Source organism: Ictidomys tridecemlineatus, chromosome 4 (genome assembly GCF_052094955.1).
Source record: "Ictidomys tridecemlineatus isolate mIctTri1 chromosome 4, mIctTri1.hap1, whole genome shotgun sequence".
Taxonomy (NCBI): domain Eukaryota; kingdom Metazoa; phylum Chordata; class Mammalia; order Rodentia; family Sciuridae; genus Ictidomys; species Ictidomys tridecemlineatus.
The window spans coordinates 57880944-58380206 of NC_135480.1; the positions used below are offsets into that span (position 1 = coordinate 57880944).

The 499263-nt window shown below is 37.7% G+C and overlaps 24 protein-coding genes, 1 long non-coding RNA gene, 2 other non-coding genes and 6 pseudogenes across 45 annotated transcripts; 17 read left to right on the top strand and 16 right to left on the bottom strand.

Annotated features, from left to right (window-relative positions):
• Nucleotides 1–14682: 14682 nt before the first annotated feature.
• LOC101954428 (olfactory receptor 52P1) lies at nt 14683–15618 on the top strand. The gene has a single exon (XM_005342298.2). The coding sequence runs from the start codon at nt 14683–14685 to the stop codon at nt 15616–15618; it is 936 nt and encodes a 311-aa protein (XP_005342355.2).
• A 7595-nt stretch (nt 15619–23213) lies between these two features.
• LOC101954712 (olfactory receptor 52K1) lies at nt 23214–24936 on the bottom strand. The gene is made up of 2 exons (XM_005342299.3): nt 24818–24936; nt 23214–24261 (listed from the first exon to the last, which is right to left on the bottom strand). The coding sequence occupies exons 1-2, from the start codon at nt 24934–24936 to the stop codon at nt 23214–23216; spliced, it is 1167 nt and encodes a 388-aa protein (XP_005342356.3).
• Nucleotides 24937–34872: 9936 nt separating this feature from the next.
• On the bottom strand, nt 34873–35832 carry LOC101954981 (olfactory receptor 56B1-like; annotated as a pseudogene).
• A 36808-nt stretch (nt 35833–72640) lies between these two features.
• LOC101955276 (olfactory receptor 56B1) lies at nt 72641–73600 on the top strand. Its single transcript, XM_005342300.3, has one exon. The coding sequence runs from the start codon at nt 72641–72643 to the stop codon at nt 73598–73600; it is 960 nt and encodes a 319-aa protein (XP_005342357.2).
• A 37866-nt stretch (nt 73601–111466) lies between these two features.
• Nucleotides 111467–112426, top strand: LOC144376823 (olfactory receptor 56B1-like). Its single transcript, XM_078045098.1, has one exon. It carries the CDS (start codon nt 111467–111469, stop codon nt 112424–112426), a length of 960 nt encoding a protein of 319 aa, XP_077901224.1.
• A 13689-nt stretch (nt 112427–126115) lies between these two features.
• Nucleotides 126116–127105, top strand: LOC101976885 (olfactory receptor 52P1). Its single transcript, XM_013366178.3, has one exon. It carries the CDS (start codon nt 126116–126118, stop codon nt 127103–127105), a length of 990 nt encoding a protein of 329 aa, XP_013221632.1.
• A 24908-nt stretch (nt 127106–152013) lies between these two features.
• Nucleotides 152014–153230, bottom strand: LOC101977164 (olfactory receptor 52D1). The gene has a single exon (XM_005342293.3). The coding sequence runs from the start codon at nt 153141–153143 to the stop codon at nt 152193–152195; it is 951 nt and encodes a 316-aa protein (XP_005342350.2). The 5' UTR covers nt 153144–153230; the 3' UTR covers nt 152014–152192.
• A 10710-nt stretch (nt 153231–163940) lies between these two features.
• LOC101977436 (olfactory receptor 56B1) lies at nt 163941–164983 on the bottom strand. The gene has a single exon (XM_005342294.3). It carries the CDS (start codon nt 164981–164983, stop codon nt 164024–164026), a length of 960 nt encoding a protein of 319 aa, XP_005342351.2. The 3' UTR covers nt 163941–164023.
• A 12939-nt stretch (nt 164984–177922) lies between these two features.
• LOC144376824 (olfactory receptor 52H1-like) lies at nt 177923–179392 on the bottom strand. Its single transcript, XM_078045099.1, has one exon. The coding sequence runs from the start codon at nt 179390–179392 to the stop codon at nt 178451–178453; it is 942 nt and encodes a 313-aa protein (XP_077901225.1). The 3' UTR covers nt 177923–178450.
• Nucleotides 179393–188891: 9499 nt separating this feature from the next.
• Nucleotides 188892–372928, top strand: LOC101955567 (tripartite motif-containing protein 5). Of its 9 annotated transcripts, none has more exons than XM_078046581.1 (8): nt 188892–189213; nt 205868–206346; nt 206916–207011; nt 208451–208681; nt 214216–214238; nt 215580–215680; nt 215953–215979; nt 216236–217459. In XM_078046581.1, the coding sequence occupies exons 2-8, from the start codon at nt 205927–205929 to the stop codon at nt 216775–216777; spliced, it is 1440 nt and encodes a 479-aa protein (XP_077902707.1). In that variant the 5' UTR covers nt 188892–189213; nt 205868–205926; the 3' UTR covers nt 216778–217459. The 9 variants fall into 9 exon arrangements, with proteins under 9 accessions (XP_077902707.1, XP_077902716.1, XP_077902713.1 ...); XM_078046588.1 differs by lacking the exons at nt 188892–189213; nt 205868–206346; nt 206916–207011; ... (3 more) ...; nt 215953–215979; nt 216236–217459 and adding exons at nt 335786–336029; nt 347146–347624; nt 348182–348277; ... (3 more) ...; nt 358369–358395; nt 363532–363848; XM_078046585.1 differs by lacking the exons at nt 188892–189213; nt 205868–206346; nt 206916–207011; ... (3 more) ...; nt 215953–215979; nt 216236–217459 and adding exons at nt 335805–336029; nt 347146–347624; nt 348182–348277; ... (3 more) ...; nt 358369–358395; nt 362846–363701.
• Nucleotides 198987–205148, bottom strand: LOC144377123 (uncharacterized). Of its 2 annotated transcripts, none has more exons than XR_013437783.1 (2): nt 204635–205148; nt 198987–201233 (listed from the first exon to the last, which is right to left on the bottom strand). It is a non-coding gene; the product is annotated as an uncharacterized LOC144377123 (long non-coding RNA). The 2 variants fall into 2 exon arrangements; XR_013437784.1 differs by having other exon boundaries at nt 204472–205148.
• Nucleotides 244199–245146, bottom strand: LOC144376825 (olfactory receptor 52H1-like). Its single transcript, XM_078045100.1, has one exon. The coding sequence runs from the start codon at nt 245144–245146 to the stop codon at nt 244199–244201; it is 948 nt and encodes a 315-aa protein (XP_077901226.1).
• LOC144377466 (U6 spliceosomal RNA) lies at nt 249087–249193 on the bottom strand. The gene has a single exon (XR_013438465.1). It is a non-coding gene; the product is annotated as a U6 spliceosomal RNA (small nuclear RNA).
• On the bottom strand, nt 256457–257398 carry LOC144376826 (olfactory receptor 52H1-like). The gene has a single exon (XM_078045101.1). It carries the CDS (start codon nt 257396–257398, stop codon nt 256457–256459), a length of 942 nt encoding a protein of 313 aa, XP_077901227.1.
• Nucleotides 268286–293514, top strand: LOC101961899 (tripartite motif-containing protein 5). Its single transcript, XM_078046591.1, is given in 8 exon segments — nt 268286–268459; nt 273202–273678; nt 274238–274333; nt 278292–278522; nt 280323–280330; nt 290820–290935; nt 291206–291232; nt 291634–293514. Coding segments are annotated over 7 exon segments (1506 nt in total). The 5' UTR covers nt 268286–268459; nt 273202–273258; the 3' UTR covers nt 292242–293514.
• Nucleotides 274343–276439, top strand: LOC144377121 (ATP-dependent RNA helicase DHX15 pseudogene; annotated as a pseudogene).
• On the top strand, nt 276016–277671 carry LOC144377442 (ATP-dependent RNA helicase DHX15 pseudogene; annotated as a pseudogene).
• Nucleotides 314545–315540, bottom strand: LOC101961333 (olfactory receptor 52H1-like). Its single transcript, XM_078048856.1, has one exon. It carries the CDS (start codon nt 315538–315540, stop codon nt 314545–314547), a length of 996 nt encoding a protein of 331 aa, XP_077904982.1.
• Nucleotides 319436–319542, bottom strand: LOC144377467 (U6 spliceosomal RNA). Its single transcript, XR_013438466.1, has one exon. It is a non-coding gene; the product is annotated as a U6 spliceosomal RNA (small nuclear RNA).
• On the bottom strand, nt 326776–327717 carry LOC101977719 (olfactory receptor 52H1). The gene has a single exon (XM_005342295.3). It carries the CDS (start codon nt 327715–327717, stop codon nt 326776–326778), a length of 942 nt encoding a protein of 313 aa, XP_005342352.2.
• Nucleotides 348548–352169, top strand: LOC144377443 (ATP-dependent RNA helicase DHX15 pseudogene; annotated as a pseudogene).
• On the top strand, nt 350178–352169 carry LOC144377444 (ATP-dependent RNA helicase DHX15 pseudogene; annotated as a pseudogene).
• On the top strand, nt 367990–371013 carry LOC144377122 (magnesium transporter NIPA2 pseudogene; annotated as a pseudogene).
• On the bottom strand, nt 372236–389861 carry Trim34 (tripartite motif containing 34). Of its 7 annotated transcripts, none has more exons than XM_078046574.1 (8): nt 389580–389856; nt 380257–380745; nt 379635–379730; nt 378796–379026; nt 376589–376611; nt 375078–375178; nt 374749–374775; nt 372236–374506 (listed from the first exon to the last, which is right to left on the bottom strand). In XM_078046574.1, exons 2-8 carry the CDS (start codon nt 380704–380706, stop codon nt 373947–373949), a joined length of 1488 nt encoding a protein of 495 aa, XP_077902700.1. In that variant the 5' UTR covers nt 380707–380745; nt 389580–389856; the 3' UTR covers nt 372236–373946. The 7 variants fall into 7 exon arrangements, 5 of the variants coding, with proteins under 5 accessions (XP_077902700.1, XP_077902701.1, XP_077902702.1 ...); XM_078046575.1 differs by having other exon boundaries at nt 389507–389856; XM_078046576.1 differs by lacking the exon at nt 389580–389856 and adding an exon at nt 388686–388794.
• Nucleotides 389862–396284: 6423 nt separating this feature from the next.
• Nucleotides 396285–411448, bottom strand: Trim6 (tripartite motif containing 6). Of its 4 annotated transcripts, none has more exons than XM_040284863.2 (8): nt 411259–411442; nt 403886–404372; nt 403320–403415; nt 402458–402688; nt 400126–400148; nt 398573–398673; nt 398301–398327; nt 396285–398084 (listed from the first exon to the last, which is right to left on the bottom strand). In XM_040284863.2, exons 2-8 carry the CDS (start codon nt 404306–404308, stop codon nt 397519–397521), a joined length of 1467 nt encoding a protein of 488 aa, XP_040140797.2. In that variant the 5' UTR covers nt 404309–404372; nt 411259–411442; the 3' UTR covers nt 396285–397518. The 4 variants fall into 4 exon arrangements, with proteins under 4 accessions (XP_040140797.2, XP_077902705.1, XP_021577151.2 ...); XM_078046579.1 differs by having other exon boundaries at nt 404273–404372; nt 411259–411441; XM_021721476.3 differs by having other exon boundaries at nt 404030–404372; nt 411259–411441.
• An 8114-nt stretch (nt 411449–419562) lies between these two features.
• Nucleotides 419563–420075, bottom strand: LOC144377124 (large ribosomal subunit protein P1). The gene has a single exon (XM_078046592.1). The coding sequence runs from the start codon at nt 419960–419962 to the stop codon at nt 419618–419620; it is 345 nt and encodes a 114-aa protein (XP_077902718.1). The 5' UTR covers nt 419963–420075; the 3' UTR covers nt 419563–419617.
• A 10410-nt stretch (nt 420076–430485) lies between these two features.
• Nucleotides 430486–434928, bottom strand: Or52b6 (olfactory receptor family 52 subfamily B member 6). Its single transcript, XM_078044930.1, has 2 exons — nt 434859–434928; nt 430486–431480 (listed from the first exon to the last, which is right to left on the bottom strand). Exons 1-2 carry the CDS (start codon nt 434926–434928, stop codon nt 430486–430488), a joined length of 1065 nt encoding a protein of 354 aa, XP_077901056.1.
• Nucleotides 434929–451851: 16923 nt separating this feature from the next.
• Nucleotides 451852–452875, top strand: LOC101971482 (olfactory receptor 52H1). The gene has a single exon (XM_005342487.3). It carries the CDS (start codon nt 451852–451854, stop codon nt 452794–452796), a length of 945 nt encoding a protein of 314 aa, XP_005342544.3. The 3' UTR covers nt 452797–452875.
• A 7981-nt stretch (nt 452876–460856) lies between these two features.
• Nucleotides 460857–462435, top strand: LOC101971783 (olfactory receptor 52H1). The gene has a single exon (XM_021721480.3). It carries the CDS (start codon nt 461372–461374, stop codon nt 462317–462319), a length of 948 nt encoding a protein of 315 aa, XP_021577155.2. The 5' UTR covers nt 460857–461371; the 3' UTR covers nt 462320–462435.
• Nucleotides 462436–475097: 12662 nt separating this feature from the next.
• LOC101972078 (olfactory receptor 52D1) lies at nt 475098–476099 on the top strand. Its single transcript, XM_005342489.3, has one exon. The coding sequence runs from the start codon at nt 475098–475100 to the stop codon at nt 476097–476099; it is 1002 nt and encodes a 333-aa protein (XP_005342546.2).
• A 1386-nt stretch (nt 476100–477485) lies between these two features.
• LOC144376827 (small nuclear ribonucleoprotein Sm D1-like) lies at nt 477486–480696 on the top strand. The gene is made up of 2 exons (XM_078045102.1): nt 477486–477639; nt 480379–480696. Exons 1-2 carry the CDS (start codon nt 477586–477588, stop codon nt 480679–480681), a joined length of 357 nt encoding a protein of 118 aa, XP_077901228.1. The 5' UTR covers nt 477486–477585; the 3' UTR covers nt 480682–480696.
• Nucleotides 480697–484361: 3665 nt separating this feature from the next.
• Nucleotides 484362–490841, top strand: LOC101972365 (olfactomedin-4). Its single transcript, XM_005342490.4, has 6 exons — nt 484362–484430; nt 486414–486566; nt 487424–487648; nt 487841–488006; nt 488386–488545; nt 490121–490841. The coding sequence occupies exons 1-6, from the start codon at nt 484362–484364 to the stop codon at nt 490839–490841; spliced, it is 1494 nt and encodes a 497-aa protein (XP_005342547.3).
• Nucleotides 490842–493063: 2222 nt separating this feature from the next.
• On the top strand, nt 493064–494878 carry Ubqlnl (ubiquilin like). The gene has a single exon (XM_005342480.3). The coding sequence runs from the start codon at nt 493064–493066 to the stop codon at nt 494876–494878; it is 1815 nt and encodes a 604-aa protein (XP_005342537.1).
• The last annotated feature ends 4385 nt before the right edge of the window (nt 494879–499263 follow it).

Genomic DNA, 499263 nt, shown 5'->3' on the forward strand with positions numbered 1-499263 from the left:
AAAAATTCAGCTGTAAGGAATTAGTCCATTGCACAGAGGAACAGTTACCACTTTCTTTTCTAACTTCATTTATCCCTTTTCCCTTACCTTGGTCCCAGGTTCTTGTGAAACAGGAAACTAAAGACATGTTAGATTTATGTAGGCAAAACAACATGAAAGCATGTCTCCCCTAATTGTTCTAAATTTAATTTACCCAATAGAGTAGGACACCAGAGTGCTTGATTCTTGTGTTTTGCAATTTAAGCCTTCTTGGGTGTCAGTCTCAAGCACAGCATCTGTTGAGGTTTCATTAGTGAAGATCAAACTCTGGAACGTGCCTGGGTCCCACTGTCATTTTCCTCAGAGTCAGGTTCCTGCAAGGAACACTGCTGTGGGCAAGCCCTGTAAGATGGATTGCAATTTTTTGGCATTATCAGCATGGATTCATTTTAGCTTTTAAAATTAGTAGTTAACTCCTAGAATGATGCAGGGAGCCACTGTCCCTTTTATCGAACTCATGATTTGATTTTATTCTTTTCTATTGCTCTCTTTTCTTGCTCCAAAACTAGTGAGCGTTGGAGTCTATCTCCAGGCTGGGCTCTTCAGCCTCTAACTGTCCTACAGCTGCTGCTGACCTCACAGGCAAAGTAATTACACTGTCCACCAGAGCACATGCCAGGAGTGCTGGGAAGGTGCCAATAAAATCAAGAAATAAAAGTTACAAAGATATTAACTTTGGACATAAATATTTTATGGAGGCTTAGAATATTTGAGAGGAGTGAGGCGACATTCCCACCTGCGCTAATGGGATTTGAAGCCTTGGGAGGTCATTTGTTCTCCTTAGCAACATCTCATTTTTAAACTGAAGTTAGTTAAATAAGTAGGATTTTTGTACTCCAAATTCATTACGCTGTTACTACTTTGCTGAAATATATGCTAACAGCTGTTAAGGGAAACCAAATGAAGATTTGATCACGTGCGTCTTGTTAGCAGTGATCTGCATTCTGTAGAAGAGGTACTTCCCGTGACATAGGCATGAAACGGTGCCAAGAAGCAGAGGGAGGATGCCGACTGCAGGGACCTGGGCGCGGCATTCCCAGGGCAGCAAAGTCAGTGGGCCGGAGAGCCCTTTGTGAGTACACGAGCCTTCACTGTCATTACATTATAGCAGTTTCATTATAGAGAATAAGTTTGCCTTGATTTTGTTTAAGATAACTTCTGCTCAGCACCCAGAAGATAAAATTGACATATTTTCATAATATAAGCATACTTTTTTTGTACATTGTGTTCATTCTTAAATAAAGTGAGTTCAGTGTTGGCTTGTAGATAATAAAAAGAAAGTACTGATTTTGATTCAATAAATGTTTTCTTTCACTCAAAAAAAACAACAATTAGATTCTAACATAATATAAAATGTGATTTTGTTATGAAAGCATTTAATATTCTATAAATCCTAAGACTATGTTCTTTTACAGACAGGTAAATTCTCTTATACAATATGATCCTCATATTTTCTTATTTTACACTTAGCGCCTTTTGCAGAGGCTTTACAAGAATCTGTATTCTGCTAGGGCAGAGAGCAAGGTCAATCTCTTCCAGGACATTAGCAATACAACATTTTGTTTAGAATGAGACCACAAATGATCCAAGGTTTAGCCAGTGTGCCCTTGATATGATTTAGAACTTACTGTGGTTATGAGCAAAGACATAGTCTGATGTCTTCACAATGGAAATAGTTTCTTACTAAGAAAACAGCATTTTGAGAAAAGATTTATTATGAGATCAAGATGTATTCTCAAAAGTTATATGACACACAAATTATAAATATCAAGAATTTATGGGAAGGAGTAAACAGCTAAGTGATGTAAGGGCAATAGGCCTCCTTTTAAGGCATGAGGAGAAAAAGGCCCACAGAGACAGGGAATTCCTAAGATGTTAAATCCCAAAATAGCAACAAGAAGGTTAGCTCAGAAATATTTTTTCATCAATGTAATCTGAGAACCTACATTTTCTATTTAGAAAAATATGTCATTCATGAAACCAAAGTATTCCTATGACAGGTGGAAAATTTTGAATTGTTCTTGTGATAAAAATTCAGAGAATTTAAAATTATGTGGTTAGGAAGTTTCTTTATATATTTTTTAAAAGAAAGTATTTATTCATTCAAAAATAGAGGAAAATTTTCTACTGTTGGAGAACATGGGAGAGTTTTTCAAAGTAATTGATAAAGTAATTGTTGCTGGTCTCCTGGAAATTATGGTCTAGGAGGGAAAAAAGAGAGATTATTTTCTTTAATAAAAGAGTACTGTGCGCTGGGGTTGTGGCTCAGTGGTAGATTGTTTGCCTATCGAGTGCAAGGCCCTGGGTTCGATAGTCAGCACCACATATAAATAAATAAAAAAGGATGGTATTGTGTCCAACTATAACTAAAAAATAAATACAAAAAATTTTTACAAAGAGTATTCTCTCCTCTACTAATAAAAAGCAAACAAACAGAGAATTATAGATTGAGATGGTGCTTTAATCGAAACATGAAAGCATATTATGAATGGAATGTATCTCATTGTCCGGATTTTCTGAAATAAGAAAAATATCTATCAAAGGCAAAAGACTTGAATAGGATTTCAGTATCGTTATGTTTGAGGGGTGAGAAGTGAAAGTATTCCGGCAACATAAAAATGCTAAAATGAGAGGTGGCATGGCACATTTAGTGCAATAAAAGATAAGTGTGGCTGGAACACCCAAGATGTTGGGGGGAAATGGGCTATGGTGTGAGATGATGTTCTTGAGGTCAGGGAGCCAGAGGTTTTTAAATAAATCTATGTCAAATAATATGGTGCCACTGGAAGTTTTCACAGGTAATCAAGGCATAGCAACAATGTGGAAAACACACTGTGACAAGACTAAGGATAAATTGGATAGGCAGCTGCAAGAGTAATTAATCCAAGGGAGAGAGGGCTACATCTGGAACAAAGCAGGACAGGGAAAGACGAAAAGTAAAGGTGGATGGATTTAGAAGACATATATGGGTGACATCAATAATACTTATGACCCGAAAATAATCCTAAGGTCCTGGAATATGCAGTGGGATGGAATGAAATGTTATTCATATGTCTAGGTGTGATTAGAAAAGGATGGGGGTTGTAGAAGAGAGTAAGTGCAGACTAGGTTATGTTGAACATGAGGTGTGTGACTTGAACAAGTGAACAATGGGAACAAGTGGGAAGATAGAGAGCAAGGAGCAAACTGACAAAAAAGAAGTGATCGGTATCTTATTTTGAAATCATTGGAGATAATATTATTGGCACAGATTTCCTAGCAAGTGAGGATGGTGAGAAGAGAAGGAAAGAGCACCTAGTGCAGATAATCTCCTACATTTAAAATCTGCCTAAATGTTGAGAGAAAAATAAACCCAAATGTAACTGATGCAGAAAGAAAACACAGCAAGCAAATGGATTCATAATGTTACTCTGCTCACAAATCCAATAGTAGGAAAAATTTTTCTTATAGATTAACTTTCTTGGGGTCTATAGATAACTTTGGGGGAAGAATAATTGACTTTTGTAGTTCATAAGCAAAAGTAATACTAGGATAAGTTAGAGAGAAGTCAGAAATTATAAAATAGAAAAATTGGTGCATATGAAAATTTGGGGGAAATGTACTCAAGCAAAACAATATAAAATCTATGTTGGAAAAATTCTCATGGTTTAAAATTGTTTGAAGTGGAAGTAGAATAGTTCCCACAGGTGGGGGTAAAATGATGTGAGAAATGCACAAGTTTTAACAAAAGGGTTTCAAGTTTCAGTTGATCAGGAGGCGTATTTTTTTCAGATCCATTATACAACAACACGGTCACAGTCAATAATCATTTTTTATTTGTAAAGATTGCTAAAAGAATATATTTTAAATGTTCTCACAATAAAAATAAACTATGTGTATAAGATGATGGATATGTTAATTACTCAATATGATCATCCTACAGTATGCAGATACTTGAAAATATCACACTCTGAAACCTACACACATGATCAAGATTCACTAATTAAAACTAAAAGTGTAAATTTCAAAAGTAAAACTAAATTTCAAGAGCATGAGTTATTTTACAATTGAAGAAAATTATGCACACATAGACACTGATATCAATTATTAGAGAGAAAAGACAAGCCACAGTGTGGAGAGAACTGGATCAATGAGAGCATCTGCTTGCTTAGCAAGGAGGGGCGATGAGAATGACCTTCCACAGCTCACCATCTGGGTCAACGGTAAGAAGAATGGCACCAGTCATCCAGCTTAAGACAAGAGAAAGAAGATATGTACAAATATAGGTGGATTCATATATTTTGTCATACTTGGGTAGAAGAAAATAAGAGTTACTATTCATTTAATGTTCTGGGAAATTTTTGGACAAAGATCAGGAAGAAAGTTTGACATTGGGAAAGATAGTTTAGTCATGTAGAAGATGAAAAACGAACAACTCTGAGATGTAGACAACAGTTTGTGAGGTTCAAAAAGGCCTTTTCTTCTATTACATCAAATAATAAAATTAAATTATTAACTATTTCCTGGTGATTGAGGATGTAGACCTATAAAGTGGGATGTCTAATTCTTGCTATGTTTAAGTGAAATGCTTTGATTATGACAACGTCTACTAAGGGTTCATGGTAAATCTATGTAAGATTCAATAGAAATAGATTGAAAAGCTATCTGAAAAGACATCAATTGATGTCCTCTGAGCTCAAATATTTAAGATTAATGCAAAAATATACACAGCAACATCAGATTATACATATCAGCAATTTTTTTCCACCAGGAAGAAGTGGAAAGCCATGAACTAAAAAGCTGTCCCCATAATAAAGCTGGTGAAAATATAGCTGTCCCCAAAATAAAGCTGGTGAAAATTTGGGAGTATAAATCTTCGAATATTTGAATCACATTATCAAGAATGTAAATATGATGTCTAGTCTGAGTGATCACACAAGTACAATTCTGTGCTGTTGTGAGAACATGTGAAGCCATTTGCTTTGGTAAAACAGCTTTTCTCCTGAGTGTCACCTCTGAGTTCAGGACAGAAATACCTTTCACAGTGTCATTGAGAGCTTTTTTAGTCTAATTTGTTAGGGTCTGTAAACAAGTCAAGATGGCGCCAAGAAGTAACGCCAGGGAGCCATTAAGTGTGGAGATTCCTTATTGGTTGACTGCTGTATCTAGTTTATGTTAATTAAGATAAGCTGTGTGGAATGTATATATACCCCTCTTGTCCTACAATAAAGGGCTCCGCTCCTGCTGTATCAATGTACACAAGTTCCTCATCACCCCCCCCCGCCCAGGCCTGGTTAGTTTGCTGCAGCCCGACTGCGGCATAATTGGTCAGAGATTCCACCTGGCAACCTGCAACCTCTTGACCAATTTGTGGGATAAACAGTGAAGTTAAATGATCATACCAATGAAACACAGATATCCCCATCTATACTTGAAATTGTGGAGGTTTACATTTTTTGCTATTTTTTGTGTCCATCTCATTTGCATTCATGGGAACCCTATAATACATCTTCCCAACCAACCTCATAGATGCTGGGGCCATAAATGGTTCCAAATAACCATTGTGCCCCATTAGCAGTAGGCCATCTAATTCTGGACAAAAAGAATCAATTATTCCCAAGCCAATCATTAGTCTGTAAAATCACAATTATATTGACATTAAGATTCTGGAAATGAGCTGGGGTTGTGGCTCAGTGGTAGAGCACTTGCCTGGCATGTGTGAGGCACTGGGTTTGATTCTCAGCACAGCATATAAATAAATGAACAATGTAAAGGCCCATTTAAAGGAATCTCTTTTTAAAAAAAAAAAAGATTCTGGAAAAGAGATTGTGGAGTCCATCCTTACACTTTAACCAAATTAGTCCATTTATCATTAAGTGTGCTTACATTGCTTCCAACAGATTGGAGCTCTGTGATTTACATCTCCTGTGGTGGATATGAGCCATACATATTCATCTAAATTTGATACTAAATATTTTCATGTCTTTGACATTCTGTCATTAACTATAGAAAATAAGGAAAATAACTCAATTGTGCCTTAATATCTATGAAAACTGAAAAGGTAATTTACTTTAATGTGAAACTTTTCCAATGACCTGGGTGTAACAAGGTCACATTTATAGGCCATAACATAACTCGAAGGATAGTGATTTGTAATGAGCACACCTTTTCCTTTTTTTCTAGCATTAAGCATTGTAATTCTATTCTATTCAGTCATTCCTTTGTAGGGAAATACCCAAGAAGATAGCATCAATCAATTGTTCTAATTGTTCAACTTCTGACAATATCAAAAAAGAACTGGGATTTTCATATCTCACTTTATTATTATTATTATTAATTTTAATAATAATGATTATCTTGTCAGAACACAAAACTGAGGTTTAGAACTTCAATTCCCCACTCTCCTGTGACATCTAACATGGTGCCATGGCTCGAATAGACATTACCATCTACCTATTTCTAGAGATTAAGTTCTGACTTCTTAATTAGTTTTCTATTCTTATGTCTCAGATCACTTTTTGAAAAAAATATAACATCTTTTTTGCATGTATTATACATACATATATACTTATGTTTGCATTACATGCATTGTACATACAGTTGTTAAATATATTGTGAACTATTTTTATTGCTCTTATATGTTACAGTTAGAATAGTTAATAGATTTTATGCCATAATAAGTAGACTATGCATATAGATTCCTAATTAAGAATCACTTAATCACTAGCACACTGGATTTGAGAAGAGAAGAACCACAAATTAACAAAAAGCCGAAAAATTGTATTAGTGCCATCTATATTTTCACAAAAATTATAATTATCACATACCATTTAAAAATGAATATGAATAACAATACTGTTTAGCATTTCATCAAAGGGTAAGAAAGTTTAATTGCAAAGTTCATATTTTTATTAAAGAAACTCCTGGTTTTGTAGGGTAAAAACATCATACAACAGCTGCATATTGTGACAAAAGTGAAAATAATGCAACCACACAAGCAAAAAAGGACTTAAAAATTACATGAAAACTGTGACTGGTCAAACTATTTCTCTACCACTTAAAATCAGCATACTACAGTGACACAGCTGCATCAATGTACATAGAAGCTCAAGTAACAATAGCTAAACTATGAAACTAACCTAGATGCCCTTCAGAAGATGAATGGATAAAGAAACAGTGGTATGCATACAGAATGGAATATTACTCAACATTAAAAGAAAGTGAAATTATGGCATTTGTGGGTAAATGGATGAAATTGGAGAATATCATTTTAAGTGAAATAAGCCAATCCCCAAACACCAAAGATATGTGGATACTGATCCCTAGTGGGTGGGGGCAGATCATAGGAAGAATGGAAGAAGATTAGATTAGGCAGAGGGGAGTGTGGGGAGAGGAGGAGGCATGGGGTAGGAAAGATGGTGGAATGAGATGGACATCATTACCTAGGTACCTGTATGATTGCACAAATGGTTTGACTCCACATTGTTTACAACCAGGGAAGTGAAAAGTTGTGCTCCAAAATGCATTCTCCTGTCATCTATAACTAATTAGAACAAATAAAAAATTTAAAATGGGAATTATGGGGGTGGGATTATAGCTTAGCTGTAGAGTGCTTGCCTTGCACTTCTGAGATACTGGGTTCAATCCTCAGCACCACATAAAAAATAAATAAATAAATAAATAAAATAAAGATTGTGTCCATCTTTAAAAAAAATGATAGACACAATAAAAGTACAATTTATTTTGTTCCAGAAAAAAAGAAAAACAACAACAAAAAAGTACTATAACTTTTACTCTGGGAACTGTTTTTCAGGTCTTATTGCCCCTTGAATAAATGGCCCAAAGGGATCTCCTAATGAACTACTTCTTGTACCCGCCCTCTTTTCTTGGTCTCCAAAGAGTCAGCTGTGCCCAGAATTCTTGGAAGATGAAATCATAGAGTTCAAAATTTTCCTTCTGTAGTGGGAGAGTTTCTGCCCACTATTCCAAGGAAACTTAAGTGTTGTGTTGCAGAAAAGAAAGACTAGAGGAGAACCAGTGTTGGCAGAAAGCTCCTCCACTCATGCTTTCCAAGGTTAGCAAAAAACAGAGAAATCACATTCTATTCCGGGATAGGCAGATCGAAGTTGCGACTTTCAAGTAAAAATGCTCTGGCTATCAGAAGCGAAGAAGTTGTTAAACAGAATATAGTAGATCATTTCCAGGTAAGTTCTGATTAAAATAATTAAAACCATTCCCCTGCATCCCCTTCTTCCCATCATATTGTTTTCTCTCAATTTTCTCTCTCTATAGCTGCTACTTATTCCCTAGCTTCCCAGCAATTCTACTGTAGATACCTAAGTGACTACTCCCTTCTGAAAGTTGAGCAAGGATACAAAAGTTTTAAGGAGTCAAGGAATTAAGATGCAAGACCATAGGGCTTCAAAATAATGAAGAAAGAAGCTACAAACACTGGCACATGCATGTACTGCAATCGAAGCTGCTCAGGAGGCTGAGGAAGCAGGGGTGAAACTTGGAGGCCAGCCTGGATCTCAGTGAGACCCTGTCTCAAAAAAAAAATGGCTGGGTATGTAACTGAGTGGTATAGTACTCTGGCTATGGCCAAAATAATAATAATAATAATAATAATAATAATAATAATAATGACTATTATTATTATTAATAGTAATAATGGGATGTTATAAATTATGGCAAGATGGAGTTAGTTTACAAATTCTGTCTCATAGACAGCAATTAATAAATACCAGTTAAATGAGAGGAACTGCTTAAAGAAAACAAACTTAGCCTAAGCGCTTGACAACAGCAGTATGGATATAGGCAAAGCCATGATGTGAGCCAGAGCAAGAGTGAAGAAAAGTTTGAGTAGAGGGATGAGAAAAACATCCTATTCCAAAGAAGATGGCAGTCAAAGGTCTGTTTCTGACTTTGTCCTCAGGACTCTCATTGACACAACACATTGAATTTCTCAATTTCTTCCATACACCTACATTTTCTGATAATGTATCTTTTTTGCTTCTTTCCTTTATCCAGAATGTTCTCCCCTACTTCTGCATTTGAATAAACCTTACTATTGTTTCAGGCTACAACAAACATTACTTCTTCAAAATTTTCTTTATCCCTGGGAAGGAAGAGTTTCTTCATACTCCATAAACTCCTTTATATCCCAACTTGTAGCATTTGTTGAACTGTGCTGTCACTACTGAAAGTTTGTCTCTGGAACAAAGAATGATGAAGGAAGATAAGGGGCAATGGGACAAAAGAAGAAGGCAGAGAGAGTGAGGTGAACGCAGGGGCATGCACTGATGGGTATTTGGCTTGTGTGGGGCTGGCCCTTCTCAGTGAGGCCACACAGGAAAGCACTTTCAAGAATTTGCTGGGCTCTGATTCTGTCCTTCTGATTGAATTGGAGGAACCCAGTTATCACAATTGTTAAGACTCCTCAGTGCTTCTTGTGTGCAGCCAGAACTGAGAATCACTTCTAGATTCCATGAAGTATAAAGGTGTTTGGAAACAAAGGTCTAAAGATGGTAAATGGTTTAGTATGGACAAAACATAAATTTAAGAAGCAATGGAATTTTCTCAGTCTAAGGTACAAAAAGGGAGTCTTGTGAAGTTTTCTGGGAACAGAAAAGCAAGGGCCAGCACTGTGATGCAGGCAAAGCTTTCTTTCAAGAAGAGTTAAATAGCCAAGAACAAAGTGAGTCAGGGGAGAGTGACAGATGCTGAAACTGAAGGGGTGAGCTGAAGCCAGAAGCTGCCTTGCTCATCATGAGCATCACAGCATTCATGACAGAGTGTATCAGAGGGCCTCATGCACCATGGTACAGGTCTGATTTCATTCCACTATAAAGGAAGCCACTGAAGGTTATGATGTCCTATTATTTGTATTTATATACATTAAAGATAATATGACTGCTGACAGGGCAACAAGCAGTGTGTAGGCACAAAGATAAGCAGAAAGACCAGTGAGGAGTTGTAGCAGTAACCAAAAAGGAAACTGAAGTGCACAATGTAAAGAATTTGGAAGGCATGGGTAATGAGAGCATTGAATATAATTAGGAGAATCCATAACTAAGTGACAAGACCATTGGTGATAAACTGGGGAATGGGATTGATCAAATACTATAATGTCCATGAAAAAAATATGCCATAATAAATACCACTATTGTGTAAAATTATAATGCACCAATTTAAAAAAAAAAGGAAAGAACATTGATGATAAACCTGAGAACCTAGATTTTCTTCAAATGGAAACAGGAAATAAGGATGTAAGATATGATGAGATTAATTCTGAAACCATCTGAGGGGAAGATGGATGTCCAAACCTAACACATTCTTTTGTTCAGATCCAAATTATATACTTTTGTGGTACCTCCTATAAATAGGTTGTTGTGGCAAAGGAGACAGGGAGTGCTGTGTGTTGACAGTGGAGGAAGGGTGCATTGGGGGATGAGTTTGGGCTTAACAAAAGCATAAGGAGATCTGTGAGTCTCCTCTAACTCCCATTGTGGACTGTGTTTATTCAGGACACTATCAGTCTTGTTGAGAACATGACTTCTCTTGATGTTACAGAGGCTGACATTGATGTGTGGAATTAGAGCAATTTGCCAGGAGATAATGTAACTTATAATTCTTTGTAAGCCACAATTCAAGTTCTGACAATTTTATTTCTTTCAAAACTTGAAGTGTTTTATTTATTTATGCTAAGTGTTTTCTGCATATTCTTTATCTTTTTAAAAACAATCATACTTCATTATGGCTCACATTCTAGAATCTGAATTCACTCTTATTTATCACTCTTCTTGTTTTTATTCATTCTTCAGCTAAAAATCCCCTTGCTTTTTTTTATGTTTGTGACAAAACAAATGCTGCTGTCTGAGAGCATTTGTAAGTGAAATGTGAGATGGTAGCTATTATGAAAGGTAATGACTTTTGAAATCAATGTTATATGAAAAATAATTATTGGTATTTTAGAGCTCAATTCAGAATGACTAACTATAAATGGATGATTAGATCTGTTGTAATTTTGCACTATTTTGTAGATATTAAAAAGTCAGTACACTGATTTAGAGATAAGTAATGTAAAGAACAAGAGGACAGAAATCTTTATACCATAAAAAATAGATTATTGGCAGGGTGAGTTTGAAGGTTGGAAAGATGTGAGTGTGTTCAGGTATGGTGATGACACTGAATTGTGAAATCACTTCATCTGCCTCAATTTTTAACTGATCTAGAAGTAAGGCAGGAATGATGAAGTACAAAAGTATGATCTATAATTGCTCTGTTTCTTTAGTAGTGTCTTTCATGTACCTGTTCACATTTTCATTCCCATTCTGTTCATGTGTCATTAGATTCAGAATCAATAAAAAACTCATCAATACCCCATCAATTATTTTTGTAGCTAAATGCTTTGCCTTAACCTAATACAGATACTTTGTGAATGGAGATCAGCTTTAAGAAAGGGAAAGAATCTGGTAGCTCAGCCAAGTATGGTGATGCACCCCTGTAATCTGAGTGATTTGGATGGCTGAGCAAGAGGGTTCCACATTCAAGATCAGCCTCAGCAAATTAGTGAAGCTCTAAAAATTTGGTGAGACCCTGTATCAAAATAAAAAATAATAAGGGCTGAGGATTGACTCATAGGTTAAGTATCCTTGGGTTCAATCCTCATTCCCCCCACACACCCCCAAAAAAAGAATCTGGAAGATTAAATTCTGTGTACTTCTATAAAAACCTTACCAAAGGTATTAAATTTATGAGTGCCAAATTTTAGTTGTCTGGAAGAGTAATATATAAAGAGTGCTGCTCACTGACAGTTTTAGTTGGTTATAGGGAGTGAAGGTCATGTCACTATTTTTTTTAAAAAAGCAAGGGGATTTTTAGCTGAAGAATGAATAAAAACAAGAGGAGTGATAATTAAGAGTGAATTCAGATTCTAAAATGTGAACCATATTGAAGTATGATTGTTTTTAAAAAGACAAAGAATACGCAGAAAATACTTAGCATAAATAAATTTAATATTTATAATTCTACTACATGCATGTAATTTACAATGGTCCTATGTGTGGTTCATTTTATTTAAGTTAGACAGAAGTCATATTAATTGCACTACAGATAACCTGAAACAAATAGTTATGGAATTATAAGGTTCTAAAAGAGAAAATTAAATATCCCAGTATTGTCCCTACGTGTTGTGGTAGTAATTATATTCTGGACTAATATTAATGAACTTACTGATTCATGAAATTATGTCACCAAGTTATGAAAATGTCAGGGTATTCTTTACAGTGGCCTTCTCATATAACTAAGGAGATCCAAGCCTCATGACTACATAAATGTTTTCATCTTCAGCACTTCTCCTTATGCTGTATAGGATATACAGATCCTCTTTGGCAAACCTCATTTTGGATGTTGCTTGCCTTCTCCAGAACCAACCATTCTTAGTGTCTTTTTGGGCACAAGTGAAGGTCCCTTCAAATTGCATCTTGAATCACTTTTATAAGGAGGATTATTTCCTTTAATCTGTCCTTCAAAGTATTGGTGACAATATTTTTTCACTTATCCAAGTAAGGATTTTCCTCTGTTATTGGTCCTTTTGTCCCATATTCTGCACTATACTATACCAGTAATCCCTGGAAACATTAGCTTCTTTCTAGAACAAGTGTAATATCGATTTCCCTCATTTTGCCTACATACTAATACATACATACTTCTTATAAGAATAAGCAATCATCCTCATTACAGAGCAGCTAAAAAGATTTCTAAATATCATTTTAAATACCATGACCTTGTTTCCTAACATCTAGAGCCATAAGAAGAGGCTATTAGCCATAAATTAAATTAAATATCAATGTCTTAATAATCATAGATACAATGGACAATGTGTGAATGATGGAATACAGGTGTTTATTAGCAGAAAGCCTCCTTAATTTAATTACTGCTTATACTGCCAATACATCTCTACAAGGAGAGGAAATTCTACTTGGTATAAACTGGAGTTGAATCAAAATGAGTACTCTTAAGTAGCCCAGTGGAAGAATAGTTTGATTAAAGGTAATGCTTCATGATTGAAGGTAATGCAATCTACACATGAAGTCCAGTAAAAGCAGAACCCAAAGAGATGCATAAAATAGGTCAAAATCTCAAAGGGCTGTCCAGTAAGTTCATATGTGAATAGCTTAGGAGATGGTGGAATACATCACCTAATGATGTCCTTATTTGTATATATGTCTTCCATACTTTGTTCCCCAAAAAAAGAGGGCCCAAGGGAAAGAAAAGTTATTATTATCAGAGGGTAGATTTCTAAAAGAAGGACATCACATGAGATTTAAAAAGCTCAACAACTTGGGCTGGGGTTGGGGCTCAGTGGTAGAGTGCTTGCGTTGCATGGGTGGGGCACTGGGTTTGTTGCCTAGCACCACATTAAAAAATATATATATATATAATAAAGGTATGCATCCATCTACAACTAAAAAAAATTAAAAATATATAAATAACCTCAACAGGTCAACATTCTTGGAACAAGGGGTGAGAAAGCATATTTTCTCACTTTATATATTGGAACATTCCCAATGAAAATACTGTGGCTCTTCTATCATGTTCTTCCTTTATTTCCTCAAAGATAAAAAATATTTTATCCTATCCTTACTCAGAATTTCAGAAAAAAAAATGAAGTATAGGATTGCTGAACTGGGAGGGGTGAAAATAAAGGTCTGCTACATCATGTCTTATGCAGAAAAGAAGCCAAATCCCCATAAATAATTCACTGTGGGATAATAAAAGTGCTGAGACATAGAACTGAACCAGATTTTGGCTTTAAGAATTCCTACCATCTTTCTCTGGCCCCCAACTCAGCAAGTCATTAGAATCATACATTACTGGTGGGACTGCAAATTGGTGCAGCCAATATAGAAAGTAATATGAAGATTCTTTGGAAAGCTGGGAATGGAACCACCATTTGACCCAGCTATTCTACTCCTTGGTTTATACCCAAAGGACTTAAAATCAGTATACTACAGGGACACAGCCACATCAATGTTTATAGCAGCACAATTCACAATAGCTAAACTGTGGAGCCAACTTAGATGCCCTTCAGTAGATGAATGGATAAAAAAAATGTGGTATATATACACAATGGAATTTTACTTAGCAATAAAAGAGAATAACATCATGGCATTAGCAGGTAAATTGATGGCATTGGAGAAGATAATGCTAAGTGAAGTTAGCCAATCTCAAAAAAAACAAATGATGAATGTTTTCTCTGATATATGGAGGCTGATTCATAGTGGGGTAGGGAGGGGAAGCATGGGAGGAATAGACGAACTCTAGATAGGGCAGAGGGGTGGGAGGGAAAAGGAAGGGGTAGGGATTTAGCAAGGATGGTGAAATGTGATGGACATCATTATCCAAAGTACATATGAAGACAGGAATTGGTGTCAACATACTTTATATACAACCAGAGATATGAAAAAATTGTGCTGTATATGTGTAATAAGAATTGTCATGTGTTCCACTGTCATTTATTTTTTAGAAAATTAATTTAAAAATTAGCAATGAAAATAAAGTTTTAAAAAAGAATATAAACAAATAAAAACAACCTGCCATACATATCTCATTGGCAGGTGTCTAAACTTTGTTTTAAACAATCACCAACAAGTTTCCATCATGCTAGTCTTCAACCATTCCAGCATCATGACCTTCACTCTGATGGGCATACCTGGCTTAGAGTCACAGCATTTGTGGCTATCTCTTCCTTTCTTCTCCATGTTTTTGGCTATCCTCATTGGCAACAGTGCTGTCCTCTTCCTCGTGATCACAGAGCCCACGCTTCACACACCAATGTACCTGTTCCTGGCCCTGCTGATGGTGACTGACCTCATATCTACTCTAACTCTGATGCCCAAGGTCCTGTGTCTCTTCTGGTTCAATGATAGAGACATAGCTTCCAGTGCCTGTTTCACCCAGATGTTCTTCATCCATGGAGCATCTGTAGTACGATCAGCCCTCCTTGTTGCAATGGCTTTTGACCGTTTTGTGGCTGTGTGTGAGCCATTACACTACAACACAATTCTGAGCCATTCTCTAGTTGGACGCCTGGGACTGCTGGCTGTAGCCAAGGGAGTGATTCTTATCCTGCCCATGCCTCTTCTACTTCAAAGGTTAACTTTCTGCCACAGGGTTATTCCTCACACATACTGTGACCACATGGCTGTGGTGAAAATGGCCTGTAGCCACACTAGACCCAATCGAATTTATGGACTCTTTGTGATCTTGCTCGTGGTAGGACTTGATCTGCTGCTTATTGGCTTCTCTTATGCCCTGATCCTGCAGGCTGTAGTACGCCTCAACTCTCGAGATGCCACCTTCAAAGCCCTCAACACCTGTTCAGCTCACCTCTTTGTCATCCTGGTCACTTATGTGCCTGCACTCTTTTCTTCTGTCACCCACCGTATTGGTCAAAATATCCCACCTCATGCCCATATTCTCCTCTCCAATCTCTACCTTCTCCTACCCTCGGTGCTCAACCCCATCATCTATGGTATGAAGATGAAGGAAATACGGGTCAAGGTAACCAAATGCCTGTGCAGAGGATCCGAATAGGATGCAGGTCCAAAACTAATCCTGCTAGTAAATGAACGATTAGGACAACTGACATTGCTTTTGTCCAACCATCTAAGACTCCATTGTATTACCAAATGAGTGGAAAGGATGGTCCATGGAAGTCTGCTTTCTTTCCTCCCTCCCTTTCTTCATTTTCCTTCCTGGTGAAATACATATTCCAAAAGATTTTATTGCAAGGAAAAAAATGCATCCAAATGCATAATTGAAAAGATTTCTGAGACTGGAAGTACATATTTAAAAGCATGTGTAATAAGGAAGCTACCTATATCCAAAATGATATTCTTTTACTTGAAGTGATCTAGAGTGATGTGCATCATGCGGAAACTTGTATTGTTGTGAATGCCTAATTGATATTTTGTTGTTTTTGATGTTGTTGTTAATATAGATTTATGATTATACATAGTAGTTAGGTTTATCTTGACAAACTCATACCTGCATAGAAACTGATTTCTGCTCTTGATCTCCCTTTTTCCCTCTGGTTCTCCCTCCCTTCTCTCCTTCTCCTTCCTCTACTCTATGAGACTTCCTTTTATTTGTCCATTAATTGTTGGCATGTTTTAAATCATTGTAATGAGTGACATTTCTATTGAATTATTTTAAATATATAGTTATCACCAGATCAATTGCACAATGTAAAATAGCAAATGCAAGATTAGATGGTTAAACAGAAATGATCCCTTTCTTAGAAAATGTTAAACAAAATGAAAATACAATGCATAAAAATGTTGAGAAAATTTATAGTCACAGTTTGAACATAATTTAAAATCAAGCATGTGACTATTGAATTTAAAGTTATGAAAAAAGATCCTACATAACCCAACTCCCGACAAATCTGTTATTGTTCTTGAAATTCTTAAAAAGGCAATGATATGAAGGATAAGTGTAATGTAACCACTCTATCCCTAGCCATGGCTCTTGACTAGTCCTAACTTACTATTCAATTCAGTGGACTGAACAAACTATGCATTCTGAGAATCTCTCTAATTATTGTGAAGAAAAAGGGCTTTCTGTATTGGATAGTCCTTGCTCTTGGATTTCACCTTGTCCTGCCTCATATTTGGAATTAGAAGATGTCTACAAACAGAATAAAAATAAAACCCTCCTATTACTTGTATAAAAGAAGAGAAAAAACATTTACTCCAGCCTGTTCTGTTAATTTGCTCAGGAAAGAAATACCCCAAGTCATTCTTAACTAAGAAATTATTTTTTATGAAGTATATGTTAGGAAAACTTGGTATAGTGAGAAACGTGACAGAGTCAGATCATGAAGCTATGGTGGCTTCTTCATGACTTTTTAGTTTTTCCTGTTGAAGTTGAGAGAATGCAGCGGGGATTTATTCCTGACACTGACTTTTGGCCACTAGCATAATCAGCATGACACTGTTCAAAACAGAGAATAAGTTACTAGATATTAACTTACTAATGGAGAATTATAGTATTAAAACTTTGGATGAACAGAAGAATATACTGGGCAATAGGAAATCCTAAGAAAAGTTCAGAGCAACAACTAAGATTGGAGTATTTATTTCCTAGAATAGGAGTTAATGGAAGGGAAGGGTCCTACTTTATATACCTCGTCAGAAGTATCATCTGTTGAGGCAGTCCCGCTAGTTATGCTAGGTATTTTATAAATAATAGTTTATTGAATCATTCAAATATAATTCAACTTGTGTAATAGTATGTTTTGCATATTAAGTTATAAAGGTGAGATTTTTTTATATAACCTTCCCATAGTCACACACACAGTGTGTAGTTACACATAATTCAAATCCTGATCTATCTGAGCATACCTTCTTCCCATTTTGCTATGTCCATGTCGCCTGGTTGGAGATAACCAGGAAAGGCATGGAGCAAGGTTAAGTAGAACACTTGGTAGGGGTGGCTTCAATCATAAAAATGTGGCAATAATCACATGAGTACCTCCAACCTAACATCACAAGTTAATTTAAGACGTACTTTTGTATAAACAGTTACAAACTGTGTGGAGAATTGAAAATATCTTCCATTACCAGTTATATTTAATGCACTGTCCCATCCCCACCAAATCTCCACTCTTCTGAGACATATTGTATCCCTACAAGTTAGTTTGGATGGAGTGCATCACCCAGTCTCCATTGTCACCTGGCTCCTGATTAGATTTGCCAAAGAGAACTATGTTAGTCTGGGTCTTCAAAGGAGATAATAGTAAACAAAATTATATACATATATATATAATGTAAAACCCTATGTAAAAGAAAATGAGTGTGTGTGGGAGAGAGAGAGAGAGAGAGAGAGAGAGGATTGATTCAGTGTGATTCACTGTATGCTGGAATATCTATATTAGGAAGTCATTATTAGTCTCTGCTGTTGGGTATTTAGTGGAAATCCATGTGGTTGGATCCAAATGCAGCTTTTTTCTTTGCCACCATTGATGCTCTGCACCAGTCCTACAGTGGCTGATAATGAAGACTGGCTAACATAAATTGACTAAGTTATTTTGTCAGTACATCTTTGGATTTGGATGAATTTGGGTATTTTGGTAGAATTATTATGTGATATAAAGTCATCAAATTTTGTGTCTATTCCTATTTGCCACTTCACATGCCTTTCACCTAGATTTCCTGGTACTAATCCTTCATTCCCTTTGTTTCCATGAACCCAACCTGATTGCTAGGCCACTAGACATTGCCCCAGCATTTTGTATCTCACCATAGAATATTTCTCCTTTCTTTTAAAGTAGATGGCTATTGCACTGCTCACAATTCAATTTATTCAAAATATTATCTTCTTCACCTGTCTCTTTGGACTATGCCTGAATGGCTACAATGCAGCCTCCATCCACTTTCTGCTTGAACCCACTTATCAAGTTGGACAATCTATGAACTGTACTATACATTTCCTCATTCCTTAGTTATTCATGCCAGGTCCCCCAACCCATGCATAGGTGCATGTACTGAAACACCACTGGTGCAACTCTGGTGACTAACACGGCAACCTGGATTTCTTGTTCCTGTAATTTGCTTGTACTCTGTGGTCCTGCTCAGGCTCAAGTCCCACCTACCATGACAGGCTACTGATTTTTTAAATTCATGCTTCTAACTTCATAATGTAGCAGGTCTGGCAGAACCTAGATCATTATAGAAAGCTAATGGACAGATGGTCATACCTCATCTGTTGCTGCCAAACAAGTGATCCCAACGGGGCAAGGTGGTGCTGAGTGTAGTAACTGCCCTAAAGCCATGGGGCCTGGGAGGAGGAAGGCAAATGCTACTGATGTTCTTTGGCCACACTGTTGTTTCATCTGTTCTGTGTGGCCCTTGTCAGCTTTGCCTCCATTATGATCATCTGGAACTTCTAGAGCAGTCACGATCTGGGTGCTGGAGGATGACAGCAGCCAAGACCCATGTCATAAAGTGAAAGTAAAGTTAGATGAGGAAATGCATATGCCTCTTCCCTTGAGGCAATATTTGGAGACAAAATATTTTAAGACTCCAGCATGGCTCTGGCTCTGGGATTGAGTTCAAAGCTACAAATGGTTAAGATAGGTAAACAACTAAAAGGAATTTGCAAAGCAGCAGTGCTGAAGACTAGCTAGAAAGCCAGACTGAGGGTGACAACTCCAAAGACATTAGTAAACCATATGATTGGACCTACACAACAAATTGGAACCGTACTTGAAGAATCCCTTAAATTAAAGGTTGCACCTATGATAGAATTAGAGTTGGAAAAACTCCAAGCCAGATTAAGTTTTTTTGAAGAATTTCTGTTTGAGGATAAACTTTGTAATTGTGAAGTTCACGACTGAATATGAAAATTAGAGTCCTGCCTTCTAGCTTTTGGGGGCTGTTGCTACTTTTCTTGGGGGTTGAGGTGCTTATCAAAATAAGGGACTTTACCACATGGCCCAAAAGACCTATATGCTATAAAAATACAATCACAAGAGCAAATGTGCTAATGTCATGCGTGTTTCACTTTCCCTCTTCACAGGACCTAATGAAATGTTCACAGCATTTTAAATTATATGTTCTCCATATATTAAATTGACGGTTAATTTTTTTAAGTCAGATAAAAGAAAATTATGAGTAAACCCTCTCCCTTTCGCTCCTGTATTCCTTTAAGGCAATGGTCAGGAAATTTTTCCTATAACTTTTCAGATATATAATACTTTTGAATTTTCAGGTAATGGCATTAAAGTCACAATAAAGCAACACTATCACTGTAGTGCAAAAGCAATCATATATGATATATAAACAAATGGGTTTGGCTATTTACAAAAATAGGTGGTAGACTGAATTTAGCTCATAATCCATAATTTTTCAAGTTCTGCTCCACAGCTACATCATTGCTTTCAAAAACAAATAATTGGGATTAACCAAAATATCTATAATATAGGATAAAAAAACCATGAAACAGTTTTTAAAAAGTAAATCTATATATACTATCATGGGTTGATATCAATAATATTAGAGTAAATAATATATTATAATATGTATAAACATGCTATTTCCCTTTGGTAATAATAACACTTAGAGAATTTTGTTTACATAATAAATATGTCTGAATGGACATGTGTTTTACTGGTTTGAGTAACGTACTCTTCAAAAATCACATCAACCCAGAATGTGGGCTTGTTTGTAAATAAAGTCTTTGCATATGTAATAAAGTTGGAATAAAATTATACTGGGTTATGGTGATATAATTTAATGACTGGTGTCCTATGAGAAGAGGGATCTATGGACACAGGAAGGAGGACACAAGAAGTTGATATGGAGAAGTACACCATGATGATATGGGGAAGACACCATGAAATGACTGACAGATGTTAGTGATGTGTTTCAAGGCAAGGAATGCTAAGGATTGACAGCAACTATCAGAAACAGAAGAGAGGCAGAGAAAGATCCTCCCCAAGAGCCTTCAGAGAGAGAGAGAGAGATCCTTCTGACAAATCTACTTTGGCCTTGTACCTCCAGAACAGTAAGAGAAATAAAAGTCTACCCAGTTTGTGGCAGTTTGCTATACCAGCTCTGAGAAAGAAATACACGTGATAAAATATGACCACTCAATATCCGGGAGCATCTTTACCTTCTGCAAGTTATATTTTGATGTTTACATTTTATGCTATAAATTTGATAATCAGGCAAAAATTTCTATGAGTAAAAAATTAAAGTGCACATATACTTTTATATGGTAGCTAAGTTTATATATTTATTTTTTAGTAATACTTATTTTGTGCAAAAAATGAATAAACAGTCAATATAGCAAGGTTCTCATGTTTTTTTAAAAAAAAAAAAACAAAAGTCTAGAAACAAACATCTGTCTATAAACAGGCGACTACTTCAGTTAATGCTGACATATATGCAAAGGAAGAATATAAATATTTGAGAAATAATAAAATAGACTTACTATGCTGATACAGAACAATCACTAAAAGAATTAAATAAACAAAAGCTTTCTAATAACATATTTGCCTTTGTGTAAATTGTACACCATAATTCAATTTTTCCCACAGATAGTATTTGTTTATTTTCACTGTATATCATGTTAAACAGAATACCTGTAAATAAGAATCTTATCCTACATAAAATATGTATTTTTTTCTTAAGTTCACACTTAGTAAGTAGCTAAAAGTTAATTACTCAAATACCAAATTTAAAATGACCCAATTTGTGTCATCTATCCACATATGAATGCCCCAATCTGAGTTTTTAGGATTTGGGGTTTATGTACACAAGAAGATCTGATTATCTTAATGGTGACAGACCTTGTTGTTTTTATAACTTCCAAAATATTTTTTAAAAATATTTAAAAATTTATTTTGAAAAAATTTGTATTAAAAATAAAATATACTTTTTAAGAACATATAGAAACAATATTAATTCCCATTAATACTATATTGAAGCAGGTGGCAGACAATAAATAGAATGGGGTGGGAGAAGACCTGCTACCATATGAAATATATTTCCACTTTTCATTTGTCAACCATTGCTTAAACATCCTCTAATTAAACTGTAGGTATGTTTCAGCAACCCAAAGCAGGAATTTCCTTAAAAACACACTACCTTTGAGATAGCTCTTCCACAGTGTAATCGATATTAACAGTCCGCCGTTCCTGGTCAACGCCTCCAAGGTCTGATAAAGTTTGGGTTGCTTCTGATGAGGTTTTCTTATATTGCAGTCAAAGAGACTTGGTTACTCTCCATCCTCTTCTGTTATTAACAAATTGAATTGATCTGAACAAATTCAATTTCTATCCTCTGTCCTACTCACATATTTAAAAGAACGAAGTTTGTAGTTTTCCTGTAGAACTACAAAATATAACTCTGGGGAAACAGAGACTTTTTCATTCTACTATATATCCTACCACATTTGAATGCTTTGCCAAATACACATATGTCATTAACAACAGTGCAAAAAAAATGGATAGCAAAATAATAGTAGTAGTAGTAACATTCTTATTTAGTTCTCTGTGAAAAGTAAGACTCACGGAGAAGTAAAGATTTGGAAATATGCATACCTGCAGAAGCTCTTTTTCTACCAGGGGTCTTTTAAATGTATTTTTAAAGAATATTTTCTAAAGCTACCTGAAATAACTGTAGTTGCAAAAACTTATTTTTCTTAATAAAAATAGATATTTTGACACTAAAAGTTGGAAAATTAAGAAAAAATATCTGTGGAGTGGGCTCAAAAGGTGAACCCTTTATTGATCCCAAAGGAAGTCACATTGATTGATAAATTAGAAAATTCTTATATACCACTTCATAATAATTTCCAATTCATAGTTACATAACTGTAACCCTTAACAGAATGTTCTCAGAGTTGTGTCTTTAAAGAAGATTCTTCTCAAATGCTGGATTTAGCATAGACAAGCAGAAGAAGTGACTCTAGGAGTCTGCATAACTATGAATTAAGTTAAAATGAATATCAAAATTTTCATTTTAAGAGCTTCCTATTTATCCACTTTCCTCAGATGTTTCTCTGGAAATTGTGTTTTCTGTATACATTCTCTTGGTCTACAAGGAAGTGGCAAGTCAAGTTGCCCAGATGTAATGCTTCTTCAGTAGGGGCAATAAAATAGTGACTCTAAATTCAATTTCAAACTTTCCCTGTCCCTTCTCACTCCCTTCAGACAAACTTCTCCACTTCCCACCCTCTCCTTAACACACAAATACGAACACTCACCCCACCCATGTCTACACGCACCTTGGCCTTGCCTTGCAGACAGAATACTATTCATCAGTGATGGGCAAATTATTGTCTGCTCTTATGTTCTCTCCATATGGAAACATTCCACCTCATCTTACATGTATTTTGTGTGTGTTGGTGTTCAACATGCTTTTTACATATATTATCAGGTATAACTTGCTCAGCATTATCAGGTATGGAAAGCAGGTGTCATTCTTTTATTTCATAGGGCTTAATTGCCTTGCTTTGGAGTTACTGAGACCAAGAAATTGTCTTGCCCGTTAGCCCTCTGTCCAAATATAAACATCCCAACAGCTAATCTACTGGCATAACATGTTTCTATCTCTAGTCAATTCCCCCCTACACTGCATTCATTTAACATTTTTTTCCATGAACCCACAACTGCTGGATTATCAAACAAGTTTCTGCCTGTGGGCAATGGTTATAGGTTCCTTCCTCCAACAACTGTATTTAGTTACTTTATCCCGAAATTCCTTGGTTTTTACTCCATAAATAATTGGGTTGAGCATTGGAGGTACAAGGAAGTAAAGATTGCCAAGAATGGTGTGGACGTGAGGTGGAATACCTCTGCCAAAGCGGTGTGTAAGAAAAGAGAAGAGCGAAGGAGTGTAAGAAATAAGCATGACACTGATATGTGTGGTGCAGGTGTTGACTGCTTTGTGGTGGGCTTCCTTAGAAGAGAGGCGCAGTATAGCTTGGATGATTAGCACGTAAGATGAGGCTATCGCAGAGATGTCTAATCCAGCAACCAGCAGGGCCACCACCAAACCATATATCCGGTTGACTGTGGTGTCCACACATACCATCTTTACCACAGCCATGTGCTCACAATAGGTGGTGGGGATGACACGGTTGGCATGAAAGGGCATATGCTGGAGGAGGATGGGCATGGGGAGAATGAAGAGGATGGCTCTCACCAAACTCACTAGGCCAATGACCCCAATGCGATTATTGGAAAGGATGGTGGCATAGTGCAGGGGCTTGCAGATGGCCACATAGCGGTCAAAAGCCATGGTCATCAGGATGGCTGACTGCATGGCAGAGATGGAGTGGATGAAGAACAATTGGACCAGGCAGCCTTCATAGCTAATCTCACTCTGGCCAAACCAGAAGATGCACAGTACCTTAGGAATGGTGGTTGTCGACATGCCCAGGTCTGTGAGGGCCAATAAGCACAGGAGTAGGAACATGGGCTTATGCAGGGAGCGCTCTGTGGAAATGGTGAAGAGGATGGTGCAGTTTCCGAGCACAGTGATGAAGTACATTGAGGAGAAGGGGATAGATATCCATTTGTGTTTGTCTTCCATCCCAGGAATGCCTTGGAGAATGAAGAAAGAAGGGTGGCCCGTGACATTGCAAGTAGTCATGGTGGAACCTGGTGAAGTACCTGAGGGGAGCAATAAAGACACTACCTGAACTTCAGTATTACAAAAGCAAGAGCTTCAAAGTGGAATACAAGGATTAGAATGTTAAGATACTCAAAAATGATTCTGAAATTTTGACAGTATATGTCATGTAATATAAGACTATACTGTAATATTACAGCAATAATAATGTAGTACAACTGCATCAGTATCTAAGAGAATGTTTTATGATCAATGATTTATTAAGGCTAGACTGATCAATTATTTGTTAATAAAATTTGGTTATTAAATATGTGAATATATGAAGAACTTAATCCATTTCTACCAAGAAATAGAGCTTAAAATATGCAAAACAAAAATGAACAGAAACACAAAACTAAATAAATAAAATTCCCCCTCTCAGGAAGTAAAACATGAAACTTAGCAACAAATTTTTAAAATTAATATAACTTCAAAATTATGTTGAATCCTATATTCAAACATTTAAAAATACACATTTTTAGTAAATATAGGATCAGAGGTAGTAGGGATATTTTTGATGAAGATTTTGTAGTGGTGATGAAGAATGAGGTACTCAACACTTGAGCTCAAGGAGCAGGCAATGGGAATGTGAACTTGAAGTCTACCCTTACCTGGAACTACTCACCTGAAAGTGAGGTAGTGAGAGAGTGGGCAGCTTGTCCAAGACACCTGTTGAAAATGTGCTTAGGTGAGCATGTACATATGTGTGCATGTGTGTTTTAGCAAACATTACGTTGGTTGTGGCAAGCAAACTAATGACCCTGCATCTCTTTACTTTCCTGCCCCCAGGATCCAATTTGTGGTCCACTAAATAACCAAAGCAAAGGCCCCCAGGGTGCCCAGAATTGATTCTCCCCTGAAACATAAAGGCTCCATTACTATTATGTGTGACATTGACTCTGGAAGTTGCCCTGAGTTCCCAAGAGATAAGGCTGATTGATCTTGGGGCTTCTGGGAATGGTGAATATTTGCAAGGTCTGGAGGGGCTTAGAGAGAGAGAGAAGGTACAGTTAAAGCTGAATAGAAAGATGAACAGATAAAGAAAGTAGTGTCTGTTTATGTGTGTGTGTATTTTCAGTCTTAAAAATCCTGCTATTATCTAAAACATGAATGGACGTGGAGGACATATGCTAAGTGAAATAATTCAGAAGCAGAAAAAAAGGACACTGCATGATCTCACTTATATGTAGAATCTTTTATTAAAAAATCAAAATATAGATATTGAAAATAAAATCATGATTATTAGGATCAAGGTAGGGAGTGGAAATGTGGAGGTCAAAAGATACAAAGTTGCAAATAGGGATGAACAAGTAGGAAAGATCTAATGTGAATACTGAGGACTGCAGTCAATAACCTTGTGCTGTATGAAACATTTGTTGAATGAGTAGATCATAGCTTCTGTTATGGCAGTGACAATGATGGGTAGCCCTATTTCACTACAATATCCACTTAAATATAGTCATTAAAATTTACTTAAAAACTCAAAATCTAAATATGGCACTAGATGGAAGCCTAGTAAATTGAATTTGCCAAAGACTCTTATTCCCAAATGTGTAGGAGTGGGAATCAGGGAGGCAAGTAATTCCTGGCTGGAGTGATCATGCCAGGAAGGCATCAGAGATACAACCCTTGTTGAGGAATATCTTAGCCAAACAGTATAGAATCCTCAAATTTTTCTGTCCCTAGTCTCATCCTGATTTTCCCTCTCTATCCATTTCCCCAGGCCAGTGGCTTTGTCCTAGACATTCTCTGGAGTGTCTTCTGCTGTCCATTACTCCCCTCCCATCATTACATCATTTGTGGCCCCAGCATTTCCCCATCTTCTGGGTCTTCATGTGTAGATATATTTTTCCCCTTCAGTTGAAAGGAAGAAAGTTATTAAGGTTTGTTTAAAAATCAGTTTTCCAGGCTGGGGTTGTGGCTCAGCGGTAGAGCGCTTGCCTAGCACGTGTGCAGCCCTGGGTTCAATCCTCAGCACCACATATAAGTAAATAAAAGAAATATATTTTTAAAAATCTTGTTTAAAAAATCTATTTTAGATGACCACTGAAAAATACATAAGACAAAACAAAACAATCCAAAAACTGTGAAAAGCTCAAGAGAAGTAGGACTCAGAAAACCAGCTTCTAAATCCTGATATACTATATGTTCTGACTACAGATAGGTCCTATAGATGGCTTTGATGAGAGATGAGTGACATCAAGAAGAAAATCAAGGGCAGTGCTATCTCTATGGTTTGTTTGTTTGAGTGGCAAATTATAAATAGACAAGCCTGATGCACTTGGTCATGGGCACATTAGCCACAACCTATATCTTTTCTCTGCAGAAAGTGGAGCTATAACTACATGCAGAGATCCTAGCCTCTTTGACCTGAGATGGTCATGATGGATAATAATTACAGGTAGCAACCAAAGATATGAAAAATTGTGCTCTATACATGTAATAAGAGTTGTAATGCATTCCACTGTCATATATAAGTAAAAAAAGTAAAATAAAATAAAAACAGTGGTCCACCTTCTGTAGTTTTCACCAGTCAGGTGTTAAACACTTTCACATTTGGTAGGGGGCAGTTTTTGACCCTATATGATCTTCCCCTGAATTATCTTGGTGACCATCCTATTCTAGAAGGTTACATCTACAGGTAATTCTTCATTAATGCTGGTGCTGGGTTCAATGACAACACAGAAAATTTCCTTCTATGATATACTGAGAAAGCTAAAACATGAATGGATTTGGAGGACATACACTAAGTAGACCCTGTCAGGAGTTAGGATCATTGATCTTTCCTTCTTGATGTATTTCTTAGAGGACTCCCTTGTTTTTATACATTTATTCAGAGTTATCATATCTGTTCTTGTTCTACAAGTTACTTGATTACAAGTTACTTGTTCTACAAGTTACTTTATTAAAGGCAATTTAAATAAACCCCTATGTTATTAGTTCACAGTCCATTGCTTATTAATAACTACTACTGAACAGTTTAATGTAAGTTGCTTACATTCAGATTGAAGTATTCCAAGTTGCGATCTGTGATTTTTTAATATAACAATAAACATTTTAATATTTGTTTTCATATATGTCTAACCTGACTTAATTTCATTCCATGATAGATGGATATAATATTTATTTTTGCTTGAGGTAAGATAGTGAAGTTTACATTTTTTCCATGTGAACATCAAATTATCAATGATATTTGTTGAAAAGATTTTCTGTTTCATTGAATGGTCTTCACCTAAATGCAATAAATAATTGACTGAATTTATATGGGTCTATTTGAGGACATTTGTGTGACTACTTTGATCCATTTATCTTTTTTACACCAATATGGTACTTTTCATTATTGTTCCTTTATAAAGGTCTTTATTTATGGTAGTCCAAATCCTCCAATTTTATTCACCCTTTTCAAGTTCATTTGTGCTATTTTCAGTACTTTGCATTTCTGTGTGATCAACTTGTAACATTTTAAAGATGCTTACTAGAATTTTATTTTGAGTTGCACTGAATTTGCAAATAAACTTTGATGATGAAATGTCTGAAGAATATTGAAAATTTAAATCTATAAAGATATTTCTCACTACATAAGTTTTCATAATTCATCTCAGCAGTGCTTTGAAATTTCACAATATAAATTTTGTTAATTTATTACAACATATTTTACATTTTATAATGCTATTAAGAAGAATACTTTTATATATCCAATAATTCACTCATTGACTCAATGTAGACCTTCTGTATTGTTAACTTGCTAAGATCATTTATTGATTCTAACAGTTTCTCAGTATTATATATATATATATATAAATTTGTCATATGCAAATAAAGATATTTTTAGATACTTCATGATCATTATGCCTTTAATTTATCTTTTACCCTGTATAGATTCTTCAGTAGAACATCAAACAGAAAGTGGTGTAAAGGCTTCCCTGACAATCCATGAAGGTAGAAGGAAAGCTTTGGTTATATTACCAATAAATATATGCCAGATGTGGGGTTTTAAATTGCCATTAATCAACTTATGGGAAAACATTTGTGTTCCCGGTTTTAATGGTTTTTTGCTCATTGGCTTGCTTACTTGCTTGTTGGAATTAGCAGTGGGTGTTTTAATTTTAACTAACTTTCTGTCTTTATTGAAATGATCATATTAAACTTATCTTATTCATTTAATGTGATAAATAGATTAGCTGATTTTCCAAATTTTTACCAGCTTCATGTTCTTGAAATAAAGTTGACAGTGTCATTAGATATAATAATTGTATGTGTTAGTTTATCTTATTTTTAAAATAGTTTCTTGCAAAAAAATTCTTCTGCATTTATGACACATTTGTTATTTAATTTTTTGTTTCCATGTAATTATAAGTTCTATGTATCCACAATAGGTTGGTCTCGTGAATGTGATGAAAAGTATTCTCTCCTCCACTATTTTTTTCTGAGAGTTTGATGAGATTTATAGTAGTTATTTTTAAAATTTCACAGTTACCAGTGAAATCATTAGAAAACTTTTGATTATGTTTTCAATTTCTATTCCATTTTAAATACTTCTTTTCGAATTTACTTTTGCATTATTTATGATAAGTTGTTTTCAGTGAATTTCTTCCTTATATCTAATTTGAACTATTGTTTGGCAAAGCTTGAAATATTCTATGTTAAACATTTGATATTTGATGTCTTTCCTTTCATCCTAGCTTATCATTTGGAAATGTTTTTCTTCTTCTATTTATTTCCCATTTAAAAAAATAATTTTGCATCACTTGTTGCTATTATTGTCAATCATCTCCCCTGTAAGTCTGCTGAAATTTTCATTGTGATGACACTTAATCTACAAATAAATTTGTGAGAAAATGACGTATCAAAAATATTGGTTTGGGCTGGGGATGTGGCTCAAGCTGTAGTGTACTCGCCTGGCATGCATGAGGCGCTGGGTTTGATCCTCAGCACCACATAAAAAGAAAATAAAGATTTGTGTTCACCAAAAACTAAAAAATAAATATTAAATATTAAAATATCTCTCTCTCTCTCTCTCTCTCTCTCTCTCTCTCTCTCTCTCTCTCTCTCTCTCTCTCTCTCAAATTATATTGGTTCTTCCAAAGCATGATCATGTTATATCTCTCTAATATGTATCTTTTATTCTCAGACCTGTGTTATGATGTTGGATGAAGAGACATAAGTTGACACATTTGTTTTATTTTTATTCTCAGGGAGAAAGATTTTAATATTTTTTATAATTATGAAATTTGCTATAGTACATAGAGTTTATGAGTTAAAGATAGCCCTTTATAATCTTTGCTTTCTATGTGTTTTTATCCTGAACCATTCTTGAATTGGGACAAATACTTATCTTGATCTACTTAACTATCATGATATTTTTCTCTATAATTTTACTTTGTAGTATCTTAAATTGATAATCTTTTTAACCAACTTTGAATTACTGGGATAGCCTTGCTTGGCCACAGTTTATTGTCCCTTGATAACTTTGCACACAAGTATGCATACAAGTTCATAGAGGTTACTGTATCAAGTAGTTAATAAACTTTCAATATAAGTACAAAGCTACTATCACCTTGCATTTCTCACATCAGTTGTTGTACATGTAACATGAATCTCATCTACATTTTCAGTTTTCAAGTTCATTGGAAAACTGTGGTTTCTAATACTCTCCTTTTGTTTATTTTGTAAACATTTTACATTATTTGAAAAATAATACAAACTACTTAAAGTGTTTGGGTGTTGTTTTCTGTGAAGGTCGATTAGGTTTAGTTGCTTATCTTCTCAGATCTTCTATATTAATTTAATTTTTCTAACCCCTTGTTTGTCAGTTACTGAGAAGATATACTAAAATATCCATCTCTAATTTGACTACCAATTTGTCAATTTTTCCCTTCTAGTCTCATCATTTTCTTCCTTGCCCAAGACTATGTGAATTTGTAATATTAGACACAGATAAGTTTAGGTATTTTATATTTGTGTGGAATTGATAGTATAATATACAAAATGTTGCTTTTTATTTCTCCTAATTTTTTTGTATTAAAACTTGTGGTGTCTGTTACTTTCCTATGTTCATACAAGAATCCACAACCAGTGTAACTCCACATGATGTACAACCACAAGAATGGGAAGTTATACTCCATATGTATATAATATGTCAAAATACATTCTACTGTCATGTAAAACAAAAAAAGAATAAAAAATTTTAAAAACAGCAAACAAAAAAATTTTTAAATGCTCCCTTATTTCATAGATTATATGCATGGACTTTGGACCCAAAGTAGTATAATGAATGCTAAACAGAGCAGAAGTTGAATCAACTTTAATCATGATGGAAATTATCTCATGACTTGTTTATTTTCTTAAAATTTTGCTAAGTGAGTATCAGTTTATCTATCATATCAGCATTTGAGAAAGATAAAGGAAAATGGTGCATCTTTGTTAAAATAATTCTTCAGTAACAAAAAGAGGGAGAAGTAATGAGATTTATTGTCCTCCTTATGATCTTGTATAAGGACTATAAACAGGTATTACTGGGACTTTTGTATATGTGGTGAATCTCTGATGAATTAGAAGATAATTAGCTATTAACAAAAAATGAATAAACTTGGAGCATGTAAAAAAATTTCTCTTGTCTGCAATAGCCACACCAACTCTTTCTTGTATTTCTAAATATTTGTCTTCTCAATTTTTATAATTAAGAGTAATTATTTTATTTCAATTAGCTCTTTAGTCATCTTATATTGATCTAATTACTGAAGAAACTTTTTTCCAAGTTTTTTTTGTTCCTATTTGTTTAATTTAGTCATATCCTTTTTTCTTATACTTTTTTTACTAATATAATAGCTATAATCACTATTATTATTGCATTTCCCCTATGTAGCTTTTTGTTATTCAGCCTTTCATCATGTTGCAAAAGCTAAAGTAGATATTGCAACATACACTCTTCACTCACTAAAGTCTATTTAAAATAGTATGTTTATAACTTTAACAATGTGAGAGCCTCACAACATTTTAGCTCCATTGACTCATTCCCTGCCCTTTTTGTGATAATTGGTATATAATTTATGTGTACATAAGTTAAGAATTTATATATTATTTCTGCCATTTTATAAAATTCATTCTTAATTAATTAAATATTTTTCCTGTTAGTGTACTTATTTCTGCCTTTCTATATTTATATTACTAATTATTATTCTTTATTCTTTCTAACATACTTTTGTATTCCCTCTCCATTTTTGTTTATATGAATAGGTGTTCTTTTTATATTTTTTTGAAAGATATTGGATATATAATTCTAGTTGACAAAATTTTTTCTCAGCACTTCAAAATATGATTTTATTGTCTTTTGGTGCCACAGTTTATTGAAAAATTGACCACCAGCTAAAATGCTGCCCCACTAGCAGTAATGTTCATAGGGTATGACCCATCATGCCAACTCCTATGTGTATAGTATAAATAAAATATCTGCAGCTCCACTAAGGAAAGTATCTGTTTCTGTGCATGAGCAAACCTGTGGGCAAAGATGTTCATCACATATTATTTATTTGGACAGACTGAAAAACCTAAATACTCATAATCCAGTGATGGTTAAGAAGTTATTTCTGATTCCATACTATGAAAATCTATGACAGAATCAAATGAAAGAAGTGTAGATAATATCATAAATGCATTAAGAAAAAAAATAGAATTCTGAGAGAAGATGGCAGACTAGAGGAAGGCCACACTTCCCAGCAGCTCCTCATTGTCAGACTTACAAAGTGGGAGGACTGATTCTTAGTGATGTGGGTGACTAAGGAAGCTCACTGAAACTTAATATTGAAGTGTTATATACATATACATATGTGTGTGTGTGTGTCTGTGTGTGTGTAGAGACAGTGTGGGAGAGAGAAAGTCAGAAACTCAAATATAAATAATAATTAGAGAAGTGCCAGCTTCAGTTGCAGCTTGCGTTTTGTGGCAGTAGCAAAGAGGAAGGGTGGCACATACAAAAACAAACAGAGGAGAAAACGCCTGGCAGATAAAAAATAAATAAAAAGAGAAATGAACTGGGAAAACCTATAGTTTAGGAAGGAAGACTAACTTTAATTGACAGAGTCAGTAGTGGAAATGGCTTAATGGATTAGAAGACTAATCATCTAAATGAGATTCAAGACAGAATTAATATAAAAAAATTAAAATAGCAGCAAACTACAAACGCATATCCCTATTAACAATGAACATAACTAGACTGCACTCCCCAATTAAAAGATACAAATTAGGATAATGATTCAAAACCATTTTCTAAATCCATCCTGTTTGAAAGAGACTCATCTTATATGTAAAGACACAGGCTGAAGGGAAAAAGATAGGGAAAATGTCCACAGTAATAGGGTCTAAAAACAAGCTAGTATAGCTATTCTCATACATGACAAAGATGAATTAAAACCAAAATTATTCAGAAGAGACAAAGAGCATTACATACTGGTAAAGAAAAAAATACAACAAGAAGATATAATGATAGTAAACATATATGCCCCAAAAGTTAAAGTATCCAGTTACATTAAAAAATACTCTTTGATATTAAATCCCAGATAGACTCCAATACATTAATAGTTATTTCAGCACACCCTTATCACCAATAAATGGTTCAACAAAGTATACAATTAGATATATCCAACCTAGATAATACTGTTGAGGGCCACAACCAAGTTAAGATGGTGCCTGGCAGTATGCCAGGAGGAGTGGTTTGTGAGCCAACACCATCGAGCCATTAAGATGATGAAGAGTCCTTAATGACTGACTGCTGTGTCTAGATGATGTCAATTAAGTTAAGTTGTGTGTAATTAGTTGGGTATATGTACCTCTGCGGTCCGGCAGAGATGCGACTCCTGTTACTTTGGGTGCCCGCTACTTTGAATTCTGGCTCAGTTCCCGCTGAGTTTACTCGAAATAAAGTAGTTCCTGCTTCAACCTTCAAATTGCTTGTCACCTCTGGGTTATTTTGCCCAGCTGGACATCGGCACAATATTATAATAAAATGGACCTAATACATATCTACAGAATATTTCACCCCAAAACAATTGAATTTACCTTCATGACTTCATAGAAGCTTTTCTAAAACAGACCATGTTCTAGGTCAAAACCTAAGTATTAGCAAATGCAAAAAAATATGATATAGTTCTCTTGATTTTATCAGAACATGATAGAATCAAACTAGAAATCAACAGGGTAAAAAACAGAAATAAGATAAATCATACAAACTCATGGAAATTGAACAATACTCTTCTAATGAAGAATTGACCATAGGAGAAATGAGAAAAGAAATCAATAAAGTCCTAAAACAAATGAAAATAGTGATAGAACATTTCAAAATCTCTGGGATTGTATGAAGTCAGTTCTAAGAAAAACTTTATAGCATTTAGTACCAATGTTAAATATTACAGAGAACCCAAATAAATCAATTTATGCCTTCCTTCAAGGACATAGGAAGGAAGAGAAAACTAATTCAAAAATTAATAGAGGATAGGAATAATTAAAATCAGAATAAAAGTCAATAAAACTGAAAGTAGAGCAATCAGGATCAATACAACAAAGAGCTGATCATTAAAATAAATGTTTTCATTAATCCATAAAAACATTGTAAGTTTTCTCTTCATCATCTTTTCTTAAAACCAATTCAAATCAAACAAATCTATCAGTCCAACTAACAGAAAAGGCAGTTCAAATTATCTTATTTATACCTAAGACACCTATAGAAAACCTTTTCTAAATCTAACTGAAGGAGAGTCACATTTCACATTGTGTGATAGATTTCTAGTACTGGTAGACCTGAACACCAAATTACTATTCATATTTCAAGATATATCCTATATCCGTTCAGGTCAAGTAAACTTTACTTTTTTTTCTGACTTTTTTTTTATTGTTGGTCGTTCAAAACATTACACAGTTCTTAATACATCATATTTCACAGTTTGATTCAAGCGGGTTATGACCTGAACGGATATCTCTTAGAGATTGCAAATTATGTTACAATGCACATGGCCTAGCCTCTACAACACAGAGCAATATTGACTTCAATATTCATAAAATGTATTATTAGGCAACACAGGACAATAAAATATGAAATAAGGCAAAAAAAAGATATATCCTATAAAATATACCAGCTATTTTAGAACTATAAGAAAGCAGCTTAGATTAAAGTATAAAGAAAAGTATCATGGACCAGATTAAAATGAAAGACAAATTATATTGTTCTTTGTTTCTTCTCTTCACTTGTTTGAAGATTATGAAGAAGAGGTACTGATAATATTCTGAGAATATGATGTGAATCATACCCAGTAGTTTATATCCTAGTCACTTATTTCATAGATTGAGTGTGTGAATATATATTTGTGATTGTATTTATTTTTATTTTGTGGAATGAATATGAATAACTAATTAGGGATTTTATTAAATCCATTTGATTGGTTTAGCAGACAGCTCTTCCATATTCTTACATACAATTAGCTTTTGTCAATTTTAGAATAATTGTAACAGTTTTTCTTACCCTCTGGTAAAGAATTGTGTTCACAATTATTTAGGTAAACAGATGAAAAAGGGATCTGAAAGACATTCATTCACTCCTCCTTTCTCTTTGGAAGTCTAATATACACTACAGAAGAAGCTAAACTTCATGTACACCAAGGAGAAGATTTCTAGGGTCTTACTTCTTTATTAAACCTAAGCAAAACACCTTCTGGAAGCCTTCTCTGAGTTCTCTGTTTCTAAGTGCATAAACAACAGGGTTGAGGGAAGGAGGGACAATGTTGTGCAGCACGTTGAGTAGAACTGGAATCAAAGCATTCTTAGTCTCTGCCAGGTGAGTTACTGAAACCACTACAACAGCTGTGTAGAAGAAGAAGATGAGGATGAGATGGGAGCTGCAAGTGCTCAGAGCCTTGGACACAGCTTCAGCAGAGTTCAGCCTAAAGATGGAGCGAAGAATGGGGGCATACGACAGTATAATAAGAATTAGATCACTGCCCATTATAAGCCATGCCACAACCAATTGACAAATACTATTGGGCCTCCTATCATCACAAGCCAGACTTGTGACCCCAAGATTAGAGTATAGACAATGTTCAATTTCATTCCTGGAACAATAATGATGCTGGGCTGCAAGTACAGGCACTGGAATGACCAACAAGCCATTTCTAAGCACCATGAACAGGGTAGCTTTGGTGATGAAGGAATTGGTGACAATCAATGAGTAGCAAAGAGGATGACAAATAGCTACATATCTATCAAAAGCCATGCACAGGAAGACACCAGACTCCAATCCTAGAAAACAGAGAATGGCATAAATCTAAGCAAAGCACTCTGGGAGGCTAATGGCTATGGCATCAAACCAGAAGATGGCCAGGATCTTTGGCATGATGGTGGTGGACAGGCCCATGTCCACCACAGAGAGGATGCCCAGGAAAAGGTACATAGGCTGCTTCAGAGAAGGGTCTTGGTAGATGATGGTGAGGATGAAGATGTTTGCACCAATTGTGGAGAGACAGAGCAGTGCCAAAGGCAAGGAGAGCCAGTGCTGCCAGCTGTGAATGCCTGGGAATCCCATCAGAATGAACTCGGAGACCTGGAATTTGGAGCTATTGGGGACCTTGAAAGATGCAGACATATTTTCCTAGGAGAAAAAAAAATAGTGTTGCTATCTCTGGGCATAATTATTATTAAACATTATGTTAGAACTTTCTTCATACAGGCTGGGTCCATAACAAAATTAATTTTGTAGTTCATCTTATTGTAATTTAAGATGAATCACAAGAAAGTTCCAGGATTTGATCCAAGGAAGGGAAGCTTAAAAGTCACAATTGTTTTAACTGAGAGGCAGGTAAATTTCAAAGCTCTTCCCTAGCATGCATGATATCCTGGGTTCTGTTCAAATTACTGCCCCCCCTCAAAAAAGACAATTATAATATTAACTATATAGGGATAATTCAACATGAATCTCAAATCTTCATTTGTATTATACTCAATTACCCCAAGCTGGAACCACCATATAAACAAGATTCTAGCTTTTCTCAAACTTTTTTTCTTTTTTGCCAAAAAATTTTGGAAGCAAGTGTATGTGATTGTGCTCTTCATATTTTCCCAATGTTCCTGACTGAAATGATTACCAACTAACAATAACTAGATTTGTTAGTGTAGAATTATGAAAGTTTGAAGTTTTTAGCCACTCTATTCATTCCAAGGTGATATAGATATCCACTGATGTTTTATTATAGCCTACCAAAATTTGTTATAATAAACTTCAAAAGATTTGCAGAAATAAAATATGGTGCAGAGTAGGGATGGAAATATTTCCTTTTATCCTATTTTGTAATTATTTGTATTTCTAAGGTGGTTGTAAAAGAATAGCTTGACAGGAAATTAAGTCATGGTAGCTGAATATTTCAAATTAAGAGTCATATGATGGACCCCTACCTTAGCACTTTTTTCCCTAGTTGAGTCCTAAATAGCTACAAAAGACAGTATTTGGCACTAGCATTACATTTTTTTCTAAGTTATTTTGTTCAGGAAGCAGAATATATTTATCCTCCTAAATTTTTAAGCACATAATACAGTATTGTTAACAATAGGTACAATGTTTTACAGAAGGTCCCTAGAAGTTATTCTGTATAACTGAAACTTCATAACCACTTAATTGGAATTTTGTCCTACCTAGCAACCAAGAATGACTCCTCCAGAATATTGAGGGAAGTGTCAGGGGACGCTCAGAATCATGTTCCAAATTAGACTCATTATATGTCCTCAAAATCTTTGTTTTTCCTTTTGTTTTATCCTGTATGGTCACGGAACAAGTCCAGCCTGAATCCTTCAAACCAGCTGCATTTTCCACATTGTATTGCTTCCTTATCCCAGGGATTTCTTTCTTCACTTCACTCATTTGCACCCCTCCTCTACAGGTCTACTGCTTCTGTAACCTGCCTCATCACAATTGATTCTCATATCTTCACAGTTCTCCCTGAAATCTGCTCTTTTTAAAACTGATATTCCTTTGCTTAATATTATTCATGCTTATACTCTTTCATTCAAATAAAACCCAAGCACTTTCACTGTGTAGAGGGAACTCTTAGGTGTGATTCTAACCAAACTGAGCATTATATCTTGGTTTTCCCCTTCCTTGTATGCTGACTTCAGAGGCACATAACATCTGAATGTATTCTGAATATTTGCTCTTTACAAAATTATTGATTTTACAGAGCACTTCATTCCCAATATTTTTCCATGATGCTTGCTATTACATGTTGGTTGCAAAGAAAAAGCCTCAGGTATCATGTAACAATGTTTCAAAATGCCATCATTAAAGAAAAATGTTAACTCTTTGATTATATGATTCATAGATTCATTTTTGACTCGATTAACTTTACATACAGAAGGGTCACTCACAAGAGAACATTACTCACAACTAGATGAAATTCCTTTCAGATATTTCACCCAGCTTCCATATTTGGAAAAACAGTTATTCTTTAATGATGGGATAAGTCATCCTTTATTTTATATGAATGCAATTTGATAAGAAATGAAATAATTGAAACATATCCATAACATGATTTAATAAGCAAGAGGCAAAAACAGGTTGGATATAAAGCTAAATATTACTTTGATCTTTCAGATGAAAGTTCCAAAAGAGCACTGGCATGGAATCATTTATGCATTTGTGCAAGACCTGGTACTTTTGTGAAAGCTTCATTTATTACCTTGCAGCCTAATATTGCATCACCTTTTATATTTAATGTATTCTCGTTTTCTTTTTATGGAACATCTTATTTTTTTACTTCTTCAATTACATATTGACAAGTTATAGTTGTATATGTTTATGGGGGCACAAATTGTGTTACAATATTTAATACAATATGAGATTCCTAAAAGAATTAATTTGCCCATCACCTCTAATATTTAATATTTTCATTACAATGTTAAAAATTTATTCTCAGTGATATTGAAATGTATTCATTCATTAGCATTATTCATCACCCTGAGAGATTAACCTAAAAGTCTAACTTATTCCTTTCCTCTTAATGAAGTTTTGTCCCCTTTGACCATCATCTGCTCATTTCCCTGCCCTGCAAACTATGGCAACCACCTTTCTATTCTCTGCTTCTAGGAGTTTAATTGTTTTAGATTCCACATGTGAGAGCATGCAGTATTTGTCTTTTTATGTTTGGCTCATTCCACTTGGCCTAATGTTCTCTACATCCATTAATGTTTCAAAAGGCAGAATTTCCATTTTAAGGCTGAATACTATTTGTATAGATAAATCAGTTCTTCATTCTTTCATCACTTGAGGGCCATTTAGGTTGATTCCATAACTTGGCAATTATGAATAATGTGACAATGAACATGAGCTTTCAGATATCTCTCTGACATATTGATTTAATATCTTTTGTGTACCTACACAGAAACAGGTCTGTTAGATCATAAAGTAATTCTGTTTGGTTTTCCCCATTTTCTTCTAAATGTTCCTCCCTGGTTGATATTTTTGTGATTCAATCTTTGTGACTCTGAACTTACAATTCAATTCAGTGACTCTGAACTTACAGAAAAATAATTGCTCACCATTTTTAAATAATTGGATTCTGACATTACATAAAATGTGATTCTGTTATAAAAGCAGATTAATGTACTATTAATACTGAAGACAATACGGCAGTTCTTTTACAGACAAGTAACTTCTCTTATACTTTATGATCCTCATAGTTTCTCAATCTACCCTTAACCACTTTTGCAGAGGCTTTAGAAAACTCTGTATCTTGCAAAGTGCAAGGACAATTCTTTTGCAGGATGTTACAAAAACAGTGTTCTCTTTCAAACGAGAAATTAAATGATATGAGATTTAGCCAATGTGCCCTTGATATGGATTAGAACTCACTGTGGTTATGAGTAGAGACACAGTCTGATGCTCTGATGCATTCACAATGGAAGCAGTTTCTTACTGGACAAACAGCGCATTTTGATAAAAGCTTTATATTGTTGGATCGGGATGTATTCTCAAAAGAGATATGATGCACACATTATGTCCAGAATTTATGACAAGAAGTAAACAGTTGAGTGATCTAAGGGTAGTAGGCCTCCTTTGGAAGTATGAGGAGAGAAAGGCCCACAGAGAAAGGGAATTCCTAAAATGGTGAATCCCAAAGGTGCAACAGGAGTTTAGCTCAGAGATGTGTTTTTATTAAAATGACCTGAGAACCTACATAAATAGAATAGTTCCACTCATGAAACCAAGGTATTCCTATTATAGGTGAGAAATTTTGAATTGTTGTTATGGATAAAAATTCAGAGTATTTAAAATCCTGTGGTTAGAGTGACTGTTTAAATCTTTCTAGAGAAGAAAGTGGAAGGAGAGCTTCTATTGTAGAAGAACATGGTAGAGTTTTTTTAAAGTAATTGATAAAGTCATCGTTGCTGATCTCCTGGAAATTATGATCTAGTAGGGGAGAAAGAGAATAATATCCTTTATCAAAAGAGTATTTTATTCTCTACTAATATAAAAGCAAGCAGACAGAATTCTAGACTGAGATAAGTGCTTTAAACAAAAGTGCCTCTAATGTGAAAGCATATAATGAATGAAATTAATCTTACGGTCAGAATTTCCTGAAGTAATACCATCTTATCAGAGGCCAAAGGCTTGAGTAGGATTTAGGTATCATTTTGTTTGAGTGGGGAGAAATGAAAGTATTCTGAGAACTTAAAAATGCTAACATGAGAGGTGGCATGGCACAGTTGATGCAATAAAAGATGACAAGGGTGGCTGAAACCCCCAAGATATGAGGGGAAATGGGCTATGGTGGTGAGATGATGTTCTTGAGATAACAGGAGCCTGAGAATTTTAAACAAATCTATGTGAAATAATATGGTGCCACTGAAAGATTTCACACATAAGTTAGGCATAGCAACAATGTGGAAAACATACTTAATGTGATAAAACTAAGGATAAGCTGGATAGGCAGCTGCAAGAGTAATTAATCAAGGGAGAGAGGGCTACCTCTGGATTGAAGCAAAAGGACAGTGAAAGATGAAAAGTAAAGGTGAATGGATCTAGAACAAATTTATGGGTGAAATTGATAATATTTATGACATAAAAATAATCCGAAGGTCCTGGAATATTCAGTGGAATGGAATGAGATGTTATTTGTATACCTAGAGAAGGATCAGGTATAGAAGAGTGTAAGTACAGATTAGATTATGTTGACCATGAGGTATTGACTTGAACAAGTGAACAATGGGGACAAGCGGAAAGGTAGTTCTAGAGAGCCAGGAGCAAACTGACAATAAATGAAATCATCAGTATCTGATTTTGAAATTATTGAAGATCATATTATTGGCATAGATTTCCTAGCAAGTGAGGATGATGAGAAGAAGAAGAGGAAAGAGCACCTAGAGCCTGTGATGTCCTACATTTAAAATCTACCTAGATGTTGAGAGAAAAGGAAACCCAGATGTAACTGATTCAGAAAGGAAACACAGCAAAGAAAGAGATTCATAATGTTAGTCTGCTCACAAATCAAATATGATGGGAGGAATTTTTTATAGATTAAGTTTCTTGAAGTTGATAGTTAACTTTTTTTGTAAAGAATAATTGACTTTTGTACTACATAAGTCAAAGTCATAGTAGGATGAGTTAAAGAGTAAGTCAATAGTTATAAAATAGAAAAATTAGTGCATGTGAAAATTTTGGGGGAAATTTACGCAAGCAAAAGAATATGAAACCCAAGTTGGAAAAATTCTTAGGGTTTAAAGCTATTTGAAGTGAAAAGTAGAATAGTTCCCACAGGCTGGGGGCAAGAGTGGTGTGAGAAATACACAAGTGTTGACAAAAGTATTTTGGTTGGCCAGGAGAAATATGTTTTCTGGACCTATTATACAACAATGTGATCATGGTCAATAATCATATTTTGTATTTTTAAAAATTGCTGAAAATAGATTTTAAATGCTCTCACTGCAAAAATAAACTATATATATATAAGCTTACAGATATGTTAATTATTTGATGTTATCATTGTACTACGTGAAGATACATGAAAATATCACATTCTAAAACCAACATACATGATCAAGATTCAACAGTTAAAAATAAAAGTGTAAATTTAAAGAATATAATTAAATTTCAAGAGCATGACTTATTTTATAATTGAAGAAAAAATTGCACACACAGAAGCTGATATTAACTACTAGAGAGAAAAGACAGCAACCAGTGTGGAGAGAACTTGATCAATGAAAGCACATGTTTTCTTTAGTTAAAGAGGGGTGATGAGAAGGGCCTTCCACAGTTCACTACCCAGCTCTATGGTAAGAAGAATAGAACCAGTCATCCAATATAAGACAAGAGGGAGAAGATATTTGCAAATATAGATGGTTTGATATATTTTGTCATATTTGGGTAAGAGAAAATAAGAGTTATTATTTGTTTAATGTTTTAGGGAATTTTTAGACAAAGAACAGAAAGAAAATTTGACATTGGTAAGAAAGTTATTTTAATCATGAAGAAGATGAAAGGCTTCCATCTCCCAAGATGTAGACTACAGTTTGGGAGATTCAAATGTGTTTGCCTCTATTACATTGAATCATAATTTGATATTGTGTGCAAATGTGCACACACATACTCATTATACACACAAACTCTTCTTTGCTATCTTCCAGTAAATTTCTTTGACATGCTTCAAGAATCCCATTTTATTTTTAAATTGACACAACAATCTCACATATGTATGTGGTACAGTATGATAGTTCAATAAATTTATACAATGTGCAATGATAAATCAAAACCTCATTTTAAAATTCATTTCTTGAAGTGGATGAGATAAAGACAATTATCTGATCCTCAGAAACTTAGACCAAATAAATTGCAGAAGATGAAAGAATTTAATAAAAATTCCTTGATCACTTTTTATGTAATTTTTATTTATAAATGACAGCAGAATAATTATAATACTTATTACATATAAAGAGCATTATTTTTCTTATCTCTGGTTGTATACATAGTATATTCACACCAATTCCTGTCTTCATACTTGTACTTTGGATAATAATGATCATCACATTCCATCATCATTACCCCATGCCCTCTCCATTCCTCTCCAACACCTCTGCCCTATCTAGAGTCTGTCTATTCCTTTCATGCTCCCTCTCCCATTCCCACTATGAATCGCCTCCTTATATCAAAGAAAACATTCAGCATTTGGTCTTTGGGGATTGGGTAACTTCACTTAGCATTATCTTCTCTTACTCCATTCATTTACCTGAAAATGCCATGATTTTATTCTCTTTTATTGCTGAGCAATATTCCATTGTGTATATATGCCACATTTTTTATTCTTTCTTCTATTGAAGGGCATCTAGGTTGGTTGCACAGTTTAGCTATTGTGAATTGTGCTTCTATAAACATTGATGTGGCTGTGTCCCTGTAGTATACTGTCTTTTAGTCCTTTGTGTATAGACCAAGGAGAGGGATAGCTGGGTCAAATGGAGGTTCCATTCCAAATTTTCCAAGAAATCTCCATACTTCTCTCCATATTAGCTTCTTCAATTTGCAGTCACACCAGCAATGTATGAGTATATCTTTTTACCCATGTCCTCACCAACACTTATTTTTGTTTGTCTTCATAATAGATACTATTCTGACTGGAGGGTGGTGAAATCTTAGTTTTGATTTACATTTCTCTAATTGCTAGTGATGATGAACATTTTTTCAAGTATTTGTTGATTGATTTTATATCATCATCTGTTCAGGTCCTTGCCCCATTTATTGATTGGGTTATTTGTTTATTTGGTGTTTAGCTTTTAAAATTTTTTTATACCCTAGTGATTAGTGCTCATCTGATGTGTGAGGTGTAAAGATTTGTTCCCAAGATGTAGGCTCTCTAGTCACCTCACAGATAGTTTCTTTTGCTGTGAAGAAGCTTTTTAGTTTGAGTCCATCCAATTTATTGATGCTTTATTTTAATTCTTGTGCCACAGGAGTCTTATTAAGGAAGTTAGGGCCTAATTCAACAAGATGGAGATTAGGGCCTACTTTTTCTTATATTAAACACAAGGTCTCTTGTTGTATTTCTAAGTCCTTGATCCATGTTGAGTTGACTTTTGCGCATGATGAGAGATAGGGGTTTAATTTCATTTTGCTGCATATGGATTTCCAGTTTTCCCAGCACCATTTGTTGAAGAGGCTATTTTTTCTCCAATGAATGTTCTTGCAACTTTGTCTAATATAAGATAATTGTAGTTTTGTGGATTAGTCTCTGTGTCCTCTATTCTGTACCATGGGTCTACCAGTCTATTTATGAGCCAATACCAAGTTGTTTTTGTTACTATTGCTCTGTAGTATAACTTAAGGTCTAGTATAGTGATGCCACCTGCTTCACTCTTCCTGCTAACGATTGCTTTGGCTACTCTGGGTCTCTTATTTTTCCAGATGAATTTCATGATTGCTTTTTCTATTTCTATGAGGAATGTCATTGGAATTTTGATTGGAATTGCATTAAATCTGTATAGTGCTTTTGGAAATATGGTCATTTTGGTAATATTAACTCTGCTTATTCAAGAGCAAGATAGATCTTTCCATCTTTTAAGGTCTTCTTGATTTCTTTCTTTAGGGTTCTGTAACTTCATTATATAGATCTTTCACCTCTTTCATTAAGTTGATTCTCAAGTATTTTTTTTTCTTTTTGAGGCTATTGAAAATGGAAAAGTTTTCCTAATTTCCTTTTCTAAGGATTTTCTACTGATATACAGAAATGCCTTTGATTTATGGGTATTGATTTTATATCCTACTATTTTACTGAATTCATTTACTAGTTCTAAGATTTTTCTGTGAACTTTTAGGGTCTTCCAGGTATAGAATCATATCATAAGCAAATAGTGCCAATTTGAGTTCTTCTTTCCCTATGTGTATCCTTTTAATTTCTTTCTATTGTCTAGTTGCTCTGGCCGGTGTTTCAAGAACTATCTTAAATAGAAGTTGTGTAAGAGGACATCCCTATCTTGTTCCAGTTTTTAGAGGGAATGTATTCAATTTTTCTACATTTAGAATGATGTTGGCCTGTGCCTTAGCATAGATATCCTTCATGATGTTGAGATATGTTCCTGTTATCCCAAGTTTTTCTAGTGTTTTGAAAATGAATGGGTGCTGCATTTTGTCAAATGCTTTTTCTGTATCTATTGAGAAAATCCTAATATTCTTATCTTTAAGTCTATTGATGTGGTAAATTACATTTATTAATTTTTGTGTGTTGAACCAAACTAACATCCCTGGGATGAATATCACTTGATCATGGTGCACAATTTTTGATATGTTTTTGTACTTGATTTGCCATAATTTTATTGAGAATTTTTGCATCTATGTTCATTAGAGATATTGGTCTGAAGTCTTCTTTTTCTGATATGTCTTTGCCTGGTTTGGAATCAGAGTGGTATTGCCCTCATAGAATGAATTTGAAATTGCTGCCTCTTTTTCTATTTCCTGAAATAAATTGGAGAGTATTGGTATTAGTTCTTCTTTAAAGGGCTTGTAGAATTTGGCTGTGTATCTGTCCTGTCCTGGGCTTTTCTTGGTTGGTAGACTTTTGATGGCTTTTGCTATTTCATCACTTGAAATTAATCTGTTATATTATGTATATCATCCTGACTTAATTTGGGCAAATGATATGACTCTAAAAATTTGTTGATGCCTTCAATATTTTCTATTATATTGGAGTACAGGTTTTCAAAATAATTTCTAATTGTCTTCTGGATTTCTGCAGTGTCTATTGTGATAATTTCCTTTTTCATCACACAATGTGTGTTAGTAATTTGAGTTTTCTCTCTCCTCTTCATCAGCATGGCTAAGGGTCTGTCAACTTTATTTATTTATTAAAGAACTAACATTTTGTTCTGTCAATTTTTTCAATTGTTTCTTTTGTTTCAATTTCATTGATTTCAGCTCTGATTTTAATTATTTCGTGTCTTCTGCTGCTTTGGGTGCTGATTTGTTCTTTGTTTTTCTAGGGCTTTGAGATGTAGTGTTATTTATTTTTTGACATTTTTCTCTTTTTTTTCTTTAATTTTTATTGTTGGTTCTTCAAAACATTACATAGTTCTTGACATATCATATTTCACACTTTGATTCAAGTGGGTTATGAACTCCCATTTTTACCCCAAATACAGATTGCAGCATCACATCGGTTACACATCCATTGCTTTACATATTGCTATACTAGTGTCTGTTGTATTCTGCTGCCTTTCCTATCCTCTACTATCCCCCAGCCCCTCCCCTCCCATCTTCTCTCTCTACCCCATCTACTGTAATTCATTTCTCCCCCTTGTTTTTTTCCCCTTTCCCCTCACTTCCTCTTGTATGTAATTTTGTATAACCATGAGGGTCTCCTTCCATTTCCATGCAATTTCCCGTCTCTTTCCTTTTCCCTCCCACCTCTCACCCCTGTTTAATGTTAATCTTCTTCTCATGCTCTTCCTCCCAACTCTGTTCTTAGTTACTCTCCTTATATCAAAGAAAATATTTGGTATTTGTTTTTTAGGGATTGGCTAGCTTCACTTAGCATAATCTGTTCTAATGCCATCCATTTCCCTATAAATTCTATGATTTTGTCATTTTTTAATACAGAGTAATACTCCATTGTGTATAAATGCCACATTTTTTTTTATCCATTCGTCTATTGAAGGGCATCTAGGTTGCTTCCACAGTCTTGCTATTGTGAATTGTGCTGCTATGAACATCGATGTAGCAGTGTCCCTGTAGCATGCTCTTTTTAGGTCTTTAGGGAATAGACCCAGAAGGGGAATAGCTGGGTCAAATGGTGGTTCCATTCCCAGCTTTCCAAGAAATCTCCATACTGCTTTCCAAATTGGCTGCACCAATTTGCAGTCACACCAGCAATGTACAAGTGTACCCTTTTCCCCACATCCTCACCAGCACTTGTTGTTCATAATGGCTGCCAATCTTACTGGAGTGAGATGGTATCTTAGGGTGGTTTTGATTTGCAATTCTCTGACTGCTAGAGATGGTGAGCATTTTTTCATGTACTTATTGATTGATTGTATGTCCTCCTCTGAGAAGTGTCTGTTCAGGTCCTTGGCCCATTTGTTGATTGGGTTATTTGTTTTCTTATTGTTTAATTTTTTGAGTTCTTTGTATATTTTGGATATTAGGGCTCTATCTGAAGTGTGAGGAGTAAAGATTTGTTCCCAGGATGTAGGCTCCCTATTTACCTCTCTTATTGTTTCTTTTGCTGAGAAAAAACTTTTTAGTTTGAGTAAGTCCCATTTGTTGATTCTAGTTATTAACTCTTGTGCTATGGGTGTCCTATTGAGGAATTTGGAGCCTGACCCCACAGTATGTAGATCGTAGCCAACTTTTTCTTGTATCAGACGCCGTGTCTCTGATTTGATATCAAGCTCCTTGATCCATTTTGAGTTAACTTTTGTGCATGGCGAGAGAAAGGGATTCAGTTTCATTTTGTTGCATATGGATTTTCAGTTTTCCCAGCACCATTTGTTGAAAATGCTATCCTTCCTCCATTGCATGCTTTTAGCCCCTTTATCAAATATAAGATAGTTGTAGTTTTGTGGATTGGTTTCTGTGTCCTCTATTCTGTACCATTGGTCCACCTGCTTGTTTTGGTACCAATACCATGCTGTTTTTGTTACTATTGCTCTGTAGTATAGTTTGAAGTCTGGTATCGCTATACCGCCTGATTCACACTTCCTGCTTAGCATTGTTTTTGCTATTCTGGGTCTTTTATTTTTCCATATGAATTTCATGATTGCTTTATCTATTTCTACAAGAAATTCCATTGGGATTTTGATTTGCATTGCATTAAACCTATAGAGAACTTTTGGTAATATCGTCATTTTGATAATGTTAGTTCTGCCTATCCATGAACAGGGTATATTTTTCCTTCTAAGATCTTCTTCTACTTCTCTCTTTAGGGTTCTGTAGTTTTCATTGTATAAATCTTTCACCTCTTTTGTTAGGTTGATTCCAAGTATTTTATTTTTTTGGAGGATATTGTGAATGGAGTGTTTTTCCTCATTTCCGTTTCAGAAGTTTTGTCGCTGATATACAGAAATGCCTTTGATTTATGCATGTTGATTTTATATCCTGCCACTTTGCTGAATTCATTTATTAGTTCTAGTAGTTTCTTTGTAGACCCTTTTGGGTCTTCTAAGTATAGAATCATGTCATCTGAAAATAGTGATAATTTAAGTTCTTCTTTTCCTATTTTTATGCCTTTAATTTCTTTCGTCTGTCTAATTGCTCTGGCCAGTGTTTGGAGAACTATATTGAATAGAAGTGGTGATAGAGGGCATCCCTGTCTTGTTCCAGATTTTAGAGGGAATGCCTTCAACTTTTGTCCATTCAGAATGATGCTAGCCTGAGGCTTAGCATAGATAGCTTTTACAATGTCAAGGTACGTTCCTGTTATCCCTAGTTTTTCAAGTGTTTTGAACATAAAGGGATGCTGTACTTTGTCGAATGCTTTTTCCGAGATGATCATATGGTTCTTATTTTTATGTCTATTGATGTGGTGAATAACATTTATTGATTTCCGTATATTGAACCAGCCTTGCATCCCAGGGATGAATCCTACTTGATCATGGTGCACAATTTTTTTGATATCTTTTTGTATCCGATTCAACAGAATTTTATTGAGGATTTTTGCATCTAGGTTCATTAGAGATATTGGTCTGTAGTTTTCTTTCTTTGAAGTGTCTTTGTCTGGTTTAGGAATCAGGGTGATATGGCCTCGTAGAATGAATTTGGAAGTTCTCCCTCTTTTTCTATTTTCTGAAATAGCTTGAAAAATAATGCTATTAGTTCCTCTTTAAAGGTTTTGTAAATCTCTGCTGTATACCCATCTGGTCCTGGGCTTTTCTTAGTTGGTAGTCTTTTGATGGTTTCCTCTATTTCCTCAATTGATAATGGTCTGTTTAGGTTTTCTATATCCTCCTGACTCAATCTGGGCAGATCATATGACTTAAGAAATTTATCGATGCCTTCACTATCTTCTATTTTATTGGAGTATAAGGATTCAAAATAATTTCTGATTATCTTCTGTATTTCTGAAGTGTCTGTTGTGATATTGCCTTTTTCATCCCGTATGCTAGTAAATTGAGTTCTCTCTCTTCTTCTCTTCGTTAGCATGGCGAAGGGTCTGTCAATTTTATTTATTTTTTCAAAGAACCAACTTTTAGTTTTGTCAATGTTTTCAATTGTTTCTTTTGTTTCAATTTCATTAATTTCAGCTCTGATTTTAATTATTTCTTGCCTTCTACTTCTTTTGCTGTTGTTTTGCTCTTCTTTTTCTAGGATTTTGAGATGAAGTATGAGATCATTTATTTGTTGGTTTTTTTCTTTTTTCAAGGAATAAACTCAAAGCAATGAATTTTCCTCTTAGAACTGCTTTCAATGTGTCCCATAGATTCCGATGTGTTGTGTCTGTGTTTTCATTTATCTCTAAGAATTTTTTAATTTCCTCCTTGATGTCTTCTATAACCCATTGATCATTCAGTAACCTATTGTTCAATCTCCAAGTTATGCATGATTTTTCCTTCCTTCTTTTATCGTTGATTTTTGGTTTCATTCCATTATGATCAGATAAGATGCATGGTATTATCTCTACTCCTTTATATTGTCTAAGAGTTTCCCTGTGACATAATATATGATCTATTTTTGAGAGGGATCCATGTGCTGCTGAGAAAAAAGTGTAACTACTTGATGTTGGGTGGTATATTCTATATATGTCAATTAAGTCTAGATTATTAATTGTGTTATTGAGTTCTATAGTTTCCTTATTCAACTTTTGTTTGTAAGATGGGTCCAGTGGTGAGAGAGGTGTGTTGAAGTCTCTCATAATTATTGTATGGTGGTCTATTAGACTCTTGAACTTTAGAAGAGTTTGTTTGATGAACGTAGCTGCACCATTGTTTGGGGCATATAAATTTATGATTGTTATGTCTTGTTGGTGTATGGTTCACTTGAGCACTATGTAGTGTCCCTCTTTATGTCTTTTGATTAACTTTGGCTTGAAATCTATTTTATTTAATATGAGTATGGACACTCCTGTTTGTTTCCGAAGTCCATATGAGTGATATGATTTTTCCCAACCTTTCACCTTCAGTCTATGTATGTCTTTTCCTATCAAATGCATCTCTTGTAGGCAGCATATTGTTGGGTCTTGTTTTGTGATCCATTCTACTAGCCTGTGTTTCTTAATTGGTGAGTTTAAGCCATTAACATTTAGGTTTATTATTTAGATATGGGTTGTTCTTCCAGCCATATTTGTTTATTTATGTTACTAAACATGGTTTGTTTTCCTCTTTGATTATTTCTCCCCCTTTACTGTACTACCTCCCACTTTTGGTTTTTATTGTTATTTTCCATTTCCTCTTCCTGTAATGTTTTGCCGAGGATTTTTTGGAGAGATGGTTTTGTAGCTGCAAATTCTTTTAACTTTTGTTTATCGTGGAAGGCTTTAATTTCATCTTCCATCCTGAAGCTTAATTTCGCTGGATACACAATTCTTGGTTAGAACCCATTTTCTTTCAGTGTTTGAAATATGTTTTTCCAGGATCTTCTAGCTTTCAGTCTGTCTTGAAAGATCAGCTGTTATCCTGATTGATTTACCCCTAAATGTAATCTGCTTCCTTTCTCTTGTAGCTTTTAAAATTCTCTCCTTATTCTGTATATTAGGCATCTTCATTATAATGTGTCTTGGTGTGGATCTCTTATGATTTTGAAAATTCAGCGTCCTGTAGGCCTCTAGGATTTGGGATTCTGTCTCATTCTTCAAGTCTGGGAAGTTTTCTCCTATTATTTCATTGAAAATATTGCTCATTCCTTTGGTTTGGGCCTCAATACCTTCCTGTATCCCAATGACTCTTAAGTTTGGTCTCTTTATGTTATCCCATATTTCTTGGAATGTTCTGCTCATGGTTTCTTAACAGTCTTGCTGAGCTGTCTATGTTCTTTTCAAGTTGAAATACTTTGTCTTCATTGTCTGATGTTCACTCTTCTAAATGTTCTACTCTGCTGGTAGTATTCTCAATTGAGTTTTTAAGTTGGTTTATTGCTTCCTGCATTTCTAGGATTTCTGTTTGTTTTTTATAACCTCTATCTCCCTGTATAGTTGATCTTTTGCTTCTTGGATTTGTTTATGTAATTCATTGTCAAAGTGGTCTTTCATTGTCTGATTTTGCTGTCTAATGTCTTCCTTGAGACTCCAGATCATCTAAAGCATGTATATCCTGAATTCTTTATCTGACATTCAATCTGCTGCAGATATTACCTCTTCTAACGTTGAGTTGACCTGCATTGCTTGTGGTCCTTTCTTTTCTTGTCTCTTCATACTGTTCGTGTTTCTTTCTGCTTGGTGAAACTGTTGTGTTATTGAATTTTCCCCCTATATATTTATATTGCTCTTGTATAGTTGCAAAGTCTCCCACGCAGGCGCAGGCGGCAGCTCTGCCCCTCCTCCAATTGGGGCAATGTGCCTACCATGCTGGCAGGCCGCTGGGCCTGTTCTGCTGGTCGATAGCAGGTCCGCCTACTTTGCAGGCGTGGGCGGTGGCTCTGCCCCTTGTATCCTGCTAAAGTGGATTCCGCTGGGAAGGAATCTCGTTGGCCGAACTCTGGTGATGTCACCTCTCTGCTATAGCGCGCCCCAGGCTCCTAGCTGGAGTGTCCGAAGGGAGGGGTGGGACTGGCTTGTCTCTGGCCCGACCCAATCTCTGGTTCCAGTTCCCGGTTCGCTATTTCACAAAGGCCTGGTCAGAGTCCCCTCATTTTGCCTGCTGAGCCAGTGGGGGCCGTTTGCCGAGCCCTGGGGGCGGGGGGCCGTTCGCGAAGCCAGGCGGGCAGGGCGGTTTGCAGAGCCAGGCGGGAGGGGGCCGTTCACTGAGCCAGACGGGCGTGAGCTGTTCGCCCAACCTGTGGGGGCGGAGCCATTTGCTGAGCCGGGCCAGCTGGGGCCATTCACAGATCCAGGCCAGCGGGTGGCGGCCATTCAGCGGTGCCCCACGGGATTGGATCTCTGCGCCACGTGGCCAAGATTCACTCATCTGGGGTAAACTTTCACCTCCAATAAACTTATTAATTCCTGGCAGGTCTCCTTTCAGCGGAATTTTGCTAGAAGTTTCTCAGCAGGAAGAATCTAGGCATATTAATGCGTCTCTCTGATCCTGTCAATTCAGAGGTACTGAAAGTGCTGGCTCCCCGCTGGCCACCATGTTGGGGCCCCTCTCTTTTTTTCTCTTTTAAGGAATGATCTCCATACAATAAACTTTCCTCTTAGAACTGCTTTCAAAGTGTCCCAGAGATTTCAATATGTTGTATCTATGTTCTCATTCACCTGTGAAAACTTTTAATCTCCTCCTTGATTTCTTCTGCAACCCATTGTTCATCAGTAGCATATTAGTCTCCAGGTGTTGGAGTGGATTTTATTTCTTATTTGATCATTGATTTCTAATTTCATTCCATTATGACCTGATAGCATGCAGAGTAGTATCTCTACTTTGTTATATTTGAGAAGAGTTACTTTATGGCATAGTATATGATCAATTTGTGGAATAAACAGTGAAGCAAAATGATCATACCAATGAAAAACAGACATCCCCATCTATGCTTGAAATTCTGGAGGTATGCAAGTTTTGCTATAGTTTGTGTCAGTCTTATTTGCATTCATGGAAAACATATAATACATCTTCCCAACCAGCCTGATAGAAGACAGGGCCATAATTTGGTCCCACAGAGCCACTGTGTCCCAAGGGGCCATCTAATTTCAGGCTAAAAGAACCAATTAGTCCCAAGCTAACCATTAGTCTGTAAAATCACACTTATGTTGACATTAAGATTCTGGAGCGAAAAAAATATTCTGTAGTCCATACTTATTCTTTATCTGAATTAGTCCATTTTTCATGTATGCTTACATTGCTCCCAATAGATTGGAGCTGTATGATTTACATGTCCTGTGGTGGATGGAAGACATATGTATTTATCCCGAATTTGATAGTAAATAATTTTATGTCTTTGACATTCTGTCATTAACTATGGAAAATGAGGAGTAGATGAACTCAACTATAACCTGATTTCTATGAAAACTTAAAAGATAATTTACCTTTTTCCAATAACCAAGGTGTAATAAAGTCACAATCATAGGCGATAAGGTAACATCATCTGTGGGAAGCCACTCCTGAGCCATTTAGCATCTTCACTCAGCCTTGAGCCAAAGAGATTTTTGGTTTGGCGTTGCACGCTATCTTGTGGCTCTTCCCACTTAATCAATTGAGGAATGCATGTGATCTCTTGTCTTTCCTCAGCTAGGAAAACTGATTTCATTGTTCTGAAATTGGAAACTGGACATCCCACCTCTTATTTAATTGGTTAAGGACATTCTGTAGAAAGTCTTTGATGTTTCCTACATATAAATAAAGCAAACTCGGGCTCTCGCTCTCTTTCCATTGTGGAAGCTCAACTCCTAGGGTTGAAGAGCTGTCCTGCCCTTGCTTTCAAATGCCATGTGGCTTTTCCTTCACCTTCTTTTTTTTTGGCTTTATTTAGTAGCCAGCCCACTTCACATGGAGGGAACCCCAATTCCACCAACCACACAGGATGGGGTGAGAATCTTCAAGGGTGGTGATTTGTAATGAGTACATCTCCTCCTTTGTTCTAGTGTTAAGCATTGTAATTTTATTCTATTCAGTCTTCCCTTGCAGGGAAATACCCAAAAAGATAGCATCAATCAATTCTTCTTATTGTTCAACTGTTTCTGCCAATTTTAAAAATAAAGAACTAGGTGCCTTGAGTAGAGAATTTAGAAAAATTCCTATCTTTGTTAAGATATTATGACCCAATAATGGAGTTGGACATTCATCCATCACCCCCAAAAGGAATGAGTGAACATTATATCTAACTACACATAGGTGAAGACAAAACTACCTTAGTTTGAGTATTCTGCTCACTCCCATAATGAACAGGAATTAGCAGAAAACGGTCCAGGAAATGATGGCAAAACACTACAGTTGGCACCCATAAGGAATTTAATAGCTCTATTCCCTACTTCCAGAATTACCCTCCATTCAGCCCCACCAATGGTGACTCTTTGGGGCTCCAGATGATTCTGAAGTCCCCCTAATTACTGAGCCACCATTTAGAAAACATCTGATCTAAGGCCCCCATGGCCTTTGGGGCAATGATTTCTCCAATGGCCACTCTGCCACATTAAATAGAAAAGAATATTTGTGGTCCTTCCCTTATTTGAGCAATCATTCTTCCAGTGCCCTGGTTGTTTGCACAATAAAAAATGTCTTCAGGGGATCCAGGATTCTGAAGAGAAAAGGAGTAAATCCTGAGAGACACAGCCAATAATTGCACCTGTGTCTTATCCCTCTTTATCTCCTTTCACTGATACCTGAAATTTTCTCCAGGTCTCGCTTATAAAAACCTGGAAGACTACTTGGAGTAGATCATTTCAAGAAGTCCCAGTGCCTGTTGCCAATTTTTAAATATCATCTAATAGTTAATTTCCCATTTATAAAACAAATTAAAACAGAGTTGAGCCCCTAGGGGCTCCCTCAGTAATACTTATGAATAAGAATAATGAATGTATGAAGGCATCCCTCCCATTTATTCCATTTTAAACCCAGAACTAGGAGGTATCCCTACATAGTTCCTGAGAACTCAATCTATCATAATAATCCAAGTTCCACAACTCAAGACTTATTTGTTGAAAGCTTTGTTATTCAAGTATTTATTTATACTAAGAAACATCTTCAATATCCTTATAATAGAAAATTGATATAACCTAAGAAAGGGACCCTCAATTATTTTGTACAGAATTTTAGGAGTAGGATAAACATGATGTTGAAATGTGAAGGGGAGTAGAGGATTTGGGGTCACTATATTGGAAACATAGCAAGTCTGAAAATAACAATGGAATAAATGCCATAAGAAAGAACAAGGGTTGTGGTGCCATTTAGCTTTTTCTTTAAATGAGAGACATGAGGGAACATAGTGGCCATGCAGGGTTCCTATACAGTTACAACAAAAACTAAACTTTTGGGGAAGGGAAGAATACAAAACTAAGAAAAGATTTATCAGCTTTGAGATATCTTAAACTCTCTAGTGCCAAGTGAGTTGATTTATGAGTGGAAAATGTTAGTGATTTGATTACCCTCCCAATTCTTGATTCTCTAAAAGGATATGTTCTAATGCCCTTCCTGATGTGAGTCAGGTATATGCCATAAGACAACAGGCACAATGATAGAGACATTGTTATTGCCACTGCAGTGACCTTAGTAACCTTTCTGAAAAAGATGCCACAAACACACACACATGCACACCCACAAGAAGAGATCATAAGTGTGCCAGCCAGAAAATCCATGGTGCTTATGTAGGTATTGACTGCAGGAAAAGTGGAACAAGTGCAACCAGCTGACACAAGGCAGACAGAATATGGGTGAGAGATGGAGAAAATTTGTACAAGGGAAATATTACATATAGAAGTCCAAAGCAGAAGATATTGGAAGCTAAATTAGATACCATCTCCACTAAGGCTGGGAGATGAAGAAGGTGAAGTTCAAAAGCCTGTCCTGTAGATGGGGATATTGATCCAAGCCATGGCACTACATTTGCTATTACAGGAGAGTGGGGGAATTGAAGTTCCAAACCTCAGTTCTTGTGTTCTGACAAAATGACAATAAGAATTAATGTTAAGAATAATAAATAATAATAAAGTCAGAAATTAAAATCCAAAAAGAAAATTTGGTTATGAGTAAAAGTGTAGGGAAAAGAAAATACAGCTCAAGCTAAGAGCACTCCCAAGAGAAAGTGGGTTGTCTCTGAGCAAAGATTGATAAAGGAAACTAAGCTAGTTTCAAATTTATTGCTGTTTGATATTTACCTTGAGAACTGAGTCCGCCTTGTGCAGTTTTGGCCAATCAAACTGTTTAACTCCTTCATGTTGGGTAGGGATGTTTTTGAGCCTCCTTGGACATCTCCAGAACTGTCATAGTGATTATCTTATTCAGGAAGGCTTCATCTACAAGTCAATTCTATGTTAATGTAGGTGCTTGAATAAAAAACTCATCTTGTGCTACTAAAGAATATTTCCTTCTAGTATACACTGAGAAACAATAGCTATCAATCCTTACTTTGTAAGGATACCAGTAGACCTTGTTAGGAGTTTATCCCATTTATCTTTCCTTCTTTATGTATTTCTTCATTGATTCTCTTTGTTTTTCATGTTTATTTTCAAGGTTAGCACACCTGTTCTTGATCAACAAATTCCTTGATTGCTCATTAAGAGTAATAAATAAACCCTGTGATCCTGCTATACTCTTAGTTCACATTCCATTGCTCATTACCACTACCTAAAGAACTTAATGTGAGTTTCGTTTCTTTCAGGCTAAAATGTTCTGAGTTGTAATCTGTGGGGGGGGGTTTATGACAATAAACTTTTCAATATTTATTTTCATATTTTTATAACTTGGTTTCATTTTATTCTTTCATAAATGCATAATAAATTAATTTTTATATGGTGTAAGTGAAGTTCATTTATTTCCACATGAATCTCAATTTATCAGTGACAGCTATTGAAAAGATTTCTTTTGTTCCTTGAATCCCCTTCACCTAAATACAATAAACAATTGATTATATTTATGTGGGTCTATTTGGGGACTTCTGTTACATTGATCTATTTGTCTTTTTTACACCAATATATCACTTTTGATTATTGTAACTTCATCAAAGTCTTTATGTTAGTCTATATCCTCCAATTTTATTCAACTTTTTAAGTTCATTTGTGCTATTTTTGGTACTTTGTATCTCTGCATGAATTATGCAATCAATTAGGCTGCTTCCTAGAATTTTGATTTGCATTGCATTGAATCTACAGATAAGCAATGATCAGATAGATGTCTGAAGAATGTTGAAAGTTTAAATCTGTAAAGATGAAATTTCTCACTACTAAAGTTGCCATAGTTTATCTTAGCAGTATTTTAAAATTTCACTATATAAATTTTATTAATTTATTACAAAATATCTTATGATGCTATTAAGAACATTTAATGTATCCAATCATTTGCTCATTGACTACAAATGCAATTGATTGTTAACTGTAGACCTTCTATACTGTTAACTTGTTAAGATCATTTATTGATTCTAACAGATTCTGAGTATTTTCTACAATATTATATGCAAATAAATATATTTTAGTTTTATGCCTTTCATTTATCTTTTACACTGTGTAGATTCTTTAGTACAACACCAAACAGAAAGTTGTACAAAGGGCTTCCTTACCTGCTTGTTACTATAGAAGAAAAGCATTGGTTATATTACCAAGAAGTGAATATTAGATGTGGGGTTTTTAATTGCCATTTATTGGGTTGTGGAAGAATGATTCTGTTGCCACTTCTAGGAGGTTTTTGCTTGTCTGCTTGTTTTCTTTCTTTAGTTAGCAGTGGTGTTTTAATTTTTATTAACTTATCTTTCTGTCTTTTTTGAAATGATCATATTAAGCTCTTATTATTCCATTAATGTGGTTAATTGGTTTACTTCCTAATTGTAATCAGCTTTATGTTCTTGGAACAAAAATGAAAAGGTCATTTTATGAATTGCTATATGTAACTTATAAAATATTTTATTGAGAATAATTTCTTCCATATTTATGAAACATTAATGATTTAGTTCATCTTAGTTCAGTGTAATTGGTCTCATGAAATGTGATAAAAAGTATCTTCTATTGTCTGAGAGTTTGGTGAGATTTGTAGTAATAATTTCTTAACTTGAAAGAGTGACCAATGAAATCATTAAAAACCTTTTTGATTATGCCTTCTATTTCTATTTCATTTAAATCTTTTTTTTCTCTTTTTTGCATTAGTTATTATAGTTCATGCTTGTCAATGAATTTCCCCACTTAATCTAATTTGAACTATTTGTTGACAAAGCTTAAGCTATTCCATGTTAAACATTTTGATATGTGTAAGATTCATTGTGATGTCTCTTCTTTCATCTCAGAATCTGGCATTTGGGAGGTTTTTCTTTCAGTATTTTTTTCCTATTTTTAAAATAATTTTCCACCACTGATCTGTATTTTTATCTACCACCCCAAATTTACTGAAATATTTTTAGAGATGGCATTTAATCTACAAATATATTTGTGAGAAAATGGCATATTAAAAATTTGGGTTCCTATGAAGAGGAAGCCTAGAAAATCTTTCTCCTAGAAAGGAGAAAATCTTTGCCACCTGTACCTCAGATACAGCTTTAATCTCCAGGATATACAAAGAACTCAAAAAACTTAATACCAAATAACCCAATTAATAAACAGACAAAGGAACTGAACAGACACTTTACAGAAGAAATATGTTTGGTCAACAAATATATAAAAAAATGTTCAATATCACTAAGGAGCAATGTAAATCAAAACTACACAGATTTTATCTCACTCCAGTAAGAATGCCAATTATCAAGACTACAATAACAATAAATATTGGTGAGCATGAGGGGGTAAAAGTACACTCATGCATTGCTTGTGGGACTGCAAATTGGTGCAAATACTATGGAAAGCGGTTTGTAGATTCCTCAGAAAACTTGAGATGGAACCATCATTAGATCTGGTTATCCCCTTCCTAGGTTTATATCCATAGGACCTCAGCCACCTCAATGATTATAGCAGCTCAATTCACTATAACTAAACTGTAGAACAAACCTATGTGTCCTTCAACAGATAAATGAATAAAGAAACTGTGCTACATATACACAAGGAAATATTACTCAGCCTTAAATAAGAATGAAATTATGGATTTGCAGGTAAATGAATGAAACTGGAGAATATCATGCTAAGAAAAATAAACTAATCCCCAAAACCAAAGATCAAATGTTCACTCTGATATGCTGATGCTGACTCACAACAGGCAGTGGGGAGAGAGTGGATGTTCACAAGATTGGACAGGGGATGTAAGGGGATAGGAGGGGAAATGGGGTGGGAAAGACAGTAGAACAAATTGGACATGACTTTTCTATATTCATAGATAAATACAAAACCAGTGTAATTTCATATCATATAAAACCACAAAAATGGGAAGTTCTACTCCATGTATGTATGATATGTCAAAAACATTTTTGTTATGTATAATAACTAAAAAGAGCAGATAAAAAATTTAAATGGAAATTATATCCCTAGCACTGAAAAAGAAAAAAAACTAATTTGATTATATGACAACAACCATAGGACCTGTACATTTTAACTATATCTACCCTCTCACACACATTTTGAATTCTTAATGTCACAGTTACATCCTTTTGTATTGTACATTTCTTAATGGAGGATTGTATATAATATTATTATTAATGCTTTTGTATTTTCCCCTTCATATTAAATATATAATTGATTTTTAAAAATATTGGTTCTTCCAATGCACAAACATGTCATATCTCTGTATTAGTTATGTTCTATTCTATTACCTTGGGTCTCTTTTATAATGTTGAATGATGGGGCATCAGTTGACTGCTTTTTTTTTAACCATTATTCTCAAGAAGAAATATTTTACTATTTATATTTTTAATTACAAAATTAGCTATAGATTTTTTAAATGCATAGCCTTTATCAGATTAATAATGCTCCCTTCTGATTCAATAATCAGTAATTAACATCCTATACTCTAAATAACATACTATAGTATTATCTCTCAGTTATTATTTATCTGGATAAATATTTATTTTATCTTCCTTTTTAAATGATGTTTTATTTGGATATATAATACCAACTGACAGAATTTTTCCTCAACATTTCAAAAATTGAGTTTAGTTTTCTTGTTCCATACTTTGTGTCGAAAATTGTTGACCACCACTTAAAAGCTGTTCCACTATCAATAATATTCATAGATTGTGACCCTGCAAGCCCACTCCTATATATATATTATAAATAAAATGTCTCCAACTTCACAATAGAATGTGTGTGTGCCTGCACAAGCGCATCTGTGGGCAAGATGTTCATCATCACCTTATCATTAATGGTGATAGACTGACAAAACATAGTTTTTTATAATCTGTGAGTGGTTAAGAAATTATTCCTGCTGACATATTATGAGAATCTCTGAAATAACCAAATGCAAGAAGTAAAGTACAGATAATAACTTAAATGCATTAAGAAAACAATTGAGTTGAAAGTGAGCCACATATCATTGTACAAACAATGGAGATTAGCTATAAAACAAGTATTTAGAAAGTCACTCCATAGTCATGCATCTTAAAACATGAATATGGACTGACTGAGTTTTCTAATAGTATCCAAAGAGGAATATGGCCTTATGTTGTGGCACTTGCCTGTAATCCCAGTGAGTCTGCAGGCTGAGGCAGAAAACTTGTGAATTCAAAGTCATACTCAGCAATTTAGAAGGCTCTAAGCAACTCATCAAGAACCTGTCTCCAAGGAAAATATTGAAAGAGGCTGGAAATGTGAATCAGTGGTTAAGCACCCTTGAGTTCAATCCCCAATACCAAAACAAACAAACAAACAAAACAAAACAAAAAAAAGAAAAGAAACATGGATTCTTGTAAGTTGGACAAAAAAAATTAGCTCTTTAATTCTCTATGGTATGTTGACATTGTTATGGGATGACTGTTACTTTTGGTCTCTCACCTACATGATAATTTATTAGGACCTTGAATAGTATACAGAAAATATTCAAGTAATTCACTTAATTTCATTTTTAGCTCAAAGGTATAAAAGTAACCATCACTTCTCATGTCCATAAGCCTTAACCTATCAAAATATATGTATTAAAATTATTCATAAATTTGTAATAATTTTACTTAATCCTTCAGAATGTGCATTTTTTAAAGCTTTCTTAAAGAAAGTTGACAAACTGTTGGTTCAGAAGGAAAAAACATATGCACATGGCTCAGGCTGGGAGTGACCTAATCAGATACCAGTCACCATATTTTCTCATAGGAGGTTCAGTCACCTCCACTTCATTATAGGACTGATTTTGGAGTACAATTTCTAGTTCCATCTTTAAGAAGTTGTTGGGAAAACTGAAGATTTGGGGAGCAATGAGAAAATACTGTGCATGTTTTCGAGAGTTAAATCACAGTTATTAAACCAGAAACTCCATTTCCTATTTGAAAATAGCAGTTTGGATCATCTGGCCCAAGATCATTAATTTCATAAGATTCAATTTTGCGATGATTGCTCCAGCATCCAATTTGTTCTTTTCATTTTTCTTTCTTTCCTTCCATCCTTCTTTTCTTCTCTTTCTTCTCTCCTGCCACAATGGGCAAAAGGTGCTACTTATGAGGTCCACGGGGAAAAATAAAGAATGTCCACTTGCTTCTGCCCCTTTCAATGCTTTATTTACTCAAATTACTCTGTACAATTTTACTCTATAGGTTCTTAATCAAAAAAATTACAGTCCTTAATGCTAGGCTCTGCAATAGACATAATCCATACATAGCGAACAATTATAGATTAATTAATTCATAGCAAACAATTCTAGATTAATTAATTCTAAGTACTGCAAACACACTTAATCATGACAGACAAATGACAGACATTCCCCCTGCATGCTGAGTTGTGTCAGATCAAAAGTCTCAAGCCTTAGGCTTTAAGTCCAGCAGATGCACACTCACTCAAACCTTGGTGATCAGTTCAAGAACCAAGGCAGGCTTCTCCTGGGGTGGAGCAGAGGGCTGGTTGAGGAGTGGGTCATAGGGAGAAGTTGTGGCTTTCACCAGGGTTAAGATGTGGCTGTAGAGTTTGAGAGAAGTAAGGACCATGCAGAGGATCAGGCAAATGATAACAAGTGATAGGATGTCAGTCCAGGTCCTCATTTGGCTCTCCAGCTTGTGTGCATCAGTATTAGCTGGCTGAATTATCTGTTCATTTGCTCTATGATTTATACTAAATTTGGGAGCTTTTGACTCCACTTCACTTCAATTCTTATCAGCTACCACTGGATTTCTCATTGACATCATTTACCCTGGGGTAAAAAAAAATCTGGTCTGATGGTTCCCACCCTGATCTTTTCACCTTTCCCTCTTATCCAGTGAGGACAGCCTGCCAGAGGCTGCACTGTGAGTTTGTCAGGGGTGGAAAGAAGTGACACATTTGTGCCTGAGGGCCATACCAGAGGGCTCCCTGAGGCATGCCAGGTGAGACTGCTGGTTTCAAACTGGAGTTTTTAAAATGGAGTTGCTTAGGCTCAGGCCTAAGGCCATCCTCACACCTCCTTCCCTCCATTCCTCCTTTTCTCTTTCTTTCATGGAAAATAAAATCAATGAAACTTGAATTATAAAAAAGTATATTTTTAATAAAATTCCTATTGTGGATGATTGGCATGCCAATGATTTCTGTATTAATGGCTCATGCATCATATTCACTTGACACAAGCAGGTAACTATTTCTGGAATTGTTTCTGCCTAACCCATACAAGTATATTTTTTATCCCACTCCATACAAGTATTTTCCCCATATGTCATGAAATTTGATGTCCTTGAGACCTGAAAGAGGTCTTACAACACAATCTCATATAGTCTTGATTTTCACCCCACAGGCAAAATGTTCATTGTGAGGGTCAAAAGCAGAGAAACATTGGGTACAATAATGTGGCAAGATGGATGAATCTTGGAGCTCTCAAAATGATGGGTTAAAAAAAAAGAGAAGAACACTGGGATGTGGAAAGAAACAATAGCACAGATATGGGCAGTGCAGTTGCTGAAGGCCTTCTGTTGAGCATGTCCTGAAAAGAGGCTGATTGCTGCAGGGAGGATCATGGTGTCTGAGACTGAGATGAACAAGATGTCAAAGGCTCAAAACAAGAGGATCAATATGAGACTGTAGATAGTATTGAATTTGGTATTGCCACAGGATAACCTGATTATTGACATATGGTTGCACTAAGTATGAAAAATAATACTGCTTCTGCAGTAGGGCAAGTGAATGAAATTATAAGCAATAACCTCTGAGAAAGGTGAAGACCGTGGCCTTTGCAATAATTAGACTGGTGAGCATGATTGAGTATAACACAGAAGGTAGTAGAAGGCCATTCAGCAGTCCAGGGCCATAAGCATAACCAGAATCCATCCCTGTGAAGGCAGGGACAAGGAACATCTGGACCATTTATCCAACCTTACTTCCTTGAGATGGAATCAGAATACAATGAGGGCTTTAGAAATTGTACTAGAGATTATGACAAGGTCAGTTAGAGAGATCATAGCCCAGGGTAGTACATGGACCTGTGCAGGGAGTCCTCAAAGTGAATGATGTAGAGGAGTCCACAATTCCCAATCATAGCCACAACATACGTGAAGCAGAAAGGGAAGGAAATCCACATGTGCCTGTCCTCTGGTTCTGGCATCTCATGAAAAATGAATGAGGCAGGCCAGTGCAGTGGTCCACACCTGCAATCCCAGAGACTTAAGAGGCTGAGGCAAGAGGAGCACAAGTTGGAGGTCAGTCTCAGCAACATAGCAAGGCCCTAAGCAACTTAGACAGACCCTGTCTAAAAATAAAAAATGAAAAGGGCTGGGGATGTGGCTCAGTGGTAAAGCACTTCTGGGTTCAAACCCCTAGTACCAAAGAGGATGGGAGAAAATGAATGAGGCAAGCTTTCAAGAGAGAAGATAGCAGATTAGAGAAAGGACACACTTCCCAGAAGTTTCTTAGCACCAGATTTTTAGAAAACGGGAAGACTGCTCCTCTGTGGGATAGGTAACTAAGGAAACTCACTGAAAATTAGTGCTGGACAACAAAAGAAACCATATAAACACAGCTAGTCAGAAAATTCAAACAGAGCATAAGAAATAATATGTTAGCGACATGCCAGTCACGACTGTTGAGGAGAAGGGGTAATGCAGGCAGAAAGAAAGGAAGGCACAGTGGACAAAAAAAAAATTAAAAATAAAAAACAATTGGCCTTGGGAAACTAATAGAATAGAGAAGGAGGCTCATCTTAATAGATCCAGAGTTGGTAGGAGAAGTGGCTGAATGGAAACGAACCAAAGCACATAAGCCCAGCAGTAAATAGTTTGACCAGGACCAGGGTCACCATCTCAGGAACAATTCATAAATGCTGTGTAGCAGTGAGTAGAGACAGGAGGTCAGGAATTCATAAAAGAATTTTCCAGTGAATCCAGGAGTTGCCTACTGTGACCCTCAAAATGTGCCCAAACCAGAGAAAACTGTGCCAGAAACTGCATACAGTCTCTGAACACCAAGGAGAAAGAACTCCCTTTCCTGCTGGTACCCCATAAGAGATATTGGGAAGATTCCAATGATAGCCACATGGGAGTATCCGTACTCCAGGGATGATACCTGGTAATGATACCTGTACTGGAATTTGTAATAGTGAATGAGAAACCTTGATGGTTTAGTCCTTCCTTGTACTCTAAAAGTAGATTTTACTGGAGACCCTTGAGACCCAGATGTCTGGCTGAGATCAACACCTTCCAACAACAAGGATCATGGATCAAATATCAAATCACAGCAACAGAGTTCCAAAGGTCAGCCAAGACTAAACCCAACTACTAGGACTTCCATTTAGGACTATGCACCATCCCTGCCACATGAATACACCATTTGTCAGCACTCCTGTAGTTCCTCCTACCCACACTGGGAGACAGGAGGCTGAGAACTACTACAACCAGCTTTGGCTCCTAGTCACTATAACTGGAAGTGGTTTAGAAACATAAAGATGTTAGACTTCTCACCCACCAGCCCTTTAACCAAGAACTGCAGAGTCTAAAAATAAATATGAAGTATCAAAATTCATCCTTGCCAACCATTTTGACTAGCTCAATTAAAATAAATCCTTATTTCTAATTAAGATTTTTTTTCTCTTCCGTGGGTTCAATCTCTAACAGCACACACACAAAAATTCTCTTTTTCTTTTCTATTTTTCATTTTCTCCACATTCGCTCCCATTTTGAATTTTTTACATATTTAAATCTTTTTATTTTTTAAATATAATTTTATTATATTTTACAATTTTCTATTCTGCAAGATTTTGTGAGTGAATGTGTGTGGGTGTGTGTCTTCTTACTGCACAGACAGGCTCAAAAATATATTTATTCATATATGTATCTTTCATCTTAATTGCTTTCTTTTGTACTTATTTATTATTTAGCCCTGGTTTGAGTTAGATGGGATATAATTATATGTAGATTAACTTGTTTTGATCTTGCATTTTTGTTGTTGTTTTTCATACCTTGGTGTTTGTCCCTTTTTTGGTGCTTCTTCATGCCTTTCCCTAACTATAGCCAAATTTTCCTGTTTCCTCTTCTTTTCCTTCATTTTGTGTTACTTTCAGTTAATTTTTTATTCCTCCTTCTTTACTGCCAACATCTGCTATCTCCTGCCTCTTTTCTATTCACTTTTTAAAATATTTAAAACTGTCTCTTACTTTCCTCCCAATTTTCTCTTCACATTAGAAATGGTAATCCCACTATTTCATAGAATTATAATCACAATTTTGCCAAGTAACAGCACATTTCAACTCATGCACAATCAAGTCCCAGCTGAGCCACAACAATACTTCAAAAAATAAAATTGGGAAGAAGAAAAAAATGCACACCATCAACAGGTCACAAGAAGAAACAAGCATCCTTACATCCCTCCTGGAAATCTACTCATACATCAAAAACAGACAAGTCCTAGAACAAAAAAATACAACTACACACAAAAGAAGATGCTCATAAAAGAGAAAAGGGAATCCATCTCAATTGATGCACAGTCCAAGGCCTCTGAAACCATGAGGAAATAGCCGAACCATTTTCTGAACTCACAATCCCCCAACAAAGGATCCCACAGGTATGGAGGTGAATGACATTTCAGAGAAAGATGACAAAATGATTTCTAAATTTTCAATGAACTAAAAGAAAATCTATGGAATGAATTAAAAGAACAAAAACAGAAGATGAAAAACCATTTCAATCAAGAAATAGAGATATTTAGAAGAAACAAATCAGAACTCCTAGAAATGAAAGACACAATGAATCAAATTAAAAATTTATTTGAGAGGAACACTCACAGAATAAATTGCATACAAAGTAGAACTTCAGGTCTTGAAGACAAGGTATATGAAATTGAATATTTAATATGAAAAAATATACAAAAACAAAAACAAAAGATAATGATCAAAATATAAAAGAACTCTGGGACAGCATCAAGAGAACAATCTTAAGAGAGATTGTGATAGGACAGAAGATGAATTTACAGACAAAATGCATTAAGAAAATTTTCAGAGTAGTAACTTCTGTTACTACCCCATATCACTAATGAGATAGACATCCAAATACGGGAGACATAGACAAGATCATAACAGAATCTCTCCAAGACACATCATAATCAAAATTCCTAACAGAGAAAATAAGGAAGAAATATTAAAAGCTACAATATAAAATGACAGGTCATACTGAAAGAAAACCAATAAAGCTCATTTTTGATTCAACTCAGACCCTAAAATTGAAGAAGGCCTGAAATGACATATTCCAAGCTCTAAAAGAAAACAATTGCCAGTAAAGATTGCTGTATCCAGGGAAGCTCTCTTTCAACATCGATGGGAAAACAAAAACTTTTCATGTGAAGGATAAATTAACAGAATTCAGGACCAACAAGCCAGCACTACAAAGAATACTTGAAGATAAACTATACATAGAGGAACCCCAAAATATACCCCCAAACTCCCAAATAGACAAAGATCACTAGAAGAGTCACCAACTAAAAGAAAGAGAGAGAAGATCGAAGTTAAAAAAAATTAGAGATGAAAAGGTGATATAACCACAGACACTTCTGAAATGCAGAGGATATTTGGAATGATTTTGAAAATTTATTCTCTGATGAACTGGAAAATCTAGGAGACATTGACAAATTTCTAGACACAAATTACCTGCCCATATTGAACCAAGAAGATATAGATAAACCTAAACAGACCTTAGCAAGTAATGATTGAAACAGCAATTAAGAGCTTTTCAACAAAGAAAAGCCTAGGGCATGATGAATTCTCAGCTGAGTTCTACCAATACTTTGAAGAAGAAATAACACCAGTCTTCCTCAAATTGATCTGTGAAAGTAAATGATGTTCTAGAAGCATGTCAAAGAAATTTACTAGAACAGCGCTAAGAAGAGTGTGTGTTTTTGTTGTGTGTATGAAGGTAAGTGTGTGTGCATGTGTGCAATATCAGACTATGATTTGATGCAATAGAGGAAAAGGCCTTTCTGAACTCCCAAACTGCAGTCTGTATCTCAGAGTTGTGAGTCTTTCATCTTCTACATGATTGAAATTACTCTCTCACGAATGTCGAACTTTCTTGCTGTTTTTTTGACCAAAAATTCCCTGAAAACATTAAACAAATAGTAACTCTTATTTTCTTCTGCCCAGATATGTCAAAATATATCAAACCACTTACATTTGCAAATATTGTCTTATGTTGGATGACTAGTTCCATTCTTCTTACCATAGATCTTGGTATGTGAGCCATGGAAGAGAATGTGCTCTCATCTATCCAATCTCTCCCCACTGTTGCTCATCCTTTCTCTCTAGTAATTAATATCAGTCTCTATGTGTGCATCATTTTCTTCAATTATAAAACAAATCATGCTCTTGAAATTTAATTTTACTTTTTAAATGTACACTTTCATTTTTAACTGTTGAATCTGATCATATGTGTTGATTTCAGAATGTGATATTTTCATATATCTGCATATTGTAGAATGATTATATCAAGTAATTAATATATCCATCACCTTACATACGATATTTTATATTTTAACAATGAGATCATTTAAAACCTATTCTGTCAGTAATTTTCAAATAATTTCAAAAAAATACAAAATACGCTTATTAACCATGATCACATTGTTGTATAACAGACCTGGAAAACTTATTTCTACTGTCTAACTGACACTTGGAACCCTATTGTCAACACCTGTGCAATTTTCACACCACTCTTACCCCCAGCCTGTGAGAACTTTTCTACTTTTCACTTCAAACAGCTTTAAACCCTAAGAAATGTTGCAGCTTGGGTTTTATATTGTTTTGCTTGGGTAAATTTCCCCAAAATTTCACGTGCACCAATTTTTCTATTTTATAACTTTTGACCTACACTTTAAGTCATCCTACTATGAATTTGGTTTATATACTAAAAAATTCAATTATTCTTTCCAAAAAATTAGCCATAACCTCCAAGAAATGTAATCGATAATTTTTTTTCCAATCTTATTTGATTTGTGAGCAGAGTAACATTATGAATCCATTTCCTTCCTGTGTTTTCTTTCTGAATCAGTCACATCTGGGTTTCCTTTTCTCTCTCAACATCTAGGTAGATTTTAAATGTAGGACATCACAGGCACTAGGTGCTCTTTCCCCTTCTTCTCACCATCCTAGGAACTTGCTAGGAAATCTATGCCAATAATATTATCTCCAATGATTTCAAAATAAGATACCGATCACTTCATTTTTTGTCAGTTTGCTCCTGGCTCTCTAGAGCTACCTTTCCACTTGTCCCCATTGTTCACTTAGATGTTTCAACACAAGAAAATGAAGAAGCACAGACTGAGATAAGTGCTTCAATCAAAAGTGACTCTAATATGAAACATATAATGAAGGGAATTATATAACTTAGTCTATACTTACTCTCTTCTATGACCCATCCTTCTCCAGCCACACCTAAGTATATGAATAACATCTCATTCCATCTCACTGCATGTTCCAGGACCTTAGGATGATTATTATTATTATCATCATTATTATTATTATTATTATTATTATTATTTATCCATTCTACTCTTTTTTATTTTTATTGATTTATTTTTTAAATACACAACAGCAGAATGCATTACAATTCTTATTGCACATATAGAGCAGAATTTTTCATATCTTTGTGTATCTTAGAATTATTTTTAGGTCAAAAGTTTTAGTGATGTCACCCATATATGTCTTCTAAATCCATCTACCTTTACTTTTCATCTTTCACTGTCCTGCTTCATTCCAGAGGTAGCCCTCTCTCCCTTGGATTAATTACTCTGGCTGCTGCCTACCCAACTTATCCTAAGTCTTGTCACATTAAGAGTGGTTTCCACATTGTTTCTATGTCTGAACTCCCTGTGAAATCTTCCAGTGGCAACATATTATTTGACATAAATTTGTCTGAAATTCTTAGACTCCTGTTTCCTCAAGCTCATCATCTCATGATCATTTCCCTCCGTATCTTGGGAGTTCCAGCCACACTTATATTTTATCTCATTGGCTGTGCTATGCCACCTCTGATTTTAGCATTTTTAAGTTCCTAGAATACTTTCATGCCTCACCCCTCAAACATAACAACACTGAAATTCTACTCAAGCCTTGCTCTTCAATAAAGTTGGTATTACTTCAGGAAATCCTGACAATTAGAGTAATTCCCTTCATTATATGTTTCATATTAGAGTCACTTATGATTGAAGCACTTATCTTAGTCTATGATTCTTTATTTTCTTGCTTTTTTATTTGGTATTCTATTCTTTCTCCCATACTAGACCATAATTTCCAGGAGAACAGTGACAATGATTTTATCGATTACTTAAAAAAACAAAAACAAAAAAAACTCCACCATGTTCTCCAACAGTAGACCTCTCCCTCTAACTTTTTAAAAATGTTTTTTAGTTTTCAATGGGCCTTTATTTATTCATTTTTATGTGGTGCTGAGAATCAAACCCAGTGCCTTACACATGCTAAGCTAGTGTGGTACCACTGAGCCACAACCCCAGCGCTCCCTCCATTTTTGAATGAATAAAAACTTTCTTCTTTAGAAAGATTTAAACAATAATCATTACCACAGAATTGTAATACTCTGAATTTTTATCATAAGAACAATTCAAATTTCCTGCCTATCATAGGAACACATTGGTTTCATGAGTGGAAATTTTTTTATTCATATAGGCTCTCATATTGCATTAATGAAGACATCTGTAAGCTAATCTCCCTGTTGCACTTTTGGGACTTAACGTCTTAGGAATTCTCTTTCTCTATGGGACTTTCTCTCCTCATGCCTCTAAAGGAGGCCTATTAAACTAAAATCACATAAGTGCTTACTACTTACAATAAATTAATGATATTCATAATTTGTGTGTCATCTCTTTTGAGAATACATCTTGGTCTCATAATAAAGCTTTTCTCAAAATGCTCTGTTTGTCCAGTAAGGAACTGCTTCCATTGTGAAGACATCACACTGTACTTCTTCTCTTAACCACAGTAAGTTCTAAACCATATCAAGGACACATTGGCTAAATCTCAGATCATTTGATGCCTCACTTTCAAAAGAACACTATTTTGATAATGTTCTTCAAACAAATTGACCTTATTCTCTGCCCTAGCAGGATACAGAGGCTGGTAAAGCCTCTGCAAAATGAGCTAAGAGTAGAGTAAAAAAAAATGAGGATCCTGAGGCATGAGAGGAGTTACTTATCTGTAAAAGAATTTCCATATTTTTTTCAGTTTTAATAGTGTATCAACTGTTTTGATGAAGAATCACATTTTATGTCATGTTAGAATCTAATTGTTAAAAAACAGCAAGCAATTATTTTTCTGTGAGCTCAGATTCACTCCTTCTGTTATTTGGACCACACAAATATCTACTAGGATGAAACATTTAGAATTAAGTGGGGAAAACCAAATATAAAATTGATTTGTGATCTAGCAGTCCCAATTCTGGTTGTGTACACAAAAGATTTTAAATCAGTATGTCAGAAAGAGTTCTGAACACTCATGTTCATTGCCATATTATTCACAATTTCCAAGTTATGGAATCAACCTAAGTGCCCATAAGAAGTAAATAAAATAAAGGAGAGATGATATATCTATACAAATATTATTCAGCGTAAATTAAGAAATTCTGCCTTTTGAGACATCAATAGAATTAAGCAAAATAAGCCAAACATAGAAAGACAAATATTGCATGCTCTCCCATATGGAATCTAAAACAATTGAACTCCTAGAAGCAGAGAGTGGAGAGGTGGTTACTGGAGTCTCCAGGGTGTAGAAATGGGCAGTTGATGGTCAAAGAGGATAAAGTTTCAGTTAGATGGGAGGAGTAATTCAGATTCTTAGGTTAATCTCTCAGAGTCCTGAATATAGCTTACGGTTGAATACATTTCAATATCACTGAGAATAAATGTGTAATATTCTAACGAAAATATTAAATACTTGAGGTGTTGGGCACATTAATTCATTTAAGAATTCCATATTGTATTAAATATTATAACACACTTTGTGCGCCATAAATATGTACAACTATAATTTGTCAATATGTAGTAAAAGAAGTAAACAAAAGTCCCTCAAAAGAAAGAAAATGAAAATAAATTAAAGGTAAAATGTTATGCAATATTAGGCTGTAAGGTACAAATGAAGATTTCACAAAAGTACCAGGTCTTGCACAAATGATTCCATGTCAGTGCTGTTTTGGAACTTTGATCTGAGAGATCAATATTTAGCTTTATTTCTAACCGGTTTTTGCCTCTTGCTCATTAAGTTATGCTATGGATATGTTTCAATTATTTCATTTCTTATCAACTTGCATTCATATAAAATAAAAGATGGCTTATCCCATCATTAAGGGATAACTGTTTTACCAAACACAGAAGCTGTGTGGAATATCTTAAAGGAATTTCATCTAGTTGTGAGTGATGTTCTCTTGTAGGTGACAATTCTGCATGTAAAGTTAATTGTGTCAAAAATAAATCCATGAATCACAAAATCAAAGAGTTAACATTTTTCTTTAAAGATGGCATTTTGAAACATTGTTACATAATACTCCAGGTTTTTTCTTTGCAACCAACATGTAATAGCAATCAACATGACAAAAATATTGGGAATGAAGTGCTCCGTAAAATCAATAGCTCTGTAAAGATCAAATATTCAGGATATATTCGGATATTATGTGCCTCTGAAGTCCAGCATACAAGAAAGTGAAAACCAACATATAATACTCAGTTGGGTTAGAATCACACCTGAGAGTACCCAGTGAAAGTGCTTTAGTTTTATTTTAATGAAAGAGTATAGGTATAAATTATTTTAAGCAGGGAAATATCAGTTTATCAAAGAGCAGATTGCAGGGAGAACTGTGAAGAAATGAGAAGCAATTGTGATGAGGCAGGTTACAGAAGCAATTGACCTGTAGAGGAGGGGTGCAAATGAGTGACATGAAGGAAGAAACCCTGAGGTGAGAGGCAGTTGAATGGGGAAAGTGAAGCTGGTTTGCAGGATTCAGACTTGACTGGTTTCGTGACCATACAGGATAAAACAAAAAGGAAAAACAAGAGATTTTGAGGAAAGATAATGAGTTTAATTTGGAGCATGATTCTGAGCATCCAGTGACACTTTCCTCAATATGCTGGAGAAGGCATTCTTGCTTGCTTGACAGGATAAAGTTTGAATACAGTGATCATGAAATTTCCATTATACAGAATGAGTTCGAGAGACATTCTGTAGAATTTTGTACCTACTGTTCACAATACTGTACCATGTGCTTAAAATTTTAGTAGGGTAAATATCCTATTCAGTTTTCTTAACACAACAGTTTAGAAAAAAATGTAATTCTAATGTCAAATACTAACTTTTATAGCTGTTTAGGACTCAACTAGGGGAAAAAGTGCTAAGGTAGGGGGTCCATCAGATCACTCTTAAGGTGAAATATTTAGCTACCATGACTTCATTTCCTGTCAAGCTATTCTTTTGCAACATCCTCAAAAATACAAAAGAAGTACAAAATACTCTAAAAGTAAATATTTCTATCCCCACTCTGCAACACATTTTATTTCTGCAAATCCTTTGAGTTTATTATAACAAAATTGGTAGGCTATAATAAAACATCAGTGGATACCTATATCAACTTGGAATGAATAGAGTGGCTAAAAACTTCAATCACTCATAATTCCATATTAACAAGTCTACTTATTGTTAGTAATCATTTCAATCAGTAACATTGGGAAAATATAAAGAGAACAAGCACATCTAGTTGCTTCCAAAATTTTTTGAAAAAAAAAGGAAAGAAGTTTGAGAAAAGCTAGAATCTTGTTTATGTGGTGGTTCCAGCTTGGGGTAATTGAGTATAATGCAAATGAAGATTTGAGATTCATGTTGAATTTTCCCTATATAGTTTAAGATTATAATTGGCTTTTGGGGGGGGGGCAGTAATGTGAACAGAACCCAGGGTCTCGTGCATGCTAGGGAAGAGCTTTGAAATTTACCTGCCTCTCAGTTAAAACAATTGTGACTTTTAAGCTTTCCTTTTTTGGATAAAATTCTGGAACTTTCTTGTGATTCATCTTAAGTTACAATAAGATGAACTACAAAATTAATTTTGTTATGGACCCAGCCTGTATGAAGAAAGTTCAAAAATAATGTTTAGTACTAACTATGCCCAGAGATAGCAACACTATTTTTTTTTCTCCTAGGAAAATATGTCTGCATCTTTCAAGGGCTCCAATAGCTCCAAATTCCAGGTCTCCGAGTTCATTCTGATGGGATTCCCAGGCATTCACAGCTGGCAGCACTGGCTCTCCTTGCCTTTGGCACTGCTCTATCTCTCCACAATTGGTGCAAACATCCTCATCCTCACCATCATCTACCAAGACCCTTCTCTGAAGCAGCCTATGTACCTTTTCCTGGGCATCCTCTCTGTGGTGGACATGGGCCTGTCCACCACCATCATGCCAAAGATCCTGGCCATCTTCTGGTTTGATGCCAAGGCCATTAGCCTCCCAGAGTGCTTTGCTCAGATTTATGCCATTCACTGCTTTCTAGGCATGGAGTCTGGTGTCTTCCTGTGCATGGCTTTTGATAGATATGTAGCTATTTGTCATCCTCTTCGCTACCCATTGATTGTCACCAATTCCTTCATCACCAAAGCTACCCTGTTCATGGTGCTTAGAAATGGCTTGTTGGTCATTCCAGTGCCTGTACTTGCAGCCCAGCGTCATTATTGTTCCAGGAATGAAATTGAACACTGTCTGTGCTCTAATCTTGGGGTCACAAGCCTGGCTTGTGATGATAGGAGGCCCAATAGTATTTGTCAATTGGTTGTGGCATGGCTTATACTGGGTGGTGATCTAATTCTTATTATACTGTCCTATGCCCTGATTCTGCGCTCCATCTTTAGGCTGAACTCTGCTGAAGCTGTGTCCAAGGCTCTGAGCACTTGCAGCTCCCATCTCATCCTCATCTTCTTCTTCTACACAGCTGTTGTAGTGGTTTCAGTAACTCACCTGGCAGACACTAAGAATGCTTTGATTCCAGTTCTACTCAATGTGCTGCACAACACCGTCCCTCCTTCCCTCAACCCTGTTGTTTATGCACTTAGAAACAGAGAACTCAGAGAAGGCTTCCAGAAGGTGTTTTGCTTAGGTTTAATAAAGAAGTAAGACCCTAGAAATCTTCTCCTTGGTGTACATGAAGTTTAGCTTCTTCTGTAGTGTATATTAGACTTCCAAAGAGAAAGGAGGAGTGAATGAATGTCTTTCAGATCCCTTTTTCATCTGTTTACCTAAATAATTGTGAACACAATTGTTTACCAAAGGGTAAGAAAAACTGTTATAATCGTTCGAAAATTGACAAAAGCTAATTGTATGTAAGAATATGGAAGAGCTGTCTGCTAAACCATTCAAATGCATTTAATAAAATCCCTGAGTGGTTATTTATATTCATTCCACAAAATAAAAATAAATACAATCACAAGTATATATTCACACACTCAACCTAGGAAATAAGTGACTAGGATATAAACTACTGTGGTATGATTCACATCATATTCTCAGAATATTATAAGTACCTCTTTTTCATAATCTTCAAACAAGAGAAGAGAAGAAATAAAGAACAATATAATTTGTCTTTCTATTCAATCTGGTCCATGATGCTTTGCCTTATACTTTAATCTTAGCTGCTTTCTTCTAGATCAGTCTCAGAGTATATCATAACATAGCTGGGATATTTTATAGGATATGTCTTGAAATGTGAATAATAATTTGGTGTTCAGGTCTACCAGTACCAGAAACTCTATCACACCTTGTGTACTGTCAATCTCCTTTTGGTTAGATTAAAATGATGATTCTATTGAGGTCTCAGATATAAAGAAAATAATTTGAACTGTCTTTTATGTTAATCTGAATTGATGTTTTTGTTAGACTTGAATAGTTTTTATGCAAAGACTGATAGAAGAAACAATGTTTGATTGATTTAGGAATCCATTTATTTAGTGACAATATAATTCATGATATTATGGTAATTGAATAAAATATGTGTTTAGTATTTTCATATAAGCAGGGACCTCAATGAAATAGAACAGAGATGACAGGAGTTTTCCCTTTCTTTCTGTATTGGAACATTATAGTTATATATAGTAGTTGGGGTTCATTTTGACAAAGCCATCATACAAGGAAATTGATTTCAACCCCAGTTCCCCCGAAACTACTTTCCTCCTCTTATTTTCCTTCCTCTCTTCTACTGATCATCCTTTCACCCATTTACTCATTTTGTGATTGGTACACTCTGCATATATATAATGGTGAAATCCCTTTGACACAATTATATGTGTATATAAGGCGATTTTGTTTAATTCATCCATATTTCTTCGTATTTCCAATCCTTCATTCTTCTCTCCCATTCTACACCTTCTCTTTCACTGGTTTTCCCTCTATTCTACTGATCTTCCTTCTATTTATTTATAGCTTTTCAAAATTAGTGATTTATAGATGCACATCAATGTGAAATTTATCATAATGTTTTTAGATGTTTACAACATGTAATTTGGTCAATTTCACTCCAAAGTTCCTCTCTTTTCCTTGTCCCTTCTCCCTTGCCTTCAATTTCTTTACTCTGTTCCACTGATCCCTTTTATTTTCACGAGACCCTACCTTTATTTCCTTATTTTGCTCTAGCTTCTGCATGTGAGAAAAATGTTCAAACCTTCCCTTGTTTTTTCTGACTCTGACTTATCTCATTTAATGTGATGTTGTCCATTTACAACCACTTACTGGCAAAAGTCATTATTTCATTCTCATTCATGGATGAGTAAAACTCCATTGTGTATTCATGCCATATTTTCTTGATCCATTCATCTATTGACAGGCATATGGGTTTATTTTATTATTTGGTTATTGTGCACTATTCTGCTATAAATAGTGAAGTGCCTGTCTAAGTATAGTATGCAAATTTTAGTTATTTTTAATAGTACCAATAAGAGGTATAACTGGGTCATATATGGTACTTCCATTCCTAGTTTTTTGAGGAATTTCATACTGCTTCCCAGAGTAGTTGTACTAAATTTCAGTCTCATCATCAATTTTCCCCCATAGTCTTCTCCACATTAATTATTATTCAAGTTCTTGATAATTGCCACAAGGACAAAAGTGAGCTGAAATCTTGGTAAAGTCTTCATTTGCATTATCCTGATGGCTAGAAATGTTGAGCATTTTTCCATGTATTTATTGACCATTTGTGTTTCTTCCTTTGAGAAATGTGAGCTTATTTTGCCTATTGATTGATTGGGTTGTTTGGGTTACACTGACATTGAGTTTTGTTGTGATCTTTATATGTTCTGGATATTAATCCTGTCAGAGGAGACACTGGCAAAGATCTTCTTTTATTCTGTAGGCTCTCTTCATGCTCTTAATCATTTCCTTTGCTCTGAACAAGCTTTTTTCTCTGATGGCAGCACACTTATTGATTCTTGTTTTTATTTTGTGAACATTTATTTTGGGTATTGTTGAGGAAGTCATTGCCTCAACTATATGATGGAGTGTTGAGCCTATGCTTTCTGCTAGCAGTTGCAATGTTTTCTGGTTTAATTTCTAAGTCTTTGACCCTATTTTGACTTGACTTTTGTGCAGCATGAAAGACTGGTATCTAATTTCATTCTTCTACCTATGAATATACAGTTTTCCCAGCTCTATTTGTTAAAAAAGTGTCTTTTATCCAACATATATTTTTGCACCTTTGTCAAATATCAGATATCTGTAAGTATATGGATTTGTTTCTTTTTCTTCTATTCTATTTCACTTGTCTTAAGGACAATTTTGACCCTAATACCATGCCGTTTTGCTATAGTAGATCTGCAGTATAATTTGAGATCAGGTGTTGTGATATCTCCTGCTTCAATTTTCTTCTTCTGAATTGTCATGACTCTTTGGGGTTTTTACTATTCCAAATAAATTTTAGGGCTGCTTTTTTTTCTAGTTCTGGAAAGAATTTCACTAGTGTTTTTATTGGGATTGCACTGAATCTATGAGTTTCTTTTTGAAGTATGGCCATTTTGACAATATTAATTCTGCCCATCCAAGAGCATGGAAGGTCTTTCCATGTTCTGAGGTCTTCTTCCATTTCTTTCTTTAGTATTATATAGTTTTCATTGCAAAGATGCATTATCTTCTTTCTTAGATTGATTCCTAGTTTTGTTGTTTTTTAATTTATTGGAAATGGATGTTTTCCTGATTTCTTTTGATTTATGATGCTAATCTTGTATCCTACTGCTGCTGAATTCATTTATCAGTCTAGAAATCTTCTGGTGGAGTTTTTGTGGTCTTCTATATATAAGATCTTATCAGCAAACGGAGATAGTTTTACTTCTTCTTTTCCAATTTGTTTCCCTTTAATTTTCTTCCTTGCCTAATTGCTTTGGCTAGAGTTTTAGTGTGTATATTGAATAGAAATGGTGATAATGGAAATTTTTTTCTTGTTTCTGATTTGAGGGAAAAATGATCTTTCAATTTTTCTCTACTGAGTATAATGTTGGCTTTAGTTTTGTCGTTTACAGTCTTTATAATGTTGAGATAAATTCATTCTATTCCCAGTTTCTCCAGCCTTTTTTTTTAATATGAATGGGTAATGGATGTTATCAAAGCCCCTTTCTGCATCTATTGAGATGATCATCTGATTCTCATTCTTAATTCTATTTAAAGTGGTGAATTACATTTATTGATTTGCAAATGTTGAAACCACCTTGCTTCCCTGAGATGAAGCCCACTTGATCATGGTTTATTATCTTCTTAATATGTTTTTAAATGTAGTTTAATAATATTTTTAAGCATTTTTCCATCTATGTTCATTAGGAATATGTTTTGTAGTTATCTTTCCTAGATGGGTTTTTGTCTGTTTTTACTATACTACTATAAATAAAGACCTTTATAAAGTTACAACAATCAAAAGTACCATATTGGTGTAAAAAAGAGAACTCGATCTATGTAGCCACACAGATGTCGCCAAATAGATCCAAATAAACAAAGTCAATTGTTTATTGCATTTAGGTGAAGGCCATTCAATGAAATAAAGAATTTTCTTTCAACAAGTACCTCTGATAATTTGAAGTTCACATGGAAAAATGCAAACTTCATTAACTTACACCATAAAAAATTAATATGATATGCATCTATTACAGAAAAAAAATAAAGTTGTTAGACAGGTTTGAAAACAAGTATTTAAAAGTTTCTTGTCATAAATCATCAGAACATTATTCTGCCTATCACCTAAACCATAGAGTGGGCTGGCTTTGTTATGCAACCATAATATAACAAAATATATCTAAAACCAAAGCGTTTTCTATTTATTTTAGTTTTGGTCTAGATACTGATGGAGATATTTTTCACACACACGAATATCTCTTAATGGATTTATAGCAGTTTCTGACTGTGCAGAATTCTATCACCTGGAGGAGACACTCCTCTTTCTCATTTTAAAGTCAATGCATAGCTAAAACTTAGCCGGTCCTTTTTTTTCTTTTTTTTTTTCTTTTTTTTTTACATATTGTGTTTCTTCATTAATCATAGATTGAGCTATGAAAGTATATTATCTTGCTTTGTGTATATGTTTAAATGTAAAAGGTTCTTCATTAATCATGGATTGAGCTATGAAAGTATATTATCTTGCTTTGTGTATATGTTTAAATGTAAAAGGTTCTTCATTAATCATGGATTGAGCTATGAAAGTATATTATCTTGCTTTGTGTATGTTTAAATGTAAAAGGTTTACTGCATAATTTTTTTGAGAGAGAGAGAGAATTTTTTAATATTTATTTTTTAGTTTTTGTTGGACACAACATCTTAATTTTATTTTTATGTGGTGCTGAGGATAGAACCCAGAGCCCTGCGCATGCCAGTCAAGTGTGCTACCACTTGAGCCACATCCCCATCCTGACTGCATAAATTTTTAAGGCAACATTTTGCCTAATCTAGTTTTAATTTTAACTGTGGGTGTAGTAGCCTATGTTTGGGCAAAAAATAATAATATATATATACATATATATATATTTCAAATACATATACATTATTCAAATATATATTATTATTTTTTTAAAAGAGAGAAAGAGTGAGAGAGAATTTTTAATATTTATTTTTTAGTTTTCAGTGGACACAACTTTATTTTTTTTATGTGGTGCTGAGGATCAAACCCACCACCCCGTGCATGCCAGGAGAGCTCATTACTTCTTGAGCCACATCCCCAGCCCAAAAAAAAAAAAAAAAATACATATATATATATATCCTAATTGGTTTGCTAGGACAACACATTTTTTGACATAATTATAGAAGAATGGAATATAATTTGTTCTTATTTAGTCCTTAGCAGTTCCCCTTCCTTTCCCTTTCTCCCACTCCTTGTTCCTTTCCCTCTACTAGAATGATCTTTTGCTATTTGCTTACAGTTTTTTTTTTTTTCAAAAGTTAGTGTATAAGTAGGGGATAGGAAAGGTAGCAGAATACAACAGTCACTAATATGCCATTATGTAAAAATGTGAGTATGTAACAGATGTGATTCTGCAATCTGTATTTTGGGTAAAAAAGGGAGTTCAAAACCCAATTGAGTCAAATGTATGAAAGATGATATATCATGAGCTCTGTAATGTTTTGAACAATCAATAAAAAAAAGAAAAGAAAAAAAAGAAAGAAATGACAGTCCAGGTATCACAATAAATAGATTTACTTCTTTCAAACTAAAAAAAAAAAAAAAAAAAAAAAAGTTGGTGTATAGTAGATGTACATGGTGTTGAAATTCATTTTGGTATATTCATATATGTACATAAGAATGTTAGCTCAGATTTATTCCATTGTCTTTCCCTATTCCATATTCCTCCCTTCCTTTCATTCCCCTTGGCCTATTCCACTGATCTTTTATTATTTTCTTTTTTTAATCCCCTGTACTCTTTACCACCACCTTATTTTGGATTACCTTCTGCACATCAGAGAGAAAAATTGACCTTTGACTTTTGGGGACTGGTTTATTTCACTTAGCATGATAGTCTCCAGTTTCATCCATTTACTGGCAAATGCAATAAAGTCATTCTTCTTTATGACTGAGTAACACCCCATTGTGTATATATACCACATTTTGTTTATCCCTTCATCTGTCGAAGAGTGCCTAAGGTGGCTCCATAGCTTGGCTATTGTGAATTGTGCTATTATAAACATTGAGAGGTCACTGTGGTAAGCTGTGTCACTGTAGTAAGCTGATTTTAAGTTCTTTGGGTATATACCAAGGAGTGGTATAATTGAATCAAATGGTAGTTCCATTCCTTTTGAGGGCTTTCTATACTGTTTTCCAGAGTGGCTGCACCAGTCTGTAGTCCCACTGCCAATGTATGAGTATACCCTTTTCCCCACATCCTTGCCAAATTTTATTGTTAATTGTATTCTTGATAGTATTCTCTGACTGTATGAGATGAAATCTCAGTGTAGTTTTAATTTGAATTTTTCTAATTGCTAGAGATGTTGAACATCTTTTCATATATTTTTGACCATTTATTTTTCTTCTTTGGTGAGGTATCTGTTTAGTTCCTGTGCCCATTTATTGATTGGATTATTTGTTTTTCTGGCATTATGTCTTTTAATTCTTTGGGTATCCTGGATACTAATGCCCTGTCTGAGGAGCAAGTGGCAAAGATTTTCTCATATTCTGTAGGCTCTCTCTTCATGTCATTGATTGTCTCCTTTGCTGTGAAGAAGATTTTTATACTCTCCTATTTATTAATTTTTTATTTTATTTCTAGTGCTTTATGGGTCTTGTTAGAAAGTCAGTTCCTAAGCTGACATGTTGGAGTTGTTGGGCCTACAGTTTCTTTGAGTGATTTGTTCCAGTCTAATTCCTAGGTTTTTGATCCACTTTGAATTGAGTTTTGTGCATAGTGAGAAATGGGGCTTAAGATTTATTCTACTACATATGGATTTCTAGTTTTCCCAGCACAATTGTTTAAAAGGATATATTTTCTCCAAGGTATATTTTTTGGCACCTTTTCCTAGTTTGAGGTAACTGTATTCATGTGGGTTTGTCTCTGTGTCTTCTATTCCATTGATCTTCATGCCTATTTTGGTGCCAATAGCATGCCCTTTTTGTTACTATAACTCTGTAGAATAACTTAAGGTCTGGTATTGTGATGGCTCCTGCTTCACATTTCTCACTAAGGATTGATTTGGCTATTCTGAATCTCTTATTTTTTCCAAATGAATTTCATAATTACTTTTTCTTTTTCTAGGAAGAACATCATTGGAATTTTGATGGGAATTGTATTCAATCTGTATAGAGCTTTTGGTAGTATGACCATTTTGGCAATATTATTTCTTCCTATCCAAGACCATGGAAGATCATTCCTCTTCTAAGGTCTTCTTCAATTTCTTTCTTTAGTGTTCTATAGTTTTCCTTTTTGTTAGATTGATTCCCAAGTATTTTTTGAGGCTATTGACTTACATATATTTCAATTATTTTCTCCTAAACTTTTTAATTTGAATGTAGTTATTTCATGTTATATATAAGATTAATTATTTACAAAGAAATGCAGTAGTTACTTCATTTACAATTAATACATTCTTGTCTTTTTACTGTTCATCCAGCAACATCAAAATATTTTGTCTATATAGAATTTATGTTATTTATGGGTCATCAAGTGATCATATTTCATTCTGTGTTTAATAATATTAGCAGCCACTGTCAAGTACTGATTACAATCTTCTATTATTTCTGATCAGCAATACCATACCATGTCAAATAAATCTATAGGTCTTCTTCTTAATTTTCCTTTATATTCATCCAAGTTTTATTGTAAAAATAATTTCATACAGCTTCTATATATTTTAATAATTCATAAAGTCTAATAAAGAAAGTTTTCTCACATTGCTCCTACATACGTGGCTATTACTAGATCTTTTTATATATAGTGATATATATATATATATATATATATATATATATATATATATATCCCTTTATGTATATGGGGTGGGAGAGAGAGAGAAAGAGAGAGAGAGGCAGGTCCAAAGTCCACAGGGCATGTAGTCAGGAAGTAAAGATCACAATAAGTTTGGAGTTTGGAGCCTCCCTAGGCATGGGATAAAGCTGACTTCTACAGATGCAATTCTCTTCTTCCTCAAGTAAGGTCTAAACCCCCTTTAAAGGCTTTCCCTCTGATTAAGTCAAGCCCATGCCCATGCCTTCCCTAAGTCAGTCAGTCTGATTAGGGTGTTTCAGTACATCTATGGGAAATCCCTCTGCAGCAGCACCTATGTTAGTGTTTGAATCACTAGGAGTTATATGTATGTGTATGACTGCTTTTTTCCTTCCTTCTTCTAACCCTCAAGAGAAACTGTCGTACCCCTTCTTACATGGAAACAGAGAGGGAATCCAGGGAATGAGTGAAGCTTAGCCAAGTTGGAACTGTGGTATCATTGATAGAATGCACCATCTAGGACTTTCCCAGGACATGCTGAGATTTAGACTTGTTTAGGGAAAGTGAACAAAGGAATTTCAAAAGTTTATGTCTTCATTGTCTTATTGTTTCTTCTCTTTTAGTAATAGGAATGATTTGGATTAAAGTTTTCTTGGAGGCATCTTCAGCTCTAGACAAATTAAGATTTTTATGGCAGGATTCTGGGAAAGGAGAATTACTACAAGCCTGTTCTGCTCAAGATTGTTAAGATAACTTAGTAAAATGCCAGGTGCAGTGGCGCATGCCTGTAATCCCAGCAGCTCAAGAGGCTGAGACAGGAGGATTTCGAGTTCAAAGCCAGCCTCAGCAATGGCAAGGCACTAAGCAATTTGTGAGACCCTGTCTCTAAAAAAAAAAAAATACAAAATGGGGCTGGAGATGTGGCTCAGTGGTGGAGTGTCTATGAGTTCAATCCTCCATACAAAAATAAATAAATAAATTAGTAAAGATGATAGTAATTACTACACTGTTCAGTAAAACTCAGCAGTAACTCAGGGAAGAGAGTAATTTGAGGAGGACAACTAAACTAACTAAACTAAAAATCAAAAAATGTTTTTAAATATTCATTTTCTTAGAGTTTGATCTCTTCACTAGCAATATCAGAATTAATTGGGAACTTGTTAGAAAGGAGACTTTAGGGTTCTTCTGATTTACTGAATCAGTATGGAATTGCAGTTTGTACTTTAACAAGAATTATGGGTCATTTTGAGTACAATAAAACTCGGACACCTCTGGCTTACAGAGTATCTTAAGAGCTAAAATCAAGCATATGCAATTGACCATAACAGTTGTGGGAATGCACATAACAAGAATAGATCCCCTTAGATATGATGTAGTTGGAAGAGAAGTACCAGACAATGATGAGGAGACTACCTGTGGCAAATCATAGAGAGAGATTATAATTCTATAATGATAAATCTTGGAAGCTTCTATGCATAATGTCGGGTTCTAGGTTATGTAACGAGTTTTTGTTTGTTTATTTGTTTTGTTTTATTTTGTGAGGAGATAAGGGAGAATAAGAGTTTATTATACTTGTTCATGTTCTGAATAAGGTTTGAGGTGCATGCTGGAGTGAATTATATTAGCTGTAAGTCCAAAACAAATAAATATTACAAAGAGTAAATGAGTTGTAAGCTTAAAACTGGGTTGTGAGAATCAAACTGCTGCTATGTGACAATGGCCAACTGAGGAGCATGTGCAATAAGTTCTCTAAACTAGTAGAGTCTCAGGAAGGAGAAACCAGCAGGCCGTTTTCAGATCTGGGCAGGCGGGGGCTGTTGGCCGCGCCAAGCCAGCAGGGACAGTTCGCAGATCCGGGCGGCAGGGGCCATTTGCAGAGCCAGGCGGGCAGGGGCCGTTGGCAGAGCCGGACAGGCGTGAGCTGTTCGCCCAAGCCATGCGGGCAAGGCCATTTGCTGCGCTGGGCTTGCTGGGGCCGTTCACAGATCTGGGCCATTCAAATGTTCGCTGCAATGGGCGGGTGGAGGCCATTTGGTGGCAGCCGGTGGGATTGGACCTCTGCGCTATGTGGCCGAGATTCACTAGTCTGGGGCAAACTTTCACCTCCAATAAACTAATTCCCGGCAGGTCTCCTTTCAGCAGAATTTTGCTAGAAGTTTCTCAGCAGGAAGAATCTAGGCGTATTAATGTGTCTCTCTGATCCCGTTAATGCGGAGGTACTGAAAGTGCTGCCTCCCCGCTGGCCGCCATGTTGGGTCCCCTCTCTTTTTTTCTCTTTTAAGGAATGATCTCCATACTTTCCTCTTAGAACTGCTTTTATATTGTCCCAGAGATTTTAATATGTTGTATCTATGTTCTCATTCACCTCTGAAAACTTTTAATCTCCTCCTTGATTTCTTCTGCAACCCATTGATCATCAGTAGCATATTTGTCTCCAGGTGTTGGAGTGGATTTTATTTCTTATTTGATCATTGATTTCTAATTTCATTCCATTATGACCTGATAGCATGCAGAGTAGTATCTCTACTTTGTTATATTTGAGAAGAGTTACTTTATGGCATAGTATATGGTCTATTTTAGATAAGAATCCATGTGCTGCTGAGAAGAAAGTATATTCTTTTGTTGAAGGTTGGAATATTCTACATATGTCAGTTAAGTCTAAGATATTGAGTTGTATAATTTCTTTGTTCAGCTTTTTTGGGAAGTTCTACCTAGTTATAAAAGAGGTGTGTTAAAGTTACCCAAAATTATTGTGTTGTGGTCTAGGAAATTGATTTCTATATCACCCCCAAAAAAGGATTGCTGGGGCTTAGGACAGTATAAAAGTTAAACATTATAAAGATTTAAAGATAATAACATTCTCTTCTCTAAAACACTAAAGTATGTTCAATAGCTCTGTGACTTTCTCCACATTTGTAGAAGGATTTTTCATTTTCATAACTCTCTTCAGTGAACAAACGTGTATTTAAAGTCTGACTTGCCATGTTTATGGTATATTTTTATGTGTGTTTCTAAGTAATACTCAGCTGCCACAAATTATTATTCTATATTTTCTTCAAACTTTATAGTTTTATTCTTTATTTATATACTAATGATTGTTAAAGAGACATAAAAATGGAAGCCCTGGTGGGCATATACCCCCAGGCCAACTTCCCCAAACCACATAAACAAAATATAAGTCATCCAGATATGCCTAAATGATGTCTCTAATCTTAGACACAAAATGGAAGCTTTAAAGTCTTGCTGAGCGCATACAGTGAAATTAAACCATTCAGCTAATAACCAGTTTAAGCAGCTGATTGTCTTACCAAGCAAAATGAAATAAAAAGTGAAACATCACAACAAATCACTAAAAAAGTTCAAGTAATTTCACTTTCATTCTTTTTGAATTGTATTGTGGTTTTTGTTTGGGGCTTTTTTATTTGCATTTTTTTTCTACCGAAGATTGCAGAACTAAAGCTTGGTTCTTGTGTCCCAACAAAAAAAATTTAAAGCCAGACATGAAAAGTAAAGCAAGAAAATGTTATTTTGAGTGAAAATATAGTGAAAGGAAAGTAAGTTTCAAGCAACAAATAATCTTAGGAGACGGCGTGGGTCATCTTTGAGCAGAGAAGACAAAATATACACATGATACTTCCAGTGTTGTTGCTTTTGATTTTTGACTTTATAATGTGAGTCCACCTTCCTCAGTCTTCACCAATCAGATGTTCAACTCCTCCTTCACATAACATAGGAAAGTTTTTTACTTGGCCTTGAGCCAAGGAGATTTTTGGTTTGGCATTGCACGCTATCTTGTGGCTCTTCCCACTTAATCGATTGAGCAATGCATGTGATCTCTTGTCTTTCCTCAGCTAGGAAAACTGATTTCATTGTTCTGGAATTGGAAACTGGACATCCCACCTCTTATTTAATTGGTTAAGGACATTCTGTAGAAAGACTTTGATGTTTCCTACATATAAATAAAGCAAACCCGGGCTCTCACTCTCTTTCCATTGTGGAAGCTCAACTCCTAGGATTGAAGAGCTGTCCTGCCCTTGCTTTCAAATGCCATGTGGCTTTTCCTTCCCCTTCTTTTTCTTAGCCTTATTTTTCAGCCAGCCCACTTTACGTAGAGGGAACCCAAATTCCACCAACCACACAGGATGGGGTGAGAATCTTCAAGGGTGGTGATTTGTAATGAGTACATCTCCTCCTTTGTTCTAGTGTTAAGCATTGTAATTTTATTCTATTCAGTCATTCCCTTGCAGGGAAATATCCAAAAAGATAGCATCAATCAATTGTTCTTATTGTTCAACAGTTTCTGCCAATTTTAAAAATAAAGAACTAGGTGCCTTGAGTAGAGAATTTAGAAAAAATCCTATCTTTGTTAAGATATCATGACCCAATAATGGAGTTGGACATTCATCCATCACTCCCAAAAGGAATGAGTGAACATTATATCTTTCTAACTACCCATAGGTGAAGAGAAAACTACCTTAGTTGGGGTATTCTGCTCACTCCCATAATGAACAGGAATTAGGAGAAAATGATCCAGGAAATGGTGGCAAAACACTACAGTTGGCACCCATAAGGAATTTAATAGCTCTATTCCCTACTTCCAGAATTACCCTCCATTCAGCCCCACCAATGGTGACTCTTTGGGGCTCCAGATGATTCTCAAGTCCTCCTAATTCTTGAGCCACCATTTAGAGAACATCTGATCTAAGGCCCCCACGGCCTTTGGGGCAGTGATTTCTCCAATGGCCACTCTGCCACATTAAATAAAAAAGAATATTTGTGGTCCTTCCCTTATTTAAGCAATCATTCTTCCAGTGCCCTGGTTGTTTGCACAATAAAAAATGTCTTCAGGGGATCCAGGATTCTGAAGAGAAAAGGAGTAAACCCTGAGTGACACAGCCAATAATTGCACCTGTGTCTTATCCCTCTTTATCTCCTTTCACTGATACCTGAAATTTTCTCCAGGTCTCACTTATAAAAACCTGGAAGACTACCTGGAGTAGATCATTTCAAGAAGTCCCAGTGCCTGTTGCCAATTTTTAAATATCATCTAATAGTTAATTTCCCATTTATAAAACAAATTAAATCAGAGTTGAGCCCCTAGGGGCTCCCTCAGTAATACTTAAGAATAAGAATAATGAATGTATGAAGGCATCTCTCCCATTTATTCCATTTTAAACCCAGAACTAGGAGGTATCCCTACATAGTTCCTGAGAACTCATTCTATCATAATAATCCAAGTTCCACAACTCAAGACTTATTTGTTGAAAGCTTTATTATTCAAGTTTATTATTTACACTAAGAAACATCTTCAATATCTTTATAACAGAAAATTGATATAACCTGAGAGAGGGACCCTCAATTATTTTGTACAGAATTTTAGGAGTAGGATAAACCTGATGTTGAAATGTGAAGGGGAGTAGAGGATTTGGGGTCACTATGTTGGAAACATAGCAAGTCTGAAAATAACAATGGAATAAATGCCATAAGAAAGAACAAGAGTTGTGGTGCCATTTAGCTTTTTCTTTAAATGAGAGACATGAGGGAACATAGTGGCCATGCAGGGTTGCTATACAGTTACAACAAAAACTAAACTTTTGGGGAAGGGAAGAATACAAAACTAAGAAAAGATTAATCAGCTTTGAGATATCTTAAACTCTCTAGTGCCCAGTGAGTTGATTTATGAGTGGAAAATGTTAGTGATTTGATTACCCTCCCAATTCTTGATTCTCTAAAAGGATATGTTCTAATGCCCTTCCTGATGTGAGTCAGTTATATGCCATAAGACAACAGGCACAATGATAGAGACATTGTTATTGCCACTGCAGTGACCTTAGTAACCTTGCTGAAAAAGATACCACAAACACACACACATGCACACCCACAAGAAGAGAGCATAAGTGTGCCAGCCAGAAAATCCATGGTGCTTATGTAGGTATTGACTGCAGGAAAAGTGGAACAAGTGCAACCAGCTGACACAAGGCAGACAGAATATGGGTGAGAGATGGAGAAAATTTGTACAAGGGAAATATTACATATAGAAGTCCAAAGCAGAAGATATTGGAAGCTAAATTAGATACCATCTCCACTAAGGCTGGGAGATGAAGAAGGTGAAGTTCAAAAGCCTGTCCTGTAGATGGGGATATTGATCCAAGCCATGGCACTACATTTGCTGTTACAGGAGAGTGGGGGAATTGAAGTTCCAAACCTCAGTTCTTGTGTTCTGACAAAATGACAATAAGAATTAATGTTAAGAATAATAAATAATAATAAAGTCAGAAATTAACATCCAAAAAGAAAACTTGGTTATGAGTAAAAGTGTAGGGAAAAGAAAATACAGCTCAAGCTAAGAGCACTCCCAAGAGAAAGTGGTTTGTCTCTGAGCAAAGATTGATAAAGGAAACTAAGCTAGTTTCAAATTTATTGCTGTTTGATATTTACCTTGAGAACTGAGTCCGCCTTGTGCAGTTTTGGCCAATCAAACTGTTTAGCTCCTTCACGTTGGGTAGAGATGTTTTTGAGCCTCCTTGGACATCTCCAGAACTGTCATAGTGATTATCTTATTCAGGAAGGCTTCATCTACAAGTCAATTCTATGTTAATGTAGGTGCTTGAATAAAAAACTCATCTTGTGTTACTAAAGAATATTTCCTTCTAGTATACACTGAGAAACAATAGCTATAAATCCTTACTTTGTAAGGATACCAGTAGACCTTGTTAGGAATTTATCCCATTTATCTTTCCTTCTTGATGTATTTCTTCATTGATTCTCTTTGTTTTTCATGTTTATTTTCAAGGTTAGCACACCTGTTCTTGATCAACAAATTCCTTGATTGCTCATTAAGAGTAATAAATAAACCCTGTGATCCTGCTATACTCTTAGTTCACATTCCATTGCTCATTACCACTACCTAAAAAACTTAATGTGAGTTTTGTTTCTTTCAGGTTAAAGTGTTCTGAGTTGTAATCTGTGGGGGGTTTTTATGACAATAAACCTTTCAATATTTATTTTTATATTTTTATAACTTGGTTTCATTTTATTCTTTCATAAATGCATAATAAATTAATTTTTATATGGTGTAAGTGAAGTTCATATATTTCCATATGAATCTAAATTTATCAGTGACAGCTATTGAAAAGATTTGTTTTGTTCCTTGAATCCCCTTCACCTAAATACAATAAACAATTGATTATATTTATGTGGGTCTATTTGGGGACTTCTGTTACATTGATCTATTTGTCTTTTTTACACCAATATATCACTTTTGATTATTGTAACTTCATCAAAGTCTTTATGTTAGTCTAAATCCTCCAATTTTATTCAACTTTTTAAGTTCATTTGTGCTATTTTTGGTATTTTGTATCTCTGTATGAATTATGCAATCAACTTGTAACATTCTAAGGCTGCTTCCTAGAATTTTGATTTGAATTGCATTGAATCTACAGATAAGCAATGATCAGATAGATGTCTGAAGAACGTTGAAAGTTTAAATCCGTAAAGATGAAATTTCTCACTACTAAAGTTGCCATAGTTTATCTTAGCAGTATTTTAAAATTTCACTATATAAATTTTATTAATTTATTACAAAATATCTTATGATGCTATTAAGAACATTTAATGTATCCAATCATTTGCTCATTGACTACAAATGCAATTGATTGTTAACTGTAGACCTTCTATACTGTTAACTTGTTAAGATCATTTATTGATTCTAACAGTTTCTGAGTATTTTCTACAATATTATATGCAAATAAATATATTTTAGTTTTATGCCTTTCATTTATTTTTTACACTGTGTAGATTCTTCAGTACAACATCGAACAGAAAGTGGTACAAAGGGCTTCCTTACCTGCTTGTTACTATAGAAGAAAAGCATTGGTTATATTACCAAGAAGTGAATATTAGATGTGGGGGTTTTTAATTGCCATTTATTGGGTTGTGGAAGAATGATTCTGTTGCCACTTCTAGGAGGTTTTTGCTTGTCTGCTTGTTTTCTTGCTTTAGTTAGCAGTGGTGTTTTAATTTTTATTAACTTATCTTTCTGTCTTTTTTGAAATGATCATATTAAGCTCTTATTATTCCATTAATGTCGTTAATTGGTTTACATTCTAACTGTAATCAGCTTTATGTTCTTGGAACAAAAATGAAAAGGTCATTTTATGAATTGCTATAGTGAAATAAAATTTTATTGAGAATAATTTCTTCCGTATTTATGAAACATTAATGATTAAGTTCATTTTAGTTCAGTGTAATTGGTCTCATGAAATGTGATAAAAAGTATCTTCTATTTTCTGAGAGTTTGGTGAGATTTGTAGTAATAATTTCTTAACTTGAAAGAGTGACCAATGAAATCATTAAAAACCTTTTTGATTATGCCTTCTATTTCTATTTCATTTAAATCTTTATTTTCTCTTTTTTGCATTAGTTATTATACTTCATGCTTGTCAATGAATTTCCCCACTTAATCTAATTTGAACTATTTGTTGACAAAGCTTAAGATATTCCATGTTAAACATTTTGATATGTGTAAGATTCATTGTGATGTCTCTTCTTTCATCTCAGAATCTGGCATTTGGGAGGTTTTTCTTTCAGTATTTTTTTCCTATTTTTAAAATAATTTTCCACCACTGATCTGTACTTTTATCTACCACCCCAAGTTTGCTGAAATATTTTTAGAGATGGCATTTAATCTACAAATATATTCGTGAGAAAATGGCATATTAAAAATTTGGGTTTCTATGAAGAGAAAGCCTAGAAAATCTTTCTCCTAGAAAGGAGAAAATCTTTGCCACCTGTACCTCAGATATAGCATTAATCTCTAGGATATACAAAGAACTCAAAAAACTTAACACCAAATAACCCAATTAATAAGCAGACAAAGGAACTGAACAGACACTTTACAGAAGAAATATGTTTGGTCAACAAATATATTAAAAAATGTTCAATATCACTAACAGAGCAATGTAAATCAAAACTACACAGATTTTATCTCACTCCAGTCAGAATGGCAATTATTAAGACTACAATAACAATAAATATTGGTGAGGATGAGGGGGTAAAAGTACACTCATGCATTGCTGTGGGACTGCAAATTGGTGCAAATACTATGGAAAGCGGTTTGTAGATTCCTCAGAAAACTTGAGATGGAACCATCATTAGATCTGGTTATCCCCTTCCTAGGTTTATACCTATAGGACTTAAAATCAGCCACCTCAATGATTATAGCAGCTCAATTCACTATAACTAAACTGTAGAACAAACCTATGTGTCCTTCAACAGATAAATGAATAAAGAAACTGTGCTACATATACACAAGGAAATATTACTCAGCCTTAAATAAGAATGAAATTATGGATTTGCAGGTAAATGAATGAAACTGGAGAATATCATGCTAAGAAAAATAAACTAATCCCCAAAACCAAAGATCAAGTGTTCACTCTGATATGCCATTACTGACTCACAACAGGCAGTGGGGAGAGAGTGGAGGTTCACAAGATTGGACAGGGGATGTAGGGGGATAGGAGGGGAAATGGGATGGGAAAGACAGTAGAACAAATTGGACATGACTTTTCTGTATTCATAGATAAATACAAAACCAGTGTAATTTCATATCATATAAAACCACAAAAATGGGAAGTTCTACTCCATGTATGTATGATATATCAAAAACATTTTTTGTTATGTATAATAACTAAAAATAACAGATAAAAAATTTAAATGGAAATTATATCCCTAGCACTGAAAAAGAAAAAAAAAAACTAATTCGATTATATGACAACAACCATAGGACCTGTACATTTTAACTATATCCACCCCACACACACATTTTGAATTCTTAATGTCACAGTTACATCCTTTTATATTGTACATTTCTTAATGGAGGATTGTATATAATATTATTATTAATGCTTTTGTATTTTCCCCTTCATATTAAATATATAATTGATTTTTTAAAATATTGGTTCTTCCAATGCACAAACATGTCATATCTTTGTATTAGTTATGTTCTATTCTATTACCTTGGGTCTCTTTTATAATGTTGAATGATGTGGCATCAGATGACTGCTTTTTTTTTAACCATTATTCTCAGGAGAAATATTTTACTATTTATATTTTTAATTACAAAATTAGCTATAGATTTTTTTAAATGCATAGCCTTTATCAGGTTAATAATGCTCCCTTCTGATTCAATAATCAGTAATTATCATCCTATACTCTAAATAACGTACTACAGTATTATCTCTCAGTTATTGTTTATATGGATAAATATCTATTTTATCTTCCTTTTTAAATGATGTTTTATTTGGATATATAATGCCAACTGACAGAATTTTTCCTCAACATTTCAAAAATTGAGTTTAGTTTTCTTGCTCCATATTTTGTGTCAAAAATTGTTGACCACCATTTTAAAGCTGTTCCACTATCGATAATATTCTTAGATTGTGACCCTGCAAGCCCACTCCTATATATATTATAAATAAAATGTCTCCAACCTCGCAATAGAATGTGTGTGTGCCTGCACAAGTGCATCTGTGGGCAAGATGTTCATCATCTTATCATTAATGGTGATAGACTGACAAAACATAGTTTTTTTATAATCTGTGAGTGGTTAAGAAATTATTCCTGCTGACATATTATGAGAATCTCTGAAATAACCAAATGCAAGAAGTAAAGTACAGATAATAACTTAAATGCATTAAGAAAACAATTGAGTTGAAAGTGAGCCACATATCATTGTACAAACAATGGAGATTAGCTATAAAACAAGTATTTAGAAAGTCACTCCATAGTCATGCATCTTAAAACATGAATATGGACTGACTGTGTTTTCTAATAGTATCCGAAGAGGAATATGGCCTTATGTTGTGGCACTTGCCTGTAATCCCAGTGAGTCTGCAGGCTGAGGCAGAAAACTTGTGAATTCAAAGTCATACTCAGCAATTTAGAAGGCCCTAAGCAACTCAGCAAGAACCTGTCTCCAAGGAAAATATTAAAAGGGGCTGGAAATGTGGATCAGTGGTTAAGCACCCCTGAGTTCAGTCCCCAATACCAAAACAAAAAAGCAAACAAAACAAAACAAAAAAGAAGAGAAACATGGATTCTTGCAAGTTGGACAAAAAAAAATTAGCTCTTTAATTCTCTATGGTATGTTGACATTGTTATGGGATGACTATTACTTTTGGTCTCTCACCTACATGATAATTTATTAGGACCTTGAATAGTATACAGAAAATACTCAAGAAATTCGCTTAATTTCATTTTTAGCTCAAAGGTATAAAAGTAACCATCACTTCTCATATCCATAAGTCTTAACCTATCAAAATATATGTATTAAAATTATTCATAAATTTGTAATAATTTTACTTATTCCTTCAGAATGTGCATTTTTTAAAAGCTTTCTTAAAGAAAGTTTTTAAATAAAATTCCTATTGAGGATGATTGGCATGCCAATGATTTCTGTATTAATGGCTCATGCATCATATTCACTTGACACAAGCAGGTAACTATTTCTGGAATTGTTTCTGCCTAACCCATACAAGTATATTTTTTATCCCACCCCATACAAGTATTTTCCCCATATGTCATGAAATTTGATGTCCTTGAGACCTGAAAGAGTTCTTACAACACAATCTCATATACTCTTGATTTTCACCCCACAGGCAAAATGTTCATTGTGAGGGTCAAAAGCAGAGAAACATTGGGTACAATAATGTGGCAAGATGGATGAATCTTGGAGCTCTCAAAATGATGGGTTAAAAAAAAGAGAAGAACACTGGGATGTGGAAAGAAACAATAGCACAGATATGGGCAGTGCAGTTGCTGAAGGCCTTCTGTTGAGCATGTCCTGAAAAGAGGCTGATTGCTGCAGGGAGGATCATGGTGTCTGAGACTGAGATGAACAAGATGTCAAAGGCTCAAAACAAGAGGATCAATATGAGACTGTAGATAGTATTGAATTTGGTATTGCCACAGGATAACCTGATTATTGACATATGGTTGCACTAAGTATGAAAAATAATACTGCTTCTGCAGTAGGCCAAGTTTTTGATGAAAAAAGTGAATGAAATTATAAGCAATAACCTCTGAGAAAGGTGAAGACCGTGGCCTTTGCAATAATTAGACTGGTGAGCATGATTGAGTATAACACAGAAGGTAGTAGAAGGCCATTCAGCAGTCCAGAGTCATAAGCATAACCAGAATCCATCCCTGTGAAGGCGGGTACAAGGAACATCTGGACCATTTATCCAACCTTAGTTCCTTGAGATGGAACCATAATATAATGAGGGCTTTAGAAATTGTACTAGAGAATATGACAAGGTCAGTTAGAGAGATCATAGCCCAGGGTAGTACATGGACCTGTGCAGGGAGTCCTCAAAGTGAATGATGTAGAGGAGTCCACAATTCCCAATCACAGCCACAACATACGTGAAGCAAAAGGGAAGGAAATCCACATGTGCCTGTCCTCTGGTTCTGGAATCTCATGAAGAATGAATGAGGCAGGCCAGTGCAGTGGTCCACACCTGCAATCCCAGAGACTTAAGAGGCTGAGGCAAGAGGAGCACAAGTTGGAGGTCAGTCTCAGCAACATAGCAAGGCCCTAAGCAACTTAGACAGACCCTGTCTCAAAATAAAAAATGAAAAGGGCTGGGGATGTGGCTCAGTGGTAAAGCACTTCTGGGTTCAAACCCCTAGTACCAAAGAGGATGGGAGAAAATGAATGAGGCAAGCTTTCGAGAGAGAAGATAGCAGATTAGAGAAAGGACACACTTCCCAGAAGTTTCTTAGCACCAGATTTTTAGAAAACGGGAAGACTGCTCCTCTGTGGGATAGGTAACTAAGGAAACTCACTGAAAATTAGTGCTGGACAACAAAAGAAATCATATAAACACAGCTAGTCAGAAAATTCAAACAGAGCATAAGAAATAATATGTTAGCGACATGCCAGTCACGACTGCTGAGGAGAAGGGGTAATGCAGGCAGAGAGAAAGGAAGGCACAGTGGACAAAAAAAAAAAAATAAAAATAAAAATAAAAAACAATTGGCCTTGGGAAACTAATAGAATAGAGAAGGAGGCTCATCTTAATAGATCCAGAGTTGGTAGGAGAAGTGGCTGCATGGAAACAAACCAAAGCACATAAGCCCAGCAGTAAATAGTTTGACCAGGACCAGGGTCACCATCTCAGGAACAATTCATAAATGCTGTGTAGCAGTGAGTAGAGACAGGAGGTCAGGAATTCATAAAAGAACTTTCCAGTAAAACCAGGAGTTGCCTACTGTGACCCTCAAAATGTGTCCAAACCAGAGAAAACTGTGCCGGAAACTGCATACAGTCTCTGAATACCAAGGAGAAAGAACTCCCTTTCCTGCTGGTACCCCATAAGACATATTGGGAAGATTCCAATGATAGCCACATGGGAGTGTCCGCACTCCAGGGATGATACCTGGTAATGATACCTGTACTGGTATTTGTAATAGTGAATGTGAAACCTCGATTGTTTAGTCCTTCCTTGTACTCTAAAAGTAGATTTTACTGGAGACCCCTGAGACCCAGATGTCTGGCTGAGATCAACACCTCCCAACAACAGGGATCATGGATCAAATCTCAGGTCAGCCAAGACTAAACCCAACTACTAGAACTTCCATTTAGGACTATGCATCATCCCTGCCACAGGAATACACCATTTGTCAGCACTCCTGTAATTCCTCCTACCCACACTGGGAGACAGGAGGCTGAGAACTACTACAACCAGCTTTGGCTCTTAGTCACTATAACTGGAAGTGGTTTAGAAACATAAAGATGTTAGACTTCTCACCCACCAGCCCTTTAACCAAGAACTGCAGAGTCTAAACATAAATATGAAGTATCAAAATTCATCCTTGCCAGCCATTTTGACTTGCTCAATTAAAAAAAATCCTTATTTCTAATTAAGATTTTTTTTTCTCTTCCGTGGGTTCAATCTCTAACAGCACACACAAAAAAATTCTCTTTTTCTTTTCTCTTTTTCATTTTCTCCACATTCGCTCCCATTTTGAATTTTTTACATATTTAAATCTTTTTATTTTTTAAATATAATTTTATTATATTTTACAATTTTCTATTCTGCAAGATTTTGTTAGTGAATTGCCAAGGCCAATGTCTCGGCTTGGCACCAGAATCATGAGCCACCACACACCTTTGTAGGTTCAAACAGCAATTCTTTATTCCCGCTCTCACACCGCCTCCATACAGGTCCAGGGGCAATCGCATTCTGCAGTCTCCCGCACAATTCACCTACTCCATGAAGCTATCTCCAAATCCCATTTTAATCTCACGAGAACTCAACGGGAACAAGCAGCAGAAACACCCTAATCCCAGCAATAATCTTCAACCTCTAACTTCCCTAAAACCCATTATCTTAAACTGGCAACGCCTTAAACTCAAGGAGCCGGTTACTTCCTCAAACCTGATCAGCTCTAAACCCGGATCCGCCTTGGTCCTTGAGCAAGGTCACCTTATTAAAGCATGCATGCAATGTCCCATCGAATGTCCTCTAAGCAGCATGGGGTACGCTTGGCAAGGAAATTTTGATGCATCATTCCTACTTGGTAATGGCCCTCAGCAGTGAATGTGTGTGGGTGTGTGTCTTCTTACTGCACAGATAGGTTCAAAAATATATTTATTCATATACGTATCTTTCATCTTAATTGCTTTCTTCTGTACTTATTTATTATTTAGCCCTGGATTGAGTTAGATGGGGTATAATTATATGTAGATTAACTAGTTTTGATCTTGCATTTTTGTTGTTGTTGTTCATACCTTGGTTTTTGTCCCTTTTTTGGTGCTTCTTCATGCCTTTCCCTTACTATAGCCAAATTTTCCTGTTTCCTCTTCTTTTCCTTCATTTTGTGTTACTTTCAGTTAATTTTTTATTCCTCCTTCTTTACTGCCAACATCTGCTATCTCCTGCCTCTTTTCTATTCACTTTTTAAGATATTTAAAACTGTCTCTTACTTTCCTCCCAATTTTCTCTTCACTTTAGAAATGGTAATCCCACTATTTCATAGAATTACAATCACAATTTTGACAAGTAACAGCACATTTCAACTCATGCACAATCAAGTCCCAGCTGAGCCACAACAATACTTCAAAAATAAAATTGGGGAGAAGAAAAAAATGCACACCATCAAGAGGTCACAAGAAGAAACAAGCATCCTTACATCCCTCCAGGAAATCTACTCATACATCAAAAACAGACAAGTCCTAGAAAAAAAAATACAACTACACACAAAAGAAGATGCTCATAAAAGAGAAAAGGGAATCCATCTCAATTGATGCACAGTCCAAGGCCTCTGAAACCATGAGGAAATAGGCGAACCATTTTCTGAACTCACAATCCCCCAACAAAGGATCCCACAGGTATGGAGGTGAATGACATTTCAGAGAAAGATGACAAAATGATTTCTAAATTTTCAATGAACTAAAAGAAAATCTATGGAATGAATTAAAAGAACAAAAACAGAAGATGAAAAACCATTTTAATCAAGAAATAGAGATACAGATCAGGCCCAGCGGCTGGTTGCGGGCCGGAGCCGGCCCCACCCCCAGTGCCTGCAAGGTAGGAGAACCGGCGACCTACGGGCAGGCCAGACCCAGCAATCTGCGGACAGACAGAGCTGACACACGCGCCTGCAAGGAACAGGGTCCTGCGACCCACCAGCGGCCTTCTGTGGGGCAGGCCCGTCCCCTCCCCCAGAGCCTGCAAGGTAGGCGGGACTGTCACCTCTAGCAGATCAGGCTTAGTGGCCTGCTGAGGGGCAGGACAGTCCCCTCCCCCAGTGCCTGCAAGGTAGGCGGGACTGCGACCAGCGGCAGATCAGGCCCAGCAGCTGGTTGCGGGCCGGAGCCGGCCCCACCCCCAGTGCCTGCAAAGTAGGAGAACCGGCGACCCACAGGCAGGTCAGGCCCAGAAATCTGCGAAGAGACAGAGCTGACACACGCGCCTGCAGGGAACAGGGTCCTGCGACCCACCAGCGGCCTTCTGTGGGGCAGGCCCGTCCCCTCCCCCAGTGCCTGCAAGGTAGGAGGGACTGTGACCACCTGCAGAGCAGGCCCAGCGGCTGGTTGGGGCCAGAGCCGGCCCCACCCCCAGTGCCTGCAAGGTAGGAGAACCGGCGACCTACGGGCAGGCCAGACCCAGCAATCTGCGGACAGACAGAGCTGACACACGCGCCTGCAAGGAACAGGGTCCTGCGACCCACCAGCGGCCTTCTGTGGGGCAGGCCCGTCCCCTCCCCCAGAGCCTGCAAGGTAGGCGGGACTGTCACCTCTAGCAGATCAGGCTTAGTGGCCTGCTGAGGGGCAGGACAGTCCCCTCCCCCAGTGCCTGCAAGGTAGGCAGGACTGCGACCAGCGGCAGATCAGGCCCAGCGGCTGGTTGCGGGCCGGAGCCGGCCCCACCCCCAGTGCCTGCAAAGTAGGAGAACCGGCGACCCACAGGCAGGTCAGGCCCAGCAATCTGCGAAGAGACAGAGCTGACACACGCGCCTGCAGGGAACAGGGTCCTGCGACCCACCAGCGGCCTTCTGTGGGGCAGGCCCGTCCCCTCCCCCAGTGCCTGCAAGGTAGGAGGGACTGTGACCACCGGCAGAGCAGGCCCAGCGGCTGGTTGGGGCCAGAGCCGGCCCCACCCCCAGTGCCTGCAAGGTAGGAGAACCGGCGACCTACGGGCAGGCCAGGCCCAGCAATCGGCGGACAGACAGAGCTGACACACGCGTCTGCAGGGAACAGGGTCCTGCGACCCACCAGCGGCCTTCTGTGGGGCAGGCCCGTCCCCTCCCCCAGAGCCTGCAAGGTAGGCGGGACTGTCACCTCTAGCAGATCAGGCTTAGTGGCCTGCTGAGGGGCAGGACAGTCCCCTCCCCCAGTGCCTGCAAGGTAGGCGGGACTGCGACCAGCGGCAGATCAGGCCCAGCGGCTGGTTGCGGACCGGAGCCGGCCCCACCCCCAGTGCCTGCAAAGTAGGAGAACCGGCGACCCACAGGCAGGTCAGGCCCAGCAATCTGCGAAGAGACAGAGCTGACACACGCGCCTGCAGGGAACAGGGTCCTGCGACCCACCAGCGGCCTTCTGTGGGGCAGGCCCGTCCCCTCCCCCAGTGCCTGCAAGGTAGGCGGGACTGCGACCAGCGGCAGATCAGGCCCAGCGGCTTGTTGCGGCCGGAGCCAGCGCCACCCCCAGTGCCTGCAAGGTAGGCATACCAGGGACCCATCGGGAGGTTAGGCCCAGCAACCTAAGGAGAGACAGAGGTGCCCCTCGCGCCTGCTGGGTAGGCGGACCTTCGACCGGCCAGCAGAGCAGACCTAGGGCCCGCCAGCGTGGTAGACAGATCGCACCAATAGGTGGAGGATCACCTTCACCATCTGTCCTGCAAGGGAGACTTTTCAACTATACAAGAGCAATATAAATAAATAGAGGGAAAATCTCAAAAACACAACAGCTTCACCAAGCAGAAAGAAACGCCAGCAGTATGAAAAGACAAGGAAAGAAAGGACCACAGGCAATGCAGGTCAACTCAACTCTAGAAGAGGTAATAGCTGCAACAGATGGAATGTCAGACAGAGAGGTCAGGATATACATGCTTCAGATGATCTGGAGTCTCAAGGAAGACATGAGACAGCAAAATCAGACAATGAAAGATCACATTGACAAGGAACTTCATAAACAAATCCAGGAAGTAAGAGATCAATTTCACAGGGAGATAGAGGAAATAAAAAACAAACAAATACAAATCCTAGAAATGCAGGAAGCAATAAACCAACTTAAAAACTCAATTGAGAAAACTACCAGCAGAGTGGATCACTTAGAAGATAGAACATCAGACAATGAAGACAGAGTATTTCAACTTGAAAAGAGCATAGACAGCTCAGCAAGTCTGCTAAGAAACCATGAGCAGAACATCCAAGAAATATGGGATAATATCAAAAGACCAAACTTAAGAGTCATTGGGATACAGGAAGGCACAGAGCTCCAAACCAAAGGAATAGACAACTTATTCAGTGAAATAATACGAGAAAACTTCCCAGACTTAAAGAATGAGACAGAACCCCAAATCCTAGAAGCCTACAGGACGCCGAATGTGCAAAATCATAAGAGATCCACACCTAGACACATTATAATGAAGATGTCCAACATACAGAATAAGGAGAAAATTTTAAAAGCTACAAGAGAAAGGAAGCAGATTACATTTAGGGGTAAACCAATCAGGATAACAGCTGATCTCTCAACACAGACTCTAAAAGCTAGAAGATCCTGGAATAACATATTTCAAACGCTAAAAGAAAATGGGTTCCAACCAAGAATCGTGTATCCAGCAAAATTAAGCTTCAGGATGGAAGATGAAATTAAAACATTCCATGATAAACAAAAGTTAAAAGAATTTGCAGCTAGAAAACCATCTCTTCAAAAAATCCTTGGCAAAACACTACAGGAAGAGGAAATAAAAAACAACAATGAAAACCAACAGTGGGAGGTAGGACAGTAAAGGGGGGGAAAAATCAAAGAGAAAAACAAATCAGGTTTAACAGCATTAATAAACAAATATGGCTGGAAGAACAAATCATATCTCAATAATAACTCTAAATGTTAATGGCTTAAACTCACCAATTAAGAGACACAGGCTAGTTGAATGGATCACAAAACAAGATCCAACAATATGCTGCCTTCAGGAGACGCATTTGATAGGAAAGGATATACATAGACTGAAGGTGAAAGGTTGGGAAAAATCATATCACTCATATGGACTGCGGAAACAAGCAGGAGTGTCCATACTCATATCAAATAAAATAGATTTCAAACCAAAGTTAATCAAAAGGGATAAAGAAGGACACTACATACTGCTCAAGGGAACCATACACCAACAAGACATAACAATCATAAATATATATGCCCCAAACAACGGTGCTGCTGCGTTCATCAAGCAAACTCTTCTCAAGTTCAAGAGTCTAATAGACCACCATACAATAATCATGGGAGACTTCAACACACCTCTCTCACCACTGGACAGATCTTCCAAACAAAAGTTGAATAAGGAAACTATAGAACTCAATAACACAATTAACAACCTAGACTTAATTGACATATATAGAATATACCACCCAACATCAAGCAGCTACACTTTTTTCTCAGCAGCACATGGATCCTTCTCAAAAATAGATCATATATTATGTCACAGGGCAACTCTTAGACAATATAAAGGAGCGGAGATAATACCATGCATCTTATCTGATCATAATGGAATGAAACTAAAAATCAACCATAAAAGAAGCAAGGAAAAATCATGCATCACTTGGAGAATGAACAATAGGTTACTGAATGATCAATGGGTTTTAGAAGACATCAAGGAGGAAATTAAAAAATTCTTAGAGTATAATGAAAACACAGACACAACATATCGGAATCTATGGGACACATTGAAAGCAGTTCTAAGAGGAAAATTCATTGCTTGGAGTTCATTCCTTAAAAAAAGAAAAAACCAACAAATAAATGATCTCATACTTCATCTCAAAATTCTAGAAAAAGAAGAGCAAAACAACAGCAAAAGAAGTAGAAGGCAAGAAATAATTAAAATCAGAGCTGAAATTAATGAAATCGAAACAAAAGAAACAATTGAAAAAATTGACAAAACGAAAAGTTGGTTCTTCGAAAAGATAAATAAAATTGACAGACCCTTAGCCATGCTAGTGAAGAGAAGAAGAGAGAGAACTCAAATTACTAGCATAAGGAATGAAAAAGGCAAGATCACGACAGACACTTCAGAAATACAGAAGATAATCAGAAATTATTTTGAATCCTTATACTCCAATAAAATAGAAGATAGTGAAGGCATCGATAAATTTCTTAAGTCATATAATCTGCCCAGATTGAGTCAGGAGGATATAGACAACCTAAACAGACCAATATCAATTGAGGAAATAGAAGAAACCATCAAAAGATTACCATCTAAGAAAAGCCCAGGACCTGATGGGTTTACAGCAGAGTTTTACAAAACCTTTAAAGAGGAACTAATACCATTACTTTTCAAGCTATTCCAGGAAATAGAAAAAGAGGGAGAACTTCCAAATTCATTCTACGAGGCCAACATCACCCTGATTCCGAAACCAGACAAAGACACTTCAAAGAAAGAAAACTACAGACCAATATCTCTAATGAACCTAGATGCAAAAATCCTCAATAAAATTCTGGCAAATCGGATACAAAAACATATCAAAAAAATTGTGCACCATGATCAAGTAGGATTCATCCCTGGTATGCAAGGCTGGTTCAATATACGGAAATCAATAAATGTTATTCACCACATCAATAGACTTAAAAATAAGAACCATATGATCATCTCGATAGATGCAGAAAAAGCATTCGACAAAGTACAGCATCCGTTTATGTTCAAAACTCTCGAAAAACTAGGGATAACAGGAACATACCTCAACATTGTAAAAGCAATTTATGCTAAGCCTCAGGCTAGCATCATTCTGAATGGAGAAAAATTGAAGGCATTCCCTCTAAAATCTGGAACAAGACAGGGATGCCCTCTCTCACCACTCCTGTTCCACATAGTTCTCGAAACACTGGCCAGAGCAATTAGACAGACGAAAGAAATTAAAGGCATAAAAATAGGAAAAGAAGAACTTAAGTTATCACTATTTGCAGATGACATGATTCTATACCTAGCAGACCCAATATGGTCTACAAAGAAACTGTTAGAGCTAATAAATGAATTCAGCAAAGTGGCAGGTTATAAAATCAACACGCATAAATCAAAGGCATTCCTGTATATCAGCGACAAATCCTCTGAAATGGACACAAGGACAACCACCCCGTTCACAATATCCTCAAAAAGAATAAAATACTTGGGAATCAACCTAACAAAAGAGGTGAAAGACTTATACAATGAAAACTACAGAACCCTAAAGAGAGAAATTGAAGAAGACCTTAGAAGATGGAAAAATATACCCTGTTCATGGATAGGCAGAACTAACATCATCAAAATGGCGATATTACCAAAAGTTCTCTATAGGTTTAATGCAATGCCAATCAAAATCCCAATGGCATTTCTTATAGAAATGGAGAAAGCAATCATGAAATTCATATGGAAGAATAAAAGACCCAGAATTGCAAAAACAATACTAAGCAGGAAAGGTGAATCAGGTGGTATAACGATTCCAGATTTCAAACTATACTACAGAGCAATAGTAACAAAAACAGCATGGTACTGGTACCAAAACAGGCGGGTGGACCAATGGTACAGAATAGAGGACACAGAAACCAACCCACAAAACTACAACTTTCTTATATTTGATAAAGGGGCTAAAAGCATGCAATGGAGGAAGGATAGCATCTTCAACAAATGGTGCTGGGAAAATTGGAAATCCATATGCAACAAAATGAAATTGAATCCCTTTCTCTCGCCATGCACAAAAGTTAACTCAAAATGGATCAAGGAGCTTGATATCAAATCAGAGACACGGCATCTGATAGAAGAGAAAGTTGGCTACGACCTACATGCTGTGGGGTCGGGCTCCAAATTCCTCAATAGGACACCCATAGCACAAGAGTTAACATCTAGAATCAACAAATGGGACTTACTCAAACTAAAAAGTTTTTTCTCAGCAAAAGAAACAATAAGAGAGGTAAATAGGGAGCCTACATCATGGGAACAAATCTTTACTCCTCACACTTCAGATAGAGCCCTAATATCCAGAGTATATAAAGAACTCAGAAAATTAGACAATAAGATAACAAATAATCCCATCAACAAATGGGCCAAGGACTTGAACAGACACTTCTCAGAGGAGGACATACAATCAATCAACAAGTACATGAAAAAATGCTCACCATCTCTAGCAGTCAGAGAAATGCAAATCAAAACCACCCTAAGATACCATCTCACTCCAGTAAGATTGGCAGCCATCACGAAGTCAAACAACAATAAGTGCTGGCGAGGATGTGGGGAAAAGGGTACACTTGTACATTGTTGGTGGGACTGCAAATTGGTGCAGCCAATTTGGAAAGCAGTATAGAGATTTCTTGGAAAGCTGGGAATGGAACCACCATTTGACCCAGCTATCCCCCTTCTGGGTCTATTCCCTAAAGACCTAAAAAGAGCATGCTACAGGGACACTGCTACATCGATGTTCATAGCAGCACAATTCACAATAGGAAGACTGTGGAACCAACCTAGATGCCCTTCAATAGACGAATGGATAAAAAAAATGTGGCATTTATACACAATGGAGTATTACTCTGCATTAAGAAATGACAAAATCATAGAATTTGGAGGGAAATGGATGGCATTAGAGCAGATTATGCTCAGTGAAGCTAGCCAAGCCCTAAAAAACAAATGCCAAATGTCTTCTTTGATATAAGGAGAGTAATTAAGAACAGACTAGGGAAGAAGAGCACAAGAAGAAGACCATCATTAAACAGGGTTGAGAGGTGGGAGGGAAAGGGAGAGAGAAGGGAAATAGCATGGAAATGGAACGAGACCCTCAGGTTTATACAAAATTACATACAAGAGGAAGTGAGGGGAAAGGGAAAAATAATACAAGGGGGAGGAATGAATTGCAGTAGTGGGGGTAGAGAGAGAAGAGGGGAGGGGAGGGGAGGGGAGGGGGGATAGTAGAGGATAGGAAAGGCAGCAGAATACAACAGACACTAGGATGGCAATATGTAAAGCAATGGAAGTGAAACTGATGTGAATCTGCAATCTGTATAAGGGGCAATATGGGAGTGCATAACCCACTTGAATCAAAATGTGAAATATGATATATCAAGAAATATGTAATGGAGGGGTAAGACAAGATAATACAAATGGAAGAAATGATTTACAGTAGAAGGGGTAGAGAGAAAAGGGGAGGGGAGGGGAGGGGAGGGGGGATAGTAGAAAATAGGACTGACAGCAGAATATACATCAGACACTAGAAAGGCAAGATGTGAATCAATGGAAGGGTAACTGATGTGATACAGCAATCTGTATACGGGGTAAAGTTGGGAGTTCATAACCCGCTTGAATCAAACTGTGAAATATGATGTATTAAGAACTGTGTAAGGTTTTGAACGACCAACAATAAAAAAAAAAAAAAAATTTCAACACGGAAAAAAAAAAAAAAAGAAATAGAGATATTTAGAAGAAACAAATCAGAACTCCTGGAAATGAAAGACACAATGAATCAAATTAAAAATTTATTTGAGAGGATCACTCACAGATTAAATTGCATACAAAGTAGAACTTCAGATCTTGAGGACAAGGTATATGAAATTGAATATTTAATATGAAAAAAATACAAAAACAAAAACAAAAGATAATGATCAAAATATACAAGAACTCTGGGACAGCATCAAGAGAACAATCTTAAGAGAGATTGTGTTAGGACAGAAGATGAATTTACAGACAAAATGCATTAAGAAAATTTTCAGAGTAGTGATTTCTGTTACTACCCCATATCACTAATGAGATAGACATCCAAATACAGGAGACATAGACAAGATCATAACAGAATCTCTCCAAGACACATCATAATCAAAATTCCTAACAGAGAAAATAAGGAAGAAATATTAAAAGCTACAATATAAAATGACAGGTCATACTTAAAGAAAACCACTAAAGCTCATTTATGACTCAACTCAGACCCTAAAATTGAGGAAGGCCTGAAATGACATATTCCAAGCTCTAAAAGAAAACAATTACCAGTAAAGATTGCTGTATCCAGGGAAGCTCTCTTTCAACATTGATGGAAAAACAAAAACTTTTCATGTGAAGGATAAATTAACAGAATTCATGACCAACAAGCCAGCACTACAAAGAATACTTGAAGATAAACTACACATAGAGGAACCCCAAAATATACCCCCAAACTCCCAAATAGACAAAGATCACTAGAAGAGTCACCAACTAAAAGAAAGAGAAGATCGAAGTTAAAAAAAAAAATTAGAGATGAAAATTAGACACTTCTGAAATGCAGAGGATATTTGGAATGATTTTGAAAATTTATTCTCTGATGAACTGGAAAATCTAGGAGACATTGACAAATTTCTAGACACAAATTACCTGCCCATATTGAACCAGGAAGATATAGAAAACCTAAACAGACCTTAGCAAGTAATGATTGAAACAGCAATTAAGAGCTTTTCAACAAAGAAAAGCCTAGGGCATGATGAATTCTCAGCTGAGTTCTACCAATACTTTGAAGAAGAAATAACACCAGTCTTCCTCAAATTGATCTGTGAAAGTAAATGATGTTCTAGAAGCATGTCAAAGAAATTTACTAGAACAGCGCTAAGAAGAGTGTGTGTTTTTGTTGTGTGTATGAAGGTAAGTGTGTGTGCATGTGTGCAATATCAGATTATGATTTGATGCAATAGAGGAAAAGGCCTTTCTGAACTCCCAAACTGCAGTCTGTATCTCAGAGTTGTGAGTCTTTCATCTTCTACATGATTGAAATTACTCTCTCACGAATGTCGAACTTTCTTGCTGTTTTTTTGACCAAAAATTCCCTGAAAACATTAAACAAATAGTAACTCTTATTTTCTTCTACCCAGATATGTCAAAATATATCAAACCACTTACATTTGCAAATATTGTCTTATGTTGGATGACTAGTTCCATTCTTCTTACCATAGATCTTGGTATGTGAGCCATGGAAGAGAATGTGCTCTCATCTATCCAATCTCTCCCCACTGTTGCTCATCCTTTCTCTCTAGAAATTAATATCAGTCTCTATGTGTGCATCATTTTCTTCAATTATAAAACAAATCATGCTCTTGAAATTTAATTTTACTTTTTAAATGTACACTTTTATTTTTAACTGTTGAATCTGATCATATGTGTTGATTTCAGAATGAGACATTTTCATATATCTGCATATTATAGAATGATTATATCAAGTAATTAATATATCCATCACCATACATACAATAGTTTATATTTTAACAATGAGATCATCTGGGTTTCCTTTTCTCTCTCAACATCTAGGTAGATTTTAAATGTAGGACATCACAGGCACTATGTGCTCTTTCCCCTTCTGCTCACCATCCTAGGAACTTGCTAGGAAATCTATGCCAATAATATTATCTCCAATGATTGCAAAATAAGATACCAATCACTTCATTTTTTGTCAGTTTGCTCCTAGCTCTCTAGAGCTACCTTTCCACTTGTCCCCATTGTTCACTTGGATGTTTCAACACACGAAAATGAAGAATCACAGACCGAGATAAGTGCTTTAATCAAAAGTGACTCTAATATGAAACATATAATGAAGGGAATTATATAACTTAGTCTACACTTACTCTCTTCTACAATTCATCTTTCTCCAACCACACCTAAGTATATGAATAACATCTCATTCCATTCTCACTGCATGTTCCAGGACCTTAGAATGATTATTATTATTATTATTATTATTTATCCATTCTACTCTTTTTTTCTTTTTATTGATTTATTTTTTAAATACACAACAGCAGAATGCATTACAATTCTTATTGCACATATAGAGCAGAATTTTTCATATCTTTGTATATCTTAGGATTATTTTTAGGTCAAAAGTTTTATTGATGTCACCCATATATGTCTTCTAAATCCATCTACCTTTACTTTTCAATTTTCACTGTCCTGCTTCATTCCAGATGTAGCCCTCATTCCCTTGGATTAATTACTCTGGCTGCTGCCTACCCAACTTATCCTAAGTCTTGTCACATTAAGAGTGGTTTCCACATTGTTTCTATGTCTGAACTCCCTGTGAAATCTTCCAGTGGCAACATATTATTTGACATAAATTTGTCTGAAATTCGCAGACTCCTGTTTCCTCAAGCTCATCATCTCATGATCATTTCCCTCTGTATCTTGGGAGTTCCAGCCACACTTATCTTTTATTTCGTTGGCTGTGCTATGCCACCTCTGATTTTAGCATTTTTAAGTTCCTAGAATACTTTCATGCCTCACCCCTCAAACATAACAACACTGAAATTCTACTCAAACCTTGCTCTTCAATAAAGTTGGTATTACTTCAGTAAATCCTGACAATTAGAGTAATTCCCTTCATTTTATGTTTCATATTAGAGTCACTTATGATTAAAGCACTTATCTTAGTCTATGATTCTTCATTTTCTTGCTTTTTTATTGGGTATTCTATTCTTTCTCCCATACTAGACCATAATTTCCAGGAGAACAGTGACAATGATTTTATCGATTACTTAAAAAACAAAAAAAAACTCCACCATGTTCTCCAACAGTAGACCTCTCCCTCTAACTTTTTAAAAATGTTTTTTAGTTTTCAATGGGCCTTTATTTATTCATTTTTATGTGGTGCTGAGAATCAAATCCAGTGCCTTACACATGCTAAGCTAGTGTGGTACCACTGAGACACAACCCCAGCGCTCCCTCCATTTTTGAATGAATAAAAACTTTCTTCTTTAGAAAGATTTAAACAATAATCATTACCACAGAATTGTAATACTCTGAATTTTTATCATAAGAACAATTCAAATTTCCCGCCTATCATAGGAACACATTGGTTTCATGAGTGGAACTTTTTTTATTCATATAGGCTCTCATATTGCATTAATGAAGACATCTGTAAGCTAATCTCCCTGTTGCACTTTTGGGACTTAACGTCTTAGGAATTCTCTTTCTCTATGGGACTTTCTCTCCTCATGCCTCTAAAGGAGGCCTATTAACCTAAAATCACATAAGTGCTTACTACTTTCAATAAATTCGTGATATTCATAATTTGTGTGTCATCTCTTTTGAGAATACATCTTGGTCTCATAATAAAGCTTTTCTCAAAATGCTCTGTTTGTCCAGTAAGGAACTGCTTCCATTGTGAAGACATCACACTGTACTTCTTCTCTTAACCACAGTAAGTTCTAAACCATATCAAGGACACATTGGCTAAATCTCAGATCATTTGATGCCTCACTTTCAAAAGAACACTATTTTGATAATGTTCTTCAAACAAATTGACCTTGTTCTCTGCCCTAGCAGGATACAAAGGTTGGTAAAGCCTCTGCAAAATGAGCTAAGAGTAGAGTAAAAAAAAAAATTGAGGATCCTGAGGCATGAGAGGAGTTACTTATCTGTAAAAGAATTTCCATATTTTTTTCAGTTTTAATAGTGTATCAACTGTTTTGATGAAGAATCACATTTTATGTCATGTTAGAATCTAATTGTTAAAAAACAGCAAGCAATTATTTTTCTGTGAGCTCAGATTCACTCCTTCTGTTATTTGGACCACACAAATATCTACTAGGATGAAACATTTAGAATTAAGTTGGGAAAGCCAAATATAAAATTGATTTGTGATCTAGCTGTCCCACTTCTGGTTGTGTACACAAAAGATTTTAAATCAGTATGTCAGAGAGAGTTCTGAACACTCATGTTCATTGCCATATTATTCACAATTTCCAAGTTATGGAATCAACCTAAGTGCCCATCAAGAAGTAAATAAAATAAAGGAGAGGTGATATATCTATACAAATATTATTCAGCCTAAATTAAGAAATTCTGCCTTTTGAGACATCAATGGAATTAAGCAAAATAAGCCAAATATAGAAAGACAAATATTGCATGCTCTCACATATGGAATCTAAAACAATTGAACTCCTAGAAGCAGAGAGTGGAGAGGTGGTTACTGGAGTCTCCAGGGTGTAGAAATGGGCAGTTGATGGTCAAAGAGGATAAAGTTTCAGTTAGATGGGAGGAGTAATTCAGATTCTTAGGTTAATCTCTCAGAGTCCTGAATATAGCTTACGATTGAATACATTTCAATATCACTGAGAATAAATGTATAATATTCTAACGAAAATATTAAATACTTGAGGTGATGGGCACATTAATTCATTTAAGAATTCCATATTGTATTAAATATCATAATACACTTTGTGCCCCATAAATATGTACAACTATAATTTGTCAATATGTAGTAAAAGAAGTAAACAAAAGTACCTCAAAAGAAAGAAAATGAAAATAAATTAAGGGTAAAATGTTATGCAATATTAGGCTCTAAGGTACAAATGAAGATTTCACAAAAGTACCAGGTCTTGCACAAATGATTCCATGTCAGTGCTCTTTTGGAACTTTGATCTGAGAGATCAATATTTAGCTTTATTTCTAACCGGTTTTTGCCTCTTGCTCATTAAGTTATGCTATAGATATGTTTCAATTATTTCATTTCTTATCAAATTGCATTCATATAAAATAAAAGATGGCTTATTCCATCATTAAGGGATAACTGTTTTTCCAAACACAGAAGCTGTGTGGAATATCTGAAAGGAATTTCATCTAGTTTTGAGTGATGCTCTCTTGTAGGTGACAATTCTGCATGTAAAGTTAATTGTGTCAAAAATAAATCCATGAATCACAAAATCAAAGAGTTAACATTTTTCTTTAAAGATGGCATTTTGAAACATTGTTACATAATACTCCAGGTTTTTTCTTTGCAACCAACATGTAATAGCAATCAACATGACAAAAATATTGGGAATGAAGTGCTCCGTAAAATCAATAGCTTTGTAAAGATCAAATATTCAGGATACATTCAGATATTATGTGCCTCTGAAGTCAGCATACAAGGAAGTGAAAACCAAGATATAATACTCACTAGGTTAGAATCACAGCTTAGAGTGCCCAATGAAAGTGCTTGGGTTTTATTTTAATGAAAGAGTATAGGTATAAATTATTTTAAGCAGGGAAATATCAGTTTAACAAAGAGCAGATTGTAGAGAGAACTGTGAAGAAATGAGAAGCAATTATGATGAGGCAGGTTCCAGAAGCAATTGATCTGTAGAGGAAGGTGCAAATGAGTCACATGAAGGAAGAAACTCTGAAGTGAGAGGCAGTTGAATGGGGAAAGTGCAGCTGGTTTGCAGGATTCAGACTTGACTGGTTTCGTGACCATCCAGGATAAAACAAAAAGGAAAAACAAGAGATTTTGAGGGAAGATAATGAGTCTAATTTGGAGCATGATTCTGAGCATCCAGTGACCCTTTCCTCAATATGCTGGAGAAGTCATTCTTGCTTGCTCTATAGGATAAAGTTTCAATACAGTGATCATGAAGTTTCTATTATATGGAATGAGTTCTAGAGACATTCTGTAGAATTTTGTTCCTACTGTTCACAATACTGTTCCATGTGCTTAAAATTTTAGTAGGGTAAATATCCTATTCAGTTTTCTTAACACAACAGTTTAGAAAAAAATGTAATTATAATGTCAAATACTAACTTTATACCTGTTTAGGAAACAACTAGGGGAAAAAGTGCTAAGGTAGGGGTCCATCAGATGATTCTTAAGGTGAAATATTTAGCTACCATGACTTCATTTCCTGTCAAGCTATTATTTTGCAACCTCCTCAGAAATACAAAGAAGTACAAAATAGTATAAAAGTAAATATTTCTATCCCCACTCTGCAACACATTTTATTTCTGCAAATCCTTTGAAGTTTATTATAACAAAATTGGTAGGCTATAATAAAACATCAGTGGATACCTATATCAACTTGGAATGAATAGAGTGGCTAAAAACTTCAATCACTCATAATTCCACATTAACAAGTCTAGTAATTGTTAGTTAGTAATCATTTCAGTCAGGAACATTGGGAAAATATGAAAGAACAAGCACATCCACTTGCTTCCAAAATTTTTTGAAAAAAAAGGAAGAAGTTTGAGAAAAGCTAGAAAGTTGTTTATGTGGTGGTTCCAGCTTGGGGTAATTGTGTATAATACAAATGAAGATTTCAGATTCATGTTGAATTTTCCCTATATAGTTTAAGATTATAATTGTCTTTGGGGGGGGCGCAGTAATGTGAACAGAACCCAGGGTCTCGTGCATGCTAGGGAAGAGCTTTGAAATTTACCTGCCTCTCAGTTAAAACAATTGTGACTTTTAAGCTTTCCTTTTTTGGATAAAATCCTGGAACTTTCTTGTGATTCATCTTAAATTACAATAAGATGAACTACAAAATTAATTTTGGTATGGACCCAGCCTGTATGAAGAAAGTTCAAAAATAATGTTTAGTACTAACTATGCCCAGAGATAGCAACACTATTTTTTTGTCTCCTAGGAAAATATGTCTGCATCTTTCAAGGGCTCCAATAGCTCCAAATTCCAGGTCTCCGAGTTCATTCTGATGGGATTCCCAGGCATTCACAGCTGGCAGCACTGGCTCTCCTTGCCTTTGGCACTGCTCTATCTCTCCACAATTGGTGCAAACATCCTCATCATCACCACCATCTACCAAGACCCTTCTCTGAAGCAGCCTATGTACCTTTTCCTGGGCATCCTCTCTGTGGTGGACATGGGCCTGTCCACCACCATCGTGCCTAAGATCCTGGCCATCTTCTGGTTTGATGCCAAGGCCATTAGCCTCCCAGAGTGCTTTGCTCAGATTTATGCCATTCACTGCTTTGTTGCAATGGAGTCTGGTGTCTTCCTGTGCATGGCTTTTGATAGATATGTAGCTATTTGTCATCCTCTTCGATACCCATTGATTGTCACCAATTCCTTCATCACCAAAGCTACCCTGTTCATGGTGCTTAGAAATGGCTTGTTGGTCATTCCAGTGCCTGTACTTGCAGCCCAGCGTCATTATTGTTCCAGGAATGAAATTGAACATTGCCTGTGCTCTAATCTTGGGGTCACAAGCCTGGCTTGTGATGATAGGAGGCCCAATAGTATTTGTCAATTGGTTGTGGCATGGCTTATAATGGGCGGTGATCTAATTCTTATTATACTGTCCTATGCCCTGATTCTGCGCTCCATCTTTAGGCTGAACTCTGCTGAAGCTGTGTCCAAGGCTCTGAGCACTTGCAGCTCCCATCTCATCCTCATCTTCTTCTTCTACACAGCTGTTGTAGTGGTTTCAGTAACTCACCTGGCAGAGACTAAGAATGCTTTGATTCCAGTTCTACTCAACGTGCTGCACAACATTGTCCCTCCTTCCCTCAACCCTGTTGTTTATGCACTTAGAAACAGAGAACTCAGAGAAGGCTTCCAGAAGGTGTTTTGCTTAGGTTTAATAAAGAAGTAAGACCCTAGAAATCTTCTCCTTGGTGTACATGAAGTTTAGCTTCTTCTGTAGTGTATATTAGACTTCCAAAGAGAAAGGAGGAGTGAATGAATGTCTTTCAGATCCCTTTTTCATCTGTTTACCTAAATAATTGTGCACACAATTGTTTACCAAAGGGTAAGGAAAACTGTTACAATTATTCTAAAATTGACAAAAGCTAATTGTATGTAAGAATATGGAAGAGCCGTCTGCTAAACCAATCAAATGCATTTAATAAAATCCCTAAGTGGTTATTCATATTCATTCCACAAATAAAAATAAACACAATCACAAATATATATTCACACACTCAACCTAGGAAATAAGTGACTAGGATATAAACTACTATGGTATGATTCACATCATATTCTCAGAATATTATAAGTACCTCTTTTACATAATCTTCAAACAAGAGAAGAAATAAAGAACAATATAATTTGTCTTTCATTTCAATCTGGTCCATGATGCTTTGCCTTATACTTTAATCTTAGCTGCTTTCTTCTAGATTCAGTCTCAGAGTATATCATAACATAGTTGGGATATTTTATAGGATATGTCTTGAAATGTGAATAATAATTTGGTGTTCAGGTCTACCAGTGCCAGAAACTCTATCACACCTTGTGTACTGTCAATCTTCTTTTGGTTAGTTTAAAATGATGATTCTATTGAGGTCTCAGATATAAAGAAAATAATTTGAACTGCCTTTTTTGTTAATCTGAATTGATGTTTTTGTTATACTTTAATAGTTTTATGCAAAGACTGATAGAAGAAATAATGTTTGATTGATTTAGAAATCCATTTGTTTAGTGACAATATAATTCATGATATTATGGTAATTGAATAAAATATGTGTTTAGTATTTTCATATAAGCAGGGACCTCAATGAAATAGAACAGAGTTGACAGGAGTTTTCCCTTTCTTTCTGTATTGGAACATTATAGTTATATATAGTAGTTGGGGTTCATTTTGACAAAGCCATCATACAAGGAAATTGATTTCAACCCCAGTTCCCCCGGAACTACTTTCCTCCTCTTATTTTCCTTCCTCTCTTCTACTGATCATCCTTTCACCCATTTACTCATTTTGTGATTGGTACACTCTGCATATATATAATGGTGAAATCCCTTTGACACAATTATATGTGTATATAAGGTGATTTTGTTTAATTTATCCATATTTCTTCCTATTTCCAATCCTTCATTCTTCTCTCCCATTCTACACCTTCTCTTTCACTGGTTTTCCCTCTATTCTACTGATCTTCCTTCTATTTATTTATAGCTTTTCAAAATTAGTGATTTATAGATTCACATCAATGTGAAATTTATCATAATGTTTTTAGATGTTTACAACATGTAATTTGGTCAATTTCACTCCAAAGTTCCTCTCTTTTCCTTGTCCCTTCTCCCTTGCCTTCAATTTCTTTACTCTGTTCCACTGATCCCTTTTATTTTCACGAGACCCTACCTTTATTTCCTTATTTTGCTCTAGTTTCTGCATGTGAGAAAAATGTTCAACCCTTCCCTTTTTTTTCTGACTCTGACTTATCTCATTTAATGTGATGTTGTCCATTCACAACCACTTACTGGCAAAAGTCATTATTTCATTCTCATTCATGGATGAGTAAAACTCCATTGTGTATTCATGCCATATTTTCTTGATCCATTCATCTATTGACAGGCATCTGGGTTTATTTTATTATTTGGTTATTGTTCACTATTCTGCTATAAATAGTGAAGTGACTATCTAAGAATAGTATGCTAATTTTAGTTATTTTTAATAGTACCAATAAGAGGTATAACTGGGTCATATATGGTACTTCCATTCCTAGTTTTTTGAGGAATTTCATACTGCTTCCCAGAGTAGTTGTACTAAATTTCAGTCTCATCATCAATTTTCCCCCATAGTCTTCTCCACATTAATTATTATTCAAGTTCTTGATAATTGCCACAAGGACAAAAGTGAGCTGAAATCTTGGTAAAGTCTTCATTTGCATTATCCTGATGGCTAGAAATGTTGAGCATTTTCCATGTATTTATTGACCATTTGTGTTTCTTCCTTTGAGAAATGTGTGCTTATTTTGCCTATTGATTGATTGGGTTGTTTGGGTTACACTGACTTTGAGTTTTGTTGTGATCTTTATATGTTCTGGATATTAATCCTGTCAGAGGAGACACTGGCAAAGATCTTCTTTTATTCTGTAGGCTCTCTCTTCATGCTCTTAATCATTTCCTTTGCTCTGAACAAGCTTTTTTCTCTGATGGCAGCACACTTATTGATTCTTGTTTTTATTTTGTGAACATTTATTTTGGGTATTGTTGAGGAAGTCATTGCCTCAACTATATGATGGAGTGTTGAGCCTATGCTTTCTGCTAGCAGTTGCAATGTTTTCTGGTTTAATTTCTAAGTCTTTGACCCTATTTTGACTTGACTTTTGTGCAGCATGAAAGACTGGTATCTAATTTCATTCTTCTACCCATGAATATACAGTTTTCCCAGTTCTATTTGTTAAAAAGTGTCTTTTATCCAACATATATTTTTGCACCTTTGTCAAATATCAGATATCTGTAAGTATATGGATTTATTTCTTTTTCTTCTATTCTATTTCACTGGTCTTAAGGACAATTTTGACCCTAATACCATGCCGTTTTGCTATAGTAGATCTGCAGTATAATTTGAGGTCAGGTGTTGTGATATCTCCTGCTTCAATTTTCTTCTTCTGAATTGTCATGACTCTTTGGGGTTTTTACTATTCCAAATAAATTTTAGGGCTGCTTTTTTTCTAGTTCTGGAAAGAATTTCACTAGTATTTTTATTGGGATTGCACTGAATCTATTAGTTTCTTTTTGAAGTATGGCCATTTTGACAATATTAATTCTGCCCATCCAAGAGCATGGAAGGTCTTTCCATGTTCTGAGGTCTTCTTCCACTTTTTTCTTTAGTATTATATAGTTTTCATTGCAAAGATGCATTATATTCTTTCTTAGATTGATTCCCAGTTTTGTTATTTTTTAATTTATTGGAAATGGGTGTTTTCCTGATTTCTTTTGATTTATGATGCTAATCTTGTATCCTACTGCTGCTGAATTCATTTATCAGTCTAGAAATCTTCTGGTGGAGTTTTTTGGGGTCTTCTATATATAAGATCTTATCAGCAAACGGAGATAGTTTTACTTCTTTTCCAATTTGTTTCCCTTTAATTTTCTTCCTTGCCTAATTGCTTTGGCTAGAGTTTTAGTGTGTGTATTGAATAGAAATGGTGATAATGGAAATTTTTTCTTGTTTCTGATTTGAGGGAAAAATGATCTTTCAATTTTTCTCTACTGAGTATAATGTTGGCTTAAGTTTTGTCGTTTACAGTCTTTATAATGTTGAGATAAATTCATTCTATCCCCAGTGTCTCCAGCCTTTTTTTTTAATATGAATGAGTAATGGATGTTATCAAAGCCCCTTTCTGCATCTATTGAGATGATCATCTGATTCTCATTCTTAATTCTATTTAAAGTGGTGAATTACATTTATTGATTTGCAAATGTTGAAACCACCTTGCTTCCCTGAGATGAAGCCCACTTGATCATGGTTTATTATCTTCTTAATATGTTTTTAAATGTAGTTTGATAATATTTTTAAGGATTTTTCCATCTATTTTCATTAGGAATATGGTTTTGTAGTTATCTTTCCTAGATGGGTTTTTGTCTGTTTTTACTATACTACTATAAATAAAGACCTTTATAAAGTTACAACAATCAAAAGTACCATATTGGTGTAAAAAAGAGAACTCGATCTATGTAGCCACACAGATGTCGCCAAATAGATCCAAATAAACAAAGTCAATTGTTTATTGCATTTAGGTGAAGGCCATTCAATGAAATAAAGAATTTTCTTTCAACAAATACCTCTGATAATTTGAAGTTCACATGGAAAAATGCAAACTTCATTAACTTACACCATAAAAAATTAATATGATATGCATCTATTACAGAAAAAAATAAAGTTGTTAGACAGGTTTGAAAACAAGTATTTAAAAGTTTCTTGTCATAAATCATCAGTACATTATTCTGCCTATCACCTAAACCATAGAGTGGGCTGGCTTTGTTATGCAACCATAATATAACAAAATATATCTAAAACCAAAGCGTTTTCTATTTATTTTAGTTTTGGTCTAGATACTGATGGAGATATTTTTCACACACACAAATATCTCTTAATGGGTTTATAGCAGTTTCTGACTGTGCAGAATTCTATCACCTGGAGGAGCCACTCCTCTTTCTCATTTTAAAGTCAATGCATAGCAAAAACTTAGAGGGTCCTTTTTTTTAACATATTGTGTTTCTTCATTAATCACGATTGAGCTATGAAAGTATATTATCTTGCTTTGTGTATATGTTTAAATGTAAAAGGTTCTTCATTAATCATGGATTGAGCTATGAAAGTATATTATCTTGCTTTGTGTATATGTTTAAATGTAAAAGGTTCTTCATTAATCATGGATTGAGCTATGAAAGTATATTATCTTGCTTTGTGTATGTTTAAGTGTAAAAGGTTTACTGCATAATTTTTTTGAGAGAGAGAGAGAATTTTTTAATATTTATTTTTTAGTTTTTGGTGGACACAACATCTTAATTTTATTTTTATGTGGTGCTGAGGATAGAACCCAGAGCCCTGCGCATGCCAGTCAAGTATGCTACCACTTGAGCCACATCCCCATCCTGACTGCATAAATTTTTAAGGCAACATTTTGCCTAATCTAGTTTTAATTTTAACTGTGGGTGTAGTAGCCTATGTTTTAGCAAAAAATAATATTTATATATATATATACATATATACATATTTCAAATACATATACATTATTCAAATATATATATTATTATTTTAAAAGAGAGAAAGAGTGAGAGAGAATTTTTTAATATTTATTTTTTAGTTTTCAGTGGACACAACTTTATTTTTTTTATGTGGTGCTGAGGATCAAACCCACCACCCCGTGCATGCCAGGAGAGCGCATTACCTCTTGAGCCACATCCCCAGCCCAAATATATATATATATATCTCCTAATTGGTTTGCTAGGACAACACATTTTTTGACATAATTATAGAAGAATGGAATATAATTTGTTCTTATTTAGTCCTTAGCAGTTCCCCTTCCCTTCCCTTTCTCCCACTCCTTGTTCCTTTCCCTCTACTAGAATGATCTTTTGCTATTTGCTTACAGTTTTTTTTTTCAAAAGTTGGTGTATACGTAGGGGATAGGAAAGGTAGCAGAATACAACAGTCACTAATATGCCATTATGTAAAAATGTGAGTATGTAACAGATGTGATTCTGCAATCTGTATTTGGGGTAAAAAAGGGAGTTCAAAACCCAATTGAGTCAAATGTATGAAAGATGATATATCATGAGCTCTGTAATGTTTTGAACAATCAATTAAAAAAAAAGAAAAGAAAGAAAAGAAAGAAATGACAGTCCAGGTATCACAATAAATTGATTTACTTCTTTCAAACTAAAAAAAAAAAAAAGTTGGTGTATAGTAGATGTACATGGTGTTGAAATTCATTTTGGTATATTCATATATGTACATAAGAATGTTAGCTCAGATTTATTCCATTGTCTTTCCCTATTCCATATTCCTCCCTTCCTTTCATTCCCCTTGGCCTATTCCACTGATCTTTTATTATTTTCTTTTTTTAATCCCCTGTACTCTTTACCACCACCTTATTTTGGATTACCTTCTGCACATCAGAGAGAAAAACTGACCTTTGACTTTTGGGGACTGGTTTATTTCACTTAGCATGATAGTCTCCAGTTTCATCCATTTACCGGCAAATGCAATAAAGTCATTCTTCTTTATGACTGAGTAACACCCCATTGTGTATATATATACCACATTTTGTTTATCCCTTCATCTGTTGAAGAGTGCCTAAGGTGGCTCCATAGCTTTGCTATTGTGAATTGTGCTATTATAAACATTGAGAGGTAAGCTGTGTCACTGTAGTAAGCTGATTTTAAGTTCTTTGGGTATATACCAAGGAGTGGTATAATTGAATCAAATGGTAGTTCCATTCCTTTTGAGGGCTTTCCATACTGTTTTCCAGAGTGGCTGCACCAGTCTGTAGTCCCACTGCCAATGTATGAGTATACCCTTTTCCCCACATCCTTGCCAAATTTCATTGTTAATTGTATTCTTGATAGTTGCCCCTCTGACTGTATGAGATGAAATCTCAGTGTAGTTTTAATTTGCATTTTTCTAATTGCTAGAGATGTTGAACATCTTTTCATATATTTTTGACCATTTATTTTTCTTCTTTGGTGAGGTATCTGTTTAGTTTCTGTGCCCATTTATTGATTGGGTTATTTGTTTTTCTGGCATTATGTTTTTTAATTCTTTGTGTATCCTGGATACTAATGCCCTGTCTGAGGAGCAAGTGGCAAAGATTTTCTCATATTCTGTAGGCTCTCTCTTCATGTCATTGATTGTCTCCTTTGCTGTGAAGAAGATTTTTAGTTTGATACTCTTCTATTTATTAATTTTTTGTTTTATTTCTTGTGCTTTATGGGTCTTGTTAGAAAGTCAGTTCCTAAGCTGACATGTTGAAGTTGTTGGGCCTACAGTTTCTTTGAGTGATTTGTTCCAGTCTAATTCCTAGGTTTTTGATCCACTTTGAATTGAGTTTTGTGCATAGTGAGAAATAGGGCTTAAGATTTATTCTATTACATATGGATTTCTAGTTTTCCCAGCACAATTGTTTAAAAGGATATATTTTCTCCAAGGTATATTTTTTGGCACCTTTTCCTAGTTTGAGGTAACTGTATTCATGTGGGTTTGTCTCTGTGTCTTCTATTCCATTGATCTTCATGCCTATTTTGGTGCCAATAGCATGCCCTTTTTGTTACTATAACTCTGTAGAATAACTTAAGAATAACTTAAGGTCTGGTATTGTGATGGCTCCTGCTTCACATTTCTCCCAAAGGATTGATTTGGCTATTCTGAATCTCTTATTTTTTCCAAATGAATTTTATAATTACTTTTTCTTTTTCTAGGAAGAACATCATTGGAATTTTGATGGGAATTGCATTCAATCTGTATAGAGCTTTTGGCAGTATGACCATTTTGGCAATATTATTTCTTCCTATCCAAGACCATGGAAGATCATTCCTCTTCTAAGGTCTTCTTCAATTTCTTTCTTTAGTGTTCTATAGTTTTCCTTTTTGTTAGATTGATTCCCAAGTATTTTTTGAGGCTATTGACTTACATATATTTCAATTATTTTCTCCTAAACTTTTTAATTTGAATGTAGTTATTTCATGTTATATATAAGATTAATTATTTACAAAGAAATGCAGTAGTTACTTCATTTACAATTAATACATTCTTGTCTTTTTACTGTTCATCCAGCAACATCAAAATATTTTGTCTATATAGAATTTATGTTATTTATGGGTCATCAAGTGATCATATTTCATTCTGTGTTTAATAATATTAGCAGCCACTGTCAAGTACTGATTACAATATTCTATTATTTCTGATCAGCAATACCATATCATGTCAAATAAATCTATAGGTTTTCTTCTTACTTTTCCTTAATATTTATCCAAGTTTTATTGTAAAAATAATTTGATACAGCTTCTATATATTTTAATAATTCATAAAGTCTAATAAAGAAAGTTTTCTCACATTGCTCCTACATACGTGGCTATTACTAGATCTTTTTATATATAGTGATATATATATATATATATATGTATATATATATATATATATCCCTTTATATATATGGGGTGGGAGAGAGAGAGAAAGAGAGAGAGAGGCAAGTCCAAAGTCCACAGGGTATGTAGTCAGGAAGTAAAGATCACAATAAGTTTGGAGTTTGGAGCCTCCCTAGGCATGGGATAAAGCTGACTTCTACAGATGCAATTCTCTTCTTCCTCAAGGAAGGTCTAAACCCCCTTTAAAGGCTTTCCCTCTGCTTAAGTCAAGCCCATGCCCATCCCTTCCCTAAGTCAGTCAGTCTGATTAGGGTGTTTCAGTACATCTATGGGAAATCCCTCTGCAGCAGCACCTATGTTAGTGTTTGAATCACTAGGAGTTATATGTATGTGTATGACTGCTTTCTTCCTTCCTTCTTCTAACCCTCAAGAGAAACTGTGACGTACCCTTTCTTACATGGAAACAGAGAGGGAATCCAGGGAATGAGTAAAACTTAGCCAAGTTGGAACTGTGGTATCATTGATAGAATGCACCATCTACGACTTTCCCAGAACATGCTGAGATTTAGACTTGTTTAGGGAAAGTGAACAAAAGAATTTCAAAAGTTTATGTCTTCATTGTCTTATTGTTTTTTCTCTTTTAGTAATAGGAATGATTTGGATTAAAGTTTTCTTGGAGGCATCTTCAGCTCTAGACAAATTAAGATTTTTATGGCAGGATTCTGGGAAAGGAGAATTACTACAAGCCTGTTCTTCTCAAGATTGTTAAGATAACTTAGTAAAATGCCAGGTGCAGTGGCGCATGCCTGTAATCCCAGCAGCTCAAGAGGCTGAGACAGGAGGATTTCGAGTTCAAAGCCAGCCTCAGCAATGGCAAGGCACTAAGCAATTTGTGAGACCCTATCTCTAAAAAAAAAAAAAATACAAAATGGGGCTGGAGATGTGGCTCAGTGGTGGAGTGTCTATGAGTTTAAACCTCCATACAAAAAAAATAAATAACTTAGTAAAGATGATAGTAATTACTACACTGTTCAGTAAAACTCAGCAGTAACTCAGGGAAGAGAGCAATTTGAGGAGGACAACTAAGCAAAAAATGTTTTTAAATATTCATTTTCTTAGAGTTTGATCTCTTGACTAGCAATATCAGAATTAATTGGGAACTTGTTAGAAAGGAGACTTTAGGGTTCTTCTGATTTACTGAATCAGTATGGAATTGCAGTTTGTACTTTAACAAGAATTATGGGTCATTTTGAGTACAATAAAACTTGGACACCTCTGGCTTACAGAGTATCTTAAGAGCTAAAATCAAGCATATGCAATTGACCATAACAGTTGTGGGAATGCACATAACAAGAATAGATCCCCTTAGATATGATGTAGTTGGAAGAGAAAATAACCAGAGAAGTACCAGACAATGATGAGGAGACTACCTGTGGCAAATTGTAGAGAGAGATTATAATTCTATAATGATAATTCTTGGAAGCTTCTATGCATAATGTCGGGTTCTAGGTTATGTAATGAGTTTTTGTTTGTTTATTTGTTTTGTTTCATTTTGTGAGGAGATAAGGGAGAATAAGAGTTTATTATACTTGTTCATGTTCTGAATAAGGTTTGAGGTGCATGCTGGAGTGAATCATATTAGCTGTAAGTCCAAAACAAATAAATATTACAAAGAGTAAATGAGTTTTAAGCTTAAAACTGGGTTGTGAGAATCAAACTGCTGCTATGTGACAATGGCCAACTGGGGAGCATGTGCAATAAGTTCTCTAAACTAGTAGAGTCTCAGGAAGGAGAAACCAGCAGAATGGACCCAGGATAATCACAAAGGAGAACCAAAGGAAAAGCATGTCTGAATCCTAGGAGAATGGAAACAGAGGGATCTAAATTGAAGACTCAGTGGCCCTAAAATGTTAGATGCCTTTGGGTAAACAGTGCTAGTAATTAGATTTGAGGACTTAACAACCAAAACAAAACATACAAAAAGTTCCAAAGGAATTGACTCAAATTATGCCTTTCCTGCCTCGTTAGCAAAAGTTGCTATTTCAATTCTACATTCTGACCTGGTCAACCAGAAAAGTTTGAATTCACAATTTCCTAGGAAACACAGAGCTCCCTCGATAGGATTAATCTTAAACCTAGTGCCACCCATCAAATTCTCAGGAGGCTGAGAGATGGAGTCAGTCAGTATAACAACCTCTGAGCCTGTGTCAAATATTTGCATGTGGGCAGACACTAGTAATGCTCTTGTAATCTTCAAAGGATGCTTTTACAGTGCTGTGCCTTCTTATTTCTCCTGTCCTGGAGTCATGTGAGTTTGGGTTAAGAAAATACTCTGAAGAGGGCATTTGTTAGCTTTAAAGATAAAAGAATATGTGTTATTGGTTGTGGGAAATTTTCTTTGAAGCAGGGACAATGAGGTTTAAAGACTAGGAAAGGAAATTTTTATGAATAATGTCTCTGTGATCTGGTATTTTAACTAGAACGCTTCCAAAAAGAGGAACTATAGTTTGACATTAGGCTGAGTCCTTGGAAAGGGAGGTTCAGTGCAACGCTGCTAATAAAGGAAGAAGAAAGAGATGTCTAGAAAAGTAGGGAAATGGAAGGTACTGTGAAAACAGTTCAAGGCATTTACTATGCTACTCTTGAAGTTACTAATATAAAATCATTTCTCAGCACCTAAGAGAAAGTTCTGTACCCAGTGAGACAGACTATGAAGATCAACCAAAAGAAATTTGGCAGAGGAATCAGTAGAACCTAATGACAATGTTCAACACCTTGACTCCAGCAATCCCAAGATGGACAGAGGGAGCCCAAGTTGAGCTTTCTCTGTCAGACAGACTGGCAGCCTTGGTCTCTTGTGCAGCTTCAAGGCATGAAAAATCTTTCCCATCTTGGTGCCCTCAACTGTGATGTTAGAACTTTTATCTTGCCCAGTCCAGTGGTGCATGATTATGATCAAGAGCTCAAAGCCACCCTCAGCAACTTAGTGAGGCCCTAAGCAGCTTGACAAGAGTTTGTGTCAAAATAAAAAAATAAATAAATAGGGCTGAGGTTGTGACTCAGTGGTTAAATAATCATGGGTTCAATCCTGGGTGTCAAAAAAAATTTTTTAAAGACATTTTATCTTACTGAAGGCATTGGATTTAATGTCATAGTAAGAGTTGGATTATTGATTGGGTAGAGGAACAAGTCCATAGTAAAGTGTGAGAATGGTCACAAATATCTGTCATTACCACAAAATATTTTGTACAAGGAATACGTGAGACTCCAGACCTAGGAGATGGATAAGAATGGATAAGAATGCATGACTCTATGAAGGAATGGAGTCTGTAAAGTTTGGGTTTCCTAAGAAAAAAACAAAAAAGTAGTAGGGATTGCAAATAATATTCAGTCATATCAATCAAATTAGAAGCCATCTAGTCAAGTAGTAGTCAGCAATCTGTGCTCAATTCAGTTCTACAAGGAAAATAAATGTCATAAAGAACAGAGTCAGAGCCTTAATGTGCATGGATGAGCCTTATCCAGCTAAGTCTTCTGGCTCTGGGTGAGTGACTTAGTAAGAAGATTGAAAACTGAGGCATGTGTGGCATTTCTAATGAGTGTTATATGGCCATAAAGGGCATACAGAAAGAAATTTAAACAATATTTGTTTATCAACAAGTTTGCCTTGCAACGGGAAAAGTTGCATTGAATATTAACTATATATATATATATATATATATATATATATATATTTAAAAGCAAGACTAGATTCTATTTGGTTAAAAAGCTGCAAGGAACATTGTGTTTTGGATAAAAGGTATTGTCCCTTTAAAATGAAGATGATGCTAATAGTAAATGACGCTCACTGAGCACCTTCTGTGGATTAAAAACATCTGCAAGTTCTTTCTTTTAAATTATCACAAACATGCAAAGCATTATTATTTCCATTTTACAGATCAGGGAAGTATAGAATCATAGAGAAAATTTGACTTCTTTAAGTCAACACTGCCAATAATGAAATATTGAAGGAAATACACAGATGTATTCCAAATTTGATGTGTTCCCATGTTTATATAGTTTTTCCTACCATACCCTGATGTTTTAAAAATGCCAAGATCCCATGCCTTTGAAATATCTTTTCTTTTCAAAGCACCCATGAAGGTAAGCATGAGATGTGGCCTGCATTCTTCCCTGAAAATCACATCAATAATGATCATATATTCTCTCAAGTTTGTATTTTTCACCTTGATACATTTAGGGAAGATAAATCCATAGCTCAAAAGGACTGGAAACCCAGATCTTTGCTGAATTTGTTATCCTGAGTGTAATTCACATAGCAGTGTGTTTGGGACCCTTCATACCAAACCTGTTATGACTCACAATCATTCCTCTCTCCTCTGATGGTCATGTGTTTTATTGTCTTGAGCTCTGATTAGAATAGAATTGTTACCAAGCTCCATACCTTCCGTTTGTCTCCATGTCTGGGAGAACAACAACACTAATCTAATAGTTGATCTTGTTTAACAACATATTTGGACTTTTTGGTATTCTTTAGCTTCTTAAATTCCCTTATATTATAATTAAGGAATATCTGTCATCCAAAAACTGAGAAACCTCTTCTTTTAATTTATTTTTCCAGTGTATATATACACAGAGTAGCTGGTCTGTTAGGAACAGGAAAGTTTACATCTCCTTCCTCTTAAAATGTACGCTCTCAGTGAGAAAGAATTGTGACAATGAGTTGATTCCCCTATAATAACTATTTTCTCACTCCCTAAATTTTTCATTCTTTTGTACTAACTTTTACATTATCTCAAGCTTCTAGAATAGGGCTAGACAAATATAAGCTGCACTTTAAACATACATAGTTGAAAAAATAGATATGAATTTCCAAGAAGTGACGTTCTCATTCTCATTTTGAAAACTCCTGTTAAAAGGATTTTTCAGTTTATATCCTAAAGTTTACCTCTCTGTTTCTTCCCTTTCCATTGCTTCCCATATTCAGCATAATTCCTTTTAGCACAGGTACTCCTAAAGGCAGATTGTGTTCTCTTAGGGCTATTGGTGTGGGAAAGGTAGGATAAGTGAAAGAATAATGCAAGATTATTGCACAAGAAATGATAAGCTACTACAAGTCAGGGTACTCTTATAAAATCACTTCTTGATATTGTGAAAAGGTGAGAATAAGGATCTAATTGTATTTTTTCTTTGAATTCACCAAGCACTGAAGATAAAATATGAATAAAAGACAGCTGAAAGAGAGTACAAGAGAGGGTTGAAATTTTCTATTTCAGAAATAAAATGAAGTAAAAGAATGCTTTTAAGATAAGCCAAAATGTTGGGTTAAAAAAACTGGGTATATAAGAACAGGTGAAACAGCTTATGAAGTTTTAGGTGAAGATTGAGCTGATATACTGGAAAATATTTGATGAATAATGAAAAGAATGGAAACTACTAGGCTAACTTTTATCAAGAACAATTTACCAAAAGACAATTGCCAGGAACCAAATCCCAAATAAAAAACTATTCCAAATTAAAGAAAACAAAAATGAAGTTCATCTTTATCCAGGAAACTTTATTTGCATCTGTGTTCTAGACCGATGGTCCTACATGATGTCTTCCCATATCCATAAAATGTGAGTATTCAGTTTTATTCCTCCAAATAACAGTGTGCATCCCTTTCTGTAAAGATGAGAGCCCCTAGATGGGAGACAATTCTAGTTTATTTAAAGGCGATTTGAGCCTTTTCTCATATTTATTCATTTAACAAGCATTCTCTGTTAGGTACTATCTGAAGCTTTTTATAAGTATTAACCCATATGATTCTCTAAAGAGCTCTAAGGAGTAGTATTAATTATTGCCACTTTATGAATGATGCAGCTTTCCAACCATTCTGTAGCTAATAAGCATTACTGTAGTATCATTTATATTTCTATTCTGTGTTGTCTCTCCAGGTGGTGTGATGCTGTGATGGGGTTTCTGATGAGAGAAGATGTCCAGCACTCTTGACCACACCATGGACTCTCCTAATCATACTAACCTGGACCCTTCTATCTTCTTCCTCCTGGGCATCCCAGGTCTGGAACAATTCCACATGTGGCTCTCACTTCCTGTGTGCTGCCTGGGCACAGCCACAATCGTGGGCAACATAACCATCCTGGTTGTTGTTGCCACTGAGCCAGCCCTGCACAAGCCAGTGTACCTTTTCCTGTGCATGCTCTCAACCATTGATTTGGCTGCCTCCCTCTCCACAGTTCCCAAGCTACTGGCCATCCTCTGGTGTGGAGCTGGACACATCTCTGCCTCTGCCTGCCTGGCACAGATGTTCTTCATTCACACCTTCTGCATGATGGAGTCTACAGTGTTGCTGGCCATGGCCTTTGATCGCTATGTGGCCATCTGTCACCCACTTCGCTATGCTACTATCCTCACTGACACCATCATTGCCCGCATTGGGGTAGTAGCTATGGTGCGAGGCTCCCTGCTCATGCTCCCGTGCCCCTTCCTCATCAGACGCCTGAGCTTCTGCCAAAGCCACGTGATCCCCCATACATACTGTGAGCACATGGCTGTGGTGAAGCTGGCCTGTGGAGACACCAGGCCTAACCGTGTGTATGGACTGACAGCCGCATTGTTGGTCATTGGGGTTGACTTGTTCTGCATTGGACTCTCCTATGCCCTCATTGCACAAGCTGTCCTTCACCTCTCTTCCCGTGAAGCTCGGTCCAAGGCCCTGGGGACTTGTGGTTGCCATGTCTGTGTCATCCTCATCTCTTACACACCTGCTCTTTTTTCTTTTTTCACACACCGCTTTGGCCACCAAGTTCCACTCCATATTCATATTCTTTTGGCCAATGTCTATCTGCTCTTCCCACCTGCTCTTAACCCTGTGGTGTATGGAGTCAAGACCAAGGAGATTCGTGAAAGAGTTTTCAGGGTGTTTCAAAGAGGACAGAGAACTGGGTTAAAGGCATCTGAGTGATTCTGTATTATAGAAGGGGTGTAGACCAAAACAACAACAACAACAAAAATAAACTGCAATTTGTATTTGGGGTAAAAACGGGAATTCATAACCCAATTGAGTCAAATATGAAAGATGATATATCATGAGCTTTGTAATGTTTTGAACAACCAATAAAAAAATTTAAAAAAATAAAATAAAATAAACCCAAATTTTTCACGGTTAAGAAATCCTCAGTATTTGAGACTGGAAAGAGGCTTTAATAGTGAAATAGTCTTCTTTGCAGAACCTTCTAGATCATTTCCAAGAATGATAAAAATCACAGAGGAGAGCAATGAGTTTTATCATTCTTCCTCTCCATCCAGGAACGTGTAAACATGGGAAGATTCTTACAACCTAGATAGTATCTCATCATTGAAAACAGTCACGTAGGCCCTGGAGAAAGGCTGCCCCACTGCAGTTCTTAAGGGTCTCTGCACAGCCCTGGCCCTCTCCCCAGTGCTCCAGGCATGGATTTCTAATTTCATACCTTACACTGTTACTGCTGTCTTACCATCTGCAAGGATCAAAAGATAAGTCACGAGAGCTGCCCCACGTGCCTGCAGGGTAGGCGCACCTGCGACACACCAGCAGGACAGGTCCAGCGGCCTGCTGAGGGGCAGGCCCACCCCCTCCCCCAGTGCCTGTAAGGTAGGCGGGACTGTGACCACTGGCAGATCAGGCCCAGCGGCCTGCTGAGGGGCGGAGCCGCCCCCTCCCCCCGCACCTGCAAGGTAGGCGGACCTGTGACCCAAGGGCAGGTCAGGCCCAGCAACCTGTGGAGTGACAGAGGTGCCCCACGGGCCTGCTGGGTAGGCGGACCTTCGACCGACCAGCAGAGCAGACCTAGTGGCCCGCCAGCATGGTAGACAGATCACCCCAATTGGAGGAGGATCACAGCCACTACCTGCCCTGCAAAAGAGATTTTTCAACTATACAAGAGCCATATAAATAAATAGAGGGAAAATTTCAAAAACACACCAGTTTCACCAAGCAGAAAGAAACACCAGCAGTATGAAAAGACAAGGAAAGAAAGGACCACAAGAAATGCAGGTCAACTCAACTTTAGAAGAGGTAATAGCTGCAACAGATGGAATGTCAGATAAAGAGTTTAGGATATACATGCTTCACATGATCTGGAGTCTCAAGGAAGACATGAGACAGCAAAATCAGACAATGAAAGATCACATTGACAAGAAACTACATAAACAAATCCAGGAAGTAAAAGATCAATTTCACAGGGAGATAGAGGTAATAAAAAACAAAAAAACAGAAATCCTAGAAATGCAGGAAGCAATAAAACAACTTAAAAAACTCAATTGAGAATACTACCAGCAGAATAGATCACATAGAAGATAGAACATCAGACAATGAAGACAAATTATTTCAACTTGAAAAGAACATAGACAGCTCAGCAAGTCTGCTAAGAAACCATGAGCAGAACATCCAAGAATTATGGGATAATATTAAAAGACCAAACTTAAGAGTCATTGGGATACAGGAAGGCACAGAGCTCCAAACCAAAGGAATAAACAACCTATTCAGTGAAATAATACGAGAAAACTTCCCAGACATGAAGAATGAGACAGAATCCCAAATCCAAGAAGCCTACAGGATGCCGAATGTGCAAAATCATAAGAGATCCACACCTAGACACATTATAATGAAGATGTCCAACATACAGAATAAGGAGAAAATTTTAAAAGCTACAAGAGAAAGGAAGCAGATTACATTAAGGGGTAAACCAATCAGGATAACAGCTGATCTCTCAATGCAGACTCTGAAAGCTAGAAGATCCTGGAATAATATATTTCAAACATTAAAAGAAAATGGGTTCCAACCAAGAATCGTGTATCCGGTGAAATGAAGCTTCAGGATGGAAGATGAAATTGAAATCTTCCACGATAAACAAAAGCTAAAAGAATTTGCAGCTAGAAAACCATCTCTTAAAAAAATCCTTGGCAAAACACTACAGGAAGAGGAAATGGAAAACAACAATGAAAACCAACAGTGGGAGGTAGGACAGTAAAGGGGGGAAAATAATCAAAGAGGAAAACAAATCAGGTTTAGTAGCATTAATAAACAAATATGGCTGGAAGAACAAACCATATCTCAATAATAACCCTCAATGTTAATGACTTAAACTCACCAATTAACAAACACAGGCTAGTTGAATGGATCACAAAACAAGACCCAACAATATGCTGCCTACAGGAGACGCATTTGATAGGAAAAGATATACATAGACTGAAGGTGAAAGGTTGGGAAAAATCATATCACTCATATGGACTGCGGAAACAAGCAGGAGTGTCCATACTCATATTAAATAAAATAGATTTCAAGCCAAAGTTAATCAAAAGGGATAAAGAGGGACACTACATACTGTTCAAAGGAATCATACACCAACAAGACATAACAATCATAAATATATATGCCCCAAACAACAGTGCTGCTATGTTCATCAAGCAAACTCTTCTCAAGTTCAAGAGTCTAATGGACCACCATACAATAATCATGGGAGACTTCAACACACCTCTCTCACCACTGGACAGATCTTCCAAACAAAAGTTGAATAAGGAAACTATAGAACATAATAACACAATTAACAACCTAGACATAATTGACACATATAGAATATACCACCCAACATCAAGCAGTTACACTTTTTTATCAGCAGCACATGGATCCTTCTCAAAAATAGATCATATATTATGTCACAGGGCAACTCTTAGACAATATAAAGCAGTAGAGATGATACCATGCATCTTATCTGACCATAATGGGATGAAACTGAAAATCAACGATAAAAGAATGAAGGAAAAATCATGGATCACTTGGAGAATGAACAATAGGTTACTGAATGATCAATGGGTTTTAGAAGACATCAAGGAGGAAATTAAAAAATTCTTAGAGTTAAATGAAAACACAGACACAACATATTGGAATCTATGGGACACATTGAAAGCAGTTCTAAGAGGAAAATTCATTGCTTGGAGTTCATTCCTTAAAAAAAGAAAATACCAACAAATAAATGATCTCATACTTCATCTCAAGATCCTAGAAAAAGAAGAGCAAAACAACAGCAAAAGAAATAGAAGGCAAGAAATAATTAAAATTAGAGCTGAAATTAATGAAATCGAAACAAAAGAAACAATTGAAAAAATTGACAAAACTGAAAGTTGGTTCTTTGAAAAAATAAATAAAATCAACAGACCCTTAGCCATGCTAGCGAAGAGAAGAAGAGAGAGAACTCAAATTACTAGCATACGGGGTGAAAAAGGCAATATCACAATAGACACTTCAGAAATACAGAAGATAATCAGAAATTATTTTGAATCCTTATACTCCAATAAAATAGAAGATAGTGAAGGCATCGATAAATTTCTTAAGTCATATAATTTGCCCAGATTGAGACGGGAGGATATAGACAACCTAAACAGACCAATATCAATTGAGGAAATAGAAGAAACCATCAAAAGATTACCATCTAAGAAAAGCCCAGGACCGGATGGGTATATAGCAGAGTTCTACAAACCTTTAAAGAGGAACTAATACCAATACTTTTCAAGCTATTTCAGGAAATAGAAAAAGAGGGAGAACTTCCAAATTCATTCTATGAGGCCAACATCACCCTGATTCCTAAACCAGACAAAGACACTTCAAAGAAAGAAAACTACAGACCAATATCTCTAATGAACCTAGATGCAAAAATCCTCAATAAAATTCTGGCAAATCGGATACAAAAACATATCAAAAAAATTGTGCACCATGATCAAGTAGGATTCATCCCTGGTATGCAAGGCTGGTTCAATATACAGAAATCAATAAATGTTATTCACCACATCAATAGACTTAAAAATAAGAACCATATGATCATCTCGATGGATGCGGAAAAAGCATTCGACAAAGTACAGCATCCCTTTATTTTCAAAACTCTTGAAAAACTAGGGATAACAGGAACATACCTCAACATTGTAAAAGCAATCTATGCTAAGCCTCAGGCTAGCATCATTCTGAATGGAGAAAAATTGAAGACATTCCCTCTAAAATCTGGAACAAGACAGGGATGCCCTCTCTCACCACTTCTGTTCAACATAGTTCTTGAAACACTGGCCAGAGCAATTAGACAGACGAAAGAAATTAAAGGCATAAAAATAGGAAAAGAAGAACTTAAGTTATCACTATTTGCAGGTGACATGATTCTATACCTAGCAGACCCAAAAGGGTCTACAAAGAAACTATTAGAGCTAATAAATGAATTCAGCAAAGTGGCAGGATATAAAATCAACACGCATAAATCAAAGGCATTCCTGTATATCAGCGACAAATCCTCTGAAATGAAAATGAGGACAACCACCCCATTCACAATATCCTCAAAAATAATAAAATACTTAGGAATCAACCTAACAAAAGAGATGAAAGACTTATTCAATGAAAACTACAGAACCCTAAAGAGAGATATAGAAGAAGACCTTAGAAGATGGAAAAATATACCCTGTTCATGGATAGGCAGAACTAACATCATCAAAATGGCGATATTACCAAAAGTTCTCTATAAGTTCAATGCAATGCCAATCAGAATCCCAACAGCATTTCTTCTAGAAATAGATAAAACAATCATGAAATTCATATGGAAAAATAAAAGACCCAGAATAGCAAAAACAATGCTAAGCAGGAAGTGTGAATCAGGTGGTATAGCGATACCAGACTTCAAACTATACTATAGAGCAATAGTAACAAAAACAGCTTGGTACTGGTACCAAAACAAGTGGGTGGACCAATGGTACAGAATAGAGGACACAGAAACCAATCCACAAAATTACAACTATCTTATATTTGATAAAGGGGCTAAAAGCATGCATTGGAGGAAGGATAGCATCTTCAACAAATGGTGCTGGGAAAACTGGAAATCCATATGCAACAAAATGAAATTGAATCCCTTTCTCTCACCATGCAGAAAAGTTAACTCAAAATGGATCAAGGAGCTTGATATTAAATCAGAGACGCGGCATTTGATAGAAGAAAAAGTTGGCTATGATCTACATACTGTGGGGTCGGGCTCCAAATTCCTCAATAGGACACCCATAGCACTAGAGTTAATAACTAGAATCAACAAATGGGACTTACTCAAACTAAAAAGTTTTTTCTCAGCAAAAGAAACAGTAAGAGAGGTAAACAGGGAGCCTACATCCTGGGAACAAATCTTTACTCCTCACACTTCAGATAGAGCCCTAATATCCAGAGTATACAAAGAACTCAAAAAATTAGACAATAAGATAACAAATAACCCAATTAACAAATGGGCCAAGGACCTGAACAGACACTTCTCAGAAGAGGACATACAATCAATCAATAAGTACATGAAAAAATGCTCACCATCTCTAGCAGTCAGAGAAATGCAAATCAAAACCACCCTAAGATACCATCTCACTCCAGTAAGATTGGCAGCCATTAGGAAGTCCAACAACAACAAGTGCTGGAGAGGATGTGGGGAAAAGGGTACACTTGTTCATTGTTGGTGGGACTGCAAATTGGTGCAGCCAATTTGGAAAGCAGTATGGAGATTTCTTGGAAAGTTGGGAATGGAACCACCATTTGACCCAGCTATTCCCCTTCTCAGTCTATTCCCTAAAGACCTAATAAGAGCATGTTACAGGGACACTGCTACATCGATGTTCATAGCAGCACAATTCACGATAGCAAGATTTCGGAACCAACCTAGATGCCCTTAAATAGATGAATGGATAAAAAAAAATGTGGCATTTATACACAATGGAGTATTACTCTGCATTAAGAAACGACAAAATCATAGATTTTGGAGGGAAATGGATGACATTAGAGCAGATTATGCTAAGTGAAGCTAGCCAATCCTTAAAAAACAAATGCCAAATGACTTCATTGATATAAGGGGAGTAACTAAGGACAGGGTAGGGACGAAGAGCTAAAGAAGAAGATTAACATTAAACAGGGATGAGAGGTGGGAGGGAAAGGGAGAGAGAAGGGAAATTGCATGAAAAGGGAAGTTGATCCTCAGGGTTATACAAAATTACATATAAGAGGAAAGGAGGGGTAAGAGAAGAATAATACAAGTGGAAGAAATGATTTACAGTAGAGGGTGTAGAGAGAGAAGAGGGGAAGGGGAGGGGAGGGGAGGGGAGGGTGGATAGTAGAGAATAGGATAGACAGCAGAATACATCAGACACTAAAATGGCAATATGTAAATCAATGGAAGTGTAACTGATGTGATACATCAATCTGTATATGGGGTAAAAATGGGAGTTCATAACCCACTTGAATCAAACTGTGAAATATGATATATTAAGAACTGTGTAATGTTTTGAACTACCAACAATAAAAAAAAGATAAGTCACAGTTAAATGAAATTAGTTTTATTATGTTTTTGTTTAAATCCAATATTTCTCCATCACACTTTAAACACAGGAATAAAGAAGAGGTCCACCAACACTCACAATATTACTAGCCATAGAGTGAGGACATGAAACTTAGAATCATTTAGTACAAGTCAGTAGGACTATAGAGAAGGGTAGAGGAGTGGTCAGAAATAGAATCTAGCCCACAAATAACATTCCAGTCTTCATTCTCTATGGAGTCAAGGTCCAAGTGACCTTGTGTATCATGCTCTATCAATTTTCAAATATTCTTATACATTCATACCACAGGGATGGGTTTCCAAAAGTTGTTGACTCTTATCTCCTGAACCTGTTAAGGACAGTGACTGATCCAAAACAATCAGAATGGAAAGTCTTAGTTATTTCATTCATTATTTATTAGTTTATCTATTTATTTGTAAGGAAAGCGGGTCAAATTCAATTCCAGTTAAGCACATATGGTGAAAAATTCTTAACTGTATTCATAAAAGTGGGATTGGAAACCAGTTACTGAGCCTTCTGATCTCCAAGGAAAGTATCTTTAGATCATTGCTCTACCACATTCCATGAATAATTATCACTTTTTGGTTTTGTTAATGGTATGCACTTTCTACTTGTCACCCTCTCCACATGCCACACTACCCTGTTAGATGGGTGAAACACAAACCCCATCCTGGACATTTACAAATCCTTCCACCCTTAGAAATCACCATTACTGAGGGTAAAACACCAGAATCCAGCTTTTGAAAGCTCCCATTCTTAGGAAAATAAATGTTTTGATTGGAATACTTCAGATAGCTGGAGATAAGTAGATTGTATATATTGAAATTTAATAAAGTGTTCTGGGCATTGTCTATTTTTCAAAACAAAGATAATCATTGTATTATTCTATAGGAAAATCATCAATGCATCAGATGAGGCTAGTTTTGATTTTCCCTTTTGAATTCAAATTGAGATAATCTTAACAACTTTTTAATAATCGCATACAATTCTAAATACTACTATCCTCAACTGAATTACTTATGTTATTCTTCAAACTATCTCCTTTCTCTCTACCTTTCTTTCTCTCTTTCTGTCATTCTTTCTTTCTCTCACTTTTGCTCTCACTCTCTCTTTTTTTTTTTCATAATGGGGATGGAACCCAAGTCTTTATGCATGCTAGGCTATGCTCTACCCTTGAGTCGCACTACCTTTAATGATACAGGTTCTCACCTAAACTGCTGAGGATATTCTAGAACCTGAGATCCTCCTTCTTCAATCTCCAGAGTTTCTGGGATTACAGGTGTGCAATATCCTGCCTGTCTTCATTGACCATCTTCTTAACACAAAAACCTACAAATCCAACTCTGGAACAATCTTGTACTCTGTTATAGATTCTTACAAGCCAAGTTTGAAGTACTTCTGAAAAGAGGCTATAGATACTCATGTAGGAAGAACCACTTGTTCATAACTTTTTTAAAACTGGGATCTCAATGCTAGTTGTTTACATTTTTATCTATTTCATGTTTTATATTAAGTTTTTATCTCATCTAACTCCCTTGTAGAACTCCTTCTCCTCAGACTTCAAATGCCACATTATTTTATGCTCCATAAAGTTAAATAAAAGAATTAGAAGTATACTATCTCAAATCCAAATCTTTTTGTGGACTTTTGACATCTCTTTTGCTATATTCATTTACATCTAATCTAATCTAACCTCCTTACATGCTCTTGGAAGTTTAGACTAAGACTATCATTGGCCATGATCTACTTCTGCAAAATCTATTCAGTGTGACTTCTGTAATCCCACATAACCCTTTTTTTTTTCTAATGGTTTTCCCTGTTCTCCTTAACTTTTCTTCACAAACCTGACTTTCAAATGTTGATGTTGCTCAGGGATGCATCTTGGTTATCTTCTTACTCCATCCAATCTCAGTCCAGAGAAGTGAGGACTATGGGTGGAAGAATTGAATGCTCAGAATGGCAGAGGGCTTCCTGCAGGATACACCACCTAATATATATTAGAAGGGCCTGCACTCTTTTCTGCACTAGGAGTTTCTCTTGCTTTTTCATTTCTTCTTTGATTCATGATCTATGGAATGCTTAACAGATCCCTTCCATTGCCACTGTCTCTTGCTAATGATTAAATCTTGAACCCAACCTGACTGTAAGCAGACCTTGAATTATATTAGTATTTGGAATCTATTTCTTGAAGGATTAGACAGTGGGTAAAAGTTTTTGTTTGTTTCAGCATTTCCCACATGCTTTTCCTTGGTTGGGTACTGTTTGACTCAGAGGGTGACCCATAATTCAGTAAGTGGAGAAAAAAAGAAAGAGCTCACTCTATTGACTCTTGCAATTGGTACAGGGATGAGCCCATGACTTAAGCTGGTGACTGGTGCATCTTCTCTTCTATTGCAAATATTGGGGAATAGGAACCTTTGTAATTGGAGAACAGGGACCTTTTTAATTGGTGGGCTTAGCTTACAGAATATAAATCTAGAGATGCCAGTGCTCACCTTGCCATCATTTGAAAAGATCTGTCTGTAACTAAAGTCAATATAAAAGAAAATGAGGAAAAAAGGTATAAAAATATGAAGACTATTATTGTTTGAATACTTGAATCAGGAGTGATCAAAGACATGTCTACTCTACATACTGAACAGAAAAATGAATATTTTTTCCTAAAGGCATTTTTTGAGTGGAAACTTTGTTCTTTAAAATCAAAAGAATATTAATATCACTTCCTCAGAGAATAGGAACTCTTGGAACCCTCACTCAAGGAAGACATCAGCCATAGCAGAAACAGATCTCAGTCTCTGTCCCTCTCCCCCTCCTTTCCCTGTGGGATAGCAAATGAGAAATATTTTAGTATTTTTATCTGAGCACACTGATTTCCAAATGTATTTCATAGATCTCACGTCTATCTTCATATTTCATTCCATACATTCTCACAGTGACCCCTAAACAAGAAAGAATTAATAAATAAATATGCATTAATAGAAATATCTTCAAACTATAACACAAATTTTAAAAATAGTGAAAGAAATAGAAGACAAAAATGACATGTGGGACACAGATATGGAGGACAGGAGGGGGAAATGAGGAAAAATAAATATTTTAAGAGACGATGACAAAGAAATTTTAAAACTGCTAAACTACAAATTCATAAAGGAAAGAAGTCTAGCAATAGGTTAAAGTCAAAGAGAATCCACATTTGACACCTAAGAGTTGAATGAGAAAAATTGGAGTTGAGCTGCTGGAAGTGAAAGGCAAGCTAAAGAAATGTTCAAAACAGTCAGGAAAGATACAAAGGGGGAAACTTAAGAAAACACAAAGGACTGAAGGAGTTTTTCATTGTTTTCTAACTTTCAATTCCTGAAAGAATAAAACTATAATTGTAAACCTTGAAGGTGAAATAAAAATAAGCAAAAACTTAAGAGATTGTATAGTAGAAGATACTCTTCCAAAAATATACAAAGTGATTGCTTTAGGAAGAAGGAAAATGATGTCCCTTCCCCCTTAAACACCAGGGATTAGGGAATTTAAAACTACACATACTTGCAAGTGACACAATGAACAAAGAACAGAGAATAGTGGTTTCATAGCAATGTCAACATACCATGAAGAGGATTAAAGAGCCAGTTCTTTCTATTCGACTTGTGAGAATCCACATTCCTTTTCTGATGCTAATTGCACTCAGGAATTTCCATTTTTACCGCAGGGAATATTTTTCTGCAACTCAGGGTCTTCTACCTCCTTTGAAAGACTAAGATACTGTTTGTGTAGATAAATTCCCATTCTTTGAAATTCAATGCCTCTTTATTTTTTTTTAATCAATCAATACTTTTTATTTTCTTTTCCTATCTCATTCCTCTTTAATGTAAAGGACTTTGAAGTTCAGAGCATTTCATCTTACGAACTGATACCTCCTCAATACAATCTACACCTGGTGCACAGTGGTTGAATCATTAGGACTGAAGGTGCATGTTTAAAAAATTTTAAATCCCTGGCAATACATGACCATACCCATTGATATGTATGCTAATGTATTTATTTCAGCATTCTACTGCCAAAATAATTTGATTTTCATTTTTATGTCCTACATTCTTATATCTTGCTTTTCATTCCAACTTTGCCAGCTATTTATCCAGTTGCAATTCATATATGCATTTGCCAAAAAAAGTCTTGAAAGAGGTAAAAACTGAAGAACACTCAATACCCAGGAACTAGAAACAATACCAGTGTCCATCAGTCTTAGACTACATAAATACATAGTTGTTTGTTCAGTAATGGTGAAGGGAAAATACAAGGAATGTATATCATGTTTTCATTTATTATAAAGCTTAAAATCAGGCAAAACTAACTTATGATATTAGGTATTAGGATAATGTTACATTTTGAAATGAATAATCATGAAAAGGAGGATGCTGCTGGAGTACTCCATTGATTGATTTTGACCTGGGTGGTAGGTACGGGGCATATCAACTAATAGCATTTCATAAAGCTGTCACTTGTGTGCTCTTTGAGTGGGGGAGGTAGCAGGGTACACAGCCTATACTTTTATAAAATGTTTATTTTAAAGAATACATCTTAGGCACACACTCTAGTCCTCTAAATTATGAATCACATCTTTCTTGCTTCCAATTCCTCTGTGTGTGTACCTTACAAAGTGTGTGTACTATTTTCTCTTTCAGAAGAATAGTAAATTTAGTATAAATTTAATATACAATAATAATATTGTATATTAAATAATAATAATACAACTATACAAGAATAGTTTGTATGTACAATAAATTTTGTGACTTTATCCCCCCCCACACACACAACTTTCAGCAGTAAATAAATCATCCAGACACAAAACCAACACATAAATAGAAGAGTTAAATTCCATCCTAGACCAAATGGACCTAACAAACATCTACAGACCATTCCACTCAACAGCTGCAGAATGCACACTGGTTCTCAATAGCACGCTGAACATACTCCAGGATAAATTATATCGTAGGCCACAAAGCAAGTCTCAACAAATTTGAAAGCTTGAAATCATATCCTGTATCTAAATTTCAACATCATGTAAAAAACACCAATCAAATATGGCATAGAGGGAACCTATCTTAACATGATAAAGGTCATATACAATGAGCCAACAGCTAACATCCTGAGTTGGAGAAAGCTGTAAGCTTTTTCTAAGATCCAAAACAAGAAAACAATGTTCACTTTCAGCACTTCTATTTGATAGAATAATGAAAGTCCTGACTGAAGCAAGGGAAGCAAAGAGATTCTAGATTGGAAAAGAGAAAATCAAATTGTCACAGTATGCAGATTATATGATATTAAGTGTGGAAAATCCGAAATATTCCACCAAAAAATTATTATCATTAGAGAATGAATTTAGCAAAGTTTTATTATCTGAAAGCAATCCTATTTATAATACTACAAAGAAAACCCTAAGATTAATTTGAAAAATCAGCTAAAAGATCTCTATAATTATGTTGATTAAACACTAATTAAGAATTAGAAAAGAATAGAAGAAAATGTAAAGGTATACTTTGTTCATGTAGTGAAAAAAATAATATTGTTAAAATGTCCATACAACCCATAGCTACCTATAGATTCAATGTAATTCCTGTCAAAATACCCATAACATTCTTCATAATAGTAGAAGAAACAATTCCAAAATCTATGTACAACCACAAAAGTCCCCACATAGCCAAAGCCATCTTGAGCAAAAAAGAACAAGGCAGAAGAATTCACACTACTTGACTTTAAAACATATTCCAGTGATATACTAATCAAAATGCATGGTATTAGCATAAAATAACCATATAGACCAACAGAACAGAATAGAGAGCCTAGAAATTAATCCAGATATCTACAGCCAATTGATTTTTGGCAAAAGAACTAAGAATATTCATTAAAGAAAGGATAGTCCTTTCAAGAAATGGGGCTGGAGAAATTGGATATCCACATGTGGAAGAATGCAAGTTGAGCCCCATTTCTTACCAGTTCTAAAAATCAATTTGAAAGAATTTAAAAATTTAAATGTAAGACTTAAAACAATGAAGCTACTAGAAGAAAATGTTCAGAAAATTCACTTACATCATTGGAATGGGTATGGATTTTTCAATGAGACCCCAAAAGTATGTCAAAGACTTGGGCTACAACATTACTCACAATAGCCAACAGTAAAGTGAATAATTGATAGAGAAAATGTGGAATATACATGGATTAATACTCTCCATCATAAAAAAAGAACAAAAAACTATCATGTGCATAGCATAGTGTTAACAGGAGATCATTTTGCTAAGTGAAATACACCAGACACAGAAAGATGAGTGCTATATGATTTTACTCATAAATAGAATAAAGAAGAAATAATATAAAGGAAAACTTATTGACTTTAATTTGTTTACAATAACAAGTGATACCAAGTACTGCAAGAATATGGAGAAAATAGAACACTGGTACAATGTTGATGGGAACATAAATTAGTGAAACCATCAAGGAAAAAAGACGGAATTTCCTCAAAAAATTGAAAATATAACTATCAGGTGATTCAGCAATTTTCTTTTGCTGGGTATGTATCTAAAGGAAATTAAATCAATATCTCAAAGAGAGGTGCATATAATCATATTCATACATAGCAGCACTATTCACAAGAGCCAAGAGGTGGAAACAACACGTTGAAAGATGAATGGATAAAGAAAATGTGCTGTATGTGCACAAGGAAATGCTACTCAGCATTTAAAAAGAAGGAAATTGTGTTATTTTGTGACAACAAAAATAAACTTGGAGGACACACTAAGCAAAATAAGCCAGGCACTGAAAGACAAATACTATATAATCTCTCACATATAGAATCTTATAAATGTTTATGGTATATTATGAAATAATGTGAGAGCTATAAAAATTATTACCAGCATAAACATAGTTTACAAGAGAATACAAATCCTTTTTGGATCTTTCAAGGTGCTTGGTGATATGCTCTGACTGAACCTACCACGTGGCAGACAATCATTTTGGAAGAGAGATATGTTGGAAACAAATTGGGTGAATATCCTGATTTCATGGCACTACTAAACTAAACTTGATCTTAGCCAACAGGATAACAGGATAAGAAGCAGTCATGGCACTAATCATCTGAAGAGTAGGGTTGGGCAGGGTACTCAGTTAAAATTTTTAAAGTAATGTGCTCCATGAAAATTACAAGAGCAGGATAGAGAACACAGGCTTTCTTGTGTTACAAGTTCTTGAGTCAAATATGGTGTGGGACCCATAAGAATTTAATGGCAGCTCTGTATTTACAGAAGCCATTCTCTCAGAAGAGAATAAATACTCTTCAGTCAAAAAAAGAACAAAAGAGAATCACTTCATAGAGAGCAGGGTAACCATAAGGGACTTCTCACCATCCCAATCATAAAAAAAAAAAAACTATTCTACAAACTTTTAATTGCTTAGAAAATAGTGTTGTATATTATAGTTGTTAAAAATAAAGACACTGGATCCAGGTGGCCTGGATGTAAATCCAAGCTCTGCCACATGCTAGCTATGTGGCTTTCATTTTATAACCTTCCTGTGCCCCAGTATGCCTGCCTGTAAAATGGACATGAAATAGTGCCATCCTCAGACTTGTTTTAAAAACAAATGAGCATATAATGATTAGAAAAATACCTGGAAAATAAGTGCTCGGTATGGTTTGTTGTTGTTGTTATAATCTTGAAACCATGTTCTTATGAGAATGCTCTACGCCTTCAAAAGAAGTAATTACAGAGAAAGACACAGGGAATCTACCCTCTACCCAGGAATACCCTTTGAAGAACTCAGGCTGGTTCACTGAAGAAGTAGAACTGAGAAAATAGGGTTTATATGGGAGACAGAAGAAAGCAGGGAAAGAGACAGGCCTTAAGAGACAGAGGTTATGGTGGATATATGAACAGTCCAGGAAAGTGACCAATGGGCAGCAGCTGCTCAAGGTTAAAGGCCATTCTATGGCCCGTGTGGCCTCTCAGTGCTGATGGAGGAGCAGCACCTGATGCTCCTGGTGTCCTGCCCAGGCTCAGAAGCAATGCACCTCCCAGCAGGGATTCTACCTTTCCAGACCCATCTTTTTGTCTTCCTCTTTCTCTTTTGCTTCTGAAGACATTTATCTGCCCAAGCTCGATATTGTTTGTTTAACCTTCACATTTTACACAAAATATATGAAAATATTTTGTTTCAAATAATCCCATCTTCTCTTTCTTAAATACTCATGTATAATTCAAGATTCATCCCAAATCCTATCTTCCCTATAAAGAATTTACATACTAACGCTAATAAATATTGATGATCCTTTTCTTAGTTTCCATAATTTTTGAAAATCTGTTGCACAACTATCTTTATATTGTATGGTAGCCATTCCATGCATTTTATATCCACTAGGAGAGTAGAATTCACTAGAGTTTTTGTAATCATCTAATCCTCCCATGACCCCACTCATTACCCCACTATGAGTCAGCCTTTTTATATCAGAGAAAACATTTGCCATTTGTTTTTTGGGGATTGGCTAATTTCACTTAGCATTATCTTCTCCAATGCTATCCATTTACCTTCAAATGCCATGATTTTATTTTCTTTTATTGCTGAGTAATATTTGATTGTGTATATATGCCACAATTTTTTATCCATTCATTCATTGAAGGGCATCTAGGTTGACTCCACAGTTTAGCTATTGTGAATTGTGCTGCTATAAACATTGATGTGGCTGTGTCACTGTAACGTGCTGTTTTTAAGTCCTTTGGGTATAGTCGGAGGAGAGGGATAGCTGGGTCAAATGGTGACAGTGATAGTTCCCTAAGCCCAAAAGGAAACCAAAGGTAGAGAACATGGAAACTGCCCCCCCCCTTTTTTAATCTGTGATTTATTTTTAAAAAATTGTTATTTTTATATATATACATGACAGTAGAATGTATTTTGACATATTATACATACATAGGTTATAACTTATTCTAATTAGGATTCCACTCTTTGGATTGTACATAATGTGGAATGTCACTGGTGGTGTAACTGTATGATTTCAATAAGGCCTTTGGAATGAGAAGTAATTGGATTTCTCTGGAGTCACTCTGTCTAGTTTCATGCTCCACCTGTTTCTCACTTCACATAGCATGTGATATGAACACATTGTTTAACTACATTATGCCTCAGTTTTCTCCATATAACATGAGATTATTTCATTGTTTTCAGGATTATTCAATAAGTTAATTTTATATTATGTGCTAAACTTTGAATAGTGCATCATGAATACTTAATAGATATGAGCAGTAATCATGATTATTATTATTGTTACTTCTATGCCAATTTAGAGCATCCCAAGAGATCAAAAGTACCTTGGTTAGTAAATATAAATTCAAATTAAGCATGCTTAGCCTACTTTAACTGAAATGGAATTGTATATTTGGGGTTAAAAAGACAGTGTGAAATTTTGAAAATCTCAGCTATATCCAGAGATTGGGAAGTCAGATTTAGAAAATACTTTACTATGACTGTCAGGAGTTTAAAACATATTTTTGTGTTTTAGATAGGATAAGATATATACATAAATGTCTTTTAAAATGTGAATGAAATCCAGGAAAATTTCATTGAGCTAAATCCTTTTAAAAGTCTTGCTAGTTCTAAGAAAATTAAGCCTGTGTCAATTGGAATCCCCACGAAGAGAACTGATCTGTGTGAAATGCTAACTTGGGTGTCTCTGTTTCTTTTCATGTAGCCAGAAGCCTGTAGAGCTACAAGACTGGAGAAAAGACAGGATATCAGGAAAAATAGGAAATTTAGACTTTGCACTGCTGGCTCATAGAGCTTATCAGCCATCACAAACTCTTCCAAGCATCTGTTATATCAATAAACATCAAGCCATACTTGTTAATTTACAAACAGACACAAACTCAGAGCTAGTTCATTCTTCCCCCTCCTCAGTTTATGAATTTTTGTGTATAATCTCCCTCACAATAAGACTCAAAGATTTGCATGGATTCTGCTATTAGGCAAACTAATTATAAAACTAGAATACATACAAAAAAAGTAAAAGTAGATGACTTAGTGTCTTCTCTCTGAAGTATAACAGTGATTTTTTTTTTTTTGCTTGCTTACTACGGCACCATGGACACCCCAAACTTCTTGGGTTAAATCTCGTTTCCAGCACTCACTAGCTGGGTGGATTTGAGCAAGTTGCAAACTTCTCCTTGCACAATATTCATAATTCACAAGAAGAGTGATAATAATATATACCATAGACATGTTAAAATGACTAAATGATAATCATTTTAGCAATACCTGGCACATGGTTATTAAAACTTGTTATCAATTTTAAAAATTGTCAGATATATTAGGAGACATACATTATTTGTTTAACAGGTATTTATTATTTCCAACATTCCTGGTAGCATTCCTAATTTCTAGGGATATATTAACCAACCAGATAAAGTCCCTTCCATTCAGGGTGCTAATATTTCAATCTAAATACCAATAATATATGTTATAACCATCATTTTATACATGAGGAGATGGAGATGCAAGGGCAATCAAAATATCTATGCCCATAAAAACTTAAAACTGGTAGATGCGAGGTTCAAATCAAACTTTTACTTCAAAGCCACATATTGAATCAGTCTCCATTGTTATAATAATTTACTGATCCTAAACACTCAATAACAGTTGCAAAAACTGCACATAACTAGACTAAACAAGTCAGGATGATCTAGGAAGAAACTGATTTTCAAGGAAAGAAAAATCTATTTTAAAAACTTTTGTTATTGCATAATAGTTATACATAATAGTGGAATTCATTGTGATGTATTAGCACATGCACATATGTTTTTTAATTGTATCTTAAGTAAGAGAAGAAATGTGAGAAGTTAACCCAAGTAAAAGTTACAGCAGGTCAGTCTTTAGCTTAAGGAGCTCTCTGAACAGAGAGAATGTGTTTGTGTTATAGCTGGATTTTCATCCCTGGACTTATTTACACAGATTCTATATGGCACCTGGTTGCATAGTCATGTGGGAGGATTTTTATATTGAAGCAGGTGTCCTCAATGCTTCTAGGATTCATGGGTCACTGTCCACCTACACACAAAGACCATTCCCACTGGACCCATTCTGAGTGTAGTGATCCAATAATTAGGGTAAAGCTTTTTTTTTTTTTCCTTCCTTTCATTGCAACATGAGACTGCATATATTTTGCTGTCTCCAATGAATTATGAGGTAGGTTTTACATTTATTTCACAACTAGGGAAAACCTTTCCCTTCTTATTCCCCAGATAAATGGTAATGTATTAGGGTGAGAGTAAAAAAATAAATACTGAGTTTGCCACCAACCACATCTCAAACACTTGTATTTCTGGTATTAGAAGTTTTCATTTTCTGGAAATGTGATTCTTCAACCTAACTCACCTCAGTGTTAGCAAAGACCAGACTGGTGTGCATGCCTAAGAATTCTGAGCACAAGTCCCACAGCAGTCAGGTTCTACCTCTTCTGAGCATCATTGCACCTTTTGAAGATTATCCAGACTCCAATGTGTGCACCTGCTTGGGTCTCTGCAGTTCAGTGTCTCAGAAGGCTCTGGTTCAAAGGAAAAGGTCCTTTGGGACTTTTGAGACAATTTCTGCATTTTTCAGCTTTTTATGCAGGGAGGAAACTACAGAAAAAAAAATAGTGTCATATTTCTTTATCTTCTCCCTGAACTTCTGACCAAGGATCTGATAGTCCTAGGAAACATTTTTCATTTATCTTGATCACATTATTATGCTCACCACAGCTCACCACTCACCAGATACATACATATGTATGTGTGTGGATATACATGACACATTAATACACACATATACACAAATATTTATACAGATACATATATTTCATAAAGATTTATGAAATAGAAAATTATACATAGTTGAGTAATAGAGGACTGTGCCTGTCTAGTTATGCTTTGTCTTGAGCTTATCAAGTTGATGAATATATAAATGTTCACAAATATGCATATGAATGTTCACATGTTTATTTTGGAGGGCAAAAGTTGTGGCAAAACAGTTCTAAACATACTTTGTATACATTTTGTTTCCTAAATTTTCCTTTTTATATTTTATTATTATAAAGAAAACCGATTCTGAAGGGACTAGAAAACAAATTTAAATTATTTTTGTCACTCCAATTGGTAAATATCTGAAGATTTCTGCCAAACCCAAAGCAAATGTTGAAAGCAATCTTTAAGTTTTAATTCAAAGTATATCACAGTCAGGCGTGGTGGTACATGGCTGTAATCTGAGCAGCTCAGGAGGCTTGAGTCAGGAGGATGGCATGTTCAAAGCCAGACTCGGCAAAAGTGAGGCACTTAGCAATTCAGTAAGACCCTGTCACTAAATAAAATACAAAAATAGGGGATGTGGCTCAGTGGTTGAGTGTCCCTGAGATCAATCTCCAGTACAAAAATAAAAATAAAAAAAGCAAAGTATATCAAAACCCTGCGTCAAAATTATGAATCTAATAAATTGATAGTGCAAGTATAGGATGATACAACTATTTCATATGATTGGTGTATGTGTAATTTAATAAAAAACTGCAGGAAGTTGAATAGTTTTGTAAGTTACAAATACACTAGAAATTTCATTCTTAGGTTTTTAATGCAAACATTTGTCCACAAAAGACATACAAGAATGTACATATAACACAAGCATTGTTATAAATGGAACAGAATTGCGTGGTGGCTTCATACAATGGTATGAAGGAATAAAGTATGAAATACAACATAGGTGAATCTCAAAAACATGGCACAGAGTCAAACACAAGACCTTATTATATGAGTCCATTTATAGGCAGTCCAAAAGCAAACAAAAGTAATCTTAAATTGATAGAAAAGAAAAAGTGATATTCTCTGAGGAATAATAATGACTCATAGGAACAAGAAGGAAATATCTCTGGGTATAGAAATGTTCTTTTTCCTATTTTATTGGGCAATATACAGATTTATACTATTGCCAAAACTTGTCAAATTGAACACAAGAGTAGTACACTTTATTAGGTTTAATAAACTTTAATGGAGCCAGTCATGGTGCTGCACATGTGTAATTTCAGTTACTTGGAGACTGAGGTAGAAGGGTCAAAAGTTCAAAGCCAGCCTCAGCAATTTAGTGAGACCCTAAGCACCTTGGCAAGAACCTGTCTCAAAATTAAAAAAAAAAATTAAAAGGGCTGGAGATGAGACTCAATGGCAAAGTGTCACTGGGTTAAAAACTTGGAACCAAAATAAATAAATAAATAAATAAAAATATATATATAGAAAAATCACAAGCTATTGATACAATTTTATTATATATAAAATATATAATAAGCATTATAGTTAGTGAAATATTAAAGGCATTTATTCAGAGATTAGACCAAACCTAGGGTTTCAGCTATAAATACATCTATTCACTACTTTGCTAAAATTCCATCTAATGAAAGATGGCAAAAAATGGTAATGATTGAACATAAATAATTAAAAGTAATTTTTTCAGAATGATTATAAATGCAGAAAAGGTAAGTAAAAACTACATACACATTATTAGCACTAATTCATTAACTTAAGAATGTCATTAGAAACAAATGTCATTGGTAAATAAAACTATATTTTATCAATATCTATTAATAGATTAGATAATTAAAATTAAAAACTGACACCATTTGCATTTAGTTTTAAATATTTAGAATTTAATTAAATTAAGGATGTGAAAATCTTTACAGAAAGCTTAATAAAAACTATGTCCACAGATTAGAAGACTAATACGGTACAAAGTCCATCTTAACGTAATATATAAACTTAGTGAAATGTCAAATTCCAGAAATTATTATTAAAAAAATAAGGATATATTATCATTTATTGTGAAAAACAAAAGCAGCAATAACTTACACAATACTTTTAGACCCAGAACTACTAAAAACCTCACAAATTGTGGCTGAAGAACATTCAATTGTAGTATACACAGTTTAGTCTTCTTCTTTTTTTTTTTTTTTCTCCAATAACCATGTAGTGTATCTCCTGCTGTTGTTGTAGTTTGTTTGACTTGTCTTCTGTTCCTGGAAAGTTTTGCTACTGTTTTTTAAATAAAAAGAACAATATTTGAGTACTTTATTGACTAATAATGTATACTATGAAAGTATAATAACTAATATAGTCCAATTTTTTTAAAAAAGAGAGAGAAAGAGAGAATCTTTTTTTTTTTTTTTTGTAGATGGACACAACACAATGCCTTTATTTTATGTGGTGCTGAGGATGGAACCCAGGTCCTGCCCATGCTAGGGGAGCGCTCTACCACTGAGCCACAATCCCAGCCCAAGTCCAATCTTAAAATGAAATATACACATTGAGCACAAGGGGATGTCCAAAAACAAATCCATGCTCATTTGAACACCCCATATAAGCAAGATGGCATTGCTAAATGGAAAAAGGCTAATGAGCACAACAAATGGTGATGGGTCAGTGGCTATCATATGAGAAAATAAGTCCTTAGTCCTGAATTCTATCATTAACAGGGGCTGGGATTGTGGCTCAGCGGTAGAGCGCTCGCCTAGCACTTGTGAGGCCCTGGGTTCAAACCTCAGCACCACATAAAAATAAAATAAAGATATTATATCATTAACAACAGTCAAACATAGTGTATTGCTTTTTGTTTTGTTGTATTGTGTTTTGTTAGGGATCAAACCCAGGGCCTTACAGGTATTAGGCAAGCATGGTATCAGTGATCTACATCCCCATGGTGTCACTGATCTACATCCCCAGCCCAAAACATAGTGTAACTTTCAATTAGAATGATAAAATAATACCAAAGGAGATGATATGTGATCATATTATTCAAGATTTAGCATCAATTTTTTTTATTAAAAATAGGACAAAAGTTTAGAATGCTTAATTTTTATTTTTCCATTGTTTTAAAATTAAGAAATTGGTATACGTAATTATAAAACATCTTGTAAAATTAAAGATGCATTTTTCTACCAATTCTATTGCCTATATATCATAGGAGAGTACATTTTAAGATAACCGATAATATGTACATGAATGTTTACAAACTGTTACAGCAATTTGTTCCTTATGTAATATCAAAAAGCAAGAATAATTTTAAAATTATTGAATTGAATTCTGTCAATTTAAAAACAAAATTATAAGATAATAAAAGTGTAAATACATATTGTACATATATGTGTAACATATATTTTATATGTGGATCAATGACATGCTATAAGCTATAGATGTAAAAAATCAAATTTTAAAAATATTGACTAAACCTTTAAAAACAAATGCAATTTTCCCACCATAAATATATCACATAAAATAATATTAAAGAAAAAATGTAAGAAAATTTATGTCAACATATATAACTGACAAAGAAGGTTTATTCATAACAAATAATGAAATCCTGTACATCAAAACAAGTTCACCAGACAAATGGGCAAATGTTTTGAGCTGCTACTCAAGATAAAAAAAAAAAAAAAAGATATTTAAATAGATTAGAACTTATGAAATTGTGGTTTACTTTCTTGGTCAGCAGGAAATGGAAATTAAATGGATAGATTTTACAAAACGGACAATACCAAGCATGGGGATTGGTGTGTGTGTCAGTGGAATTCTTACATAGTTGGCAAGAACTTAAACGAGTACAGCTGTCTTGGAATTTAGCTGATACAATATACTAATAGTGAATTGAAAATGTTCTGTGATCAACATAATCCAATCTTGGACACTAAACCAAAGAAATAGGTTTTCCAGAAACATATTTAAGTAGGTTTGTAGCAGCATTATTCAAGGATTCCACAAAAATATCTCTTAAGAGTATGATGAATAAATAAATTCACACATTAGGATATCCATATTCATAAATTGATGACACATTATATTCGTAAATTAGAATATGTATCAATGAAAGTGATAAAACTAATGTTTCTAACAACAGCATGGATAGTTTTAAGTATAACCTTTGACATTTCAAAGCTCCGAATAAATCACCTTATTCTTTTCTAGTTTGGTTTACAGAATATGAATCTACATCTACTAGCTTCTTCTCTTCATCTCTTACACTCTCCTTTCCTCTTATTTATTTTTATCATTCCTTTCTTTTATTTTCTTTAAGTTTAACCCATTGTTTTCTTTTATATGGACTGAATTTTCTTTTTATTATTATTGCAGTACACGTTTTTAGACTGTCTATACCAGTTTCTTGAAATGCTTTTTCTTTCTATGTGGACTTTCTTTATACTTGAACAAATGTATCAGGATTAAATAGTGTTTTACTATGTTCTTTATGAGTTTGAATACTGTTTATGCTCCAGTCCTTGTGAATTTTCTTTATTAACAGCAAAAACTTTTTTGCTGCCTCTTCTCTATCATTTATCTTTTCTAAACATTTTTACCTTATTGTCTTTATCCATGGCAACATAAATCAGTTTTTCATATTTGCCTTCACTATTACTAATTTTAAAACATAGCATCTTTTATTTACTCCACAATCATAGATGTTAATGCTTTTATTTTGTTTTTACTTTCCTAATTAAATTCTTTCTTGTTTGTCCTTGTTTTATCTCATTCTGTTATCATATTAACCTTCATTCTGGCCATCCTAATATTTGTCATATTTCTTTCATCTTTTACAAAGTTAATGTGAAATTTCATCCATTTTTAAAAGACTCTCTAAATAGTCTCTGTAATCTTGAAGTAAATATGTTATATATCTGGTAATCTTTTTGTTCTGCTACCTGCTGTTCTTTGCTTGCTATAAGCTTGTTACTTGTTGAAGTACAGGTTTCCCTTTTTATTCATCTTAAGCCAGAGTTAGATCTGTCTATTCTAGGTGTTTTTCATCAAAAATAAATAGTGAGGGGCTGGGGATGTGGCTCAAGTGGTAGCGCGCTCGCCTGGCATGCGTGCGGCCCGGGGTTCGATCCTCAGCACCACATGCCAACAAAGATGTTGTGTCTGCCGAGAACTAAAAAATAAATATTAAAAATTCTCTCTCTATCTCTCTCTCCCTCCTCTCTCACTCTCTCTTTAAATAAATAAATAAATAAATAGTGAAAATTTGAGTTCTTCTTTTCCTATCTGTATCCCTTTAATTTCTTTCATCTGTCTAATTGCTCTGGCTAGAGTTTCAAGAACTATGTTAAACAATAGTGGTGAAAGAGGGTATCCCTTTCTTTTTCCAGTTTTTAGAAGAAATGCTTTCAATTTTTCTCCATTTAGAATGACATTGGCCTTGGGCTTAGCATAGATAGCTTTTACAATGTTGAGATATGTTCCTGTTATCCATAGTTTTCTAGTGTTTTGAGCATGAAGGGGTGTTTTGTCGATTGCTTTTTCTGCATCTATCGAGATGATCATATGGTTCTTTTCTTTATGTCTATTGATGTGATGAATTACATTTATTGATTTCCATATGTTGTACCAACCTTGAATCTCTGGGATAAATTATAATAATAATAAATAAAAGAATAGTGTTTTTAAAGTTCTTTTAAAAAGGTATGCATGCTTCAGAAAATAGAAATTTCAGAGCTAGGAGGGGAAGACAACAAGAGTCATTACTTAGTGGTAATAGAATTTCTGCTTGAAGTGATGAAAGTGTTATAAATAGATAGTAGAGATGATTGTACATTATAACTGTAATTAATGTCATTGAACTGTACACTTCAAAATGAGTAAGATGGCAGAGTTTATGTTATATATATATATATATATATATATATATATATATATATATATAATGGCACAATAAAAATAGAGTGATCTTTTTATATGACCCTTATTCACCAAAACCATGTTATGAACTAAGTCAACTATGGGTAGTCTGAATCTCAGTCCTTAGAAAAAGAAAGAAATATAAATACTCAAGCTGAAAAGTGGAATGAATAACTGAGTAGATCAAGAATGTCTGGTGATAAATAATACATGGTGAAAATGACTGTAGAGAATGTTATTGTGTTTGTAAAAGGACAGACTGGCCACTTGCATTCATTTTGTTTCCAAAAAATAGGCGAAAAAGCCAAAAAAAAAAAAAAAAACAAGCAAAAAAGCCATGGCAACACTCATGGAAGCTAAGTCTGTGCTGAAACATGCAGGCCAACTGTGTTAGGATTCTTTTCCTCTGGCTATCAGCCTGGTTATCAAAGGCAGGAAACTGTGACTTGAAAATTCGTGTACACTCAAAGGCCAAGGCTTTCCCATGCACTCTCATTCTGAAGACCCTCTTGGTCTAAGAAAGTTGCTGGCAGTAATTAATTAATAAGACTGTGTGTGTGTGTGTGTGTATGTTCGGGCGCGTGTTTTCTCAGTTCCATAAAGTGATAAATTAAAAGTTCTTTTATGACCATTTCTCTCCTACCTCTAATACTGGGATTTCTTTACATGGAGAAAATAATTCTACCAGCTTTTACTTTCAAGTATACTACAGTTACTGCTAATCTTTCTTTTTTAAGACCTATAGGTCTGTTAAAAGCCTACATTATTACTTTACAGGGAAATTGTATTTTATAGATTTATCAGGTATGAATGAGTTGCTCTAAATACTTCAAAATCTCAGATAACATATGATACTGATGTTCTGGGATTAGCCTAAGTGGCAACCTCTAATCTAAGGATAAGGAGTGCTGAAGAAGGTAAAAGAATAATTATAACTTCCCACTAGTCCTCTGAGTATGTAGAGTATAGTTACCTTCTCCCCATAAGAAAGTCAAATATTCTCAGACCAATCTGTTTGGTATTAATGCCATAGACCAGGGGATTGAGAACAGGGGGTACAAGGAGATAAAGATTTGCAAGTACAATGTGGACCTGAGGGGGTACTTGGTGGCCAAAGCGGTGGGTAAAAAAGGAAAAGAAGGCAGGGATGTAGAAGACAAGAATCACACAAATGTGGGCTCCGCAAGTGCTAAATGCTCGGAATTGAGCATCCTTGGAGGGCAATCGCAGCACAGCCTGCAGGATCAGGATGTAGGAGGTGGCGATGAGGACCACATCCATGCCAGTGATTGAGAGAGCTACAGTAAGACCATAGATGGTGTTGGGCTTGATGCTGGCACAGGCCAGCTTGGCTATGCCCATGTGCTCACAGTAGGTATGGGGGATGATGCGATGTCCACAGAAGGGTAAGCGTTGGATGAGGATGACAAATGGAAAGACAAAGAGAAGACCACGGATAACACACGCCAGGCCAATCTTCCCAATCATGGTGGCGTTGAGGATGGACATATAATGTAGTGGACGGCAGATAGCCACATAACGATCAAAAGCCATGGCTAGCAGAACAGCTGACTCTGTGGCAAAGACTGCATGAACAAAAAACATCTGGGTGAGGCAGCCTTGGTAGGAAATGATGTGCGACCTAAGCCAAAAGATTGTTAGCATTTTGGGCAATGTTGTTGAGCAGAGTACCAGATCCGTAATGGAAAGTAGGCACAGAAAGAGGTACATCGGTTCGTGCAGAGCTCGATCTGTCATGATGATGTAGAGGATGGTACCATTGCCAACCAAAGCAAGGATATACATGGAGCAGAAGGGGATGGCAACCCAAATGTGCTGGTCTTGCATCCCAGGGATTCCAAGTAAAAGAAATGTCGAAGGGTGGAAGGCAGTGTTATTGGGAACAGATGCAGAGAGCATAATGGTGCAGAAAAAAAGGGTCTTTAGCTTCCTAAAAGAGTTAGAAAATTAAATAATGTCAACATAGATGTCATTTATTCCTTCTGAGTACCCATTCCATTGTCTGGCTTTCATATACACCAATTCTGCTCAAGTTTATGCCTTTCTCACATTTTGTCTAGATAATTTAAATAGTTTTGTGGCTGCTAGTGTTTATCCTGCTTTTAGGATTTGCATTTTCCAGTGATACATCTACATTACTGACCAAATATTCTAACACAAATATAATCAACTATAGCACAAATGAAACTTTTCTTTGTGTATCCTGTGCAAAATTTTGCCTTCTCTGGTCTACCCTCCACTACTTTTTATCATCTTCTGGAACCTGAACACTGACCTCTCAGACTACCTCAACAAATTCCCTCACCCTGTCACTACTGGTTGGATCTGGGAAAGGAAATATCAATAGGAAGTTGGAGGGAGAAAGAAGAATGAGGTCAGAAGTTTATTCCTCTTGCTCCCTTCAGGCAGGGTTGTTACAAGCTCCCTATATTACTGTCTAAACAGTCTTTCTGCTTTGGGTTATCTCTGGCAACCGTGCCTTCCTCTTGTCCATTCTGTTCAAAGATTGTAATTATGCCTACTGTGACTCACCTATGGAATTTTAAAAGCAGTTATGTTTTCCTAATACATACCCACCTCTTTTAAAATGATTTCTGGCTGGGTGCAGTGACACAGGCCTGTAATCCCAGCAGCTCAGTAGGCTGAAGCAGAAGGATCACAAGTTCAAAGCCAGACTTAGTAATTTAGTAAGGTCCTAGGTAAGTTAGCAAGAGCCTGTCTCAAAATAAAAATAAGAAGGACCAGGGACGTGACTCAGTGGTTAAGCATCCCTGGGTTCAATCCCTGGTACAAAAACAAACAAACAAATAGCTAAATAAATAAATAGAATGGTTTCTGTATTATCTTATACTCTCCTAAATTACCAAAACTGAGTAGGTGATTTGTTTCCTGCTGGGATCCTGATACAAACCTTCTCTTGAGCTTGCTTTTGCCTCCTTATCTATCATTATTTACTAACATTTTTTTGTCACATACTTCATGTTCCAGCCATATGTAGTAGTGCGAAGTGTCTGAAAGCATGCTTTCTTGCACCAGGATAACTTTTCATAAGGTGTTTTTGCTGCAGCAATGGCTCTTTCCATTTGGTCAACTAGCAAGCTAAAAATTATTCAAACGTCATTTGAATATATCACCCTCCATGAAACCCTGCTACTATACCTTTTTCCTCTGGAGAGAACGATAAATCTTCAACTTACGTTCCTTTGGAAATAATAAAATTGTTTAATAATTATGTGAACATCTATCTCCTCATTATACTATGAAATTTCTGAGTCCTATTTTTTCTTTCTCTTTTTTTTTTTTTTGGATACAGGGGATTGAACGAACCCAAAGATGTGGCTCTTAATCACTGAGCCACATCTCCAGTTATTTTTTTGGTTGTCGTTATTTTTGGTTTTGTTTTACTGTTTTGGGACAGGGTCTTAAGTTGCTTAGGCCCTTGATAAGTTGCTGAAGCTGGCTTTGAATTTACAATCCTCTGCCTTAGCTCCCCAAGTTCCTAGGATTCCAGGCATGTGCCACTGCACCCACCTGAGTCCTAGTTTTCTTTATATCCAGCATCTATGCCTTATATACAATAGACTAACAAATAATGTTAAATAAATATTTAAAAATATTTAACTCACTGATTGAATTTTTAATAGATGAGTGATAGTGACTACAGTTGAAAAATGGTTTTTATCTCTTGGGATCCTACCTTATGAATTGAGCAATATCTTCCCTTGTTATATCTATGATTCTTTCCACTGTATGTACTCCAAGAAGTGTTACTTACCACACCTCTTCCTCAGTACATACAAGATATGTGATATTAATAGATATAATAAAGTATACCTTAATCTAATCTATAGCATACATTTATATTTTCCTGCTTAGGCATATGAATTATCTTGATTATAAAAAAATCTCTGCCTTATTCTGTTTTTCTGGCTTTAGAGTTTAAGATTTAGAGTTTGTTTAAGATTATGCCACTAGGAAATAGGGGGGAGAGAAACAAAATTCTAGAGCCATCTTGCCTTAGGAAAACTGAAGGTGAAAGCAGAATCATCATTTTTACTTTGTCAGTGTCTACTCTTTGGACATCAAAGATTCTCATTATTGAGAGGAGACACCAACATTAAGTTCATTCAATCCTTCTCACCTAAGAAGAATTTTAGAATGTGGAGGAGCCAAACATAGAATTAAAAAGTTCTATAATAATTATAAAGAATATTCTTCCTTTAATCCACTGCTTACCTGAAACTATATTATAAAAGAACAATTAATATTACACTATAAATTTGCTTGTTTATAATTACAGTATATATTTTTCATTTGCTACTGCAAGTTTATATTGAATCACAGGAAATTATATAGATAATAATGTTATTACAAACTTTAATTGCTAGTGAAATCATCATTTTATTTGCCTTTTTACTAGGAAAATATAATTTACTGCAGATTTTTCTTCAATTCAGTATATCCTTAAAAATTCAAATATTCAATTTTAACCAAAAGAAATGATTTTTCTTTAATTGAGTATATCCTTAAAAATTCAAATGTTCAATTTTAACAAAAAAAGGATGGTAAACATGTCAATGCCCATCTTGGCAAAATTTAAAAGTGTTAGGTTTGATCTTGGTAATATTTGAGATTTTTAAGCAATAGATCTATCAATATGATACAAGCTTCTTCTCTTGTTGAGAAAAAAAATTACAAAGCATTTGTAGAACAATAAATATGTGATGCTGGACTCCCAAATACAAAATCCTGAAAATGGATTGCCTGACAGTTTACTGCATATCTCATTACAGGAAACTCATGCTCTTTTCAGGCAGCAACTCTCAACCTCAAACGCTCTAAGACTGAGAATATTAGTCTTTTCATTGAACTAATGTTTGTGTCCACAACCCACAATAAACTCTGCAATTTCTCCCCAATGTCTTTGGTTTTCATTTTTATCAATACTTATCTTCTTTCTAAGGCTGCTCTTTTATTTCATTTCTTTGTAAACAAATTAAAATGATAGTCTATTATGAACCAGTTATTCCTCTAGGGGTTTCATATAAATTGAAGAATAAGAACATGCTTATTTGCTGATATATTTAAGTTATAGCCTGATAATAATATATAATTAAATCAAGTAATCTTCAATATTTGCATAAATTAGGGTTATTTTTATAAATTAGTTTATTGATATATGCTATGAGATAAATTTTCATGAACCACTTTAGATTCACAGAAGGCTGCTTAGAGCAAATGAGTGTGTGCTCATGCACACAAAGGGTTAAGTTTTGCTGTGCTTAGCAAAACAAAGGGGTTCCATGAGAAACCATGAACTCTTTGACCTGTGTCCTTGTTGCTCTCTTAAGAAGATAAGAGAAAAGAATGTTTTGCAAAGTTTAAAATATATATATATGTGTGTGTGTGTGTGTGTGTGTGTGTGTGTGTGCTTGCCAAGAAATTAACTAATTACAACTCAGATAATAAGAAGTATGGAGCACTGTGACCATGAACAAAGTTATTCTGAGAATGTTTATCCATGCTTGATAAGATTAAGCTGCAGAGAAGATTTCTTTTTTGCTGTATAAAAGAAGTAGGGAAAAAATAAAGCTGCTGCTTATTTTCTACTGGATGTGTGCATGTGCGTGTGTCTCTCTTTATGCATCTCTGCTGTACCAGGAATTACAGATTGTCAGCAGGTTCTGACAAATGAAACTTGGTCTCCAAAGCCAAGCCTTCTTCAAATACTTTAAACATCTCTTAAACAAGTCCATTCCCATCTACTTACACTTTTCTGTAGCTCTTTTTTCTGGGGTCCAATTTGAAAAATGAGGGATCAACCTGGATTTAGACTGCCTGAGTTCAAAATATGGCTCTATTACACATACTTGCTAACTGCATTACCTTGGGTGCTTTTGATATTCAGAACCTCTGTCCTCAGTTTCCTGGTAGAAATTTCAGATAATAATACTTCATAGGGTTTATTATTATTTGTTAATAAAATCTATGAGTGAATACAAATTAACTAAAATACTCCTTTTTATCTCCCATGATTTTGATATCTCTGAATCCATTAACCTATGTACTTACTTTTAGAGAGAAGAAATTTCATTTGAAAACCTCAACGTGAAAGACAGTGGCCAGTCTTCAGTCTGTAATCCCAGGATGAGGGCACTGACATGTCACCCTTGATCGAAACAAGGGATCGCTTCAGAAATATCCAAGAGTGGTTCTCAGCTAGCTTGGTTAGGTGCCTTCTCACAAGAAGTGTAATGGGTGGCTCCTCAACAATCCCAGTTTCATCATGCTGCCAATATCATTGAAGTCCCCTCATTGGTTTCCCTGGATGAGAAGGACCTATGGTACCATTCAAGGTCTTTAAATACAGAAGGAGCAAGTTTGTTCTATGTTCTCACTAAGAACAGAGTAAGGATGAAGGAAGGAGTAGTTATCTTATTTCTGGTAAAGGAAGAACTTCATTAAGGTGCTTAATGAAGCACTCACCCAATTTTACTGTCAGGGGGAGGGGCCAGCAGCAGCAAGCAGCAAGGATTTGTTGATTGGTCAGTCTCTAAGGCTTATGCACATGAAAATCCAGGATTATCTAAATGAAGGAAGTTAAATTTATGAGGTAGGAGCTGCTGTGCTCAAACACTGGGGAGATGGGAAATCAAATGAGCTTCCTGATCTGCTAGGCTTTTGGGAATATTGTGAGGGGTCTAGGTACTCAGAAATAAAGTAACTTCATAATAACTTTATATATCGCTTTATACACACCTGCTGGGCTTGGTTGGTATCAGTGAGACCAAGATGAAATACTGGGCTTCACTATAGTAAGCATTTTAATATCAATAAATACTTCATATCATCATGATATACACCTTAAAAACACACACCCAAAAAAATAGTGTAAAAAAGAAAAGTGGATGCTGGCCTTATTAATTTCAGAAAGGCTGCTCCTAGAGATCCAACTGCCTTATCTTGAACCCACAGAACTAAACTAAAATCACAAAAAACAATGGGACAAATTCAGGTACAAAGCAAAAGACTTACTGATAAAAAAATATATATTTTCATACACATTATGGCTATCCAAATACCTGAAGTGTTCAAAGAACCATAGTTTCTATAATGAAGTTGCAGGAAAGTCTGAGATCCAGCACAGCTAGCATATTTCTGGCCGATGAGGTCTGTTTCCATTTATGCTGCTGAGTGAAAGCATTTGGGGTCCACAGAGGCTGAGATTGGCTCAGAGCACCAATGGTCCCAACTGCTAAATAAAGATAGAGGTGACTTTCTGGATATGATCCCTGGGGAGACATGTCAGGAGTCATGTCAGGATCTACTTTCAAAGGCTGGGCATATTTCTATACAGGAAAGTAGTCACCGTCACCCTGTGCCATGTCATTAATAGCTCCCCAGCCTCGGGACAAAAAAAAAAAAATGTAAGCAAACTGCCAGAATTTGAGGGAAAGCAACTCAGGAAAAGGGAGGAATCTTGGACAGAATGATAAGGGATGCTTCTTGTGTTGGGAATTTTTAGTTTCCTTTTGTTGACAAACCTAATACCACATACCACCTGCTTTCAAGACCATAATCACTGTGTCTAATTTGCATTTCTCTGTGTGTACCTTGAACTTGATTCCTTAATTCCATGTGTCACATCTTTGTACGTTTAATAGGGTAATTTCTTGTATTGTCTTTTTGATCAAATCATACCAGGTGATTAACTACTTAATTAAAGTTCTTGCTATTTAGGGTTCAGTGTGAAGGTGCTGATTTTTCCCATAATCTATCAAGGAAATGACCTGTAGGCAGTTGTTGATACACAAGTCAGAAGCTCAGAGAATAGATCCACATGGGAATAAATATTTGCAAGCCATTATCATCCTTGTGGCAGTAAGAAAGCCTTGAGGTCAAATGAGATCAATAGACAGTGAATCTACATAAACAGCAGCAAAAAATGTTTAGAGTTTACATGATAATTTCAGAATAATATAGGAGAAAAACTACTGGAGCCAAGTAGATGTGTAATTTAAAATGGAGAACTTGTACATAAAAGAATATTTTTAAAAGCTGGGATAAATACCTGAAATTTAAACTATTATTAATTTATATGAATGTGTGTAAATATAATCACTGAGGTATTTCCAAGTGCAAAGGTGGGCTAGGCAATATCTTGGGAGAAAAAATCAGCATACTGAGAATCGAATTGACCATAGTCACTTGTTCCCAAAATTACCCCTCAATATAGTATGTTTAAAACAATTTATTATCATCTCTTATGATTCTGTAGATTTACTGGAATTAGTTGGGCATTTGCCACTTGGCTTTATCTCTCTCAGGTGACTAAAATCAGGTTTTTGATGGACTTGTCTTCATCTCTGAGCTTAACCAGAATTAATGGAGTTGATGCTGATTATTAACTAGAAGGTGAGCCAGGACTGTCAGGTACATGACCTCTCTCCATGTTGTAATGGCACCCCCCTCCTCCACAGAAAATCTTAATGAAGATTCTCCAGAGACCCTCACCATAATTGTCCTTAGACTATCAAAGAGAATTTCCACAGAAGAGTTTGGGGTTAGGGGGATATGTTTGCAGAAGCACAGTGTGCTAAGAAATACTAACTCAAGGCCTTCCCAGAGGCATTTGCACCTCAAAGGACAGTAGTCAGATCCTAGGGAAAGTCCTTGACAATCTAAAAGATGAAAATAAATGGCGAATTAGGTCCTTGGAGACCAGCTGTCAGAAAAGGGAGGAGGGGAACTCTCCCTTTCCCAGGCACCGATTTTCACAGAGAACAACCTTGGGGTTATTTTTGTGAAAACTGGCCTGAGTTGTATGCCAAGAACAGTAGGAAAAAACTTACTTTTATGTGGACTTCAGCAGATTGTGAGCTCTGAGCCCCTCCCACTACACACTGAGTATAAACTTCTAAAACCTTCTGAACTCAGAGGAATGGATTGATTGTGGCAAAAGCCCCACCCGCCTCAACCTGGCTGCAGCCAATAAACCTGATAATTCCTCTGTGTCCAGCTTCATCTGTCCTACAACAATGTGGCGTTGGATTCTGATAGCATGGTGCTTGTGTATTGGAAAGTATCCAAAATGTAAATGTCTAAAGGCAATAATGAGAAGACTGTAATTTTTCCTTAACATTATTCCAAATGTCTTAACATGTACCTTCTGTTTTTCAAAGAAATCAGCATGATCCTCTCTGAAAAAGGGGATGGGAATTAGATTGCTTCTCCTGGGAAAGTGGCAGAAATTTCACAGAAAAATATATGGAGTACAAAATATTGTTCTGGCCATTCTTATAAAGTAAGCACTGTAAGACCTCCTCCTCAACCCATAATAATACCTATTTCTTCCTGTCTAGGATCTCAAACTCTCATTGAATCCCATCAAAGGCTTTTTTCATATGTAAAGATGTTCTGCTTTACCTCAGGCCCACATTTACCTCAGGCCCACATTGAAACCTCTGAAACTGATCCAAAATAAATCTTCCCTCCTGTAAGCTGCTTTCCTCAGGTACTTTTCACTGCAATGAAAAACTAACACAGGTTGACTATGGGTTAGGGCCTAATCCTTGAATACTGAGTAGGTTAATTATGTAAAGAAAAATTCAGTACCAAGAAGGACTTGTGCAAGAAAAATTTTCTTCTCAAATATTTAAAGGAAAAGTTAATAAACCTACTAAGTGGTATTGCATGGGGGATGACAAATCTAGTAATCACATTCAGAAGATTAGCTGAGGTCACACACATAATACACATTAGAAAATTTAATTTTATATTACATAGCAGAAAACTATTTTATTAGTCTATAATTATAGTAAAGGTTTGCTTAAATGCATTGAAAAATGCTTTGTCACCACTAAGATATGCTAAATTAGTGTTAAGCAATGTTAGTAATAAAACAAAGGAAAAAAGGAGAACAACAATATAAAAAGTTAATCTTTTTTCTGTTATCTAGAGACTGTAGGTTTTGTGTACATCAGCTAATAGAAAAACTTGGGTTAGCCAATACCCTTCAAGGATCATCTGGAGTATTCACATAATCATTAGTTAAATTGCCGTTTTAAAATTATCTTTTAAAATATATTTATTTGTCCTTGCATTAAAGTAAATCTATTAATGTATTCTTATTTTACTAACAAGATTATGTGCTCAGGTAGATGTTTTGAATGGAAATGTAATAATACTAAATCATTTTGTAAATATTGCTGTGCTTATAAATGAGTATACAATTAGTACATTAACATTTTTCCTTAAGAGGATTTTTAAGACTGCATAGAAGTTTATCAAAGATGAATATAATTTATATTAATGTCTTTCTTTCTTTTGATATCATTTTATTTTTAATAAAAGCTATAATAAATGTACCTGTTCATGTTTCACACATGACACCTCTGACTTTATTATTTATTCAAAACAAATGCTTAGCAGTGTATAAACTTCCATTCTGTTATGTCATGGTCAGGTCTGTCATTAGAAAGTCTATGCAAAATTCACTTGACAAATTGATATATCAATAACATTTAATTTACAATTTGTTTAGTAACTGAAGATACTTTTTAATTTCTATCTCTATTGCACTCAGTTCTGAAGTATTGTTTTTATCATTTATTCCTTGTGAATCTCATTGAGATTCCTATTGACCTAATACAATTTTCTTGAGATGGTAAATCCAAAATTTTTGTGAATGCTTCAAATACACTAGAGAAAAGGGGCTAGGATTGTGGTAGAGCACTAGTATGTGTGAGGCACTGGGTTCAATCTTCGGCACCACATAAAAATAAATAAATAAATAAATAAATAAAATAAAAATCCATTGACAACTAAAAAAATATATACTAGAAAAAATATTGTCTATTATTGGGATATAAAACATAATTTTTAAATTAATTTCAAGTTTTATCTACTTTTTTATGATTCCCAAATCTCCAAAGATATTAAATAATATTTTCCAATTGTAACATGCTTCTAATCTTGAAAATAAGAATATTTATAGAATTTCAATTTTAGGAAGATATTATTTAACCATAAATATATTTCATAAATCAATTCATGTGTCTGTACTCTTCAGTCATGTCCTATGTATTCAACCCAAAGAAAATAGGTGAATTATGGTTTCTTAAAAAGAAATTAATGTAATTTAACTAAGTAATCATCTGTGTCAAGAGAAATGATGGGCAAAGCCCAGTGGTATCTGTATCCAATGAACACTGGGGTGCCTTTGTTTTTTTTTTTTTACAACATCATAGCTAACTTTGGAAATCCATGGTTTATACTCTTAATCTCTTCTCACAATTTCATTTTCTTTTTGCTTTGTGACATTTTATTAAGAGGCTCTTGCACATATTCATGACAGTTTTGATTCTGCTGGACTGTAATGTGTGCATGCATCGTTTTTGCTGGAAATCATGCATCACTGGTTATAATGCACCAATAAAAATGACAGGAAAAAAAAGCTGTCATTCCTGTCATGTTTCACTGGCAGTGCTTACTTAGCAAAAACTGCAAATATCAAGCATACGTTTCCTTAAATTATCTAAATGTCCTAAAATATATCATCATTAAAGAAACTATTTCATGAATCCATAAAACACTGTGTCTTTTGTCTTTATCAGTCTTCACAAGAAAATTCAACCTAACTGATTTCTAAAGAAATCAATTCATGCTAATAAAGAAAGCATTTCATGTTATTTTCATTATACCTGAATCACCTTTTTTATCTAACTGAAAGGAGAGTAACAGCACACAATGGATTTCTAAGGCTTTTTACCCCAAATTAATATTTATATTTGAAGATATTTCCTATAAAATAACCCATATTTTTTATAATATACCCTAAACCTGGATACAGAAGAAAGCAGCCTGGATCAGGTTGAAATACAAGTCAAAATATATCATGCCCCACTTCCTTTCTTCATTGGTTTTAAGGTTATGAAAAAGAGGTACAGATAACATTCTGAAAGCAGGGCATATAATTCATTCCCAGTTTGGGGTTTTGTTTTTAATACCATTTGATAGGATTAGCAGACAGCCCTTTAATATTACATACATTTAACTTTTGCCAAATTTGAAAAGTCTATGAAAGTTTTTCTTCTTCCCCTTCAGAAGCTTTCACAATTATTTATGTACAAATATGAAAAAGGGATCTCAAACTCATGCACCCCTCCACCCTCTTTGGAATTCTACTACACAGTTTAGAAAAAGCTGAAGTTTGTATGTCTTTTGCTTGTTTGTTTATTTCCAGCTTTAGTTTATTAAAACAATGACAAACTAAACAGTTTTGAATATATTGTTTCACATTGTGAAAATATTATTTTATGGTAATTCCTAAAATCCCCAATTCAAAATCTGTTGAGCAAAAGGAAGGTACATTTTAAACTTCAATAAACATGATCAATTGTAGAACAAAAATGTTTAAATTAAAGTACAATGGATGTAAAATGTCACCTACTAGCATATGACAGCTTATGAAAGTTAATGGTTCATCCACGCACATGACCTGAGTATTTGCTGACTCAAAGGAATAAAATTTGATGTTTTTAAGAGTGAAGTTGAGGCTTTATTATAATATATGTGTGTGAACACTTGGAAAATTTAGATCCATTTATCAATTTGAGACATTTTTTCATCAGACTGTTTTCCTTTTTTTTTAATATTCAACATTTTCACCACATTTCTTATCTTTACATTGCAGTTCTACATAATGATGGGATTTATTGTTACACATTTGTACATGCAAATAACTATAATTTGGCTAGTGTTACTTCCCATCTAATGTCTTATTTCTTTTGTAAACCTAAGCAAAACACCTTCTGGAAGCCTTCTCTAAGTTCTTTGGTCCTAAGTGCATAAACAATAGGATTGAGGGAAGGAGGGATGGTGTTGTGCAGCACGTTGAGTAGAACTGGAATCAAAGTAGCCTTAGTCTCTGTCAGGTGAGTTACTGAAATGACTACAACAACAGTGTAGAAGAAGAGGATGAGGATGAGATGGGAGCTGCAAGTGCTCAGAGCCTTGGACACAGCTTCAGCAGAGTTCAGCCTATGGACGGAGCGCAGAATCAGGGCATAGGACAGTACAATAAGACTTAGATCACTCCCCATTCCAAGCCATGCCAGAACCAATTGACAAATACTATTGGGCCTCCTATCATCACAAGCCAGGCTTGTGACTCCAAGATTAGAGCACAGGCAATGTTCAATTTCATTCCTGGAACAATAATGACGCTGGGCTGCAAGTACAGGCACTGGAATGACAAACAAGCCATTTCTAAGCACCATAAACAGGGTAGCTTTAATGATAAAGGAATTGGTGACAATCAGTGGGTAGCGAAGAGGATGACAAATAGCTATGTATCTATCAAAAGCCATGCACAGGAAGACACCAGACTCCATTCCAACAAAGCAGTGAATGGCATAAATCTGAGCAAAGCACTCTGGGAGGCTAATGGCCTTGGCATCAAACCAGAAGATGGCCAGGATCTTTGGCATGATGGTGGTGGACAGGCCCATGTCCACCACAGAGAGGATGCCCAGGAAAAGGTACATAGGCTGCTTCAGAGAAGGGTCCTGGTAGATGGTGGTGAGAATGAGGATGTTTGCACAAATTGTGGAGAGATAGAGCAGTGCCAAAGGCAAGGAGAGCCAGTGCTGCCAGCTGTGAATGCCTGGGAATCCCATCAGAATGAACTCAGAGACCTGGAATTTGGAGCTATTGGAGCCCTTGAAAGATGCAGACATATTTTCCTAGGAGAAAAAAAAAATTTCAATGCTGTTATCTCTGAATATTTTCATTATCAAACATTATTTTTTATCTCTCTGTATATAGATTGGGGCTATAATAAAATGACTGTTATAGTCTATCTCTTATAGTAATTTAAGAAGAAGTACAAGAAAGTTCAGGATTTTAGCAGCAGAAGGTAATTTTAAAAGTCCCAATGGTTGAACTGGGCGTGCAGATCAGTGGGACAGAACACTTGTCTAGCATGCATGAGGCACTGAGTCGGATCCTTAACACTATCAAAAAAAGAAAGAAAAGTCAATTATAGTGTTGAATATCCATGGAAATTTCAACATAAATCTTAAGTCTCTATTTGTATTATTCTCAATTACAATTATCCCAGGATGAACCACCATATAAATATGAACTTAGTTTTTCTCTTTTTTCAAAAAAAAATTTTGGAATACAGTGGATGTTCTTGTTTCCTTTTTATTTCTCCCAATTTTGCTTGACTCAGATGTTTTAACTAATAATAATTAGATTTTTTTTAGTGTGCAATTATGACCAACTGATTTTTTTAGCAATTACATTCCAATTTGATATAGATATCTATAGATATTTTATATAGTCTGACAAGAATTTGTTATAGCTAACTTCAAAAGATTTATAATAAGTAAACTATGTTGTAGATTGTGGATAAAAATATTTCCTTATGTACTTTTTTGCATGCACATCTGAGGAGGTAGAAAAATAATAGCTTTACAAGAAAATAAATAATAAATGGCCAGATATTTCAACTTAGAGTCCTATAATGGGCACATACCTTAGCACTTTTCTTTTCCTGATTGAGTCTTAGACAATTTTACAAACAGAATTTAGTACAAGTAATATGATTTTGAAAAGTCATGCTGATAAGACACTGAATACAATTTGTACCCTCTTAAAAATTTAAATGCATGATACAGTATTGTTAATAATATGTACAGTGTTGTACAGAAGATCTCTAGAACTCAATTTGTTATAACTGAAACTTCACAATCACCGAGTACGAATTCTATCCTATCTAGTAAGCAAGAATGACTTATCCATCATATTTAAGAAACTCTCAGGGGATGCTCAGAATTTGTTTAAAGTTGGACTTATTATCTTTCCTTAAAAGATAATATTTTATAATATTATCAATTATAATAATAATTGGTTTTCAGGTTCTTTTTATTCTGTATGATCACCAAACCAGTCAAGCCTGAAAACTGCAAACCAGCCTGCTCTTTCCATATTCAATTGCTCCCTTATCCTGTGCATTTCTTTACTTTGATTCACTCATTTGCACCCTTCTTCTTCAGGATTACTGCTTCTGTAATCCACCTCATTGAAATTACGTCTCATTTCTTTACAGTTCTCCCAACAATATGCTCTAAAATTGATATTCTCTTGCTTAAAATCATTTAGGCCTATACTCTTTCATTAAAATGGTTCCCAAACACTTTCATTGTGCAGAGGGCACTCTGAGCTGTGATGCAAACACAACTGAGCATCATATCTTGGTTTGCAATTCCTTGTATCATGACTTCAGAGGTACATAATACCTGAATAGATTCAGAATATGTTCTCTTCACAACAAATGTTGATTCTGCAAGCTATTTCATTGTTATTTTTTTTTTGCCATAATGAATGCTATTGCATGTTTGTGAGCAAGAAAAAAAGAAATATGGGCTGGAGATGTGGCTCAAGCAGTAGCGCGCCCACCTGGCATGCGTGCCACCCAGGTTCGATCCTCAGCACCACATACAAACAAAGATGTTGTGTCCACTGATAACTAAAAAATAAATATTAAATAAAAAATTCTCTCTCTCTCCCTCTCTCTCTCTCTCTCTCTCTCTCTCTCTCTCTCTCTCTCTCTCTCTCTCTCTCTCTAAAAAGATATTAGGTCTTGTTAATAATGAAATTTTAAGATGATATCTTTAAATAGGATGCAGGCAATTACATTAGTTATAGGTCTATTTTTGACATAATTACTATTAAGTGCAGAGAAAACGGAAAGAAAACACAATTCTCTTGTAGTGTCACAAGAAGAGATAATTCCTCACAACTAAATGTATTGCCTTTCAGATATTTCTCACAGCTTTCATGTTTAAAAAATACATTCTCTAATGAGATAAAAAAAATCATTATGTTTCTGATGAATGTAATTGATGAAGAGTAAAATCATTTAAGCCTATCTGTAAACAATTTAATGAATCAAAGGCACAGTCAGGTGTAGGTGGATAATATTACCTTTTTCTCTGAGCTTTCATATAATGGTTCCAAAAAAACAACTGGCATGGGAGCCATTTGATTGTACAAAACCTTGTACTTTGTGAAACCCTCATATATTATTTACACTCTTTATCATATAGCCTTTTATCTTTCGAATACTCTATTTCCTTCTTTGTAAAGAGCATGTTTTATTTATTTACTTATTTTATTATACACATTGATAAATTATGGTTGTATATATTGGTAGGACACAATGTGTTGTTCTAATGTTAATATAATACTAAATGTTTAAACAAATTAATGTACCATCACCTGAAATATTAAATATTTTCATTAGAATATCACAAATTTATTTTGAGTGATATTGAAATGTACAGATTCAATCATTACCTATATTCCAGATTCTGCAATTGACCTAAAAATTAGACTTATTCCTCTTAACTGAGGCTTTGTTCCCTCTGATGACCAGCTGCCCATTTCCCCACCCTGCAGACTCTGGTAGCAACAATTCTATTCTCTGATTTTAGGAGTTCAATTGTTTTAGACTCCACATGTAAGCAAGAGCATGCAGTATCGTCTCTGTGTTTGGATTATTTCACTAAGCACAATGTTATCCAATTCCCTTAATGTTTAAAAAAAGATTTTCTTTAAGGCTGAGTACTATTTATTCATATGTATCATCTCTTCTTTATCCATCCATCCTTGAGGGGCACTTAGGTTGATTCCATAACTTGGCAATTGTGAGTAATGTTACAATGTTTCAGGCATCTCTTTGACATAATGATTTAAAATCTTTTGTGAACATATACTGAATCATATAGTAATTCTGTTTGGTTTTCCTTATTTTCTTCTTTATGTTTCTCCCTAGTTGACATTTGTTTGAAACAATTAACAAAGGATTTGAGCTCACAGAAGAAGAGTTGCTTTTGTCATTTTTTAACAATTAGATTCTAATGTGAAATAAAACATGATTCTGTTACAAAAACAGTTAATATACCATTAATACTGAAGACAATATGGAAGTTCTTTACAGACAAGTATCTTCTCTTGTACCATATAGTCCTCATATTTTCTCATTCTACCTTCAACTCCTTTTGCAAAGGCTTTACAAACCTGTGTATCCTACTAGGGTATAAGGTAAGGTCAATTTGTTTTGCGAGGTGTTACCAAAACACCATTCTGTTTAGAATGATGCAACAAATGATCTGAGGTTCAGCCAGTGTGCCCTTAATATGGTTTTAGAACTTACTATGGTTATGAGCAGAGACTCACAGTCTGATGTCTTCACAGTGGAAGGAGTTTCCTACTGGACAAACACAGAGCATTTTGAGAAAGAAGCTTTGTCAAGAGATGAAGATATATTCTCATCTGAGATATGACACACAAATTATGAAAGTCAAGAATTTATGGGAAATAGTAAACAGCTAAATGATCTAAGGGTAATAGGCCTCCTTTGGAGGCATGAGGAGAGAAAGGCCCACAGAGAAAGTGAATTCCTAAGATGTTAAATCCCAAAAGTGCAACAAGGAATTTAATACAGGGATAAGATTTTTTTAAAAAAAATTAGTATTAATACAACCTCAGAACCTGCATAAATAGAAAAATAGTTGCACTCATGAAACCTAGGTGTTTCTATGATAGATGGGAAGATTTGATTTGTTCTTAGGCACAAAAATACAGAGGAATTTAAATTCTGTGGTGAGGCAGTTTCTTTAAATATATTAAAAGAAGAAAACATTTATTCATTCAAAAACAGAGTTTCAGCGGTCTTTGGAAAATATGGTAGACTTTATTAAAATGATTGATGAAGTCATTTTCTCTATTCTCATGGAAACTCTGGTCTAGAAGGAATAAAGAATAGAACACTAAATAAAAAGCAAGCAAATATAGAATTGTAGACTGAGATAAATGTTTTAAACAAAAACACTCTGTAATATAAAAGCATGTATTGAAGGGAATTGATCTCCTTGTCAGGATTTCCTGAAGTAATACCATCTTGATCTAAGGTCAAAGGCTTGAGTATCATTTCAATATGGTATAGGTTTGAGGATGGGAAATGAAAGAATTCTGGGAACTTAAAAATGTTTAATTAGAGGTACCATGGCACATTTAATGTAACACAAAATAATAAATGTTACTGGAATACTCAAGAGGTGTGGGGGGGGGATGTGTCTATGATGTGAGATGTTGTTCTTGAATTAATAGGATTAGTTGGATTAGCAGCTCCAAGGTCCTGGAACAAGCAGTAGGAAAGGAGATGTTATTCATATGCCTAGGTATGGTTAGAGTAGGACCAGGTGTAGAAAACTAAATTCAGATTAGGTTACGATGAACATGAAGTGTGTGACTTGAGTCATCCAAGTGAAAATGGGAACAAGCAGAAAGATAGTTTTAGAGAGTCAGGAGAGCTGACAAAAAATGAAGTGATCAGGATATTAATTCACAATTATGGAGTTGATACTATTTTTTTCTATTTTTAAAAATTTGTTCTAATTAGTTATACATGACAGTAGAATGTATTTTGACACAGATGGAGCACAACTTCTCATTCCTCTGGCTGTGCATGGTGTAGAGTCACAGTAGTCATCTAATCATACATGTGTATAGGGTGATAATGTCTGTCTCATTCTATCATCCTTCCCATCCCCACAGCCCCACCCCTCCACTGACTCCCCTCTGCACAATCCAAAGTTCCTTCATTCTTCCCTACCCTCCTGCTACTGCACTATAGATCAGCATCTGCTTATCAGAGAAAAAATCTTATTTCACTTAGCATGGTGTTCTCTAGTTTTAGCCATTTACCTGCAAATGCCATAATTTCATTTGATTGAGTAATATTCCTTTGTGTATATGTACCACATTTTCTTCATCCATTCATCTGTTGAAGGGCATCTGGGTTTCATAGTTTAGTTATTGGGAATTGAGCTGCTAAACCTTGATGTAGCTGTGTCACTGTAGTATGCTGACTTTGGATATATACTAGGAGTGGGATAGCTGGGAAAATGGTGATTCCATTTCAGGTTTTTTAAGGAATCTCCATACTGCTTTCCAGAGTAATTGCACCAATTTACAGTCCCACCAGCAATGTTTGAGTGTACCTTTTCCTCCATATCCTCACCAACACTTATGATTGCTTGTATTCTTGATAATTGCCATTCTGACTGGAGTGAGAAGAAATCTTAAAGCAGTTTTGATTTGTATTTCTCTAATTGCTACAGATGATGAACATTTTTTCCTGTTTGTTGATTGATTGTATTTCTTTTTCTTGAAGTGTCTGTTCAGTTCCTTAGACTATTTATTGATTGGGTTACTTGTTTTTTTGGTGTTAAGTTTTTTGTCTTCTTTATGAATCCTGGAGATTAGTACTCTATCTGAGGTGCATGTGGTAAAGTTTGTTTTCCAATTCTATAGGCTTTCTCTTCATGTTATTGATTGTTTCCTTTGCTGAGAAAACACTTTTTAGTTTGAACATTCCATTTATTGATTCTTAATTTTACTTCTTGTGCTTTAGGAGTCTTTTTAAGGAAGTCAAGTCCTAATCTGACATGATGAAGATTTGGACTACTTTTTTTTTTTAATTTGGATTATTTTTTTCTTCTATTAGGTGTAAGGTCTCTGTTCTAGTGCCTAAGCCTTTTTAATCCATTTTGACTTGATTTTTTTTCATAGTGAGAGAGAGAGAGGTTTAATTTCATTTCATGACATAAGGATTTCCAGTTTTCCAAGTATCATTTGTTGAAGAGGCTATCTTTTCTTCAATGTATGTTTTTGTGCCCTTTTCTAGTATGCAATAACTGGATTTGTATCAGTTTGTCTCAGTGTCTTCTATTTTGTACCATTGGTCTACATATCTATTTAGGTGCCAGGACCATGTCATTTTTGTTGCTATTGCTCTGTAGTATAATTTAAGATCTCGTATTTTGATGCCTCTTGCCTCACTTTTCTCACTAAGGATTGCTTTGGCTACTCTGGATCTCTTATTTTTCCAAATAAATTTCATGAGTGCTTTTTCTATTTTTATGAATAACATCATTGGAATTTTAATAGGATTTGCATTAAATTGGTATAACACTTTTTGTAGTATGGCCATTTTTAAAATATTAATTCTGCCTATTCAAAAACATTGGAAGTCTTTCCATCTTCTGAGGTCTTCTTTAACTTCTTTCTTAAGTGTTCTGTAGTGATGTCTTTCACCTCTTTTGCTAGATTGATGCCCAAGTTCCTTTCTTTCTTTCCTTTTTTTTTTTTTTTTGACTATTGTGAATGAGGTACTTTTTCTAATTTATCTTTCAGCTGATTCATCACTTGTGTCTAGGAATACAATTGATTTATGTGTGTTAATTTTGTATCTGCTACTCTGAATTCATTTATGAGTTCTGTACATTTTCTGGTGGAGTATTTTAGGTCTTCTAAATATAGGATCATGTTGTTAGAAAACATTTTGAACTCTTTTTTTCTATTCATATTCTTTTAATTTCTTTATTTTTCTAAATTGCTCTGGCTAGAGTTTTCAGGCCCTTTTTGAATAGAAGTGATAAAAGAGGGCATTCCTGTCTTGTTCCAGTTTTTAAAGGGAATGTTTTCAATTTTTCTTCATGTAGAATAATGTTGGCCTTGGGTTTAGCATAGACAGCTTTTACAATATTGAGGTAAAGTTCCTATTAACCCTAGTGTTCCTGGTGTTTTGAACATGAATGGATGCTGTATTTTGTCAAATGCTTTATACATCCATTGAGATAATCAAACTACAGAGCTTTAGAAACAAAAACTGCATGGTATTGACACCAAAACCAGAATGAAGATCAATGAAGTAGAAAAGAAGACACAGAGACAAACCCACATACAGTTATCTTATACTAGACAGAGGCACCAAAAATATACTTGGAGAAAAGATAGCTTCTTCAAAAAATGGTGCTTGGAAATCTGAAAATCCATACATAGTAGTATGAAATTTAACCCATAATCTCATCCTCCACAAAAATCAACTCAAAGTGGATCAAAGACTTAAGCACTAGAACAAAGACCTTATGCCTAGAAGAAAAAGTAGGCCCAAATCATCATGGACCTGACTTCCTTAACAAGACTCCTAAAGCACAAGAAATAAAATCAAAAATCCATAAATGGGATGATATCAAACTAAAAAGTTTTTCACAGCAAAATAAACAATTAAGAACTTGAAGAAAGAGCCTACAGAATGGGATAAAATCTTTGTTACCCACACCTTAGATAAGGCATTAATTTCCAGGATATACAAAGTCAAATCTTTACACCCAAGCAAACAAATTCTAACTCTAGTCAGAACAACAATTATCTAGAATACAAGAACCAAGCTAGGTGCAGTGGCATATGCCTGTAATCCCAGTAGCTCAGGAGGCTAAGGCAGGAGGATTGTGAGATCAAAGCCAGCCTCAGCAAAAGTGACATGCTATGCAATGCAGCGAGACCCTCTATCTAATAAAAATACCAAACAGGGCTGAGGATGTGGCTCAGTAGTTGAGTATCCATAAGTTCAATCCTTCAATTCCTGGTACCAAAATTTTAAAAAATATAAGAAATAATAAATGTTGGAAAGGATATGGGGAAAATGGTACACTCATACATTGCTGGTAATACTGCAAATTGGTACAACCAGTCTGGAAAACAGTATGAAGTTTACTCAAAAAACCGGGAATGGTATCACCATTTTACCCGGTTCTCTCACTTTTAGGTATATATTTAAAGGACTTAAAATCAGCATACTACAATGATGCAGCCAATCAAAGTTTATAGCAGCAGAATTCATAATAGATAAGCTATGGGGCAAATGTAGGTGCTCTTCAACAGATGAATGAATAAAGAAATATTAGCCATAAAGAAGAATAACTTTATGACATTTGCCAGTAAAGGATGGATCTGAAGACTATCATGCTAAGTGAAATAAGCCAATTCTTAAAGACCAAAGGTTGAATGCTCTCTCTGGGTGGATGATAACCTACAAAAAACAAGGTGAAGGATGGAGGTTCATCATATTAGACAAAGGGAAATGAAGGGAAACGAGAGGGGATAGGAACAGAAAAGAAAGTGGAATGAATCTGACAATGCTTTCCTATGTACATATATGATGAACACACCAAAGTAATTCTCAACATCATGTATATTCACAAGACTGGGACCCTAATTAGAATAAGATATCTTCCATGCTTGTATAAATATATCAAAATAGATTCTACTGTCATGTGTAACTAAAAAAAAAAAAAAAAAAAAAAAAAAAAAAAAACAATGACTATGAAGCTTACTTGTGGGAATATTGCAACCAACTCCTTTGTCTCAGAGCAGCCAGAGCAGTGGGAGTATGTGTGAGAGGACTGTTGGTGGAAACTGGGGATGAACCAGGATGGACATAACTTTGGTACTTTTGCAATGACTATTTAACATAGATTTTGATCAAGTCTCATACCCCTAAAAAAATAGATAAGCCACTAGGCTAGCACACCCAGATTTCCTGCCATCAGATTCCCTCCCATATTGCAGGTGTTCTATCTCTTCTCTTCTCATTTATATAAATTCTACTTTGTTTACTCTTCCTTTCCATTATTTTCTGTGAATTTTATTCTTCAAATTTGTGAGACAAGAATCCAGACAGGAATTAGTGAACCAGAGAATTGAATTTCATCTTTAAACTCCAGTTTCATTTTGATGGGATTAATTCAATTTCAGTTCTCATCAAATTTGAAAAAGGAATAGTTCTTAACAGAGATAGGGGAGAGTAGGGGGCAGAAGGAGTGGATAAGTATTATTCACTTATAAGTATAATTGAACTCATGGTACAATGTTACAGTTATATATGAAGAATAAATTTTGGTCTTCTGTGGCACAGTAGAGTGACTATAGTTAATAATGCATTGCATATGTTAAGAAATGATGTAAGTTTAAGTTGATGGATATATTGATTAACCTGATTTGCCCAGTATATACATGAATCAAAACATCATATCAAACCTCATAAATATGTACAATTACTATGTATCAATCCAAAAATCAAAATAGTACAAATAAGCTCCTCAAGTTCCTTGCCCACAATTCTGGAAATGTTTTCCCATCTGTGAAAAGATAATAATAAATTGAAAATGCTTATTTAAAAGACAGCCTCAGAGGATTAAGTGGGTTAACAATTATCATCAATAAGATGATGGAAAAAAATTTTCTTTATGACTCTATTTTCTTTCTGTTTAGGTTAAGTTATAAATCCAGGAATATTTACATCATTGCAAAAATATGGATTTTATAATCAACTGAAACTAATTTGCATTAATACATTTATTTGGCAAGTTTTTTCAATGCCTGTTTTGTGCTAAGAACACTGTACACAACAGGAACACAGCAGCAAAGAAGGCAGATGCTAACCTGGTCCTCGGTGAGTGAAGGAAATCATTGATCATTCAAAGAGTGAATTTACAGGTGATTATCCTGTTAAGGTTGCAATAAGTCCTAAAATCAAAAATATGTGTCCCATTAGAAGTATACAACTAATCTAGTATACAGAATTATATAATATCTGAGGAAGGTTTAATCGAAGACTAAAAAGGAATTGATAAGCAAAGAACAGTAAACAGAAATTTCAGTATTTGAAAAGCTGAAACTAAGCAAGTAATTATATGGTGGGATTTTGTTTTAACTCATAAAGAGTTGTATGGGTCTGGCCTGTGGCATCATTTTCCTAACTTCCCCAAAATATAGAGCTAATTTCTCCAAGATCCCAGAAATTCTTTTTCAACCGAGTGTGTAGGAGAGACAATGAGTTTAGGACATAAACAAGACCACCACTGAAATAATGTACTCTGAAAACTAAGCTGGTTATTAAAGGAAGATAAAAAAGTTGGGGTTTAGAGAAGAGGTTTTAGATAAAGTTTGAATATGCATGCAACACATTTTGGAAACATGATGTGTTAGGTATTTTCATTAGACAATGTAAAAGTCCAGGGAGTGAGTTTCAGCCTTCATGGAGCATATACAGTAGGTGTTAGAAAGATATATAAGCAAATAAATAATGATAGTGGTTACTATTGGCACAAATAAATGAGCCTTTGCATAAGGTTTTTCTGAGCTGACTTTTGGGCATTTCAGAAAGAAAAAAAATAGTGAACACACAAACATGAATACACATACATAAGATTGCAGTTATAATATCAATTTTACAGTTAACTTCTTACTTCCAAGTAATTAAATGTGTTCATACAATGAAATGTACTGAATTTTCTGTGGAGATTTAGGAAAGAGGCAGGTATCCTAGGAGAGTTTCCTAAGAGGAATAGCAATGGTTCACATCTGTCTACTTCTAATTACATGCTGTACACCCACACCAAGATTTATTTAATATAAGATAGGGAGCAGAATACAACAGTCACTAGTATGGCAATATGTAAAAACGAGGATGTGCAACCGATGTGATTCTGGAATCTGTATACAGGGTAAAAATGGGAGTTCATAACCCACTTGAATTAAATGTATGAAATATGATATGTCAAGAGCTTTGTAATGTTTTGAACAACCAATAATAATAAAAAAAGAACATATAAAAAAAGATACTAAATATGACACATAAAAGAAAAAACATCCTCACTGGAATTATTTGCCTGAAGATTCAGGGAGCCACAGATGAATTGTGAATAGACATCAATTAAATGTAAATAAATGGAGACTCATGGGAGGCAGCTCTGTGCATTTAAGTCTGCTATTCACTAAAATAACCCTAAAACAGGAAATTGTTTATGCATAACCTTGAAGACCTGGAATCACTTAAAAATGTCAATGAAAAAGTGACACAATAACATATTGTGAGAAACACGCTCACCGGTCTAAGCCCAAAGAATAGACTAAGATACACAATGTTCAGGGAAAAGCAAGACTTGACTTGATTTTGTGTGTGTGTGTGTGTGCTGTAGATTAAACCTAGGGCTATGTACATGCGAGACAAGCACTCGGAGCTATATCCCCAGCTCTAAGGCTTTACTTTAATAATGCTTTTGCAAGATTGGGTGCCTGGTGGTTAGGGACACACAGATTGGATCAAACTAGCATTTTATACCCTCTCTATGCAAGATCCCTTCCTGGTTCCTCATTGCCTAAGTACGTGTGTGTGTGTGTGTGTGTGTGTGTGTGTGTGTGTGTGTGTGTACAATCTTTCTGAATGTTACATAGCTTTTACTGTCACCTTGATTATTTAAAGAATCACACTTTTAGTTGTCCCCACTTCCCTTTGTTTTTTGTAGCAACACAGTCCCCTTGAGTTGAGTGTCTTTTGGCATAAACATAGTATACCTCCATTAATCATGTCCTCTTTAATCTCACCTCCTGTCTGTGAATTTTTACACTCTGGTGTTAACTGTTTGTAACTTTTTATTCTGCTCTCCTCTCAAGCTGCCTTTCTTACATCCCAAATCATGTTACATGTGAAGCTAAATATTGTATTCTCAAAAGGGACCACCAGACTTTATATTTCTCACTATATGACTTGTAAAATGCCCATTCTGGTTTTAATAGGGTGCATTTAAAGGAACAAAGACTATGAAATGCTCTGAGAGAGACAGAAGTTACATTAGAGCTCAGTAAAACCCAATGCCATGATAAAGATCAGAAAGTGATGTTTACATCCAGCTGGATGACTAATAAACACCTTAGACTTAAATGTTCAATTTAAGTGTTGAGTTAATTTTCTTGGAGGATGGTATCCTAAGAGAAATAAAGACAAGTCACATGTCTTAGGCATTAGCATTTCTATTTTTTTTTTTTTTTGATAGTACCATATAACACAAAAGAAGACAGGAAAGAACAATTTTTACAGAGGCAAGTAGTGAGTTTCCAGGTCAATTTTTGAGAGAAACTAATTTTGAGAAGTTTGAAAGATATTTGTGTGAGTAGAATCCCAGGAAGTAATCAGACTAAGACTGTCTGTGTTTGGGATTGGGGTCCCCGATAGCTTCATGACTATGGCATGCTTGGTGGCTAAGGAAGTTTCTGCACAAAGGCACAGAATGTCTGACTGCTAGAAAATACCTTTCTTCTTCTAGGAAACGCCTGTCTGCTTTGGCAATACCCTTCACAAGAAGGCTCTGTATTAGAGTCTTATCAGCCTCCACCTTGATCTCAGGCATACAGCTCCTGAAAATAAGTAACTCTCTTGTTAGAAAACTACAATATTTCACCAAGCTCTAGTGCTTCTGGACCTGCCTGCTAACAGTAACTTTAAACAATGAACTTTCTTGAGAACTACAAAGAGCTCCTAACATTGTACATTGCAACTATGGTATGTAACTAAGGAATAAGCTGCATAATGTTGCTAACTCTGTAACCAGCCTAATGACAGGATGAACAATAATGTACTATTGATGTCAATGACTTAATATAACCTATTGATATAAATAAAGCTGGCAGCTTGGCCACTCTGCCATTCTGCCATCTTTCCTGCTTCTACATCTTATCTCTGTGACTCTTTTTATTTTCCCTACATAAGACTTCAGAGAATCATATTGACTTGTATTTGGATCCTATATTCATTAATTATATTTGTATTAACATTGAAAGTCTCAGTCTTCTCATCTGTAAACCAAATTAAGTGATATAATCATAATTTATTTAATTTAAAATGTTAAGATTTAAACAATATAATCAAATAGTTTTAAAATAAAGAAGAACTTTTCTTGGAGCATGCAATTAAAGAAAGCAAGTACAAAAGATACATAATTTTATGCAAACTAAGATGGGCAAGGAAAAACTAAATCAAGTGAAGGAAATACCAAGACGTAATAATAACATGTACTTCCTGGAACAATGAAGTTTGAGGCATCATATTTGATAACTATGGTGGAAAGAATTGATAACCACTTGATAAAGGAAGATTTTTGAGTTTAATTCAAAATCTGAGAAATAGTAGGATGAGTTGTGTGTGGGAAAATATCTATCTTTCAAATATCTTCAAAGTCAGCAACAAGAATAATGTGAACCTTAGTTTTGGTGTTCTTCCACATCTATCATCAGCATTTCCACAAAAATTGAATGCAATTAATTTTAAAAAGCATTGATTTTTCCAGAAGTTTAGGTAATTTTTTCCCTCCATTTTCTACTTCCCTGTGTTTTTCATGAGTAGAATGCGTATATTTCAAGCTAGTAAAACATATATCTACAGTTTGTATATTTCTAAGTTATGAAAAATTTTAAGAAACTAAAGTAACCTAAATTTCACCTTTGGTGTCCGCTCACTGTGGCCTCTTCCAAGTGATGAGCAGAATAAATTTCTCCTGGATCTGCTTGGTCTTCACGCCATAAACAACAGGATTTAGGGCAGGAGGGATGGCCACATAAAAGTTGGCAAATAGGATAAGGACATTCCGAGGGACACCGTGCCCAAAGCGATGAGCAAGGATAGAGAAGAAGGCAGGTGTGTAAAACATGAGGATAACACAGACATGGGAGCCACAGGTGCTCAGGGCCTTTTGGCGGGCACCCAGGGATGAGAGTTGAAAGACAGCACGGAGGATGAAGACATAGGACACAGCAATAAGGATGACATCTGAGATGACAGTCATGAGAGGTACAGAAAATCCATACCAAATGTTGACAGAGATATCAGCAGAGGAAAGCCGAGCAACACCTATGTGCTCACAGTATGTATGTGGGATGATGCGGGTCCTGCAAAATGGTAAGCGTTTTAGAAGAAACACATCTGGCAGGATGACGGAAAAGCTCCTCACAACAATGCTCACCATAAGCTTGATGATCACCTGTGGGGTCAAGACGGTGTTGTATCTCAAGGGCAAGCAGATGGCCACATAGCGATCAAATGCCATGGCCAATAGAATGGCTGAGTCCACAACAAAGCTGAAGTGCAGGAAAAACATCTGTGTGAGACAACCAGAGAAGGTTATTTCTTGGGAGCCAAGCCAGAGGTTACTGAGCAGTTTGGGCACTGTGGCAGTGGACAAGATGAGATCCGTGCTGGCCAGCATGGACAGGAAGAAGAACATGGGCTCATGGAGGCTGCGCTCAATTGCAATGAGGTAGAGCAGGATGCAGTTGCCCACAATGGCCACAAGGTAGATGACACAGAAGGGAATCCCAATCCAGAGGTGGAAGTGCTCCAGGCCAGGTATTCCAAGAAGGATGAAGGAACTTGGGTTGTAGCAGCTTGAGTTAGACATGGTCTCTTCAGTCTGGGATCTACTGGTTCTTGAGCCTAAGGACAAACCAGCTGTCAGTGTGAATTATGAAATCTGCCAATTCTACTGTGGAGCTGAAAATAGTTGGTTACTGCAACTGTCACATTCAGGGTTCCTTCATTAAAAGAATGGCTACTTCTTGGTGAGCTGGCACCTGTGGAATTAAGTAGCCACAGCACTTTCCCCTTTCCATTAGCCCTGGTTCATTTCTTTATATACTTATGGAACCATATAAAATGATTATTTTTGTAAGTTAGAAATTTTAATTTATTCCACTTAAATGATTTTCTTTCTCAATGCAGATTGTTTAGAATAAGCCTGGTTCAAATGGTGTGTGGGGGCGTGCATGAATGAAAGAGGGCTGAGGAGAGACAGGACTGAGTATTTGAGGGATAAAAATGTTTAAAATATTATACTAAATAAATATGAACTGGCTGGAGTGAGGAGCCATTCTATAGAGGTAATATGATGTTTGTTAAGTAAATAGAAATTTTATAGGGTAAATATGATGTTTCAGGCAATGAATTTGGCAAAATAAACTGAAGAGTTTGCATAATGCAGGAGAAAAATAATAAAAAGTGAAAGAAAGGGACTATTTTAGTGCCTGGGTGGTGTGGGAACTTTTATTGCACAGTGATGGAAGTGTGGTTCATATTAGGAATTACCCTTACTTAGATGTGAATATTAGTGAATGCCTCCACCAGAGAATGCACAAGGATAATTGAATGACATGCCCCTGCTTAAAGAGCAGTGAGTTCAGAAGATAATTTAGGACTTCAGAGGCACTATCCAAAACCTTAGAGGCTGCTCCCCCTTGTCGATAGGGAAGACAGCTCAAGCTATCAGAGAGTCTGACAGTGCCTCCAAAACTGAGAACAGCCAGCGCAATCTGTCACAGGCAAAACTGAACACAGCAGACTCTCCCCCACTGGAGATGAATTAGAGAATAATAAAGAAATTTTGCTCGAAAGTTTTCCTTTCTGGACTAATAGAGCTTGAACATCATCTTTCGGTACCTACAACTTTGCATTAAATAGCGTCAAGCCTGCAGAAGTAGCTTTTGCATTGAAAATACCCATTAAATTTTAATTCCATTTCTGTGATGTATTCTATAGAGTTCTTCATATGAACTATATACCAATCACTGCAAGGGAAGGAATGGGAATTGAGAACAGTGATACACCAGAACTAAATAGAACATGAGCCACACTTTGAATAAGTTTTGAAGAGGTTGGGCTTTTACCGTCCCTGACAAATTTGTAGTCATTAAAACAGCTTTTTAGGATAGGAAGTGGACCTTGCAAGCAAGTCACAACAGCTGCATTTTCATGTGTTTGGCAGGGATCTCTTGTCATCTCTTCTAGGTCCCAGTCAAAGCTTTACAGAAAGAGGACTCTCTCTTAGTTTTGATTTATTTGAGTCCTCAGACAGCCCAAGCAAACATACTACATCTACCTAGGAGAAATGTTACTAGTTCCCATTGCCCAAGGCAGCCAGCACCCTATATGAATGCCTGCTCTAAGTTCCATTTTCAGGCTGAAGCAGACTGAACTCCTATAGGGACTGAGCTTCTATAGAGACTGTATAGCAACAAGGTCCCCATGAAATTCTACTTAAACTGATGAAGACCATATGGTCTTCTGTGGCTCAAAAGCAGATTATCCAAGATAGTCTCCAAATGTCTCTGGAATTTTGGAGAGGACAGAGTTCATCTACATGTAGTAGATTTGTCCCCCCTCCCGAAACAGGAAGCATATTTCCTCAGTGTCACAAGGAAATCATTTCAGAAAGAGAAAACCCAACCATCATTACAACTACAAAGGGAGGCAAAACAAGACATCCAAACCAAGGTCTTCTGCTTCAATCAAAACCTATTCTGATCTCACTTATTTTGCCCAAAGAGCCCTTTCCTTCTGTATTCCTGGCTTCATCTCCAGCTATATTTGCCAGTCTGCACTTGAAGTCAATAGTCTCCTCAGGCTCTATCTGCTTTTCATAGAATCATTGGTGCCAAAAGAACCGCTTTCTCCCAGGGCCAGATCCTTCAGGGCTCAGCCCATCCTTGGACTCTGAGTAAAGGGCATCTGCATTGCCTAATGAAAAGACAGAGCCATTGAAGGCCTTTCTCTTCACTAAGTAACTGAAGTTTTTAACTCACCAGACTCTGAATTCTGTCTCTGAATGAACATGGTTAGTAGGAAGTATCTATTTAGAAGAAACCGAGTATAATTTCAAACTGGGAAAGATTGTAGTAAGAGGTAAATGAAACATTTATACATTTTTGCTCATATTCCCAGAGGGTCTTCAGATTAGATGGGCCACTCCACTCCCATTTCCTCATAAGAGACAAAAGCCATCATATTAAGTAATTATTTTGAAATGGAATGTCACGAGGGGTTATAATAGCCTCTGGATATTGAACCCCTAGGAGATTCAGCTCTAGATAAATCAGACAACATCAGTTGAGGCAAAATTCTCAGAAGTCTAGAATATTCTTGTTATTATTCAGTATTCTTTCAGTTGTCTTTTTCTGTAAACTTACATCAATACTATTCCAATACAACTAAGGCTTTCTAAATTATTGATATGATCTGCAATTTTGTCTTCAAAATTTTCTTTCCCATTCTCAGTACTTTGCCTAATTGGAAACTAAATATTTTAAACCTATGAACCACAATAACCTTTTTTCTCTTTATAAGTTAATTATTTCAGACATTTTGTTATAGTGGTATAAGTTAACTAAACCACATCTAATTACAAATAAAAGTACTGGAATTACAAGTCTTAAAAAAAAGAAAAAGAAAAATATGTATTAGTCCACAACCCTGTAAATATTTTCTATGCACTGGGTGTGGTGGCTCCTGTAATCCTAGCAACTCCAGAGGCTGGAGAAATGAGGATTGCAAGTTTAAGGCTGGCCTCAGCAATGTAGTGAGACCTTAAGCAACTTAATGAGATCCTGTCTCAAGTTAAAAATTTAAAATAAAAAGGACTATTGATGTGGCTCAATGATTAAATGCCACCGAGTTCAATCTTTGACCAAAAACAGTCACACAAACAAACAAAAATCTAGGAATAGAACCACTGCATGATCTAGCCATCCGACTCCTCAGTATTGTCGTGACCCCTTGCCCGCAAGGAAGACACGACTTAGGAATCTTCTCTCAGCAGTTTATTCAGGCCTTTACTCAGACATGTCTTCAAGCATTCTCTCTCCGCTCGCGCCTCCCACACTTAATAAAGCACACCAAGCCCCAATGCAAAGCCGCCACGTGGACCTTTCTCATAGGGTGTTAAACAATGACGTGCCAACTCTCCCTAATAAGGAGTTGTTTGTCTCAGACCACGGCGGAAGCCGGCGCCATCTTGTAATGGCGACCACGGTCCGCTGAAACGGCTCACCACACAGTATATATCCAAAAGAACTAAAATGAGAATACTATAGGGATATAGCTACCTCAATGTTTGTCTCTGCATAATTCTCAATAGCCAAGCTGAGGAATAAAACTAGGTACCCTTTAACAAATGAATGGATAAAGAAAATGTATATATATATACACACACACACACGCACACACACACACACACACACAAACACACACACACACACAATGAGGTATTACTCAGTCATAAAGAAGAACGGCATTGTGTTATTTGCTGGTAAATGGATAGAACTGTATACTATCATGCTGGGTAAAATAAGCCAGAATCAAAAAGTCAAAGGTTGAATGTTTTCTCTGATATCAGAATATAGTACAAAATAAGTGGGAGAGAGAGAGAGAAACAAGAGGGGGAAGGGAAACATCATGTTCCATCAAAACAGAAGAAAGATTATTGGACAAGATGAAAGGGTTCACAGGGAAGGAAAGTGGAAAGGATAAGGAAAGAACAGTGGAATGGATTTGACCTAACTTTCCTATGAATATATATAAATATACCACGGTGGGTCTGTTACCATCATGTATGTCTAAAACAAAACAAAAATTTAAATACCCCATTTGATTCAAGTGTATGACATGTCAAGATCATTGTATTGTCATGTGCAACTAATAAAAAAATTTAAATAGCAGAAAGAACAGTAGAGTAGAGGAAAAGGACAAGGGACAGGGAGGAGGGGAAGGAAAGAAGAAGTACAGGGGGCTGAATTAGAGCAAATTATACTTCATGTTCTCATAATTCTGTCAAGATGAATCCTAATGGCACAAAAAAATAATAACACCCAATAAACAAAAATATAAGTATTAGGTCTTTAGACCAAAGTAACTCCATTTTGAAAATCAGCACCTGCCATCTTAAGAAGCCCACCCAGGTATGACCTTCTAGATAAGCCTGCCCCACAGAGTCCCTAACTACTAAAACCACAATAAAGATGTCATGTAGCCATCACAGGACCAGACGGGTTATTTTTTAACTACGTCATTGTACATGACTGCAGTGTAAGAACTTCATTCAGCAGGCGGCTGCACCTTACAAAAGGGCAACCTGGCAGATATTCCCTGTCAATAAATCTTTGCTCGAGTCATGGATATTTGCGACAGCTACCATAGCAAAAAGTTTTAAAGAAATAAAATAAAGGCTAAAGCATAAGGAAATACCTCTTCCCTATTTTGCTTTCCTCGGGAGAGGTGCACTAGTTGCTGGATGGATCAGCACTCACTGGGCTCCTGAACAAAGGCTCCTGCCAATTTATGGATCTGGAGAGGAAGGGGAAGCTCAAGGGAAAGAGCTAGAAAGCTGAGAAGCACTGAGTACTGAGACCTACTAGAGAAGTGTCTTCAATCTTTCCCAGAAAAGAGATCTTCAAACTCAAATGGCTAGGAGGACCTCCTAGCATGAGAATGTGTCCTATCAAGGAGGGCAAGTCACAGGCAGGGACAGAGGGAACAGCACCCAGGTGAGTCACACGAGCTGCCTTTTAGGACCTGGACAGATTGAAAAGTTGGGCAGAGCAGTGTCCAAGGTTGTCCTCAGCCAGGACTTCTGGAGGCTGTGCAGGGCAAGCTGTTTAACCAGGTGTTCCTCCCCATGTGTTCCTGGAAGTGCCCAGAGACATGTGGATGCTGCTGTTGCTCCTGTTGCTTTTGATCCTGGCTTGGCTACTGCATTCTGTCTTCAGGGCAGTGGCCTATTGGCAGGGCACTCCAGAGGTTTCTTGTAACAGACCCTACGTTGTGACACTCATGCTTACTGAGGAGATTACCTCTGCAAAGGATCTAAATAAAATTCTAGGGTCATTATTAGGCTTTATATTATAAACTTATCTCAAAAGGGGTCGATATACTCCCCTGCCCCTGAAGTTTCAATAACTTATTGCTCTGAAAGTACTTATCAGGGTCAGAGACCTGAGCAGAATCTTCAATCCATTCCCATTGGCAAATGGAACTAAGCTGTGGCTATGGAACTATTTCCTCATCTGTCTCCAAATCCCTCTGTGTTGAAGCTCCCCTCTTCCCCCAGTGACTCCTGCCTCCTGATGTTCCTGCCTCTGTGCATTCCCTCCCCACCCCAAGGGTGGACAGAACTTCTGAATTCCTCATAACTAACAGTATGTGGCTAAGGTGAAGAGATGCCAGCACTGTGACTGTGCCCTATGATCTAACACCGTCTTACTGGAGCAGTAGCTCCCTTTCTCCTGCTGGCCTTCAAGAAGCAGCAGCCATCCTGTGAACTACCCATGGAGAAGTGCATGGACCAGGAAATTTGGACAGTCTTCAGAAGCTGAGGGCCTCTGTTCTACAAGAGCAAGGCACTGTATTCTACAACTAACCTGAGTTATCTTGGAACCAGACCCTTTTCTCCTTTAACCTCCAAATGAAAATGTGGCCCAGTGCACACCTTCACTACACACTGCTGAGGTTCTGAAAGAGAGAACCCTTTTAAACTGCTGCCAACACTTATGAGGGACAGACTCTGTGAGCTAACCAAAGCCTTCTATGTCCTTCAGTTTGGGGTAGCGTTTTATACAGCAATAGAAAACTATTGTAGTCTTTATCTACCATATTGAGTGATATTAAAGATATTATTACAATTATAAAATCAGATGACATGGTATAAATATGATAAGAACAAAGATATTTTACAATGTTGTAACATTTATTCTATAATTTGGTAATAAATGTTAAGGGCTGTGACTCTTTTCACAAATTATTTCCTCAAAAATAGCCACTTTAAAGAAAAGTATGCAAAAATATATAAATAAAAGTAAATATTCATTTTTTAAAATATGTCAAATCAGAGAAACAAAAAATAATAATAGGCATTCTGGGTTGGTGTTTATTTGCTAGAAAATAGCAGAAGTAATTACAAATGTTCTATTATTTAATTCCTACAATATCACTTTAGATAAGTTGTGTTGTTTTTATTTATGTTACACATAAGAAATTGAATCCCATAGAAATTGGTTCATTTGATGAGGGCCACTATGTGGTGATATTCTCATCAAGCACAATTCTGTTTTCCAAGTGCAAGCATTCAACAATCTAATTACAATATTTACCTTCTACACTAAAAATATTTTCTTCATGTTCTCTGCGGTAGCATGCTGGGCATGAAGTGGTTCAGCATATCATTGTGATCCTCTTCTGCCTCATTTATGGCTGCATGGATTCAGAATGTCAAATTATATTTCTTGGTCTCCAGGGTTTAGCTTAAGATGCCTCAGGCTCCTGCTGTAGCTCAGCACTTCCTGGGCTGCCCCTTCTGCCCCCAGAACCTTCAGAATCAGGCTGCTGCCTCCTCCATGGTGGTTGGTGCAGAGAAATGAGCAGTGATGTTGGAGTAACATGGACCTAACACTAATCTGCCTCTCTTGCTCCTCAGCATTAGGAGCATAAGGAGAAACTCTATAAATTCCTTTAATCTTTTTTATATAAATGTGTCCTTCTTCTGATGCTTTTAACAGAGTAACTGGGAAATTGTTTATGTATTTACATTTAATTATATTATGAACACATATGAATGTGTGTGACTATTGCCAAACGTAATCTGTAAAGACACAATTCCAAATGCCATAATATCAAACACCATGATCCCCAAAGTGGAAATCCCAAATGATGAAAATCTCTGAAATCTAAAATCCTGCAATCACAATCTCAAAAAATTAAAACTCTGAATGTTGAGTCCTAAAAGCTGAAATTCTGAAAGCTGCAATTCCCTCTGTGAGCAGTGGGGGGAGACTATACAAGAGGAAGGGAAAAATCAAACTGTGGGGAAAGACTTAGTGTTTGGGATGTAGGCAGGATTCTTGCGTCATTTTAGTTGAAATGAAAACCCAGAATGATAAAGCATTATTTTTGAGTCGGTGAGGGGTTTCTAGAGAAATGAGTATATGACTATGAGTAGCCTAGATGGGTAAGGTATATTGTGGCTGGAACCATCCAATCTGCATAAGCAGGAGAGAACAACTATAGAAGGTCAACCAGTCCACATTTCATCTTCCCATCACTATTATACCTGTCCAATGGTTGTAGATATACCTGAGTGTTCATGTTTACAAAACATATATGTTATCATTGCATAGTTTAATATGTGAAGAGGTTTATGAAGTGCTCTGTTTATCAAATAATCTCCTTTTAAAAATGTAGACAAATGTTTTATAAAGCATTTTAAAATTATTTTCCAGGATACGCTTCTGGGATTTTGATAATTTAGGATGTTAGACTTTAGGGATTTGATTTTTGAGAATTTATTGCTTGGAATATTGTCTTTAGGAACTTTGGCCCAAAACTATACACAAGTGTAAAAGTATTCATCAATCCTGAGCCAGGCACTTTAGTTTTCATCCAGCATGGCTGTTTTATTCCTCCTTATTTCTATACCTCTTTATGTGAATTCCAGCAGTGACACAAATGGCTTGATTTACATTGCAAATACAATTTTATTTTTATTTATTGACTTGACTGGTCTGAGAGTACCCAGATTAAATGATTCTGAATGAAGTTCACATTTGAACTAGGGAACTAGAAATTACACTTTTAACTAAATATCTGCATATCTTTTAAACTATCACTCTTATATGCATGACTTTGTAGTCAATGTGAGAAAATGAGGGAAATAGAGAAATCCCTTCCTGACTTTGTGAAATTTAGATTTTAGGGGTACAGTGTGGAGAGGGGGATGGATTTACTAATGATGGTCTTGAGTGATAGCAGCTGCCCACAGCAGTTCTTCTCATCAATCACCCTCTCCTCACATATTTTAATTTTCGAACTCAAAGGGTGCTGACTGAATCTTCACTTCTACTAGGTTTTAGTTCCAGTGCAGAACCTAGAAATCTATGAATGGTCTATGAACCACAGCCCAGCCTTCTGGACCAGTTCTGTTGAGATTAGTGGAGAAGAGTTAGGCCTGGCCCTGCTCAGGCATGAAATACATAATTTGGAGAAGACAACAAGGACAGATGGACAGTTCTTTGAAGCTTAATGGTTTAACTGTTGTAAGTTTAATATTGTAATATTTCTGCATGGCTTTCCTGGTCAGTTTCTTTTTTAAAAAAAAATTTTTATTATTAGTTGTTCAAAACATTACATAGATCTTGACATATCATATTTCATACATTTGATTCAAGTGGGTTATGAACTCCCATTTTTACCCCATATACAGATTGCAGAATCACATCGGTTACACATCCACTTTTTTACATACTGACATACTAGTGTCTATTGTGTTCTGTTGCCTTTCCTATCCTCTACTATCCCCCCTCCCCTCCCCTCCCCTCCCATCTTCTCTCTCTACCCCATCTACTGTAATTCATTTCTCCCCCTTGTTTTTTTTTCCCTTTGCCCTCACTTCCTCTTGTGTGTAATTTTGTATAACAAGATCCTGGTCAGTTTCTAGCACCCAATTTTCTGAGTTTCAGAATCTTAATGGTGTGGCATCTGCAAAAATCTGTGTGTTCATGATTCACTCATCCTGTAAAATCCCCAAATCCAGATTCAAGGAATTAATCAGTACTCTAAATATCACTAACCTGGTATACCCTTCTCCATGGATCACATCTGCCGGCTGAAAGCAAAACCCAACTAAGGTATCAGAAAAAAGAGGAACACATGGGAAGAATTTCCATTAAGAGCACCTTTTCTAACTTTCAGTACTAGATTGGGTTAATATCAATTATGTCAGAAGTGAAATAATAACAAGATCCTGATAAAGGGAAAGGGACCAGAGGGAGGGGGAAGAGACAAGAAGGTAAAAAAAAAAAAAAGGTAGAAGGGTGAGTGGACATGAATTAAACAATATATGCATGTATAGAAATGTCACAATCAAAACCATAATTTTATACAATTAACATGCACGGATAATTATAATTTTGAAAAATCTGGGAAATTAGATACTCAACAGTAGAGCAAAAGATACTCAGAGGGCAACATACTAGTTAGCAGCAAATAGTTCAGAGCTATTGTAATTACAGCTGTGGCAAGGCAATAGACAGGAAGTTGGGGGGTGGGGTGGGGGCGTGCCTCTTCATTGGACCATCCCTCCTCCTGGGGAAGGCACCGCAGCACAGAGGAAGACTCACTCTGATGGGGGAGGGGGGTGCCCAAGAAGCCCTACATAGAGGCATCTTGTTGGCTCGGTTTCTCTTTCCCCTTTCTTCCCTGCCCTCAAGAATTTAACTTTCGTTTCTCTGGTGGTGTGCAAAGCTCAGAGGGCACACTTTATTGGAGGCAGGCTTAGCAGATAAATCCTGGCCACATCTGCCTGGTCCTGCTGAACCTACTTCATGCGGGTGTCTGAAGACCTACTGAGCAATTTGCAGAGGGCAGAGTTTGGAAAACTTTAGAAGGAAAACCGAATTTGCTTGGGTGAGTTTAACTTTTTGCCAGGAAGCTGTTCTGAAGGCCAGGAGGCCCAGCTTGGGGATTCCATGCTGAGAGAAGCCTGGGGTAGGGGTGTCTTTGAATGAAGGTGGGTGTAAAGGGATGAAGGAGATGCCACTGGTTACTGGTGAAGAGTCCTGCTTCCTCACATGTTAAAGTATAACATTAGAGAAGCACGCCTAGGAAAGCATATAAAGCAGGGTTTATTTAAAAATGGGTAATATAGACTTCTTCTGGGAGGGAGAAGGGGGCCATAGCTGGTACCTGGTATCCCAAGAAATTTGAAGGTTCGTCTTTCTTGAATATTTCATAGGCTTCTTGTTCTCCTGCTCTTTTCCCCTTATCTCTCTTTTTCTTGCTTATGTGACTAGGCCCAGGAGATGCTCTGGTTGGGCAACCAAAAGGAGAGAAGCAGATGGACAGAAGTAAGGGCCAGTTAGAGCAGCCGAGGACACATTAATTAACAACTTGTATAGCTCCCTTCAGGGAGGGACAATTCCTGGACAGGTGACCTTAGCAACAGGTTGGAGCAGGGGCAGGTTATCTGAAAGCATTTCAACCCCTCAGGGGTCAGTCTCCAACTTTCTGGACTCAAATTGGCCTCTTTGATCAGAAGTGACTCGGTTTACCTATCTATACTGACTGTCTAATTCTAGCTTCAAAAGGCTATTCACTTCCTGGAGGGACCTAATTTGTCCAGACTGAGCCTCACCCTGTCTCCTCCTTGGTCTTGAATTTTGAATTGCACCTTGGTAAAGCGTGCCAGAGTCCTTTTTTCCAGGGGTAGACGGTCCCTCCCCCAACAACTGTTGCAGAGCTGGACAGATCTTTAAAACAGAAAGCATAATAATGTGATCTGACCCTAGAGATCTGTCCAGGGTTGTATGTTTTCTCACATGTTGAGGCTAGAGAAAACAAAAAGGGATCTCATGAAAAAGAGAAGCGGGCTACCTGGGAGTGGACTGGAATGAAGTGTCACCATGAAACCCATTGTTCTCTATAATTATTATTCAACCATAAAAAGAAACGCCACCCCTGTTCTTTCTTCCTGTGAACTATATCTGCTGGAAGCAAAACTCAGCTGAGTCAAGAACTGGCAAAGAATTTGGGAATTACAGAAATATTACCTTTTAAAACTTTGTTTTCATTTTCTTTTCTTTCATTGTTTTTTGATACCAGGGATTTAAGCCAAGGGCTCTTAACCACTGAGCCACACTTCACCCGCCCTCCCCGCCCCCGTTTTTTGAAGTTTAGTTTTTATTTTGAGACAGGCTTTCATTAAGTTGCTTAGGGCTTTGTTCAGTTGCTGAAGTTGGCTTTGAACTTGTGATCTTCCTGTGGCAGTCTTCATAGTCGCGGGAATTACAGGTATGTGTCACAAGTCAGTGAGTGGAAAGCACTTGCCTTGTGACTTACATGTTGTGCCTCTGTCATGCCATATATCACAGTATTTTGGAATTGACTTATACTTTTCAGCTTCAGGCCTCATCTGGTACTAGATGACAGTGTTTAGCAAATGAAGTATAATATAATTTTATTTTCCCGGCCTATTTAGGAAAAGTAGTCCTCTCTACATGACGTCAGTACTTTCATCACACCTGGAGAAACAGTTTTACCTTGATTACAGAAAAAGAAAGTTTTATCTATGTTGCTTAACTTTTTACAAACCTAGTTTGTCCTCTAGGTTTATTCAGGTTCTGCCAAATGACAGGACTCCTCTTCTGAGGCTGAATTATATACCATTAATAGGTGATGGATGGATGGACAAACAGGCAGACATGACAATTTCTTTATCCATTCATCCACCAATGGACAGTTCAGTTGTTTCCAAGCCTTGACTATGGTGAATAATGCCACAGTGAACATAGGAGGACAGATATCTTGATGAGACCATGATTTCATCTCCTTTGGACATGTACCCAGGAAGAAGTTCTGAGGCACATGGTAGTTCTGTTTTTCATTTTGTTAGGGGCCTCCATATTGTCACATGGCTACCTTCTTACCAGCAGTATACAGTGGTTCCCTTTTCTTCACGGCCTTGCTAATACTTGTTTTTTGTCATCTTGTTGGTAAAAGCCATCCTACCTGGTGTAGTGATGTCTAGTACCTCTTCAGATATGCCTCTTGGCTAATTTTATGTCTTCTTTGCCGAAATATCCATCAGTTTCTTTATCCATTTTTAAAATAAGGTTTTTCTGCTTTTGACTTGTATGAGTTCTTCATGTTTTTTATATTAACCACTTATTTGATCTGTGCCTTACAAATGCTTTTCCTGAATGAGAAAACATTTTAATTTTGCTGATTTTTCCTTTGCTGTGCAGAAAGTTTTCAGTATGATTATGTTTTGAGTTTGTGAATTGAGCTCCCTGCCTCCCTCTGGTGCTTGGAATCAAACTGAGGGCCTCACCCTGTAGCCTGGATTATAGTTAGTGTTTGTATTAGTGCGTTAAGTTACAGTGGGGTTCATTCTGACATAATCATATGTGCATGGAATACACTTTGTTCCATTTCATTCCCCACTACTTCCCCTCTCTCTCTCCTCCCTTCTCTTCTCCTTCCTCTTCTCTACTGGTCTTCCTTCTATTTACTTATTGTTTTCTACTTATCGGGTGCTTTATCTATATGCATAAAGGTGAGAGTCACTGTGGTACATAGCACAATTTGTCAGTTTCATTCCATGGTTCCTCCCTTTTCCTGCCCTCTTTTCTCCCCCTATATCTTCTTCTTCCTCTACTCCCCTGATGTCCCTTCTCTTTTCCTAGGATGCTTCCCACCTTTTCCCCTTTATTTTGGTCTAGCTTCTGCATATGACAGAAAATGTTCAATCCGTGATTTTGTGAGCTAATTGGCCTATCAACAGATGAATGGATAAAGAAAAATGTGGCATATACACAAAAGTGGTTTATTTAGCCATAAAGGAAAATAAACTTAGGGCATTTGTTTTTAAGTGGATGGAACTAGAGAAACTCTTGCTAAGTGTAGCCTGGATTTTTAATATGATACCCAAAATACTATTGCCAAGGCCAATGTCAGAGAGCTTTCCCTCAGTTTTCTTTTAGTAGTTTCACAGTTTAGGGATTTCTTTCTTTCTCTCTCTCTTTATTTATTTATTGTACCAGAGACTGAACTCAGGGGAACTTGGCTCCTGAATTACTTCCCCAGCCCTATTTTGTATTTTATTTAGAGACAGGGTCTCACTGAGTTGCTTAATGCTTCACTTTGCCTGAGGCTGGCTTTGAACTTGTGATCCTCCTGCCTCAGCCTCCTGGGCTGTTGGGATTACAGGAGCGCACCACAGCACCCAGCTCAGGCCTCATATTTAGATCTTTCATTTGCTTTGAGTTGATTTTTACATAGGGTTTAAGATAGGGGCCAACTTTTATTTTTTTCCATGTGGAAATTCTTTTTTCCCAGTATATAATTGTTTATTAAAGAAACTGTCTTTCCTTATTGTATCTTCTTGGTTCCACAGTCAAAAACTTAGTTGACTATATATGTTTGGATTTATTTCTGGGCTCTCCACTTTTTTCCATTCATCTATGTGCACATTTTTATGTTAATTGTACTGTTTTCCGTAATGTTGCTTTGTAACATACTTTAAAATCAGCAAGTATGATGTCTCTAATTTTGTTTTCTTTCTCGGGGTTGGCCTTTTGAAGCTTTTTTTTTTTTTTCTGTGACTAATACCAAAGAGATTTTTATAAGGGTCATCTTGAATTTCTGTATTATTTTAGATGATATGAAGATTTTAAGATGTTATTTCTTTCAATCCTTGAATACAGAACATTTTTATGTTTATTTGAGCCTTTTTCAATTGCTTTCATTAGTTTTGTAGATTTTATTGTGCAAATATTTTATTCATTTAGTTATAATTATTCCTATTTTTATTTTTTATGCTTTTGAACAAGAATAGACATCAGGGATAAGGACTGAGTTTTCTGTAAAACTTTCAGTATTATGTTGAATGGAAATGACAAATGTGAACATGTATTCTAGCATACCTTTAAAGAAAAGCTTTCAGTTTTCCTTCATTGAGTATTAATTATGTTATAAGATGTGATATTGTCATATATGGCCTTTACTATCCTGAGGAAATTTTCTTTGATTGCTAAATTGGGGGCGGGGGGGAAGGGTGCCGCTGATTAAAACTCAGGGGTGCCGGTGATTGAACCCAGGGTACTTAACCACTGAACAACATCCCCAGCCCTTTTTTCTATTTTAATACAGGGTTTGGCTGAGTTGCTCAGGGCCTTGCTAACTTGCTGAGACTGGCTTTGAATTTGTGATTCTCCTGTCTCAACTTCCCAAGCCGCTGAGATTACAGGCCTGTACCACCATGACTGGCTTGATTCCTAAAATTTTATAATTTTTAATGATGAAATGATGTTGTACTTTGTCAGATGCTTTCATGCACTAATTAAGGTCAATATGAGTTTTTGTTGTTGTTGTTGTTGTTTTGTTTTGGTGGGGGGCTGTACCAGCAAAACATAACCAACATGGTTTCGGCACCATAATGAAAATACAAGTAACTGGGATAGAAGTAGACCTCAAACTTATCAGCAAGGTCTTCTTTATTCTGCAGGGCAGTCAATCAATCAGGCATGGGAGGGTTCATTTTCTTGGTAGAAAAATGGCCCATGTAGAAGGAGTCTGACTTTTATAGTTTACAATGAGAGTGAGTTAATCATTGGAGACTGCAGAGATGCTGTTCAGATAGTCAGGGACCTAGTTGTGCAGGTTGAATTTTTAACTCAGGAAAGCAGTTGTAAAATGTTTGAAACTCTTTGTCACTGGGAAAAGGTCAGAACTCTGCGTTCACTGCTTATCTTCCTTCCTCTGGGACCCATTGTTACCTAGAGCTTCACTATTTGCTTTTCTCCTTCCAGGATTCATCTGCAAAGGGAAAAGGTAAAAGTCCAGGGCCCAGCATTTTAATATCTGCCTCCTCCCTTCAGGACTCATTGTGGTGAAAGGAAAGTGAGAAAGCAATAGACAGTTGAGCGAGAAATGAAGGATGGAGACCAGGCAGAAATCTACACAAAAGTTTGTCAAAGCTGACAAATAAAGACCATTCCTCTATAGAGAGGAGACAGGCCCTGAGATGTTCAAGTGTTCAGTTTTTGTCGGGGTAAAGAGTTTGGATTTGGAGTTGTGGCACTATGGGATAGGCTCAGGGGTGCTTGTGTCAGAGCTAGCTGAGTGGGGAATAGAATGGGATTGGCTTAGTTAGGGTTATGGTATCATGGGGTAGATCACCAATGGAGGTGAGGGGAGCTCGGGTAAGAAGAAGTACGGGAAAGCAAAACTTACCTCATGACAGTTAACATTTAAGATGGTTGTTCATATGTTAAATCAATACCCTATAGTTGGGAAGGGATTTTTTTTTTTTATTGGTTGTTCAAAACATTACAAAGATTGCAGAATCACATCGGTTACACATCCACATTTTTACATAATGCCATATTAGTAACTGTTGTATTCTGCTACCTTTCCTATCCTCTACTATCCCCCCTCCCCTCCCCTCCCATCTTCTCTCTCTACCCCATCTACTGTAATTCATTTCTCTTCTTGTTTTTTTTTCCCATTCCCCTCACAACCTCTTATATGTAATTTTGTATAACAATGAGGGTCTCCTTCCATTTCCATGCAATTTCCCTTCTCTCTCCCTTTCCCTCCCACCTCATGTCTCTGTTTAATGTTAATCTTTTCCTCCTGCTCTTCCTCCCTGCTCTGTTCTTAGTTGCTCTCATTATATCAAAGAATACATTTGGCAATTGTTTTTTAGGGATTGGCTAGCTTCACTTAGCATAATCTTCTCTAATGCCATCCATTTCCCTGCAAATTCCATGATTTTGTCATTTTTTAGTGCTGCGTAGTACTCCATTGTGTATAAATGCCACATTTTTTTTTTTATCCATTCATCTATTGAGGGGCATCGGGGTTGGTTCCACAGTCTAGCTATTGTGAATTGTGCTGCTGTGAACATCAATGTGGCAGTATCCCTGTAGTACGCTCTTTTAAGGTCTTCAGGGAATAGTCCGAGAAGGGCAATAGCTTGGTCAAATGGTGGTTCCATTCCCAGTTTTCCCAGGAATCTCCATACTGCTTTCCAAATTGGCCCCACCAATTTGCAGACCCACCAGCAATGTACGAATTAATATTTGCTTTCAGTGGAGATGCTGGGGATGAACCCAGGAAGGGGTAAAAGTTTGTTTTTTCCCTTGGGTCCCATTGTTTCTGGGAAAGGATGTTCTGGGAGATGTTTAATGTTTGGCTAATTTCCCTCCCTCCTCCCTAGTCACATTGTCCCTCTGTTTTTTTCCCCAGGGGCTGTCTTGTAGGAATATTATTTCCCATAACCTTTCACTGGGGATTGAATTCATGGGCACTTGACCACTAAGCCACATCCCCAACTCTAGTTTATATTTTATTTAGAGACAGAGTCTCACTGAGTTGCTTGGTGCCTTGCTTTTGCTGAGACTAGCTTTGAACTCCAGATCCTCTTGCCTCAGCCTCCCCAGCCACTGGGATTACAGACTTGCACCATCACACTTGGCTATCACGTGGTTTTAATCTTTTTAATAATTTTAAATAATGTAATATTATGTGTCTATTGATTGATTTGTATGTGCTAGTTTTTTATGACACAGATAAATCCCACTTGTATTTTTTTCTGTCATTGTTTCTTTGTTTGCTTTACTAGAAATCAAAACCAGGGCCTTGTACATGCTAGGCAAGCACTCTACAACTGAGCTACATCCCCAGCCTTTATATTTTGGGGCAGAGTCTCATTTAGTTGCACAGGCTGACTTTGAACTTGTGTTCTCCTGCTTCAGGCGCCTGAGTAGCTGGAATTACAGGTGTGCATCCCCACCTGAGGTTCTCAAATTCATAGATTCTTTCTTCTGCTAGATCTAATCTGCTGTTGAAGTTCTCTCCTGCTCTTTTTATTTTCTTTGTTGAATTTTTAGCTCCAATATTTCTGCGTGGTTCTTTTGTTATTTTGCTAATTTTCTCCTTTGGACATTGTTATTTGAATTTTTTTTTGGGGGGGGGCATTTGTACATTTACATTTCATTGATGTTAGTTACTGGAGGTCCCTTCAGTAATGTCCTCTTTGCTTTTTCACACTTCTTGAGTACACATGTGGCTGTCTGCATGTTTGGTGATACAGTCCTCTCTTCCAAACTTTGCAGATCATCTTATGAAGGAATGACTTTCACTTCAGATGACTACAAGAGTGCCACTTGAGCAGGGTGGAGTGGCTCTGGTTTTAGGTAGGCATAATGACATAGTCTCCTTGTATCTCTGTCAGCTGTGATCCATGTTGACAAAGTCTGAGTGTGGCCCGCACTGCTGAACTGAGGTGGCAACAGTCACGGCAGCACAGCTGGTTAGGGTCCTCAGTGGCAAGGGCTTTTGCGAACTCCCTACTCTCATTTTCCCTCTTAGTGTCAAGTTCTAAGGGAGTTCCTTTTGGTGTCATGTCTGGTGGTGTGACTTTTAGAAATAGTGACCTGGGTTCCAGGGCACATGTGTTCAGAGTGGCCACAGAGCCGGGATCCTGAGCTTAGTGACTTATGGAGCCAATTTCTATGGCACCTGGGAAGTTCTGGTGCATGAGTTCATTAACCAAGGCACTGGTAGATACAGATCACGCTCACAACCCTGTCTGAAACCTTGAATTGTACCCCAGCAGCTGAGGCCCAGGCAGAGGGTATGTAGCTATGGCTTTGATGTGGGGTGTAATGGAGCAACAGAGGGAACACTTGAATCTATGCTAAAATTGATATGTTGTAAACTTCATCCCCAAAGCAACGCTATTGACAGATGGGGCCTCTAAAAGATGATGAGGTCATGAAGCTTCTGTCCTCATTAATGGATTAATGCTGTTATTGCAAGAGAGGGTTAGCATGGGAGTGAGGTGCTGATGAGTTTAGCCTCCTTCCCACTTCTGTCTCTTTCATGCATGCTCTTTACTTCTTTTTGCCATAAGATGATGACACCCAAGAAGGCTTCAACAGACATACAACTCTAACCTTGGATTTTCCAGCCCTCAGAATTCTAAAAGAATGTGTGTTTTTTGTTAAAAAATTACATAGTCTCATATATTCCTTTGTAGCAGCACAAATATAAATCAAGATAGTAGAATTCTGGGGAACCCCAGGCTCTGAGGGCCATGGCGCAGCAGCAGTCATGACCTAGGAATGGTGGGTCACAGCTGTGGCTCAGGCCCTGCAGGGCAGAAACAGTGCAATGATAACACCATGCCCCGAGAAGATGGGGAACCACAGCAGCTCAAGCCTCAGAGATGGTATGGCACAGACTGACTCTACTCCCGGGGAGGCTGAGTGCCTCAGCAGCCCCAAATCCACAGTGGAAATTTTGTTCTGAGGAGGAGGTGAACCCCTCCTGTTTGGTCTGAAGGGCAGGATGGCATGCTCAATCAGGGCTCTGTTTCCCTGAGAGATGGGCACACTGTCAGATTGGCCCCCAGGGAAGCACCGTTGCATGGTACAGGCAAAGCTCTATTTGGGGGCACATGGGATATTTTTTAAAACTAATATTTTCTTCTTATTGTTAGAAAATAGTGTCTAATTGTTATACAATTGAGAAGTGTCACATTTTCTGTTTCCTGCAGACCAAATGTGATACCAAAGCCCTACTATTCACTGTACAACAGGCATTCTGGCAATTTTATTTGTTTGTTTGTTTGTTTAGTTAGTTACTGGTAATTGAAACAAGTATGCTTAAGTACTAAGCCATATCTCCAGCCCTTTTGTTTTTCTTATTATGAGAAAGGGTCTCACCAAGTTGCTTAGGCTGTACTAAACTTGCAATTCTCCTGCTTCACCCCCTCAAGTTGCTGAGATTACAGGCACATGCCACCACACTCAGCTCAGGCTAGTAATTTCAAGAGCATTTAAGATGCTGTATCATCCATGAGCAGACTATTCATAAGTGCAATTTCTTTTACTTAATACATTTGTCCTCTTTTTCATCCCATATTAACTTCATAGTTTTTAGCCTTCTGTAAACCTGTATATTTTCTCCTTGGAATCCTTGGATAATCTTCTGTTTGCCCCTTATTTAGCCTTGCTGCAACTTGCCCATCCCTCTAGTAGTATTGGTCATGTCTTCTCCTTCTGACTAATTTACTATGACTTAATTTACTATGACTATTCACTTGATTGTTAAGTCCCTAGTTCTTTATACTGTGTTTGGACTCATCTTTATGTTTTTGAATTTTAATCAAGTTGCTAATACATCATCAGTGTTATTTGTAGAATGATTGCATCTCATATATTGAGACTTATAAGACTAATGTCCATTTCTTCTAGGATTGTTTTCCAGGGTCCTGGTATGTGTGGTCCCATATCTATATTAGCTCCCTCCTTAGTACAAATGTGCATTCATATCTTTAGACTTCTATCAATGTCCTTAGCAAATTTCCAAGCCAAAGAAAAAATTACATGTACAAATATAAAATTACCCAGAGGCTTCTAGTGTTCAGGTACATACTTGTATACTCTCATTGTCTGGCTATTAATCGTGTTTATGCAGTTACCTCTTTTATCTTCAATTAACTTTGTGAGGTTGTAGACAGGAGACCACTAAAGCAGGTCCCTGAGTAGAATAAGTTCATCTCAGCTCAGTGTATTGAAAATAAATCACATTGAAAATAGTAAGTCTATTAATATCTCTATTCATGCATCCAGTGAAAGGATTAGAACTTACCATGTTCAGACATCCTCCCATGAGCATATATTCATATTTATTTATTTTGTGCTAATAAAAAAAGAAATCATTGCATATGTATCAAGAAATTATGGTTTTGGACTCTAAGTTAGTCAGAGCAGCTCTTGGTGATAGGACAACATGCAAAGAATCATACTGATATCAAAGGGAGCTTTCTATGCAGGGAGAAGAGCAAGGGTGAAACCCCTGAGGCATAAGTGGTTTGGACTTTTAACATTGAAGATGTGTTTTTGGCCTGGGGAAAAAAAGGCAAGCATAGATGGTAGGCTACATAAAAGTCTTGGTAGAAATGACTTCCATTTCTCCTCTTTTCAGTAAAAGTAAAGGAAAATAACAGTCATTACATGTATGAAATGTATCATGTGATGTGAACTGGAGTAAAGTACTTGAAATTATTATGAAAAGACTTTTACCATGTTACCAAACTCTTTTCCTTGTTTGTCTTCTTTAACATTTTGGTCTTGGTCCACTATTATTGTCACCAAAATCTCAGTCCTCATCTTTGATGCCAATCCAATAACAAAAAAAAGATATCTTAAGAAAAAAGAAAAAGAAGTTTCATTGCTTTGCTAACAAAGGAGAAACACAGGGGATTCCTGTCCCAAAGGCTGTGATTCTGCCTATCCACAGGAACAGGGGGCTTTTAGAGAGGAGATTCAGAGAAAATGAGATTAGGGATGTGAAATCAGGAAGGAGAAGATCAGGGGGGAAAAGATCAGGGAAGAGAAGTGTTAGGGAAAAGAATATCAGAGAAGATCAGACAGGAGAAGATTAGGGAAAAGAAGACCAGGGAGAAGGGAAAAGAAGATTGGCAAAAAGAGAAAAAAAACACATGTAAGTTTCAAAACCATAGGGGATATTGTCAAAACATCAAATAAACCCCTGTTAACATTCCCCACTCTCAATCTCTACATTCCATTTCTATGGAAAGTGAGTGACTATATCTCCAAGATACTTCCTGCTGAAAGGGAGTAAAGTTGGGGGAAATAACCCAACTTTCTTTATCAAATGGGGTGTAAATAATTAAGGTCATTCAGCATTAGAACAGTCCAGAGGTCCACAGTGGCAGGTGGCACGTGACTGGATAAGGCATACATAGGGCAGGGATTATGCTAAGACAACAATAAAGACAGCAAAGCATTACTTTTTATGTAAACAATTAGCACAAAACAATTAGTATTTCAGCCACTCTCCAAAAACCATGAGGACAGTAATTCATAATCTTATCAGTGAAAAACAGATCAAGTTCAATGTAAGAGGTTAGGAAGATTTGTAGGTCTATGAAATCAGACTCCAATTAACTCAGGACAAATTTGCAACTCTTGTGATTAGCATTATCAGGCACTCTCACACAAGAACCCTTCCTTTACAGCCTCCAGCTTTACTTACTGTTGATCAGGCTCACACAAGTGAAATGATCGGGCTCACACAAGTGAAATCTTGAATTATATATTTTTTTAAATTAGTTTTTCCTTTTAAATGTCCACTTAGGACTGTGCTTTTTAGGCTATACTCTCCTGCCAGGTGTTTAGGACCAAGTTGGTCAAAACTGACCTCATTCCTGTCTATTCTTAAGAGTCAGCTGAACTTCCTCAGAGATCACTTTTGAAGACATGTATGAAGCCTCCTGGCTTCTTTAGCTTTTCTCTACCAGTGGTGTCACTTGCCAGGATGGGTCGGGGTCTGCCTGACCATACATGGATTCCCTTAGAAGGATCAGGAACATTTCCATCTTCAGTGACCCTCCTCTTTGCAGAATACGCACTGCTTGTCTTCCTCTTCTCTGAGGCCCTCTCATTCTCCCTGATCAGAAGGTCAGGTGACTCATCAGAGTTGTAGGGCCAAGAGAAGAGCCTTCTTCAGGTCCTGGCTGACCTTAGAGGGCAAGGGTCAAAATGTTGGCTGCCTTTTCCTTGGCCCTTTTATTTCTTTGATTTTGGTCTCCAAGTTTTTCGTTTTAAGCATCAAGCAAACCAGTTTTACCAGTCTTAAAGAGTGAGTAACAGTTTATAACTTCAATATATATAGCTTTACAGATACTCCTTTCATTTAATTAGAGTTTGTATTAGTACTGGAAGTCAACATTATATAATAGCTGTCCTATAGATGATGGCTTCTTAAATTAACCCAGGTTGAATCTTTCTTTCTTTCTTTCTTTCTTTCTTTCTTTCTTTCTTTCTTTCTTTCTTTCTTTCTTTCTTTCCTTCTTTTTCTCTTTCTTTCTTTTGCAGTAGCTCTGTAAAACACTAATAAGCAACAGTTATAAAGTTTATAAGAAAATTAACAGAGCAAAAACATTCAGTTTGTGTAATAGCTATGAACCAAGAAAAAATGACTTTTATAATCATGAAACTTTACTTAGTTATATATTTCCTGTTTAAGATCACACAAATATTTACAACAAAAATCAATCTTTTGAACACAACTTTAAATAAGCTGAAGTCTAGCCTATTTTGGACCATTTTAACACCTCCTTTAAACAGATCATGCTTTTCTTAATACCTTCTAAAAATACATTTAAATTCCAATTCCAGTGTAAAGAGTAACACAAAATTATATATATATAATTTTTGTTTAAATTATCTGTTTAAAGGAGATACTGTAAAACATGGAAGCATTCTGCCATTTTATCCACAAAAAGAAAGTTAAAAGCTCTCTTAGCCTGTCTTTGATTCAAGTTTCTGGTGTGATGTTGTCTTGTCTTAGTTGTGAAGAGCTTATTTTATCCAGCTATAAAATATCCAATACATGAATAAATATCAACCAAATTTGTTATTTCCATACAAACCCTAGACTTTTGCAATACATAATTTTAGTTTGGAGAACACCAACTTGACAAAGTATTCTCTGAAGCTTTACATTGAACTAAGTTTAACTTTTAAAGTATAATTTAGAATCCAGAATGTACAGTCTGAATGAGTTAACAACAATCAAAGAATCACCTTAAATCTCTTATACATTTAGGAAATAGGGTTAATGAGCAGAAATTGGCTTAGTCAAAGCAAATAGATATGAAAGGTGATCAAATGACTGTGTGGCCCTTCTATGTCAGAAACAATATATAAAAGAGAGTGGTTGTTGGTTATCTTACCAGTAAACTCACATAAATTTTCATTTTATCAACTTTTACATAATATTTAGCCAAGACTTCGACCAATAATTCTAGATCTATATATATTTATGTATATTTTGGGTGTCAAGAATATTGTTATGACCTAAATAACAGTTGTTTGTTTAACCAGTTACAAAGTAATCATTTAAGACTTTAAAAAACTACAAACCTAATTTCTTTAAGACTTAGATTCCCTAAGTAATAAAGCCTAATAAATACAAGAAAATTATTCATAGATAAGAGCAAATGAATGTTTCAGACTTTGTTTCATATCAGTACAGTAAAATCCAAGTAATTTTAAGTGACTGTGTTAATTATAGCCAATTAGTTACAAACACAAACTTTTTGAGATTTACCTTTTGCAAACTTTCTGCAACTTACTTACACATTTAAAACTTCTTTATATCCTTAGTTTTGCCCTCTTTCATCTTGGACTTTCGCTCAAGAATATTACTTTACCAGACAAAATACTTTCTCATTCAGAAATATTTCTTTTACCTTCACTTTCCATACTAAAATATATTTCCATACCTATAACTTTCTTTTCTTTTCTAGTTTTGGACCCTTTCTTAAATTCATATTCTGAAACAGACCTTATAAATGTAATCTGTACATTTAATTTGCATAATGTATTTCATCCCAGGAGAGGATTGAGCAATCCAGAATGTACAAAAATTGTGCCTCAGCCTTTTTTTCTCCCAGCTTGCATTTAAAGGGTTGGGGCAAGGAATATTTTTGAGCCTGCTCTATCTCCATTACCATTACCACAATGCCATCAACTTTAAATGAGTTCCCCACTATCAATTGTACCCAGAGGCTTCTTTGGGGCCTTTTTCTTATTCTGCATATTGATGATGGAGGAGGACTTTTCCATCCGCCCCCCCCCCCCAGACTTTCTTAAAGATCCCGTTGCAGAGGCTGCCTACAAAACACAGGTGGGCCTTAGTTTTTGTCTTTTTCTTTCCTGAGTACAGTTTTTTATTCTGCCAGTCTCCCCAGGTATTCAGTTTGATGGGGTACTATTAAAGCAGGAATTGAATGAACATCCCCTGAGCAAATGGGGTCTCTTGTCAGTTTTTAAAAGGGGAGACTATTCCTATCCCCAGGTCATATGCTGACAGTGCTGGAACCTACTACCACATTCTTTGTGGCTCACACTCTCCAACACCAGCCCAGGAGCAAAAGAAGCTGAAAGGCCTGGCAGAGGCCAAATTCTCTTAGCCCACTTTTTTACAGCCTAGGTAACTTTTCTGGGATTTCCCCCCACACACACACTCCCAGTTTAAGACTGGTGTCCTTGACCCATCGTGAGACCATCTGTGTCTGCCTAGGGCCAGGCTGAGAAACAGTGCTGGGAGTGCCAGCTTTTCAAAAAGATCTAAATATTTTTAACCCTTTCTTCTGGTGTCCTGCTATCTTTGCACATCAGAGGCAGTGCCTTCTGGCACCTTCAACTTAGTTCCTGATGGTTCAGATTCCTTATCATGCAACTGCATAAATGCCTGTACACACAGGATCACTTTCGTATACTTTATCCCTGACAGACCAACTTCAACATTAGTCAAGTTTGTATAATAATCCAGAAAAACCATTCCAAGGCTAGATTGTGTTACAGTAAACTATCTTTTTCTTATACATGCTTATTGCTATAGGTGGCTCATTCAGCCAAGATCTCTCCTCAAGAGACTACAGTAAAATCTTAAAGGGACAGTATCAGACAAAAAAAAAAAAAAAAAGGAGAGAGAGGATCACTGAAACCAAGGCTGGCTGACAGGAACCTTTAAAATAGACCAGACCTCTATGTACAAATTTTTTCAACTTACTTTACCTTTCACAGGCCAACTATAACTGCAAGATTGTACAATAATCTAGAAAGCTATTTAAAAGACAGATTGTTACAGTAAAACATTATCCTAGACAGACTTATAGGTGACCCTTTCTTTAACTCACTTTACCTCTTACAAGCCAATTCCAATTGCAAGATTGCACAAAAAGAAACACAGAGAGACAATCAGAGAGAAGACCCAAAACCATGGCCAACAGATGGGAACCTTTGTATTGACCTGCCAAGATCTTTCTCAGGAGACTACGTATAGAATCAATGCAGCACTGGCCATGTCCTAAAAGGGGCAGTTAAAGATTCAAACAAAACAGACAACCAGAGGGAGTTTCCAAACCATGGCCAACGGATGGGAACCTTTAAAATAGACCAGATAGGGAAAAAAAATCCCAAATTCCCAACTCCCACTTAATCGTGACTTCTATACCAGTGGCTCCACAGATGTCCCCATGAAGAGGGACCAGATGTTCCCACAAAAGGGAAACAGATGTGTAGAATCAAGGGTGTCAGCATGCACACTGTGGGAGCTTACCAAATGGCCAAGATTGACATTCCTCATTTCAGTTTCCTTTTTCTCAAAGTAGAGAAACTATTGGAGAAACTGTGAAGTTCAGGGAGAAAAGGTGGGAGTTCCCTGAAACAAAAAAAGCTACAGCAGCTGCTGGGATGGTCCCTCAGGCCCTCCATTTACTCACAGGAACAGTCCCTCTGGTTTGGTCTGCAGCAAACTCATAGCAGCTCCCAATTTCTGCAGAGTCATCTCTCAACAAACTCACTAGTATCTTCAGCATGGAAGTGGGCTTCCTTGGAGAGATGAGCCTGCCCAAGAAAGCTGGAGCGGGGGCTACTCTCAGCTCCTGACTGGCTTGCCAAATTCATAACTGAAAACTCAGTCTTCGTCCTTGACCCCAATCAAATAACCAAGACAAAGTCTTGAGAAAAAGGAAAAAGAAGTATTGCTTTGCTAGCAAAGGAGAGACACAGGGAATCCCTGTATCAAAGGCTGTGACTCTGCCTGTCTCAGGACAGGGAGCTTTTATTGAGGTGATTCACAGTGTTGTAGGGACAAAGCAGGCAAGGCACCGAAGACAGCAGGAAACAGTTTTATTTGGCTGCAGCCAGGTTCAGAGGGCACAGCTTTTGCTGTAATCAATTAATCCCTGAACCCTGAGTTCAGGGAGTTTCAGAGTTTTATACCCATCATGTAAGGGGAGGGGCTCAGAAGTTCACAGTCTGCAAATGTTCACATAAAAGCAGCTTTTTTTTTTTTCACTGTTCGGAACAACATCTGAGAAGGGGAAAGCTTCTTCTCCCCTTTCTTTCCTCCCCCTGCCAGCTGTTACCATGGGCCCATTTGTAACTTATCTTAAAAATGTAGCCATCTCTGTGAAGCCCAGCTCAAGGCCAGAGGCCTTGTTTGCACATTTCTTCAAAGTGCTATACTGGATACGTTTGTGAAAAATTAGTAAGGGGGTGTCCAGCATCTGGAGTGCTGGTATCTTCTTGGCCAGTGGCCAAGTAAACAGGGTGACATGAAAATAGGAAGTTTATCTACAATGGACTCTTTCACAGAGACTCTTTTGCTGACAGTCTTAAAATCAGCCATGGTGAAGAGGGCTTTTCTGTGGAGAAAAGGGGTGCCACTTCAACAGAAAATGAGATTAGGAAGGAGAAGTTTAAGAAAAAGTATCAGAAAAAAACAGGAATAAAATCAGAAAGAAGAAGGTTAGGGAAAAGAAGATCAAAGAGGAGAAGTTTCGGGAAAAGAAGATTGGGAAAAAGAGGAGGGAAAAAATGGACATTTCAAAGCCATAAGGGACATAGTGGAAGCATCAAGTGAACACCTGTTACATTATTTCTACATCGTCAGTATCCATTCTATTTCAACCTTTCTTACTCTGTTCACTTTTAATCTTCCAATCATGTAGGAATCTGAGCAGGAGGAATCTCAGAAGTCAGGACAGGCAGGAGCAGGAAAATAGATGCTATGGCTTCAGCAATCCTGGGGAATGTAAAGGAGGAGGTGACCTGCCCCATCTGCCTGGATCTCCTCACACAGCCTCTGAGCCTTGACTGTGGCCACAGCTTCTGCCAGGCCTGCATCACATCAAACTATGAGTCCATGATGAGTCAAAAAGGGGAGAGCAGCTGCCCTGTGTGCCAAATCAGTTACCAGTTTGAGAACCTGTGGCCTAATCGGCAATTGGCCAACATAGTGGAGAGGCTCAGGGGTGTCAAGCTGAACCCAGAGGAGGAGCAGAAGGTGTATCACTGTGCACGCCATGGAGAGAAGCTCCTACTCTTCTGTAATGAGGACAAGACGGTCATTTGCTGGCTTTGTGAGCGTTCTCAGGAGCACCGTGGACACTCCACATTCCTCTTGGAGGAGGTTGTCCAGGAGTACCAGGTAAGAGATCAGGTAGAGAGAGGACAGAGACAATATCTCTTCTTTACACTCGTCTAATTACATTGTGTCATGGATCTGATCTGATGCCTGTGATTTGTTTCCACACTATGCTTACCTTCTGAGGCTTAAAGGATGCGTTTTTACCTTCACTTAATTGCTAAGCCTGGAGTAGAAACTCTTGGGCAGGGAGCATTAAAATACTGCATCTTGTGCTAGATGGGTGGAGATTCAGAGTCCAAGAAAAGCTCTGAAGACCCCTTTCAGCAGAAGAGTGAATGAAAAGGGTTGATATATAAGTTCTTTCCTTGCTGCAACATTAGGTTTCTCTTCTAGTGCAAAAATATTTAGACTACTATTAGTGAGGGGTTGGTAACTTTATTACCAGAAACTTAGAGAAGATGTCTTCTACCTCAGAATTTCTTCCAATTCATAGATTACCATTGTCTGTTCACACAGTTTCTGAAAGTTCTAGTTTCTTCTGAGATCAACCTGATTTCTTCCAGGTTTATCCTCTCTCTCGGTGCTAAGAAAGTTCCTCACTTGAATCTGTTGTGATTTTTTTCTCACAGGAGAAGTTTCAGGAAATGTTGCAAAACCTGGTGATGGCCAAGGAAGAAGCTGAGAAGTGGAAAGTTGACATCCAAACCGAGAGAACTTTCTGGAAGGTAGGAGGAAATTTTTTTTTAATGGAATGAGCTAGAATTCTGGGCAGGACCTTGGGAAGTAGCACCCTTCCTCTTTATTCTGTGGCAGTCCATACGCTGGAAAGCATTTGATTCATCCTCTTTGCCCTTGCCTTGTCAGGTGGGGGCTGCAGAGTGGATATATCACAAAGGAGAATAGCTGTTTGGAGAGAACTATTCACAGGGAGGCACTCTAGTGAGGTTACTAATGTTCTGTTGCTGTGGTGCTTTTTGAGACATTGATTCTAGTGAAAGAAGACTTTTAGTAATGGGTCATGGTTCTGTCTTGAGTGTTCAGCTTTCGGCAGGGAGTTCAAGAGTGGAATGAGGAGGTTGTAGCTAGAGGGTGGGTGTCCCCAAGAGTTAAATATCTGTCCTCCACTGTGCTGATAAATATATATACTCTGCCTCACCCCTCTAGAGTTCTTGACCACAAGGCTGAATGGGTGCTTTATAATGAGTTTCTTCTAAAAACAACGAATTACATCTGGACATGTACAGATATCAAGCCAGAATGGCTGGTGAAAATTGCCCCTGAATTTTATGACATGAGTAGTTTCCCACAGTGTGAAGCAAAGAGACAATTGGGCCGAATTATTGCCAAACTTCAATCCAAGAATAGTCACAGTAGTAAATTCCATGCTTAGAATTGAAGTTATTCAGAGGAGAGCTTTAAAAGATGAATGAATTCAAAAGTTCAAGTTGTGCTTTTCATGTTGGTTCAATAGTGGCCTTTATTTGAAAGCTTTTTAATTTTTCTTTATAATAAATATTTTATTCTTGATAAATTAAACATTTATGCCTCCCCTTTGTGTTGACACTCTGGCTCATACTGGTAATGTTGATCAATGTTTTGTAGTTTATTGAAAGTGCTTCTCTATATAAGAGTGTTATAAGCATTTCTTTTGAAACATTTAAAAATGCTTCCAAAATGTGATTATCAACCATGGCCTGCATGATCATTGTAATTGTTGATATTGCTTTTAGAAGTTGTGAAATGTTACAACTTGTGCTTTGTAGACACAATCTTCTGTCTTAGTACAGAGGCAGTGACTTCAATAAAGTCTATTATACTAAAAAAAAAAACTAAAATAAAAAAGAAGGAGGAGGAGGAGGAGGAGGAGGAGGAGGAGGAGGAAGTGAAATTAAGAGCAGGTATGAGTGTCCTGGATAGCTGTGTGAAAGCTGAGACACACCCAAGTATCCCACTGCGGCTCAGGTTGAGTCTGGACAATGCTGACTTAAGTTCATTGTTTTGGAATGTCATGAAGGAAGGGAAAGGGAAAGATCAGAATCTCTCCCTTGGTTCCAAGACTACCCTGTGAGAACTCACCAGGTAAAATAGTTCTTCTCATGATTTCTGTTCCCAGTCCCACCTGATAGACTGAGTGACCCTCTCCTTCTCTCTCTCATTCCCAAAGAACAAAATACAGAGTGAGGTAGAAAATTTCAAGGTAGAGTTTGGAAAACTGAGAGACATCCTGAACTCTGAGGAGGAGCAGGAGATTCAAAAACTGAAGAACGAGGAGGAAGTTATTATGAACAGCCTGACAGAGTCTGAAAGTGAGCTGATCCAGCAGAGCCAGTTGGTGAATGATGTCATCTCAGATCTGGAACGTCGGTTGGGAGGATCAACAGTTGAGATGCTGCAGGTAAGACTTTCAGCTTCTCTGGGCCCTGAAGTGCCTCATTCCCAAATCAATTATGAAGCTTATGGAATAATTAAATGTATAAATAGCAAGAAAAAAATCCCATTTTTATTATTTTTATCAATCACAGTTCAGAAGTTAAACCTTGGAGGAAAGATCCACTATAACCAGTGATATTTGGTAGGCCCCTGTTTTCTGCAATTCAGTATTGAAGGCTTTTTTAAGCATCTTTTTCTTAGCTTTGTTGCTGACAAACAAATGGCTTCTGGTTACAAGAGATGTTTTTATCATTTCCCTCATAGAATGAGTTGAGACTTTCCCCTTTCTTTATTTCCTGGAAAAAAATGGGAAGACTAATATTATTTCTTCATTAAATATTCAGTAAAATTCACCCATGAAGCCATATCAGTCCATTCTGTCCTTTTTGGAGGGATATAAATTTTTAACTTTGTTATTGGTGTCTGATTTATACTTCCTGAGTCTGTTTTTGGTCATTTGTGTCCTCTAGATATGTGTTAATTTTATCTGATTCTCAAATGTGTAGTTCTAATTAATCATAAGAATTCTTTTTAATCCTTTTAATGTCTATGTTTCTATGTGTTGACTTGATTGCTTTTAATTTTTAATTTTTTTATTTGTTTTAATTAGTTATTCATGACAGTAGAATGCATTTATGCACTTTGATATATCATACATAGATAAGATATATAAATAAAGTAATAATGTCTGTTTTGTTCTACTATCCTTCCTCTCCTCACTTTCCCTCCCCTCCCCTCCCTCTCACTTCCCTCTACTTAATTTAAGGTAACTCTATTCTTCTCTAGTGCCCCCTACTTATTGTGAATTAACATCCACATATTTTTATTGATTTTTTTTTAAAAATTGACAGTGGAATGCATTACAATTTATATTACCCATATACAGCACAAATTTTCATATCTTTGGTTGTATATAAAGTATATTCACACCAATTTGTGTCTTCATACATGTACTTTTAATAATGATGTCTATCACATTCCACCATCATTGCTAATCCCCTGCTCACTCCCTTCCCCTCCCACCCCTCTCCCCTATGTAGAGTTCATCTATTTCTCCCATCCTCCCCCTCCCTACCCAACTATCAATAAGTCTCCTTATATCAGAGAAAACATTCAGCATTTGTTTTGGGGCGGGGGGGGGATTGGCTAACTTCACTTAGCATTATCTTCTCCAGCTCCATCCGTTTACCTGCAAATGTCATGATTTTTTTCTCTTTTATTGCTGAGAAATATGCCATTGTGTATATATGCCACATTTTTCATCCATTTATCTACTGAAGGGCATCTAGGTTGGTTGCATATTATTTTAATTGGCACAAAATGTGTATATTTATCACATACTTATGTCTTTTGACCAATATGCACCCAGTTCTTCCTGTCCTTCAGCCCTTGACTATCCTCATTCTAATTATCCACTTGTATGAGATCAATTTTTGACTATTACTCATATTTAAGTGAATTCAGACAGTATTTTGTGTGTGTGTGTGTGTGTGTGTGTGTGCGCGCGCGCGCCTGATTTGTTTCATTTAATGTAAACTCCTCCAGGTTCATCCATGTTGCTGCAAATGACAAGATTTCTTTCTTTTTTAATGCCAAATAGTATTCCAGTGTGTGTGTGTGTGTGTGTGTGTGTGTGTGTGTGTGTGTGTGTGTGTGTTTATCCATTGTCTTTAGCCTTTCATCCTTTGATGGGTGCTTAGGTCAATTCCAAATCTTGCCTATTGTGAATAGTACTTTAGTAAACATGAGAGAGATCTCAGGGACATACTTATTCATATCCTTGGAATATAGTCCCAGTTGTTGGATGACTAAATCATTTTTAAATTTTTGAGGAGCCTCCATATTATCTGTCATCATAGCTTTGCTCATTTACATTCCCCCCAACATTGTGCCAAGGTTTCCTTTTCTCCGTGTCCTTGCCGATGCTTGCTTTTCCTTTGTGATTATAGTCTTCTTACCAAGTGTGAAGTGGGATCTCTCAGTGTAGTTTTAAGTTGTGTTTCCTTGATGATTAGTGATTTTGAGCATTTTTTTTATATATTTGCAGTCTGTCTTCTTTTGAGAAGTGTCTGTTCAAGTCCTTTGCCCGTGTTTAAATTGGACATTTGTTTTTCTACTATTCAGTTATATATATATATATATATATATTATGTATATATTTTGGATATTAAGCCCTTATCTAGTTTATGGATTGAAGATGTTTTCTCCAAATCTGTAGCCTGCCTTTTCATTTGGTTATTTCCTTTTCTGTGCAGAAGCTTTTTAGTTTGATGTAATCCCATTTGTCTAATTTTGGTTTTGATGCCAGGATTTGGGATTCAGTCAAAAAGTCATTACTCAGACCAATGTCATAGAGTTTTGCACTGTGTTTTCTTCAAATAGTTTTACAGTTCCATGTGGTATGTTAAAATTTTTTAGCCACTTTGAAGTGATTTTTGTATATAGTGTGATACATTCTCAAATTCTATTCTTTATGTGGCTATCCTGTTGCTCCAATGCAATTTATTCAAGAGACAGTCCTTTCTCTTCTACCTATCAATCCTACCCCCAGCACTATTGGTTGACCCAAGAGGCACTCTAGCACTTAGGTACATCCCTAGCCCTTTTATTTTATTTTATTTTTTTTATTTTGAGACAGGATTTTGCAAAGTTGTCCAGGCTGGCTTGTACATCTGATCAGCCTTCTAAGTCACTGGTATAATGGGCAAAGCCACTGTGCCTGGACCTTCTGTGTACTCTTGGTACACAGTGTATTCAAAATCAACTAACCATAAATACATTCTCCCCCTACCTCTGAGCTCCCTATTGTATTCCATTGACAAGTGTGTCTGTTTTCACTGCCATTGTTTTGTGTCTTGATTAGCATAGCTTTGTTATAGATTTTAAATTCAGTGTGATGCCTCCTTTTTTGCTCTTTTTGCTGAATTTAAAGTTTTACAGTATTTCTCTATATCATTTCTTTCAACCCATGAGTACAGATATCTTTCCATTTTGTGTGTGTGTGTGTGTGTGTGTATGAGTGTGTCTTCAATTTTCTTAACAACTGTTTATAGGTTTTAGTGTATAGATCTCTCACTTCCTTGTTAAATTTAAGTATTTTATTATAGCTATTATGAATGGGGGTTTCTTAATTTCTTTTGGATAGTTTGTTGTTAATTGATTTATAGAAAATCAATTGACTTTTGTATATTGATTTTACAATCTAGAACTTTACTGAATTAGTTTATTTATTTTAATAAATGTGTGTGTCTGTGTGTGTGTGTGTGTGTGTGTGTGTGTGTGTGTTTGTGAAATCCTTGGGGTTTTCATTGGATAAAATCGTGTTTTCTGCAAACAGGGAAAATTTAACTTCCATGTTGGATATCTGTTTCTTCTTTCACTTACCTAAATGCTTGGGCTACAACTTTCTGTACTATGTTGAATAAAAGTGGTGAGAATGGGCTTTCTTGTCTTTTTCCTCATCTTGGAAGAAAGGTTTTTCTGTTGAATATAATATTAATTCTGAGTTTGTCATGTATGGCCTTTATTGTGTTAATGTGTATTGTTGTGTAATTAATTTGTTGAGAGTTTTTATTGTTAAAGGATATAGAACTTCAAGACAGGGTTTTTCTGCATCTATTGAACCCATTACAAGGTTCTTGTATTTAATTCTGTTAATGTGGTGCATCACATTTAAAATTTGTATGATGAAGCATCCTTGAATTATGAGTCAGTGTCTCACTAAGTTTCCTATGGCCTCACTGAATTGCTGAGGCTGGCTTTGGACTGGTGGTCCTCCTGCCTCACCATACCAAGCTGCTGGGATTATGTGGACATGTGCCACTGCACCTGGCTTTTAAATTTTTCTTTCTTTGGTCAATTTAGTTACAGTTGTCTACCTTTCTAAACTCTTTTTTTTTTTTTTTACATACATGACAATAGTGGATTTTTTAACTCTTAAAGAACATCTTTTTTTTGTTTGATTTTCATCTATTGTTAACCTTTTTATGTCAACTTATTTTTGCTTTATCTTTTCTAAGTCTATTTGACAATCTGTATTGTGATAAGGATTTGGAGACTATAGTATTCAATGCAGGCACTGATATAATTGTGTTTACATTTACCACTTTTTTATTTGTGTTCTATATTTCTTCTGTAGTTTCTAGGTCTTTTTCTTCCCTTAACTGCCTTCTTTTTTGTTAAATAAACATATTCCAGGATAGAACTTTAGTCTTTCTGGTTTCCTAGCTGTATTTTTTGATGTCTTAGTACTTGATCTGGTGATTAACAAATGCACCCTATTCTGTCTCAATCTGATTCACATCAATACTAACTTAATTCCTGCAAAATATAGAAACTTAGCAATAATGCTTCATTTCCTTCCTCCTTCTTTGTGATCTTATTGTTATTTATATATTACACACATATGTTATAAGTTATCAAAGTAGTACTTATTTATTCTGTTAATAATACTTTTCTAAATTATTAAGAAATAATTTGGGAAATGAACTATAGAGTCTTTTATAGTTTATTTTTTTCTATGAATTTGACCCACTTGTTGAAGGAATTTAGGTTGCAAAACATCTCAAATATTGTGCCAGGCACAATGGCACATTCCATAACCCCAGCTTCTTTGGAGGCTGAGGCAGGAAAAACTTAAGTTCCATGAAGGTCAGTCTCACTAATTAAGCAAATCTCTGGGTTTAATCTCCAGTGCCCATTCCCTAAAAAAAAAAAAAAAACGGGTTATGAACTCCCGTTTTTACCCCGTATACAGATATACAGATTGCAGAATCACATCGGTTACACATCAACTGATTTACATATTGCCATACTAGTGTCTGTTGTATTCTGCTGCCTTTCCTATCCTCATAACACATTTGAATCAAAGGGTGAAATATGATATGTCAAGAACTACATAATGTTTTGAACAACCAACAATAAAAATTTTTAAAAAAAGAAAAAAAATAGTGAACAGTAAAAAAAAAAAAAATGCATATCCAAAAAAGAAAAAGAAATCATGTGCCAGCAACACACTCTACATTTTCATCTGGGATTACATATATTTCCCTTCATTTTTGAAGAATATATATATATATTTGGGGGGCCTTACGTGGAATTCTGGCATTTCCCTCTTTCTTTCAGTCTTTTACTCAACTTTGATTATCCAGAGTCTGCTTATACTTAGCAAATAATAGTATATCAGTTTATGTGTATGTTAAATAAGTGAAAGAATTGTATATTATTTAAATTATCTCATGGGAACCATGTAATGTCTGGCATGAATTTGTCTTTTTTTTTTCCCTGTGGTGCTGGGGATTGAGCCCAGGGCCTCATGCATGTGAGGCAAGCACTCTACCAATTGAGCTATATCCCCAGCCCTTGAGTTTATTATTTTGTTCATCACACTGGGACTATCTCCATTCTCAGCATAACAGGGGCTGGTGACAATGTGATGAAGCTTGGTCAGTGAGGACAGTCTATGATTTTGTAACTTCTGTTTTTCTCCCTTCTTTCTAGGATGTGAATGATGTCATGAAAAGGTACGTGTGTGATACCAGAGATGATCTTTTGTGTAGTAAGAAGAGATTTGTACTTAGTAGAATTATCTAGCGTTCAGTTAGAATACAACATCTCCCAGGTCAGGGAAATTTAGATATAGTATTATCTTAAATTTATAGTCACAAATCACAATTTGAGTATTGTATAGACTAGACAGATTCTATGATGGGGACTTGGGTTGTGGAGGTCAGAGTTTGAAACAGTAGTTGTCCTGGGGATAAGATGTTCCAACATCAGGCCCCCTGTGGCACCAGCATTTCTTGCCCTCATGTGCCTACTTCTAGCTCTGGTTGCAGTTTTAATGGCTGCTTTATTTACTGTAGGCAAGATTTTTCTTCTTTGACTGATAAGTACTAAGAATTACTCTTTGGGACAATTCCTGGATATTTGTATGTTTCTTCTGGGAATAAAATAGACCAGGGGTGGTTTTGTGATTTCTATTTAGATTTTCACAAACAAACTAGAATCTCTGGATTATTATACAATTTTGACTGGGGAAGTTGGTCTGTCAGGGATAAAGTGTATGAAAGATTCTATATGTACAGGCATCTTCCAGTTGCATGATAAGGAGTCTGAACCATCAGGAACTAAGTTGAGGGTGCCAGAAGGCACTGCCTTGGTGTGTAAGGATAGCAGCACACGAGAATCAGTTGATCTATGTGCATTACATACTTGTGGAAAGGTGCACCTTGGTATCTGAAAGTGCACACCTGCCGGGCAGCATCAAGCTCTTTCCAGAAACATATAATTCAAACTACACTGACTTTTGTGTTTATAGTATTGCCCTTGCCAATGTTTGCATTTTCCCCAGAGAATATGAAACCTTAGATGTCACCTGAGGGCTTCCTATTAGCGATAAGCTTTGAACATTTCCAGATATGATTCTTACATTTCTTATTTCTCAAATACCCAGGAGCCAGGACCTGCAGTCTTAGTTTCTGAACATTTTCTCCAGAACACACACTCATAGCACTGATTTTCCTCATATTCTTTTTTCTTAGACACTAGAGTTTCGTAAAATCCAATATTTCATCATTGACCATGCATTCTAGGAGGTAGAGAGAGAGGAGCAACTTGATTCGTTTTAGAAATTATGCTTCTGAGATGTTAAGCCCCTCACAAGATCACAAAGAAAGTAAATAGGAGGGTGACCATGAAACATTTCTTAGGAGTTCAGAGTTAGGAATCTTCCCTCCCCTTCTCAGGATCCTTGGTGAAGAAAGTTCAAGTGCATCAATGGGGTGAAATGATGGGAAGAAATCGTTGTTGTCAGGGTGGGGACCACAAGGTCTGAAGTGTGGGTCAAGTTTTTCCATCCCTAGACATAAGAACTTAATGCTGAGGAAGCCAGAAACTTTCTCCAAGGAACAAAGAAGAGTATTCCGAGCTCCTGATCTGAAGGGGATGCTGCAGGTGTCTCAAGGTGAGAAGAGCTAGGTTAAGTGTGTGATTCTAGTGGTGGCAGGTGATAGATGGGGAAGAAGGTGTGGTTTCTAGGTATGGGTAGAGGAGACAAGGGAGAGTGGACTCTGTGCTCATGATGTGATCATATTTAATGGGGAGTGGCCATTCATCCTCACTTGCCAGTTTACTGCCCTATGATATCCCTCCTCCTTTTCCTAATCTGGAAAGGGAATGGATTTCAGTGCTGACACTTTTGCTTATATTTCACACTGTGGATTTTTATCATTTCAGAGCTGACAGATGTTCAACGCTACTGGGGTAAGCAGAAATTACTGTGTCATAAGCCACAGTCTTCTCAACGTCTTTCAGAATTGATTTCTCCGGTAGTTCTCATGTTTTAAGGTCCATTTTGCTCCTTCCAACAGTCACTCACATACCTTGTTTCTGCAGTGTTCTATCTCTATGACTTCTGATCAGAGTTTTTCCCACTTTTTAAGTTCTTCTCAGGATTCCTTTTGTAACATCACAAATAAAGCTAAATCGTATCTTTGATGTGACTCTAATTTTTCTACAGTTCGCCTGACACTGTCTCCAAGCATCAATCCAAATATTGTCATTTCTAAGGACCAGAGACAATTAAGATATGTAACCCAATACTCGCGCAAGCGTGGGAATTATCATGAAGGTGTTTTGGGCTACCCACCTGTCACATCAGGAAAACATTACTGGATGGTAGATGTGTCCAAGAAAAGTGCCTGGTCTCTGGGGTTGTGTGATGGAAAATATTTCGAATCTGCATCTGTCCCTGGACAAAGTAAAAACTATCAACCTACATGTGGCTACTGGGTTATAGGTCTTCACAGATTTCTCTATAATGCTTTTTGTAAGAATGGTGCCCATTATCCTTTGAACTTGGTCCTCTCTCTGGCTGTTCCTCCACAACATATTGGGGTTTTCTTAGATTATGAGACTCGTGAACTTTCATTTTACAATGTTACAAACCATGGGTTTCTCATCCATAAATTCTCCAAATGTTTCTTTCCTAAAGAAGTTTTTCCTTACTTCAATCCTGAGACATGTCCAGAGCCCATGACACTACACTGGCCAAGCTCTTGAAATTTCTTATACCCTCACCCAGTCTGTGCAGTACCTCTGGCCCTTTTGTGCATCCCATGCCCCTGAGCTCATCTGCACCATTTTAACCACCTTTCCTTGCTGTCTTCAGCCTTTCTGTTAGGAAGTCTTTCACTCATAAGTATACATAAGGATATATAAATCCTCACATGAGGATTTATCCCAATATCTTGTTTATCTCTCCTAGGGAATCTTAATTCATCATCTTTCATGCTTCCAAGGAAAAAAGACCAATTCCTCATTAAATAATCTCATTATTGAGGTAACACCTCTGCCAGATCTTTAAAACTCTATTCTTTTTTTGCCACTGACAGAATGTTTAGGAGAGTTTTCTACCACCTTTCTATATTATTGAGGGCTATGCATAGGAGTACCTCTATAGAATGACCCCTTAACATTATGACAGTTTACCCATGATGCTTCTTATTTATCAAGGAGTTAAGAAGATGTGTTCTAAGTGGCATATACTAAGAATAGGTGTTTTTGTTTTTGGTATGGAGTATCTAAGTTCAGATTCTGTCCCTTTACTGATTAGCTGTGTAACTTTGAATAACACCAAAAATATGGGTGTGCTTATTTTTTATGTAATGATTTTTTTGTAATGATTAAAAAATTGTACCTGATACTTTGGATCAGTGTGAGAAAATAAATGAAGTACAAAGCATCTTTTGAAGTGCCTGAGTGAGTATTTGTTCTATTAATTACTAGAAAGTATCAGTGGTATCAGTATTCCATGAAACAGGTTGTGTGGAGGGGAGCTAGGATTGACTTTTTACTGGAGTCTCATTTTTATGTTTCAGATAATACTACCAAGTCCACTTATGTGCCAAGTATATATTATGCATCTTACTTTTTAACAATTACAGGTGGGTTTTGTTTGTTTATTTTTTTTTCTAATTCTGTTGTTTCCACAAGTTGGTCCCTATCAAATAAAGGAAATTAAATTTTAAGGGATTTAGATTACAATTTAAAGTAAATAGATAAATAATCCTTATGAAACTCACCTCATATAATATTGTGAAAATTAACCAACAGGGTATTTTTAGTAACTTATGTTGTTTTTGATAAGAAGTAATCCATGGATTGGAAGTAGCTCAGTGATAGAGTCTTGCCTATCATGTGCAAATACCTGGAATTGAGTCTTTAGCACCAAAAACAATAAAAAATAAAAATAAATAAAAAGTTTTAAAAAGTAATGCTGTAGCCTGATGTCCACTCTTTTTAAGATCCTTCACACAATGATAAATAAATGATTTTTAAGAATATGTATTGTGGGGCTGGAGTATTGGTCAGCGGTAGAGCACTCGTCTAGCACATGCGAGGCCCTGGGTTTGATCCTCAGCACCACATAAAAATAAAATAAAGGTATTGTGTTCAACTACAACTAAAATAAAATATTTTTTAAAAAAGGATATTATTGGATTCATATTTGATGACAAAATATAAAATTTTTATGATAAAAAAAGTTAAAAGAATTTACACTGAGAAAGCCTGCACTACAGAGTATCCTCAGCAAAATATTCCAGGAGGAGGAAATGAAAAACAACAATGAAAATTAGCAAAGAGAGGAACTATACTACAGGAAAAGCTAATCAAAGAAGAATCCAAGTCAAGTTCAAAACCAAAAACAAACCAAAATGTCCAGGAATACAAATCATATTTCAATAATAACTCTGAATGTGAATGGCATAAACTTATCAATTAAAAGACATAGACTGACAGAATAGATCAAAAAACAAGACCCAACAATATGTTTCCTTGAAGAGATTCATCTCACAGGAAAAGACATCCAAAGACTGAAGGTGAAAGTGTGGGAAAAAACAGACCACTCACATGGACTTCATAAACAAGCAGGGGTTTTCATCCTTATATCAGATAAAGTGGATTTCAAACCAAAGTTAATGAAAAGGGATAAAGAAGGACATTTCACACTGCTTCAGTGATTCATACTTCAACAAGACATAACAGTCATAAATCTATGCCCCAACCAATGGGGCATCTATATATGTCAAACAAACCCTTCTCAAATACAAAAACCAAATAGATCACAACACAAATATACTGGGTAACTTTAATACACCTCACATCTCTTACCACTGGATAGATCTTCCAAAATAAAGCTAATCAAAGAAACTATATAACTCAGTAATAAAATCAATAATTTGGACTTAACAGACATATACAGAATATTTCATATATAAATGAATGAATACACTTTCTTCTCAGCAGCACATGGATCCTTCTCCAAAATAGACTATATGTTATGCCACAAAGCAAGTCTTAGCAAATACAAAAAAAAAAAAAAAATAGAGATACTAACATGCATTCCATCTCACCATAATGAAATGAAATTAGAAATCAATGATAAAATTTAAAAAAGAAGCTACTCCAACATCTGGAGACTAAACAATATGCTACTGAATAATGAATGGATAACAGGAGACATCAGGGAGGAGATAAAAATTCTTGGAGGTAAATGATAACTCCAATAAAACTTACAAAATCTCTGGTACACTATGAAGTCCTAAGAGGAAAGTTCATTGCATGGAGTCCATTAATTAAAGGAAGAAAAAGTCAACAAATAAATGACTTGACATTACAGCTCAAAGCCCTAGAAAAAGAAGAACAAACCAACACTAAAAGTAGTCAAAGACAGGAAATAATTAAAATCAAAGAACAAATCAATGAAATTGAAACTAAAAAAAAAATTTAAAAAAAAATGACATAACAAAAAGCTGGTTCTTTGAAAAACATAAATAAAATTGACACTTAGGAACTCTAACAAAAAGAAAGAGGGAGAAAACTCAAATTACTAAAATTTGTGATGAAAAAGGAAATCTCACAGCAGACACTATTGAAATACAGAAAACAATCAGAAACTATCTTGAAAATTTATACTCCAATAAAAATAGAAAACCTTGAAGACACTGACAAATTTCTAGAGACATATGATCTGCCCAACTGAATCAAGAGGGCATATAATTAAACAGATCAATTTCAAGCAAGGAAATAGAAGATACCATCAAAAGTCTACCAACCAAGAAAAGCCCGGGAGCAGATGAATTCACAGCTGAGGTCTACAAGACCTATAAAGAAGAATTACTACCAATACTCCTCAAATTATTCCATTAAATAGAAAAGGAAGGAACCCTTCCAAACTCATTCTACAAAGCTAGTATCATTCTGATACCAAAACCAGGCAGAGACACATCAAGGAAAGAAAATTTCAGACCAATAACCCTGATGAGCATTGATGCAAAAATTCTGAATAAAATTCTGGCAAGTTGCATACAAAAAATATTAAAAAGATAGTGCCCCATGATCAAGTGAGGTTCATTCCATGGATGCAAGGTTGGTTCAACATACAGAAATCAATAATATAATTCATCACATCAATAGACTTAAAGATAATAATTATGTGATTATGTCAATTGGTGCAGAGAAAGTATTTGACAAAATACAGCACTGTTTCATGTTCAAAAGTCTAGAAAAACTAGGAATAGTAGAAATATACTTCAACCTTGTAAAAGCTATCTATGCTAAACCCAAGGCAAACATCATTCTAAATGGTGAAAAATTGGAAGCATTTTTTCTAAGAACTGGAACAAGAACAGGGATGCCCGTTTTCACCACTTCTATTTGACATAGTCCTTGAAACTATAGCCAGAGCAATTCGAAAAACAAAAGAAATTAAAGGGATACAAATAGGAAAAGAAGAACTCAAGCTATCATTATTTGCTGATGGCATGATTCTATACTTAGAGGATCCAGAAAACTTCTAAAATTAATTAATAAATTCAGTAAAGTAGTAGGATATAAAATCATACCTATAAATCAAATGTATTTCTGTACATCAGTGATAATTCTCTGAAAGAAAAATTAGGAAAACTACCTCATTCACAATAGCTTCAAAAAATAAATAAATATGGGCTGCAGATGTGGCTCAAGCGGTAGCGAGCTTGCCTGGCATGTGCGAGGTGCTGGGTTCGATCCTTAGCACCACATACAAATAAAGATGTTGTGTTCGCTAAAAACTAAAAAATAAATATTAAAAAAAATTCTCTAAATAAATAAACAAATCAAATAGTTGGTAATCAACAAAAGAGGTGAAAGACCTCTACGATGAAAACTACAGAACACTAAAGAAAGAAATTGAAGAAGACCTTACAGGATGGAAAGTTCTCCCATGCTCTTGGATAGGCAAAATTATTATTGTCATAATGTCCATACTACCAAAAGCACTATATAGATTCAATGCAATTTCAATTAAAATCCCAATGTCATTCCTTATAGAAATAGAAAAAGCAATCATGAAACTCATTTGGAAAAGTGGAGACCCAGAATAGCCAAAGCAATCCTTAGTAAGAAAAGCGAAGCAGAAGGCATCACAATACCAGACCTTAATGTATACTATACAGCTATAATAACAAAAATGGCATGGGATTGGCACCAAAATAGACATGTAGACCAAAGTATAGAATAAAAGTCACTGAGACAAAGCCACATAAATATAGTTACCTCATACTTAAAGAAGGTACCAAAAAAATACAGCTGAGAAAAGATAGCCTTCTTCTCTTAGGAGATCTGGAAATCCATATGCAACAAATTGATTTTTTTAAAAAATTTATTGATTTTTTTTAAATAAATGACAGTGAAATGCATTATATTTCTTATTACACATACAGAGCACAATTTTTCATATGTCTGGTTGTATATAAAATATGTTCACTCCAATTCGTGATTTATACATGTACTTTGGATAATGATGTCCATCACATTCCACCAGCCTTACTAACCTGCCCTCTCCTTTCCCCTCCCACCCCTCTGCCCTATCTAGAGTTCATCTTTTCTTCCCATGCTCCCCCTCCCTACCCCACTGTGAGTCAGTCACCTTATATCAGAGAAAACATTTGGCATTTGTTTTGGGGGGGATTGGCTAACTTCTCTTAGCATTGTCTTCTCCAGCTCCATCCATTTACCTGCAAATGCCGTGATTTTATTCTCTTTTATTGCTGAGTAATATTCTGTTGTGTATATATGCCATATTTTTTTTATTCATTCATCCACTTAAGGGCATTTAGGTTGGTTCCACAGTTTAGCTACTGTGAATTGTGTTGCTATAAAAATTGATGTGGCTGTGTCCCTGGAGTATGCTGTTTTTAACTCCTTTGAGTATAGACCAAGGAGAGGGATAGCTGGGTCAAATGGTGGTATCTCTCATCATGCACAAAACTCAACTCAAAATGGATCAAGGACCTAGGATTTAGTCCAGAGACCTTGCGCCTAATAGAGGAAAAAATAAGCTCAAATTTTCATCACATCTAATTAGGCCCTAACTTCCTTAACAGACTCCCAAAGCACAAGAAATAAAATCAATAATTAATAAATAGGATAGACTCAAACTACAAAGCTTCTTTTCGGAAAAAAAAATTAATGAGGTGAACAGAGAGCCTATATTTTGGGAGCAAAATTTTGCCCCACACACGTTAGATAGAGCACTAATCTCTGGATACATAAAGAACTAAAAAAACTTAACACAAAAAATAACAAACAATCCAATCAATAAATGGGCTAATGATCTGAACAGACACTTCTCAGAAGAACATATACAATCAACCAACCATATATTTTTAAAATGTTCAAATATCTAGTAATTAGAGAAATGCAAATCCAAACTACTCTAAGATTTCATCTCATGCCAGTCAGAATGGCAGTTATCAAGAATACAGACAACAATAATGTTGATAATGATGTGGGGGGAAAAGGCACACTTATACATTGCTAGTGGGGCTGAAAATTGGTGCAATCACTATGGAAAGCAGTATTCCTTAGAAAACTTTCAATGGAACCACAATTTGACCCAGCTATCCCACTCCTCAATCTATACCCAAAGGACTTAAAATCAGCATACTATGGTAATGCAGTCACATCAATGTTCATAGCAGCTAATTCACAGTAGCTAAACTGTGGAAGCAACCTTATACCCTTCAATAGATGAATGGACAAAAAAACTGTGGTATATATACACAAGGGAATATTACTCAAAATTAAAAGTGAATAAAATCATGGCATTTGTGGGTAAATAGATGGAGCTGGAGAATACAATGCTAAGTAAAATAAGCCAACCCCACAGAAACAAATGTTAAATGTTTTCTCTGATACAAGGATGTTGACACATAATGGGGATGGGGAGCAGCGTGGCAGAAATAGACAAACAGTAGATAGGGCAAAGTGGAAGGAGGGAAAGGGAGGACACATGGAGGTAGGAAAAGTGGTGAAATGAGATGAAAATTATTACTCTAAGTACATGTATGAAGACCCAAATAGTGTGATTCTACATTGGGTACAAGCGGAGATATGAAAAATTGTGTTGTGTATGTGTACTATGAATTGAAATGCATTCTGCTACATACATAGCAAATTAAAATAAATAAATAAATAAAATTTTAAAAAGCATATATATTAGTTTTATTTTTAAAATTGTTACCCCCACTTTGTTTTAAAAAAAGAAATAACTAACTAGATTAAAGGATCACAGATTTTTAAATTTAAAAAATTGAAAATAAGTGTTTCTGTATAAAAAAAATGTTAACTTCACACCTGTTTAGTCTTTTTTCAGACATCTGTATTAATTCTGTTCCATTGAAAGTCCTTTTCCCTGTTTTAAAATAAATTTTCATGTGTATTAATCACAGTGATACAGGGAGTTAGAAGCAAATTTGAGGATTTCTGAACAGTAATATGGTAAGTGTTTTCTTTACCCTTATTGTAATGAAGAAAAAAGCTGGTTCTTCAGTGAGCCATTAGGGGATTTGTTTCTGTGATGAATGTTCATGCATGGTGTGGTGGGATTCCCATATATTTTGACATTTTTTTTGTTTCAAATTCTTCCCCAATTGAACTCTTCTAGAAGAAGAAGAAGGAGGAGGAGGAAGAGGAGGGGGAGGAAGAAAAAGAGGAAGGCTGTTTGGTCAAGTAGTATCTGTTCTCAGCAGTTCTTTGACATAGGAATTCCCAAGTTCTTCATCTTTGGGTGAATTTTGATGAGAGTCCAAGATAGACAATGCCCAACTGCTGTGTGTGTGTATGTGTGTGTGTGTGTGTGTGTGAGTGTGTGTGTGTGTGTGTGTGTGTGTGTACACACGGGCACACTCGCTCACCTTAGTACTCATCCTTGGAAACTGGAGAAAATCAAATCTATGAATTTTCCTTTAAATCTTGCCTTTCTGTCACCCCATTGCTCTGATCACTGAGATGTTCAGTCACTAGAAACAATTGGTACTATCTTAAGTTCTTGACAAGTGACTCTCCAAGGATGTCCATGTCTTTCCATGTATTGAAATATCCAGTACCCGGTTCAGAATGATGTTTGCAGTTACGAGGAAATAAAACCCAGAAATTGTGGAAACAACAGAAGAGAGAGAAATGTACTGCAGGGTATCTATCCACTTTTTGACAGAGGATCCTGGTCTCAGAAATGAAAACCTCTGCAGAAAAGAATAGGAAGCCTCTAAATGATCTCAGCTTCAGTCTTTCTTATAAGAGGCTGGAGAGGCATCCTGGCCTCACATAGTCCAGTGAAAACCAACTGAACTGCTGTCCATCTGTGTATCAGTTCTAGGGTTTTCTCATTACCTCTGAATCTCTGAGTAGCAAAAAAACATGCTCTCTTGCATTTCTGATGTCTTAGGACGGTACTGTGCCAAGAATTAGGTCCCATGAGAGGACTGAATGAGCTCTTCAATTAGTAGAATTATCCATGGACAATGTGCAGTCTGTGTACCTTGAGACATTAACAAATAGTGATCAGAAGTTTGTCGACCTGGGGTTCTGAGGTCCTCATTGCAATAGACATTGCACTCACCTGCACAGGATGCCAGTGACTTTCCAGTTTTCCCAAACACAGTGCTACACAGTCTCTGTATCCTGAATTTTAATATCTCCATGTTTTTCAATGCCAAGTATATTTTTATTTTCAGTGCCTGCAGTCACTACACCCCTCTGTCATGCCTCTACTAAATTGTATGTCCTCCCAGCCTAGGGTCTCGTGTCTTATTCGCAAAAGAAGATTCTTTTCAATTCTTCTCAGTATTGCTTTATTTCTGAGACTCTATAGGTACATTCTTGGACCTATTCTTCTATAGTAGAGTCAGAGATATTAGTTGTAAGTAACCGTCTCACATATATATGCAATCAGGTAAGTCAAAAGTCTGCAAAGTAGACTGGGAAGGGTGGATATTTCCACTCTAATAAAAGGCAGTCTGAAGACAAAAATTTTACTGTAATTGCATGAAACTACCATCCTATGGAGAGTAATCTGATTTACTCAAATACTACTATTTCAACTGTCAGTTGAAACAAACATATAAAAACAAAAACAAAAACAAAAAAACCTTCAAAGCAACATTTAGAGCATTTGACCAAATATTGGCACATCTCATGGCCCAGTCAGGATGACAAATAAAAATTGCCAAGACCAGTTCATTCATTATCAACTTGAAAATTTAGGAACAACACTCCAGCACATAGACACAGGCAACAACTTTTTCAATAGGACTCCAAAATCTCAGGATATATGCCAATAATTAGTAAATGAGATGGCATGCAATTAAAAAGCTTCTGTGTGCCTCAAAGGAAACAATTAGGAATATGAAAAAAATATGAATGAGAGAAAACATTACTCTCTACTCTTCTGAGAGAACATGAATACCTAGAATACATAAAGAGCTCAGGAGGTGGCCCTACCTACTGGGCCCACTCTGATGGTAATCCTGTTTTAGAGACACCTTGGAGAAGTGGGATTACCTCTTCATCCCTAGGAAGTGGCCCAGTCCCTGAGGCCTGGAGTAGCAACCTCATGGCTGAGATTTCTGGCATGTCAGGCATGTCCAGTGAAACTGAGGAGACAACCTCATTTTCACAGGCCTAGAATCTCTGCACCCATGGTGGGAATGGCACCTGAACTCTGAGGAAGAGCAAGATAAAAAAAAAAAAAGGAAAAGTGAAGGAAAAAGAAAGGGACTATTTTAGTGCCCGGGTGGTGTGGGAACTTTTATTGCACAGTGATGGAAATGTGGTTCATATTAGGAATTACCCTTTCTAAGATGTGAATATTAGTGAATGCATCTACCAGAGAACATACAAAGATAATAGAATGACATGCCCCTGCTTAGAGAGCAGTGAGTTCAGAAGATAATTTAGGACTTCAGAGGCAATATCCAAAACCTTAGAGGATCCCTCATCAGTGGGAAGACAGCTCAAGCTATCAGAGAGTCTGACAGTGCCTCCAAAACTGGGAACAGCCAGTACAATCTGTCACAGGCAAAACTGAACACAGCAGACTCTCCCCCACTGGAGATGAATTAAAGAATAGTAAAGAAGTTTTGCTCCAAAGTTTTTCTTTCTGAACTAATAGAGCTTGAACATCATCATTGGGTACCTACAACTTTGCATTAAGTAGCATCAAGCCTGCAGGAGTGGCTTTTGCATTGAAAATACCCATCAAATTTTAACTCCATCTCTGTGATGTATTTTATAGAGTTCTTCATATGAACTATATGCCAATCACTGCAAGGGAAGGAATGGAAATTGGGCACAGTGATACACCAGAACCAAACAGAACATGAGCCACACTTAGAATAAGTTTTGAAGAGGTTGATCTTTTACCATCCCTGACAAATTTGCAGTCATTAAAACAGCTTTTCAAGATAGGAAGTTGGACCTTGCAAGCAAGTCACAACAGCTGCATTTTCATGTGTTTGGCAGGGATCTCTTGTCATCTCTTCGAGGTGTCCAGTCAAAGCTTTAGAGACTGAGGCTTCTCTCTTAGTTTTGATTTTTTTTTTTCTGAGTCCTCACTCAGCCCAAGCGTTAAACATACTACATCTACCTAGGAGAAACGTAACTAGTTCCCATTGCCCAAGGCAGCCAGCACCCTACATGAATGCCTGCTCTAAGTTCCATCTTCAGGGATGATGCATTCTGAACTCCTACAGGGACTGAGCTTCTATAGAGAATATATAGCAACAAGGTCCCCATGAAATTCCTACCTAAAGTGATGGCCATGTGGTTTCCTGTGACCTGAAAAGCAGGTGGCCTAAGACATTCCCCAATGTCTCTGGAATGTTGGAGAGGACAGAGTTCATCTACTTGTAGTACAGATTTGCTGCCCCTCCCCAAACAGGAAGCCTATTTCCTCAGTGCCACAAGGAAATCATTTCAGAAAGAGAAAACCCAGCCATCATTAAGACTACAAACGGAAGTAAAACAAAACATCCAAACCAAGGTCTTCTGCTTTAATAAAAACCTATTATGACCTCATTTATTTTTCCCAAAAGAGCCCTTTTTTTCTGAATTTCTGGATCTATCTCCAACTATATTTGCTGGTCTGCACTGGAAGTCAATAGTCTCCTCAAGTTCTATCTCCTTGTCATAGAATGATTGATATCAGGAGAACCCCTTTTTCCCAGGGCCAGGTCCCCCAGCACTCAGCCCCTACGTGGACCCTGAGTAAAGAGAGTCTGCATTGTTTGATGAAATATTAGAGCCAGTGAAGGCCTTTCTCTTCACTAAGTGACTGCACTTTTTAACTTTGAATCTTATCTTTTGGTGAACCAGAAGGAAGTATCTATTCAGAAGAAACCAAGAATAATTTCAAACTGGGAAAGATTATAGTAAGAGGTAAATAAAAACAATTTTGAATTTGCTCATATTCTCAGGTCATTTGGGTTAGAACTCCCATTCCCTCATAGAGGATAAAAGCCATCATATTAAGTAATTTCTCTTGAGACAGAATGTCACTGGGAGTTTCAATAGCCTCTGGATATTGAACCTCTAGGAGATTCAGCTCTAGATAAATCAGACAGCATCAGTTGAGGCAGAATTCTAAGAAGACTAGTACCATTCTTGTATTATTCAGTATTCTTTCAGTTGTCTTTTTCTGTAAATATTCATTAATACTATCCCAATACAACTAAGGCTTCCTAGATTATTAATATAATCTGCAAGTTTGTCTTCAAAATTTTGTTACCCATTCTCAGTACTTTGCCTAATTAGAAACTGAATCTTTAAATCTATGAACCACAATAACTTTTTTTCTCTTTATAAGTTAATTATTTCAAAGCTCTGTGCCACCTGGCCACCCAGAGAGAGGCCTACCCTATGCTCACCCACACTGGGGTTCCTTATTCACTAAAGCGTAACTCCACAGCCCAACCTCAGGGTATGTATAAGCTTGAGACTTCCTCTATCACAAAACTGGGATATTGCCACTTCTATCAAGGGACAACAATAAGGAACTGGTAAGACATCACCAAGATCCCTGTGGCCTGGCTGCACCAGAGTTATCTCTATTAGGGGTGCAAACAGTGATCCTGTTGCTGAGGTAACAGGGAGTCTTGCATGGGATTGCCTCTCTCTTGTTTCTCCTACTAACAGTCAACTTCCTATAATTACCTTTTAACTAGTCATATAATCTAATACCTCTATATTCTCACATCCTACCTCATAAATATCTCAGAGAACCCTCTAGCACCACCTTCTATCATTAAAAACTGTATACCATTATGCAAACCTATTGACTATATGGTAGAAGATAACCAAACTCATCATTTCTAATTATAGCAACAAAATTGTAAATGTAAAAATAGAAGCTAACTGATCTATGGCTGTACATTGGGTACATCAAGTGCTGTAATATTGATGTCCCCCTTAAAGGTGAGGTATTGGTAACCTGCAGGGACACTATAAAACAATAGGGCAGAAGCTGTGATATCTCAGGTCTACACTGCAAGAGAGGAAGATGCATAGATATCATGAAAAAACAAGGTAGGAAAGTGCCCCAAACAAACCAAGATTCTACAACAATAGAATCCATAGGTAGTTCAGTAGATGAAATGTTAGGGAAGGAGTTCAGAATATACATAATTAAAATGATCTGGGAGTTAAAGAACAACCTAAGTAAGCAAATACAGGCAAAAATTGATCACTCCAATAAAGAGATAAGAGAACAAATACAGTCAACCATCAATCACACCAAAAAAAGAGGTAAGAGAGCAAGTATAGGTTGCAAGAGATTACTTCAAGAAAGAGATAGAGATTCTGGAAAAAAAAAGAAATCCTTGAAATGAAAGAAATAATAAGCCAAATAAAACACTCAAAAGAAAGCATTACCAAAAGACTAGATCACTTGGAAGATAGGACCTCAGAAATAAAGACAAAATATACAATCTTGAAAATAAAGTTGACCTCACAGTGAAGATGCTAAGAAACCATGATCAGAATATCCAAGAATTATGGGATGCCATCAAAAGACCTTATTTAAGATTTATTGATATAGAGGAAGTTTCAGAGATTCAAATCAAAGGAATGCAAAATCTCTTCAATGAAATAATATCAAAAATTTTCCCAAGAATGAAGAATGAATTGGAAAATCAAATACAGGAGGCCTATAGGAAACCAAGTGTACAAAATTACAACAGATCTACACCAAGACACATTAAAATGAAAATGCCTAGCATATAGAATAAGGATAAAATTTTAAAGGCTGTAAGAGAGAAAAATCAGATTACATATAAGGTTAGACCAATTCAGATCTCAGCAAATTTTTCAACCCAGACCTTCAAAGCCAAGAGATCCTGTAACAGCATGTACCAAGCTCTAAAAGATAATGGATGCCAACCAAGAATCTTATATCTAGCAAAACTAAGCTTCAGATTTAATGACGAAATAAACCCTTCCATGACAAACAAAAGCTAAAAGAATTTATGCAAAAAAGCCTGCACTACAGAACATTCTTGGCAAAATATGCCACAAAGAGAAAATGAAAAAAAACATGAAAATCTGCAAAAGGAAGAACTACAACAAAGGAAAATCCAACCAAAGGAGAAACCAAGTCAAGTTAAACATAAAAAATAAACAAGAATGACTGGAAATACAAATCATGTCTCAATAATAACCCTGAATGTTAATGGCCTAAACTCACCAAACAAAAGTCATAGGCTTGTAGATTGGATTTTTAAAAAGACCCAACAATATGCTGTCTTCAAGAGATCCATCTCATAGGTAAAGATGTCCACAAACTAAAGGTGACTATATATAAACAAGCAGGGGTTTCCATCCTCATATCAAATAAAGTAGACTTTAAGCCAAAGTTAATCAAAAGGGATAAAGATGGACATTTCATACTGCTTAAGGGAACCATATAACAATAAGACATAACAGTTATAAATATATATGCCCCCAAAAATATAGCATCTACATTCATAATCAAACTCTTCTCAAGATCAAGAGTCAAATAGACCACAACACAATAACATACCTCTTTCACCACTGGATAGATCTTTAATACAAAATATAAACAAAGAAACTATAGAACCCAATGATACAATCAATAACTTAGACTTAACTGATATATAGAAAGTATATTATCCATCAGTGAGTGAATATACTTTCTTCTCAGCAGTACATGGATCCTTCTCTAAAATAGACCATATATTGTGCCATAAAGCAACTCTTCGAAATTACAAAAAAATAGAAATATCAGACCACAATGGAATAAAATTAGAAATCAATGATAAAATAAAAAATAAAAGCTACTCCAACACCCGGAGACTAAATAATATGCTATTGACTGAACAATGGGTTGCAAAAGATATCAAGGAGAAGATTTAAAAAATCTTAGAGGTAAATGAGAGCACTGATACAACATATTGAAATCTGTGGGACACTATAAGGGCAGTTCTAAGAGGAAAGTACATTGCATGGAGTTCACTCTTTCAAAGAAGAAAAAGTCAACAAATAAATGACCTAACATTATATCTCAAAGCCCTAAAAAAAGAAAATATCAACATAAAAGCAGTAGAAGACAGGAAATAATTAAAACAAAGCTGAAATCAGTGAAATTGAAACAAAAACAATTGTAAAAATTGACAAAACAAAAAGTTGGTTAATTGAAAAATAAATAAAACTGATGAACAGCCATGTTAATGAAGAGAAGGAGAGATAAAACTCAAATTACTAACATCTGTGATGAAAAGGTTAATATCACAACAGACACTACAGAAATACAAAATATAATTAGAAATTATTTTGAATGTTTTTACTCCAAAAAATGGAAAACATCAAAAAGTCACTGACACATTTCTAGAGGCATATGATTATGCTCAAACTAAATCAGGATGATATATACAATTTAAACAGATTAATTTTAAGTAAGGAAATAGAGGATGTCATCAGAAGCCGACCAAGAAAAGCCCAGGACTGAATGAATACACAGCTGAGTTCTACAATATCTTTAAAGAATAACTAACACCAATACTCCTTAAACTATGTCATGAAATAGAAAAGGAGGGAACACTTCCAAACACATTATATGAGGCAAATATAACCCTGATTCCAAAACCAGGCAAAGACACATCAAAAAAAAGGAAACTTCAGATCAATATCTCTAATGAACATAGATGCTAAAATTCTGGCAAATCTAATACAAAAACAGCAAAAAGATAGTGTACCATGATCAAATGGGGTTCATCCCAGGGATGCAAGGTTAATTCAACATGCAGAAATCAATAAATGTAATTCATCACATCAATAGACACAAAGATAAAAATCATATGATCATCTCAATAGATGCAGACAAAGATTAGACAAAATACAGCACCCCTTCTTGTTCAAAACACTAGAAAAACTAAGGATATCAGGAACATATCTAAACATTGTAAAAGCTATCTATGCTAAGCCCCAGGCCAACATCATTCTAAATGGAGAAAAATTAAAAGCATTCCCTCTAAAAACTGGAATAAGACAGGGATGCCCTCTTTCACCAATTATATTTAACATAGTTACTGAAACTCTAGCCAGAGGAATTAAATAGATGAAAAAATTAAAGGATACGGATAGGAAAAAAAAGAACTCAAATTATCACTTTTTGCAGACAATATGATTCTATACCTAGAGGCCCCCCAAAAATTCACTGGAAATCCTCTAGAACTAACAAATGAATTCAACAAAGTAGCAGGATATAAAATCAACACCCATAAATCAAAGAAATTTTTGTACATCAGTGACAGATCCTCAGAAAGAGAAACAAGGAAAACAACCCCATTTATAATAACCTCAAAAAAATGCATGGGAATCAACTTAACCAAAGAGGAGAAAGACCTCTACAATAAAAACTACAGAACACTAAATAAAGAAATTAAAGAAGACCTTAGAAGATAAAAAGATCTACCTTGTCCTTGGATAGGCAGAATTAATATTTTCAAAATAACCATACTAACAAAAGCAATATATAGATTCAATGCAATCCCAATCAAAATCCCAATGACATTCTCAGAGAAATAGAAAAAGCTATCATGAAATTCATCTAGAAAAATACTTTTTTTTTTTTACCCAGAATAGGTAAAGCAATCTTTAGCAATAAGAGTGAAGCAGTTGGCATCACTATTCCAGATCTTACACTCCACTACAAAGCAATAGTAACAAAAACAGCATGGTATTGACATCAAAATAGACTTGTAGACCAATGGTACAGAATAGAAGACACAGAGACAAACCCACATAATTACAGTTATCTTTTTTTTTCCTAATTTCAGCCGCCATTTTCTTATTTATTTTTTTTTAATTTCTTATATGCACAACAGTTATCTTATTAGACAAAGGTGCCAAAAACATATATTGGAAAAAACATAGCTTCTTCAACAAATATGCTGGGAAAACTGGAAATCCACAAGTAACAAAATAAAATTAAACCTCTATCTCTCACCATACACAAAACTCAACTCAAAGTGGATCAAGGACCTAGGATTTAGCCCAGAGACCTTGCACCTAATGAAAGAAAAAGTAGGTCCAAATCTTCATCATGTTGGATTAGGCCCTAACTTTCTTAATAAGACTCTTATAGTGTAAGAATTAAAACCAAGAATCAATAAATGGGATGGATTCAAACTAAAAAACTTCTTCTCAGCAAAAGAAACAATAAGCAAGGTGAACAGAGAGCCTACAGAATGGGATCAAATCTTTACCAGAAGCACATCAGATAGACCACTAATCTCTAGAATACATAAAGCACTCAAAAACCTTAACAGATAAATAAATAAATAACCCAATCAATAAACGGGCCAAGGACCTGAACAGACACTTCTCAGAAGAGGATATACAATCAATCAACAAACATGAAAAAATTTTCAACATCTCTAGCAATTAGAAAAATACAAATCAAAACTATTCTAAGATTCCATCTCACTCCAGTCAGAATAGCAACTATCAAGAATACAAACAACAATAAGTATTGGCGAGTATGTGGGGGAAAAGGCACACTCATCCATTGCTGGTGGGACTGCAAAATGTTGCAGCCAATCCTTGGAAATCTTGGAATGGAACCACCATTTGACACAACTATCCCACACCTCAGTTTATACCCAAAGGACTTAAAAACAGCATGCTACAGCCACATCAATGTTTATAGCAGCACAATTCACAATAGCTAAATTGTGAAAACACCCAGATGCCCTTCAGCAGATGAATGGTAGGGAAACCTTGGTATATATACACAATGGATTATTACTCAGCTTTAAAAGAGAATAAAATCATGGCATTTGCAGGTAAATTGATGGAGTTGAAAAATGTAATACTAAGTGAAGTAAGCCAATCTCAAAAAACCAAAGGCTGAATATTTTCTTTGATATGAGGGTGCGGACTTATAATGGCAATGGAGGAGGAGCATGGAGGAATGGAGGAACTTTAGATAGGGCAAAGGGTAGGAAGGGTAAAAGAGGGGTAAAGGAGTAGAAAAGACAGTTGAATGAATTAAACATCATTATCCTAAGTAAATGTATAGACATAAATGATGTGAATATACTTTTTGTACAACCAGTGACTTGAAAAATTGAGTCCTACATGTAATATAAATGAATTGCATTCTGCCATCAAAATAGCAAATTAGAATAAATAAATAATTTAATTTAAAAAATAAATAAGTTAATTATTTCAGACATTTTGTTGTAGTGGTATAAAGGTAACTAAAGCTACCTTTAATTACAAATCAAAGTAGTGAAATTATTAGTCTTAAAAAAAGGAAAAGAAAAATATGCATTAGTCCACAACTCTGTAAATATTTTCTATGCCCTGATGTGGTGGCTCTCTCCCATAACCCCAGCAACTCCAGAGGCTCAGGCATGAGGATTGCAAGTTCAAGGCCATCCTCAACAATATAGTGAGACCCTAACCAACTTAACAAGATCCTGTCTCAAATTAAAAACTTAAAAAATTAATAATAAAGACTGTGTATGTGGCTCAATGATTAAATGCTCCTGAGTTCAGTCCCTGTCACCAAAACCAAACAAACAAATAAAAATCTAGGAATGCAACCACTACATAATCTAGCCACCCCCTCCTCAGTATCTATCCAAAAGAATTAAAATAAGCATACTACAGGGATATAGCCACATTAGTGTTTGTCTCTGCATAATTTTCAATAGCCAAGCTATGGAACAAACCTAGGTACCCTTCAACAGACTAATGGATTTAAAAAAAAATGTGTTATATATACACAATGAAATATTACTCAGCCATAAAGAAGAATGGTGTTATGTCATTGATTGGTAAATGGATAGAACTGTATGCTATCATGCTAAGTGAAATAAGGCATGTAGCCAACACAGGACGAGATAGGTTATTTTTTTTAACTATATCATTGTACATGACCATAGTGTAAGAACTGCTGCACCTTACAAAAGGGTGACCTGGCAGATATTCTCTGTCAATAAATCTTTGCTCGAGTCAGAGCTGTGTTTCTCTTGGATATTTGCAACAGCTACCATAACAAAAAGTTTTAAGAAAATAAATAGATAAAGGTTAAAGCATAAGAAAATACCCCCTCCCCATTCCGCTTTCCTCAGGAGAGGTGCACTAGTTGCTGGATAGATCAGCACTCACTGGGGCCATGAACAAAGCCCTCTGCCACTTTATGAATCTGGAGAGAAATAGCAGAAATATCAGTAGAGGAAAAGGAGGGGAAGGGCAAGCTCAAGGGGAAAGAGCTGGAAAGCTGAGAAGCACTGAGTACTGAGACCTACTAGAGAAGTGTCTTCAAGCTTTCCCAGAAAAGAGACCTCCAAACAGTCACATGGCTAGGAGGACCTCTTAGCATGAGAACTTGGCCTATCAAAGAGGGCAAGACACAGGCAGGGGTAGAAGGAACAGCACCCAGGTGAGTCACATGAGCTGCCTATCGGGACCTGGACATGTTTTCTGAGGTGAATGGAGAGATTGAAAAGTTGGGCAGAGCAGTGTCCAAGGTTGTCCTCAGCCAGGACTTCTGGAGGCTGTGCAGGGCAAGCTGTTTGAGCTGAGCAGGGCTTTCCCAGGTCTTCCTCCCCATGTGTTCCTGGAAGTGCCCAGAGACATGTGGATGCTGCTGTTGCTGCTGTTGCTTTTTATCCTGTCTTGCCAGCTGCATTCTGTCTTGAGGGCAGTAGCCTAGTGGCAGGACACTCCAGAGGTTTCTTATAACCCTACACTGTGACACTATTGCTTACAGGGAGATGCCCTCTGCAGCGGATCTAAATAAAATTCTAGGGTCATTTTCAGGCTTCTGGTCAAAATTATTTCAAAGGGATTCCACATGCTTTCCAACACCACCACCACACCACCCGAAGTTTCAATAACTTATTGCACTGGAAAGAATTTATCAGTCACAGACTTGAACAGAATCCTCTGGCCATCCCATTGGCAGATGGATCCAAGATGTGGTGAGGGCATCATTTCCCCATCTGTCTCCAAATCCCTCTGTGTTGAAGCTCCCCTCTTCCCTCAGTGACTCCTGTCTCCTGATGTTCCTGCCTCTGTGCATTCTCTCCCCACCCCAAGGGTGGACAGAACTACTGAATTCCTCATAACTAACAGTATGTGGCTGAGATGAAGAGATGCCAGCACTGTGACTGTGACACAGCACTGTGACTGTGCCCTATGATCTGACACTGTCTTACTGGAGCAGTAGCTCCCTTTCTCCTGCTGGCCTTCAAGAAGCAGCCGCCATCCTGTGAACTACCCATGGAGAAGCGCATGGACCAGGAAATTTGGACAGTCTTCAGAAGCTGAGGGCTTCTGTTCTACAAGCGCAAGGCACTGTATTCTACAACTAACCTGAGTTATCTTGGAACCAGACCCTTTTCTCCTTTAAACTCCAGATGAAAATGTGGCCCAGTGGACAACTTCACTACATAATACTGAGATTCTGAAAGAGAGAACCCTTCTAAACTGCTGCCAACACTTCTGAGGGACAGATTCTGTGAGCTAACCAAAGCCTCCTATGTCCTTCAATTTGGGGTAGCCTTTTATATAGCAATAGAAAACTAATATAGCCTTCATCTACCATATTGAGTGATATTAAAGATATTATTACAATTATAAAATCAGATCATATGGCTATGAATATGATAAGAAAAAAGATATTTTACAGTGATGTAGTATTTATTTTATAACTTGGTAACAAATGTTAAAAAGACTATCTCTTTACATGAATTACTCTATTTTGCTGCAGTCTGGCTGGGCACAAATCACGAGCCACTGAAGCAGGAACAAACTTTATTTCTGAACTCCACCAGCACACTCCACACACGCTCCCAGGAACTGTCCTGAACGCCACACGGCTCCTCCTGGAACCAGCAACAGGAAATATCCCTCCTCCGGCACTTGCCCAACCAATGAGAACTCTCCAGGAATCCCCAGGAGAGCTCATGCGGAACTCAACGGGAACTCTGCCAGAACTCAAAAGTCATCATCTTAATGGCTCGCTAGCGCCACCTCTCAACCACTACTTCTGACAAAAATGCCATGCGTCTTCCCAACTAGGCTGTGGCCCTCAACACTATTTCCTTAAACAAAGTTAGTTACTTTAAAGGTAAGTAGGTGAAACAAACAAACAAATAAATAAATAAATTCATTTTTAAATATTTATTTCATATCAGAGAAACCAAGAAAAAAATAATAGGCACAACTCTGAATCAGTGTTATTTGCTAGGAAAATAGCAGAAATAATTACAAATGTTCTATTATTTAATTCCTACAATATCACTTCAGGTAAGTTGTGTTGTTTTTATTTATGTTGCACATAAGAAATTGAATCCTATAGAAATTGGTCAATTTGATAAGAGCCACTATGTGGTGATATTCTCGTCATGCACAATTCTGTTTTCCAAGTGCAAGCATTAAACAATCTAATTACAATATTCACCCTCTACACTAAAAATATTTTCTTCATGTTCTCTGCGGTAGCATGCTGGGCATGAAGTGGTTCAGCATATTATCCATCATCGTGACCCTCTCCTGCCTCATTTATGGCTGCATGGATTCAGAATGTCAAATTATATTTCTTGGTCTCCAGGGTTTAGCTTAAGATGCCTCAGGCTCCTGCTGCAGCTCAGCACTTCCTGGGCTTCCCCTTTTGCCCCCAGAACCTTCAGAATCAGGCTGCTGCCTCCTCCATGGTAGTTGGTGCAGAGAAATGAGCAGTGATGTTGGAGTAACATGGACCTAAAACTAATCTGCCTCTCTTGCTCCTTAGCATTAGGCATAAGGAGAAACTCTGTATATAAATTCCTTTAACCTTTTTTATATAAATGTGTCCTTCTTCTGATGCTTTTAACAGAATATCTGGGGAACTGTATATTTACATTTAATTATATTCACTATTACATGTATATATAATATGTATATATACGTGTATGTGTGTGTGTCTGTGTGACTATTGCCAAATGTAATCTGGAAATACAACCCCAAATACCATAATTTCAAACATCATGATCCCCAAAGAGGAAATCCCAAAGATGAAAATCTCTGAAGTCTAAAATCCTTCAATCACAATCTCAAAAGATTAAAATCCTGAATACTGAATCCTGAAAGCTGAAATTCTGAAAACTGCAATTCTCACTGTACACAGTTGGGGGAGGCTATACAAAAAGAATGGAAAAAATCAAACTCTCAACTCTGGGGAAACGATTAGGTTTGGGGTTCTATGCAGGATCCTTGCATCAATTTAGTTGGAATGAAAACCCAGAAACAAGATAAAGCATTATTTTTGAGTCTGTGAGGGTGTTTCTAGAGATGTTAGTATATGAATCTGAGTGGCCTGGGTGCGGAAGTTGCACCACCATTAGAGAAGGCTTGATCCAGCACAGGTAGCACATTTCTTGCACCCGAGGTCTGCTTCTATGTGGAGTCCACAGTGGCTGAAGTTGACTCAGAGCACCAATGGTCCCAGATGCTAAACATAGGGATGAGTTTTTAGATAAGATCCTTAGCAAGACACACCAAGAGTCACGTTAAGACCACTTTCAAAGGCTAGGCATATTGCTTTACAGGAGAAGGAGTCACCATCAACCTATACTAAAGCACTAATAGTTCCCAACCTTGAGATTAAAAAAAAAAAAAAATTAACCAACTGTGCCAGAATTTGGGGAAAAGCAACTCAGGAAAAAGGAAGGAGTCTTGGAATAAAGACAGAATTTAAGTAATGCAGCTCATGTCAGAATTTGCATTTTCTTTTTGTTGCCAAATCTAATATCACATACTAGCTACTTTCAAGACCATGATCACTTGTCTAATGTGCATTTCTCTATGGGGAACTTGAACTTGATTCTTAATTTCCATTTCACGTGTTTGTATGTTTACTAGGGTAATTTCTTGTATTCTCTTCTTGATCAAATTACACCAGGTGATTAATACTTAATCAGAGTTCCTGCTACTTATGGCTCAGTGTGAAGGTGCTGACTTTCTCCATAATTTGCAAAGGAAATGACATGGAGGCAATTGTTGAAGTACAAGCAGGAGCTCAGAGAAAATGTCCATGTGGGAATATAGGCTCTCAGATCATCATCAGCAGAAGCATGGCAGTAATTTAAAGCCTTGAGGCCAAATGAGATGAAGAGATAGAGAATGAACATAAAGAGCACGGAAGATCAAACCCTAATGTTTAGTTGACTCAAAATAAAGGAACAGTGAAGAAGACAAATAAAAGGTAGATATAAAGAAGTGGAGGGAAAAAACTCACTGGAGCTAAGGGAAGAACATAATTTTAAAAGGAAGAAATGTGCATATAATAATATAAAAAGTATACAAAACACTGTTCAAAAAATAAGAGGAATAGGACGCCTTGTAGCAAAAATTTATTCAGCAACAAATTAAAACAGAATAATGCAGTGGTAATTGATACAAAATTTGGGTAGGAGTGTGTTAAGGAGAAAGTTCAAGAGATGAATTGAAAGCAGTGGATATAAACAACTCTTTCAAGGAGCTGTACTGCAAAGGAAAATATAAAATTGAAGGCAATAGCTAGAAAGAATCTGGAGTCAAGAAACATATTAAGGTGGAAGACATGTTATCAGGTATTTATCTTAATGAGGACAGATGCAACTGAGTGAAAATCAATAATTCAAGAATGTGAAGGAAATTGCTGAACCCATTTCTGTGGCACAGCACATAGTAAGTGCAAAGTTAGGTTTAGGTGTGGAGACTACATTGCTACAAAAAAGTGCTTACAAGTGTGTGAGAGAGAGGGAAGAAATGAGACAGGTGGACAGAGAGAGAGAGAGAATGCTTGTATTACAGATTAATTTTAAGAATGGATCATAATATTAATGCTTGCAAGTATGAGAATTAGGAGATGAGAATAAAGCATAAATGTATAACTGTAAAAGCCAGTAAGTTCAATGTATTATTAACGCTTAAAGTTCAAAGACTGGATTGTGATTCAAGAAAATGTAAGTGGACAATAGTAGGTGATGTGCTCAGGACTAAATATGCTCAATTTATATTAATAATGATTTGCATGTATTTGAATCAATACAAATTGTGAGATTTTTTGAGATGTTTAAATAGCTGAGGTAGATAGTTCAAGATTTTTGGAGAAAGATCACAGTCCTAAGAATCCAATTTTTCCAGTTATCTCTTTTTTGTTTGTTTGTTTGTTTGTTTGTTTTAAGTTGTAGTTGGACACAATATCTTTATTTAGTTTATTTATTTATATGTGGTGCTGAGGATCGAACTCAGGACCTCACTCATGCTAGGCAAGCGCTCTACCACTGAGCCACAACCCCAACCCCCCAGATATCTCTTATTCATACAATTACCTCCAAATGTAGTGGTTTTAAAAAAAATTTGTCCTCATCTCCTTTGATTTTGTGAATTTTCTAGCATCCATTGGGTACTTCTCACTTGGTTTCTCTTTCTTAGCTGGCTAATCAGATTTTTGATAGAGTCCTAATCATCTCTAAGCTTGACCAGAATTGATGCTGGTTGTCAACTGGAAGCTCAGCCAGGACTGTCCACAACATGACCTCTCCCTGTGATTTGGAATTCTCACCACACAGTGGTTGTGTTCTTGAAAGTGTCCAAAATGTAAATATTCAAAAATTCCAATGAAGATGTTATAAGTTTTCTTACAACACTGCCTCAAATATCTCAGTATATCATATTCATTTTCAAGGAAATCAGTTAAGTCAACCCACAAGAAGGGATGGGAATTAGACTGCATCTCCTGAGAAGGCAGATACTATTACAGGAAACTATATGGGATGCAAGATACTGTTTTGGACATGCTTGGACATCCTGTGAAAGTGCATCCTCTAGCAATAATAATACATATCTCCTCCTATGTCCAATGTCCATGGATATATCTCTTCCATAAGACATGAAACTCTCATTCCCATTATGAGATTAATTTAAGCACACATTTCATATGATTTGAGAAATGAGCAGTTATTACTTGAAACTGGATGAGGAAGGGAAAGAAGGAGTGGGCAAACCCAAGTCTCTGGTTACAATGTTCCAGACAAATAGAAGATACAAATTCTGGTATTTCTAAGGCACAGCAGGGTGAATTTAGTAACAACAATGTCTATTTTAGAATATCTAGAAGAAAAAATTTTGAATATCCTCATCATAAAGAAGTAAAAAAAAAGTTTACCTTAATGAATAAATTAATTACCCAGATTTGATCATTGCCCAGTATACACATGAATCAAAATATCACCTTGTACCTTGTAAATTTGTACAATTGATATATGTCAATCAAGAAATTTAAAAAGTAAGTTCTTGTTTTCAGTTCCCTGTACACAGTTCTTTGAATGCAGTTCTTCTCAAACTGAAGTTCTGTAAGGTAAATAATTGAGTATTCTGACCTTTATATAGCCATATAGGATAGTGATGCTGAGACAGGATGCCTGCAATAGATACTTATAGGTCGAAGTACAGGCGAGGTATATTAAGTCACTTGTCATTACAATTTTAAAATTCAGTCCGAAATATAACAATATTCTATGAATAAATGTTACAAAGCAAGGCCACCAACAGAGACGAAGCAACCAAGGATGTCATTTGTCACTGGTTCTTGCTACTGTGCCAGAAAAATTTCAGACACATCACACATAGTAGCAAGAGTGAGTTTATTAGAAGGGATAGGTAAAGGAAAAAGGGGACACTCTCAAGGGACAAAGTGGTTCCCCTGGGAAAGGAGAGGAACAGTGTATATTTCCTGCTCCCCAATTTTGTTGGGCATCTAAGAGAAGTTTCCAGAAAAGTCCTGCCTGTGTCCACCAGTTGACCTTTGATAACAGGATTGCTTCAGACTTCCACGTCCTCACTGCACATGGTCTCCCCATGGAGGGGAGATTTTACTATTATAATGACATGTGAAAGATCCAGGCAACTCTGAGTCATTTGGGTGCATGTCGAGGGGTTCTAATTGGGAACATGTTATAAATTTTATGGTTAAGAGTGTTGCCTCTTATCATCTTATCTCCCTGCGTTCTGCAATGTGGTCAGTCTGTGTAAAGATCATAATATCCTCCACTTCAGGGTAGCTTGTGTTCTTCTTATCAGCAGGGAGTATCCTTTAGGGCCTGCATCTCTCCTGCAGATGACATGTTGTTTACTAAATAATGTGACATATCCAATTGACCTCAGTCAGGCAGGGTTGCAGTAAATTGCTAATCTGAAAGAAAGCATGTGGGGGTTAGCACAGTAGGTCAAGTTTGTGGCATTATCTCCTTAACCTCACTGTACCCACTTCTCTCTTATGTCTGTCTCTTACCTACCAATAAGGACCCAAGCCCCCTTCCTGGAAAGGATTATGGGCATTTGCCTCAGTAGACTATGTCTTTTTTTTTTTTTCAATGAGAATTGACCTGAGTAACTTTCTCAGCATGTTGCCTGCCTGAAGAAGTTGAAAATTCAAAAACTTCTTTTCCGAAGACTATGCCCTTTAAGTAGAAGCTGATGGTGGTTTCATCTATGCATTTCTCTTTTTAAAAATCTATGAATATTTTATAGTTTTAATCCATTAGACAAAAGCCACACCCACAAATATCTCCCTGATTGTCCACTGCCTAATTGTGGCTGAGAGTTATCATGTCAGAGGAGAATAATGCTAAGATTCATAGAAGTTCTTTTTCTAGTAGAAAATATTTATAAGGCACGCCCTTAAATATTTCTGTATTCCTAGTAAATAATATTCTTACAAACTTGATCTATAGCTGATACAACTCCCTAAAGCATTTTTTACTTGGAGAATTTTACCTCCTGTGAAGATGCTGTGGGTGGGAAAAGCCACATTTATTAGAACCTAGCTAGGCTTGACTCTTTAGTATCTACCCTAAATTCTGCTTCAACACTGAACAATTTGATTATTATCTCATATCCTTTTATCTGTACCTTATCATATGTGGCATAAAATCTGTGTTAGCACTTTCAAAACTCTACTTCCAAATCTCCTTAGCCAAATACAACAGTGCATTAGGCATATTTTCTAGATTCCATATTTTAGTTACAAGCAATTTGAAGGCTCAATTAGACTGGATGTGCAAGATGGCTTAATGATATGACTGGAAGTTGTAGTTGTCTGCTGTCTGGGATTTCAATTGGGGACATTTATTAGAATATTTATAAATGGCTCCTCCATGTGTCCTGGGATGCGCACAGCCTAGTAACTAGGGCAAAGAAGGAGTCACCTATCAAGCCTTTGAATAAACCATGGTGGATTATGTGAAGGATTTTATTAAACTAACATACAAAGCCCCCAAATATCACTTTTGTGAATATCATTTGTCAGAGATATACTAAGTTCAGTCCAGATTCAAGAAGAAAGATCAAAGTCCATTGATGTGGGATAGCAAGATGTACACCATGCAGAAAAGCACAGAAGCTAGAAAATATCATTGTGGTCATTATGGAAAACACAATCTGCCCTATCAAGGTACTATAGGCTTATCTATTATACACACTACATTCACCAGGAATATTGACAAGTTTTGTGAGAGAAAAACAAAACAAAACATTTTGCCAAGGAAGAAAAAACTTCAAGAAAGAATGACCCTTGGGGGCTGGGGATGTGGCTCAAGCGGTAGCGCGCTCGCCTAGCATGCGTGCGGCCCAGGTTCGATCCTCAGCAGCACCACATACCAACAAAGATGTTGTCTCCGCCAAGAACTAAGAAAAAATAAATAAATGTTAAAATTCTCTCTCTCTCTCTCTGTCCCCCTCTCTCTCTCACTCTCTCTTTAAAAAAAAAAAAAAAAGAAAGAAAGAATGACCCAAGCTAAAAAGATAATGCAACAAATACAGAAAATAAATATTTTAATGATATAAGATTTTATGAAGTTTTATGATTTTATGAGATTATATGAAATTTTAGGACGCATGAATAATGTTAGACAAGAAGCAATTATGGGGAATATACAGGAGTGCTGTCTTTCCTTTAAGCTCCCCCAAATTATTACAAGAATCAAGTTTATGGGTTTTTTAAAGACCATGACTTTTCTGACATGAAAGGAGCCAGGATCTTGGTATCAGAATCACTTGGAGGATTATTAAAGAATGCAAAGGTCCATGGCCGGAGTATAGAGCCTGGAGTTGGCATTCTCACCTAGATTTTTAGGTGATTCAGGTATCCACTATGTGTTTGGAAACAATTGCTTTAGCAGATTAATTTTCCCAGAGGATGCTTTAGAAAGTATAGTGATCCCATGATATGTTTACCAACTTTCAGCTTCAATGTGCTCTACAAAGATAACCCAAATTATGAGGCTTTTCACTGCTTTTAACTTGTTTATAAAAATCTTCTATTTTATATATAATCAATATGCTATCCTATGTGTCTTGGATATTTTATCTGAATATGAGACAAAGATTTCCCTCTAATCTATCTGTGCATGAAAACATCTTCTTCAATTTTAGCTTCTCTTCACATACAAATCTTTTCTTACTGCTTTCTCTTACCCATAGTGGATTCCTAGGATTTTATATAAATTGAAGTCAACATTATGGAAATATCAGCTTTTTAAAAAAAAATGGAAAAACTCCTCACATCACTAGTATTACTTTTTGTCTTTCCCATGCCCTCAATCTCATGTCATTGATTCTCTTTAGGGAACAGGAGGAGGCTGATTCTGTCCCGAATCTGCTTGGTCTTCACCCCATAGATGATTGGATTGATGGCAGGAGGGAAAGTCACATAGAGGTTGGCAAAGAGTATGTGGAAGGAGTGAGGAATATTGTGACCAAAACGGTGGGCAAGGACGGAGAATATGGCTGGGACGTAGAATGTAAGAATGACACCAATGTGGGAAGCACACGTACTGAGGGCTTTTTGGCGGGCATTCCAGGAAGGAAGGTTAAAGACAGCATGAAGTATGAGAGTGTAGGAGATACCAATGAGGATCAGATCTGACATGACAGTCATCACAGGCACTGCAAATCCATACCATATATTGATGGAGATGTCCGCACAAGCGAGCCGGGCAACACCTATGTGCTCACAGTATGTGTGGGGAATGACAAGTTTTCGGCAGAAAGGTAGTCGCTTTAATAGGAAGATGCATGGGAAAATGATACAAAAGCTCCTGCTGATAATACCCATCACCATCTTAGTAATAAGCTGATGGGTGAGAATCGCAGAGTATCTCAGGGGGAAGCAAATAGCAACATAGCGATCAAATGCCATGGCCAGTAGGATAGCAGAATCCATGGCAAAGCTGAAGTGGAGGAAAAACATCTGAGTAAGACATCCATGGAAGGTGATCTCCTGAGGACCCAGCCAGAAGATGCTCAATGTTTTAGGTACACATGTATTAGACAGGATGAGATCTGTAGCAACCAGCATGGACAGGAAAAAGAACATGGGCTCATGGAGGCTGCGCTCTGTGAAAATAAGGTAGAGGAGGACACTGTTTTCTGCCAGGACCACAAGGTAAATAATAAAGAAGGGAATCCCGATGCAGTGGTGGAAGGGCTCCAGCCCTGGGATTCCAAGCAGAATGAAGACGCCTGGATTGAAGCTACTCATGTTGAATGCCACCATTATGATCGTAGGTTGGAGGAATCTCAGAAACTGAAAATAAATATTTTATGATATTTGGTTATCATCTTCAATAGAAATTAACCTCTGAGGTTTCTCCAATAGTATCCATTCACTTTCATTTCTTGGATATCATTAATTATCTTCTTCTCGTTGCTAGTAAATGTCTGCCACATTTCAGACACAATTTTAAGTCATAATGGAAGTGTTGTTGAAACATTGTCCCAGAGACATAAGTCACAAAACTAAATAGTCTTGCCTCTGTATCAACAACTCAGAAAATTCTTTAAGAAAATGTGTGCATAGAATAATATTAGGCAGAGACCCACTTAATTGCTAGTTAGGATTTGGAGCAAAGTTCAAGGTGAATTCCGAACCCTAGAGAAATGCCATAACTAATATGTAGGATCACAAGGTGCTTAACAAAGGCAGGATCAATGTCTAAATCCTTAGGTAAAACAGGGGGTCTCTTTTCTTTCTTGCTTCTCCCTCACACTAAACCATCTTCCCTGGTTCTCTTTACTGTTAAAGAAAAGTTCACCAACATAAAGGGGAAAAAAAAACACTCTTCCCTAAAATTTAAATTTTCAGTGACTTAATCTGCCCTTCAGACATTCGTAGTCCAGAATAATGTTCAAGAAATGGCAGACTATGTTTAGCCAGGCTTAGTAGTCCTAGCACCTCAGGAGGCATGTGGATTTCGAGTTCAAATGCAACCTCAGCAACTTAGTGAGGCTCTAAGCAACTTATGACACCCTATATCAAAATGTCAAAATAATAATTTTTAAAAAGGTTAGGGATGTGGCTCTGTGGTTCAGTGCCCCTGGCTTCAATACTTGTGTTAAGAAAGAAGAAGTAGAAGGAGGAGGAGGAAGAGGAGGAGGAGGAGGAGGAGGAGGAGGAGGAGGAGGGGGAGGAGGAGGAGGGGGAGGAGGAGGGGGAGGAGGAGGGGAGGGAGGGAAAGAAGAAAGAAAGAAAGAAAGAAAGAAAGAAAGAAAGAAAGAAAGAGAGAGAGAGAGAGAGAGAAAGAAGAGAGAGAGAGAGAGAGAGAGAGAGAGAGAGAGAGAGAAAGAAAGAAAGAAAGAAAGAAAGAAAGAAAGAAAGAAAGAAAGAAAGAAAGAAAGAAAGAAAGAAAGAAAGAAAGAAAGAAAGAAAGAAAAAGAAAGAAAGAGAGAGAAGGCATACTAGCTGGGCAGGGTGGCTAATACCTGTAATCTTTGCAACTTGGAAAGCTGAGCAGGAGGATCACAAGTTCGAAGCCAGCATCAGCAACTTAACGAGAGAACCAGGCTCAAAATAAAACATAAACAAGATGTGTTGCACAGTGGTTAAGCATTCCTCTATTTAATCCTTGGTACCAAAAGGAAAGAAGAAAGAAAATATAAAAATAAAAGAGTATAGTCTGATGACTTAGTATGTTAGATTTGCCTCATGGAAAGATTATCAAATCCTTCTCCCAACCCTCCAAGAAGAAAAACAGGAGATGGGTAGCCTGGACTCCAGGATAAGTTGCCCAGTGGCATTCTTCCCAGTCTAGTCCACTTAATGACTCATTCTCGAGAAACTTTCTTAAAACAGTTGAGTCTTTTCCCAAAACTCTTTTGTAACATGATAGAAACTCTTTTTCTCTAAACTTGGTGCCACTCCTTTTTTTTTTTTCTCTCTCTCTCTCTCTGTGTCACATGAGTGTTGAAATTTTTCAGTGTTCTGTGCACATCTAACTGCTTTCTTGGTGAGAAACTTCACCTGGGAGATCTTCACAAATCCTGTGATTCTCACTGACCCCTATGTCGAATATTGTGAAGTCTATGGTCTTAAAAACAGTGCTCTCTCCTCAGTCACACAATTGTTATCCTATGCCTGCCATCTTCACTTAAAAGTCCCACAGGTACACCCCACTCAGAATATTCCAAATTACCCCACTTCTCTGTCTCTTGCACCAACCCTGATTCTACTACATTGTTTTATAACTCAACAAATGACAGCACTTCACAATGTTTTTGTCTAGAAACTCTGACTCTATCTTAATCATATCTTCTTCACAAACACCCTCCCCATCGTCTAAACAATTATCCTATCACAAGTATTCACCCTCTAAGTATCTGTGTTACATCCACTCATTGCTATCCCTTCACTGACTGCTGTGCCCTATGTATCATTAGATGGAACCAAGACCTCTGCATCGGGCTCCTAATTCAAATGCATCTTCCTTTAGCAATTACAAGTTGGGGAGGGGTTGAAAAAAGAGCCAAAAAATATAGAGAGAAAATGAAAATAGTATTTAAAATATATCTCCCGGTATACTCCTTTTGGCTTACCTGCCATTAAGAAAGAGTAGAATGAATAAGAGTACAATAAATCAGACATAACTTTCCTATGTGCATATATGAATACATGACCAGTGTAACACACATCTTGTACAACTACAAGAATGGAAAGTTATACTTTCCATTCAAGTGTCCCTGGCTTCAATGCTGGTGTCAAAGAAAAAGAAAAAAAAAAGAAGAAGGAGGAAGAGGAGGAAAATAAGAAGAAAAACAGAAAGAAGGAAGGAAGGAAGGAAGGAAGGAAGGAAGGAAGGAAGGAAGGAAGGAAGGAAGGAAGGAAGGAAGGAAGGAAGGAAGGAAGGAAGGAAGGAAGGAAGGAAAGGCAGACTAGCTGGGCAGGGTGGTGCATACCTGTAATCTTAGCAACTTGGAAAGCCGAGAAGAAGGATCATAAGTTTTAAATACAGTGAACTTGAAAGTATATTCTTACTATTCCAAGAGAAATGAAGAATGGTCTAAGATCTATTGCAACTAGAGAGAAAAGGAAAATGGAAAACCTATCACTTCCAGATGGGAAGAAATAGCAGGATGAAGTCAGCAGTGGATTTCACCTGTGTGTTACTCAAAGAAAGCTCCACTTCATTAACAAAAGCTTTAATTACAGGAGAGGCCAATATACAGAGAAGCTTCATCAAGAGCCCATAACACAGGATCCAGGGTTCCCACTTAGTACCACAAAATTGTGTGGAAGTTCCCTTTCCCACACCCTACCACACATGCACCCCATGCTATCTAAGGAGAGAAAAAAGGACAATACAGAAATTGAAAGGAAAAAAATAAAAAATAACAGTTATGATTATTGAATAACTAGAAACAAATACACTAATCTACATGAAATAAGTAGAAGTTGTCAGAAATTTAAACAAGACAATCGAAGCATACATCTTTGTGTATGTGGGTTTACAGGGCTGAGTGTTGAACTCAGGGCTTCCCACATACAAGAACAGTGGTAAGTTATATCACTAGTCCTATCTTCTTATTCATAAAAAGCAAACAGTTTATTTAGAATATGGTTGATTTCCAAGCATACAGAAAGCTTAAAAGCCCTCTATGCATACTTCTTTTTACTTTCTTCCTTCCTTCCTTTCTTTTATTTATTTCTTTTTTCCTTTCTTCTCTTTAGTTCTACATGACAATAGAATGTATTTTGACATATCAAACATACATGGAGTATAACTTTCCATTTTTGTAGTTGTAGAAGATGTGTAGTTACACTGGTCATGTACTCATATATGCACATAGGAACATTATGTCTGATTCATTCTACTCTTTCTTAGTTCCTTTCCCCTCCCTTCTATCATTTCCCTTTGTCTAATCAAGTGAATTTATATTCTTCCCGCTGCTTATTATAAGTTAGCATCCGAATATCAGGGAGAATATTCTTTAGTTTTTTTGGGATTGGCTTATTTCACTTACTATGATCGTCTCCAGTTCCATCCATTTACCAACAAATGTCATAATTTCTTCTCCTTTAATGGTATATGCACCACGTTTTCTTATCCATTCATCTCTTGAAGGGCCCCTACTTTGTTTCCATAGCTTAGCTATTGTGAATTGAGCTGTTATAAATATTGATGTAGCCACATCACTTGTAGTATGCTGAATTTAAAATCCTTAAAAACATGGAATGTTTCACAAATTTGTAGGTCATCTTTGCATAAAGACCATGATAATGTTCTCTATATTGTTCCAATTTTAGTATATGTGCTGCTAAAGTGAGCATTCTCTACTTATTTTTAAAATTTTATTGTAACTATTTTGTAAAAGCCTAAATGCTTCATTCACTCAAATGATATATTTAACTCTTAATTTGTATCCATCACACAATTTATAAGCAGTAAATTATAGGATGTTGTAGAGAAGTAGATAATGGTAATCTGAATTAAGGTAACAATAGAGATTGAACTTCTGACATATAAAAAGATGGAACTGGTAGATCTTGCCTATTGTTAGAAGGATGATAGAAATAACAAACAAAGGTGTTGAAAATTTGGAAAGCTCTTTCATCTCCATGAACTTCCTAATAAGTTTTTTTTAATTTGTTTATTTGCTCATTTGTTTATTTTTTTCTTGGATTCTGCTTTGTCTCACAATTTTAGAAATAATTTAAGAGTTATCAAAATATGCCCACCTGTTAGCTATCCACCAAGGACAGCAAATTACAGTACTTGGAAACACATTAACTGGCTGGGTGAATGGCATCCACTTTTTTACATCTCCAATACTTAACTCATACCTGAAGAATTTGCATAAAACTCTTCTAGACCTAACCAGACCCTGTGGCATTATTGACATCATGGTAGGATACAGTTCTTATATGACACTCTAAAGGACTTCAGTTATTTTCTTTGCTTGGTCTTAAGCATCATGTTAACACTTCACCTCAAGTAAGAGTATTAATTGGAAGAGCTCATAGAATCCTCTCCCACGTCAAAAGTGAGATAACTTTGGTCCATCTACTATGTCACCCCCAATTTAACTTTCACATTTTGGGAATATTTCTGTCTGAAATCCTGCACTTGTGTTTGATCTTGATATTCATCTAAATTAATTGTCTCTTTTTTACTGGCTAACTCCCACTCACCTACCATCCTCAACAAGCTTTACTGACAAATATTCATACTAGAAATGTTCCTAAGAACTCATGAGGCCCTTTGCGTTCTTGAATCAGAATGCTTACTGCACTATTTTAGTTTTCCTTTATTAGCTTTCTCATGTAATAAAGAGTAAACTTTAATAGGACAGAAGTAAGTTCTCTCAGAACAGGTTTCAATAAATATAGGGTGAAGAAATTAGCATAGGAGTGTCCTTGGGACTCCACACTAATTCATTTCATCATTCAATTAATACAGTTTATACAGGTTCACTACCCTGCCATTCACCTAGGTCTCTTTCCCAACTGTCCCTGCACAGCCTACCATAAAATAACACAGAGCAGTGTCCAGTGCTGTTAAACGTTTCTGGGAAACGAAAAGATCTCAAACAGCATGGGAACTTGCTTCCCTTATTCATGTATCTTCAACCTGATGAAGACTTTCACCAAAGGAATCCATTGTCACTACACCCCACTGAAAGATGGTCTGGAAGTAAGGACACAGGAAGATGTGAGAAATTATTACCTTCCCCACCCACATTCAAAGTTCTAAATAAAACAAAAGATCTGTAGCTTTGCATCTCCATGATTCACTCAATCTTCCTGGATATCACAGACTGTATATTTTCTTTAATGTATTAATAAGTCTTTGTCTTAGATCACAAGCTCTTTGATCACACAATCCTGATTTTTGTCATTAGCAAATTTTCTACTCATTATTACTTATTGATTGATCTCTGATTAATGAGTATTGTTCTCTTCTCTCCCAAGACTAAAAGTATGTCATGACACATTATTGATTCTAGCTCAGTCCCACTCAACACTAAACACAAGACATTTTTCAGTAATATCTTTAACATAAAGTAAATAACTTATGGCTGGCTTTTATTTTAGATGCACTGATATGATGATCTTACTTCTACCCCCTCTCTTTCTGATGGTTTCTTCATTGGCACCCGTGGTTGGTCTACGAATTGCAGAGAACTGCCTTTAAGACTCATCCCAGAAGACAAGTCCTCACCCAATTTTGTATGTTTGCTGCTCTGTGGTGTGAATGAGGAAATGGGCTTGTTGGTGCTTGCCCTCATCTTCCCAAGAAACAACAGATACTCCTTCACATACGTGTTCACAAATACAAGCACATGCTTATACTTAGGAGTTAAATGAAAAGTCTCTGAGCTGGACTTTCAGATGTCAATCATCAGATGGCTAGTCCAGTCTGGAATGGGCCAACCTAAATATATCATGACTACTTATTGTCTTAAACATTTCTCATATTATTAGCATTAGAACTTTTGACCTCCAGAAAAATCTAAAAATAGTTTAGGTAATTTAGTGTAAAGGACTCAGAATTAAGCTCCTCCTAGTTCCAGTGACACATGCCTGTAATCCATCTACTCAGAAGGCTGAGACAGGAGGATCACAAGTTTTAACCAGCCTGGAGTCTTCACTTGACGCTGTCAAAAAATAAAAAGCCAAAATGGGCTGGAAGTATAGATTAAGGGTAGAGCACTTTCCTAGTACATAGGAGGTCCTGAGTTCAATTCCTAGTACAAAATTTATTTTGAAAAGGAAGAAAGAATGAATATCTTGCTAGGCATTCCTCTTTGATTCTACTCTCTTCAGTAAGCATAAGATCTAGAACTATGTTCAGGTTTTAACCTAGGCCTTTCTTACTTCTTGGAGTCTCCCCTTTCCCCACCTCCTTTGCTCTTCTTCCTCAGGCCCCCTCTGCACCAGCTTTTACTTCCTCCAAGAGTTCTCCCCTACTCTCCACAAAGTCATACCTCGGAGGTCCTGGTCCTGGAACTGTTTTTGCAAAGGCAGGATTAGGAACAGAGGGTATAAAAATAAAGTAGGTCCAAAGCAGTCCACAGACAGAAGTGGCAAGCTCAGGAAGGACAGACAGAGGGACAAAAGGAACAGATGTGGGATCCAGGTCACAGTGGAGACGAACAAACACAGAGCCTAGAAGATTTAGCACAAAAATACCTCCCTTGTCTTCTCCTGGGATGAAAGACAAATTAGAAGAGAGGGCTTCTGAGACAGAGAGACCTATGAGCCCCAGTGATACAAACAAATTAACACTCCCTATACTAGGAACTTATTCCTCTGCTAATATTAGTGAAAGCTTGTCTCTTAGAATCCAAAACCATAGTGTAAAGATGTAAATGTGTAAGTTCTTTCTCTTATGCATTCCAATGTCGGTGGCCAATACCGCTAAAACAAAAGGCAGATTGTCAAGAGAAAACATATCATATTTATTCAATCTGATTTTTAGTTGTCTCAGGAGATTTCAGAAATAAAGATCCAAAGACTCAGTGAAAGCTGCATTTTTAAATTCAAGTTCAATGAAGAAGGGACAGCTGGGTAGAAATGTGATTGGACAAAAAAGGTAGGATCTCATGGTAACTAGCTGGGGAAACTTAATGACACCTGTTGATTCAGATTCTTCTTCGTCTGTGTAACATTCCTTTCCCTCCAAGTACGTCCTCAGAAATTAAGGATTTAGATCCTCCTTTCAGGTGAGGTAGATGAGCAACCTCTCCAGGTTTTATGTCTTTCCTCCAGGGAGACTTTTAGTTTCTATGCTTTCCTTGAGGAAGAAGAATTTTAGTTTCTATGACATTTTTTTCTGGGGAGAAACAGGAAATAAGGAAAAGAGAGATGGATAAGAGCAGAGGAGACTTATTTCTGAGGCCCTTCTAATTTCTGGTATTTCAAAGTATTCAACATGCCACAGACCACACGTTAGGGTAACACGTTGTAATACCACTGGTAGCATAACAGAATCAAAATCTTACTGAGTTGAAATACTTCCCCTTGCGTCCTTGGATGACAATGCCCTGGAGACATTTTTCAGTGCCTGGCATTTCTACAGTTGTGAAGAGGCCTCTCTTTCTGATGGTTTCTTCATTGGCCAATCTTGCTTGGCATTCTTCATCTTGCCTCTGTGGTGAATCAGCATGGTGCTGTGGAATTTTATTTTTCTTTATGTTGAATTATAAATCCAGGCTAAAACTCATTTGTTTTAACCCACTTATTGAGCATCTATTATGTTCTACCACAATTGCATTCAATAGGAATACAATAGTAAACAAGGCAGGTACTAATTTGGTCCTCAGGACTAATGAAGATCAGACATTAAAAACTAAATACAAAAGTAATCATCTCATCAGGACTTTGATAGTCCTAAAATTAAAAGTACATGTGCCATGACAATATATATAAGAAATACTATTATAGAATACAGTATTCAAGGAAAGATTTTTTTTCTCTTTTTTTTGTACAGGATATTGAACTCAGGGGCACTCAACCACTGAGCCACATCCCCTGCCCTATTTTGGATTGTATTTAGAGACAGGGTCTCACTGAGTTGCTTAGCACCTCACTTTTGCTGAGGCTGGCTTTGAACTCCCAATCCCCTGCCTCAGCCTCCCGAGCCACTGTGATTACAGGCGTGAGCCACCAAGCCCGGCAAGGAAGGACTTTTAATTGAAGCCTAAATAAGAGGCACCAAGCAAATAACAGTGACTAGAAATTGTACATATTTGTGAAGCTGAAACTAGGCAAGTAATGGTGGGTATGTGGTCTTAATTCAATTGTCAACAATTGTATCATTCTAGTCTTTTGGGACATTTTCACCAACTTCCTCAAAATACAGAGCTAACTCCACCAAGATACCCTGAATATATTTTTCAGCTGAGTATATAAGAGAGATGGTGAGTTTAGGACATAAAACAATGGCTAAAATAATGTACTGTGAAATCTATGCTAGCTATCAACAGTTATTTAAAAGGCCATGAACAATAGTTGAGAGAAAAGATTTTTGTTGATGTTTGAATATACTTGAAAAACATTAAAAACAAGAGGGGCATTAGGTATTTTCATTGGGCAGAGTGTAAAACAATACAAAAGACTATAAGTTTCAGCCTTCAAGAAATATATGAAACAGGTATTGGATAGAAAAACACATAAGAAAATAAGTGATAGTTTTCAATAATGCCAAAATTAAAGTTCCTATATGAGCCTCTTCTGAGCCACTTCACTAACATTTCAGATAGAAAAAACATATCTCAATACACACATACAAATAGGATCTTTATGTCAGAATGCCAATTTTACTCATTATTTCCTTCAATTTTTAAATACATATTTATTATGATTTAAAACATGCCTCTATTTTGAGTGGAGATTTGGGATCTAGATGGTCTTATCCTAAGACAGTTTCCCAAGATGAATATTGATGGCTTCCACTCAAACCTATTGGAAATTTATACCAATTTTATATTAAGTACAATCACAAGACACTGGGTATGGCAATATAAAAAGATTATTTCTGGAACTACTTTCTCAAAGATGCAAGGAACTGCTATAAATTGTAAATAAACATAAATTAAGTATAAGTAAATGTAACTAAAATGTAACACTTGGAGTTTTATGAGAGCTTGCTTTTTTCATTTAAGTTTTCCTTGTCCTGCAATCATCTTAAAGGAGGACAATATTCAACCATAGTCCTGAGGACCTGGAATCACTGGAAAATTTCAAGGTAATGGTGACCCAATCACACGTAACTTATAAAATGCTCATTATGGCTTTCATAGAGTGCATAGGAACAGGTTGGAAATCCTTCAAAAAGACTATGAAATACTCTCAGAGAGATAGGTAATACACTAAAGCTCTGTCAAATTCCATGTCATAATAAAGGGCAGAAAGTGATGTTTATATTCACCGGAATGAATAATAGAAACTTCAGACTCAATTTTTCAATTTATTATTCTTATTATTTTGCATTACAATTCTTAATACACTTTTATACCACAACTTATCATGTCTCTGATTGTATATCAGGTATGTTGAGTTAATTTTGTCAGATGGCATCATAAGAGAAATAAAGGCAAGTCACAGTTCTAAGGCAGTAGCATTCCTATTTTTTTTTTTAAAGAGAGAGTGAGAGAGGGGGAGAGAGAGAGAGAGAGAGAATTTTAACCTTTATTTATTTTTTCTTAGTTCTCGGCGGACACAACATCTTTGTTGGTATGTGGTGCTGCTGAGGATCGAACCCGGGCCGCACGCATGCTAGGCGAGCGCGCTACCGCTTGAGCCACATCCCCAGCCCCCGCATTCCTATTTTTAATAGTGCAATTTATCATGAAGGAAGATGGGAAAGAACACTTGGTACAGAGACACGGAGTGAGTTTCCAGATCATTTTTGGAGAAAATAATCTAGGAGTGTTGGGGACCGCAAATCAAGTCAAGGGGCGCCTGGCAGTTTGCCAGGAGGAGTGGTTTGTGAGGCAACGCCACCAAGCCATTAAGATGATAGAGATTCCTTATTGGCTGTTTGCTGTAACTTGATGATTACAATTGAGTCAAGCTGTGTGTAATGAGTTAGGTATATATACCTCTGCTGTTTTGAAATAAGGCGGCTCCCGCTACCTTGGGTGCCTGCTACCTTGAGTTCCTGCTCAGTTCCTGCTGAGTTTCCCCGCAATAAAGCAGTTCCCGCTTCAACCTTCAAGTTGCTTGTCACCTCCCAGTTATTTTGCCCAGCCAGACTTGGCCTGGGAGAGTTTGTAAGGCATTAGTGTGAGTAGAATCCCAAGAAGTAATTAGACGAAGAGTTCAGAATTCAGAATCATATAAATCTGTATTCTGTGCTTGGATCCTCCTTTAAGCATCTTTCTACAATTTTGTTAAGTCTGACTCCTTAATCAAAAACAAATTAAATAATATTACTCTCTCAAACATACTTTTAATTATTAATCTTAAATCATAAAAAAAAATCTAAGGGATATTTTTTAAAAGTGTTGGATTTCTTTGTGCATTTAATTAAGAAAAATGGGTACAAAAATATGTACCTCTAAGCTTTCCCAGATGGGGAGGAAAAAATAAAGCAAGTAGAGAATTTAAGAAAAAGCAATAATAATCTATGTTATCTGGACCAAAGTTTGAAACATAGTGTTTGATTATAGCAGAGAATGTTGATAACTACCTGACAAAGGAAGGCAGAAGAATTTTGCTTTTATTTCAAAACCACAGGATGAGTTGCATCGGGGGAAATATCTATTCTTCAAATATCTTCAAAATTAGCAACAAGAATAATATGAACCTTAGATTGGCTCTGCTGCATCCAGCATCAGCTTTTACACACACACACACACACACACACACACACACACACACACAGAGGCAAGGTATTAAAGAAAAGAGTTCATGTTTCAGAAATTTAAATGGCTTGTCTTTCTCTACTTTTCCACTTTCTTATATTCTTTACAAGGGTAGAATGCTTAAATTTTAAATTATTAAGAGGTATACCCTCATTTTGTGTCTTTCTATGTTACGTAAAATTTCAAAAAATCAATTAATCTAAATTTCACCTTTGGTGTCCACTCACTGTGGCCTCTTCCAAGTGATGAGAAGAATAAATTTCTCCTGGATCTGCTTGGTCTTCACGCCATAAACAACAGGATTTAGGGCAGGAGGGATGGCCACATAGAAGTTGGCAAATAGGATAAGGACATTCCGAGGGACACCGTGCCCAAAGCGATGAGCAAGGATAGAGAAGAAGGCAGGTGTGTAAAACATGAGGATAACACAGACATGGGAGCCACAGGTGCTCAGGGCCTTTTGGCGGGCACCCAGGGATGAGAGTTGAAAGGCAGCACGGAGGATGAAGACATAGGACACAGCAATAAGGATGACATCTGAGATGACTGTCATGAGAGGTACAGAAAATCCATACCAAATGTTGACAGAAATGTCAGCAGAGGAAAGCCGAGCAACACCTATGTGCTCACAGTATGTATGTGGGATGATGCGGGTCCTGCAAAATGGTAAGCGTTTTAGAAGAAACACATCTGGCAGGACAATAGAGAAGCTCCTCACAGCAATGCTCACCATAAGCTTGATGATCACCTGTGGGGTCAAGACGGTGTTGTATTTCAAGGGCAAGCAGATGGCCACATAGCGATCAAATGCCATGGCCAATAGGACAGCTGAGTCCACTGCAAAGCTGAAGTGCAGGAAAAACATCTGTGTGAGACAACCAGAGAAGGTTATTTCTTGGGAGCCAAGCCAGAGGTTACTGAGCAGTTTGGGCACTGTGGCAGTGGACAAGATGAGATCCGTGCTGGCCAGCATGGACAGGAAGAAGAACATGGGCTCATGGAGGCTGCGCTCAACTGCAATGAGGTAGAGCAGGATGCAGTTGCCCACAATGGCCACAAGGTAGATGACACAGAAGGGAATCCCAATCCAGAGGTGGAAGTGCTCCAGGCCAGGTATTCCAAGAAGGATGAAGGAACTTGGGTTGTAGCAGCTTGAGTTAGACATGGTCTCTTCAGTCTGGGATCCACTGGTTCTTGAGCCTAAGGACAAACCAGCTGTCAGTGTGAATTTTGAAATCTGCCAATTCCACTGTGGAGCTGAAAATAGTTGGTTACTGCAACTGTCACATTCAGGGTTCCTACATTAAAAGCATGTCCTCTCCCAGGGATGATGAGCTGGCACCTGTGGGAGTGACTAGTCTTGTACATTGACATTCATACATATATATATATATTCTAATAAACCTTATGGTATAGCTATTTTGGAGGTCAATAATTTCTTATGATTACACATCAATAACTTTCTTTTCCATTGTGGATTATTTAAATTGTGCCCTCATTCATAGGGGAAAAAAATCAATTTTGAAGAAAAAGGCAAAAGAGATTAGAAGAGGAGGACCTGGAAGAGAATAATAAAAGTAGTAAAACTGTTATATATGATGAAGTTATACTGTGAAGAATGAGGAACTGCTGACTTTCATAGAGTAAATTTTATGTTCAGGCAATGAATTTGATGGAAATAAATTGAAGACTTTGGATAAAGCAGGAGGAAAAAAAAACAAAAAGAGAAGAAAGGGGCCACATTTCAGGGCTGGGGTGATGTGGGAACTTTTATTTCAATAATTGAAATATGGTTCAAATTTGGAGCTGTATTTATTGAGATGCCATCTACCAGAGAACATTCAGGGACAAAGGAACAACATTCCCCCTTTTCAACAAACATTGAGCTCAGAGTATGATTCAAGACTTCACAGGCAATATTGGATGCCTTAGAGGATCTCTGTTCCCTTTGCTAGTTGGGGAGATAGCTTTATAGATCAGTGATGATCAGTGAGTCTCACAATGCCTCCAAAACAGAAAACAACTAGTGCAATTTGTCATAGGCAAAATCAAACACAGCCAACTCTCCTCCACTGGAATTAAAACAAAGAGATACTAAGAAGTTTTGCAAAAAAAAAAAAAAGTTTTGTTTTCCTCAAAGTTCTCCTTTCTTTTCGGTACGCCAGTGTTTGGACTCTATGTGTGAAAAGCTTCATCTGTGGAGAAAATAACACATTTGGGGTAGTGTTTACATTGAAAATGCCCTTCACACTTTAACTCCACTTCTGTGATCTGTTTATATAGTATTTTGAAATGAGAAGGGAAGGGAAATGGGCACAAAGGCACCGGGAGGTATGGCACTGGAGAAGCCCCGCAGCATATATGCCATCCTTACATGAGTTTTGAAGAAGTTTTCCTTTTACCTTACACCCACCAAAAAAATTTTTTTGCAAAATCATTCAAAAGCTTTTAAGTATAGGAAGTGGACTTTGCAAAACCATCAAAAGTCACAACTTGCATGAGTGTGTTTGGCAGGACTCCATTGTCCTATATACAAGAAGAGATTGGGAGAAACCACATAGGATTTTGTGACATCTCTCATCTCTTCTAGGTCCCCCCACGCCTCCCATCCAGTCAAAGCTTTACAGAAGGACGCTTCTTGCTAAGTGTTTAATTTCACAGTCGTCAATCAGCCCAAGCAAAACCACTATATCTACCTAGGAGAAAAGTAACTAGTTCCCATTATCCTGTATGAATGCCTGCTAAAAGTTCCATCTTCAGAACTGATGCAAATTAAACTTCTATAGTGACTGAGCTTCTATGGAGAATGTACAGCAACAGAGTCCCCATGAAATCCTATCTAAAATGATGGTCATGTGATCTCCTGTGGCCTGAAAAGCAGGTGGACAGAGAAAGCTCCCAGCATCTCAGGAGTTTTGGAGAGAATGCCACTTATAGCAAAGAATTGCTGCACACATACACCCCACCTCAGGACAACACTGAAGGAGAAGAAAACTCAATAATCATTACAACTACAAAGGGAGGCAAAAATAAAACATCCAAGCTCAGATCTGCTGCTTCAGTGAAAACTTCATTTCTTTTGCCCAGAGAGAGAGCCCTTTTCTTCTGAATTCCTGGATCCATCTATTCCTGGCTCTAAGGACAGACCAGCTATATTTGCTGGTCTGCACTAGAAGCCAATAGTTTCCTCAGGCTCTAACTCCTTGTCATAGAATCATTGGTGCCAGAAGAATCCCTTTCTGTCAGGGCCAGGTCCTTCAGGGCTCAGCCCATACTTGGACCCTGAGTAAAGGGAGTCTGCATTGTTGGATGAAATGACAGAGCCAGTGAAGGCCTTTCTCTTCACTAAGTGACTGCACTTTTTAACTCACCAGACTCTGAGTTCTGTTGCTTGGTGAACAGGGTTGGTAGGAACTATCTATTTAGAAGAAACTGAGTATGATTTTAAACTAGGAAATGTTGTCGTAAGAAGTAAATGAAAACATTTATGCATTTGCTCATATTCCCAGGTCATTTAGGTTAGATGGGCCCCTCCACTCCCATTTCCTCATAGGGGATAAAAGTCATCATAATAAGTAATTTCTCTTGAGATGGAATGTCACTGGGGTTTTAATAGTTTGTGGATATTGGGCCCACAGGATATTCAGCTCTAGACAAATCCGACAACATCAGTTGAGACAGCATTCTCAGAAGCCTAAGAATAGTTTTGTTTTCTCAATATTCTTTAGTCTTTATGTTTACTTTCACCAACACTATTCCAATACAACTAAGACTTTCTAGATTATTGACATTGGAGTTTAAGTCCTGCAATTTTGTCTTTAAAATTTTCTTACCCATTTTCAGTACTTTGCACTGACATAAAAGTTTTAGAAGTTATGTTTTATAACTAACACATACACACACACACACACACACACACACACACACACACACACCACACAAGTTGGATTATTTGATTGCATTGAATCTATGTGTTAAAATGGAAATATTTGACACTTTTGTAAAACTGAATATTTATTCTATAAATATAAATGTAATATATCTTCTTATTAATGTAGTTTTATAAAATTTTCTCAATAATAGATTAAAATTCTTATATGTACTTAAAAATACAAATATACATTTTTTTGGATGCTGAGTATATTTGTATCATGCAGCCACTCTAAAAAAATTCCCCTAAATTCCTGACTTTAAACAGTAGAAACAGATGATCTATTGCACTTCACAAGCCCACTATTCATCTTACAGTGTTGAAAACAATGTATTGAGATGGTTTCATGTCTTTTGAGAAACTCTAAAAGAAAACATTTCCTTGTTTTTTTCTGGCCACAGGAAGCCCACTGGTCTTCAAAATCAGCAATGATACTTCTGCCTTTTTACCATAGTCACCTTTTACTGTGATTCTCCAATATTCTCTTCCTCTTCCATTTTTAACAATCCTGTGATTGCATTTGAGTTATTTCGATAAAGCAAGATATGTCCCTATATTAATGTTGATTACTTTATTTGAACTGCAACTGAAATTTACATGAATCTGAATTCCCTTTTGCCATGGAACTTAACATTATTATAGGCTCTTAGGTTTAGGATAAGGTTTTTTTTTTTTGTAGAACCATTATTCTGTCTGTAGTTTTATACTTTGTAAATTATACTCATTGAATTCACTATTTTTTTCTTTAATACTGAAGGGGCACTAAGAATAGAGAGTTAAAAAGTGCAGTAACTAAAGGGGCACTTTACCACTGAGCTACATCCCTAGACCTTTCAACTTTAACTTTTTGCATCAGCCTCTCAAGTAGCTGAAATTAAGGGCATCAGCCTTTGTGCCCAGCTTGAATTCACTACTCTTGATTAGTGTTACTATGCTAGATATATCAGTAATACTAGATGCATTTACATGGCACATATTGTTGTTCATTTGCATTTGCTTCTAAATTTTTCCTTATTCAAGCTATTTTGTCATATGGATACGTGGATTTATTTTCAGGTATCCTGGTTGTTTGAAGGATGTTTTGTGAGAAGGTGGCTCACACTGACTTCTCTTTCTTTACCTCCTCCTTCTGCTCACCTTTCCAGATATCCTGACCTGTTCTTCTAGACATTCCAACCTAAATTAAGCTTAGTATAGTGATTTGAGATCCTGATCCAGTGATAAATTTATGGATATCAAATATCTACTGAGACAAAATTAGAAAACTGTAAAAATAATAAATAAAACTTTAAAAATCACTGAACAGATTTAATAGAAGATTAAAGATGGCAGAAGAAAGAGTAAGTAAACTTAAAGGTAAATCAATAAATATTCTCTGGCCTAAAAACTATATACGTAGATTATGAAAGAAAAAAAATACAAAGGGGACAATATCAAAGGAATAACACACATTATTCAAGGAAGAAGAGGGAAAGTAAATATTTCAAAATATATTTAAAGATATATTAGCTGTCCTCCCTGCCCTCAAATAAAACGGTCCTAGGTTAGTGAAAGACAACTTTAAGAAGAATAAATACAAAGAAAGCTACCATCAAGAACATCATAATAAATGTTCTGAGAAAAATTTGTCTATAGCCATAGGAAACAACACAAAAAATCAATAGATTATCCTCCAAAAGGCCCATGAATGAAAGACTTTGTCTCCAGGGTAGTGCTATTGGGAGATTACTGAACTTTTAGAAGGTGGACATCCACGAGTCACTGGGGTCCTGCCTTCAAAGGGCACTGAGGGCCCTGGCCCCTTCCTCTTCCTCTTTTTTGGCTTTCTGGCTATGAGGTAAGCACCTTTGCTCTGCTCTTTCATGCCACTTTCCTCCATTGCCATCCTAATTCTCACTAGAAGCCTAAAAGCAATGGGCTAATCATGAACTGAAACTTTAACTCTATGAACCACAATAACCTTTTCCTCTTTATAAGTTAATTATTTCAGTCATTTTGTTATAGTGATATAAAGGTCACTAACACAACCTCTAATTAGAAATAATGAAATGACATGTCTTAAAAAAATAAAAGGAAAAGTCAAATAAGGATTAGTCCACAATTCTGTATACTGTGAAAATATTTTCTATGCATTGAATGTGGTGGTACTCTCCTGTAATCCCAGCAACTCAGGAGGCTAAAGCAGGAGGATTGCAAGTTCAAGGCTGGTCTCTGCAATGTAGTGAGACCCTAAGCAACTTAGAGAGATCCTGTCTCAAAATAAAAATTTTAAAAAAATATAATAAAAGGCCTGGGGATATGTCTCGATCTAATTACCCCTGAGTTCACTCCCTGGTACTGAAAACAAACAAACAAAAATCTAAGAATGGAACCACCAAATATGTTCCAGCCATCCCACTCTTCAGTTATCAGTTAAAATAGGCATATTATAGGGATATAGCCACATCAGTGCTTATAGCTGCACAATTCACAATTGCCAAGTTACGGAACAAACCTAGGTACCCTTCAACAGATAAATGGATAAAGAAAATGGTATATATACGCAATGGGGTATAACCATCCATAAGAAGAATGACATTATGTCGTTTACTGATAAGTGGATAGAATGGGTAGCTATCATACTATGTGAAATGGGCCAGACTCAAAAAATCAAAGGTTGTATTTTTTTTTCTAATAGTGCAAAATTAGAGGGAGAGAAAGAGAGAGATAAAGACGGAGACAGAGAGAGAAAATGTTCCATCAAAACAGAAGAAATACCAGTAGACAAGAGGAAGAGGATTGACAGGGAAGGAAAGGGATCAGGATAAGGAAGGAACAGAGGAATAAATCTGACCCAACCTTCCTAAGGACATATATGAATACGCCACAGTGAATCTCACCATCATGTATAAGACATTAAAACAAAACAAAAAAGTAAATAGATCAGTAGAGGAAAGGGAAGAGACAGAGGGCAGTGGGGAAGGAAAGGAGAAGTACTGGGGACTAAGTTAGAGCAAATTGTATTCTATACTTTCATAATTATATCAAAATGAATCCTAAAGTTACAAAAAAAAACTAAAAAGAACCAATAAAAATATAAGCACATAAATAAATAAGAAGTTAAACCATGAGGAAATGCCTCCTCCCCATTCCGCTTTCCTCAGGAGAGGTGTACTAGTTGCTGGATGGATCAGCACTCACTGGGGCCCTGAACAAAGGCTTCTGAAATTTTATGAATCTGGAGGGGAAGGGGAAGCCCAAGGGGAAAGAGCTAGAAAGCTGAGAAGCACTGAGTACTGATACCTGCCAGAGAAATGTCTTCAAGCTTTCCCAACAATAAGACCTCCCGGCAGTCACATGGCTAGGAGGACCTCTTAGCATGAGAACTTGGCCTATCAAGGAGGGCAAGGCACAGGCAGGGGCAGAAGGAACAGCACCCAGGTGAGTCAACACAAGCTGCCAATCAGGATCTGGACATGTTTTCTTGTTTGGAGGGAGAGATTAGAAAGCTGGATGGAGGGCTGGGGATGTGGCTCAGGCGGTAGCACGCTCACCTGGCATGCGTGCTGCCCGGTTCAATCCTCAGCACCACATACCAACAAAGATGTTGTGTCCGACGAGAACTAAAAGATAAATATTAAAAATTCTCTCTCTCTCTCTCTCTCTCTCTCTCTCTCTCTCTCTCTCTCTCTCTCTCTCCCCCCCCTCCCTCTCTCTTAAAATTTAAAAAAAAAAAAAAGCTGGATGGAGTACTGTCCCAGGTGTTTCACAGCCAGGACTTCTGGGGGCTATGCAGGGCAACCTGCTGGAGTTGAGCAGGGCTTCCCCAGGTGTTCCTCCCCAGGTGTTCCTCCCCAGGTGTTCCTCCCCAGGTGTTCCTCCCCAGGTGTTCCTGGAAGTGCCCAGAGACATGTGGATACTGCTGTTGCTGCTGTTGCTTTTGCTCCTGTCTTGGCTGCTGTGTTCTGTCTTCAGGGCAGTGGGTTGCTGGCAGGGCACTCCAGAGATTTGCTATAACAAACCCTACACTATGACACTTTTGCTTACTAGGAAGATTACCTCTGCAGGGGATCTAAATAAAATTCTAGGGTCATTTTCAGGCTTCTGGGCAAAGTGATCTCAAAGGGGATCCACATGCTTTCTGCCTCACTCGGAAGTTTCAATCTATTGCTCTGGGACCTGAGCAGAATCTTCTGGCCATCCCATTGGCAGATGGATCCAAGATGTGGTGAGGGCATCATTTCCCCATCTGTCTCCAAATCGCTGTGTATTGAAGCTCCCCTCTTCCCCCAGTGACTCCTGTCTCCTGATGTTCCTGCCTCTGTGCATTCCCTCCCCACCTCAAGGGTGGACAGAACTACTGAATTCCTCATAACTAACAGTATGTGGCCAAGGTGAAGAGATGCCAGCACTGTGACTGTGCCCTATGATCTAACACCGTATTACTGGAGCAGTAGCTCCCTTTCTCTTGTTGGCCTTGAAGAAGCAGCAGCCATCCTGTGAACTACCCATGGAGAAGTGCATGGACCAGGAAATTTGGACAGTCTTCAGAAGCTGAGAGCCTCTGTTCTAGAAGCGCAAGGCACTGTATTCTACAACTAACCTGAGTTATCTTGGAACCAGACCCTTTTCTCCTTTAACCTCCCAGTAGACACCTTCACTACACACTGCTGAGGTTCTGAAAGACAGAACCCTTCTAAACTGCTGCCAACACTTATGAGAGACAGACTCTGTGAGCTAACCGAAGCCTTCTATGTCCTTCAGTTTGGGGTAGCCTTTTATACAGCAATAGAAAACTAATATAGTCTTCATCTACCATATTGAGTGATATTGAAGATATTATTACAATTATAAAATCAGATTATATGGCTATGAATATGATAAGAAAAAAGATATTTTACAGTGATGTAATATTTATAATTTGGTAACATATATTAAGGGCTATGACTATTTAAACAAATTATTCTATTTCATTAAACAAAGTTAATAACCTTAAATCATGAAAAAAAACTAAAAGTAAATACTCATTTTAAAAAATATTTATTTTAAATCAGAGAAACCAAGAAAAAATAATAGGTACAACTCTGTGTCAATGCTTATTTGCCAAGAAATAGCAGAAGTTATTACAAATATTCTATTATTTCTCACAATATCATTTCAAGTAAGTTTTGTTGTGTTTATTTATGTTTATACTTATATGTGTTCATACTTATATTTATGTATATATTTCAGAAGAAATTGAACCTCATAGAAATTAGTTGATTTGATAAGGGCCATTATGTGGTGATATCCTCATGCACAGTTCTGTTTTCCAAGTGCAAGCATTCAACAATCCAGTTACAATGTTTAACCTCTACACTAAAAATATTTTCTTATTTTCAGCAGTAGCATGCTGGGCATGAAGTAGTTCAGCAAATTATCCATCATCATGACCCTCTCCTGCCTCATTTATGGCTGCACGGATTTAGAATGTCAAATTATATTTCTTGGTCTCCAGGGTTTAGCTTAAGATGCCTCAGCTCAGCACTTCCTGGGCTGCCCCTTCTGCCCCCAGCACCTTCAGAATCAGGCTGCTGCCTCCTCCATGGTAGTTGGTGCAGAGAAATGAGCAGTGATGTTGGAGTAAGATGGACCTAAAACTAATCTGCCTCTCCTGCTCCTTAGCATTAGGAGCATAATGAGAATCTCTGTTTACAAATTCCTTTAACTTATTTTTATATAAATGTGTCCTTCTTCTGATGCTTTTAACAGAGTAACTGGCAAAGTGTTTATGTATTTACATTTAATTATATTCACTATTATATGTATATATAAATATGTGTGCACAAATGAATTTGTGTGACTACTGCCAAACCTAATCTGGAAAGACACAATCCCAAATGTCATAATCTCAAACATCATAATCCTCAAAGGGAAAATCCTAAATGATGAAAATCTCTGAAGTCTAAAATCCTGCAATCACAATCTCAAAAGATTAAAACCCTGAAAGTGGAATCCTGGAAGCTGAAATTCTGAAAGCTGCAATTCCCTCTGTGAGCAGTTGGGGGAGGCTATACAAGAGGAAGGGAAAAATCAAACTGTGGGGAAAGACTTAGTGTTTGGGTTGTAGGCAGGATTCTTGCATCATTTTAGTTGAAATGAAAACCCAGAAACCTGATAAAACATTATTTTTGAGGTCTGTGAGGGTTTCTAGATACATGAGTGTATAACTATGAGTGGCCTAGATGGGTAAGATCCATTGTGACTGGCACCATCCAATCTGTGTTGGCAGGAAAAAATAACTATAGAAGGTCGACCAGGACCGGTCTATATTTCATCTTCCCATCACTGTTAAACCTGTCCAACTGCTGTACATATGCCTGAATGTTCATGCTTACAAAAATATGTATGAGATCATTGCATATCTTAATATGTGAAGAGGTTATGAAGTGTTCTGTTTCTCAAATAATCTTCTTTTAAAAATGTACACAGATGACTTATAAAGAATTTTATAGGAATATGTTTTTCAGAATATGTTTTGGGGATTTTGATTTTTCAGGATATTAGACTTTGGGGATTTGATCTTTTGAGAGTTTAATATTTGGAATTGTGTCTTTAGGGACTTTGCCCAAAACTATGCACAAATGTGTATGAATTTATCAATCCTGAGCCAGGCACTTTAGTCTTCATCCAGCATGGCTGTTTTATTCCTCCTTATTTCCATACCTCTTTATGTGAATTCCAGCAGTGACACAAATGGCCCTGATTTACATTATATACACAGTGGTATTTTTATTTATTAACTTAACTGCTCTGGGAGTACCCAGATTAAATATCCTTTTTTGGTATGTCTCTAATTGTTTCTCATTCACATTTAAACCACAGAACTAGAAATTACTCTTATAACTATATATCTAAATATCTATTTAACTGTCACTCTTATATGCATGACTTTGTAGTCAATATGAGAAAATGGGGGAAATAGAGAAATTCTCTTCCTGACTTTATGAAATTTAGAGTTGAGGGGTACAGTGTGGAGAGGGGGATGGATTTACTAATGATGGTCTTAAGTGATAGCAGCTGCACACAGCAGTTCTTCTCATCACCCTCTCCTCAAATATTTTCATTTCCTAATTCAGAGGGTACTGACTGAATCTTCACCTCTGCTTCCAGTGAGGAGCCCTAGAAAGCTATGAATGGTCTATGGGCCACAGCCCAGCTTTCTGGACCAGTTCCACAGAGAGTAGCAGTGGAGAATTAGGCCTGGCCCTTCTCAAGTATGAAATACATAATTTGGAGAAGACAATAGGGTCAGATGGGCAGTTCTTTGAGGCTTCATAGTTTATCTGTTGTAAGTGTAAAATATTGTAATATTTCTGCATGGCTTTCCAGGTCAATTTCTAGCATCAAACCCTCTGAGTATGGAACTCTTAATGGTGTGGCAGCTGCAATGATCTGTGGCTTCATGGTTTACTCATCTTGTAAAACCCCCAAGCCCAGACTCAAGGAATTATGTCGGTACTCTAAATATCCTTAACTATGTATACCCTTCTCTATGAGCCACATCAGCTGGCTGAAAGCACAACCCAGCTAAGGTATCAGTAACAAGAGGAGCACATGGGAAGAATTTCCATTAGGAGCACCTTTTCTAACTTTCAGTACTATGTTGGGTTGATACGAATTATGTTGGAAGTGACAGGATAACAAGATCCTGTAAAGGGGAAAGGGACCAGAGAAGGGGGAAGAGACAAGAGGGTTAAAGAAGACAGTAGGGTGAGTGGACATGAATAAATCAATATGTGCACATCTGGAAATGTCACAATCAAACCCATAATTTATATAATTGACATGCACTCATAATTTCGAAAATCTGGGAAATAAAATACTCAACAGTAGAGCAAAAGATACCCAGAGGGCAACATACTAGGTAACAGATAACATATTTCAGAGCTACAGTAATTCGACCTGTGGCCAGGCAATAGATAGCAAGTTGAATGGGTAAGGGGTCCCTTCATTTTACCACCCCTCCTCCTGGGGAAGGCAGGCCTGCACAGGGGCCCAATAATTGGGGTGTGCAGGGGGACCAAGAGGCTTACGTGAAGGCAGCACATTGGCCCAATTTCTCTTCCCCGCCCTCAAGAACTTAACTTTCGTTTCTCTGGAGGTGCACTAAGCTCAGGGGGAACGCCCTGGTGGAGGCAGGTTTGGAGAAGGAATCTTGCCCACATCTGCCCAATCCCGCGGACCCCACTTCGCATGAGTTTCTGAAGAGCTACTGAGCCAATTTGCGGAGAGCAGAGTTGGGAAGACTTTAGAAGAAAACCCGGATTCGCTTGGGTGAGTTTGACTTCTTGCCAGGAAGCTGTTCTGAAGGCCTGCTGGCCCAGCTCCAGGATTCCCTGCTGAAAACAGCCTGGGGGAGGGGTGCTGTGAAAGAAGTTGGGAGTAAAGGGATGAAAGGCATTGGCTTCCTGGAGGGACCTTAATTGTCCACGCTGAACCTAACCCTGTCTCCCTCCTGGTCTGGAATTTTGAATTGCACCTTGGTAAAGCGTGCCAGAGTCCTTTTTTCCTTGGATAGATATTCCCTCCCCCAACAACTGTGGCAGAGCTGGAGAGATCTTTAAAACTGAAAGCATAATGCCCATCAGGGTAATAATGTGATCTGCAGCTACAGATCCATTCCCATCACCTTGGCCTGCATTCAGAAGCCCTGATGCTTTGTGGCCTCTTATCTAGCCAGGCCTATTTCACAGCCCCCACCCAGACACAGAATTACTGCAGTTCCTTAAAAACAAAGAAAGTCCAGGGTTGTATATTTTCTCACATGTTTACTCTAAGAAGAACGAAAAGGATCTCCTGAAAAGAGAAGAGAGAACTGTAGGGTAAAAGTAGGGGAGAATGGGAGGAGGGAGAGAGAAGGGGCTACTTGGGATGGACTGTAATGAAGTTTGTTACATGCATGCATAAATGTGTCACATGAAAATCATTGTTCTCTATGTAATTAAACAATAAAAATAAGTCACCACCCTTGCTCTTCCTTCCCCTTGAGCCATATCTGCCAAAAGCAGAACTCAGCTAAGAGACAAGAACTGGTGAACGACATGGGAAATTACAAAAATGTCTTTTTTTTTTTAATACCAGGGATTGAATCCAGGGGTGCTTAACCAATGAGTGAGCCACACATCGCCATTCCCTTTCTTTATATATATATATATATATATAAATTTTGAGACAGAGTCTCATTAATTTGCTTAGGTTGACTTTGAACATGTGATCTTCCTTTCTTTGCCTTCATAGTCAGTGGAATTAATGCCACCTATATACGAGACAAGTCTCCATTGCATGTTGAAGTTTGAACACTGGAGAAGCATGCAGAAGCAAGCATATAAGGCAGGGTTTTATTTAAAAAGAGGTAACATAGACTTCCCCCAGGAGGAAGAAGGGAGCCATAGCTTGTATCCTGGTATCCCCAGAAACAAGGTGTTCTGCCTTTTTATATGTCCTAGGCTTCCTTTGTTCTGCTCTCTTCCCCTTATCTTTCTCCTTCCTGCTTACTTGAATAGGCCCAGGAATGCTCTGTGGGGTGGCCAAAAGGTGGGAAATAGGGGGGTTGAAGGGGGAAGGGCAGGATTGAGCAGCCCACAGCACATTATTTAACAAGCTTATAGCTGTCTGTGGGGTGAGACAATTCCTGGGACAGGTTACCTTAGCAACCTGTTGGAGCAAGGGCAGGTTCCTGATGAGGGTGCAGGAAGGGCTCTGAAGGAATTAACATTTCAATCCCTCAGGGGACAGACTCCAACTTCCAGGACTCAAAATTGGCCTCCTTAATGGATGGCATTAGAGCAGATAGGCTAAGTGAAGCTAGGCAATCCCTAAAAAACAAATGCCAAATGTCTTCTTTGATATAAGGAGAGCAACTAAGAACAGAGCAGGGAGGAAGAGCATGAGGAAAAGATTAACATTAAACAGAGACGAGTGGGGGGAGGGAAAGGGAGAGAGAAGGGAAATTGCATGGAAATGGAAGGAGACCCTCATTGTTATTAGAGGTTGTGAGGGGAAAGGGGAAAAAAAACAAGGGAGAGAATTGAATTACAGCAGATGGGGTAGAGAGAGAAGATGGGAGGGGAGGGGAGGGGGGATAGTAGAGGATAGGAAAGGTAGCAGAATACAACAGTCACTAATAGGGCAATATGTAAAAATGTGGATGTGTAACCGATGTGATTCTGCAATCTGTATTTGGGGTAAAAATGGGAGTTCATAACCCACTTGAATCAAATGTATGAAAGATGATATGTCAAGAGCTTTGTAATGTTTTGAACATCCAATAAAAAAAAATGGCCTCCTTTATGGGACCTGTGTTAGACCAACGGCGCAAGAAAAGACCACTGACTCCAATTTAAATCAAATTAAAGCAAGCTTATTATTTCGACTGGCCGGGCTGCCTTGCCCCTCAAAATTGTGGGAGCCAAGGACAGCCCCGAGGCTTCTTTGTGGCCCAGTTTTATAGCCCAAAAAGTTACACAAAGGGGGGTTACACATAACAACACTCTGAGGAGCATTACACAAGTTTACATTTTTGCTGGCCCTGGCATCAGAATTTATTGAGATCTTAGAGACTCAGAGAGGGTCGTTATCCAGCCAGGGAAGGCCAGAATTTATGAGGCGTCACTAAGATTTAGGAAAGGGTTGTTATATGGTCAGGGAAAACCAGACATGGGTGAGTTCAGGGCACGGGCAGGCATTCCAATCAGCTTTACAACATCAACTAATGGCCAGGCCATACAGACATCCTGATATTTTTACAGAAAACAGAAATGAATCCTTCATAACTTGTGACAAGCTGGCTTCTGATCTAATGAGATAACTAGGCTAGGTATATCACCTGACTCGATTTACCTATCTATACTGACTGCCTAATTCTGGCTTCAGAATGACAGGCATGTGTCAGAAGTGAGTGGAAGGTGCTAGTCTTCTGAACCTACACGTTGCACTTCTTTTTGTCCCAAGATGGTGCCCAAGAAAGCTTCAGCAGACATAGATCTCTAATCTTGGAATTTCTAGCCCTTACAACCTAAGAAATAAATGTTTTTGTTGTTGTTGTTTTTAAAGAATTACATAGTCTCAGGTATTTTTTTGTAGCAGCACAAATATGGACCAAGACAGTAGGATTCTGAGGAAGCCCAGGCTCTGGGGGCCATGGTGCAGCAGCAGCAAAGACCTAGGAATGTGGGCCACAGCTGTGGCTTAGGCCTTGCATTTCCCAGCTCAGGAACAGTGCAGTGATAACACCTTGTCCTGAGAAGTTGGGGCACCACAGCATATGAGGCTCAAAGAGGTATGGCACAGAGATGACTCCACTCCCGGGAGGCTGGGTGCCACAGCAGCTCTGATTCCAGAGTGAAAATTTGGTTCTGAGGAAGAAGGGCACCTCTGCTCTTTGGCCTAAAGACCAGGATGGACTAGCTCAATGGGGGCTCTGCTTCCCTGAGAGGTAGGCACGCTGTCAGATTGGCCCCAGTACACACAGTTGCATGATTGAGGCAAAGCTCTGTTTGGGGTGACACAGGAACTTTTTTAGACTGATATTTTTCTCCCTATTATTAGAAAATAGTCCTTAAGTGTTATATAATTGAGAAGTGTCACATTTTCTCTCTCCTGCAGACTTATATGATACCAAAGCCCTACAAGTCACTGTACATCAGGCATTCTGGCAATTTTGTTCATTTGTTTATTTACTTAGGTACTGGTAATTAGACCATCGTGTGCTTAACTACTAAGCCACATCCGTAGCCCTTTTATTAATTTTTTATTGTGAGAAAGGGTCTCAACAAGTTACTTAAATCTGCACCAAGTTGCTAAGACTGTCCTCAAACTTGCGATCTTCCTGCCTTGACTTCCCAAGGTGCTGGGATTACAGGCACATGCCACCACACTAGCCTATGCTAGCAATTTCAAAAACATTGAAGAGCTTGTGTCATACATGAGTAGGCTCTTCATAAGGGTAGTTTATTTTACCTAACACGTTTGTCTCCTTTTACATCCCATATTCCCCTTCATACTTTTTTGGTTTGTTAAACCTTTGATTTCACCTTGGAATTCTTGGAAAATCTTCTCTTTGCCCCTTTTATTTAGTCTTGCAGCAACTTGCCCATCTCTCTACTAGTGGTTGTCATGTCTGCTCCTTCTGGCTATTTAATTTACTATGCCTGTCCAGTTGATTAATCCCTAGTTGTTTATACTGTGCTTGGGCTCATCTTACATTTTTGATATTTAATCTAGTTGCTAACACATCGTCAGTGACATTTTGTAGAATGATTGCAAGACCAATAGGTAACCTGCAGTTAGCTCTTTTGTCTTGGATTAACTGTAGAGAGGAGACTTCTAAATGGACCCTAAATGGAATAAGTTCATCTCACCTCAATGTATTAAAGATAAATCACATTGAAAATAGTAAGTCACTTAATAGCTCCATTCACACATCTAGTAAAGGATTATAATTTATGAGGTTCAGACACACTCCCAGGAGCACCCACTCATTTTTATTTTTTATGTGCTTTTGATAAGAAAAAATAGCATTGCATAAGTATCAGAGATGATGGTGTTTGAAATCTTGGTAAGGTGGTCAGAGCAGCTCTTTATGATAAGATAACAGGTAAGGAGTCATAATAATATCAGGGAGCTTTCTATACTGGGAAAGAGCAAGGGTGAAATGCCTGAGGCATAAGTGGTGTGGTGCTTTTAACACTGGGGATGTGTTTTTGACCTGGGGAAAAACAGGCAAGGATAGATGGTAGGTTACACAAAATTCTTGCTAGAACAGACCTCTATTTCTCTGCCTTTCCAGTAATAGTAAAGGGAAATAATAGTCGTTAAATATATGAAATATATCATGTGACGTGACCTACTTGATATTTATTATGAAAAGATCTTACACAATGTTACCAAACTCTGTTCTTTGTTTCTCCTCTTTTTAAAAAATTTTGGTCTGGGTCTATTATCATTTCTACATAGTCAGTATCCATTCTATTTCAATCTTTCTTACTCTGCCCAATTTTGATCTTCCAATCATGTAGGAATCTGAGCAGGGGGAATCTCAGAAGTCAGGACAGACAGGAGCAGGAAACAGATCTATGGCTGCAGCAATCCTGGGGAATGTAAAGGAGGAGGTGACCTGCCCCATCTGCCTGGATCTCCTCACACAGCCTCTGAGCCTTGACTGTGGCCACAGCTTCTGCCAGGCCTGCATCACATCAATCTGTGAGTCCATGATGAGTCAAAAAGAGAAGAGCAACTGCCCTGTGTGCAGAATCAGTTACCAGTTTGAGAACCTGCGGCCTAATTGGCAATTGGCCAACATAGTGGAGAGGCTCAGGGGCATCAAGCTGAACCCAGAGGAGGAGCAGAAGGTGTATCACTGTGCACGTCATGGAGAGAAGCTCCTACTCTTCTGTCAGGAAGACAAGACAGTAATTTGCTTGCTTTGTGAGCGTTCTCAGGAGCACCGTGGACACTCCACATTCCTCTTGGAGGAGGTTGTCCAGGAGTACCAGGTAAGAGATCAGGTGGGGGGAGGACAGAGACGATATCTCTTCTTGACACTCGTCTAATTACATTGTGTCATGGAACCGATGCCTGTGATTTGTTTCTAAGCTATGCTATGATTACCTTCTGAGGCCTAAAGGATGAATTTTTACCTTCACTTAATTGCTAAGCCTAGAGTAGAAACTCTTGGACAGGGAGCATAAAAATACTGCGCCTTGTGCTAGATGAGTAGAGATTTCGAGTCCAAGAAAAGCTCTTTCAGCAGAAGAGTGAATGAGAAAGGTTGGTATATAAGTTCTTTCCTTGCTGCAAAATCAGGTTCCTGTTCTAGTGCAAAAATATTTAGACTACTGTTGGTGAGAGGTTGGTAACATTATTTCCAGAGACTTAGAGAAGACACCTTCCACCCCAGGTTTTCTTCCAATTCATACATTACCATTGTCTATTCATACAGTTTCTGAAAGCTCTAGTTTCTTCTGAGATCAACCTGATTTCTTCCAGGTTTATCCTCTCTCTTGGTGCTAAGAAAGTTCTTCCCTTGACTCTGGTGTGATTCCTTTCTCACAGGAGAAGTTTGAGGAAATGTTGCAAAACCTGAAGAGATCCAAGGAAGAAACTGAGAAGTGGAAAGTTGACATCCAAACTGAGAGAACTTTCTGGAAGGTAGGAGGAAATACTTTCTGAGGGAATTAGCTAGAACTCTGGGCAGGATCTTTTTCTTTATTTCATGGCAGTCTATAAGGTGGAAAGCATTTGAATAATCCTCTTTGCCCTTTTCCTTTTGGAGTGGAGGCTGGAGAGTGGGTACATCACAAAGGAATACAGCTGTTTGGAGAGAGCTATTCACAGGGAGGCACTCCAGTGAGGTTGGCTTGCATCCTGTTGCTGTGGTGCTTTTTGAGACTCTGATTCTACTGAAGGAATACTTTGGCAATGGGTCATGGTTCTGTCTTCAATGTTCAGCTTTTGCAGAGGTTCAAGAGTGGAGTGAGGAAGTTGTAGCTAGAGGGTGGGCATCCCCAAGAGTTAAGTGGTTCTTCTCCACTGTGCCAATACAGTCGCCACCTTTTTTCTTTTTAATTCCTTCCAAACCACTTGCTCAAAGACTAAGATGCCCAAATTGCGCTGGTTGGACCTAGGGGAGGATAACTCCTCCAACCAGAAGCCTGCAGGGAACAAGAGAAAGAAGGACTGAGAATGTGATAGAGGGCTTAGAGAGCAAGAGAGGGAGAAAGAAAGCCAGAAGGAATTGTGAGCTTCAACCAATTGCTGTGCTTATCAGTGCTGTATTATGACCTTTGAAACCTTCCCATTTATCTTATTCAACACATTCTGCCTATTCAGCGCACACACTGGACGTGCAGGACACAAATCACTTCTACAGTGTATTAACCCACTCACCAGTTTACCCTATACACCTTGATACTATGATATTCTAAAGAAATGACTTCAGCTCTTTGTTTGAATAGGTTTACAGATATGCTGGTTATTTGTTATTTGTTCTGGTTGGGGAGACTGGGTCTGGTAAGACAACACAGTTCCACAGTTGTGTGTGGAGTATGTGCGATCTTCACCAGGACCCAAGAGAGGAGTTGCCTGTACCCCGCCGAGGAGAGTGGCTGCAATGAGTGTGGTTCAGAGAGTTGCTGATGAAATAGATGTGCTGTTGGGCCAGGAAGTTGGTTATTCCATTTGATTTGAAGGCTGCAATAGTGCAAAAACAATACTTAAGTATATGACTGATGAGATGTCACTTCATGAAGCCATGAACGATCCCCTCCTGGAGCAATATGGTGCAATAATCGTTGATGAGGCTCATGAAAGAACACTGGCTACATATATTCTCATGGGTGTTTCAATGCAAGTTGTAAAACATCGATTGGATTTAAAGGTTATAGTTACGAATACTACTCTACATGAGGGAAAATTCAGATTTACTTTGATCACTGTCCACTATTAATTATGCCTAGCCTCATATATCCTGTTGAGGATCTTTTATACTCCAGAACCAGAGAGAGTTTATCTTGAAGCAGCAATTCAAACAGTGATCCAGATACATATGTGGGAAGAGGAGGAGGGAGATCTTCTACTTTTCTTTACCAATCAAGAAGAAATTGATGAAGCCTATAAAAGAATAAAGCTTGAGGTTGATGTTATGGGTTCTGAAGTTGGTGACATTAAAATTATTCCACTGGGCTGGGGTTATGGCTCAGTGGTAGAGCGCTCATCTAGCACCTGTGAGGCACTGGATTCGATCCTCAGCACCATGTAAAAATGAAATAAAGATATTGTGTGTCCACCTACAACTATAAAATAAATACTTAAAAATAGTTATTCCAAAAGATATGAATTGTAATGCATTCTGCTATCATATATAACAAATTAGAATAAAAAAACAAAAATTTTTAAAAATCAAGATAAGGTATTTCTAAAACAGTTTACAGAATTGAGAAAGCCATAGACTTGTCTAACTTTTCTTCTCAGTTCATCTAAGTGTTATCGTCAAGAATATATTAAAAAAAAAAAATCATTCCACCCTTCTCTGCACTCCACCCCAGCAGTAGCACCCTCCACCTCCCAATAAATAAAATGGAGTAATTAGAAGAATGGTGGTCGTGTCAACTAACATTGCAGGACATCACTGACATCACTGTCACTCTTTTGGTGACAGCTATTAGAGCAGCTTCAGATCAGCTTCAGAGCTGGTTGACCTAGACATACCAGACCTAGGAAATGCTTTAGGATTTACACAGAGAAACATTATAAAACAGGAATGAAGGATAACACCTATCCTGAGATTGTGCATTCTAATTTAGCATCAGTGGTGTTACAGTTGGAGAAACTTGGTTTTGATGAATTGGTGCATTTTGATTTTATGGATCCACAGCTCCTGAAACTCTGATGAGAACCCTAAAAATGTTGCATTATCTGGGTGCTTTAAGTGATGATGGAGCTCTGACTGAATTGGGATCCATGATGGCAGAGTTTCCTCTAGATCCACAGCTTGCTAAAATGGTTATTGCAAGTTGCAACTACAATTGTTCTATTGAGGTCCTATCTATTACTGCTATGTTGTCAGTCCCACAGTGTTTTGTTTGCCCCATGGAGGCCAAGAAAGCTGCAGATGAGGCCAAGATGAGATTTTCCCACATAGATGGAGATCATCTGACCCTGCTGAATGTCTATCATGCTTTTAAACAAAATCATGGGTCGGTTCAGTGGTGTTATGGCAACTTCATCAACTACCAGTCCCTGATATCCACAGACAATGTACGCCAGTAGCTATCTCGAATTATGGACAGATTATGGACAGTACTTCTATGCCTCATAGAAGTACTGACTTTATCATCAGGGACTATTATATTAACATAAGAAAAGCTTTGGTACTGGGTATTTTATGCAGGTGGCACATTAAGAAGGAACAGGCCATTACTTAACTGTGAAAGGTAATCAGTTCATTCAGTTGCATCCCTGTAGAGTTCTTGACCACAAGGCTGAAAGGGTGCTTTATAATGAGTTAGTTCTAACAACAAAGAATTACATCTGGACACATACAGATATCAAGCCACAATGGCTGCTGAAAATTGCCCCTCAATATTATGACATGAGCAGTTTCCCACAGTGTGAAGTAAGGAGGCAGTTGGACTACATTATTGCCAAACTTCAATCCAAGGAATAGTCACAGGACTGAATTCCATGCTTAGAACTGAAGTTATTCAGAGGAGAGCTTTAAAAGATGAATGAATTCAAAATTCAAGTTGTGCTCTTCATGTAGGTTCAATAATGGCTTTTAGGCCAGCTGTGGTGATGCACGCCTGTAATCCTAGCGACTCAGGAGGCTTAGACTGGAGGATGGCAAGTTCAAAGTGAGCTTCATTAAGGCGAGGCATTAAGCACTTCAATTAGACCCTGTGTCTAAATAAGATATAAAATAGGGCTGGGGTTATGGCTCAGTGTCAAGTGCTTCTGAGTTCATTCCCTAGTACCAAAATAATAATAATAATAATAATAATAATAATAATAATAATGGCCTTTATTTGAAAGCTTTTTAATTTTTCTTTACACTAAGTATTCCAATTTGATTTCATAGATTTAAACATTTATGCCTCCCCTTTGTGTTGACATGCAAGGTCATTGTAATTGTTGAGATAGATTTTAGAAGTTGTAAAATGTTACGTCTTCTGCTTATGTAAATACAATCTTCTGTCTCAGTACATAGGCAGTGACTTTAAAAAAGTCTATTATACTAAAAAAAAAAAAAAAGAAGAAGAAGAAGAAGAAAAAAGAAAAGAAAGTGAAATGAGGAGCAGATATGAGTGTCCTGGATAGCTGAAGCTAAGGCACACCCAGGTATCCCACTGCAGCTCAGGTTGAGTCTGGACAATGCTGACTTCAGGTCATTGTTTTGGAATGTCATGAAGGAAGGGAAAGGGAAAGATCGGCCTCCCTCAGAATCTCTCCCTCCGTTCCAAGACTACCCTGTGAGAACTCCCCATGTAAAATAGTTCTTTTTATGGTTCCTATTCCCAGTCTCTCTCTCTCTCTCTCTCTCTCTCTCTCTCTCTCTCTCTCTCTCTCTCTCTCTCTCTCTCTCTCTCTCTCTCTCTCTCCCATCCCAAAGAACAAAATACAGAGTGAGGCGGAAAATGTCCAGATAGAGTTTGGAAAACTGAGAGACATCCTCCAATCTGAGGAGGAGCAGGAGATTCAAAAGCTGAAGAACGAGGAGGAAGTTATTATGAACAGCCTGACAGAGTCTGAAAGTGAGCTGATCCAGCAGAGCCAGTTGGTGAAAGATGTCATCTCAGATCTGGAACGTCGGTTGGGAGGGTCAACAGTTGAGATGCTGCAGGTAAGACTTTCAGCTTCTCTGGGCCCTGAAGTGCCTCATTCCCAAATCAATTATGAAGCTTATGGAATAAGTAAATGTGTAAATAGCAAGGAAAATAAACCAATTTTTATTATTTTATTGAGTGCAGTTCAAAAGCTAAACCTTGGAGGGAAGATCCACTGTAACCAGTGATATTTGGTAGGCCCTGTTTTCTGCTTTTTAAAGCATCTTTGTTTTTTGTTGTTGTTTTTTTTTTTTTAAGAGAGAGAGAGAGAGAGAGAGGATTTTTTTTAATATTTATCTTTTAGTTCTCTGCGGACACAACATCTTTGTTTGTATGTGGTTCTGAGGATTGAACCCGGGCCACACACATGTCAGGTGAGCATGCTACCGCTAAGCCACATCCCCAGCCCTAAGCATCTTTTCCTCAGCTTCGTTGCTGACAAACAAATGGCTTCCGGTTACAATAGATGTATCTATCATTTCCCTCATAGAATGAGTTGAGACTTTCCCCTTTCTGTAGTTCCTGGGGGGGAGGGAAGGATTGGAAGAATTGGTATTATTTCTTCATTAAATATTCAGTGAAATTCACCTGTGAAGCCATCTCAGTCCATTATGCCCTTTTGGGTGCAATACAAATTTTTAAACTTTTTTATTGGTGTCTGGTTGTTTTAGATTTATACTTCCTGAGTCTGTTTTTGGTCATTGATATCCTATAGGAATTTGTTAATTTCATCTGATTTTCAAATATGTAATCCTAATTAATCATAAGAATTCTTTGTAATCCTTTTAATGTCTATGTGTCTATGTATTGACTGTATTTTAATTTACAGAAAATGTATATATTTATCACATATGTGCCCAATTCTCCCTGCCCTTTAGCCCCTGACTAGCCCCATTTTAACTCTCTACTTGTATGAGATCATTTTCTGCCCATTCCTCATACTTAAATGAAATCACGCAGCATTTGTTCTTTGTGCTTGACTTGTTTCATTTAGGGTAATCTCCTACAGGTTCATTTCATGTTGCTGGCAAATGACAGATTTCTGTCTTTTTTAAAGCTGAATAGTATTCCATTGTGTGTGTGTGTGTGTGTGTGTGTGTGTGTGAGAGAGAGAGAGAGAGAGAGAGAGAGAGAAAGAGAGAGAGAGAGAGAGAGAGAGAGACAGAGACAGACATTTTCTTTATCCATTCATCCTTTGATGGGTGCTTAGGTTGATTCCAAAGCTTGGCTATTGTGAATAGTGTTTTAGTAAATCTGAGAGATAGCTCATGGACATACTTATTCATATACTTTGGATATAGTCCCAGTTTCTGGGTGGCTGGATCATTTTTAAATTTTTGAGGAGCCTCCATATTATCTGTCATCATAGCTGTGCTTATTTACATTCCCCCCAACATTGTGCCAAGGTTTCCTTTTCTCCGTGTCCTTGCCCATGCTTGCCTTTCCTTTGTGATAATAGTCTTCTTACCAAGTGTGAAGTGGGATCTCTCAGTGTAGTTTTAAATTGTGTTTCCTTGATGATTAGTGATTTTGAGCATTTTTTCATATACCTGCAGTTTGTTTGTCTTCTTTTGAGAAGTGTCTGTTCAAGTCCTTTGCCAGTGTTTAAATTGGACATTTGTTTTTCTGCTTTTCAATTATGCATGTATATGTGTTCTTTATATATTTTGGATATTAACCCCTTAAAAACATATGCTTTGCAGATGTTTTCTCCATTCTGTAGCCTGTCTTGTCATTTGGTTGATTATTTCCTTTTCTGTGCACAAGCTTTTCAGTTTGGTGTAATACCATTTTTCTAATTTTGTTTTTGTTGCCAGGGTTTGGAGTTCAGTTAAAATATCATTGCTCAGACCAATGACATGGACTTTTGCAGTTTGTTTTCTTCAAGTAGTTTTATAGTTCCACGTGTTATGTTGAATTTTTTTATCTACTTTGAAATGATTTTTGTATGTGGTATGATATGTTCTTAATTATCATTCTTCTGCATATAGTTATCCATTTGTCCCAATGCAATTTATTCAAGAGACAGTCCTTTCTTCTCCGTACTTAACCCCCAGCACTATGGGTTGACCCAAGGGGCACTCTAGCACTTAGGTACATCCCTAGCCTTTTTTATTTATTTATTTATTTTATTTTGAGACAGGATCTTGCTGAGTTGTCTAGGCTGGCTTGAACATATGATCAAGTCACTGGTTTAGTGGGCATTGCCGCTATGCCTGAACCTTCTGTGTACTCTTGGTACACAGTGTATTAAAAATCAACTGACCATAAATACACCCATTCCCACCAACCTCCAGACTCCCTATTGTTTTCCATTGACAAGTAAATCTGTTTTCATTGCCATTGTTTTGTGTCTTTATTAGCATAATTTTGTTGGGGCTAGCACACTCGCCTGGCATGTATGTGGCCCGGTTGGATCCTCAGCACCCCATACAAACAAAGATGTTGTGTCTGCCGAAAACTAAAAACTAAATAAAAATTTTTAAAAAAAGATTACAGATCAGGGCTGAGAATATAGCTTTGTCAATAGAGTGCTTATTAAAAAAAAATCATAGTTTTGTTATAGATTTTAAACTCATTGTGATGCCTCCAGCTTTGCTCCTTTAGCTGAATTTAAAATATTTTAGTGTTTCTCTATATCAGTTTTTTCAACCCATTAACACAAGATATCTTTCCACTTTTTTTGGTCTGTTTCAATTTTTGTATCAACTTTTTTATAGGTTTCAGTATATAGATTTCTCACTTCCTTGTTAACTTTAAGTATTTTATTTTATTATAGCTATTATAAGTGGGAGTTTCTTCATTTCTTTTGGATAGTTGTTAGTATAGAAAATCAATTAACTTTTGTATATTGATTTTACATCCTAGAACTTTACTGAATTAGTTTTTTATTCTAAGATTTTTTTGTGTGTGTTTGTGAAATCCGTAGGGTTTTCAGTAAGATCATGTTGTCTGCAAAGAGGAAAAATTTAACTTCCATGTTGGATATCTGTTTCTTCTTTTACTTGCCTAATTGCTTGGGCTAAGACTTTCTGTACTATGTTGACAAAAGTGGTGAAAATGGGCTTTCTCCTGATCTTGGAAGAAGGGTTTTCACCATCTCACTGTTGATTATGATATTACCTCTGAGTTTATCATGTATGGACTTTATTTTATTGTATATTCCTCCTGTAATTAAATTGTTGAGAGTTTTTATCATGAAAGGATATAGAACTTCATGGTATGCTTTTTGTGTATCTTTTGAAATCATCATATGGTTTTAATATTACATTCTGTTAAAATTTGTATGTTGAAGCATCCTTGCATTATGAGTCAGGGTCTCACTAAGTTGCTTAGGACCTCACTGAATTGCTGAGGCTGGCTTTGAACTTGTGATCCCCTGTGCCACTGCACTTGGCCTTTCTTTTTCTTTCTTTAGTCAGTTTAGTTATATTTGATCACTTTTATTAACTCTTAAAGAACATTTTTTTCATCTATTGTTAGCCTTTTTATGTCATTTATTTTTGACAATCTCTATTGTGATAAGGATATGGAGACCATAGAATTCAGTGCAGTCACTGATATAATTGTGTTTATATTTACTACTTTGTTATTTGTGTTCTATATTTCTTCTGAAGTTTCTTGGTATTTTTCTTCTCTTGACTGCCTTTTGTTGTTGTTGTTGTTGTTGAATAAATATATTCCAGGATAGAAATTTAGTCTTCCTGGTTTTCTAGCTTTATTTTTGTTGTCTTAGTGCTTGATCTGGTGATTACAAAATGCACCCTATTCTGTCTCAATCTACTTCACATCAATACTAACTTAATTCCTGCAAAATATAGAAACTTGGCACAAATACTTCATTTCCTTCCTCCTTCTTTGTGAGCTTATTGTTATATATACACACACATAATATACATATATAAATTATCAAAGTAGTACTTAATTATTGTGTTAATATATTTCCAAATTATTAAGAAATAATTTGGGAAATGAACTATAGAGTTTTTGATAGTTTATTTCTTTTTATGAATTTGACCTACATGTTGAAGGAATTTTGGTTGCAACTGAACATCTTTAAATATTGTGCTACACACCATGGCACATGCCATAACCCCAATATTTTGGGAGGCTGAGGCAGGAGAATCGTAAGTTCCATCAAGGTCAGTCTCACTAACTGAGGAAGTGTCTGGGTTCAATCCCCAGTGGGCCCCCCGCGCCCCCCCAAAAAAAATCCAAAAAAAGAAAAAAAATCATCAAGCTCATGTGCCAGCAACACACTCTAAATTCTCTTCTGGTATTACATCTATTTCCCTTCATTTTTGAAGAATTTTTTTTTGCCTTATGTGGATTTCTGGCATTTTCCTCTTTCTTTCAGTCTTTTACTCAACTTTGGTTATCCAGAGTCTGCTTATACTTGGCAAATAATAGTATATCAGTTTATGTAAATGTTGAATAAGTGAACAAATTGTGCTTTATTTCAATTATCTCATGGGGACCCATGGAATGACTGGCTTGAACTTATCTTTTTTTATTTTTATTTGTGTTGTATGTGGTGCTGAGGATTGAACCCAGGGCCTTTTGCATCTGAGGCAAGCACTCTACCAACTGAGCTGTATCCCCAGCCCTTGAATTTATCTTTACTATTTTGTTCATCACACTGTGACCATCCCTGTTCTCAGCAGAGCAGGTGCTGGTGACAATGTGATGAAGCTTGGTCAGTGAGGACAGTCTGTGATTTCTTAACTTGTGTTTTTCCCCCCTTCTTTCTAGGATACGAATGATGTCATGAGAAGGTATGTGTGCGATACCAGGGATGATCCTTTTGTGTAGTAAGAAGAGATTTGTACTTAGTAGAATTATCTGGCGTTCAGTTAGAATACAACATCTCCCAGATCAGGTAAATTTAGATATAGTATTATATTAAACTTATAGTCACAAATCACGATTTGAGTAGTATGGACTAGACAGATTCTATGATGGAGACTTGGGTTGTGGAGGTCAGAGTTTGAAACAGTAGTTGTCTTGAGGATAAGATGTTCCAACATTAGACCCCCTGTGGCACCAGCATTTCTTGCCCTCATGTGCCTACTTCTAGCTCTGGTTGCAGTTCTAATGGCTGCTTTATTTACTGTAGGCAAGATTTTTCTTCTTTGACTGATAAGTACTAAGAATTACTCTTTGGGACAATTCCTGGATGTTTGTATGTTTCTTCTGGAATAAACGAGACCAAGGGCTTCTTTGTGATTTCTGGTCCAACTTCCCAACATAATCGAAGCTGACTTCCCCTTGAACCGACCCAACTGGGACCCCAACACCTTTGAAGGTAGGGAGCACCTGTCCACTTATCGCCGGGCTCTAATAGTGGGTCTCTGAGCAGCCACTAGATGGCCAACTAATTTGGCCAAGGTAAGAGAGATTATTCAAGGGCCTAATGAATCACCCTCTGTTTCTGGAGAGAATTATGGAGGCATATAGGAAATATACTCCTTTTGATCCTCAGGCAGAGGATCAAAAGGCATCTGTCACGATGGCCTTTATTGGGCAAGCTGCCCTGGATATTAAAAGAAAGTTACAACGCTTAGATGGATTACAAGATATGACTTTGAGAGATTTAGTCAGAGAAGCCGAGAAGGTATACTATAAGAGAGAAACTGAGGAAGAGAAGGAACAAAGGAGGGAGAAAGAAAGGGAGCAAAGGGAGGATGAAAGAAGCAAAAGACAGACTGAGGCATTGACTAAGGTCCTGGTCACAACAACAAATAGGCCAGAAGTTAAGAGACAGGGAGACAGAAAGGGATACCTGGGCCCACGTCAGAAGCCACATCTTGCCTCAGGCCAGAAGCCACATCTGGCCTCAGATCAATGTGCCTACTGTAGAGAAAAAGGACACTGGGTCAAAGAGTGCCCTAGAAAGAAACAGCCACGCCAGCCAGCCATTCTAACTCTGGAGGATGACTAGGAAAGTCGGGGCTCAGATCCCCTCCCCGAGCTCAGGGTAACTTTTGAAGTGGAAGGGACCCCAGTAAACTTTGAAGTGGATACAGGGGCAGTATACTCAGCCCTTAAGGCCCCATTGGGCCCTCTATCAACTAAAAGGTCTCTAGTTCAAGGGGCTAACGGCAGTAAATATCGGGCTTGGACAACTAAGAGGACCATGGACCTGGGAAAAGGAAAAGTCCATCACTCCTTCCTAGTGATCCCAGAGTGCCCAGCCCCATTGATGGGCAGAGATCTGCTCACCAAACTCCAGGCCAGAATAACTTTTAACCCTGAAGGTCCCCAAATGGAATTTCTAAATCCTTCAGTAAAAACTCCTATAGTCATGGCTTTAACTATGTCAGTAGAAGATGAACATCAACTCTTCACACCCCCCAAGACTGATCAAACAGGCAAGCTATCCCAGAAATGGATAACAGATTACCCAGATGCCTGGGCAGAAACTACTGGGTTAGGCCCAGCCGTAAAACAACCTCCAATAATGGTGGAGTTAAAAACCTCAGCCTCCCCAATTAATATTAAACAATATCCTCTGAGCAAAGAAGCTAAAGATGGGATAAGGCCCCATATTCAGAAATATCTGGCCTTAGGGGTCCTAAGGCCCTGTCAATCGGCCTGGAACACTCCCCTGCTACCAGTAAAAAAGCCAGGAACTGAGGACTATCACCCCGTTCAAGACCTAAGAGAGATCAACAACAGAGTGCAAGACATTCACCCCACAGTACCTAATCTGTACAATCTGCTTAGCACACTTAACCCTGAGTGAAAATGCTATACTTTCCTGGACTTAAAAGATGCTTTCTTTTGCTTGCCTCTGCATAAAAATAGTCAGTTGCTGTTTGCTTTCGAGTGGATAGACCCAGAAACTGGAACATCTGGTCAACTATCTTGGACCAGACTTCCACAGGGGTTCAAAAACTCCCCCACTCTCTTTGATGAAGCCCTCCACAGAGATAACTTCAGAACCATGCACCCCGAAGTCACCCTACTCCAATATGTGGATGACCTGCTACTGGCAGCAGACACCAAGGAAAACTGTGAGTCTGGGACCCAAGCACTACTATCTGAGCTTGCTCAACTCGGGTATAGAGCTTCTGTCAAAAAGGCCCAAATTTGCCAGCAAGAAGTAATCTTCCTGGGCTATTCCCTTAGGGACAGTAAACGATGGCTCACTGAGCCCAGAAAACAAACTGTTGTGCAGATACCACCCCCATCTAATAAGAGGCAACTCAGAGAGTTTCTTGGGACTGCTGGCTTTTGCAGGTTATGGATACCTGGGTTTGCCACCTTAGCTGCTCCTTTATACCTGTTGTTAAAGGGAAATGCCCAATTCCAATGGAACCCTGAACACCAACAAGCTTTTGATAACATCAAAAGGGCGCTGCTATCTGCTCCAGCCTTAGCACTCCCAGATGTAGAAAAACCCTTTACTCTCTACATTGAGGAAAAGAAAGGAATAGCACGAGGAGTGCTTACTCAAACTTTAGGACCTTGGAGAAGGCCTATAGCCTACTTATCTATAAAGCTGGATCCAGTGGCTAGTGGATGGCCCCATTGCCTAAAAGCTATAGCAGCGGCAGCCCTACTAATCAAAGATGCTGATAAGTTAACGCTGGGGCAGAAGCCAACCGTTATAGCCCCCCATACCCTAGAGAGCATCATCCGCCAGCCACCAGACAGATGGCTATCAAACTCTAGAATAACACACTATCAGAGCCTGTTGCTTGACAAGGACAGAATAATATTGGGACTCCCCGCCCCACTTAACCCGGCTACACTACTACCTGAACAATCATCAGAACCCGTCACTCATGACTGTCAACATATACTGGCAGAAGAAACCAGTATACGACGGGATTTAAAGGATCAGCCACTGCCCCACCCTGAGGTCATATGATTCACTGATGGCAGCAGGTTTCTCCAGGACGGTAAGCGATGGGCTGGGGCAGCAATAGTTAGCAGAACTAAAGTCATCTGGTCCTCTAGCCTCCCGGAGGGAACATCGTCTCAAAAGGCAGAGCTGATTGCCCTCACGAAGGCATTAGGCCACCATATACACAGATAGCCGCTATGCCTTCACTACCGCTCATATATACGGGGCTATCTACCAGCAAAGGGGACTATTAACCTCTGCGGGAAAAGAAATAAAGAACAGAGATGAGATCCTCCACCTCCTCTCAGCAATACAAAGCCCTAAAAAACTAGCTATAGTGCACTGTCCAGGACACCAGAAAGGAAACGATCCCGTAGCAGTCGGGAACAGGAGGGCGGATAAAGAGGCTAAATTGGCAGCTCTAAACAGAGTAACTATGTTAACACTTTCCATACGGGGGAAATATGAGTCAAGAGATTTAACTACATCAGAGCACCCCAACAACTTAACATCTAAGGACACTGACTCTGAACTCCTTGACAATACTGAACCCAACTTGCAATTTCAGAAAGCCCTACACTACGTTAAAAATGTACATCAACTCACTCACCTTGGTTCAAAGAAACTGCAGGCATTCCTAAAGGATCAAGAACAGAGTTTTCCACTAACCGGCTCACAGTGAAAGAAAATAGCTGAACGAGTAACAAAAGCCTGTCGGGTCTGTCAATTGGTTAATACTTACCCCTCCAAGCTTCCTATAGGAAGGCATCTTCGAGGAACCAGACCAGGACAATTCTGGGAAGTGGACTTTACTGAAATTAAGCCAGCAAGGTATGGACTTAAATATCTCCTACTCTTTGTAGATACATTTTCAGGATGTATTGAAGCCTTCCCCACAAAAAAAGAAACGGCGCAAATGGTGGTCAAGAAGATCCTGGAAGATATTTTTCCAAGATACGGCCTGCCTAAGGTAATAGGGTCTGATAATGGACCGGCATTCGTGGCCCAGGTAAGTCAGGGGTTAGCCAGGACCCTGGGGATTAATTGGAGGTTACATTGTGCTTATAGACCCCAGAGCTCAGGACAGGTAGAAAGAATGAATAGAACCATTAAAGAGACCTTGACGAAATTAAGCTTGGAGACCGGCATAAAAGATTGGACTATGCTCCTGCCTTATGCACTGTTTCGTGCAAGAAATACTTCCTCTGTTTCTTTGTGTAACCTTACCCCCTATGAAATTTTCTATGGTGCCCCTCCTCCAGTAAGAGACCTGACCCCAACTCTAAGACCTAACGATTCCTTTCACACCCCTTTGCTTGACAGACTTAAAGCTCTTGAAAGAAACCAGCGATACCTGTGGAAACAGCTGGCCACTGCCTACCAATCTGGGGACGAAGGGACTCCACACCAATATCAAGTAGGAGACTTCGTCTACGTAAGACGACATCAGGTGTCATCCCTAGAACCCCGCTGGAAAGGACCATACCAGGTGCTACTTATAACATCTACAGCGGTAAAGGTAGACGGAATCACTTCCTGGATCCATGCCTCTCATCTCAAGCCTGCGCCTTGTCCAGACTCTGGCTGGAAATTGGAAAAGACTGGTAACCCTCTCAAATTGCGTATTCACCGTGTGGATAGGACTATGGATTCTCCCCTTGACCACCAGTAGTCCTAACCCTCATCAGCCCATTCAGCATCGATGGCTGATCATAAATCCTACTGGACAGGAAGTATGGTCTATCTCACACACAGTCCCCTTAGGGACCTGGTGGCCATCTCTCCACCAGGATATTTTTCAGTTGGCTATAGGTCTTTCCTATTGGGATATCCCTGATGAAAAAGATCCCACTAAAATTCCATTAAATCCCCTCCGTACCATAGATAATAGAAACAAACATTATGGATGTAGGGACATGCAAGCCAGATGTAGGTTGGCTAGCCTGGATTATTATGTTTGCCCGGTGGACTATCGAAGCTGCAATCAGTCACGGCTGTGTGGGGGAAAAACCGACTTCTTCTATAAGTCATGGGGATGTGAGCATACAGGAGCTATCTGGTGGAACCCAAACTCCCCTGATAGTCTGATTCGGGTAGGAAGAAATAATACTAAATTAAATCCCAAACAATGTCTCCCATTTAAAAGGAGCCCCCAAGCAGGGACTAGTTGACCCTACTCCATGTAACACAAATAGCCTATGCAACCCCCTAAATACAACCTTCACCTCCAAAGGAAGAAACCAAAATATCTGGGCATGGCTTTCAGGAAAAACCTATGGAATGCGATTTTACACCACAGGATATGATTTTGGCCTTTGGTTCACTATCAGGTTTGAGAGAAAAGAAATTCCCTTGGCCATAGAACCCAATCCCATCAAGCCAGAAATTGGGCCTCATAGACCACCCGAACCTAAACCTACTAGGGACCTTTCACTTTCCCATACTCCTCAAGTTTCACCTTCATTTACTTCCCCAATCCAGAGTGAAGTCAACCCCATCCCCTGGAGGCTAATTGAAGGAGCCTTTGAGGTGCTGAATTTCACACAACCAGACCTCACTCAGTCTTGTTGGCTCTGTCTCTCCTCTGCTCCTCCTTAATATGAAAGGATAGCAATTGATGGGACTTATGCAGTAAAAGCGCAGAGTTCCTCCTGTAACTGGGGTGAAAATCCTAAGTTAACCCTCCGAGAAGTAACCGGGGCAGGCTTATGTATAGGGTCTCCACCTAAAAGTAAACAACACTTATGTACCCAGACAAAAAATATTGGCATCACACAGGGTTTCCTTACTCCTGATAATGGAACTTTGTGGGCATGTGACATAGGGTTGACTCCTTGCATTTCAGCCCAGATATTTAACAACTCTGTAAATTATTGTGTAATGGTGCAGATGTTTCCCAGAGTGCTCTATCATGACGCAGATTCATTTGAAGATCAAATAGAGGAACATATAACCCGGTTTCGCCGGGAACCTGTATCCCTCACTTTAGCCATCTTATTAGGAATGGGAATTGCTGCAGGGGTGGGCACAGGGACTACTGCCCTGGTCCGTGGGACACAACAAATGACCCAATTAGAAACAGCAATGGACCAAAACTTAAAGATATTAGAAACCTCCATCACAGCTTTGCAGGAATCTTTAACCTCTTTCTCTGAAGTTGTTTTACAGAATAGGCAAGGGTTGGACCTCCTCTTCTTGAGAGAAGAGGGCCTTTGTGCTGCATTAAGGGAAGAATGTTGTTTTTATGCCGACTATACTGGAGTTGTAAAAGAATCTATGAGTAAACTAAGAAGATGCCTTGAAGAGCGTCAGAGAGAGAGAGAGACCCAAAAAGGGTGGTATGAGTCTTGGTTCACACAGTCCCCCTGGTTAACTATGCTTTTATCAGCCCTGGCCGGTCCTCTAATAATTCTTATATTGTTGCTAACTCTAGGACCCTGTTTGCTCAACCGTGTAGTTTCCTTTCTCCAGGCCCAAATTGGACAAATCAAACTTATGGTAATCAGACAACAATATACCCCACTAGCAGACACAGAATGTGACACCCCCCCAAAGATCACTTTTATGATTAAAAGTAGCCAGAAGAAGAAGTGGGGAATGAAAGGTTAATAAAATAGGTACTTGTCACTCTGTTTCTCTATATGCTTAACAAAACACTGTTGAAATCTTAAGAACTGTTTGCTAATCTTGTTCCCAGAATGGGCTGTCCCCAACTGTGGACTGTCTGCTAATCTTGTTCCCAGAATGAGCTGTCCCCAACTGCCAAACTACAAAATGTAACTTCTCTCCCTGCCCTCTCCAGGGAAAGTATATAAGCTCTGCTCAAGCTGTTCTCAGGGCTCTATCGCTCTTTGCTATAGAGAGCTCTGGGCCCTAGCATGCTGGTCTCCAAATAAACCCTCTCTTCTGCTGTTGCATAAGACAGTCTCTTGTGGTCTCTTCCTCCGACGTTTCGCCAGACCCTTACAAATATGAAACCTCAGATGTCACCTGAGGGCTTCACTATTAGTAATAAGCTTTGAACATTTCAAGATATGATTCTTACATTTCTTATTTCTCAAATACCCAGGAGCCAGGACCTGCAGTCTTAGTTTTTGAACATTTTCTCTAGAACACATACTCATAGCACTGATTTTCCTCATATTCTTTTTTCTTAGACACCAGAGTTTTGTGAAATCCAATATTTCACCATTGACCATGCATTCTAGGAGGTAGAGAGAGAGGGGCAACTTGATTCATTTTAGAAATTATGCTTCTGAGATGTTAAGCCCCTCACAAGATCACAAAGAAAGTAAATAGGTAGGTGACCATGAAACATTTCTTTGGAGTTCAGAGTTAGGAATCTTCCCTTCCTTTCTCAGGATCCTTGGTGAAGAAAGTTCAAGTGCATCAATGGGGTGAAATGATGGAAAGAAATCATTGTTGTCGAGTGGGGACCATAAGGTCTGAAGTGTGGGTCAAGTTTTTCCATCCCTAGGTGTAAGGACTTAATGCTGAGGAAGCCAGAAACTTTCCCCAAGGAACAAAGAAGAGTATTCCGAGCTCCTGATCTGAAGGGGATGATGCAGGTGTCTCAAGGTGAGAAGAGCTAGGTTAAGTGTGTGATTCTAGTGGTGGCAGGTGATAGATGGGGAAGAAGGTGTGGTTTCTAGGTATGGGTAGAGGAGACAAGGGAGAGTGGACTCTATATGTTCACAATGTGATCATATTTAATGGGGAGTGGTCATTCATTCTCACTTGCCAGTTTACTGCCCTATGATATCCCTCCTCCTTTTCCTAATCTGGAAAGGGAATGAATTTCAGTGCTGACACCTTTGTATTTCACACTATAAATTTTTATCATTTCAGAGCTGACAGATGTTCAACACTACTGGGGTAAGCAGAAATTATTGTATCATAAGCCACAGTCTTCTCAACGTCTTTCAGAATTGATTTCTCTGATAGTTCTCATGTTTTAAGGTCCATGTTGCTCCTTCCAACAGTCACTCACATACCTTGTTTCTTCAGTGTTCTATCTCTCTGACTTTTTTTTTTTGGTAGTTGTACATGGGTAGAATGCCTTTATTTTATTTGTTTATTTTTATGTGGTACTGAGGATTGATCCCAGTGCATCATACATGCTATGCAAGCCCTCTACCACTGAGCTACAGTCCCAGCCCTCTCTATGACTTCTGATCAGAATTTATTCCACTTCTTAAATTCTTCTCAGGATTCCTTTAATAAGATCACAAATAAAGCTAAATCCTAGCTGTCATGTAACTCTAATTTTTCTACAGTTCACCTGACACTGTCTCCAAGCAACAATCCAAATATTGTCATCTCTAAGGACCAGAGACAATTAAGATATGTAGCTCACTACTGGAGCAACAATATATTTGAATACTGGAGCAAGAATGTGAATTATCATGAAGGCATTCTGGGCTACCCACCTATCACATCAGGAAAACATTACTAGATGGTTGATGTGTCCAAGAAGAAGGCCTGGTATCTGGGGTTGTGTGATAGAAGTTATTTTCAATCTTCAAATTTCCAAGGACAGAGTAAAAATTATCAACCTAAATGTGGCTATTGGGTTATAGGGCTTCACACATTTGAATATAATCCTTTTGAAGAGAATGCTAGGCTTCCCATATTTAAATATAAAGCTTTTGAGGAGGATGTTCACTATAATCCTTTGACCTTGGTCCTCTCTGTGACTGTTCCTCCACAACATATTGGGGTTTTCCTAGATTATGAGGCTCATGAACTTTCTTTTTACAATGTTACAAACCATGGGTTTCTTATCTATAAATTCTCCAATTGTTCCTTTCCTAAGGAACTTTTTCCTTATTTCAATCCTGTGACATATCCAGAGCCCATGACACTCCACTGGCCAAGCTCTTGAAACTTCTTACTCTCACTCCGTCTGTGTAGTGCCTCTGGCCCTTTTGTGTATCCTATGCACCTGAGCTCACCTGCACCATTTTATCCACCTTTCCTTGCTGTCTTCAGCATTTCTGTTAGGAAGTCTTTCACTCATAGATGTGTATAAGGATTTATAAATCCTCATGTGAGGATGTATCCCTCCATCATCTCCCATGCTTCCAAGGCAAAATGACCATTAAATAATCCTCATTAAATAATCCCATTGTTGAAGTAACACCTCTGCCAAATCTTGAAAACTCTATTCTTTTTTTGCTACTCACAGAAGATGAAGGAGAGTTTTCTACCACCTTTCTATATTATTGAGGGCTATGCATAGGAGTACCTCTATAGAATGACCCCTTAACCCATGTCAGTTTACCCATGATGCTTCTTATTCATCAAGGAATCAAGGAGTTAAGAAGACGTGTCCTAAATGGTATATACTAACAATAGTTGTTTTGTATATGGAGTTTCTATATTCAGATTCTGTCCCTTTACAGATTAGCCTTATAACCTTGAATAACAACAATAAAAATGGATGTGCTTTTTTTTTTTAATAATGACTTTGGCTTAAAAATTGTACCTGATACTTTGGATCAGTGTGAGAAAATAAATGAAGTACAAAGTATCTTTTGAAGTGTCCCAATGAGTATTTGTTCTGTTAAATACCAGAAAGTATCAGTGGTATCAGTATCCCATGAAACAGGTTGTGTGAAAGGGAGCTAGGATTGACTTTTTACTGGAGTCTCTATTTTTATGTCCTAGATAATACCAAGACCACCTATGTGCCAAGTATATATTATGTATTTTGCTTTTTCAATTTGTTTATTTGTTTTGCTTTTTTAATTCTGGTGATGCCACATGTTGGTCCCTATCAAATAAATGAAACTAAATTGTAAGGGATTGAGATTACCATTTAAAAGAAATAGATAAATAATCCTTATGAAACTCACTCCATGTACTATTGTGAAAATTAACCAACAGGATATCTTTAGTAACCTATGTTGTTTTTGATAAGAAGTAATCCATTGGTAGGGAGTAGTTCAGTGATAGATTCTTTTCTAGCATGTGCAAAGCCCTGGAATTCAGTCCTCAGCAACCCCTCAAAAAAGTAAGAAAATGTAATACTGTAGGCTGGTGTCCATTCTTTTTTATCCTCCTCACAATGATTAAATAAATGATTTTTTAAATAACTAGATTAAAAGATCACAGATTTTTAAATTTTAAATAAATTGTATAATTAAAAATGTTAACTTCATCCTGTTTAGTCTTTTTTCTTCATAACTTCTATAGTAATTCTGTTTCATTGAAAGTCCTTTTCTCTGTTTTAAAATAAATTTTCTTGTATATTAATTACAATGATACAAGGAGTTAGAAGCATATTTGAGGATTTCTGAACAGTAGTATGGTAAGTATTTTTGTTTGTTTGTTTTTGTTTTGTTTTGTTTTTCCTTATTGTGATGAAGAAAAAAGCCTGTTATTCAGTGAGATCCTAGGAGAATTGTTTCTGTGGTGAATGTTTGTGCAGGGTCCTGTTGGAGCCCTATGTATTCCATTTCTTCCCCAGTTGAACTCTAGGCTAAGAAGAAGAAAAAAGAAAAAAGAAAAAAAAAAAAAAAAGAGGGAGGCTGTTTGGTCAAGTAGTATTTGTTCTCAGTAGTTCTTTGATATAGGAATTCCTAAGTTCTTTATCTTTGGGTGAATTTTAATGAGAGTCCAAGATAGACAATGCCCAACTGCTGTGTGTGTGTGTGTGTGTGTGTGTGTGTGTGTGTTGTGTGTGTGTACACGTGCGCACACGCCCATCTCAGTACTCATCCTTTGAAACTGGAGAAAATCAAACCTATTAATTTTCCCTTAAATCTTGCCTTCCTGTCACCCCATTGCTCTGATGACTGAGGTGTTCAGTCACTAGAAACAATTGGTACTATCTTAAGTTCTTGACAAGTGACATTCATGTCTTTCCATGGACTGAAATACCCAGAACCCCGGTTCAGAATGAAGTTTACAGTTACAAGGAAATAAAATCCAGAAATTGTGGAAACAACAGAAGAGAGGGATGTACTGCAGGGTATCTATCTGCCGCAGTCTGGCTGGGCACAATTCAGGAGCCACTTGTCAAAAGAAACTAACTTTATTTTTAGAACCACACACTCCAAACAAAACAGTTCCTCAGGAAAAACCCTCTGAGCCCAACTGCCACCACCGGCTTCCCACAAGCCTCTCATCACAACACACGCCTCTCCACCTACCGAAATCCTCCTGCTCTTGAGGCTGATTGGCTGGGTTGCATGGGCGGAGCCAAAAAAGTCCCCCAATGAGCAGCTCCGTGGTATGAAAGGGCAGGGAAACAGCCCAATGAGCATCACCGCAGAGGAGCCAATCAGCTAGATGTTGCTGGGGCCGCTGTGAGCCAATCATCAGCTGGCAGTCTGAAAGGGTGGGGAAACAGCTCAATGAGAGTCACCGCAGAGGAGCCAATCAGCTAGATGTTGCTGGGGCTGCTATGAGCCAATCATCAGCCAGCAGCTGGAAGTTTGCTGGCATCTGGAAGTTTGCTGGGGCCCCTTCGGCTGTGGCTCCCAACATCTCCCCCTCTCTGTTTAAACAACAAGCATGTGGCTTAAGGCCCGTGCCTGCCTTAGGTTATCCAATACTACATATGGTCCTTACCTGTTATCGGATGAGCTGACCTCAAGGCGTCAGCCTCCTGCCTTAGGTTGGTACCATTGCAATTGGATCTTACCCGTCACTGACTACCAGTCCAGTATACAGCCACACCTGTGGAGAAGTCTTTGTACCAGGGTGGGGGTGAGGTTCTTTGCCTCACCTCTGTTGGCCCCCAAATTTTAGCTGAACGATCATGACAAGCAGAAGGGAGGAAGATACACCAAGCCAATTGACGGCTCCTTTTGGAAAAACTGTACCACCGATGACATCATCAGCAAAAATACCCCAACACTATCACAAGTCACTGCACCAACAGATAGTTCACAATACATACAGGTGAATTCGCAATGCATACAAGTGATACATAGTCCAGGCAAGTTCTGCAAGCAGTTCAGTGATGGCTATTGCAGAAGCTGTACATTGGTTTTATCTTTGTCTTCACCGGCACTGGGATGAAGATAGGAATTCTGGCAATAATGGCTAAAGAAAAAATTATGTAACATTCCAGAAGGCATTAAAAGAAAATAATTTTCTTAACAATTTACATTATCTTGAAGAGAATTATTAAATATAATGAAAAGGAAAGGTAAAAGTAAACAAACAGATCTGTTAACCTCATTTTTTGTTCACATATTAAAACAATCCTCAACAGTTGTTTACCCAATTTAAATTAAACCATTTAAATCACGTGAATAAAAAAAAAATTTGGATCCATTTTTTCATGAGTGCTCATCATATATGATATATGGACATATGTACATTCAAACATATAACACAAAACACAAGTGTGCACACATAATATAATACATACAACACATAACATAATAGTAAAGGCCTTATAACTTTTTACAGGTGAAATCTCCATTGCAATGTTTAAAAACTCTATAGTCAAAAAATAGAACTGATCAGCAAAACATTAACCTAGGTCCAGCATCTTCAAGGGATACTATAGCATTAACTATATACTGACCTTCACATCTTTCAGGATCCTTCCAATCTAATACCATTGCACTTCTATTGGGATTAGTCGCCACCCCTAGGCCTCGAAGCGTTTGAGTGGCTTGTAATGGCCAATGTTTTGGCCATTCTTGACGAGAGATGATACAGGTCTGCACCTGTATCCAGTAACCCATTAAATTCATGTCCTTGAATATTTAGTTTTAGCATGGGGTGAGAATCTAAATTTAAAGACAGCATAGCCCAATCTACACCTGTGGAGCCTAATCCCTTGGAACCTCTTTCTACAGCATGACTGGAAAATTTATCATGTAGGCTTGGTATTATTAGTAACTGTGCTATTCTATCTCCTGGTGAAATTATTGATATACCCTTTAGAGAACTGGCTATAATTTTTATTTCACCTTCATAATCAGGATCAATTATCCCAGGACTTATCAAAAGTCCTTTTAGAGTAGAAGAGCTGCGTCCCAATAATAAGCCTACTGTTCCTTTGGGAAGAGGTCCTTTCACCCCTGTGGGAATGATTTGAACTCCTATCTCTGGAGTTAGTACTGATCTGGCGGAGGTGCAGATGTCCAAACCTGCGCTCCCTCTGGTTTGTCTGATGAGGGATCTGATGGACAATGTGTCCTGGGCACTACCCTGATGGGGTTGCTGGGTTCCTCCTGTGCTCCGTATATTTGTGGTTTTGGGGCCTGGGAGCATTGGGCCCCCCTGTCCATTTTTTGGCAATGGAGCCCGATGCCTTTCTCCACAATATTGTGGATAAACACCTGGTCCTTGTTCGTTTTTTGATAATGGAGTACCCTCTATGGTGGTTTGAGAACAACATTCATTAGCCCAATGTCTCCCTCTATGGCATCATGGGCAAATACCCAGTATTCTACTCCTTTGATACCTAGTTTTGTTAAACCCTCCTCCTATGAGGCAATTCCTTTTAAAATGTCCTATTTGTTCACAATTATAGCATGTTCTTGGCCTGGCATCTAAAGCCTGTTTTATTGCAGCTGCCACAATTTGCCCTTGTTCATTAATGTCTCTGGCATCTAAAGCCTGTTTTACTGCAGCTGCCATGACTTGCTCTTGTTCATTAATATCTCTACATAATTTAATATATGTGTTTAAATCTTCATGCTTCCGTGGTCTAATGATTTCTCTGCACCAACGATTCACTTGGTCATAAGCCAGTTGTTTTATTAATGGCATTGCTTGTTCTGTATTCCCAAAAACACTGGTAGCTGTTTGAATAAGCCTATCTGCAAATTTAGGGTAAGATTCATTAGCTCCTTATATTATCTTAGATAATTAACCTTGTAAACCTCCATGTCCTTGTAAAGTCTTCCATGCCCTAATCACCTCTACAGCAATTTGTGAGTATACGCCAGGATCATATGCAATTTGTTGCTGCTGATCCTCATAAGGTCTCTTTCCTAACAACATATCTAGATTTCTCTGAGGATAACCAGCTGCTGCATTTCGCCTAGCCGTCTCCTTGCAAAATTCCTCATTGGCAACCTTCCATAACAGGTATTGTCCTCCATTTAGCACAGCTTTACACATATTAGCCCAATCTGCTGGCATCATGTTCAAGTTGTTAATGGATTTGACCAAGCTTACAGTGAAGGGTGCTTGAGGACCATAGGTTGTTACAGCCTCTTTTAGCTGCTTCACTGTTTTGAAATTTAAAGCATGGTAAATTTGCTGCCCTCCTACCTCAAATACAGGGCATGTTAATACTTGAGATCCTGTCTCAGGATCCCAAATATCAACTGCGGGGGTTGGGGGTCTCCCAGCATAAGGAGGTGGCCTTGTTAGTTGGACATTTACATCTTTTGGTGATAGAAAGGTGTTAGTAGCAGTCTCATGTAGAGGTGGCGCTGTTGGTTGGACCCTTACATCCTCTAGTGATAAAAAGGTGTTAGTAGCAGTCTCCTGTTGTAACTTTTCCTGCCGCAGTCTGTCTGGGCACAATTCAGGAGCCATTTGTCAAAAGAAACTAACTTTATTTTTAGAACTACAAACGCCAAACAAAACAGCTCCTCAGGAAAAAACCCTCAGAGCCCAACTGCCACCACTGGCTTCCACAAGCCTCTCACCCCCACACCAGCCTCTCCACCTCCCACAATCCTCCTGCTCTTGAGACCAATTGGCTGGGTTGTGTGGGCGGAGCCAAAGAAGTCCCCCAATGAGCAGCTCCGTGGAGGAGCCAATCAGCTAGATGTTGCTGGGGACGCTGTGAGCCAATCATCAGCTGGCAGTCTGAAGGGCAGGGAAACAGCCCAATGAACATCACTGCAGAGGAGCCAATCAGCTAGATGTTTCAGGGGCCGCTGTGAGCCAATCATCAGCTGGCAGCTGGAAGTTTGCTGGGGCCCCTTTGGCTGTTGCTCTCAATATTTTCCCCTGATGGCTTTTTCTCCTCTAAATTTTCTTCCTCTGTCTGACTAGTTCGAGAGACCTTCTCTTTTACTTGAATCTTTTCCTCTGTCTTGCTGAGTCCAGCGAGGGACGATGAGGTTAAGAAATACACAGGACACCAAGGTTCTTCATCCAGGAGTCTCTCTTTATTATTAACATCCTCCCCTTATATCCCCCAAGCAGCAGGAGTGGAAAATTACTCAGAAAAGGGAGGGAGAGGGGAGAAATTCGACTACGACATCTACCATGGTTAGACACCGAAACTTCTCTTATCAGGGAGTCCACCAGAGCAGGAAAAGGTCAAGACATTCCTGACGTTCCTGTGGAGCACATATGTCTCAGGCAGACAAGCAGGAAAACCGCAAGCCTGCTTTCATGGCCTAGTGAGCTGGCCACTTTGACATGCATAACAAGGAACTGGGGGCTAGGTCTCAGGGGCCTGGGAAAGGCCTGCTGGCCTGCTACCAGCACTGTCTGACTAGTTCAAGAGACCTTCTCTTTTACTTGAATCTTTTCCTCTATCTGACTAGCTCGAGAGACCTTCTCTTTTACTTGAATCAATATGTCTTCTCCTTCCTCTACCATTGTCTGAACTGAAGACTTTGGACTAAGCAAACAAGATACGAACGTCCACAATGGCAATGTGCAAACTGGCAGAGTCCCTGGGCTTTTCTTTTCTATTCTTTTTAAATCTTCACCATGATGGTTCCATTGTGATATATTTAACAACTCCTCTTTAAAAAGCCATGGGCTACATTTTTGAATTGTATCAATGTATGCCTTGACTGCTCTTGATTTTACTTGGATGCCTCCTTCCTCTAACAATTTACTTAACACTCTTTCGGTTTGCTTTTTACTAATTTCTGATCCCATATTTCTACTATAATACAACCCAACAAGATAACACCAAACAAAACCGAGATAGAATGAAATAAAAATGGAACAACAAAAAATCATTATAGCCTTTGTCCCTATCTGTTCCTCAGACGGAAATAGTTTTTCCTCAGATGTGAGCGGTTTTTCTTCCGTCTCACTCATCTCCAGGGACAGGAAACTTAAAACAAAAGTGAAGCAAAACAAAAGAGGAATCTTAAAATGACTACCCATCCTCTCGCCCTGCCCTCAGGGGCAAGCAGTTTACTTACCCTCAGTCACGCCCCGTATGGGCCACCAAATGCTGCAGTCTGGTTGGGCACAATTCAGGAGCCACTTGTCAAAAGAAACTAACTTTATTTTTAGAACCACACATGCCAAACGAAACAGCTCCTCAGGAAAAACCCTCTGAGCCCAACTGCCACCACCGGCTTCCCACAAGCCTCTCACCACAACACACGCCTCTCCACCTCCCGAAATCCTCCTGCTCTTGAGGCCGATTGGCTGGGTCGCGTGGGCGGAGCCAAAAAAGTCCCCCAATGAGCAGCTCCATGGTCTGAAAGGGCAGGGAAACAGCCCAATGAGCATCACCGCAGAGGAGCCAATCAGCTAGATGTTGCTGGGGCTGCTGTGAGCCAATCATCAGCCAGCAGCTGGAAGTTTGCTGGCAGCTGGAAGTTTGCTGGGGCCCCTTTGGCTGTTGCTCTCAACATCTATCCACTTTTTGACAGAGGCTCCTGGTCTCAGAAATGAAGACCTCTGCAGAAAAGAATAGGAAGCTTCTAAATGAACTCAGCTTCAGTTTTTCTTAGTAAGAGGCTGGAGAGGCATCCTGGCCTCACATAGTCCAGAGGAAAGCAACTGGACTGCTGTCCATCTGTGTACCAGTTCTAGGGTTTTCTCATTACCTCTGAATCTCTGAGTAGCAAAAAAAAAAAAAAAAAATGCTCTCTTGCATTTCTGATGTCTTAGGACTGTACTATGCCAAGAATTAGGTCCCATGAGAGGACTGAATGAGTTCTTCAATTAGTAGAATTATCCATGGACAATGTGCAGGCTGTTACTTGAGCCATCAACAAATAGTGATCAGAAGTTTGTTGACCTGGGGTTCTAAGGTACTCATTGCAATAGACATTACACTCACCTGCACAGGATGCCAGTGACTTTCCAGTTTTCCCAAACACAGTGCTGCACAGTCTCTGCATTCTGATTTAAAATATCCCAGTGTTTTCCAATGTCAAGTACATTTTTATTTTCAGTGCCTGCAGTCACTACACCCCTCTGTCGTGCCTCTACTAAATTGTATGTCCTCCCAGCCCAGGGTCTCATGTCTTATTGGCAAAAGAAGTGGAACATTTTTTTTTCTCAGTATTGCTTTATTTCTGAGACTCTCTAGGTACATTCTTGATTTCTCTGCCTCTACTATTCTTATATAGTAGAGTCAGAGATATTTGTTGTAATAAACGTCTCACATATATACGCAATCAGATAAGTCAAAAATCTGCAGAGTAGACTGGGAAGGATGGATGTTTCCACTCTAATAAAAGGCAGTCTGGAGACAAAACTGCCACTTTTTGTGAAGAACCTCTATTTGCATGAGCCTACCACCCTATAGAGAGTAATCTACTTTATTCAAAGACTACTGTTTGAACTGTAAATTTCATTTAAAAAACAAAAACAAACAAAAATCCTTCAAAGCAACATTTAGAGCATTTGATCCAATATTGGCACATCTCATGGCCCAGCCAGGATGACAAATAAAATAAAAATAGTCAATATAGATTCACTCATTATCAAGTTGAAAATCTAGGGTCAACACTCTGGCACATAGGCACAGGCAACTACTTTTTCAATAGGACCCCCAAAGTTCGGGATATATGGCAAATGTTAGTAAATGGGATGGCATCAAATTAAAAGTTTCTGAGCCAAAAAAAAAAAAACAGGAATATGTGAAAAAAGAACTTACTGAAAGAAAACATTGTTCTCTACTCTTCTGAGAGAACATGAATACATAGAATACATAAAGAACTCTCAGAAGATGGCCCTCCCTACTGGGCCCACTGTGATGGCAATCCTGTTTTAGAGACACCCTGGAGAAGTGGGCTTACTCCTCCAGCCCTAAGCAGTGGCCTAGTCTCTGAGGCCTTGAGCTGCACCCTCATGTCTGAGATTTGTTCCATGTCAGGTGTGTCCAGTGAAACAGAGGAGACAACCTCATTCCCACAGGCCTATGATCTCTGGGCCCACCGTGAGAAAGGCTGATCTCTGAAGTCAATACATGTTTGGAACTGAACAGCTCTCTCCTATCATCCTGTGAAGCCCTGACTTCCAATACTCGGTTTTTGTACTATTTCTGTCCTCTTCAATCCCAGCTGGCAGTGTTTCTGCTAGCATAGCACCCTATGTTCTCCTGACTTTAGCTAAGATGACGGATTAGTTCTGTGGTTCACATTCAGAGTATCTTATCAAATTATTTTCCAGCCAGATACATCCTTGGTGTTCTCATTAAAATGTGCTTTTTCATTTTTTTAAATACAGATTGGCTGAGAATTTTTCCAAATCTTTAAGTTCTGTTTTTATTTTTTTCTTAACAATCCTTCAATTTATCTCTCTCGACTTATATTTTACTGTAGGTAGTAAGGAGAAATCTGGCTGCACTCTCAAAGCCATGCTTCAAAATTTCTTCAGCTAACTATCCAAGTTTATCACTTGCAGTACCTAGTTTCCAAAACACAGTAGAACACAATTAGAAAGCTTTTATCACTTTATAACAAAGACTATCTTCCAGTTTCCAATATCATGTTCCTCCTTTATGTCTGAGTCTCACCAGAATCAGCTGTAACATCAATATCCCTGGCAACAAAATTGTGAAGGAAATCTTAGCTTTTGCTAGCATGCACCTCAAAAATTTCCCAGCCTCCATCAATCATCCAGTGCCAGTGCTACTTCCACATATAGGTATTTGTTATAGCAGAACTTTAAATCTATCTTAGTCTTCTAGCGATACTATAACAAAATATCATGGACTATATGATTTTTAATAAAAAGAATTTATTTTCTTACTGTCCTGGGAGCTGGTAGTTCAAGATCAAGGTGTCAACAGGTTAGTCCTGAGGCCTCTCCTTGTAGTTTACAGATGTTCTCTTTTTCCCTGGGTCTTCGAATGTCCTCCTCTGTGTGCATCCATCCTGAGTGTTTTTCCATCTTCTTAAAAGTTCACCAGTTATATTGGATTAGTGCCCCATCCCCATGGCTGCATGTAAACTTAATTACATCTTTAAACACCTTTTATACCAAATGCAATCATATTTGGAATTAGGGCCATGACATTTGAATTTGAAAACACACAATGCATTCTATAAAAGCTACCATACTTCATAACACTTTCATGTAATTGTTAATGTACTAATGGAGGTATATTGGGGGGGGGTGCTAGGGATTAAACCCTGGAGGTATACATTTTATAAAAGGCACATCTCACATAAAGATCACCATTAGAAACTTTGAACAAAATGGCTGAGCATGGTGGCACATGCCTGAAAATCCCAGCAGCTCAGGAGGCTGAGACAGGAGGATCATGAGTTCAAAGTCAGTCTCAGCAATTTAGTGAGCTCCTAAGCAGCTTAGTAAGGCCCCATCTCTAAAGAAGGGATGGGAATATGGCTCAGTGATTGAGCTCCTCCATGTTAAATCCTTACTACCAAAAAATAAAAATAAATAAAACCAGAAAGAAAGAAACTTTGGAAAAATGTAAAAAATGAGTAAACCTAAAGGAACTATAAAGCAACAACAAAAATAAAAATTACTGAATCAATATTTGGAAGAAGGGAACAAACATCAATTGGAGGCAAACATCAATATCAACTGACATTGGGTGGGATATTTAAAACTCAGCAACATATACTTACTCATTCAAAGAACGTAAAGAATGATTTGGTACTACCAGACAAGTTGGAAAGTGATGGGAGAATCAGAGCGAATTAAGTCCCAAATTGTATATATAAACTCTGACCAAATTTCTGAAGTGCATAATTTAAGACAGATGTCAAGCAGTCCAGAATAGCCTACCAGAACTGAACAGAAATTTCAGCTGTGCAGGCTGCAATAGAGAATTTAGAATTTGAGTGAAACCTAGTTAACTGCCTGAAAAAATATTTTTCAGAGTATCCCAAATCATTAGATCATTGGATACACTATAAAATTATTAGATAAACTATAAAATTATTGAAAATACAAAGAAACAAGACAGCATTACCAATACACAAGAGAAAAGGTAGTTAATGGAGACCAACACCAAAATCAACTAGATGTTGGACTTAATAGGCAAGGACTCATTATTATAGCCAGGATAAAAGATGAATAAACATTATAAAATTACAATAACGGATAAAAAAGAAATGTCAGGAAAACTTACTACTATTTAATTGAAATACTGAAACTTAAAAAAAAAAAAAAAAAAAAAGAACCAGGATCAAATTAGAAACATTTTGAAGTCATAAAAGAAATACTATCAGAACTTAAAGATTGATCATTAAAAGCTGTGTAATCTGATAATAATGAACAGAGTCTCCAGTGACCTACAGACAATTACCAAGAGGGATTGGAGTTATGGCTCAGAGGTAGAGTGCTTGCCTGGCATGTCTGAGGCCCTGGGTTTGATCCTCAGCATGATATAAAAATAAACAAATAATAAATATATTTATATTAAAAAAGAAGAAAATAAAAATAACTTAACTCATGTAAAGTCATAAAACACAGCAGAAATAAACCATAAAACTAGCTGAGTTGAATGAGGAAAAAGGGGCACTCATATCCCTCAGGCACATTTTTGCAGCAAAATCTTCAATAAAATACTAGCAAACCAAATTCGCAGCCCATTAAATGGATCATACACCAGGATCAACTGGAAATGATTCTTGAGGATGGTTCAACATATATAAACCAATAAATGTGATAAATCAGATTTACAATACAAAGAAGAAAAGAACAGGATCATCTCAATAGACCCAGAAAAAGCATTTTACAAGTTCAATGTCGGTTCAGGATTAAAAACTCAATAAGTTAGGTAAACAAAGAACTTATCTCAACATAGGAAAGACCATACATGAAAACCCTATAACTAACATCAAAACCAATGTGGAAAACCTGAAAGCTCTACCTAAAAGTGGAAAAGTTACCCACTCTTACCACTTCTATTTAGGATAGTAGAATTCCTTGCCACAGGAATTAATTAAGAAAAAGAAACAAAGGTCTCTAAATTGGTAAAGAAGGACTAAAAAAAAGTATATCTGTTTGCAGGAAATGTGATTATATATTTATGAACCTTAAATTTCAAAAAAGTTAGAATAAACCAATTCAATAAAATTGAAAGATACAAAATCAGCATGTAAAAAATAGGTCATATTTAGCCAAGCATAGTGGCATGTGCATATAATCCTAGATACTGAGGAGGCTGAGATAGGAGAAATTGCAAATTCATTGCCAGTCTGGCGAATGTAGTAACTTAAATTTAAGAATAAGAACTGATAATGTTGCTCAGAGATAAGCACTCTTGGATTCAATCTTCAACAATGGGAAAAAAAAAGGTCACATTATTATACATAAATACCAATTATCCAAAATAAAATTAAGAAAAAGTACAATATCAACAAAAAGAATAAAATAAGAAATGAAAGACTTATACTCTGAAAATTCTCACACACAAAAACAGGAAAGTAAAGAAGGCAAAGATAAGTGGGAATATATATTATATTTGTGATTGGAAGAAATAATATTGTTTAATCTCCATACTATTCAAAGTGAGCATAGATTTAATGTGCTCCTAAAAAAAACTCCCAATGGTGTGGCATTCTTTCAGAAATAGAAACATATCCTAAAATTCTTATGGAACAGAAAAAGACTCCAAATAGTGAAAGCAATCTCATGTAAGACCAAAGCTGGAGGCATCACACTTCCTGACTTAAAAATGCATAATAGATGGGGCTGGGGATGTGGCTCAAGTGGTAGCATGCTTGACTGGTGCTGAGGGCCATTGCCAAGTAGGAATGACGCATCGAAATTTCCTTGCCAGCATACCCCATGTTAAATGGAAATTTGCTGTGACATTGCATGTTTCTTTGAGAAAGGTGACCCTGCTCAAGGACCAGGGTGGATCCAGGTTTAAGGTGTATCCTGCAGGTTTTAGGAAGTATCCCGGTTTAAGACAATTTGGGTTTAAGGCGTTCCTGGTTAAGACAAGTTTAGGGCGTTCCCGGTTTAAGACAATCTGGGTTTAGGGAAGTTGGAGGTTTAAGATTATTGCTGCTGGGAATAGGGCGTTCCTGCTGCCTGAGTTCCCGTTGAGTTCTTGTGGAATTCAGAAAGTATTTGGGACATGAATTTGCAGGCAGAACTGGGATTTCCCCAGAACGTGTTTGTACAGGGCCGGTGTGAGTTCGGAAATAAAGAATTGCTGTTTGAATCTACAAGGTGTGTGGTGGCTCGTGATCTTGTGCCCAGCCAAGACTGCAGCAGCCTGGCATGCGTGCAGCCCAGGATCAATCCTCAGCACCACATATAAACAAAGATTTGTGGTGCCGAAAACTAAAAAATAAATATTAAAAATTCTCTCTCTCTCTCTTTAAAAAAAACGCATAATAGAAATACTATAATTAAAACAGTATGATGCTATCTAAAACAAACAGATGTACATGTCCATGGAACAGACTGGAAAGTCCAAAAATAAATTATTGCATCTTTGGCCAACTAATCTTTGACAGGAGTACCAAGAAAAAAAATGAGGACAGAAAAGCCTCTTTAATAAATAGCATCAGATCAACTGATATCCACATGAAGAATGGAATTGGAGCCTTGCCTCACACTACCTTTTGAACATGGTTTATCTCCCAAGGACTTTGTAAACAAGTCACAACAGCTATATTTTAATGTGTTTGGCAGGGATCGGTTGTCATCTCTTCTAGGTCCGCAGTCAAAGCTTTACAGAAGGAGGCATCTCTCTTAGTTTTGATTTTTTTTTTTTTGAGTCCTCATTCAGCCCAAGCAAACATACTAGGAGAAATGTAACTAGTTCCCACTGCCCTAGACAGCCAGCACCCTACATGAATGCCTGCCTTAAGTTCCATTTTCAGGCTGATGAACTGAACTCCTATAGGGACTGAGCTTCTAGGGAAAATATATAGCAACAAGATCCCCATGAAGTCCTCCCTAAAGTGATGGCCATGTGATTTCCTGTGGTCTGAAAAGCAGGTGGACTAAGACAGTTCCCAAATGTCTCTGGAAGTTTGGAGAGAATGGAGTTCATCTATTTGTAGTACCTATTTGCTGCCCCTCCTCAAATAGGAAGCACATTTCCTCAATGTCATGAGGAAATAATTTCAGAAGGAAAAAACCCAGCCATCATTACAACTATATAGGGAGGGAAAAAAATCCAAACCAAGGTTTTCTGCTTCAATCAAAACTTATTCCAATCTCATTTCTTTTCTCCAAAGAGCCCTTTCTTTCTGAATTCCTGGCTCTATGTCCAGCTATATTTGCTTGTCAGCAGTTAAAGTCAATAGTCTCCTGTCAGGCTCTATCTGCTTGTCATAGAATGATTGGTGCCAGAAGAACCCCTTTCTCCCAGGGCCAGGTCCCTCAGCACACAGTTCATATTCAAACCCTGAGTAAAATGAAAGCCACTTTGTTTGATGGAATGACAGAACCTGGGAAGGCCTTTCTCTTCACCAACTGACTACAGTTTTTCCTCACCAAACGGTCTTTCTCTTGGTAAACAGGGTTAGTAGGAAGAGTCTGTTTAGAAGGAACTGAGTACAACTTTAAACTGGAAAAGATTCTAGTAAGAGGTAAATGAAAACATTTATGCATTTGCCCGTATTTCCAGGAGGTCATTCAGGTTACATGGGCCCCTCCACTCCCATTCCCACACCAAGGACAAAACCATCATAGTATGTCATTTCTCCTGAGACACTGTCACTGGGGGTTTTAATAGTAGGTGGATATTGGACCCCTAAGTGATTCAGCTCTTGACAAATCTAACAACATCAATTGAGGCAGAATTCACAGAAATCTAAGAATAGTCTTGTTTTCCTCATATTCTTTACTTAATCTTTTTGTATAATATCATCAATACTATTCAAATATAATAAAAATTTTCTATATTCTTGATTTTGGAATTTCAAAAATCTATTCACCATTCTCAGCACTTTGCATTGACATTGTAGTTTTATAAGCTATTTCTTAATTTACAAATATGCACACATGCGCGCTCATGCACACACAAACACACACATACTACTCAGTTATTTGGCTTTATTCAATATGTGTATCAATGTGGAAAGATCTGATATATAGATTCTAAAGAATTTTGGAGAATATTTTCATTGAAACGATTTCTATATCTACAACTCATAATAAACACTATAATTTCTCTTCATTGTTGGGGTTCTATGTTTGAGATCAGGGTCTCTAATAATTTCATGATTGTGGCATGCTTGGTGGCTAGGAAGTTCCTGTGCAAGACACAGAATGCCTGGATGCTGGGGAAACTTCTGTGCAAAGACACAGGATGCCTGGCTGCTATAGCAATGTTCTTCATGATGAGTCTCTGTGCTAGAGTCTGAGATCAGCCTCGGCCTTGATCTCAGGCACACAGCTTCTGGGAATAAAGGAACTCTCTTGTTTAGACAACCACAATGTTTCACTGAGCCTAAACCTACCCACATAACAATAACTGTATACAATGGACTTTCTTGAGAGCTACACAAAGCTCCTAACATTACACATTTCAACTTAGTATGTAACTGAGGAATAAGCTGCATAATGTTGCTAAGGCTGTAACCTGCTTAGTGAGACAATAAACAATATGATGATGCCAATGACCTAAAGTAACCTATTGATATAAATAAAGTTTGGCAGCTTGGCCCTTCTGCCATTCTGCCATCTTTCTTTCCTGACGCTGCATCTTGTCTCTGTGTCCCTTTTTATTTTCCTTATCCTTCAGTATCTTAGGTTTCCATTTTCCATTTTCCTAAATGTTTTTTTTTCAAAGTCTGCTCTTTGATTTCATATTTTTGTCAAGAGAATTTACTCTCTTATGTGCTGGTTATTCTTCTAGGGATTTAATATATATTGAAGAATAAAAATATTTATGTTTGATGATACATCAAGCTTACAGTCTACTAAGTGTAATAACCAAGTAATCCTCAATCTATGCATAAAATGCTGTACTGATGTATGCTATAAGGAAATTTTACCAATGATTAACTGATATGCACTAAGGCTACCCAAACCTGAGTGGTTGAAGGAACTCTCCTTTCTACAATGGAGTTGGGGGAAAGTATAAGACGATCTCCAGAGTAGCTAAAAACATCAATGTCACTCATGATAGAGGATAGATGACTTTACCTTCCCCTACCTCTCTTCCTGGGCTTACAGAATTGTCCTCAACTTATTTTCTGTCCACCCCATCAATTTCCCCCTCATGCCAGCCTCCATGAGAAGGCTCTGGATTCTCACCACCATTAGAGAAAGCTTGATCCACCACAGGTAGCACATTTCTTGCACCTGAGGTCTGCTTCTGTGTGGGGTCCACAGTGGCTGAAGTTGGCTCAGAGCACCAATGGTCCCAGCTGCTAAACATAGGGATGACTTTTTGGATAAGATCCCTAGCAAGACACACCCAGACTCATGTCAGGACCACTTTTAAATGCTAGGCATATTGATTTACAGAGAAGGAGTCACCATCAACCTATACTAAAGCACTAATAGTTCTCAACCTTGAGATCAAAAAAAAAAAAAATCTAACCAACTGTGCCAGAATATGGGGAAAAGCAACTCAGGAAAAAGGGAGGAGTCTTGGAATAAAGACAGAATTGAAGTAATGCAGCTCATGTCAGAATTTGCATTTTCTTTTTGTTGCCAAATCTAGTATCACAAACTAGCTACTTTCAAGACCATGATCACTTGTCTAATTTGCATTTCTCTATGGAGATCTTGAACTTGATTCCTTATTTCCATTTCACGTGTTTGTATGTTTACTAGGGTAATTTCTTGTATTCTCTTCTTGATCAAATTACACCAGGTGATTAATACTTAATCAGAGTTCCTGCTACTTATGGCTCAGTGTGAAGGTGCTGACTTTCCCCATAATCTGCAAAGGAAACGACATGGAGGCAATTGTTGAAGTACAAGCAGGAGCTCAGAGAAAATGTCCATGTGGGAATATAGGCTCTCAGATCATCATCAGCAGAAGCATGGCAGTAATTTAAAGCCTTGAGGCCAAATGAGATGAAGAGATAGAGAATGAACATAAAGAGCACGGAAGATCAAACCCTAATGTTTAGTTGACTCAAAACAAAGGAACAGTGAAGAAGACAAATAAAAGGTAGATATAAAGAAGTGGAGGGAAAAAACTCACTGGAGCTAAGGAAAGAACATAATTTTAAAAGGAAGAAATGTGCATATAATAATATAAAAAGTATACAAAACACTGCTAATAGTTCAAAAAATAAGAGGAATAGGACGCCTTGTAGCAACAATTTATTTAGCAACAAATTCAAATAGAATAATGCAGTGGTAATTAATACAAAATTTGCATAGGAGTGTGTTAAGGAGAAAGTTCAAGAGATGAATTGAAAGCAGTGGATATAAACAACTCTTTCAAGGAGCTATACTGCAAAGGAAAATATAAAATTGAAGGCAATAGCTAGAAAGAATCTGGAGTCAAGAAACATATTAAGGTGGAAGACATGTTATCAGGTATTTATCTTGATGGGGACAGATGTAACTGAGTGAAAATCAATAATTCAAGAATATGAAGGAAATTGCTGAACCCATTTCTGTGGCACAGCACATAGTAGATGCAAAGTTATGTTTAGGTGTGGAGGCTGCATTGCTACAAGAAAGCGCTTACAAGTGTGTGTTAGAGAGACAGGGAAGAATTGAGGGAGAGAGAGAGAGAGAGAGAGAGAGAGAGAGAATGTTTGTATTATAGATTAAATTTAGGAATGGATCATAATATTAATGCTGGCAAGGACGAGAATTAGGAAATGAGAATAAAGCATAAATGTATAACTGTAAAAGCCAGTAAGTTCAATGTATTATTAATGCTTGAAGTTCAAAGACTGGATTGCGATTCAAGAAAAAGTAAGCGGACAATAGTAGGTGATGTGCTCAGGACTAAATACACTCGATTTATATTAATAATGATTTGCATGTATTTGAATCAATACAAATTGTGAGATTTTTCGAGATGTTTAAATAGCTGAGGTAGATATTTCAAGATTTTTGGAGAAAGATCACAGTCCTAAGAATCCAATTTTCCCAGTTATCTCTTATTCATACAATTACCTCCAAATGTAGTGATTTTAAAAGAATTTGTCATCATCTCTTTGATTTTGTGAATTTTCTAGCATCCATTGGGTACTTCTCACTTGGTTTCTCTTTCTCAACTGGCTAATCAGATTTTTGATAGAGTCCTAATCATCTCTAACTTTGACCAGAATTGATGCTGGTTGTCAACTGGAACCTCAGCCAGGACTGTCCACCACATGGCCTCTCCCTATGATTTGGAATTCTCACCACACAGTGGTTGTGTTCTTGAAAGTGTCCTGTACATATTCAAAGACTCCAATGAAGAGGTTATAAGTTTTCTTACAACACTGCCTCAAATATCTCAGTATATCATATCCATTTTCAAGGAAATCAGTTAAGTCAACCCACAAGAAGGGATGGGAATTAGACTGCACCTCCTGAGAAGGCAGATACTATTACAGGAAAGTATATGGGATGCAAGATACTGTTTTGAACATACTTGGAAGATGTATCCTGTGAAAGTGCATCCTCTAGCAAAATAATACATATCTCCTCCTATGTCCAATATCCATGGATATATCTCTTCTGTAAGACGTGAACTCTCATTCCCATTATGAGATTAATTTAAGCACACATTTCATATGATTTGAGAAATGAGCAGTTATTACTTGAAACTGGATGAGGAAGGGAAAGAAGGAGTGGGCAAACCCAAGTCTCTGGTTACAATGTTCCAGACAAATAGAAGATATAAATTCTGGTATTTCTCAGGCACAGCAGGGTGAATTTAGTAACAACAATGTCTTATTTTAGAATATCTAGAAGAAAAAAATTTGAATATCCTCATCATAAACATGTGAAAAAAGTTTACCTTGATGAATAAATTAATTACCCAGATTTGATCATTGCCCAGTATACACATGAATTAAAATATCATCTTGTACCTTGGAAATTTGTACAATTGATATATGTCAATCAAGAAATTTAAAACCTAAGTTCTTGTTTTCAGTTCCCTGTACACAGTTCTTTGAATACAGTTCTTCTCAAACTGAAGTTCTGTAAGGTAAATAACTAAGTATTCTGACCTTTATATAGCCATATAGGATAGTGATGCTGAGACAGGATGCCTGCAATAGATACTTATAGGTCGAAGTACAGGAGAGGTATATTAAGTCACTTGTCATTACAATTTTAAAATTCAGTCCGAATTTGATTAATGTAACAATATTCTATGAATAAATGTTACAGAGCAAGGCCAACTACAGAGACAAAGCAACCAAGGATGTCATCTGTCACTGGTACTTGCTACTGTGCCAGAAAAATTTCAGACACATCACACATAGTATCCAGAGTGAGTTGATTAGAAGGGATAGGTAAAGGAAAAAGGTGACATTCTCGAGGGAAAATGTGGTTCCCCTGGGAAAGGAGAGGGACAGTGTATATTTCCTGCTCCCCAATTTTGTTGGGCATCTCAGAGAAGTTTCCAGAAAAGTCCTGCCTGTGTCCACCAGTTGACCTTTGATAACAGGATTGCATCAGACTTCCACGTCCTCACTGCACATGGTCTCCCCATGTAGGGGAGATTTTACTATTATAATGACATGTGAAAGATCCAGGCAACTCTGAGTCATTTGGGTGCATGTTCTAATTGGGAACATGTTATAAATTTTATGATTAAGAGTGTTGCCTCTTATCATCTTATCTCCCTGAGTTCTGCAATGTGGTAGGTCAGTGTAAAGATCATGAAATCTTCCACTTCAGGGTAGCTTGTGTTCTTCTTATCAGCAGGGAGGATCCTTTAGGGCCTGCATCTCCTGCAAATGACATGTTGTTTACTAAATAATGTGACATATCCAATTGACCTCAGGCAGGGTTGCAGTAAATTGCTTATCTGAAAGAAAGCATGTGGGGGTCAACACAGTAGGTCAAGTTTGTGGCATTATCTCCTTAACCTCACTGTACCCACTTCTCTCTTATGTCTGTCTCTTACCTACCAAAGGTAAGGTAAGAGACAGACAAAAGGACACAAGCCCCCTTCCTGGAAAGAATTATCAAAATTGCCTCAGTAAACTATGTCTTTTTTTTTTTTCCAATGAGAAATGACCTGAGTAACTTTCTCAGCATATTGCCTGCCTGAAGAAGTTGAAGATTCAAAAACTTCTTTTCCAAAGACTATGTCCTTTAAGTAGAACCTGATGGTGGTTTCATCTATGGATTTCTCTTTTTAAAAATCTATGAATATTTTATAATTTTAATCCATTAGACAAAAGCCACACCCACAAATATCTCCCTGATTGTCCACTGCCTAATTGTGGCTGAGAATTATCATATCAGAGGAGAATAATGCTAAGATTCATAGAAGTTCTTTGTCTAGTAGAAAATATTTATAAGGCACACCCTTAAGTATTTCTGTATTCCTAATAAATAATATTCTTACAAACTTGATCTGTAGATGACACAACTCCCTAAAGCATTTTTTACTTGGAGAATTTTTCCTCCTGTGAAGATGCTGTGGGTGGGAAAAGCCACATTTATTAGAACCTAGCTAGGCTTGACTCTAGTATCAACCCTAAATTCTGCTTCAACACTGAACAATTTGATTATTATCTCATATCCTTTTATCTGTACCTTATCATATGTGGCATAAAATCAGTGTTAGCACTTTCAAAACTCTACTTCCAAATCTCCTTAGCCAAATACAACAGTGCATTAGGCATATTTTCTAGATTCCATATTTTAGTTACAAGCAATTTGAAGGCTCAATTAGACTGGATGTGCAAGATGGCTTAATGATATGACTGGAAGTTGTAGTTGTCTGCTGTCTGGGATTTCAATTGGGGACATTTATTAGAATATTTATAAATGGTTCCTCCATGTGTCCTTGGGATGTGCACAGCCTAGTAACTAGGGCTAAGAAGGAGTCAACTATCAAGCCTTTGAATAAACCATGGTGGATTATGTGAAGGCTTTTATTAAACTAACATACAAAGCCCCCAAATATCACTTTTGTGAATATCATTTGTCAAAGATATACTAAGTTCAGTCCAGATTCAAGAAGAAAGATCAAAGTCCATTGATGTGGAATGGCAAGATGTACACCATGCAGAAAAGCACAGAAGCTAGAAAATATCATTGTGGTCATTATGGAAAACACAATCTGCCCTATCAAGGTACTATAGGCTTATCTATTATACACACTACATTCACCAGGAATATTGACAAGTTTTGTGAGAGAAAAACAAAACAAAACATTTTGCCAAAGAAGAAAAAACTTCAAGAAAGAATGACCCAAGCTAAAAAGATAATGCAACAAATACAGAAAATAAATATTTTAATGATATAAGATTTTATGAAGTTTTATGATTTTATGAGATTATATGAAATTTTAGGATGCATGAATAATGTTAGACAAGAAGCAATTATGGAGAATATACAGGAGTGCTGTCTTTCCTTTAAGCTCCCCCAAATTATTACAAGAATCAAGTTTATGGGTTTTTAAAGACCATGACTTTTCTGACATGAAAGGAGCCAGGATCTTGGTATCAGAATCACTTGGAGGATTATTAAAGAATGCAAAGGTCTATGGCCGGAGTATAGAGCCTGGAGTTGGCATTCTCACCTAGATTTTCAGGTGATTCAGATATCCACTATGTGTTTGGAAACAATTGCTTTAGCAGATTAATTTTCCCAGAGGATGCTTTAGAAAGTGTAATGATCCCATGTTATGTTTACCAACTTTCAGCTTCAATGTGCTCTACAAAGATAACCCAAATTATGAGGCTTTTCAATGCTTTTAACTTGTTTATAAAAATCTTCTATTTTATATATAATCAATATGCTATCCTATACGTCTTGCATATTTTATCTGAATATGAGACAAAGATCTCCCTCCAATCTGTCTGTGCATGAAAACATCTTCTTCAATTTTTAGCTTCTCTTCACATACAAACCTTTTCTTACTGCTTTCTCTTACTCATAGTGGATTTCTAGGATTTTATATAAATTGAAGTCAACACTATGGAAATATCAGCTTTTTTAAAAAATGGAAAAACTCCTCACATCACTAGTATTACTTTTTGTCTTTCCCATGCCCTCAATCTCATGTCATTGATTCCTTTAGGGAACAGGAGGAGGCTGATTCTGTCCCGAATCTGCTTGGTCTTCACCCCATAGATGATTGGATTGATGGCAGGAGGGAAAGTCACATAGAGGTTGGCAAAGAGTATGTGGAAGGAGTGAGGAATATTGTGACCAAAACGGTGGGCAAGAACGGAGAATATGGCTGGGGCGTAGAATGTAAGAATGACACCAATGTGGGAAGCACACGTACTGAGGGCTTTTTGGCGGGCATTCCAGGAAGGAAGGTTAAAGACAGCGTGAAGTATGAGAGTGTAGGAGATACCAATGAGGATCAGATCTGACATGACAGTCATCACAGGCACTGCAAATCCATACCATATATTGATGGAGATGTCCGCACAAGCGAGCCGGGCAACACCTATGTGCTCACAGTATGTGTGGGGAATGACGAGTTTTCGGCAGAAAGGTAGTCGCTTTAATAGGAAGATGCATGGGAAGATGATACAAAAGCTCCTGCTGATAATACCCATCACCATCTTAGTAATAAGCTGATGGGTGAGAATCGCAGAGTATCTCAGGGGGAAGCAAATAGCAACATAGCGATCAAATGCCATGGCCAGTAGGATAGCAGAATCCATGGCAAAGCTGAAGTGGAGGAAAAACATCTGAGTAAGACATCCATGGAAGGTGATCTCCTGAGGACCCAGCCAGAAGATGCTCAATGTTTTAGGTACACATGTATTAGACAGGATGAGATCTGTAGCGACCAGCATGGAGAGGAAAAAGAACATGGGCTCATGGAGGCTGCGCTCTGTGAAAATAAGGTAGAGGAGGACACTGTTTTCTGCCAGGACAACAAGGTAAATAATAAAGAAGGGAATCCTGATGCAGTGGTGGAAGGGCTCCAGCCCTGGGATTCCAAGCAGAATGAAGACGCCTGGATTGAAGCTACTCATGTTGAATGCCACCATTATGATCGTAGGTTGGAGGAATCTCAGAAACTGAAAATAAATATTTTATGATATTTGGTTATCATCTTCAATAGAAATTAACCTCTGAGGTTTCTCCAATAGTATCCATTCACTTTCATTTCTTGGATATCATTAATTATCTTCTTCTCGTTGCTAGTAAATGTCTGCCACATTTCAGACACAATTTTAAGTCATAATGGAAGTGTTGTTGAAACATTGTCCCAGAGACATAAGTCACAAAACTAAATAGTCTTGCCTCTGTATCAACAACTCAGAAAATTCTTTAAGAAAATGTGTGCATAGAATAATATTAGGCAGAGACCCACTTAATTGCTAGTTAGGATTTGGAGCAAAGTTCAAGGTGAATTCCGAACCCTAGAGAAATGCCATAACTAATATGTAGGATCACAAGGTGCTTAACAAAGGCAGGATCAATGTCTAAATCCTTAGGTAAAACAGGGAGTCTCTTTTCTTTCTTGCTTCTCCCTCACACTAAACCATCTTCCCTGGTTCTCTTTACTGTTAAAGAAAAGTTCACCAACATAAAGGGGAAAAAAAAACACTCTTCCCTAAAATTTAAATTTTCAGTGACTTAATCTGCCCTTCAGACATTCGTAGTCCAGAATAATGTTCAAGAAATGGCAGACTATGTTTAGCCAGGCTTAGTAGTCCTAGCACCTCAGGAGGCATGTGGATTTCGAGTTCAAATGCAACCTCAGCAACTTAGTGAGGCTCTAAGCAACTTATGACACCCTATATCAAAATGTCAAAATAATAATTTTTAAAAAGGTTAGGGATGTGGCTCTGTGGTTCAGTGCCCCTGGCTTCAATACTTGTGTTAAGAAAGAAGAAGAAGAAGGAGGAGGAGGAAGAGGAGGAGGAGGAGGAGGAGGAGGAGGAGGAGGAGGGGGAGGAGGAGGAGGGGGAGGAGGAGGGGGAGGAGGAGGGGAGGGAGGGAAAGAAGAAAGAAAGAAAGAAAGAAAGAAAGAAAGAAAGAAAGAAAGAGAGAGAGAGAGAGAGAGAGAAAGAAAGAGAGAGAGAGAGAGAGAGAGAGAGAGAGAGAGAAAGAAAGAAAGAAAGAAAGAAAGAAAGAAAGAAAGAAAGAAAGAAAGAAAGAAAGAAAGAAAGAAAGAAAGAAAGAGAAGGCATACTAGCTGGGCAGGGTGGCTCATACCTGTAATCTTTGCAACTTGGAAAGCTGAGCAGGAGGATCACAAGTTCGAAGCCAGCATCAGCAACTTAACGAGAGAACCAGGCTCAAAATAAAACATAAACAAGATGTGTTGCACAGTGGTTAAGCATTCCTCCATTTAATCCTTGGTACCAAAAGGAAAGAAGAAAGAAAATATAAAAATAAAAGAGTATAGTCTGATGACTTAGTATGTTAGATTTGCCTCATGGAAAGATTATCAAATCCTTCTCCCAACCCTCCAAGAAGAAAAACAGGAGATGGGTAGCCTGGACTCCAGGATAAGTTGCCCAGTGGCATTCTTCCCAGTCTAGTCCACTTAATGACTCATTCTCGAGAAACTTTCTTAAAACAGTTGAGTCTTTTCCCAAAACTCTTTTGTAACATGATAGAAACTCTTTTTCTCTAAACTTGGTGCCACTCCTTTTTTTTTTCTCTCTCTCTCTCTCTGTGTCACATGAGTGTTGAAATTTTTCAGTGTTCTGTGCACATCTAACTGCTTTCTTGGTGAGAAACTTCACCTGGGAGATCTTCACAAATCCTGTGATTCTCACTGACCCCTATGTCGAATATTGTGAAGTCTATGGTCTTAAAAACAGTGCTCTCTCCTCAGTCACACAATTGTTATCCTATGCCTGCCATCTTCACTTAAAAGTCCCACAGGTACACCCCACTCAGAATATTCCAAATTACCCCACTTCTCTGTCTCTTGCACCAACCCTGATTCTACTACATTGTTTTATAACTCAACAAATGACAGCACTTCACAATGTTTTTGTCTAGAAACTCTGACTCTATCTTAATCATATCTTCTTCACAAACACCCTCCCCATCGTCTAAACAATTATCCTATCACAAGTATTCACCCTCTAAGTATCTGTGTTACATCCACTCATTGCTATCCCTTCACTGACTGCTGTGCCCTATGTATCATTAGATGGAACCAAGACCTCTGCATCGGGCTCCTAATTCAAATGCATCTTCCTTTAGCAATTACAAGTTGGGGAGGGGTTGAAAAAAGAGCCAGAAAATATAGAGAGAAAATGAAAATAGTATTTAAAATATATCTCCCGGTATACTCCTTTTGGCTTACCTGCCATTAAGAAAGAGTAGAATGAATAAGAGTACAATAAATCAGACATAACTTTCCTATGTGCATATATGAATACATGACCAGTGTAACACACATCTTGTACAACTACAAGAATGGAAAGTTATACTTTCCATTCAAGTGTCCCTGGCTTCAATGCTGGTGTCAAAGAAAAAGAAAAAAAAAAAGAAGAAGGAGGAAGAGGAGGAAAATAAGAAGAAAAAAGAAAGAAGGAAGGAAGGAAGGAAGGAAGGAAGGAAGGAAGGAAGGAAGGAAGGAAGGAAGGAAGGAAGGAAGGAAGGAAGGAAGGAAGGAAGGAAAGGCAGACTAGCTGGGCAGGGTGATGCACACCTGTAATCTTAGCAACTTGGAAAGCCCAGCAGAAGGATCATAAGTTTTAAATACAGTGAACTTGAAAGTATATTCTTACTATTCCAAGAGAAATGAAGAATGGTCTAAGATCTATTGCAACTAGAGAGAAAAGGAAAATGGAAAACCTATCACTTCCAGATGGGAAGAAATGGCAGGATGAAGTCAGCAGTGGATTTCACCTGTGTGTTACTCAAAGAAAGCTCCACTTCATTAACAAAAGCTTTAATTACAGGAGAGGCCAATATACAGAGAAGCTTCATCAAGAGCCCATAACACAGGATCCAGGGTTCCCACTTAGTACCACAAAATTGTGTGGAAGTTCCCTTTCCCACACCCTACCACACATGCACCCCATGCTATCTAAGGAGAGAAAAAAGGACAATACAGAAATTGAAAGGAAAAAAATAAAAAATAACAGTTATGATTATTGAATAACTAGAAACAAATACACTAATCTACATGAAATAAGTAGAAGTTGTCAGAAATTTAAACAAGACAATCGAAGCATACATCTTTGTGTATGTGGGTTTACAGGGCTGAGTGTTGAACTCAGGGCTTCCCACATACAAGAACAGTGGTAAGTTATATCACTAGTCCTATCTTCTTATTCATAAAAAGCAAACAGTTTATTTAGAATATGGTTGATTTCCAAGCATACAGAAAGCTTAAAAGCCCTCTATGCATGCTTCTTTTTACTTTCTTCCTTCCTTCCTTTCTTTTATTTATTTCTTTTTTCCTTTCTTCTCTTTAGTTCTACATGACAATAGAATGTATTTTGACATATCAAACATACATGGAGTATAACTTTCCATTTTTGTAGTTGTAGAAGATGTGTAGTTACACTGGTCATGTACTCATATATGCACATAGGAACATTATGTCTGATTCATTCTACTCTTTCTTAGTTCCTTTCCCCTCCCTTCTATCATTTCCCTTTGTCTAATCAAGTGAATTTATATTCTTCCCGCTGCTTATTATAAGTTAGCATCCGAATATCAGGGAGAATATTCTTTGGTTTTTTTGGGATTGGCTTATTTCACTTACTATGATCGTCTCCAGTTCCATCCATTTACCAACAAATGTCATAATTTCTTCTCCTTTAATGGTATATGCACCACGTTTTCTTATCCATTCATCTCTTGAAGGGCCCCTACTTTGTTTCCATAGCTTAGCTATTGTGAATTGAGCTGTTATAAATATTGATGTAGCCACATCACTTGTAGTATGCTGAATTTAAAATCCTTAAAAACATGGAATGTTTCACAAATTTGTAGGTCATCTTTGCATAAAGACCATGATAATGTTCTCTATATTGTTCCAATTTTAGTATATGTGCTGCTAAAGTGAGCATTCTCTACTTATTTTTAAAATTTTATTGTAACTATTTTGTAAAAGCCTAAATGCTTCATTCACTCAAATGATATATTTAACTCTTAATTTGTATCCATCACACAATTTATAAGCAGTAAATTATAGGATGTTGTAGAGAAGTAGATAATGGTAATCTGAATTAAGGTAACAATAGAGATTGAACTTCTGACATATAAAAAGATGGAACTGGTAGATCTTGCCTATTGTTAGAAGGATGATAGAAATAACAAACAAAGGTGTTGAAAATTTGGAAAGCTCTTTCATCTCCATGAACTTCCTAATAAGTTTTTTTTAATTTGTTTATTTGCTCATTTGTTTATTTTTTTCTTGGATTCTGCTTTGTCTCACAATTTTAGAAATAATTTAAGAGTTATCAAAATATGCCCACCTGTTAGCTATCCACCAAGGACAGCAAATTACGGTACTTGGAAACACATTAACTGGCTGGGTGAATGGCATCCACTTTTTTACATCTCAAATACTTAACTCATACCTGAAGAATTTGCATAAAACTCTTCTAGACCTAACCAGACCCTGTGGCATTATTGACATCATGGTAGGATACAGTTCTTATATGACACTCTAAAGGACTTCAGTTATTTTCTTTGCTTGGTCTTAAGCATCATGTTAACACTTCACCTCAAGTAAGAGTATTAATTGGAAGAGCTCATAGAATCCTCTCCCACGTCAAAAGTGAGATAACTTTGGTCCATCTACTATGTCACCCCCAATTTAACTTTCACATTTTGGGAATACTTCTGTCTGAAATCCTGCACTTGTGTTTGATCTTGATATTCATCTAAATTAATTGTCTCTTTTTTACTGGCTAACTCCCACTCACCTACCATCCTCAACAAGCTTTACTGACAAATATTCATACTAGAAATGTTCCTAAGAACTCATGAGGCCCTTTGCGTTCTTGAATCAGAATGCTTACTGCACTATTTTAGTTTTGCTTTATTAGCTTTCTCATGTAATAAAGAGTAAACTTTAATAGGACAGAAGTAAGTTCTCTCAGAACAGGTTTCAATAAGTATAGGGTGAAGAAATTAGCATAGGAGTGTCCTTGGGACTCCACACTAATTCATTTCATCATTCAATTAATACAGTTTATACAGGTTCACTACCCTGCCATTCACTAGGTCTCTTTCCCAACTGTCCCCGCACAGCCTACCATAAAATAACACAGAGCAGTGTCCAGTGCTGTTAAACGTTTCTGGGAAACGAAAAGATCTCAAACAGCATGGGAACTTGCTTCCCTTATTCATGTATCTTCAACCTGATGAAGACTTTCACCAAAGGAATCCATTGTCACTACACCCCACTGAAAGATGGTCTGGAAGTAAGGACACAGGAAGATGTGAGAAATTATTACCTTCCCCACCCACCTTCAAAGTTCTAAATAAAACAAAAGATCTGTAGCTTTGCATCTCCATGATTCACTCAATCTTCCTGGATATCACAAACTATATATTTTCTTTAATGTATTAATAAGTCTTTGTCTTAGATCACCATCTCTTTGATCACACAATCCTGATTTTGGTCATTAGCAAATAGTCTACTCATTATTACTTATTGATTGATCTCTGATTAATGAGTATTGTTCTCTTCTCTCCCAATACTAAAAGTATGTCATGACACATTATACATTCTAGCTCAGTCCCACTCAACACTAAACACAAGACATTTTTCAGTAATATCTTTAACATAAAGTAAATAACTTATGGCTGGCTTTTATTTTAGATGCACTGATATGATGATCTTACTTCTACCCCCTTAAAAATAATGGGCACCCGTGGTTGGTCTACAAATTGCAGAGAACTGCCTTTAAGACTCATCCCAGAAGACAAGTCCTCACCTCATTTTGTAGGTTTGTTGCTCCGTGGTGTGAATGGGGAAATGGGCTTGTTGGTGCTTGCCCTCATCTTCCCAAGAAACAACAGATACTCCTTCACATACGTGTTCACAAATTCAAGCACATGCTTATACTTAGGAGTTAAATGAAAAGTCTCTGAGCTGGACTTTCAGATGTCAATCATCAGATGGCTAGTCCAGTCTGGAATGGGCCAACCTAAATATATCATGACTACTTATTGTCTTAAACATTTCTCATATTATTAGCATTAGAACTTTTGACCTCCAGAAAAATCTAAAAATAGTTTAGGTAAGTTAGTGTAAAGGACTCAGAATTAAGTTCCTCCTAGTTCCAGTGACACATGCCTGTAATCCATCTATTCAGAAGGCTGAGATAGGAGGATCACAAATTTTAACCAGTCTGGAGTCTTCACTTGACGCTGTCACAAAATAAAAAGCCAAAATGGGCTGGAAGTATAGATTAAGGGTAGAGCACTTTCCTAGTACATAGGAGGTCCTGAGTTCAATTCCTAGTACAAAATTTATTTTGAAAAGGAAGAAAGAATGAATATCTTGCTAGGCATTCCTCTTTGATTCTACTCTCTTCAGTAAGCATAAGCTCTAGAACTATGTTCAGGTTTTAACCTAGGCCTTTCTTACTTCTTGGAGTCTCCCCTTTCCCCACCTCCTTTGCTCTTCTTCCTCAGGCCCCCTCTGCACCAGCTTTTACTTCCTCCAAGAGTTCTCCCCTACTCTCCACAAAGTCATACCTCGGAGGTCCTGGTCCTGGAACTGTTTTTGCAAAGGCAGGATTAGGAACAGAGGGTATAAAAATAAAGTAGGTCCAAAGCAGTCCACAGACAGAAGTGGCAAGCTCAGGAAGGACAGACAGAGGGACAAAAGGAACAGATGTGGGACCAAGGTCACAGTGGAGACGAACAAACACAGAGCCTAGAGGATTTAGCACAAAAATACCTCCCTTGTCTTCTATTGGGATGAAAGACAAATTAGAAGAGAGGGCTTCTGAGACAGAGAGACCTATGAGCCCCAGTGATACAAACAAATTAACACTCCCTATACTAGGAACTTATTCCTCTGCTAATATTAGTGAAAGCTTGTCTCTTAGAATCCAAAACCATAGTGTAAAGATGTAAATGTGTAAGTTCTTTCTCTTATGCATTCCAATGTCGGTGGCCAATACCGCTAAAACAAAAGGCAGATTGTCAAGAGAAAACATATCATATTTATTCAATCTGATTTTTAGTTGTCTCGGGAGATTTCAGAAATAAAGATCCAAAGACTCAGTGAAAGCTGCATTTTTAAATTCAAGTTCAATGAAGAAGGGACAGCTGGGTAGAAATGTGATTGGACAAAAAAGGTAGGATCTCATGGTAACTAGCTGGGGAAACTTAATGACACCTGTTGATTCAGATTCTTCTTCGTCTGTGTAACATTCCTTTCCCTCCAAGTACGTCCTCAGAAATTAAGGATTTAGATCCTCCTTTCAGGTGAGGTAGATGAACAACCTCTCCAGGTTTTATGTCTTTCCTCCAGGGAGACTTTTAGTTTCTATGCTTTCCTTGAGGAAGAAGAATTTCAGTTTCTATGACATTTTTTTCTGGGGAGAAACAGGAAATAAGGAAAAGAGAGATGGATAAGAGCAGAGGAGACTTATTTCTGAGGCCCTTCTAATTTCTGGTATTTCAAAGTTTCAACATGCCACAGACCACACGTTAGGGTAACACGTTGTAATACCACTGGTAGCATAACAGAATCAAAATCTTACTGAGTTGAAATACTTCCCCTTGCGTCCTTGGATGACAATGCCCTGGAGACATTTTTCAGTGCCTGGCATTTCTACAGTTGTGAAGAGGCCTCTCTTTCTGATGGTTTCTTCATTGGCCAATCTTGCTTGGCATTCTTCATCTTGCCTCTGTGGTGAATCAGCATGGTGCTGTGGAATTTTATTTTTCTTTATGTTGAATTATAAATCCAGGCTAAAACTCATTTGTTTTAACCCACTTATTGAGTATCTATTATGTGCTACCACAATTGCATTCAATAGGAATACAATAGTAAACAAGGCAGGTACTAATTTGGTCCTCAGGACTAATGAAGATCAGATATTAAAAACTAAATACAAAAGTAATCATCTCATCAGGACTTTGATGGTCCTAAAATTAAAAGTACATGTGCCATGACAATATATATAAGAAATACTATTATAGAATACAGTATTCAAGGAAAGATTTTTTTTTCTCTTTTTTTTGTACAGGATATTGAACTCAGGGGCACTCAACCACTGAGCCACATCCCCTGCCCTATTTTGGATTGTATTTAGAGACAGGGTCTCACTGAGTTGCTTAGCACCTCACTTTTGCTGAGGCTGGCTTTGAACTCCCAATCCCCTGCCTCAGCCTCCCGAGCCACTGTGATTACAGGCGTGAGCCACCAAGCCCGGCAAGGAAGGACTTTTAATTGAAGCCTAAATAAGAGGCACCAAGCAAATAACAGTGACTAGAAATTGTACATATTTGTGAAGCTGAAACTAGGCAAGTAATGGTGGGTATGTGGTCTTAATTCAATTGTCAACAATTGTATCATTCTAGTCTTTTGGGACATTTTCACCAACTTCCTCAAAATACAGAGCTAACTCCACCAAGATACCCTGAATATATTTTTCAGCTGAGTATATAAGAGAGATGGTGAGTTTAGGACATAAAACAATGGCTAAAATAATGTACTGTGAAATCTATGCTAGCTATCAACAGTTATTTAAAAGGCCATGAACAATAGTTGAGAGAAAAGATTTTTGTTGATGTTTGAATATACTTGAAAAACATTAAAAACAAGAGGGGCATTAGGTATTTTCATTGGGCAGAGTGTAAAACAATACAAAAGACTATATGTTTCAGCCTTCAAGAAATATATGAAACAGGTATTGGATAGAAAAACACATAAGAAAATAAGTGATAGTTTTCAATAATGCCAAAATTAAAGTTCCTATATGAGCCTCTTCTGAGCCACTTCACTAACATTTCAGATAGAAAAAACATATCTCAATACACACATACAAATAGGATCTTTATGTCAGAATGCCAATTTTACTCATTATTTCCTTCAATTTTTAAATATATATTTATTATGATTTAAAACATGCCTCTATTTTGAGTGAAGATTTGGGATCTAGATGGTCTTATCCTAAGACAGTTTCCCAAGATGAATATTGATGGCTTCCACTCAAACCTATTGGAAATTTATACCAATTTTATATTAAGTACAATCACAAGACACTGGGTATGGCAATATAAAAAGATTATTTCTGGAACTACTTTCTCAAAGATGCAAGGAACTGCTATAAATTGTAAATAAACATAAATTAAGTATAAGTAAATGTAACTAAAATGTAACACTTGGAGTTTTATGAGAGCTTGCTCTTTTCATTTAAGTTTTCCTTGTCCTGCAATCATCTTAAAGGAGGACAATATTCAACCATAGTCCTGAGGACCTGGAATCACTGGAAAATTTCAAGGTAATGGTGACCCAATCACACGTAACTTATAAAATGCTCATTATGGCTTTCATAGAGTGCATAGGAACAGGTTGGAAATCCTTCAAAAAGACTATGAAATACTCTCAGAGAGATAGGTAATACACTAAAGCTCTGTCAAATTCCATGTCATAATAAAGGGCAGAAAGTGATGTTTATATTCACCGGAATGAATAATAGAAACTTCAGACTCAATTTTTCAATTTATTATTCTTATTATTTTGCATTACAATTCTTAATACACTTTTATACCACAACTTATCATGTCTCTGATTGTATATCAGGTATGTTGAGTTAATTTTGTCAGATGGCATCATAAGAGAAATAAAGGCAAGTCACAGTTCTAAGGCAGTAGCATTCCTATTTTTTTTTTTTAAGAGAGAGTGAGAGAGGGGGACAGAGAGAGAGAGAGAGAGAATTTTAACCTTTATTTATTTTTTCTTAGTTCTCGGCGGACACAACATCTTTGTTGGTATGTGGTGCTGCTGAGGATCGAACCCGGGCCGCACGCATGCTAGGCGAGCGCGCTACCGCTTGAGCCACATCCCCAGCCCCCGTATTCCTATTTTTAATAGTGCAATTTATCATGAAGGAAGATGGGAAAGAACACTTGGTACAGAGACATGGAGCGAGTTTCCAGATCATTTTTGGAGAAAATAATCTAGGAGTGTTGGGGACCGCAAATCAAGTCAAGGGGCGCCTGGCAGTTTGCCAGGAGGAGTGGTTTGTGAGGCAACGCCACCAAGCCATTAAGATGATAGAGATTCCTTATTGGCTGTTTGCTGTAACTTGATGATTACAATTGAGTCAAGCTGTGTGTAATGAGTTAGGTATATATACCTCTGCTGTTTTGAAATAAGGCGGCTCCCGCTACCTTGGGTGCCTGCTACCTTGAGTTCCTGCTCAGTTCCTGCTGAGTTTCCCCGCAATAAAGCAGTTCCCGCTTCAACCTTCAAGTTGCTTGTCACCTCCCAGTTATTTTGCCCAGCCAGACTTGGCCTGGGAGAGTTTGTAAGGCATTAGTGTGAGTAGAATCCCAAGAAGTAATTAGATGAAGAGTTCAGAATTCAGAATCATATAAATCTGTATTCTGTGCTTGGATCCTCCTTTAAGCATCTTTCTACAATTTTGTTAAGTCTGTGACTCCTTAATCAAAAACAAATTAAATAATATTACTCTCTCAATCATACTTTTAATTATTAATCTTAAATCATAAAATAAAATCTAAGGGATATTTTTTAAAAGTGTTAGATTTCTTTGTGCATTTAATTAAGAAAAATGGGTACAAAAATATGTACCTCTAAGCTTTCCCAGATGGGGAGGAAAAAATAAAGCAAGTAGAGAATTTAAGAAAAAGCAATAATAATCTATGTTATCTGGACCAAAGTTTGAAACATAGTGTTTGATTATAGCAGAGAATGTTGATAACTACCTGACAAAGGAAGGCAGAAGACTTTTGCTTTTATTTCAAAACCACAGGATGAGTTGCATCGGGGGAAATATCTATTCTTCAAATATCTTCAAAATTAGCAACAAGAATAATATGAACCTTAGATTGGCTCTGCTGCATCCAGCATCAGCTTTTACACACACACACACACACACACACAGAGGCAAGGTATTAAAGAGTTCATGTTTCAGAAATTTAAATGGCTTGTCTTTCTCTACTTTTCCACTTTCTTATATTCTTTACAAGGGTAGAATGCTTAAATTTTAAATTATTAAGAGGTATACCCTCATTTTGTGTCTTTCTATGTTACGTAAAATTTCAAAAAATCAATTAATCTAAATTTCACCTTTGGTGTCCACTCACTGTGGCCTCTTCCAAATGATGAGAAGAATAAATTTCTCCTGGATCTGCTTGGTCTTCACGCCATAAACAACAGGATTTAGGGCAGGAGGGATGGCCACATAGAAGTTGGCAAATAGGATAAGGACATTCCGAGGGACACCGTGCCCAAAGCGATGAGCAAGGATAGAGAAGAAGGCAGGTGTGTAAAACATGAGGATAACACAGACATGGGAGCCACAGGTGCTCAGGGCCTTTTGGCGGGCACCCAGGGATGAGAGTTGAAAGGCAGCACGGAGGATGAAGACATAGGACACAGCAATAAGGATGACATCTGAGATGACTGTCATGAGAGGTACAGAAAATCCATACCAAATGTTGACAGAGATGTCAGCAGAGGAAAGCCGAGCAACACCTATGTGCTCACAGTATGTATGTGGGATGATGCGGGTCCTGCAAAATGGTAAGCGTTTTAGAAGAAACACATCTGGCAGGACAATAGAGAAGCTCCTCACGACAATGCTCACCATAAGCTTGGTGATCACCTGTGGGGTCAAGACGGTGTTGTATTTCAAGGGCAAGCAGATGGCCACATAGCGATCAAATGCCATGGCCAATAGGACAGCTGAGTCCACTGCAAAGCTGAAATGCAGGAAAAACATCTGTGTGAGACAACCAGAGAAGGTTATTTCTTGGGAGCCAAGCCAGAGGTTACTGAGCAGTTTGGGCACTGTGGCAGTGGACAAGATGAGATCCGTGCTGGCCAGCATGGACAGGAAGAAGAACATGGGCTCATGGAGGCTGCGCTCAACTGCAATGAGGTAGAGCAGGATGCAGTTGCCCACAATGGCCACAAGGTAGATGACACAGAAGGGAATCCCAATCCAGAGGTGGAAGTGCTCCAGGCCAGGTATTCCAAGAAGGATGAAGGAACTTGGGTTGTAGCAGCTTGAGTTAGACATGGTCTCTTCAGTCTGGGATCCACTGGTTCTTGAGCCTAAGGACAAACCAGCTGTCAGTGTGAATTATGAAATCTGCCAATTCTACTGTGGAGCTGAAAATAGTTGGTTACTGCAACTGTCACATTCAGGGTTCCTACATTAAAAGCATGTCCTCTCTCAGGGATGATGAGCTGGCACCTGTGGGAGTGACTAGTCTTATACATTGACATTCATACACACATATATATATATATATTCTAATAAACCTTATGGTATAGCTATTTTGGAGGTCAATAATTTCTTATGATTACACATCAATAACTTTCTTTTCCATTGTGGATTATTTAAATTGTGCCCTCATTCATAGGGGAAAAAAATCAATTTTGAAGAAAAAGGCAAAAGAGATTAGAAGAGGAGGACCTGGAAGAGAATAATAAAAGTAGTAAAACTGTTATATATGATGAAGTTATACTGTAAAGAATGAGGAACTGCTGACTTTCATAGAGTAAATTCTATGTTTCAGGCAATGAATTTGATGGAAATAAATTGAAGACTTTGGATAAAGCAGGAGGAAAAAACGAACAAAAAGAGAAGAAAAGGAGGCACATTTCAGGGCTGGGGTGATGTGGGAACTTTTATTTCAATGATTGAAATATGATTCAAATTTGGAGGTGTATTTATTGAGATGCCATCTACCAGAGAACATTCAGGGACAAGGGAACAACATTCCCCCTTCTCAACAAACAGTGAGCTCAGAGTATGATTCAAGACTTCACAGGCAATATTGGACGCCTTAGAGGATCTCTGTTCGCTTTGCTAGTTGGGGAGATAGCTTTATAGATCAGTGATGATCAGGGAGTCTCACAATGCCTCCAAAACAGAAAACAACTAGTGCAATTTGTCATAGGCAAAATCAAACACAGCTGACTCTCCTCCACTGGAATTAATACAAAGAGATACTAAGAAGTTTTGCAAAAAAAAAAAAGTTTTCTTTTCCTCAAAGTTCTCCTTTCTTTTCAGTATGCCAGTGTTTGGACTCTATGTGTGAAAAGCTTCATCTGTGTAGAAAATAACACATTTGGCGTAGTGTTTACATTGAAAATGCCCTTCACACTTTAACTCCACTTCTGTGATCTGTTTATATAGTACTTTGAAATGAGAAGGGAAGGGAAATGGGCACAAAGGCACCGGTAGGTATGGCACTGGAGAGGCCCCGCAGCATATATGCCATCCTTACATGAGTTTTGAAGAAGTTTTCCTTTTACCTTACACCCACCAAAAAAATTTTTTTGCAAAATCATTCAAAAGCTTTTAAGTATAGGAAGTGGACTTTGCAAAACCGTCAAAAGTCACAACTTGCATGAGTGTGTTTGGCAGGACTCCGTTGTCCTATATACAAGAAGAGATTGGGAGAAACCACATAGGATTTTGTGACATCTCTCATCTCTTCTAGTTCCCCCCACGCCTCCCATCCAGTCAAAGCTTTACAGAAGAACGCTTCTTGCTAAGTTTTTAATTTCACAGTCGTCAATCAGCCCAAGCAATACCACTATATCTACCTAGGAGAAAAGTAACTAGTTCCCATTATCCTGTATGAATGCCTGCTAAAAGTTCCATCTTCAGAACTGATGCAAATTAAACTCCTATAGTGACTGAGCTTCTATGGAGAATGTACAGCAACAGAGTCCCCATGAAATCCTATCTAAAACGATGGTCATGTGGTCTCCTGTGGCCTGAAAAGCAGGTGGACAGAGAAAGCTCCCAGCATCTCAGGAGTTTTGGAGAGAATGCCACTTATAGCAAAGAATTGCTGCACACATACACCCTACCTCAGGACAACACTGAAGGAGAAGAAAACTCAATAATCATTACAACTACAAAGGGAGGCAAAAATAAAACATCCAAGCTCAGATCTGCTGCTTTAGTGAAAACTTCGTTTCTTTTGCCCAGAGAGAGATCCCTTTTCTTCTGAATTCCTGGATCCATCTATTCCTGGCTCTAAGGACAGACCAGCTATATTTGCTGGTCTGCACTAGAAGCCAATAGTTTCCTCAGGCTCTAACTCCTTGTCATAGAATCATTGGTGCCAGAAGAATCCCTTTCTGTCAGGGCCAGGTCCTTCAGGGCTCAGCCCATACTTGGACCCTGAGTAAAGGGAGTCTGCATTGTTGGATGAAATGACAGAGCCAGTGAAGGCCTTTCTCTTCACTAAGTGACTGCACTTTTTAACTCACCAGACTCTGAGTTCTGTTGCTTGGTGAACAGGGTTGGTAGGAACTATCTATTTAGAAGAAACTGAGTACGATTTTAAACTAGGAAATGTTGTCGTAAGAAGTAAATGAAAACATTTATGCATTTGCTCATATTCCCAGGTCATTTAGGTTAGATGGGCCCCTCCACTCCCATTTCCTCATAGGGGATAAAAGTCATCATAATAAGTAATTTCTCTTGAGATGGAATGTCACTGGGGTTTTAATAGCCTGTGGATATTGGGCCCACAGGATATTCAGCTCTAGACAAATCCAACAACATCAGTTGAGACAGCATTCTCAGAAGCCTAAGAATAGTTTTGTTTTCTCAATATTCTTTAATTAGTCTTTATGTTTACTTTCACCAACACTATTCCAATACAACTAAGACTTTCTAGATTATTGACATTGGAGTTTAAGTCCTGCAATTTTGTCTTTAAAATGTTCTTACCCATTTTCAGTACTTTGCACTGACATAAAAGTTTTAGAAGTTATGTTTTATAACTAACACATACACACACACACACACACACACCACACTAGTTGGATTATTTGATTGCATTGAATCTATGTGTTGAAATGGAAATATTTGACACTTTTGTAAAATTGAATATTTATTCTATAAATATAAATGTAATACATCTTCTTATTAATGTAGTTTTATAAAATTTTCCCAATAATAGATTAAAATTCTTATATGTACTTAAAAATACAAATAGACATTTTTTTGGATGCTGAGTATATTTGTGTCATGTAGCCACTCTAAAAAAATTCCCCTAAATTCCTGACTTTAAACAGAAGAAACAGATGATCTATGGCAGTTCACAAGCCCACTATTCATCTTACAGTGTTGAAAACAATGTATTGAGATGGTTGCATGTCTTTTGAGAAACTCTAAAAGAAAATATTTCCTTGTTTCTTCTGGCCACAAGAAGCCCACTGGTCTTCAAAATCAGCAATGATACTCCTGCCTTTTTACCATAGTCACCTTTTCCTGTGATTCTCCAATTCTCTCTTCCTCTTCCATTTTTAAGAATCCTGTGATTGCATTTGAGTTATTTCGATAAACCAAGATATGTCCTTATATTAATGTTGATTACTTTATTTAAACTGCAACTGAAATTTATGTGAATCTGAATTCCCTTTTGCCATGGAAGTTAGGATAAGGCTTTTTTTTTTTTTTTGTAGAACCATTATTCTGTCTGTAGTTTTATAGTTTATAAATTATACTCATTGAATTCACTATTTTTTTTTCTTTAATACTGAAGGGGCACTAAGAATAGAGAGTTAAAAAATGCAGTCACTAAAGGGGCACTTTACCACTGAGCTACATCCCTAGACCTTTCAACTTTTCTTTAACTTTCTGCATCAGCCTCTCAAGTAGCTGAAATTAAGGGCATCAGCCTTTGTGTCCAGCTTGAATGCACTACTCTTGATTAGTGTTACTATGCTAGATATATCAGTAATACTAGATGCATTTACATGGCATATATTGTTGTTCATTTGTTTTCTGTGTTGGAGGGAGAGATTGGAAAGCTGGGTGGAGTAGTGTCCCAGGTGTTTCACAGCCAGGACTTCTGGGGGCTATGCAGGGCAACCTCTTGGAGTTGAGCAGGGCTTCCCCAGGTGTTCCTCCCCAGGTGTTCCTCCCCAGGTGTTCCTCCCCAGGTGTTCCTGGAAGTGCCCAGAGACATGTGGATACTGCTGTTGCTGCTGTTGCTTTTGGTCCTCTCTTGGCTGCTGTGTTTTATCTTCAGGGCAGTGGGTTGCTGGCAGGGCACTCCAGAGGTTTGCTATAACAAACCCTACACTATGACACTCTTGCTTACAAGGAGATTACCTCTGCAGGGGATCCAAATAAAATTCTAGGGTCATTTTCAGGCTTCTGGGCAAAGTGATCTCAAAGGGGTTCCTTCCACATGCTTTCTGCCCCACTCTGAAGTTTCCATAACTATTGCTCTGGGACCTGGGCAGAATCTTCTGGCCATTCCAATTAGCAGATGGATCCAAGATGTGGTGAGGGCACCATTTCCCCAAATCCCTCTGTGTTGAAGCTCCCCTCTTCCCCCAGTGACTCCTGCCTCCTGATGTTCATGCCTCTGTGCATTCCCTCCCCACCCCAAGGATGAACAGAACTTCTAAATTCCTGGTAACTAACAGTATGTGGCCAAGGTGAAGAGATGCCAGCACTGTGACTGTGCCCTATGATCTGACACCGTCTTACTGGAGCAGTAGCTCCCTTTCTCCTGCTGGCCTTCAAGAAGTAGCCGCCATCCTGTGAACTACCCATGGAGAAGTGCATGGACCAGGAAATTTGGACAGTCTTCAGAAGCTGAGGGCCTCTGTTCTAGAAGCGCAAGGCACTGTATTCTACAACTAACCTGAGTTATCTTGGAACCAGACCCTTTTCTCCTTTAACCTCCCAGTGGACACCTTCACTACACACTGCTGAGGTTCTGAAAGACAGAACCCTTCTAAACTGCTGCCAACACTTATGAGAGACAGACTCTGTGAGCTAACTATGTCCTCTGTAAGCCTTCTATGTCCTTCAGTTTGGGGTAGCCTTTTATACAGCAGTAGAAAACTAATATAGTCTTCATCTACCATATTGAGTGATATTAAAGATATTATTACAATTATAAAATCAGATTATATGGCTATGAATATGTTAAGAAAAAAGATATTTTACAGTGATGTAATATTTATAATTTGGTAACACATATTAAGGGCTGTGACTATTTACACAAATCATTCTATTTCATTAAACAAAGTTAATAACCTTAAATCATGAAAAAAACTAAAAGTAAATACTCATTTTTTAAAATATTTATTTCAAATCAGAGAAACCAAGAAAAAATAATAGGTACAACTCTGTGTCAATGCTTATTTGCCAAGAAATAGCAAAAGTTATTACAAATATTCTATTATTTAATTCTCACAATATCATTTCAAGTAAGTTTGTTGTGTTTATTTATGTTTATACTTATATATGTTCATATTTATGTATATATTTCAAAAGAAATTGAACCTCATAGAAATTAGTTGATTTGATAAGGGCCACTATGTGGTGATATCCTCATGCACAATTTTGTTTTCCAAGTGCAAGCATTTAACAATCCAATTACAATGTTTAACCTCTACACTAAAAATATTTTCTTATTTTCAGCAGTAGCATGCTGGGCATGAAGTGGTTCGGCAAATTATCCATCATCATGACCCTCTCCTGCCTCATTTATGGCTGCACGGATTCAGAATGTCAAATTATATTTCTTGGTCTCCAGGGTTTAGCTTAAGATGCCTCAGCTCAGCACTTCCTGGGCTGCCCCTTCTGCCCCCAGCACCTTCAGATTCAGGCTGCTGCCTCCTCCATGGTAGTTGGTGCAGAGAAATGAGCAGTGATGTTGGAGTAACATGGACCTAACACTAATCTGCCTCTCCTGCTCCTTAGCATTAGGAGCATAAGTAGAAACTCTGTTTACAAATTCCTTTAACTTTTTTTTAATATAAATGTGTCCTTCTTCTGATGCTTTTAACAGAGTAACTGGCAAAGTGTTTATGTATTTACATTTAATTATATTCACTATTACATGTATATATAAGTATGTGTGTACAAATGAATTTGTGTTACTATTGCCAAACATAATCTGGAAAGACACAATCCCAAATGTCATAATCTCAAACATCATAATCCTCAAAGGGAAAATCCTAAATGATGAAAATCTCTGAAGTCTAAAATCCTGCAATCACAATCTCAAAAGATTAAACCCCTGAGAGTGGAATCCTGGAAGCTGAAATTCTGAAAGCTGCAATTCCCTCTGTGAGCAGTTGGGGGAGGCTATACAAGAGGAAGGGAAAAATCAAACTGTGGGGAAAGACTTAGTGTTTGGGTTGTAGGCAGGATTCTTGCATCATTTTAGTTGAAATGAAAACCCAGAAACCTGATAAAACATTATTTTTGAGGTCTGTGAGCCTTTCTAGAGACATGAGTGTATAACTATGAGTGGCCTAGATGGGTAAGATCCATTGTGGCTGGCACCATCCAATCTGTGTTGGCAGGAAAAAATAACTATAGAAAGTTGACCAGGACCTGTCTATATTTCATCTTCCCATCACTGTTAAACCTGTCCAACTGCTGTACATATGCCTGAATGTTCATGCTTACAAAAATATGTATGAGATCCTTGCATATCTTAATATGTGAAGAGGTTATGAAGTGTTCTGTTTCTCAAATAATCTCCTTTTAAAAATGTACACAGATGACTTATAAAGAATTTTTAAATATTTTCCAGAATATTTTTGGGATTTTGATTTTTCAGGATATTAGACTTTGGGGATTTGATATTTTGGGAATTTAATATTTGGAATTGTGTCTTTAGGGACTTTGCCTAAAACTATGCACAGTGTATATAAATTCATCAATCCTGAGCCAGGCACTTAGTCTTCATCCAGCATGGCTGTTTTATTCTTCCTTATTTCTATACCTCTTTATGTAAATTCCAGCAGTGACACAAATGGCCCTGATTTACATTATATACACAATGGTTATTTTTATTTATTAATTTAACTGCTCTGGGAGTACCCAGATTAAATATCCTTTTGGGGTATTTCTCATTCACATTTGAACCACAGAACTAGAAATTACTCTTATAACTATATATTTGAATATCTATTTAACTGTCACTCTTATATGCATGACTTTGTAGTCAATATGAGAAAATGGGGGAAATAGAGAAATTCTCTTCCCGCTTTATGAAATTTAGAGTTGAGGGGTACAGTGTGGAGAGGGGGGTGGATTTACTAATGATGGTCTTGAGTGATAGCAGCTGCCCACAGCAGTTCTTCTCATCACCCTCTCCTCACATATTTTCATTTCCTAATTCAGAGGGTACTGACTGAATCTTCACCTCTGCTTCCAGTGAGGAGCCCTAGAAAGCTATGAATGGTCTATGGGCCACAGCCCAGCCTTCTGGACCAGTTCCATAGAGACTAGCAGAAGAGAATTAGGCCTGGCCCTTCTCAAGCATGAAATACTTGGAGAAGACAACAGGGGCAGATGGACAGTTCATTGAGGCTTCATAGTTTATCTGTTGTAAGTGTAATATTGTAATATTTCTGCATGGCTTTCCAGGTCAATTTCTAGAATCAAACCCTCTGAGTATGGAACTCTTAATGGTGTGGCAGCTGCAATGATCTGTGGCTTCATGGTTTACTCATCTTGTAAAACCCCCAAGCCCAGACTCAAGGAATTATGTCGGTACTCTAAATATCCTTAACTATGTATACCCTTCTCTATGAGCCACAACAGCTGGCTGAAAGCACAACCCAGCTAAGGTATCAGTAACAAGAGGAGCACATGGGAAGAATTTCCATTAGGAGCACCTTTTCTAACTTTCAGTACTATGTTGGGTTGATACGAATTATGTTGGAAGTGACAGGATAACAAGATCCTGTAAAGGGGAAAGGGACCAGAGAAGGGGGAAGAGACAAGAGGGTTAAAGAAGACAGTAGGGTGAGTGGACATGAATAAATCAATATGTGCACATCTGGAAATGTCACAATCAAACCCATAATTTATATAATTGACATGCACTCATAATTTCGAAAATCTGGGAAATAAAATACTCAACAGTAGAGCAAAAGATACCCAGAGGGCAACATACTAGGTAACAGCCAACATATTTCAGAGCTACAGTAATGCGAACTGTGGCCAGGCAATAGATAGCAAGTTGAATGGGTAAGGGGTGGGGGGCGTGCCCCTTCGTTTTGCCACCCCTCCTCCTGGGGAAGGCAGGCCTGCACAGGGGCCCACTAATTGGGGTGTGGAGGGGGACCAAGAGGCTTACGTGAAGGCAGCACATTGGCCCAATTTCTCTTCCCCGCCCTCAAGAATTTAACTTTCGTTTCTCTGGTGGTGCACTAAGCTCAGGGGGAACGTCCTGGTGGAGGCAGGTTTGGAGAAGGAATCTTGCCCACATCTGCCCAATCCCGCGGACCCCACTTCGCATGAGTTTCTGAAGAGCTACTGAGCCAGTTTGCGGAGAGCAGAGTTGGGAAGACTTTAGAAGAAAACCCGGATTCGCTTGGGTGAGTTTGACTTCTTGCCAGGAAGCTGTTCTGAAGGCCCGCTGGCCCAGCTCCAGGACTCCCTGCTGAAAGCAGCCTGGGGGAGGGGTGCTGTGAAAGAAGTTGGGAGTAAAGGGATGAAAGGCATTGGCTTCCTGGAGGGACCTTAATTGTCCACGCTGAACCTAACCCTGTCTCCCTCCTGGTCTGGAATTTTGAATTGCACCTTGGTAAAGCGTGCCAGAGTCCTTTTTTCCTTGGATAGATATTCCCTCCCCCAACAACTGTGGCAGAGCTGGAGAGATCTTTAAAATTGAAAGCATAATACCCGTCAGGGTAATAATGTGATCTGCAGCTACAGATCCATTCCCATCCACCTTGGCCTGCATTCAGAAGCCCTGATGCTTTGTGGCCTCTTATCTACTCGCCGGGACTATTTCCCAGCCCCCACCCAGACACGGAATTACTGCAGTTCCATAAAAACAAAGAAAGTCCAGGGTTGTATATTTTCTCACATGTTGACTCTAAGGAGAACAAAAAGGATCTCCTGAAAAGAGAAGAGAGAACTGTAGGGTAAAAGTAGGGGAGAGTGGGAGGAGGGAGAGAGAAGGGGCTACTTGGGATGGACTGTAATGAAGTTTGTTGGGCATGCATAAATGTGTCACATAAAACTCATTGTTCTCTATGTAATTAAACAATAAAAAGAAGTCACCACCCTTGCTCTTCCTTCCCCTTGAGCCATATCTGTCAAAAGCAGAACTCAGCTAAGAGTCAAGAACTGGTGAACGACATGGGAAATTACAAAAATGTCACCTTTTTTTTTAATACCAGGGATTGAATCCAGGGGTGCTTAACCACTGACTGAGCCACACATAGCCATTCCCTTTCTTTAAATATATATATATATATATACATATATAAATTTTGAGACAGAGTCTCATTAATTTACTTAGGTTGACTTTGAACATGTGATCTTCCTTTCTTTGCCTCCATAGTCAATGGAATTAATGCCACCTATATAAGAGAGGAGTTCTCCATTGCATGTTGAAGTTTGAACACTGGAGAAGCATGCAGAAGCAAGCATATAAGGCAGGGTTTTATTTAAAAAGAGGTAACATAGACTTCCCCCAGGAGGAAGAAGGGAGCCATAGCTTGTATCCTGGTATCCCCAGAAACAAGGTGTTCTGCCTTTTGATTCTACAATCTGTATTTGGGGTAAAAATGGGAGTTCATAACCCACTTGAATCAAATGTATGAAAGATGATATGTCCTAGGCTTCCTTTGTTCTGCTCTCTTCCCCTTATCTTTCTCCTTCCTACTTACTTGAATAGGCCCAGGAATGCTCTGTGGGATGGCCAAAAGGTGGGAAATAGGGGGGTTGAAGGGGGAAGGGCAGGATTTAGCAGCCCACAGCACATTAATTAACAAGCTTATAGCTGTCTGTGGGGTGAGACAATTCCTGGGACAGGTTACCTTAGCAACCTGTTGGAGCAAGGGCAGGTTCCTGATAAGGGTGCAGGAAGGGCTCTGAAGGAATTAACATTTCAATCCCTCAGGGGACAGACTCCAACTTCCAGGACTCAAAATTGGCCTCCTTAATGGAAGGCATTAGAGTAGATAGGCTAAGTGAAGCTAGGCAATCCCTAAAAAACAAATGCCAAATGTCTTCTTTGATATAAGGAGAGCAACTAAGAACAGAGCAGGGAGGAAGAGCCTTGGAAAAGATTAGCATTAAACAGAGAGGAGTGGGGGGAGGGAAAGGGAGAGAGAAGGGAAATTGCTTGGAAATGGAAGGAGACCCTCATTGTTATACAAAATTACGTATTAGAGGTTGTGAGGGGAAAGGGGGAAAAAAACAAGGGAGAGAATTGAATTACAGCAGATGGGGTAGAGAGAGAAGATGGGAGGGGAGGGGAGGGGGGATAGTAGAGGATAGGAAAGGTAGCAGAATACAACAGTCACTAATATGGCAATATGTAAAAATGTGGATGTGTAACCGATTTGATTCTACAATCTGTATTTGGGGTAAAAATGGGAGTTCATAACCCACTTGAATCAAATGTATGAAAGATGATATGTCAAGAACTTTGTAATGTTTTGAAGAACCAATAAAAAAAATGACCTCCTTTATGGGACCTGACTCGATTTACCTATCTATACTGACTGCCTGTCTAATTCTGGCTTCAGAATTACAGGCATCTGTCAGAAGTGAGTGGAACGCACTAGTCTTCTGAACCTACATGTTGCACATCTGTCGTGCCATATATCACAGTATTTTGGAATTAACTTATAATTTTTCAGTTTAAGGCCTCTACTGATACTAGATGACAGTGTTTAGCAAATGAAGTATAATTCAATTTTATTTTCCCAGCCTTTTTAGAGAAAGTAATCCTTTCTACATAACATGAGTACTTCCATCATGCCAAGAGAAACAGTTTACCTCAATCACAAAAGAAGAAAGTTCTGTCTGTGTTGCTTAGCTTTTTGCAAACCTAGTTTGTCCTCTTGGTTCATTCAGGTTGTGCCAAATGACAGGACTCCTCTTCTGAGGCTGAATTATGTATCATTAATAGATGATGGATGGATGGACAAACAGACATAAAAATTTCTTTATCCATTCGTCAACCAATGGACAGTTTAATTGTTTCCAAGTCTTGACTATGGTGAATAATGCCACAGTGAACATGGGAGTACAGATATCTTTATAAGAACATGATTTCATCTCTTTTGGATATGTACCCAGGAAGAAGACTTACCAGGCCACTTGGTAGTTCTGTTTTTCATTTTGTTGGGGTCTCCATATTGTCACATGACTACATTCTCACAAACAGTATGCAATGATTCCCTTTTCTTCATGGCCTTGCCAATACTTTTTATTTGTCATCTTGTTTATTGCTGAGGGCCATTACCAAGTAGGAATGACGCATCGAAATTTCCTTGCCAAGCGTACCCCATGCTGCTTAGAGGACATTCGATGGGACATTGCATGCATGCTTTCATAAGGTGACCTTGCTCAAGGACCAAGGCGGATCCGAGTTTAGAGCTGATCAGGTTTGAGGAAGTAACCGGCTCCTTGAGTTTAAGGTGTTGCCAGTTTAAAATAATGGGTTTTAGGGAAGTTGGAAGTTGAAGATTATTGCTGGGATTAGGGTGTTCCTGCTGCTTGTTCCCGTTGAGTTCTCGTGAGATTAAAATGGGATTTGGAGAGAGCCTCGTGGAGTAGGTGAATTGTGCGGGTAGACGGCAGAACGCGATTGCCCCTGGACCTGTGTGGAGGCGGTGTGAGAGGGGAATAAAGAATTGCTGTTTGAACCTACGAAGCTGTGTGGTGGCTCGTGATTCTGGTGCCAAGCCGAGACATTGGCCTTTGGCAGTTTATAAAAGCCATCTTACCTGGTATAAGGTAATGTCTAGTATAGTTTTGAATTGCATGTCCCTGATGATTAGTGATGTCTGGTACCTTTTAAGATATGCCTCTTAGCCAATTTTTATGTCTTCTTTGCAGAAATATCCATCAGTTTCTTTATCCATATTTAAAATCGGGTTTTTCTGTTCCTGACTTGTATGAGTTCTTCGTGTATTTTTTATATCAACCAGTTATTTGATCTGTGCCTTACAGATATTTTTTCCCAATCAGAAGACATTTTTAATTTGTTGATTGTTTCCTTTGCTGTGCAGAACCTTTTCTGTATGATTATTTTTTGATTTTGAAATCTGAGCTCCATGCCTCCCTCTGGTTCTGGGAATCCAACCCAGCACATCACCCTGTAGCCTGGATTTTTTTAAAAAATCATATAATAGGGCTGGGGATGTGGCTCAAGCTGTAGCGCGCTCGTCTGGCATGCATGCGGCCCGGGTTCGATCCTCAGCACCACATACAAACAAAGATGTTGTGTCCACCAAAAACTAAAAAGTAAATATTTTTAAAAATTTTTTTTAAATCATATAATATATAATTATAATTTTATAATTACAATTATAATCATAGTGGTGTTCATTTGACATAATCATATGTGCATGGAAAACATTTTGTTCCATTTCAGTCCCCACTACTTCCCCTTTCACTCTCCTCCCTTCTGTTCCTCTTCCTCTTCTCTACTGGTCTTCCTTCTGCAGGTGAAAGTCTCTGTAGTATATTCCTTTATGTATATAGAACCATTTGTCAATTTCATTTCATGATTCCTCCTATTTCCTGTGCTCTTCCCTCCCCCTATCTCCTCTTCCTTTACTCCACTGATGTCTCTTTTTCTGGAATGCTCCCCACCTTTTCCCCTTTATTTTGGTCTAGCTTCTGCATGTGAGAGAAAATGTTCAATCCTTGACTTTTTGAACTCAGTGCCTATCAACAGATGAATGGATGAAGAAAATGTGGCACATATACACAAGAGTGTTTTATTCATCCATAAAGGAAAATGAAATTATGGCATTTATTGGTAAACGGATAGAACTAGAGTACATTATGCTAAGTATAGCCTGGATTTTTATTATGATCCAAACTATTATTGCCAAGGCCAATGTCAGAGAGCTTTTCGTCTGTTTTCTTTTTAATAGTTTCATTCCTTACATTTAGATCTTTTATTGGCTTTGAGTTGATTTTTTTCTAGAGTTTAAGATAAGAGTCAACTTTCCTTATTTTGCATTTTGAAATTCTGTTTATTAAAGAAACTGTCTTTTCCTTATTGTTTATTTCTTGGTTCCACTGTCAAAAAATTATGTGACTATATACGTTTGGATTTATTTCTCGGCTCTCTACTTTGTCTCATTCATCTGTGTGTACATTTTTATGTCAGTTGTACTGTATTCAGTAATTTTGCTTTGTAACATACTTTGAAATTTCTCAGGGTTGACCTTTTGAAGTTTTATTTGTCATTTCCAATGAACGTTAGGCTTGTTCTTCCTATTTCTGTGACTGATACCATAGAGATTTTTATAAGGGTTACCTTGAATTTGTGTATTGCTTTAGACAATATGGACTTTTTTAAGAATGTTAATTCTTGCAATCATTGAATACCGGACATTTTTATGTTAATTTGTGCCCTTTTCAATTACTTTCAATAGGTTAGCTTTTATTGTGCAAATATTCCATGTCTTTAGTTACATTTATTCCTATTTTTATTTTTTATGCTTTTGAATGAGGATAGAATAAAATAGATCAGTAAAATGGCCAGGCAGTCAAGAAAATGGGCCCCCTTCAACCACACCTGGAGGCTAAGGGGTACAACAGTGTACATATGAATGCACATGTTAAGGCCTATTTCAAATGTAAAAGACCTGAAGGCTCACCTGTGAGTACACCTACAACCAACTTCTTTGTCCCAGAGGTAGAAAATGGAAGGTAGAGATGAACCAAATGGAAGTTACAGGAAGGAGGATGGATTACAGTAAGAAGGATTGAAGTGAACCTTGGATGCCTTTTTCCATACCCAGTTTACATAGATTTGCTCCATGCTCTGCCCTAGAACCATATATAAACTCCGAAGATAGCACAAAGTGGGATTGTATTTCTTCTCGCTTAAATAAATCCTGTTCCATTTACTTCCCTTCTGTGATTATCTGTGGATTTTATTCTGCAAAACTTGGGAATTTGGTAAAGTGGAAAATCTAGTCTCATCCCCCAAGTCTGGTTTCACTTTCATAAATGGAATGATTTCTTAATTAATTTTCAATACTAGGAATGGGAACTAGGCCCTTGCACATCCCAAGCTGAATTCGCAGCCTAATTTCTTTTTTGGGTGTGTAGGTGGGTAATCATTATTTGTGCAAAGAAATGCAGCCTGATTTTTCTATGATGATATTGTGTCTTGTGACTTTGCTGAATTTTAATTTACTGGCTCTAAGAGGTTTTGTGCAGTGTTTGGAGTTTTCTGTTAATTGCAAAATACATATAATTTTACCATTTCCTTTCCCATTTGTACAATTTTCTTTCTTGCTTTTATCTGGTTGTTCTTCTTAGTACTTTTATAACAGTGACCCATTTTATGCTTTGAATATAGTAGCCCTTGCTACTCTGGCACTGCTTCTTCCTCTTCTTCTCTCCCTGCTCCTCCCTAATCTTTCCTTTTCCTTAATCTCATGGGAAATAGCATTACCTTTCTTCCCCTTGGTAGCCAGATTTATCAGTCCTTGGGTACACACCCACCTTAGGAAGAAGTAACTCAGACTTTGGGAGTGGTACCAGAAGATGTCAGAAGTGACTATCTCCCAAATTAACAAGTAAATTACAACTCTCTCAGAGCACACAGGGAATGTAGCCTCTGAATCACCTCTTTAAAAGCCCCCTTTCTGCTGACAGGCAGAATCACAGCCTTTGGTGCAAGAATCCTCCATGTTTCTCCTTTGCAAATAAAGCAATAAACCTTCTTGTTTTTTTTTTTTTTTAAACTATATCCTCGTTATTGGATCGTCATCAGGGACAAGGACCGAGTTTTCAGCAGCACTTTCAGTACTATGGTGGACAGAAATGACAAATAAGAACATGTTCCCTATCAGATCTTCAAAGAAAAGCTTTTATCCTCTATTAATTATGTTATAAGTTATGCATTTTTATATATGGTCTTTACTATCCTGAGGAAATTTTTCTTTTATTCCTTTTTTTTTTTTTTGGTACTGGGGACTGAACCAAGACTGCTTAACCATTGAGCAACATCCCCAGCTCTCTTTTCTATTTTGTTTTGAGGCAGGGTTTCACTGAGTTGCTTAGGGCCTTGCTAAATTGCTGAAGCTGGTTTTGAATTTGTGATTCTTTTGTCTCAGCCTCCTTAGCTGCTGAGATTACAAGTCTGCACTACCATGCCCAGCTTGATTCCTACATTTTTATAGCTTTTAATGATGAAAGGATGTTGTACTTTGTCAGATTTGGTTGTTTGTTTGTTGAGAAGCTACCAGGTGTAAGCAAAAATAACCAACATGGTTCCGCACCATAATGAAAATACAAATAACCAGGACCGAGGCCCAACTCAAACAGATCAGCAAGCTCTCCTTTATTCTACAGGGCAGTCAATCAATTTGGCAGGAGAAGGCTCATTTTCTGGTTACAGAAATGGCCTGGGGATTACAGAAGGAGTCTGAGTTTTATAATTTACAATGAGGGTGAATTAATCATTGGAGACTGTAGAGGTGCTATTGGAACAATCAGGGACCTAGTTGTGCAGGTTAAAATTTTAGCTCATGAAGGCAGTTGTCAAAAATTTGAAACTCATTGTCACTGGGAAAAGCTCAGAACTTTTTTTTTTTTTTTTTTTTTTTTCATGTTCACTGCTTATCTTCCTTCCTTTGGGACCCATTGTTACCTAGAGTTTCACTATTGGCTTTTTACCTTCCAGAACTCATCTGCAATGGGAAAAGGTAAAAGTCCAGGGCCTAGCTTTTCAATACCTGCCTCCTCCTTTCAGGATTGATTGTGGTTGGGAAGGGATGAATGTTTGCTTTTGGTGGAGACACTGGTTCACCTTGGGGCCCATTGTTTCTAGGAGAGGTTTAATATTTGGCTAGTTTCCTCCTCCTGAGTCACACTGTTCCTCTGTTGGTTGGGGGTGGGGGATTCTTGTAGGAATATTATTTTCCATAGCCCTTCAACAGGGATTGAACTCAGGGGCACTCTACTGCTGAGCCACATCCCCAACCCTATTTTGTATTTTTTTTAGAGACCAGGGTCTCACTGAGTTGCTCAGCACCTCAATTTTGCTGAGACTGACTTTGAACTCCAGATCCTCCGGCCTCAGCCTCCCCAACCACTGGGATTACAGACTTGCAGGACCACACCTGGCCACCATGTGGTTTTAATCTTTTGTTCTGTAATATTATGTGTCTTATTGATTGATTTGTATGTGCTAGTTTTTTATGCCACAGATAAATCCCACTTGTGTTTTGTTTTTATTGACATTGTTTCTTTGTTTGCTTTACTTGAGATCAAAACCAAGGCATTGTGCATGCTAGGCAAGCACTCTACAACTAAGCTACATCTCCAGCCTTTATATTTTTGTTCAGAGTCTTAATAAGTGGCACAGGCTAATTTTGAAGTTTCGTCTACCTGTTTCAGCCTCCTGAGTAGTTGGGATTACAGGCATGCACACCATACCAAGGTTCTCAAATTCATAGATTTTTTTTTTCTTCTGCCTGAGCTAATCTACTGTTGAAATTCTCTCCTGCAATTTTAATTTCCTTTGTTGAATTTTTCAGTTCCAATATTTCTCTGTGGCTCTTTTGTTAAGTTTGCTGAATTTCTTCTTTGCTTGTTGTTATTTTGAATTGCTTTGGGTGCAGTTTGTAGATTTTCATTTTCTTGGGGTCAGTTACTGGAGGTTACTTTGATAGATTCCTCATTCTTTGCTTCTTCACACTTCTTGAGTATACATGTGGCTGTCTGCATGTTAACTTTGCAGATTATCTTTTGTGGAGAAAGACTTTCACTTCAGGTGACTACAAGAGTGCCACTTGAACAGGGTGGGGTGGCTCTCCTTTTAGGTAGGCATAATGGTGGAGTCTTCATGTAGCTCTGTCAGCTGTAATCAATGTGCAAAGTCTGTATGTGACTCAGTGGCCTGCACTGCAAGAACTTGTGGCAAAAGCCATGGCAACACAGCTGGTGTCCTGTCTGTAGCTTTTAGATAGCCACTTGGGTTCCAGGGTACATATGTTCAGAGTGGCTGCAGAGCAAGGATCCTGGATTAGAGACTTGTGGAACCAACTTCTGTGGCACTTAGGAACTTCTGGTCCATGAGATCATTAACCAGGGTATATGTAGGTCACCCTTACAATCCTACCCTGAGACTCTGAGGTGTATTCTAGCAGCTGAGGCCCAGGGAGAGGACATATAGCTATGGCTCTGACATGGGGTGGAATGGGGCAAACCCTCGAATCTATGCTAAAATTTACATGTTGTAAACTTAATCCCCAATGCTGTTGACAGGTGGGCCCTCTAAGTGATGAGGTCATGAGGCTTCTGTCCTCATTAGTGGATTAATGGTGTTATTACAGGAGAGAGTTGGCATGGGAGTGAGGTGCTGATGAGTTTGGCCTCCTTCCCATTTGTCTCATACTGTCTCTTTCGTGTATGCGCTTTACTTCTTTTTGCCCCAAGATGATGCCCAAGAAAGCTTCAGCAGACATATATCTCTAATCTTGGAATTTCTGGCCCTTACAACCTAAGAAATAAATGTTTTTGTTGTTGTTATTGTTTTTAAAGAATTACATAGTCTCAGGTATTTTTTTGTAGCAGCACAAATATGGACCAAGACAGTAGGATTCTGAGGAAGCCCAGGCTCTGGGGGCCATGGTGCAGCAGCAGCAAAGACCTAGGAATGTGGGCCACAGCTGTGGCTTAGGCCTTGCAGTTCCTAGCTCAGGAACAGTGCAGTGATAACACCTTGTCCTGAGAAGATGGGGCACCACAGCAGCTCAGGCCTCAAAGATGGTATGGCAGAGATGACTTCACTCCCGGGAGGCTGGGTGCCACAGCAGCTCAGATTCCAGAGTGCAAATTTGGTTCTGAGGAAGAAGGGCACCTCTGCTCTTTGGCCTGAAGAGCAGGATGGACTAGCTCAATGGGGGCTCTGCTTCCCTGAGAGGTAGGCACGCTGTCAGATTGGCCCCAGTACACACAGTTGCATGATTCAGGCAAAGCTCTGTTTGGGGTGACACAGGAACTTTTTTAGACTGATATTTTCTCCCTATTATTAGAAAATAGTCCTTAAGTGTTATATAATTGAGAAGTGTCACATTTTCTCTCTCCTGCAGACTTATATGATACCAAAGCCCTAAAACTCATTGTACATCAGGCATTCTGGCAATTTTGTTCATTTGTTTATTTACTTAGGTACTGGTAATTAGACCATGGTGTGCTTAACTACTAAGCCACATCCGTAGCCCTTTTATTAATTTTTTATTGTGAGAAAGGGTCTCAACAAGTTGCTTAAGTCTGCACCAAGTTGCTGAGACTGTCCTCAAACTTGCGGTCTTCCTGCCTTGACTTCCCAAGGTGCTGGGATTACAGGCACATGCCACCACAACCAGCCTATGCTAGCAATTTCAAAAACATTGAAGAGCTTGTGTCATACATGAGTAGGCTCTTCATAAGGGTAATTTATTTTACCTAACACGTTTGTCCTCTTTTTCATCCAATATTCTCCTTCATGCTTTTTTGGTTTGTTAACCCTTTGTTTTCACCTTGGAATTCTTGGAAAATCTTCTATTTGCCCCTTTTGTTTAGTCTTGCAGCGACTTGCCCAACATGTCTGCTCCTTCTGGCTATTTAATTTACTATGCCTGTCCAGTTGATTAATCCCTAGTTGTTTATACTGTGCTTGGGCTCATCTTACGTTTTTGATATTTAATCTAGTTGCTAACACATTGTCAATGACATTTTGTAGAAGGATTGCAAGACCAATAGGTAACTATACAATTAGCTCTTTTGTCTTGGATTAACTGTAATGTAGAGAGGAGACTTCTAAATGGACCCTAAATGGAATAAGTTCATCTCACCTCAATGTATTGAAGATAAATCACATTGAAAATAGTAAGTCACTTAGTATCTCTATTCACACATCTAGTGAAAGCCTTATAACTTATAAGGTTCAGACACACTCCCAGGAGCACACACTCATTTTTATTTATTATGTGCTTTTGATAAGAAAAAAATAGCATTGCATAAGTATCAGAGATGATGGTGTTTGAACTCTTGGTAAGGTAGTCAGAGCAGCTCTTTGTGATAAGATAACAGGTAAGGAGTCATAATAATATCAGGGAGCTTTCTATACTGGGAAAGAGCAAGGGTGAAATGCCTGAGGCATAAGTGGTTTGGTGCTTTTAACACCGAGGATGTGTTTTTGACGTGGGGAAAAATAGACAAGGATAGATGGTAGGTTACACAAAATTCTTGCTAGAACAGGCCTCTATTTCTCTGCCTTTCCAGTAATAGTAAAGGGAAATAATAGTCGTTAAATATATGAAATTTATCATGTGACGTGACCTACTTGATATTTATTATGAAAAGATCTTACACAATGTTACCAAACTCTGTTCTTTGTTTCTCCTCTTTTTAAAAATTTGGGTCTGGGTCTATTATCATTTCTACATAGTCAGTATCCATTCTATTTCAACCTTTCTTACTCGGCCCACTTTTGATCTTCCAATCATGTAGGAATCTGAGCAGGCGGAATCTCAGAAGTCAGGACAGACAGGAGCAGGAAAACAGATTCTATGGCTGCAGCAATCCTGGGGAATGTAAAGGAGGAGGTGACCTGCCCCATCTGCCTGGATCTCCTCACACAGCCTCTGAGCCTTGACTGTGGCCACAGCTTCTGCCAGGCCTGCATCACATCAAACTATGAGTCCATGATGAGTCAAAAAGGGGAGAGCAGCTGCCCTGTGTGCCGAATCAGTTACCAGTTTGAGAACCTGCGGCCTAATCGGCAATTGGCCAACATAGTGGAGAGGCTCAGGGGGTTCAAGCTGAACCCAGAGGAGGAGCAGAAGGTATATCACTGTGCACGCCATGGAGAGAAGCTCCTACTCTTCTGTAAGAAGGATAATCAGGTCATTTGCTGGCTTTGTGAGCGTTCTCAGGAGCACCGTGGACACTCCACATTCCTCTTGGAAGAGGTTGTCCAGGAGTACCAGGTAAGAGATCAGGTGGGGAGAGGACAGAGACCATATCTCTTCTTTACACTCGTCTAATTACATTGTGTCATGGAACCGATGCCTGTGATTTGTTTCTATGCTGTGCTATGCTTACCTTCTGAGGCCTAAAGGATGGATTTTTACCTTCACTTAATTGCTAAGCCTGGAGTAGAAACTCTTGGACAGGGAGCATAAAAATACAACACCTTGTGCTAGATGTGTAGAGATTTCGAGTCCAAGAAAAACTCTCAGTAGAAGAGTGAATGAGAAGGGTTGATATATAAGTTCTTTCCTTGCTGCAAAATCAGGTTCCTGTTCTAGTGCAGAAATATTTAGACTACTGTTAGTGAGAGGTTGGTAACATTATTACCAGAGACTTAGAGAAGACACCTTCCACCCCAGGTTTTCTTCCAATTCATACATTACCATTGTCTGTTCACACAGTTTCTGAAAGCTCTGGTTTCTTCTGAGATCAACCTGATTTTTTCCAGGTTTATCGTCTCTCTAGGTCCTGAGAAAATTCTTCCCTTGACTCTGGTGTGATTCTTTTCTCCCAGGAGAAGTTTCAGGAAATGTTGCAAAACCTGAAGAGATCCAAGGAAGAAGCTGAGAAGTGGAAAGTTGACATCCAAACTGAGAGAACTTTCTGGAAGGTAGGAGGAAATACTTTCTGAGGGAATTAGCTAGAACTCTGGGCAGGATCTTTTTCTTTATTTCATGGCAGTCTATAAGGTGGAAAGTATTTGAATAATCCTCTTTGCCCTTTTCCTTTTGGAGTGGAGGCTGGAGAGTGGGTACAACACAAAGGAGTACAGCTGTTTGGAGAGAGCTGTTCACAGGGAGGCACTCCAGTGAGGTTGGCTTGCATCCTGTTGCTGTGGTGCTTTTTGAGACTCTGATTCTACTGAAGGAATACTTTGGCAATGGGTCATGGTTCTGTCTTCAATGTTCAGCTTTTGGCAGAGGTTCAAGAGTGGAGTGAGGAAGTTGTAGCTGGAGAGTGGGCATCCCCAAGAGTTAAGTGGTTCTTCTCCACTGTGCCAATACGGTCGCCACCTTTTTTCTTTTTAATTCCTTCCAAACCACTTGCTCAAAGACTAAGATGCCCAAATAGCGCTGGTTGGACCTACGGGAGGATAACTCTTCTAACCAGAAGCCTGCGGGGAACATGACAAAGAAGGACTGAGAATGTGATAGAGGGTTTAGAGAGCCAGAGAGGGAGAAAAAAAGCCAGAAGGAATTGTGAGCTTCAACCAATTGCTATGCTTATCAGTGCTGTATTACGACCTTTGAAAGCTTCTCATTTATCTCATTCAACACATTCTGCTCAATCAGCGCACACACTGGACATGCAGGACACAAATCACTTCTGCAGTGTATTAACCCACTCACCAGTTTACCCTATACACCTTGATACTATGATATTCTAAAGAAATGACTTCAGCTCTTTGTTTGAATAGGTTTACAGATATGCTGGTTATTTGTTATTTGTTCTGGTTGGGGAGACTGGGTGTGGTAAGACAAAACAGTTCCACAGTTGCGTGTGGAGTATGTGCGATCTTCACCAGGACCCCAGAGAGGAGTTGCCTGTACCCCGCCGAGGAGAGTGGCTGCAATGAGCGTGGCTCAGAGAGTTGCTGATGAAATAGATGTGATGTTGGGCCAGGAAGTTGGTTATTCCATTTGATTTGAAGGCTGCAATAGTGCAAAAACTATACTTAATTATATGACTGATGAGATGTTACTTCATGAAGCCATGAACGATCCCCTCCTGGAGCACTATAGTGTACTAATCGTTGATGAGGCTCATAAAAGAACACTGGCTACATATATTCTCATGGGTGTTTTAATGCAAGTTGTAAGACATTGATTGGATTTAAAGGTTATGGTCACGAATACTACTCTACATGAGGGAAAATTCAGATTTACTTTGATCACTGTCCACTATTAATTATGCCTAGCCTCATACATCCTGTTGAGATCTTTTATACTCCAGAACCAGAGAGAGTTTATCTTGAAGCAGCAATTCAAACAGTGATCCAGATACATATGTGGGAAGAGGAGGAGGGAGATCTTCTACTTTTCTTTACCAATCAAGAAGAAATTGATGAAGCCTATAAAAGAATAAAGCGTGAGGTTGATTTTATGGGTTCCGAAGTTGGTGACATTAAAATTATTCCACTGGGCTGGGGTTATGGCTCAGTGGTAGAGCGCTCATCTAGCACTGTGAGGCACTGGATTCGATCCTCAGCACCATGTAAAAATGAAATAAAGATATTGTGTGTCCACCTACAACTAAAAAATAAATACTTAAAAATAGTTATTCCAAAAGATATGAATTGTAATGCATTCTGCTATCATATATAACAAATTAGAATAAAAAAACAAAAATTTTTAAAAATCAAGATAAGGTATTTCTAAAACAGTTTACAGAATTGAGAAAGCCATGGACTTGTCTGACTTTTCTCCTCAGTTCATCTAAGTGTTATCGTCAAGAATATATTAAAAAAAAAAAATCATTCCACCCTTCTCTGCACTCCACCCCAGCAGTAGCACCCTCCACCTCCCAATAAATAAAATGGAGTAATTAGAAGAATGGTGGTCGTGTCAACTAACATTGCAGGACATCACTGACATCACTGTCACTCTTTTGGTGACAGCTATTAGAGCAGCTTCAGATCAGCTTCAGAGCTAGGAAATGCTTTAGGATTTACACAGAGAAACATTATAAAACGGGAATGCAGGATAACACCTATCCTGAGATTGTGCATTTTACTTTAGCATCAGTGGTGTTACAGTTGAAGAAACTTGGTTTTGATGAATTGGTGCATTTTGATTTTATGGATCCACAGCTCCTGAAACTCTGATGAGAACCCTAAAAATGTTGCATTATCTGGGTGCTTTAAGTGATGATGGAGCTCTGACTGAATTGGGATCCATGATGGCAGAGTTTCCTCTAGATCCACAGGTTGCTAAAATAGTTATTGCAAGTTGCAACAACAATTGTCTAATGAGGTCCTATCTATTACTGCTATGTTGTCAGTCCCACAGTGTTTTATTTGCCCCATGGAGGCCAAGAAAGCTGCAGATGAGGCCAAGATGAGATTTGCCCACATAGATAGAGATCATCTGACCCTGCTGAATGTCTATCATGCTTTTAAACAAAATCATGGGTCGGTTCAATGGTGTTATGGTAACTTCATCAACTACCAGTCCCTGATATCCACAGACAATGTACGCCAGTAGCTATCTCGAATTATGGACAGATTATGGACAGTACTTCTATGCCTCATAGAAGTACTGACTTTATAAACTGGGATTATTATATTAACATAAGAAAAGCTTTGGTTACTGGGTATTTTATGCAGGTGGCACATTAAGAAGGAACAGGCCATTACTTAACTGTGAAAGGTAACCAGGTCATTCAGTTGCATCCCTGTAGAGTTCTTGACCACAAGGCTGAATGGGTGCTTTATAATGAGTTAGTTCTAACAACAAAGAATTACATCTGGACATGTACAGATATCAAGCCAGAATGGCTGCTGAAAATTGCCCCTCAATATTATGAGCAGTTTCCCACAGTGTGAAGTAAGGAGGCAGTTGGACTACATTATTGCCAAACTTCAATCCAAGGAATAGTCGCAGGACTGAATTCCATGCTTAGAACTGAAGTTATTCAGAGGAGAGCTTTAAAAGATGAATGAATTCAAAATTCAAGTTGTGCTCTTCATGTAGGTTAAATAATGGCTTTTAGGCCAGCTGTGGTGATGCACGCCTGTAATCCTAGCGACTCAGGAGGCTGAGACGGGAGGATGGCAAGTTCAAAGTGAGCTTCATCAAAGCGAGGCACTAAACAATTCAATTAGACCCTGTGTCTAATAAAATATAAAATAGGGCTGGGGTTATGGCTCAGTGTCAAGTGCTTCTGAGTTCATTACCTAGTACCAAAATAATAATAATAATAATGGCCTTTATTTGAAAGCTTTTTAATTTTTCTTTACAGTAAGTATTCTAATTTGATTTCATAGATTTAAACATTTATGCTTCCCCTTTGTGTTGACATGCAAGGTCATTGTAATTGTTGAGATAGATTTTAGAAGTTGTAAAATGTTACATCTTCTGCTTATGTTAATACAATCTTCTGTCTCAGTACATAGGCAGTGACTTTAAAAAAGTCTATTATACTAAAAAAAAAAAAAAGAAGAAAGAAAGAAAAGAAAGTGAAATGAGGAGCAGATATGAGTGTCCTGGATAGCTGAAGCTGAGGCACACCCAGGTATCCCACTGCAGCTCAGGTTGATTCTGGACAATGCTGACTTCAGGTCATTGTTTTGGAATGTCATGAAGGAAGGGAAAGGAAAAGATCGGCCTGCCTCAGAATCTCTCCCTCGGTTCCAAGACTACCCTGTGAGAACTCCCCATGTAAAATAGTTCTTTTTATCGTTCCTATTCCCAGTCTCTCTCTCTCTCTCTCTCTCTCTCTCTCTCTCTCTCTCTCTCTCTCTCTCTCATCCCAAAGAACAAAATACAGAGTGAGGTGGAAAATGTCCAGATAGAGTTTGGAAAACTGAGAGACATCCTCCAATCTGAGGAGGAGCAGGAGATTCAAAAGCTGAAGAACGAGGAGGAAGTTATTATGAACAGCCTGACAGCATCTGAAAGTGAGCTGATCCAGCAGAGCCAGTTGGTGAAAGATTTCATCTCAGATCTTGAACATCGGTTGGAAGGATCAACAGTTGAGATGCTGCAGGTAAGACTTTCAGCTTCTCTGGGCCCTGAAGTGCCTCATTCCCAAATCAGTTTATGAAGCTTATGGAATAATCAAATGTGTAAATAGCAAGGAAAATAATCCAATTTTTATTATTTTATCAAGTGCAGTTAAAAAGTTAAACCTTGGAGGGAAGATCCACTATAACCAGTGATATTTGGTAGGCCCTGTTGTCTGCGATTTATTATTGAGGGCTTTTTTAAGCATCTTTTCCTCAGCTTCGTTGCTGACAAACAAATAGCTTCTGGTTACAAGAGATGTTTCTATCATTTCCCTCATAGAATGAGTTGAGGCTTTCCCCTTTTGAATTATCTGGTGGGGGAGATGGGAAGGATTGGTATTATTTCTTCATTAAATATTCAGTGAAATTCACCCGTGAAGCCATCTCATTCCATTCTGCCCTTTTGGTGCGATACAAATTTCTAGACTTTTTTATTGGTGTCTGGCTGTTATAGATTTATACTTTCTGAGTCTGTTTTTGGTCATTGATGTCCTATAGGAATTTGTTAATTTCATCCGATTTTCAAATATGTGATCCTAATTAATCATAAGAATTCTTTTTAATCCTTTTAATGTCTATGTGTCTGTGTATTGACTGTATTTTAATTTACAGAAAATGTATATATTTATCACATATGTACCCAATTCTCCCTGCCCTTCAGCTCCTGACTACCCCATTTTAAGTCTCTACTTGTATGCGATCATTTTCTGACAATTCCTCATACTTAAGTGAAATCATGCAGCATTTGTTTCTTTGTGTTTGACTTGTTTCATTTAGTGTAATCTCCTCCGGGTTCATTTCATGTTGCTGCAAATGACAGATTTCTGTCTTTTTTAAAGCTGAATAGTATTTCATTGTGTGTGTGTGTGTGTGTGTGTGTGTGTGTGTGTGTGAGTGAGAGAGAGAGAGAGAGAGAGAGAGAGAGAGAGAGAGATTTTCTTTATTCCCTCATCCTTTGATGGGTGCTTAGGTTGATTCCAAAGCTTGGCTATTGTGAATAGTGTTTTAGTAAATCTGAGAGATATCTCATGGACATACTTATTCATATACTTTGGATATAGTCCCATTTGCTGGGTGGCTAGATTATTTTTACTCTTTTGAGAAGCCTCCATATTATCTGTCATCATAGCTGTGCTCATTTACATTCCCCCCAACATTGTGCCAAGGTTTCCTTTTCTCCGTGTCCTTGCCCATGCTTGCCTTTCCTTTGTGATAATAGTCTTCTTACCAAGTGTGAAGTGGGATCTCTCAGTGTAGTTTTAAATTGTGTTTCCTTGATGATTAGTGATTTTGAGCATTTTTTCATATACCTGCAGTTTGTTTGTCTTCTTTTGAGAAGTGTCTGTTCAAGTCCTTTGCCGGTGTTTAAATTAGACGTTTGTTTTTCTGATATTCAATTATGCGTTTATTTGTGTTCTTTATATATTTTGGATATTAACCCCTTAAAAACATATGCTTTGCAGATGTTTTCTCCATTCTGTAGCCTGTCTTGTCATTTGGTTGATTATTTCCTTTTCTGTGCACAAGCTTTTCAGTTTGGTGTAATACCATTTTTCTAATTTTGTTTTTGTTGCCAGGGTTTGGAGTTCAGTTAAAATATTATTACTCAGACCAATGACATGGATTACTGCAGTATGTTTTCTTCAAGTAGTTTTACAGTTCCATGTGTTATGTTGAAGATTTTTATCTACTTTGAAATGATTTTTGTATGTGGTATGATATGTTCTTAATTTTCATTCTTCTGCATATAGTTATCCAGTTGTCCCAATGCAATTTATTCAAGAGACAGTCCTTTCTTCTCCGTACTTAACCCCCAGCACTATGGGTTGACCCAAGGGGCACTCTAGCACTTAGGTACCCCTAGCCCTTTTTATTTTTTTTTATTTTGAGACAGGATCTTGCTGAGTTGTCTAGGCTGGCTTGAACATATGATCAAGACACTGGTTTAGTGGGCATTGCCGCTATGCCTGAACCTTCTGTGTACTCTTGGTACACAGTGTATTAAAAATCAACTGACATAAATACACTCCCACCAACCTCCAGACTCCCTATTGTTTTCCATTGACAAGTGAATCCGTTTTCATTGCCATTGTTTTTGTCTTGATTAGCATAGCTTTGTTATAGATTTTAAACTCATTGGGATGCCTCCAGTGTTGCTCCTTTAACTGAATTTGAAATATTTAGTGTTTCTCTATATCAGTTTTTTCAACCCATTAACACAAGATGTCTTTCCATTTTTTGTGTCTGCTTTAATTTTTGTATCTACTTTTTTATAGGTTTCAGTGTATATATTTCTCACTTCCTTGTTAACTTTAAGTATTTTATTTTATTATAGCTGTTATAAGTGGGGGTTTCTTCATTACTTTTGGATAGTTGTTAGTATAGAAAATCAGTTGACTTTTATATATTGATTTAACTTCCTAGAACTTTACTGAACTAGTTTATTTATTCTAAGATGTGTGTGTGTGTGTGTGTGTGTGTTTGTGAAATCCGTAGGGTTTTCATTTCTGCAAACAGGAAAAATTTAACTTCCATGTTGGATCGCTGTTTCTTCTTTTACTTGCCTAATTGCTTGGGCTAAGACTTTCTATACTATGTTGACAAAAGTGGTGAAAATGGGCTTTTTCCTGATCTTAGAAGAAGGGTTTTCACCATCTCACTGTTGATTATGATACTGTCTCTGAGTTTGTCATATATGGACTTTATTTTATTGTATATTCCTTGTGTAATTAATTTGTTGAGAGTTTTTATCATGAAAGGTTATAGAACTTTTGTATTACATTCTATTAATGTGGTGCATCACATTTAAAATTTGTATGTTGAAGCATTCTTGCATTATATGAGTCAGGGTCTCACTAAGTTGTTTAGGACCTCACTGAATTCCTGAGGCTGGCCTTGAACTTGTGATCCCCTGCCTCAGCCTCATGTCCACTGGGAAAACAGGGGTGTGCCACTGCACTTGGCCTTTCTTTTTCTTTCTTTAGTCAGTTTAGTTACATTTGATCACCTTTATTAACTCTTAAAGAACATTTTTTTCTCTATTGTTAGCCTTTTTTATGTCATTTATTTTTGCTTTATGTTTATTTGACAATATTGTGATAAGGATATGGAGATCATAGAATTCAATGCAGTCACTGATATAATTGTGTTTATATTTACTATTTTGTTATTTGTATTCTATATTCTGAAGTTTCTTGGTATTTTTCTTCTCTTAACTGCCTTCTTTTTGTTGAATAAATATATTCCAGGATAGAAATTTAGTCTTCCTGGTTTTCTAGCTGTATTTTTTGTTGTGTTAGTGCTTGATCTGGTGATTACAAAATATACCCTATTCTGTCTCGATCCTGCAAAATATAGAAACTTGGCACTAATACTTCATTTCCTGCCTCCTTCTTTGTGATCTTATTGTTTTATACAAACACACAATATACATATGTAAGTTATCAAAGTGGTATTTAATTATTGTGTTAATATATTTCCAAATTATTAAGAAGTAATTTGGGAAATGAACTATAGAGTTTTTTAATAGTTTATTTCTTTCTATGAATTTGACCCACTTATTGAAGGAATTTTGGTTGCAACTGAACGTATTCAAATATTGTGCCGTGCACCATAGCACATTCCACAACCCCAACTTTTTGGGAGGCTGAGGCAGGAGAATCGAAAGTTCCATTAAGGTCAGTCTCACTAACTGAGCAAGTCTGGGTTCAATCCCCAAGTGACTCCCTCGCCCCCTGCCAAAAAAATCCAAAAAAAACAAAAAGAAAAAAATCATCAAGCTCTTGTGCCAACAACACACTCTAAATTCTCTTCTGGTATTACATCTATTTCCCTGCATTTTGAAGAATTTTCTTTGCCTCATGTGCATTTCCCTCTTTCTTTCTGTCTTTTACTCAACTTTGATTATCCAGAGTCTACTTATACTTGGCATATAATAGTATATCACTTTATGTAAATGTTGAATAAGTGAAAGAATTGTGTATTATTTAAATTATCTCATGGGGAGCCATGGAATGACTGGCTTGAACTTATCTTTTTTTTTTTTTTTTGTGTGTGTGTATGTGGTGCTGAGGATTGAACCCAGGGCCTCGTGCATGTGAGGCAAGCACTCTGCCAACTGAGCTATATCCCCAGCCCTTGAATTTATCTTTACTATTTTGTTCATCACTGTTCTCATCTATCTCTGTTCTCAGCAGAGAGGGGCTGGTAACAATGTGATGAAGCTGGGTCAGTGAGGACAGTCTGTGATTTCTTAACTTGTGTTTTTTCCCCCCTTCTTTCTAGGATACTAATGATGTCATGAGAAGGTATGTGTGGGATACCAGGGATGATCCTTTTGTGTAGTAAGAAGAGATTTGTAGTTAGTAGAATTATCTGGCGTTCAGTTAGAATACAACATCTCCTAGATCAGGTAAATTTAGATATAGTATTATATTAAATTTATAGTCACAAATCACAATTTGAGTATTGTATAGACTAGACAGATTCTATGATGGGGACTTGGGTTGTGGAGGTCAGAGTTTGAAACAGTAGTTGTCCTGGGGATAAGATGTTCCAACATCAGGCCCCCTGTGGCACTACCATTTCTTGCCCTCATGTGCCTACTTCTAGCTCTGGTTGCAGTTTTAATGGCTGCTATATTTACTGTAGGCAAGATTTTTCTTCTTTGTCTGATAAGTACTAAGAATTATTCTTTGGGACAATTCCTGGATGTTTGTATGTTTCTCCTGGGAATAAAGAAGACCAAGGGCTTCTTTGTGATTTTTATTTAGATTTTCACAAACAACTCCCTGGATAATTAAAAATCTTGACTGAAGTTGAAGTTAGTCTCTCAGGGATAAAGTGTATGAAAGAGTTTCTGTATGTACAAGCATCTTTCAGTTGCATGATAAGGAGGCTGAACTGTCAGGAACTAAGTTGAAGGTGCCAGAAGGCACTGCCTTGGTGTGCAAGGATAGCAGCACACCAGAATCAGTTGATCCATGTGCATCACATACTTTGGGAAAGGTGCATATTTTCAGAAACAGAATTCAGACTACTATGACTTTTGTGTTCATAGTATTGCCCTTGCCAAATGTTTGACATTTTTCCCCAGAGAATATGAAACCTCAGATGTCACCTGAGGGCTTCACTATTAGTAATAAGCTTTGAACATTTCCAGATATGATTCTTACATTTCTTATTTCTCAAATACCCAGGAGCCAGGACCTGCAGTCTTAGTTTCTGAACATTTTCTTGAGAACACACACTCATAGCACTGATTTTCCTCATATTCTTTTTTCTTAGACACCAGAGTTTCGTAAAATCCAGTATTTCACCATTGACCATGCATTCTAGGAGGTAGAGAGAGAGGAGCAACTTGATTCATTTTAGAAATTATGCTTCTGAGATGTTAAGCCCCTCACAAGATCACAAAGAAAGTAAATAGGGAGGTGACCATGAAACATTTCTTAGGAGTTTAGAGTTAGGAATCTTCCCTCCCCTTCTCAGGATCCTTGGTGAAGAAAGTTCAAGTGCATCAGTGGGGTGAAATGATGGGAAGAAATTGTTGTTGTCGAGTGGGGACCACAAAGTCTGAAGTGTGGGTCAACTTTTTCCATCCCTAGGTGTAAGGACTTAATGCTGAAGAAGCCAAAAACTTTCCCCAAGGAACATAGAAGAGTATTCCGAGCTCCTGATCTGAAGGGGATGCTACAGGTGTCTCAAGGTGAGAAGAGCTAGGTTAAGTGTGTGATTCTAGTGGTGGCAGGTGATAGATGGGGAAGAAGGTGTGGTTTCTAGGTATGGGTAGAGGAGACAAGGGAGAGTGGACTCTGTGCTCATGATGTGATCATATTTAATGGGGAGTGGCCATTCATCCTCACTTGCAAGTTTACTGCCCTATGATATCCCTCCTCCTTTTCCTAATCTGGAAAGGGAATGGATTTCAGTGCTGATACCTTTGTATTTCACATTATGAATTTTTAACATTTCAGAGCTGACAGATGTTCAACGCTACCGGGGTAAGCAGAAATTACTGTATCATAAGCCAGTCTTCTCAACGTCTTTCAGAATTGATTTCTCTGATAGTTCTCATGTTTTAAGGTCCATGTTGCTCCTTCCAACAGTCACTCACATACCTTGTTTTTTCAGTGTTGTATCTCTCTGATTTTTTTTTTTTTGGTAGTTGTAGATGGGTAGAATGCCTTTATTTTATTTGTTTATTTTTATGTGGTACTGAGGATCGATTCCAGTGCATCATGCATGCTATGCAAGCCCTCTACTGGCAATGTCTTGGCTGGGCACAAGATCACGAGCCACCACACACCTTGTAGATTCAAACAGCAATTCTTTATTCCCGAACTCACACCGGCCCTCTACAAACACGTTCTGGGGAAATCCAAGTTCTGCCCGCCAATTCACGTCCCAAAATACTTTCTCAATTCCAGGAGAACTCAGTGGGAACTCAGGCAGCAGGAACACCCTATTCCCAGCAGCAATAAACTTAAACCTGGAACTTCCCTAAAACCAGATTCTTAAACCGGGACCCCCTTAAACTTGTCTTAAACCGGGAACGCCCTAAACCCAAGGAGCAGGATACTTCCTCAAACCTGATCAGCTCTAAACCCAGATCTGCCCTGGTCCTTGAGCAAGGTCACCTTACTAAAGCATACATGCAATGTCCCATCGAATGTCCTCTAAGCAACATGGGGTATGCTGGCAAGGAAATTTCGAATTCATCATTCCTACTTGGCAATGGCCCTCAGCATCTCCCCGCTTCTGATTAATTAATCAACAAGCAATGTGGCTTAAGGACCGTGCCTGGTAGGTTGTCCAATTCCACATATGGTTCTTACCCGTCATGGGAAAACTGACCTCTAGGCGTCAGCCTCCTTAGGTTGATACCACTGCAATCAGATCACCCCCTCACTGACTACCAGTCCAGCATTCAGCCATGCTTGTGGATAGGCCTATGCACCAGTGGTGGGGTGAGGTTCTTGCCTCACCTCTGTTGGCCCCCAAATTTAGCCTTGGTGCTAGTGGGGGGCTGAGGTTCTTTGCCTCACCTCTGTTGGCCCCCAAATTTTAGACCATCACTAGTAGAAGAGAGGAAGATACAGAAATGCCAGGACATCAAGCCAATTGATGGCTCCTTTGGAAAAATTGCATCACTGGTGATACCATCAGCAAATATATGCCAGCATTACCACAATTAACATGGGGTGCGCTGGCAAGGAAATTGCATCACTGGTGACACCATCAGCAAAGATATGCCAGCACTACCACAATTCCCTGCACCAAACGATAGTTCACAATGCATACAACTGATATATAGTTCAGGCAAGTTCTGCAGGCAGTTCAGAGTGGAAGAGTCTATCAAAATGTCCATTTCTTCCCAAAGTAAATCCAGTCCTTGATTGAGCATTAATTGTTGAGTTATATTCATTGATGCATCAGTTTATACAGTTTACTGTGATAGCTATCATCAAGCTGTAGTTTGGTTTTCTCTTAGTCTTAACCGGCACTGGGATGGAGATGGGAATTCTGGCAATGATGCTAAAGAGACATTATTCTGAACAGAATTATTAAATATAATGAAAAGGAAAGGTGAAAGTAAACAGATCTGTTAACCACCTTTAAAAACAATCCTTAACAGCTGTTTACCTAATTTAAATTAGTAAGCAAACAGATCTGTTAACCACCTTTAAAAACAATCCTTAACAGCTGTTTACCTAATTTAAATTAGTAAGCAAACAGATCTGTTAACCACCTTTGAAAACAATCCTTAACAGCTGTTTACCTAATTTAAATTAAACCAGTTAAATCACGTGAATAAAAAAAAATTGGGTCCATTTTTTCATGAGCACTCCTCATATATGAAATATGGACATACACACATACAGACATACAACACAAAACAGAAATGTGCACAGATAACATACAACACATAAGACAATAATAACAGCCTTGTAGCTTTACCTAGGTGAAATCTCCATTGCAATGTTTAAAAACTCCACAGTCAAAAAATAAAACTGATCAGAAAAACATTAACCTAGGTTTGTATGAGCTCAAAAAATAAAATAGAACTTTATGATGTGGGGAAAATGCAATAATAAAATAAATATTGAAAAAAGCACCCTGGTTAATCACTGTTGCAGATGTAAGAGTGGCCAAGCTGGAGCTCTGGATATCAGCTGTTATGGATTTGAGTCAAATTATCTTCTTTTTGGTCTGTAGAAATTGCTTTAGTTAGTGTCTCTGGAATCCAAATCGGCTGCTGTTCTCCCTGTGGAAACAAACAGAACCCCGACTCCAGACAAATCACTGGGTCAGGACCTTTCCATTGTCCTGTTAGAATATTCTTCCAAAGTACCTTAGCCTTATGTACATTTTTCGGGTACATATGTCTTTCCGCAGCACTAAGTCCTGATGAATCCAAATTTAGAAAGTTTAGAGTAAAAAAGGTTATTTTAAGTTTATCTTTGGGGGATATATACCCCTTTAAGATCCTTTTAAATTTAAGTCTTTCAAAAGCACTCTGCCTTAGTTTTTTAGAATTACTTTAGTCCTTATGATTTTTTGATGTGGTTTTAAACTAATTTCCTTCTAGTTTAATGTTTTCTAAATTGGCTCTTGTCTATAAATTTTAACACCCTCATCTAAGACTTCTAATTTCTGCACCACCAGAAATTAAAGTTGATGGGCTTTTTGAAAAAAAATTACTAATAATCTCCTTGTTCTTTTATTTTATCCAATATTTGACCTTAAACTTCTCTCTTTTACCTTTTTCTATCTTGAATGTCTGTATCTAATAGTTGTCTTAGCCTTTTGCATTTTCTATCTGAAATACCTTTATTTGACATTTTTAACCATTTTTTATCTTATTTCTATCTTCTAGTTTTCTTCTAAGGTTTCTATATTTACCCTTAGTTGCTTTTTTCTCTCCTAGTTTTTTTTGTTTGTTTGTTTCCTATTTTGTGGGTTTAAAATTCTTGTCTTTCTACATCTTTTTTATCTTCCTATATCTTTTTTATCTTTCTACATCTTTATCTTTTGTTTTAAACTTTCTATACTTCTGTCTTTAAAGTTTTTATTTCAAATTTTTAATCTTCTTTATCTAAATATCTTTTATCTTATTATCTTCCCATTTTCAAGGGTTTTCTTGTCATGAAGGCATCTTAACCACCTTCAATTTAACCTTTTAAAGCCTTTTGTAATGTACTTAGACATTTTACAACTTTTTACTTTACCACACAAAGATTATGTCATCTCCCTCTTTTTGGTTTAATGAGTAAAGCAATCCCCGCCCCTGCCATGAAGGTATCTTGACCACCTTCAACTTAACCTTTTAAAGCCTTTCAATTATCTATACTGTACTTTTTTTACCACCTACAGCTTTACTCTTGTAAATAAGGTTTAGATTTTCTTTAAATCGCTTTAATGTTAGTTTACATGGCTGCCCTTCAACCAAAGGCTTTTTTTTTTTTTAACTCCATTAAGAAGCTTTGTCTCAATCTGCCATGTACAAATACCTTTTTTCTTCTTTCTTCCTTTCTCAAACTTTTAAAGTAAGTCTAGTTTCCTCAAAATCTTTTTAAATGGCATTTTACAACTTTTTACTTTACCACAGAGATTATCTCATCTAGAAACATTTCTTTTTCCTTTAACCTTTTGTATTAAAATATATTTCCACATCTTGAATCTTTTTATCTCTTTTTTAACCATTAACCCTTTTTATAAATTCACATTCTGAAACAACCCTTATAAAATTTTTGAATTTAGACAAATTACTCCACTTTAATAAGATGAAATATTTTCATGTTTTATGGTACTATAATACTGTAATTGAAACCCAACTGAAACTTCTTATACTCTTTGTATATAAATTACACATGATAGAATCTTAACTCTAAGTAACCTTGTTTTAGCAAAGACACAGACCAAAGCAATATTAAACTTTTTTCTATTTACCAATTTATGGGAACACGCATAATGTTTAAACATATTACCTTATGGAACTTAATAAGTAAAGAGTACTTGATTTCATATTTAGTGGTTGATATTTTAACACTTTAGCTTTGTAAATTAATCAGATGTCTGTAAAAACCAAGATCTTAGACAAGTATAGTAAACAGAACTAGCCATCTCTTTCTTGTCGAAGAAAAATCCTTCTACAGGATACCATGATGGTCCCATTGATATACTTAATAACTCATCTTTAAAAAGCCATGGGCTACATTTTTGTATTGTATCAACATATGCCCTAATTGCTCTTGGTCTTACTGGGGTGCCTCCTTCCTCTAACAATTTCTCTTCCTCGGAGGCGAACAACTTCAAACCTTGAGTTAACCATTTTCCCCAGTTTGCCTGAGAAAGTTCTAGGAACAGGCAACTTGAAATAAAAACAAAATAAATCAAAACAAGAACACATTGTTTTATGAAACGGTCACCCATTTTTTTGCTCTTCTTCAGGAGCGAGCAAATCCACTTACCTCCAAGTTTCAGACGTTCTGCATACGGACCACCAGATGCCAATGTTTTCGCTGGGCCCAAGATCACAAGCCACCACACACTTTGTAAATTCAAACAGCAATTCTTTATTCCTGAACTCACAGCGGCCTCTACACACACTTTCTGGGGAAATCCAAGTTCTGCCAGCCAATTCACATCGCCAAATACATTTTCAATTCCAGGGGAACTCAACGGGAACTCAGGCAGCAGGAACACCCTATTCCAAGCAGCAATAAACTTAAACCTGGAACTTCCCTAAAACCAGATTCTTAAACCGGGACCCCCTTAAACTTGTCTTAAACCGGGAACGCCCTAAACCCAAGGAGCAGGATACTTCCTCAAACCTGATCAGCTCTAAACCCAGATCTGCCCTGGTCCTTGAGCAAGGTCACCTTACTAAAGCATACATGCAATGTCCCATCGAATGTCCTCTAAGCAACATGGGGTACACTGGCAAGGAAATTTCGAATGCATCATTCCTACTTGGCAATGGCCCTCAGCACTCTACCACTGAGCTACAGTCCCAGCCCTCTCTATGACTTCTGATCAGAATTTATTCCACTTCTTAAATTCTTCTCAGGATTCCTTTAATAAGATCACAAATAAAGCTAAATCCTAGCTGTCATGTAACTCTAATTTTTCTACAGTTCACCTGACACTGTCTCCAAGCAACAATCCAAATATTGTCATTTCTAAGGACCAGAGACAATTAAGATATGTAACTCACTACTCGCGAAAGCATGTATTTGAACACTCGCGCAAGCGTGGGAATTATCATGAAGGTGTTCTGGGCTACCCACCTATCACATCAGGAAAACATTACTAGATGGTAGATGTGTCCAAAAAGAAGGCCTGGTATCTGGGGTTGTGTGATAGAAGTTATTTTCAATTCTCAAATTTCCAAGGACAGAGTAAAAATTATCAACCTAAATGTGGCTATTGGGTTATAGGGCTTCACATATTTGAATATAAAGCTTTTGAGGAGGATATTCACTGTGATCCTTTGACCTTGGTCCTCTCTGTGACTGTTCCTCCACAACACATTGGGGTTTTCCTAGATTATGAGGCTTGTGAGCTTTCATTTTACAATGTTACAAACCATGGATTTCTTATCTATAAATTCTCCAATTGTTCCTTTTCTAAGGAAGTTTTTCCTTATTTCAATCCTGTGACATGTCCAGAGCCCATGACACTCCACTGGCCAAGCTCTTGAAACTTCTTACTCTCACCCCGTCTGTGTAGTGCCTCTGGCCCTTTTGTGTATCCCATGCACCTGAGCTCACCTGCACCATTTTATCCACCTTTCCTTGCTGTCTTCAGCATTTCTGTTAGAAAGTCTTTCACTCATAGATGTGTATAAGGATTTATAAATCCTCATATGAGGATTTATCCCTCCATCATCTCTCATGCTTCCAAGGCAAAATGACCATTAAATAATCCCATTTTTGAGGTAACACCTCTGCCAAATCTTGAAAACTCTTTTTGCTACTGACAGAAGATGAAGGAGAGTTTTCTACCACCTTTCTATATTATTGAGGGCTATGCATAGGAGTACCTCTATAGAATGGCCCCTTAACCCTATGTCAGTTTACCCATGATGCTTCTTATTCATCAAGGAATCAAGGAGTTAAGAAGACGTGCCCTAAATGGTATATACTAACAATAGTTGTTTTGTATATGGAATATCTATGTTCAGATTCTGTCCCTTTACAGATTAGCCTTATAACCTTGAATAACAACAACAAAAATGGATGTGCTTTTTTTTTTTTTTTTAATAATCATTTTGGCTTAAAAATTTTACCTGATACTTTGGATCAGTGTGAGAAAATAAATGAAGTACAAAGTATCTTTTGAAGTTTCCCAATGAGTATTTGTTCTGTTAAATACCAGAAAGTATCAGTGGTATCAGTATCCCATGAAACAGGTTGTGTGAAAGGGAGCTAGGATTGACTTTTTACTGTAGTCTCATTTTTATGTCCTAGATACTAATACCAAGACCACCTATGTGCCAAGTATATATTATGTATTTTACTTTTTCAATTTGTTTATTTGTTTTGCTTTTCTAATTCTGGTGATGCCACATGTTGGTCCCTATCAAGTAAACGAAACTAAATTGTAAGGGATTCAGATTGCCATTTAAAAGAAATAGATAAATAATCCTTATGAAACTCACTCCATGTATTATTGTGAAAATTAACCAACAGGATATCTTTAGTAACCTATGTTGTTTTTGATAAGAAGTAATCCATTGGTAGGGAGTAGTTCAGTGATAGATTCTTACCTAGCATGTGGAAAGCCCTGGAATTCAAACCTCAGCACCCCCCCAAAAAAGTAAGAAAACATAATACTGTAGCTTGGTGTCCATTCTTTTTTATCCTTCTCATAATGATTAAATGAATGATTTTTTTAAATAACTAGATTAAAAGATCACAAATTTTTAAATTTTAAACAAATTGTAAATAAGTGTTTCTGTATAAAAATGTTAACTTCATACCTGTTTAGTCTTTTTTCTTCATACTTCTGTAGTAATTCTGTTTCATTGAAAGTCCTTATCTCTGTTTTAAAATAAATTTTCATGTATATTAATTACAATGATACAGGGAGTTAGAAGCATATTTGAGGATTTCTCAATGGTAGTATGGTTTTTTGTTTGTTTGTTTGTTGTCCTTATTGTGATAAAGAAGAAAATCCTGTTCTTCAGTGAGTCCTTAGGAGAATTGTTTCTGTGGTGAATGTTTGTGTAGGGTCCCATGGGAGCCCTATATATTTTGACATTTTTTGTTTCCATTTCTTCTCCAGTTGAACTCTAGGCTAACAAGAAGTTGGGAAAAAAAAAAATAAAAAGAGGGAAGCTATTTGGTCAAGTAGTACCTGTTCTCAGCAGTTCTTTGACATAGGAATTCCCAAGTTCTTCATCTTTGGGTGAATTTTGATGAGAGAGAGTCCAAGATAGGCAATGCTCAACTGCTGTGTGTGTGTGTGTGTGTGTGTGTGTACACAGGCACACACGCCCACCTCAGTACTCATCCTTGGAAACTGGAGAAAATCAAACCTATGAATTTTCCCTTAAATCTTGCCTTCCTGTCACCCCATTGCTCTGATGACTGAGATGCTCAGTCACTAGAAACAATTGGTACTATCTTAAGTTCTTGACAAGTGACTCTCCAAGGATGTCCGTGTCTTTCCATGTACTGAAATACCCAGTAGCCTGGTTCAGAATGAAGTTTACAGTTACAAAGAAATAAAACCCAGAAATTGTGTAGACAACAGAAGAGAGGGATGTACTGCAGGGTATCTATCCACTTTTTGACAGAGGCTCCTGGTCTCAGAAATGAAGACCTCTGCAGAAAAGAATAGGAAGCCTCTAAATGATCTCAGCTTCAGTCTTTCTTAGTAAGAGGCTGGAGAGGCATCCTGGCCTCACATAGTCCAGTGAAAAGCAACTGGACTACTGTCCATCTGTGTATCAGTTCTAGGGTTTTCTCATTACCTCTGAATCTCTGAGTAGCATTCGTGCTCTCTTGCATTTCTGATGTCTTAGGACTGTATGTACTATGCCAAGAATTAGGTCCCATGGGAGGACTGAATGAGCTCTTCAATTAGTAAAATTATCGGGCTGGGGATGTGGCTCAAGCGGTAGTGCGCTTGCCTGGCATGCGTGTGGCCCAGGTTCAATCCTCAGCACTGAAAAACCAGCCTCTATCTCAGAGCAAAGCCTGTCCAAGAAAGGGATATGACCTTTGTCCTTGGAAAAACCCACGGAGCACTCCTAGGCACATTCCCACCCTGCTAAGTTGTTTATCTACAAATAACAGGAGAGGTCTGCTGCGCCAGGTGTCCTTGACCCAGTCAGGCTAGGTGGGGACCCATAGCAACCCCCTAGTAGCCACCAATCAGCATGAGACAGGGAAATACCTGGGATGCCAGATGACCCTCCTAGTAGTTTATGGTGGTTGATAACATTGGGAAACCATGTAGTTCAGCATGTACACCCCTCTTGGCTCAAACCAATACCCCTTTTGTTCTGCAATCACCCCTACCCAACTTGTTCCCGCCAGTGAATGTGCTAATCATGTTTTAGAGTTGTTATTTGATTTTCCTGCTGTGTGTGATGATTTGCTATGATGTATGTGAAGTCCCTGCCCTCTCCAAAAAATGTATAAAAATGCTGCAAACCCTGGGCTCGGGGCCTCTCAGCATCACCAGTTGCTGTGTATGCACGCGGAGGACCGAGCTAGCTCACAATAAACACCTCTTTGCTGCTTACATCCATCTTGGGTCTCTGGTGGTCTTTGGGGGTCCTGAATTCGAGCATAACACACCACATACAAAAAAAAAAAAACAAAGATGTTGTGTCCGCCTATAACTAAAAAATAAATATTAAAATTCTCTCTCTCTCTCACTCTCTCTTTTAAAAAAAATAATTAGTAAAATTATCCATGGACAATGTGCAGGCTGCGTACCTTGAGCCACCAACAAATAGTGATCAGAAGATTGTTGACCTGGAGTTGATTGCACTCACCTGCACAGGATGCCAGTGACTTTCCAGTTTTCCCAAATACAGTGTTGCCAGTCTCTGCATCCTGATTTTAAATATCCCCGTGTTTTCCAATGCCAGGTACATTTTTATTTTCAGTGCCTGCAGTCACTACACCCCTCTGTCATGCCTCTACTAAATTGTATGTCCTCCTAGCCCAGGGTCTCAAGTCTTATTGGCAAAAGAAGTGGAACATTCTTTTCCTTCTCAGTATTGCTTTATTTCTGAGACTCTATAGGTACATTCTTGATATCTCTGATTCTGTCCCGTCTGGCAGGACACATCAACTTGGGCAGCGAACCTAGATGGGGAGGAATGAAGGGACAAGAGACAGGAAAGGTGACAGCAAGACAAAAGTTCTGATCAAGTTGCAAACTTTTATTGTTCACACAGGGGTATTTATATGCTGGGGATGGGGAAGCTCTCTAATCAGCAATTGCTGGATGTGGATGGGTATTCATATGCTGGGGATGGGGAAGGTCTCCTATCAGCAATTGCTGGATGTGGGTGGTAAAACTGCCAGGTGCAAGATGTCTGATGATCCTGATAACTGCAGGATGTTCCAGGGAGATAGGTAGCTGCAGGATGCCTCCCGGGCAGGATGTCTCCCAGGGGGCTGTCAGGCTAATCTTTGAAGGAGAATTTCCTTCTAGTCCCTGACATGACTCTACTATTCTTCTATAGTAGAGTCAGAGATATTTGTTGTAAGTAACTCTCTCACATATATAAGGATGGATGTTTCCACTCTAATAAAAGGCAGTCTGGAGACAAAACTGCCTCTTTTTGTGAAGAACCTCTATTTGCATGAGCCTACCACCCTATAGAGAGTAATCTGCTTTACTCGAATACTATTGTTTCAACTGTCAATTTCATTTAAAAAACAAAAACAAATAAAAATCCTTCAAAGCAACATTTAGAGAATTTGACCCAATATTGGCACATCTCATGGTCCAGGCAGGATGACAAATAAAATTAAAATAGTCAATATAGATTCACTCATTATCAAGTTGAAAATTTAGAGTCAACACTCCAGCACATAGGCAAAGGCAACTACTTTCTTAATAGGACCCTCCAATTTTTTGGATATCACCTATGGAATGAGGAAAAATAGCTGCAAACCATACATGTAACTTGGCAGGAAGAAAATAAGTTGATATAAAAATGGACTGAAAAACTTGAATAGACATTCCTCAAAAGAAGACATAAAAATAGTTCAATATTACTAATCATTAGGGAAACACAAATCAAAATCATAATGAGAAGTCACCCACACCTATTAGACTGGCAATTACCAAAAAAAATGAAAGGTGAAAAGAATTTGGTGGGGATGTGAAGGAAAGAGAACGGTGTCACCAAGTTGCTTACTAGGGCCTAGCTAGGGCTGGCCTCTAACTTATCATCCTCCTGTCTCAGCCTTCTGGAGTCGCTGGTATTACAAGATGCACCACCACACCCAGCTCATGTAATTTACTGAATATTATACTGAAAGTAAAACAAACAAACAAAAAAACAGGATTGTTGTATGGCTATACTTCTGCAGAATTATGAAATAAAAAATTATTAAGTTGTCGCGCATCGGATTGCCATTCAATCCCACGGAAATCCGGCTCGTTGGCCTTGTTGGTGGTGCGTATGCAATAAGTTCTTTTGAGTAGTTTTGTCTTGGCTGGAACAGTAAAGTTAAAAACTTTAAATGAAAATAAAGGGTAGTATTTACAAGAAAATGAGAATGAATAAATCAGCCCTAGTTTTCAAAAGAGAGACCATATTAAACTTAACCTATGTGAAGACAGCATCCCCCTGCCTTCAGTGCCAGCAGTTTCTCTGTTCTGTAATCAATGTGATTTACAGGAGCTTCTTAAGTGACAAACAAAATGAGCCCAGGGCGTGGAATATATGATTTCTCTATTGGTTTGGGATTGGCTATGACCTCCAGCATTTTCATAGGAGAGAGTTTCATTTTGAAAAAAAAAAAAAAAGGCCTTCTGTGACTTGCCAGAAAAGGATCCATGAGAGCAGGTCAAGGTGGCCCTGCATATCTTAAAGAATGATTGTGGTGGGCTGGACTACTGTCAATGGGGGCAGGTGAGGTGGCCAACTTCGCTGCATGTGCCTTTGCACCAGCCACGCTAGTGACTCCACTGGGAGCTCTCAGCGTCCTCGTAAGTGCTATTCTTTCTTCATACTCTATAAATGAAAGACTAAATCTTCATGGGAAAATTGGATGTTTGCTAAGCATTCTAGAATCTACAGTTATGGTCATCCATGCTCCAAAGGAAGAGGAGATTGAAACGTTAAATGAAATGTCACACAAGTTAGGTGATCCAGGTTTTGTGGTGCTTGCAACAATTGTGGTCATTGTGTCCTTGATATTAATCTTTGTGGTGGGACCTCGCCACGGACAGACAAATATTCTTGTGTACATAACAATCTGCTCTGTGATTGGAGCGTTTTCAGTGTCCTGTGCAAAGGGCTTGGGCATCACCATCAAAGAACTGTTAGCTGGAAAGCCTGTGCTGCGGCATCCCTTGTCCTAGATTCTGCTGCTGAGCACACAGATCAATTACCCTAACCGGGCCCTGGACATATTCAACACTTCTCTTGTAACACCAATATATTACATTTTCTTTACAACCTCAGTTTTAACTTGTTCAGCTATTCTTTTTAAGGAGTGGCAAGATATGCCTGCTGATGATATCATTGGGACTCTGAGTGGCTTCTTCACAATCATTGTGGGGATATTTTGTTGCATGCCTTTAAAGATGTCAGCTTTAGTCTAGCAAGTCTGCCTGTGTCTTTTCGAAAAGATGATAAAGCAATGAATGGCAATCTCCCTACTATGTGTGAAGTTCTTAATAATAATGAAGAAAGCTTAACCTGTGGAATTGAACAACACACTGGTGAGAATATCTCAAGGAGAAATGGAAATCTGACAGGTTTTTAAGATGCGATTTAAAGGTTAATCCATAATTATGTTATAGTGATTTTGAATATCAGAATCTGTCTGAAAAAGCATTGTCCTCAAATAATGTTCTCTAAAGACAATCTTTTTTTTTCACTAATTTGGACCAAAAAGTTACTTTTCTTATATTTAAACAATGGTAGCTCACTAAAAATGGCCTCAGTATGTGGCCAGTTTCTATTAACATTGTATAATTGTAGAGGTATTTTACATTTTGATTCTTTCTTCAAAATGTAAATGCACTAATGACAAGTTTTAAGTCTATAAAAATGCTTTATTTTTTCATTATTGATGAAAGTCTGAAATGTACATTTGTCATTCCCACTCCCATCAATCCCTGATCATGTAAGGCTTTTTGATTGTAAACAAGAACAAAACTATCCCAATACATTATCCTCTGATTTATCTTACCTATAAAAGTGGTTCCTGTTTGGATGAATTATTTTGATGTTGAAATGTTAAAGGGAATCCTAAGTTACTAAATGAAGGAAACTCACAGACCAAAAAAAAAAAATAATAGAAATCATGCCAAGGAAATATTTCTTAGGCTATGACTTGTCACCACACATGTGGTTTACTGTGTGCATTTGATGGTATTCTTAGAACCCTATTAAACCAGCACATCGTGCATCTGCTGGGCTGGGCTCTGCTTTGTACCTTGGCTGGATTTATTCTTTGGTCACTTGAATTCCATGAGAACCTTTATGACCATTTTATATCAGCTCTTGTACTTTTCAGTCTATTTTCATAAGTTAATTGTTATTTACACCTTTTAATAAGTGGGAAATAAAATCAGAAGAAAAAAAATTATTAAGTTGAACCATCATAATTGGTGGACCATCTGGACTTTGGACTTCTCCTCTATCACTATAAGCTGTAAGGTGAACTGGCAACTTAAAAAAAACAGGAATGAGGGGCTGGGATTGTGGCTCAGTGGTAGAGCACTGGCCAAGCACGGGCGGGACCTGGGTTGGATCCTCAGCACCACATAAAAATAAAGGCATTGTGTTGTGTCCATCTACATCAAAAAAATAAATATTGGGCTGGGGATGTGGCTCAAGCGGTAGCGCGATTGCCTGGCATGTATGCGGCCGGGGTTCCATCCTCAGCACCACAGGCAAAACAAAGATGTTGTGTCCGCCAAGAACTAAAAAATAAATATTGAAATTCTCTCTTTAAAATAAATATATATTTAAAAAAAACAAGGATGAGGCAGAGTATATAGAGATTTCCAATGAAAGAGAATCACTGTGGAAATAGAAAAGGATATCAAATCAGATTTTTATACTATGTTCACTTACAGAGATTGTTACTATTTCTTTTAAAATCTACATATGATACCGAAGCTGGTCCAAAATAAAGTGGGGAAAAAGAAGAGAAATAGGGAAGAAGGGTGAATTCTATCAAAATAGAAAATTATTGGAGTAGTGGAAAGGGATTTATGGGGAGAGAGGAGGAACAGGATAAGGGAAAATGGTGGAATGAACCTAAGTTTCCTATGTACATATATATAAATATACCACAGGGAATCTCACCATCATGTATGTCCACAAGACACTAATTTTAAAAAATACTCCAAGTAAATAGCAGGAAGATCAAAGTAGAGAAAAGGGAACAGGGGAGGGAAGAGGAAGCATAATGGAAAGTACTGGGGACTGAATTAAATTACATTACATGCTTTTATAATTGTGTCATAATGAATTATAATGTTATGTGTAACTAATATGAGCCAATAATCTCCATATGAAGAGCAGTTTGTATAATGAAAACATATTTATGATGCAATGAAAAAATTTAAAATATTGGTGATTCTTAAGTTTTTCTGTTTCTTGAAACAAATCAACAACAGTAATACTTAAAGTATATTAATATTTATTTTCAACATTATTTCATCTCACATAGGAAATGGACATCTAGATCAAGGCATATGTGCTAGGAAACGTAGAAGTTATTGCACACATATCATTTAATTACTACAATATCACAATGGGGTAAATCTCGGCAAATTTATTTCCAAAGAGAAACTGAGTCCAATTAATTTAGTTAACTTAGTTAAGGCGAAGTAGCAACACCACTATGATAATGAAATTCTGACTGAATTCAAAGCTCAGGTCTTAAGGATCCACAGCATACACATCTGTCATCTGCAAGAAGCACCCTGGCCTGAAGCAGTTCACCCTGACCTGCTCTTGCTTCATTAATGGCTACAGGGATTGAGCATTTCAACTTTTCTTGTACCTAAGGTTTTCCTATAATGCTATAGGATCCTTTGACCAGCATCTCCCCAGCTCTCCTTTCTACTCCACAGAAAGAAAACAAAAGAAGATGCATAGAGTGGCAACTAACAATAGAACACTCAAGTCTTCTACTACAAGGAAAAGCCCTAAATACCAGATGGTTGTCCCACATTACAGTTATATCTAGACATGGCTCCTTATATTGCACAGACTATGGAAGCTCACAGGTTTGTTTTGCAGTCTTTAAATGTATTTCTTTTAATAAAAATAATACCAGCCTCAATAATAAAAAGTTTTATAAAACAAAACTAGAACTGAAGTGGTCTTAACAGCAGACTCTGGGTATTTGGAAAATGAAAACTCAGAAGAAACAATTATTACTATTCTGAAGAGTGCAAACTGGTGGGGAGATTAACAAAGACTAAATTTTCTGTAATCACAAATGCATGTATTTAGTTACTGTTACGTATAAGACACTTAATTAGGCATTTTATATTTATTGACATTTAGTTTCACATAATCTTAACTAAGGTACAGTTTGAAATCGCAATTTGTATTTGAGAAAAAAGAACCCTAAAATTTATTTACCATTACACAGTTTATTACAGAGGAAACAGGATTTGAATTAAATCCTCTGAAGATGACTCTTCACTCTGGGTAAATCTATAGTGGATGTTTTTCTCTCCTCAACTCCCCAATAAACCTTGGGTATCCTGGGCAAACTGACATTTGCTCAAAGACTCTTCAGTTTTTTGGTCATCCTGGTCACAGGAGTGATTTGTGTGGATTGTTCTAAATGACACAAATGGGTGGCCAAGAGGCTTTGCTACTCTCTTCAGATCAGTGGCAGGGAAATATGGAGAAATGGGAGGGCACGGATATTTTAAACAATGATCCATCTTTATTTTGGTGCCAGAGATTGAATCCAGGAGTATTTAATCACTAAACCACATCCTCAACTCCCTGTTTTTGTTTTTTAAATTTTGAGACAGGATCTTGCTAAATTGCTGAGGCTGGCTTTGAATCCTATCTCAGCCAGAGCTCCTGGGATTACAGGAGTGCCACCATGCTCAGCATAACAATTCTCCATCTTTACAAAGGATTTGATGTCTATCTTTGAGAATATGAGTAAGAGTAAATGCATACAAAAGCATCTCTCCTAACTCAAACCAGATACATCATAGTGTAGCTCATCTCAAGTAGAGAGGGGAGACCACACGGATGAAAGACCACAAGATGAAAGGTGCAGATGTAGATGTATTCAGAAACAGGAGAGGAGCCTCTAGACAAGGAATCCAAAAGTAGGAGATGAGGGAATAAGAAAATTCAGCAGTTTGGTAGGCACAGTGTCATGGGGGCTGGACATTTATAAAGATTGAAATATGCATAAGCAGGCTGAGAAAAATAACATTTAGAGAATTTGTAGATGAGTGACCCATGGTTTGTGACGTTGAGAAATGAGACTATGCCTGCTTCATAGTCGAGAAAAACCCCAACACGACGGGGAGGAATAGCCATAAAGAGGGCCAACATCTTAGGATCAGAGCTGGAAGAATCCTCAAAGACGATATACTCAAAGTTATTCTGTAAACCTATAACCCAGTAGCCGTACTTAGGTCTGTATGTGGAGGACACATTTGTATGATTCGCGTCTTTTCTCTCAGCATACTTTGCAGAACGTTTTCTACAGTGTACTCCCAGGATCCAGCTGGTCTTTTTGGATACATCAACTTCCCAGTAATGTTTCCCTGAAGAGAAATGTTGGGAGCTTAAGATGCCACAATCGTAACGCTTAAGTGGCCAAATACACACGCTTGTCACTTGTCTCTCATCTTCCGAAAGTGCAAGATTCAAATTTAAGTTGCCTGGATTCAATGTTAAGTCCACTGCAAGGGAAAACAAAAAAAGATCAGTGACAGACATGGAACAGGTTTATCTGGTCTCACTGTGAAGAGGGCACGTGGGAAATGCACTTGGAGCAAAGTTGGGTTGATGGATTGGGGGAGGGGTGGAATGCTAGAGAAATGTCTACGTGAGACCACATGAGGCTCAGATGATAAGATCTCATTAAACACAAGCTTCTGAGGTGATCCAAATACAGTCATCTGAAGACCCTGCAACTTCTTACCCCAGTGGCATTGGGCATCTGTTAGCTCTGAAATGAGAAAAGATGCAATAATTTTGATTAGAAGCAAAGAAAACTAGAAGCACCAATATCTCTCTCTTATCCAAAGTAGAGGCAAGGGAGAGCATATGGTGGAGCTGTGAACTGCAAATGAGAGGATGAGCCAGACGCCTGGCCATTCTCCTTCACTCCTGATCATATCCTCTGTCACAGAAGACCCTTTCTCTGACCTCCCTCCTCTCTTCCATCCTCATTCTTAGACTAGACCTGCTACCCTTGATGCCACAAAAAATCCTTATCCGTACTCTGTACTCTTTCCCTGCTCTACTGACCTCTGAAGCTCTGCAGCATCCCCCTCAGATCTGGAGCACGGAATACAGTCTTCAGCTTCTTGGAGACAGTTTTTGGCTTCTTCAGAGTCCAGATCTCACTCCTAGGAATGACAGAATATCTTTACCCCCACATTTTCATCTTGTGTCCCGCCAACACCACTGCCTTCTTATCCTTCCACATCATGGATACCTCTTCCCTAAAGAACCCAAGGGAAAAAGCTTCGAAAGTGGAGCCAGAAGAAATACACTGTGTGAAATATGCTCCCACGTACCCGCTGTGTGACCTTGGGAGGATCTATACCTCTTGAAAGCAATAGTTCCCTCTTCTGAAAATGGAATACTTGATACTTCATGGAAATAACTCAAAATTAGATGAAGTAATGCATAGAAAAAGTCTCTGCTACTTCTGAAAAAGTTACATGATATGGAAAAGTCCTCTCACTTCAGTGGGTCTCTCTGGGAGGGCCAGGTACGTGGATGCCTGAGCAATCAACAGTGAAGCTGCAGGTCCTGGTTGTGACTTGGGTACTCTGTGTGTACCAGTCCAGAGCCTGAATCCCAGAGTCCACATTAGAGATTTCAGGTTCTATGGGGAAGTTACAAACACTTGGCAAAGAAGCTATGATTACCGAAGTGAATATGGTCAGAATTTCTTGTGTTTGTGTAGAATTTGATGCCACCAGGTGGGTTGGCAACCACAGACACAAGGACTAAGTTTTTTTCATATGAGTTTCTAAAGCAAATAAACAAAAAAAGATTAATTATTGGCAACATGGGTCAAAACCACTAACTCCAAGGCTTGGTTCTTTCTTAAGAAATACAGTGAGGACTGTATAGTTCTGATTCCTTCTATTCCCATGTAAGAAAATAAAATATAAGAAACTGTCCCTTCCAAGTGTGGTGGTGCATGCCCATAATCCCAGAGTCTTGGGAGGCTGAGGCAAGGGGATCTCAAGTTTGAGGACAGCCTTGGCAATATAATGAGACCCTGTCTCAAAAGGGCTGGGGTAGAGCTCAGTGGTAAAGCACCGTTGAGTACCTGAGTACCTGAGTACCACCCTAGTACCAGAAGAAAAAGGAAGAAGAGGAGGAGTGGGGGAGAAGAGGAGGAGAAAAAAAGATATTCCCTATGGTCTATTTTAGGACTTGACAAGAGTCCTTTACGCGGTAAGACAGCACTTGAGAAATAAGGGACCCAGAACTGTGTGCAGGGACCAAGGGTAAGTGAAATGAGGGAAGTCTCAGGAGTCCTAGTGTGGAACTCCTTACCCCTAATAAAGTTTCTGACCCTAACTCTGAACTCCAACCACCAAATTCGCCAACATAGAATCTGTTCAGTTCTCAGTAGATATGGAACACTCAGAGCCTCACCTATAGCCAACAAGTGAAGATAATACAGCATCCAAATTTCCCTGACATGGGACATTTTTTCATTCTGACTGAAATGTCTCTAATGGCTACAAACCTTCCTTTATAGTATAAAAGCACTATTCTTTGTCACCCATATGTACCATTTCATGATTCCACTTGTGTCCTAGGAAGAAGAGAAAATATAGAAATCAGATCATTATTATCCAAAGTACATGTATGAAGACACGAATTGGTGTGAATGTACTATGTGTGCAACCAGAGATATGAAAAGTTGTGCTCTATATATGTAATAAGAATTGTAATGCATTCTGCTGTTATATATAAATAAAAAAGAGAAAGAAAAAAAGTATTAGGATTAAACTGGGGATAGTGGTTCAAGCCTGTAAACCAAATGATTTAGGAGGCTGAGGCAGGAGGATCTCAAGTTCAAGGACAGCCTCAGTAATTTGGCAAGGCCCTTAGCAACTTGGCCAGGCACTTTCTCAAACAGAAAATCAAAAGGGTTGGGGATAAAGCATCCCTGAGTCCAATCCCCAGAACCAAAAGAAAAAGCTTTAGGCTTACAGCAGGATTAATGAAAGAAAGAATAGGCAAATATGAAAGAAAATCAGACAAATCAAAACAGAGTTCTTTAAAAATATCAACAAAATGAACATGCCTTCAGCTAGAAATATGAAGAAAAACAGAGAGGAGATGAATTGGTAAAATTAAGAATGAAAGATGGGACATCACTATTGACCTCACACAAATTAAAAAGTGTAAGGGATTTGGGGTGTAGCTCAGTGGTAGAGAACTTGCCTAGCATGTGTGAGGCCCTGAGTTTAATCCACAGCACCAGGGACAAAAAAAAAAGAATTGTAGATTATAAACAGTTCTACATCAATAAATTAGATAACCTAGATGAAATGAACAAATCTTAGCAATACAGAAACTACCAATACTAATTGAAGAAGACAGAAAATATAGATAGATACAAAACATGTAAAGAAATTACATTGGAAGTCAAAGACTTTCTATCAAAAAAAATCACCAGATGATTTCATTGGTGAATTCTGCTGGAGACTTTAAAAAAAAAAAAAGTCAATATTTTGTGATAGTAAAAGCAAATGTGACTCCATTTTATTTTGTGACTCCATTCTGTAAAACAACCATGCCAAGTAGAAGGGTCATGACTGGGGCAAGATGTTCTTTTCCTTTTGCTATAGAAACCTTTAAGAACATGGAACTACCTAATGGGGCATTGTTTCTGTAACTAGGGTGACTGGGCTAACTGTGATTGGTTAGGCTTCCCGCCACCTGACTGCACTGTCCTGCTTCTGTAACCTGGCTTGCTTGCATTGGCTAGACCCCCAAACATCCCTTTTGCAGTTTTCAGGCTTATAAGGAGCGCCCTTGCAATTGTTTGGGGCTGATCAGGGGAACAGCTTTATGTTCTGGTCAGTCGCCACCAGTGTACTTCAATAAAGACTTGATGGGGGGGGCAGGGGGGTTGGGGTTGTGGCTCAGTGGTAGAATGCTCGCCTGGTGTGCGCAAGGCCCTGGGTTCAATTCGCAGCACCACATAAAAATAAATAAAAATAAAGGCATTGTGTACAACTAAAAGAAATAAATACTAAAAAAATCTTTCCTTAAAAAAAAAAAAAAGACTCGATTCGATTATATGTGAGTGGTCTGGAAGTCAGTTTATGAAACCCCAGGACAAAGCTTTAACTAAAACAATTTCACGAATTCTTCCAAAAAACAGAAGAGGAGGAAATACTTCTCAACATAGTATCTGAGGCCAACCCTACCTTGATACTAAAATCACACAAAGATATCACAAGTTAAAACAAAACAAAACAAAAAACAATCCCCCAGCCAACATTCCTTAAGATAGACATAAAATTTTTCAAAAAGCACTGAAAAAAATCAAATCTAGGAAAAAAGTCATGACTACTCTAAGCATGATGGGATTTAATTCAGAAATGCAAGTATGGTCAGCCAAGAAAATGAATCAATGTAATACTTCACATTAATAGAATAAAGAATAAAAACTGCATGATGATCCCCAAGGAGGCCAAAAAAAAGTACTTGATAAAATTTCACATGCTTTCAAGATAAAAGCAAAAGAGGAAGGGTTAACAAATTAAGAGCAAAAAGGAGCTGCTTTTTCCTGATCAAGGGCATCTACAAAACCCTAGCGCTAGCACCATACTAAATCGTCAAAACCTGAATGCCTTTTCCCCAAGATCAAGAAAAAGGTGAGAATGAATGCCTTCATCAAGCCTATTTAACATAGACTATTATTAGCTATAAAAATAAAGTAACAGGCTTGTTTCCAGAACCTCAGATGAGGTGATTCCTCTACCTGCAGTAGCTCCAGTGTTGACCATTGACTCCGACGCTCTAGATCTGAGAGGAGCTCTTTCACCAACTGCTTCTGATAGACCAGCTCATCCTCTGCTTCTGCCAAGCTATCCAGTGTCGTCTTCTCCTCCCGATCCAATCTTTGTAGCTCTCGCTCTTCCTCGCTGTCCAGGATTCTTCTAAGATGATTAAATTCCATTTGTATCCTTTTTCTCTCAGTCTCTACCTGACACTGTAAAGATAGGCAGAGAGAGAGAGAGATGCAATGAGTCTGTTGAGGGTCTACGGTGTAATATATTAGGAGCCAGGAGGCAAACATTTTTCAGGAACTTCGAGCCATGAGTATAGAAGCAGGAGAGCAATTCTGGGGGAATTGGTTTTTATTTCTCCCTACTATTTTCCTTTCAGTACCTACTAAAGCAGTGTCCTCAGACAATATTTTCTAGGCCCACACTCATTGGGGCTTGACTTGTAAACTCTTACCCCGGATACTCATGACTACCCATTATCATGCTCCTCATTTTTGAACCTTGAAGAAATCTTTGGTCTTTTGCCCAGTGCCCTCCTACAAAGTGTAGGAGCTTCAGTGGAAAAGAAAAAGGGAATACAGTATTCTCTAGGCTTCTGCACCATGCAGTCCATCACAGTGCTCAATTTCAAATATTTTGTGTACCACGACATATCCGCTCTCCAGCCCTCCCCCACAACAAGAAACTAGTCAAATGGCTGCTGGATTTATTCTGAGTCGGGGACAAAGAATGAAGGGGCTCCTTGGATTAAAACTAAAGGTCCTGCCCGAGTTTCCTGTGTAAGAATCTCTCAGGGAGAGTTTTCTCCTGCCTTCCAAGAAGTGATCTCTTCTTGGATATCAGCTTCCAACTTCTCAGCTTCTTCTTGTTCCTTCCCCAGCCTCTTGAGAACTGCTTGGAGCTTGTCCTGTGGGAAAGGAATCACACCAGAATCAAGCGTAGAGGTTTCTCTACCCTTGGACAGAGGATGAACCTGGATAAAACCAGGTTGACCTCAGAAGACAATAGAGTTTACAAAAGCTGTGAGATTGATGATTAAAATCTATGACATGGGAGGAAAATTGGAAGTGAATGTATTCATTATTCCTGGGGGACAAAAATGATAATGATCTCACCAACAGCACATTCAACCACATTCAACCCACAATGTTCCCCCCATGATCATCCTGCTAAGAGGAGCAGTTACAGCTAAATTTGAGAAAGAATCCTCTACTTACAATGAAAGGAAGACTCACCACCACCACCATCACCACCACTACCAAATCTACTCTGGCTAAGACCTTAGGATCACCCCTTATGTAAATGAAGGGAATATACAGACTCCAGGTATTAGAAACTGAATGTAGGGTCAACATGAGTAAAGAAAAATGGGAAAGTGAGATTTCTTACTCAGGACCACCTTCTGCCCTTTCTCTCTCCATCAAGGGACCCACCTGACATTCCTTGGTCACTTCATCCATGAGTAATGTTCGGTGCCCACGGTGCTCTTGAGAACGCTCACAAAGCCAGCAAATTACCTTCCTATCCTCCACACAGAAGAGTAGGAGTTTCTCTCCATGGCGTGCACATAAGTCTGCATTTTGCACAGTGCTAGGGCTCAACTTGACTTCCCTGAGTCCTTCTGCTACGTCAGCTGGAGGCTGATTAGCTTTGGTATTTCCAAATAAGTTCCTGATACTACATAGGAAACATCTGTTTTCCCCTCCTGGGCTGGTCACAGACTTCTTGTTCCTAGAGATGCATCTTTGGCAATAGCTATGACCACAGCCTAGAGTCAGTAGCTCTGTTAAATTCTTTAGGCAGATGGGACATTTTGCCTTTTCTTGTGTGTTCACCAGGGTTTTTGAAGCCATCGCATTTCTTCCCTGGCTTCCTCCGGTCATAACTCCTGATGCTTTTCTGATGTAAATCCTTCTGGATGACTAGGCAAATTAAAAAAGGATGGTGTTAGAATGGCAAGAATAAGGATTCTAACTGTGCGCACATTAAAGACTGATCAAGACCACACTCTAGAGGAACCAAAAGAAGGAGAGGGGAGAAATCAGAAATGAAATTCAATGGCCCAGTTGAGCCACTGATTCCCCAGGGTTTTTGTTCTTGATATTTGCATGGCTTTTTATATTTCCTTCAGCTCTCTCCTTACATGGTTCCTCATTAGACAGGACTGGTCTAACTTATCTATTGAACAGCAAATGCATCACTGAATGAATGCACATTAGCCATCACAAAATCTTATGTTTGAATGCTTGGCACCCAGTGCAGCAATATTCAGAGTTGGCACTTTAAGGGAATGACTGGATCATGAAAGCTTTGACCTCATTACTGGATTAATCCATTGATAGCTGAATGAACCACTGGAAGGTGGTGGAAACTATATGCAGGTAGGGCTTCGTTGGGGAAGTATGTCCTTGGGACTTAACTTGTCCCTAGATTTTCCCTCATAATTTTTGTCATCTTTCTGGATACCATGAGCTGAGTAGTTTTCCTCTGCAATGCCTTTCCACCTGCCTCACCTGGGGCCCAAAACAATGGAGCTGGCCAATCGTGGACTGAAACCTCTGAAATCATAAGTGAAAACAAGCCTTTTCTCCTTCATCTTGTTATGCCTGGTATTTTGGTCAGAGCAACCAAACATGACTAATATAATACCCAGTTCTAAGTTAGAGTAGAAGTAGAGGAATCCAGACCAGTCTTGTGTTTGTAGGCAATGGGATTTTTATCTTGGTCTAAAAATATGTCAGGGATGTTGACAGGAACCTAAAGATGTATATTTGTAGGTTTGGGGAGATGGTATAAATAAATCATATTCATCTCTGATAGCTAAGAAAATAAATTCCAGTGGGATAACTGTTGGTCAGAAGAGAGATGTCTCAGTATTGTAAAGGGAGACCATAGCATGGATATTTTAATCCATATTTATATATTTGATGTGAGTTATTTATATATTTATTCACCAAAACAAATTATCACTGAAGATAAATTGTCTTCAATGATTAAAATCTAGAAAATGGATTAAAATCAAAAGTCCAAAATTGAACATAAACAGATAACACTGGCCATAATAAACTTAGTGGTCAACTAAACAAGACAGAAGCTAGTTAAATAATCTTTTTTTTTTAACACTTATTTTTTAGTTGTAACTGGACACAATATCTTTATTTTATTTATTTATTTTTATGTGGTGCTGAGGATCAAACCTAGGGCCTTGCACATGTTAGGTGAGCACTCTACCGCTGAGCTACCATCCCAGCCCCTTAAATAATCTTTAACAAAGGTGTAAAAGTATAAAATTACAGGTACAATAAGCACTACTATACAGAGGTATATGCTTTGAAGAAATCCAATAATGTGCCGAAGGGAATATCCAAGATATCCTCCTTAAATGGTTAAAAAGTGAATTGAAAGCTGAATGATGAGAAGGGAATGTAGAATGAGGAAGAGGAGAAATATTTTTAGGTAAATGGAATCACATTGGTAAATGCCCTGTGGAAAGAAGACAGCATCTCAAATTTCAAATTGCAATTGTGGCTGGTGGGCAGAAAGTGATAATTTGCTTTGCTGAATGAATATATAAATAACTCACATCTAACAAGGTAATAAGCTAGGCCTTTAGCAATCCCGCAGGACCTGGCTATCTGACACTTCCCGAGTGAAGTGAAAGTGATGATCTATTTCCAAAAGCAACACCCTCTTTCCATCATTGGATGGGAGGAAGGAGGACAAGTTGATGGAGGAAACAGAAGCAGAAAAAAAAAACTGAAGAAATATGATGAGGTAAAAAAAAGAAGATTGGGAATTAAATTGGACATGTGAGGGAAGAAAAGGATTATCCCTAGGCATAAGGTCTTACTTCCAATACAAAGGACACTGGGATTACCTGCTCCTATTATTTTCTTTTTTAAATTATGTTTTTTTTGGCAAGCACAGACCTTGTTTTCACAAAAGAGTTGTGATATATATATATGGACCCCTTAGGTCCTTAGAAACTGTGTTCTGACTCTAACAAGATACTCAGTATGTTGGAATGAGGTTTATGTAAGCTACATTAGTTTACATATACTTGTAAACTTTCCAACACATATAGTTGTTCTCTTTAAAAATGAGCTTTCGTGGGACATGGTGGCCCATACCTGTAATCCCAGCTGCTCAGGAAGTTAAGGCAGGAGGATGGAGAATTCAAAGTTAGCCTTCCGCAACTTAGCAAGACACTTAGCAACTCAGTGAGACCTTGTCTCTAAACAAAATGTAAAAAAGGGCTGAGGATGTGGCTCAGTGGTTGAGCACCCCTGGGTTCAAGCCTCAGTACCAAAAAAGAAAAAAAAAGAAAGATCTTTCAACAGAGGGATGGAATCCTTTTTCATCATTGTGAGGATCATCTCTGTGCTGGATGCTGTATGTCCCTGCCTGTATCCCCTTGTTAATCAAATGAACTTGGATGTATGTGATGTGAACATGTGTGAGTTTCCTCTTCCACAACTTTCCACCAAGATGTTCTGCCTCATCTGGGACCCAGAGCAATGAAGTTGGCAGTCTGTGGAATAAGACTTCTGAAACCATGAATGCTAAATAAACTTTTCCTTGGGCTGGGGGTGTAGCTCGGGCGGTGGCGCACTCGCCTGGCTGCGGGCGGCCCGGGTTCGACCCTCAGCACCGCATGCCGGCGGGGATGTTGTGTCCAACGAGAACTAGAAGATGAATATTAAAAATTCTCTCTCCTCTCTCACTCTCTCTTTAAAAAAAAAAAAAAAAAAAAAAAGCTTTTCCTACTCTAAAATTGTTCTTGTCAGGTTTTTTGGTTAAAGCAATGAAAAAACTGACTAAAACAGTCCCCCACAAAGGTATGTTCAGCTGTGTGAATGTGACTTTATTTGGAAATAATATTTTTGTAGATGTGACCAAGTTGAGGTCTTACAAGATAGGATGGGTCCTAAATCCAATGGCTTGCATCCTTGTAGAGTAGAGAAGGGGACACACAGTCACATAAGGAAGCAGAGGCAGGATTTGGAGTGATAAAGCTGCAAGCCAAAGAATGCTTAGATTGCTAGAAACTACTGGAGGTTAAAGGTATAAAACAGATTCTCATTTATAGCCTCCTGAAGGAACCAAGTCTACTATGAACTTGATTTTGAATTACTGGCCTCCTGAACTTTTGAGAGAATGAATTCCTGTTGTTTAAGGTAATCTAAAATATGGTAATTTTTACAATAGCCCTAGGAAACTAATACAGTTAAAAAGGTTTGAGCTGGGTGCCATCTATAATCCCAGTGACTCAAGCAGCTGAGGTAGGAGGGTCGCCAATTTGAGTCCAGCCTGGGCAACTTGGTCTGTCTGAAGATGTAGTTCAGTGATGGAACACCCTTGGGTTTAAAACCCAGTACTACCAAAAAAAAAAAAAAAAAAAGAAAGAAAAGAAAAAAGTTTCATAGTGTAAGACCTGCAATATGTGATAACCAATAAATACCATCTCCCAGCTCTTCAAAAGAATCATGGAGCATGATGAAAGATGTACAGAGATATTTCAGGCATAGGGACCAACTTGCTCCCTCAACCTCATCCATAAAATGAACCTAATAAGAAAGATTAAAATTGGGCTGGTGGGTTTAATCTAGACAATAGTCCAATACTAAAAGTCATCTAAAGGACAAATGCTGTTAGGTCCTGGCTATAGTAACTACCTATAGGTCATACCAGGCTCTCATGACTAGCAAGATTTACATGATATATATATACTCACTTGTTATGACTAAAGCTATGAACTGATCATATATGTGGGATTCTCTGTTATCTTTGCTTCCTCTTAGTATCTTAGGAGGAAGTAGTGGAAAATGCCTCTGCCATGGAGCTGTGACCACATCTCCACAGCTGGGCGACAAGTTGCTGACAAAGCAGCTGCCACCTTAACAGCCAAAGAATGAGGAAGGTACAGAGAAGTCAGATTCCCGCATGTGGGCAATGACCTCACTGCTGCCTGGGAGAAACCCAAGCCCAGCAGCATTCAGGGAAGTAGAGAAGAAAACATGAGCGGCATCTTTCTGATAGAATTCCCAGGTCACCTGACTACTGTGAGTTAGGAACTCCTGAAAAGTAGGAACTCCTGAAACAGAGATCTCTGAAATAAAAAGGTTTATTGGGTGCCATTACAGATGCTGGTCAACAAGAATCAGTCCCAGGACAAGTTCCCTCGGCCACCTGAACAACGAGGCTAGGTGGCAGTTGGAAAAATGTCTGCCAAATCTAAGTCAGAGAATTTTATAATGAAAACTGAAGGCAGGCAGAGAGGGGTTATTTACACTGAATCTACATGGGTTATTAAAAAGAAGGGCGGGCTTACACCACCTTTGGGGTAGGTGGGCAATATGGAACCTTGAAGGGTTGAGAGGATTTAAGGTTTTAATTGTCATGAATGTAAAATGGTGCTTTGGTGTTTGTGGCCTGTAGCTTGTAACTAATTAACCTCCTTGCCACCTTCTCTCTCTTCCCACCTCCACTCCACTTTGTAATTAAATTTAGGGCACCTCAGAAGTCTTTCCTTATCACTACATGGGCGTCAAGTGATTGCACCCAACACTTGAGTCTTCCCCTACCATCTGCACTAGTGTAAATGCAAACTATGTCTCTCTTCAGGTTAAGTAGTAAAATTAGAGTGTGTTTAAGAAGTGAACTTTAGGGAAGACTGTCTTTTGAAGTTTTTAGACAGTCAATGAGTTCCCAAGTCACTTTTTACTATGGTACCATTTTCAATTAGCAACCCCTAGTATTGTCCTTTCCTCTTGTCTAGTCCAGTAGGATAAGTTGAGAGGAAGAAAACACTTTAACCACGTCCACTGCCACCACACTGTTACAAGCCACCTGTTTATTCTGCCTGGGTTCCAGAAAATTGTCTACTGTTCCTAATACTTTCATTGTCTTTCTTACTGGGCTCTCTTCACTGTTTTCTTAGGATACTGACTGCAGGAAGCCTCTTAAAAGCAGATGACAATCAAGTCTCTCCTCTGCTCAAACCTAGCTTTGATGATGGTCCAGTTAGGGCTAGATTATACCTCCCCTTTCCCAGCAGCATCCCTCTGAGCCCACCTGCTATTCTCACTGCAAACTCTTGCCCAACCAACCCTGTCCTACTTTCAATGTCTGAGAAAATCCTAGCCTGTATTAAAAGAGTTTAAATTCCTCACATTCTTCAGATTCTATTCAAAGTTCTCCTTACAAGGAGGGATAGATGAAAAATTACTTAAATTTGAAAGGCCTTTTTCAGGTCTCTTTTGAACCCATAAAACAGCACAATTCACAGTAGCCAAGCTGTGGAACAAATCTATGTGCCCTTCAACAGATGAATGAATGTATCTATACATATAGATACATACATAGCACATGTTTATGTATATCATGCTAAGGGAAACAAGCCAGTCTCAAAAAAAAAAAAAAAATCAAAAGTCAAATGCTTTATCTGATATTGTAACAGTGGTCCCTTCACCTTCTGAATGTAGTCCTCATTGCTCTAAGGCTGTTTTTGTTTTGATGTTTTTTTTCTCTCTGCTCTTCTCTCCCCTTCCCTAACAAGATTAGGGAGAAAGTGTTCTTTTCTTCCCCTAGTTAATTGCCCTTGAACACACCCACTATAGGAAGGAGATGACTGCTGAGGATCTGAGAAGTGAATATCTTCCAAATTAACAAGTGAATCCTAACAGGCCACCAGGGTACCCTGGGACCCTCTACCAGAGCACACCTGGAACATAACCCTTGAAGGATTCCTTTAAAACCCCACAGCCCCTCCTGAGCAATAGAACCATAGCCTTTGGGATAGAAGTTCCCTGTGTTTCTCCTTTGCTAGCAAAGCAATAAAACTTCTTTTTCCTTTTTCTCAAAACCATGTCCTCATTATTAAATTGGCATTGATAGGCTTTGGGGACAGGGACTGAGCTTTCAGTTACAATATGTGGAAGCTAATCCAACCTAGTGGGAGATAAGATCAATAGAGTAGACAAAGTGGACTGAAGAAGAGGGAGGAGGTATGGGATAAGGAAAGAACAGTGGAGTGAATCTAATCTAATTTTCCTATGTTCATATATGAGTATCCCACAGTGAATCTCACTATCATGTACATTTTGAAGACACTAATTAAAAAAAAAAAACTAAGTAAATAGCAGAAAGATCAGTAGAGTACAGGGAAGGGAACAGGAAAAGGGAGAAATAGAGGGAGCAGAGAAGTACTGAGGACTGAATCACAACAAACTTTAATCCATGCTTTTATAAATTTGTCAAAATGAATCCTAATGTTATGTAAAACTAAACAGAACCAATAAAGAAAAAAAAACAACCCTGTAATATCGGTAATTTTGTATCTTCTATCTTCTTATGTGTGTATAGACACACACACACACACACATATATATGTATATATGAATAATATATTTTGTATATTCTTATATATCTTCTTGTATATTCTATTAATAACTTATTGTTTGTTTTCATTACCTAACTAGGATGTAAGCTCCTATATGTATTTCATATTTATTAAAAGTTGAATGGATGGGGCTGGGGATGTGGCTCAAGCGGTAGCACGCTCGCCTGGCATGCATGCGGCCCGGGTTCGATCCTCAGCACCACATACAAAGATATTGTGTCCACTGAAAACTAAAAAATAAATATTAAAATTCTCTCTCTCTCTTTAAAAAAAAAAGAAAGTTGAATGGATGGTTACTGAAGCTTTTCACATCAGCAACCTGCTTTAGTTTCTTCAAATTGAGCTTTTTGTAACTAAGTCAGTCCATTTTGGCCTGTATCTTGCTAGATCAGCATCTGGGCAGAAGCAAACCCTCCCCAGGAGTTAGGCAGACTCATAGCAAGGCAGGTACAGTCAACTCTGAGAAGTGGGAATGTGGGACAGCATGGTGGGTTTCAGAATGCACCTATCAAGGCCAATTGCTCACAAGTGAGCCTCAAATGGGAAATACTCAGGGTCAACAGACAGCAAGTTGATTAGCAAGACCATTGCAACTTTAGGTTCTTCCTGAAAATAACCTACTCTTGATAATTAGCTCCGAGCAAAGAAAACAGTAATAAATGGAGGTAACAATCAATGCAAAGGTGTGGGGTAGGATTTAAAAAAAAAAAAAAAAAGAAGGAGGACATAAAGGAAATGAAAATTTAATTCAGAAGTTCCACATACCTTTCCAGGCTGTCACTCTCTAAACCACCTTTTGTCTCACAAGCTTGTCACTCCCAAATTCCTAGGAAATCTCTACATCTTAAAGTTAAACCTAAATCCATTTACTTGTGATGACTATCTTGAGCACTGTTAATTACCCCCTCCACCAATAAATGGATTAGGTAAAGAGAGAGGGTATTTTGAGAAACCTGTAATTTTTTAGGGGGACTTTCCTGCACTATGATATTGATCAGATAATAAAGACTAGGTCAGTATGAGGATCCTAAGACTGACCAGACTGCTATAATCTCCTTGAGATCACCATACTGATATCATTCCTACATACCTTCCCTTTTCCACTTCTCACAAAATGTCCTTTAAAAAGAGCTGGGAGTCCCAAAACCATCTCTTACTGTAAAAGTGACCCACATTTTCCCTTGAATACCTAACCCTTCCTAGTCTCAATAAATATTTGTGCCTCTACTGACACCTGCTGAAATTCTTTTCTATCACTTATACCAAAGACCCCGCTGGTCCTGAGCACAGTTCCCTTCTCTCTCTGAGAACCCCTTGGGACTCTCTTCTGGTTATATCTCTTTTCCCAGGATAGGTGTGCACAAGAGAAAGATTGATGAACAATTTCCAAGGCAGGGGAGGATATAGGATCACATGCACTTCTGAAGTAAGAGTAAGCAAGTCAGGTGAAGAGGCACACACCTGCAGACCCAGCTACTGAGGCATGAGGGTCCCAAGTTGAAGGCCAGCCTGAGCAACCTTGCAAGACCCTGACTCAAGAGGAAAAATAGAAAGGGCTAGGAATGCAGCTCAGGGGCAGAGCACTTGTCTAGCATGCCATGCTGGAAGCCCTGGGTTCTTTCCCCAGCACTGAAACAAACATCAAAATAATCAATTGTATTCCGAGAAAAACAAGAGACTGGAGCTCCAGGACACAAAATAAAAAGGGGACAAAGAAGCAGACAGCAGTCAGGTCATCTAACCAGCTGTCCTGGGGTAGGCCAAGGGCTAGGGACAGGACAGGAAGCCAAAGCCTCTCCGTGGTTGCCAGGAGGCAGGTGAAAAGCGACATTCCCTCTGCCATGGGCTGTGTTCTATCTGCTGCTAACAAGTTCAGCTCAGGAGCTTGGGCTTTCACAAATACAAGGTCCCTGAAATACAGGGACCCCTCTCCTCTGAGGAGGTACAGTGGAACACAAATGAAGAAGCCTTCTGTTTCTGTCTTTGAAAAACAGAGGCCAAGGAGATTCCATTTTTCCTCATGAGGTAGAAAATTAAACCTACAGAACAGGAAGGCTGTTTAACAGGGATGGACTTGGCCTGGAGAAACAAGCACTCCTCCAGGAAATAAGCAAGACTCCTCATCACTCTCCCTTTCAAGGCAGTTAAGACTGTCTGCACTCCTGACTTCCCTTCAGAGCAGACCAGTCTCTGAGCAGGAATTAAACTCCCTCGACGGACTTCACTTAGTACTTTCCTCCCAGGGTCTCCCACCCTCTGCCCCACCAAGTCTCCCCACACACCTTCAGGCCCCAGCAGGGAAATCTCAACTCCTGGTTAAAGTGGTGGAGAAAAGTCAGGGCAGGATTCACTCACCGCAAGCTGCTCAGCTGCAAGTAGTCCCTCCCTCCCAAAAGCTGGCTGAGAAACGAAAGTGAAATTCTTGGGGCATACAGGAAGAGGAACAGGGAAGAAGTTTCTGGGCCAAAGAACCTGTGGATCTTCTGGCCACTGGGGAGAGGGTGATGGATTAACAGTGTTTCTCCATGGGAGAAAGAGAAATGTTCACTGCAGGGAAATTCTCAAACTCCAAAGAGATTTTTGGTTGTCATAACAGAGGCTGCTACTGGTGAAGCCAGAATTAGACAGGCAGTCAGCCTAGGTAGGTCAGGCTGGATCAAGGAGGCCAATTTTGAGTGAGTCCTGGAAGTTGGAGACAGTCCCAGAGGGATTGAAATGTTAATTCCTTCAGAGCCCTTCTTTCACCCTTATCAAAAACCTACCCCCCCCCCCCCCCCGCCTTAATCTGTTGCTAAGGTAACCTGTCCCAGCAATTGCCCCTCCCTACAGGAAGCTATCAGCTGTTAATTAGTGAGTCCTGAGTTGCTCCATCCAGCCCTTCCCCCTTCAACCCACCTGTTTCCCACCTTTTGGCCATCCCACCGAGCATTTCTGGGCCTAGTCTGGTAAGCTGAAAAGAAGGAGATGAAGGGAAGAGGGCAAGAGAACAAAGGATACCTAGGTCATATAAAAAGGGCAGAACACCTTGTTTCTGGGGATACCAAGATACCAGCTATGGCCCCCTCCTCCCTCCCAGGAGAAATCTATGTTACCCAGCTTTGTATGCTTGCCTTGGCGTGGGCGTGCTTCTCTAAGGTTCAAAGTTCAACGTGTGAGGAAGCAGAACTGTCAAGGGCAGTATCCCTTACCCTGAGGGTAAGGCAAATCTCCTGGTTGTAAGGTAGTGCTTTCTATCTGAGAGATTACTGGAAGAATTGATTCTAAAAATGCCTCCCTTTAGCAGCTTAAAGAGAACAGCACATTTTAAACATCAGAGCGGTAAAACAGACTACTGAAAGTTACCTATGCACCTTAGGGAACCTGGGCAGCTTTTACTAATTATCCCATGCCTTTCTCTCAGTCCTACAACCTGAATTGCTAACAATCCTGACCCGAGGAGGAAGGGGAGCATCCAGGAAGGAATGGATGCAAAGTTGGGAGTGTTGTGTAGCCCACACAGAGGCAAATATGATTGGGGCTTTCCCTCAGTGCCATTCATCTACTGATCACCCTAGATACCCCTTAGGGCTGTCAGGAGGGGACTCAAGAGAAAGGAACCCTAGGAATATATCTGAGTGTAGCCCAGACCGGAATTCCGCAGTTGTTCCAAACTCCTTCCTCTACCTCCACGCATCTGAGGCAGATTGGGATTAGGGACACTGTGTACCTACGCCAATTGCTCTCTGGGCCTAGACAGAAAAGTTGGAAGCAGCTTCGGTAAAACCCAACATGCCTGCTCTGTATTGAAAAGGTGATTGAGAGCTGCCTAAGCCAGGAAACCTCTCACCCAAGTCTTGAAGTCTTGAAGTGGCTGCACTAATTGCATTTAAGTAGCCATTGAGTGCCCACCTTACCCTCCAGAAAGACATGGGGTGCGTGGAGAGGCGCTTACTCGGTGTAGAATCTTGGTTGGGAACCTCCAATATGTTACCTCTGTTGACAGGTGACGAGTCCTTGCTTCCCCAATGTTGAAGAATAACACCAGAGAAGCACTCCGAGGCAAGGTCAGAGTGGAAAATAGAAGTTTATTAAAGGACAGCAGAAAAGACTTCCCCCAGAGGAAGAAGGGGACCCAAGAGGTGGAATCCATTGAAGGCCGAATGTGTTCCCCTTTTTATAGTTCTTTCAGTGATGGAATGTAGGTGGGAAGGCCCGAAGGGTGGGGCATAGGTGGGCCTAAGAAGTAATCTGGGCAGGAAGGACTTTTGAGTCAGCATCTTCAAGTTTGCTGGAAGCTGTTTTATTAACACTTCTTTGGGATAGGCTCTGGGCCTTGGGGACATTAACACTCCATGAGTTGTCCCGTGTTTCCCGGACTCCATTAACATTCCAAGAGTCGTTCAGCTTTTCCCCGGAATTTATTCTCAACATGGCCTCCCTCCGTTTTGGGTCTTACTCGATATTATACCCGATTTACCTAACTACACTGACTACCTAATTTTAAATCTGGCTTCAACATGTGCCTGGATAACCTTGATTATGAAAGAAAATTAAGTTTTCTACATGATCCTTATGTGAATCAGGCTGAGAGTTACTGGCCTCTCATACTCACACTGGTCTTTTGGGCCCTAGACAAAGAGGAGTGCTTTGAAAATGAGGTAAGCTTGAAACTTCTGATGGGGAGGAATCTTGAACTGGAAAAGTCACCCTTCTTCTTGTATACAGGATTATGCAAGCACATTGTGATTTCATGAAGAGAATTTAAGTTGATGGATTCATTTTCTATGTTTTATTTGAGAAAATCCTTGCTTCCTTCCTCCTGAAGATCTTGATGCAGAATGAACAGTGCTACCTTTGGAAACTGCTTGACGAGGTATAGTTGTCCTTTGGGGCTCTTTCATAATCTCACTCATGCTTTAGGATCCAAAGAAAGTCCCAGGGAGAAGGACGATAACAAATTTGTTGGGAATTTAGCAACTGAAAAAAATAAAAAAATCTGCATCCAAAAAAGTTGGACATATGTTTTGGCTCACATTAATGGAGTCAAATATTATTCTCCCGTTCCAGTTTCTACTCCTTAGTTCAATATTGGTAACTCATATCATTTAGATAGTTAATCATTAGGCAGATTTGTTAAATCACTAGTTGAGATGTGTTTACTAACTAAGCCCATGAGTTCTATTAAAGCAGGCCAGACACCCCCACCCAGAAACACTTACCGTAATTAAGCAGAAACCCCCACCATATTTGTGGCATATAAGTTAGTTTCTCTTCTTATCAGAGAGCTTTTTGGCAGAACATCAGCCATCAGCAAAAATCTACAGAAGGCATTGTGGTTTGTAGCTTCCTCTTTGTTTATACATGTCAGGTTTGCAGAAAAAAAAAAAATGTGTGAAACTTCTGTCTAGAGTATAGAACGGAAAAGTGCTTGTCATATGAACCTCCCCCTCACCCGCTCCCCACCCCTGCTAAAATTGGCGTATAAAGTTCAAAGGATTTTTATCCTCATTGTTCAGGGGAGAATTTTTAGGCAACAGCCCGTCTGGACCCTGCAGTTAATAAGTCTGCTTCCTGAAAATTCTTCAGGTGTCCAGTGTCTTCTGTCCCACTTCACTGTGACATTCAATTTTTCATTCCTAGTTTGTTCATGCTGGGTGTGGTGGGTGGCACATTCCTGAAATCCTAGAAACTTTGGAGCCTGTGGTAGGAGGATTGCAAATTTGAGGGCAGCCTCAGCAATTCAGTGAGGTCCTAAGCAAATTAGAATGACCCATTTTCAAAACAAAAAGTAAAAAAACGCTGGGAATGTAGTACAGTGATAAACTGCTCCTGGGTTAAATCCTCAGTACCAAAAACAAAAATTATTTTGTTCAGTATTTTTTTTCCTCTATTTTTCTTTTAATTCATTTCTCTATTAATTCAACAGACATATAACCATGTCCTGTCTTTAGCTTCTGTTATCTTCTTAATTATTATGCACTCACAAATGTTAAAGGAAAAAAAAATTATCACTTTTGGGGTACCAACAGTTCCTCTGCTGCTTCACTCTCAACTGAATCATGATACTGGGAGAAACAAATGATCCAGAAGTAAAAATTAGCAAGTTTGGTCCATTCAAGAATCTGCAAGTATTCCATAGGTTATATTTGGAGCTATGGTTAAATAGAGAAGAGATTGAAAGAGGGGAAAAGAGATGTATCCCCAAGGCACAGAGAAATATCTGGGATTTATCTACTGACACCAGTGCAGAAGAAAAGCCTGGGCTTTCCCAGGTCCCTTTAGCTTGTTTTGTTCAATCCCCAAATTCTCCCAGAGCAGGATGGTACAGGGCTCTTTTCTCAGCTGGCTTCTGTTTGCAAAAATGCTTCAGAAGTCTGGAACTTACATATGTGGAAAATAATTTTATACATCTTTTAATTATTTTTCCTCCGGAAACATTTCTGATTTTTTTTTTTGGTTGGACATTTTAATTTTCATATAACTATTTTCCAGGAAGTTTCTGAAGCTTATTAGCACAGAACTGTACAGTATTTTTTTTTTAACCGTTTAATTATCTGTAATGAACCATTTATTTTTCATTTGCAATGTTATTGATTTGCTACTCTCTGTCTTCTTTAAAAATGTTTAAAATGTTTGCTTACTTAAACTAAAAATTATTTTAGTATATATTCTATCAAAAAAAAAAATGAAGTCTCCCCTGTATGGGGGGGGCGGCGGGAGTCACACACAGCAATTTAGAGACAGAAGGAGCTGGGATTATTTTTTTAAACTTCAAATTGTGCAGTTGTTTCTACCTGTAATACCAGCTAGTGATAATTTGAATGACTCAGGGGAAACAGCTGGGGGTGGGGTGGGGTGGGGTGGGGGGTGGAATGCGATGGTCTTAGCAGCTAAATGAGGAGGGGCACTAAGCAAGATGGTCACCATGAGAAACCAACTCCCACACTTGAAGAGAAAGCTGTCTTTACTTTAAAAGAGACACTGTTTCAAAATAAAATTTATCTTCAAAGTAGTTACTTGTTTCTTGTTTGTTTCAGTTAAAACTCTTTGGAGAAACTTACAAAGAACCAAGGCAAGGTCACAGGTTACGGAACCACTCATTTTTCAATATCCCCAAGAATATTTTCCAACACTTAGGATCTAGGAATACAAGTGTATGGTATCAGTGGCAAAGCAAGCCTAAGGAGAAAAACCATTCCCCTCTTCCCACCACAGGGAGAATAGATGATTCACTGGAATAGGGAGGATGAAGACCTCAAAGAGAGGTACTGTGGAAGGGAAGGGATGAGGGCACCTATCTTAAAAATAAACAACAACAAAAAAAAATATGGGGCTGGAGTTAGGATCAAGAATTACCCAGCATTATTCTCACAAAAATGGAAGATCTCTAGAATTTCATATAAATGATGCCTGTATACCAACTCAAAATCCAAGGGCTGAGAAACTTCTGTTCGCCCCCTGGTGATGGCTCTGGGTACTGCTGCCTTCACATTGCCCATAACCATCCTTCAAGTTAAAGACTGCTCATGCTTGGAGATTCTCCTGAACCTACCCAAACTTAACCCCATGTTATGCTCAAATTTGGGACCCCCAAAAGACCACCAGAGACCCAGATCGATGTAAGCAGCAAAGAGGTGTTTATTGCGAGCTAGCTCAGTCCTCCGCACGAGCCCAGGGTTTGCAGCAGTTTTATACACTCTTTGGGGAAGGCAGGGACTTCACATATATCATAGCATCTCTTAGCAAATCATCACACACCCCGGGAAAATCATAAAACAACTCTAAAACATGATTAGCACATTCACTGGCAGGAACAAGTTGGGTAAGGGTGATTGCTTAGTGTAAGAGGGAGATTCCTTTGAACTGATTGGTTTAAGCCATGAGGGGAGTATGCTGAACTGCATGGTTTCCCAACATGTTATCAACCACCATAAACTACTGGGAGGGTCATCTGGCATCCCAGGTATTTCCCTGTCTCATGCTGATTGGTGGCTGCTAGGGGGTTGCTATGGGTCCCCACCTAGCCTGAGTCAGGGACACCTGGTGCAGCAGATCTCTCCAGTTATTTGTAGATAAACAACTCAGCAGGGTGGGTATGTGCCTAGGAGTGCTCTGTGGGTCTTTCCAAGGACAGGGGTCACACCCCCTTCCTAGGACAGGCTTTACTCTGAGGTAGAGGCTGGTTTTTCACCCACACAGTCCTAAAACCCTGCAATACAGGATGGCATGATTGCCACAGAGACCTTCAGAGTTGATGATTGAGGGAAAGTCCGGGAACTGATTCCTGGATGGTGAAGGCCCACACTGGGTACCTGCTGGACTTTTTGTAAAGGACGAAGGAAAAGCTCCTTAAACTCAACAAGCCAAAACAACCCTTTACCTGATTTTATTAGCAGGATCATAGCAGCAAGTCGCAGAAGAGAAGGGAGTCAGAGAGAGAGAAGAGAGAGGGGGAGAGAAAGAGAAGAGAGAGAGGGGAAAGAGGGGGGGAGAGAGAGAGGAGGGGGAAGAAAGGAGGGGGAGAGAGGAGAGAGAGTGAGAGAGAGAGGGGGGAGGGGGAGAGTAAGAGAAGGGGGGGGGGGGGAGAGTAAGAGAAGGGGGGGGAGGGGGAGAGTAAGAGGGGGGGGAGAGGGTGAGAGGAGGAGAGAGAGAGTAAGACCCCAGGGTTTTGCAGCATTTTTATACACAAAAATATTGATATTGATTTTTATGGGCTTAACACAGGATGAGGAGGAGTAAGGTGAGTGAGCTGTTACTTCTTCATTGGCTGAGAGTTCCAGCCACTTCAGGGATTGGAGGTGCGCCATTCAAAGTTCGCGCTATTCACAGGGATTGGAGGTGACCATTACCTCTGCCATTACCCTTTATAAAAATTCCTTTGTGTGTGTTGGGGTGAGGGGTCGTTGTCAAAATGTGTCTCTTTAATGAACATTTGTACCCTGGTCCATAGGCTGTTACACCAGGGCTCCCTTTGGGATAGAAATTTGATCAGAGTCCTATCCAGAGCTGTCCAGTAGGAATATGATGTGAGCCAAATATATAATTTTACATTTTTTAGTTATCAACATTAAAAAAGGAAAATGAAACAGATGAATAATAAATTTTATTTAACATAATGTATCCAAAATATAATCACTGCAATATACAATATAAAGGTTTATAGTGAGATATTTTACATTATTTTTAGTCAAAAATCTAGTATGCATTTTACACTTACAGCATGTTTCAGTCCAGACTGTTCACATGCAAGGTGCTCAACTCCACTATTGGCTCCTGGCTATGGTGACAGACAGCTTCCACCACCACATTAACCTCATAATATGTTTCTAGTTGACTCAGAAAACATATAGCACAAAAACAAAAAAGAAAGCACATGGCACCCCTCCACCAAAATCACAGTGGCTCATACATATTTGTGCTGGGCATACAGAAAAGGGGATATGGAGTAATGGGGGAAAAAAATCACCCTCTTCTTCAAAGTGTGTTAATTCTATTTTCTCTTCCCATTTTTCTCCCATTCCAAGAGAAGGTCTGTATTAGGCTGATAATTTTCTTCTCATCCTTTCCCCAACTTTTTAAAAAATTTTAATTTGCTTGGGAGGCATATTTCTTTTTCATTTTTTGTTTGCTTATCCTTAAATTTTTAGATCAAGTCTAAAGTTTATGATAGAAGTTAGAGGGAAGGATGAATTTACAATTTCTTTCTTCATTTTGAATTTAAAGCCACTGAAATCACAACGGTTTGTATTTAGCACATTTAATTACAGTAATTTCTTTGCTCATTATTGCACTTTTTAAAAGAAATCATAAGAATATAAAAATTACAGGTCAATTTCTTTCACAACAGATAAAAAATAAGACCTAAGGAAAATGTTAACAATAATGACACATGGTTTATTTGCCTCTAATGATTAATAATAATTTACTTCAGAAATTTATGGTAGATTTAACAACTGAAACAAACTGATGTACTTGTCCCTGGTAGCAGAGTAACAATGATAATTATCTCGATAATTACAGGAAATCTGTTGAATTCAGTTTTTCATTTAGTACAAAAACTTGAAGCCAATTAATAGAAGAGAATTTCTTAAGTTGACCCTGTATGTCCATCAAATACGACGTCTGCTTAATGATAAAATAGTGAAAGGTCCCCTGACCTCCTTTAACATTTGTCAAACATGTTCAACATCACCACTGGGTGCATGGTCAGCAGGAAAGGAGTGAGAACACAGAAAACTGATCAGAAAGGAGACTCATGCAGATGAGCTGCGGGGTGAAGGTTACTACTCAGCTGTAGGTGGGGGCAGCCGAATGCTCAGGAGCTTGGGCGACGCAGGGTCATTGGGACTACACAGTCGCAAGGATTAAAATATGGACAAACGGCAGTAGGAAAGTAATATTTGGTGAAGGTGTAGATGGGCAAGCCATGGTTCGTGACATTATAAAAGGAGACAGTGCCAGCCTCATAGTCTAAGAAAACTCCAACGCGGCGAGGGGGCACTGTCATAGAGAGGAGCAGGGAAGTGGAAGCATCCTCATAGGCTCTATATTCATGCTTATGCTGTAACCCAATCACCCAGTATCCAGTCTGTGGTTGGTATCTCGAATAGGCATTCTGCTTGTTAGCAAACTGGCTGCCAGAGAACGCAGGTCCCATGGGATTGCTACACACTCCCAGGATCCAGGCAGTCTTCCTGGTCACGTCTACTTCCCAGTAGTATTTTCCTGAGGAGAACTGCTGAGAGCCCAGGACACTGAAGTCATGATGTTCTTCCAGACAGGAAGTCTCAGACAGCTTAGTACCCACGAATCTCACCTGTCTCCGGTTTTTCGACAGGACAAGATTTAAATTAGCCGTGTGGGGATTCATAGTCACGTCCACTGTAGGAAAAGGTACAAATATCAGCAGATGAGAATGGGCATAGGGGTCCGGTGACACAAAGAAGGGAAAGAGGAGATGGTTGGGAGGAATTGGAAGTAGGTGATAGGGGACAGGAATGTCTCAGACCTGAGAGAATGTGTGAATTTGTTTAGGGTGTGGAACATGTGAAAGGGCAGCAGACAGGTCAACTCAAAGAGGCCATGGTTTCCACTCACCCCAGTAGCTCTGGACATCTGTCAGCTCTGTAAGATAAAGAGTGAAATACGGTGAACAGAACCAAGGTTCTTGGGTCTGACATCTCTCCCCTTACCAGACTGAGCAGAATGCGAGGGAATGCTGTGAACTGGTCATTTCCTCTTCCCTTAAGCACTCACTTTGTGTCATCCCTCCTCACCACTATTCCCAAGAGCAACTAAACCCTCTATCCTCATTATTTCTTACCACTACAGTAATTCCACATCCAAACTCTTTCTTTACATCTCCTCACCTCGAAACACTCGCAGCATCTTTTTCAGATCTGGGGCTCGGAACATACTTCTCAGCTTGGTAGGGAGAGCTGGGGGGTCCCTCAGGGTCCAGAATTCACTCCTAGGGAGGACGGACATTATGAGCTCCATAATGTGACCCTGGGTTCCTCCACAATTCTGTCTCCCTCACCTCTCAGACCTATTGATGAATTTAACTTCTTAATGCCTCATGTTTCTTTGTTTTTCTGTTGTTATTTTTATAAAATGCAATGATTTTTCTTTTTCCTATTTCCTAGAGATAGTGGGGAATTGAGGAGAATATTGACTAGGTAATCCTCTGCTATCTCTAAAATAAAGATACAAAATATTTAAAATATCAGTACTGTATCAGAGGGTCCACCAGGAGGGGCTACGGATGTCAGAGCAGACAGGTAAAACCCAGGAATCTGCTCCTGTGGCTTTGGAAGTGCCCAATGCAGAGCTTCCTTCAGTCTGTGGGCTCAGGCCCTACCACCACTAGATGCCCGGCAGGAAGGCTTTTAAAACAGGATCTCAGGATTCATTGTCTTTAGGGATGTTACACCTGGAGAAACAAGATATCCTCACCTTCAAACTGAGTGAAAATAGACTCTGTGCTTCATTGTCTATAAGGAGCCTGAAGGTGCTGGGTGTGCGGACAAATTTAGCTGTCATCTTGTTGGATAAGATTCTATACTATGTGTTGGAGAAGAAAACAGCTCTGGGACCAAAACTATTTTTTTTCTTATGTCTCAGGTCTATATTTTTACTGAAACTGAGACAAATGGAAATCTGAGAACTAGGTGCTAAGGCCTGGACTATACCAAAGCCAGTGGAGAAAGGCAAATTTAAGGCTCATGCCCCAAGAGCAAACGCTCAAACCCATGCAAACAACACAGATGGAAATTTCCTTCAATAAAATGCAGAGGCAAAGAACATCCCAGTGCATGCTGAGGTAGCTTTAACCAGGGATGAAAGCAGAGACAGAGGTTTGTGGAAAAGGAGTCATGCGACACAGAGTATGCAGGGGTCACTGACACTATAACCCTTTATTGTCAGCAACAGCACTTCTCAATGGCAGGCAATTTTACTTCCTCCCATCATTCAAATTCTCCTCTCATGGAATCTGCTCCCTTTATTTTGCGATCCCCAAATTTTCATGTGACAAGTGATTCAAGATATCACAGTACTAAATCTTCCCTCTCTGAGACTTTTTCCCCCTTCTTTCCCATTTACTCCAATACAAATCTGAGTAGGATCTTTTGTTAATCAGGAGAATCAAAAGTTGGGCATGGCAATGCATGCCTGTAATCTCAAAAACTTGGGAGGCTGAAGCAGGAGGATTGTAAATTCAAGACCAGCCTCAGCCACTTATCGAGAGAGACCCTCAGCAACTTAATGAGATCCTGTTTCAAAATGAAAAAGGTTGATTGTGTAGCTCAGTTGATGAGTGTCCCTGGGTTCAATCCCTAGTATCACAGGAGGAGGAAAGAAAATAGGGAAGAGAAAGAAAATAAAAATCACAAGGGAAACAGCTCATGTTCTCTGCACATACCTCTGCATGACATCACTCACATCCTAGAAAAGAAAAAGACAGTTTAAGCCAAGGCATAACAGGTCATGTTCTCAGCCCTAATCTACTACGTCATGATGCAAAAGGAATACAGTCACAAACGAGACAAAAACTTAGGGCAGATTGACCCTTAGTACTCATGTGAAGACATCAGAGACAAATCATTATTCCTTTATTTTTACATTATGTGTGTGTGTGTGTGTGTGTGTGTGTGTGTGATGTTATGTTTATACCACCTATTGTTTGCCATGCAAAATAATGTGCCTTGGGAATAATGAAGTCATGATTCCTAACCTTGAGAGACATTCTACTCTGGCTACTGCAGATGCAAACTCAGAGTCTTTTAAAAGGTTATCTTGCAAACCTTATCTTCTCTCACCTTCTACCTGACCTTTGCTGACTTCAACCATTGCCTTGATTTTTAACATACATGTATTGATGATTATCAAAATCTGTACTTCTGCTGAGGCCTCTATCATCATGCAGATTATAAATTCCAGCAAATGAGCTACTAGTACTGCAATGACTATCTTGACTCCCAGCCTCCTGAATGATACTAGCAGCCACTTAGTCCCCAAACATAGACAAAATACTGTCATAAAAGCCAGCATATATCAATCTGACATCTCCTCTTTGACCATACCAGTTCATCTCACCCCCTTGCCTTCTTTTAGCCACCTGTCAGTCACCTTCATTATTGCCACTTCCTGGCTCATTTCAGCAGAATTGACCACTTGCCTCCTATTTGACTTTCTAATTTCTGCTGTGTAGACTTGAATGACCCCAAAGACAGGGTGGAATGATAAGAAGAATGAAATGAAGCAGTGAGTGAGGAAAAGCTCCAATAAGGTGGAAAATTACTATTCCACGATTCCAATGCTAGCACCCAGGAATAAGTAAAGAAATAATTAGTTTCACCAGCAAAGGCAGAGTGAAAGGAAAGCAAGAAGGTGAACAAAAAATAAGGGGCAGCCTAAAGGTTCCAAGATAGGTCTACCTGGCCCCCACTCTTTAGTCCTACTCATCATTCCATGCAGTAACCAACTGTTTTAAGTTTCAACTCAGTTCAAGTTTCAGTCTCAGTTCAAATTCCTCCATCAAATCTTTCCAGGCTGGATACCTTGTACTCTTCCAAACCACCCACACTTAGACGAGAGACCAGCCCCAAAACCTGTTCAAATATCTGTTACTGCAACCTGCTCAATGATTCTTTCCTAGAGAAGAGAGTAAAAGCAAAGAAGGGCTGGTAATTATATATCCTCTAAGAACCTGAGCTTGGCATGCATCTTCCTGTGACTAAACTGAGCAAATTCCCAGTATAGCAACAGAGACAGGAGGTGCCTGAAAAACAGTGGTTTTCAAGTGGGGGCAGGGTTTGATATGTTCTCCCTGGAAATCTGGGGATTGAGAAACAATTGAGTATCACTGGATATAGGAGGTCTTTCCACACAATATCAAACAAACTTTTAGACCGCCCTTCATAAGTAATAAATAAAAATATAGCATTTGTTCTCTAAATTACCTTATGCTTTGTATGGAGAATCTTTGGAAAACTGGGAATGGAACCACCTTTTGACTCAGCTATCCCACTCCTTGGTCTATACCCAAAGGACTTAAAAACAGCATACTACAGGGACACAGCCACATCAATGTTTATAGCAGAACAATTCACAATAGCTGAACTGTGAAACCAAACTAGATGCCCTTCAGTAGATGAATGAATAAAAGTAAATTTGGTATATATACACAATGGAATATTACTCAGCATTGAAAGAGAATAAAATCATAGCATTTGAAGGTAAATGGATGGAGTTAGAGAAGATAATGCTAAGTGAAGTTAGCCAATCCCCCAAACAAATGCCAAATGTTTTCTCTAATATAAGGAGGCTAATTTATAATGGGATTGGGGGGGGCGGGGATGGGAAGAATAGATGAACTTAGATAGAGCAGAGGGGTGGGTGAGAAAGAAAGGGGCATGGGGGTAGAAAAGATAGTGGAATGAAATGGACATCATTACCCTAAGTACATGTATGAACACACGAATGGTGTGACTCTACTTTGTGTACAACCAGAGATACGAAAAATTGTGCTCTATGTGTAATATGAATTATAATGCATTCTGCTGTCATATATAACAAATTAAAATTTAAAAATTACCTTATGCTCTGCCATTCAAAAGGGAAGAGGCACTATTGGGCCAAAGGATTTAGTTTTCCTCACCCCTACCAAGCTGTTGGTTCTATTTCCCAGAAAAAAAGGAAAGTTGGTTTCTCTTTTTCTTGACTCTCACATTTGAGGCTCCATTAAGTCTTACCTGCAGCAGATCCATTACTGAGCCCTGGCATCGATGCTCCAGATTTGAGATAAGCTCTTCCAGTGACTGGCTCTGGTAGATCACCTCCTCCTCGGCTTTCTCTATAATGCTCAGTCCCTTCCTTTCTTCCTCCTCCAGCTTCTTCAGTTCCCGCTGCTCCTCTTTGTCCAGGATGCTTCGCAGCTGACTAAACTCTGTCTGGATCCTCTGTCTCTCGGGCTCCACCTGAGTCTTCAGTATCAAGAAAGAAAAAGGGGTTGCTGTTGGGTGAGCTGAGGGTCTCTTCCACAGGGGATGGGGAAGGCAGGTGCAGCACTGCTTTCCTGGGCCAGCCTCACTGAAACAGGAAATGCCTGCAGGTACAGATCTGTGGTAGCTATTTCTTTTTTTTCTCCATTCTGTTGTTTTCAGACCAATAGCCCCAGGATGCCTTATCTAAGCCTTTTAGATATAGACTAATTCCATAAAGGTTTAGATTTCAGGGCAGCCTCTCTAGCCTTTCCTGGTTCTGTACCAGCCTCTGCTTCCAGGGGTAATAAGGTCATTAATTATTGGCCTATGACTAAATTGGCATTCCCAGGAACCCAAACTAAAACAAGAACCAGAATTATGAATTTGGGACTACTTCTAGCCCTGGTTCCTCTGCTAGGTGACTGCTTCAAAGACCTGGGTTCACTTTTGATACGTTTGTTATATAACTCCATCTGAGTCCCCCTGCACATGGGAAATGCTCTGGTCTGGAAGGGATGCAGCCAGGGATGAGGCGAAGGGAAACACTACTAGGCATAATTTCAGGAACAGACAAAACCAGGACTCCTTTGCCCTCTGCTCCTATAATACCCTTGGGAGGAATCTTTCTTGCCTTCCAGGATGCCCTCTTCTCTTTGATAAAAGCTCTTAGCTTCTCAGCTTCCTGCTGTTCTTTCCTCAACTTCTTCAGAGACTCCTGGAACATCTCCTGGAAGAAACACATCAGGGTAACAGGGTCAGTATCTAGACATGCAATAAACTAGGCAGAGATTATGCTGACCTTAGAAGGAGGCTGTCCTACCCTGGGATAAAAAATTGAGACAGCCAGATCATCTTATTATATACACAGGGTTGGAGATCAACAAGAATAGGCCAGTTATCTTTCTCCTGGGCAAAGAATCTGACCACAAAACAACTTTACTCCTTTACTTTTATTGCCAATGTACTTCCCACCTTCAATCCACTGGCTTCCTTTTTACTCCCAGCAGCTCATTCTAATCAATCTTGGGCAAGAAGGAAAAGACAAAGTCTACATTTCTGACCAGGAAGGCATTTTCTAGGCTCATCCTTTGGGTAAACCAAGGGTGAGGGTGTGGTAGACTACAAAGAAGTTATGTCAAGTTAAAACTTGCCGAGGACCCTGCTCCTCCCTGTCCTCCTTCTACCCCGGGCTCCCACCTGGTACTCCTGGGCGACCTCCTCCATGAGAAATGTATGGTGGCCACGGTGTTCCTGAGAACGCTCGCAAAGCCAGCAAATTAGCTTCCCATCCTCTTTACAGAAGAGCTGGAGTTTTTCTCCATGGTGTGCACAAAGAATTACCTGCAGCTGCTTCCCTGGGCACAACACTACCTCTCTGAGCCGCTGCGCTATGTTGGCCAGGTGCCGATTAGGCCGGAGGTTCCTAGGCTGGTAGCTGGTCTGGCACACAGGACAATTGCGCTCCTTGTCCTGGCTCATCTCTGATTCCTCTCTATTCTCTGTGATGCAGGCCTGGCAGAAGCTGTGGCCACAGTCTGTGCTCACGGGTTCGGTCAGGAGCTCCAGGCAAAGGGGGCAGGTCACCTCATCGCGGATGTCCCCCAGAACTGTTGAAGTCATTGTAGCTACTTTGCTGGCTCCTGCCTGTCCAGCCCTGCTTCAAAGGTTGTCCTGCTATGGAATCCTAGGTAAAAGAACAAACAAACAGAAGAGGCTCAGGCTAAGAAAGGAGATGTTTATTATCCTGTGCTGGATTGAGGTCCGACACTTGGGGCAAACTTCTCATTCTAATTTCCAACACTTTCTTTACCCCAACTCATATGAGACACCAGTTTCCACCCTTATCAGAGTGATGATTATTATTTTTTCTTACTCCTATTGGATGGAAAGACAAAAGGAAACCCTGAAGAGAAGAAGCCTTGTGTGAGCCATCATCTGTCTGACCTTCCAAAACACCAAAATACATTCTCAATGTGAAAAGCATGAAAACAGACTATGCCTATGGAGTTTTTGCATTTGTTTTTCCCCCTGCAAGAGTGACCCTTCACCCTGGTATCTGTGTGACTCACTTCTCGAATTTTCCTTATCTGAAGGGTCTGCTCTGTCTAGCTTATGTACATTGCAGCTACCATGGAATCACTCTCTGCATACTCAACAGCCTTTTCTTTTTCTCACCGCCTAATATGTATCTTCCTTGTCTGAATATTCCCACTGGAATGTTAAGCTCTCTAAGATCAGACTTTTTTGTTCACAGCTATAGCCTGGGCAGCTAGCACAATGTGCCTGACACACAGGTCCTCAACATTGGAGGAATAAAAATCTAGAACCTCCTCCTCCCTCCATGTATCGATCACATCTTTCTCTCAAGCTTTTTGTTTTGATCTCTTTGCTTCACTCTCAGGTATCTGATCTCTAAGATCATAAACACCATTGGCTGTGAAGACACTGCCAAATTCCACTCCATACAGAGCTCTTTCATCCTTTTGCTCTCCTTCCCAGCCAAGCCCAAAGAAACAGGAATGACTACGATAAGGGGGAGAAATATTTTTATAACTAACACTTCTACCAGTTGTGATTTCTTGCTTTCTTTGTCCTTCATAGGACAACTCTGCATAAGTAAATAAATACAATCTTGGTCCTTCAACAAGGAAATAGAGATGTTAAGTGACTTCAGAAAACCATGCATTTTCTAGGTTATAGAGTTGCCAGAAGCCTATTCTTTTCAGGGTCCTTGTTCAAAGCTGTGTCCTCAATCTCATACTTTTAACCAAAAATAGTTGGTGCTAAATGCAGTAAGAGTCAGGCATGGACCCAGTGCTTTTTGAGTGTGGAAATGGGAACGATCCTATTTGTTGAGGGGATTCCACGGAGGCCAGTCATAGCTGTTGACAGGATCTGCAGGGGCCTGTGTGTAAAGAAGGGGTCATTAGGGCAGGTGAGGCCTTACATCCTTCTTGAAAAAACACCACCTTTACATTCAATTTATTTTTCTTGGAAGTTTTCAGTTGTTCAATTCAATTACCATCATTTGAAGTCACACTGGAAATATTGTTTTGACTTTTAAAAAACTGTATCCAGCACTGAATCATTTTCACTTGGATTTTTTTTTTTCTTCCCCATTTGGTCTGCTTGCCTAACTGGTTTTGGGAACAAGAGGAATTCCATAATTTGTCTGTGGCTGATCCTCAGCAAAAGTCATGTATATTGATACAACATGATCAGTGTGGGCCCAAGACCACAAGGCCCTGAAAATTATACCAATTTCCTCCCATCTTGACAGTCAAATAGGTTAAAAAAAAAAGTATATATATATATATATATATATATATATATATATATATATATATATATATATATATATATATATATAGTTCACAGCTATAGCCTGGGCAACTAGCACAATGTGCCTGAAACACAGGTCCTCAACTTGGATGAATAAAATAATTTGGAAATAAGAACACTTCCATCAGAACAAAAGGCCTTAGAAAACGCCCCAGACTACGGGGGTGGGGTGGGTTGGGGGTGGGGGTGGGTGCGGGGGGGGGGGGGGGGATGCTATAGGACATAAGCATAGCTGAGGAAGGTGACTGTGAGGCACTGTGGCAGAGTAAGTTGAAATGGGACTTGAGTACTGCCACCTAGTGGTCTGTGATGCTCTCACAGGTCCTGGACCTGGTCATCCCTCTACCCTGCTTAGTAAGAACAATGCTAATGTGAAATATTAACACTGACAGCCTATTATGTACCACACACAAATGTAATTGTTCTGCATGTACTCAACACCACCATGAGTGTCCCTGAAGCCCCCTTTCATAGTTGTATTAACTGAAGTTAAGAAGTCAGCTTAAGCGGTGGAAAAGGTATTTGAACACAGACATTCAGAGCTCTTACTACTCCTTTATAATCTTTCTCTCCATGAAAGGTGTAGAACATAATTGTTGACAAATTAATGAACCCTGAACACCTCATTAGTATTACTGATACGTATTACTGTGATAGTATTTAACCACCACTTGAGACACTGTTTGACCACAGAAATCACACCTGAGAGATCAAGTTGGATTTTCAATATCTCCTGTGACAGCCACACCATTTCACTTAGCACAAGCACTGTGAGGTTGTACTATCTTTGTTAGATTAGCAGTGTGAAGGCAGAGGCCCAATCTCTCTTGACCATTCCATGCAACCCAGAACCTAGCACTGCACCTGGAATAAAAGAGTAATTAATATTATTTGAATTTCAAATTATATTTGGATTTGAGCTTATACTTGGAGTTGATGATGGCATTGGAATGTGGAAATAAATATGCTAATGTATATAATAGCTAATGTTAAAAAACATTGTGATAGTATTATTCTTACTATTATTATTATTATTATATAGTATTATTCTTACTAAGGTCCACCCTATCTCCCCGAACACACACACACACACACACACACACACACACACACACACGCAAAATTATATCTCAGGCAAAACTGTACTTGGAATACGCAATCCTCTTGAAGAAGAGTTTCAACCTTATAAAGGCATAAAATTAGTAACTGTCACAAAATGGAAAGTCTATGAGGCCTTTAACTGGTATATGGACAAATTGTTGTATATGCATACAATGGCATATTACTAATAAAAGAAAAATCACAATAAATTTAAATTCACAAATCCTAATTGGTTTTATTTGCAATTCTAGAATCAGGCAGCAGTCTGGATCAAAATGGTTTAGAATACTCTTTCCTACTAGGTAGGCCAGTTATATTTATAACCAGAGAAAAAGAAGTGCCATGAAGGTGCCTGGTGATGTGGTGCACACCTGTAATCCCAGTGGCTCCGAAGGCAGGAGGATAGAGAGTTCAAAGCCAGCCTCAGTAACAGTGAGGCCTCAGCAATTCAGTGAGACCCTATCTATAAAATAGGGCTGGAGATGTAGCTTAGTGGTTGAGTGCCTCTAAGTCCAATCTCCAGCACCACCACCCCCTCAAAAAAAAAAAAAAAAAAAAGAAGTGCTAGGAAGAAAACTGAAGTAAGGTTTAGACAGTCTGATTGGTTCTGGCAACTGCCTGTCTTATTTGAACATGGTTTCATCAGTTGGCTGCTTGTGATTAGCTGAGACTGCTATTTGGTGGAAGGATAGGTTGCAATCTGATTACCCAAGAAGTTAGGTTACAGTTCACTATGAAAGATGAAATCTTTATGTAAAAATCCAAATGCAGGAAAGCCGGCTTAGGTCAAGTTTAACATTACCAGTTAAATGAAAGTACTGATCCATACAACAGGTTAAATCTCAAAAAGCATTACATAAATTCAAAGCTGCCTGACACTAAAGATAAGATACTGTATGATACCAATCATATAAAATCCTAGAAAAGGCAAAGTGATAGCTTTTGAAAGAATATCAGCGGAAGCCAGGCTCAGCAGGGATGAATTGGAAAGGGACACAGGGAAACAAGGAGGGTAAAGAAAAGGCCCTTCATATATCATGATTGTGGGGGTATTACAAAACTCTCTACATATCTACATACCGAAACAGAACTGCATAGTTATAATTTGCAACTTATTAGATATAAATTACAACTCAATAGAACTGACAAAAACAAAATAATCAGGAAGAAATGCAATGAGAAAAGGTGAAGGCTTGACTTACTATCTTCTAAACAAGAAGTAGAACTCTGTTGTCAAATACGCTAGCCAAATGTAGCTATTGAATATTTGATGTATAGATAGTAAGACAAAAGTATTGAAGTGTAAAATACACATTGGATTTTGATGATTTAGTAAGAAAAAAATCTAAAGTACCTCGTTAATAATTTTACTGGTTATATATCTTAATAGTTTCCATGTATTGGGTTCAATTAAAAAAAATTAAAATTAATTTTACCTGTTCTTAACTTTTTAATGAGGCTACTAAAAATATTTAAATTACATACGTGGCTTCACTTTTATTTCATTAGACCCTCAACCCTCATCTAATGCACTACTTTAGATATTCAAGACAGATTCCTGAATAGAAAAGATGATATACAAGTTGATATGTTTTGTCAAAGGGAATAACACTGAAGCTAGGTAAAGAAAAGAAATTGTGAAGGGGAGGAGTCAGCACAGGTTTGAGTGACCATGCTCATGTACCTGCAAGTCCTGGCTCTTAAAGAGAAGACAAGAGAGGCCATGCCTCAGAAGCAGTGTGGACAGGTTGAGAGGGTGTAGTCTGACTATACGAAGTATGCAGACCAGGAGAGCCTGAGGTCCCACAGTCCTAGGGGCTGAATCAGCAGATGAAAGAAGCCAAATTCAGAACAAGGGGAGACTAGTCAAATCAGAAGCAAATGCTTGGAAAAGGAAGTCATGTGGTCCATAAACCAACAGCACTGGCATCCACTGGAGCTCTTCATGCAAAATCTGTCTCACCCAGATCACCCACGATCTGTACTTTAAAAAGGTCTCCAAGATGATTGGTATGTATGTTAAAAGTTCAGAAGCTCTGCCTTAGTGAAAAGGCCCTCTTTTAATTTAGGGTGAAAAACAGCTAGAAATGGGGAGGGAAGGCCAACGAATGGAGTGATATTAAGATCTAAAGCATCTGTTACAGTGGAAGATGACATAATATGAGAAAGGATTTCAGAAAAAAAATCAGTGACTGAGCAGGGGTTACGGTGCTGATTCAGGCTAGGGCAGGGCTGTCCCCTGGCTGGGAGCCCTAGTGCCAATGGGATAAAACAGTTGCAGTTACACTCAGAATTGAGTTGGGCTACTTGTGCTTTGAGAATCACATTTTTAATCTTTATGTTTCACTTTAATATCTAGAATTGACCTAAGAGCACTTTATATGTATTTGTATTAGAACATAATCAATTTTAAATATTTTTAAGCTTATCTTCAAATAAATTACTCACCTACATTTCAAAAAGTTATAATAATTTAATATATTGTCCTGCACAGGTTTTCTTCTAACTTGAGTCAGTGTTAGATAATCCATTAACTTATTTTTTTAAATAAGTTAATGGATTATCTTATTATAATATAAAATTCTTGTATTTCTTTCTGCATTGTGAATCTCACTTGTAATTTCTTATTTAAAGAGAACTTATAAATTGTGGTATATATGTGTATTAAGAATTGTAATGCAAAAAAAAAAGTACATGTATAAAGGCATAATATGGTGTGAACATACTTTATATACAGAGATATGAAAAATTGTGCTCCATATGTGTGATAAGAATTGTAATGCATTCCACTGCTGTCGTGTATTTAAAAAAAATAAAATCAATAAAAGATTAAAAAAAAGAGAGAACTTATATTTTAACATGTTTAGGTGCAATAGTAGGGGTCATATTCTTCATAATGCATGTTCACATATTTTACTCCCATACATATCATTCAAAAATTGTTTTAATTGCTGCATTTTTTTTTTTTTAAAAGCTGGGTATGGCTGGGCATGGAGGCGCAGGCCTGAAATCCAAGCAGCTGAGGAGGCTGAGACAGGAGGCTCTCAAGTTCAAAGTTAGCCTCAGCAACAGGCAAGGCACTATGCAACTCAGTGAGAGCCTGTCTCTAATAAAATACAAAATTGGGCTGAGGATGTGGCTCAGTGGTTTAGTGCTCCTGAGTTCAATCTCCGGACCCCCGCCCCCCAAAAAAAAGCTGGGTATGGAGTTTGTCAATAATAATTTAATTTACCATGTCAGTCAGTCTCCTGTGTGTTTAAATCTCCCTCAGTTAATCCTTCCCCAAACTCTAGGATGCATACATTACTCTGTCCATGTTATAGTTAAAAGAAATTAAAACTCATAGAGAGCAAGTAACATGCCCAGGGCACACAGCCAGTGTGCACCTATGCTCTTAACCACCCATTTCTGTCTCAACTATTTGATTCATTGCTTAAATGAAATATCCCCAACCTCAGTGAACTCATTCCCAATGAGGAAGGAAGATATAGAAATATAGTTTCCTTAATTATTAAGAATTTATTAATTTATTATTAATAATAACTATCTTTATTTCTATATTATCTCTGTTTCTGAAAGTAAAGTGATCTTATCTCTTTCACCTCTTCCAGAAGTCACAAGTGACTGTCACAGAGCAGTAGCCATCCTCAGAGAAGCTTCAGATGTGAGCAACATCAGACAAAGTTCTCAGAGCCAATCAGGCAGTCTTAAATTAATTCTGGGGAACAGAAGGTCTCTCACTGTGTTTTATCCCAACTTAACCAGCTTGGCTTTGCTTCCTTCCGAAAGGCAGAACTCCCTCCTCAGCCAGCCTCAGCCAGCCTCAGGCCTTTGCAGACACGCAGGGAAGGCAGTGTGGCTCATCGGTCCCCTCCCTCTGGGAGAAGGAGGACCTCCCGCGGTGGAGGATGAACGGTGTCACTTCCTGGAGCAGCAAGGCTGGAGCTGGGGGAGGGGATGCTGACCTCTGAATCCATGCTCCTTTCCCAAACTTGAGCCAAAACTCAAAACTGCCGCGAACTCCTGCGCCTTTCCTCCGCCCGTGAACCCCAACCCCACCTGCAAGGTGCAACCAACTCGGTTCTAGAGGGTACAGCGCTCTCCTGAAAATGGATTTGCTCACTGACCTGGAATCTGTGGCCTAGATCAGAGCCCAGGATTCGCAGCCCTGCAGCCGCAGCCGCCTCCACCGAAGCCGAAAGACTCAGGGGGAAAGGGGCGGGGCCAGAGCGGAGGTGCCGCCAATGGGGCCGGATCTGTCCAGCACCGCGTGAGACCCTGCGGACCCGACCGGTCTCGCAGGGTGTGGCCACCGCCGCCGGTCACGTGGCAGGCCACACCGAGATGGCTTTTGAGGGCAGGAATGGAAAACTGTTGTCTTCCCTAATGAACAGCAATTCATCAGGCTTTTGAGAAAACCAGACTGCCACAGATGGCACTTGTAAATTATTGTCGGTTTACTTTAGCTTTCCAACATGATTTCACCGTTCAATAAAATTGGTAATAGGCCTGGACTCTCTTTTAATAAATAAAATGTCTAAATAAATTTTTAAAAATCTAGTTATATGAGTAAAAGACCACCACTTGGCACTCCAGCATGTTTTGCCAGGAGATCATTAAAATTTATCAATTTAAAATATATATATATATATATATGCCGGGCATCGTCGCACAGACTCCCAGCAACTGGAGAGGCTGAGGCAGGAGGATTTGAGGTCAGCCTCAGCAACTTATCGAGACCTTAACCAACTTAGTGAGACTCTGTCTCAAAAAAATAAAAAGGGCTGGGGATATAGTTTAGTGGTAAAGTACCCCTGGGTTCAATCTCCAATACCTCCACCCCCACCCCAAAATTTAAAAATAAATAAATAAATGACATATATGCATATATACCTTGTGTGTGCATCTGTAATTTTAACTTAAATAACTGACAGGCCATGACCATGAATCTTTAAGTCCTCATACCTATGGACATGCAAAGCTTATAGAGCTTAGGAATTTCAATCGTAGGTTTTAATGGCTCAGAACTCCGACAAGAAAAAAAAAAAAAAAAAAAAAAAAAAGCTAAACTTCCTGACCAATGAGACTAGCCAGATGAGTGTCACTGGCTGTAGAAACTGTTTGCTTGCCGGTGGGTGGGCAGGAGGGAAGAGATGTGCAGATAAAAGTCCGGACAGAGGTCGGACAACATGGGCAGAACTTGATTAGGTATTGAAAAGACTGTCTTGAACAGTCCTCTAGCAAATGGAAGCCTCTTGGAAAGTCAAAACTAGAAATATAGGCGTTGATCTCTATTCTGATGAGTACCTCGGGTTCTCAGGAATAAGATCACGAAGTGTACTTCAAACCACCTCTCATCACAAGGGTTCTAGGGATGACTGACTCCTCATTCCCTGCAGAGATGTGCAGGTTGAAGCCTGCTCAAGTCCTGAGATTCACCCGCATCTGCCCAAACTGTCTAGAGTGGATTTAAACCTGGCCATAGCAAGTAGGCTGAAGAGACCAGGCAGTAACGAAAATGCCTAAATCCAGGAAGAAGAAACATCTGAGTTTGGCTGTGATATAGACAGAGAGAGAGAGAGGAAAAAAAAAAAAATAGAAACAAAAAACAAACAACAGGGCTGGGGATGTGGCTGAAGCCGTAGCGCGCTCACCTGGGATGCGTGCGGCCCGGGTTCGACCCTCAGCACCACATTCAAACAAAGATGTATGTCCACCGAGAACTAAAAAATAAATAAATAAATATATATATATATATATATATATATATATATATATATATATATATATATATATATATATATATATATATATATATATATAAAACTCTCTCCCTCTATCTCTTAAAAAAAAAACAATAAAACGTTTAAATGGGTGTTATAGAGAAAGAGATTCAATTGTGAAACATTGTTTTCTTCTCCATACAATTTGATGCCAATGTGTAGATGGGAACTAGGAATAAGTAACTTTATTATTCAGGAAGTGTAGTACATCAAGTATTCTCTTGACATCTTTTTTTGTGTGTGTGGCGCTGGGGATTGAACCCAGAGTCTTGTGCATAAGAGGTAAGCACTCTACCAACTGAGCTACACCCCACAGCCCTCCTCTTGCATCTTAATGACAGACATTAAGAAGAATAGGTAACTGAATTGAGACCAACAGTGTCAAGTAAGAAACCTGCTGTGACATTTAGGGGAGCACACTGAAGGGACATATTTACAGGGACAGAGCAGAGGGCCAAAGAAAAGCTCAAAGGAGCATTGATGTTAAAGGCAGAGGTATGGTCTGGAAGAAAGATGTGAAGGAAGGGTGATATCTAGCACAGAAATTGGCTCAAACTCTTACTGCATCAAAACTCTTTTGGGGACTAGGGATGTGGCTGAATTGTAGAGCACTTGCACAGCATGCATCAGACTAAAATTTTTTAAAAATAAAAAAAACAAGAGAGATGAATAAATCAAAAAGTTGGTAAATGATGCCAATGAATACAGCTTAAATTTTTATTTTAACTTATAATTCTTCTGAGACTAGTTACTTCAAAATTCAAGTTAAAGATCCCACCGTACCTGCTGTTTTGAGCATCTTTTTTTTTTTTTTAAGAAAGTTTGAGTTCTACTAACAAGTGTTCCTTGAGAGAACTTATTCCCTTGACATCACCCCACAAGGTTGAAAAACCCCATCTTAAAAACAAAACAATCTAGCAGCCCTAACTTTTAAATATGCTTTAAAAAATAATTTGTACTTAAAATGCAGCTTGTCACAGAGAAGATAAGGAAAGAAATTTGCTTTACAAAGAAACTCCCACAAGCTCAATTTGCATTTGTTTGCCTAAAGTTAAATTTCAGATTAGGTACTAAATAGGTACTGTCCTGCAATGTGTCTGCTAACCTACTTTTTAGGCAATACATATATATTCGGTGGGGTTTGATTTTATTTTTTTATAGGCTGTGGAAAGTACAATTGTTTGAATTTCAGAGAGATCTCTTGGGTGGCTGAGTAGAGGGGATTTGGAGGCACAAAGTTCTGAAGTCAGAGAGAACAGTGGGTACACTATTGAACCAGTGATGAGAATATGCAGGAAATACCAAAATAGGCTGCTGATGTGGAATGATTATGCACAGTGACAGCTGCATATAGAAGGAGGAAAAGGAAGAATCTAAGAGAGATTCTTGTTAATTTACTGGGAGAATGATGAGGTCCTTCATTAATATGGGGATTTATGGAAAATTAGCAATTTAATGGAGAAAATATATATTTATTCATTTTTAAAAATTTTTTTAACGTGGTGCTGAGGATCAAACCCAGCGCCCCACACATGCCAGGCAAGCACACTACCGCTTGAGCCACATCCCCAGCCCTATATTTACTCTTTAAAAAAATCAAGTTAGCCTTTCCTGTTTATCTCCCAGGTGAAATTAATAAATTCTGAAGTCCAAGTAAAGTCTAGCCACAAGTATAGCTTTTAAGTCATAACATGTTATAACTTATGTAAGTTATAATACTTGAGGGTTAAAGTCACAGTAGGAGAATGTATCGAGCATTAGGAAACAAGGATTGGAGAATAAGCACACAACACTCTTAAGTCAGAGATCATTTCTATATTCATTGTGTATAAGGACTTAGTACAATATAGAGAATATACTAGTTATGAAAGAAAGGAAGGAAATGATTTCCTTTTTAGGATTCAGATGCATCTAAAGAAGTAAAGTAGTTAATCTCCCCTGTGCCCTGGTGAATCTCAGCTTTTAGATGCTGGAGATCTTATTTTTAATTTATTTTTAAAATCTTTTTTATGACCTTTGTTATTCTCTGGATCATCTGCTTAGAACCAAAGCTGTTTTTATGACCTAAATCCTAAGACTTTCTGAAAGTTATCAGTATTTTGTGATTTCTGAACTTAACTTTTTTCTTTTTTCTTTTCTCCTACAGGAAGTGCAAATTGTCCTTAAAAGGAATACATGCATGGGTGGGACTGGCATGAGGAGTGAGTCATTATGCCTGTGAGGTATGGTACAGCCCTTGCAAGAATCACTGAGCAGGAGAGATGGGATATTGAGCAGCTAGTAGATAAGGGTCAAAGACCTTGGTATTAAGGATTTATGATCAGCACAAATGAGCAGGTATCTATGGCAAGAGAATTTGGTGGAGTCTCAAGGACACCAAGTGTGGAATGAAATTAAGTAATTTACTGAAGTTTGTGGAGCATGTAAATCACAGCACTGGACCTCTGGCTGCAAAGTCAGTGCTCTTCCCCTCTCCAGAGGTGAGGCTTCTAGCTCAGGAGGAGTATGAGTTGGTAAAAGGCAAACAATAGTGAGCATCACAGCATCAGAGAGGGCAGAGGCATTAGGATCTGTCATCATAAAAGGGAGAACCTCATCTTGAAGCATCCAGATATTTGGACAGAGCTCCAAGGTGCACGATGAAGTTTTGAGGAAGATGCTGAAGATGCTAGAAGGTAAGGAGATGCCAAAGGGCATAGAGAGAATGTGAGGGATATGGGTGGAATATATAAGAGGTGGCATCATGGAGTGGTGATTAGAGAGGAACTTGTTCAGAGAGGGAAGATCAAGTAATGCAGATGGGAAAATGCTCAGGTTTGTCTTTTATATCCATTAAATCAGAGTTGCCTGGCTGTACATTTAGATTTAGGAAAGTTTGAATGAGTATAAATTAATGAGGCATTGGAGGAAGCAAAATAGAACTTACCATAATGGACCTCATGTCTATCTAGAATTTTAAACTAATTAAATGATTTACAAGATTCCAGAAACATCATTATCAATAAAAGTGGCATGTGAAAAAAAAAAAAAGTGGCATGACCTAATCATTAGATTAGAAGAACTACCCATTTGGGAACAGTGTCAAAATTTGCTGGAGAGTCACCTAAATCCAAACATTAACCTTTTTTTTTTTTTTTTTTATTGTTGTTGTTGTTTAAATAGAATAAAAGAGGCATGATGAGAAACTAATGAGACCCTGTCATAGGAATTAAGAATAAAAATATGTTTTGTTGGTACAATTACCAGATTTGGGACAAGAATCTATAAATAACTTCAAAAACAAATATTTGTAGTTTTCACTGTATAGGTCTTTCACTTCTTTTGTTAGATTGAGTCTGAGTTTTTTTTTTTTTTTTTCCCTGAGGCTATTGTGAATGGAGTAGTTTTCCTAATTTCTCTTTCAGTAGATTCATTGCTGATGTATAGGAATGAGTATGGGTATTGATTTCATACCCTGCCACATTGCTGAATTAATTTATTCTAGAAGTTTTATGATGGAAATTTTTGATCTTCTAGGTATAGAATCATGTCATCATCAGCAAATAGTGATAATTTGAGTTCTTCTTTACCTATTTGTATCCCTTTAGTTTCTTTCTCCTGTCTAATTGCTCTGGCTAGAGTTTCAAAGATGATGTTGAATAGAAGTGGTGAAAGAGGACATCCTTGTCTTGTTCCAGTTTTTAGTGGGAATGCTTTCAATTTTTCTCCATTTAGGATGATGCTGGCCTTGGGTTTAGCATATATAGCTTTTACAATGTTGAGGTATGTTTCTACTGTCTCTAGTGTTTCTAGTGTTCTGAACATGAAGGTGTGCTGTATTTTGTCAAATGCTCTTTCTGCATCTATTGAGATAATCATATGATTCTTGTTTTTAAGTCTATTAATATAATTATGTTTATTGATTTCCATATATTGAAACAATCCTGCATCTTTGGGATGAATCCTGCTTGATTGTGATGCACTATATTTTTAATATATTTTTGTATGTGATTTTCCAGAATTTTATTGAGAATTTTTGCATCTCTGTTCATCCCCTGATGGTTTGAAGTTTTCTTTACTTAATGTATCTTTGTCATGGATAGGCAGAATTAATATTTAAAAAAAAAACTACCAGAAGGATTATACAGATTTAATGAAATTCCTATTAAAACATGAATGACATTCTTCATAGAAATAGAAAAAGCAATCATGAAATTTATTTGGAAAAATAAGAGAGCCAGAATAGCTAATGCAATCCTTAGCAAGAAAAATGAAGCAGGAGCCTCCATAATACCAGACCTTAAATTATACTACAGAGCTATAGTAACAAAGACTGCATGGTATTGGCACCAAAATAGGCTTGTAGACCAATGGTACAGAATAGAAGACACAGAGACAAACCCACATAAATATGGTTGTCTCATACTAGACAAAGTTGCAAAAAACATTCACTGGAGAAAAGATATACTATTCAACAAATGGTGCTGGCAAAACTGGAAATCCATATGTAGCAAAATGAAATTAAACCTCCATCTCTTACCCTGCACAAAAATCAATTTAAAATGGATCAAAGATTTAGGCACTAGAACGAGACCCTGTGCCTAGTATAAGAAAAAGTAGGACCAAATCTCCACTGTGTTGGCCTAGGATCTGACTTCCTTAACAAGACTCCTAAAGTGCAAGAAGTAAAATCAAGAATCAATAAAGGTTAGAAATGATGGTGGAATGTGATGGACATTTTTATCCAAAGTACATATGAAGACACATATTGGTGTGAATATACTTTGTATACAACCAGTGATATGAAAAATTGTTCTCTATATGTGTAATAAGAATTGTAACGCATTCTGCTGTCAAATATAAATAAAAATAATTAATTAAAAATAAAGAATCAAGGGGATGGATTCAAATTAAACAGCTTCTTCTCAGCAAAGGAAACAATTAATAATGTGAGGAGAGAGCCTACAGATTGGGAGAAAATATTTACTACATGCATCTCTAATAAAGCATTAATCTCTAGGAGAAGATATCATGATGTTCAAGGAGGAGAGGATTTATACCCTGGAGAGGTTTACAGAAGAAGTCTCTCCTCTGTAATCTGCTCTCCTTTCACCTTCTCACTTTACCCATGTGTCTCTAAAATTTCCTTCTGTACCATTTCTCTATGGTTAAGCTGGACATTCAGCTCAGGAAGGGGAGGATGGAGGTCGATTCTAGAATGACCTTAGTTTCTGTACCAGCAAGTCCTGAGTATAAGTTTTTCTCTATATTGTGCTTACTTCTCAATTCTGAGTCTCAGGAAGTCCTAAATCAATGCCTATTGCATCCTTCTCACTTCCTACCTACAGAGTCTTCATGGCTCTAAATGTGAGTTCTTTAGATAGAAGCAAAAATCCAGAAAGCAGGAACTGTCACTATTCAAGGTTTCTTCTTATGTCTTTCTTAAATCCCTTGTTTGATGAGGATCCTTTCTCACCATATAGTTTCCCCAAAAGAGAGAAAAGAAGAATAAGGATGGATGGTCTAATAAGGGAGGGGGATTCAAAGCATGGCTTGCTGAGCAGCTGCTGAGCAGTAACAAATTGTTACTCCTAAATAATGAATTAAGGAGCTTGTGCTTGAATGTAAATCAACAACATATCCAAATTTAACTTCGTTGTCTGTTTGTAATTTTTTTTGTAGCAACACTTTTTTAGTAAAGAAAATATAGAACTAATTTTCACTGGGTGGGAGCTCCAAATACCATTTGAAAGGGCATATTGATAGCATTGATCTCTAAAAAGTCATCATATTAACCCTTTGTCTTATATACTTTGAAATCAGACAGAATTGGATTCCACAACTCTCTGAAACTATTTCAAGAACCTACTTTAGAATGCCTTCTTCTTTATCATAGCAACCTTCAACTTCTGAATTCATTCTCTGTTCTGTCCTCTACTGTTCCAAAGCCACCTGGAGGTTTTTCTGCAGGGAACACTTATGTCAGTGTTCATTCAGGATTTAGTTCTATTACTTACATATATTCCAGGATGGTTTGAATGAGGTGGGCTTAGAATTAGATCTTTTTTTTTTTTTTTTTTAACATGAGATCTTAGAAGAAACACTTAGCTTTTGCCCCATAGAGTGAAATACCCAGCATTAACTCCACTGTGCCTGGGATCATGGGGAAAACGGGTTCTTACAGATAGAATGTCACCCATTTTTCCCATTGCCTTTCTCACCATGACATGCTCTCTGGACCCATAGGGCTATCCTTTGCTCAGAAAGCCCTGAAAAGTTTCAACCTTGATAGAATTCTTTATGCATGCGGGACTCAAGTAGCGAGTAGCGTATTCCATAGGGACCACATATATTCCCTGATGCTTGCAGGATCTCATACAAGCTGAGCAAAGACTGTATTATCTCCTCACATAACATTTATATTTCTTAGACTGGGTGTGTGGCTCAGTGGTAGAGTGCTCACCTAGCACTGGGTTCAATCCTCAGCACTACATAAAAATAAAATAAAGGTATGTGTTCACCTAAAACTAAAAAAGTATTTTAAAAAATTATAGTTCTTTTCTATGTCCCTTTAGAACTGTCTAAGGTGTCTTCCCGTGTAAGTTTTCCACCATTGTTGATGAGGTTTCACTTTTAGAGTTACTCTGTTTTGGGACTCTCATTTAAACATTTTTTTTTTTTTTTTTAGGTTTTTTTTTTTTATTATTTAACATGTTAAAAGAATTTAGTCAAAAAGACCAAAACCCATGTCATCATCAGACTCCTCGGATTCTTCTTTCTTTGCTTCCACTTTCTTCTCCTCAGCTGGGGCAGCTGCTGTGGAGGGTGCAGGACCTCCTGCCGGTGCTGCACCAGCTGCTGGAGCAGGCCCACCAGCCCCTACGTTGCAAATGAGGCTCCCAATGTTGACATTGGCCAGGGCCTTTGCAAACAAACCAGGCCAAAAAGGTTCAACATTTACACCAGCTGCTTTAATGAGGGCATTGATTTTATCCTCCGTGACGGTCACCTCGTCATCGTGCAGGATGAGGGCAGAGTAGATGCAGGCCAGCTCGGAAACAGAGGCCATGGTGCTGACTGTTGGGCGCGGTGCTAGTCGCCGGATGAAGTGAGGGCCTCACCCCAACGCGGCCTTAGCTTCTCGGAAGGACCGAGCACCTTGGCGGCACCTGAGGAAAAGCTCATTTAAACATATCAGAGGAGTCAAGAAGCAAAAGGAAGTCATTGAAAAATACACAAAAGGAGGGGCACTGGCTGCCCAAGAAAAGTACAAACCAACCGACAACAACAAAGGAGAGACTGAGGCAAGGCATTAGAAAGAAAATTAAAGGAAACTCCCCTTTCTATTCTTACATTTACCTTAACCACACTACTGACATCAAAGTCCATCTTTTCCACACCAAACTATTTCCTCTCAAGTAAGAAACTCCCGTGGGCAACATTCTGCACCATCTATTCTTCCCTATCCCCCCCAAAATCATACATTTAGGTTCTATGCAAATCTTGTGTAGGTAATAGAACATTCTTCCTGACTTACTCTCATTTTGCTCTCAGAATAGTTTAGCGTTTCTGGAATCAGACTGTGGGAAGCACAACATCTTCAGTGGAGAACTGTATTTGTCCAATACAAGTTGAATAGTTCATCCTCTTAGACAAAGCACCTTGGTCTACTCAGTCTGCTTTGCCAAAATACCCCAACCGGGTGGCTTATGAACAACAGAAATTCACTTCTTACATACCAGAGACTGAGAAGACCAAGGTCAATGTGCAGGCAGATTGAGCATCTGTGAGGACCTGTTCCTCTAGTGGTTACTCTGATTGCTTTTTTAACCTGAGACTCTTCATAAACTATGAATCTTACTTAGGACCCTGCCCTCATGATCTAATCACCTAACAAGAGTCACACCTCTTGACTGACACCATTTTTTGGGGGGAGGGGGGTGATAGACCCAACCTGATCTTTTCTTAAAATTGGGCATCTCGCCACAAAGCCATGAAAAAAATAATTTTGGCTTTATTATAAATTACTGCAAATTCTGAACCTGCTTGGAATGCCTACCTGTGCCTTGAACTCACCCATGCCTGGTTCTCTGACCAGATAGCAGCCCTCTCTGAAACTTTAGTGACACCTCACAAATCTTGGCCTTCCCTGGCCAGACAACGACCCTCTCTGAGGCTCTAATGGTCCTCATAAATTCTGATGTTGGGGCCAGCAAAAAAATGTGAACTACCATTAGTGTGATGCTTGTCAGAGTTCTGTTATCTGTAAACCCCCTTTGTGTAACTTTCTGGGCTATAAAGCTGGGCAGCAAGAAAGCTGCAGGGCTGTCTTGTTCCCGCCGTTTTGGGAGGGAGAGGCAGCTTGGCTGATCGAAAAAATAAGCTTGCTTTAATTTGATTTTAATTGGAGTCAGTGGTCTTTTCTTGCGTCCTGGTCTAACAGGGGTTAGGGTTTCAACATATTAATTTGGGGAATTTGAATAACTAGTCCAAATACACTATACCTATATTTTAACAAAAAAAATTATCCATGTATTAGACAGAAAAATGAAGACTGAAATTATGAAATAAGTTGTTCAAAATTTTATTCTAACTTGCCAAGTGCAATGGCACATTCCTATAATCCCACAGGCTCTAGAGGCTGGGGCAAGCCTCGGCAACTTAGTGAGACCCTGTCTCAAATTAAATGTGTTTTTAAAAAAGAGTTGCAGATGTGGCCCTAGGTTCAATCACTGGTACAAATATATATACACTAATTTAGTGGCAAGTCTAGAACTGAATCTAAAATCCAAGTCAAACTTCCAGTTTTAAATTTCTTTAATTCAAAGGCAAACAATAATTAGTGCATAGCACTGGGGGTAGGTGCAGTGAGCAGATATGCATTAAAATCATACAAATAAATAAATAAAAGTTTCTAAATCAAATGGTCATAACTATATTTGGTAAGTGATATCATAAGCATAGTCTCGGGTTTAGAGAATGTCTTTTTTGGGAGGTGACATCTAAGAAGAATACAAGGAATGAACAGGACTTTTCTATGTGCAGGAGAGAAGGAACAGAATGTGCCAAGATTTGTGGCGGGGAAAAAATTCTATTCTGTGTTAGTAAGGGGATGACAGTGCCTGGTGTGTGAGGGGCTGGTGGGAGGCAGATGTGACACAGACTAGACACAGGACAGACCATGTAATACCAAAGAAGTCACAACAGTCTTTGCCTTGATGGTAAGAATGGTAAATAATTGGAAGCTTTTCAAGGAGTGATGGTTTTAGATTGGCATTCTTTTTTTTTTTTGGTACTGGGAATTGAACTCAGGGGCACTTGACTGCTGAGCCACATCCCCTGCCTCATTTTGTATTTTATTTAGAGACAGGGTCTCACTGAGTTGCTAAGCACCTCACCATTGCTGAGACTGGCTTGGAACTCAAGGCTGGCTTTGAACTCAAGATGTAGGAACTCTGCCTCCCTGGCACTAGGAATACAGGTGTGAGCCACAGAGACCGGCTTAGATTTGTATTTTGAAAAACAAATCAGATAGTAGTCAAGGAAATGTGGAAAAGACCTGAGGGGAGAAAATTTAGAAATGAAGGGATCACTGAGGAAGTATATTCACCCAAACCTTAAGAATATAAGATATACTGGGGACCAGGAAAATGTTACAAGGAAAATGGAAAATGTAACAAGGAAAATGGAGAGCTAGGATGACTTCTGGCATCAGAATTGAATGTGCAATAAATAAATAAATAAACAAACAAACAAATAAATAAATAAATAAAACCAGAAAAGTACACAAGATTTAGTTATCATCATTGAAAGACTTTGATGGCTAACAAGAACCAACTAACTGTTATAGTTAGCTTTCAGATTAAAAAAGATACATTGAGCACACAGAGAACTTATCCTGAACTTAATGATTTTGAGCATGTTTTCTAGGGGGATATGTCTCTACAGAGTCATGAAGCATTTATAAAAGTTAGCCAAAGAAACCTGGTCTGGAAAATACAAGGAAGAGATGCTTAATGACATGAATACCACGAATGTACAAGAAACCTGAGTGCACAAAGTTTGGACTTTTTTTTTGATGTGACTGCCTTAGTCAAGGTTCTTCAGAGAAACAAAACCAGAAGATTACATATACATATAGAAAGAGATTTATTTTAAGGTAGCGAATCCTGAGATTATAGAGACTGGCAAGTTTAAAACTGGTGGCATGGGCCAGCAGGCTGGGGACCCAGGAAGAGGTGATGCTGCAGTTTTCATTCAAAGGCATTTGCTTGCAGAATTCCCTCTCCCTGGTGGGAGGTCAGTCTTTTGTTCTATTCAGACCTCAGAATAAGGTCCACCCACATTAGGGACTGCAGTCAGCTTCACTCAAATTCCTCCTATTTAAATGCTGATATCATCTAAAATGCCCTCACAGGAAGATCCAGAATAAGGTTTGGCCACACACATAACTGGGTGCTCTGGGCAAGTTGACCCATACAATTCATCATCATAGTGATTAAAAACAACAGAAACCTTTTAAGCAATTATTTAATTTCCCTTTCCAATTCGGAGAGGGAGCCTGGATGCTATGTATTGGGACCTGAGAAAGCAGGACTTGGCCTTGGCTACAGGAGAAATAAAACAGAAGTCTTATGCACCCACTACCCTAACTGAATTGGATTTATGTTAACATATTTTCTCCATTACTCCAATCTTTCCAACATTAAATGTGTACTTCCATTCCCAGGGGTTTGAATGAGGGCCAACTGGGAGCTGGAAAGAAATTGAGTTTATCATTGTTAGCTGTTTAGGGAAATGCAAATCAAAACCAAAATGAGGGCTGGGGATGTGGCTCAAGCTGTAGTACGCTCGCCTGGCATGCGTGCGGCCAGGGTTCAATCCTCAGCACCACATACAAACAAAGATGTTGTGTCCACCGAAAACTAAAAAATATATATTAAAAATTCTCTCTCTCTTAAAAAAAATGAGATACTAATTTATATCCACTAAGAAGGCTAGAATCAAACCATCAAAAAGAGGGTGTGGAAAATTTGAGATCTTCATACCTTCTAGTGGAAATTTAATATGGTGTAATCACTTTGAAAAACAGCCTGGCAGATCCTTAAAAGTGTAAACATAGTTACTGTACTACTCAGCAATTTCACTTCTAGGTTCATAACCAAGAGAAATGAAAACAATTCCACACAAAAAATTTGTAAACAAATGTTCATAGCAGCATAATAGAAATAATCGAAATGTGTACCAGTTAACATATGGATACATGGTAATACTAAAAGGATATCATCTGTGGGGTCGGATAATGATGATGCTCTAAAATTGATGGTGACAATGGTGGCAGGGCTCTGTAAATAAAAATGGAATTGTATGTATTTAAAAAGTGAGTTGCATACTATGTAAATTATATCTCGAGAAAAGCTCTTATGTAGAAGAAAAGAAAGAAATTGCTCTCATCTCCTGGAGCAGAAAGGGAAGGGGTAATGTGGGCTGCTGGTCTCAATCCATCCTGGTCTAAGGGAATCCTCCTAATCCAAGGATTCAGTGCCTCCTCTCCCATCTCATTTAGCTTCCTGCAGCAGGCTCTGCTGGGCACTAGCCTTTTAACAGCCACCTCATGGTCCAAGATCAGTTCTCCCGTGCTGCCTCCCCAAGCTTGGGTCACACTTTAAACTGTCCAAATTCTTACATTTCTTCACCAAACACCAGCAAATTCCTGAGGTTAGGTAGAGGAATCGAAATCTCAGTAAAGAATGTGAGAGGTGCCCGGTTTCCATGGCCTTTGATGGATATGCAGATCTGGACGGGGCAAGGAAAGCTCCTGGGGTGGGGGAGGGGAAAGGAGACAGCACGGGATGCAGAAGGGTCTTGAAGGGATTTAGGGGCCAGAAAAGCCTGCCCAGAGGGCCAAGTTCAAGTAGACCCAGTCATTCCCAGCTGTGCTTTGTTCAGGGATGCTGCATCACCCATCCTGGAGTGGTGGGAGGTTGAAGAAACAATTGCCAAAGCAAGGAAAAGCCGTGGCAGGATCTTAGAGTCCAGGTAGGTTCTGATATTGCCAGAGTTCAGTGGATGCCGGTGTTGGGGTTTAGACGTCAGTAGTGTTTGCTTTTCTCCCACCATTTAAAGCAAATAAACACAAATAATATATACATACACATACCCACATTAATAATTAGCAAGGAAAGTGAACTGAAGTATAACAATATGCTTAATAAATAGTAAGCGTTCACTAATTTTGGTTTTAAACCGTCCCCTCCTTCCATGAGGTCAGTATGTTATTGTTTTAAGGATTTAAATATTTTTATAAGTCCCAAAACTCTACTAGTGTGTGCTTAAGGAGAAGAAAAGGCCTAGGGAGTACTTGACTATGCTGTGAAGAACAGAGAAGCTTTTTTTACCCAAAAGGAAAGACGAATGTTGGGGGATGCCCCAGGAATCAGGAGAATACTTGCCTGCTCTGGAGAATACCAGCTCCCACCGCTGTGCCCCAACCTCCCCAGCCTTAGCATTTCCATCAGCTGCAGCAAAAAGCAGTGGATTCTCTGGCCACCCTGCTCATACCTCCTTCCAGATGATACTGCCACTCATTGCTTTGAAACCACAGGGAACACTGAAATTATGCAGTGTATCTCTATTAAGATACAGGAAGCTCAAGATTCAAAGGCATTGCTCAGATCTCCATCCACAAGGCTCTGTGTATCCCTATATTCGAATCCATATGCCATTCCTCTGCCACCTTTGATTTTCTTTACTGATAATCAGGAACTTAGCTATCAACAAAATTCCCTGTATGGCCAAAATCTTGGAATTTTCCTTTTCCTTTCTTGGTCTAACTGACTTCTTGCTTTCCATAGGACAATTCTTTATTTTCCCCCACACTTCTTATAATGTCTTGTCCTGGAGTTGGGGTTAGTTGTTCTCCCTGTAATATACCACTGATTTCCTCCCTTCTCTTAAAACAAAACATACCTTCCCCCCACATCTTTATTTCAATTCTTTATTTAACAGCTTTCACTAATTGTCTTTAGGCCAATTATCTGCTCATGGTTGACATTCCCCTTCTTTCCTTAGCAGTTTCTGTTCAGATTCTTTGCCCCTCTTTCCATAATTCTTTTATCATGATTCTTGATGACTTTGGGACTCTTGCTTATTCTGTCACTTCTAGTCATCATTTTCTCTAAAATGAATGTGTCTTTCATCCTCCTTTCAATCTTTAACTCCAACAGTCATGCATCACCCCTATTATCACCAGTAGTTACAACCTGCCTGTAATCTTAATTTCATATAGTTTGCTATGTGTCTTTATCCGTTAAACTTCCCTTTGTACTATCTTCACTCCAATGTACTTCTAACTTGTGAGGATTTATAATCTACTGGCTCCTGTCACCTTCTCCTGTCCACAGCACCTCCACAGTGTCCACACTTCCTCCTGTTTGCTCAATTTAACTTTCAGTACTATAACCACTCTTTGCCATATGTATTCAAACACTCTATCATTCTCCATCTTCATTGGATTTTCCTTGCAAAATGTCAAGACTATTTAAACTGAGTATTTAAATTTCTTTCTTGTCATTCAACCCAGGTTGGAGACACATACACATTTATACACAGACACTTTTTACTTTAAATTCATAATCACAAACCTCAGGTGAGTCTGCATTGCTATTTAATCAGTATCCTTTCTCTACTTCCTTTTCTTCTCTCTCTTGTTAAAGAATTTAAAACCAAGGTAAAATCATCATACATATTCCTACAGCTATAAGATAATACATGCCAAAGACTTATTGAATTTGTTAATTAATGAGGAAACCATATTAGAATCAGCTCAAGTAAAAATGTGACTTCAAGACTAAAAAATGAAATCGTCTACCTCCACAATTTATTGTCCACATTAAAAAGAAAAACAAAAAAACAAAAAAATAGGGGCTGGGGATGTGGCTCAAGCGTAGCGCCCTCACCTGGCATGCATGCGGCCCGAAAACTAAAAAATAAATACTAAAAATTTTCTCTCTCTCTTAAAAAAATTACTATCCCATTGTATTTGTCAAGATGATTTCATAAAGCTCTTGAATAAGAAGATGTAACTTTCTAATAACTTTATTATTCAACCCAGAAATACATTTAAGTGAGCATCAACTTGTTCAATTTCTCAACAGATAGCAACAAATAATAGTTTATTCCTCAGAAACTTTTAAGCACCCTATTTAAATGTTCTTTGCTGTTTCCATCAACTCTAAACTGTTATCTTTATTAATCCTAATCAAGCCCTTGAATTGAAAGAACCATTTTAAACAAGACTCCAAATTTTTATAAATATTTCAACTTTGGCTTCCTTCTTTTGAAGACTGTATCTTACTCTGTTAAGATTAAACTCTGCTTTGTCTTTATTTTCATATGATTTATTTATTTATTGGTATCAGGTGCTTAAGCACTGAGCCACATCCCCAGCCCATTTTATTTTTTATTTTGAGACAAGGTCTTAATTGCTAAGTTGCTGAGGCTGACCTTGAACTTGTGATCTTCCTGTATCGGCTTCACGAGAAACTGGGATTACGGTGTGTACCATGGTTCCTGGCTGAAACTGAGGTTTAAAAAGGTTAAAAATATTCTACTGGGACAAACAGCTACCTAGTATGTAGTGAATATGGGTACTAAAATACTAACCCAAGTCTGTGTGCCAACAAAGCTTTTGAGTACCTGGGTAAAATTACCAAATTCTTACATTTCTAGTAAGCATTAACATGTAAATTTGGAATCCAGAAATTCAGACTCCATTTTCGATGTCTTATATATTTTTAATGCTACAAAATTTTACCATAATGACTAACTTTGTGAACATGATACTTTCTACATGTGGAGACATATCTGAAATGTAATTTCCAAAAAATGTGATTTGTAAGTTAAAGGAACAATGTATAAGAATTTTGTGAAATATTTCCAAATTGAACAGAAATACAATCATATGATCCATCCGTAAGAAAAGTATGAGAAGACCTGATTTCTGACATTATGGGCAACAGAGGGTTAATGCTTTTCAACTTTGACAATCTGACAGGCAAGAAATGACATCTTGGTTTGATTTTCTCTAATTGATGATAAGTTAGGATTGTTTAAATTATGTCTTTTCCCTTTTTGTTCATCGAACTTTTGATTACTTTTCCCCTCTATGTTTTAAGGACCTCTTCTACAGAAGGACAAATGAGTCTTTCATTTGTAACATAATCTGAAAATGATTCTTCCTAGTTTGTCATTGACTTATGTTTCTTTGCTTATAATGCTTTTACATTTATTTTATTTTTTGTCATGAAAAAAAGGGAAACATATTTGTTGTTTTTACTGGGAGATTGTAAAGATGTTTCTGTGGAAGAGACGTATAAACAGAGAGCTGAATGGAAGAAGGGAGCTGTGTGTGTGTGTGTGTGGGGGAATCCTGTGAAGCTATGTCTCAGGCGACAAGAATAACAAGTATGAGCCTGAAGGGGAAAGGAGCTTGGCATGCTTGCAAAACAGCAGGAAAGCCTGTGTGTCTTGAGTGGCATGGCTGTATTTAAAGCAATGTCTGCCATTTAAAAAAATATGCTTAATTTTTACATATTAAAATAATATTTGACTGAATTCGGTTATTATAAACAATAAAGTAAAAAACATTTTTTCTGTTTTTTAAAAATTATTTTCTTTTTCCTGTTTCTCCTTCTAGAAATGAAATCAGAGTATTAGACCAGATAATCTATCTGCTTAATTGTGAGTCAGCAAATGAGCCCTTGATTAACAATAATTGAAACAACAATACAAATAACGCTATCATTTGTAGAGCATTTATATACCTGCCCAAGAATTGTTTCAGGAAAATGTATATATTAATTTCTCTCTCATTAAGTCATTAAGAGAAAGGTACTATTAATTGCTTGCCTTTTAAAGATAAGAAGGTTGAGACAGAGAGGTGAAGCAGCTGTCCAGAGTCATACAGTTAGTAAATGCAAGAGATAGAATCTCTAAAAAGATTTAGAACTTAAAAACTGGTCACTACTCCTGTAGAGTTTTCTCATTCACACAGTAAGAATGCTAATATCTGTTCTTTCTAATTTTCATTATCATCATTACAAAGATGTGGAAAGAGCTTTGTGGAAAGAAAGAAGAAACAACTATACCTAACATTTATTGAATGCTTACTAAGCAATAGGTATACAATGATGTATCATTCTCATCTCCTTTACAGATGCGTAGAAAAGTAAATTCACTGATGTGCAAACTTTTAAGCTCATTGACCATGTCACTAGTATATCTGGGTTTTAAATTCACATCTTCTAGCACCTAGCACTGTTCTTTTGTCTACGTTACACTGAATCCCAGGACTTAGTATTCTCTCAAAGAAGAATGAATGGAGAGAAGAAATGTGACATTAAAAATTTTAATAAGAATTTTGTATACATACACACACATTGCATTTCATGAGTAGGTTGTCCTGCTTTAGGCCGTGGCAATAATAATATTGCAAAATAATATTTTCTCCTAAGGCATACACAGTTTAGACACAGGGACTTAAGGTACACTCATGAAAAGATTTCTAATAAAACAAGGAAGAATATACCCATGACCCAACAGAATGGTGATTTAGATGAAAGGTGGTGCAAAGTCTCAAAAGGTGGATCTTTCACTATGTGTGGGAGTTGGAACAGTTGAGATGTAAACTGTTTTCAAGGATGAGTTGGTCTTAGGCTGACATTCAGGCTAAGCTGCTTTTCTTAACCTCAGAGAACAGCAGCCTAGGCCAAATCCTGGTGTTAAAAATTAGTGAAAGTGAGCTAGTTATTATATTACATATGAATGTTTATTATTTCCTTAACTGTTCGTTAAAGCATGCAGAAATCTGTAGCTATCATCTTTGAGTATTTTGACTTCTAATTTTAATGATGAATATAATTTTTAAAGACAAAGCATATTTGGATGGAAAAGAGTACTCATTTCCTATTATGTAGACTCTGTCAGGTCACACCAGTACAGGAAAACAGGTCACACTAGTACAGGCTATATAAAAGTTTTTGAAATTATACATTGTGCTTAAAATGATAAGCAGGTTTGTCTATCTATGCATGCTGTTGTGTGTTAGTATTTCTGAATTGGGGAAGGGGAATTGTGGATTCAGGGAGTGGTAAGAAACACAAATATCCTGTGAAACTATGTAAGCTTTTAGATATGACAGTTCTCAGGGGTTACCATGAGGAAGATTTTAAACTGATAAATAAATGTGAAAATTATATGCAAGAAATTAAGAACATATTAGAGAATTACTGCAAGTTGATGCCATGAAAAGTCCTATTTGCATGGTAAATTTGGGGTAACCCTGGTTTGCTAGTGCTAATTGAAGTGATGGAAGATAAGAATGCATTTGAATATTAGAAGATAGTGGGATGAGTATTAAAATAAGTTTCTAAGAAAGGAAATCTGGTTTGCCTAGATGACATATTTAAATAAGTTGGGACATGGATTAGAATAACATGGCAATAATTGGAAAATGTAGAGATGAGGATGTAGTGAAAACAGGAGAAATGATTCGTATTGAAAGGGATTAAGGTGAAGCCAAGTTTATAGCATTTATTTAAATTCCTTGGCAAGATTTGAAAACATCTGCTTAGCGCCTTCCAGAATTTGCTTGGTCCTCACTCCATAAATGGTGGGATTCAGCATAGGTGGGATGACCACATAGAGGTTGGCCAGCAGGATGTGGACATAACGTGGGATGTGTTTCCCACCAAACCTGTAGGCAAAGACAGAAAACAGTGCAGGGATATAGAAGAGCAGAATGACACAGATGTGGGATCCACAAGTGCTCAGGGCCTTGGACCGGGCTTCTTGAGAAGAGAGGCGGAAGACAGCTAGGAGGATGCGGATATAGGAAACAGCAATGAGAATGATGTCCAGGCCTGTGGAGAGAAGAGCAGCTGCCAGTCCATACCAGACATTGATGGAGATATCAGAACAGGACAGACGGGCAATGCCCATGTGTTCACAGAAGGTGTGTGCAATGACGTTCATCCGGCAGTAGTGCAGACGCTTGAGGAGAAAGACGGACGGAAACATAATGATGAAACTGCGGGTCAAGGTGGCAGCAACGATCTGCCCAATGACCTTCCTCGTGAGGATTGTGGCATATCGCAGAGGAGAGCAGATCGCCACATAGCGGTCAAAGGCCATGGCCAGTAATATAGCAGAGTCAGCTACGAAGAGGAAGTGGATGAAGAACATCTGGGTGAGGCAGCCATCAAAGGAAATGTGGCTAGAACCCAACCAGAAGTTGGCCAGTGCTTTGGGCATGGTGGAAGTCGAGAGTAGGACATCAGCACTGGCCAGCAGGGACAGGAATATGTACATGGGCTCATGCAGGCTTGGCTGGGAGAGGATGATACAAATTAGAATGCCATTGCCTGCCAGGGCAGCTATGTACATAGTGCAGAAGGGCACTGAGAGCCAGATGTGTAGGTGCTCCAGTCCAGGGATGCCAGTGAGGAGGCAGCCTGCCACACGAGTGTCAGAGAGGTTCATAGCCGCTATGCAGGTAGCAGATGAAAAAGCCACGATTGTTCTGCAGACTGTATCACAGGGGAAAAAGAGCTTCAGACATTGAATATGCTAACAGAGCTCCCATCAAAGTTTGCAAACAACCACAAGGTCTGCACATACTCACAGGCCCACAGCACTTAAGGGCTTAGCACAAAGGCGTACTTTCTATAGACAGTCACACCCTGGCTCTGCACAAAGTACACAATCATAGGTTCTTCCCACAGATAGGTTCTGCATCCTTATTCAGGAGCTCTCTACACAGCTGTAAGAGGGAAAACTACAGAGTTCAAATACATCACAGACTCTGCACAGTGCCCCAGTTCTGAAAAACACTGACATCTATAGCAATAAAAACAACCTCTAGGGCTGGGGCTGTAGCTCAATGGTAAAGTGCTTGCCTCGCAGGTGTGAGGCACTGGGTTGATCCTCAGTCCCACATAAAATAAAGATACTGTGTGTTCATCTACAGCCTATATATATATATATATATATATATATATATATGGCTGAGGATGTAGCTTAGTGGTAAAGTACTTGCCTCACAAGCAGAAGACCCTGGGTTGAATCCCCAGTACATCAAAAAAGCAAAAACAGTTTGATTCAAGCGGGTTATGAACTCCCAACTGTGTAATGTTTTGAACGACCAACAATTAAAAAAAAAAAAAAAAAAAGCAAAAACAGGGCTGGGATTGTGGCTCAGCAGGAGAGTGCTTGCCTAGCATGGGCATGACCCTGGTTCATTCCCCAGCACCACATTAAAAATAAAATAAAATAAATAAAAGCATTGTGTTTAAAAAAAAAAAAAGCAAAAACAAATAAATAAACAAAGGAATACAATCTCTGTGAGTGCAGACTGAAATAAGCTTTGCAATAGCCTCAGGCTCTACACAGAGGACTGTGGTCCTACAACAGAGGACAATAGCCTCTGCAGATGTTGTGGAAGAATAGAAAAATAGGGTTGAGGGTGGTGGGCATTGCAGATCCTGCACTCTTTCCCCCCAGGCCCAGATGCTCTGATGAGTGGAGGCAGTGAAAACAGCTATGGCAGTTAGAAAGGACCCCGAGGAGCTTGTAAAAAAAAAGCCTAGTCAGAGATCTGCTTCCACAGTTATTAACTGTGGCTATTGACAGTGTGTTCTTGGACAAGTCACTGTATTCTCTGAGTAACAATTTTCTGGTCCTTAAAATGAGCATAATTTTTATCCTGTTAGTATATTAAATTAAATTTTTGTCTGTGGAAGTCTTACTAAACTGTGCGATGTTTTCTGAGTCCCCAAGTCTTGTGAAATGTGGTATAATTGTCTGGAGTGGGAAGGAAAATGCTTCTTAAGTATGGCTCTGAGACTAATGTCATCAACATCCTCAGGGAACTTGTGAATTCTACAAACCAACTGAATTAGGAAATCTGGGCTGGGGAACTGCAACTGGTGTTTAAGCAAGACCCCACTCCCTATGATTCAGATTGATTCTAATGTTTCTGAATCAGCGATAGAACCTTTAACTTTCTTCTCTATCCCTAGCAGTTGTTCATTGCTTCTGCCAGGATCATAAACTTCTCAGTCTCTGTGGGTTTCTGCTGTGTTACCCCTGAATGTGTTCAGGCTTCAACTCAGTCTAATTAGTGCTCTCTTCAGCTCACATAGTCAGGATGCAATGGAGATGATAGCCACAGAAGCAATCTTCGTGATGTATGAGGGCACTTAACACTGCCCTCCCCAGTTCGATTAAATTATTCTCACAACAAATATGCTATTCTTATCATTGTCCAAATCCTGTTTCTCAATTGAACTTTTCTCCTATATAGCAGACTTCAAAACTAACCAGGAGCCAACTCATATGATCATTCTCCTCCTATAAATTATTTAATCTCTGTATCCATTTTTTCAGTTTGAAAGAAAGTGGTATTAATGTCTCTCTGCTATTCAATGTTTCCTTTGTCACATTGTAATATATTTTATTTTACCTAGATATAAGATCCTTAAGGGTTTTTTTTTTTTTTTTTTTGTAATTCTAGGGATCAAATCCAAGGCCTTATGCATTCTAGGCAAATGTTCTACCTCTCAGCTATGTCCCCACACAGCCCTTCTCTCTCTCTCTCTCTCTCTCTCTCTCTCTCTCTCTCTCTCTCTCTCTCTCTCTCTCACACACACACACACACACACACACACACACACACACACACACACACCAGGGATTGGACCCAGGGCTACTTAACTACAGAGTCAGTGAGACACATCCAGAGCCCTTTTTAAAAACATTTTATTTAGAGACAGAGTCATGCTGAGTTGCTTAGGGCCTCACTAAATTGCTGAAACTATCATTGAACTTGTGATCCTCCTGCCTCAGCCTCCGAACCCCTGGGATTACAGGCATGTGCCATTGTGCCCGACTGTCTATTTTTTAATTAGACCCTTATAGTTATACATAGCAGTTGGGTTCATACCAATAAACTCATAGATGCATAGAATTTGATTTCAGTTTATGATCCCCTTTTTCTTTCCCCCTTTCCCTCCTCTTCCCACCCCTCCCCCCTTCTCCTTCCTCTACTCTGCTAGACTTCCTTTCACTCATCTATTTATTTATTTGATTGATTCTTTTTCTTATGCATAAAGGCGAAATTATCTGTGGTATATCTATATATACTTATAACATGATTTTTTTTAAAAAAATTAATTCTATAATGACAACCTTTCTTAAGTTATTTTAAACACACACACACACACACACACACACACACACACACACACATGCAAATCTAGGCAGTTTCCCCTGGAACCCCTCTGTTATCCTTTGACTCATTCCTTATTGGTTTCTTAACCCATGATATTGTCTCTAAGGCTTCTCTTCTCTCTTCTCTTCCAAGCTCCAGTCAACAACTCTATACTGGGTTATTCTGGTTTATCTCTGCCAGAAGAAATCCAGATCTTCAAACACAAACTCCTTCCTTCCTTCCTTCCTTCCTTCCTTCCTTCCTTCCTTCCTTCCTTCCTTCCTTCCTTCCTTCCTTCCTTTTCTTTCTTTCTTTCTTTCTTTCTTTCTTTCTTTCTTTCTTTCTTTCTTTCTTTCTTTCTTTCTTTCTTTCTTTCTTTCTTTCTTTCTTTCTTTCTTTCTTTCTTTTCTTCTCTAGATGTCCTTTTCTGTCTTTTAATTTTCTTCTTTCTAGTGGATAAATGATCCCTTTTACTATTCTAGTATATTCCCATCACCTGTTTTTGAATTCTTTACCTGACTTCTCTGTCAAGGAGCTTGACCCTCGTGTCCTTTGCACACGGTTCCCATGCACAGGAGTTAGACTTTTCCTTCTTCCTTTCCTCAGTGTTTGGGGATAGGACCCAACTGTAATTTATGAATCATGCACACTCCTTAGGAGCCAACAATCAATTACCCACCAATATCTCCATCCTTACCTGGAAAATGACCTCCTAAGCTGCGCTTCTCCCACTCCACTCCCCAGGAAAACACAGTGACTCCAGCCATCCCAGCCCATTCTTCTCTTCAGCCACCCGCCCCTCGTGAACACTGCCACAGAGCTGTGCACTCATCTGGTATCCTTTTCTCACCTCTCCTTTGTATTAGTACCTCTTCTCCATCCTCAAAAGTATCTGACTCAGACTTACCTCTCTGATGCCGCCTTCTCAGACTCGGATTTTCTCAATTCAATATTTCACAGGGAGCACAGGCTTCCTTCATATAAAGAACAGAATCTCACATCTTGCCTCAGTGTTTATTAAAACCTCTTCTCCTCTGGGAGCTGAGATTCTCTTCCTCTGTGTAACATTTCCTTTCTCAGTCCCAATTCCCTCCAGCAGTGTTTGGGTCAATGTGACCCATGTTTAACACAGTGACAAAAGGCACACAGGTACACACTTGGGCACAGAGCTAAATGGAAGGGCTCTATTGACAGACACTCTGGGTCATCTGGGGGCAGGGCAGGGCTCAGCAACAACTCAGAGGCTCTCAGCCTGAGTTGCTTTTCATTTCCTGTTCCAATACTTGTTCTCTCCTATGCCTTCAATCCCACATTTTTTTTTTTTCTCTTCCCATTGCTCTTCTTGAAAGCATTCTCCTTGTGGGCTTTATTTCATTCATTACCTTTCTAGTGTCTGCTTTCAAACCCACGTTTCTTTTTACTTTAGCCTTCTCTTCACCCCTCCAATACTCATAAGTGTCTCTTACATTCTTTGGTCATCCTAAAGAAAAGGATGCGTAGGGATTATTGTGTCTCGCTCATTTATCCGTTTAACAAAGCTTAACGATCCCTTCTGCAGTCAGCATTCGAGGTCAATAGACCACCAGTGATTGTAATACTTGTGATTAAAACATGCTATAGGAGCCCAGAGTGAAGGGGGATAATTCTACGTGCTACGGTTAGGGAGTCTTCACAGAGTGTCATCTTGTGGCTGGGACTGAAAAGTGTGTATGTGTGTCTAAGATTATTGTGCCACTGAGGCAAGGAATATGAAAAGATCTTGTAAATAAAATATATGGTGATACTAATTAGTGCTTTGGAGAATTCACATGAAGGGTTATCAGGGGAACTAGAGCAGCAGAAAGAAGGCAGAAATATTAAAGGCTAGTATTTAGGAAGACAGGAAATAGGATACATCTGTCTCAGCATCTTCCAAATTTAGGATGACTGCCACTTTGGGGCTAGATTTTTCTTAGTCTTTTTAAAAATCGAGATATAATTCACTTACCATAAAATTAACCCTTTTAGGGTATGAAATTAATTTACTTTTAGCGTACTCATTAGATGGTGCACCTGTCTCTAATACCTAATTCCAGAACTTTGTTTTATACCTCACAAAGAATCTCTCTATCCATCATTAGTCACATTTCATACCTCACTTTTCTGAGCCCCTAAAAAAGACTAATTTTTCTTCTGTCTTTAGGGATGTACTTATTTTGGACATTTCACATAAACAGAATCATAGGATTATCTGGCCTCTGTGACTGGCTTCTTTAATTTAGCAATAACAGCTTTTAGTGTTCATCCATGTTATTGTGTGTGACATTATTTCATTCCTTTGTGTAGGCACATTTTTAAAGCTTAAAAATTATAATTATTAATACACATTAACTGTAGGAATTAATGGGATTCGCAGTGATATTTTCATATGTATAGATTATATATTGATTATGTCATTCACCATTCATCTGCCCTCTCTACCTTTCCTTTTTTCTTCTGCTCACCCACATAGCCAAATATTTTAATGCATGGACACAGTGCGTTTCATTTGTCCACTTATTTGTTGATTGATGTTTGGTTTATTTCCCATTTGGGGGCTATTGAGTTTGTGGTTTTTAGTTTTTTGCAGTACTAGGGCTTGAACTCAGGCATGCTAGGCAAGTGTTCTACCACAGAGCTATATTCCTAGCCCTTTTGAAGCTGTTATGAATAGTGCTGCTATAAATAGTTGTGTTAAGGCTTCTGTGTGGATATGTTTTTTTTTTTTTTTTTCTCCTAAGTATAACTAAAGGTGAAACTGCTGGGTTATGTGGTAACTCTATGCTTAATTGTTTGAGGAATTGTCAGGCTGTTTCCAAGTGGCTGTATCATTTTACACACCCACCAGGAATATATGAGGATTAGTTTTCCCCATCTTCATCAAAGCTTGATGCTACCTGAAAGTTTGCTTCTAGACACTTTAGAATGTGAGCTGATGATCTAATTTTGATTTTGATATGCATTTCTCTGATGAGTGTGTGGTCATCTGTGCCCATGCTCAGTGGTCATTTGTGTATCTGCTTTGGAGGATATATATTTAGGTCTTTTGCTCATTTTTATAGTTTGGACATTTGAGTTTTTATTATTGAATTGTAAGTATTTTTTATTTCTGCTAGATACAAGATGCTTATCAGACACATGATTTGTAAGTATTTTCTTTCATTCTGAGGGATATTTGTTTATATTTATTTATTTTTGGTACCAGGGATTGAAACCAGGTATGCTTGATGACTGAGTCACGTATTCAGTCCTTTTTATGTTTCATTTTGAGACAGGGTCTTGATAAGTTGCTTAGGGTCTCCCTTAGTTGCTGAGGCTGGCTTTGAACTTGTGATCCTCCTGTCATGGCCTCCTGAGATGCTGAAATTACAGATGTGTAGCACTGTGCCTGGCTGTTTATTCACTTTCTTGATGGTGTGTTTTGAAACCTTTTTTTTTTTTTTTAATTTTGATCAAGTTGAATTTATCTGCATTTTCTTTTATCACTCAAGCTTTTTGTGTCACATGTAACAGTATATTCCAAATTCAGGATCATGAAGATCTGCTCTTATACTTTCTTTTAGAAGCTTCATAAATTTTATTTTTGCCCCCCCTGCCCTCCCTTTTCTTTAGGTACTGCAAATTGAACCCAGTGGTGCTCTACCACCGAGCTACATCCTTAGCCCTTTTTATATTCTTTGCTTTCTATACTGGTTTGGGATATTATATATCGATCTTCCTGTTCGCTGCTGCTTTTTTTCTGCTTGCACCAATTTATCTGTGAGCTCCTGTAGTGATCCTTTATTTTAGTTATGGTACATGTTTAACATAAGAATTTCTACTTGGTTTCTTTTTACAAGTTCTGTCTTTTTCTTGATATTTCATATTTGGTGTGATATTTCCTTTTCTAGGCATACTTTCCTTTACTTCTATGAACATATTTTAACTAGTTTATTTTGGGCTGGGGATGTGGCTCAAGTGGTATCGCGCTCGCCTGGCCCCGGTTCGATCCTCAGCACCACATACCAACAAAGATGTTGTGTCCGCCGAGAACTAAAAAAATAAATAAATATTAAAAATTCTCTCTCTCCTCACCCACTCTCTCTTTAAAAAAAAAAAAAAACTAGTTTATTTAATTTTTTTTTTTTTGTTGTTGTTCTTATTGTTTTGTTTTTGTATTAACATCTGGGCTCTTTCAGGGATAGGTTCGGTTGATTTTTCTTTTTCTGTGATGGTCTGTATGTTTTATGTCTTTCCTTTTTTGCTTGTTTATATAAAATAAAAGCTGAAAAACTTAAACAATGCAATGTGGTAACACTGGGAATTTGAGTCTTTCCCACTTTCCAGGATTCACTGTTATTGCTAATTGTTTTATTATTTTTTTTATTATTTTTTAGGGGAGAGAGAGAGAGAGAATTTTAATATTTTTGTTTAGTTTTCGGCGGACACAACATCTTTGTTTGTATGTGGTGCTGAGGATCGAACCCGGGCCACACGCATGCCAGGCGAGCGCGATTCTGCTTGAGCCACATCCCCAGCCCTTGCTAATTGTTTTAAAAGTGACTTTTGGAAATATTTCTTGTAAAGTTTGCATTCTTTTTTATGTGTCACTACTGAATTCGTTATTCAGTTATCTTAGTGATCATTTAATGAATAAACAGAGATTTTTCTTAAATTCCCAGAAAAAAGTAAATCTCCCAATCTTTCCTGAGGGGTTCTATTAGCATTTTTGGACACATATACAACACTCAGCCTTTTAGTTTATAACCAACCTTCTAAGCCTTCACTTCCTGGCTTTTGCAGTCTTTAAGGTCAGCAAGAGGTGAGAATTTGGGACTCCCACAGCTCTGAACTCTATATTCCTAGAGATTTTTAAGTCCTTTTCAAAGCTCCTCTGGATAACTCAGTTTCCTGCTTTGTACATTAAGCTTTTTGGTTAGTTTACTATTCATCACAGTGTTTATCCATGGTCTCAGGCAGCCATAAAGTTAAAACACAAGCCACTCCCACACACATTGGCTAAAGGATTTTAGCACCAGCAGACTCTCGATCAGCATTTAAGTTGAGTCTTCTAGGAATTTAGTCTAGTAGTTTCTGGCACAGTAAAAAGATATTATAAAGGTTTCCCTTTAATTAGTAACAAAATACTATAAATATCTTACATTAGTGGGGCGTGTTTGTTATAATCAGTGAAACAAATTATTATATTACTATTAATTAATGTCAGTATATATTAAATATACAGTCCATGTATATTTCTAAAATGCATGTATAAATTCTGGAAGATTTATTTCAGTGTATTGTGAATTTTGCAATGGAAATAATGCATCTGAGACTAACCCATAAAAGGCATTAAAACTACCTTTTTTTTTTTTCTTCTACTGTGAAAGAAGTCAGACTCCCTGTTCTAAGGACACTTCAATAAATAAAACGAGGTATAAATAGAGGGGTTAATAATGCTGTTACTACTATTATATTAATAACTCTAATCAAAAGCACAAATTTCATGCCCACTCTGAACAACCATGGAAATTCAGTGTTGGACTGAGGTGAGATCTGTGTAACTCATATTCTGAAAGCAGAAACTGACAGCCAAACAAGTAATTACAAGACATTTTGATAAGTGCCAGCTTATCAGGCAGTGAACACAGAGCAGGCAGAAAAGAACAGGAAAAGATAACATATGCAAGGAGACTGTGCTTGAGAAATTATAATGCAATTGGGGCTCTGTATAGATTCTAATCTATTTAAAGTGAATCTAGAATTTATGGCATACCTCAGGGTAGAATGGCAAGAGGACATAGAGTCTGAAATTGCTAGACCTCATATGTTTTGCTAATGAAGATTTGCTTTACCCTAAACACTTCTGTAAACTGCAGAAACAATACTCACATTTCTCTCTTAGGAAAATTACTATGGCTTTGGAGGAGAGTATGGGATTGAAAACTTTAGATTAATCAGAGCCCAATAGCAGAAATGACAAGGGATAGAACAATGACTGAAGAAAGAAAGTGATTCTAAAGCTATTTGAATTGACAGGATTGTATGTGACAATATATGTAAAGAGTTTTCTAGGAAAGTTCCACTGTTTGATCAATACTGATTTGTGATAACCATGGTATTCTCCAAATCATCTTTCATTTGAACCAGAAAGAAACTGTATTCCACAGTATGTAGGTCATAGCCAACTTTTTCTTCTATCAGATGCCGTGTCTCTGATTTGATATCAAGCTCCTTGATCCATTTTGAGTTAACTTTTGTGCATGGTGAGAGAAAGGGATTCAGTTTCATTTTGTTGCATATGGATTTCCAGTTTTCCCAGCACCATTTGTTGAAGATGCTATCCTTCCTCCATTGCATGCTTTTAGCCCCTTTATCAAATATAAGAAAGTTGTAGTTTTGTGGGTTGGTTTCTGTGCCCTCTATTCTGTACCATTGGTCCACCCGCCTGTTTTGGTACCGGTACCATGCTGTTTTTGTTACTATTGCTCTGTAGTATAGTTTGAAGTCTGGTATCGCTATACCACCTGATTCACACTTCCTGCTTAGCATTGTTTTTGCTATTCTGGGTCTTTTATTTTTCCATATGAATTTCATGATTGCTTTCTCTATTTCTACAAGAAATGCCATTGGGATTTTGATTGGCATTTCATTAAACCTATAGAGAACTTTTGGTAATATCGCCATTTTGATGATGTTAGTTCTGCCTCCATGAACAGGGTATATTTTTCCATCTTCTAAGATCTTCTTCAATTTCTCTCTTTAGGGTTCTGTAGTTTTCATTGTATAAGTGTTTCACCTCTTTTGTTAGGTTGATTCCCAAGTATTTTATTTTTTTTGAGGATATTGTGAATGGAGTGGTTGTCCTCATTTCCATTTCAGAAGATTTGTTGCTGATATACAGGAATGCCTTTGATTTATGCGTGTTGATTTTATATCCTGCCACTTTGCTGAATTCATTTATTACCTCTAATAGTTTCTTTGTAGACCCTTTTGGGTCTGCTAGGTATAGAATCATGTCATCTGCAAATAGTGATAATTTAAGTTCTTCTTTTCCTATTTTTATGCCTTTAATTTCTTTCGTCTGTCTAATTGCTCTGGCCAGTGTTTCGAGAACTATGTTGAACAGAAGTGGTGAGAGGGGGCATCCCTGTCTTGTTCCAGATTTTAGAGGGAATGCCTTCAATTTTTCTCCATTTAGAATGATGCTAGCCTGAGGCTTAGCATAGATTGCTTTTACAATGTTGAGGTATGTTCCTCTTATCCCTAGTTTTTCGAGAGTTTTGAACTTAAAGGGATGCTGTACTTTGTCGAATGCTTTTTCCGCATCTATCGAGATGATCATATGGTTCTTATTTTTAAGTTTATTGATGTGGTGAATAACATTCAATGATTTCCGTATATTGAACCAGCCTTGCATCCCAGGGATGAATCCTACTTGATCATGGTGCACAATTTTTTTGATGTTTTTGTATCTGATTCGCCAGAATTTTATTGAGGATTTTTGCATCTAGGTTCATTAGAGATATTGGTCTGTAGTTTTCTTTCTTTGAAGTGTCTTTGTCTGGTTTAGGAATAAGGGTGATGTTGGCCTCGTAGAATGAATTTGGAAGTTTTCCCTCTTTTTCTATTTCCTGAAATAGCTTGAAAAGTATTAGTATTAGTTCCTCTTTAAAGGTTTTGTAAAACTCTGCTGTATACCCATCCGGTCCTGGGCTTTTCTTAGATGGTAATCTTTTGATGGTTTCTTCTATTTCCTCAATTGATATTGGTCTGTTTAAGTTGTCTATATCCTCCTGACTCAATCTGGGCAGATTATATGACTTAAGAAATTTATTGATGCCTTCACTATCTTCTATTTTATTGGAGTATAAGGATTCAAAATAATTTCTGATTATCTTCTGTATTTTTTTCATCCCGTATGCTAGTAATTTGAGTTCTCTCTCTTCTTCTCTTCGTTAGCATGGCTAAGGGTCTGTCGATTTTATTTATTTTTTCAAAGAACCAACTTTTAGTTTTGTCAATTTTTTCAATTGTTTCTTTTGTTTCAATTTCATTAATTTCAGCTCTGATTTTAATTATTTCTTGCCTTCTACTTCCTTTGCTGTTGTTTTGCTCTTCTTTTTCTAGGATTTTGAGATGAAGTATGAGATCATTTATTTGTTGTTTTTTTCTTTTTTTAAGTAATGAACTCCAAGCAATGAATTTTCCTCTTAGAACTGCTTTCAATGTGTCCCATAGATTCCGATATGTTGTGGCTCCAAATTCCTCAATAGGACACCCATAGCACAAGAGTTAACATCTAGAATCAACAAATGGGACTTACTCAAACTAAAAAGTTTTTTCTCAGCAAAAGAAACAATAAGAGAGGTACATAGGGAGCCTACATCATGGGAACAAATCTTTACTCCTCACACTTCAGATAGAGCCCTAATATCCAGAGTATATAAAGAACTCAAAAAATTAGACAATAAGATAACAAATAACCCAATCAACAAATGGGCCAAGGACCTGAACAGACACTTCTCAGAGGAGGACATACAATCAATCAACAAGTACATGAAAAAATGCTCACCATCTCTAGCAGTCAGAGAAATGCAAATCAAAACCACCCTAAGATACCATCTCACTCCAGTAAGATTGGCAGCCATTATGAAGTCAAACAACAACAAGTGCTGGCGAGGATGTGGGGAAAAGGGTACACTTGTACATTGTTGGTGGGACTGCAAATTGGTGCAGCCAATTTGGAAAGCAGTATGGAGATTTCTTGGAAAGCTGGGAATGGAACCACCATTTGACCCAGCTATTCCTCTTCTCGGTCTATTCCCTAAAGACCTAAAAAGAGCATGCTACAGGGACACTGCTACATCAATGTTCATAGCAGCACAATTCACAATAGCAAGACTGTGGAAGCAACCTAGATGCCCTTCAATAGACGAATGGATAAAAAAAAAGTGGCATTTATACACAATGGAGTATTACTCTGCATTAAAAAATGACAAAATCATAGAATTTGGAGGGAAATGGATGGCATTAGAGCAGATTATGCTAAGTGAAGCTAGCCAAGCCCTAAAAAACAAATGCCAAATGTCTTCTTTGATATAAGGAGAGTAACTAAGACCAGACTAGGGAAGAAGAGCACGAGAAGAAGACCAACATTAAACAAGGATGAGAGGTGGGAGGGAAAGGGAGAGAGAAGGGAAATTTCATGGAAATGGAAGGAGACCCTCAGGGTTATACAAAATTACATACAAGAGGAAGTGAGGGGAAAGGGAAAAATAATACAAGGGGGAGAAATGAATTACAGTAGAGGGGGTAGAGAGAGAAGAAGGGAGGGGAGGGGAGGGGAGGGGGGATAGTAGAGGATAGGAAAGGCAGCAGAATACAACAGGCATGAGTATGTCAATATGTAAATCAATGGAAGTGTAACTGATGTGATTCTGCAATCTGTATATGGGGTAAAAATGGGAGTTCATAACCCACTTGAATCAAAGTGTGAAATATAATATATCAAGAACTATGTAATGTTTTGAACAACCAACAATAAAAAAAAAGAAAATGTATTCCTCCTCTCATCTACCCATTTGCATTCACATATTAAAATAAATAAATGATTGGATATTTACAACATTAATAAAATAGTACATGGAGAAGTTGTGGGCATAATGCTTGACATGTGTGAGGACCTGGATTTTATCCTCAGTACTACAAACAAACAAACAAAAAAGCCCCTTAGAGAAATTCAGATTCAGATTCCTTCAAATATACACATACTATAAACACTCAGATTTCCCAGTAGATTGTTCTAGCAACAGTGTAGAGAGCACAGAGCACTTGGAATATTTAAAGCCTCTGAGAATTCTTCTTTCTCAAGACACTACTTGTCTGGGAAGATCCGAGCCGGCAGGGACTCAGCTCACCATAGCTCTTGGGACCTCTGTGTGGACGCTTGGGGAATGTTTCAGTGTGCACTCCACAATTCATTGACTGGGTTTATGTTCATGGACCCTCAGGGGACTGCAGGCTCTGAGTGCCCTCTCTGAAGATCCAGGAAGAGGAATAAGAGGAATTCTTCTTAAGAGTGCCATTTCTCTTCATCCCTCAGTCCCCATCGGGGGTCAGGGGTTTGGTAAGTGTTGCAGCCAGCACTGGGAAGTCAAGGGCGGGCTCAGCTTCTGAAAGGCACAAAGATCAAGGGGAGGCTAAGAGAAGACAGGGATGGACTTAGACTAGTTTTCCCTGTGAAATAAAACCTGCAGCTGAGAGTTTAAAGTCTCAGAGAATGGAATGACTAGAGTTAAATGGGCAAAGTAGAACTGAGGCTATATATGGAGAACACAATCTGACAGCCCAGATCAAAGGATTTGAACTTGGATCTAGAAGAATATACTCCAACTCTCTGGTTTCTGTGTGATCTGCAACTTTGTACTCTTGTGGGTTTTTGCATCAGTAGGTACACGCATATGTTTGTAACAATGACATTGCATACTAGTGGCTACTTATGAGTGGTTTGATATTTTTCAAGTACCAAGCTAAGAATCTTTTTTTTTTAACTTTTTTTTTTTTTTTTTTTTTTTTTTAGTTTTAGGTGGACACAATATCTTTATTTTACATTTACGTGGTACTGAGGATTGAATCCAGTGCCTCATGTATACTAGGTGAGCACTCTACCACTGAGCCGCATCCCCAGCCCCATCCAAGCTAAGAATCTTTTCATATAATCCCCACATAACATCTATGAGGAAACAGTCATTTTAGAGAAATAAATTACCTTATCCAGTATAAAACAAACAAGAAACACAAATCAAACACAAGTTCAAAATACTCAAAATTGGTTTTTAAGCAGTTATCTAATCTGTGACTGTAGATTTTGTGAATCTGTATGTGCCTGGGTATATTTTTAATGGTATTATGTTTTTTATTCACTCACTCATTCATCTTTTAATTATTTTAGCTATTCATCAATTAAGCTGAACTTTAGTGGAATACAGAAAAATAGAAGGAGACTACAGGTGAGCTATGTTTCATATCAAACAGAAGCTTGTAAGCCATGATTTAAACATCATTCATTTATTCAGTAAAATTAAGTGTTTTAAGATGAGAAGATAAGGCTATGAATGTGAAAATGTCTAATCTCAAGAAAGATAGAAGATATACAGATAAATGCAATAAACTGCAAAGTGCTGCTACAGGGGATGAGTATATATGGCATTGTGAGTGTGTTCAACTGAGATACCTAATTCAGTCTTGGCAGTTAAAACAATTTTTCAAAAAATTTTCTCCTAACCAATATAAAAAGGACGGGCAAAAGTAAGAAACCCCAAAAAAGGCCTTATATTGCTGATGAAGTTTTTATGAACAGTGTTAATAGAAAGATAGTTATTATCTCATTTTTATCTTTAAAAGTAATTATTTTACATCTTCTTGGCTTGGCATATTAGTGGCTATCAGTTTTCATGGGCTTATTTTGTTTTATTTTAAAATAATTAATACTTAATAAATTAAAATATATTTTTAGAGACACTGAGTCGATGTGAATGTTCATTTTTGTCTGGACTCATTAGTGATATTCAATTTTGAAGTTTTATTTAGGGTGGCATCTCTATGTAGTCACTGAGTACATTATCAAAACAAAATATGAACAAAAGTGACATACTGTTTGACTTTGAAGAGATTGTAGTTGAGAAAGAAGAAAATAAATATTAAACAATTCGTTGTAAGTATGATGAATTTCATAAAAAAGGAGATATAATTTCTAATATAAAGAGATTTAGAAACTGTTCCTAGAGGAGTATCATATAAATATCATTAAACTGAATGAAAGGAGTCTTGTCTGAAACTTAACTGATACATAGAACTTAGTGTTGCTTTAAAGCAGGAGAAGAAATGGAAACAATTATTCTAAATCAAGGGGAGAAATCTGCAGATAGCCTCATGGTCTGGAGACTTTGGCTCCAATAGAACACGTTACCTCACAAATATTTGGAATAACACACCTTGTGTTTAGATTTATTTTATTTTTTTTATTTTTTATTTTTATTTTTTAAAGAGAGAGAGAGAGAGAGAGAGAGAGAGAGAGAGAGAGAGAGAGAGAAAGAGAATTTTTTAATATTTATTTTCTACTTTTCGGCAGACACAACATCTTTTGTTTTTTTGTATGTGGTGCTGAGGATAGAACCCGGGCCGCATGCATGCCAGGTGAGCTCGATACATCCTGCTTGAGCCACATCCCCAGCCCTAGATTTATTTTTTTTTAATAACAATCTTTAAGAAGGAGCCTCATTCAGTGTATGATCAATCAAGGCATGGATCCCAGTTCAGAATGCCTTAGGTATAACACCTCAAACTGAAGGAAGGACAGTGGCCTTATTTTTCATCACAAAGGTTTCCTCTATTTGTGGCCTCGTTTCTGTTCATTTCAGAGAAAATATATGCACCTCAGTGAAAACTTAAGTGAAAATGTAAGAGTAAATAACTACATTCTTAGAATATGGGAAATAAAATGATAGGGAAATTTATCATGATGCTTATTTTTTTAAATTGTTCTTTTTTTAAAAAAATATTTTTTAGTTGTCAACGGACCTTTATTTTATTTATTTATATGTGGTGTTGAGAATTGAATCCAGTGCTTCACACTTGTTGAGCAAGCACTCTATCACTGAGCCACAATCCCAGACCCACGATGCTTTTTTAATGGAAATTTTTTTAAAACATTGATTTCTAGAAAATTCAGGATGTTTCTAGAAACATTTTTGGAATGGCTCAAAACATGAAGCAAGAACAGATTGTTGAGGACTTTTTAGTTTTGTTAAGGATTTTAAATTTTTATTCAAAAAAGGATTGGCTCAATATATTTCATTGCGCATGGGTCCTTTAAATACAGGCTGGTATAAATGTTTGACACGAGCAAAGGACGTAGGCGAGGTCCTCCGACCGCTCCCGGGTGGTCCTGAAGTCACGGCTGCCCCTGCCCCAGGTAACCTCTCCCGGCCGACGATCCGTGTCTTGAAAGAAGAAGCCGCCACACGCGAAATGCCTTTTCGAATGCTCGGTTTATTCACTCCATCACATCACACGAGGCACAGGAACAGAGGCTGGTGGGACTCAGTTCGCTCGATGTTGACCCACACATAGTGAGTCTGAACTGGCCAAAGAGCTCAGCCTTCCTGGCCTTTAAATACTATAGTTGTTTACAATACTTTAAACCAAAAACATGTTTATTCCATAATTTCTATTTCTTATCCTATCTTAACAGATCGTCTCTATTACATCACATCTTGTTTACATCTTTGCTTATCTTAGAAAATCACACTTGTTTTGTGCTAAAATACCTCAAAACATGTTTACCTTTTATCCTTATCTATTTCACACATTTTCTAGCTTAGGCACCTTTCTTCATCACAACATGTTTACTTCAAACTCTCCTGTCCTTTGTTTATTTCAAACTCTCCTGTAACTCTCCTGTCAATGTTGAATTTGAAGTTTCTGCTTTGGGTCATTGAGTGGATAACACTAATATGCTCTGACATATTGGACAAAGCCAGAAAGAGCAGGCTTTGAGGAAGTATGAGTTCTGAATTTTTTGAAAAAATAATCTCCAGGTACTTATGAGACATCCAAAAGAGGGTATCCAGGGAGACATTGGATCTGTGTGTCTTGCAAGATCTAAATAAGAGGTAAAGAATTGGAACATGTCAATTGTAACTATTAATTGGGAACTTAGGAGCTAATGATATAGATCAGAAAAAGTGTGGAGAGAATAAAAAGGGACTCAGGCAAAGCCTTGAGAAATATCAGGATATAAGAGATGCAGAATAGGAAGAACAGCAAAGGATGAAAAAAGATGCCAGGGAAGTTGAAGAAAGTCTCAGAGTGTTGTAACACAACCTCAAGGTAAGAGAACACATCAGGATGGAGAGAGATGATCAACAGTGTCAAGTGCTGCTGAGAAGTCAAACAAAGGCTAACGAGGTGGGGCACTTATGCCATTGGTGTCCTAAGTGAAAGCAGCTTCAGTGGACTAGTGGGAACCAGATAAGCAGGGGATGAGGAGATAAAGATAAATAATGCAGACAACTACATATCCAGGGGATGAGGAAATAAAGATAAATAATGCAGACAACTACATATCCACCTATGAGTGAGAAAGTGCCCTTGGTTTTCAGTTGTTTAAACTAGAAGAAAATGTTTCAGCACATTTAAATTGTTTAAATGCTAAATGAACAAATTTTAAAAGGGCCATATTGTAGACAAAAGACAGAAGGAGAATGAATGACAATGTAGAGGATAGGAAAGGTAGCAGAATACAACAGTCACTAGTATGGCAATATGTAAAAACGTGGATATGTAACCTATGTGATACTGCAATCTGTATACTGGGTAAAAATGGGAGTTCATAACCCACTTGAATTAAATATATGAAATATAATATGTCAAGAGCTTTGTAATGTTTTGAACAACCAATAATAAAAATATAAATAAAAAAAAGAAAGATACTTGGCAAGGAGGGAAAGCTTGAGATAGAAGATACAGATTTGATTTTGGCCTCAGATATGAAAGAGGCATTTTTTTCCCAACTATAACAAGAAAATAAGGGTAGAGAAAAGATGCCAATCAAATGTGAGGCCTTAGTCATACATAATTTCATATCTACTGACTTCTAATTTCTCTTTGAAATAAAATGAAAGGTTGCTATCTAAAGATGTAGTTGGAGGGAGATGGGGAAGTTGGATGGAGTTGGGATTGAGGAAAGTAGAGAAAAAAGTTATGGAAGGAGATGGATTTGAACATGGATGGATCATTGGGCAGCATCAGGAGTAAAGTTGAAGGTTAATTGTCATGAAGTTATGGGGATGCAAATAGGCCTCCTTAAAAAGCAAGTTTTTTTCCCATGACCTAGAGAAATTACTAGGTTAATTAATCTAGGAATCGAGTTTTGCCACACATACATGATGGAAGGTCAGTGGAGCAAGGGCAAGCAAAATATTGGTAAGAGAGTAATTGAAATGATGAATCAGAATTTCACCTAGTTAGAGAAGAATGCAAAGATGCCTAGAGTTTAAATGAGTAGAAGTGAGAAAGTCAATATCTTAGAGGTTTTCTTTTTTCTTTTTTTTTTTTTAAAGAGAGAGTGAGAGAGGAGAGAGAGAGAGAGAGAGAGAGAGAGAGAGAGAGAGAGAGAGAGAGAGAGAGAGAGTTTTTAATATTTATTTTTTAGTTCTCGGCGGACACAACATCATTGTTGGTATGTGGTGCTGAGGATCAAACCCGGGCCGCACGCATGGCAGGCGAGCACGCTACTGCTTGAGCCACATCCCCAGCCTTCTTAGAGGTTTTCAAAGACGAAAGTTTTGATAACTGAATCACATTACTGAGTAGACTCAAAGTGGAATGTCTTAATGTTTTATTTATGGGGCTGATCAATGGTACTGAGTTATGATAGTTTTAAATATGGCATTGGAATTGGGTGACTATACTTCAATAACATATAAAACCATCCTGTGAGAACAACATTTTGAGTAGGTGAGCCACACAGGAATACCAAACTTACTCCAGTTAATGTCTAGACATGTCTTAAACAATTAAAAATAATTTCAAGGAGAATTGTGGAAGATCATTAAAACAGAAAAAGTAAGCAAATGAAGTTGCTAGGAAACTATCTCAAATAAGAGTTCTAAGAAGAATTGTCTGCCACTGGCAAGACTTACATCTTCATCAAGGAGTATTCCTTATATTATACTTAATGCTTTATGAATGAAATTACTTTATCTGATTTCTATTTTGGTAAGTTTTCTTCCTTTACATTTAAATTTGTCTGAATTATACATTTTCCTTATAATTTATCCTTTCTGGGTCATATTGTTTTAGGTCTTACATGAGTAACATATAAATGTATTTTTAAAAAATACTTCTGCTGGGGCTGGGGATGTGGCTCAAGCGGTAGTGCGCTAGTCTGGCATGCGTGCGGCCCGGATTCGATCCTCAGCACCACATACCAACAAAGATGTTGTGTCCGCCGAGAACTAAAAAATAAATATTAAAGATTAAAAAAAATAGCTCTGCTTTTTTAATAGGGGAGTTAAAGTAATCTATATTTATTATAAGTTTGATTTTATGATGTTAACTTTATTTAGACTTTTAATTTACTAACTTTACATGGGTTAGTTTTGGGTCTTTTGTAAGACTGATATCTATACTCTCTGTAGTCTACTGGTTCTATAGAGAAGTTTGGTGTTATATAAGGGAATTTAGGAAAAGTCTCCTTGAGTTTGATTCAGATTTATCATTTTATTCTTTCCTTTTATTTTTGTGGTACTGGGAATTGAATCCAGACATACTCCAACACTGAGCTATATTTCCAGCACTTTTTACTTTATTTTGAGTCAGGCTGTCACTGAAGTTACCTAAGCTGGCCTCCAATCTTTGGTGCCCCTGCTTCATACTCCAGAATCTCTGGGATTATAGGTGTGTAACACCAAGCCCAGTTTATCATTTCCTTCTTGTGTGGCTATTGACACAAGTTCCTTCTCCTTCATTTTCTGCATTCAGGAAGAGTAGATAATATTAATACCTATCTCATAGGATTGTTAATAGTATTAAAAATTGATATCATATGAAGATTTTTCAATTTTTGTTGTACATCCAAAGTTCTTAAAAAGTATCAGCCCTTGTTCTAAAGTTTGCTTATTTGCTTTTATCATGATCCAGAATTCAGAATATATAAATTTTATTTTTTTTCCACTAGAGGTCACCTCTGTATTATAAAAAGCACAATAGAACTGATTTTTTTTTCTTAATTTTTACACAAGATTTCCTTCTTCTTTCCTTAGGGTGGACTGGAGATTGAGCCTCACATCTTTTCTGGTAACATTCTCCATGTGAGGGATTAAACATGACAGTCTAAGAGGACATTCCAGACTGCTAGTCCTAAGAACTTTCAAGACAGTCATTAAAACGTGGGTAGCATTGGTGTGCTGGACAAATTGTGGTTCCAGTGATGGACTTCACACTTTTGTCTACATTCCCATGCCCTTTGTGAATTCTAGGCATCTGACAATATGTAAAAGTGTCACCCGGCATGAGACAGTGGCCTGAAAGGTGTTGGCTGTGGAAACTAATGATCTAGATGCTACAAGTTACTAAAGATGAGATCATTTTTGGTCAGATTACTTCTCAAAATTTCAGTTTCTTATAAAAAATTAAAAAAAATGAAGGGGTTAAAAATCCATGTTCCCAAAGGCTGTTCTAAGAAAGATAATATTTGTATAAGAACCTGGTGTATAGTAGGAGTCTATAATTGATAATGACCTTATTTTCTCAATTGTGACCCATTCCTTTAGTTTGTATTCTTCCATGTAGTTAGATTATTTTTCTCACCACACATACCTGTACAGCAACACAGAATATATTGACTTAGGGTAAACTTAGTAATTAAAGTGGGAATAGCATTTTATGTATTTTAAGGTTCCAGAGGAACTTGTTGATGAAGGTCAGGAGTACTGGGGTCTAAGGATTATTTCTTAAAATGATGAGCACTGTTCTTAAAAACAATGGAATTTCTTTCTTCAAATATAGGAAAGAGGAGAACTGGATCTGAGGAAGAGATGGAGAAATAATAACCATACAATTTTCTCATCTTCATTATAACAATTCATTTTTAGGACACAGAAGTTATGCATTGGATTTCAACAGCCATGTACAACCTGAGTAGCTACAACACAGGCCCCTTCACCCTTTCAGGCATCCCTGGACTTGAGCAGTACCATGTCTGGATCAGCATCCCTTTCTGCTTTATTTATTTTGTGGCCATTGTGTGCAATAGTATTCTTGTCTATCTCATTGTGGTGGAGCACAGTCTTCACACACCCATGTTCTTTTTCCTTTCTATGCTGGCCTTGACAGATCTCATATTGTCCACCACGTGTGTTCCCAAAACCCTTAGCATCTTCTGGTTTGGTCCACAGAAAATCAGTTTTCCTGGCTGTCTCACCCAGTTATTCTTTTTGCACTACACTTTTGTCCTAGACTCAGCTATACTGCTGGCCATGGCATTTGACCGCTATGTGGCCATCTGCTCTCCTTTGAGATACACCACTATTCTGACCCCCAAAGCCATTGTCAAAATTGCTGTGGGAATCTCTTTACGGAGTTTCTGTGTTTTTGTCCCATGTGTTTTCCTGGTGAATCGCCTACCTTTCTGTAAGACACACATCATTGCTCACACATACTGTGAGCACATAGGTGTTGCCCGGCTTGCCTGTGCGGACATCTCCATCAACATCTGGTATGGTTTTTCTGTCCCCATCATGACAGTGATTATAGATGTGATCCTAATTGCTGTCTCCTACACACTCATCCTCGGTGCTGTTTTTCGCCTTCCCTCCCGAGATGCACGCCAGAAGGCCCTTGGCACCTGTGGGTCCCATATCTGTGTCATCCTCATGTTCTATATTCCAGCATTCTTCTCCATCCTTGCCCATCGCTTTGGACATAATGTCCCTCGTACCTTTCATATCATGTTTGCCAACCTCTACGTGATTATTCCACCTGCACTCAACCCTATTGTCTATGGAGTAAAGACCAAGCAGATCCGGGACAAAGTCATTCTTCTGCTCTTTCCCAAGAGATCCCAGTTATAGATGCTTGTATCCTGGGGGATCAGGGGAAAGTTCCTAAGTATGTTAGGTCAAAGACTAAACCTGTAGCCAGCGACTTCAGAGAAAGAACACATGAAAAAATTCTTGATTAATCAGAACTTGTGTTTCCTTTGTTGTTTTAGGCAGAAGTCTGTTCAGTCATTCTAGATATAGGAAAATTGTGAATCTAGAAAATAATAAATATTTATTTTACTTGTGGAAAAAAAATCTTTGCAATTTCTTATGGTTATTATAAGGTAATATAAAAGCTTTCATAAAACAATAAAATAACTAGCATTGTACTTTCATAGTAAAGGTATCTCTAAGGAATCAGAATTATTTTTTTTTTCAGATTTATGGATCATATTAGTTTCTTTATAATTACAGTAGGGTAGGGAGTTATGGCTGTGGTGACTCTGTCAGGACCTGGATTTCATTTCTATTCAGCATCCCATGTATGTCCTGGAACATACTAGGTGCATAAGCAATGTTTATCAAATAAATGGCAAATAACCATCAAATTATTAAACTAAGAATACAGATTTTTTTTCCTTAGGCAAAGGAAGAAAACAATGCTAAAACATGAAACTGATTTTTCACTCAGTATGAGAGAAAAATAAATAAAAATAAAAGAAGCTAAATTCCCATGGCCTCTGAGATGGTAAAACATGCTCAAACTAAAATGAGTATAGAAGACTGGACCATTTGGAAGCCCTGGTGGTTCCAAATCCCGTTTTCAAGTTTGAATTTCAGTAGAAATGTAGTCCCAAGTAAAAAAATATATATCTATTTAAATGATTATCTCTTCAAATCCAGTATATTTAATTTGGCAGAGTGTGAGAGGGATGATTCAGAAAGAGGAATTAGTGCATGTAAAGAGACAGAGCTTAGAAAAAAGCTTGCTCATCAGAGTAACTGGGTTTAGGAAGAGATAACAGTAATGGTAAAATTGTAGACCATGGAAAAATTCAGATCATTTTAAGGAGTGTGTTTAGTAGTCTAAGAATAAATGGAAGCCCTGGAGATTGTAGGCAAAATGGCAACAAAGTCCAATTTTGTATTTTAAAATGTTAGTATAAATCTATTGCTTTGCTACCGTTGTTTGATGGGGCATAGGAGTTCAGCAGCCACCCTAAACTGCCCCTTCACTTTGACTTTCCTTATTGGTAGGCTGGGCAGCTTTTTGTGCCCAAAGAAAAATCTAACCTTTCCACTAGCCTGAAGGAAAGACAACTCAGCTTCAATTAGAAATGAACCAATAGATTAAGTGTCTGTGGGACTGAGTTCTGGTAAAATTACAAACTTCGAGTGGTAAAAAATAACTCAATGGGAATTCAATGGCTAGATAAGAGTCACAATTAACATCTATAAAATATTAAAATAGATACAAAAATTTACCATTTTAATCAAATACTCAGTTAATCCTTAAAAAACAATGACAAGATTTACATGTAAGTAACTGGACTGTGGAAACTTCCATTTTGAAATATTTAATTTGAACTCATTCATGAAAAACATATAGCAGCTGAGTGTTAAGGCATCACCCCTGGATCAGGCTAATACAACTGTGACATTTATGTGTGAAATAAGATTTTTTTTTTTAAGAGAGAGAGAGAGAGAGAGAGAGAGAGAGAGAGAGAGAGAGAGAGAGAGAGAGAGAGAGAATTTTTTTTAATATTTATTTTTTTTAATTCTTGGCGGCCACAACATCTTTGTTTGTATGTGGTTCTGAGGATCGACTGACACATGCCAGGCAAGCATGCTACTGCTTGAGCCACATCCCCAGCCCACTATTTTTTTTTTTTAAGTGAGATGAAGGGTAGAAGATATATCTTTAAAACTTTTTTTTTTTTTTGCAGAGTTGGGGATCAAATTCAGGGCCTTTCATATTACTAGGCAAATGCTCTACCACTGAGCTACCAACCAAGAGAACATTCACAATTTAAACATGAAAATCATAGACCAAGAAGGCAAGGCATCAGAGCATATTTTTATTACAGTTCAATGGGAATAATTCACCTTAAAATAATTTCTATTAGACTAGGATTCTTATAACAACATTAAACCCATGTACCAGGTGTTCATGTAAAATTCACGTAAATTACCCAGGACAATTTCTTTTCCATGCAATGGACAAAGAAAAATAAATTATTTCATAAAAAGGCAGAAAGTATAGCAAAGGTAAGAATTGTAAATTTCGGTGTCTTAAAGCCTGCCTGCTGCTCCAATAAAAATGATTGTTGGGCTGGGATTGTGGCTCAGTGGTAGAACATTCCTCTAGCACATATAGGGCCCTGGGTTTGATCCTCAGCATCTCATAAAAATAAATAAATAAAATAAAGATGTTGTGTCCAACTACTTCTAAAAAATAAATATTAAAAAAAATGATTGTCCTTTCTCCAAAAAACAAAACAAAACAAAACCCCAAACTTAGGTTTTATACTAAGCAAAACAGTAGTGTGCACTTAATAGACATTTTTTCCCCCCTAGGGATTGAACCCAGGGGTGCTTAACCACTGAGCTATATCCTCAGTCCTTTTTATTTTGTGATAGGGTCTTACTAAGTCGCTTAGGGCCTCTTTAAGCTGCTGAAACTGGCCTTGAACTTGTGATCCTGCTACCTCAGCTTCCCAAGCTGCTGGGATTACAGATGAGTGCTACCACTCCTGGCAAGTAGGCATTTTAAATAAATTATGAGTCTTGAAAATTTGACATAAAGAGGTGGCCACTGAAAATTGAGTTATTCATATTATTCTTTCCACTCAGAAATAACTTGCCTATGGATGAGACAAAAGCAAAAAAATCAGCAGCAGTGGAGCCTACCTCTTAGGATTATAGGTGAAAAGTTTTGTGAACACAACAGCCCTAGACACAGGAGTTACCACATTCAGGGAAGTTGAGTTGGCTGTTTGATTTGTGGGATAAAAGCTTCTTAGGTGAAAAGTAAGATTTGAACCTCCAGAAATTCTTAACAACAGTACTAGCAAGGAGTTCTGTCTTTTTGAAGGAATACATTTTGTTTACTTATATCATTTTTACTAATGGAAAATGTATAATGAGGTTTTAACTTTAGTTTTATTCTACTATTAAAGATCTAGATGAAGATAAATAAAGGTAGACGAAATAGCAAATGCTAAAAATCTGAGGTGGGAACAAAATTAGATTTAAGCTAAGAAAAAACAATCAGATGTTCACTTGAGAAAGAACTTCTGTTTGCAGTTCCAGAAATACATTGAGGAAGGCAAAAAATGGAAATAATATGATCTTGTAAGAAGTGATCAGAATAATTTAGGCAAGAAATTAAGGTAGCTGTACAATGGAAACAGAGAAAGCATGGATTTAGAAAATATTTAAGAGGAAACAGCCATAGAGTTTGGTAAAGCAACAACAACAAAATCCATGAGTAGTAAGGCAATGAAAGAGGAACAGGTAAGGCAGACAGGAGAGTTTTTAAGCCAAAGGGGAGCATTTGGCCAAAGATATTTTGAAAAAGTCACTATTCAGTGTCCATCAGGAGCAGCCTCAGATAGTCCTTTAAAGGAAGCAGTGCCCAAGACTTGTTTTACTTCTGCCCCAATAGATAGAGTTAGTTCCTACTGACTTTCCTGCCTTCCAACTTTTCTGCTCACACCCACATATATCCTGGACACCCAGAGAAAAATAAAGTGTGCACAAATTTATTATACTGCTTCTAAGTAGAGATTAGAGAACATCCTGTCTGAGAAATAGCTTAGTATACTTTGAAGTGAGCCTTATAATTTTCATTTTAACCGGTGCCCTGGCTTATCGATCTATATTATGAGTTTACCACTCTGCATTTGCCTCTAGATATTTTCACATACATGACCTTAATTTGTAATTTCTATGCAATATTCAATCTTGAGGAGTAGGTACTAATATTACTACTAATAGTGTTGCCTTTATATGGAGATTAAGTAACTTGTCAAGGTACTTTCTCTGGTGAGGACATGAACTTGAAACCTAGGTAATAGATAGGCACATACATATATGACCTTCCACCCACATGCATATCAGCTTACATACAAAGGCAAATGCAAAATAAAGAAAAAGCATCTTGCACCTTGAAGCAGTAGTGTGAGTTAATAGAACGTCTTCATTTTCTTCCCTTGAGGGTGAGAAGAGAGGGAACCTGCACCCCCTGGGTTTTGATGATCTCTTTCCCTGATTGAGCAGTGATCAGAGAAAATAAATGTGGGAGGAAGCAACCTTTCCACCAGTTTCTTCCCTTCCACTCATTTCCTTAGTTGGCTTATTTGCCCTTACAGATTTTCTGTGAGTCTGCACCATATTTTTCATCTTTCCTTTTGGCCTAATCCTCAATATTAGGTGAGTATTGGCTGTTTAAGTGGGTTTGACTGGAACTTGGATTTGGAGAGAAAGAATGAGTGAATGAAAAGCTCAACCCTCCATTTCTTTGCAGCTGTGGACTGGGAACTACAACTTTCTTCCCTGAGTAATTCCCAGTTATAAACTAAGTTCATGGTCTGCAGTCCTTGTATTTATGCTCTATCAAATGGGCATCAAAAGACTAGAGTGGATGGACAGTTACACAACTGGATTAAGGATGGCCATGGTTAGTGTTGTTCAGAATGTTTCTGTGTCAGGCACTAGACAAGAACCTATAACAATAACTTAAAAAGTAGAATTGAGTGTGCTAGTTAGAATGTTTGTGTGCTCAGTAGATGAAGATAAATAAAGGTAGAAGAAATAGCAAATAACTACTCTTGTTAGTTTTCATGCATTGTTTCTATTCTCTTTTTCATGTGTTCTCACTGCTCATGACAACACTACCAATGTGAAATATAATCTAATAAGGGGAAGTGAACTTGTTGCATGTTTACTATGTTCCAGGCACTGCACTAAAGACTATTTTCTTGTGTGTCTCTTTTTGTCATAATAATAACTTCCCAAAGTAGATATATTAGTTTCTTTTAAAAAGCGAGGAACACAGGGATATTGTGCTTCAAACAACTTGCTAAATTCACATAGCTAGTATGTTGTAGAATAAGATTAAAATAAATTGTACAACGCAGCTGGCTCCAGAGCACATACTCTGCACCAATATTTTCCCAGGACATTGTGGGCACCCACATGTGTGCCTCTCATAGTACTCTAATCCCCCCCCCAATAAAGCTAACACCAATTCCTTTATATTATCAAATCCATAGTTCACATCTAAATTTTCTTTCTTTTTAAGTTCCACATATAAGAGAGATCATGCATTGGTCTTTTTGTGCTCCTCTTATTTAGTTTAGCATAATGTTACCCAGTTTCATCATGTTGTTACAAATGATAGAATTTGTTCATTCAGGAAAAATGAGCTTTTGTGATCTGTGGAGAGAATAGTCACTATAATAAACACTAGTGCATTGGGTATTTCAAAGTAGCTGAAAGAATAGATTCAAAATTTTTCAGCACAATAAAAAATGTGAATATGTGAGGTGATAGATTTGTTTATTAGTCTAACAATCATTTTACATTGTAAGCACATATAAACATATTTCCCCATTAAATATACATGTAATTATTAATTTTCAATTAAAAATGAAACAATTTATCTATTATTAATTACATTCTATACTTAGTTTATTTAAAAAGAATCTAATCAAGAATCACTTTGCATTTGGTTGTTTAGTTTTTTACATTATTAGTCAGAAATGTGCTTTTTCCATCTGACTCCTCTGACCTGTTAATGGCATTGACTTGTTGGAAAAACAACAAAACCAGCAAACTGTCTTTTGGATTGCTGCTTAATGTGGATTTGTCTGATTGTAGAATGACAAGCCTGGTAATTAACTTTCTATCTGTGTGTCCATGTGTGCTAGTGAATGCTTTTATGAATATCTCTTATATTTGAGCTGATGAAAATATAAAAACTAGAGAAGACCTTTTCCGAGTATGTATGCCTAAGGGATGACCTTAGACAATCTTGGACAGCTGTGATTCAAGGCATATGTTTGAATGTTGATGTCATGTGTTGTTCAAGTATGTGAGTAATGTGAAAAGTGGGATTTCAGCATTAAGACTGAACAATCTAGGCAAGTACGTAGTGTAAATAGGTGACCTCTAGCCCCTGGAGATGGGAGTCACAATGAAGTTGACTCAATAAGAGAGATAAAGGCAAGTAATCTAGAGATCAGGGATCCCCAGCAGATGGGGGCTGGACTATGACTCACACTCCAAACTCTGAATTGTGTTCTCAGAACCTAGAATTTAGGAATTGTGAAGATACTGTAGAGAAGGTCTGGGTTGCTTTAAGAAAGATGCTTTTACTTACATATGAAGAATGATCAGAAATGGAGAAAGAGAGAGAGAGAGAGAAAGAGAGAGAGAGGGACAGAGAGAGGGAGAGAATATTCCATTTCTTCTTTGTCTAAAGCAGAAGAGTAGGTAATCTAAGCCTTGGTCTGGGGGATAGAAGGAGGTAAAAAGTAGAGAGAGGGATAAGCTCAACCTAAGTTTTGGCCTTGCCAGGTTAGGAACATGAAGCACACAACTGTCACAAGCCTCTTAGTGCTGATCTTAGTGCTGGTCCTGGGAGTCCCTGGCACTGTTGCGCACTTGGTGACCTTTAGAGTATAAGTAGACTTTCCAGGTAAAGGCAAAGGGCAGGGGAGGCATTTCTAGAGAAGGAAGAAGATATAGAACCTAATCTTTAAAAGATAATTTCAAATACTGGGGATATTTCTTGGTTGGTAGAGTGCTTGCATTGAATGCACAAGGCCCTGGGTTCAATCCCCAGCACCATAAAATAATAATAATAATAATAATAATAATAATAATAATAATTCCAGAGGAATGTTCTCTGGGATTTACAAAGCAGAGCAGGTGGCAGTGCAAAAATACATAAAATAATTTCTTTAGTGTCTCTTTGGGGTGTGTGTGTGTGTGAGTGTGTATGTGTGTGTGTGTGTGTGTGTGTGTAAGTGGAGTTCATAACTGAAAGAGTAAGTGTGGGTGAATGTATGATGATAAAATGTATGAGATCGTGTGAGTGTGGTTTGGGATATGCCTGAGAATGTGAGTGTTGAGTGTCTGTGTGTGATTGAGAGAGCATATGTCTTGGGGCTATAAGTCTCATACAGAATTTGTGTTCACAATGAAACTTTCTTATGACTGATGGTGTTACTAAATCCAAGGTCTTGTGCAGTGTACAGTGTGTTGGTAAATCTTTTTTTTTCTTTTCTCCTCCTCCCCTTCTTCTGCCTTCTTTATTTTTTGTTTTGTTTTGTATAGAAAAGGCTCCTGAGCTTCAGCTATAAGAGAGAATTTTTCAACTTAAATGTGAGTCACACATGTTAACCAGCATAGTGTCAGAATGCAACTAGTGTTTACTGAACTGAATTTGATTACTGCTTGTCAATAAAGGGTGTTAACTTCAATAGATGAGTGGATAAAAAAATTGTGGCAGCTATACACATTGGAGTATTATGCAGCACTAAGAAACGACAAAATCATAGAATTTGCAGGGAAATGGATGGCATTAGAGCAGATTATGCTAAGTGAAGCTAGCCAAGCCCTAAAAAACAAATGTCAAATGTCTTCTTTGATATAAAGAGAGCCACTAAGAATAGAACAGGAAGGAAGAGCATGAGGAAAAGACTAACAGTAAACTAAGACGAATGGGGGGAGAGAAAGGAAGAGAGAAGGGAAAACATATGGAAATGGTAGGAGACCTTCAGTGATACACAAAATTATAAGAGGTTATGAGGGGCAAGGGGGAGGGGGAAAAAAGGGGAGAGAATTGAACAACAGCAGAGGAGGTAGAGAGGGAAGATGGGAGGGGAGGGGAGGGGAGGGGGGATAGTAGGGGATAGGAAAGGTAGCAGAATACAACAGTCACTAATACGCCATTATATAAAAATGTGAGTATGTAACAGAAGTGAGTCTGCATTATGTATTTGGGGAGTTCAAAACCCAATTGAGTCAAATGTATGAAAGATGATATATCATGAGCTCTGTAATGTTTTGAACAATCAATAAAAAAAAAAATGGAAAAAAAAACTTTAAAAAAAAATAAAAAATAAAAAAATAAAAAAAAAGGGTGTTAACTTCACAAATCTAAGAACTACAGTCATCAGGTAGCAAGTAGTTGTTTCAGGGCAGAGATCATTGTGCTACAATGATATAGCAAGAAGACCTTAACCAATGGTGCCCATAAAGTGACACAGACTGCAATCTATTAGCCCAAAAAAACCTACGTCCTCTAACTTGTTAACTTGTATCCAAGACAATATGTAATGAAAAGAGTACAACAAGTCTGGAGGGATTTTTGGAAAAATTTATGCAAACTTGGGGTGCTGAAAAGAAGGGATATTCTCTTTAGAAAGAATAAACATACATCTTCAATCGTCTGGGACAATCCTGGTTTATGCATGTTGCTGCCGTCATTATTAATGTTAACCTTTTTTCACTTCAGAGAGGTTCCTTTGCATGATAGATTACATGGTCACTCTAATTTCAGGAGTCAATAATGATGGTTTGGAAGTAAGAGTGACTAACTCTCCTTTATCATCCCCTGGCCTCAGGACTGAGATTTGTGCCATCCTCATCTGCCATGATCATTTTCAACTTGAGCAGTTATAACCCAGGACCCTTCATTTTGGTGGGGATCCCAGGCCTGGAGCAATTCCATGTGTGGATTGGAATCCCCTTCTGTATGATCTACATGGTAGCTGTAATGGGAAACTGTATCCTTCTCTATCTCATTACTGTGGAACGCATCCTTCATGAACCCATGTTCTTCTTTCTCTCCATGCTGGCCATGATTGATCTTATCCTGTCCACAGCAGGTGTGCCCAAAACACTCAGCATCTTTTGGCTGGGAGCTCGAGAAATCACATTTCCAGGATGCCTGACACAGATGTTCTTCCTCCACTATAGCTTTGTCCTGGATTCAGCTATCCTGATGGCCATGGCATTTGATCGTTATGTGGCCATCTGTTCCCCTTTGAAATACACCACTATCTTGACTCCCAAGACCATCATCAAGATTGTTGTGGGCATCTCCTTTCGGAGCTTCTGCATCATCCTGCCAGATGTATTCTTGCTGACCCGCCTACCTTTCTGCAGGACACGCGTCATACCCCACACATACTGTGAGCACATAGGTGTTGCCCGGCTTGCCTGTGCTGATATCTCCATCAACATCTGGTATGGCTTTTGTGTTCCCATCATGACCGTCATCTCAGATGTGATCCTAATTGCTGTCTCCTACTCTCTGATCCTCTGTGCTGTTTTTCGCCTCCCCTCCCAAGATGCACGCCAGAAGGCCCTTGGCACCTGTGGGTCCCATGTCTGTGTCATCCTCATGTTCTATACACCTGCCTTTTTCTCAATCCTTGCCCATCGTTTTGGACACAATGTTTCTCTCACATTTCACATCATGTTTGCCAACCTCTACATTGTTGTCCCACCTGCACTCAACCCCATTGTCTATGGAGTGAAGACCAAGCAGATCAGAGATAAGGTCATACATCTGTTTTCCACTAAAAGCAGAGAATGATGTTGCACCAGGCAGTGAAACATCACCATTGCCAGGATAAGTGAATACTGTATATAAATGTAGTAAGAATAAAAAGCAAATGCTATTTAAAATCAGGACTGCTTGTAGCTGTTTTGTATACCATGACACATGTGAGAACGTCCTATGCATAAAAAAAAAAAAAACTTTGATAACCTAATTACCTAGGTAACAGAATTGTACAGGACATGATCAGGAAGGAGGTGAAAACAGAGTTGAGTTACTGTAAATGAAAAAGGCAATAAAAAATTGGAAATTGAGATTTGCAGTGATAATGATTGAGAAATGGGTTAAAGCAGACACTGAAGAAGACAAAAAGCAGAAAGATCAGTGAGAAAGTTCTCATTTAGGAGATTCGCAGAAGGATACTTAGGACATTTATGATAATATTTTAACTATTGTGTATTTTGTGCTTCACTGTAATACTCTTTTAATCTCACTCCACCACCTTCCCCACAAACCCCTTCAGCCAGAGTCTGCTATTAATGAGTTCTATCAGCAGCGCTGTCAAGGAAATGAGGTAAATAGCATACATATCAATGCCGGGGCCCTGGAGGTGGTATTGGGAGAGAAGAGGAGCTTCCAGGTTCCAAGGCACATTGAAAAAGGTGAATTGTTGAACTAGTGCCAGGAGAGCACAGCCCCTGAAAATAGCTAGAGATCTGAAGAAAGGTTTGGACTTCCCCAGTCCATAGACCTTAACCCAGTTCTAGACACTAAAGGAAAAAATTTAACCTTGCTGTTTGAAAGGTTTTGTAGAGATTTATTTTATAGACTGTGGGTGAAAGAAAAAAATCAACTATGAGAGGCAGTTTAATTTTGAGGCGGGAAACTGATGAAGGGGACAGAACCATACAGTAATATTTTTAGTAAGCTGCACTCAAATTCCTCAGAAATTATAGTTTAGAAAATGCTATTTGTTGTGATCAAAAGGGATCTGAGGAGCATACTCAAAGACCATTAGGCAATGTAGAGTTGACTGATCCCTCCCCTAAGGATCTGGGCTCTGAGAGGTTGCTCTAGGGCATCTTGAGGCTTATGGGTATGGGGAGGTGTTTCTTATCTTCTTTCTCTACACCACAGCAGAAGATCCTCCATTATCTAGTTTTTAGATTTATCTGCCATCATCGAGTGCTTAGTTAAGAATCTATTTGAAAAATAGGATTTTTGCAATAAATCTTGTTTTGAAAATCATCCATTTTGTTAGGAAATATTTGTCAGTGCCTACTTTGGTCTAGCTATTACTCTAAGCATATAGGATTTGGAGGGGTGACAATGCAAAGGATGCTCTGCTTTGCTTCCACGGAACTTATATTCTAGGGACAGTGACAACTAAGCAAGAAAACAAAATAAAAAAAAATCATTGCTTTAAAATAATGACATAAAAATGTAAAGTAAAGCTGAACATGGGCAAGGAGAACAATGGTAGAGAAGAGAGCAAATACAGTCACTCTGAACTGGAAATGGCTTGACATGAATTGAGGACGTAAACAAGGTCATAGCCCAGTGAGCTTGGGGAGGGTCCAGGAGAGGAGTGAGGAAGAAGAACAGGACTAGACCTGGTGGAACTGGCATTATCCAAACCTTGTTCTCACAAGAGAACACCTAGGCACACGGGGACTTTTCCAAGGCGCACAGCAAGAAAGTTATTAATGTAAAACTAGGATAAATTTTTCTATCTCCTCGTTTGGTGATAATCCCAATGAATATCCATAAGCCTCATGCTTATGGAAATAGACTTCAAAGGAAAGAAAAAAAAATCTACAAATATCACAACCTGTTTTTTTTTTTTTTAATTGTTGCTTTTAGTTGTAGTTGGACACAATGCCTTTATTTTATTTATTTATTTTGATGTGGTGGTGAGGATAGAACCCACTTGCCCTAGTCAGGCGTTCTACCACTAAACCACAACCCCAGCCCCCCACATGTTGTTGTCATAAAGTGTAGTTATCTTTTTAAAATTCAGGTTTTGAAGTTATTTTTAATTTTAATTGTGAAATAATTGTGTATGGATATATATGTGTATATATATATATAATAAAATAAAATATACTATTATTATGCATGCACGCATTGTGGAATGATTAAATCAGGTTTCACATGCTTATCTTTTCTTTGTGATAGGAACATTTAAAATGTATTCTTTCAGCAGTTATGAAGTATACAATAGCTTATTATTAACCATAGTCACCATGCTGTGTAATAAATCACGAGAACTTATTTCTCCTGTGGAACTAAAACTTTGTACCCTTTGTGTAACATCTCTTCTTTCCCTGCCACTTGCTGCTCCAGCCTCTGGTAACCACCATTCCACTCTACTTCTATGGGATTTCTGGCTATCCTAAATTAGGCCACATTGGACTGTGTGAGGATTCTGTGCCAGCTTGCTAAAAATGTTCACAGTTACTAGAATATTTTCTAGTGTTCTCTTATTCTTTTCTGGTAATTTTGACCTTCCTGAGAACATGGATTAGCTAAGAGCTACTTTTTCTTTAAAGCTTATATAAATAATAGATTCTGATCTGAGATAATTTGAAAGTACACACTCTATTCATCTCAGGAAGATCTCAAACACAAGATTATTCATCAACATGCATTAATGGCGTCCAGGAAAGAATAATGGACTAAAACCAAACCAAACCAAAACAAAGAAACCATTTCCCATACCAGCTTTATTTCCTCCTCCCAATTTTTTTTATGTCTTGCCCAATTGTTTGCTATTATTTTCCTATTCTTATTCCCAGGACCTTTCATATTTCTGTATCTATATGGCCTCTTTGCTGGTACTTTCTATATATTTTAATTTGTGTCTTTTCATGGTACTGGGGATGGAACCTAAGGCCTTGTGCACGCTAGCCAAATCACTGAGCCATGCCCTCAGCCCTTGGTTCTTAGTTTTTATATTTCATTTTCTTAATAATTTTAGTGTTTGTTTTGTATCTCCAGGTTCACTAGTAAATGGAATACGTAGATGATTGTATTTTTCAAATTATAAAATGTTTTTCTAATATTAGCTGCTATGTCATTATCTATAATAATTACTACTCCACTTTTACCTTAATTCCACCATGTTTAAAACTAAACATATAATTTTTTTTTTTCATTTAAAATCCTTCTCCTCTTTACTGTTCATGGGAGGAGAAAGCTGATAGGCCTATCCTCTTCCTCCTGCTCCAAGTTCAGACTCATGGTTACTTGTCATGGCTTTTCTGTGGAGGTTGGTTGCTGATCTCCTGGTCATCATCAGATCACAAATGAAATCACAATAAGTGAAATGAGAATAATTATACAAGCACCAGCAGGTAACTTTCCTATACACAAATTGTTTAATCCTATATGTATTTTCTTTGTGCAAATTTTTCTTATAGTAGAGACTATATCAACGGGGAATTTTGACTTATTTTATCTTCCTATGTGTTGAGAGCCACAGCCAAAGGGGCCCCAGCAAACTTCCAGCTGCCAGCAAACTTCTAGCTGCCGGCTGATGATTGGCTCACAGCGGCCCCAGCAACATCTAGCTGATTGGCTCCTCTGTGGTGATGTTCATTGGGCTGTTTCCCTGCCCTTCAGACTGCCAGCTGATGATTGGCTCACAGTGGCCCCAGCAACATCTAGCTGATTGGCTCCTCTGAGGTGATGTTCATTGGGCTGTTTCCCTGCCCTTCAGACTGTCAGCTGATGATTGGCTCACAGCGGCCCCAGCAACATCTAGCTGATTGGCTCCTCCACGGAGCTGCTCATTGGGGGACTTCTTTGGCTCCGCCCACAGAACCCAGCCAATCGGCCTCAAGAGCAGGAGGATTGTGGGAGGTTGAGAGGCTGGTGTGGGGGTGAGAGGCTTGTGGAAGCCGGTGGTGGCAGTTGGGCTCTGAGGGTTTTTTCCTGAGGAGCTGTTTTGTTTGGCATTTGTAGTTCTAAAAATAAAGTTAGTTTCTTTTGACAAGTGGCTCCTGAATTGTGCCCAGCCAGACTGCGGCACTATGCTCAGAACTTTGTATAGTTTTCTACAAATAATGGGGATCAGCAAATGTGTCCCTCCCACTCTTTATTCCACATTTTCTACATTAACCACATTTTGGGACTTTGTTATTTCATTTTTGTCACCTTTGGGATTTTATTTCTACTCATCTTGTTACCATGTCCCATTGTCCTAGCTTAAACCAGATACTTCCAATTTATACCTAGACCAAATATTGCCTATATGCTCTATGTCCTAATCAATGACAACTAGATGTAGTTTCTGTGTTCAGAAGAATGATTTGGCTTATTGTAAATGAGTAATAGAAAAGATTTACAGTGTTTACCTTATAATAAAGGAGGCAGTTGATGATTTTTATGTCTTGTGTCTACATTTTGAACCTAGATTATTAGAATAAATCTACAGATAATTTCTCTGTCATAATTTCAGTCCAACAATATTCATAAATTTATTGTATGAAAGAAAATATGTACAAGCTGAGTAGATAAATGGAGCCAGTGCACACACTCCTTATAGCTAAGAAGCTTTATAGCTTAGTGAGATGAGTAAACAGCATCTGCTGATAACCTGCCTAGGTAATATCACTTTTCATATTGCAATGATTGGAGATTGGATGTTAGGGAAGCAAAAAGGAAGCATACTCTATTTCTTGGAGTCAAGGGATCCTTTCTGGAAGATCCTATTTCTATGATGCATCTTGAAGAATAAAAAGAAGTTGAGCCTCAAAATAAAGCAAATGGGACCTGACAGCCAGAAGGAATTGCCTGAGTTCTGGTGGAAAGCCATGTACTTTAGAGATCTGCCCATCATGGGTAATGGAAGCATTGTCCCTATCAATAATGGCATTGCTTGAGGGGTTGAGCGATCAGAAATGTGGTGCTCATAAGCAAAGTTCTTAGTGAATATTGGCAACTGAGCAGAAGATCAGCAGAAGAGGTTTGTAAAACATCCTGCAGTTTAATGGCATCATTGGTATATGAGGGTTAATGATTAAACTCTCATCTTTTTTTGTTCTCGCTTTCAATTAGTTTGTTCATATGTTTTGTTTGGTTAGATTTTGCTTTGCTATTATTAAGAATTGGGATCCTGTCTCACAAAGATCTATGGATAGTGATGAAAGAAATGATTTTTAAAAAATTCTATCATTTTGAGGACTTTTAAGAAATATTTTATTCAAAAAGAGTCAACAAATTCCATATTTTCATTATTTACCCTCAATGTTTCTTAGTGGCCAGTTCCAACAATTTATTCTGTATATTTTTAGTTAACTTTAATTGACTTTAATGAAATAGATTCTAAATTCTTAAATTTCCTGCTTTTTCTTTTTGATGAAAAATAAAAACAAAACATTCTACTAAATTGGTAGGTTGTTCAGTGATAACTTTTTTTTTGCAGATATGCAATATATAACATATTAGTTATTTTATTGAAAATTAATAGAGTATTTTTGTCAATCTAATAAGCAAGATGCAAGCTCATTTGGCACATTACCTAAATATTGATATATGTGGTACTCCATCAAAAGATGTATCTAGGCTTTTAATATAGGGTTTTCACTATTTTACTCATCAATTTTTGTTTAACTATTGTTATTTTATAAAATATGTCAGATTTTTCTGTAGAAATTCTTATATTTCAAACTTCTAACTTCTATATTTTCCTCTAAAACAATCCTGTTGAACATGTTATATGACAGTATAAAAAAATTAAGAATCTCAAAAGTAGCCAAATAATAAAATCCAGCTATCCAAGTTACATTCTTAAAATTTGGGGCCAGTTTTCTTATTTCTTACAAACACTAAAAATTCAGTTCACAGGTTTAACTTCTCAGTAGTAATCTTCCCTTCAACAACCAACATTCCTTATCAGATACTTTTATTTTTATAATCAGTTTCCATGTTATCACACAATAAAGGGAATAATCTTGAAATTAACACATAAAGCTTTATATGATTCCCCACTTTGGTTATAGCATTAAATACATTATTAAGTTTTGTTGACTTATTTTTTTATATTAAAGTTTTTTATTACATTTTGGTGCAAATTCTTCAATTTTGCTAGTTAACCAGTGAAGAATATTTACCTGTGCCTGTCATTGTTCCATCAGAACCAATAACCCTATCAAACTTAAATATTACATTTGTTGACAGTGCATAATTCCTAATTTTTTCCTAATTTTACATATGGCTTGGCAAGTGAGTTGAAAAACTAACTTCTCTCTCTCTCTCTTTTTTTTTTGGTACCAGGAATTGAGCCCAGAGGTGCTTAACCACTGAGTCATATCCCCAGCCCCTTTTGATTTAGAGAGAGCATCTCACTGAGTTGCTTAGGGCCCTGCTAAGTTGCTGAAACTGGCTTTGAACTCGAAATCCTCCTGCCTCAGGAGGATTATTAGTGTCTCCTTCAGTTGTGTCTTGTTCAAATCACATATGTAATAAAATAATAATTATATTAACAATATTAACAAATTGCAATGAAAAATGCTTTATGGACTTTATTCGTTCTGTGAGTTTGACTTCCATAGCATGAACTAATTCCTAGATATGTGAAAAAAAGTTATATTGTCATTAGAAGAAAGGCAGCCTAGAAGTAACAACAAAAAGTTGTGCAGTTCTCCCCTGCCTGTTTCTTTTCCTCTGGAAGATGTTTTCCACAGTGTCATTTCTAGCAGTAAAACTAGAGGACATTGGCTGAATACATTGTCACATTACACAGTGAAATAATATTGGCCACTGAAGCTATATTATAGAAAATATTGATTATGTTATTCAATAAAGTTCTTAGCAGTTATTGATATCCACTCCTCCCACTCCCACAAAAAAAAAAGTTGCTCAGGCTGGATTCTTCATTGAGGACCTCAGGACTAAATCAATAGATATACATAGTGGGCTTGCTGCTTATAATCCCTGGGATCTACCGGAATAATTACTTCTCTAGATTATAATGTGTACACACACACACACACACACACACACACACACACACACACTTCACAAGGATAAGGCCCAACAGGAGAGGGGATTATTGTGCCATTCTGGAATATCAAAACACATGGCCATAATTACATAAGAATATTTACTGTGGCACACCTCTGTAATCCTAGCTTCTTGGGAAGCCAAGTCAAGAGGATCATAAATTTGAGGTCAGCCTCAACAACTTAGCAAGACCATGCCTCAAAATAAAAAATAAAAATGACTGGGGATGTAGCTCAGTGGTAAAGTGCCCCTGGATTCAATCTCCAGTACCAAAAAAGAACAGTTTTATTGTTGATAAATTGTGAATTTCTTCTGTGAGTGTATGTGAAAACAGAATTTCATTCAAGCTAGGGACTAAAAACAGATATAAACTGTGGGTTACACATTTTAAAAGCTATTAAGTTGCTCTAAATGGGAGGGTTGGGAGGTACTGTGTAACTAAGGTGTCTATTATTAAGGTACAGAAGTTTTTCTGTGTGGCTGCAGCAGGCACATTGGATAGGCAGCATATCTTTAAGCTGACTCTTCCCAAATTACATGTAATGTTGTGTTAATTCTCCTGCTAATTCTCAGGCACTGGTACTTCTGAACATCTGTGTTGGACTCAGTGTGGAATAAATCCAGGTAGAGGCTGGGGGGTACCTTTTCAGGGTATCTAGGGTAACTATATCAAGGCACTCTTTTGGGTGCATGGTACATTAATTTTTACAACTACTTTTTTTTTTCAAACTTGCAATTTTTTATTTGTTCTTTTAATTTATACATGCCAATAAAATATATTTTGCTAGAGTATACATTCATAGAATATAACTTATTCTATTTAGGATTCCTATCTTGTGGTTGTACATGATGTGGAGTTACCCTGATTGTGTATTCAAATATAAGGCCAAGAAAGTTATGAACAATTAATTCTACTCCTATTCCCCTCTCCTTTCTCTTTTCTTCATTTTCTTTTGTCTAACCCAATGGTTTTATTCCCTTCTCCAACCTCCCTTGTTTTGGTTTACAACTACTTTTTCGGGAAGATAAACTAATCTTCATTGTACAGAGAAAAACTAATCTCCCAAGGATTAAGGAGAATACCTAAGGCTATATAGTAGTGAATCTTTATTCAAACGGCTTGGCTCTTTTCACCAAGGGTCTTTGACTTCTTATACAATTAAGAGGTGGAAACAATATTAAAGAATGGTAGCTTTCAGTTTTCAGATGGTAACTGGGTTTGTCATTTAGTGTAGAGCAAAGCCAGTCTCTGTCTGCGTTTGCTGCTACACCATCCAGTGGTTCTGCAGAGACCTCCCTGTCTGGTCTCTACCTTTCTCCAGGCCCAGAGCATGCCAGGTACATAAATCTGGGCCTCAGGAAAACCCACAGAGATAATTTTGGATTTCTGCTTAGTCCTCCTTTACAGTTCAGCTGAGACTAGTTAGGTTCTTAGTCCAGTAGGTGCTCAGTTTTTGTAGGGGCTCAGGTCCATGCTCCTTAAGGTACTCAGAAAAGAAGCCCATAAATTCCATTTTTCCACACCTGCTTTCTCCCAAGCTTGCCACAGGAGCTACTTTGGAATCTCCTAGGTCCCAGGTGTACAACTAGCTCAATGTTTAAGCTCGAGGAGCAAGGTCTGGAGAAGGATTGGTTGCAGGGAGACAGCATGCTCACTCCTCATCTTTAATCCCACCTCTACAGCATAGAAGTGGGACGTCCTTGTCACATTGGTAGTAGTAATTCCTTCACAAACATCAGTCACACCCCAGACACAGTTTGGGGACTCCTGAAAAAGTGTCTCCTAACCCCTACCTGGGTTTACTCCATACTGAGCCCAACACAGGTGGTCAAAATGCCAGTACTGGTTGGGCGCTGTGGCGCATCCCAACAGCTCCGGAGGCCAAGACAGGAGGATTGTGAGTTCAAAGCCAGGCTCAGCAACAGTGAGGTGCTAAGCAACTCTGTGAGATGCTGTCTCTAAGTAAAATACAAAACAGGGCTGGGGGTGGGGCTCAGTGGTTGAGTGCACCCGAGTTCAATCCCCAGTACTAAAAAAAGCAAAAAACAAACCAAATAAGTGCCAGTACTGGAGAAGATGCTCTCTTTGAATGGATAAAATGAGTTGTTCATACTTTTTTTCAAGGAACAACTAAAGCAGAGAACATTGAATAAAATTCCACTATTGGGTCGCCTTGAACACTTTCCTCAGCCTGTCTGAGCTCAGGTTTAAATTCACAGTGGAGACTAGGAGGTGGAAGGCTGATGTGCCATTGCCTGTGTGGACTGAGGCTGAGTTATCCGGTTTCCTTTCTCTGTATCATTGTCTCAGGTTGGAGTGAGGAGGAAATGTGAGGTGTGGAGCCACCACCATATTCCCCATCTTATTTAGAAATAGTCTTATAATCAGTGTAATTCCTCAACTCTATTTGCAAAGGAAATATTTTCTTTAATGCAATCTGATTTAATCAGAATCTTTCATTTTTCCTTTAGTCCCATTTAAAAAAAAATTACATTCAAGATCATTCTACTTCCAAACAAATGTACGTCAGTACTCAACTCATATTTTTTAAATTTAAGATATATTAAAGGTCTGTTCATCGGATTATGGGTGGATTCAGGGAATAATAAAAATCCAAATTATAACAATAACAACATTTAACATGTGTTGGGCATTTACTGTATTGCAGGCACTATTGAGTCCCACATATTGCTTTAATATGTTATTTTGTTTAATTCTTGCAATTTTCCATGTAAAGTAGATGCGTTTATTATCATCCTCAGTTTAGATATGAGAAAATTTTTGCCCAGAGAATTTGGGGATTCTATCCAAAGTCACACAGCTTTTATGTGGCAGAGCTAGGATTTGAGCCTAGATAATCTGGCTTTAGATTCTACTATGGATTTTATAACTGTGCTAAAATAAGAATAAACAAGAACAAAAAAATATAGCTTCATGCTGTTTTCATCAGTACCCTACCTCTTCTGAAATCAAGGTGAGACTATGTCTTCTGACTAAATCATGGTTCCAAGTGATTGATACATCCCAAATTCATTTTATGCATTCTTTTTCTGTTCCTTCTTTTCTCCTAGTGTAACTACCTGCATTTACTATATGTTCTTTGATGTTCTACTCTAACCTGGAGGGAATACCTTTTCCCTCAAGTCTTCTAGACAGGACTCAGTATATGAGGCACTCTGAGTAGAATGTCTCCAAGGAGAAACACTCATCCTGCGAACGATAAACTGAAGAAAGGTAAGATAGGTGGTGACCTCATTGTGTGCTCTGGCCTTGATCCCTGTGGGGAAGAGGTAACAGATGGTCAGGGACAAGTCTCAGTCTTCATGGGCTCTTAGAGGTCTGTCTACCACCCATGCTCCAAGGACCCAGGCTGGTAAAAAGGAGGTCATGTGTGAGCAGAGTTAGAACAAAAAGACACCCTTAGAGTAGGAATAGAAACCCAGAAGCATATGGCAATTTAGTGTCTGTGTGAGTGGCACAAGCATCTGCTTCTGAAGAAAGATGCTGTCACATGAGGACGAAGTCAAAGAACCTGGGAGAAGAAACAGTCCTGGACTGGAATTCAAGAAATTTTGTTCTTGGTCACAGCTCTATGTGATTCTGTCTTTTTTGTGCATGGGTTTCTTGACCCTGGGAAGAAGCACAAGATAACATAACACATCTTCAGCAACATTACCATGATGGAGAAGATCCAAGACCCTGAGCCACAGCCCAGAGCCAGTCCTGTGCTATGCATCTCAGGGAGAGTGGAGATGCCTCTTTACTTCTCCTGAAACATGCCCCTGTCTGAACTGTGACTTGCAGAGGATGCTGGGCTGGTAAGGTCTGGACACAGTGAGGGAGTAGGAGGCAGGAGAACAGAGCAGGCAGGTAGAAGAAGAGGAGGATGCAGCTATGCCTGCAGAGAACCACATAGGGAGCAGAGTGGAGGCTGGAGGGTGTGAGGAGGGTTCCCTGCTTCCCTGTCCCCACTTCCCTCAGGCTATGGGAGGAAATTTAAAGAAATGTATGCTACAGACATGGAGGAACTAGGGTAATCATCTGTGGAATTTTGCCAATGGGAAGTGTGCTAGTAGACCCACAACCTAGGTATACGGGCTTTCTTAAGAGGCCCTTGTTTGGGTGCAGGTTGTGCTTGCCCTGTGATTTTGGAAGAGGCATTCCCAGCTGCTGAGGGAGTTGATTCCTCTTTCCCTTTTAAAGACTGGGCCTGCCCTGTGGTAGGCTGGGCCATGGCAGGATATTTCCAGGGTCTAGAGAGGACAGAAGGGCCCTGTCGTGAGCAAGTCAGGGCCAGGGCCCCTGACTGGACAAAGCCTCACCCTTTGTAAGGAACCTCAGGTACCTAAACCAATACGACTCCCCCATGGGAAATCTAGTCTGCTTGGAGGTGTCTCTGTAGGAGTCAGGGTGTGGGGATGTGGATGCGGCACAGGAAGCAGTGCTGCAGGGAGGGCTCTGAGGGGAGCTTAGTTCCTCACCCATTCTCTGCTCACCTGCCCCAGGTTCCTCAGTCTCAAGAAATTCAAAGACAAATCTGTGGTCCTCAGATACAGCATGGAAACCCCATCTTACCTCAGATCCTTCTCCAGCCTGTTTTATTTATCCACTTAAACCCAGGTCAGTAAAGTCTGCCCTCCCTCCCACAATCACATTTTAACCTGACCGCCAATGGCACTGTCACTGTGGCATCTGATCTCTGTCCCTTCCTCTGCAGCCCAGACTTGATACTCTGTATCCTTGGTGGGCATCAAATTTTCCCAGGCTTATTTTTTGTAGAACCAGAAGTATCTTCCCATGGGCAAAGAGCAGAGGAAAAGGGAGCCATGAAACTGAGTCAGAGGGTGGATGTCTATATTGGTCAAAGAAGGGATTAATTTTCATGAAGCAGGTACCTACAGCTAGAGGGAGGGGTGTCATGGGCAACTGGAAAATGTCGTGGACAGACTGGGAGGGGCATAATGTTTGGGAGAGTGGTTTCCGAGCTAAAACAAACAAATAACAAACACACAAAACCTTCCAGAAATGGATCTGGGATCATGAAACAAGAGTTTTGTCTGAGCATCTGTCAGTGAATGGATTGAAAAATAGCCATAGCTTATTTCCTTCCCCTTGACTTACATGTCCCCTAGGGTGCAGGGAACACAGGTGCTGTGCTAGCATTGCATGGATTAGACTTAGATAACATGAATGACTTCCCATGTGTCTAGGTTGATGTGGGGACATTTCATCCTGAAAAAAAGGACTTTCATAAGATAGTCTCCCCTGTGAGGCTATGACAACATGTTTCCAGGACTAGAGGAGCCAGTATGGCCTTGTGGTAAGCAAGACAGGGTCAGGCCCCATGTCTAGGTAAAACCTCACACTTCAGAAGGAAGCTCAGGTTCCTAAACCAATAAGACTCTCCCGTGGGAAAGTCTAGTCTGTGCTTGGATGTGCCTCATCTCTGCAGGAGTCAGGATGTGGGGATGTGAGTGAGGCAGGATGTTTGGTCAGAGGAGGTTTGGCTCAAATCCTAGCTCTCTTACTTACTACCTGTGTGACTGGGAGTATGTTAACATCTCAGAAACCAAATTCTTTCATGAATCATACAGGAAAGTTAGTGAACCCACAAAATTCTTAGGAAATCATTGTTCAGTGTATGACAAATCCCATAACAGTACCTGATTTGGAGTTCAGAAAATGCTACAGCATCTTAACCCCTCATCCTTGCCCCTATCTCACTATAATCTCAGTAACACTGGCAATTGCCTCTCACATGCCCCATTTGTGCCCTGCAGGTACAGAGCCTGGTGAAACCAGGAAATGGAGCTGGATCCTGCCCTGTCTGCTGTCAATCAGACTGTGCTAGTCTCTGCCCCTGGACCCTTTGTCCTGCTGGGGGTGCCGGGACTGGAGGCCTTGCATGCATGGCTGTCTGTGCCTGTGTGCCTGCTGTACATGGCAGCTTTGGTAGGGAATGCCCTTCTACTGGGACTGGTAGCAGTGGACAAAGCACTCCGGGCTCCCATGTACCAACTGCTGGGGCTTCTGGCAGCTGCTGACTTGATTCTGGCCACATCCACAGTGCCCAAAGCCCTGGCTGTGCTCTGGGGTTTGTCAAGTGAGATCTCCTTTGGGGCCTGTCTAGCTCAGCTCTTTGTTGCCCATGTGGCCTTCATTGCTGAATCCTCAGTGTTGCTGGCCATGGCTGTGGACCGCTATGTGGCTATTTGCCAGCCTCTGCGCTATGGGGCCTTGCTGACCCAGCGTGTGGTAGGCATAGTGGGTATAGCTGCAGTGGCTCAAGGTGCCTGTGTCATGGTGCCTCCTGTGGTTCTGCTTCAAAGACTGCCTTACTGTGGGCAGCGGGCCCTGCCTCACACCTACTGTGAGCATATGGGTGTGGCTCGCCTGGCATGTGGTGACACACGCCCCAACATCTGGTATGGACTGGCCACCACACTGCTCTCCCCGTGCCTGGACCTAGGGCTCATAGGTGCTTCCTATGTCCTTATTCTCCGTGCTGTCTGCCACCTGCCATCCCATGGTGCCCGCCACAAGGCCCTGGGTACCTGTGGGGCGCATGCCAGTGTCATTGTTCTTTTCTACACACCTGCCCTCTTCTCTTTCCTGGCTCACCGTTTTGGCCACCACACAGTGCCTGGCCACATCCACATCCTACTTGCTAATCTCTATGTGGTGGTTCCTCCAGCCCTTAACCCTGTAGTCTATGGAGTACGGACCCAGCAGATTGCTCAGAGGCTTAGGCACTTGCTTCAGCTCTTCTGGGCAGGGGCAGTGAGGAAGGTGGACCCACAGGAATGAAGGTGCTCTCTCAGATGGCCAAACAGTGTGTCCTCAGATGTGTATCCTCAGATGGCCAAACAGTGCTACAGGACTCATCTCTGACCAAGGTGTCTCCACCTTCTGCCCCTAGGTGGCCCTTTACTTGTGCCAATCCCATTACCCCATTTTCACCTCCCAGGCACGAGTACACCGGACTAACCTCTGCAGGCTTGGCTCTACCTGCAGTCTACTCCCACTTTTTATGACTCTATTCACCTCCATTGATAGATCCCAAACGTATAGAAGAAGTCAGGCCTGAACTGTGACAGACATGGAAGCTCAGCCTGTGGTGGAGGATCTTGCCTTTCTCCATCATTCTACCCAAACAGAGCCAGAATAGTGCGAAGCAGTTCAAGTGGGGCCTTTGTACAGTGTGTGGAACTAAATGGGAATTCCATGCTTGCTGATGGAATGAAGATGAGAGGGGCTGGAGAAATGGTACAATCTGAATAAAATGGAACACAAAAAACTAACTTGGTTTTTGACCTGATTGTTACCTAGGGCTCTCTATATCTGGGAAGAGAGTAGACACTACTGTGGCTATCTCCCTAAGCTGTCTCCCATCTTTGATCAGAGACTGAGGCTATTCCTGTTTTGTGCCACTGACTAGTTGTAGTTGGTAATAAATGGGAAGATGACTCCGACACTTGATGTCATGCTCCATGCTCTATCTATTCTCCTACTTTTCCTTCACACCATCTCTTCCTCCATAAGGTGCCACAGATATAGTGACACCTGCCTGGACACTGATGGACAGGTTTCCTACTCTGTACACTTTAGGTTTTCCACCCCACTGTCTGTCTTCCTGGGCTAGAAGAATTGATGGAAAATGAATCTCTGGCCTTGGGCTGGGATTCAGAGGATGAGAATCTGTAAAGCAAGATGGAAATATCTCTCACCAAGGATTTCCAAGAAGAGCCCTGAGTCTGTCTTCCTGTGGTCTTATATTCACCTAAGCTTTTCAATTCTTTCCCAGAAGGGGAAGTATGGGATCCATATGCCTTTTTTTTCCCCCTACTAATCATATGCCAGGGAGGTAATCTCAAATGATGATGTGAATAAGCAGAGGACATTTGTGCTAAGTGGCTATAGTATCTGAAGTTGGGGTTACTATGAAAAGAAGAGAAGCAACAAATAGCATAGCAGAGCTATAGAAACTATATTCCCCAACAGAAAACAGGGATGAGCTCGGGGCAGTGGCCTGTAATCCTAGTGGCTCAGGAGGTGAGGCAGGAGAATTTCGAGTTCAAAACCACCCTCATCAAATTAGCAAGATCCGAAGCAACTTAGTGAGACTCTGTCTCTAAGTTAAAAAGAAAATTATATATATAAGACTGGTGAGGCGCTCTTTACATCTGGAGCCTCCGGAGTAGGCATTTCCGGCTATTCATAACTCTTAGTTGGTGGGTCTTCGCTTGTCTAATATTGTGCACTATTGGACCAAGGGGGTAACAGCGCCGCTAGAATGAAGCTCGTGAGATTTTTGATGAAATTGAGTCATGAAACTAACTGTAGGGCGGTAGTGGCGGCGGAGGAGGCATCATGAGAGGTTCCTAATGAAGGTGATAAGAAAGAATATAAGGTAGGAAAATAATTAAATATTTTTACTGTGGTTTTTGTGCTACACTGGAGCTGAAAAAAAATATAAGGGGAACATTAAGCATCCTGAAATCCAGAAAATGAAACCATTGCCATTAAGGGATGTGGTCACTGAATTTTCAGAAGAGGAATGGAAATTCCTGGACCCTTCTCAGCAGACTTTATATGGAGATGTGATGTTAGAGATCTGTAAAAACCTACTCTTTATTGAAATCACCCATGTGATCGTTTAAAAGAGCTTTTCAATGAGAAAAGTGAAAAAGGTTTTAATCCATACCCAAAATTTATTTATCCAAGCTTGTATAATCAAGAGACAAATTACAACTATAAGGTTCATTTCAGAATTTTCTGAATCTATTCCTATGTTGAGTCTGCCAAAGGTATTCAGGCCTGAAAGAAAGGTAGAAGTTCATCATGCTGCAAAGAGAAGAAGAAGGAACTGCACCCCTGCTGCATTGATATACAGGTGTTACCTTACATATCAGTTCCACTGAAGTACCTCAAACACTGAAACAAATTTGGGACAGAAGTCCCTTCTAAGGGTTCCAGTAGTATCCTGTTTTATCCCTGTCATAATGCCAACGACTCTGAATTGAAATCAACTGCTTGCCTGCTTTTCAAGCTATGAATTTGAATCTTGACTATGGGAGTTTCTGCCTGAACAATTACTAATAAGCCAAGACAAGCTCCTCTTTTGAAAAAAACCATAAGGATATACAGAGATATTAAGAAAAAGCATAAGAAGAATAATATTGTGTTTTTCAGACTGTTGATATAATATTTGTATTGTTTGATAAAATGTATGATGTAAAAACTTTATTGTAAAGGATGTGTGTATCATATATATAATGAAATTCTCAAAATATGAAGTTTTATATACATCTGTAAGAAAATTTGAAGTGCATGTGCAAACCAGTTTTTATTGAGATGTTTTCAAACTGTCTAAATGCTAACATTTAAACATCATTCAACAAACAAATGGTCAATACTAATTTGGTGAATCTAAATATCACATTAATGATAGATTATATGTATTTTAAAAAATGTATCCCTGAATATGGATCCAGAGATTTAGGTAACATGAGTTTGGAATTCAATTTACTATATTCACTAATGGGTTAATGTATTAGAATTATTATACTGCCATTAAACATAGAGTTTTTTAAATTTTTATAATTTTAATTTAAAGCATTAACTTAAGACGTGTTTCTAATAAAATCAGTATTTTCTTAATAGTTTTTTTTTTCATTTTCTCTTTGTATATACAATCTTGGAAAATAATAGTGAAGTTTCAGATTCTAATATAAAGTACTTTTGTTCACTGAATAATTTTTTTTTTGAATTTTTAATATTTATTTTTTAGTTCTCGGTGGACACAACATCTTTGTTGGTATGTGGTGCTGAGGATCGAACCCGGGCTGCACGCATGCCAGGCGAGCGCGCTACCGCTTGAGCCACATCCCCAGCCCTCACTGAATAATTTTAAAGTGAATTGCTGACATATGCTGTCATTTATGATATTTTTAGTATTTTCTACAGGTCAGAACATGCTAGATAACTACAATACAACCTTCATTCATTATCAATGATTTTTCAAATATAACCAAGTAACAGAATACTTGTTAATCACATAAGTTTAATAATAAGGTTGTATTGTAGTTATCTAGCATGTTCTGATTGTAGTAAAAACTAAATATATCATGGATGATGTCATATATCAGCAATTCACTTTAAAATGTTTCAGTGGACAAAAGTACTTTAAATTAAAATCTGCAACTTTACTAATATATGGCAAGATTGTATGAAGAGAAAAGGCAAAAAAAAAAACATTAAGCAATTGCTTTTTCTCAAATCAGTAATAATACATTCTATCATAATTCCTTCAACCACTTAATCCTCAAATTATTTTTATTCATTGCTTGTAGCATGATATTGTCCTTTATAGCAAAATATTTCATTCAGAGCCATAAAATGAAATTAATTGTTGTATTTTATACATGCCTTCAGATTCAAATAGTTCTTAGTCTCTTCTTTACCTTTGAATCTTTTCAGGGAGAAAGCATGTAGAATGTTCTTAAGATGGATTTTCTGGTTTCTTTATGATTGGAACTAGATTATATGTTTTTCTTTTGGCAAGAGTATCATAGAATCAATTATCTGATTTTCTCTTTGAGTCAAATCATGTTACATATAATATCCACACTACTGCTGATGCTAATATTGGTTATTAAGGTGGTATTTGCAGTATTTTACTTTGTAATTAAATTTTTTGTAGGGAGAGAGTTTGAGACTATAAATATCTTTGTAATCATCCACCAATAATTTTTTTTAATTATACCTATACAGATTCACGGTTTATTTTATTGAGTATGTTGTTACTTGTTAATATTTTAAAGAAATATTCTTTTTTGACAGTTTCAGATTTATAAAAGATTTATAACAGCAGTGCAAAGAATCCCTAGGAAATATTTCTCAAATGTTACTATTTTATTAACCTGTTTTATCTCTTTTTCTCCATTTCCAAAAAGGTACATAATAAGAAAATTAAATTATGAATATCTACAAACTTTATTCAGAATTTGTCAGTTATTTCAACAATTGTTTTTGAACCAAAATAAATCCAATTTGGGGAAATTTTAATATCAAAAAAAAAAAAAAGAAACTAACTGTAACCATTGAATTGAAGAATGGAACACAGGTCCATGGAACAATTACAGGTGTAGATGTCAGCATGAATACACATCTTAAAGCTGTGAAAATGACCCTGAAGAACAGAGAACCTGTACAGCTGGAAACATTGAGTATTCCGGGAAATAACATTCGATACTTTATTCTGCCAGACAGCTTACCTCTGGATACACTACTTGTGGATGTTGAACCTAAGGTGAAATCTAAAAAAAGGGAAGCTGTTGCAGGAAGAGGCCGAGGCCGAGGAAGAGGAAGAGGGGGCCCTAGGCGATAATGTGTCTCTTGATTACTGTTTGAAAGTGATAATTAACTTTGAGATTTTTTTGTACAGATTTTGTTTGTCAGTTTTTAATAAACATAAGTGTGGGACAGAGTTGTCTGTTGACTATATCAAATTAAAATTCCAGTTGTTTCCTGTACATTCATGAAATTAACAGTGAAAACTAGGCAATTTCATTTTTAAATGATTAGTCTTTAAATTAGTTTGTTTTTGTGGTGCTAGAGAATCAATCCCAGGGCTTTACACACATTAAATAAGTGCTCTACCACTTAGCTACATCTGCAGCCCCAGTCTTTAATTTTTTTTTTTTTAGTCTTTAATTTTTTTAACTAAAATTTTTTTTCACAGTGTATATACATGGAATATATATCTATATTTAACATGTATTGAATATGCCTTTTATTGTTTTACTCTGATTTTATTGCATGAAGCCTATCTATTGGTCAAATAAGTTATTCATGGCATTTAAGAAAGTCCTTATGAAATGGGGATCTAAAATTATTTTTCCTCTCCTCCGCTGATAGTCATCTAATTCAAAAGTCATTGATTTTGTTGTCATTGGTTTCTTGAGTTAAAATTCCAGCGAATGTTCCCTAGATTTGTGAGCAGTGTTGAATCTGTCAGTGTGGAATGTCAGTATCTTATATAACTCCTTTATCAAGTAGTTTTATAAGGCATCCTTGAAGAACAAAAGGAAAAGTAACTTTTTGATAGTAAAGTCTAGTTTTTTAAAGAATTTAACCTTTATTTGTTTTTATGTGGTGCTGAGGATTGAACCCAGTGCCTCACCCATGTTAGGCAAGTGCTCTACCACTGAACTACACCCCCAGCCGTCTCCAATTGTTAATAAAGATTGTAAATAATTGTTTTAATTGAATAAACTTAGAGAGAAATATGACTCAGTAGATAACAGTTCCTTGTAAAGCTTACTATGATTTGTTCATATGCTAAGGAAAAAACTTACATTAAGGATGGCAGGGGGCTAATCATTTTTATTATTTTTTATATATATCAGGGTTTTAATATTTTAAATAAGGAAATTTTCTACAAAGATATTACTTAACATAGCCACTTTAAACAGTTACATGAATTGAGAGTAAAAGTGAGGTGTTTGTGTGTATAAGAAGTTGGTATAAAACTTGTGGAAATCTATTTTTTCTCCTCCCATCAAATAAATTCAAATACTTCTTGATTATTCCCATTATTTCCATCTATTGTCTGTCAGTCACTGAGGTTACCATATCATTTTATCATAACTCCAGCTGTGCTCAGATAGCTTTATCACAAATTCATGATGATTAAGACCACTGAAACTGGGTGTGGAGGCTCATTCCTGTAATGCCAGCTACTTTGGAGGCTGTGCCAGGAGGATTACAAGTTAAAAGCCAGCCTTGACAACTTGTTGAGATCCTGTCTCAGAAAGGGGGCCGAGGTTGTAGCTCAGTTGTAGAGCGCTTCCCTCACGTGTGTGGGGCACTGGTTTTGATCCCCAGTACCAGATAAAAAATAAAGGCATTGTGTCCATCTAAAACTAATATATATATATATATATATATTGTAGAGAGAGAGAGCTGAGTGCTAAGTAGTCCCTGTGTTTTCAATGGCCAATACTGCAAAAAAAAAGGATCTTTTTTTTTTTTTTGTGTGTGTGTGTGTGTGTGGTGCCATAGGTTGAACCCAAGGCCTCATGCATTTGGGGCAAGAGCTGTATCTCTGGGCCACATCCCAGCCCTACAATCATATTAATTTCAGTAGTAATAAATATGGTTGACCCTCCATATCCATGGGTTCTATATCTGGGTATTCAACCAACCCAGGATCAAAAATAATTGGAAAGAAATTGTGTCTTTTTTTTTCCTTGTCATCCCCTAACGGGGTATAGCAACTATTTAGCATTTAAATTTTATTAGATATAAGTAGTGAAGAGATGATTTAAAGTATATGAGTGGTTGGGATGAGTAGCTCAGTTGTGGAGCATGTCTCTATCATACATTGGGCCCTGGGTTCAATCTCCAGCACACCAATAAATATAGTATGTCTGCAGGGGATCCTGGAACCAATTCAAGGGACAACTGTATTAACATTGAACCAGTGTGATAAAATAGAACCATTTTTTTTTTTGTAAATTAAACTGGGCTGGATGTGGTGCATGTTTGTAATTCTGATTCTGGAAGCTGAGGCAGAAGGATTGCAAGTTTGAGGGCAGTTTCCACAACTTAGTGAGACCCTGACTCAAAACAAATAAGAGGCTCAGTGGTAAAGTGCACCTGGATTCAATCCCTGAACCACACACATTAAAAAAAAAAAGAAAAAAAACCTGGGAGAACAAATACCTAGATGTCATTCTTTACCATCTGATCTGGTGGTGCTCCTATTGATTGTATCCAAGCAGATGGCAAGGGAATGCAGAAAAGATTTGAAAGGGTCAAATAAAAAAGACTCCTGCCTTTGTGGAGTTTATGGTCTCAAAGGGAAGCATATATTAAATACAAGTTAATAAAAAGTTGGAAACTGACCAAAAAGTATTTTATATTGTACCCACTTAAAAAGTATGTCTTGGACTAGGGTTGTGGCTCAGCAGTACTGTGCTCGCCAGCACGTGCGATGCCCTGGGTTTGATCCTCAGCACCACTTAAAAATAAATAAATAAAGGTATTGTGTCCAACTACAACTAAAAAATAAATAAAAAATTATGTCTTGGCAAAAAAAAAAAAAAAAAAAAAGAAAAAGACTGGTGATGTGGCTCAGTGGTTAAAAGCCTCTGAATATAATCCCCAGTATCATAAAAAAGAAAGAAAAAAGAAAAGAAAACTGGGATGATATACATACACTCTTCATAGGAAATACCTACTTTCATAGGAAATCTCGCATCTCCACTGCACGTCTCAGTGCCAAAGAGGTATTCATGTGAGATGGTAGAAGATGAGAGAGTAATTTAGGGCAATCATCACTAAGAAAACTGACCCATGATACCTTGTCCAGGTGTTAGGAGCCAAACTCTTGCTTTTTTTTAAAGAGATATCCAGAGGACTTGGAGGCCAGATGACTTGAGGCTCAATAACTTCCTGCAGCAGATTAGAAAATATTTTGGGGATTTTCTTGGGGGACAGACAGTAGAGGCTGAAAGCATCAAGACTAAGGGAACTAGGGAAGTATCTGAATAATGAAGTGGGATGGAAAATTTAGAGTACCTAGGAGAATGGAGGAGGCAAATTGCTAGAGGTAAAGGAGGGTATATGACAGAGCATTTCAGCACAGCATTGCTGAAGCAACCCCTCCCACCCCAGGTCTTCCTTTGGCCCTCCACTTAGGCACTGATACAAGGGCACAAAGTTAAGTAAATGTTTTTTGTTCTCAAGATTGAACAGGTAGAGTTGCATTTCCTTTTAGAGTCTTTCCTTCCTTAAAGTTGAGGGAAAGATCACAATCCTTCCTGAAAAGGACCCATGCCAGGCACCCCCCAGGATGTCTCAGGTTTTTCTTAATCTGTTTGGAGAAGAGGGCCTGGCAGGGTGGGAACAGAGCTCAGCCAGGGGATGAACAAGGAAGGCCCCATTTGGAGTGGGAATCCTATTTCCTCTCTTTGTCCCCTCCTCCTGAGGTTATTCATTTTCACTGGTGATAAATCTGAGAAGAGCCCCAAGGACTTACTGCACTTCTGCAGGAGGAGCAAGATGCAGCCTGTCCTAACTCTTCTGGCCACTTTACTGCTGCTGCCCCCAGTGCTCCTAGGACAGCCTCAGGTACAGGCAGAGGGTGGAGGGATCTCAAGCAGGTAGGGAGATGGTTCTGTACTTTGGGCTGGCTTCCTTCTCTATTGTGATTCTGCTCAAGAATTCCTTAATCCTTGGAGAGAGTGAAAGTAGAGAGAATTAGGGGGGAAAAGGAGGATGGGACATCATTTTGTTTTGATTTTCCCGTGGCTTGTATGGGCATAGGATGTAAGAGAGAAGAGAATGGCAAAGGAAATAGAGAATTAACATGCTATCTAACATGCCAAATTATGAGGCTTCATTCTCTTCTTTCTGTGCTAAGGGTACTGGAGCTAATGGTGGCTAGATCAGGTGTAGCAAACTATGCAATATTTGTTTCATTATCCCAATAAAGCTCAACTATTGGGTTGGAATTTGCAAGCTGAATATATAACCAGAGTAGGTTATTGTTTATAGGACCAGAAAAGCTATGTGTGGGTCTTCTCTGAGAAGTATAAAGGCCACATATTTAATTCTAGAAGATTTGGTAAGAAACCCCAGCTAGTGCCACAGGTCTAATTTAAAAATTGGGAAGGAGTCTTTAATCTAGTGCTTGCTCATCCAGTTGCAAAATGGGTGTGAAAAATTGGACCTTGAGAATTATAATAAAATAAGGACTCTATCATATGCAGGTGAGCACTATTCCAAGTGTTTTACAAAAATTTTATCTATCTATCTATCTATCAAACATTCTTAAAGTAAAACTATAAGACAAATGACATAATTTCTACCATTGTACACCCCAAAACACGAGGACCCAAAAAATAAGTAGCCAACCCAACATCAAGAGCTAAAATTAGAATTTAGGAATTCTAGTTATAGAATTAATGGGTTTGGGATTTATGTGAGTATGAAAGTGATATGAGAGGCAAGAAGACTTCCAAATAATGCATATCTTAGCTCTAGAACATTCTTCTTTGTTCTACTGATCTGAGACAAGGGAATCTGCCTCCCACCCTCACTCTTTTGGCCTGTACTACATACTCACCTCAACATAGCTCAGAGCTCTTTAGCTTCCCTAGGTGTAAGAGCACAGGATCTCGAATAAACATGAAACCTAAGGGCAGATTGCATCCTCAATACTTATTAATCATGTGGCTTCATAAGGTATTTTTAAAGTCTCAGACTCCTCTCATTTTTCAAATACAAAATATGTTTTGCAGTTCACTTCATGTCACATTTCTGTGAATGTTAATTGAGAATATTAGTCAAGAATCTGATGATTCATGGTGCTATTACTGATGATTCCCTTCGTTGATGATTAGGAACTCTCTTTACCTGGTGTCTTTAAGACAAGGTGAAGTTGTGGGAAGTGGTCAAATCCCTAGAGTGGCGATATTTTGAGACAGGATTAAGCTCCTTAAGCCTCTCCCCCTAACATTTCTCTGAAAGCTAGCTTTGCTGTCTTGTATACAGCCTTAAGGAAAATTGACTTCCAGCTATGCAAACTGCAGCTAGATCCAGCCAGTACAGAGGTAGGGTGAGGATGGCTCAACCAATAGGAGCTAGAAGAGTACTGAAGCTTCAATTATGGGAAATTAAAAGATGAAGACTAGGCCAGGTGTGGTGACTCAGACCTATTATCTCAGCTACTTGAGAAACTAAGTGTGGAGGATCACAAATTCAAGACCAGCCTGGGAAAGTTAATGAGATCCTTTCTCATAAACAAACAAACAAACAAACAAACAAACAAACAAACAAACAAACAAATAAATAAATAAATGTCAGGGATAATATAGTTTAGTGATAGGGCACCCCTGGGTTCAACCTCAGTTCCTGCCCCCCCCCAAAATACTCAAACCCTTGAAAGAGGTATATCCATAAGTCAAGAAGAATCCCCCAACTGAAGAGAGAACTCTTCTCTGGCACTCCAGAGCAGGTTCAGTTTCTTCTCCTGCCTCAGGTTTGTAAACAGCATGTTGTAGTCCAATATACTTCATTCCACTTAGTGTGCCCATGCCTATGCTTTTGCAGCTGGTGAGAAATTTGTCAAACTCTATGAATGAGAGTGGCACATGCCATTGTGTGGTTCACCTGCCCAACAGTTCGGTCCTTCTGCAGCAGCTGGAGCAACTACAAAGTATGGCAAAGGAGCTCATTGGCGAGTACGAACAGCAGCTGCTCTGGGTGAGTGCTGAAGCTGTGTGCCTGGGATGGAGCTTGGACTTATCCAAACACAGCCTCCTTTGGATCCAGCATAGGGTTGCGTCCTGGCAGTAGAGAAGAAACTGGAAGAAACACAGTCCTTATCTTTGAAATGAATCCTTAGATTAAATGTAAAATTAGGAACTTTTCTTGAGATTCCCCAACAGCAGAAACAGTATAGAAAGGTTTATGTAGGGGTGCTTCTTACATCAATGAGTGAATTAATACATATGGGTACCTGGAAGATGAGCAGGGGAAAATCTGGGCACAAGTATAGACTAGTCAAAGGTGTCAAGTGAAATAAGCAATGCAAAGGAACCAGGGACAAGTTGAGTTGAAGAGTTAAAATGAGAACACTGGGTGGAAGGACTTTTGGGTTGGACTGGCAAGCTTAGGGTTGTTTTTATAACAAGGATGAGTGAACAGAAGTGCTGTGTCAGCAGTGTGATATGGTCAGTTACTTAGTGTATCTTCAGTTGTTGAGTTTCTGGGGAAGCTTTAGAGATGCAGCCAACTGGAAGTTGGGAGTCCTTCCATTCATTCTTTCACTCACCAAACCAGTTCTCAGGGGTGGCTATAACCAGGGTAGGGGAAAAAAAATAAACCTGGTGTGGGGTAAGAAGTCTTTTCTTGCAGGGAAAAGAATATGAGTGTCCTTAGCTGTGAAACCGGGGTAATGCTAATTGCCCACCTAAAGGACTGAATAGGAGCAAGTAAGATGATACACATGAGAGTGATTTATTTGTAAGCTGTATGGCTCTGGGAGGAGGTGAATGGATGGGAAGAGACCTGGGGAGTTGACCTTTGGAAGAACTGCCTGTCCATCTCCGCATGTTCAGGCCAGCAAGTATGCACGTGCCATCGAAGAGCAAGAAAACCAGGCACTGGAAATGATCCAAACACAGGAGATCAGGAATCCCAAAACCATTACCTCCCTCTATGAGACACCGGCCTTCAATCTGCTGCTCCTGGAGCTAGAGGGAGCACAAGCATTGACAACTGAGCTCAAGTCCAAGGCAGGAGCTAGTAGGGCTGCAGACCTTCTTCACCAACTCCAGGAGCAGGTATGTATAGATTAATGAACCCTCCCTTCCTTTCATAGCCCCCTGTTTTTTGAATCTCACATATTTGAAATTTTCCAAAATTGATTCTTGTTTGAGGAGAAAAAAAATCTCAGAGCTGAAAAATAGGAGAGTCTGAATTCAGTTCTTAAGTTCAGATCTATTATCCACATTCCTGGTGTCTCATTTCCTCAGGTGACGAATGCCAGTCTCTCACTCAAGCTTCTGGCTGACTCTGACCAGCGCAACTTCGGAGCTCTCCAACAGGAGGTGGATGTACTCCAAGGCCGGCTAAATGAGTGTGAGAGGGAAAAGGAACAAGAGCAGGCCTCCAGACATCCTGGTCCACCCCTGCCCCCTGGTGAGTACACAAACTCAATTTCTCAAGATTTTGTTTCCCCAGCAATAAGTGCTGAGAGTGCAGAGTTGCAATAGAGATGTAGATGGGAACTAAATCTTTAATTTCCGTGTTTTTTTTCCCCCCTCTTTGGTGACACTGGTAGATGCAAAACACAAACTAGTATACTTTTACCCAAGGATGATACAAAACATATGAACACCTCATAATTAGACATACACACTGATCTCTATTTATGCAAAATTGACCTGTTTCTGTACCTGCCTATGCACTGGGGTATAGGCACACAGTATATGTAGACATGGTCATTATTTTTAACATTCTCCTCTCTCTGGATTGTATACTTTGCACATAGCTCAGACCTTTCCTGCCTTACCTCTAGGTTCTTGTGCCCATCGAGGACTCCAGAAAGTCGGTAGACCCCTTGTGTTGCAGCTCAATTGGAGAGGCATCTCACACAAGGCAGGTGCTTGGGGCCGAGATTCAGCTCCCAGTCCAGACTCTCCCCTTTACTGGGTGGCCCCTCTACGTACAGATGGCAGGTGAGTCCTGGATGACAGTTTGCTGCAACCAGGTTCTTTCTACATGTTCCCTCCCCTTTCCTTTGCAGGTTTCTTTGTAGAACCAGTCCAGCTTCCTCAATTTTAGGTGTGTTCCTGGAAATATCTGTTCTAGACCTAAGAAGTTACCTCTTAACATTCTTCTTAAGAGATAAGTTTGGCCCAGACTTCCATGAGCTTCCTTCAAAAAATCCACTATCTGAATTTTTAAAAATCTTATTATGACCCAAAGATAATTCCATTATGTAGTCTGATCCTATCTCAAGGACAAATTATTCTATACTTGACCTTAGAATCCCAACTTCCTGCTTAGAAGAAATTTACAGAATGATCCTGACCAACCTTAAGACTTAGAGTTAAGCTGGTCTGAATTTAATTCTCAACACTGCTACTTAAGCTAAGTGATCTTGGAGAAATGGACTTTTTTCATCATTTTTAAAATGAGGATAATATGTGAGAACATTATATGGACTGATGAATATTTGTTGGATAAAAGGAAGGCTAAATGAATAGATGAAGGAGCCCTTCAATATGTCAGTCTGATTAGGGAGGTAGGCACAACTCACTGAGAGTTTGAAGTCCGTACATGCGGATATGTGGTGTGGAATCAATTGGGTAGAAGCTCATAGGAAGTAGAGATAAATGTGGGTTGAACCAATCATTGAAGAATCCAGTTGCATCTTATCTCAGAAGGATTAACCTTAGTGATAATAATGCTCCTCAAGTCTTATAAACATTTGGTAGCATATTAAATACATCAATATGCTTTTGCTCTTTGAATCTTCTGAAAATTTTAGTTAAGTCCTACTGCCCAGTGTTAAGAAATAAGATATTCAAAACTTGAATAATTTAAGGAACTTTCCAGAGTGATCTTCTGAATACAGCTTCAGAACTGTCCTGTTACAGTATACCTGCATCTCAAAGGCAGGTGAAAGGCAGTGGAGTCTAGGTACAGAAAAATGTCCATAAGAAGAATACAGTAATATCTTATCATTGGTTAAATGCCTGCCATGAGATACTGTACTATTGTTTTTCCTTTGCATTATTCCAATGCCTTCCATCAATCAATGAAGTAGATTCTTTTGTTGTTTCTTTTACAGATATAAGTAATAAGCTAGAGGCAGAGGGTGTAGCTCAGAGACACAGCACTTGTCTATTATGTGTGAAGCCCCAGGTAGAATCCCCAGCACTGCAAAAACAAACAAAAAAAGAAAATTTATAATTTGTGTCAACTTGAGCAAAGTTGACTTAGCCCCCTAATATGAAAGGATAAAATCTACCTTACAGTGGCTTTATTATAATTAAACAAGATAATGCATATTCTATGATTAACAGGCACTGTAGCTGTTGTTTTTATTACTGTTATTTTCACAGTTATTTATTTTGTCATGGTATATAAGAAGTAAAAGAAGATGAATTAAAACTCAATTCTATTTGGCTCCTAAGTCCCTATTCTTAATTGGTCCACTAACCTGCCCATTTTTATAGCACTTTATTATCTTGTTCATTGTTGTCACCTAATGGTCTGATGTGTGTGTGGGGGGGTGCTTGGCCTAGGTACTTTGACTACTATCGGCTGCACAAGTCCTATGATGACCTGGTGATGCTAAAGAACTATGAGCAGTGGAAGATGGGCTATGGTGATGGCAGTGGCAATACTGTGTACAAGAACTTCATGTACTTCAACTACTACGGCACGAATGACATAGCCAAAGTGGACCTTTCCTCCAACACCCTCGTGCTGCAGCGCCCATTGCCTGGTGCTACCTACAATAACCGCTTTTCCTATGCTAGTGTGCCTTGGAAGGACTTAGATTTTGCTGGTGATGAGAAGGGGCTGTGGGTGCTCTATGCCACTGAGGAGAGCAAGGGCAACCTGGTTGTGAGTCGTCTCAATGCCAGCACCCTAGAAGTAGAGGAAACCTGGCGCACCAGCCAGTACAAGCCAGCCCTGTCGGGGGCCTTCATGGCCTGTGGTGTGCTCTATGCCTTACGCTCCCTGAGCACTCGCCAAGAGGAGATCTTTTATGCTTTTGATACCACCAATGGGCAGGAGCGTCACCTCAGCATCCTGTTGGACAAGATGCTGGAAACACTGCATGGCATCAATTACTCCCCCTCGGACCACAGGCTCTATGTCTACAATGATGGTTACCTAATGTATTATGACCTCACCTTCCTGACACTGAAGCACACAGTATCTAGACCAGCAGCCAAAAGGCCCTCTGGGGATCGTGCTTCACCCAGACTTGTCAAATCCAAGCCTTCTGGGTCCTGAGACCTCAGACTAGGCAGGGCATTGGAAGAAGTGTATCCTTTTTCTCATCTCTAGAAGGACCACCCTCCTAAATGGTCATAGACTCTAAGTAATTAAGAAACCTGACTCTATGTAGCTAATTCTTTATGTAATTCATATTTCAATCAATACATTAAGGTTCCAATTAATAATAGTCTTTGAAGTTTTGCTTAAGAAACAAGTAGTAGAGAATATATTTAGCAGGCACTGGACCCTGGGTTCAATCTCAATCATGATGGTGAGAGAGAAATAGTCTTTTCAATCCCTAGCACGTGATTACACACACACACACACACACACACACACTTAGCTAGGAAAATGATACCCACTCATTTTGATAGTTTGGTATCTCTTGTTCTGTGTTTTAAAACTCTGAACCCAGCTCCTAAAAATTCTTAGAATTCCCAGTGTCAATTGAGAACATCTGAATCCAGTGTAGAAGATCCATGGAAGCTGGTCATTAGAGTAGGATACTGAAGTTACCATTCTTATCCTTTTTGTGGTTCCTAGGGAGAAATGAGGCAGGGTCTTGGTCTTGAAGACTAATATTTTTTAATGTCACAAATCAATCTCACTTTTACATATATAGCTGAAAAAGAGGCTTAAGCCTAGGTCCCACTCTAGGAAGTTAGCAATTGGAAACTGTACTGGATCTGACATGGATTGGGCTGTGGGTCCAGACATTCTCAATAAAGAATTCTAGGTATGACTGCAGGAAGTCTCCTAGCCAATAAACTGAATTGTTTTGCTTGTCTTTGTTACAAGTGAGAACATATGGACTTGGACTCTGCTTTTCCCTTATCCATCTGCATAGTGCTCCGCCTTCTCCAGGCAGGTAGATGGAATGCTTAAGGATTAAGACCCTGAAGTCTTCCCAGTCACACAAAGTATGAATTCACTTTCACACCACATATATCCACAAATATACATCTAGTAAGACATACGAATCTCACTCGTTTATGTACAATAACTCCATCTATACCCAAACATCAACACAGACATTTTAGCATATCCACTAATAGTTAATTCATCAACTACCCAAATAAAAATCAAACACTATCTCCAAAATTGAGAATCTGACTTTTCAGCTGCCTAAACCCGTCTGTCCTCATAGGAATTATACTAGTGACCACTTCCACTCTCACCTTTTGATTTCAGATGTCTCTCCCCCTTAATGCTTTGTCACAAAGACAAGCATTTAAAATCAAACAAGGCCCTTGAAATAAATCATCCTAAAAGTTCTGCTATGATATGTAAAAAAGCCACCTATGAACTATGTGAAGAAATCTTGTGCTGCAAGTGGTGGCTCACTCACCTTTAGCTTGCAATACTCCTACAGCTAGCTACCCGGGTAGCATTATTCCTGCTTCTTAGAGAAGAGGAAAGGTTTTACCCACCACATGAGATACTCTGAAGTTTAGAATAGCAAAATCTGGACCCCAGAGAAGAACATGATCTCCTTTTCCATATAATATCTTTGTTCTTGTTCTAGTTTCTTTTCTAAGGCCCACCTTTTGCAGACCACCAGTAAAATTAACAAGTTCCTTCTGGTGGCATAGTCTCCATTCTTGTTTTTAGGAATGTGATTTTGTCAATGGCTTCAGTAGATCCCATATTTTATAGAACACGCCTGATGTTTTTACAAAGGGCCTATATGTAATGCCACACATGAAACACACATCACACACACAAAACATCTGTGTATACGTATGTTTTTTTAAATCTTTTTTTTTTTTTGGGGGGGAATTTTGTCTTTGTTCTTCTGGAAAATTGTCTTATTTTATAATAGAGATTTGGACCCCATCCCCAAATACATCCATTTTCCCCAGCTAGTCCTTGACATACTATGAGGCTTAAGTTGACATCACAATATCCCTTTTCTGAGGAGGTCATGGCCTTTGTGGGTGGGGCAGGAGGAGGGGCAACTATGAGGGGAGTTATCGCCACTTAGTCCACCTTGTGCCAATATGAATTAATAGCCACACCAGGCCTCAGCTGGGCCACATCTGGAGATCTGGGGTGAGGGTACAACATCAAAAATACTGGTCTCAGTCCAGTCACTCATCTGTTTTTGGACAGCAAGAAAGCTAGCCTGTGGCTTGAGAACAGAACACCCACAGCGAAGGCCAGCAGAAACATTTGCCTGCCCTCACCCCTCTGCCCCTGCTTCTACTCACTCCCCATCTGCCCACCCACTAAGTTCCATGACGCATGTCATCTCTCGAACACCCAAAATGCCCCAGAGAGGGCGTTCTTCAGGTCTGCCTGCAGACAGGACCATCTCCAGTGTTACTCGAGTGATAGTGAAGACACCAGGCAACCTGAAAGACTTTATAGTAGCTGATGACACCTCAGTGAGGCAGTTCAAGGAGAAGCTATCGGCTCACTTCAAATGTCAAATGGATCAACTAGTGCTGGTCTTCATGGGCCGCCTTCTCAAAGACCATGACACACTGAGCCAGAGGGGCATCGTAGATGGCCACACCATCCATCTGGTCATCAAGTCCAAGCACGGTTCCAGATCCCTGGCCCATTCCTCCAGGAACCTGCCAGTCAGCGAGCCCTGCCATGGGGACAGAAACACCAAAGGAAATAGCAGTGGGGTATGCAAATCTGCCAGCATGAGTCAAACACCCACGGAATCAGACCTCTTTGTGAAGACTGATGCACCCAAAGTGCGTACGCAGGACTTGAAAGTAGACACTTCGGAGTGTATAGCACGGATACTGGAGAATCCTAATATCCAACGGCTTCAGTCCAACATGGAGTATATGCGGCAGTTCATCTCCGAACACCCAGACATGCAACAATTGATGCAGCAGAATCCAGAAGTCTCCCATCTCCTTGACAATTCCGAGATCCTATATCAGACTCTGGAGTTAGCCAGGAATCTTGCCGTCATTCAAGAGATAATGCAGACCCAGCAGCCTGCACAGAACCCTGAGCATCCACTGAATACACTGGGTTTTGAGACAATTCCAGGTGGGAATAATGCCTTGAGTCAGAGCTACACTGATTTCAATGACCGAATGCTCAACAATTTGAAAGATCCTTTTGGGGGCAACCCTTTCACAGCTCTCCTGGCAGGACAAGCACCAGAACAGCTACAGACTTCACCCACAATTCTACCACCATCTCAGGAATGGCGTGACCAGCTCCCACAGCTCCCTACAACGAAAGTCATCTATACTAGTTCCCGTGGTTTTTCCTCCATCTCAACTAATGGCATCTCAACCAATGCCACCCCAAACAGAGTCAACCATACTTCCACGATCTCGACCAACGACCAAAGCCCTGTCCATGACACTGAGATAGCAGCCTTGCCTAGTAAAGAAGTTACCCAAAAGTCTCAAGAGGAAGACCAGGATGCCACTATCTCTATAGATAGTCCTGAACAGAAGTTGGAGGAAGATCCCCAGTTGTCAGATGAGCAGAATAGTTCTCAGATTGCAGGAGGCATGATGCAGTTACTCATGAATAATCCCCACTTGGCAGCTCAGATGATGTTCATGGGTATGCCCCAGCTGAATGACCAGTGGAAACAGCAGCTGCCCACATTCCTGCAGCAGTCACAACTCTCTGACCTTCTTTTAGCCCTTACTAACCCTAAAGCGTCACAAGCAATATTGCAGATCGAGCAGGGACTCCAGCTGTTGGCCACAGAGGCTCCTGTTCTTCTGCCCTGGGTTGCACCTTACTCATGGGGCCTAGGTTGTCTTTCTGCCCCCAACTGCAACTATCCTGACCCAATGCACTGGGCCTGGAATATGCCGGATATACCTGAGTCCAAGAGATCCGAGTGCTGCCACGTACCTGGAACAGTCCTGCAGAAGTTACAGTCCCTAGCTGGAGATCCTTCCCACTTTCTACAAGCCCCTGAGATTCGTTTCAGCAAGCAAATGGAATCTCTTCAGGCCATGGGATTTGGGAATCACCATGCCAATCTACAGGCACTCATTGCTACTGAAGGGGACACCAATGCGGCTATTCGCAAGCTCATGAGATCCCAGGGATTCTAAATACCACATCTACCTGTCTGCTTTCTACCTGTCTGCTGACTCATGATCACCTCATCTGCCTTTTTTTTTTGTTCTTTTTTAAAAAACCTCTTCTGATGCTTCCAACCAGGAGTAGTCCTGGAAAAGGAGAAAGCAACCAATGCTTTCTTTACTGAATATTAGACCATTGGTGATGGCTGCAAGATCTGTCAATAAAATGGCTGCACCTACATGCCCTCATCTGAGGTTTGGTTTTGTTTATTTTGCAGAAAAGTGACTAAATATATTTGATATCCCTGTCTTTCCTCACATACGCGCGCATGTGCACGCACACACATGCACCCCACATGCACATATTAATAAAGATCTGAAAAGAACCACAGTTGCACCTATGCTCAAATAACCAAAACATGCATATATAGCCTAACACAGGTGCAAATACACACAGATACACATAGATACCTGGAGACATGTAAAGAGACCCACATGTAAAGAGACCCACATGTAGGGGAAGAGAAACATGAAATGCTCCTATAGAAAGGGAAAACTTACATAGACCCAGATACTTATTCATAAAAACGGATATTTAGTAATAAAAAAAATCTACATTGTTCATTTTTGCAAATGAAAAAATGGCCTTACAGGTCAATGTAGGAAGAATTTACATATTGGCCAGGCCTGGATGAGTACTTAAAATTGTGCCTCTAACTAACTGCCAGTGATAGAACTTGGATGGGTTGTTGCTATTGTTTCTTTAGCACACACAGGTGCAACTGCTGCCATTTTCACGGAATACAGTCACTAAACCCAGTCTTTTATGGGATGCAGCATCTTCCAGGATGTTCACACCCTCCATTATATCGTTTGTACCTTGTGCTTCCCACAGTTGTTGAAGGCTCACTTTCCCTTTGTCTCACCTGGGATGTTCCAGATTGGCAGGATATGCAACCAACTCTGGTTCATTTATTCAATTGTTCTATAAGTTAATAAGCTTTTAATTTAGTAAGTCAACATGGTTTTAGGCATTGGACAAACAGCAGTGACATAACAAAAGATCATTTGTGGAGCTTACTTTCTTTTGTGAAGATACAGACAATAAATATCAAGATTATTTTATAAATGTATTAAGTTGTGGAAAGTGCTCCAAAGAAAAATGAACTAAAGTCAGTCATTGTGTTGTGTACCTATAATCCCAGCGGCTGGGATTATCGTATTCATTTTTTCCCCTCATCACCAATTCTATAAAGATTTCCACATTTCAACTGTACTCTACAATTCAGACCTTTGCAACAGAAAAACACTCATGTGTGTAATGTTCTTTCTAAAGGTTTCCTTATCTTTTTGCTATAACATGTCTGTCCAGTGCCTTGCCAGCTTAGCAATGGCAAGACACTAAGCAACTCAGTGAGACCCTGTATCTTAATAAAATACAAAATAGGGCTGGGGATGTGGCTCAGTGGTCAAGTGCCCCTGAATTCAATCCCTGGTAGTCCCCCCTGCTTCCCCCAAAAAAGAAAGAAAAAGAAATGAAAAAATTAATTAGGATTAGCTACTCTAAACAGAGTAATCAGGAAAGGCCGATCTGAGATGACATTCAGGTTGAAGGAAATGGAAACAAGATGCAATTCCCAGGAGAAGAATGATCCAAGGAGAGAAGGTTGTATGAAAATAAAAGCATTGACATAGGGTATTCCTGTTGTGCTTGATGAATAACAAGGAGGTTTATGCAGCAAGGCAAGGCGGGGTGAACCAAAACCCCACCTACCCAACCAACCAAACAAACCAAAACCCCAGGGGGCAGGGTCAGAAGTATTGTGAAAATCTTTGAAGAACTGGTGAGCATTTTGCATTTTATTTACCGTGAATGTAATAAAAGCCACTGGTGGGCACATTTATTAATTGTAGACATTAAAATATATCACAAGATTCCCCCAAAATGAAATTTAAACCCAAGTGTTAATTATTCTCCACTGTGATTCCTTCAACCACACTCTGTGCGAGAAATTTCTCATTTTTCATCTTAATTTTCATAGAGACCAACACTGTTTTTCTTTAACATGCTTCTTTGATGATCTGAACATCTTTTAATTTGGATTAAAGTTCTGGCATACTTTTGGAGTCTAATAGATAATTTTATTTATAATTGCTTCTCTGTTGTATTTTAAAAGAAGAATGAAATGAGCAAGTTGTGAACTAAAGTTGTGTCTTAAAATTGTAAATGTCACAAATAATCCATTCTAAAAAAAAAGAGAAGTTGCTCTTGAATTTTTGAGCAAAGGGAAGGTACCATGATGCAAAGCATCTGTCTGGCTGCTGAGTCGAGGATAGACTGTTACAGGAAAACTAGGGAAGCAAGGAATCCAAGTAGTGGGCTTTGCAATAGAGTAGGTAAGAGATAATATTGTCTTGGCTAGGGTGGGGACTAGCAGAGACAGTGAGAATATAGATAGATCCTGAACTCTAAGTGGACTCAAAGATTTGTGGGATTCTCACAGATTATCTCTCCCTAGCCTTGACAGTACCATCTGTGAGAATGAAGGACAGGCCCACGAAGTTCCCAGTGTCTGGAAGTGCACTACAAAAAACTATACTTTACTACTGTCTACCAAAAAAGCTAAGTTTTGAGAAAGAAAGGTTACCTAACATAATATTATTTCTCCATTAAGATATCTCTTTTAATCTGTTTGTCCTCATTTATTTTAAAAAAGCCTAGGCCTGGGGATATAGCTCAGTTGGTAGAGTACTTTCCTCCCGTGCACAAGGTCCTGGGTTCAATCACCAGCACCACCAAAAAAAAAAAAAAAAAAAGTCCAAGCTCCCAAGTCATCTTTCTAATTTCATCCCAATTTGCTATGAAAAAAATTCCTTATCATATTCAATTTTCCCCTAATCATCAATTCTCTAAAAATTTCCACAATTCAACTGCACTCTGTAATTTAGACCTTTGCAACAGAAAAAACTCATGTGTGCAACTTTCTTTCTAAAGGTTCCCTTATCTTTTTTGCTATGTCTGTCCACTGAAATTACTGCTTCTCCAGAGGAAACTAGGAAAGCTAGTACTTAGGGTAAATATACTTAGGGTAATGATGTCCATCACCTACTTCTTTCATTCTCAATGGACCTAGAATTGGGCAGAGTCATTTCTGCACTTGTTACTGCTTCTTCACCTTAATTCTCTAGCTTCAAGACTACACAGTCCATCAGTATGACCATTCTGGGCATAGTAATCACCTATTAAACTCATACTTAGCCTAATCTCTGCATAGGTAGAGAAAAGGAACACAACCTTGTTGACAAGTTAGATTTAAATTTATTGCCAAAGGACTTAATCCTAACTGATCATTTTCAGTCAATGATTCTCACTAGAATCTGCATCTGAATCACCTGGTGGGGTGTGTCAAAGCTTAGCTTTCTGAGCTACACTACAAGGGTTTCTCCCCCCTCCTCGCACTTTATTTATTTATTTATTTATTTATTTATTTATTTATTTATTAATTATTTATACATAACAGTAGAATGCATTATAATTCTTATTACATATATGGAATATTTTTTCATATCTCTGTATACATAGTATACTCACACCGATTTGTATCTTCATACATGTACTTTGGATAGGACTAGAATGGGGCTCCACATTGTCCTTCCTAAATTTCCAAGTGCTGCTGGTCTGAAGACCCACACACGGAGATCCATTTGCCTAGTCAATTCATTATCTTATCCTTTTAGATGCCTATTTCATATCTTTTTCTGCTTTTCTAAAATCTTCAATGTCCACTTATATTCCAAATCTCAGCTGATATTTTGCCTATTTTAACAAGAAGACAAAAGAGATCAATCAAAAGGCACTTCTACCATGTCCACTGCCAAATGACCAACTAACTTACACCTGTATCTTGCACATTCTGTCTCCTGTTCTGTTATCATGAATAAATTGTCCATGTCCCTAAACCAAACTCTCTATGTGGATACTTTCTCCCAATTGCTGTAACCTATCTATTAAATGATTTACTCTTATGATTGCTTTCTTTTTTCTTTTACATTATTTTCCCTTCATTATTGGATGTTCCCATCAAAATAAAAATATCATGCACTATTCTTCATACATGTACTTAGGGTAATGATGTCCATCACATTCCACCATCATTTCTAACCTCATGAACACTCACTTCCCCTCCCACCCCTCTGCCTATCTAGAGTTTGTCTATTCCTCCCATGCTCTCTCTCCCTACCCCAGTATGAATCAGCCTCCTTATATCAGAGAAAACATTTGACATTTGGCTTTTTGGGATTGGCTACCTTCACTTAGCAATTCTTCTTTAACTCCATCTATTTACCTGCAAATGCCATGATTTTATTTTCTTTTATTGCTGAGTAATATTCCATTGTGTATAGATGCCACTTTT

Bases quoted from the DNA above. Each gene is read 5' to 3' on its own strand.
- LOC101954428 (XM_005342298.2), top strand. From the start codon at position 14,683: ATGCTAGTCTTCAACCATTCCAGCATCATGACCTTCACTCTGATGGGC.
- LOC101954712 (XM_005342299.3), bottom strand. From the start codon at position 24,936: ATGTTTGCTAAAACACACATGCACACATATGTACATGCTCACCTAAGC. The intron at 24,262-24,817 runs GTAAGGGTAGAC...TCCACTTTGAAG, and splicing joins TTTCAGGTGAGTAGTTCCAG to CTCTTGCTTTTGTAATACTG.
- LOC101955276 (XM_005342300.3), top strand. From the start codon at position 72,641: ATGTCTGCATCTTTCAAGGGCTCCAATAGCTCCAAATTCCAGGTCTCC.
- LOC144376823 (XM_078045098.1), top strand. From the start codon at position 111,467: ATGTCTGCATCTTTCAAGGGCTCCAATAGCTCCAAATTCCAGGTCTCC.
- LOC101976885 (XM_013366178.3), top strand. From the start codon at position 126,116: ATGTCCAGCACTCTTGACCACACCATGGACTCTCCTAATCATACTAAC.
- LOC101977164 (XM_005342293.3), bottom strand. From the start codon at position 153,143: ATGCTCTCTGCATCTGTTCCCAATAACACTGCCTTCCACCCTTCGACA.
- LOC101977436 (XM_005342294.3), bottom strand. From the start codon at position 164,983: ATGTCTGCATCTTTCAAGGGCTCCAATAGCTCCAAATTCCAGGTCTCT.
- LOC144376824 (XM_078045099.1), bottom strand. From the start codon at position 179,392: ATGTCTAACTCAAGCTGCTACAACCCAAGTTCCTTCATCCTTCTTGGA.
- LOC101955567 (XM_078046581.1), top strand. From the start codon at position 205,927: ATGGCTTCAGCAATCCTGGGGAATGTAAAGGAGGAGGTGACCTGCCCC. The intron at 214,239-215,579 runs GTACGTGTGTGA...TTCCATCCCTAG, and splicing joins GTGAATGATGTCATGAAAAG to ACATAAGAACTTAATGCTGA. The intron at 215,681-215,952 runs GTGAGAAGAGCT...TTATCATTTCAG, and splicing joins GATGCTGCAGGTGTCTCAAG to AGCTGACAGATGTTCAACGC.
- LOC144376825 (XM_078045100.1), bottom strand. From the start codon at position 245,146: ATGGTGGCATTCAACATGAGTAGCTTCAATCCAGGCGTCTTCATTCTG.
- LOC144376826 (XM_078045101.1), bottom strand. From the start codon at position 257,398: ATGTCTAACTCAAGCTGCTACAACCCAAGTTCCTTCATCCTTCTTGGA.
- LOC101961333 (XM_078048856.1), bottom strand. From the start codon at position 315,540: ATGGTGGCATTCAACATGAGTAGCTTCAATCCAGGCGTCTTCATTCTG.
- LOC101977719 (XM_005342295.3), bottom strand. From the start codon at position 327,717: ATGTCTAACTCAAGCTGCTACAACCCAAGTTCCTTCATCCTTCTTGGA.
- Trim34 (XM_078046574.1), bottom strand. From the start codon at position 380,706: ATGACCGGAGGAAGCCAGGGAAGAAATGCGATGGCTTCAAAAACCCTG. The intron at 376,612-378,795 runs GTAGAGGAATCA...TCTTCTTCCTAG, and splicing joins CAACACTGGAGCTACTGCAG to GACACAAGTGGAATCATGAA. The intron at 374,776-375,077 runs GTCAGTAGAGCA...TTCTCATTTCAG, and splicing joins GATGCTGCAGAGCTTCAGAG to AGCTAACAGATGCCCAATGC.
- Trim6 (XM_040284863.2), bottom strand. From the start codon at position 404,308: ATGACTTCAACAGTTCTGGGGGACATCCGCGATGAGGTGACCTGCCCC. The intron at 398,674-400,125 runs GTATGTGCAGAG...CGTCCTCCCTAG, and splicing joins GTGAGTGATGTCATGCAGAG to GAGTGAATTCTGGACCCTGA. The intron at 398,328-398,572 runs GTGAGGAGATGT...TTTATCTTACAG, and splicing joins GATGCTGCGAGTGTTTCGAG to AGCTGACAGATGTCCAGAGC.
- LOC144377124 (XM_078046592.1), bottom strand. From the start codon at position 419,962: ATGGCCTCTGTTTCCGAGCTGGCCTGCATCTACTCTGCCCTCATCCTG.
- Or52b6 (XM_078044930.1), bottom strand. From the start codon at position 434,928: ATGGCTGGAGTCACTGTGTTTTCCTGGGGAGTGGAGTGGGAGAAGCGC. The intron at 431,481-434,858 runs GTAAGGATGGAG...CCTGTGATACAG, and splicing joins CTTAGGAGGTCATTTTCCAG to TCTGCAGAACAATCGTGGCT.
- LOC101971482 (XM_005342487.3), top strand. From the start codon at position 451,852: ATGTACAACCTGAGTAGCTACAACACAGGCCCCTTCACCCTTTCAGGC.
- LOC101971783 (XM_021721480.3), top strand. From the start codon at position 461,372: ATGATCATTTTCAACTTGAGCAGTTATAACCCAGGACCCTTCATTTTG.
- LOC101972078 (XM_005342489.3), top strand. From the start codon at position 475,098: ATGGAGCTGGATCCTGCCCTGTCTGCTGTCAATCAGACTGTGCTAGTC.
- LOC144376827 (XM_078045102.1), top strand. From the start codon at position 477,586: ATGAAGCTCGTGAGATTTTTGATGAAATTGAGTCATGAAACTAACTGT. The intron at 477,640-480,378 runs GTAGTGGCGGCG...AAAAAAAAAAAG, and splicing joins ATGAAACTAACTGTAGGGCG to AAACTAACTGTAACCATTGA.
- LOC101972365 (XM_005342490.4), top strand. From the start codon at position 484,362: ATGCAGCCTGTCCTAACTCTTCTGGCCACTTTACTGCTGCTGCCCCCA. The intron at 487,649-487,840 runs GTATGTATAGAT...TCATTTCCTCAG, and splicing joins TTCACCAACTCCAGGAGCAG to GTGACGAATGCCAGTCTCTC. The intron at 488,546-490,120 runs GTGAGTCCTGGA...TGCTTGGCCTAG, and splicing joins CCTCTACGTACAGATGGCAG to GTACTTTGACTACTATCGGC.
- Ubqlnl (XM_005342480.3), top strand. From the start codon at position 493,064: ATGACGCATGTCATCTCTCGAACACCCAAAATGCCCCAGAGAGGGCGT.